The 566,361-nt window shown below is 43.3% G+C and overlaps 37 protein-coding genes and 3 long non-coding RNA genes across 85 annotated transcripts in view; 24 read left to right on the forward strand and 16 right to left on the reverse strand.

Moving 5' to 3' along the window:
• Positions 1-16,014: 16,014 nt before the first annotated feature.
• On the reverse strand, positions 16,015-34,643 carry cd82b (CD82 molecule b). The gene is made up of 9 exons (XM_048972036.1): positions 34,499-34,643; positions 28,222-28,294; positions 26,477-26,549; positions 22,994-23,118; positions 22,136-22,210; positions 20,307-20,405; positions 18,719-18,889; positions 18,345-18,428; positions 16,015-17,881 (listed from the first exon to the last, which is right to left on the reverse strand). Exons 2-9 carry the CDS (start codon positions 28,282-28,284, stop codon positions 17,804-17,806), a joined length of 768 nt encoding a protein of 255 aa, XP_048827993.1. The 5' UTR covers positions 28,285-28,294; positions 34,499-34,643; the 3' UTR covers positions 16,015-17,803.
• A 1,275-nt stretch (positions 34,644-35,918) lies between these two features.
• LOC125705787 (tumor protein p53-inducible protein 11-like) lies at positions 35,919-78,765 on the reverse strand. Of its 4 annotated transcripts, none has more exons than XM_048972039.1 (8): positions 78,580-78,765; positions 69,895-70,003; positions 49,390-49,571; positions 42,493-42,551; positions 42,215-42,263; positions 41,505-41,601; positions 39,416-39,517; positions 35,919-39,138 (listed from the first exon to the last, which is right to left on the reverse strand). In XM_048972039.1, the coding sequence occupies exons 2-8, from the start codon at positions 69,917-69,919 to the stop codon at positions 39,005-39,007; spliced, it is 648 nt and encodes a 215-aa protein (XP_048827996.1). In that variant the 5' UTR covers positions 69,920-70,003; positions 78,580-78,765; the 3' UTR covers positions 35,919-39,004. The 4 variants fall into 4 exon arrangements, with proteins under 4 accessions (XP_048827996.1, XP_048827997.1, XP_048827999.1 ...); XM_048972040.1 differs by having other exon boundaries at positions 69,878-70,003; XM_048972042.1 differs by lacking the exon at positions 69,895-70,003 and having other exon boundaries at positions 78,580-78,764.
• Positions 78,766-103,873: 25,108 nt separating this feature from the next.
• Positions 103,874-108,878, forward strand: LOC125706779 (C-factor-like). Its single transcript, XM_048973600.1, has 5 exons — positions 103,874-103,993; positions 106,495-106,635; positions 107,252-107,421; positions 108,073-108,162; positions 108,749-108,878. The coding sequence occupies exons 1-5, from the start codon at positions 103,874-103,876 to the stop codon at positions 108,876-108,878; spliced, it is 651 nt and encodes a 216-aa protein (XP_048829557.1).
• Positions 108,879-126,717: 17,839 nt separating this feature from the next.
• Positions 126,718-140,854, reverse strand: chka (choline kinase alpha). The gene is made up of 12 exons (XM_048973574.1): positions 140,347-140,854; positions 139,611-139,719; positions 137,526-137,579; positions 134,525-134,638; positions 132,207-132,340; positions 131,854-131,958; positions 131,297-131,355; positions 131,033-131,120; positions 129,432-129,540; positions 129,242-129,348; positions 128,946-129,027; positions 126,718-128,594 (listed from the first exon to the last, which is right to left on the reverse strand). Exons 1-12 carry the CDS (start codon positions 140,580-140,582, stop codon positions 128,535-128,537), a joined length of 1,257 nt encoding a protein of 418 aa, XP_048829531.1. The 5' UTR covers positions 140,583-140,854; the 3' UTR covers positions 126,718-128,534.
• A 4,833-nt stretch (positions 140,855-145,687) lies between these two features.
• LOC125706753 (histone-lysine N-methyltransferase KMT5B-like) lies at positions 145,688-155,927 on the reverse strand. 4 transcript variants are annotated; one of them, XM_048973572.1, is made up of 10 exons: positions 155,847-155,927; positions 152,077-152,325; positions 150,458-150,605; positions 150,103-150,268; positions 149,828-149,937; positions 149,577-149,743; positions 149,460-149,479; positions 149,232-149,368; positions 148,533-148,726; positions 145,688-148,148 (listed from the first exon to the last, which is right to left on the reverse strand). In XM_048973572.1, the coding sequence occupies exons 2-10, from the start codon at positions 152,216-152,218 to the stop codon at positions 146,701-146,703; spliced, it is 2,532 nt and encodes an 843-aa protein (XP_048829529.1). In that variant the 5' UTR covers positions 152,219-152,325; positions 155,847-155,927; the 3' UTR covers positions 145,688-146,700. The 4 variants fall into 4 exon arrangements, with proteins under 4 accessions (XP_048829529.1, XP_048829528.1, XP_048829527.1 ...); XM_048973571.1 differs by lacking the exon at positions 155,847-155,927 and adding an exon at positions 154,169-155,292; XM_048973570.1 differs by lacking the exon at positions 155,847-155,927 and adding an exon at positions 153,428-154,157.
• On the forward strand, positions 155,898-166,154 carry wu:fa25f02 (uncharacterized protein C11orf24). 4 transcript variants are annotated; one of them, XM_048973575.1, is made up of 5 exons: positions 156,994-158,984; positions 159,337-159,383; positions 160,892-161,119; positions 163,688-163,804; positions 163,942-166,154. In XM_048973575.1, exons 3-5 carry the CDS (start codon positions 160,990-160,992, stop codon positions 164,706-164,708), a joined length of 1,014 nt encoding a protein of 337 aa, XP_048829532.1. In that variant the 5' UTR covers positions 156,994-158,984; positions 159,337-159,383; positions 160,892-160,989; the 3' UTR covers positions 164,709-166,154. The 4 variants fall into 4 exon arrangements, with proteins under 4 accessions (XP_048829533.1, XP_048829535.1, XP_048829532.1 ...); XM_048973576.1 differs by lacking the exons at positions 156,994-158,984; positions 159,337-159,383 and adding an exon at positions 155,898-156,020; XM_048973578.1 differs by lacking the exons at positions 156,994-158,984; positions 159,337-159,383 and adding an exon at positions 156,031-156,204.
• A 1,903-nt stretch (positions 166,155-168,057) lies between these two features.
• Positions 168,058-214,697, forward strand: lrp5 (low density lipoprotein receptor-related protein 5). The gene is given in 25 exon segments (XM_048973314.1): positions 168,058-168,394; positions 174,867-175,067; positions 175,201-175,420; positions 180,238-180,435; positions 181,717-181,913; positions 183,875-184,006; positions 187,006-187,402; positions 187,714-187,885; positions 200,468-200,684; positions 201,164-201,453; positions 201,594-201,820; positions 202,239-202,423; positions 202,997-203,320; positions 204,026-204,159; positions 204,161-204,223; positions 204,880-205,094; positions 206,649-206,839; positions 208,852-209,061; positions 209,154-209,279; positions 209,498-209,734; positions 209,882-209,989; positions 210,486-210,722; positions 211,273-211,415; positions 211,504-211,601; positions 212,007-214,697. Coding segments are annotated over 25 exon segments (4,863 nt in total). The 5' UTR covers positions 168,058-168,315; the 3' UTR covers positions 212,269-214,697.
• Positions 214,698-220,661: 5,964 nt separating this feature from the next.
• ppp6r3 (protein phosphatase 6, regulatory subunit 3) lies at positions 220,662-234,014 on the forward strand. Of its 3 annotated transcripts, none has more exons than XM_048973315.1 (25): positions 220,662-220,873; positions 224,016-224,185; positions 224,537-224,770; positions 225,161-225,347; positions 225,565-225,702; positions 226,036-226,101; positions 226,238-226,350; positions 226,615-226,728; positions 226,826-226,955; positions 227,389-227,541; positions 227,695-227,853; positions 227,944-228,008; positions 228,103-228,218; positions 228,311-228,396; positions 228,500-228,586; positions 228,887-228,984; positions 229,511-229,565; positions 229,717-229,850; positions 229,959-230,080; positions 230,207-230,393; positions 231,078-231,175; positions 231,273-231,462; positions 232,899-233,021; positions 233,150-233,233; positions 233,342-234,014. In XM_048973315.1, exons 3-25 carry the CDS (start codon positions 224,544-224,546, stop codon positions 233,391-233,393), a joined length of 2,784 nt encoding a protein of 927 aa, XP_048829272.1. In that variant the 5' UTR covers positions 220,662-220,873; positions 224,016-224,185; positions 224,537-224,543; the 3' UTR covers positions 233,394-234,014. The 3 variants fall into 3 exon arrangements, with proteins under 3 accessions (XP_048829272.1, XP_048829273.1, XP_048829274.1); XM_048973316.1 differs by having other exon boundaries at positions 228,905-228,984; XM_048973317.1 differs by having other exon boundaries at positions 228,938-228,984.
• Positions 234,015-251,729: 17,715 nt separating this feature from the next.
• On the forward strand, positions 251,730-255,370 carry gal (galanin/GMAP prepropeptide). 4 transcript variants are annotated; one of them, XM_048973333.1, is made up of 7 exons: positions 251,730-251,896; positions 252,114-252,194; positions 252,524-252,578; positions 253,410-253,481; positions 254,453-254,539; positions 254,643-254,714; positions 255,113-255,370. In XM_048973333.1, exons 2-7 carry the CDS (start codon positions 252,114-252,116, stop codon positions 255,172-255,174), a joined length of 429 nt encoding a protein of 142 aa, XP_048829290.1. In that variant the 5' UTR covers positions 251,730-251,896; the 3' UTR covers positions 255,175-255,370. The 4 variants fall into 4 exon arrangements, with proteins under 4 accessions (XP_048829290.1, XP_048829292.1, XP_048829289.1 ...); XM_048973335.1 differs by lacking the exon at positions 253,410-253,481; XM_048973332.1 differs by lacking the exon at positions 255,113-255,370 and having other exon boundaries at positions 254,643-254,789.
• A 75-nt stretch (positions 255,371-255,445) lies between these two features.
• LOC125706587 (C-factor-like) lies at positions 255,446-285,838 on the reverse strand. Of its 3 annotated transcripts, none has more exons than XM_048973328.1 (6): positions 285,346-285,838; positions 259,656-259,707; positions 257,395-257,582; positions 256,197-256,364; positions 255,798-255,908; positions 255,446-255,671 (listed from the first exon to the last, which is right to left on the reverse strand). In XM_048973328.1, exons 1-6 carry the CDS (start codon positions 285,490-285,492, stop codon positions 255,558-255,560), a joined length of 780 nt encoding a protein of 259 aa, XP_048829285.1. In that variant the 5' UTR covers positions 285,493-285,838; the 3' UTR covers positions 255,446-255,557. The 3 variants fall into 3 exon arrangements, with proteins under 3 accessions (XP_048829285.1, XP_048829284.1, XP_048829286.1); XM_048973327.1 differs by lacking the exon at positions 285,346-285,838 and adding an exon at positions 260,380-260,836; XM_048973329.1 differs by lacking the exons at positions 255,446-255,671; positions 255,798-255,908; positions 256,197-256,364; positions 257,395-257,582; positions 259,656-259,707 and adding exons at positions 282,091-282,770; positions 283,157-283,267; positions 283,809-283,964; positions 284,247-284,434; positions 284,934-284,985 and having other exon boundaries at positions 285,346-285,821.
• On the forward strand, positions 263,486-266,615 carry LOC125706589 (C-factor-like). The gene is made up of 6 exons (XM_048973331.1): positions 263,486-263,697; positions 263,982-264,033; positions 264,477-264,664; positions 265,056-265,208; positions 266,183-266,293; positions 266,410-266,615. Exons 1-6 carry the CDS (start codon positions 263,548-263,550, stop codon positions 266,521-266,523), a joined length of 768 nt encoding a protein of 255 aa, XP_048829288.1. The 5' UTR covers positions 263,486-263,547; the 3' UTR covers positions 266,524-266,615.
• LOC125706586 (C-factor-like) lies at positions 272,859-277,805 on the forward strand. Its single transcript, XM_048973326.1, has 6 exons — positions 272,859-273,048; positions 274,311-274,362; positions 275,766-275,953; positions 276,617-276,772; positions 277,380-277,490; positions 277,607-277,805. The coding sequence occupies exons 1-6, from the start codon at positions 272,881-272,883 to the stop codon at positions 277,718-277,720; spliced, it is 789 nt and encodes a 262-aa protein (XP_048829283.1). The 5' UTR covers positions 272,859-272,880; the 3' UTR covers positions 277,721-277,805.
• Positions 277,923-280,357, reverse strand: LOC125706592 (galanin peptides-like). The gene is made up of 3 exons (XM_048973336.1): positions 279,730-280,357; positions 278,671-278,757; positions 277,923-278,567 (listed from the first exon to the last, which is right to left on the reverse strand). Exons 1-3 carry the CDS (start codon positions 279,887-279,889, stop codon positions 278,431-278,433), a joined length of 384 nt encoding a protein of 127 aa, XP_048829293.1. The 5' UTR covers positions 279,890-280,357; the 3' UTR covers positions 277,923-278,430.
• Positions 285,839-288,246: 2,408 nt separating the features above from the next.
• On the reverse strand, positions 288,247-292,142 carry LOC125706588 (C-factor-like). The gene is made up of 6 exons (XM_048973330.1): positions 291,779-292,142; positions 291,365-291,416; positions 290,681-290,868; positions 290,244-290,399; positions 289,359-289,469; positions 288,247-288,538 (listed from the first exon to the last, which is right to left on the reverse strand). The coding sequence occupies exons 1-6, from the start codon at positions 291,923-291,925 to the stop codon at positions 288,425-288,427; spliced, it is 768 nt and encodes a 255-aa protein (XP_048829287.1). The 5' UTR covers positions 291,926-292,142; the 3' UTR covers positions 288,247-288,424.
• A 2,157-nt stretch (positions 292,143-294,299) lies between these two features.
• LOC125706584 (C-factor-like) lies at positions 294,300-300,745 on the reverse strand. Of its 2 annotated transcripts, none has more exons than XM_048973325.1 (6): positions 300,608-300,745; positions 297,588-297,639; positions 296,558-296,745; positions 296,282-296,437; positions 295,398-295,508; positions 294,300-294,591 (listed from the first exon to the last, which is right to left on the reverse strand). In XM_048973325.1, exons 1-6 carry the CDS (start codon positions 300,623-300,625, stop codon positions 294,478-294,480), a joined length of 639 nt encoding a protein of 212 aa, XP_048829282.1. In that variant the 5' UTR covers positions 300,626-300,745; the 3' UTR covers positions 294,300-294,477. The 2 variants fall into 2 exon arrangements, with proteins under 2 accessions (XP_048829282.1, XP_048829281.1); XM_048973324.1 differs by lacking the exon at positions 300,608-300,745 and adding an exon at positions 298,155-298,361.
• tesmin (testis expressed metallothionein like protein) lies at positions 299,991-307,326 on the forward strand. Of its 6 annotated transcripts, none has more exons than XM_048973318.1 (12): positions 299,991-300,170; positions 300,504-300,705; positions 300,858-300,940; positions 301,497-301,574; positions 301,752-301,914; positions 302,918-303,117; positions 303,249-303,322; positions 303,412-303,483; positions 304,212-304,314; positions 304,750-304,887; positions 305,383-305,528; positions 306,746-307,326. In XM_048973318.1, the coding sequence occupies exons 2-12, from the start codon at positions 300,513-300,515 to the stop codon at positions 306,933-306,935; spliced, it is 1,440 nt and encodes a 479-aa protein (XP_048829275.1). In that variant the 5' UTR covers positions 299,991-300,170; positions 300,504-300,512; the 3' UTR covers positions 306,936-307,326. The 6 variants fall into 6 exon arrangements, with proteins under 6 accessions (XP_048829275.1, XP_048829280.1, XP_048829278.1 ...); XM_048973321.1 differs by having other exon boundaries at positions 299,999-300,170; positions 303,252-303,322; XM_048973320.1 differs by having other exon boundaries at positions 299,999-300,071.
• A 2,927-nt stretch (positions 307,327-310,253) lies between these two features.
• On the forward strand, positions 310,254-311,413 carry LOC125706827 (cytochrome c oxidase subunit 8B, mitochondrial). Its single transcript, XM_048973667.1, has 2 exons — positions 310,254-310,503; positions 311,229-311,413. Exons 1-2 carry the CDS (start codon positions 310,393-310,395, stop codon positions 311,319-311,321), a joined length of 204 nt encoding a protein of 67 aa, XP_048829624.1. The 5' UTR covers positions 310,254-310,392; the 3' UTR covers positions 311,322-311,413.
• Positions 311,414-311,916: 503 nt separating this feature from the next.
• Positions 311,917-316,307, reverse strand: psmd13 (proteasome 26S subunit, non-ATPase 13). Its single transcript, XM_048973148.1, has 13 exons — positions 316,095-316,307; positions 315,339-315,417; positions 315,167-315,201; positions 314,875-314,930; positions 314,739-314,782; positions 314,499-314,585; positions 314,198-314,369; positions 313,925-314,004; positions 313,527-313,652; positions 313,024-313,086; positions 312,863-312,943; positions 312,587-312,703; positions 311,917-312,507 (listed from the first exon to the last, which is right to left on the reverse strand). The coding sequence occupies exons 1-13, from the start codon at positions 316,193-316,195 to the stop codon at positions 312,412-312,414; spliced, it is 1,137 nt and encodes a 378-aa protein (XP_048829105.1). The 5' UTR covers positions 316,196-316,307; the 3' UTR covers positions 311,917-312,411.
• Positions 316,308-316,556: 249 nt separating this feature from the next.
• sirt3 (sirtuin 3) lies at positions 316,557-322,088 on the forward strand. Its single transcript, XM_048972829.1, has 7 exons — positions 316,557-316,789; positions 318,711-318,849; positions 318,963-319,139; positions 319,258-319,490; positions 319,702-319,802; positions 320,207-320,368; positions 320,528-322,088. Exons 1-7 carry the CDS (start codon positions 316,702-316,704, stop codon positions 320,744-320,746), a joined length of 1,119 nt encoding a protein of 372 aa, XP_048828786.1. The 5' UTR covers positions 316,557-316,701; the 3' UTR covers positions 320,747-322,088.
• On the reverse strand, positions 321,973-332,571 carry ric8a (RIC8 guanine nucleotide exchange factor A). 2 transcript variants are annotated; one of them, XM_048972827.1, is made up of 11 exons: positions 332,345-332,571; positions 330,601-330,648; positions 330,282-330,299; positions 327,618-328,244; positions 327,408-327,502; positions 326,411-326,561; positions 325,214-325,309; positions 324,968-325,112; positions 324,182-324,326; positions 323,917-324,036; positions 321,973-322,947 (listed from the first exon to the last, which is right to left on the reverse strand). In XM_048972827.1, exons 1-11 carry the CDS (start codon positions 332,432-332,434, stop codon positions 322,815-322,817), a joined length of 1,668 nt encoding a protein of 555 aa, XP_048828784.1. In that variant the 5' UTR covers positions 332,435-332,571; the 3' UTR covers positions 321,973-322,814. The 2 variants fall into 2 exon arrangements, with proteins under 2 accessions (XP_048828784.1, XP_048828785.1); XM_048972828.1 differs by lacking the exon at positions 330,282-330,299.
• Positions 332,572-334,558: 1,987 nt separating this feature from the next.
• deaf1 (DEAF1 transcription factor) lies at positions 334,559-349,088 on the forward strand. 5 transcript variants are annotated; one of them, XM_048972822.1, is made up of 13 exons: positions 334,559-335,032; positions 335,842-335,939; positions 336,079-336,208; positions 336,524-336,670; positions 336,847-336,986; positions 337,234-337,332; positions 337,743-337,787; positions 338,712-338,835; positions 340,605-340,733; positions 345,795-346,042; positions 346,589-346,660; positions 347,508-347,597; positions 348,170-349,088. In XM_048972822.1, exons 1-13 carry the CDS (start codon positions 334,783-334,785, stop codon positions 348,269-348,271), a joined length of 1,674 nt encoding a protein of 557 aa, XP_048828779.1. In that variant the 5' UTR covers positions 334,559-334,782; the 3' UTR covers positions 348,272-349,088. The 5 variants fall into 5 exon arrangements, with proteins under 5 accessions (XP_048828779.1, XP_048828780.1, XP_048828781.1 ...); XM_048972823.1 differs by having other exon boundaries at positions 337,234-337,299; XM_048972824.1 differs by having other exon boundaries at positions 334,559-334,981; positions 335,839-335,939.
• A 3,093-nt stretch (positions 349,089-352,181) lies between these two features.
• Positions 352,182-353,366, forward strand: LOC125706856 (uncharacterized). Its single transcript, XR_007382082.1, has 3 exons — positions 352,182-352,916; positions 353,018-353,090; positions 353,245-353,366. It is a non-coding gene; the product is annotated as an uncharacterized LOC125706856 (long non-coding RNA).
• On the reverse strand, positions 352,927-363,368 carry LOC125706855 (D(4) dopamine receptor-like). Its single transcript, XM_048973697.1, has 4 exons — positions 362,589-363,368; positions 360,449-360,561; positions 357,181-357,773; positions 352,927-353,461 (listed from the first exon to the last, which is right to left on the reverse strand). Exons 1-4 carry the CDS (start codon positions 362,940-362,942, stop codon positions 353,259-353,261), a joined length of 1,263 nt encoding a protein of 420 aa, XP_048829654.1. The 5' UTR covers positions 362,943-363,368; the 3' UTR covers positions 352,927-353,258.
• Positions 363,369-374,294: 10,926 nt separating this feature from the next.
• Positions 374,295-387,935, forward strand: LOC125706361 (uncharacterized). Its single transcript, XR_007381981.1, has 4 exons — positions 374,295-374,589; positions 386,276-386,393; positions 386,552-386,742; positions 387,820-387,935. It is a non-coding gene; the product is annotated as an uncharacterized LOC125706361 (long non-coding RNA).
• A 523-nt stretch (positions 387,936-388,458) lies between these two features.
• On the forward strand, positions 388,459-395,325 carry LOC125706860 (cadherin-related family member 5-like). The gene is made up of 14 exons (XM_048973706.1): positions 388,459-388,707; positions 389,032-389,204; positions 389,498-389,560; positions 390,374-390,463; positions 390,546-390,638; positions 390,846-390,950; positions 391,248-391,424; positions 391,504-391,594; positions 391,728-391,825; positions 392,103-392,306; positions 392,413-392,526; positions 392,789-392,855; positions 394,008-394,183; positions 394,356-395,325. Exons 1-14 carry the CDS (start codon positions 388,617-388,619, stop codon positions 394,893-394,895), a joined length of 2,082 nt encoding a protein of 693 aa, XP_048829663.1. The 5' UTR covers positions 388,459-388,616; the 3' UTR covers positions 394,896-395,325.
• Positions 395,326-396,304: 979 nt separating this feature from the next.
• On the reverse strand, positions 396,305-403,273 carry LOC125706165 (cathepsin D-like). The gene is made up of 9 exons (XM_048972725.1): positions 403,099-403,273; positions 401,854-402,010; positions 400,565-400,688; positions 400,316-400,434; positions 400,029-400,228; positions 399,820-399,942; positions 398,987-399,131; positions 397,062-397,160; positions 396,305-396,843 (listed from the first exon to the last, which is right to left on the reverse strand). The coding sequence occupies exons 1-9, from the start codon at positions 403,158-403,160 to the stop codon at positions 396,682-396,684; spliced, it is 1,191 nt and encodes a 396-aa protein (XP_048828682.1). The 5' UTR covers positions 403,161-403,273; the 3' UTR covers positions 396,305-396,681.
• Positions 403,274-404,446: 1,173 nt separating this feature from the next.
• On the reverse strand, positions 404,447-406,827 carry LOC125706166 (cytosolic 5'-nucleotidase 1B). 5 transcript variants are annotated; one of them, XM_048972727.1, is made up of 7 exons: positions 406,742-406,827; positions 406,299-406,364; positions 406,058-406,192; positions 405,792-405,924; positions 405,568-405,690; positions 405,223-405,371; positions 404,447-405,115 (listed from the first exon to the last, which is right to left on the reverse strand). In XM_048972727.1, exons 2-7 carry the CDS (start codon positions 406,335-406,337, stop codon positions 404,843-404,845), a joined length of 852 nt encoding a protein of 283 aa, XP_048828684.1. In that variant the 5' UTR covers positions 406,338-406,364; positions 406,742-406,827; the 3' UTR covers positions 404,447-404,842. The 5 variants fall into 5 exon arrangements, with proteins under 5 accessions (XP_048828684.1, XP_048828685.1, XP_048828687.1 ...); XM_048972728.1 differs by having other exon boundaries at positions 406,299-406,361; positions 406,742-406,810; XM_048972730.1 differs by lacking the exon at positions 406,742-406,827 and adding an exon at positions 406,540-406,691 and having other exon boundaries at positions 406,299-406,361.
• Positions 406,828-408,449: 1,622 nt separating this feature from the next.
• On the forward strand, positions 408,450-417,207 carry syt8 (synaptotagmin VIII). The gene is made up of 10 exons (XM_048972724.1): positions 408,450-408,563; positions 409,777-409,855; positions 411,177-411,331; positions 411,616-411,788; positions 412,020-412,112; positions 413,311-413,478; positions 414,163-414,330; positions 414,671-414,788; positions 415,410-415,543; positions 416,403-417,207. The coding sequence occupies exons 3-10, from the start codon at positions 411,202-411,204 to the stop codon at positions 416,640-416,642; spliced, it is 1,224 nt and encodes a 407-aa protein (XP_048828681.1). The 5' UTR covers positions 408,450-408,563; positions 409,777-409,855; positions 411,177-411,201; the 3' UTR covers positions 416,643-417,207.
• A 3,514-nt stretch (positions 417,208-420,721) lies between these two features.
• LOC125706665 (dual specificity protein phosphatase MPK-4) lies at positions 420,722-427,300 on the forward strand. Of its 2 annotated transcripts, XM_048973432.1 has the most exons (5): positions 420,722-421,018; positions 421,296-421,385; positions 421,617-421,697; positions 423,979-424,163; positions 425,003-427,300. In XM_048973432.1, the coding sequence occupies exons 2-5, from the start codon at positions 421,307-421,309 to the stop codon at positions 425,861-425,863; spliced, it is 1,206 nt and encodes a 401-aa protein (XP_048829389.1). In that variant the 5' UTR covers positions 420,722-421,018; positions 421,296-421,306; the 3' UTR covers positions 425,864-427,300. The 2 variants fall into 2 exon arrangements, with proteins under 2 accessions (XP_048829389.1, XP_048829390.1); XM_048973433.1 differs by lacking the exon at positions 420,722-421,018 and having other exon boundaries at positions 421,339-421,385; positions 424,106-424,163.
• A 4,542-nt stretch (positions 427,301-431,842) lies between these two features.
• On the forward strand, positions 431,843-435,313 carry LOC125706094 (troponin I, fast skeletal muscle-like). The gene is made up of 7 exons (XM_048972594.1): positions 431,843-431,948; positions 433,415-433,444; positions 433,618-433,654; positions 433,816-433,944; positions 434,363-434,452; positions 434,552-434,728; positions 434,962-435,313. The coding sequence occupies exons 2-7, from the start codon at positions 433,437-433,439 to the stop codon at positions 435,058-435,060; spliced, it is 540 nt and encodes a 179-aa protein (XP_048828551.1). The 5' UTR covers positions 431,843-431,948; positions 433,415-433,436; the 3' UTR covers positions 435,061-435,313.
• LOC125706095 (troponin I, fast skeletal muscle-like) lies at positions 433,430-450,121 on the forward strand. Of its 3 annotated transcripts, none has more exons than XM_048972597.1 (7): positions 445,740-445,857; positions 448,095-448,126; positions 448,690-448,726; positions 448,886-449,014; positions 449,213-449,302; positions 449,406-449,582; positions 449,737-450,121. In XM_048972597.1, the coding sequence occupies exons 2-7, from the start codon at positions 448,119-448,121 to the stop codon at positions 449,824-449,826; spliced, it is 531 nt and encodes a 176-aa protein (XP_048828554.1). In that variant the 5' UTR covers positions 445,740-445,857; positions 448,095-448,118; the 3' UTR covers positions 449,827-450,121. The 3 variants fall into 3 exon arrangements, with proteins under 3 accessions (XP_048828556.1, XP_048828554.1, XP_048828555.1); XM_048972598.1 differs by lacking the exon at positions 445,740-445,857 and adding an exon at positions 447,090-447,219; XM_048972599.1 differs by lacking the exons at positions 445,740-445,857; positions 448,095-448,126 and adding an exon at positions 433,430-433,444.
• LOC125706093 (troponin I, fast skeletal muscle-like) lies at positions 436,543-441,041 on the forward strand. Its single transcript, XM_048972593.1, has 7 exons — positions 436,543-436,793; positions 438,848-438,880; positions 439,162-439,198; positions 439,315-439,443; positions 439,705-439,794; positions 439,902-440,078; positions 440,501-441,041. The coding sequence occupies exons 1-7, from the start codon at positions 436,675-436,677 to the stop codon at positions 440,594-440,596; spliced, it is 681 nt and encodes a 226-aa protein (XP_048828550.1). The 5' UTR covers positions 436,543-436,674; the 3' UTR covers positions 440,597-441,041.
• A 139-nt stretch (positions 450,122-450,260) lies between the features above and the next one.
• On the forward strand, positions 450,261-457,378 carry LOC125706096 (troponin I, fast skeletal muscle-like). Its single transcript, XM_048972600.1, has 7 exons — positions 450,261-452,342; positions 454,701-454,731; positions 454,858-454,894; positions 455,891-456,019; positions 456,342-456,431; positions 456,522-456,698; positions 457,040-457,378. Exons 2-7 carry the CDS (start codon positions 454,724-454,726, stop codon positions 457,127-457,129), a joined length of 531 nt encoding a protein of 176 aa, XP_048828557.1. The 5' UTR covers positions 450,261-452,342; positions 454,701-454,723; the 3' UTR covers positions 457,130-457,378.
• A 1,372-nt stretch (positions 457,379-458,750) lies between these two features.
• Positions 458,751-461,829, forward strand: LOC125706097 (troponin I, fast skeletal muscle-like). Its single transcript, XM_048972601.1, has 6 exons — positions 458,751-459,297; positions 459,499-459,535; positions 460,173-460,301; positions 460,502-460,591; positions 460,675-460,851; positions 461,432-461,829. Exons 1-6 carry the CDS (start codon positions 459,290-459,292, stop codon positions 461,519-461,521), a joined length of 531 nt encoding a protein of 176 aa, XP_048828558.1. The 5' UTR covers positions 458,751-459,289; the 3' UTR covers positions 461,522-461,829.
• A 19,118-nt stretch (positions 461,830-480,947) lies between these two features.
• Positions 480,948-515,850, forward strand: lsp1a (lymphocyte specific protein 1 a). 2 transcript variants are annotated; one of them, XM_048972197.1, is made up of 14 exons: positions 480,948-481,372; positions 488,558-488,704; positions 493,464-493,869; positions 493,970-494,109; positions 495,233-495,485; positions 497,231-497,371; positions 498,759-498,800; positions 499,419-499,462; positions 501,946-502,027; positions 502,742-502,882; positions 504,805-504,903; positions 506,045-506,137; positions 506,546-506,651; positions 514,421-515,850. In XM_048972197.1, the coding sequence occupies exons 1-14, from the start codon at positions 481,305-481,307 to the stop codon at positions 514,444-514,446; spliced, it is 1,788 nt and encodes a 595-aa protein (XP_048828154.1). In that variant the 5' UTR covers positions 480,948-481,304; the 3' UTR covers positions 514,447-515,850. The 2 variants fall into 2 exon arrangements, with proteins under 2 accessions (XP_048828154.1, XP_048828155.1); XM_048972198.1 differs by lacking the exon at positions 498,759-498,800.
• On the reverse strand, positions 510,252-517,963 carry prr33 (proline rich 33). 6 transcript variants are annotated; one of them, XM_048972194.1, is made up of 4 exons: positions 517,849-517,963; positions 517,461-517,506; positions 512,601-513,705; positions 510,252-512,420 (listed from the first exon to the last, which is right to left on the reverse strand). In XM_048972194.1, exons 3-4 carry the CDS (start codon positions 513,688-513,690, stop codon positions 510,361-510,363), a joined length of 3,150 nt encoding a protein of 1,049 aa, XP_048828151.1. In that variant the 5' UTR covers positions 513,691-513,705; positions 517,461-517,506; positions 517,849-517,963; the 3' UTR covers positions 510,252-510,360. The 6 variants fall into 6 exon arrangements, with proteins under 6 accessions (XP_048828151.1, XP_048828153.1, XP_048828152.1 ...); XM_048972196.1 differs by having other exon boundaries at positions 510,252-512,549; positions 512,820-513,705; positions 517,849-517,962; XM_048972195.1 differs by having other exon boundaries at positions 510,252-512,549; positions 512,730-513,705; positions 517,849-517,962.
• An 836-nt stretch (positions 517,964-518,799) lies between these two features.
• Positions 518,800-533,005, forward strand: LOC125705874 (troponin T, fast skeletal muscle isoforms-like). 5 transcript variants are annotated; one of them, XM_048972201.1, is made up of 13 exons: positions 518,802-518,923; positions 521,911-521,943; positions 522,248-522,261; positions 523,296-523,310; positions 526,682-526,700; positions 527,150-527,195; positions 527,343-527,459; positions 527,568-527,645; positions 527,742-527,855; positions 528,604-528,716; positions 528,873-528,963; positions 530,138-530,178; positions 532,687-533,005. In XM_048972201.1, the coding sequence occupies exons 2-13, from the start codon at positions 521,924-521,926 to the stop codon at positions 532,721-532,723; spliced, it is 705 nt and encodes a 234-aa protein (XP_048828158.1). In that variant the 5' UTR covers positions 518,802-518,923; positions 521,911-521,923; the 3' UTR covers positions 532,724-533,005. The 5 variants fall into 5 exon arrangements, with proteins under 5 accessions (XP_048828159.1, XP_048828158.1, XP_048828157.1 ...); XM_048972202.1 differs by lacking the exons at positions 523,296-523,310; positions 530,138-530,178 and adding an exon at positions 529,336-529,376 and having other exon boundaries at positions 518,800-518,923; XM_048972200.1 differs by lacking the exons at positions 518,802-518,923; positions 530,138-530,178 and adding an exon at positions 529,336-529,376 and having other exon boundaries at positions 521,850-521,943.
• Positions 533,006-536,722: 3,717 nt separating this feature from the next.
• Positions 536,723-538,794, reverse strand: myod1 (myogenic differentiation 1). Its single transcript, XM_048973419.1, has 3 exons — positions 538,088-538,794; positions 537,794-537,872; positions 536,723-537,548 (listed from the first exon to the last, which is right to left on the reverse strand). Exons 1-3 carry the CDS (start codon positions 538,595-538,597, stop codon positions 537,310-537,312), a joined length of 828 nt encoding a protein of 275 aa, XP_048829376.1. The 5' UTR covers positions 538,598-538,794; the 3' UTR covers positions 536,723-537,309.
• Positions 538,795-540,762: 1,968 nt separating this feature from the next.
• zgc:172145 (Ferritin light chain, oocyte isoform-like) lies at positions 540,763-544,901 on the reverse strand. Of its 2 annotated transcripts, none has more exons than XM_048973136.1 (4): positions 544,717-544,901; positions 544,430-544,618; positions 543,729-543,875; positions 540,763-542,281 (listed from the first exon to the last, which is right to left on the reverse strand). In XM_048973136.1, exons 2-4 carry the CDS (start codon positions 544,595-544,597, stop codon positions 541,991-541,993), a joined length of 606 nt encoding a protein of 201 aa, XP_048829093.1. In that variant the 5' UTR covers positions 544,598-544,618; positions 544,717-544,901; the 3' UTR covers positions 540,763-541,990. The 2 variants fall into 2 exon arrangements, with proteins under 2 accessions (XP_048829093.1, XP_048829092.1); XM_048973135.1 differs by having other exon boundaries at positions 544,712-544,900.
• Positions 544,902-563,047: 18,146 nt separating this feature from the next.
• The window catches only part of LOC125706890 (uncharacterized), a 15,239-nt gene continuing 11,925 nt past the window's right edge, over positions 563,048-566,361 (forward strand). Inside the window, exon 1 of the long non-coding RNA XR_007382093.1 lies at positions 563,048-563,145. This is a non-coding gene — a long non-coding RNA (uncharacterized LOC125706890). The remainder of the gene's footprint in view (positions 563,146-566,361) is intronic.

Consider the following 566,361-nt stretch of genomic DNA (forward strand, 5'->3'; position numbering starts at 1 on the left):
GGTGAAAAGGAACAGGAGGTGCAAAGGAACAGGAGGTGACAAGCCCTCTGGAAGCGAGGAACGGAGCAAAACTTAGAAGTTTAAGATTTTCACACTCTTCCATATTAGTGCTGCCTTAATTAATTGGTTTATTACTTTAGAAAGGAAAAAGTTTGGCGATTTGTGGTCATTGTAGAAGTAAAAAGACAGGGGAGGTTTTTTTTTTGCAGAGCTCTAAAGTTGATTTCCTTGCCCCAGTATTTATCCTCCCTGCCTCTTAGGTACCGGCGTGAACCGAGGAAAACTTAGTCGGTATCAGGGACGCATGGAAAAATCTGTTGGTCACCCTTAGGCTGACTGATGTCCATGACAATAAGTCCCAGCCTTCAAAGCACGTGCGGAGGAATGGCAGCTGAGCCCCCACTACTTCTCCTAGCACAGAGAAAGAGAAAGAGAGAGAGAGGGAGGGAGGCAGCCAGGGAGCAGAGAAAGAGGCTGGGATGACCAAAGCAGAGACTCTGCGTGTCTCTCAGACCCAATTCACCAAAAATGGTGGATCGACTCAATTCTGTCCTCCCTACTGTAAGATAAATGTACCGTTGCCTAAACATCATAAATATTTATTCCCATGAATAATAAAACCCCCGGCAAATTTGTGCAACCTGTCATACTATTGCCCCGGTTTTCAGAGGGGAGCTACCTGAACCTCTGCCACGGTTCTGTCACCATGACGACAAAGACTTCAGCATCCAAAGACTCATGCCATGTTGAGTTCATCCTGACATGCAGGCCGTGCACGACACAGGAAATGCATGACATGCATCAGTCTCACCAGCCGGCCCCATGTGTTTTTATGCAGAATATATACATATATATTCTTGGAGATTATATATATATCTACAGAAACAAGCACTCTAATAAGAAAAGGTCACAGGTTATTGCTGTTATACATGTTGCAGCAATCCAGCAGTCCTCATGCTGAGAAATGTTTCTTTAAGTACAGTCAGTCCTACTTAGGAAAACTTTCCATACCACACTTCACTCTGAGATAATGCAGAAATGTTCACATGCCTGCAAACATTTATATAGTTGTAGAGGGTGTTTTGGAAATGTTTAGAGAATCACATAAAAAAAAAAAAAAAAACAATTCAGTACACTCGGTACACTAGGGAACAGGCAGCTTAGCCATGAGTTACATTTCATCTGCGATGAGACACACACGGTTGCTGCTGATAGTGATAATAGACAGAAGAAGGAGCGATAACGATTGGGGAGGGCATGTGAAGAGGGAGACCTTGAATTGCACCCGCACATGCTGGATGTGAGTTCATACACCTGTACAGGCAGTTTTTTCCTGTAAGTGAAGCTCACGGATGCATTTTCAAAGTGGGAAAGTTTTAAATCAGCTGGGAGCGTATGGGTAATTGCTGCTGGGACACAAAATTCCTGCGCGAAACAGGATGTATTAGGCTGTAGCTTAAACACAGAAAAGGTTTGGGTCATTCTTCTGTAATCTGCACTTTTATCGCTCACCTAGTGATGCACGTTCCTTGGTTAAAACTTCCGGAATGATTCAGAAGGTTCAGCTGCACTCGGGAGCTTCCACTGAAAGAAAGTTGATTTTTATTGACAGGACTTATGAAAACCGGCTAATTCTTGACGCGCTCTTAAAGCGACGGCGGCTTCCAGTTCATTACCGAAACGCTTACATTATTCATGCGCCTTGGCAAATCAGCAAAGCGCTTCCCGCTTGATCTCGGTTCTTTGTAAACTGCCACAAGGCTCAATAATTCCAGGCACCAAAAAGTCAGATCTTCCACCTAAAGAAGTAAAAATGCACACTGTACACACAGGGGTTAGACGGGACATGCAGGTTACCCGTCTTTGTGGGAACGTCACACACCTACGGTGAGTTTCTCCTTGATCCGGTGCCAGCCCCCCGACGATGGGCACACGGCCCATCATCGCCGTCAGCTGGGTGGAGAGAGGAGCGGGGAGACTTGAAAAGACGGGCAAGACGAAGTGGCACGTCCTGGCGCCTAGAGACTACGATGATGCCAAGCCAGACACCCAGTATTCCGCGAATCCCAGCCCGTCTTCCCCCTGCCCATTGCTGATCCTATTTGTTTCCCAGTGGGCCATGCAGGGGAGATGTTACCCTGGCTCAGCCACACTGGGCTAATTTGGATTTTGAGGAAATGAGACATGCTTGGCTACTACAGTCCTCCCATATAAATGCTGATATGTATATTTCTTAACCTCGGAGCTATTATGGCTAGAAGGGGAGAGAGGTTGACAAAACGGTGGGGTGCTTGCAGCACTGGAACCTGCTTTGCGGATCCACATGAGACTGATGGCACACAGTGGGGTGGGGGGGGCAGGTTAGACTTGGACCAATCCCACCGTTGACAGGGCTGGAGGACAGCTAGGCTGAGGATGAACAACACAACGTCCGCTGTAATTAAGGCAGGCCATTTATTGAATCGGACCTGGAAATGCTGGTCTGGGTGCAAACGGTAAATCCAGACGGACTAATGCCGTGAATTTACTACCCATCGTTCCATCGGCTGCAGTGTGCCCATATTAATTCCTGGAAGGGACTGTCAAACAGGAGCTGCGCAAAAAGCACAACGTTAAATAGAGGCAACTAATCCTGAGTTGTCTGAAATTGCTTTGGCAGCATTCGGTGGCAGAATACAGTTGCACGCTCGCTCTCACAAATGAGAGCTTTTGTGGTGATTTCGGTGAAGGTGCTGGATTAAATAATTCAAAGGACAGCCTGGCGCCAGACATTTCACTCAATTAAAGGTGGTGGGCCCACGTCAGAACCTCCCCCATCTGATTAGCACAATCCCAGCTTTTACACCTTTCGCTTTCTGCATTAGCATTATTTGCATTGATAATGGGGGGGGGGGAGGGGGGTCGGATAAAGGAGTTTGTCGGGTCCACTTGTCGTCATGACGGCAATCTCCGCATGCCAACATGGACCACAACGGAAAGCATATGATGGCAGAACCAGTCTGCAAAGGCAGATAACTGGCAGGCCTTGGGCGCTGCGTTTTCCCCTGGCTCATTTATGTTGGCTTTGGGCTTGTACCTAATTCCACAGAGGTGCTGGGGGGGGGCACAGTGACCTGTAGCCCCTGCCCTCTGTGTCATCTCCATCTCCTTCTCCATCAAGCTCTCCTCCTCCACACCCCCCACCTCCTCACTTTTCTCACCCATCATGCTTCATGTTTTTTTTTATTTTGACAGCAGAAGGCAGGTCGGACGCAGAACAGCACATGCTCTCCCTGACCCGTGGTAATGGGAACCAGATGAGGGCCAGAAAACCTGGGTACTCCCCCAGGAACACCCCCAGGCTGCTGACCCCCTCCCCCAGAAGTGATCCATACCATACATTCTTCTCAAAGACAACGCCACACATCATCAGCCAAGTGTCAGGGAAGGGGGTTCGCATTGGAGATGCACCATTCTGACAGTCCCAGCCCGGCCCGGCTCATTCCAGCCGCATTCTGATTCCTCCATCAGGCTCTAAATAACTGCGCCAGTGTCTAGTTCTGCTGGTTCTGGGCAAAGCAGAGTCTGTTTCATCCGTCTCGTTCCCCGTGGAATCATTAGACACAGTCAGCTGAATCACCAAAGGAACATGCTTCATTCAGATTAATTACATTTATTTACTGAGCATCATTTCCCACTAAACAGAATTACAGGCTTAACAGTAGGTTTTGTTACACAGTATCAAAAGTGGTCTTGGGGGGGGGAATAAAGATAAAAGGCAAAGATGGAGAGCACACACTTGAACTACACCGAATACCTGGTGCAGGTATGTTGGGAGCTGGGAGGGAGAAAAAATGTGAGCTGTAGCTCTTCAGGGCGTCGATAACCTCCCCGACACCTGGACATGCTGAACTAGTGCAAGTCAGAAACAAACGTTGCTAACACTTTTAGCATGAAAGCTGGGAGTGGTGGTGCTTCTGTTTGACCCAGAGTTATGTCGGCCGGTGCTGCTCAGCAGGACTGCCTGTGGCGCATCTGAGTTTGCAGTGTGGTTTGAGGTCACTGACTCATGCTTAACTGATACCCGCCCTATCAGAATGAAGTACACATTAGTCGGCACTGATATTACAGCAGATTTGCATTTGCAGTGTGCATCTCTCAGTCTCAGCCAATAAGATGTCATATTATCAGAGGCAGATCTAAAGTAACTGAAGATCATCAGCTTTTAACACGAAAAATATTACAGTACCTCATAGCAAAGTAAGTAACTGCAATATATAATAATAGTGACAAGAATGCTAAATCAATTTGTAATGATTTTATCGATTTTTGACTGATTTCTTTTTAAGCTTTTGTCAGATTGGGGCTTTTGTGTTGATGTACCAGTATCATAGACACTTGAACTAGATATGGAATCCTAGTTGGTTTTGCTCTACACCCCTACAGACATGTAAACAATGGTGCATATCACAACACCAACCTGCATAGGCAATGGAAATCTAATATAGGTTCTCAGTCTAGCTATAAATACAGAGGCTGAGGGTAAATTGGCAAGCAAATGTTTCTCCTCATACATACTAACGCACCTGTAGCTGAAGACATCAGAACTAAAAGTTGTTCTATATATTGTAGAAATTACTGTGCAACCTGCATCCAGCAATCCGAGAGTCTGTTCGCATTGACAAGGTCCAGGGAGAGTGAATTTACAATTCCGGCACAGTCATTACTCATCTGTATGCCCTGCAGAAGCACGGAGAACGCAGACTATTTTAGGAAGCTAAGAGGTAACCATCATGCATCCAGCATCTATTTTATTCAGTATGACTCACAGTCATGGTTCATTTGAGTTGGAGTTGTTTTTTTTGGCTCTCCACTCTATTACTTTCATAGTGCCGAAGTGGAAGGACAGGCAAGACCCCAGGGGAACTGTCCGGAGCATTTCTTTACATCCACAAGTGCCCCAAAGGGGGGAGGTACCACAATGTGTGCCAAACTGCGACCGCCCTGGGCATCGCTCCAAGGCCCTCGTACACTTCCGAGCTGGTGAAGAAGCTGACCAATCACAGAATGGTTTTTATGAACAGGCACACAGACGGACGCCCCAGTGTGTCTGGTATTATCAAATATCAGAGTAGCTTTGTTAGTGCTGACATCTACAAAAACACCATCACGATGATGCCCCAGCCATTGTACCATCATTTAAATTCCAAAATCATGTCAATCATCGCGCATCATTATCTCTCCTGCATACCATCCTACAATAGCTGCACCAGATATGCAGGACTTTTATGTATGTCGCCGCAATAAGGGTTGACACACTGATGGAATTGAAGGCATTGCAAACAAAGGAAAAATAAATAAGATTAAATTCAGTCAAGTCCATCCTACATACGAGCACTTATTTTGATATCCCAGCGCCAATAAAAGTCTAGAAATACAAAAAAAAAATTATAATAAAATCTGCATTTTAACTGCAGTCTCCCCAGCCGGCCACAATCCTCTACTGAAAGACATCATTCACAATTTATCGATTTCTCTCCCACCTGCCATTTCTGTGCCATTAATTCGCTGTTCGTGACCGTTGACTTAATAACACACTTGGAATATGTATATGCATGGCGTGATGGCCATCGCAGAGGTAAAGCGTGTATTATAATGACAACCTCCTTTTGGAGATGCAGTCCATCTCGTATGGGAGCTTAACAGCTCTGCTAGTTCAGAGCCAGGAGATGCCAAGGCGTGTCAGTCAAAAGGCAATTCATTTCAAACAGTATGAAAATGTGCCATCACACTGAAGAAAAGTATCGAAATAAGGAACCTCATTAACTTTATGGAATCTGCAAGACTGATCTTAGTATCTGTTTGAGAGCTGCATCAGTAGCCTGAGGAAACTAGTGATGCTGGACCTTGATTGACGAGATCTGTTGACTACTTGTGTCTCATCAAGGGAAGAGGCAGTGTCAGTGAGGACAGTAGGCTGTTTGTGGTCATACCGCCATGTCCCCTTGCATCTACACTAAATTCATAAAAAAAGCTCCCCCCCCCTTGCCCCCCAGGTAGATACTAACCCTTTTCCCTCAGGATTCACCTCCTCCCCCATACTCCATTCCTAGTACAAGTACAGAGATGAGGAAACACAGACTAAAGATGGTTTTATAGATTGGACCATATGCTCCGCAGAGTCTGTTGTACATGTCTGATTTTTACAAACCACTTATGGAATATTAATGTCCTTGAAACTCAGTAAAAAAACATGATTTTTTTAATCCTGTTTATTTTCCCCAGTCTGACCGACCTCAACATGTCCAAAGTGAAAGTAGCCTATATCCAGATGTTCATCTGCTGCGCTTTTTTGCATAACTACGTTTAGACTATAAAATTGTCTGTGAAACTAGCATTAGCGGGCTGACCTCACCTGCAGTGCCTGAACCCTGGAACATCCAATCCCTTAACATCTGGTTTATACACGATGCAAGGAAGGTGGTCTCAGGAGAACGGTGGAAGTGTCACTAGTGCATCACTAGTCACTGCCATGCTGCCTATTGATTAATTTCAGATTCAGATCATGGAGCCAATGGGAAACCTTGTAGCCCAGAGTCGTTGCAACAAATTAAAAGCTGAGTTCTGTAGCAAGAAGCACCTGAGGAAGGTCTGGTAAAGCGATCATGGAGCAGAACCCTCCTCATACAAGGAGACGAGCGTCCTGAGAAGCTGGGTTACAGACCCTTAAGATTCACGAAGAGATTTCCCTTCCCAAGTCCGTTCCCAGCGTTGCTGGTGTGCGGCCATTGGGAAGGAAGTAGGAAGAATGCATTTTCACAGGCCTGGGTTTGGAATTTCCAAGAAAGGCCGTGGCAGCTGGACCTGCAGCCAAGAAGCAAGCCGTCCCAGAAAAGGGAAGTGCAGATGGGCAGGGGCTAGATCACGCTGTCCCAACATCGAAACAGGGTCTGCCAAAGCCTTTCAAGGACACAAGCCATCTGATGTCGGAATCTTTATTTTATGCTGTTTTAGATTTGACTGACCTTCTATATAGGAGTTTTACTTAACATTTTCTGATGTTATTAATGTCCAGTGAGAATTACCGAGTGGTTGGGAGCAAGCAGATTGTCTTACTGCATTAGAAAGAGGGTCCTTCCTTCAGCTCGTTAAGGCTCAGACTAGGTTGCAGCACCTCCTCACTATTTTCTTTTAATCTGACATTTTGTTTTTAGCGCGAGTCCGGTGCATACTGACAGGATCCTTCAGGGCCTATTGCTTGTCTTTTTCCCAGCTCCCTTGCTTGCTTGTTGAAGGGAGTGACCAAATGGACACAGCACTGAATCCAGATCTTTTGTCTGCTTCCCGGGGGAACTGTTAGTCTTAGTCGAAGTCCATCCCACAAGAAGATATGCTACAGCTGTTGAGATGGCCCCGAGATAACATTGCCCTCATCCTTATTGCTCAGTCTCCTTTGCTCACCATACAGAGAAGTGTCTCCCCCAGCTCTAGGTGTCCATAATTATTGTTTTGCTCCTTAGCAACACTTTTATGAAAAGTTTAAGCAAAGACTGATCATTTTGTCCATTTATCGAGACAATTACAGCAAGACGGATCAGTGGATGGTGCATTATCTAACTCAAGGAGACAACAAGGAGCTTCCTGGGATGGGAAACGGCAAACCTTCAGTTTGTGTCCTTAATCATCTATGTTATTAGGATGTGTGGAGTTCAGAAAGCTTTATTTTCTAGGGCAATTACATATTCAGCTCTGCCTGTATCTGGGAAGAGTTCAACCAGGTGGGTGAGTAAAATGAACAGAGATTCGTCTCTCATTTATCACCGAGCAGGTCTGCGTCTCTCAAAGCCATGAGGCAAGGAACACATTGGAAAAGACAGCTGCATAGCCAGGGTTAGTCATTTCCATCACAAACTAGACATTAACACATTTAACATGCCCATCCTTTCCCTTGGCAGACATCCTGAAGTGGCATGTTAACGCCTTTACCCATATTTTACCCCCTAAACAAAGAAGAGCTTGGATGCACAAAGATCCAAGCTGGCTTAGGTAGATAAGTAACAGCAGCAGCAAGGAAAGCTGTGCTCTTTAGATCAGGAGCATCATGGTGCAGTAAAAGCCAGCAGGGCTGTGATGAAGCACAAGGAAGGGCACAGAGGCACAGCACAGCGGGATACCCTGCATTTCATATCAAAATGTGACAGCGAATATCACAAGCACACTTTCTCTAATCAGTCTCCCCAAGTATTCTAATGAAGTCTGATCCGGCTTGCTCCTCAATTTCATTTAATCTTAATTTAGTTGATTAAAACTCCTCAACTGCTTCCGTTCTGCATTAAATCCTTGGGCTACCCCTGGGAGGAACAGCGGTGAATAGGCTTCTCTTCTTTTAACTCCTGCGGTTATAATGTTTTTTTTGTTTTTTTTTTGTTAACCAAACCAACCAAACAATTTTTAATAAGATCCAATTAAATGTCTGTCTCACATTGCAGAAAATACCTTGGTGTGAATCTTAATACCAAGACCGCAAAGATCGTGCTTGTGGTCTTGGCAGCAGGAGTCTTGTTAACTTGCCTTCCAAGAATGAACCTGGGGCGCAATGAATCATGGGATTGGTCTCGTTTGGTGAGGATGCAACAAATGTATCTTTGATATTTGGGGCGGAGCAAGTCCAAAATCTGGGGATTCTTACCGTCCTCTGTACTTCTGTTCTTAGCATTGGAACTGGTCTTCAGCAATGAAAGGTGACGTAAAACGGGAAGAGAACACAAGTACGGTCAAGAACACATATTGAGATTCACCCTTGGTCTTTCGTACGGGGCCTGGACAACAGAAGCCTGAGGAGCATCCTAGATGTGGCCAGAGCGATACAGGTGCAACTTCTCAGGGATCTAGACATTTTTACCTTTTAAATTTAATGTTGTTATCCAGTGGTTTAGCTGTTTGTAAAGTTCGTTCTGCACTTGAACTTAGAAAATGTCAGGCTATGATCCTGCACCAGAGGTCATTCGGGGTACTACCATCAATCCAGTAGAAGCACAGAGCAAGCTGTACCAACGGCAGGTCATAAAATCCAAGTGGATGCATGGAGATGTTCACATAAACCAGGGAGAGAGCATCTGTGTTTGCATGCCATCGGCGGGGTGGCCAGAGACAAAGGTCAGAAGGCCACCATGGGGGAGAGACAGTAGTTGTGACCTTCTATTTAGCTAATTACGGCATTTTTAAGTGCAACTGAACATCAGGAGGTTTCGTCAACATTGAACTGGTATGGGTTACTTTTGGTAGGCTGCAGTCAGGTGGTGGATTTTGCACCAAAACCGTAAGAACAGTTTTCCAAAACTTCTCAACAAAAGTGAGGCATTGGCATTAACATGGCAAGGCAAGTTTTATGGGAATTCTACAACAAGCTTTTGGCTCGAAAATGCTATGATAGAAGAAGGAAAGAGACAGAAGGGTTTGGTCTTCAGGAGATAAGGCAGGACCAAGTCTCCCTTTTTGTTGTTACTCTTTTACTAACCAGAGCTAGAACGCTGTCTGTTGAAATAGCTCTGGAAAATGTGATTCCTTCTTTTTTCCAGAAGTATTGTGTATTTATGTTACGTTTTACGAAACACACTTGGGTGTTTAAAAATGAATACTCCTATTTCCTCTGGCACCAGTTCTGCATTTCAAGGACCTTCAAAAGCAACTGAGAAAATCCCTGCAGGATTTCCAATAATAAAAGAAAGTCACGACAGATCACTGTGAAGGCCGTTTGCTCTTATTTTGTTTAAACATAGGTCATGTTTGCCGATTAATGATTGTCAGCTAGTCAAATTGGTGCATTTTTCCTTGCACTGTTCTACAAGGGAAAAATTTACACCAGCAGCTCCAAGCAAAGTAACATATGTATGACACAGTATGCAGCAACCAGTGCTCACTCATGTCTTTAGTGAATCTGGAAGGATAAAATAAAGCCTATGTAAGTCTTTCACAGGCCATCCTACTTGGTTCTCTACATCTTGCCACAGACAGCAGCCACACTCACATGGCAGAAGCAGGCCCATCAGACACACACACACACATTTGTATTCATATCTTTGTCGGGACTGTCCATTCATTTCTATGGGCAAAACCCTAATCCCAGCAATGACAACCTAAGCCCCTACCCCAGTCCTAACTTTAGTTTTTCTGATGGTATTAATGATTTGACCCTTGCAATGTAATTACTATACGCGCAGGCACACACACACACGCACGCACGCACGCACGCACACACGCGCACACACACACACACACACACACACACACACACACACACACACACACACACACACACACACACACACACACACACACACACACACACACACACGCAGCAAGCATGTGGGATCCTGAGGATACAGCTGGGCAGGGCTCACAAACACATCATCGTGTCAATGACAGCATTTATACCCAGTAGAAAGTGCGGTTCAGACCAGATATGACTGGCAAAGACTGGCGGAGGCTCATTCATAAGGATGAGATGGCAGCTTTTGCCTGAAACACAGGGACTTCAGACGACTCCAATATTAATCCCTAGTGAAGCAACAGTTATCTAGCATTTCCTTCCTTACATTGGACTTATGGATATTTTGGAAGATATTGTATGTGGAAACAAAGAAGCATCTGTGGGTAGGATTCTTCGTTAATATGCATTTCCAGAAGGATCTACAGACAGAGATGTAAGAGACAAAGTGATAACTCCAGAGAAAGGTCAGAGGATGGATTGGGCTCTGACACCACCACATTTATTCTCCCACCTCCCCCCCTTGAAATTCCATCTCTTTACAGCCTGAGATCTGCCTCTCTCAGCATCACTGGTGCACGGCCCCCTGCGATCAGATCTAAGGAGAGCACGCGAATGACAGATGGCGTTGTCACCGAGTGATTTGCAGTACCAGTCCCTTTGCTACTCAAGCTGAGTGGAATTCCGTCGCGGCGTTCCTGGCTGGCCGGGCAAAGTGGCACGTGGGTCTGATGGGATTAATCCACCAAGCTCTAGAGATGGGGGCTGTTTGGGGGAACTGGAGGGTGGGGGGTAAGGTGAGTTGTAAATAGAAGCCATCTGGTCCTGTGGAGAGCAGGTTTGGGCCATGCTGGTTGTTCTGCCGGAGAAGAGGTCCAGACCAGGTTTCGATAGTCCTAGGAGATGCCCTCACAGCACAGTCCTTTGGCCATATCCCTATAAACTCTAATGTGGGCTCTCTGCCCAGTCCACGGGCTGCTCAGGTGCCCAGCAACCCCCATCACGAGGTTCCCGAGGCTGCAGGCTGCTGTCAATCTGCTCAGTGTTCTTCACCACTTTTAAGTTCATGTATGTTTTTTTTTTTTTTTTGGGGGGGGTGGGGGGGGGGGAGCGGGGGTAGGCTGAATGAGACAAACGCAGTCCAGGACAGAAAGTGAGGGGGAAAAGACTGGATTGTCAGTAGCAACTCCCCTAACCATCATCTGATCAATATTCTGTCAGCTATTCTCATGTTTTCATATTTTTCCACCCAAAATGACCATTTGTGGGGGAAAAATGACCGAGTCCACAATTGGTAACGTTCTCTATGAATGCCATATCTTTAATAATTTATGAACACATTTAATACATTATAATGCATTGATAGAGAATTATAAACCTAGGGGTAAATATTTATAAAAAGGCATTACACATTATAGCCATGTTTATTATGCATTATGAATGCTTTATGAGGTTCTCATCTATAATGCACTATAGATACCTATTCAACGCAGTTATAAAGTATCCTTAATTCTTATACCAACCATTATAATACATGATAGATGACAGACTCAAGTAAAGAATTTAGTCTTGCAACTATAGCTGTACCTGGACATCGGGAACAGTAGCGTAGGGTAGGTGGTTAGACACTGACAGAAGTGATCTCCTGTAGAAATAAGGACAGAACAGTGAGCCAAGCATCCCGTCTAGATGTTCCCTCACTATACAGCAGATGGAGAGACAGTCAGCATACTTCTGTGTTTAATGGAGAAGAGAATGATGGAAATGTGCTGTTCCTTTCTTTGGGACAGTGGGCTGCTTTGTATGTCTACCTGTTCCTAATAGCACACTTGGCTGCTGCTGAATAAATTATAACAGGACGAAGAAGAAATTTTACGTGTTTTCACACCTCCAGGATTGCGAGTGTGAACCTGGCCACTTCTATGCCTTTGGATTTTACTGAAATGCCCTCCGCATTTATAAGGCTGTTCTTCTGCAGGCTGCCGTTTTAACCGGGTAACATTAAATTGCCTTTATTGTGTCAGTGCCTTTCAGTGTAGCGATTACCAATCCAGGGCGTACTCTGCCTCCTGCTCTGTATTTCCTAGGAGGGGAGCAAAATCCAGTTATAGTGGAGAATATATAGATATTCCCTTAATATTTTTGTTTATTGGATGTCATTTGGCAATGTATAATGCCCTGGGTTTCGGGCTCCCTTCTGTCAGCATTCTCAGTGCTCATTATCACAGGAAGATCTGGCTGCGATGGGCGAGCAGAGCCGCACTTCTGCTATTCAGCATATCTGCAGCGGCAGACAGCACGGGGCAGAGCGCACCGCGGGCTCTGCCGCTCAGAACCAAACAGAAACACAGCGACAAAGAAACCCAGAAGGCAAGCCAGATAATGCGTCAAATCCTCCTATTATATTGGGTTTCCGTGGTGATCGATGAGGCTGATTAATAGCGGTCCACGCAAGGTGGAGATATGATTTATGCCTATCATGGGCACACACGATGAAATATTTTCCCTTTTTTTGCCTTCACTATGCTTCAGGGAGGTGACGCCACGGCGTGTGAATGATGGCTGTCCAGCCTGAGGTTTGGGGGGGGGGGGGGGGGGGGGGTCAGCTGCAGCTGACAACTCTGCCTGTACATACCGGGGTATGCATTTGTCTCATTGCAGCTCACTGCACCTGGCCCTGCAGCCAACAAACTGTCAAATGCTCGCCAGCCAGCCAGCAGCAGCGGGGGCTGCCCTCTGTGCAACATTGCAGCAGAGCGGCAAGCAACTTGTTCCAGCCTCCAGGGGGCGCTTATAATGTGGGATAGGGGCTCAGGGGGAAAGCTGAGGGATGCAGCTCATGGCACTGAGCCGGAATGGTGGGAACGGCACTGAAACCCCAGAAAGAACAGTGCTGGAGCTTAGTGGAACAAGCAGGACACCTGCCTGAGGCGGAACTGCTACAGATGTCTGCGGATCAGCAGGTTTTTGAACGGATGGGGTCAGTTAATTGCCAAGGTTGCCTCGGAGATGCGACAAAAGGGACAGGGTGCTGTCGAAATTTTTTTGCCAAAGGTTAAAAGAAGTCGGTAATCAAGCCTTGGGTGGAGGTACTCCCCAGCTCGAGGTCGCCGCCCTGCAGTCCGGACCAGCTGTCCGTCCCAGAAATGAACCCCAACCCCCGTGGAAGGAAAGGGTGATGGGACCAAATGTGTCACACGTCAAAGCAATGACACAAAAATAAATAACAGGAAGGCTCCGTCCAGGGCGAAGTGCAAAGGAAAACCACGCAGGTACGTGTGTGTAAGTGCGTGTGCGTATGTGCACGTCTACACATGCGAATGCCCCCTTTCAGGGAGCCGAGAAGGCAGCAAGACGTCGATTCCATAATGCGATTTAATGATGCAAAACAAATTCACGGGATATCAGGGTGAAGCCTGTTTTTGGAATCGAGCTCCAGATCATCCATTTGTTTAAAGCTTCCCATTGTGTTCTCTTTGTTACGGTTATTGACTCGTTGAGAGCTGGCAACGAATTGCTTCTTTGTTTCACGTGCAGAGAGGAACACATGACAAAATGCTTGTTGCCGACTACTGGGTATTCTAATTGGTTAGGGGTGACCACTGTTTATAATTTACAGGAGTAAACAAAGTGAGCCTTTTTTTTTTAAATGAAATTCGTGACAGGATCCCCCAGAGGATGGTGACCTCATTAGGCACACGGGCCACGGCCCGGGCATGAGAGCGGCTTCCGTGTGTCTCAACACTGGAGGAAAGGCTGGGCGTGGAGGTCAGAGGAAGTACATGAGTGAGCCGTGGGAGCCGGATGAGGAAGAGGCCAGTCAGGTGGAAGTGGGGTCCTCGCCGCCCCATTGTTTGCGTGAATAGTGGAGATTGGGGGAGGGGCCACGACCCGCAGGAAGAGTGTGAACAGGATGCCAGTGTTTGGGGGAAAGAGCACCGTAAGCAACTAAAAGCCCTGCAGATGGCCCTTACAAAGAGCGTCTTTATCAAATTATCACCAAGAGGACCAATGGAGCCCACAGGAACCCACACCATGTTAGCGCCAAACACGACTGTAACCACATCCTGTAAAATAAACATGGCAGGCAGCCCCCGCTTCGCATCCACTCACCCCGGCTGGAGTGTCCATCCTTCCCCACCAGCGTCACGCATGGCGACGTTTCTCCTTGTTTGGGTTCCTGCTCTCCAACGTGCAAACTGCTCAATACTCCGCAGATCCTTGGCGACTACCCCCCCCCCCCCCCCACATTCATATATTCACAGGCTTTATGACTCACTCTGGTCCGGACATTTTCCACAGCTAACAAAAGCCAGTGCTTTTATCGCATTCCGTTTGACATGACAACCAGAAGAACTTAAATACCAGGTGCATTCAAGTACAGGAAGAAACCTTTCCGTTTTACATGCGACTTTTCCCTACTCCTGTGTCTATCGAAGGCTCGTAGGTACAATAAAAAAAACGCGCCAATCCCACCGTGCGTCACAGCTTGCCAAGACACGGCTCACCTGCGGCAGTTTGAGATCTTCCGGTGGCCACAGACCACGGCTCCGGAGCCAAAGCACGACCCGCCATCATCGGCTTCCGGCTCCTTAGCCGTGCCGCTGGCATGCAGCCCGAGATGACTGGGGACACAGGGAAGCATTCCTTGTCTAGCATATGCAGAGGTGGACCGGAAGCAAAAAGATTTAAATGGGATCAAAACCAAAGCCCAACACTGGACCCAGAAAACAAACATGCTGACAAGAATCGTCCAAAGAAGAGCTTCACAGAGCCAAGTTTTGGGTTCTCTTACAGAACACACTATTTTCCTGGAGAACAGGAGTGACACTCCCAGAATCTTAAATCTCTGTAAACCACTATAATTGTCACAAAATGTCATCAGTATTTCAGAAAAAGTATATAAAAGTAATCTGGGATGATAGATTAAGTTTCTCCAGAACCTCATGAATCAGCAGAAACCCGAACATTTAATATGAATTATATACACTGATCAAACCCATTGTGGACTCGGTCCTTCTCGTTCATGTTTAGTTCTGTACTTCCTCTTGTAAAAACAGCTAATTCATAATAGATAGATGCCTCTGCCATCCCATCATCTCACAAACACTTTTTTGCTTTTCTTTTGTTCCTTCTATCAAACACCACCACTGATAAACCATAGAGGCACTGCCCTCTTCTGGACATGTGCGATATTGTAATCAACCAATACAGTCACAGGGATCATTTTCACAGAAAAACATTATGTATTTTTATATGGAGCAAAATATCATTATCTTAAATACGAGATCACTAACTAAACCCCACATTTCCATCTACTGATCTTCGGTCCGAACCTCTAAACAGTTTATCATGGAAAAAAAAATCCTTTCCTTAAATTCCAAGGATCTACTGGCACGTTGTCAGTGGAACATTGGTACAAGTTTCTGGACAATAACAGGGAAAAGGCCATGCAGCTCACTAGCAAGCAACAGTTAAATATTAGGACACCCTATCCACAGAGAGTTAAGTGATTCACTAGCAATTCAGCTAAAACACATCTGATGGGCACTTATACCACTAAAACCCACCTATTTATCCGAGAGACTAAAAATATACTGTATTTCTGTATTGGTAGATATTTAAAAATGCAATGTATATAAGCATAGAGATGCCAGTAAATAGAGTAAGAGCAACCTATGAAGTACTATGTGTGTTTGCCAGAGACTTAAGAGAATTAGAATGAAATCCTTGCTTCACGTGGTTGTCATAAATTGGCCAGGGACACATTTGTGAGGATGTTCACTTTATTCCAAGTTCCAGCGATTGAACGGGGGGAAAAAAAGTGGAATGGGAAATGAACATTTACAATAAAAGTGTTCCTGGATTTTAAGGACAAATTGTGAATATATACCATCATACACCCATTCAATATTTAACCGAACCTTTAAACTTAATTCGTAGAATTAAAATAAAGGAATCACTCAAAAAAAAAAAAAAAAAAACCACTTTTTTACATAATAGTTTTATTCTAAGAGATCAAGACAAAGCCTCAATATTTTTTGTTGTCGTTTCTTTATAGGAAATTTACCATGTGCACAACTAGAAATATAAACTAATGGAGCTATAATACTTTCGCTCAGTTGAAAGTTGCATCAGCTATTATACAGCTTAAGAGTAAAAGTTCCCAGGGAGTCAAGCGGCACGTCAAGCGAAGACGAGTCTGGCAAGCTTCTTAAACAAGCAGCGGTGTGCGGGTAGCTAAACCAAAGCTATATGTGTGGAACGTGTGCAATGCAAGGTTAGCGATCGTAGTGGGCTGGCTTTAAGGACAGCAAGGGATCTGCAAAACTCTTTCCTGTGGAAGCTTTACAGATCTTCATGTTCTGCTATATACTGCTGACAGCGCTGACCGGCCAGCCAAAAATCTGTATGTCAAAAACAACAGCGTGGAAAATGAACAAAGGCTTTTCGAAAGCGATTAACATACGGATGGCGGCTTCTCCCCAAACAAAAATGCTGAGCAAACCTGGGTCTAACCACTTATATGTTCTTTATATATATAATCTAAATTATATACACAAAAAAGGATCATGCACACAAAAGGATGATAAAGTTTAAGCAAAACGATTCTGTTTGGCACTTTTGTTGACAGACCAGTAGGCGTGGAGCTCACAGGGTGGAGGGAGTGATTGCTTGCCACCTCAGCTGGTGCGGCCATAAGGACATCGATGACAAGACTGAAAGGTGCGAGCCGTAGCTAACAGCTTCCTGCTGACAGACTTGTGGCGATAGCAGAAAGCCCACGGGGAACTGGAAGCTGCAAACTCAGCAACACAGCTTTCAAATCTCGCCAACATCCTCAGTTTATGCAGTGGGACAGTGGTAACAACAGAGGGCCCTGTGAGTGGCCCCCTCCCCATCCACTGTTTGTTCTTGGGCCGCCCAAAAACGGAGCTTAAGAATGAATGAAAAACTCCACCGACAAACCCAAAAGCCCCAACCACCTCATCTGGGCACTGCCACCGATATCCACACAGTCCCCCCATATCAACGTTAACAAACCTCATCTCAAAACGTAATAAAGTGCTCAGAGGAAACTCGGCAACAGAATAAAAACAAAAAGGTTTAAAAAGTACAAAAAAGTAAAAAATACTTTAGTTAAGCAGTTACCTCTCTAGATGTTCTATCTATCACACAATCCAAACACTAGGGCGAGTCTGAGGGACACAGTAAACTGTTTAAAAAAAAAAAGCTTAAAATTCGGTCTACATAAGATAGTTCTTCCCCTTTAAAAAAAAGTTAAAATAGAGATGTTGTATGTGCTATTATAACGTACCAATTATAATTCAGGGATTTTTAGTTTCCATTAATTACAGAAATCACAGATCACTGTGTTGTCTGACTGGCTGTGCCACCTGTGGCAGTTCTTGGTCCTGCCTTTTTTCTGCCAGTTCAAAAGATACAGGAGTCAGTATTTGGAGGATTTAAAGGGGAGAGAGAATGTGAATCCTGTGGGCTGGCAGAGTGTGTAGCTTGTGTGGGAGTGCAAGCGAGCAGCACCCTCCATTCTCAGATTCAGTACTTCGGCACTTTAGTGTAATCTTCCTGGTGGACACTCTTGCATAGGCACAAAGACAGGATCATCCCCAGCAGCTGGAAGGGACAAAAAAAAAATAAAGGGTCAGGACACAGGGACTCTGAACCAGCACTAACGGTGCATTGCTTTGAAAGTACTACTTAGTACACTGGGCACAATGTCAATCAGATGAAAAAAAGACATGCGAGATCATACAGATCATATAGAAAGCAAGTAAGGAAGAAGGCTCATTTTCCCCGTTTTACTGCTGTCAATACCTACACCAGTGGAGACACCAAACATTAACATTTCCTCTGCACACTCACATCTGTGTGTGGCTCAAGTTACACACAAGATCTATCCAAAGGCCATAGTTGTGGCCATTGGAGGATAAAGTCTAATCAGGCCAGAGTTCTTCTCCTTTTTTTCCTAGCACTGGAGACCAAAAGCAGAGGTCCAAGCTCCGCGATACTCCCAAGGTAGAGTAGAGTGTCACAAGCATAGAGAACATTAGAGATCATGATGGCGTGATCAAAGTACCTCAATGAAAGCTACTCCTGCACAGATTCCCAAAATAACTCCAATGTTACTGAGCAGCCAGTTCTCCACACTGTAGATGCAGCCCTAGAGACAAAACAGAATAAGCGGAAGACTGATTTAAAAACAAATGTACTCCACTGACCAGCACTTTGAAGTGAGATTAAAATATATGCAATCTAAAAGGTGAACTGTCACTGGAAAAACCATTGAATACTTTGCATAAACTTTTTTGTGAGTGATTACAATGATTTCAAGTTAGATCACGGCATATGGATCATACTCTAGAAGCGATGTTGATTTCTATAAGTATCATAGAACATTTTTTCATAAAACCCCAAATCAAAAATTATGTGGAGCACTCAAAGGGGCCCTACCTTTTGATAGACGGGCCAGTCTCTGCTCATGCTACCACAAAACCCACTCTCTGTCCTTTGGTCACCCAGGGAGGTGTTGTGACAGGAACATGGGTAAAGAATCAGTGTAGAGTTCCTGATCACAGAGTTCTCAGTCCAGTTACTAGGTCCAGTCCAGCCACAGCATTTGACCTGCAATAAATAAACCAATATTTTAATAAATCAATATCTTAAGAGAATTAGAGCGAATGAGGAAATGATACAGAAAGCAAGTTGGGGCATTGATCAGATCATCGATAAATTTCCTCAAAACAAAAGTAGGCAGTCGGGGCGCCTGAACACCAGCTCCGAGAAAAAAAAGCCTCCAGAAGGTTGTATTACAGTGTCATTCTGAACAGACTATCTGCATTTCCCTTTTCTCTCTGGACATCTTCCAGTGCTCCAGTGAATACTTCTCAATGTTGGTGATATTTTCATAGTTTGAGGCGTGTTCATTTTCGCTTTGCACTGTCTGTTGAATGCAAATGCACCTACACCCCATTCCGAGTTAATGTGGCCTCCTGCGGGCAGATACACTGACTCACTGCGCAAGCCGTAAGGAACAACCTGTTTACGCACATCACGCACATGGTGAGGCCTGTCCATGAAGCAGCCTTTTGTTGGTAGCAGCTGCCTACATTCTATTCACTTTGCATAATATTTCTAACCCTATGCTTTCTAGCTCTGAACTTATAGGCCCAACTTCAATTTATTGAAGACTTAAGTCTCAAAGACTGTTTGGACAAGTACTAGGAAAGTGGCTAAAGATTTTCAAGAACTAGGGCTAGTAATGGGGGCAGTATGCGACTCTGTGGGACTCCTTCCCTGTCATCGGATGGTTCCTATGACTGGCAGAGATGTCACCGTTGGATATTTGAGCAAGGCCCTTAACCCCAATTGCTCCAAGGACCGCTTGACCCTGCTTCTCAACTGGACGCTGCTTCAGATCAAACCATCTGCTAAATAAATGATTGTAAGTGTATAAGTGTCCCTTGACTGCAAAAAGCCAGTTCACTAGTCACCTAAGGCCACGTCCCCTGGGACACCAAGAACCCTACAAGCAGTTAAATCAACCCACAAACACAGATGACTCACATTCATGGACTTTAACTGCTTGATGTTTTAAATCTAGCAATTTTGGTTTGTGATGCCGAGAACAACTCAATATTTCAGTTATTTCTATATGTGTCAAATTTGTCTTTAAGCCAAATCATCCTAGACTAGGCAATTTTGAAATCATTATAATGGATAACCTTCTTCATAATAAATTTGCAATAATCTTCTGTCACAACCTACTGCATACACCATGCACTGGTCTTTTCATACCCAAAGACTGGAATAGATACAGATGGTAGGTGTGTGGTATTTTCCTAGGGTTTAAATAAGCACTGATGAAAGTTGGTTCTCTTGCTCAAGCCAGCTCCCACAGGCCTTCACTACCTTTGCAGGCTGGTGCTTGGCTCATTGTCACTACATGCGGAGTCTCGCATAAACCACATCCCATGATGCAACACTGCACTACCCCAGTGGGGCAAAGTGCACCTCTGAAGTCCACAGCTTCTTGGCTCACCGTCCTCTGGATGTAGTCCCAGGCCAGTTCCGTGGTCTTGTTCTGCCCCGAGTACTCCACAATAATCTTGTTGACGATGCCGGACAACTCGTTCTTCAGCTGCAACGAAGCAAAAAAAAAAAGAGCCCACGACTCATTTCCCCGATACAAGAATCGGTGGTTTCAGTCACATCGTCGGCAATACCAAAAGCAGAAGTGTGTGCGATGAAGCGGAATACAGGAACAGGAATGAAGCCGGCAGCTGATGATATCCAAAGCTGAGCTATCCAAAGCACGCGACTGTATGTGTGTGCGAAGGGATGGGACACGGGAACGAGAAACACCGGGATGGCGGGGGGGGGGGAGGTGTTACTGGTGCGATGCTGGGAAAGGGCATGGCTCTGTGCATTCGGTAACCCAACACTGACGACATGTTTTCACTTGAGGCGGCTTACATGACAGGCTTACTGGTCCATCGGGTAGAACATAATGATGCTTTGTATTACATCATCCTAAGAAACAATCAACTAGAAAACTTAAATCGCAGAAGCAACCTGATAGCTGTACTCACAAACAAACCAGAGGGTAAGCGTTAGAGACTCAGAGATGCAAAGACCTGCAATTGCACCCCTTCCTACTGTATCACACTGCAGCCATTGGCCGGCAAACCACTTGTACGTCAAAAGAATGAGTCACACGGCTATTGGCAAAACAAATCGAGTTATACTGGCGGGACAGATCTTCTTACTGCCTGCTGCTCAGTGCAATGAAGATGCTTAGAGAAGAAACTGGACAAGCAGCTGAGGAAACAGCACCTACTCGGCAGCCTGCAGGCCCAGTAAACAGCCCAGGCAGCTGTGGCCAGTGCTGCCTGACCCTCCATCATGGAACATAAACAGGGGCCGCCGGAGCCTCGGGGCCTCGCTTGGTGCACCGTCCAGGAACACAAGCTTCGCATCGGAACTCCTCGGAGGGGCGAGCTACACCGCCACATACTCCGTGGGTGACCCAGCCTTGTCAGACTCCCTCTACGCTTTCTCGTTCCGAGGCCTACCTGGCTACAGCAGAGTACAGGGAACTTGCTCTTCCAGATCTAGAATCCCAAGCTGCTCAAGGGGATGTCAGTTCTAGCTCTAGAGCAGCAGGCTACCAAGCAGGAACAGAAAGATCCTTGCTATAGGGCACTTCTGTTCCTTAAATGCATGCTGAATTAGTGAGGACACCTCCCCACACAATTACAGGCACCACACACACGCACACACAGGTTTGTAATTATATCTTTGTGGGGACTCTCCATTCATTTCTATGGGGAAAACTCTAATCCCTACATCAGGGCTCTTCAAATCTGGACCTTGATTCCAAATCCAGGCCTTGTTCTCAGTTCTCCCAGGTAGTTAGATTAATACTTACTGATTCTGATTGGTCAGAGGCTTCACACCTGGCTCACAGGGAAAGGAAGGCTGGAAGACTAGCAGTGCTAGGATGATGAGGACTGTTATTTGAATAACCCTGCCCAACATGATGACCTTAAACCCTACCCAGCCATAACTTTATCCATAAGTAACCAAACAAAATAAGACTTTTGACATTTTTAGTTTTTTGATCGCAATCACAGATCTTTGTGGGGACCTGAAAAATGGTAACAGGTTATCATCACATTGTTGGGAACATTTGGCCTCAACAAGGTAATATGAACATTATCCACACACTGACATCCTAACCTAAAAGACCCAAACAGCGCGACTCCATCACGAAACATTCTACCTCACTTCCTTTCCTGGAACTGACATCGACGCTTGTCCCTTCCCCGGTCGATAGCCACGTGTCACGGTGAGCCGCAGGGTACTCACCAGGTCCCGCTGGAAGTAGATGAGCACACCAGCTGTCACTTGGGCAATGAGAATCAGCAGCAGGCAGGTAAAGTACTGCGGACAGAGAGGATCGGGGGATTCACGTCAAGAAAGCAGCGAGGACTCCAGTGAGGCTCACAATAACTATTCCCAGCTCCTGAAGGAACAGGGCTTCCATCTAACACCTAACTCTTTCACTTTCATGCTGAGACTCACTAACATATAGGACTTGCACTGGCATGAATACATTTACCTTGGTATGGTACTCTCCCCCCCCCCCCCCCACCCCACAGTGGTTCTGAAGTGCAAAACACATTAAAGAAAAAAACAAACACACAACACTTCAGAAAACACGACAGGCAATTTCTCTTCAACGTTTTTGCATTTAATATGCTGTGTTCTGTACATCAAGGTTGGCCGACTTTTTCCCAAAATGGATGTGCTCCCAGCCACCAGCGGGAAGAAAAACACTGAGAAAACAATTGTTTTTCTTTAATGTTTTTCATTTTTTAAGTGTTTTTTGTGCCTTCTTATTGCGTTTTCTGTTCGTTGTGTTTTGCACCAAACCCCTCCCCCAAAGCCTGCAGGCATGTGACTGAAGAAGCAGAAGACGAGGTACACAGATGGTGCTCTTCGCGATTAAACTGGGACAAGCGCAGTCACATGTCTGAGCCAGTTCCCCCGCACACATATTTTGAATGCCCTCAGAGAGCATCATTCCTAGGGCCAGAGGGGACACCAGCATTAGGTAACAGTCCCAATAAGTTGTACAGCTTGGCATTAAGCTCGAAGACCCTTCGCAAGAAGGTCCTATTCCGGTTTTGGAACATGCTCCGTAGCGTTTACAGGACGACTGACCAGTCCCAGCAGGCAGCGGATCTCGTAGATGGCTCCCACGCATCCGAGGAAGCCCATTAGAACGCAGAGGGAGCCAACGCCGATCAAGATGTAGGAGGCCACCTTGAGACTGGCAGAAGACTCCTCTGCAAAAGAGTTGAGACAGGATGTGGTTTTCACTTCCCGTAAACGCTACGCACTACACATGTGGCTCAATCACTTTTAGCATCATGCACGTCAATTTTGACCAGGTGACAGCAGGGTTGTGTGTGCAACAGAGAGAGAGGATCTCAAGACTTTCATAGGCATAGACTCTGACGAGCTGTTGTGGGGGGGGGGTCACAAAGCTGGGTCTGAAATGGCAGACTTCCTTACTGTTCATGGGAACCACAAACAAAGCAAGTCACAGTCAAAGAATTGCGAACATCAGTCACCTGAATGCTGAAGGATCACCTTTGAATAAGAATGTGCCCGAGCCATGTAGTGGGTTTCTATCAATGAATAAATTGCATCCCACCTGTGACAAAGGCATTACCCCACAAACCAAATGCGTGCACCCACCAAACAGACTGTCTAGCATAGCGATTCACAGCCTTGGTGGCACCCTGCACCTACGGCTGGTCCATGACGCCTCAAACCTCAAGTCCCATGTGTCAGCACGTGCCTTAAGTACAGTCGGCACAAGCTTAACAGCGGAAATACAGTTTCGCAAGTGATGCTGCTAATGGCACCTCTACAGCTGCTGATCCGTCAAGACGCAGTGTGAATGGGCCACGACCATATCTCACACATACAAACAGGCACATTCGGAGGAAGCTACGCTATTGGTTCCAAGACTTTTTCTGCAGGTCTGGGTACTTGCAACTACACAATAAATATGACATACTGTACAGCAGGGTCCAAAAGGCTAAGACCATTAATGAAAATGCATCTATTTAGCATTTTTTAATCATTTAACATGACAGTGTGGAATCTTGTTGAAAAGGTTAGATTTAAGAACATCTTACAGTTACCCCATTTGCTTTAATGACAATATGGACGACGGCTAGCCTAGGCCTCCACAAATTTGCGCAAAACATGGCGATCCATGATTTGAGAATGTTCTAAAGATCACCTTGTGATGTCACTGAATGCCTGGCTAGGTCATGTGACTGTGGATGAAGTCCAGGACAGTGTGTTCTTGTTCCTCTTAGATCTTACAAAGCTTTGAGGTACGTGTGGGGTCTATCCTGATGCAGTGTGAATCCATTTCTACAAAGATCCAAAGCAGAGTGTATAGCGTATCTCTGAAGATCACAGTGGGGTTTTTCTTTGTCAGATTCGGTGCAGGTGTCCAACTCCTGAGGTGACAAAACTTGAATATTCCGACCACCACGTTTCACTGTTGGTTTGATACACTGCGATTTCAATCTCCTCCTTGTCAGGAGGATCCCTTTCGTTACAATAATCCTCAAACTTGGATTAATCATAATTAGGACTTTTTCCCAGTGATCCACTGTGAAATCCTGGTGTAACTTAGCACATGCCAAAATAATAATAACAAAAAAAAAAAAGTTACCAGATTTTCACTATGATTTCAGGGACCATCTGGGCCCTATTGTGCATACAATAAACTAACAGTAGGAAAGCATAAACAGACCGGCCCACCGAGCCCCATGCAAATAGCGCGTGGGTCTGACTAAAACAGTATAGAGATCATATGCTATACACGCATCTACATATCAGCCCCCAGAGTGAGGCACAGCGGTGGGGGGTGGGGGTTGCAAATTAGTGCTTTCCATCTTCGTTTCACTTGTTCCATGTATGGCTATATGCAGAAAACACTTTGACAAACTTTCCGGCCCGGAACCTTCCTCCATATCACTCCACCTAACAGCTAACATCTGTTTTTCCGCGCTAAGAACAAAGGAGGTGACGCACCCCCACCCCCCCCCCGCCACTCCCACCTGGGGTGAAGCGCTGGCGGGTGGCAATGGAGTGCAGAGCGTTCCCACACCTGTGATAACCATTTCGCTGTGCGTCTCCCCACACAGGGAGGGACCACACTGAGCCCCATAATTCCACTGGAGGTGCCCCCTCCCAATTCCTGGCAGAATTTCCCCAGAGCTGATGGCTTTGCAACAACTGAGATGACAAAGAATAAAGGCAGGCAAAAAAAATTCACAGATATGGCGACAAGGTGGACACGTGACAAAATGAAGAAACGCTGCTAAAAGACAAATAAAACTAAGAATGGACAATGGGGGCAGTGAAGGGGTGGGGGCAAGATCTTCTGACAATAAATCCACCAACCCCCTGTAGCAGTGGTGTCTATAAAAAAATCGTCAGCAAAACAAAGTTGGGGAAAGACCTTGAGAGTACAAAAGCTCAGATCCTGTTTGACAAAAAAAAGCCTGATAAGTGCAAAAGACGTCTTTCAGGGTTTCACCAGCAAGCAGGATCACTCAGGTCCGGAAAGTACAAATCCACACCAAGACTTTGTTTTAACCAACTAGCCGAGTATAAACAGTCACAGAGAACTCAACTGGTTGGTTGAAACAAAATCTTGGTCTGGATTTGTACTTTTTGAACCTGAACTTTCCACCTCTGGTTATCAACATGTTGTACAAGATTGGGGAGGGCTGTCTACAGCCAAATGGAGGCTCCAGCCAGTCGGGGCAGAGACCTTCATGTGGGGATAAGAAAGTGCTGGAATAGTCCTATCTCAGGAAGGATGGAATGGGACGATAACATCGGGATCAGGGAAGTAGCCCGCCAGAACATGTTAAAGGCACCCGAGCTTACTTATGTCCCTCTTTGGACCAGAATATTCGCATGTTATATATTCTACAAGCTTGACCGTTTTAAACGTGCCCCAATAATGAGTGGACTGGGTCATGTGACTGGATGGGTCCCTTTATTTGAATACATCAACAACGGAGACACCTGATTGGCTGACTGCGCGACAGCCAAGAATGCTAGGTGGTAATGGTGCGACAAGGTTGCGCGAGTGGCGTGTGTGATCTGCAGCAAACTTGTGTGACTTGACACGCCGCAATGAGGAACTGCTTAGTGACGCAATACATGGTCAGTCAGTGAAAGAAAGAAACCCAACAGCTTCTACAAGCAGGTAGCAGGAGAATGAAGACTAAAAGTACACTGGCTTTGAGACATTTCAAAACTATAGTCTCAGGTTTCACATTCACACAGACATGTTTAAACAGAACTCAGGCTAAATGTACCATGTGTGGTATTCAGCGATAAAGGACCACATTACAAAACTCCAGGTTCAAGTTCAAGATGAGTGTCACAATACTGGACTTAGACAAAACTTCCAGTTTTTCATCAAGGAGAAACGCATGTGCGCACCTCTGCCATTAAATGACTCCATGCATAGATTTGCATTCAGCTTTAAAAAAAATTATCTGCTCTGTACTCTACACAGACTTCCTCTGCTGGTTTTTAGACGCGCTGCAGAGAAGCTTGCTGTGGAACCAGCGGCTGCGGCCGCAAAGGAGCACTTACGCAGGACGGCGATGAAGCTCTGCTTGTCCAGGAGAACCCAGAGGCCGAATCCCAGGATTAGCAAACCGAAGAGCTGGAGAAAGCCAGAGAGAGTGGGGGGGAAAGAGGGATCATGTTAAACACCGAACGAGGAATGAGGCCAACAGTAACTACATGTGCGTGCGTACATGACACAAAGACGTTTCATCCAGAAACAAGCTCACAAGCTCTATCCGTAACCTAATCCTTAAATAATTGAAATTAATAATGCTTGTTTGTGTGTGTGTGTGTGTGTGTGTGTGTGTGTGTTTGGGGGAGAGGGGGAGCAGCACAGCTCTCTAACAGCAGCAACAGGCCAGGGTGCTGCCCTTTGACTGGAACTTCACTCTGTAGGTCTCTGGAGGATGGACATTCCCCTTCTACTTCTTAACCCAAATCTTTTTGTTGAGAAAAGCTCATTTGGCTGCTGGCAAAATACATCCTTTCTGCTTGTGCTGTAGACAGTGACGAGGTCATAGCTGTCGAGAGTCAAGCATGCCACAGTCTCCTGAGATCCCTTTAAGCCCGGTGACTGAATAGGCGGGGGGGGGGGGGGGGGGGGGGCGAGATCCAGATGCTGGCGAACACCTACGAGGATGCAGATCACCATGGCTGTGGGGCATCCCGCAGCCCCCTTCTCCCCCCCCCCCCCTCCCGACATGTAATTGCGGATGGAGAGATCACAAGGAGTTTTCCGGAAGAAGTCCTACGACGTCTTTAGTCACCGGCCAGTCGGGCGGCAGCCAGAACTTCAAAAACTTTTAATGAGGGGCAGTTTCCTCATTGATGTCACGCTTTACTCACTAAGCATCCATGATTCATTACGGGCACCATCCTAAAAACACACTTTTAATTTAATGCGCCATAGGTGTGTCTGGGCTTTGGAGTGACGGCAGGGGTTCAGGACACAGATCCGGCCTCGTAATCTACCAGTCGCAATCTGCTGCGTTTTCAAAATGGCGGCTCCCTCTGCCCTTTCAGCTCTGCTGCACTCTGTCTGCCTCTCCGTTTGTTTTGATGCGTGTTGTGGTGCGCAGCAATGGCCGACGGCTGAATAAACAGGCTCAACCGGGCTCGCATCATCAACGATGTGGGTGCGTGGAGGGCAAGGAAAGTCATTTCGATTATGACGCGCTAAACACTTCACACGTTAACCCTCAGAAAATGAACCACCGGAACCGCAAAACCTCTGCAAAAGAAAAGGCCCAGGTGTGTGAAAAATGAAGCTGCGTGTCTTGCCAGATTTTTCCAACAAGTAGCAACAGACCACAATATTCTTGTGATTTTTGGAACAGTGCACCTTTACACTTAATTAAAAATAGTATGAGAGTTATAGTTCAAATTAAAATCATAAATACACATAGATCTACATCTATTTCTTTACCAACTCATATACTTACTCTGTTTACAAAAAAGTCAATGATGTATTGTAATTATAATTATCTATACGAGGTGTGCTAGTGGTCGAGGCAAAAGAAAATACGTGGATGTATTTTATGGTTGCTGGGGTGATTTCAGCAGATGTTTTGAAATGGTTAAGCTGACACTTTGACAGGCATAATAGCAGTTTTACAGCAACATTTAAGATTATTTAAACATCATTTTCTTTGGCTGCCTTTTATTTCCTCCACAGTACTGTGTATGCACACACACACACACACACACACACACACACACACACACACACACACACAAAAACAGGCACATGTACTATATATATGACTTACGAAGAAGAGAAGGTTGAAGAAGAACAGGATGTATTTGGTCACTGCAATGCAGCCCTTCCCCATGGCTCCGACTCTGTTAACAAGAAAGCAGACAAAAACCTGAGTATGGCAGATCAAAGTGTGGCCTGGGGATCAAAGCACATGGTCCCCACGCCGGTCCACGCGGTCCAGCTCGCTAATTACGGCATACTAACAGCCACGACACCTCGCTTGTGCAACACTGCCTGCCTCCGGACGATGTTTCCACACAAACTCGATAAGGACTTTATACTCTCTTTCGTACATGTAGACTATATAGTATGAAGCACCTGGCTTCATTCAATGATCTGTTATTCCATCCATTTTTAGTAACCATTCATCCATTTGGGAGCCTTGGGATGCCAGACCTTAACACTTCATTCCAATAAACAGACCACAGGAGACCAGCATTTCTCCTCACAGCTGTGGGAAATTACAAGTCCTTGCTTTGGCTCTGGTGAAGCCTAAATTCTTTTACAGCCTTTATACTAGTCTGCAAATCCCACTCCCAGGAAGCTAAACCCACTCTCAAATTCGAACCCCATCCAAAAACACAGAAGCAGACATCCTGGAAGGTGAGGCAGAGATATCTCCCCAGCAGGGCACTGCCGTAAATGACAGTCCTGATCCACACTGCGGTCCCCAGTAAGTGGGCCAATGTTACAGCACATGGCCCATGGCCCCGGCCAGCCTGTAGGGGGCACAGGCGTCACACGTGCAGTCATGCCTGCAGAGAACGGGCCGGGTATCGATGGGAATGGAGGCCATAGCAATCTGGCTGGTCATTAAGTACTGACTGAGACCAGGTCTGGTGTTTGTTAGACTGCAAAGAAATGAGGCCTCTGTAAAGGGTGGGGGGTATTCTTTTGTGGGAGTGGGGGTGCATTCATGTCTGTGGGGGTCAACCACTCCTGAGTGCAGTGAATTTAACTGGCAGCCCCAGAAGCCAGTGAAGTTTCCCAGAGTAGCCTGCATGTGGCTCAGGTGGCCTAGATAATGAGTTTCGTTTTAGTGGGGATCAAGGACAGCGTCGCTTTCGACCTTTAAAGCTTTCACCCAAAATAAACTCACAAGAGCACAAGAGCAAAACTGGAAGTGTTCCTTGGAGCAAAGTAAACACGATGCAAGGAGGGCCCGTGTAACCCAGCCAAAGACCGAATTCACTGGGATTCCTGGCAAGGACAGGCTGGCGGACAAGGCACTACCCGCACGGCAGCCGGTTGGAGTCAATGTGTCGAGTAATTCGCCTTTAGGGAACTCTCCTGGTCATTAGCCACACTAATCATTTACTGTACACTCCAAGCCTGCAACATCACCTGAAATCTGGGATTTATTGGGGCATTTCCATGGAAACGTCACATCAGATAAATTAACCACATTTTATAAATGCGTCAATTGGACAGCTGACCGGAAGGAGGAGGAATAATAATAAAAAGACTCAGAAGAGACACTTTCACACAGTACTAGGCTCTGGTACTGCTACTCGCTGAAACTTCACGCAGGAATTTAATCATTTAACATCTTGCGCTTGTGTTCAGGGGTAAACAGCTGCGTACAGCGGAAGATAAGAAACAGGCCTGCACACCAACGCGCCGCAAAGTACAGGCCTGCAGGAAAGTGCCTGCTATCGAGAGCCAAAGGGGGATCGGCGGCAGGCCGGTTCCCATCACTCTGGGCCAATGGACAGAGAGGTTTCTGAGTCTTTAGAAAGTTCTTTGGTAGTTGATACTGTACTCACTGCTGTGGCGTCGTTGACGATGAAGAAACTGGCTTCTCATCTCCGTATACTGCAGGAGAGGAGTCGGCGGAAGGCCCCAAGTTCTATTCCATCAGGCCTGAACTGTCAGACACCAAACACCTTAGCACCCATCGCGTAGTCTTAAGGTAATGATACACGGGATAACGAAGTATTGTGGCTGCGGAATTTTGCTGACCAACGTGGCTCAGGCATTTTGCAACGGATATTACTCAACAAATTTCTATTCGAAAAACTACGATCGGCAGTGGGCATCTCGCGCATCATACAGAGATGATCACGCAGATGCAGACGAGTTGCCCATTGTCTCACCTGCCTGGCAGTCGCTGGGCAACGTTGCTCAAATAGTTGCTCTGTGTATCGTTACCTTTGGTCTCTCTTGGTTTCAGTTCAGCTTCCTGTCAGTCTGAGCAATATCGTTTCCATCACATCACACCAAGTTGCAGCTCAAAGAGAGGTCTGAAAGCCGCGATTCTTAATGTACAGCGTTATTTTCACAATTCTGACTGCTAAGCGCGACTCGGGTCTGAAGAGCACAGCTGCGCAGAGCGTCTGTGCAGCTGGCGTCGCAGCAAACAACAAGCAACTTGATCATTTGAGGAGGATGTGATAATAAGCCCCTATCAATTTATCAGATGACGAAACCCCACGTTTGTTCTCAAGTCGGGGAGAGGTGCACATCCAGTGGTGGAAGCCGATAAATGCCACTCTGTTCACACACCACCACCCCCCATCCCAGACCTTGGACCCCAGAACATCCTCTTGTTTTGAAACAAAAGGACCCATTAATGTCACAAAGAGGCCTTTTTTTTTTTGCACTGTCCCATGTAGATGAAGGGAGGCACTGACAGACGAGAAAAGCTCATGCAGTTCTTTTGATAGCGACGGATGTGCTGCAGGTTGAAAATAAAATTGGAGAAAGAAAAATAAAAAACTGGAAACACAAACTGGGGCTTCTACACACTGTCACCAACTGGACCGACACCAGAGCGAGAACCAAGGACAGGGGTCACAGTCAGTCTTTCATAGCATGGGGTTCTAAAGTCCAACCGAGCAATGAAACCATCTGGATTAGATATAGGTGGCCACAAGATTCAGTGGTTCTCAGAAAATAAGGAAGTTTGGCTAAAAGTGAAAAAATAAAAAGTGAATTTCATTTTCTAAACGGCCAGATTTCTCTGCTGCTACAAATAACCTAGATCACATTCACTATAAGCAGGCGATGGATGGAATCTTATGATATTTAACATAAATCATATCCCATGGGTGTGTTTTGCTGTTACGACCTTCCGTACAGCAGTCGCCCACAGAGGGTGTATTACCCAAGACCCTCTGCAATCCCCAGACCCCAGAAAGTGGGCTTTGACACCCTATAGTACAGTGTTTCTCAAACCAGTCCTCGGGGTAGGGGGCAAAAATGTGGACTGTTCGGGAGTTCCCAAGGATCAGGTTGAGAAACATTGCTATAGTCCACCTAAAAGTACCCCAGGTCCCCCCCCCCCCACCCCCACCCCCACCGCAATGTCCAGCACACTGCATGCTCACCCTGAGAAAGACAGGCCCCGCTTTGATTTCCAGGCACAACAAAGGCAGCATTCAGGCACGCTTTTCACTGCTCACAATGGAGACACTTGACACACTGAAGCTCCGAGCTTACATTCTGTACACCACAATAGCATCACCAAAGAAATGAAAGATGCCCTTTAAAAAAAAACAAAACACACACACCGCTTCTGCATTTCAGACTTATGAAATCCAGTCCAAGGTCTAAGACAACAGAAGCAGGCAGCTTCCTGGTCTCCTTGGGGGGCGGGGGGGGGGGGGGCTCACCAGCTGGGACCTCAAGATAGAAGTCAAACAGTGGTTCACCTCCATGAGAAATGCTGGCAAATGCAGGCACTCTTAGAATGGCCGTTTTGGGCCTGAAAATTCTGTCTCTCCTTTACTTATACCATCCCCACCCCCTCCTCCCAAACAAGCAAAAAGGTTCCTATGGCAACCGTGCACAGGCATCCATGAATGGGCAGAGGACGTCTGGAGCGGTCCCTCTTGAGGAGGAAAAGAGTCTCACGCTTGGGACTTTTGTTGTGGCTGGTACAAAGCATTGTGTCGAGGTCATTCACAAGTTAGACCAGAGCGGAGTGGGAATTCAGCCCAGCACTTTAACAGAATGCTCACAATGAGGAAGCCAATAATGACGCCTTCATACGACAACCTGAAGTCACCGCTGGTCTTACTAGTCGACTGCCTGCGAAGGGAGTGGTTTTAATTACTGTTATTGCCATGGCAATATGATAATGTTCCCCCAGTTCATATCAACAGAATCATGGGGGAGAAAGTCCCTGAACACCATATTCTAAGAAGATGACGAAGTATTACTCATAAAAAACTTCCAGCAGCTACAATGCTAAAAAATAGCTTAATTAGGATTAAAAAAAGAAGACTGAATCACTTTATTGTGTGGGGGGGCAATGCACAGCTCAGCAGGTTAGCATGCTGTGACTGATCGGAAGGTCACTGGTTCAAATCCCAAAGTCGGCAGAAGGATTCCACCATTGGGCCCTTGAATTGATTCCTTAACCTCCAGTTGGTCCAGGGATTGTCTGCCGTCGCTTTGGATAAAAGCTCCTGCTAAGTGAATGAAATGTAAATTATAACCATTAAGGAAAATACCAGCAGCACGTAACAGTTCGCTGTATAAACAATGGTGGGGTAGAGGACGACTGATAGAAATTGAGCAGTAAGTGGCCTAATTTTGTCCCTGAATTTTAAAACGTATTATTAATAATCGATGAGGCCAGACAGAACTACCTGTAGCTCCAGGGAGAGAAGTGACCCACATCAACAAGCAAGCTCACTGCAAAGGCATTTGCATTTGCCGCAACTAAAATTTAAATGTATAGCAGATTGCTTCATGGAAAAAAAAGAGAGAAAAAAAAACACTTGATTATAATTAGACCAATAAAACAAATTTCAGTGTGAGAGGCTCTTTTGAAAAATACATTTCAAAACAAGTATATGCTGGGTTACAAACTTCTCAAAAACAGGTCTGAGGTGTCTAAATGTGGATACTAAGGTGTCACTGAAAAGTTCCTTAGAACATAAAGGCAATACACCACCGACATGCCAATCGAGCTTCTGGCGGGGATTACCCAACTCGCTATGGGACGACTGTCAATGGCCCTGTCTGCCATTGATGAGTCACAGTCCATAGCAGCGGCAGGTTCAGGCACGCACGCATTTGGTAAACCGCATGTAAACACCGTATTCACTACCACGATGTACACACAGACAGACACACATAAAATAACACACCGATGCCCGTTAGTCAAACACCCCCAAATTAAATTTATAAATAAAGCATAGGAAAACAAGTGGGAAAGAATGTACCTGTTGCCAAATTAAAAAACGAAAGAAAAAGAAAACTCCTTTAAAAACTACGTAAGGTAAAGGTGTGAGGGAGTTTTCAGATAAAGTTCCCAAAATAGAAAACTTACCCCCAGTGACTAACAAACAGAAAGAGTAAGTACCCAAAAGTACCCTGACTCACGATTTCTTGTCAAGCATATGTTCATCAAACACCCCCACTTGAATTTAGGAGTCAGATTCCGTCAGTAAGACCGATACTGAGTAATAAAAAAATAAGCAACAATAAAGTAATTGTAACTAAGATATTGTTTGAACTCAATCCGCAAAACTTTACTATACCGTACCCATTCTAACACACAAGGTAAACTACCCCTGCTTATTCATAAAGCCGAATGCCGTGCTAAAACGCTTTTTTTTCGTGAGTGTACAAACTATTGTTTATTGTGATTTTTAGTGCCCTGGCTGTGGGCGACACTATATTGGCTTAAATCTTTGCACGACCTGTCGCCCTCAGCATTAGAAAACCACCCTGCTCTGACATGTATTCAGACACGTTTGGCAAGATGCAAAAAAAGCACGAAAAGTCACAAGAAGTGTGAGAATTCTCCAGGGCGAGAAATGCTTCGTATTTAAGTGGCTTAACCTGTAAATGCGCTTTATAGCAGTGGGAAAGGCGGGGGTTCGGACTGTCAGAAGTTGGCACGTGCCTGAGGGGCCAAAAGATTCACCCATGTGGCCAAGTTACCTTCATGGTGATGGAAAATGCACCACATAACTAACCACTTATTATCAGTTACACCAGTTTGGATACTGGAAAAGCAGCGCCAAGTCCGTCCAACGCAACATGCCACATCAGCAAAGCCTGCCTTGTTACTGCACGGAGAACAGCAGACAGAAAACCTCTAAAATCACAGAAATCGCCCACATTTATTAGTTTTAGGGACTCCAATGATTTCATGCAGGACACTGTCTAAACAAAGACACGGACGCAGCCTTGTTACACGCGAGGATTGAAAAAAGTTTTCAATCCACGGCTATAAAGAAAGAAGACAGCCTTGCGTAAAGTAATTAATCTCTTCGGCATCAAAACCTAAATAAGTCCCTTTCTGGCTGATCGGAGTGGATCGGACTTACCTTTTATGCGGTGTGGAGCTGAAACGACGAGGCGAAGTCCGAACGAAGCGCGTCTGTCTCTGGGCGGCGGATCGTGTGAGAATGAAACGAAGTCCCGGGAAACTTTTGGAGACTCCGCCATGTGGCAGCTACGCGTATTAAAGGCTTTAACCCATTCGAGCGTCACACTTAGAGGAGGGGGGTGGCTTTTAGCAAACTTTTACAATATCTGTGCACAAGTATTACTGCTATGTGTGTGATGGTGGTGGGACATGGGCAAACTGGACTGGGTTTGCGCTACAGCAGTTCTGATCTTTTCAGTCAGCGTTATCACAAAAAAATATCCTTAAATTGGAGGGTCAGTTTCTGCAATTAAGATAACCCAAGAATGGGTGTTACATTAATTTTACAATGTCAATGAAGTCAAAAAGGACAAAATAAATAAAGACTGGAAATGTGTATGGTACCGTTTAAGCGTCGTTTAAAAACATTTCAATGATTTTTTTTAAAAATAACGATTTAGTGTTTAAATCGGTTTATGAGGCAGGCAGACCAGCGGAGGCAAATGAGTATCTGATAAATGCAGATGGGTTGTGATGGTTTTTATAAAATCACATACACACAGGCCTGACTCACCTGAACCCCCCCAAGTTCAGACACTTTTATATGATAATGACGCCTGTATTCGTTTAGGTAGGTACACGGCGGGTGGGGATAGACAGAGCAAAGGACTCCGTCCTTCTCATGAAGACCTCTTGTCCGGTGGGGAGCGGGTGCTGCAGGCTTAATTATGGGGCCTGAGTTTGGGGGGCTGCAACATAGCCAGATGGTGCTACAGGGAGAGGCTTCAAACAGAGGGAGGCACTGCTGGAGGTCACCGCTACAGGGGCTCCTATTAAACCTGCTCCCCTTCCATATTTACGGAGAACATGTGAAACACAGTCCCACACGCCCAAGTGACATTTCAAGCCTCTCCTTGCACACATTCCACATATGGAACGCGAGAGATATTAACGTTACAGCAATGCGGGTTACCGGTAGGCATGTAAACGCATAATTCTGAGAGCCAGGTTTTTGTATAAAGTAAATAATAACTGACATCTCAGCAGTGCATAGTTATTTCCGTTTCCCTGCCCACTTTATAATTAAACCCCGGAATGAAACCCAGTCCAGATGATTTTGGTTGTAACTAGTAGGCAGACCGAAGTAAAGTTAGCAAACTGTGCCTCCTATAGGTAAGTATGAGAACTGCACTCATTCCTCAACAGCTGATTCCCATCACAAAGGAAGCCTTTGGATTCCCAGACCATTCAAGGTCACAGACAAATACACCCTCAATTTGCTATGGGGCTACGTTTAGACTAGTGTAGTCTCCAGGGAGATCTGCAAAGAAACTGAGTGAATTGCACACCACACAACATATTTCAGATGAACAACAAAATTAAAGGAAACAATTGGAAAAAAAACATTTATTTCTATGGCATACATACACAAAATTCCATTTGGTTTTTTTTCCAAAAGTAGATACAAGATGATCTTTGCATTTTTCTACCTATGAACCAGTATTTTTATAAGCAAAATATGTACATAACACTTAAAAACCTTTTTTTCATAAAGCATTTTATACATACTCGTTTTACCCAAACAACTGACGGAGGACCCAGAGGGTGAACAGGTTGGTACCAGCTGTGGTGATTAAGTGGCTGCGCTATTTAGCAGTACCATAAGCTTTTCCTCTTATTTTTTCCTGTGGAGCCCATGAAAAGAGTCGGGGGACACAGAGACTCCCCAACATAGAAATGAGAGAAACAGCTACTAGACACATAAGCATCTGTACTGCACTTAAACAGCACACATCCTGGCTCTGCCCTTTACAGCTCCTCTATGAGCAGAGCTACGCTCCACCTAGAAATGAACCTTGATGTGCTCAAACCTTTGCTTTTATTTGGTCTGTCTTAATGAGATCCAGAGGCACTGTGCTCGCGTACAGCTTTTCCTAGAGCGATCGAGTGAAGACAGAGAGCGGAGTTTTAATTACGAGTCGGCGAAGGAGACTGTTATCCTTTACTACACGGGGTTCACCATTCTAAGCTCCATTCCACACTGCACACACGAGAGCACATGTAGTGCAGCCAAGCCAGGCGGACGCTGTAGCTCATTCCATAATCCACAGAAAAATTCGAGCTCCGTTGCAGGCAGAAAATGTCTCAAGATTCAGGCAGACTTTCGAGTGAAACGGGAACCAAAATAAAAAGGTTTTCCATTGTGCAGTACTTCCGAACATGACTGCTCTAAGCGACAGCTCCATAAAAATGTCTTTTGATACACCACACCTGAACACAGGCCAGTGGATAGACACCTAAAAGAACCTTGCGCCTTGTATTTCAATTCATTCGTGTTGCCCTTTGGTCCTTCAACGCTGCTTAAACTTCATTTACAGCCAGAGAGACAAGCTGCTGCCTTTTGGAAAGAGGTTAGTCTCCTGGAAAAAGCATTTGTTGGCAACTGGAGTTTAACCAAAATTCCTGCCATTTCCCACCATCTACGAGAAAAGCACGTGTATCTGTAGTCTTGTCTAACCATCACTCACACCAAAGACAAAGAACTTGAGTATAGGAATAAGCACATCATTTTGTGCCCAAACTGTCCCCAAAAGATTGCCTCTTCCTAACACGCCTTTCAAAAGTAGCCCACAATCTAGTTCTACCAAAGAGAAATGTGCTATTACACAATATTTGTTGCATGCTTTTTAATCAACAATACAGTCCAACTCTTTAAAAACATCAAAGGCCACCGATGTAAGTACAAACTGCAGGAAGGACACCATGACAAGAGAAATCTACTGCCAGGTTAACAACTTATTCAAGCAGTATGTACTACTTTTGTTCAACTCGAGTTCAGCAAGTCACAAGTTTTTTTTTTTTGTTTTTTGTTTTGCTGCCACTCTAATAAAACCTAAAGCGACAAGGTAGTTATTTACACCATAAAATACAACTATTGACCAAACCCCATGTTATCGTCTGCGGTTTAAGGCAACACTATGGATATGTTTCATAAGTCAGCTACATTACTGGAACGAAACGGTTAAGTTCAAAGTGCTACAGCAAACATGCTCTGTGTCACGGCCTAAAACTACAAGGACCAAGCATGTGCAACTCACCTACGCCCAACCATGCAGTCCATGACACGCTGGTGCCGGCCGCATGGAATGCATGGCTGTCGTAGGGAGCAATGCTTAATTTAGATGCGAAATGCAGCTTCTCGGAGAAAGAGCAACAGCATCTGAAATGATGTCAACTCAACAGAAATGTGTTTTCAGCCCCGATTTACAATTTTTCTCTGTAGGGTTCAAAGCAAAGGCAACTTCAAGCAGTTTAGTTTACGCTCTGACAAAGCAGGGAGTCGCAGCCAATCTGGAAGAGAGTCACAGAAATCATTCAGAACATGTGATCCTGTTTTCAAATTTTATACCAGGAGAACTTCAAGCCCTGTCTGTAAACACCCTAAGTAATGGCATTTTCTTTCAACAATTAGATGTTTGTACTTGGTCTGAAATCAATGCAGGATCAAACTGGTTGAAACACCGAATTGTAAAAAGAGCATTTTTTTCTCTCTCCATTCAGCTTCGTGATATTTGGCTTTCCTTACTTACTGAGGCAGGCTGCTCAGTGCATGCAAAACACCCACAAGTCCCATAGGGGCACTTACGTGCATTGGTTAGCGCAGATCACCACATACATTTCCCCCCCCGACCAGCTGAAAGAACTACTTCAAACTCCCAGGTCAGATATGGCATCTGGGATCATCTCATGCTCGGAGTAAGAGCCAAATCATGGAACCTGCAATCTAAGAATTACTGAAGGAAAACATGAAGAAACGCCACGCATTCAGCCCAGGTCGAAAGATATGACAAGCACAGCAGTGATATAGCAGTGGTCTGTATGCACTGCGGCAAACCCACCTAGCAGGAGGGGCCTCGGGGATGACACACCACCGGCGAGTCTGTGTAGCAACAAGCTGATGCAGAGTGAACACTTACCCACCCTGCAGGTCTGCTGACACCTCTACCTATACATGAAATGCTAGGGTTCCATGCCTCACTGCTCTAGTTGTCTATATTCTATAGTCTATATTGTCATGTGACTGGGGTTGAAAGGTGACACCATTCTATTTAAACTGCAACCCACTGAATAATTATAGGGGCTGCATCTCAGAATTGTTAGTGTGCCAATGACACATTCATAAAAAAAAAAAAAATAATAAAAAAATAAAGTAAAACCTCACACATTTACTAGACAACTCTGTTAGCCCACAGCTGAACGAGAGAACTTTACTCACAGTGAGGCGTTTCCAATGGACCTTATGTACTGGACCCTGATTAATATAAACTGCTGTCTTAAGATTGTTGGAAGGCTTGGAGGGGGGGGGGGTTGATTCCTCAAACCACATTGTATTCAGCCCTGAGCACTGGCACCCCACAGCTGAACAGCTCCCTGCCCCCTTAGAACACAAGGAAAGCCTCATATATCAAATCTTCTTGGGACGCCGTCCCAGATGGTAGTAGTAGCAGAGCGTGATGATGAGGAAGAGCACCCGACTGAGGAGGAGGATGATGCCGGAATTCGATGCTGAGCCCATCTCGATGAAAGTCGCAGTCATCACTGCAGAGAGATGAGAGCATTTCAGTTGGCGGTCAGTGAACGTGCACTTAAAGATTATCACTCATACACAAATGTAACGCGGATGAAGATATATACAACCCAAATAAGTTCATTTTTAATAGTTTAGTAAAAATTGACGCCCCCTCTTGGCGTTTCAGTTCATAGCAGGTGTAATGCTAAAAATTTGCCACTAGAGGGCAGCATCGTTCTAAAAGATCAGGACTAAAATGGGTATTCAATGCATTATGTGTAGGTGACGGGAAACACGTTCTCATACCTAAAAACTGGACAGTGAAGTAGCAAGCTTCTGTCAGCAGTGTCCACTGGATAATGACCTTCTCTGCCGTGTACAGGCCATTCCACATGATAAGAGAGATACCTGTGGAGGTGAAGAAAAGGCAAACTTCTCAAGGCTTGGAGTCACGCAGACCAGAAGTGCTGGTTAAAGCATAGATTCTTCTTCTAAGTATAGCCAGTTCTAGAATGGGCCCGTCTGTTGCATGATTAAGCAAGATGCTTGTTTACTCTGCTGAAATATGCAGCCATATACCGTGAAAGTGTTGACTGCACTCCTGAATGTGATCATTCTGATAAAGTAACGCATTGTCAGTAATACTTCCCCATAGTTTTCAGTTTTTATATGCAGCACTTTTTACATTTACTGTGTAAATTAATGTTTTTTTGCTGCAGGTGAAAAGGGCAACCGCTCTGCAATTTCCTTATACGCGGTATAATGAAAGTAAAAGGCTTCTAATTGCAGTTCTAAAAGCAGCAGCTCTCATTCGACAATTAGGTCTGTCGATGTAGTTCCTGTCCACTCTTCAGTTCTTAACATCCCAGAGCGGGAACCACGAAAGACCCACAGAAACCTATTAGAAGGCTACCGTGAACAAGCCTGGCTCTTTGCAGTGTAAGCTGTCTGTTTTGGTCGCAGTAGATCGAAACGACAGGTCTAAAAAAAAAAAAAAAAGAAGAGAGGGGCAGGATATAGTGCCGTGCCACCCAGAGGGCACCATCTGGGCGATGGATGCCCCCGCATGCTGAGTGTGACCCTGCTCTGAAGCCCACCGCTTCTGGCTGGGGATCAGGTCAGCCCTCAGTTATCTATATAAACTATAATTTTATCATCATTAGAGTTCCAGGATGCATAGAACAGGGCTACTCAATTGCCGGATTGCACTCTGGATCCAAATCACCAGGGCAAAATCGCTTTTCCCGCCTCGCTGGCAAAATCTACCGGAGGGGACATCGGCAGAAAATATTTATCAGGGACATTGGACCATGGCTTTGTGTAGGTAGTGGAATTTGGACCTCGGAGGGGGGAGGAAAACCGAGTTCCCCTGATATATTAACATAAGACAGTGTCATTCGTGGCACAGCAACAGCAGACCGTGACATTAAAAGTTGGTTTCCAGACGTATTTAACGTCCAATGCCTTTCCCTCCAGCCTCCAGCATGATGGCGATGCCCTTCATGACCAGTCAATCCCGTGGTTCTTTTCACAAGTTGCAACAGCGTGAGCCACAGTGAGACCGGGCCCCCCCTCCCCTTCCCCATCTCGCCCTGGTCTGCTCACTACCCCCTGCCAATCACTACCCCCACCTCCGAAATCAGCTTGTCCTCTTCGTGTGTTTAAGGTAAGGGACAGCTGAGAGTTGTCTTTCCCACAGGCTTCTCGCTGAGAGTGTCAAATGTTTTCTGGTCTAAACCAATTCAGTTATAATAAGTTAACATCTTCTGCTCAGGTCTCCATGACATGGAACAGAAGTAGGACAGAATGAAAAATTGGCAGACAGCCTCAATCTCTTTCTTATAATGGTGGATCCCATCTCGAAGGACAGTTTAATGTATAATTAAACAGGGGAGTCGCATTCTGTGTTTTTAATCTCCAGGAACATTCTTCTCTGTACATTCTGCCTGTGCTCTTTCTATCTCGTCCATTTTCCACTGAATTTTTTCCAGACAGTTCCAATTAAAAGCAGCAAACCTGTTTTGATCACCTAACACACACATATTTTGCCAACAGCCTTCACTAGCTGGGTCAAAGGTGACACTGGGAATTCATGGTGTTGAAATATTAAATAAGTCATTAATATTGATGATTTGCAATCATGCTGCTCTGCAGATCCGAGTTTGCATGCAATGGGAATACTTCCAAACTGCCCTCACTTTCAACTTTTTCCCCGAAGAACTGCCACTAGTGATGGGATTTAGGGCTTTAGTGTATCCATAGGAGGAACTTTTCAGTTGTGTGTAAAATGTTGGATGAAAATCTCATGTTTCTTAGCTGGTCAATAGCAATGAGTACTGAGCAGCTGACTGACATGACCATAGGACCAGCGTGGGAGGAGAAGCGGATTCCTTACTGAGGAGGGCTCCTCCGTAGAGGCGGATGGAGATGCTGGTGCTGGAGAGCTCCTCTTCAAACACCATCTCCGACAGCTGGCCGGGGAACGCCAGAGCCTGCAGGAAACCGAGAGCTTCAGATGCTTCCCGCAAGAACGCCTGTCCACTTCCAATTTGTGTTACGGACTGGCTGCGAGAGTCCTGATGCGTACTAAGGTGATCTGAGGCTTCAATACACCTTCTGGCTAAGTCCAACGCTTTCATTACATCTTGAGATGCTGCACAGGGCCACACTGGCGAGGCGGAGTGCGCCAAAGGCAAGGGGAAGCAGCCCTCATCTCTAATGCATTTCATTTGTGCCATGGGGCCGCGGGCTGTTCTAAAGCCGATGCCGTTCTGCAGATACGGCATCCTGTGGAGAGACTTCTCTCTTCTCTGACACAGTCTGATACGCAGTGTGCATTCTGTTAGCACAACGCTTTTTAAATTCAGAACGCAATCATCTGAGAAATTTCTGTGAACCAGTTTGAGCGACTCTGTGGGGGGGGGGGGGCTTCAGACCAATTAGAAGCTTCTGGGTCTTATCTGAGGCTGGCCAATCGCTGACATGTTCTTACATTGCTAAACTCTGGTACTTTTTTTCTTGGGCACTGTGGGAGATGCGAGTCTAAAGCCCCCCCGGCAAACCCACCCCCCCACCTAAAGACGGATATGGAATATCGGTACTCACCATTAGCGCCATCACTGTGAACATGACGGCTGAAATGAGGATCCACACCCTGCAATGGAAGGTCGCTCTTAGTCTCCAGGCTAAACACAAACACGTTCGCCAGGTTTAATTTAAACTGGGGAAGAGGCTCCAGAATACTGGGGGCAAAAAGATGGCGGGAGCCCCCCTCCCCCCCCCAAAAAGAAAAAAGATGACTCCCTAATGTTAATTCACCCTTACAGTTCTGTCAGGATACACTGAATACCACATACCCAATCATACGCCCCCCCCATGCTCACCTGAGGCCCATCGGCTCCCGCACCGCAAATTTGATTTCGTTGCCAAGCATCTGGCTTATCTGCAAAAAAAGGGGTGACATTTTAGAGCCATGTCAATGAACAGGGCGCTCCAGAGGACAGGCACATTTCAGCCGAGGTCGTTTAGGACACGTGTGGATATTTTAGTCATGTTGCCACTCTGAGGCACAAACAGATACCCGCCAGTCCATTCCCACCGCAGTCTAAAAACACGGAGGATTGGGGTTTGTTTTTTAATTGCACCAAGTTAATTTTTAATCGGAGATGATTCAGAGATTCACAGGAGACAGGCAATCAATCAAAACATTACATATTAATAAAGGCCTATATTTAGCTGGAAAAGCTGATTATGGATCACATGAATGACACCCCTGCTAAAGCTTCTCCCCCATGTAATTTACCCATAAATGATTTAACCCTGAAGCACTCCTGTCAGGCTAGAGCCAACATCCGTGACATACTCGACCTACAACTGCTGTTAGCACAAACCATGCAGCACTTAATCTGGGCCAGGGAACACTCATCGCGGAAGGTGGTGAGTGAGGAGGCGACTGAGCCCAAGCTGCCCTATTAGCTATGAAATTGGGATCCCCCCCCAACAGAGAAAAAAGCCTGGTGCCCCCGTCTATCCTCACGTGGGCAGCCCCTGTGGTTCTGTCGCACACTGACAGAGACGGTGGAAGACGGGGGCGAGGGAAATGGCGATGTATAGCTTTACGGTGGCTGCAGCCCCCACTGCGCGACGTAGGGGGGGTGTCAGCACTGCTGTCTGCAAACACTGCACATTGAAGCCAGCGTAACACACAGAATTTACAAGCAGAACCAGCTTATTCACCAACACTGTGCATATTCCACAGCATATGCAGTGCATGCAGTGAGGACACGAAACATGTATGACACACAAAGGACAACAACAGGATGAGGTGGGAGCAACAAGTAGGATGGGAGAGACAGCAGTGAGGGGTTCCTCTGTGCAAATTCGAGTAATAGATGACAATATGTACAAAAGCAGTTGCGATAAAGTGTGAGTACTGCAGACGTACCGTACAAGTTTTTTGTTATATGACTATTACAGTGCATCACAATGACACGAGTGGGCGGGGATCTCTGAGGATTCTTATTTGTTATTTTCTTGTCCTGCAATTGCGAAGATGTCCAGTGGAGGGCAAGATTCAGCCAATGACTGAAGAAGCGAGGAGATGCAGGACCAATCCGGACTCGCATGGAGGACAGGAGGATGCTTTTCGAGGTAGAACTGTACCCAAATGGGCTTGATATCCTTCAGTCTGGTAATCCTGAGGGAGCTGGAGATGGTTGTCCCCAGTAGCCTGACTGCATCCAGCCATCCAGCAGTGTTAAGCTCCAGAAGGTTCTTTGACCACCATGACACCATGCAATCCCCCTATCTGTGGTACACAGTCACATCTGTATTCGCGATGAGACCCAAGACCGGAGTCATCTGCAAAATTCAACTGCTTTGTGGGTGGATGATGAAGATTCAGCCAAAGGTGTCATATGAGAAGCGAACAGGGAAAAGCACACACTAGTGTGCTTATGAGGGACTCTGGCAGCCGCATTTACTGTTCTGTGATTGGCAGGACGTTGCCAATACACTAATGGATGGGAGGTGTGCTAACTAAGAAATATGATGTGCAGGAGATTTGGCTGATGTGCGAAGAGTTAAAAGCAACATCCGGAACCATCCCTTACATGTACCACAGCTGTCCAGATGCTCCTGTCTACAGGGAAGGACTGATGCGGAAACTGTAAAGGGTGAAGAAGTGAGTCACTTTTCAGATTGGGAAGAATCAGATAGATGCCAAGGCGATGGGAGTCACTGAGGCAGGATGCTTTGTCCTTTCTGGAAGCAGGAACAATGGCAATTGTCTCGAAGTGGGACCCAAACAGCTGTCAGACGTCCCGCACTTTGTTAAAGAGCGGAATGCTGATGTCGGTGGGCGAATAGGAGACATTCCAGTTACACCAGTTCAAGATTTCTAAGTGGGCAAACAAATCCATAAACAGAAAACATTTCAGGTAAGAACATCTGATGACGATGACGATTATGATGATACTAATAATAATAATGTAAAGAATATAACCTTTAATATTGTTTTGGTGCGAAAAGTGGTAGCAGAGCACAAACTGAAGCTGCTGAATTTACAGTAGCAAAATGATAACGACTGTCTAAGATAAACTCTAAACCTTCTGGGGGGGGGGGGGGGGGGGGGGGATATTAAACAAAAAGCTCAGGCAATATCATCCCGCGAAACAAACTCTGTGTGGGGTCCTTTGCTGGCTCGGTCTCGGGGCCGAGGAGTAAATGAAACACTACAGCCAGCCAGTTCTCCCAGGGGCAGAAGCACTCGCAGCGCAACAAGGGGCAGATGCCAAAAAAAACGCTGGGTTTTCTCTGTAGCCGCTTCAGTCAAAGGGAGCCAGTTGGGCCCCATTTGCCAGGCCTGCTGCCGTCAATCTCACCCCGTGCCAATTAACTGGACAAAGCAAAACCTCCCCCCCTTGGACCGCTTTTGCGGCAAGCCGCCTGTACGAAGGAGCTTATGTAATAGGCAGCTCCCGGTGCCTAGTTTCATTACACAGGCTCGGTGAATCCTTCCAGCACGCAGGGACGACACTCATATCCCAGGCAATATACCACGAGACACGAAGATGTTGGGGGCTATGTGACTGCCCGAGCTGACGGCGAAAGAGGAAGAGCAGGATGCTTGCACGCTGGGGGCGGGGAAACGTGTGGCAGGCAAGACCTCCACAATCCCAGACTCCATCGATCTCCATCAACGCATAGAGACAGCGCCCCCTACAGGGATGGGGCTACTGCTGAGCTTTGAAGCCCCATGAGCACCAAGACAGCACTAATACTGGTGTGGCCTACTTAAATCTGCAGTACTGGTGTCAGCTGACTGGATCTTCCCGCCCCCAAGACTTCACACCGTGACATAATATTACAGCAGATAAAGGCTGTAACCAATTCATTTTACACACGATTCTAGCACGAGTGCAGCAGCTATCAATCAAAACTTTTTCTCCTCCTCTAAAGTAACAGTAAATGGCTTAACAAATTTTATAAAATGGATTGATTTATGGCCTGGCTAGCAGAAGAACAATTTCACATCGTGCTGACAAATTATTACACAAGCTTTCATTTATTTAATCTACCATACTAAAACTCTGAAACATTTTCAGTGATGTTTAGGAATTTGTAGGCGGTGCCTTAAGACTTCCCCAGAGGCCTTGGAGTAACACAATTAGAAAATTTATCCTTTTGGTTACAGCACCAATCAGCACCAATGAACCCCTACATCTAAAAGTCTGCCTTTTATAAAACACTGACGCTCACCATCGTTCAGTTTACCACCGGCTCACTTCTCAGCCTCAGTGAGTCAAAACTGTGTTCTGTAAGCAGCAGCAGCAGCGAAAATAGCACACGTGCAGCCCTCCTCTGCAGTACGTGCGTGGAAATACACAACAATGGCTATAAAAATGATTCTAAAATAAGGGGCTTGTCAAAGTGTGCGACCCGCAGCTAGGCACCGGCCTCTAGTGACCAGCTAGTCCGTGATACTGCGGTCGCAGAGCCGTCTGTGTGCTCCATCTGGGTGGAAACGGATTGCTGAGGCTCTGAAGTGGCCTGAGCCATGGGACCTTCGGGATGCAGGGAACGCTTAAGGACTATTCCGCGTCCGTTTACACTGTAAAGGGGGGGGTGAAAGTAGAAGATAACAGCCGCTTAATGGTTTTAATGGGGAGATAATGGGGTTTCCCAGGATGCCAGAGTCTCCAGGGCCTTGGGACTGAATGCAAGACTGTTCTGGAAAAACAGGTCCATAGCCCCCCCATGACGATTTCATCTGTCCAGCTGGACAGAGCTGTCTCACTGAAACGACTTGACCCAAGAGGTCATAAGACAGCCGAGCCCCTAGGTGGCGCAGATGTGCAGGGCCTTTGATGCACTGCCTGGGCTGGCCCCTGCAATCACTTCACTTGACCCAACGAGCCCAGCCCAGTGATGCAAGGTGGATCCTTCATTCCCCTCCCACAACGGCAATTTGGTGCCAATTCCTTCTTGATCACTGGAGATTCTCTGCCGGCAGCTAAGAAAACATCACAAAGACAGGAGGATTGTAGATGATGCTGACTGGGGAAAAATAAAAGTCTGTGATACACGTCACCCAGAAATCACTCCCTCAGGAACAAAAGGCTTAGAGGCACATAGTAATATCTGGTTTCTAGGCGAAAGGCATGTGTTTGTGAGTTCTGATAAGGAGCAAACGACAAAGGATTAGGGATTCTGCCGAAATCCTGCTCTGGTTCCCTGGCATCAGTGGACTGACAAATCTAACACTGCTTGCCTTCGGAATGCAGGGTTCTGTGACCCGTGCCACCAGACCAAGATAATCATCCATCTTGGCTGCACCAGTTCCTGATTATTTTTGGATTCTTGCCTTGCTGCACAGAGCAGAGATTTTAGCGGAATTGAGCTGCGTGGGACGCCGGAGCAGGACTGCAACGTGAGAGAGACAGCAGACAGCGGCCAACAGGAAAAGGCGGCCTGTGCTATGCGTCACCCGAGGGAAAACACGCGCCTTCATAAATAAAAGTTCAAGAGAAACATTGCCCATAAAATAGTTATGAACCTTCCTGCAGCCCCCCTCCCCACAGATTTCTGAGAACTTACACTCTTCTTCCCCCCTCAGAGTCAGGACATGACAGGAAGAGCCAGGCAGCAGCCGGTGCGTGAAAACCGGAATGACGATCGACTTTTAGAGGGCACATCCTGGTATTGTTTACAAACGCCGCTCCCAGCCCGTCAAACAAACTGCCCCCGACTTGTGCCGTTGCGCTCATGTTCACATGAAGACCAAACCGAAAACAAAACACGTTTTTAACCTGTTCACCAGTGACATCACAGACTGTCCCCTCGTGTAGATAAACATGGCGACACTGGTGGCAAGAGCAGCTGTGCTACATTCCCACGGAGACCCGCGATGTGGGGACCGATCGTTCACTGCCAACGCACTTCCAGGCGAACGGAAGGCAGCGAGGATGAATTACGGCAGCGATTAGCACCCCCCCCCGCCAAGATAAATGGCGTCCGAGGAGCAGACTGACAAGCAACCTGGTCACATGTCAGCGGCATTCCTGCCCTTTTCCTGTCAAAATGTTTATAAGACAGTGGGGAAACACTGGAAGAGGGAACAGCACTGGAAGAGCGAGCAGCAAGTGGAAGCTTCTTGTCAGATTTGATCTTCAGTGGAAAGGAATGAATGAAAAACAAAATACACAGTGAAGCCTGCAGGTCACTGATGCGACTGCAAATCCCACCCCATTCCGCACAGTTAAGATGCACCTCAGTACAAGGCAACTCTCAGCCAGTTTTGCTTGGGATGGATCGCCTCTGCCCTCCCTATACTCCATATCACATACAGGCATAAGCCAGTGTTTGGGTGCACTGCAAAAAGACAGCTCACTGACTACCCACTTTCTGCATTTTACACACTAATGAGTCACTGGATTCACGATGCTCATTAGCTGATGATTTAGTCTACATTTCTATCAGACGGGGGGGGGGATGGTGGCCCGTCATGGTGCTGCGTCTACTGCCTTCAACCTCGTAATCCTGTCCCCAGTGGCTCCGTTTCCCACAGATTTCCCAGCTGTGCTTCCAGCTCCGACAGAAGGCCAGCCGACATTTCCAGGGCAGCTCTTCCAGGACGGCCTGCAGCTGGTACCCCATATATGGCACCAGCTGCTGAAGCTTTCGGACCATTTAAAACCAACGAGGTGGGACCAGGGTCACAAGTGATAAAATGTGAAAAACCCCATTAAGCTCTGAGGTTCTACAGAAGCCATGTAGCCCAGTTATGTCTTACAAAAAGTATTCCAGACTAATTACATTTCAGACTAATTAATTACATACTGTCGGATGGCCTTCCAGGATGGCGGAACTCCGTGTGACTTTTAAACCGCCTTCATACAACATCCAAGGTGGTTGATTTTGAATCTAATAGGAACCTGGAACAAACATCACGCCAACTAGCAGAGGAGTAAAGTCATCGCGAAATTTACAAACGCACAACCTACCAACACTCATTATAAAAATAAATGTCTCATTAAATGCTGCCATTGTGATTTTTGACCTTCAGCAGACGTGGAAATTTGTTTGTTTAAGAGTTCAAACTGCAAGATAAAGAAGCGGGCGGCCATATTTTTGCCATTGTGTGAAAAATGTTTCTTTTTTTTTTTTTTAGCTTTTTTAAAAAAAGAGAAAACCCATAGATGAGGAGAGAAGTGAGAGCGAGTGTGTCGTGCGTAATCGTGAAGCGCGCCCGGCTTCTCATTAATCTGCATCTGCTCTTTCCATTAAAAATTTAAACGTAATTTTCATGAAAAATGGCAGGATTTATGTTTTCAATTAAAGAAAGAGTTTTCAGAAACACATTACAGTGGCCAATCAAGAGATTGTTGTACAAAATGAGGCCTGAGTTTAGTGCAAGAGCAGACCACTTCCTGAGACTAACTAATCACAAACTCTTAATTACTGCCCTGGAGGCCTGAGAGGCTCCAATAATTGGACGTCGAGCAGAAAAGATGGAAAAAACAACTACAGGTCAGTTCCATCAGGCAGAAGTCGAGCGGCTATTTTAAGGTGACTGGTAATAGTGCAGTTATAGTGTAAAAATGCCTACCAATCACAGCAGACTGAGGGTGATGTGATTGGCTGCCCTGCCTCATAGATTCCCCTTGAGCCGCCTGCTAGGAGGTTGACAGCTTCCAAAGAGCATGTAGCAGAACCCATAAATCCCAGGGAGTGACACGGAGAGATACTGCGCAACGAGAGCAGACTTGGCGCACACTGACCTTTGACCTGTGCACTTCCCCGTCGTCATCCTCTCCCCCGACTCCCAGGATCTTACGGGTCTTCAACCGACTGACCAAGTCAGTCTGACTGTGCTTCTTCATAAGGGGGGGGTGAGGTTTGGAAGCCATGGCTTGCAGGGAGCGACAGGGAGGGGGGGCAGAGGGCCCAGGTGTCTTGCTGCCTGCGGGAAAGAGGAAGACGGAGAGAGATTGTTGAAAACCTTCCCTAAAGTAGAAGAACACTGTACCTCTGTGCCAGGGGTAACTCCATTCACTGATACGGCTCATTACAAAGCTCCTGTGGAGAAAATAAATCCCTCCCCGCCCACCCATTTACACCACTAACAGTCTACGCCTAAACCTCCATTTACATCTCTATAGAAACTGTAAAATTCCATCAGCAAACACAGAGCGGTTAAACCATTTAACACGTTAAAGTCCATGCTAACTAGTAAACTCAGCACTACATATTAAGTGACATTCAGAAAAGGATAAACAGCCTTATTTACATAATACTATGTCCAAGTGCCTTCAGAAAACTGTGAAACAGACATAAATTTGCCACGTTACAAATCTGCAGCTCTCTCGTTGCAGTAGTCGCTCCCTGTTACCAAAATAGCAAATAAGGACACCTATCATTTCAGGTGCCAGATCACCTTCCTTTCATTGCACAAGATCCATACCTACCAGGTCTCGTAAATTACAGTGTTGACGGAGCTGCCTGTTCCCCATAAAAGCACAGCACGGCGTCACGGTCAATGGCAGCTCAGGGTGGCACGTGGAAATTTAGAAGGTAGGCTTAGCTTTCCAATGGAGCCAAGCCTACTGCTGCAATCCACCTCTGTTATTTCATAACCCCCCCCCCCCGAACCAGAAATGGGCAGGGAGGTGGGACATTAAAGATGAAACAAAGCACAGTCAGGGCTCAGACATACTTCAAAGGGCTTGTGCTCTGCCATCACTGTGAAGAGATGGCTGGGGTTTGTAACACAGCTCATTCTGGATCTAGTCATCGATTTACAAACAGAGGAGAGACCAGGCATTAAGTGACGGTCTGTGTACCTCACAGGGCCATCGACGCCTTTCACTCTGGACTGTGGTTTGGAACAACGTTCATATTTCCATTCATGCCCTTTGACACACTGCTGACTGAATCTACATATAAAATGAAATATTTAAGTACATCAGTGTTTTCTCCATGAGTCTGTTTTCTGAGAGATGACATTCGGAATGCTATAGAACACACAACCATCACTCCGCCAAGTGAGTCACCTGAAAACAGGCCTACATTATCACCTTCAACAGAGGGAGGGAGGAACAGAGACGACAACAGCCCACCCCCACCATCGCACTGTTTACCGTGAGATATTCCAGTAAATTATACATTCGTTAACAAGAATGACCAAGCACGGCATTTCAAAACCAATCCAAGAGACTTCAATCCAAGAGACAACCCATGGAGTTTGTACACAGTGCGTGCAAGCTCGGGGGGAGGGGTGGTGACTGATATTAACCACCATTTGTTCACAGAGTACATTGAACCTGAGCATTTTTCTTGACTGCTGATATCTCAAGGGTCATGACCCTTATAAAAGCAGGTCCTCAGTCCTCTGGTTGACACTGTACACATCCATTGAGAATCACTCTCAGCTCACCAGTATTGGAAAACACGACATTTATTTATTTTTTTTTAAATGTAAACAGGCATGACGTAGACAGCTGCATGGGTCCTTGGCCTTTCGCAAAACACAATAAAACGGAGGTGACCCGCAAATGCCTACACCACATGGCAGAAGACGGTTGATGGCGCTTAGAGTTCAGAGGGAGGTCACACCAAGACATGTGGCTATAGACATGAAAGGTCACAAGTTGAGGCCCGTACCGCCCTCAGGCCGAAGAGACGTGGAGATGTCAGAGGATGTGTGTGAACGAGGGGGGGGTGAGCTTCCCCCACCGAGGTCGGAGCTTCTGTTTAGGGTCAGGAAACGGTAGAATCCTGCGAAGGGCTGGGTGTCTCGTGACACACACACACACACATACACACACACACGGGCAGATGGTCACATCTACATGACCTGCCACAGTTAACGACCCCATCGCACACCAGCTGCCGTCAGCGAGATCACTTTGGCACCACCGTCCAAACATTTTAGTGGGATGGATAACATGTTAGCAGGCAGCTGGGTACGACGGGGAGGCAAAGAGCAGCTTACTAATGCAAACAGTGCACTTCAGAACAAAACACTGGTGCCTGTGGACTGTCAAATTACTACAGATCACTGGGTACATAGTGACTGAGGACTGCCTTTACCAGCTTTTGTATATATAGTGTCGATTTAATACATCAATGACAAACACACATGCATAGATATTTGCACACAGACACACACAGCAGGCAGTTCACAAGGTACACCTGCTTATCAAGACAAATTATGCGGCACCCAGACAAGACCGAGAGGTTAAGTTACTGTTTGACTAACAGCAAAATGTGTGAGAAGCCTGGTCTAAGTGATTTTGAACGAGTTGTAATTGTTGGGGTCAGAATCTCAGAAACAGCCACAATCCAGGGATTTCACATAACCCAGCATCCGCAGATTACAGAGAATGGTACCATGTCTAAAAAACTTCCAGCTAATGGCATCAGAGGAGAATGCCTCAAAGCTAACAGGAAGTGCAAAAATAACAGTTCAGTACAGCAGCAGAATGCAGAAAGGCTTCTCTAAATACAAAACTCGCCTGCCCTGAAGTGGTTCTGGAGGCAGAAATAGGTAAAATCCGATAGCAGTTCGGTGTACCTATCAAAGTGGCCACTGAGTGATATATAACATATGCACACCCACAGATGTATAAATACATGCATGTACGCTACATACGCACGCTACATACGCACGCTACATACGCACGCTACACTTCCATGAAATAAATTAAGAGACCACAGCACATTTTTTTGTTTCACTTATTTCTCAATTTATGGGTGTGCATCTGTGAATAATACACGTTTTTTTTTCCAAACTGCAGCCTAGCTCTTCCCTGTTTCTCATTAATGAAGGGCTTCTTCCTTGGTTTATGGGACTTCAGTCCTTCTTCTAGGCCCTGACTCGAACTGTCCAAGCAGTGAGCTTCACACCTGCACGTAACGTTTCCCATTCCTTCTGAATTTCACTTGATATCCTCCAATTCATGAGGCGCTGTTGATTGTCATCTCTGTCATTAGGACATCGCTTCCACTCTCCACCTGGCTTGTTTCTGGTTGTTTCCAGCGTCTCCTGCTTCACCTTGTTCTTGTGTACTTTGAGCCTGGAAGCAGCCTGTAGCCTTCTGCCACCAGAACTGGCATTAAACCAGGTGGTAAAAATGCAGATTTGTTGATTTGTTCATTTTTCTCACGGTTGTATAGGCATTTCATGACCTTATAGCTCCTTACAAATAAAGCAAACAGAATGACTGGCTACCACACTGGGACTGAAGCATCAATTCTGATGCAGTCTATTAAGCTGTACTGCAGGAAGCAGGTGGAAGTGAGCAAAGGTAGGGGAGTCATGAGAGTGGGAGACTAACCCAGAGCCTAGCAGCTAGAAATTGGCAGCTTAAGGGGAAGGCAAAGGCTTAGAGAGACTTAAATCACTCTGAGTTTTATACTCACAATGCTACCGTCTGGGATTTTAGAAGGAAAGAAGAAAACAAGTCAACGTGCAAACAATTCTGTGGGTGGGTGGATGGATGGACAGATAGACACAGACAGACAGACATAGATACAGATCGATACAGATAGACAGATATAGATAGACACAGATAGATGGAATAATTCCAGGAAAGCATCCTGTAGTCTGAAATTTTTTGGCAAGCATTTAAAACGACAAAACGTTTTCTGTTTGAAATAGTATTTTGTCAATATTACCATATTCGCATTATATTGACAATTTAATATTCTCATTATTTTCACTCTCCTCATGCATCCTACACAGCTGGATTAAGCCGAGCTGGCTGCCCAGCTTAAGTGACTCTCCATTTTATCAGCAGAATGTAGAAGCAGTGCATTATGGGTCACAGATTGGTACCACTAATGAGTGCCAATGACCGATTCCTCTATCTATAAAAGTAAAAAAAAGACCAAAAGAGAAGACATTTAAGCACCCAAATAATTCTGTGCAACCTTTACAGTTGCGATAACTTTCTAAATAGTTGAGACACACCAAACTCTCCACTTGGACTAGATGAGTCATAAAGAGATTCAGATAAATGATTATTATTACTGATCCACAAGAAGCATACAGACAACAACTGCGGGCTGCCGATCACAAACCACAGTCATACATTCCAGGATATCGCATTTTTACCAACCTCCTTTTTGTGAAGTGCTTGCAGGTGCAGCTGAAACAAACAGGCATGTTGTGCTTCAACCCTAATGGCAGGAAAAGCACACAGTTATTTGAAATTCAGCTGCAAAAAGGAAGCCGTGACGTGCAACATATGCGAGATGAAAAGGTGAATTTTGCTGCTTTCCCTGGTGTTGTGACATAAGACATTGACCTTTCCAGATGACTTCTACATTTTCCAGCTAAAGTAAAGCAATTTCCCAATGGAAAACAGCACTTTAACAAGGGAAGGGAACTGCTCCTATTATAAACAGACAAAGCAGAATGGCTCTTGCCACCCATCACAGACTTTTTTGTTCATTACCAGTTTCTTTTCAATCCTGGCATCCTTGCGCTATCATGCAAGGGAAAAACAACACTACTTTAGAGTATAAACACCACCAGCCTCTGACCCAAGGATTTCTTATATAGGACCTCACAGTGGATCAAATTAGGCAACATATTAAATGCATCAGGATGTATCAACACTGTCCTCATCCTGACAACAGTGGTTAAGTGCTTTGTCTTAAGAATGAACCTTAATGTTCGCTGCATGCCAATGATGCAGTTGCCTAGCAACTTCAAATGAAGTTGTGTTTTTCCCCATCCTTGAACACACACACACACACACACACACACACACACACACAATATATACCATATAATAATATATATATGGTCTATGAAAGATGTTTCTGTTTTAAGGATAGCTACTTTCATAAGTAGACTACAGAAAATCTAGTGTATCATTCCAAGCATACAGTTTGGATTTCATACTTAAATGAGTGGTTCAGTTCATCAGTCTGCATGCTTAAAATTGTAAATGAACCAGAGAGATCCCAGAGCTACTCATGTAATCTCACATTATTTTCATGTTTCAAAGAGAATTCCTACACTGATCCTTTCACTGCAGTATTTATAATGCAAAGGCAGGGTAATGTTCATACGCAAACTTCAGTTCTTACACAGAAACACTTATTTAATCTTTGAACTAAAGCAAATGACCACAGCACACACCAGAGCGAGGGTCAGCATGGACATTATGAATATTATTAACCAAGGCGCTAGAGGCCCCATTTAAGTCTTACCTCAGTTGGCCAATAAATGAGAGAAAGCAATAAGGCTTGGTTTAATGTCCCATGAAGCCCCTTTAATGGGCGTTGTGAACCCTACCTACAAGAGGAAGTGCCCCCAGGCAGATACCAAGACCTACATTCATCCTTCCATCCATAAAGACTTAACCAGTAGGGCTGTTTCCCAAGCCAGTCCTCAGTGACCCCCCAGACAGTCCACGTTTTTTGCTCCCTCCCAGACAGTCCACGTTTTTTTGGAGGGATCAAAAACGAGGACTGCCTGGTGGTTCCTGAGCAGCGGGTTTGGAAACACTGCAGTAGGGGGTTTACAATGAGCCTAACGCCTGCATCAGGACGCACAGGGCACAAAGCAGGGAAACGCCTAGGGCCGAATCCCAATCCATCACAAAGCACAACATCATGCACACAATCACACACTAAGGGCAAATTAGAGTCACTGATTCAGTGTTTTTGGACTGCGGATGGACACAATCGCCTACAGAACCCACAGAATTCCACACACAGAGTGCTTCTTGTAATATTAGTACTGGCCGAGGAACAGAGCCGAGATCTTCCCAGCTGATGAAAGCTATTACACGCCTTAGAAAGGTGTTACTTCAGAACAGCCCATAGTATATAACATTTAAATAAAGTCAAATGTTAGGATGTCATATAATACTTAAGTTTTTGGAGATGTGGAACCTATCTAGGACTTGAAATGAAATGCAGTTGTGCTTTGTGGCATAAACAAAAACATAGCAAATAAACCTGAACAAATGGCACCAACTTCACATGGTTAATTAGTTCTGAGCAATGTAGTGTGATCAACACTGCGGATAATTCCATGATACAGATGGACCAAGTTGTGTTCATCCTGGAATGTCTGCGTTCCTGCTCTCTGCCCATGTTCTTAATTTAGAGCCATCTTAAACAATAGAGGGCCCTCCTCCTCACTCTCTTCCGAGTATAAATAGCCAGTGTTCATGGCTTCTACTGTGTACGGGTTTATGAATGCACAGGCTGGTCAGACTGGAATAAATGCAGATCTTGGCCACACGGCCTTAAAAATCACGTCTCCATTCCAAAGTGCATTTGATTACAGAGATGTTCCACCCGACTGAGTTTGTCTGTCTGCTGCCCCCGACGGGAGTGTATTCGGTTGGTCTCCGGCTAACAAAATAATCAGCTGAATCAATGCTCAGGCTAAGACGATTATGGGAATAGCTGGGATACCTCGGGGATGTCACCAACAATTCCAGCTTCCCATGCTCTCCGTGACCAGTGACATGTAGCTTGCAAGCAGTAATAGAACTGCACAATGTCCCACATACGAAACAAGGGGCCTAATCAAATATTCCAATATTATTTAGAATTAAAAGGTTTGCGTCTGTGTATTTAAAGTTTTCCAGTAGGGGGCAGTAGTCCTGCCATCTCATTTCTAAGTTCTCTGCAAAGCGATTCTCCTTTTTGTGCTGATGCTGCCTTCTGCAACAAACAAACAGATAGGTAACAGTCCCTTCCATGAAAAGTTGTCCCAGATTTATAGCTAATTTACATTAAAATACTGCAGCAGAGGCCATTAACATAAGCTGTTGTGTCTTCCTGACAAGACTCATTCCACTTCAAAGCAGAGGCTGTTGAAGGGGGGCCTGATAAAGGAAAACGTAGCCAAACACTTACTTGATTGCAGGAAGTTTAATGAAGGCCATAACCCAAAACTCCAACAGGGAACAACCTTCGGCAGACAAAGAGGCCAAATATCATAAATAATGGTGCTTTGGGGGATTAACCAGACCTGGATTTTTCCTTCTGACTGGGATTAGTTGAGCACATCTCTAATACCCAGCGACCATGAACATTGTCCCACTCCAAAAGCCGCTATTGGGTGTGCTTGACGTGAGTCATAGGGTTACAGTGAGAAATTCTTGGGCCATACCTGTTAGGCGTGGATGTGATCTATCAGACCTCGCATCCACCCATCTTTCCCGTTCTCCATGGCAACGCGCGCTCCCACACACCAGCTCAGACGCGGCAAAAGTTGCCAAGGAGTCGAAGCTAATCGTCCTCACATTAGAGTGCATGCGAAAAGCGGCCAGCGTTTTGCAAAGGAAGCAGCGTTGATGCAGCACAGGCTGGAAGCATTCAATGTCACTCATCTGCAATTCGTTCACAGGGCAGGTGCGCTACGCAAGCCCGATCAAAGGGCACAGAGACGTGCTACTGAAGTTTTCACGCCTTTTTGTATGGAACGTGGGTCCTGATGAGTCAAGCTCCGCCCCACGTTGTGCCGCCCAGCTGTGACGGGCCTCGCGCAGTCTGCCAGCACATGGCTCTCGTACGCAATTTCAGGGTCTGTCACTTCAGCTTAGCCTGACTGACAGGCAATTAAAGGCGGCCAAACTGCGCATACGAGTCCTTGCTGCGCAGCTGTGGTTCCGGCTGCACTCTCCCTTACCTTTGGCAACCAAACGGAGAGGTGATTCAAAACCACCCAGTCACCAAGATGCCCCACCTGGGCACGAGTGAGCAGATAATAACAGATCCTCATACATGCAGTTCATCCAACCATTGACCTGCTCCATCTTCACTGATCATCCCTTGGTTATATCTTCTTGGCAAGGCTGGATCTTCTTGTATATTGCACTTGTCTTATAGGAACCTCATAATCTGGGTGTTTTGATCTGAATAAAGTTCCCTGTTAGGTACCCAAAGTGTTTTCTAATGCGTTGTCAGCTCTTGCTCCTATGCTTCTCTCCTGCTGCTAATCATTCATTAGAAGCTCAGCTTAACAGCTTTAGTACCCGAGCTGGTCCCTTGACAGCTGTATGCCTGTGATGTACATTATCAGCCTCCCTTTATGTCATGTTGGACAGCAGCATCCGCTAAATGAGTACATGTAAATGTTAACGGTATTGAAGAGCCTTTAATCTCAGGGCTCAGCTTCTCCTGGATGAAGACATGTGCCAGCCGGACATTCCTTCCCAGATGGGTATGTTTACAGTCAAAGTTCTCCACTGTGTGCATGAGCATCTGAGCAATCAGTCTCTCTCATGTGGAACAGAACACCTGAGCACCCAGTCACAGTAGAGATGAGACCCTAAATATGGACAATACAGACCCCCCCACCACAACAAGCCTACTGAATATCAGTCAAAACCAGGTTTGTTTCCAGAGGCTCATTTATTCACCTAAAGCATGAATATCCTTTTAAACATTATTTAGGATACAAACATCTCAGGTGACATGAGCTATGCTACCTAGACTGAACCATTTCGTCAGTCGTATCCAAAGGACTGGCCTGCACTTGGGCAGGCATAATGTCATAGCCAGAGTACAAACAAATCTGAATTCCTTACCTATTGTGTATACTGACAATAAGGTAATCTAGGCAGCCCCCGAGAGCTGTGGATTGCAGGGTTCCCTTCACTATGGACCAGATTTGTCCAGCTGTTTATCCTGTCAAAAGGTAGCATCTCATCTTATGGTTTATGGCAGGAATTTTCAAATGGGGGCTCAGAGACTGATTGTAAATGGCCATTGTCATTATTAACCAGTTTTTTACCTCGCCCATATAAAAAAATAAAGCCACCCGGTCCCAAATGTTTATTATGCGATGGCAAATTAGTGGTTGGGGGGTGTCATTGGCTCTGGAATATCTAGGGTTCCCCAGTTTAAGAAAGGCTGTAAACCTTTGCTCTCCTGGTTAACTTTCTGCTAATTAAATTTATTAATAATAATAATAATATATATTTTTTATGCTAGCCTCCCTCAGGAGAACCCAAGCAGGAGCAGCGCCCCCACTCACCCAAGTGAGTCATTGGTGGCCCCCCCCCAAGAAGAAGCCGGTGGGACACAGCAGAAGGCTGCACCCCCTCACACAGCCCCAAGATCCCCCAACAAGGGCAGGCAGTAGAGACCGGAGCAGACAGAAAACTCTGCTTTTCTATCCTCGATACAGAGACGCAGAAGCAAAGCCTGGCTTCCCCCCCCCCCCGCCCCCCCAACAAAACAAGCCCACCGTAATGCAGAGCAGAACTCATGTATGCATGATAACAAACCTTGCGACTACAGGTACACAACTTTTTTCTTTGACAGGTGTTGGAACTATACCAGTGCACAGCTCAGCTCAAGTCAATGGCTGCAACCTAAATCAAAATTATCAGTGTCTATTTGATTCAGAAGCTTTTTTCTCCAACAGCAACAGAATCTTGTGACAGAGAGACTGAGCAGTAAACGACGGGTTAATTGGTGAAGGTTGTTCGTTTTCAGAGATTACTTGTCCCTACTTGATCCTCATTAAAACAACAAATTAAGCTACCAGATTCAGCTACGGGTCTCTGGACTGGAACTACGTCTGGGTTACCAAGAGCCAAAAAAGAACACAGCAATTTGTCTATATTGAGAACAAGGCCAGGCGTACAGAATGCTCAGGGATAATCACTGTCGGAGGACAGGCTGAACACCCCTCCCATCTACAAAAACTTGGGGTATGAAATCTGGAAAAATCGACGTGCATGATAGCCCACAGATTAGAATTTCAGCAATGCATCACTGTATCAGTACAGTTCTGGAAAGATCCTTTAAAAGATGCACTAGAGTTTATATGAGACCAGATCTTAATTGTTAGATATGACTGTATTTCTTCGGTCTGTCTGGGTATTGCATCAGTCTACTCTACCAGGCCTCCCCCAAAGTTGTATATCACCAGACTGCTGTTTGGCAGCGGTAGTAGTTTCTTGTACTTTTCTGTAGCAGGGGGTCACACACGTGTCGAGCTAAGCCTTGGGAGAATTGCTGTTTGTGACAATTTAAAAATCAGATGTCCATTTTCTCATCCCACATACAACCCCCCCCTCCCCCAACATACTTCTTAGAGGGGAGGAGCTTGACTGTGGCGTCTTTTTGAACGAGGAAGAGTTGCATGTTTCCAGGCTGTTCATGTCAGCCTTTCCACAAGCCAAAGCAGCAGATGTACCCAACACCGATTACGTGGGAGGACAGTCGAAACACGCTAGATACGACTACTGTGATGGCACCTGTTGCCGTAGTTACCTGGACTGTTATCTGCACATCTCTCTCCCTCTCTCCTTTTCTACCCATCTCTAGAGAAGAGAAATTTCAAGATCTGCCAGAAGTTCTCCACCCCCAACAAAATGCAAGATGACCGGACTGATGATCTTTTCAGATGTCAGGAAATGCCGCTGTTGTCCAGTGATTTCCAGGGCCCAGCTCAGAAACTGATAAAGCAACTGATGCAACCAGTTTAGAAGGAAAGAAAACCCTAAGGGGGGGGGGGGCGCTAATGACACACTCAGTGTCACTGCCATGACCCCCCTCACATCTGGCCCATGAAGCCAGGAACGGTCCTTTCATATCCTTCAGCTTGTGGATAATAGCCTGTTTGTAGATGGTCCCCACAATTCTGCTCAAAAACTCCCTCAAATTTTCCCTGTACTGCCATGCAACCAGGAAAAGGGATCCACAAAACACCAGCCTAACCACAGTCCTGTCTGGTACAAATTTACTAATACTGGCTCGCTTTCTCACACACCGCTTACGGCACATTCATCCTGCATACATCCACCACGTAGCTCATTTCGCTTCCACTATAAATGTTATGAGAAGCCTTACAAAACACACAGGAGCTTCAAGAAAACAAAAACCCAGAACAGAGCAGCTCAAACAGCCGTAGAACACAACAGTCAGGAGCTTCCTTCCTGTCACCTTTGACCCCTAAAATCCAACACACACAAACCTTTAAGGGCTTCCACTGTAGTTTTCAAAAGCATTGATTCACATTTTCAAGCCATTCCTTGGGTCAGATTCACTAAATTATAAATTGCAGGCTTCTTTTACGGTCCCTGGGGGAATCACTTCTAAGAAAGCAAATGTAAGAGGCCGAATGCAGACTTTGAGAAGGAAAGGCAACCGAAAGAGTGGTGGCACTTCAAAAGGGAGAGTAACATGGAAAATGTAATTTTGTATGCTACCCTTTCATGGAGCTGTTGGAATATTAAGTGAATAACATGAACGGTAAATGTCGTCTTTAATGTTCGGATTGGTTCTCAAGGTTAGGAACTTAAATTCGAACTTGTGATTCCATTGAATCCCAAATGCACCCATTTACACAATGTCCCATCCAACACAACCCAATCTAAAGTCAGCGCTTCGCAGCAAGGGAGAACAAACATGCAACAATTTCCGATCCAGTCTTAATCCCATGGAACTAAAGAACGGCATTAGCAATTCTTAGAGTCTGGCCAGGAATGCGCCGGAATACATGCCAACCTCCATAGCAGATGCACATTTCCTTGAATCATCAAAAAGATACAGGAAGTATAAAAAAAAAAACTAATGATCTGTCTGGTAGAGAGAATTTCACCACACCATAGTAAATGGGCTCTCATTCAGAGGTTGTGCACTGGAGACTTGGGTTTAGCTAAAAGCTAAAACTAAACCCATTGATTCTTATTAGGCCAGTCTAGCAGATCACAGTGTGCTACTGGTACAGTCCACTGACTCAGTAAAAATACACCTAGATTTTATTACTTCAGACCAGTCACCCCCACTCTATCCACATTGTATCTGGGCCCCACCCAAAAAGAAACCCTAAGCTCAAAGAAGAATAAAGGATTCACATTATCAAGTAAGATATTGTCTACGAGGCTGTCAAATCACGTCAAGCTCATTAACACAAGAGATGAAAGGCCACTTGAATACCTTTGTTTAATTTTCTAATTAAAATCAAATAAGGTTGGGCCAAAAGTGGCAACAAAGGCCATGTGTCCCCCCCAGCCTACCCCGTCCCGGTCTCAACCTGCTCCACTCTCGTTCGTCCACAGAGGTACCACCTGGTTGCTAGGCAGTGCACACGGCAGGGTCTCTCAACTGGGAGGCGGCCTTGCTATTGTGACACCATTCGATAAATCACTAGCTCTGCGTCACGGCGGCTCTCCTCCACAACAGCTCTGATAGCCTGTGAAAGGTCAGCGACGTGCATAGGAGGTGCCATTCTTTTGTGGAAGGAAAATGGAAGCTGATTGCAAGATGGACCCAGTGCCTGTCTTCCTGAAGGAGACGTTTAACCAGAGCCACAGCCTACAATGGTCATTAAAAATCCGCCGGCAACAAGTCGGCTTGTTAAACCCTGACTCAAGGCCAACAAACTGACCTATGAATTTCTGCTTTTCCTTTCATATTAATCCCGCTAGTTCAGATGGTGAGAACCATTGGGGACAACACTTTGGGAGAAGATTTGCTAAAACTTGCAGGTTGGACCCCAATTCGATGAAGCCCAGGGCACAAGGCTGGACTGGGTGGTAGTCCACTGCAGAACCAACGCACACACAGATTAGGGATCTATACCTTTGTGGGGACTCTCCCCTTGTTTCTATTAGCCTACCCACAACTATGAGGACCAGAGCCCTTACTCAGCCCTAACCTTAACCGTAACCAACCAAGCAAAATACAAAGGCTTCTGGCATTGCATTTAAAAAAAAAAAAAAAAAAAAACGAACAATCACAGATTTTTATAAAATTGATTAAAAGTGGTAACATTTGGTCCTCACAATGTGATATATACATACCTACTTTGCACATTGTCCCCTCATTACGTGTTTTTCTGGGGCTGCAAAGCCACAGTGCTGCTTATGAAAAATAATTCTGATCCAGTTCCACATTCCAAAAGAGAGCTTTTGTTAAGAACAGATCTAGAAATGTTCTGAGCCCTAACAATATGGTGGGCAACACTTTACTTGAGGGGGCATAAATAACGTAGTAGTACACTCTTACCTAATGTATTAAACAGAAACAAAGCTTTAGTTATGTACTGATCATCATTAATCAGCCACGGCGGTTCATGTCCCATGCAGTTACTATTTTTGTTCATGATTTGCATGCGAGTGACAACCGAGTTACTAAGTTACTTGTGTCCCCTCGAGTGTGACCAAACAGTGCAGTGAAAATTGGTTTCCGTGATAAATGCAAGAAACAAAATACATCTTAAGTTAAGTGACGGGCCACTGACTGTTATTTGACATTAAAATTTAGGAAAACTGCTGAATTTTTACATTTTAATGTTCTATAGTCCTTGCATACCAGTTAAATGAAAACGGAGTCAGCCAGGTTGGTGGCAGATTTCATCTGCCCTGTTTAGCAGGCTGCTCGTCTCTGCTCTAAAGCTCCCCACCCATGCAGTGTTTTTAGAAAGTCGTTCTGAGTAAGTAAGCATTCTTTATCCCCTGCACCCTCCCTCCCCTCAGAAAATCAGGTGCTCCTGCCATCTCCTGCACCATCTCGATAGAGATGAGGGCCGGGGAGCTGGTCCAGTTAACAGCCAGCTTCTTAGGACTGGCCCGTACTGGGCAGCATTACGCCCCGTGAGATGGGTGCCTGGATCTGAGACTTGCATCTTAGCCACGGCCATCAGAACCCCCCCCCCCCCCCCCCCCTCCATCCCCAATTAGCACTGCGCTCGCCTCTTTGCATACAGCAATTATCTGTCAGACCTGGACCAGGAATCGCCAGTCATGCTCAGCTGACCGACTCGCTCTTGTCAACACTTAAGGTGAAAGTGTTTTGTAATTAATGGTATTTAAAAACTGCAAGAACGAAAGTTATTGAAAAAAATAATAATTATAGACTGTCAGCTACAGAATAAAATGCTGCAATCGTTAAGAGGGAAAAGCATTAATTATGGGTAAATATCTCACAGATACTAGCTGACCTTCCCAACCATGGAAGCAAAGCACCTACATCCCCTGAAACTCCAGATTCATTTCTGCTTTACAAAGGAATCATGTAATTAATTTATTCTACTTGTCTAAGATCTGTCTGAATGTTTATTTTTCTCTCGTCTCTAATGTCACTTTAATCTCAGGCTTCTTTTATTACATTCATACCATTTCCAGCACAATTATCCATACGACCACATTCGCGTGCCGGAAGATCTCATTTAGGAAACAGAACATCACAAAAAAGTCACTGCACTTACTAATTACTTGCTGCTTCCATTGATGACACCCGTCTATTGTTTAATGCACTTGTCGCTTTGGAAAAAAAACATATTCCAAATAAAAGAACATAAATGTAAAACCTAATCCTTCCACACAGCTTCAAAGCCAACAGAGAACACTTGCAATATTTCTAGCTCCAGAAGAGTCACCCTCTGCCATACTGTTCTCATTTATCCTAGCTGTCAAGCAGTAAGTCAGGTCCCTTGTTTCAAACAGGATACACTGAAGACTATTTCATGAGTTTCTTGCCCATGTGACATTCCACATGTTGGCAAACTCACATGTAACCCTGGTTATCTGGTTCTTCCCCTAAAGGAAGTTTAGTTTTGACTTACTTTCTTGGTCTCACCAATAGTTACTAATCACTTCAGCTGTGTCCTTGGGACCCATAAAGTCCTCAAACACAAGCAGGGCTTCAATTCCCTTAATGTCTCGAAAATGTCCTTGCTGCATTGTTCAGCAGAAAGTGAAACCCCACCAATCATGACTGGCCTTTACCACGGAACATTATAAACCTATTATTTCCTCTTCTGCTTCTATTACATATAGAGAGAGAATAAAAGTAGGCTTTCAGACAGCAGGCGGACTGCACAGATCGAACAGGCTAAATTCTTGAAAAATTCCATAAGTCTCCGGCTGGGTTACATTTGTGTGGAGTTTGCATGTTCTCCCCATGTCGTCGTGGGGTTTCCTCCGGGTACTCCGGTTTCCCCCCACAGTCCAAAAACATGCTGAGGCTAATTGGAGTTACTAAATTGCCCATACGAGTGCATGTGTGAGTGACTGGTGCGTGAGTGTGCCCTGTGATGGGCTGGCCCCCCATCCTGGGTTGTTCCTTGCCTTGTGCCCATTGCTTCCGTGATAGGCTCCGGACCCCCCGCAACCCAATAGGATAAGCGGTTTGGAAAATGGATGGATGGATTTCACAGCAGTCTTGCATTCAAAGAAAAAAGAAACAGTAGAACACAACATGCTACCCAGGAGTGGCAAAAACAATAATAAAATATTACCAGAAAGTAAAAATCCAGACCAAGATTTTGTTCCAACTCTGACTCTTTATACTCAAGTGATTGGTGGAAACAAACCCTTGGTCTGGATTTCTACTTTCTGGATTTGAACTTTCTACCTCTGATGAAAATATAAAAAGTTAATGCTGCCGTCATAAGCATTCGATCAGCCGAGTGCATGCAGAGATTTCTTACGGCGCCCCCGGCACTCTGGGACGTTAACATGAGGCGCAAATGGGACAATAACTTTCAGCTAAATCTGACAGGCTTCCAATCGGAGCTATGCTTCCAGCCATGCGTGAGGTGTTAGAAACCACAGGTCAGCCCCCCCCCCCCCCCCTTCCTCCTCCTCAGATGGCCTGGGGCAGACGCAGTGTTTACATAACAGCCACTGCTCTGCCACCCAGCATGCACCCTGCCCTCCCTATCCGAAAGCAGTTGTGTCTCACGACGGGCTGAATTATTAGCCATATCAGCTGCGGCATCCTGCGACTCAGATCTGATTATCCTCCCTCTCGGATAATTACGGGAAAGCTAGGGGAACACCCGTTTCGCGGTACTCAGAGACACGTGCGGCGCTACGCCCAAACGCAGCCGGCCCTCCACTCATTCATCACTGATTCAGCACCCCCTGGAAGAAAGAGAAAAAAAAAAGCTGATATAGCCCGAGAGTCGGGTTGGAAGCTAACAGTCCGGAAACCTTTATCTGACACGCTCTTACGAAACAATCGTGATCTTAAGAGGAAACTGCTGCGCAAACCCAGCAAAACACCCCCCCAGCCGCAAATGCCAGGACAAAGACTGAGATATGCAGGAGGACGGAATGCCAGTGCACCATTTGCAGGCCCCAGCTAGGAACACAGCACCACACTTGTGAGCCCCCTACCACACCATCACAACTTAACTCAAGGCTTCCGGGCTTCCAATCCCACCCTCAAATGTAGATTAAGCATTAATGTCCTCAATTACAGACATAATTTAAAAAAGGACTAGAGCGCTAAGGTTCAGGACCACAAAACCATAAGGCAGGTAATGCAATAATCGGTTAAGGCTACGGAGAAAAAATAAGAAAACTATGGTTCTACACGCTCTCCTCCTATTTTTAGGATGTCGAAAGAACAAAGTTCATCAAATTACCCCTCCTCGGGAGACAAGATGGCACGATAATCAAATCCGAGCCCCGACGCCAAGAAAAGTCCTTTAATCATTTTAAAAATAGGGAGAGATTAAGGCAAGAAGGAGCTGCCTGTGTTGATATTTTATTGACTGCGAGGTGTGAGTCATAATTGCCCATGTGTAAACACCTCCTCAAAAATGCAGAATGAATTACGGATGGAATCCATCCTGCTTATTAGCAGAAAAATGCCTACAATCAGTCTGTATTAGCTGAGAAATGAACAAAGGACTGTTATATAAAAGACAGAACGTGTCCTGGAAAAAAAGGCATAAAATTGCCCCCAGCACCCCCTTTAAAGCTCCTAAAGGAAGGAATTCCAAACCTGAAAAAAAACTTTCAGACCAAACCATCTGATTTTTTGCTCCAGAGTGTCTACAGATTCAAGCCGAAGGAATTTTCAGTTCACCTACTGCAGAACTACTGCTAGTGATATATTTGGTTTAAAATATGCAAGATCCTTGCTTGGGTTCACCGAATCTGCATAAATCTGTATGTATCAGGTAAGATTTAGAGCAATACATCATCTGTGACTGCTTATCAAATACAAGTTCACAGTGTTTAGTTACTATTAGTATTAAATTATTAGTTTACTACAGAGAACCGAGTCCCCCCCCCCAAAAAAAAAAAAAAAAAATCCAGAAGTTAACATTTCTGTAGAATTTGAACGAACCTCTTGGCCTTTAGAAGTGATATAATGACTTATCTGGGTCGCTTTTGAAATATTGCAATTGTACCTTGGAGAGTATAATTACCGGTTAAAGGAGCACGGAATGAACATTTCAGGCACAAATAGCAGATTTGTATCATACGAGCAACTAATTAAAGAGTAATTAAATCTCTTAGAATATCATTTTTGTTACATTTACATACACAGAAGTGACGGGAAAGCCACAGTGGAAGGGAGAAGGCAGGGAAAGCCAAATTCCTCTTCCATCCAGCTCTTCAGATGATGATAACCAAACCTTCCCACACCCCCATCCTTCACACCAGCCTGGCAGTAGCGGCTGAACAACATCTACCATGTCAAAATGCAGACACATGCCAACATCAGCGTCACATAAAGCTTTCATACTGTCACTGGAACTTGTTTCAGCGACTCAGAAACTGCCAGTGAACTAGTTCAAAACACTCAAAGTCTGTACTGGCTACAGAGCATTTCTTAAGAGCAATAACTGACGCAAAATGAATGGCCATGCAAAAACAGATTAAAATCCAAAAAGAAAAGTATTCTTCCTGGCCTTGGTATTCTTACATTTAACACCATTAATACGATAAAAAAGAATGAGCCTTGCTTTGCTAAAGGTGACTATATCGATTGCCATGGAAGGAAATCAGTCTTGCAAAGCACAAAGCGAAGTCTTGGATGAAGGCAATACCAAAGCAGAATGGAGGAGGAGGCGGAGAATGATGATGCGTATAAGGATCAGGAGAGACGTGCAAATGAAATTCCACTAGACACAGAGGACATTCAGCCGGTCATGTGCAGATTAATCCACCAATGGCACGCATTTCCAAAGGCCTGCTTGTCTCAAAAACAGACAGCCTTTCTCTTTTAAATACTCAGCTCCATGCTGCACAAAAATATGCTGAGATCTTGTGCAGCCCAGAACAAAATAGCTGTTCATTTCACTCCAAGTGTCTATTAAGACAGTAATTTGTTTTCCCCCGACCCAGTGGAATTCTAGGCAGAGTGAACAATTCAACTGCATAAAAAAACACATGAGAAAATTTTAGGAAGGAAAAGTTGCCTTAGGTATTACAAAATTACTGAAGTAACGGCTGATGAGCACATACATTACATACATTTTCCAAACTGCCTATTCCAGGAAGCACTGGGCAGAAGACTGTGCAGACCCTGGACTGAATGGCAGGGCCTCAAAAGGTACGCACCTGCAAACGGGGCAATTTCAATTCCTATTTTAAGTCTTTCCCAAAATGGCCTACCCATTGCAAATTCTGGTCCTGCAAACACATTAGCATAAACCTATTCTTAGGAATTCAGGACAGATATTTTGGAACCCAGTGGTATTATGGGTCTGTTCTGTGGGATGATCTGCCCCAGTACGCATTAGGGCATGAAGATTCCAACACCAATTAAGTTAAACCCCACATACATAATTTTGAGTAGCACCAATAAAATCACACAAACAGAGGTACCATCCCATTCAGGAGAGAGGGTACAGTATTTAGCGTCAATACCAATCATTTTACATTTTTCATTTATTACTCTCCAATTTATTTTTATTACTCTCCAAAACAACAGGCGTTTTTGAGAAACTAAGAACAGACAGTCCCAGGGACAATAGAGATATCCTTGCTGTTAAAAGCCAATGCCACAGCCACTCTCGGATTTGAACTGGCAACCTACCGATTACAGGCACAGCATCCTAACCCAGAGCCACAAAATCAGACTAGACTAGTGCAAGCAGACTAGATTAGCTACCCTACAACCACCGGCCCAACAGGCTGTCAATGGAAGACAAACGCCAGCAGAAGATCTTCCATCAGCCCTCAGTTACCTGACCAGACACTCATGGGAACCCCTCCGCAATGCCTTCAATAATGCTTAACATTAAGCCGCTACATCGTAGAAATGCCTGACCTCCACCTGTGCTTCAAGTACGTAATCATCATCATGAGGAAAACCAAAAGCACCAAGTTCTGTGAAACATGAAAAATGAGTCACAGAGTCATTACTGTAGCTGCCTTAGAGGGTAGGGGAAAAAAATTAACCATGATTCCAACAGAGCAAAACCAAAATGTGTCTTCAGAAATTAAACTCGTTTTAATTTTAGTGTAACATTTAACATTAAAAGCAGCAGATAACCAACGACAGACATCACCTAATGCATGAAACGCCAAAACACAAAGTCAGTTGAATAAATAAGAAGCACAGCTATTCAAACAGTTTAATCCCTCTTTAGAGCATCTAATTAACCCAGTACCTTCTAATTAAGCTGCAATAAAACAGAAATTCTACTTGAATCTGTATTCATGGGGTGGGAAATAAGGCAGGAGGACAATGCTGAATTCCTGGGAGCCGTTCTCAGCTGTGCTTTTGTGACAGTGAGGTAGATAAAATGAACAGCCAGTCATAGTTCTTACTGACGACCCAGCAGCACAGCCCGTAAGATCAAGGTACCGCCATGGGATTCACAGTGACACAGCCGACTTCCTGTTTGATGAAAATAACTGGGCCCTTGACTCTCAAGATGGGCGCAGATCTCACAGCAGGACTATGGCAGAGTGTCCAACACCAAGTGCTTCCTTGGGGGGGACACCGAGTTGGCAGGAACAGTGGAATCTCCACAGCTGGCACCTGAGGGACACGGTTCTACCAAAGCCACTGACCCAAGCTAACTGCCATCAACATGTCACAAACCAGAGTTCCAACGAGGGCCTTTTCAGCGCTGCAGTCCTCGGCGATGCCTGGGGGCAAGGCACGGTTCGGGTAGGGGAACACCGAATATATCACTGGTGAAAACAAGCGCTGTTTTTGCGTACTGCGAGAAACTGCTCTGTTTGACGTCAACAGCTGCGGACCTCCAGGAAACAAGCGTGAAAAGGGGATTTGTCCCAGACACCACAAGATATGCGATACTATGTCTATAAAGGCATGAAACAATGTGCTACTGTGAGTGTGACTCTGAAACTGCACAAAGACGGCAACAGTCCCCCGTCTTTGCAAGATCGCTTACATGCCATCTCAGCAAGTACATCATTTCTACTCAGTAGAGAGAGGAATCTGGGAAACATTAACTACACATGCGTTCCGCGTTCTCTAATCTCATCTAGAACACCGCAAGTCCAAATAAAGACCGGTAACTGAACAAGCAGTGGAATAAGTCCCGGCAATACATACTCAGGGAAGAATATTACCGAACCCAAAGGCTGGTCTTCTCATTCAAGTTTAAGGCCCAGGTAGTCTCCTCTTGATTCGTAGAATTTTGTAGGCACGTGTCCGACGGAACAGCTGGCCGCAGGCCCACTGGGACGGAGGAGAAGAGGAGGAGAGGGTCAGGACTCCAGGAGATCAGAGACTGGCACCAGTCACTGCCCTAGAGCGGATACTGGCTGGAATTTCGGCGGTGTGCAGGGTCCTCTCGTCTGACTGTGCCTCATGGCCAATCCCTCCCTCCCAAGTAGGCAATGGGTGGGGCTAGTAGGCCGGACATAACAGCAATGTATCACCGGGGAGGTCATAAGTGCCGGACGGGGGGACCAGAAGTTCAGGAAACAGTGTTTCAGGGCTGGGAAACCACTGGAAAATCCCTGCTGAATGAAGCAGTGGGCCATGAACCACTCTCTTCCTCCACAGTTATACCATTACTCCACTATTCAACCCCCCCACTTTCCAAAAAGCTCATCATATCCTACTTGTCATTAGCCTGTTTCTACAAAGGCTGCACAGTGTTCGTCAGGCACCAGGCTGTAGATGCACAAACAGCCACTTCACTACATCCGTCACTGTGACAAGGCTACAGTTGATGGATAAGCAGTGGCGTTTACCCCGGCAACTGCTGAAGATCGCTCACCGCTAGTGACAGTGCGGCTCAGCCTCTGGCCACCAATCGGTCTCCGTTAGCTTGGTCGGACTGTGTGTCATTACTTCCCAACACTTGACGCAAACAATATATTTCCAGTGAAATTCATCAGCAGAGAAACAAAAAAAAAGATCTGATGTTTCTGCAAACACAGGTGGTCTTCAGAAATGAAGCACCGACACAAACTAGGCTGGCAAAATTCTGGGAATTTTCAAAAGTTAGAAACTTTCCATGAGAATTAATGGGAGCATATGGGGACCAATGGGAACAAACTGGAAATTTGAAAAATTGCAGGTTGGCCTGTAACAGGGAACTTAAATGTAGTTGGAAAAAACACCTTGACGGCACTATTAGTGATATCATTGTGTAACTACGTGCCTTTGAAATTATGAGCGTATAAAATAACCCCAAAATTAGCATCTGCCTGAAAACACACTGCTTATACGTCATATACCATGTTGTATTATTCATACAGTTTGCTTTCTTCGCTGTATCTGACAGCTCACACGAAGTTCCACTAAACTCAATATTTCCAAAATTCCCCAGCTTATCTTCAGATGGAAAGTATCTGGAAATTTTCGGCCCCTTTGCAACCCTAATCCCCTCTAAGACTTTCCCGAAGATATATATGTGATACAACAAAAATTCTCTAGTAAAAAGAGACAAGAAAATACTGACTTAATTGGAAGTCTCAGAAAAAATGAGAAAACGAGGTAGTGTATATGTGAAGGGGGGGGGGGGGGGGGTCCATACTGATAATTTGCCTTAAAGGCCTTTAGCGCTTATGGGTGCCGCAGCAGGCTTTTGAACCACAACATCAAGGGCAGTTTGTGTAATGCAGAAGGGGCATGGGTGTGCTGCTTCCTAAGGAATAGAAATGCATTATGGGGACATTTATTTCCTACTGTAAAACCACAGGCCGCGATGGCGAATGAGCGAGCGAGCACTATTAGCTCGGTGAGACATTAAAACTGCTACGACTCAGAACCGCCAACACAGATGGCGCACTTGTAAGCCACAGGCCCATGTTTAGTTGACGTTAATGACTCCCGAAGGGGGTATTTTATTGCATTTGAGTGAGAAAAAACTGGCAATGGAGAATAAAACTCAAACAGCCCATTCTTATGAGAACTGGATGCGTTATTGCGATACTGGTCATTTAATCTGAGCTTTGGTTTTCCCATGTCACCAATGTTGGACAGGATTTTGGAGGAGTCTGGACCACAAGGAAAGGGTACAGAATACCAGTCCATCACAAGAACCCACACCAGCTCACTATGGGCAATTCAGGGACGCCAATGACATTGTCCAGAGAATCAGGTCCAGACTTTTTCCGGAGTCGTTCTTTCACACATGTGGTACACAAGCGGAGACTGTCCATGTCAGATACTTTCACACCTGCTAGAAATACTCTGGGTTGTGTAGACGAGGGCTAGAGTATATATGCTGGAGGCAAAAAGTACACAGTGTTTTGTTTAAGGCATTATTGACAGAAGGTCCTTAATCTAGTCCCTCCAATTAACATGTTTATTGAGGTCTTCTTCATGTAAATGACCCTTCTTCTTCACCCTTGGATGACCCTATTCTTCAGTTTTTGCGCTAGTCGCATGCTAGAAATGTCATCAACACACCTTCTCACTCACAGCAAATTCTCCGGAATTCTCCCTGCTCCATTCACAGATGGGTCAAGTGGAAATGTTCCTGGATTACTTTGTACTAGGGAGCTAGCAAGGTAAAGTCCATTTAACGTCCGGTATAACTGCTTTGGACAATTGCGTTCACACACACAGCCCCTCTGTGTAATGTCTAGAAAGTCCAGGTTAGCCACATATGTCTAAAAGGGGCTTAACTAGGTTTTAGGACGTGTGATTACCTTGTAGAAACCCACTCCACTATGGGAGAATGTGGAACCCTTCAGGACTCCAAACCCCAGAACCCTGTTGGTGTGAGGCAACAGTGCTCTCCAACGAACCACAGCGTCACGCTCTCAATTCACCACCATTCAGAAATGAAGACACTTCATCGATCAACGAGTGAAAAATCAAACAAATTCAAGACACTTTCAACTCATTTCCATTTTTCTTCTGTCCTCCTTTCTCAAGGCCAGCCCATGAGAACATTTTGCAGAACACTTAACAGAAATGACTTGACAAAGTAAGTCTCCACCTGGGTCATGTGTGTGGAGTTTGCATGTTCTTCCCATGTCGTCGTGGAGTTTCCTCCGGGTACTCTGGTTTCCCCCCACAGTCCAAAAACATGCTGAGGCTAATTGGAGTTGCTAAATTGCCCGTAGGTGTGCCTGTGAGAGTGAATGGTGTGTGAGTGTGCCCTGCGATGGGCTGGCCCCCCTTCCTGGGTTGTTCCCTGCCTCGTGCCCATTGCTTCCGGGATAGGCTCCGGACCCCCCGCGACCCAGTAGGATAAGTGGTTTGGAAAATGGATGGATGGATGGATGGACTTGACAAAGTTTCCATTATACTTCAGACAAAACTTCATAATTATTTCATTTCAACTTAATTAATTTCTGGACAAAGCAAAGCACAGAGTCGTCCAAAGAGATCAAAGGGAAACAGTCTGTCCGATGTGATGCCTGCTGGGATTCCCCAGAAGTGTGATCAGTACATCGCCGACTATGTACCATAGTACACGAAGTGACACACGAGCACTGCAATAACAAAACAAAAAAAAAACACAACACTGGAGTGAATGGAGCTTATCCCTGTAAAACAACATGACACGGATTCAGACTTGCGGGCAATAACAGCTAATGCTTACAAAAACAGGAATTACTCAACAAAATTACAGAACAAAGCCGGATATTGAAACAATACAACACTATGACAAAGAAGTGCGTATTTGTGCATAAGTGCATATACACACACACACACATGCACAAAAAATGTGTAAACAGTGAATGAAGTCAGACAAGGTTTTGAATTCCAACAATGAACAAAAAAAAAACTATGGACTACTAGTCATTTTAGTTACATTTCAATTACTAATGACTGTCCAAACACACATGCGTCACAGTTGACTCTTTGCAAGCAGATTTATAGTAAAACCTGAAAGCTAACCCTCCACGGTGTGTAAAGGATTTCCCACAACACATACAGCAGCCGTATGTAGATTTATTCGTTGCTGACGATCTTGAATCTTGGAGTGCATATTTCTTGCAAAGTAAATATTTATTGGGATCAGCTTAACAAATGGGCAGAGCAACTAACAGTAATACATTTCAAAGGGAATTCATCATGGCAGTTTCTTTTTACAAGTGCTTGTATTCCACTATAATATTTATGTTGGGGGGTGTCATGCTGGCTCACGGTGTCATCCTGTTCCCTCACGTACCCCGAGCTCCCTGAGCGTGTCTGCATCTTCTCCCTATTTTAGCAGGTTCCCTGCCACAGTTTAAGAGCATGCATTCAGGTGAACTGGTCTCTCTACATTCCCCTTAACATGATATTGCGTGTATAACGGCATGACCTGCAACAGTCTAGTGCTTCCTGCGATGGGGTTCATGCATCCTACTACCATGTCCTAAGAGGAGAGATCGACCAATTTAGAGCTACAACAAATCAATACTCGCATCTTTTAAAATAAAATCTGACTATCATTAGAGCCCTGTTTGAGTACTGCACACTAGTTAAATGTCATATATTTAACAGTGCGCTAAAGATGTATTAATGAAGAGGGCACATTAGCGTTTGGTGGAAAGTGCAGGTCCAGAAAGTACAGATCCTGCCCAAGATTTTGTTTCAACCAACCAGATGAGCATGAAGAGTCAGAGTCACAGAGAACTCAACGGGTTGGTAGAAACAAAATCCTGGTCTGTATTTGTACTTTTTGAACCTGAACTTTCCACCTCTGCTTGCCAGTATATCATTCAACTATATATACATAGTTACCTTCAAGGTCATTGGTTATTAAATTAGAGATTTATGACATAAAATAACCGGAGGTACCAGTGCACATAAAAGCTAAGTTTGGTGTTATAAAACCGGATTATTTGGCTGTGAGGATACAGCTGCTAAGGTCAGTGAGACCATACTTCTGCAGATGATGCTCACTTTTCATAATTTAGATGTTTATGGTCTAATTGTCTGCTCTCCTCCCCATTTAGTTTAACATTCTACTGTGTGCTGGATCCCCCCAAAGAACAATTAATGTTACTATTAATCTGTAAGCATCTACCATCTGAGGCAAGTAGCCGTATCTTTGTGAGCGAGTCCAACTGAACAGTATCAAAACTTTGTTACAGTGAATGACTTTTTGAGCTTATTTTCAAGTAATACTACACACAGTGTGTGTGTGTGTGTGTGTGTGTGTGTGTGTGTAAGATGAACAAAAATGTATGAAAAATAGCAGTATTCATGGCTCCAAACGGTCTTTGTGGGTTCAGGAAAGACTACGGAACTCGGCATAATTAAAGTGATTCAAGGCCATTTAAGAAGACCGCACCACCTCTCAAACACTGTGTTCTTCGAAGAGAGAAGATCACCTGCTAAACAGCAAAAATATTAAAGTATCCTGAAAAGTAAAAAGTAGATTTCCGACAGGCACCATCTATGAACACCTCTGCCAAAACTGTTACAGGTAAAACGCTGACGATAAGACCCCCCCTCCCCCCCAATGCGGTGACACACAGACGCATGCGGACAAGACCACCTGACCCTGGGACACAAATTGCTTTATAACACTGAATCAACTGCAGATGAATGCAACTTGATTTTCTTTTTTACCAGCAAGGTTCTCTCACAACTAACCTAAAACATGAAAATCGAAACTGAACGAAGGGCAGTTATTGCGATCCGTGCTACTCCCCCCAGCCCCCTGAAATCCTGCCTAAATGCATACAGTCCCCATTATGTCCATCACACCCCCACCTACTCAGAGTAAATATCTGCTCCGGAGTTCCTGCACGCAGGTCTGTAAGGTGACTCACTGTTCCTCTTCATTTCCTATGGTGTCAGTCATTCTTTATTATTTACTGACTGAGCGATATATTTTTTTTTGTAACAACGTACACCGGTGGCCTGTAAAGCTGGGCTATCACAGGATAAGGATACAACCTCATCTTCTGGAGCCAAAATGCTAACCTCAGTACTTGGAACATCACTTTTATTGCCATTGTGCAGAATGCCTGCTGTGTCCCCCAGTACGCGGGGGACGGGGGGGGGGGGGTCTCCTCATCGCTCTGCTTCCTCCGAGAGACAGAGGAGTGCTGGAGAGGATGAACACCCACAGAAATGACCTTCTGTTCCACACCTGAGGAATACCATCTATGGAGACAGTTGAATATACAGTTGAAATGGATCTGAACAGGCGGTAGTGGGGTGGGGGAGGCCAGGTCCACTTCTGTGGCAGCACAATTTGGCTAGGAGGAACTTACGGGATGTCGATGTATTCGCTGGAGAGAATGAAAGTAAATATCTGGATGCCTCAGATAAACATTTTGGGCCCTAAGATTAAGAGCCCGAGTGCTGAAGCATGTTGTGTTTGGGTCTCAGACTCCAGGCCTGCACCCAGAGCTCTTCAGCCAAAGTCAGTGTCTGTCCCCGCCTACATCTCTGCCTTTCTAGCAGCAGCATAGATATCCACGCCATTTAAGAGCAGCATCCTGAATTAAGTATCACATGGTGGTAACCCCACCCCCACCATATCTGCTTCCAGGGAAACGCAGACAAACCTCATCAAAGTACGCCCAGATCCAGCCGTCTTCACCAACAAAGTGTCACATATAGCAGTCAACCATCTTTACTGATCACTATAGCAACACAGAAAGAAACCAAATCTGACATTTGCGACTTCCCCAAACAGCTCCCGCTATAGGCAGCCGCACATCGCAGCAACTTCTTATGGGGCCTTTAAAAACTACCCCGGGTTACGGGCAAGATCTGTCACTGGCTCAATCTGAGCGTAATTACGGTGAGCGACGGCGCCGCCGGGTAATTAAGAGATCGCTGAAAACAGAAATGCACATTAAAATGCAGCCCTTTCAGCCCTGACAATATGTCACTCACACGAGTATGTCCCGTATAATAACATACAGCTCATTTATTAGATTCAAAGCAGGGAAAAAATGCCTAAAATTATACAGAATGTTGTAATGGTTATTTATGGCAAACTATGAGAAAATAAAATAAGAAGCACAAAAATGGTAATGCTTTGCATTGTAAAATAATTGTAAAACAGGCAATTATTTGTATGCATCTTACACACGTAGTTGCAGAGTCTACTAGCATGCCATAAATCAAATATGCACAAGTATAAATGATCATCAAGGATATATCCGCGGAGATGCTCATGAGTGACACACCAAACTTCACTGGCCGGAAGAATCATCAAGGTGGAGACTCGGGTAATCAGTGGAGACCCGGCAGGGTCTCTCCCGCCGGGCTGGAAAGCGGCCGAGACCCCGGAGCTAAAAGCGTCAGCATCGGGTGGGAGTGCTGTCTAAGCTTTGGTGTCAGGAGAGACTGCCCAACTTCAAAGTAATAAGAAAGGCGGATTCATGCTTATCCACGGGCTGAGCGGCGCAATTACTTTAAAACGTCATGGCAATTTTGCACTCGGAAAAAGAAACCGATTGCAAACATTCATTAAGAATGGATTTATTTAGGAGCGCGGGCTCCAGTTTGAAATCAACAAGTGGTGTAAAAAAACTGCTTGTGTCAGAACATATATTTGACTACTGCTAGGCAATGCCATCCATGTTCATGCAAACAAAGCTGTGCGTCTAACATGCGTAGCTGAACAGGGGTACAACATTCACACGTGAAGCTATAAACGCCCTCCATAATAAAGCATTCATGCTTCGTGGACGGAGCCAGCTACAAGAATGATTAAAATGATCCGGGGGAAAAATGTTGCAACTCTCTATTCGGTGAAGGTGCCCTGGTTTGCAGTTCACCCAGGTTTCCTCATATCCCGTTACAAGGTTTTAATAGGGCGGGAGATACGGAGAAGAAGCGCTGTGCTGTACGAAGACTGCAAAAAAATACACTAACACGAATCGATGAGATTCCTTTAGCGACAAACTTTCTCCCGGAGAACAAATTAAACTAAATAAAAAATATATAAGTTAACAGTAGCAGAACTGTACCCTTGCATGACTGCATCGATATACATGTAAGATTCGGGGGGAGTTCTTTTCCACGTCATTGTGTAATGTCAAATATTTCAAAGAGGCAAGTTCCTTAAACAGTAATATAGTTACGAAATGCACGTCTAAAGATGTTTTAATGAATTATACAAATAAGCAGACTGGGCAGCAATGCAGGTAGATAAGCGCGTCTTGCGGTAATAAGTAAGTGTTCGCAAACGAAACGTTAGCAAAGAAACTTGCCGTTTCCGCTGTAAATGTTTAGGGTTGATAAAAGATCCGTCGCAGATGTTCATATATATGTACAGTTATTACTTGCGAATCGGTACCAACACGTTGCCGTCCTACATTTGTACGTAAGGCAGAAGCTTAACTGGGGATATATCCAGAGCCCAGCCAGGTACCTTCTACGCTTCCCATTCAATAATTTTATATCTCTTAATGTTTCACCAAAATAAATAAACCTTTAACACGAACAACTTTGTGTTTACGTTTAATACAATTTAGTGGATTCAGTTTTCGCAGATACGGCGTTGTTGATTTTTTTCCCAGCTCAGTTCTTCGGCTTTTTTGTTACTTGGTGCATTTCAACGCTTACTTGTTCAGCCTCCTCAAAACAAAAAAAAAATACTTTAAATAATCGTGCCCGACTAACCGGTTTTTCCGCAGTCCTCAAGTTTATGTCTTAACTGCAATTTCAACTTCTATGTTGTTTATGGTGCGCATTTCCTAGCAAACTTAATCAGGGAACCACACAATGAAGTGCGAGTTCATGATACACATGCCTGGAGAACATTCATGTCTACTGGTAGTCTGCCATCTAATTCTCTTTATAAACTGTCAAAAAAACCACGAATGCAACACAGTTTTTAAGGGATGGCTAGGCTTTCATCACATGAACGGGGAAAAAAAACTCACCTGCAGGCTTGAAGCACTTTATCCCACGAGTACCTTTGTTTTTCCTTCGGTTTTTATCAGTACGTGAGCGGATTGTGGCTCATATATTTACATCACTGGTTTAGCAAACATCCGAGAATTCGACAGATCCCACATGCTTTTACCGTAATGTGACAAATAGACTGAAAATTCGCGCGCGCCGCGCCTACCGTAATATATTGACTATGCACCGCCCTGCCCAGAGAGATCATGGATAACGCCTTTCATTTATGCGCCACTAGTGTATAATTAATGACCGACGGCATAATGTAATTGGATTTCGCTACGTTACGTTTTATAGTACATGTCATGCAGGCATTATTCAAACATTTATGAAAGTTTGATAGAAGGTAGTGTGCATTATTTTTCTCTGTCATTTTGCAACCTAAGGCATTTTTTCTGTTAATGTATGGGCAAATACAATTATACTGTACTTAAGCAAATGTGAATTTTACCAGTTCTAGTCATTTTTTCCAAAGACCTTTCAGTCCTCTGTGACCCATGATGCAATGTAGAAGTATTCAGTGCTTGTAATGGGGAAGCACAGGTACTGGTCCTGCCCTTGTTATTCAGAACCAGCAGATGTTGAGAGGTGCCAGTACTCTGAAGAGAAAAACAAGGAGGTGCTGTCAGAGGCACAGTGACAGGGCGGGCAGGGCAATGGCACGGAGCCCCACTGGGAGGGCCCCCCCCCTGAGGGCAGCCGATTACATAGTACACTGCAACAACAAATCTGCTTTATTGTATATTCTGTTTTTTCACACAAGTGAAAATAAAGGACTTGTGTTTATTAAATTCTCTTTCTTGATATCAGGGTTGTATTTAGAGATGAATGGATGAGGGGCGGAGTTTTTACTAAGGGGGCTAATAGCAAGCTATTCATGACATAAGCCAATAAATACACATGAGGCTAAAAAACATTTTAGGGGGGTTAAGGCCCTAGAATGGCCTCTGGGTGCTGGTACTGGGTACCTGTGAGGTCCAGCCTACTCCAGGCACTGAGAGTACTGTCACTTGACAAGTGATTGGTGTTCCATCTTGTTATTCTCCAGCTTCAAGTTCCAGTCCTTCAACTCTTTAATCTGGTGGTTTTAGTGTCCAGGTGTTGCCTTTATACTGTCCTGGAATTCTTTCCCCCTTTGCTCCTGGTGATGTTTCCTAGTTCCTGATCCTTAATTGGCTTTCGAGAATTCTGAAGCCCAGCCAATGGGGAAAGAGCCTCTTTTTGCTCGGTCGTCTTGCCTGATAGTGGTTGGGATTACATCATATTGACATTGAGCCCCTGGAAAGTAACACATCCTAAAATCACCGCTTGGTGCTTCTCCACAAACATAAACCCCAACCAGGCCAGAAAAGGTGAAGAGAAGCATGTAATGGTTAATTTCTCCAGTGTGAGAAACGTTATAGCAGCATTATATGCTATGAGGTCCCTCATTAACCTAAGTTGTGCAGGCAGAACCAGAGCTGACCCGAAACTGCTTGGCTATGAGAAGGTCAGAATTACCATAAACTGCAGCTATTCAAGGTATAGAATGCAGACTCTCAGCCGCACCAGAGCAGTAATATCAGTGACCCCCGCCTGAGGCCCACATGTCTCCCATCAATTTCCTCCATAGTGATAGCGGTGGGAAACGGGTTAATGGGAACGCCACACTGGTATGCCAGCTGCTCATCAATAACGTTCAGGAGGGACCTGAATCTACAAACACAGATGTGGAAACACCTGTTCAGGAGACAGAAGGGTAGCACTTCCCCACTGTTGGGGGAATTCCTATTAATTCTGAGAGCCTTAGAATCTTCCAGGCCTGCAGAGCAAACCACATGGTGGAGACCAGACCCACCACAATATAATCAGAGGTGTTGCTCCAATCAGGGAGTGCGCTCATATCTGGATGGATTTCTTCTGCTGCTGGATATCAATCAAGGCTTCTTGCTTGGCACCGGTTCTCTTGAGCTACTCGAAATACCGGATCTATTAAAAGTCACCCAGCCTTCTGTGACTCCCTAACTTTAAGGAAAATATTACCTATTTATCCAAAAAAACTCCTTCATTGGCCCCTAGTGAGAATGGGGTGGATATTTCATGCACCTGCAACATATTACCAATAAAATAAGTCTTCTTCTTTCTCTAGAGTGCTGGAGAGGCAGAGAGAGTCTTCAAAGAGACTAAATGCTGCATGCCTTCCTTAAGTTATAACTCCTCTCTTGTCGCTTTCTGTTGGTCCCTCATTAAAGTCAAAATGATGGTTTTGGGGTCTTTAATCTGCTCTCAAAATTTGTGGAATAGAACAGAAAGGCTTCTCTGAATGGACAATACACTTACTCATGAAGTGGTTCTGGAAGAAAATGCACATCCCGTTCGGCACTAGCATTATGGGAAACATTATTACAACAGATTCTCACATATACTGAATATAGTTGTGGAAGCATTTTTGTTTCTTTTGGCCAGACAATTAGTGCCTTTGCTTTTGTTTCTGTCATTTTGCAAAGTTTTTCCTTTTCAGTATTAGGTCACTTTTTGTCATATTTTTCCATTCATTACTTCTATGGAAAATTATCACGTACTATAATAGATGGAACTGTTACCATTTCTATTCATATTTTCCAAAGGCTTTTCATCTCAAGTTGGCTTATGTTTTCTCTTTAATGTTTAAATACCCCAGAGAATATTATTGAAGAGCTTTGACTTCCTTGAAGATCCTGATATTTAAACGTGAGTGAAATACATTATATTATACTATATAAACCAATTGGCTGATCAGTCTCCACTTAACTATCTGCTACACTATATAAAATGACTCAACGCTTTTTTGGTGTTTCTGTGGAAACATTAAATTCTAATCAGTCTGAAAGGTCAACACCAGCTCAAAGGCAGAAAAGCAGTCCATGGTTAAAATAAAAGGATAATACTCCTGTGCTTGCAGTCATTTTCATTGAAAGCCATGACTAAAAATATCACTGCATAATGTATTATGGTTGAGAACAACAGGTTCTCAGATGTGCATGAGTGTCACATCTCCTGCTAAATAGCCCACATGGCTCCTTACCCACCCCAACCCCCCCCCCCCCCCAAAACCAACAGACTTCCCACCTGAACCCATGGAATGGTGCAGTCTGAGGAGAAGGGAACTTTTGAACAGGACAAAAGACAAGGTGATGCAACTGTGCAGCAAGTAAAGGGGAGACACTCGGTCTCCTACACACAGGACTGTGAATAGCGCTCCTTCCCCACTGGCCAATCACACTGCAGAATGCAAAAGGAGACTGCAATAAAAGAACTATGACTATGTTAAGCAATTACAAACTCATTTAACAGCATGACAGGAATTCTGCCCTTAACTGTTAGGAGGACATTCTATTTCAAAAACAGACAAATTATTAATAATTCAGATGACTGGAATGGCAAAATATTCAGAATAAAATGAGAGCATGAACACTCTGAGCTGAACAAAGGAGAGAGGACACTGGATTCTTTCTAAAAAAAAATTGTGTGCTAGGCCTTCTGATATCATGCCAAGTGATTTAATATTCCTGCTGAGCACGGCGGTTAGGAAGACGGAGCTTGCAGACCACTCGCTGGGGAGAGACACTTCCACAGCTGCAAAATCTCCACGTTCATCTAATTTTGAAATATGCCCGATGGCTACGGCCTGTTAAACATCACTGAATCACTAAACCCCCCCCCACCCCACACACACAGGCATCGTTTATTTATTCCTATTCCTTCTGTGGATGCACCAGGCCACTGACATGCCAGGTTGGCTTGTTTATTGACAGCTGAAGTCTTGCCTCATGTGCGCGGACACGGCCCACGGGCAGCACTAATCGTTATATTATCTTCTTTTTTTTGGTTAGTCTGCCTTTCTGCCTTGAGGACAATTGCTGATAAATACCATGAGGTATTTTCTTTGAATTCGGGCCTCTTGGTTCTGAGAGACGTGAATATGAGTGATGGTACACACTTATTTATACACAAAATAATACACACACATTGAAATACTGATATGCATCCACAAGAACGCAGACCTAAACAGGAGACCACCCTTTACATGGAGATCTCCATGTTTCCAACACCAAAGCAAGAGCAGACGTATGAGAAATCAGTATCATATGTAACTTAGCACATAGCTGTCAAGGACATTCAGGATGCAACTGTATTCAGAAAAGCAAAGTACTTCCGTAAGGTTTGACTAACGTGAAGCACGTGTTGCTACTGAAGTAATCAACTGAAAATTAATGTTATTAATACTAGAAGCGAAGGGCAGGAGGGCGATGCGTTGAAGAGGTCACACTCAGAGGAGAAGAGCGAGAGAAGCCGCTTCTGTTAGCCAAAAGGGGGTCACATCTCAGAGTCAATTAAAAGTAAACACTTGGAATAACAACATCAAAGACACAGTAAAAGTACCACAAGGCTTGTCTCAAATCTCCCGAAATTACCCCAAAGCCAGGATCATTTTATTTTTCAAAAAATTCCATGACCAGTGTTTGCGTAACGTAAAAATGTATAATCAAAGATATTCTGCATAAATATGCTTTTTAGCATAACAATATGGGGAACTATAATTATATGATAGACGCAGCTAGAACACCCAGCTTCTAAGGATACATGTCAAAATAACCTCCTGCGGGAGGCTAAATCAATACCTAGGTGATGATAAGAAGATTCACAGGCTCCCATAGACAGTGGAGAGCTTGTGTTCCAGACACTAAGTGTGATATTACAAGCTGCATACGCACATAGCACAATCTATGCCTCCTGTCACCACTTTTCCCCATTGGGAATGCTTGTACATTAGCACCAGTCCCCTGTTCCAGTCACAAGTCTGCTTTGATGATAGCCCCAATCCCTCTGAGCCATCCCTCCCAAAAGGCAACAGTATGCAGTTTCTCTGGGCCAAAAGCACAGCACTTTGTGTCACACTGGTGTTCTTCTCCCCCAGACGTCTCGCTTGGTTGCCCATTTGAGAACCTTCTTGCTTTTGTCTTCTTTGCTCACGACTGCAGCAGATACCAACGTGCAGATGACCTGATGGGTAGATGTGGAGCAAGCCCACGTGATCCATCTCCAAAGCGTGAGACAATAGGCAATAATTCTCAGGTGTGTTTCTGAAGCTTATTTGGAAAGGTGGGCAGCGGAGGGATAGGCAACAGCAGAGGTGAGTGGGTGAGTGTCAGGCAACAGGGTGGACAAGTGATCACTCAGACAGGCAAGCGTCTGCGAAGGGATCAAGGCAGCGGCAGAGAAGGATTTGCAATGGGAGAGGCAGGCAACACCAAAGGTAAATGAGCAGCAGAGAAGACAGGCGGGGGAATGGAAAGACAAACATGCAAAGGCACAGACAGGCAGAGAGCATGAGAGACGGGAGAACATTATTCACCCAGCCATACTTTTTCCATGAACATTAACTGGGACAAAGTGATTCGCGGTACCATCGGGAGGGGGAAAGAAGAGGAGGTCCACAGGCAGTCACCCGTAGGCGTCCCAGCAAACACGCGTCACATAATCAAATAGTGTCATCTCACCATGCATCACAACAGATCCCATAGGCAGTGTGCAATTCTGTAAAACATTAAGCCTGGAAAACTGAAAGTGATGAAAGCCTTTAGACAAGTGGCTAAAATATTTAATAGCTCGAATTAATCATTTTAAAAAGGATGAAAAGTGATTATGTTATTGCACTATCTATATAAATTTACTCATTTAAATTAATGGCACTGTCAGCAGATCTGAATGAAAATGTGTTACCTGGCCTTCCCTCCTGATTCATTCAGATCATTCAGACACTACACTCCTGCACAGGGCCCTGGGTGACACATCAATTACTAATCAAATGTCCCATGAGAGCCTGGAGACAGCTCTTGTCCATACAAGGTAGTTAGGTCGCCCCAGTGTCCACCCAGTATTTTTCATCCACTGGGAAGCCCTAAGGGAAAGAGCTTCTCGCCAATGGGGGGTTGTTCTTCTCAGAAATAGCCTATGAGAGGCTTAGTGACAAAATCACATGGCACAGCACGCCAGAATTTACTCTTCCTTTAGAGATATTAATCCATCCATCCATCCATCATCTCCCGCTTAGTCCGGAGTCGGGTCGCGGGGGCAGCAACCTCAGCAGGGAGACCCAGACTTCCCTCTCCCCGGCCACTTCGTCCAGCTCCTCTGGGGGGATCCCGAGGCGTTCCCAGGCCAGCCGAGAGACATAGTCTCTCCAGCGTGTCCTGGGTCTTCCCCGGGGTCTCCTCCCAGTGGGACATGCCCGGAATACCTCCCAAGGGAGGCGTCCCGGAGGCATCCTGATCAGATGCCCGAGCCACCTCATCTGGCTCCTCTCGATGCGGAGGAGCAGCGGCTCTACTCTGAGTCCCTCCCGAATGACTGAGCTCCTCACCCTATCTCTAAGGGAGAGCCCAGCCACCCTGCGGAGGAAACTCATTTCGGCCGCTTGTACCCGCGATCTCATTCTTTCGGTCACTACCCAAAGCTCATGACCATAGGTGAGGGTAGGAACGTAGATCGACTGGTAAATCGAGAGTTTCGCCTTTTGGCTCAGCTCTCTCTTCACCATGACAGACCGATGCAGCGCCCGCATGACTGCTGACGCCGCACCGATCCGCCTGTCGATCTCCCGCTCCATCGTTCCCCCACTCGTGAACAAGATCCCGAGATACTTAAACTCCTCCACTTGGGGGAGGACCCCATCCCCAACCCGGAGAGAGCACTCTACCCTTTTCCGGCTGAGAACCATGATCTCGGATTTGGAGGTGCTGATTCTCATCCCAGCCGCTTCGCACTCGGCTGCGAACTGCTCCAGTGAGAGCTGAAGGTCACGGCTCGATGAGGCCAACAGAACCACATCATCCGCAAAAAGCAGAGACCTAATCCTGAGGTCACCGAACCGGACACCCTCAACGCCCTGGCTGCGCCTAGAAATTCTGTCCATAAAAACTATGAACAGAATCGGTGACAAAGGGCAGCCCTGACAGAGTCCAACCCTCACCGGAAACGAGTCCGACTTATTGCCGCCCATGCGGACCAAACTCTGGCACCGGTCATACAGGGACCGAACCGCCCTTAAAAGGGAGCCCGGTACCCCATACTCCCGGAGCACTCCCCACAGGACCCCCCGAGGGACACGGTCGAATGCCTTCTCCAAGTCCACAAAACACATGTAGACTGGTCGGGCAAACTCCCATGAACCCTCCAGAACCCTGCTGAGAGTATAGAGCTGGTCCACTGTTCCACGGCCAGGGCAAAAACCACACTGCTCCTCCTGAATCCGAGGTTCGACAATCCGGCGGACCCTCCTTTCCAGGACCCCCGAATAGACCTTGCCAGGGAGGCTGAGGAGTGTGATCCCCCTGTAGTTGGAACACACCCTCCGGTCCCCCTTCTTAAAGAGGGGGACCACCACCCCGGTCTGCCAATCCAGAGGCACTGCCCCCGATGTCCACGCGATGCTGCAGATGCGTGTCAGCCAGGACAGCCCCGCAGCATCCAGAGCCTTGAGGAACTCTGGGCGAATCTCGTCCACCCCCGGGGCCCGGCCACCGAGGAGCTTTTTGACCACCTCAGCGACCTCCACCCCCGAGATAGGCGAGTCCACCCCCAAGTCCCCACACTCTGCTTCCATATCGGAAGGCGTGTTGGTGGGATTGAGGAGGTCTTCGAAGTACTCCCTCCACCGACCCAAAACGTCCCGAGCTGAAGTCAGCAGCGCACCATCCCCACCATAAATAGTGTTGATGCTGCACCGCTTTCCCGCCCGGAGCCGCCGGATGGTAGACCAGAATCTCCTCGAAGCCGTCCGGAAGTCGTTCTCCATGGCCTCACCAAACTCCTCCCACACCCGAGTTTTTGCCTCAGCGACCGCCAAAGCCGCATTCCGCTTGGCCTGCCGGTAGCTGTCGGCTGCGTCTGGAGTCCCACAGGCCAGAAAGGCCCGATAAGACTCCTTCTTCAGCTTGACGGCATCCCTTACCCCCGCTGTCCACCAGCGGGTTCGGGGATTGCCGCCGCGACAGGCACCGACCACCTTACGGCCGCAGCTCCGGTCAGCCGCCTCCACAATGGAGGCACGGAACATGGCCCATTCGGACTCAATGTCCCCCGCCTCCCCCGGGATATGGGAGAAGTTCTGCTGGAGGTAGGAGTTGAAACTCTCCCTGACAGGGGATTCCGCCAGACGTTCCCAGCAGACCCTCACTATACGCTTGGGCCTGCCAGGCCTGGCCGGCTTCCTCCCCCACCAGCGGAGCCAACCCACCACCAGGTAGTGATCGGTTGACAGCTCCGCCCCTCTCTTCACCCGAGTGTCCAAAACATGCGGCCGCAAGTCCGACGACACGACTACAAAGTCGATCATCGAACTGCGGCCTAGGGTGTCCTGGTGCCAAGTGCACATATGGACACCCTTATGCTTGAACATGGTGTTCATTATGGACAGTCCGTGACGAGCACAGAAGTCCAATAACAAAACACCGCTCGGGTTCAGATCGGGGGGGCCGTTCCTCCCAATCACGCCCCTCCAGGTCTCACTGTCGCTGCCCACGTGAGCATTGAAGTCCCCCAGCAGAACAAGGGAGTCCCCAGGATGAGCGCTCTCCAACACCCCTTCCAAGGACTCCAAAAAGGGTGGGTATTCTGAACTGCTGTTTGGCGCATAAGCGCAAACAACAGTCAGGACCCGTCCCCCCACCCGAAGGCGGAGGGAGGCTACCCTCTTGTCCACTGCGGTAAACCCCAATGTACAGGCACCCAGCCTGGGGGCAATAAGTATGCCCACGCCCGCTCGGCGCCTCTCCCCGCGGGCAACTCCAGAGTGGAAAAGGGTCCAACCCCCCTCAAAGAGCCCAAGCCGTGCGTCGAGGTGAGTCCGACTATATCTAGCCGGAACTTCGCAACCTCGCGCACCAGCTCAGGCTCTTTCCCCATCAGAGAGGTGACATTCCATGTCCCTAGAGCTAGCTTCTGCAGCCGAGGATCGGACCGCCAAGGTCCCCGCCTTTGGCTGCCGCCCAGATCGCCTCGCACCCAACCCCTATGGCCCCTCCCATGGGTGGTGAGCCCATTGGAGGGGGGACCCACGTGCCTTGTTCGGGCTGCGCCCGACCAGGCCCCATGGGTGTAGGCCTGGCCACCAAGCGCTCGCCATCGAGCCCCACCCCCAGGCCTGGCTCCAGGGGGGGGCCCCGGTGACCCGCGTCCGGGCAAGGGAAAACGTGGTTCCAATATTTTCATCATCATAAGGGGTTTTTGAGCCGCGCTTCGTCTGGTTCCTCACCCAGGACCTGTTTGCCTTGGGTGACCCTACCAGGGGCATAAAGCCCCAGACAACATAGCTCCTGGGATCATTGTAACACGCAAACCCCTCCACCACGATAAGGTGTCGGCTCCAGGAGGGGTATTAACTGAGATATTAACTGAAAGTTAAATGTATGGGAGTGATTCAAGGGTTAAAAAATACCACTTTGACAGTCAAGAAAACTGGTTGTGTGAGATATGACGTCTTTTGCTTGCGCTGTCTCATGGTCCATGTCACGTTTTGCTTCAGTAGACAGACTCACAATAGAACCATATACATAAAAGCAGAAGTAAGGTTGTAGGAATCTAACTGAACCATTGATATCAAATGACTCGACCTCCCATCATGGGCTCGTGGGAGTTTTACTTACACAAAAATGTTCTGAGGGCAGAATGATAAATGATTGATTCAGAGAAATAACCAATCAGATTGTACCTTATCTAGTTGCTTTGACCCACCTCCTCTGCAATCTGATTGGTAATCTCTCTGAACAAATCATTTGACATTCTTCCATCAGAACATTTTTGCGTAAGTAAAACTCACCTGAGCCCATAATGGTCAGCAGTCCCCACAGTACACCTTCCCTTCCATCCCATAATAGTACCTCTCTTCACCTTCGATGCAATGGACCGTGCTCAGCCCCAAGTGCCTGGGTTGAGAATGAAGCTCATTTTTACACAGCAGAGCTACAAGGCATTTACAAAGTAGATAATCAGGCCAGAAACTTAATTGCCTTTTGGTTACGTAATTTCCGGGAATGGCGGGTAGATGCTGGGATGTATAAAACAACAACATTAATGTCAGCGTTTAAAGTGCATCTGTAAATTGAAAAATGCTCAATACGGATGAAGCCACCATCTAATGTATTGTAAATTAAATTCAGATTTACTTCATAATGTTACATTAGTAGTGTCGCTTTTATTTTAAACTGAGCCAATAAAGGCTAAATAAGACCCTGTCAAATACCTCTTTGAAGTGAAGTTAACACGGCATGGGATAAACATTTCATCCTTCCGCTTTCTTTTCAGCCATTATGGTCCCTTTGTTTTGGGTCTAAATTAATTTCCTCCTTCCTTCTGCAAAATGCAAAATGGCTCTTCGAGGAAGTGGGTCCGTATTCTATAAGCAATTAATGCCGGTGGCTAATCCATGAAAGTCCTGTGGCCGCTGCGGTGCCTGGACCGGCTTCTCGATCTCGCCACCGCTGCCTCTATCGTGTCTTAATGCCGCGGCACCCTGTGTAAGCCGCCGCTCGTGTCTCACGAGGCCCTGACTGAGATGATGGGATGGGAAAGATCTGACATTACTGTCAGTCTGCGAATGACCTCAATGGGCATCCAACACCAGACCATAAAACAGCAGATGAACTAGGCTGGCAATGACAAGAAGATTGATAAAAACAAACTTTAAATCTAAAACTATTCAAAAGTTGGTCCTAAAGTTATCAAGAGGCTATGATGTATGTGTGACAACACCACACATCCTTGTCTATCTATCTATCTATCTATCTATCTATCTATCTATCTATCTATCTATCTAGATAATGTGCATATCATTAGTCTTCCTGTCTGACTGTGCTTCCTGGAATAGGAACCCATGACCATGTAATGCAGTTATAGTAGATGGCTGCATATTTTCAAATTATTCTCTCTTTCTCTTATGGGCGTAGGAGTTGTTTTGTAAGGTCCAGCATGTGGTCGGGAAGACCTGGACCCCCAGGGTTTCCTATAATCTGCAAACCTTGAGGAGGTTCAGGCTAGTGTTCCTGCAGCAGTGGTTCTCTTCCACCATGCTGTTTTTCAAAACAAATGATAGCAGAGCTGAGAAGCACAGGGCACCTTAGCCCATTCTGCCTGGTAGTGCTGTATTTAGCTTGATGGCAGCCCTGTAGGTCTGTGGGACACAAGCCAGAATTCGAAGCCCAGGGAGAAGCCTACAAACCACCGTCAGGAAAGTCATTTACTTCAGCCTGATTATTAATCTTGCCAATTACACCAAGTTCACAGATCCTAGAATTTCCACCTGCTGGGAATTCTTGGAAACCACACCATTAAATTGCCAATGTATTCAGAGTTGTGGGCACAAATGACAGATTTTATTACATGAAAACTTTGAAGTTTTGTCTAACTAAAATGGGACTAATCTCTGAATGTCACGATACCTTGTTGTTAGCCAAAGGCATAGCATGTTTTACTTTTAATCCTTAAATATAAATGACTATCTGATAAATGTCAGCCAACCAGGTAATCACATGCCTGCTGGACAGAGGTAATATGTATGTGTATGTGTGTTTGTGATTTTTGTACAATGTCAACATAAATTTTTGACACACACAGGAGGTAAGAGCAGACTAGGAATTTTTACATGTAGATGTTCAGCAAGGCGTTTTATCCTTTTACTTACTAACTGCTTCTGTCTTTTTGAAACCCTGGGGGCTTCCGGCCTGAAAAAGCAGATCACTGAAACCAAAAAAAATACTACTTGACTTGTGACTGATACTACATATTGTTTAATGTTGTGAAATGCGGGAATCTTCACGTCCAGATGGCCTCCATCTGAAATCCCTGAAGTCAGCCAATCAGGTGACCGGGAGCTTCACTTAAAGGTACAGCACCTAAATAAAATCCGATATACATTTTCATCCTAAACACTAAACACAGATAATGAGCAGAAGGACAGCGTGTAAGGCCCAGATGATTTTTGCTGTGACCTGTGGACTTTGCCATGCTTGCGAAGATCAATCTACCGCAGGGGGTCTCCAACTCCGGTCCTGGAGAGCTGATGAACCACACCAGTTCCTGGTACTTACCTGAGAACAAGTGTGGCTCATCAGAAGCCAGGTAGGACAGAAAACCTACTGGATAGTAGCTCTCCAGGCTGGGTCTACAGGTATGATTCACAGCTATTTTTGGGAAAACCTGCGTAATTCATGTTTCTAAAAAGACGCAGTCATAAGAGATGAAATCTGCTGAAACAATTTGCTTAGTGATTTGTTTTCACACTAGTGTTTTGTTTTCTATTCGTAGTTTATTACTTTCATTATTTAATTACAAGAAAGGGGGGAACCATGAGCAAAGGGAAGCCCACTCCAATTTTTGTTTTGTCATTTGCATACAGACAGCGGTGCAACAATAATGACATAACTGCCTGTAAGGTGTCTCCTTCCAGAACTTCCCCTCCACTGAGCCAAATAAGAAGTCAATATGTTTCGTTGGTGCCCCGAAAGCAAGATTATTAGCTTGCCAGTTACTGAGAAACACAAGGTAAAATAACTATGTGATTAGGTGCAGTCCTATCATCTTTCAAGTATACGTTGTCTCCCCAGGCTCTAGAAAATACCAGCCAAGCACTCACCGGTTGAAGGCACCATTAACTACACTTTCAGAAGACATGGTGTGACCTGTGTTTCTGTAAAAAAAAATGCAGGAATTACCGAAGTTTCTGTGTACGAAATGATAGGAATTTGTTAAACCGCTTGGAAAAACAATAACAGACAACTATATCTTAAACTAAAGCCATTTGCTCTACTCAAGTTTATTTGTGCTTTGTCTTCTCAGCTTGAATTTGAATCAATATACCACGCAGAGAACACAACTGCAAGCAAGAGAGCGTTGTAGAGCATAATATGGCCGTATCAGGCCAAGTATCAGGATGCTGAAGCTGATAAATACAATTTAAGATTTAAGCGGGATGAAGCGTGTTTTCATGGTGCTAATTACAGTCTAGCTGCTCATTTGTGAAACGGAACAAACTGTCTCTGAGGGCATTCTTATATCTATAAACATTTTTTTTCAAATCCATCTGGCCACTTAGGATGGGGACATTATCTGTGGTTTTGTGCATGGTGCTGTTTTCCACAAAGTTACGTAAGCTGAGGTCTTACCTCAGCTCGGCTTTGTGAGACAGAAAATGTAGAATGTGTCACGGGGGGTCACCAGGGCTGTTTTAGGAGGACTTTAGCCATAAAATAGTCTTTAGCCCCCCCCCCCCCAAATTAGTTTAAATACTGTGTTCTCATTCATTTTTCATTGAAAAATCAAAAGAAGCTTAGAGAGTACAAATTCAGTCATGCGATGCTGAAATGTAATAACCAAATATTTGGAGGCAAATCCAATAACTGAAATGCAACTAAATATGCATGGTGAGATTCCCCTAAAGCGTTAGCAAATAAGCCTCTGCAGAAGCATGCTGTGTGTCTCAGACAACTGGATACTCAGACTGAGAAGAAGGTAAGCGAGCCCCAGAATAACATCCAGTGCACATTCCATCTGTCCCTAAATTTTTACCAACAGCTGGCCCAGCCAGTGTCTCGGTGATCCAGAAGCCAGGGGATCTATGTCCAGGAGCACATTTGGCTTAACAGGGTAGCGCGGCCCTCAGCAGGACGCCTGGTGCTCTTCATGTGTCAAGATTATCCAACAGAAAAATTATTGATTTTTTTTTCATCAGAGTACAGTCGTCCCTCGGCACCTGCAGGCACCAAAATCCACGGATGCTCAAGTCCCTCATGTAAAATGGTGCAGTATTTGCATATAACCTATGTACATCTTCCTGTATAATTTTAATAACCTCCAGATTACTTGTAATACCTAATACGTAAACAGTAGTTACGCTATATTGTTCAGGGAACAAGGACAAAATAGAACTTTCTGGGATGTTTTTTTCGATCCATAGTTCATTGAACGAAGGGCTGACTGTATTTCAGGACTTGATTAGATATACATTTTACTGGAATTCAAAGAAATGGTCCTTTGGGAGGAGAGAAGAGAAGCAGGAAGAAAAGCCCCAGATGAACCGGGGGGGGGTGGGGGGGGGCTATGTCAGCGACAGTGGGGGATGCAGAAGCAGCAGCCCCTCCTCCCACGTCCATGTTCCACCTACTAAGCAAATATCAGCAAAACAATGCAGTCGATCGTAGCTTGTCTGACCTCTTTAAACAATGCCTAACACAAGCATGTTTTTTTACAGTGATTTTCAACTAACTCATTTAAAGGTTAGTCAGCCATGGCTGGAGCAGCCCTCTGGTATATTTGGCAACTTCCGGGGGGGCATTCAGTAAAATGTACCGACGGTGACCATTCAGCAAAATATTATCCCCATAAGCCCCTGTCATGGGTCTATCAGAGACTCCTATGTTCCTGGACTGATCCCAGTCCAGCCCTCTTATAAGTTAGATGGTGATTAAGTCCGACGACACACAGGACAATGCACAATGTGTACCAGGAGACTTGCACACATTTTGATGCAACTTACATCACCACCACACACATGGGCATGGGTCAGTGTGAAGTATGAACCAGGCTTTCTGTGGGGTGCATAAGTTGACACATCCCCCATCCCCTCCCCCCTCCATGGGGGCCTCAATGTGCCACAAATTAAAACTCTTTAACAATTTAATTTTTTGTCTTTGAACTTCTTGATTATCAAAAAAAAGAGAGAATGTCTTTATGGCCAAACAAAACTAGCATAACCAGTGAAAATGGTATTTTTGAAGCTTAAAAATATTAAATATTGTTGCTCTCTGTCACATTTTGAAATGTGGAAATCTATTATAATATTTCTTTTTCCAGGCTATATCAGGAACGCAGCCTCGAATGCTTGGGACCACGAATGTTCCCATTGCTTGGCAACATCCCACTAATGATTAGAAATGTATTCTTCGGCATTGCAGATATTTCATGGATACTCGGTGAGTATGGAGGATCTCAGTTCTGGGAGAAAAGGAGATTTTCTAATTTCCCACATTGATGTACAGACATAGCGGCGTGTGAGGGTGTACTATAATAGTAGAGAACAGTATAAAGAGTTTCCCTGGGGGAAGCATTATGTCATCTTCTTTTTACAGGATCTCTAGCATCATAATAGATGCAACAACACAATTCCAACTGTATCTCTAGTTACGTAATAGATGCGACAACACCATTTCAACGGGGAAATGCCAGGGGTTAGCATCTTCTTAACCCCTCCAGATCATGTTCTATGGTTGGAGAGTCACTGCCAAAGAGTTGGACGTAAATATCATCCCCCGCCTGTTGAGTGCCAAATCCTTTCACCGCTGACATTTTTACATTCGTGGACACTCTCCCCAGCACCAGCAGACAAAAGACAGACCCACCTTTAGAAGTTCCTAAGAACGTCAAAACGTTTGATTGCCTGAATGCTCCAACCCCCCTCCCCCCCCCCCCCCCGCCCCCCAAACGACCTCAAGGGCTACTGACCAATCAGTCTTTGGTTTCTTTTGTCCTCCTGTCCGAGAAAAATCTATATTTCACACGCTGCCCTTAGCGTTAGAAATGATCATGTGATCGTGTTTCCCAGAGATCTGTCATCATGCTGGGATTGTATAAGATTTACAGATTTAATACAGATCCAATATGGGGATGACACATATGATTAAAATGATTTCCCTCCTGTCTCCAGTGGAAAAACATTTATTTATCAAGTGCGGCAGATATCTAGAATGTTCACACATAAAATAAGAAAAGCTGAAATAGAAAACCCATACATGTATAAGGGTACTTTTGTACACCTGTATGTAGTGCATATATAATGATATATACCAGTATATCCTGTATTTTGCACACCTGAATTTACTGTAGGAATGCAGGAATGTGGTTGCAACATAATCATTGGTCGAAAGGATGTGTAATGTTGAAGTTAAGAGTAGACATGTGCATGTATATGGATGCATATAGAACATGCTTGTAAGGCTTCTCTAGCTTATTTCACAAGTAATTTCCCTTCTATCGCTCCACAGTTTTCACTCTGGAGCATAGGCTGTGGCTGCCCCTGTTTAATTGTACTCATAAATAATTACAACATTTAAGCTGCTGCTTGCATGCAATTAATTTGGGAGTTGCACTACTCCCAATGACAGACTGTGATTATAACTTGGCTCTGGCTGGGGGGGGCTGAGCTTTTTGGGCCTGTGTATGTATGCCTGAGGGAAGTGGAGAAAATGCAGTGCAGAAACCCGGAGTAGATAGCCAGCAGAGACATGATGTTTAGTGGAGCACGTGAGCATGATACGCAACCTTGGCCATCTCTCACAAAATATGTCTCGCGGGAGGTGGCATGTGGGCCCGGCGCAGAAAGATGGCAGCATGCTGACCTGAGAGAGGTCTGCCTGAGGTCTCTCTGTCTGATGCCTCTGCATTGTGAGAAGTGCCAAGAGAGAGACAGATGGAGAAGGAAAGCCAGAAAAAGAGAGATTAAACAGAGAAGGGGAGAGAGACCACCTCTGGTTCCCGGTTGCTGTATGCTGAAGCCTCCCGCCCCCCCCTCCCCCCCCAAACCCAACCACATGCTTACCGTGCGCTACCCTGATCCATGGTGAAAGGTCAGCTCTGGTTACCATAGAGGTGTACAATTAGAAAATCTGGGAAAATAACGATTTGTCAAAGCACAAATCAATAAGTCCATTAAAGGAAAAGGACCTCAAGGTCTCAGTTTACGAATATCTTGTATCCAGAACTCAGCAGAATATGACATCACAATGCCCTTCTTGGTGTCTTAAGTTGACTTCTGTAAGGGAACTCGAGAGAACGGCACAGGAAGGTCAGCCCGCCGCCCGCCTGTCTATACCATATTTCTGTAACAATTCACTTGATTGTCAAATGAATAACAAGCCCTTGAATGGACGTCGAACACGTACACTGTAAAAAAGACAATTTTTTCAGAATTTTAAACTGTTTTATATCAGTCAATTTGACTGTAATTCACATTTTTTTCCTGTTATGTTAAATTACAGAAATTTTTTTATTAAAACTACATTGCATAAATGTATATTTACACACAGTTTGTAAAATAACAGAGAAATCCCTTCAGTGAAACTGGGCAATTTCTTTTCTGTATTTTTACAGAAATTAGACTTATGGTTACATGCTTTATCTGTAAAATTTAAATGTTTTTACTGTACCAACATGTGCTGTTGTTTTATTAAAGCACAACAGCACTTTTTTGTGGTTTTTTTCATTCATTAACTTTAATTTTGCATTCAATGTATATAAAATCTACATTGGTTAACCGTTCTAAAACCTGGTGCACATTTCATTCTTAAACATATATCCACCACAATTGTACTGTGTTGTTGTATATATATATTAAATGGTTTGTGTAGAGTTAAGGTTACAAACATTACAAAAAATAATTAAAATTTTGATAATATGGGGAATGTACGAGTCACCGAATTGGTATTTAGTGTAATTATATTATTAAATAATTACTCATCGAATGCTTAATTCCGAGTCGGCAAGTAGATAAAAGTAGATTGTCATAGCTCAGTTTATAGCGTGTTTATCTTAACATGAACAATCAGGAGCGTTTATATTGGACTTAAAGAGATTTATAACTTCTACATTCACAAAAGGTCTATACTGTGATGGACCGGACGCTTCCGGTCGCAACTGGTTTCAAACTTGTGCGCATACGCAGAGGTCAGTGGAAGGCTCTATATTTCTGTTTAAAGAAATAAAAGGTTTGCAGATCAGAACTGATGGGATCATCTGAGAATTAATACAAGAAAGCGCTACGAAGTCAGAGAAGGACTAAGACACATATTAAGGTATGTATATTTAGACTTTTTAAATATATGCTTTGTTTGACAGTGTTGCCACCAGGCACATATTGCATATGCACCGATTGCAGACGAACAGACCGTTGGAAGTCATAGAAGTTTTAGATTTGAATGGATTAGATAATTCGCCAAATAATAAAAGCACAGCTAAACTCAGTGCATGATGTGAGTGAGTGGTGTGTGAGTGTGCCCTGCGATGGGCTGGCCCCCCATCCTAGGTTGTTCCCTGCCTCATGCCCATAGCTTCCAAAATAGGCTCCAGACCCCCCGCGACCCAGTCGGATAAGCAGTTTGGAAAATGGATGGATAGATGTACACAAGAAGAATTTTGCTATCTTTTAAAAACTTTATGCTGTCATTATATATGTAAAAACCTACTTAATTTGTCTGTATATCCATCCATCCATCCATTTTCCAAACCGCTTATCCTACTGGGTCGCGGGGGGTCCGGAGCCTATCCCGGAAGCAATGGGCACGAGGCAGGGAACAACCCAGGACGGGGGGCCAGCCCATCGCAGTGCACACTCACACACCATTCACTAATATCATGCACACCTACAGGCAATTTAGCAAGTCCAATTAGCCTCAGCATGTTTTTGGACTGTGGAGGGAAACCCAGAGGAAACCCCACGACGACATGGGGAGAACATGCAAACTCCACACACACGTGACCCAGGCAGAGACTCGAACCCAGGTCCCAGAGGTGTGAGGCAACAGTGCTAACCACTGCACCACCATGTCACCCCTTTGTCTGTATATTTGATATTAAAAAGCGTTTCATTATCATGATATTACAGTGATCTGTGTTAAAACTGCTGCATTTTTTTGTGATACAGCAGTCACATTCTGTTAATTTGCACGCTTTAATTGGTATTTTTATCGTGGAATTTCTTAAATCCCAAAAACTTTTTAGTATTCTTCCAGTAATGATCTGTTTTTTACCAGCTTAAATCTGAATATTAACAATTTTTTGTGGTACAAAGAAGATTTTTCTTTTTTTTAAATACAGAGTTTTAATGTTATTTTACAGGAATTATTTGTATTCACAGTACTGAAAAAATGTTACTTAACATTTTTTTACTGTTATTAAATTTACAGTAAATTCAATGTTTTATTACATTTTTTTTCTGACACCTCTGCTGCCAGAATTTCTCTGTTTTTTTACGATTTTTTTTTTTACAGTGTAAGTTTGCAAGGTCTCCAGGCTTCTGTCAGAAGATGTGACTCAAGGAGACATGAAACAGTGTGACTGATTTCTGGAGAACTCATTCATACTTTCCATAACAGGATGGACAGCTCAAGGTGTGGTTCTTAAACTTCTGAATGAGAAATTGCAAAAGAGGCTAACTAACATATACAACGGCTGACATTTCTTCACTCCTTTTATTAAGAAGAAACCATTCTGCTGATTGTGAGAGTACTGCGGCAGTTTCTGGGAGCTGTCTGAGGTACTATGTTGGCACTATGTAGTCAGATGCGCAGAAAATAAACTTCCAGAGATTAGAAACACTGTATGGTCTATCGGCTGCCACCAAATAAATAGGATCCTGTCTTTGTTCAATGTTTCACTGCCCAACCCACGCAATATAGAAACAAAGAGGAAGAGAACGGGAGGCTTCGCTTTGCCGGGGACCGCCTGCCACACACCTTGTCTTTGATGTTCCAGGCTTTTCACCACTGCTTCCATCAAATGGGCGGGACGACGTCAGGCTGTGAAAGACAACAAGAGAGACGAGGTGCCAACAAGAGATCAGGAAATGATAGCAACAGACAGGGACAGCCCCGAGGAGCGTAGAGGAGAGGAGAAATGGAGGGAGGCAGAGAGGAAAGAGGATATGAAAGGGCATCACTCTAAAGTAACCACAAGTATCAGAGGTCATCTTTTGATAGAAGCACGAAGGCATCTTTGTGACAATGCAGGGCAGCCTGTTCCTTGCTTTGCAAAAAAAGGATCGGTGCGGTAAGCCTCAGTGCCTCTGACCAGAAGGTCATTGGTTTGAACTCCAACCTGGGCAAAATAGTCACATATCTACGAGCCCTCAAGCAAGGCCCTCAACGCCAGGCTCAGGTGGTGCTGCATACAGGCTGACCCTGTACCATGACCCCCCAAGCTCACTCGCACCTGTATGTGTGTCTCATGGAGAACATGATGGGATAGGCAAAGAAAGAATCTACCTACAGAGAACGTATCTCTATTCTGTTGTTCTAGATCACCAGTACCCCAAGTAAGAGAAAATAATAGGACTGTGCTGCTATTGTTCCTTAAAATTTACACAGTAAATGACAAAGCAATGAATCACTGACTGACATGAAACAACTTAAAGGCCATTAATCATATCAGTGCAAATGAACAGTGTAACAATGTAAATATTTAGTTTTGCTGCCGTCTATAAAGTTCTGTAATGAAAAGACGACCATCCAGGTATTCACACCACAGTCAACATGATCAATTAACCAATAATTATGTATAAACAAAACAGAAATATATATATATATTCATTCAGCCGTTCAACCAAGCTAAATATTACATTAACCAGTAAAAAATTGTTCAAAAGCATGATGTAGTAATGAAATAGTTTATAAGCAGATTCATTAATTTCAGACTACTACTCCCGAAACTTCACACACGTATAGCCTGTTTAAGTCTCTGTCCTTGTTTGCTGATAGAATAGTTTTATCCTTACATTCATGTATTAATCGGACTTGACGAATTGCAACAGAAACCAGACGATTTGTTCTGTCATTTTAACACAATTCAATCCGTTTTATTTCCTTTATAGAACAAGAAAGAGATTCAACAAGTGTCTGACTTTTGTTTCGCCGTAAATCTTTGCATACCTTTGTTGGACGATGCAAAAGTCATGAACACTCAACAAATAAACAGGCTGTTAATGAAACGAAACAACATCTGCAGCTACGCAGCCATAACTGAAACATCTACAACTCAGCCAAGTTCTGCTGTTTTCCCAAGTGCCCAGGGGGCATGAAAATAAGCATACTGCATATCTTCTCTAACCTTTTACCTGTTGCTTATCAACAAAAACCCCAAGTGTTTTGCAGGGTATTGGAGAAAGAAGACGAATGCAGAAGAACAGTGTTCATTGGTGGACAGGGTTGGATCGGATCTACCTTCACAATGGCCATAGGTAAAGTTGCCAAGGAAGTTCATGATTATTTCACTTTCTCCATACAGATAATTCAATGGCCCAGACCATGAATTCCAAATGTTCTTATTCTTAATATTGTGTAATTCTGTTTATTTTTTATTTATATCATATATAATACATGCTGCTATAAATAAGGCCGCTGAGTTGAAAGGCACCATGAGGGAATATGAGGGTAACTCAGCTCCAAACCTAGCAGGTCATTTATTCGCCCCCTTAGTTACAGGTTTGATTTATCTCCATCCTTGGTTCCCCAGGAAAACAATGAGGAACACAAACCTTTTGTAACCTGAAATCTGTACATGATGCTAAGGACAGTGCTGGAAAGTTCATGTAGATGAACATCCCCTCCTGGGCTGCCCCGGATTAACCATATGGGTATTTGGGCACGTGTCCAGGGACACCACGTCCTCGGGAGGGGGCACCAAGCAGAGCATCCCCACCCCGCCTCCCGGCCACCCTCCCATAAGCCGACCACCCCGGTCCCATTCATGAATATTTTTTAACAAGTTGATGCGATTTAATATCTAATATACTTAATATGGCACTCACTGAAAATCCTGTGTAAGGTGTTTCCTGTGTTTGATGAATTTCTGAATGTCATGAGCCACCAATCAGCTCCGTTTCTTTCTGATGTGCACATCATGAGTCCTGTCGCCCACAGACACTTAACACTCCTAATCTGATCTAGCTCCTGGGATCAATAAAGCATATCACCTGTCTAGCTATGTATCTTCTGGGCAATGCTGCTCTCTCCAAACACCCAGAAACGTGCTTGAGGATAAGAAAGTGTCCTTGATGTCCATCCATTTTCTATAATCGCTTATCTTACTCAGGGTCACAGGGTGCCTAGAGTGTATGGGTGCAAGGCAGGGAACAACCTAGGATGGGGCGCCAACCCATCGCAGGGTACACTCACACACCAGTCTCTCACATATCCTCATCATGTTGTTGGACTGTGGGGGGAAACCCAGAGGAAATCCCACGATGACATGGGGAAGAACATGCAAACTGCACACACATGAAGCCATGCCGGAAGGTGTGAGGTGACAGAGCTAACCAGTGTGCCACCACACTACCCCCATCTCCTTGATGTCATATCTCTGTTTTGTTCCATTAGCCCTAGACATCTCCACAAATAGCTTCCCATTTATCGCACATCACTTGCTCATCTGAAGGGCTGTATAGGCAATGTCGCTGTCACCGCGTCTGTCCCAAAAAGGAGATGTCTCCACTTAATTCTCCTCAATCCATGGAAACTTCACAGATCAGCGTGCTTCAGGCTGAAACGCTTTCAGACTGAGCACTTCTCCGATTAGATCCAGATCAATGGCATTCCTTATAAACACCCGGTCCAGGAAAGTCGCCTCGCCCATTTGTCCTCAAACACGACGTGACTTCCAGGAGAGATGATTAAACTCCCACAATGGAGACGAGCACATTCATCCAAAAAATGTGAAAATTAAGTCATGCTACTGCACCTGTCTTATGTTAAGAATCTGACTCGAGTGCCAGAAAATCCTCTCAGGCTTTTAGGGACAGATAACATGCTTTCTGGACATCGCTGCTGCAGGTGTAACACCTAATGCCATGGTGGTTGGCACACAGAAGGCCCCACTTATGGTATCTGGGCTAAGATTGCATGGAAGCTCCTACTGGGACAATGTCTCATGATCCATGCCCTTCAGCTGGAGCCGGCAGGGCAGGAAGACGGCTAAGCGCTGATAGGCTCCGATGAGCTTCTTTTTTACTGAATGCCTCCCACCGTGGGCCGCGAAGCATCCTGTCAGAAGCTAAATCTCTCAGTTATCCTACTGCGGCTACCCTGACCTTTTCTTCCCCTTCTTCATACAAATCGGGGGCAGCGTGTGGATCAGTGGATTAGGCTGCTGTGCCTGTAATTGGACAGTCACTGGTTCAAATTCCAGTGTCAATAGGGTGATTTCACCACTGGTCCCCTGAGCAAGGCCCTTAACCCCAATTGCTCTATGGACTATGTAACCCTGCTTTTTCAATTGTACACCGCTTGGGATAAAAGCATCTGAACAAATGCTAAATAAAGGTAACGTGAATCCAAAGGCTGCCACCAGCACAGCTCCTGCACAGATACATTACAGCCTCATTATGCAGCAGAGCCAAGCACACGCTGATAAAGAGAAAACTCCCACTGATTGTGTCCGTGCTCCACAGACTTTATCAAAATGAGGGCGTATAATGTCACACGAGGCTCAGAGTATGATGATAAGAGACCGCAATCAAATCAAACTACATTCACGTTATCAAAGCCATTAGCATGCTCTGAATTAATTTACGCCATGATTCCCCTGATTGCATTACGCGGTGGTCAGGTAGAATATGAAAAGTGGTGCAAGAATTAGTGATTATTCATCATGTTCACAGACTCGGCAGCTAGAAGATGGACATCTGATGACACTGGCGCAGTTCTGCACAGCAAATACATCCCGCGGTTTCAAAACGATTTCACTGCAATATACAGCAGAGATAAAAGTGATAACCCTCATTTAGGGAGAATGACTAAAGCAGATTCATGTGCAAGAAATGATTTGTTTAATTTTCAAATCGAAAAGCACTGTTTGACTTGTTTAATATTGACACGTGTCATTGAGCCGGAGCTTATTTTCTATTTGTTCACAGATATGTTTTAGCCTACAGCTGAAAATAAGGCCAATCAAATAACTTTTAGCAGTGAAACACACCTTCAGCAAACATTTACTCATACAACGACTCAGAAGTGCTTTCCTGCTCAGGCTTTTCTCTTCATTCCTAACCAAGAACAGCAACCACACACCTCTGCCATTGAGGAAATGGGACATTTTATTACCAGGCAGCTTCTGAAGAAAACAAAAACAATCTGTCACTTTAGAGCTAGAAAGTTAAACTAATTATTTTGCTCTTAGACCAGTTCACGCAAACGAGCTGTCAGATTTGTGCCCCAATCAAAGTTTTTTGTCGTGTCACAGAACACTGGAAAGGGCATTTCCTATTACACTGGCAACCGGCAGCACGAGAAGTGGTGCACTGGACTGATAAGGAACTAGTGGTGGAGTCACCATGGCAACAGGGTTGCAGCAGTGCAGTGGTCTGCAGGTGGGGTGGACCAGCAGGAGGCTAGGAACAAACCTTACAGTATTATCGGGGGGGAAGCAGTAATTTTGCAATAATGCAAACCACTCCTCTCTGCACATACAAACAATTAACAGCAGATCTGATGGGGTGACACCAGTGCTGGGAAATCAACTGACAAAGGCAGTGCAGCTACCCTAGCGGCCAAAACTGTGGAAACACTTCCAGTATTTAGGGAGTGCAGAACTTTATTCCAGTTACTTATTTCCCAGTGTATATTTGAAAGCATTCTTTGATTGTTTATCAACACTACCGCCAATATTCATGTAGTAATTTCTCAAGCATAATGTCAAAAATGCTAGTGTATTAGTGTTTTGGCAACTAATGTAGGTGAATGAACTCGGAGGACGAGTAAAGAGTCTTTCATAAGACATGCAAGAAGTCACAAAATCCATGTATCAGATTCGAAATTCAGACAGTTTCATCGCACACTTCTGTGACTTTGTGCTCCATTACATTTTGCTACCAGTACCTGCTATGTTTGTTTTTATATGTATTTCTTACTAACCTATTTGATTTTGATCTTGTTATTTAGCAGAGTGAGTTTGGGCGGCATGGTGATGCAGTATAGCTTCACACCTCTGGGACTAGCGTTCAAGTCTCCAGGTGTATGTCCTCCCCATGTCGTTGTGGGGTTTCCTCTGGGTTCTTTGGACCCCCCAGCCCAAAACTATGCTAAAGTGAATCAAACTTGCCAAACTGCCTGTAGGTGTGTGTGGATGGATTGTACGGCCTGCGATGGGCTGGCATCCCAACCTGGATTTATTATTTGCCATACACCGATATCTTCAAGGATAGGATCTATGACCTTGAACAGGACAAATGGGTACAGAAGATGGATGATAGTGACAGATTATCAATACCGTAGGATGTTCTAGAAGGTGTCCCAAGGCCTCAGGCACCGCTGATTGTTCTCTGCAACATCAGAGTGACGACCAACAAGATTGGTTTGAGCCAGTTCAAGATCATCACTGGGCGACCGATGCATCTCCCCAACAGCATAGACCTGACAAAAGCAAACGTCTACCTTACTAGGGATATGCTGGATGCCTGTAGCATTAATCTCACTAATGCCATTCAGTGTGCCTTCCAAAATGTCTCCAAAGGCGTGGGAGGAGCCGGTCGACGGTCACACCCTGGTTCCTGCTGAGCAGGTACTGATCAAGAGACCCCAGAGAGACCCCCTTCATGCTAAGAGGGAGGGCCCCTATCTGGTACCATTAACAAGAAACGCAGCAGTCAAAGTGTGTGGTAAAAGCAGATGGATTCATGCTAGCAATGGCAAAGGAGTAGACTACGTTCCTGAGACCTGATTCGCTCAGGTGACCCCCCAGTAACCTCTCCTTTAGTAGTTCAGGCTGCTGGGTGACAAAGTTAATGACTTTAACCAGCCAGATGATCAACCACGGCACAACTGATTGTGGAAAGACAAGCACACACACCCTCACACACAGATGCATTTTGTGAATTGTCAAGCTTTTCATTTTCTTTCCTGTTAGGCGATGCATTTCTGTTCATGAAAACATTGTTGCCATATCTGACGATGGTGATTGATTTATTTTGATTGAAGACTTTCTCAAAGTTCTGAACAGGTTTTAAAATAACTACTAAAAATACAATCATCTCAACAGCCTTGGCAAGTCTGAAGCCTATTCTGGAAAACAGAGGGTACAAGGCAGGGGATCACCCTGGACAGGGCACCTGTCCAAAGTAGGGCATACACTCGCATTATATGGGCAATTTAGAGACCCAGTATAGAACAGCTAACAGAACAGCAATAGAATCAAAATATTTATTACAGAGACTTGTCCCCTCACCAGCATACGCAGTGAGAATGGATGGAAGCATTGTTGGATGGATGAAAGCATGGATGGATGGATGGATGGATGGATGGATGGAAGCAAGGATGGATGGATAGATATATTGTGATGGGAATTCCAGCTTTTTTCAGTGATTCAAGTTATTCCGCTCAACTCCTATGAAAGATCTGACCGCTCACATAAATTATTCAATGGGATCTTATTCACGAAATTAACACTATTTGCATATTTCTATTTCAATAAATGTACTCGTAGGTTTTTTTCTGTATTTATATAAACTGAACAATAATCAACACAAAATGCACGCAACGAAAACCGCAAACAACGACTACACACACAGGAGGGAAAGCCTAACAATTAAACATCGTTCATCACTCGTAAATTTTAACTATAAATTGTTATTAACAGTCAGTCAGACTTGGGTCAATTAAGAAATACTTCCCAGCTTTGATGTACCTGCTCAATGGATCGATCGGTTCGCTAATTACGCTTCACTAATTTATAGAGGAAATCAGCACATAACCTATTTAACATAATACCACGTTGGATGATTTCACCAAGTGCAAGTCCTCCTTCCTTGTATTTCACAGTATCGTAACTAAAGTTACAGTATTGCTCTGGTTCTCGTCCCGGGTGTCTTTTGCATCACCTCTTGTTTCTTTTCCTGTAACCTGGCTTCATCCTTTTTACGCAGTCCGTTACCCAATCACGGCATTCATTGTCATTCATTTTTTGCACTTTCCACGTTGCGGTTTTAACCATTTAAGTTTTCAGGGAGTTTACAAATGAAGCGCGTATGTTAAGACGCCGCTGTCCTAGTTTGAGTTCAAGACTGTACACAAATCCTCGCTAAAGCCATTGTAAGCCATGTAAAAGTCCTCTACTGCATCGCCCAGCGAAAGCACCGATCGGGGAATTATATTGTAGGTTTTTTTCCAGACTCAGATTAGTTATACGGGACGTATAAGCCTTCCTGCACAATGCTGTACTGAAGTGTTAATTTTGCACTGAAAGCCTTTAAGCGTTGACGAGAATGGCATTTGCCTCTGACCAGTCTCATTAACAAGGTCTTTTTGCCCACGGAACTCCCTCTTACTGTATGGGTTTTGTTTACTGCACCATTCTCTGAAAAGTGTAGACCCTGTAGTGCATGAAAATCCCCAGAAGGGTGGCTGTTTCTGAGATGCTGGAACCACCACGTCTGGCACCAGCAGTCCCACTACATTTAAAATCACACATCTTAGCCACACAGTACCTGAAGCGCTGCACCCTGCCTGTGTGCTGAGTGTAAATTTGTTGTTGCTGCTTTTTTTTTGGAATTACTGAGTTTGGCAGGAAAATATCTGCATGTAATAAATATTGTGACACTCAGTAAGCTCACAGTTCTTTCTTTTTCATATTTTGATTATGATGATGCTTTTTATTATTTTCCTCTATTAATAATCAGTCTGTCACGACTTGAGGAACGAAGGACTCGAGGGCAGACATTGCGGCGAAACAAAAGGGGCTTATTGAGCTAAACGAACAAAAGCTGCAAACAAAAAGGATTGCAGGGGATCCAAAACAGGAGAACTGGAAGCAGGAAAAGACACGGGCAACAGGAAGGTTCGACATTAATCACTGGACTAACAAGACTGACGGGGGAGCTAACGAGAGGCAGCTGGAAGTAATTCACACCAGAGTCAGGAACGAGAGGTAAGACAAACAAGTTACGGGTGTGGCTTGTTTGGGTCACGCTAGGGAGGAGACAGGAGGGTCAGGCTGACATGATGAGCAGGACGTGACACAGTCAAGCTGATACTAAAACATAGATTGTATGGTTTATGTTTAGTTGCGTGTTGCTACTGTTTTGTCAACATGTGTGTTCTGTAAGTAAAGGGCTTTTCCCTGTGCAGACGGTGAATCGGGACAGTATAGAGAGAACTGCCCAGGAGATGGACACACTGGTCGGGGGGGGCGGGATCAATGTGATGGCTGACTTGGACACAGTGACTGCTGAGCCAATGATTGAAAATTTCTGCACCAACACCTGGGCCGTCCTATCAGAGTTTGTTTTACTCATCTGACAGTCTTAGGGCAGCACCTCATGCACAAGGTGACGTGATGGATAAGGACACAACTTTACATCGTCACCGTTAATGGTAGTGTTGGGCATTTCAGTGTGTGGCATGTTGTGCATTGCATGTTGGGACGAGGGAGCGAAAGAGAGAGAGGGGAAGAAATCCAAGGCACTAACTACTGTTTGCTGTTACCGGGTAACTGGTGTGTCGAAACAGATTTGGCTGACAGAACAACTTTAGATGCGCACATGAGCCATAGAACTGCAACTAATAGAATGTGCACTGTAGCTCAATACTAACGATCTCTCCACAAAGGCAGATCTTGGAGAAGTTTTAATCATTCACGATCTAATATAATCAAATTGCACATCCTTAATATCGATGTTAATTTTCTCACTTTGGTACACAAATCACCAAACACAGGATATTTTGCATCTTAACATATGAATAATGTCAATAAGCTGCTTTATCCACCATTATCGGGAATTGGCATGTAACTGGTACGCAAGTCTGCAATGGCAGTTTAATGTTTAAAATGGGTGGTAAGTTCTTGTCATAACAACGTGACTATTTGGTGGCTTTTATTTTACAGGCAGTGCCTGTCGTGTTAAAGCGGGCAACAGCATGGATCAGGGGGATGGGTGTTCACAGGGCTGTGGCCGTCAACATGACCTCCCTCCTGGGTTCCATTGAGCTGTACTGGGGCGAGCAGAGCAGCACTCTCAAATGGTTCCCCTGCAGGGCCTCCAAGGTGAGCCTGGAGTCTGCCGCCGCCTGCAATGCTCAGGTGCTTGAAGATCGCGATGTGATATTTACCGAATCAGCTCCCGTCAGGCGGCTGAAATGTCACAGCAAATTCAAGCCTGCTCCTCCATTAGAATTGCCTCTCCTCTGTTATTTTCTTGACCTCTAGGGTCTCTTCAGAGAAGAAGCCATACCAATCTTACTGTTTTGATACAATTTTCTTTCAGAGCATGAACCATATAAATTGATAGTGAAGTTAGATTATAAGCCATTTACAGCTCAGAGTCTGACACCTGTGCGTCGGATTAAAGAGCCTTAACAGCTCATGATGGCCCCTGATTAATAAATGTTTGGCTGTAAACAGTACATTGTCAGAACAAAAGTGTACCAATGTGTACCTTTGCTTGTCACTGGGGCTGTATGCTGAAGGGTAAATGTACCTTATGAGGTAAAGAGATGTACTTTGAGGAACATAATTGTACCATTGATGGTACATTAATGTTGCTTGTACCATGGGGAGTCCATTTCTGCACTTTAAATTAGAGAAAATGGTATCGTTATCTACAGCTAGGGTACAATTGGCAGCCCCAGTGACAAGCAAAGGTACAAATTGGTACTTATTTTTTTGACAGTGTACGAACCTGACAGTTACGTAGATACTGCGCTAAGCATGGTGACCCGGTGCTTGGCGGTGGATCTTCAACCAGACGGGATCCTGTGTGTGGCACTGCACCTGGGCACAGATATGGGGGGGGGCAGGTAGAGCGCCTTCTGCATACCTGTGATTGGCTGCATGTTGTTCAGAAAGATCATTAACATTAACATTTTCTGCATACCTAAAAACCAGTATAATATATATAATTCTATAACTGAATAGGACTCACAGGAAGGAGGGGAAAAAAAGTCTGCATTATTCCAAAATTATGTCTCTTCACAAACACCCACGTATTGACATTAAAAGAGAGACAGAACTTGCAGAGGAGAATTCCTTACAAAATGCACTCTGTGTGTAGACAGTCTGATTGCTTGATAATATCAGGAAAGGCTTTTCATTTGACAGTGATGTAAAGCTTGAGCCCTCTGTGGAAGCACAAATTGGATAACCGAGTGGGATTTTTTTGGTGCTTATTTACAACAATGTTCATCTCCATTTTCTTGTTACGCTCACTGGTGAAATGTGTTAAGATGTATCATCGCCGGTTTTTGTCTTCAGGGTGGCCCTACTATATATTTGTCTCTTAAGGGGGCTGGCGTCCTGGCACTTTGTTAGCCTTCTAAACCAGGAAAGTTGTTACTTCTGTGCTAAGATGGATCCTTGTTAAGACACATAAATATCTCTCGTTAGTATGCTGCACTGCCAGGCTCCCTTGTGTCCCGAGGAAAGCATCACATTCATCCTGGACGTGACTGGTGGCCTGACCAAGAAGGATCATGGGAGATTTCTACATTACACTGGAGAACCTCTTCCCTGGTGATCCACAACTATATTCTATGTACGTGACTGAATTAACTAGATATAAATTTAGGTTGGTTGTATTATTTGCGGGCGGCATGGTGGTGCAGTGGTTAGCACTGTTGCCTCACACCTGTGGGACTCGGGTTCGAGTCTCCGCCTGGGTCACATATGTGTGGAGTTTGCATGTTCTCCCCATGTCATCGTGGGGTTTCCTCCGGGTACTCCAGTTTCCCGCCACAGCCCAAAAACATGCAGAGGCTAATTGGACTTGCTAAATTGCCCGTAGGTGTGCATGTGTGAGTGAATGGTGTGTGTGTGCGCCCTGCGATGGGCTGGCCTGGGTTGTTCCCTGCCTCGTGCCCATTGCTTCCGGGATAGGCTCTGGACCCCCCGCGACCCAGTAGGATAAGCGGTTTGGAAAATGGATGGATGGATGTATTATTTGCGTGCTACCCCCCAGCCCCATAGAAATACCTTAAATTCCTTAGAAATCTGGTTCTTCGCAAGACGCATAAAGGTCCGTGCATGGAGATGCAGGCAAAGAGGTCGGCGGATGAAGAGCTGTGAAATGTGATCAACAGAAGCCTGCTAGGGACGATGGCTTGGAGATCTGGCAAAGTAATACAGTCTTCTGGGTTCTCACTGGGCATTTTACAGTAGGAAGTTGCAGGATATGAGTCCAGCAGAATTTACACGTACGAGTAAATAAAAACAATGTGTTTACGTCTTAGGCTGTTCGGCGATTGTACAATATATATATATATATTGTCACAGGAAAAAACATGAACACAATGATCTGTTAGGACAACTGACTATTTTACCCTCCTGTCTCAGAATCCTGCCACATTACTCTGAAATAATTATCCTACCTTTACTGACTAAACTGCCTTTAATTAAACTATCCAGTCTGAGCAGCAGACAGTGCAGGCCATTAAATTGCAGCCAGAAGAAGCATGATTTCTGGTAAAAGTAAAAGATAAGCTTAGTGGGGGACAGGAGCTTTTAGTGTGGTGATACTCTGTGGGAATTGAATTACCTAACTAGTGCAGTGGGACAAAATAGGAAATAAATTTCACCATTTTCTCTGGAATAAGTATGTCCACCTATGATGAGACATTTTTATGAAGCAGGCAAGTGGTCACAAAGCATTTGCAGATATAAGAAAAGCCAGAATTTGGTTGAGGTGGAATTCCAGTGAACGTGAAAACAGTCTTCATTATCTCTGTAGGTGTGTGGCAGTGATGTTTACATCCTGTCATTTTCACAGCCTTTTAATACCAGATAAGAACACTAAATTGGAGTTTATAAATGCGATTATACCTGATTATTCAGGAAATGTTTTCCCTCCACTGAATGTTATTAATGGGACAGGGATGCAGGGCCCCGGGCATCTTTTTGGACACCTAGTGGGTCCTAAAAATAGCCTAGTAAATGCCTGCACCATACATGCGGTAGAAGGCATCGACTCTAAGAAGTACGCCCCCATTAATGCTCTTCTTTGATGTAAAATGATTTTTTTCAAGGTTCCAGCTGGAGCATGAGAACAAGTGTTAACCGTAGATTTCTGCAGTCTGAATAAACTCACAGCTACATTTGCACATTGTATTTCCCTTTGTCTGCACTTAAAATGTTAACATTTCTAACCAATAGCAGCCTCTTATGCAAATTCGTTTTATGCTTCCAGTTGTCTTTTCCTTGAATGTAACATACTGCCATGTTTTTTGCATCATGTTTAGCTGATGACGTTTAGTTTCCCTTTCACCACTGATGTCACATGTCCCGTTACGATGATGGTGGTGGAGCATCCTGTGGGGACAATGACTGTTAAATGAATGAGGCCCATAGGTTCATTTCTCAAGCATCACAGTTGCTATTAACTGTAATGGAATTGCTACAGCATACCGAAGTTCTGATTTAAGTATTGGGTTCTCTGTTAACAGTGGTGGAGATGGGGGGCATGAAGGCTGTTTAACTCTAGCGTTGAGAGCTGATAATTGCCCATACCGATCATTGAGGGGCCCTGTTTTGCTATGAAGTGCCAAGGTGCTTCACATTGCATTAGCACTTGTTGAAACATTATCTTACACTTGGTAGCCTTGGTTGATTAGAAACCGTGGTGAATAGAAGATCGGCAGCATAAATGCTGAAAACGTTAATGGCACAAACACTCTATATTAGCCTCTGAGGTACTATGAATGCTTGCAGATTAACGAAGGATGAGTTCTTTCCCAAGGTATTTATAGAGATTTATACATTAACATGTCTTTTTGTGCCAAGCTACAGCCCATCTGTAATGAGGACTTGCATAGACAGGTAGTCAAAGGGTGTTTATCAATACCAAGAATGCAAAGATCATGTGTTTCTCGGCATAGAGCAGTCTTTCTGACTTGCCACTCAAGAACGAACTTGAGACGCAATGAATCATGAGATTGATTTCATTGGGGAGGATGCAGCCAGCCCATCCTTGATATTAGGGGCGGGGCAAGAATGAAATCCGGGGATTTTTACCGTCCACTGTACTCCTGCTCTTGAGTATTGGAGCCGTACTTCGGCAATGGAAGATGATGTCAAATGGTACATGAGAGCACAAGAACGGTCAAGCACACATTGATAAACACCCAAAGATGAAAGAAGCAGTGTCAGTAAATCATCTGGAACATTCCTGCTGCTGATTAGACTTCCAGTAACTTCAACCTTCACCCCCCCCACCCCAGCAGGACAGGCCAGTTGACTCACTGAAATGGGGTCACCTCTGAAATGAAAATAAAGACGAAAGAGAGGGAGAGCTGTTAATATGGCCGTCACAAGGAAAAAAAGAGACCCTCTGTGACTTCTGGGTGAGTGGACGCAGTTCGCCCTGAAGTAACGTCAAATGTTTTATCACTGGAGGCTCTGAAACCCAGTGTCTGCATCAGATAATCTAGAGATGAATAATTTAAAAGAAGGTCTCCAAGGGAACAGAACTGGGATGTCTTGAAGACATGAAATTAGGCGTTTATCTTAAGCTTAGCAGGCAGGTGGCGTCCGAGTGAATGAAGGACTGAGTAAATGACATTTGCAGGCAGTTCCAAGAATGATGGAGACCACAGGTGTTTGTCTAACAGACACCCGCACCCCCCCCCCCCCCAACAAAAATAACCCACATAACCACCTTTGTCAGGGCTTCTCTAATAAGACACCTATATGCATAGATATGGATTCCACTCATCCCACAGGAGTACAGGCATGAAGGAGGAAGCGAAGGACATAAAGAGGAGTGAAGATGTAGGGAAGATGTACAATGATGTCAAGAGAAGAGCCATGAGTCAGAAAATGATGAGAAGGGGCCTGAGAAAGTATCACGGGGGGGGGGGGGGGGGGTCAGGTAGAGAGAGGCAGTCACACTATTGTGTTTCTCACTTATCAGGCTAACCCATGTGTGAAGACAGCATCTGGATACCGTTGCTGAACGGAGCCTCCAGAAGGAAAAGGAATCAGTGAATCTCATTTTCCCTCAGACTTCTTGTTCATAAAATCCTAAAGTAGCCAATGATTTGTGGCATTTTTCAGATGGTTTACGGCAAGGTTTCAGTTATATATAATTGAACACGCTTGTGTCAAGGAATTTGTCATGTCTCTGAATTACATACAGTAAAACCTCGGATTGCGAGTAACTTGGTTTGCAAGTGTTTTGCAAGACGAGCAAAATTTAAAAATAAATTTCAACTTGATAAACGAGCGAAGTCTTGCAATACGAGTATTGTATACGCTTTGTCTGCAGAGCGTCACGTGATCACAACTGAACCGATGATTCTCTCTCTCTCGCTGCAGGATTGTGGGTAATCATCTCTCAGTCGGCGTGCCTCACTCTTATATAGTCAAAACTTAGTAAAAAAGCACCACCCGAATAAGGCTGTAGCAGTGCGAGCAATGAATCTGTTTAACGACAATGCAATGGCCACATTTCCGCGAAATCGAAAAGGAGCCAAAAGCGGCTGTCATTGGATAGGTTCCTTGTTAGTCGCACAAAAAGAAAAAGATTCCAGTGAGCCAACAGATAGCAGTGATTCTGTTAGTTATAGTCATCCTACAAAATAACCCTCCTCTTCTCCTCTCTCTCGTCTCCCTCACACCATCCACGATTCTTTTCAAAGGTAAAGTGTAGGTTAATTTGTTTTATGTATTTTTACTTCATATTTTGTATTAATCCTTTTTATATTAATATTTTTTGATTATGGAACGAATCATCTGAGTTTCCATTATTTCTAACAGGAAAATTCGCTTTGATATGCGAGTGTTTTGGATTACAACAGTGGTTTTCAAACTCGGTCCTCGGGCCCCCCTGCCCTGTGTAGGGCAGGGATAGCTGGAAAACAAGTAGGGCAGTGGGGCCCGAGGACCGACTTTGAGAACCACTGGATTATGAGTACGTTTCCGGAACGAATTATGCTCGCAATCCGAGGTTTTACTTGCAAAATGCACATTTTAATTTCTATGATATTTCACTCCAGCATGCTCACCTCTATAAAATAAAGATATAATTACAAACCTGTGTAAGTGTGTGTGTGTATTCAATTCCACATTGTATATATGTGCACGCTGATTTGAACTGACACCTAATTTTATAGAACTTACATTTGACGCATTGTACTTTGACATATGTCTATCAGACTGGTTTGATGATATTTGCATAATATAGTGCACCAATTTATAGGCAACTGAAATTCTCATATGTGGACTGTTAAGATGTGAGTCTGATAACTTTATTTGGGAAAATTCCTTTGACATACTGCCCCCTAGTGTCTTGATTTTATTACTGCAGTTTTTATGTCCTATACTCAGGCTGTACACGTTTTCAAATGAATACGTATTTCAGGTTAACACAGACGACTGGTTATCATTTTTTTCTGATGACAGCACAGTACATTTCCCATTTCACTCTGTTGGCGATCTTTCCAGTCACATAAAATGTGTTATTCAGGTGATTGATCATAGAGGAGTGATTAGGGAGAAGAAACTAAGTGATTTAAAATTAACGTGAACATCTGCAAAATGTCTCTTTAAAAGCATCATTTAAAAGTATCGACACTCTTGCCAGGAAATCGATAAGGATCTTACAAAAGCAGGTTGACCTTTCCCAAAAGACAGCGGACTCTTCCTTTCCTTTAATCATCTTTCTCTATAGATTGACTGCTAATATTTCTTAGAGAGAAAAAAAAATTATATATATATATATATATATATATATATATATATATATATATATATATATATATATATATATATATAATAGGCACACATTTCCTTGCTAAAAACATTTCACGAAAAACAATATGTCCTGGTTAATACTGATCGTATTGTCCCTAATATATTCTCCACATGACAAAATACGTTTTTATATTTTTCTGTGCACAATTAATTTTGGAGGTCAACCGGGCATGCATATATTTGCATTTATCATCTGGACAGGAACATTGAAATAAACTAACCAAGTAGACATATTTTGTCTGAGTCTAGCATAGTAATATGGACGTTGTTTTTCACTGTCTAATACTGAAAGCTCTATTTTTATTAAAACACTTTCCAAAAAGGTTTCTATACTTAAATTTTCACTGAGGCATATGACCTGCACAAGGCGGCTATTTCCTTCTGTAAGAGCTGCAATCTGTCTTACTCTGTCGCCTTCCTGTACCTTTTGACGTGTGAGGTCCCTTCCGAATGGGAACACCATAGACAGGAGTAACCATTTCGACAATGCTGGTGACAAAATATATACAGCTTTTAAGGTTTCTTCAAAGGAGCTGATTATTTTAGTGTTTGGGAACGTTTTGCGCATTATCTTGAAAAATACGGGTACATTTGAATAGAGCTCATTGATACGCCTCATGTGGCTTCGTAAATAGTGTGTGCGATGTTTTTCTGAAAGGACTGGAGCTGTAGATGCCAAGAGTAAAAAAAGCTGGACTGTCTTATTCCAGGTAACAACAGCAACTCATTTACAGGTTCTACAGCAACTCAGCTGAGCGAGGAGACTCACGTGGAGCGCAAACAAAAGAGATACATTTCTGTTGATATTTCGTTTCATTCTTGGAATCACCATGAGGAATTTCTATTGCTGTAATATCACTTATTCCGGGGTGTGATAGGAGAGTAAATTGAGTCCAGCGATCAGTCTCGCTTATAGGAATGTAAATATTGGAGGTGTTTTCATCTCCCCGCACTCACCTAGTTCCCTCATCAGTATTTGTGTACAGATTAAAAAAAAAAAAAAAACCTAGAAAAGCAGAAAACGGACTTCACACTTTGGGAAACGAATGAGCAATTTGAGCATGAGAAAATTACAGCGCATATGATCAGCACTAGAGAAATTCAGGCGACTGAACTACATCCAATAACTGTATTTTATAAATAGACGGCAATCTTTCTGAAGCTTAGAGGAGGCCATGAATGTGATGTTTTGGAGATATATTTGTGTACCTTCTGTGCAAGACATATCCATGCAAACTCTCGATTCATCCCACTGATTCTAAATGCTTAATATTCCATTAGATCAGTATGCAAAAAAAAAAAACGTTTTCTGAAACCAACACAGGGTCAAAATATACATACAGCACACCTAATATTAAATTTTGGTACATTTAACTTCGATCGGATGCTTTTCGTTGCCATCAACAAACTTCTGGTACAATTCTGGTTGGATATTTGACCACTCCTCTTGACAGAATTGAGTTCAACCAAATTCATTGGGTGGCACGGTCATGACCTTTAAGCACTAAGTTGAGGTCAGGACTTTGGGAAGGCCAATCTGAACACTTAATGTTAGTCTGATATAACCATTCCAAAACCAGCTTTGAGATCTGTTTTGGAACACCGAACTGGGTACAAGTTCATTTCATTCTCAGATACCAGCTTCTCAACCTGTGATGATGTAAAACTCACTTGACTATGGAGAATGACACTGGTGTTGCAGCCGCTTCCAGTGCATGGCAGACTTGTATCCTGAAGGTTCTTGAGTTGCACCTGACCATCCAGAATACTTTCCTTTCAGTAGAGGGTGACAGTGTGGGCCTTCTTCCAGACTTTGGTAAAGTGACTACAGGTCTATATGACTTACAAACAATTGCCTAAACTGATGATCTTGGGATCTAAAGATCTTTAGAAATGATTCCAAGAGATATTTCTGACTTGTGTCAGTCCACGATGCTCTTTTTCAGATCTGCACTTAGCTCCTTGGACATTGTAACATGTGTTGGTCAATCCAATGAGTTTTGTCAGAGCCCTTTTATGTTGGCACAGAGAGGTTACCAGCTGTACTCAATCATGATCACTAACAAGCAGATAAGAAGCTTTGGCACAAACTTATAAGACTCAGCGCCACTGAATGAATTATCTAAAGAGATGTATGTATATTTTTGACCCTGTGTGTATAATTTTGACCTTGTGCTAATCTCAGAAAACTGAAATTAAATAATACTTGTGCGTCAAATTTGTGATTTTTTTTTTTGCATGAAATTATGTATTGTATAATCATTCTGCCACAGAAAAATAACAGTTGTAGAAATCATTGGAATCTCAAATCTCCCATGACATGCATGTTTGTGACAAGTGTATGTACATTTTTGACAGAAAAAAAGCTGACATTTGGGGGGGGGGGGGGAAACAATGGTGTCTTCATGAGTTTTGCAATTTATAAGGCAGGATCCTTAGTGAAACAAATTATATATACTATGTTGACAACGGAGATTGGATCATGCTATTTGTTGCATTTACGGTAGCAATCCAGCTGTTTAGCTACTAGTTCACCTTCTGGCTGCGATGAGTTACTCAAGAATAATAATATAGATTTCAGGCTCCCCAGAAGCTCCTAAACAGCAGGGAGACATGAGCTTTCCCAGCATGCTGGTGCTGACTGTCATGGGCCTGCCCTTCCCCTTATAAGGCAAAACACAGCATTCTGGGTAATTCCACCTTCCTCTCCTTGCTCTCCCTGGGTGTTTTAGCATGCCAGATACACCATTACTGCACCTGCTGTAAATCCTCTGTAAAGAATCTTGGAGTGGTTTTGGGCAGTAATTTAAATTTTGATATACAAATTTCTTCAGTTCTTACAAGCTGCTTCAGTTCAGAATTTAAAAGTTCAGCATTTTTCTTTCTATGATACATTTTGAGACATTTATCTGTTCTTTTATCACGTCTTGCTTTTTGTGTCTTGTGAATCAGAGCTAGATAAGATTTTAACAGCTCTGAGTGATTAGTTTGATTCTCCCCAAACGAGCTTGATGGGCCAAATGGCCTCCTCTCGTTTGTCAATTTCTTATGTTCTTATGTACTGCAATTCTGTGTACACTGGAGTAAACATGTTACTGATTACACATCTTCAATCAGTTCAGAATGCTGAAGCTTGGCTTTTTAGTGGATTACGTAAATATGAGCACATTACACTAGTTTTAGCCTCTCTGCACTGGCTTTCTGTTCGTTACAGAATCCATTTTAAAGTTTTTCTTTATGTTTCCAAATGTTTACATGGTCTGGCACCAGCCTACGTGGCTAATGTACTTCATACTTACTCCTGCCATCGTGCTCTTAGGTACTCAGACATGTTACCACTATATGTACCCATCGAGATTTAAGTTGAGAGGACGATGCCTTCTCTGTTACTGCACCCAAACTTTGGAATAGTTTGCCTTTACATGTTAGGTCAGCTACAATGTTTGATGTTTTTCTTTTCTTTGACCTTTGACTAGTGAGAAGTGTCTTCCGTTTATGTTATTTTTATTTGCTGCTGTTTGTTTCTGAATTGTGTGAAATGTGCTCCACAAAAAAATATTAGTTGACTTCACCATGTATCCTGTACCTTCTGTGTTGCTGTAGTCCCTAGTTTTTGATTGATTATTACTCCCACCAGTCCCTTGTTACCTAAGTTCCCAGTGTTTGGTTGATTTTGTAACAGCTCACTCCTGTCCTTGGTTGAGCCCCTCCTTATTTGTGTATATACATGTAAATGCGTAAATACGTTTTGGAGAAATGACAAATAATGCACTGGCAAATCAACGCAAACACGGAGATGAGCCGTCACCGCCTGATATACTCATTATCCACCGTCGACAGGTCATTATCTAGACGCCTGATCGACAGAGTCGCACTCGATCGCCTGGAAATCTGCAGTTTGGAGCAGACTGCGCCAGCAGGGAGCTACAACAGACACTGCAAGACACGCACCAACGAGCGCGCATGCGTGTTTCTCTGTATGGCAGAGATCGGATTCTTACAGCGCTCATGCCGAGCTGTGGGACACGGACGGCTGTCTGTAGATGTATACTGTGGGATTCCCACTGAGCTCACATACAGAGCATCCATACATGCATCCGTTTTCTGAAACAGGTTATACTATTTAGGGTCGCGAACACATAGGACAGCTTTATTTAATTTGCCATATGTATGCTACAACCACACCTGAATAAACACACATGCACATGATTTGTCTGACACACCTGCCATCAGATTGGAGAGTTAAACTGAACAATTCGCACCACGAGATAAATATCTTTTAAACCAAAACCAAAATACTTGTGCTTCGCACATGCACCACAATTGTAAATAAGATGCTACAAATCATTTTACTGCCGTATAAAGAAACGTGCAACTAAATGTTGTTTCCCTGAGACTTTAAGATATTTTTTATTTTAAATGGTCTATGATTTTCCAGGTAGAATTCAAAACGGTACAGAACTGCTTGTGAGCTACATATTTCAGGCTTTGGTTAGGAACTAGAGTACATAGCAGGCACGCCGGATCTTCCCCCGCTGGAATATACAAAACCTGGGTTCAATAAGAGTCAAAGTCCATCCGCAACACAAAGACAAGGTCCACTGCTTCGGAAAAAAATGTCATCTGGGTGGGTCTCCCGCGACAATATCTGTCGACTGGGGTAATCAGTCGCCCGCTCCTTATTTGTCCGCCAGGACTACTGTAGAGACTTTGGAAACACACGTACTACACCTCTGTCACCAGCAGGGGTCACTCCTTCACAGTGACTGTGCAGTCCTGGTTGAGACAAAGAAACTCGTGTCCAAGACTTAAGCGCATTAATTCCGAATCCAGTTTCACAAAGCTAAAATTAAAATTACGTGGAAAATAAACCTAATAATTAATAATAATGTTGACTCAAATCCCAGCGATCTGTTCCTGCTATTACTGATTGTCTTAGATTTAAAGGTCAGAGAAAACTATACTCGACTCGATACTACTGTACTCAATCTACTTTAATTACGATAATATGGAAATTTTATTTCAGATATTTTTTTATTTTTAGTAATAGTACTTTTCTTTACGCTGCATCTTGCTGTGGAACTTTTCATGAGTATCCACAGAGTGGCGTTAACACACTATGTATCTGGTAGTTATTATTTTGTTAAATTCCTATCATAATTGTGAATTGTTTTAGAATAACGGTCTTCCTCTCTCTGCAGAGCTTTAGAAATTCAGTCAAGTCAGGGTTTGAGTTTCAGAGTTTCCATTGCATTATGAACTAGAACGAGAGAAAAAATGAGTTTGATGGCTCATTTCTATCACATCTGGTCTGTAATGTATTTGTCTTTTGTATACATGTGTTGCTGCACAGGGTTTCATTAGATTACATGTTTGTGGGGTGTATGTATGTGCCTCAGTCCACGTCCTGGAGGACGGCTGGGTAATATGCAAATGTTGTCCTTTGACACTTGGGTTAACATGTAATTACGATAATGTGGCTTTTTGGTGAATTGACAATTTCAGCCGAAAAAGGAACAAATGAAACAGAATGAGTGCATGAAAATGTCACATATTTTGGGAACAGTGTCCATTAGGTTTCGCTTTGTGGTATTTCAGTGTGACATCAGTGGTGTCTTTAGTTGTCCAAATGTGTGACATCAGTGGTGTCTGAAGCTGTCCAAATGTGTGACATCAGTGGTGTCTGAAGCTCTCAAAATGTCTGACATCAGTGGTGTCTGAAGCTGTCCAAATGTGTGACATCAGTGGTGTCTGAAGCTCTCAAAATGTGTGACATCAGTGGTGTCTGAAGCTATCCAAATGTGTGACATCAGTGGTGTCTGAAGCTGTCCAAATGTGTGACATCAGTGGTGTCTGAAGCTCTCAAAATGTGTGACATCAGTGGTGTCTGAAGCTGTCCAAATGTGTGACATCAGTGGTGTCTGAAGCTCTCAAAATGTGTGACATCAGTGGTGTCTGAAGCTGTCCAAATGTGTGACATCAGTGGTGTCTGAAGCTCTCAAAATGTCTGACATCAGTGGTGTCTGAAGCTGTCCAAATGTGTGACATCAGTGGTGTCTGAAGCTCTCAAAATGTGTGACATCAGTGGTGTCTGAAGCTATCCAAATGTGTGACATCAGTGGTGTCTGAAGCTCTCAAAATGTGTGACATCAGTGGTGTCTGAAGCTGTCCAAATGTGTGACATCAGTGGTGTCTGAAGCTGTCCAAATGTGTGACATCAGTGGTGTCTGAAGCTCTCAAAATGTGTGACATCAGTGGTGTCTGAAGCTCTCAAAATGTGTGACATCAGTGGTGTCTGAAGCTGTCCAAATGTGTGACATCAGTGGTGTCTGAAGCTCTCAAAATGTGTGACATCAGTGGTGTCTGAAGCTCTCAAAATGTGTGACATCAGTGGTGTCTGAAGTTGTCCAAATGTGTGACATCAGTGGTGTCTGAAGCTGTCTAAATGTGTGACATCAGTGGTGTCTGAAGCTCTCAAAATGTGTGACATCAGTGGTGTCTGAAGCTGTCCAAATGTGTGACATCAGTGGTGTCTGAAGCTCTCAAAATGTGTGACATCAGTGGTGTCTGAAGCTCTAGCTGGGTATTTCACACTTTGTCTGTAAGCCTTGTGAACATTCATTTGGTTTCCTGGATGAAAATGAAATGTTTTAGTAAATTTCATTATTTCTGTTGAGTCAATCACAACTATTTTTAAGCAGGTGTGGATTCGAGAGTTACTGCATCAACATAACTAGAGATAAAAGAAGCTTGGCCCAGTCTCTAACACACAGAGTGCTTGTGTTTTTGTCAACATATCTATCTTCCATACCAGCTGAATTCTAGATCATTCCAGGAAAAGGACAGACAAGGACCTGTGTGCAGGAAGGAACGGGGGATGTTTGCTGTTTCAAGCTAGAGGAGTTTTCTGTTTAAACAGTCAGGCTGGTTAGCCAAGTCTCAAGACAGGTGCTTCCCTTTCAGTTATCTGCTAGTGTTCAAAGTCAAAAAGGTCATTCTTAAACCTTAGGATCTTTTTTTTTTGTGGGAGGACTAAGTAGCTTACCTCTCACCCACTATTCAAGGTCAGCTTCAGGGAGTTTCCTGGTCTAAACACTGCCGGAGCCCACAACACAGCTGCTCATTAGGCTATCGACAGAGATTGCAGTGAGAAAGAGCATGTGAAGATTCACACTGAGCCCAAATAAGCACTTTGCTTCCTTTTTTGAGTGCCATTACACTGCTTGCCGCTAATAGGGATGGAGACAGTCTCCATATTGTGGATGTGCGGATATTGAACAGATTTTATCAGGATGCCTAGGAAGTTAAGCTGCCTGTATTTTGTTTTAAAATATTGCTGTTCATAAGCGCTAGTAAATTTGCTGAGTAGTTTCCTGCATCTTTGTCTTGCTTTTCCCCATTTAATATCCTGTTTTTGGTTCCAGAATTAGAACTTGCATAGTCTTATGAACAGCAGCTTCCTATGAGTCCATGCTAGCCAAGTGAGTAGCAAGTGACTGTAGCAAAAGCACTATGCTATGTATAGGGGTGATTTTCAAGTGTGTCGATATGCTGAGGCCATGCTACAAGATATAAGCTCTGCTCTCATGCCTCCAAGTTGGCAGGTGCGGTTCTGGCCACCGCTGGTTGTGTGGAGTTTGCAGGTTCTCATTAACATAGGCTATTTATTTCCCATGTTCTGTGGACCCACTAATGGCCAGATCTAGAGACTCTGAGTTGCCTGATGCTGTGAGAGGCCTACGATGAGCTGATGTCTAGGCTTGGGGCAAACAGTATTTCTAATCTGCTCTAATCTGCATTTAACAAGTTACAGAATGCAGGATTGCTGAACTGTGTCAAAGAATTTAGGAAATGGAACGTGAAACATTTGCAGATCCCCAGAAAATAACAATGGGAAATCGCAACTTTACAGAGTATTGTGATATGGCTCAGGAGTGGTAGAAACATTTGTTGTAGACACCCAACCCATGGTTACCTAGACAGGCTTGGTCCAAGAATTTGCCAATCTGGAAATGACGTAATTTATGAAAGACAAAATAACTGAGATTTTTCATCCTCCAAAGCTTCTTTAATGTTTATGCATAGTCATTTTTTCCATCTTCTATCATGAACTAATTAATTCTCTCTCTTCTACACAGTTTAATCTGAACCCAAGGATTTCCTTAATTTCTTCAGATTGAATGATCAAGCTTGAATGATCCCATATGCGTACTGAGCTATGTTTGTTCCACATTATTTTATTTGATCAGGCAAGTCCCATTGTTTTTCTACTGGCAGAGTAGAAATTATGTAAGATTTACTTTAGTCCTGTATAGTCTAATTAGGCTCTTAGGTATTTTTGCAGTTATTTTACTTGTGGACAAAACTGTCTGCTAAATAATGTTAAATATAAATGTAAAATATATCCTATAAACAACAAAGGATTCCAAAATGTGTTCGGATTCATTTAGGTGTAGTCATTGGTCTATTTAAAATATGGTGATGTGTGGCAGAGATTCTAGTTTATCTGGTTGTAGTGGGGTATTAAAAGACTGAAACAAAGGACGTGTCTCACACTGATGAAAGCCTGGTGCCAAAACGTTTGTGCTACACCCATGATGATTAATAAAATGCCAAAAAAATGTAAGCCATCTGAGTTTGGATGCAATCTTTGGCATTTTGAGTGTAATGCATTGTCAATGAGCCAATGGTATCAAGCATCTGAGAAGGTAGGGTGTAGTGTTTTACGTTTTTTTCCTGAAAGCTGAGATATTAAATGATACAATTTGCTCTTTAGGAACTGAGGAGGCATTGTCTTCATTTGGCTGGTTCTTGCTTCATACTTGACCTAGCATATTTTAAGTCGACATTAGTCAACAGTTACTGTGACCCACCTCCTATCTTACTCTATTCCCCTCACAGCTGGACTCACACAAACAGTCAGTGGAATCAAAACATTAAACATGCTCTGGATTCCTTTGGATCGGGTTACTAACCTCTCACAGATGAATCTTCCGAGCACCTTGTTTGAAGTGACAGGTGCCCTCTCAGACTCTTGATTCCATTTTCTTTAAAGATCTTCGATGGCAACATTGTGTGAAACTCACACAGTGCCTATAGGACTATATTAATCAGGGATCATTATCTGCGCATTGTTTGAATTTGCAGTTGATGTGTGGCATGCATATTGATGGCCTACATGGACTGAAGGATGCTTCAGATTTTTCTGAAAACAAAATAGACTTGGGTTCTTTTTTTACCACTTTCTTCTTGAATGACACATTGAGTTTGCAGTCAAACAGGAGGACAGTCAAAAATATCACAGTCCTAAGAGAAGAGAATCTCATCGCATTTTGTTGGCTTTACTGGTTTGTAGAAGGACAATAACTAAAGAAAGAGATAATGCAAAAGTGAGAGAAAATCCAATTGATCAAGCAACTTTTAATCCCTCAAATCAAACAGAAACTGGAACTGTTGAAGGAGATTATGTTGTATTTGCAGACTAGATCGGTTTCAGGTCTGCCACGTTGCCACATGAAATACCCTTTGATGACATGACTCAACATTACAACTCATAACTCCTCAGTGCACTTAAGTCAAACCAATACACTATGCTAAAGGTCAAGATCCAAGATACAATCACCATTACAACTTGCCACGTGGCATGTGTCATAAAACCATGATAAATTAGTTAAGCAAATGCACGATTTGTGGTTTTCAGTGCTTTTCTATTCATTCATCTGTCATTGATTTATTCACACACTTGGCTTCCCTCCATCCTCTAAAACCCTTTGAAAAGACATTCATAAACTAAAAAAACAAAGAAATTTTAAAAATTAGAACTTAATTTTATGCAAAAAGTTCCTGATTTGTTTACAAGCCATCTAATATTTCCTAAGCATTCCCACATTGAAATACATTTTCAGTGTCACTGTTTATAATTCCAGGGTATATAGAAATAAGAAAACTTATCCCAAGGGAAATTACTGTACCAAAACATATCCCTTACCATTTAAGAATGAAACAACAGAACTTAAAAATACAAAAATGAAAAATACAAGCATGAATACAATAAAGGATAAACAAATGAGGTATGTATGAAGACTAATTAAAGTGGGGATGTGCATGTGCAAAAACATGCATGCAAGATACTATATACAGTCAGGTCCATAAATATTGGGACATCGACACAATTCTAATCTTTTTGGCTCTATACACCACCTCAATGGATTTGAAATAGAATGAACAAGATGTGCTTTAACTGCAGACTTTCAGCTTTAATTTGAGGGTATTTACATATAAATCAGGTGAACGGTGTAGGAATTACAGCAGTTTGTATATCTGCCGCCCACTTTTTAAGGGACCAAAAGTAATGGGACAAATTAACAATCATAAATCAAACTTTCACTTTTTAATACTTGGTTGCAAATCCTTTGCAGTCAATTACAGCCTGAAGTCCAGAATGCACAGGCATCATCAAACGCTGGGTTACATCCCTAGTGATGCTCTGCCAGGCCTCTACTGCAACTGTCTTCTGTTCCTGCTTGTTCTTGGGGCATTTCCCCTTCAGTTTTGTCTTTAGCAAGTGAAATACACACTCAATCGGATTCAGGTCTTGTGATTGACTTGGCCATTGCATAATATTCCACTTCTTTGCCTTAAAAAACTCTTTGGTTGCTTTCGCAGTATGCTTCGGGTCATTGTCCATCTGCACTATGAAGCACCGTCCAATGAGTTCTGAAGCATTTGGCTGAATATGAGCAGATAATATTGCCCGAAACACTTCAGAATTCATCCTGCTGCTTTTGTCAGCAGGCACATCATCAATAAATACAAGGGAACCAGTTCTAGTGGCAGCCATACATGCCCACGCCATGACACTAGCTTCACTGATGATGTGGTATGTTTTGGATCGTGAGCAGTTCCTTTCCTTCTCCATATTCTTCTCTTCCCATCACTCTGGTACAAGTTGATCTTTGTCTCATCTGTCCATAGGATGTTGTTCCAGAACTGTAAAGGCTTTTTTAGATGTTGTTTGGCAAACTCTAATCTGGCCTTCCTGTTTTTGAGGCTCACCAATGGTTTACATCTTTAGTTGAACCCTCTGTATTCACTCTGGTGAAGTCTTCTCTTGATTGTTGACCTTGACACACATACACCTACTTCCTGGAGAGTGTTCTTGATCTGGCCAACTGTTCTAAAGGGGTTTTTCTTCACCAGGGAAAGATTTCTTCGGTCATCCACCACAGTTGTTTTCCGTGGTCTTGCAACTCTTTTGGTGTTGCTGAGCTCACCGGTGCGATCTTTCTTTTTAAGAATGTTCCAAACAGTTGATTTGGCTACACCTAATGTATTTGCTCTCTCTCTGATGGGTTTGTTTTTATTTTTCAGCCTAATGACGGCTTGCTTCACTGATAGTGATAGGTCTTTGCATCTCATATTGAGAGTTGACAGCAACGGATTCCAAATGCAAATAGCACACTTGAAATGAACTCTAGACCTTTTATCTGCTCCTTGTAAATTAGATAATGAGGGAATGACACACACTTGGCCATGGAACAGCTGAGCAGCCAATTGTCCCATTACTTTTGGTCCCTTAAAAAGTGGGTGGCAGATATACAAACTGCTGTAATTCCTACACCGTTCACCTGATTTGTATGTAAATACCCTCAAATTAAAGCTGAAAGTCTGCAGTTAAAGCACATCTTGTTCGTTTCATTTCAAATCCATTGTGGTGGTGTATAGAGCCAAAAAGATTAGAATTGTGTCGATGTCCCAATATTTATGGACCTGACTGTATATGCAAAACAGAATGAAACAGGCAAATACTATTAAGAGGAGTCCTGGGGGGGTGTTCCACAAAGCAGGATTTCTCAGTTTGCTGGGTTAAGCTAGAAATCATGACTGACCAATAAGAGTTTAGATAAAGAGCATCCCTATTGGGCAATCATGACTTCTAGCTTAAGTTAACCCAGCTAACTGAGAAATCCAGCTTCGTGTAACACCCCCCTGGAGTGACAGGAAAGCAGCGAGAATCCAGTGCTTCCCATACTTTAGATGGGGGGAGACCACCACACCAGCCTGACAGAAGTGAGAGGAGATATAGATCAAGGACATCAAAAATTACCATGCAACAAAAAACACTTCCCATCATTGGCAGAACCTACTGTAATTTACTGGTGTATCAAAGGACAGTTGACCTAACATGTTGATTAGCTACTGATAGTGTAATCGACAATGTCAACAGGGATTATTGTGCAATGAAGATGTACAAATGTTTGGTGCTACAAGAGCTAAAACAACCCATTTAACAGGCCATATTACGACATCTAAAATACCGTCTCACAGCATCAAATCCGGGGCTTTGAGTTAGGAGAGCATTTATTTTTACCTCCAGTGTTGGTCTGTCGGTGAGAAGAGGGAAAAAATATAAATCATTAAAATGTCCTTCTGTACCACATGCTAAATTTACAAGCATTCTGGATTACAATTAATTCGAAAGGCTTCTTTTCTATGCATGTGCAATTCAAAAACTTTCGGAAAAATATTTCCCCTTCAATTACCTCTCTGGCTATTGCTGTAAAGATATTTATCAGGTGACCAACGGTGGTGCAAGAATCAAAACACAGGTATTATCAGTCCGTGAGAATGTATTTTATTGCAGGAATTGCAAAACAGTAAAGATACACTATAGTGGCATATTTTTAAAGGCAATACTCCTTTAATAAACTTTTCAAAATGCAGTTAATCTAATCTGCATAGCTGTATGCATGAAGTCATCTCCCACAGAGTATTTAGGTCAATTCAGGATAATGCATATTTTCAGCTTAGAAACTGATGAATTCCACATTCTGTTCCTGTTTTATCACCACACTATAGTTCCTCACTGCTGCCTCACTGCAAAGCAATTATACAGAAATGGAAGAGTCACAACACTGCAAACATTAAGTGCATCAGAGAAATGGGATTTTACTCCCCCCACAATTTAGAGCCATGTTGAAGGAAATTACAGTACGTACCAAATGGTCTAAATTAAAAAAAATTGGAAAAAAAAAATAAATAAAACCTTTCTGCAGTTAACCTCTCATATTACTAAAGTGCAGAGTAAACAAATTACTAATTTTCAGGAGAGGAATACATTTAGTCAAACTGTAAAACAAATAGCAGAAAACACATTTGGCATTCTTGCCAATGGCACTAAGAGACTTACACTGTCATCAAAAAACAGAAATGCAAGTATGATTTGCATTCACACAGAAAAAAAAAGGAATACAAAAAGCACAAAAATAAGATGCTAAAAACTTAAGTGTAAGTATAACTATGCATAGGTTATAAGTAACCCTTTTCCGTCACATTTACCCAGAATAAAACTCCAGCGATTTCCAAGAGTGTCAAATCTGCAGCCACCAGGCAAGGCACCGTCAGATCTTTGCTTCCCTGGCTCAAGTAAGTGTTACAAACCTTTCAGGAGGGAAATTCAGTTTGGCACTTGAGATGTCACCTCAATCCACGTGTCAAAATTAACTCTGAAAACCTCACAGTGTGCGACAGTTTCTGGTCCCTTACAGAACAGCAGTGTTTTAACAATACAAAACAGTAGGTTTTGCATTTGTCTACAGAGGACCGTTCGCGCTGAAGGCTGGCCTACAGAATATGACCAACACTGCCAACAAACACTGATCATTGTGTCTGCAACCTATGCAGGAAACAAACGTTGGCAAGGTTCTTTTTTCTTTTTTTTTTTTTTTAAACTTCACATGCGTACATCTCCGCTTCTGTTTAATACAAGGCAGCAGGGAGTTTCCAACTGATCATGGAGGTAGATGGCTTAAAGCCACGTAATTCCAATTCACATTTTTATAGCAAGTGTCACATAAAAGGAAAAATGGCTCACAAAAAAGGACTAACAGTTGGTGTGTGTGTGTATATATATATATCATCAATGAAAAACAGGTACAAAGTATTAATTGTTGTATTTGGTCTGGTGATAAATCAAGCCTGATGATCACAGGTATGGAAAACCAACACTTAAGCAGAATTTAACATGTTTGGTCTTTCATCCATACATATTAATGCATTAGCTAAAGTAAAAATTACGCATCTTCACGCTTTAAGTTTTTACTGTTACTCAACCGATACACAATCTTTTTTGTGACCTTTTTGAAGCCGAAGGAATATTCATGAACTGACCCAGAAGCAACCTGACCCCATTTCAGCAGAAAGCGCGGAGTATGTGGAGCAGGCCACGGGTCTCTGTAAACACTGAGCTAGGCTGCACAGCGAAGGACGAGCGGGGGGTGGGGCTTTCTCTGCTCCTATTCCTTCCTACATGCAGACGCTTCCTCGCGATGGGGGAGGGGGACATTCCTTAAGGCCCACTCCTGCAGCTCACTTTGACTTGGTTCAAAATGCTCTGCCCTGCCCTTGCAGCCTCTTCCCCTCACCCTGCTTACACCCCCAGCTTCCTCTTCAGTGCGAAGTAGGCGTCAAACCGCGCCACTGCGTACTCCTGAGGGATGAAAGAAAAGTGGCTTACAGAACTACAGCCACAGTATGCTGGGCTTTTAAATGCAGCCAGTCTGTTTGGCTTGGCAAGAGCTAGCTGCAATGTTTAAATAGTGATGCAATACACGGCATGGACAGCCGGACCGTGGCTCCAAGTTACCGCGTTACCCTGAAGGTAAATGTGCTCATTTGGACAGAGATCAAGCAGAACAAACGTCGAACAAACACCATGTAACTGACTGTTTTTAGTGAAGTGCATATAACACTGGCTTATATTCCTGTCTTCCCATATCCATTTTGCTCATAATTCAGTACATGCAGATTATATTCGGATAAGCCTGTATCAGAGACTCACCATGTAGCCAAACTCAATTGTGGATATTCTTGCCTGAATAATGGACCACAGGCCCCAGAAAAAGTGAGATGCCAGGGCAAACCTATAGAATAAAAGAATGACACCAGAATTAATTTACTGCACAAAGCAAAACAAGGCCGCCATCACACGCATCTTCTGGGAAGTGCCCGATTACATAAAGGACTGGTTTACCATCCGCAGTGATTTCTACAGTGTACCAATTTACAATGATTCGCAGGGATATTCTCTACAGGCAATTTCTCAGGGAATAAAGGGGTTCAGCGCTCAGCTTGTACCTGTTGATTTCTTCGAGCATCTGCTCCTTGAGTTCCATCTGGTCTTCCTCACTCAAATTCTCAAGCCCATCATCCGTCTCAGAGAGGTAGCTGCTGATGAAATGCAGCTGCAGAACATGCAAAACAAGCCATTACTTATGGCACTGCGAGAGAGACCGCAAAGCTTCCCCATCGGGGACAGGCAGCGTACCTGCTGTGCCTTGCTGGGGTAGTTCTTTGGGTTGGCTTTGAAGAATGGGAAGTTATCGTATGTATAGTCGTACATCCACTCGCAGAAGTGGTTTCCAATGTCAAATCCACTGCAAAACGAATGAGGACTTCAGTATTTACCATGCAAACTAATATTTAAGGAAAAACAGAATCTGAGTTTTCAAAGAAATCCATTCAGCCATCGTTCATAATTGCTTATCCAGCACGGGGCCTGGAGCCTATCCCAGGAAACTCAGGGCAAATGGAGGCTCCCTGGACAGGATGCCAGTCTCACTCATATGCAATCGCACACTCCAGGCAATTGAGATGCCAGCTCTAACTGCATGTTAATGGGCTGCAGGAAGAAACTGAAAGGGAAAATGGGGAAAACATGCAAACTCCACACCCAGACGTGGGAAAGAAACCCACTAAGCTGGAGTGGTGAGGCTTTAGGGCCACACTGGAACACTCCGCTACGCCATAAATGCATTGGAAAGGATATCATTTAGTTGGAGTATAACAATCATTAAAAACCTTCATAGATTTCAACTTAAAACGATTGCACTACTAACGGTTAAGGAATGCCCCCATAAGTTTGGATATACCTAAACAAATGCTACAATCTGCCAATCCTGTGAAAGGAAACAGCCCCCTGGCCTCCTAACAAATCCCTAACGAGCAGACAGAGGCCGGTGGCGGTATGCAGTGCTCCGATTCGCTACCGTGGAAACAGTACAAAAAGGTAGAACCCAGTGACTCGACTCGCAGCTATTCTTGTTTGTCCGGGAGGGTAGCGGGAATTTCTCTGCGATGATGCTGAGGTTGGACTGCATCCCATTGTGCTTCGCTAAACCAAAACTTCAGGTCCCCGGCACAAATGGAGGGTGGAGAGAATGAGTCTTTTGGCTGTTAAAGCTCAGAGCGCTGGCTGTGTGAGCTGCATCATGAATGCAACACTCACTCCTTACACTGAAAAATCTTAGGCTCACAGAAAGAAAAAAGAAAAAAAAAGTTCTTCTGAAACCATTTCACAAATGAATCAATCTGGATCTAATTAGATACAAAGTGCTTGAATCTACACAAAATGAGCCACAAAACATTCTGCATACAGTTGCAAACAATTAAGTGGAACTGCATCACTATTAATTGCAGAAGAGCACCTCCACGTCAAGTCATGTTGAGAATTCAAAATTGCAACAAATCTTAATGACAGCAAAATAATGGATGGATTGTCCCTTGAAGAAAAGATTACCGTCACCTTGAGTCATAGCAAGGTGTAGTGAAGATACTATTGACAGCTGCATTGCCAGAGAGACACGTATAACAATGGGTGGTATTTATAAAAAGAAAAACAATTAACTACACACCAAAGCTATTCAGCAAATGAAAAGCCAGGCACAAAGAGATGACATCACAAGCATGCAGGTATCAGGTCAGCTGGATTCAAGTGCTGCTAGGCTGAGCATCCAGTGAGTGACCAGTATCAAGTGCAAGTTAGGAACCAACAATTACAAAGAACAGCACATGAACCTAGCAGGAGTCATTCAAATTGTGTTCATTGTGCACTGGAATAACAGCATGACTTCAGAATACAACACTGACCGGTAGTTGTAGCTGCTGTATTCAAAGTCGATCAGCATGAGCTTCTGTCCATCGGAGTTCTCTCGACCTTTGAGAAGCAGGATATTGCCTGCAGAGCCCAAGGAGATATAAAGTGTTACCCGGACAACGCAGCTCCTGATCCAATAGAGGAGCTCCACTTGGTTGCAGATTCAAAGACCTTACAACGACATACTCAGAGGGAGTTTGAACAGCATTTGGATTAATGCATGACAAAGCTTCCGTTTAAAGAGCAAGGAGTCTTACCCTCCTGACAGTCATTGTGACAAAACACAACAGGAGATGGGGTGGACTGCAGCAACGACCTGCAGGAGGAGCAAACAAACAATACAGTACACCATGACTACAGATACCATCACTATTCATCAAACTACGTCTTCATGTCGACAAGGGGAAGACAGCCAAATACATGTCCCTTACATAATGAATGCATTCACTTTTCATGACTAAACTATGCACAAAAAACAAGCCTACTCCCTGTGGGAACCTGCCGTGAAGCTCAGCAAAGCTCAGCAAGATCCAAACGATCTAACCAGGAATGCGTTCCTAAGGCAATTGTCCAAATAATGACAAGGAAGGTTACTGCTCCCACTACTTCAAGGCAAAAAAAAACCAAAAACACACAGTACTCCCCCCCCCCATCCGTGGTGGCAAAGACAGCTCAAATTAACAGATTTCTTTGCCAAGATTATCAAGAAAGCCACCTCGTGTGACTGTGGCATAATCCATATGCGGCATTATGTAACGTCTTATTGAGTCTGCCTCAATGATGTAAGGAGCAGCTACACTGGGGACCGTCATACTTGAGCGTCTCCAATTCCTGTGGCAGGTTGAAGCTCATGAGGCGGGTGAAAGTCCTTATGTGACCCTCTCTAGTGAAGGTGATTCTCAGCACCTGGTTCAGGTACCTGTGGTTAGCAAGAGGGAAACACAGAGACCGAATGAGAATATGCAGCGGAATAATGTTTGCTTCCTGGAATAACTACATAGGTAAAATTTTTCTACTAAGGAATGAGACATGCCAGAAAGCCCAAACACATACAGCCTAGTGTTACATAGGGGTCCAAACTGTACACTTTCTGTACAATTTCACTAAAAAAATGTAATAAAAAGGATGTACTACCCCAACATTCTCTGGGGACCAAAGGTAACTCACTTGTTCATGGTGCCAAAAAGCCACTTAGGCTCCTTGTTGAAAGGCATCCTCATCCCATGGAACCTGGCCATCTTCTGGGCTATTTCAGCTGATAGGCTCGCAACAGACAGCTCACTGGTTTCCAGTTTCCTGCTCTGTGACCAGAAATTGGCCATTGTATGGAGTTAATGGTCAGACATACCAGACTCCACTTCAGTAATCAGTGTAATCAGTCAGGTGACTAAATTCATTAGGAAATGAATAACCATGACAAAATCCAAAACACACAAAAACGAGTCTGTCCTGTTCGTGGCTGCATGCCCATTCGCTACACTCATGTGGGCAGAGACCGACAATCTGTAGTCTGACGACTTATTGGGAAAATGTACTTTAGCAAGCCTTCTGGTTGATCGGGCAACACAATGTTAATAGTGTTACTCAAAATGACTGTGTGCTACCATATAATCACACCATCCATGTACTATGCTGTAAGATGACTAATACTAGCTGAGCGACTAAAGTTTCACCAGAGGAGAAAATCATGGGGAGACATACAAACAAACAAGTTTGATTGTTGATGGTCCTGGGACCTGTATCAAAAAGCAGGATTACTTGCTTAGCAGGAATACTTGTCCGATTTAAGGCAATCTGGGCTAAGTAAGTGGAAGCGAATGAAGATAAAGTCCATCTAAATTGGTGTACCTTAAATCCGACAAGTTATCCAGATAAGCAAGCAATCTAGCTTTGTGACACGGGCCCCTTTTGATCAAAAGTGTTTCGCCTGGCATTTACTATTGATCCTACATAACTGGCTGTCAGTTAGCACCTACACACTGCTGCAATATGCAAGGGTAGCAGTGACCAGTTCATGCCTAATAGAAGGGCTTCAGGGACACACCTAAGGAGCTAGTGGTTTTTGACTCAATCCAAAACCCTTTAAAACTCCCTCAGCATTGTTTCAACTATGCACAACTGGGCCATTATTCCACTGAAATATATAGTGTTTCACAACACAGATGCTCCAGGGCGATATGTTGTTTCATAAATCGTTCATGAGACAGGAGTTTAGAAAGAAAAACAAAAAATTGCAATAGTAAAGACGGGAAAGAAACCCACTGGGGACATCCAATCCTACCAGGCATGTTGTTGTTAAAGAGAACTAGTCATGCTTCTGTATATGCAAGATAAAACTATGACCAAATTCCATTAGTTAACGCTTTCATATGCAACTAAAAAAAGTACTTCCCCTGTTTTTTGGAATCTGCTGCACAAGATGCATGCATCCTTTATATACCCCAACTATGGGAGGGAGGAGTCAATACTCCCCATATATCATTTTTAGTGTTATTGCTGCATCCCCATGCAAATCTCAATCACAGCCCGCATCGACAGTGTCAGATCCTAAAGGCACTACGATTCTTCAGCTTGAACCAGATTTTGACCTAAAAATACTCCACTACACTCTTTCAATTACATAAGCCTTGCTGAGGCATATTCTTAGCCATAGTAAACGAAAGGTGGGAGAGTCTTCATGGGAATTCCCACAGCCTGTTCACTCGCCCACAAACTCGCTTCCTCTCAGGTCCGAACCGAGACCTCGTTACGGCCACCGCCTGGCAAGTACAGTGACTCCAACTCAACAATGCTTTCTTCCAAAATGGATAACGCCTAGCATTATGTGCATGTCACAAATAAGACTAAGATAAGGAGAGGGAATTTGACTGAAACACAAAAGATTCATGAATCTCATGCAGCAGATTCCATAAAAACTGCTTTTAAGCCACATTTAAACCATCGATCCCACAAAAATTAAAGTGCATTTGTAGAGGATGCTCCTGTAATCTTTCAGAAATTTACCCTTGAAAAACCCCTTGGAGTAGTGCTTCCCAGTCAAGTACTCATGGACCCCACAGTCAATCTATGTTCCATATATGTACACAGTTATACTCTAGGAAACACCAATTAGCTTAACTGCATGTTTGAACTGTGGAAGGAAGCTGGAGTGCATGTAGAAAAGCCAACAAGTCACAGGGAGAACATGTGGACTCCACACACACACACACACACACACACACACGGATTCAAACCCCAAACCCTGTGGAAGTAAGGCCACAGGTCCACCCACGGGGAAGCTGAGCCAGACCCACAACTCATGTCCGAGGCATTTTCAATATACACATTTCATTGATGTTGGTATCCCTTTCAGAGTCACCATGGTAAAAGAACCACAACAACTCAGCAAAAGGGCACAATTAAATTATCTGATGCCCGCTGCTACACGATATCACGCCGATAGCCCAGCAGCCACCTGATGGAAGATGGGATCGAAGGGAACTCACAGGGATGAATTGCTCGAGTCTCCCTTGGGGGAAGATTCCATAGAGCTTAGGTCCCAGCTCCCTCTCTGCCAGGATGGCAAACATGACGCTCTCCAGCACCATGGCTTCGGCACCCTGCCAAAACCACACACAGGATTAAAACGTGCAGGTTCCTGTGAACAAAAGCCATCACCTCCGGCGCAGCAAACAGGAGGTGCCCCCCCCCACTGCACACACACACAGGAAACCTTTGACGGTCCCCGTTTGTGTGGTTCTTGGGAAAGAGTGTAACCTTTGAGAAAGACAGGGGATGGTGTGAGCCAGTGGATAAATGGATGCGAGCCACTGATTAAATGGAAACTGTAGCCTTATAAATGGGGGGGAAAAAATGAATACTTCCTGCTTTAGGAAACATTCGCAACTGAAGAGTCATTATTTATTCAACACCCTCAACTAAAAAGTGTCCAAGCAACCTGGGCGAACAGCCAATACTGGCAAGGTACAAGGAAGCGTCATTGTTCAAACACTGGCCTGGGTTTAATGAATTTCACGTCACTAAGGCACAATCAGTCCTGCACATGCATTGGCAAAAAACCCTTGATTACAAAGTCATGCTCATTCAAAAGTAGCTTATGATAGTTACCACTAAACCAAAAATTATAGAAACAAATGATGCGCGAGTTGTGTTGTCTCCTGACAAATGGTTTTACATGCACCAGATGTGTATGCTCAGTCTTCGGCAGTAGGAAATCATGAATTAGCATTTTTCAGGTGAGTGCAGCATGACACTAAACAAAATACAGAGAAACAACAAAAAAAATTCTCAGCTGGGAAGATCTGCCAAGAGACCAATCGGTATTTGTAGTTTAACTGAAGGGAACTCAGTGATTTTCTGAAGGCAGTTAAATTTGTAACAGTAACAAATTACTGAACAAAAACTGCTAGAGCCCCAAAGCCCACCTGCCGTTCTTCAGGTAAATTTTCCTTTTTCGGGGCACTTTTTGAACACACACCGGCAGAGCTTTGGGCATTAATTTGCAATTATGAATTTGCGACGGAGCCGGTGTTTTCCATACACCAGCCCAGTGTTCCATGTTCTCCGAGGTGGAGGATCCGTCTACGGCTGCTATTCAAGATCGAACAAACCCTGCAGGTTAGGCACGCTGGAAGACTGGGCAAGATCACGGTGCCACACTATTCATGCAAGGCCAACCCTTTAGGTCAGAAGACAGATCCTTTCACCCATCATCCAAATACAAATTCAGGTCAGGATCTGAAGTCTCTCTCAGATGACAGGGGGCACAAGGCAGGGGCATATATCTCTCTCTCACAGCAAACTCTACAAAGACATTACTCTGGGCCTAAGTCTACCTGTAAGCAATGTGTCTGTATGAGTTTGAACTGGACACTAACTGGTCCAAATTTTCTTTTTTAAAATTTGTTGTCAAGACAATTATTCCCTTAATACTGATCTAGAAACTGGCTGAACTCACTAAATATTACGATACAAATCACTGCACACACCCACACACGAGTTTTTCAACTTGCCTGTACATATCCAAAAACATTGGATTAATGACAGTTTTAACACAAATACACAAATTGCACGGCTCCCATAAACTGATCTGACCTTCTTGTTAATCGTTTTTTTAAAGAGAGTTCCAGTGCTCTGAACGGTACTGTTGGTTTGGGCAAGGAGAAATGAATAAGGTGAGCCTCAGACTCATATGAAGTCAGTCATTTAAGCAAAATTTAAGAAGCCTGTCTTACCATCCTGTGCATCACCCTACTGGATTTTGTCCAACATCTTGTGCAGGTACAAGATAGTGTTGTAAGTGAAGATGTGTGCCAGAGTGAGAAAGAATGACATGACCTGAAACTTCGAAATTGACAGCCGTCCCCGATACACAAAGTGTGCGTGGCAGACGTATGGTTACAGGATCACAGCCCAGAGTCTGTTCCTCATGGGCACACCACATTGCCAATGTTCAGGAATTAAGCTGTGCGATCAGACTGTCCCAATTAGGGCACGGTACGTGAAGAATGCAGGCACATGTATACCTCCCTACATTGTGCCCCCCCCCCACACACACACACACACATTTTAAAGAATTTAAAAAAAATAAAATAAATAAATAACGACCTAACAAGGTGCATCCATGTTCACGAGAGGCCAGAAATAGTGCTGCGATGCTAAACGCGACAGTGCAGGATTCGGAAAAGGCAGGGACGAGCTGGCAGGGGTCTGGAGGGCCGAGCATCTGACGCACAGCAGCTGATGCAGTGACTTCACAGGGAGGATTAGTGCGTAATGAGACGCTTCGCACAGCTCATGCACAAACAATGTTAGCAGAGTTTAACCAAAGTACTTAGGTCATTATTTGCATACTTCATCCCTGTCCTGGTAGATATACATTATTTCCTCATCAGGTTTCAAACTGGTAGCCCGAGTTCTTTGCTATGAATCCAAAACAAACAAACAAACCTTACCAAGACCACTCCTGGTGAAATCACCCCAATATTTTGGGAACAAAAGGTAGGAGGGACTTCTCTTATGGATACAAAGTGCACAACTACAGATTTTTTTACGAGCACTTACTAAAAAACGTTATATCCCCATTTAACCAAGGCAGATTACTTGCACAATAGCATTCACCAGTAGCATACAAGGAGAGAATTCTAGAATGACTCAGTGTCAGGAGACAACAGCGGAACTTCCATTTGTCAGGGGGAGGAGTGCCGCCACAAGGGTTTCTGTGAAATTCCACCAGCTAGTAAGGCAGTACTATCGCCCCTGGTTGTCCAGGAGAGAGTGTGGAATCTCAGCTGCGAAGCTTGCCAATATCCCTTCAGGAAGTTTCAGCTGACAGTGTCAAGATCAGATCTGGTTTGGCAAAAGCCCTACAGCATGAGTAACAGACTCAAATGGATCTACACAAAGTAACACTCATGCAATGCTGACAAGGGGAAAAAATAAAGTACTTGCGTTCAAGTGTGTACACCTCCCCCATTAGATACTTACTTGAAAGAAATTCTCTTTGTTTGACTTTCTTGTCTCCCCTTTATTACAGGACATCTATCAATGAGAAAGAGCAAGACACTAACCGTGAGTACATTGGCATGGTGATTAAAATAAATAAAACAGCTTCCTGTGTCAGGAAGACGACAGCCCTAGAGTAGAGTACACACTAAAAATGACCCAAACAATGCAAAACAGTCACAAGAGATTCAAAAGCGGCAATATATCATGGGATGTATAAAATGACTAAACACTCCAATTATGTTACCTTTTAAACTGTAACTGAACACAAGGATGAAGAAACTGTTACAGTCTAAAAAAGTTATAGAAGAACAAGTACAGCGTGCATTTATAATTCTTCATAATTCACTAAATATTTCAGAGCTTACAAATGAAAGGTAAATTACTACAGACTACCAAGGTTTACGCTGACTGAATACAAAACCCAGGTTTAAGTTAGCATTATCTGTTTTCAGTGCATTGAAGCTATATTGCTGGATACTTTTAAAGGCAGGGTCACCACTGAAAATAAATGAATAAATTCTACAGATATGCAAATATACTTGTGAAAGCTTTTCCAGGTAAATTCCATCTGACTTGTAGGACAACATGACAGAGTAACACTGCTAATAATGTAAACATGCAGGTATCAACTGACCATGAAGTTGAGCTGTGTAATTTGACATGTCTACAAATGTATCTGTACAAGTGTATGAACTGTATGAGTGTTTTACGTCACTGGTCCAAGGACTACGAAATTTGGCTAGCAAACCTGTGACCAGGAAGTAATATGAGATAATGAAAAATGGAACAGCTGTCATGATATAGCAAAAAAACAGGAAAAGAACAAATGAAGACAGGCTGCCTTTTTCAATGGGTTGAGACCCTTGTCAAAAGTGTTTCAGTTATCAAGGCTGCCAAAAAAGGTTTCAGGAAAATAAGGTAAAAACAATAAGTGTTCTGGGTGCTTTCCAAGGCCGAATTTTTTAAAATAGTCCTTTATTCAGACAAAATATTGTTGGAAAATGTGCGGTACTTTTTAGAGGTAGGCTAATCAACTAAATAAGAATTAGCACACCTGTCAGAACAGAAGTAAATGTATTGATAAACTGGCATTTAGATGGCTGAGTAAGTCTGACGGTGGATTAACTGTTTACTGTAATAAGTTAAAGGAGACTCTGCAGCTTCAGAGATCTGATACTGTACCGTGCGCAGTATGGTGGAATCACCTGGAAACAAGAGTGCTCAAGGCACGCTCCTTTCGGAAGGCCTACGGCAAAGAACACACGCAAGTACAGCCATGGTGGAACATTGCCCCCCACAAATAACTGGTGCCCCTCAAACAGGCGTGCACACGCGCATGCACTCGCTCACACAGAGTCACGCACGCTCCTTGCATACACGCCCAGGGTCACACTCAGGGTCACGGCGAACACCACGCCGACGGCGCCCCCACAGGACTGCGGGGACCCATGGCTGCCAACCCATTTTCATCAGAATCTGAGTGCTTGAAGAGTCTGGCTGAAGTGAACTGAAGTTAAAGTCCCCCCCCCCCCCAAAAAAAAAATGCAAACTTAAACGAAGCTTTAAAATAAAGTGTCTAATTCTGTTAGCAAAATCAGCAAGGACATTAAGTGCCATTTCATGTAAAATACCAAATACTTATTTTATGGCATCATTTACCTAGACCAACATACATTAGACGACTAGTAACACTGTGGAGAAATTCTACCACAATTTAGCCGAAATAGGTCACTGATTAATAATTAAACTTGCACAGAAACATTTCCCACACAGGAATTCCACCATTAAGGCAGGTGGGTGGGTTTTGATGTTGAACACGATAAGCTGTAAAGTTAATACTAAAATATTATTGCTTTAGGAAGACTACACATATAAGGTAGGGTGCATACAGAAAACCAATTGATATATTATCAAATAAGTACAGAACAAATCTTTCTCTCGTCGGAGTCTATGTAACACTGGTGAGGGAAAAAATAAAAGTCTCGTAGCAGAGATGCAGGTACAGCTTGGCAAGGGGCAAGAAGTAAGGTTAAGGAAAGGGGAATTGCATGCAGATTTAGTCACCTGGAGGATGGCCCCGTAGAGCCGCAGCAACACACAACTGGGCTCATCGCCGACACTGTCCTGGCCGTCAGGCAACGCGCACAGAAAAAGCTTGTTGCTAAGGCCTCCCCTATAATCAAACACACAAAAATGCATAAATTCCTGGAAGAAAATTGCTGAATACTCTGAAAACAAACTATACTTTACACAAGACAGCACGCACATTTTTTAAATACAACTTACTGATACACAAGCTGTAGAGCAATAAAACACCATTACTAAAGTCCTGGTGTAAAAACAACCTCGACGGCATTAACGAAAGCACAATAAACGGATTTATGCGGGCTAAGGATTACGGAGCAAACTTTCTACTACATCTGATTGATTTTTATTATATAAGAACATGAATCTGACTCAGAATTATATTCCAGCCTATAATTATACCATGTAATTAAATACATTACATAAATCCAAACGCCTAATTATACCAGCTGGACCAAACACGCCCTGTCACGTAGTTAACGTAGTCTGAACCATCACCCTAGCAGTGAGTTAGTTACACCTATATTACATTTAGGATCCAGACGCCGAAACAAAGAACTGATTTTACAGACATATATGACACATTACCATACGTGGCAGTAGTCTAATTCTGTTGAAAGAAACATATTTTAGTGAAACAAACGTTTCCGGTTTGTTACGCAGTTACACCGGAGCGCCAAGCGACGTACAAAATACACGTGCTAATTTGCGGCACCTGATTATGCTTATCTGGAAATCATCTTCGGTTACGGTTTTCCATGCACCGTGGAGAAATTCCCTGCACCACAGATACGCCTTGTGTCTGGTTTGCAGGTCTGGTTCCTCGGGCCGCAGAACATCTTTGTACTCAGTCTCGGTGTCGGGCTGGACGTGCAGCTCATTTTCAGTTACCAGCAAACCCAGGGACAGCGAAGGAGAGGACGACACCCCGTTTATAAACTTGGTTTTCATTTTTCACCTATGGAAAAGCAGAACAGCGGTGCCTCTTAAAAGTATTTGGGGGGGAAAAACGAATCTAGTTAATGAAACGAAGAAAAAAACTGTTGCTTAGATAGAATATACCAATCTAAATAGCGCTTTTTCAGGAGAATGAAAACCGTCGAAGCGCTAATAAGGCAAAAAAAAACTATCACGTGAATCGTCCAGTTGAAAGAAACCTTTATGAGCTAAGCTGTCTCCACCAGCACGGTGTTTGAATAGATATGAAGTGCGGCTGGACTGACAGGGCTTTTTACAAGCGGAGCGATCGGCCGGATTCCAGACATCCGATTACGTCATCGTGGCCACCACCTCCCCTGTTATCCCATTGGCTGCTATGGGTTCGGCCCTTACACATAAATGCTTTTGAATGGTAGGCCTATAAATTCATCACATAAAGTGTTTTATATAATTATGCGATATCATTTCCGGCTCTCTTAAAATTTTTTATTTCACAAGTATTTGTGACGCTTCGTTATTTATTGGCATAAAGAGACAAGCACAGCCCCTAAGGGGACTAAGAGTAACGTCTTTTACTTTATCGTACCTACGCTCACTCAAATAATCCAGGTACGATAAAATGTATTTAAAATGGCCCAGCTGAAAATTGCCTCGTGACAACTTTATTTACGCGTTTTTGTTTTTAAAAGTAGGTGACTTTAGAATAAAAATGCGAATACCTATGGTAGTTTCAGTTTCAGAACAGTAACCTACCTTCCCTGAACATCTGACAAGACGTTGTACCCTTGCCGCAGATTAAGGGATGGGCGATACCACAAGGGGTGTACATACCATAAGACACAATTTTCAGACGTTACATTTATGTATATCAGATAAATGATCTTTTAAATTATAGCAACATGTCTGTGTGCATTTTAGTGACAGTTTTCAGGAAACGTTTACCCCCCGTTTCGGCTGGAATGGACTATTCCTACTTGAGATTTAACGCTACCCAACTTTTATACGTGATACTGTGCCAGTTATTTCGCTGCCAAGTGAGCTGGCGCAAAGTAGCGTAATAGAAAAATGAAACGGTTCCGAGATACAAGACTATCATTACATCTTCCCTGATTTTGATACTATCCTGCTGTTGGTAGATATAATGTAAACAGTCATGGAGAGAACACAATTGAACGATTGTATCCAATAATTCAATACTAACCTTAGCCACAGGGGCGGAGTAAGGCAAAATTGGGAACGGTTAAACCTCTTAAATTTGGCCAATCGGTCCACCGGTGTTTTTTTTATTTATTTATTTATTTATTTATGATTCAATTCATCTAGGCAAGTCATTAAAAAATTGTTTATTTAGAATGCCGGGCTGGCGTGATAGTGCCCCCCTTCCCCGAGATATGTGAATGTTGCCGACAGCACTCTCGCTCACACCCTGTTTAGCATGTTGCACCGCTGGCACTCAACACATTCACTACTATATTATTGATGTTCCATCGTTTTTAATTCCCTCTCGTTTCTCTTTCAGCTCCAAAAAGCTCAAATGGCTGTCCCCTACCCATGTCAGCCTAGAGCCCCTAGTGAAGTTACACTTTAAGGACAAAAATATTGGGACACCTGGCAATTACTCCTACATGAACATTTATGACACTCCCTTCTAAATCCATAGGCATTAATATGCAGTGTGCCCCCCCCCCCCTTTGCGGCTGTAACAGCTGACTCTCATTTGTGAGGTCAGGCACTGTTGTTGCTTGCTCACAATCTCTGTTCTAGTTCATCTCAAAGGTGTTTGATAGGGTTGAGGTCCGGGCTCGGGGCGGGTCAGTCAAGTTCTTCCACAATATACTCACCCAACCATGTCTTTATGGAGCTTGCTTTGTGCACTGGAACTAAGGGATTTTGCCCAACCCCACACCATTATCCCTCCTCCACCAAATTTTACAGTTAGCACAAAGCTCTCAGGCAGGTAACGTTTTCCTAGCACTTGCCAAACCCTGACTCTTCTGTAAGACTGCCAGACAGAGAAGCATAATTTGTCACTCCACAAAACACATTTCCACTGCTCCAGGGTCCAGTGGCGGTGTGCTTTACACCCCTCCATCCTTGGCATTGCACTTGGTAATGTGAGGCTTGTAGGCAGCTGCTTGGCCATGGACACTCATGCCATGAAGCTCCCAGCGCATAGTTTTTGCACTGGAGTTAATGCCAGAGGAAGTTTGGAACTCTGCAGTTGCTGAGTCAACAGTGTGTTGGCCACTTTTATGAACTATGCACCTTGGCACTTGGCAACCCTACTGTTATTTCATGTGGTCTGCCACCTTGGAAATGTGACAGATCACAACTGGAATACTTTGTAGCATTTCTAGGCTAAATAGGCCCAATGAACAAAATCTGGATGCATTTCGTGCATTCTATAATACACATGCATCTTTCCCCTTTTACCTATATATCGAATTGAGTCTTTAGCCTCAATTACGTTTGATGTATGACTGTTATTGCCCTATTCCAGTGCCTATTGTCTTGCCATTATTATATTCTAAGTTTAATATTAATTTCAATTTTTATCAGCTGATGCAGTCAGAGGCGCAGCTAGAGACTTTGCCCCCCCAATGTTCCAGATTTATTAGGGTCCCTGCCACTCAGGGGTCCTTGGAATCATCCTAGCTGTGATTAAATCTGTGAAAGGCATATTAATCATCTCACATATGACACCCCTGGATGCAGTTTCACGATCAAAGGTGTCAAAGCTGTTACAATGTAGTGCATAGATGATTATTTTTTTTACCTTTGCACTCTTGAAACTACAAAACAAGTAAAACGTCAGGCCTACCCAAGAAATATTATAGGTATATTATCCATCCATCCATTTTCCAAACCGCTTATCCTACTGGGTCGCGGGGGGTCTGGAGCCTATCCCGGAAGCAATGGGCACGAGGGAGGGAACAACCCAGGATGGGGGGTCAGCCCATCGCAGTATAGGTATATTATTAGCTATATAAATGACAAAGAGGTATCTAAGTACAGTGGTACCTCGGTATACGTCCGCTTTGGAATAAGTCCAACTTGGTATACGTCCTGTTTGGGCGCAAATAATTTTGCTTGGTATACGACCTTTGTTTGGAGTACGATTTGTGTGCTACAACTTGTATGGGTCAAAATGAGTCACGACACCACATGCTACCATTGTTTACTTCTCTCGAGACAAAGCCATGACTGCCCACGAGCATCAGTGCGCCAGTTGCAACCATTCAGTGAACAACCTGCGCTAAAACCTTTTTTATACAACCCCATCAGTGTATAATATGTCAATGAAAATAGGATTTTTTTTCATGGGAACGGATTAATAATTTTTCCTTTATTTCTTATGGGAAAAATTCATTTGGTATACGTTCTGTTTGGTATGAGTCCAAGAATCTGGAATGGATTAAGTACGTATGCCGAGGTACTACTGTATATAAATCAGTACCAAAGATATTACGAGCTTCAGAATAATTTTAATTGAATATGTTTGAATGCATGGGGTTGCACGGTGGCTCATTGGGTAACACAGCTGGACCAACGAGCTTCAATTATTTCGGTTTTATCAGCCATATATTTGTCAGATTGAAGGCATGAATATTAATATCCAATATTCAACAGCAGGGCGTTCACGGCGTACGTTAAGGACATGCTTTTCCTTCAGGATCACTACTGAATTGTTCAGCAAGATAACTCAAAACATCGAAAACTGTGCAAGAACTATGTGGCGATGAAGGAAAGTGAAGGAGAAGAGAAACCAATGATGTGATGGACTTCAATCCTACAGAGCCAATATGAGACTAGCTGGACTATGATGCAATGAAAATCATCTCATAACCAAAAACACTGAATTGTACCTGTTCATCCCCCACAAACATGTTGACCTAACAGACTGCTTTACTACTATTTTGTACATTGTTTCCATTTTCAAATGTGTAGGCAAAATATATGATGTAACATATTGTGAGTTATGAAAAAAATCATAGTTTCAAGTAAGTGTACTCAGCTTTTCACAGGTTGCTGTAAATATGGAATAAAAATGAACTTTTGTCAAAAGCCCCAACAGCTTCTGCAACTCGCCTAAATCCAAAATATACATAGAAAAAAAACAAGCTAATTCTTGCAAAGAAACTTTATATTTTTTTTCAAGTATTCAAAACTGTTAAATAAGTACAAGGCATGATTTACATAGTATACAGTCTCACTGATGCACCATTTATTAAATGCTGTATGATGTGTTGCACCACCCTTTTAAAGATAATGCTCTAGAGTATCAGCAATCCATTCCCAAGTATTTTCTTAATTAATCGATTAGAAGATCACCAAACAGCTGTCTACTCAAAAAAAGAACGCAGAAATGGTGCATCTAGGACAGCATACGGTGAACAATGGAGATGTTTGGGGTAAAGAAAACAAGCAGATTAAATCTGCGAAAAGGCTGCTGGTGGCGTGAATTAAAAATGGGGAAAAATAAACAACATATTAATCTGTAACTCTTTGCACATAACGCCTACATCGAAAAAAAAACAGAACAACTGGAATTTGGCTCAAGCTGAAGATAATACTTATTGATGGTGCCAGTGGAAATCTGTATTTTTAACTGCAGGCACTAGGTTGGGCTATATTTAAGCATAAAAAGCCATGAGAGACGGTGGAAATCATTCAGCCATAGCTGAGAAATGATTGCAGCCAAATCTGTCACAAAATCACTCCTTTCCACCCACACTCAACATCAAAGCTAGCAATAATAAAAAGATGGCCAAGTCCTTCATGGGTGACGTTGAAATGTTTCCTCAGGCCTGACAGGAACAGGCAACACAAAACACAACGTGCAGAAATTGGTCAAGATACAGCTAAATGTTTGCTTAGACAGTTTTGCAATGAGCACCTGAGGCACCAGATTGATGGATACATATAGTGCCAAGGATAATTCATAATCATTTGTGACGCTTAAAACAAAAGCTGGCCTTATTACTGTGCTCCTTGTGTGAGGGTGTGTGTTCACTGTGGAATGCTTTTTAATTAAATCTGGGATGTTAGCAGAACTGAGAATTGCACCTTGTGAAAACAGTAAAAAAATTCAATAAAAATCTGACATCAGACATGTAGAGAGTTCATACTGTACATTTTTTTTACAATCTTTACATCCATAATCAACAAACAGAAGTGCCATGTCTAAAATTTACAGAGATATATATTGACATTTTTGTATAATTATTTTCATTAGCTTTCCCACAACTTATTCCCTCCTTTTTAATCAAAACATGATTAATAAGAAGGTTAACTACTGCTTTGCAAAAGTATTCAGACCCATATGACACCCTATTCTGTCATTTGATAAAACCTGAAGAAGTTTAAGGACACGATTAGTGTATCCTCCCATTTAAGATTAACCGTAATGAGAAAAAAATAGTTAAAAATGCTTAATTGCTAAGATTTTTGTCTCCGATATGTCTCCGAGACACCAAGTGGCTTTTAGATTCTTTTGCAGTATAATCTTGAGCCTCTGGAGCCCAGTTACCGATTTAAACTTACATCTCTTCAGAGATTTTAACTGAGCGGCTGAAGAATGCTGTGCATTAGCCGTTCTAGCATAGTTTTGGCCTGGTGCTACACAAGAACAATCATGATTATCAGACAATGTAAAGAAAATGACTTGCAGGGTGTGGTGGTACAAAAGAAAGCCATTACTGAAACCGAAATGAAAACCAATGTAAGAACAATGTAAATAAGATCATTATGTATGAGTACAAAAGTGACTAATCTGAACAGACCAAATCAAAATACCTACAACTTTTTTTCTAGTTTAATTTCAAAGGCAATTTATGCAAATGGTGCTTCACTCAAGCACTGAATCTAGCCACACAAATATGCTCTCAATAACACATGGGTGTGTGACTCTATGCTCTTAATTTTAAAATTATTTCACTGGCACTTTTCTCCGCTTTTAAAATGTTAGCACAGCTCAGCAACTAAAATCTCAGACTGTGCAATCTTGAGTTTGAGCAGTGAGGAGATGGATTGTATATTAAGTTCATTTCATAGAAGGTGACATCACAGTTAGGGTCAGAATACTTCTGCAAGGCACTAGACATACTGAGTAAGCAAATTAACTCAGAGGTTAAGCATTGAGCCTCAGAGATTGATCCTCTCTTCTCCTAGAGGAGATGTCAATGTCTATAGAGTCCTTCCCTACAATGAGGCGAAGACGTTTAGCTGGTGGAAGGGGAATGAAGTCATCCTCAAATTCATCATCAAAGCAGTCCCCCTCTGATGAAGATTCTGCATCAGCGTGTTGAGTCCTGTGCACTGCAGGCCGGCGCTCAAGGCCATCTCGCACGGCCCGCGAAGAGACTCCGCTGGAGGTGACCGTGTCCAGGTGCTCCTGGGCGCCCCCCCGGAACTCATCCTCGCGCTTCAGCTGAATCTTCAACTTGGTGGGGCTGCCGTGCCCTCCGGGACCGAAGCCGTTGTTGAGCCGAGCCACATAAGAGCTGCTCTTGTCCTTCTCGTGGTCCTTGCTGAACTTGATGCTGATCTTGGAGGAGCTGCATGTGGGACTGCTGGCTCCAGGTTCACTGGCCTTTCCCCCGCTGCTGTCTCGCCTTCGCCGCAGAGTCAGCTTGGGGATGCCAGAGTTATTCTGCAGGATGAGTTGCGCGTCATAACGAGTGATGCGCCGCTTCTTCTTGCCCTTTCCTGCTGTCCGGTAACTTCCTTTGGCCTTCTCCCGGCGTAGGAGACCCGTGGTGCCACTACAGTCCTGGCGCTGTTCAGGGAGGCCTAAGGGAACCCTGCCACAATCTGCCACGTCGGCAGCCCGGGCAGCATGGCGCAGATCTGGGATACCTTCCCGGAAGGAGGGCTCCCTGTAGGGATTCCTCTCCTCCGATTTGATGGTCCTGTCCAGTTTGGACTGAGACAACTGCCTTCGCTGTGGGCAGGCTCCCTTCTTGGGGCAGGCCACTTCCAAGCCATGACCGTTCAGCTGAAGCCCATGTTCCATGTACTCCTCCAAATCCGCCGGCTCGGTCTTGACGACCATGCCACCATTAACTGGGCAGTGGGCATCAAGCGGATCAGGCTGGAGCTTAATGCCAGAGCACCCCTGAGCAGTTAGCAGGGTCCGTGTGGACTGCCGAGTTCTGTAAGTACAAGACAAGGTCCCCTCGCACAGAGTGACATCTGCGGTGTGACTGTTCTCCTTCGTTGCGTGCCGGGTTAAGCACCCCCTCTGCTCCTCAACCCTCCCTTCTCCCCCTGCGTCTCCCTCGTTCTTCCCTGGGACGGCCTTACAAAGGACTACCTTCGGCTCCTTCAGACCCAAGTTACCAGCGCTCACCTTGCTCTGAGCCCTCTGCTCAGACCCTCGGCAGCGACTCCTCAGACTGGCCTTAGCGAGAGAAGTCTTCGTAGGCCTTGATCTTAGTCTCTTTGGTACCCTTGAACGACTCCTATGACTCTGTTTACACGATGAGGTAGAAGTAGGAGCTCTCGAGAGAGACTGCCTGGTTAGAGACCAAGTCCTGCTGAACTTTCTCACACCGGTGGATGTCCTTTTCCTTGACGCTAAAACAAGATTCGGCGAAGAAGCGGGGGAATGTAAAACACAAAATAATAATGGACAAACACTAATTCAAATTGCATTTCTGCACTGAATACTGAAAACCGAGTTTTTTTTTTTGTTAAAATCCATCCATCTTTCAACAGCTTATCCTGTACATGTTTATTGGGAAGTTAGCTAAAATACTACAAAACATCAAACTGCAATTATATCTGATATAGTAATCAGTGAGATGTTAACCTGTTCATTCTCATAACAAAAACAGAAGGCGGTGATTACACAAGTAAACTTTGCATGCTTATCTTTTCTGCCATTGATTCACTGAGCAAAAGCTCTTCGATTTGTTGTGCGTGTTCCGCTGTCCAATGCTCTGACACGAGATCACCTACATGCGTGTGCGCCGCGTGTTCCCTGAGTGTCGGCATCCGTGCCCACAGACTGGCCGTCGGAATTTTCGCTTCCTTCGCCCAGCTTCTTCAGCCTGTTGAGACGCTTGTCCGTCTCTCTCAGCCCGTACTTGCTGTTGATGACAGGTGTGGCAGGGAGAGGTCCGGCTTTTGATTTAAAAGCACCTGTTCCTCTTCTGCCAATAAAATAAACAACAAATAAATAATGTCTGTGTGTATTTTTTATATATACATTCATATATACAGGCATTTGCCAGGTTAAGAAAGTCCAACATATGGACACACAGAATGCCGTAAAGCATTAAAAAAATATTCAAAAATTTGAATTTTAAAATTATGGTTCAGAATAACAAATGCATGTGCTTCAGTAAATAAATATTATATACTAAGACAAACATTTGACTGGCCAAATAAGAACCATGCGGACCTACTCCGACTGACAAATTCAGACTTGGGGGAACGGATCTCGTTCGCTCACAGGGGACTGCCTGTATTTGCTAAGCATTTAACTACTAATCCATCCATTTTCTCAAAGTTTTTTATGCTAAAACCTATGCAAACTCATCTCCTCAGTTCTAACAATAAAGATGCTAAACGGCAAGCATTTCCTCCCAATGATTCTCTATCAGTCAGCAGTCGCTAATCATAAAAGTATGGGATTCAAGAGACAGCATCTTAAACCTTTCACAGGTGTAGCATTCACAGAATTCGTTGCTCTCCCCGAAGAAGCCGTCGCCGTAGTAACAGGAAATCTCCTCCCCTGGCTCGATGTCCCTCAGAACCTTGACGCATGCCGTGTCCCGACCAGTGGAGACAAACTGGAACATGCAGACATGTCAGCTACCGGACAGTAAGATCATCCCCACCCAACAGTGCGTGTTGCACAGCTCAACCGTCAGACGCACTTACTTTGCAATTCGGCCGACAATCTGAAAATAAGTGGGGGAAAAAATAATGGTTATTCCACTGCAGTTTTTGCTGCATACCGAAGACTGCGGCAGATATGGGGCTAGGAGAGGGTCGCACCATGGTTGATGAAGGCAGCAGGCCCCAGCCACAACTGGGCGCAGTTCTTGCGGGTGGAATACATGACGCTAAAATCGTTTTCCCCGTGACGAAGGAGCATATTCTCCTCGCTCTCCGACAGCTCGGCGATACAGCCAACCAGGTACTCGATCTTATCGTTCCTCTTCCTGTCAGGACAACGGAGAATTATCCTCACGGATACGCTACGATTCTTAGCGAACAGGCCAGCGTGCTCCAACCGGGGATCTTACCACTCTTTCGTCGCAACAATTTTGGCTCCATTTTGCTCTGAAGAGTACCGGTTACAAGGAAGGATTTCAAACCCACTATCTGCTGCAAACATGCGTAAATAAATGAACACCTGCAACCAGAAAAAAAAAAGATCTTAAAGAATTAAAGAATAAATACATTTTTATCCTGCACATAAATGCTATATCACGTCTAAATTATGTCACACTGAGACATTTGTGCACATTGAGTCATGTTTTAAAAACGTATTACATGCTTGTTCACGCGAATGCTTTACATGCTCTTTGAAGAGTTTTTCCTGGGACTTGGTCTTGTGCAGGAAGTAGTGCCGGGCCCATTCCCCTGTAGTCAAGGCCTGGAAAGCCTTCTCCAGGTTGTCATGCTTCTTGAAGTGCTTTATCACCTCCTTCAGCTCCTCCTGCCTTCCCTTAATAGGCCGAAACCTACAGAGCAAATGGAGACGATCACATTTCGCCCCTAAACAGATGTAAATCCGAGACATTTTCAGGCACGATCCAATCATTTATCCATGTTTTTTTCCAGTTCAGCTGTGTTTAACTGGGGTGTGACTGAGGTTTTAAAAATAGACCTTGCCCTTCCTGTGTGTTGAAGAAAATGCCGATTCGGCGCACCTAGTGTTCATCTTGTGGGTTTGGAAACCCAGATACGGGTCAAGGATGAGGCAGGTGCTGAGGTCATCATTCTCACACAGCTCCTTGGCACTCATTCCAGAGGAGGGGACATAGCGCCTCTCAGCCTCTAGGGGTGCAGTGCCAAAACCTGAGACGAAGAAGGGGGGGAGGTAAACGGTCAACATCAATGCACATCACTGCTAGATTATCAGCTGTCTTCCTTCTTATGGTAAATAAATTACTGAGATGATCAATAGCTTAGCTTCTTATCAGAAGACCTACAAGTCTAAACAGGATATGACGCCAATGAAACATTGAACTTATTGTGAGTCACTTCGTGGATAACAGTTAAAGTTCCATGCTAGGTCACAGAGGCCGTGAAAGGGGCACGTCGAGCCCATGTCCTGCCAGCCCAAGCCCATTCCTCCACCAAATAACCAGGATCCGTTCCTACAGTAAGCGTCGACGTGGTGAGCTGTGAGGGAACTGCAAAATATTAAGGGTCTTGATTAAAAGCCTTTTGTTTGTCAATGTCGGTCATACTGCTGATCATGCGGGACCACAAAAGCTGAAGAAAGAAAACAGATGTGCGGAGCTGCGTTGCACCAGGCCAACATTAAGATGGATTAAAAAACAAAACGGAACTTAGTATACACACACACACACACACACACACACACACACACAGACAGAGAACAAAAATCCATCCATCTTCTAACCACTTATCCTAGAGGACTGAGATCTGCACAGCATAGGGAACGCCCTGGATGACATGCCAATCCATCACTGGGCACATACATACAGGCACACAAACAATTATTCACTAGGGGCAATTTAGAGACACTAATAGGCCTAATTACACGTGCTTAAAGGAAACCAAATCTCCATGGGGGAGGGATCTAAGCCAGATGTCATGAAGGTGTCAGGTAACATCAGTACCCGCCATGCCACAAAATGCCAAGTCTAACTACTAAAGCATTTACACACAGCTACACACTTGGAACAACCACACACATGTGAGGATGCCATTTGTGGACTTTAGTTCTGCATTTAACACCCAAATTCCTTACTGGTCAACAAACAGAGCTACGGAAGTCCAGACACTTCCCTCTGCTCTTGGGTATCGGATTTTCTAACAAACCTTCAGACCTTAGAGTGTCAGCATTGGAATGCACACCTCCTCCAGTCCAATCCTGAACATAGGATCCTCACAGGCCTGCATGCTGAGCAGTGCTCTTCACACTTTTCATCCATGACTATACCGCCATGCATCCATGAAATACCACTGCAAAATTTGGTGATGACTGAACTCTGATGATGATGAGGCAGAATACAGGCTGATTAATACTGGATTAACACGCTAAGCCGGCAGACCGCCAGTGACCCTGAGCGTTTATAATTTGAGCGCCAACATTCACTTTGACGTCTACATTGTTATTCTGCAGTGAAATTGCTGAACAAGAAGAGGTGCCAGCTAAATTTCATTGTATTGTGGGACAATGAAAATAAACTTCTTTTATCTCATCTTATCTTATGGAGCAGGTTTGGTGGTTTCACGTCTGGTAGTGACCCTCAACTTTCCACAAGCATGTCCACAGCTATTCAGGGGCGGCACTTACGGCTGCTACATCTGCGGGTGCCAGGGGGGTGCTTGCCATGCCGCAGCGGCTGGGGCCGGCTTGGGGGACGCCCACTGGAGAACCGGCTGCCGGTCTGTCTGCCGTTCAGCACCATGGTCTTGGATTCTCCCGGCCACTTCATACAGGCCCACCCCTCGAACCAGTTGCATTTAGCCGCTGCGTTGTAGGTTCTCTGTGGAGTAAACTGGGGGAGGGGCGAGGGAGGGGTAAAGCCCAGGCAGCCCTCTCCTGCAAAGGGGAGGGAGCAACAGAATCCTGCATTACTGGGGATAATTAATAGCTTCTGATTTATGTAATAAGAAACGGGAACCACTCAGTGGAAGATTCCCCGAACAGCCTGAACCCCAAAACTGTCCCCATAGACCATGAAGACGACGACAGCCAAAGCAAGCTGGGCAAATCCTGCACTAAACAGCAAAGAATCAGTCATCTCCACACCCCCACCCCCCTTTAATCTCTATAACCCTCGGCTGGTGTTCCACTGCATTCATGCACGTGACAAATAAAATTCCTGAAATCTGAATCACGAGAAGCACGAATATAAACAATAAGGCCATCCTAAGACATAAAAATGTATACTTCTAATCCATTTTACAGAATGTTGCTTACTGGACTGGGATAATCTGCATCAAGTGTAAATCTTGAACATAAGAATCAAGTTATTAGTATTTATTAGTGATTAAGGCTTTAAACTACTGCCTTAATACCAGAATAAAATAGGTTATTTAAATAGTCAGCAATCACCTTGCCGACAGCACCCCTTAGTGGCAACAAATATTCATTAACAACTCAATTCAGCTGCAGCAGACTAAACAGTAATTATGGAACGAGAGCTGCTGAATGGTCATCCACGTGCCATGTATATTGTAGGGCAGGGATGTGCAATCTTATCCAGAAAGGGCCGCTGTTTATGGAGGTTTTCGCTGCAACTCCTTAATTAAATCACTAATTAGAGGACTGATTGGATGAAGAGTCCTCACACCTGGCTTTGAACAGCTAACCTAAATATTATCCCAAAGGATAACTCCGAGGATTACTCGCTCCTGCTGTTGGGTGTAGTATCCACAAGTATGGACACCTACATTTTTAGAACAGTATTTTAAATGTGTTGTATTAGCTCAAGGCAGATTCCATAAACTGGTGAATGAACGTACGGCGCCACAAAAAAAGCTAATAGGATATACTTTATTACTAATAATGCTTTATTACTGTTTCACAGATACATTTTAAATGCACCTTGAGAATACGACACTTAATATATACCGCCCAAAAATAAAAATACACTGCGAAAGCATCGCAAATCCAAATAAACATACTTTCATCGACTCACCGGCTGGTTCATTTACTAACTGATCCATTGATCGATTGATTGATTTTACAGGCACAGTCTTTCTCATACTGACGTCAATGCACATGCAGCGAGGCTGCTTGGTTTGGTTTTCATTGATCAAATGCTGCCACCTGCTGGCCGCTGTAGCCGTTCTATTGTCGAGCACCAACAGTTGATCAACTACACTACAACAAATCCTAAAAGTGCGGAAAACCAGGAACAGTGAGACGATATTGAATAATAATATTATAATAATAATTGCCGAAGTCGGAAGCCCCAAATCGACTTCACATAAGTTTGCAATGGTGGTGCTCTTAAAGGAAGGGTCTATCGTGCACATTAGGAAAGAGACATCCTCTTCGGTTGTTCAAATCAATCTGTAAAAGTACTGAAGGTGGCTATACCTGCACATAACAGTTTGGAAACAAAGCATATTTAAAGTGACCAGTCTAAACGTGCAGTTTCTTATCTAAACTGGGGTAAGTTGGGTAAATAGGCGAATGTGGCCTTGATTGTGCCTAGCATGTGCATAGCTATCGTATTAAATGAAATATATGTTTAGCTTAAGTGGCACTGAAGATTTTAATGAAGTACACAACCTTTATAAAACACAATTAATCCGCATGACCCTCCGGGCTCTGTCTAGCATAACCACCCTTCCAACATTTTCACCCGGAAAAAAGTACCAAATAAAGGAATGATGTCCACTGTCGCCTATACGATGTTTTAAAAAATACTCACTTCAGCCTTTACCCTCGGTTACAAACGCTGGGTCCTATGTATCCAGGACTGGCACAAAACCTCCTCGATTATACATCGAAAGAAACAAAAAAAATCCAGAAAATTAACATTAAAATTCAAGATGGCGGCCAGCACGGCAGAGTGGAGAGCGGACGCAGCACCGCCAGCGACAAGAAATAGAGCCGCTAAAGAGCCATGCCGACGGTTACACTCGACGGTCGGGCACCACTCCGGCGCCTTCAGCCCGGCCAACGCCTTCAGAGAATTTACGGCTGCTCCCCCAGGCTGTTTTCCCATCCAGAGGACGAGCTTGTAATTGTTTTTAATCCTAGTCGGATGTATACAAAAAGTAGTGCTGCACAAAAAAAAAACAGCCCAGCCAATTTTCCCTTTAAACCTCTTGCCCGGTTAGACTGAGAGTCAACACTCCGCAGGCGCAGGAGTGGGGGCCAAGATATGAATAAAATATTGTTAGACTGCCCTTATTTGCAAATAAATAAATTAGAATAAGACAAATGTTCAGGTTTTCCTATCATGACACACGGAAGTATCTACGTTATAAGAATAACACGCCGCCAAGGCGTGTTGCTGTGTGCATGCTTCATGTATACACCTTAACAAAAGAGCACCACCCGCACCCTGCAACAGCCCCCCACTGATCGAAATCATTATTGATCGCCACTCTTTTAACATTGCGCCCCCCCCAGGATTGTCCCTATTTGTGATAATGCTATTTAGCAATCTATTTTCATATAGATGTATAATGCAAAGGCTAGGTAATACACTTCATCGATGTGCTCGTCGTTTTGTATTGAGGGATCTAAGATAATTTTCAATGTAATTTCTATTCATTAATGTCGTTTCAATTGTCGTAATGTCAAACGTAGCTAGATGTATATTAATTCCTAGTATTTCAGTTTGAGAGACTGGGTGGGCTTGAGCATACATGCTTATATTTTTGGTGAATGCATTTGGGGAGCGGAGGAGGGTTTCCCTTCACACCACCGTTAGTGTTAAGTAAGTTAATACCAGTATGAGCGTAATTAAAATGTCGGCCTTAAAAACGACCAAAATAACAGTGGGTTGTCTTTTAAGTGTACTGTTTCATTTTCACTACTATAATCCACCCAGGACGATGCTGTATTATAGCAGAACTCAATTTATTGCAGATAATTAAGCGAAAACGGAAGAATGACCTGCAGAACAAGTACGGCCCTTCTATTTCCATTTAATTTTGCAATTACAATACGGGTATCGCACACAATGGGTACCAGCGCCCCCTGCCGTCGATAAACATGACATTCTTTAGCGACAGTATTTTAATGGAGATTTTACTATGAACTCCCATAATAATTATCCTCAATAAATACAAACTTCCCTGACGATTCAATAATGACCGGAATTCAACAATCACAGTGAAAAATAATACATCTATCGCACTACATATGGACTTACACGTAACAGAACCGTAATGGTGTCTCACCATTTGTTCTATTTTAATACTGTATTCTGTTTTCGATAAAACTGGAAAAGGATACTCCCAAGTTTGCATCATTTAAGGTGTAGCCTTGATGTCAGTGCAAAAGTAAATGTCGTTAGTGTTTTGATCCATTTTCCTTTTTGAACGAATGTACAACAGAGTTCCTGCGAATAATACTAGTAATTAAAAAAGAATTACACGAAGAAATAGCAATTCCCGTCGGCATCGCTTCTTCCTCTGATTGGCATCTCCAGCGTTGCCTTCATCAGTTCCGTTCCCAGTAAACTTCGCCCTTCGGTTCCTGTTAAAAAAAAATGACAAACCCACAGTGGAGGCATGCGCCGACGTTCACGACACGTTATTTCACTTAAGGTAGGAAATAACTTTAATCCTGATCCGCGGAAGCAGAATCGAAGATAAAGATATCCTTCCATAAACACACATATATATATTTATATTTATATATATTCGGACTGATTGCATTAGGCAATGACGGTATGAACTATGCACGCAGCTTAACCCAACTCACGTTTTTCCTCTGACTGCGATCACCTCGGTAAGTAAGCTAGCAAATCCATCTTGAATTTTTCATCTGAAGTTTCCAGTGCTCCGATTATTGTTTTATAATCTTTTAACGGCGTTATAACATAGCCTTACTGCAGCATAAACAGCGACAGCTACGCCTGTCCCTACTGGGTCCAGCGTGTCACCAGCTGGCTTGGCGTCCTGGATACTAAACCCAGGCAATCTGCAAAACGAACGATTACCTCGAATTCATACTTTAAATTGTGAAAGACTGAAATGTGGCATTTGCCTCATAGTCCATGTACATGCAGATAGTTCTTTTCTTACGCAGGACACGGGTATTTCAGTCAGCCGCATCCCCCCTGCGTTAGATGGGGATGCATGTTATTTTTTGTACTGGGAGGGGGGAGTCCGTTAGTATCTTGGGCCGGTTTCGAGCTAGGAATAGTAATACTAATACTGCATTAATTGTCGCCTTTCTACGGGAAATTAACTTTTTGCATTTGCGAAGTCAATAAGCAGCGTCGGTATTGCAGATTTAGTGATGAGGTTGCGGAGCTGCAGCAACGTTTTGCGGCGTAGGGACAGTCGCTTCGCCTCTGAGGCACTGGGCAAGGCTGGACCAGTAGGAGCATTATCGGTGTTCGGGTTGGGGGAAGTGATCGATGCCCACGGATCCTGTTATAGGTCCTAAATGACTGGTGGATATGATCCTGTCATGCTTTCATCAGCTGAAATGCACGGACGGCCGGCGACTTCCCGCTTTACAGAGCCCATGTGGGTTCATGCGTGCGGGATTGGGGGCGAACGAGGACGGCGAAATGGTACGACTCCTCAACTAAGTCCGCTTCCTGTATGTTGCAGTTGTTTGCAATAATAGTAGCCTCCATTGGTAAATAAGGTGCCCTCTCTCGTCCTGATTTGGAACTTTTTGCACTGCTTGCTGTGAACTGTATTTTTTTAATCAGCTGATATAATATTGCCCATCACGCAGAATATAACAAAACTCCCCAGTACAGTATCCATACTTTTTAAAAGGGTTTACGTAAGTACAAATGGACATGTTTATTTTTATCAAGAGAAACAAACTGGGCTTCACATCAAATCCTGTACTTTACCATATTCTTATACTGGATTTTTAAATTCAGAACAGTAGAGTACATATATCATAATCGATGGTGGTATATTTTAGCTCCTAATGGGCTGCAATTCAGTTCAGGTCCAGTTTCTCATTTAAAAAAAGAAAAATTCAGTAACCAGGCCACACCAGTCAATAACCAGGCCTGATATATAGCCGAAAATAAAAATTATTTCTAAGAATTAGACTTTTGTCTAAAATACAAAGAGTAATCATAACAATTTAATCTTCTTCCAACTTCTGACTTAACACAATGACAAAGGTACTGAATATTTGCTGTCTTTGCTCCGTTCTCTCAATGTTTACCTTGAAGGCAGGGCCTGTTAATATTTGCTTGCGATATTTGTTCATAAACTGTACCTGTACTTCTGATTCATTTTGGGAAACACCGCGTGACAAACATTTGCCTAAATTAAAACAACTCCCAGTGTGATATTACAGTATGTTAAAGTTTCATATTTAACTACTAAACTGTCCTGTAAATACGAACAGTCAAGAATATGGGTCATATCTGTTCAGTATCTCCCCTTCAGTTCCCAAGGAATATCAGGTACACCCAGCGCTGTATATATGTGTATCTTCTAAGTGACTAAAATATAAATTTGTGTACTTAAACTTGCTCACAAGGCTGAAGAAACAAATAATTAGGCTTTTTTGAACATTTAGTGAACTTTTTTGTTTATAAATCACTTAAGCAGCAATGAAAATTGAAACACAGCTGTGTTTTCGTATGCATTCTGTTATATGGCTGTATATCTCATCTTCGTAACACCTTCTTATCTTCCGACTGTCCAGCCCTTCCGCACGACCACCATGTCGCTGCCTTCCTTCCGTGAATTTTATTCCCCCCATTAATACAAGATTGCAGCATGAATCTCCGTTGAAATCGAACAAGAATAAGAAGTACAATGGGTTGTTGTGCGTGCTCTACCACTATAATGAGTGTCTTGTTAGGTTTTGCCTTGTACACTGACAACTCTCATTGTTGCCCCCCTTCAGCCAGAAAAATGGGCCATTGTCACAACTCTGTTCGAATCGGATCAAATTCAAATTCAGTTTGTCACATGCATCATCATACATAGTACAACTTGCAGTGAAATGCCTTCTGTCGTCGTTTCGATAAGCCCAAAGCTGAAGCAGTGTCAGACATGTCACGGTAGAAACACTACAGTGACCTGAATCACGAAGCAGGATTTTTTAGCCGGATAACTTGTTGAACTTAAGGTAGTCTGGGCTAAATATAAGTCAAAGAAGATAGTCGATTTAAACTGGGGTACCTTAAATCCGACAAGTTATCTGGCTAAAAAAGAAATCCATTTTCACAATACCGGTCCTAGGAGTAAGTAATGAACCAAAAAAACACTGATTTAAAGAAGGAGCAAACAGTATAGTAAGTAATTAAACAGTAAATAAATGTAACATATATCTGCCCCCTCCTAGAAAAAAATCAGTCAACAGGCTAACTTTGCATGTTCCTAACATGGTGATGCGCCTGATTAGGTCACCTGTGTTTTATTAATTGAGGTGTCAGCTGATAAATCAACATGGTGATAGTGGAGCTCTACCCAGAACCCAATCATTCCATTGCTGCTTCATATCCTGTCATTTCTTTGGTTCTTCTCATTTGAAACAGCACCTTTGTCTGCGGTGTCAAAGTCAAGTCAACCAGTGCAGTAAGAGATTGGTTTATTTTCAAATAATTAATTATTGGCGTGCTGACACTCTGCACTGGGTGGTGCGTAATGGGAGATAGGTAAATTGGTTGGATGATTCAGTGTAGGAGCTTTTGATTGGGTTGGTGGATAAAACATCTATCCTGTTTCTTTAATATTAATTCATGAGGTTTGCAGTAATCTGACACATATAATCTAAGGCTGGGTTCACCGTAATACCACCAAAGTCAAACCTTTTAAGTTGTTTCTATGCACTTAAGTATCTGTGGAGTGGCTTGTTAACTTAAATTTTCATCGTTGATTTTATGTAACTTGTTTACTTATTACCAGCTTGGATTGTGTTTTGAAAAAGGTACCAAAAGTGCTGTCCTTGGTGGAGAAGGGCTCAGGAGTAGCAAGGTTTGTTTTTTTTTTTTTATCTTTCGGCACAGGGCTGGAAAAAAAAGATTTTGATAATTGATTAATCATGTCGTCAAGAGGTCAACTAATTGATAAGATGGGCCAAAACACAGGGTTAAAAGAAAAGTGCAAACAGTTGTTTAAAAATGTTTGAGGAGTTTAAGTGACAGCTGTAATAACTTCATGCAGTGTAGGTACTTTGTCACTGTAAATAAAGATTATCAGAAACCGAAACAAAGATCTACTGTGTCCTGCATATTCAGCTTGCTAGCGATTGTTCTTGTACTGCCCTCTGGTGGTCTGGTGGATGATCACTGCCGTTTGCATACGCAGACCATGGCCGTCTGCATCCACAGACGAATGTGATATGAACATGTATCTTTTTGCCATAACAATATGCAGAAAAGTGCAGTATGAACTGGATGAATTGGTTGCAAACCGGCTGTTGTAGCAATCAGTGCTCTAATTAAAAAGTAGCGTTTTAAAGTGCAGTCTGTACCTAAATGGTCTCTTGATCTAAGCCGTTAAAGCTTCTTTTCCAGCTGGTTGTCATGTTTTTCTTTGTTTACGTAGCATGTAAGCTATTTACTCATTTAAATGCTAAAGTGACATCATTGTTGGCCTGTAGCCTGGCTGTCGTGTCATTCAGGAAATTGCCATGGGCCAGTCTGTCTGACTTTCCTGCCTCTGGGACGAGAGGTCACCACCAGGACAGCGTAGAAGGTCTCCTGAATTTATTAACCGATTGTTTGGCCAATTGCCTGACCAGGATCTGGAAATGCAAACGAAATGTTTTGTTCCAACTTTGACGAAAGGCAGAGTGGTCTGTCTCTGTTACGGTGGATTTAGGAAGCACTACATCTTGCTGGATTTTTGGGGATCTCTGTTTGTTTTTTGTTTCTTAATTCAGCAGAAAAGTCTGAGAGGTTCGTTCTGGAGTAGAACCTGTTTTGGGTCAGGATGCCCTTCTCACCACACTCAACTTCATTGAGGCTGCCCTCTGAAGTGTCCGTGTTGTTGTTAGATGGTATCTTGAGATGTTATATCGTGCTGCGTAAACAAGGCAAACTCCTCAAGTTTCATTTTTATTGTCACAATTCATGGAATCCCTGTTTGTGTGTGTGTGTGTGTGTGTGTGTGTGTGTGTCCCCATTTTATATATATATGTGTGTGGAAGGGAGGGTTGAAATCCCATGCCAGTAATAACTCTGACGCCCCCCAGACCACATCTGCGCAAACATGGCATGGTGGTGGAAAAAACTGATAACATGGAAAAGTGAGACTGATTTTAAAGTAAATGAAGTAAATGGATCCATTGCACTTTGGAGAAATTTTGCTAGATGGTGCTGTTCATTCAACAAAAAACCCATTTCTGTTGACTTGGGAACACGTGGTTATGGGTAAATTCACCCAACGTTACGACACAAGTGCAAATGCCCATGATCGAAAAACATGCTTGAAAGGATAACCAGGCATTTACTTACCTTTCTGTCCCCCCCCCCCCCCAGGTGTGTGGCTGAGATGGTGGTGGCTCCCCTGCCCTCGCCGTGACTCCCAGCCATTCAGTCTTCCAGTGTGGGTTGTCCTTTCCTGAGCCTGGTCAGTGATGGCACTAGGGCCCTTCCTTGCTTTCTGGCCTATTATTGGGCTGCTAATGGCACAGTCTTCCTCCGGGACCTCCACCCCAACCCTGCCCCCGCCGATGGCCATGAATGCTACTCAGTGTAAACAAGCATGTAAGTGGGGTGATCAGTTTTTTTTCCCCCTTTTTCTTTTTAACTATGTGCTAATCAAACCTTAAACAAGCTTCCATGTTGTCGGGTAACAAAGCTGCAGGACGAGGAAACACTGGGATGACAGTATAAAACGGTAGCCCTTAATGGAAGCTCCCTCAAATAGTGCAAGCTTTTTATCTAACGATGCATTTAGTTGATGTTTTAGCTGTGCCAATAATTAAGGACATTTTTGTTTTTGAAATAAAGTTTCTCGTTGTAAACTGCTGGATAACACTGTGTTTCCGCTCAAATGAGTAGGTAATTTCTCCGTGTTGTACGGTTGAGTAAATATCTAAGAAAATTCTTTACCCTCACATTTTGGTACTGCTTTATGTAAAAAAAATAAATAAATAATAAGTCTGTCCATCCAGAATTTTCCACATGCGTCATGTTGTAGATAAGAGGTTGGGCAATTGTAATTTTCTACATTTTATAATGGGGGGGGATGTAACATCACAGAAGAACCATTTCTTCCTTTCAAAGTAAAGTTGTACTAGTCTGCTAAGCAGTAATGTTTGGGCTAAACTGAGTTATACAGGAAGACTATTGCATCCCTTTGAACGACTCGCCCTGTTTGACTTGTTCTCTGTCTTCTCTGTTGCACTATAGCTGAAAGTAATACAAGAATGAGATTCAGTGATGGCACACATGTGCAGTCATGTTATAATCCTGAGTTTGCTAGTTTGGCTTCACTGCTGAAGTCAATGACTCCTGCATATTTAGAATTACACGAAAGATGGAATTGGGGGAGAAGGGCTGTACATTGCGAAATGGCGAATGTCATGTGGTGCTGCTCCGAGCACCATCGCCCCTCCAGGTGCTCCTTGCAAGCGGCACGCCAAGGTTACGGAGACAAAATGATTCGGGGAGGAGAAGCGTCTGTACTTTTAGAAGGAAAGAATTTGACCGTTTTTGTTGCCAGCTGACAAGCGTGGGTTTCACACCCGTTGATATACAGTGCAAGATGCAGCTTGTCAGCTTATTCACCCCCCCACCTCCCCTTGCCTTTAAGGTGTTTCCCAAAAGTTTGGTTTTATTTCGCTGTGGTAGTAATTTATAGCAGTAAAGCTGGAGAAATGTGCAGGTGGATGAGCTTTGTTCTTTTTTAACTGGGAAAGTTCATATGGTTTGGATTTAAGATGAAAGGAGTGTAGAGGAGATGGCAGACTGTGCTGTGCTCTTGCATTTGACCAGCTCTGGGCCTTCCGTCTTTCTAATGACTTGCCCTCCTTGGTGAACTCAGCAAACCTGCTCTTTCCAGGCCTGTCTGTACGTACAGCAGGGGTGCCATTTGGGGCCCCATGAAAGCGTATCATATTGGACCCCCCAACCCAGATGAATTATTTTCCTAATTTTTTTTTTTTTTTAGGGCCTCTGTCAGTCGGCACCCCCCTCCTCCACAATGGCACCCCCAACCTACAGTATGCCTCTATGCATATATGATGAAGCTTGCTAATGTAGGAAAAACTCTGGATTGAACTCATTCCATCCCCCCTACAGACTTTTTGGTTGCATAGTATATTTGGTTTTAAAACCAGTAGGAAATAATGGGGAACAGCTAAACACCTTTTTATACCTGAAATCAGAGAGCTTTAATCTAACCAGGTAGAGCTGATTGGCCGGAGATGGCTTGGTGATTTAAGCAGTGCCTGGCCTCTAGGATGGAGCTCCAGACGCGTCCCTTTTGGAAGCAGGGAGCTGCTCGGGTGATCTGCTTTTCTCATCTGTGAGACTCCATTCAGGCTGCTGAGATGTGCAGGGAATGCAGCCCCCATTGAGGTGGGAGGGGCCCAGAGGTTAAACTCGCAACCGTGCGAGTATGAGACCGCAGAGAGCCAACCGCATGCTCGCATTCTATTCTGGAGAGCATGTTGGAGTATATTTTACCCTTTGACCTTCTGAGGTGCTACTTTTCATGCTGTGGTTTGTAGGGGCTTATTTATGCAGTTTAAAATAATGGGCACCATTGTGTAAGCCTGTGTTTAGCTTCTGAAATGGCCCACAGGTCTGGGGGGGGAACTGTGTATATAATTTTTTTTTTGGTCACCATATTTGTTTCGAAGTGAAAATCGCCTTCTGTAATAATGTGGTGTTCTTTCTGGACACAATTGTGCATATTGTTTTGGTTTTCGTATCTCCAGCATAGATGTTGAACAATGCAGTCAAACCGTGGTTAGTTGTGGCATCCGAAATGTTCCTTTTCTGTTTAAAAGCAGAACTGGCAATTATTAGTTGATAAAGATATAGCTTCCCAGTGAGCACTGCATGAATCTTCCTTTTTACAGAGACCAGAATTAGTGGTTTAGTTGCTTTTCTATTGTCCTGTAGTATAAAACGCATGTCTGCTTTTGAATGCTTTCATGCAGTATGCATAAGTGATGTGGGTGTACTGGAAGGGTTTTCTCATAGCAGAAGCCCAGTTTAACAGACCTAAACAAACCCCACTGAGAACTGTTGAGATGGTTTTTCCTTGCAGTGGTCACCCCCCAGTACTTTCTCGGTTTTATACATTTCTCTCTTGTCCTGCAGGTTCCAATGTTTCCACCTGTACCTCCCTGTTTAACAGCACCACTAACAAGTGCCAGTTACTAAGTTGTGATAGTGCCAGCTGCCAACCTGAAGCGGAGGAGGGGCTGTTGAGTACAGGTATGTCATATGCGGTGAACTGTGGAATGGGCCTTTTATAAAAGATGTTTGAAGGAAGCTCCTTTTTTGCTAGAGTTTGGTCACTTCCTAACAGGGAAGAAAGTATTTTACTGTTTCACTTTGCTTATCTTCTGTAGGCACCCTTGCAGATATCTCCATTGTTGCTGGCAAGGAAGATGTATCGAAATCTGGTGGGGTGGTCTTCAATTCAACTGCGGCGCCAAATAGCAAGCCCACCCTCGAAATGAAAGTCCCAGTGAATACATCACATGTAACCACGCCTCTCATAAGTACTGAGAAAACGCCTGTGGCGACGGGTACTGTCATGACGGAGCTCTCAACGATGGCACCTACCACAACCGGACCCCCACTGGTAACCACGGGCACGATGAATTCCTCAACGACAACTGTAGCCAATATTACAGCCAAGCCCCCTACCGTAACGCCAATCACCCTCATGGCAAAACCCTCAGAAACGACCTCCCTGGCGACCATCCCAATCCCTACAAAGTCATTGAAGATGCCCACTACCACGATAAAGGAGCCAACAAAACTAGTAGAAACCACTACAGTGAACGGAGTGCCGTCACCCACCTCTCCGATGACCCCCAGCACTCAAGCTACCTCTAGGGTCCTTACACACCCAGCAACTTCACAGCCGAAGAGTAGCCCGGGTAAGGATGTCAGAGGACCAAATAAAGCCATTTTAGACATTACCGCAAGCTCTTTGACCAGACAGGTGGTCGACACCAGCACTCTGCTAGCCGTCCTTATCTTCGGCCTGCTATTTTTTGTGGTCAGTGTGATTCTCTTCCTCACACAAGCCTATGAGAGCTACAAGAAGAAAGACTACACCCAAGTGGACTACTTAATAAATGGGATGTATTCAGATTCAGGAGTTTAATGGTAAAGAGTTTACATTTTTTGGTTCCTTTTTCTGTTGAGAACTGATTCGTAATGTTGTGGCAGCCTGACGTTCAGAGCACCGACGTTAATGCTGTGGTTTTTGGGGGGACTTGTACAGTCCTACATAGAGTTTGCACACCACATGCAGGTCAGCTGTAGTCAATGGGTCTTTTGAGGTTTCGTTTTTACAGTAAGACCTAGCATGGGCTTAACTGAACCTGCATGCTGGGATCTTTGTGTGTTCATCTTACCTACTTTTTCTCTATGCAGATGGTGCTTCTCTATCTAGTCATTAAACCCTGAAGACTAATATTCTTCAGTCTATCTCAATCTATACTTAAGCCATCAAATTTTAAGTTTTTGTTAAAGGTTTTTTTTTTTGTAAACATTTGTCAAATCCTGGTACAGAAATACTAATTGCCTTTGTAGACATTTCAGAGTTCTGTACTTGGGTACTTTGGAAAGACTTGATCAATAATGCCTTTACCTTCACTTGTTACTAACTTTTTCCCACCACTCATTACTATTTTTATTTTAATTTTTTTTTCCTTGTGACATTCCACTTTGTCTTTTGAAGAGTGGACGCCAAAGCGCTCATTGAAGGACCTAAGCACACTCACATAAAGCCAAGAAAGTTGCCCAGCCATTCTGAAGTGCATTCCTGGAATCCACAAGCCCATTTTACCACCCTGAGGCGTTTTTTCTCAACAAATCCTGAGATTTGAACAAGGAATGATATAGACTGGTTCATCTATTCTGTGCCAACCTGGGTCTGTGCGGTCTTATAAATGCACATTTACAAATGTAACGGGTTTTGCAATAATAAATTGTAAACAGGTTGTTTTTTTAATTATTTCTTCCTTGAAGGTGACCAGCGTTTGGCTGTTAGCATGCGAAGCCGGGTGCTGTTGCTCCTTCACTTCCTTCCATGTTTCTCAGGGTCGTTGTGTGTTTTTTTTGTTGTTTTTGTTGCAACGCGTGACGAGGTGGGTGTGGACTATTCATGGCTGTGGAGCCAAGTTATTCAGTGTGTCCCGGGTTGAGTTTGGGAATTTAATTGGAAAGGAAGGAAATGAGTGAGGCAGGAGGAAGGTGCTTAGACACCTTCACGAGGTTCACTCGCTCCAGGGAAGCGCTCGCACAAAAACCAGGGGGGGGGAACATGGCTTTCTTTAAAAGGATATTCCGAATCGCTCTGACTTGTGTAGCTGCCAGCTCTTAACTCCCCTTCTATCCAGCAGGTCCATTGGTTGTTAAACAAGGATGCTGTGTTCCACCTCATTTAACTGGTCTAAACTGTAAGCCTGCTGCGATTGAGGAAAAGGTTTCCCGTTCTTCATTGCCTCATTTTGTGTTGAGTGGAGTTAAATTCCTTCCGTCGGACGGATCTAGCCATCATTACCGATCCAGTGTTTATGGCAAATAAATTCCCATTTGACCAGTCGCCTTCTCTTCCTGTTTGTTTTTCTTGTGTTGCATCAAAAATGCCTCTCGACTGCCTGACTAAGTAAGATGAACCGAGTAAGTAGCTGGCCAGCACGTGGGTGCTAGTGCAGGAGCTGAAGAAGACCTGGCGGGTACAGAGGATGCGGGAGTGCGTACGGGAGTGGGTCCGCTAATGGCGATATGCCTGTCCCAGATGGCCTTCATTAAGGAGCAATGGGCATGAGTATTCGCAAGTATTCCTGCGAGCAAGGCAATCAAAGCTAGTGCCAGAGGCTGTGCTGTGCAGGTGATCATAAATGCAGGTTTTATTTGCAGCATTTTCCTCTGCCTCAGATTTGTTGGCTGTGTCTTTCACACGCACAGGGAGCGCGAATTGGTTTGGGGGGGAGGGTGTGTGTGTGTACGTATGTATGTGTGTTATATATATCAATAAAATCTTTAGTTGACCTTGGGATAGCGCCGCAGTCTCTGCCATGAGAAGGTGGTCTTCGGCTGTGTTGTGAGGGTCCGTCCTACAGATGCTCCTCCTCATACGAAGAAAACAAAAAACACTTTTGGTTGTGTCAGTGTTTCTCAGACTATTCTTCCTGAAGACCCCCCCCAAAACACACTGGTCAAGTCTTGTGACTGTTTGTGACACGATAAACTTGCTGAGTGGGGGGGGCGAGCAATCCTTAATACCAAAATCTGTTGATAGATTGCTAACTATGTATGTTTATTTTTTGCCATATTCAGAAAATCAGCTTGTGACTCCATTTATGTGGTGGCCCACAGAATGGGGTTGATGAGATTCTCCACGTTACCTGATGGTGGCGCTCTTGTCTATTATTCATGCTGGTGTGATTGCTGGCAGGTGCCCCCCCCCCCTCCCCCCCAAAAAAAATAAAAGAAAAACATGAATAAATTTATTAATAATGTTGCAGTAACAGTCAGGACTTATAAAAATATGCAAAGTAATTTTGCGAAGCTTCAGCAACGGAGGAATTAACGCCAGTCTTTACTCGCAAGATTCCACAGCCTTGTTTAAATTTTTGTACTCATGTATAATCCTGGGTAAATTACGTTTCCCAGTCCCTCAGGGGCATCACACCGTTCCTTCATTATTACCAGAATGCTGTACTCCTTTAAAACAAATAAATACTTTATTTGCCATTTGCACAAATACAAGTACACTGGAAGTCTTCTCTTTGCCTACCCCATTCTGCTCTCTATAGCCCGGGGTCAGAACGCAGGGTCGGCCAGCGTGCAGCACCCCTGGAGCTGGGGGTTAAGGACCTCGCTCACGGACATCTGTCTTTTCTGCCGATGCTGATGTTTGAACCGGGGATCATCCGGTCACGCCTAAAAAGAGACTTAACGTGCTGAGCAACTCACCGCTCTTAGGTGCTTACTTACAGATATGACAAAAGTCTATTCCGTGCATTATAAACTCCTTTATTTGCCCTTTCTGTTCTAAAATTAATTTAAATTAAAATAAGTGCTAATAAAATAAGGTTATAACAACCTGCTTCGTAATATCCCAAGAAAGTATAACAATTGATTAAAAAAAAAAACGGCACCAGAGCTCAAGCCAACAGGAACGAAACGTTTACTAGGTTCCTGTCCTGATGCACGGTTATGCATTTATTGTACATTCTGACCAAACACGTTTCTGTTAAATATTGACTTCCAAAACAATCATAACACTGTGATTCGTAATTCGCAACTTCAAGACATTGTGAATGATTTGTAGCCTATAGTTTCATGTCTTGGCACAGGTCTTAGTAATACATTACTCTATTAGAAAAACAAGCATTACATATAAAACATTGACGTAAGACTGTGTAGGGCTAACTCAGGTATAAATTCTGCGTAAGTGCTCAGACGGGGACTTGAATTTATATTAGATCGATGCATTTAGAAAATTGATAGTATTTACTTTAAACGTGGATGGCCGGCCGCCGGGGACCGTATGCGGTGACGTCAGCCTGTTTCCGCTGTCAGACGCTTTGCTGGTTTGTGCTCAGCATGTAGGCTGATCGCAGAAAAGTAGCGGCAGAACCTTACACCAAGAAGCAAGCTGACTTGCTCTCTCGGATACAAACGTTCTCTCTCTCCCCCTCTTTTTATTTAATACAAAAAACTGTAGTAACTTGAAAATGGAGCCAGAGTGAGAGAGCATGAAGCTCCGGACGCCTGCAATGGAGTGTATACTTGCAAGAATATTAGTGTACAGTGGTCTGGTCTTTGTAGTTGACGGTAAGTTAAATGCCTTTTTTGCTTTTCGGAACTGTGGCGGACCTGGAGAAGTGATTGTCGCTCAAAGTCGCGTGGAAGTTTCTTGTCTTAATTCGATGGAAGATTTTTTGCACGTCAGTTACCTAAAGTAAAGTATGTTATACACTGAGCAAAGCTGTTATTTTTGTAATTAGTTTTTTCTGGTCTGATACTTCTTTTCCCATGTGTTTTGTGCCTTAGCTGTCGGATCGTGTACGTTTACCGATTACTGTAGATCTCAGAAATGTAAATGTTCGTCTCTAAATGTAGTGTATCGGTGATTCTTACGGAAACCCAAGAGAACATTTCTCTGCTTTTTATTGGGGCCTCAAGTTTACGATAGATCTCTGGGTTCTTGATACATAACGATTAGGGCCAGTTGACTGAATTAGAAAAAAAAATATATATATAATGAAATTAGCTAAACGTTGCTAAATTGGTTTGCAATGTAAATTAGGTACGTAAAGTTACAATGCCACGGCGATCGGGGAAAAAATATATCTAGAGATTCTTTTAAGCTACTCAGCATTTGTCAAGATGTTGATTTGATGTAACACTGTAATAAAAAAAATGTAGTTGTTTGAAAACAGATCAGTAATTTAGGGTGGTACGTGTTGGTTTGTTCAGAACAGTTGCTTCAGTAAGTTGTCCACGAAAGGCTTCTTATTGCTCTAATAGTCTTTGATCTGTTGTTTCTTCGTTGTTCTGTATGAAGGCGCCTTCAGTTACGGGGGCTTATTCAAAGCTTCTGCAAGCACTCTAAATTAACACTCGGGTTTAGGCTTGTCGGCTTCACATACACACAGACAAGCATGAATACCGTGATTTATGGAGGGGGCTGGGGCGGGGGGATGCATAGCAGCACCTGACTTCACCTTTTTGTACGTCTTGCATGGTGTAAAAGTGTCATGCACTGGAGGGGGAGGGGGAGACCGTGAGGCGAGTGCCTGCTGTTGTGAAATGAAGGTGAGCTGTAGCCATTAAGTCTGGGTCTTTCTGGAGGTGTCTGTCTGTGTTAACAGTGCAGCTGTACAGCGCTGTGTGTACAGCCATTGATTCAGCTATGAATATTGCTAGATCCTTCTAGCTACTTTTCCTGGCCAGGGTTGTGCAGGGTTTCGGACAGCACAGGGCATGAGGGTAGGGGACACCAGGGACAGAATGCAGAGTTCATTGCTGAGCATGTGTATGTACTGTATTGGCAATTTTGAATGGGCTAACTGGTGTAAATACATCTCGCTGAGCTGTGAGAGGATACCAGGGTACCTGGAGGTAACCCGTGTAACACAGGCAGAATGCGCCAACTCTGGACATAGAGAGAGGGGTGGGATTCAACAGTGTCATCCACATAATGTCAGGGATTAGTTTAAACCGTAAAAGTGCTAAACATCGATGCAGTTTGAAAAATGACTTCAAAGTTCCTGTGAGGGATGGAGCTTTCAGTGTAAGCGGTGAGCTCTGCGAGAAGGTAGCGAGGTGAGCAAAGGTTGCCGGTGTGTCCGCCTCTTACCAGGAAGTCTGATCGGCGTTTTTATGAAGCCAAGATCCCGTTTCGTCTCCGGGTCTCCTCGCTTGCGTGGGTCTTTCCACTCTCTCCCTTAAACATTCCCATTTAACTATGCGGTCACCGTTTAATGACACTAAGCATATTGTAACATGGGTGACTTTCGAAGCATTACACAAGGACTGTGTAGCAAAATTCAAGACCATCAGAACTACTGCTAGCGATATTACAATGACTGACAATCATTTTAATTGTTCTACTCATTTTTTACTGGTATTAGTTTATTTTTCAGAGGGCTGCTCAAAATTCAGTTTCCTTTAAACACTTGTCAAGAGAAGTCACTCTTTTCCCTGTTATGTTAATGTGGGAATTAAAGTTCTTGATTAGCTCTGCTTTGGCATGTGAATAGGCGAGCAGTGAAAGGGCCAGGGTTGAATACACAAAGCTCATCACTCTTCTGCATAAAGGCCTGTTTGCGTTTTTATTTCCAAACTCAAAGTGGCCCAGGCTCTGCTTTTCTTCCCTTTGTTTACAGGCTAAGGTGCACAACTGAATTTTTCTCAGCCGTTTTTCTTTTGTTTTTAATGACCTTGGTAAATATCTGGATTTTGCGGACAATGCGGTGACATGGTCTTGTGATTTAGAGGCAATGGAAAATGATGTGGCAAATCGGTTAAAATTTCCTGCAAGGGTCCAAACAAAGTTTTTTTTTTTTTCTTTTTTTTTTTTCTTTTTTTAATAATAAGGACAGTGCAACTGCACTGTGGTCAGAACAGTGTTTACATGACAGTAATATTTGATTTATTCGCTTTTATTTTAATGCCGTTGGAGATTTTGAGATTTCTAATATAATTTAGAAAAATACCTCTGGGCTCCTGACTTTTCCTGAACTGTCAACGTTGTCAAACCATGGCAGAGAGTATCACTCATTATTATTAATTCTTTGCCTTTCTCTATTCAGTTTTATAATATAATTGTTTTTGGGTATTTGGGGGGGGGGGGGTGCGTATTTGGAAAAATAATACAAATCTTCCAAAGCTGGTTTTTGAAATGTGAGCTGTCTTTTCTCTGATGGGAAGGGAAGAATGGGAGGCGGCAGATGAGATGGTGGGGGCAGCCTGGGGGGGGGGGGGGTGTGTTCCAGGCGCCCGTCTTGTAGGTGTTTCCCTCCCTGCACCCACAGACACTATGCATCACTGAGAACAGGACTGATAAGATGCAAAAAAAAGGAGGAGGAGAATGCTGGTGATTTGAAACTGAACCAAAACAAGACAAGGGCTTCCGACAGGTCACACCTCATGCTTGGCTGTTTGGCTTTACCCTCCAAAACACTTCCTGCATTTGCAGAGCCCGTCATCCCTAAAGACACACAGCAACAAACAATACCTACAGCCCACCCTATCTCCCTCTAAGGGGGGAGGTGTTCCTCTGGGTGACAACCTTGGGCCCCTCAGCTGTTTCTTTGTGCCCGTCCTCCTTGTCCAGGTGCTCCCCGTTTTTTCTCTCCCTTTATGGGACTGGAAAAGCCGGTAACAGACAATGGTTCAAATGGGTCACATGAGCTGACCGCAGACGACGCCGGAGAGGTCCTTGCTGGTGGCACAGCTGAAAGCATTTCTTGGTGTTCGGAGCTGTCGGCTGACTGACTGCCTGTGTAAAAATGCCCTGGGTTTCTGCAGGTTTTGGTGCTCGTGTTCTGGTACCGTGTGGAACTTCATGCTGCCTTGCTTTGAGTTGTCCTTCACTTGTTCATTCTGGAGGCTTTTCTACTGTATGAATTGTTGAATAAAACAACACCAGAGATCTCGTTCCTATACAACTGCCATTCGCTTGAGTACATACCACATTGTCCCTCTTTGGTACACCAAAAACCAGCACCGTTCCTTTACTCAACCACAGGAAGAAACAAAACCCAATTATAGGCAAGTCAAGGCTAATGTGTCGTCATCTTTCACGGGGTGAGGCGAAACATGCTTGAAATAGAAGCAGGATCTTCCTCTACTTGCAGAGAAATCTGCCCTCTACTTGCAGAGGGGTAGAAGGATTAGACGAAAACCTCAAGATTTCTGTGTTTCGGTGGCCACTGGAGCCACATCTGCACCACCTTTGGGTTACAGTGAAGCCTGTCATTGGGGTTTGTGAGTTTGGGACCAGAGACAGAAGAGGGGAGTTTTCTGGTGCTCGGAGACCCCGGGGCAGTAAGAGATTGGGAAGCTTAATCACACTAGGAGAAATTGGTAAGGGATGGAATAAAGCAACGATAGACTGTAGATCAGGGGTTTTGGGGCTAATTGGAACTCGCTGTCAGTGCTTGATTTGGGTTCTGTTTGTGTTTTGGGTAGTGAAAATAATGGCAGTTTTGCAAAACGGGCTTATACCCCTGGTGATAATTCAAAAATCCATATCCGTGAAGTTGTGTGTGTGTGTGTGTGTGTGTGTCCAAGCCTGTTTGCTTGTGGGCAATGAGGCTCTTCCTCTCGTGACATGACATGGACGTTGGTTTCGGATGATCTCCAGGTCTAGGTGGGTGGTCCAGGCTGCTCCTGTAGGCCGTTTGCTTAGGATGACTGGGCTTGCGCTGCTTCATCATTCTGCCAAGAAGACACTCTGCTTCATTAATCCCATCTGCAGGTTAGACATCCACTCAGGTGCTTGGGGGGGGGTCACAATCTTTGCAGGAGGCGATTGGCACTCGCTCTCTGCTCCTTAAACCTGCACTTTCTCATTGCCTTTGGCCAGCCACAGACTCTCCCTCCAACCCCTCAACTCTAACTTCTCCATCTCTGTTTAGCTGCAAGTGATGAATGATGGCTCAGTGAGTTCCAATACAAGCAAGACACAAGAAAACAAAACCCACTGATACTGTCTGTTGTTTTTCTTAAGTCAAGAACAGTTACAGAATCGTGGGATGGCTTTCCCTCTGTTCACCCAGCATGAATTCGTAATATGCTCTGACTTTAAAGGGTTTAAATCAATATTGCTGCAGAGTTTTGTCTGTTAATTTAACCTTCGTCTCAAAAGGCTTTTATGTAGCAGTATTTTGCAATGTTTGCTTAGGTTATCTAAGTGTAGAGCAACCATTTCTCAAAATCTCAAACTTTTTAGTTTGTTTAAGCATTGAAATTGCTTGAAATTGGGCGCATGTATTCATAAAAATGATTTTAAAAACTTTTATTGTGATGCATTGATATATGTTTCGTGTTTGCGATCCAGACTGTCCTCCTTGGCGTGGAGTTTGGGTTCATCAGCGTCTTCAGGGATCTCCTTTGGGATGTTTCAGAGATCAGCTGCCCCACCTCATGCACATGGCATGATTCAGGTCTGGGGTGAAGATTCAAGGATCCAAGGGTTTTATTTATCACATGCGAGGTTTGCAGTCTGTAACCTGCATTGAAATGCAAGGTGGTCAACTCCGCCATATTAAGAATAACAAAAAGCAGTAAGACAGAGTTACAGTATAATAAATATACGATAAACATGGAACAGTAAAATTACACGGGTAATAAGTTATACAGGTAATGAGAGAAAAGGAAAACAAGATACGTGCAACACAACTCCGAAAAATGCAGGACGCAGGAGCAGACAGCAAAATTTTAATCGCAACTGTCAGTTAGTGTCAAGTAATCTGATGGTCTGAGGGTAGAAGATCCTGAATTATCAGTGTGAGACGGCAAAAGTATGTCCCACACTTTAGCCTTGTAAGGAGGTATTCCTCTTTTCCCTCCATTCCTGGGGGGCAGGGAACATTCAGCGGGTGGTTGGGCGTGATCTGTTTGATGTGTCTAATTTGTTTACAGCTTGTCTTGGTTCACGTGCCCCACAGCGCATCCCAACGGGTGGCTGACTTGCAGGCGTCTTTGTGTGGGGTTGAAGGCAGCCTGTGGTTAGTTTTGGTTTGAGTCCAGTTGAGGAAGCACCTGTGTTATCCAGTGCCTACTAGGCAGGTGTGGTTCTGGTCTTTGGAGAACCGCCATTCAAATCAGACTGGCCCAGCCTTCTGAAATAGCAGGTTCCGTAAGCCCTCCGGTTCTCTGCCCCTTATTCATGTTCAGGTTTGTTTCTGACATTTAAGTTGAGCATTAGCGAGGCTTAGTGGGTGGCTTTGTCGCATCACATCTCCTGTCAGTGATATTTCAGTGAGATTTAATTCTGTACTTCCCTGATAGACTGCTAGTCGGTGTTAATCCGATTGATGAAGTGTTTATTGAAAACTTATGGATTAAATTATGTTGTGGAAACATAGAGTTGATGAACAGCAGCAGTAGTTTATATGTTGCTTTCTTGGCAGCTATTCAAACAGTTTTTCCCCCATTTATTTGGTTGAGTTTTTTCATGGCATGTTCTCGATTGTTTATGGCTCTTTGAGAATGACTGGGACTTGAACTAACAACCTTCAGGTTATGAGTGCAAAAATTCTTAACCACTGTGCGCCTCGGTTGCAGCTAAATTTTAAGATGTGTATCTCAGTTGTACTGTCCAGGTAGCACAGTGCCAACTTGCCACCTACATTACAGTGCCAGGCAGGGTGGCATGCTGATCCGCCAAAGCTCACAGCATCCAGTGTCTTGACTTTTTTCTAATTAACCGGCACATGCTATTGGAAGGATGTCCCCATCCCCTAACATTAAGGGTTGTGCCATCGCAGGTTTAGAGAGAAACCTCTGAACCGGTCAGCATGGCTAGGAAAAAACTGACCCATTAGGCATTGCAATCTTTAAAATCGTTCAGGCATTAACAGTCTGAACAGCTTGCTTGAAATAGGTGAATTTGTTCCTCGCGTTGATGGGCAGGTGAGTCTGTAACAGGACGTTGAGCAACGTGCAGCGGGTAGAGTTTAGCTTGAACTAATTTCAAAAGACGCATGACTCGGGAAGAGCCGGGTGTTGCCAGACATCTCCTGATTCCTGGATCTATTTTGATCACCCTCTTCCCCCGCCATCACTCCCACAGGACTGCCTCTGCTGTTGTTTGCAAACCGGCGTGATGTGAGGCTCGTGGACGCGGCGGTTGGCCGGCCTGAGTCGGCGGTGGTGGTGGCTGGCCTCGAGGATGCAGCCGCCGTGGACTTCCTCTACTCCGAAGGCCTCATCTTCTGGACCGACGTCAGCGAGGAAGCCATCAAGCAGACACACTACAATCAGTCCAGCAATGGTGAGGCCCTGCCTCTAGTTCCGCCTCTGGTCCTGGTTTCAAACCGATCACCTGGCTTGGATCCTAAACTGGATGAGTAGTTTTTGGCACTGCTTTTAGTTTGTGAATGGTTCTGGGTCTCTCTCCCTGGTAGCTGTGAAGGAGGCCACACTGGGAATGGGGCAGACGGTGGTGGTGTCAGGCCTGGACTCTCCCGACGGTCTCGCCTGCGACTGGCTCGGCCTCAAGTTGTACTGGACCGACTCGGAGACCAATCGCATCGAGGTGGCCAACCTGGATGGCACCTTCCGCAAGGTGCTGTTCTGGCAGGACCTGGACCAACCACGGGCCATTGCTCTGAACCCTGCCCACCGGTGAGTGACACGCCTAAGGCAGCCGTTTCCTTCCCAGGGTCGCCTGGGGGTCACCGCACACGCCGTGCTATCTGTGACCTGTCCCCTACGATAGGGGGTTGGCAAGGTCTTCAGCTGCATCCGTTTCCTATTGTTAAGCTTCCAGATGTTGGGATACGACCCCCCCCTTCCCATTTCAATGTTGGGGAGCCCTCAGTATAATATTTTTATTGTTATGTGGCCATGTAACCACCCTTAGTAACTTGCAGAAAATTTCATGGGAAATATAAGCTTCGGGCACCTGATACACTTCTTCCCTTCATGGTCTTCAAACTTACGGGTTTCCTGCAAGCTCCATGAACTTTGGGGAAAAAATGACTTGTACACTTGCACAAGTTTTCGCCTTGGTGTTACCAACGCGCTCAACGTGGGGCAGGCAGGGGGAGGCTGCTGGCTGGCATCCAGAACCCCGCGTGGGGATCGGGTTACTGAGTCCGTCTCACTTTTTTTTTTGGGAATAAACTCTTTAAAATCCGGTCCCGCAGTGATATGTTTTTTCCATAGGTGCTTCTAGTGTAAGAGCATATGTTTAGATTTACGCACGATACCATGGCACGCGATCGCCGGGGTGAAAACCTACCCCACGTGTGTTCTCTGGGTTCCCAAAGAAAAGTAGGCCCCTGGCGACTGGATTGTTTGATATCCTCTGTAATGAAATTAAACTGCATTCCCCCTTTATTCCCCCCAATACGAAAGGTTCCAATGGAGGGTGACCCCCTCCCCCCACCATATTTCCGTCAACGGTAGCCCGTCCGCACGTTAGTCCCCACAGCACAGGGAGCCGGTGGGTGGCAGCTCAGCCTTTTGTAAACGAGGGCCCCACAGCTTTCCCTCTCCCCTCGGCCACCCCCACGGTCATTGTCTCCTTCCCAGCTATTGTTTTTAAATTACTTCCAGCTACCGAAAAAAAGAGTTAATGATTTATGATCGCAAAAATGAGCAGTGTCTTGTGAAAAGTGCCCCGACTTCTTTGAGATGGAAGTGAATTCCTATATTCTGCTTCCAAGACGTCGAGCGCCGAGATGAGAAAGGTAACTGGCAGCTATCAGGGCGGCATGCTCTCCTCGAAGCTCTCTGTAATCCTGCCTGGTGGAGAGCTCTGGCGCTGAATTCCCCGTCCAACATCCAGCTCCTCAGAGCTGTAGACTTTCGCCCCCCCCTCTCGCCCCACTGGCAGCCCTCGCTAGCTCTCCACTAGGCGCCGAGCTCCAGGTATGAGCTTTGTCCCATTCATCTTCCGGCCTGTTTTTCTCCCCTCTGTTTCACATTTCTCCCATAGAGGAGAAGATGTGCTACCTCTCCTGCTCCCCTCCCTCCCGACAGCAGTACTGAACCCCAGCCTGTTTACACTGGGGGCCGCTCATCGGTCGCTGCCCAGTTTGTAAAAGCAGTTACTGTGTGTGGATCAGTGATCTGACAATATGACTTTATAATGAAGCCAAGAAGCTTCCACAGCAGATTATAATTATGAAAAACAACAATACCAATAATAAGAATAGCAATGATGATGACAGTTAGGCTCCATTACTGAATATTCCGTGTCTTGTGCTTGTAAATCCGGGATAGATTCTGGATCCTCTCGACCCTGCACTGGACAAGCGGATATAAAAGATGGATGGATGTAATATTATTAGTAGAAGTAGTTGTATTTATTAATATTATTGGTGTTTTGTTATTTATAATATGTTTTCTTTAATTTTTGTCCCCTTTGGGGGTTTTTCATTTGCAACAAATAAATGTACTGTTTCTTAAAAGTTGTAAACTCAGCATTTGATTGCATCGTTCCACTGAATCACACGTCTGGGCTGAAACAATGGGTAGTTCATGAAAAGAGCATTTGGCTGCGTTTCCTCATCACCCTGAATCTGGGTCTCGGCACCAGCCTTGACGTGCCCTGATCTCCCCGGCGTTTCCGTTTAGCTGTGTTTGTTTAATCCCTAAGCCCTGAAGCCGCCGCTCTCCGCTTCGCTGTCACCGGCCGTCTTCCAGGCAGTGTTAAATGAAAGTGGGTTCAGAGAGAAGGCCCATAATTGAGATAAATGTGGCAGGAAGCCGTAGACTTGGGGGGGGGGGGGGGTTGGTCGTCACACTTTGCCTGTTCCAAGGAGACGCTGCCCATCTGCACTCTTGCAGTGTTTTTTTTTTCTCCATTGTTCAGCTTTTCCAGAACATACCGTGAAGGGTTGTTTTTCCGTTAGCAGCTTCTGTGTGACGGATTGAAGGGTCGTCCACCGCTTCATACCAGGACCAGAGTCTCCATTAGACTGTTTTCAGGCTCATTTCCTCGACTTGAACACTGTGCAATTAAATGATTTATGAATAATATGATTGTAAAAAAATATTCAGTCCATACAAGTCCTGTTATAGTTACGTGGATGAATAACAGACACATTAAATGGTGAATTATTTGCTGAACCACATTCAATTGTTATTTTTTATATTTTTTGGATGCAGTGTTTACTCTCCTGCTTGGAATTGTATATGCATAAATCCATCCATCCATCCATTTTCCAAACCGCTTATCCTACTGGGTCAGGGGGGGTCCGGCGCCTATCCCAGAAGCAATGGGCACGAGGCTGGGAACAACCCAGGATGGGGGGCCAACCCATCGCAGGGCACACTCACACACCATTCACTCACACGCGCATTCCTATGGGCAATTTAGCAACTCCAATTAGCCTCAACATGTTTTTGGACTGTGGGGGGAAACCGGAGTACCCGGAGGAAACCTCACGACAACATGGGGAGAACATGCAAACTCCGCACACATGTGACCCAGGTGGAGACTCGAACCCGGGTCCCAGAGGTGTGAGGCAACAGTGCTAACCACTGCACCACCATGCCGCCCCATATACACAAATGTTTTATGATTTGTTTTGTCACCATACCACAGCTCATACTCATAACCCCAGTCTATTTGCCCAAACTCAACTTAATTCTGCTTGGTGTCGTCAGAGAGTTTGATAAATTTCCCTCCCTCTGGAATCATGTCGCTTGATGGCAGTTTTGCTGAAACGAGCCTGTCTCAATAGGCTGGATGTTACAAATGGGGAGTGACACAGAAAGAATGGGATCTTTTATTTGTGAGACAGGAGAGGAGACGAGTCAAACAAAAATCATGGTAGGCTTCATGGATCATGGAAAGGGCTATGGAGGCATCAGGATCTAGGTACAGATGAGCAGGAAATGGAAGTCTGACTTGTATGGTGGACATTTCAGGTCCAGAAAGTACTAATCCAAACCAAGATTTTGTTTCAACCAACCAGATGAGTATAAAGAGTCGCAGTTACAGAGTACTCAACTTGTTGGTTGGAACAAAATCTTGGTCTGGATTTTTACTTTCTGGACCTGAAATGTTCACCACTGGTGATTGGTAATAAGGTGCTGGTGATCATCATCATTGGTGTGTCACTGCCAACTGATGCTTATGTCACAGTTGTCCCCTCACCTCTCCTTCACTGTCGGGTGCATTGAAGCTTCACACACCAGGTTTTGGGGATGACCTTTAGGGCAGCTGTTCAAACCCAGGCGTGAGGACTCTTCAGCCAATCAGTCCTCTAATTAGGGAGCTGCAGCAAAATCCGGCCCTTTTAACAGATAAGATTGGCCACCTCTGATATAAAACAAAGCCAAACTCGCCAAGGAAAATTCCACAGTGGAGTACAGTGTGAATGTAATCCTGTCCTGGTTCTGATTATGGTGTGAATACCTCATGTTCTGTTGTGGTTCCAGTATGATTCCAACTGTAAATTACTGTTCACTTGCATTTGGAATTACCCCCCCCCCACTGTAGTGTTGTGGTAACACCGTACACAGACCTCCAGAGGCCAACAGAACAGTGGGCTGCCCTCACCCCCCCCCCCCCCACCCTCACACCTCCAAAGTGATCAGTGAAGGGGGTGGGATTAGCATGTGTAGCTTAGCCTGCAGATCCCACCGCACGTCGAGGTGGCTGCTGGCGTTCTTCACAAAAGGAGGCCTTGGAGACGAGCCAAAGGAGCTGATTTATATCTGGTCCCATGGTTGGTTATTATTTTCTCTGGGGGGGGGGTATTTGAAGAAAGACAAGCCCTACAAACACTGTGCAGATAAGAGTGCCGTGTCTGTTCTGAAAGGGCACCACATGTTTAGTCTAGTTGACGTGGCGTCTTTTCTCGACATGCTGGTGGGTGGGGGGGGGGGGCACTTCCCTTGCGATGGTGATAGTTTAGTACATGGGCTTATTAGGATGTGGTCTGGCTGTGTGTGTACGTCCCTGCCTGGTATTATGATGGAGGCGTGAACATCACTCGTTCTTCTCTCTCTCTTTCAATGATAGGATCTCGAATTTCATCGCTGGCTCCGCTGCCGTAAAGCTACTTCGTCTTCTCCCTCATGCGTCCTGTGCTCGACTTACAATGGCTCCTACCACTGTTTGATGCAGTTAACTTGTTTTTGATGCATGTTTTAATCCCTGCTTGGCACGTTGAGATTTTAGGGCTCATGGGAGTTTTACTTACAGTTTTACTTAGTATTCTGAGGGCATAATGAAAAATCAGATAACAGAGGAGGTGGGCCCGAGCAGCTAAAGGAGGTGGGACCAAGATATCTGATTGGTTGGTCATGCCTTCTCTAGTTGCATGGACACACCTCCTCTGCAATCTGATTGGTTATCTCTCTGAATCAGTTATTTTTCGTTCTGCCATCAGAACATCTTTGTTTAAGTAAAACTCCCATGAGTGCAAGTAGGACCCTGATTTTTATAATTTACCCCCCCCCCCCCCCCCCACATTTTTTAGGTACATGTACTGGACCGACTGGGGGGAGGAGCCTCGGATTGAGCGGGCTGGTATGGATGGTAGCAGCAGGAAGGTCATCATAGACACAGACATCTACTGGCCCAATGGCCTGACTATCGACCTAGAAGAGCAGAAGCTCTACTGGGCCGACGCCAAGCTCAGCTTCATCCACCGGGCCGACCTGGATGGCTCCTCACGGTCAGTCTTTGTCTGTCCACATCTCCTCCGCTGCCTTCTATCGTTTATTTTAAGATCTCCATCAGCTGTGATCCATTGTGTTCCTGTGTGCTTTGGTATCGCTCCAAAATGTAGGTTTGCTTATCGATGTCCGCGCGAAATGTCCTCCTTCATAAACCTAAAATCGATGACCTCCATTTTTTTTGTGTAACCCTACACCTTCTGGGATTGCACAGTGGAATTCCTGTCCCAGTCTCCAGTTCCCATTTCTACATACCTTTTGTTTTTCTGCGAGAGTGGTTGCAGAATTGGTCGATCGAGACAAGAAAGTTTAGGGTGTAGAGTCAATGTACCAGAGGGTTTTCCAATAAACTTCATGCCAAATTATCCCACGAGTAGAGAACGTGAGAAGACCGCTGAGAATATATGAAAGCCTTATTGTTACCACATAAAAAGCCCCCGTCTTTGGCACAGCCGGCGTCCCCCCACCCCACGAATCCAATAGTATATTTTTTCATGAACTCAGCCGGGCAGAGGTGCAGTGAAATGGGAAATGTGAAAACTGCTGTGAAGTCTGGTTGCAATTAATTTCATTTTTTTCCCACTCCTGATGCCCCCGTCCCTCATTCACTAACAAGGCAGACTTTGAGATGGCGAGACATCTCCCCTTGGTGGGATGCATCTGGTTGATAGTGATCCCATGTTCACTCCCCCCCCCCCCATTTGCATTCTTGCACGCTCATTGGACAGGCGGCCTTGCATGCCCATTGATAGGCTGTCCGCTTCTGGGTCGTTAATAAGGCCCAAACTGCCTTCATCATGGGGGAAAGTGTAATGGCCGAAACAGATGCTGCCACATTGATTTTCTGACAGCCTGATTTGTTTAATTTCCTCTGCAGGGAAGAAACACAAAAGTTATATTAAAGTCGAGGGGTTTAACTGCATGCTTATAGACCTGGTTAACAACCCCAAAACTCCCCTTTGTTCAGGTCTGTACTTGGCTACTCTACGGTATTTTTCCCCAAAAATGTTCAGCAAATAATAAGTTTGACATCCAGGTAGTGATCTAATGATCATAAATTACTTCCATGCTTTTCCAAGTAAAAACTCTTAGCACATGTTTGGAATGATAGGCAATACAGAGAGTCTTAATTTTTCAGTGTGAATGAATGCTTTTTTTAATTTGGAATGTGAGTTAAAAGTCGTATATGAAGAAATGTTCTGGGGGACTACCATAAAGAATTTTACGGTTCTCGTTGATGTTGATGGATGTCTGCGTTTTGTTGGTATTTGTGTTTATAGGGAGACAGTGGTGGAGGGCACTCTCACCCATCCATTTGCCCTCACCCTGTCCGGAGAGACTCTGTACTGGACGGACTGGCAAACCCGCTCCATCCATGCCTGCAACAAGCACACAGGAGACAAGAGCCGGGAGATTCTGGGTGGTATCTACTCACCTATGGACATCCAAGTACTTGGTCAGGAGAGGCAGCCGGACAGTAAGTCTCAGGTCATGGGGCTGGCTGTCTTTGAGAGAGCAGTGTGTGAGATATTGTGTCCACTCCTGTTTTTGACACAGTGTCTGTCTGTACGTGTGAGTATTTACAAACACTACAACTGCTACTCGTATTTCTCATGTCGGAGAATAACAAAAATGGAAACGACAAAGAGAATAGAAGTTATTACTCATACATTGCAAAGGGGCAGAAAATTTCCGGAAACTTTCCATGTAAATTAACCTTAATATTTCAGAATTAATGGAAAAAATCCCAGAATTTTGCAATGCTACCACTGTAGATGTGTTTACTTAATGTTCTGACATAATTCTTTTATCAAGGTATGAGGGTCTCTGCTCCACCCTTTTTCCTGTTTAGCTCCACCCACTATTTCAATGCAACCAATTGTAGGAGTTGTAGGCGTGGCTTGCTTACACAGCTTGGGGCAGCGCAGTTTGTTTGTGTGGGATCAGGCAGCAGAGGAAGGCACTCTCTGCTATTCAGTGCATGGTGTTCACACTTTAAAAGCCATGCAATAGAGCTCAAATCAAGCGTGATGAGTCTATTTGTTTATCCTAAATGCCTGTGTACTAACTGCCCCCCCCGATTCAGTTTGTATGGGGTGTCTGCTTATGTCCCTCATTGTGGCTGCGTGTGCGCGTGTGGCTGTGGGCGCGTGTGTGCGTGTTTTGTATATTTCTCAATGCAGTGCAGAAAAGGCTGAGAGTCCGGCTGCTGCCAAGTGAGTTCTTAATAACTTCGGAAAGTTGGCCTTTTCCCGGTGTCCTGGACGTCGGGTTGGAATGCTGAACTACTCGTGGGCTCCGTGCTCCGGTCGTTTCCGCAGCCATCGCAACTCCCATCCTGCTTCTTTTTCTGCTGTTCATTACTCTTCAGGCTGTGTCACCTGGGCAAGAATTGACAGAAGTGAAGAGTGTAGATCTTCTCAGAAGTTTTCCTTTGTAATGCAGTTTACTTTCCTTCATGGAGAACTTTTTATATGCGACTACCAAACTTGGGAGTTTACAGTGTGGTTATATTGTGACTGAGATTTTGGGAGATTGTACGCTTGACATGCTTCTCCAAACCCTCTACTTTTTTAATTTTATGTTTGGCTGAAAGGTTTTTGTGTACGCTGAGCTGTGAGAGTTCATGGAATTAGTTCAGGTCTCTGACGTCCGTGGTTGCCGAAATAGGTTTCCCCAAACTGCAGACTATAAACTGGGAGCGGTCACCTGCACTGTAAGGCCAGTGTTGCTAGGGAGGTCTCCCGGTTACATGGCATGCTGTTTTGTTTGGCTGATTGTGAGCTTTTCGAAACCAAAAAAAAAAGCTGAATTCCACACGAGCAAAGAATCGAACTGCTGGCATTCCTCTCGCATATCTTCCGTGACCCGTGAAGGTCTTTAAATCTGTCACTGACCCTTTTTATTATTATTTTTCCTCAAATCTCTCTTAAATCTGTCATTGTGTCAACGGAGAGGGGGGAAAAAAATACAAAAAATCTACCCAGTATTCCCAGTGAGAGCCTGTGCGTGGCTGGGAGGTTCGCTAGAAGCCCTCAGAAATGTGCACGTTGAAATCTGCAGCGTTTACACTGCAAAATGCCAGCCCAGTCTTCGGCCGAGCTGTTTGCTTATCGTAAACTGTTAAAAACCCCTGGGTTTCTCCAGTCTCTTAAAACGTCAGCAAGGTTACGTGTGGTCTTTTCTTTTTTTACGCCAAGGATAGGATGGCTGTTATTCTAGAATCCAGCAGAGAGGACGTGTTCCAAACATTTATGGCCTGAGTCCCGTTTACACGTTAAGTTTCCATTTTGTATTCGGAATTTCATCTTGCACAGATTGTTTATGTGCATCTTGCGCCATTACGAGAGCGGTGGAGGTCTTAGAAAGACCACCCAGCCTGTCCGATAGCTTTTGAAGGTCAGAAGGGGTAATATTTCTCCCTGTTTCCTCCTGCAGTTCACACCCCCTGCTCAGAGGGCAATGGCGGGTGCTCGCATTTGTGTCTGCTCTCACCCATGGAGCCCCTGTACAGCTGTGCTTGCCCCACCGGTGTTCGGCTTCAGGAAGATGGCATGACCTGCCGTCCAGGTGAGACCCAGTGCTTTGGAAAAGGGGGGGGCTTCCGGAGCTTTCAGTCTGCAACACAGAGGCAGATTAAGCATGTTGTCCTGTCTCAGCCTGGGCGTATTTCCACCAGCCCGTAGATGTGCACAAATAATCAGCAGTATATAATGACCGGAGATGGAGAAATGCTGCTTTGCTCAGGCTGGTTTTCGTTGGGACAGAAACACGGATTGCTATTCAAAAGTATCTAAAAGCAGACATCTAAAACTGGCATCTAAAAAAGTCTAAAAACGGGCAAAAACAAAACAATTCTGTTGCGTTTTTTTTCATCCCGTGACGCAAATGTTTTACGATGCCCTGTGGCATACGTGATCATAAAATGTTTGAGTTTATATTGAGTTTTACCCCTGTTTCCCTCCACGGTGACCTTTCTTGCGGTAGGTGCTTGTGGGTAATGTAGTGTTGCCATTCTTCTCATACCCAGAATGCTGCAGTGCTGCCTTTGTCCTTGTCACTCCACACTTTGCGGTTCTCCGTCTCCAGCTGCTAATTTAGGCCACCCGTGCCGGGCCCCTCCCTCCGCCTGCTCCTTCCTCTCTTCCTTCCCTGTTCCCTGGTCCCTTCTGCTGTGTTCTGAAATACTCCAGCCCTCCCCCCCCCCCCCCCACCTCAAACACCATGTTTGTTTGGTGTTGCGGTCAGTGTTTGTTTCCTCTGCAAATTCAATTACCGAAAGACGTCTGTTTTCTGGTGGGTCCCTCTGTGTTCACTTTCTGGAGCTAATCCGTCTGTCGTTTTCATCCCAGGCTGAGAGAGGGGAGCAGTTACTTCGTGTTTTGCATTTATTTATTTATCAGACTGTTTTTCTCCAAAGCGACATGCAAGCAAGGCAGCTAAAGCATCATATCCTCGTGTGCTCTGAGTAGACCTCCTTCGTGTCAGGTCCTTTTAAAATTCTCTAGCGTGTTTGGCTTTGCTCTCTGTCAAAATCTACCGCTAGCACAATGTACATTTTCTCTCTGCTCCCTGGTTGTTCTGTAATTTCCAAATAGGATCATTTAAGATCTGAATAATAATATTGCAGCGGCCTCCTTTCTAAGGTGGGCGGAGCCAGGTGTTGAACTCCTGCGGCAGAGAGGTGTGGTGCAGTTCCTCGGGGCCCCTGTATTTTGTGGCGGGTAGAGGGGGGGCACGCCAGCAGAAGAGACCGCGCACTGGCGGGATCTCGAGCCAGCTCCCATCTCCCCCCTCCCCCCCCCCCCCCCCCGGCTCCATCAGTGCCGCAGGGGCGGCTGAGAAAACAGGGTCACTTCCCGTCTATGTCTGGATTCCCCCAGCACTGGTCTCTGCGGCCTGGGGTGTTTTATTGAGGTGATGAGGTTTGGGCCGGGACCCCTGCCCCTTCGCGTCTGTCCCCTGTCGGGACGTCCGGGAAGCCGTGCCGACCCAGGGTGTGCTCACTTTGTGTGTTTAGTGGTGACGGCCTCGGCCTGCTCCGTCAGCTTGCCGCTGAGGAATGTTTATGCTCTTTTTTTTTTTTTTTTTTTTTCCTTCTTCTTCGGCGGACATTTTTCTGCTGGGCTCGCAGGCCGCAGCCTGATTTATGAGGTCAGGACCCCCTCCAGTCACAGATTTGTGTGCAAAGGTAGCAATAACAATGACTGGAACAAGAGCCGCCCCAGCCCTGAGCTTCATCGGCAGCATTTCTTAGCTGACTTCTGTCAACACAGTGAAGTTTGAGCGTTTTTTAACTGCCTGCAGTGTGTTTTTTTTTCTCCCTTTGGCTGCCTGTCCCGTTAACGCCTGTCGTCCCGCGTCAGGCTGGCGATAAGCTTCGTCCTTGTAAGTGTTCCATCACCTCATCAAGGCCCCTTTCCAGAATTTCTCTGCTGCGGACACAGCAGACCATTGTATCCAATCCACTTGTAAACCCCCCCCCCCCACACCCATACTCCACTCTTGTAGTACCGCTGCGACCTCCATTCCAGTTTGTAACTGTTTGGGATTTCCAGTCGTATTCCCAGGCTGGCTGACAATGAATGATATTCTTCTGGGCTTCATTCCTGAGCTAGGAGAGCAGTATGGAGATGTTTCCCACCGGGGAACAGACCCTGGACAAGGATGGCCATATTCAGAATGGCTGTGGGATTAAGCTGCCTTTCCGCAGAATTCACAACTAAACCAAATATAAAACAATGCCCAATTATCCCCCCTTCCGTTATCAGATCGACAGTTGGGATAAAAATGAATGGCGCAGTGCATGGGAGGATCAGAACTGCAGAGTGTCACGTTCCTTATTTGTTTAGCTTGGGTGGGTAAGTTGAAGGCATTTGTTGTGGTCTGGGGGTTAGGGGGCTGATGTCTTGTCACTTTTTTGGGTGCGAAGTGGATTGGGAGAACAATTCTGGGGGAAGAGACCTAATCAATGTCCCCATAATCCAAAGCGTACCGCTTCCCCTCTGTCACTTCTGATCGGCCGCGGGTTCGCTCGCTGTCTTCATCGCTGGAGCGTGCGTACGCCGGAATCATGCTTATTAAACATGGCCAGGAGTGGCCGGCCTTAATTACCCTGCAGCATGGGGCCTCAGTGATGAAATGGGGGGGGGGGGTGCGACTCGCAGCCGCTCTCTAAACAATGTCGCCTTGGCAGGAACCAATTTGAGAATGTGTCTCGGCGTGCTGCCGATTACGGTGACGATGAGGACCCGGCCGTGGGGACTGGGGATTCAGCACATGGCTGAATGTGTGTCGGAGCCTCACGCTTTCCTTCTTGGTGGCCAGCTTGGTCACGCACGCCATTTTTAACCAAGCGTTTAAGTTGATCAAAAATGACGTGTACGGTAATTGGGGTTTCTGACGAGTGGACCGTGAAGGGGGAATTTGCATTTGGTTGAAATTGCTATCCTTCAATGTTTATTTGCTCAGCTTTTTAATACATTAATTTGAGAAATTGGGCTTGTTTTGAGAAATAGGTTACTGATGTCTGCCTGCCTGCGGGGGTGCTATGTGTTTTTTAATCCTAGGGGCTGAGGAGCTGCTACTGTTGGCCCGCCGGACGGACCTACGACGGATTTCCCTGGACCTGCCAGATTTCAGCGACATCGTGCTGCAAGTGGACGACATCCGACACGCTATCGCCATTGACTACGACCCTGTGGACGGGTACGTCTATTGGACGGACGACGAGGTGAAAGCCATCCGGCGCTCGCTCATCGACGGCAGCGACGCTCAGACGCTGGTCACCACGGAAATCCACCACCCGGACGGCATTGCTGTGGATTGGGTGGCCCGCAACCTGTACTGGACTGACACCGGAACCGACCGCATTGAGGTTACGCGACTCAACGGCACGTCCCGCCGGATCCTGATCTCCGAGGACCTGGATGAGCCCCGGGCCATTGTGCTGGACCCTGTGGGGGGGTAGGTCTCAGAGCTTTGGGGTGCCCATGGCCATTTCCTTCTGGTTTTTATGTTGCTTCTCATGAGTGCATTTTATAATATAAGTTAGTGATAAATAATAGTTTTAAAATATTACTACTCATTGACTGGTGAACCTGGTGGCTGATTAATGTAAATTCCCTTTCTTGTGCATTTTGTCTAATCCCATGGTAATCCTATCACTCCTGCACTTCATAACAGACTTGAATCGTCCTTGGTGCTGAGGGATCAGACCAGAGCCGAGTTCTTCTTGGCCTGGTCCCTATACCCACCTGTCCTTTCTCTGTCTCCAGATACATGTACTGGACCGACTGGGGGGAGAAACCCAAGATCGAGCGTGCCAACCTGGATGGCAGCGACCGCATAGTCCTGCTCAACTCTTCCTTGGGTTGGCCCAACGGCCTGGCCCTCGACTATGAGGCCAACAAGCTGTACTGGGGGGATGCCAAGACGGACAAAATTGAGGTACCAGACAAGCCCCCCGGAGCACAGCTGGGTTATTGTTGACACTGCCCCTTGTTAGATACAAAGGTTAGATGCAGTTGGACTTTGGATTGGTCTGTGTCTCTTCATATACATAGACCTCTACACCCTTCTACTGCTGTCTACTTAGGTGCCTGAGAGTTTAAAGCTAACAGATCCCTACATAAACTGTACCTTCTTGTACACACCCATGCAGAAAATCCCAGCCTCCCACCAAATCTACTCAGTTTCACTGTTAACTCATTTTTGAGTTACAAATGCATTTTTATCTTCCGTTCATTTTTACGTTCTACTCGGTTCTCCAGTACAGTTTGCACAATGTGTAATGAGCCTGGTATCCGTGGTGACTGTGGTGTGTGCACCCCCAGCCTCCCGTCTTCCTGCTGCCAGAACCTGTAGATACTCTGGGAGGCATTCCTAGATAAGGCTAGTCGTGGACCTGTCCTTTATCTGACCTTTGCCCAAGTGATAACCACTTTTAACATTCCTCTGAATTTGTGCAATGTTTGGTATTCCTGAATGGCAAAGCCCTCTCCACCTTTACCGCAGTCATCCGCTGCGTCTCCACAGTGTTTACCTCTGCTCCCCGAAAGCTGACGGCTTCACATCGTCACATTCTTGGAGACGTTCTGCATCAAACATCTGCCTGGCGTGCCTGTAATGTGTCAAGGTTAAGTTTGGTGTATCCACCAGACGCTCGTGTAAGCAGGCTTGTCATAACATTAAACTCTGCGGATCTGCGTGAAGTCTGCGACTCTCGTCCGAGCCGGTGTGCACTCCCTTAGTGTTTTTGTGTTTTGTTTCGTGTGGGATGGCCTGTAGGAGCAGGTTGAAGGTGTCTGGGCATGCAGAGTTTGCTGCGCTTCTCTCCAAGGGGGGGCCGATCTGTGCACCAAGTGGAGCGTCCCTCCTGGTTATGCCTTAACCCTTTATAGCCCATAGCAATATAGGTGACTCCTGGATTGCTCCCAGCAATGCTAATGGATGCTACTGGCTGTAGTGGTTTCTGGCCAGTTATTTTGGCTTCCTGTGTGTTCTGTCTAAGCTCCCAGCGTCCGTGATGCAGCTGCCGTCCCAGTCGGACGATGAACCAGGCTTTTGCTGCACAAATATTTGAACTTAGTATTTACCATAAGCTGTTTCATATCTGAATCCTCTTTATTTTGCTCAGTGTGATGCAAGCTGCCCGGAAAGAGACTTTCATTTGGTGCCCCTGATGCTTTTTGAGCATCTGCTGGTAGATTCCATAAGTCTCTAAGCCCATTCACCCAAGTTATAAAAATTCAGGATCCCCCTCCCTAAAACCAGAAAGGGGAGCAGCAAATGGACATCTGTCCTAATTGGCTGCCACATGGACCCATATTTTCTCCCTTATCAGAGCCATGTGTTGATTTATGTAATTTTTAAAGAAAGAAAGTATGAGCTAGCTGCCTCACAGTGAGGCATAGTCTGTGCTGAACACCCCCCCCCAATACTGGTATGCAGATTGGATGCATAGTTTTTCATAGAAGGGTTTGGTGACCCTGCTTGTGCGCCTGGGCAGCACTGTTCGGACCCAGCAGCCTTGCCCCCCTCCCTCCACTGTGCCCCCCCCCCCGCCCCAATCTATATGCTTAACCGTAGCACAATGGGGCCAGTCAGAGCAGCAGAGAGCGCTCTCACCGAGGGAACCATTTGGCAAGGCTCGTCAAACCTTGCGTGACAGTCCACAGGCCCCCCCCCGGCACCCTGCGGGATCATTGTTCGCGGTCCCTAAAAAACGTTTAACTGCCCCGGCATCTGAGGTGAGAACCAGGCGAAGAGGCCTGGAGGGGGCTGGTGGGGGGGAGTGGGGCTGAGGCAGCCCCTGTGTTAGCCACGTCGCTTGGTGCTGCTCGCATATATATATATATTTATATATTTATCATATCTGCCCTCCCTTTTTTTCCCCAGAGTGAACAGGGGGTATGAGATTTATTTGTTAATCTTAGCTAACGGGACAGGCGGCACCAATGCGATTAGCAGTTCCCCCACCAAGATATCGAACCCAATGCCAGGCCTGTGTCTCATTCACACTCTCGGAGCCTGTCTTCTGCTTTTCACTCGTCCAGGATTTGTGGGTATTTTCTGGGGTCAGCCAGATGTGCTGACTGTCCACCTCTTTCGGTACGAAGTCTACCAGTGTAAATGTGCTGTAGCATTTTATAAAAAACCAATTATTATAGTGCTGCTATCCAATAACTTATATAATACGGCATTGATGTCAGTTTTGGGCCTTTAAGCGATTTGTGCAGAATTCGCTATATCAGCACTGGTTCCAGATTTTTCTTTAAGGCGTGATTTGGGTTCTTTTGATGTCCCCGGCCCAGTGCATTTTGGGAAAGGTCCGCTTTGTGGTCCAGTCTATTTGTGAGCACTCTGCGTTGTCCGGTCAGTATGAACGACTGGACAGGAGCAGGAGGTGGGAGGGGCAAGTAACATCTCACCTCATGTAAGGTTGCATCTGTAGGTGCTGGTCCTGCTGTTTGGGTGTAGGCAGGTGTATATACAATGTCCGCTTCATCGTATTTAAATTCCTGAACACTGAAGTTCCTCAGTTTGCTCTGAATTTGTTCTATTCCTGTTGAGCTCAGGAGGGTGGGATGATGGTGGGGGGCTCCACCTTTTCGTACCGTGGTTGGCGTACCAGAGAGGGTTGCCCCACAGAGAAGCGGCCCTTTATCCTAAGATGAGCACTGGAGGCTTAGGGCCTCATCCGGCTGCAGAAACGTTCAGGGCGTCTCGTTCCATGCGAGCCATTCGAAGTCACCTAATGGGTTCAGCCTTTTGTCGTCCAGAGCCACTTCATGCTCAAAGGGAGGACGGCTTGAAGTGCTAATAGGTAGAAACCCCTCCATTAGTGGATCCTCGTTAATGAGTGGCCATAATGAAGCTTTCTCTCTTGGCTTTCCCCTTAATTTTTTTCACGCTCATTAGCTGTTCTTCTGTTCAGGTTCCTGTTTCATTTTTTTAAGGCCAGTGCATTTGCATGTTACTGTTTATCTTTTAACAGCCAAACTTTTTTTCGTTTTTGTTGTTGAATTAGAGCTTCAAAAACAGCTCTGAATGTGCCTGGTCCCTGCTTGAACGGCAATAAATAAGGGTAGGGGTTTTGTAGTTTTCCTTGAAGCCCCCCCCCCCCCCCCCCCCCCTTTAATCGTTGTATGAGCTGATGACAGGGGTGTCTAGAAAATGTTTCTGCACAATTCACAATGTGAAATGCCTGTAGGGATTGAATCCTACATGATAGCTGCTCTGAGTGCATAACAGGTCACATCTCTCACACACACACACACACACACACACACACACACACACACACACACACACACACACACACACACACACACTCACAAGTTGGTCTTCCTATCTAAATGGGGACCATTCATTTCTATGGGAAAAACCCTAATCCCAGTCACGACACCCTTAACCCCTACCCAGTCCTAACCTTAACTATAAGTAACCAACCGAAATACAAGACATTAGGCACTTTTACTTCTTTTGATTGCATTCACAGATTTTTATAAAACTGAGGTTATCCAAATGGAAGTTCCTCACAAGTAAGTAAGGAAGTTACATTTGGTCCCCAAATGTGACCTATGCAACCCCCCCCCACACACGTGCACACACACACACACACACACACACACACACAAATACATACATACATACATGTATGTGTTCATATCTTCCAATCCTTCCATCCTTACATTTCTATAGGCATAACCCTAATCAAGACAATGAAAACCTTAATCCCCGCCCAACAATAACCTTAACTGTAAATAACTAAACAAAATACAAGACTTTTGGCATTATTTAGTTTTGTTTAGTTTGATTGTGTTCACCGATTGAAATTGAATTTCTTGTGGGGACCGAAAAGGTGGTCTCCACAACGTCGGAATAACACAGGCCTTTTCACATCATTGGGACATTTGGTCCCCACAATGTAATATATATATATGACCACACACACACACACACACACATACACACACACACACACACAACATTCACTCTACCAGTTTTTTTGCTGCTGTAAGTGGAGAGCCAGAGATGGTGATTGCAGGTACGTCGGTCTTTATGTTCGCTGCCGAAAGCTTGGTCTTGAACTCCTTCCAAGAGTCGGCCCCCTTTCATCTTTTCGTTTCTGCACTCCTGAAAGAAGGTAAAATTATTGGCCCACGGACTGGATGCTGTTGTCTTTTGTCCTTCTTCCTTAAACAGTATGGAAAGTGAGCTTTACTTCACATATACTCACTCCTGTTTTTCTGTTTGTATTTGTTATTTTTTAAGGAATCTGTTCCCCCTCTTCCTCTGATGCCACCGGAATACAACCCCCCCACGCCCCCCCCATCACAGGGTACCCTCTGCTTTAGCACAGAGATGCTTCAGATCAAGTCTTTTGACCGATGTCCTGTTTGTAATGCAGAAAATCCTGCTTTGTTGTACAATTATGTAGATCCGGTCTCTTTGTCTTTCTGATTGCCCGGCATATGCGTCCAGTAGATCTGCATATATTAGCGAAGGCACAGGACCATGAGTGACAGGACGCGGACCACAAGACAAGATGTTCCTTTTAGCGTTGAGGAAGGCTGGGTGAGGGGGGGTGGTGTCATTGTCAGGCTTTCTGCACATGGCCATCTGCTGCTGGGGACGGGGTGTTTAATCCCTGACATCTTTCTTCTGTTGAATCGCAGCTCTGTTCCCTTCGTTTCTGAGGAGCAGAACAGAGAGAGATCTACCTTTAATTGCCACCCCCCGCAGCACCCTGCTTTTTTGCCTGGTGAGAGGCTTTTCTTTGCCGCACGTTAGAAGTCCTGAGTAATGCCCCTCGGAGGCACCGTCGGGTCCGGAGTGACCCCGGAGGAATCCTCTTTAGCCACACGCTAGTCCAGAGCAGATGGCGTATCAAACCGGACCTCTGCTGAGCTGCCTTTGCCGTGACTGTCCGGCGAATGTTGGTCGTTCGATGGTTAAGCCTTAAATTCTTTCTGTCATGTGTACCTAAAATTGCGTTTTTAGATTAGTCATAGTGATTTAACTCGGCCTGTTAGCCTGTAGTGTGAGCTGCGTTTGCTGTGTTAATGTTTTGCCCTTTTTGTCTGTAGGAAGCACATTGGCGATTGTAAGTATGCCCCCACCTCATAAAGAGCTTAGGTTATTAGGCAGTGCAGCCAGTGAGAAGCTAATGGGACCAATGAATAGCTGGCCATCCCACTGCCTGCGTGTCGGAGTTATGCTGCCACTCCAGGCTGATCCCAGCCTGCAGTGTTCATGTGGCCTACAACCTCGCTGCCCCCCGCCCCCCTGCCACATTGGTGTGATTGATGTCTATTAAGGACATCGAGTTTTAAACAGACTCCCCCACCTCCTGACCCCACACTCCGCCATTATGACTTCTCTTGTGTTTCATGGTTTATGGGATTAGAGGTTAACCGGCTGAGAGCAAGCTGTGAGTTTGCCGAAACGACCGGCTCTCTCACCGCAGGCAGTGAGAGCTCCTGTGTATATTAAGGCTGGGGGAGACGTTCTCCCTGCTAGCAGTATATTATAGTCCAGTGCATCAAGCAGGGTAGTTACAGACTTTGTGCTTATGAACTCTGTAGACTCTTTCCTACTGAGTTCCTGGCCCATTTCAACCGGGAACATTTCTTGTCCCTTGCCGCTTTTTCACTGCACAACAGGAACTGCGATCTTTTTGCCAAGTGAGCAGTGGTGCTACAAAAAGCTCATAGGTTAAACGTCTCATGGGCTCACACAAAGGCGAACGGACCTTCTGGGATAGTGATGCCTATGAATCGCTCTCAGTCTCGCGGTAACTTTCGACCAAGTTCGACATGTGAATGCTGTATTCTTGTGTGTTGGGGTGAATTTTCTTTTTATACTTTTATCTATTGTACATTTAGTGATACAGTGATCATGGCCCCTAAGAAAGTGAACAGTGATAGCAGCAAACCAAAGAGGAAAGTAGTGAAAGCAACTAGAACTTATAAATGATGGCGTGGTACACGTGTGTCTGCTCTGGCTTCGGAGTATGGAATTGTCATTTATTTAATGTTCATTGCTTTTGTATGTGTGCTTTTTCATGTGTGTGTATTAGTTTTATATTGATTGCTAATGGGTTTCGTCATGAGTTAGGTCGGTAGATACATTTAAATAGGTCTGGGATGGATTAAATTCATTTACTCATTTCTTATGGGGAAATTCGACTTGGACCTCAACCAAATTGCAACTCGACCAGCCTTCTGGAATGAATTAAGGTTGTGTTCCAAGGTACCACTGTACAAGCAAAAAAGGTTTTCATTAATGCTTTTAATGTAATGGGGGGTTACAGTAATTCCATGTACTAAATATTTTGCTTGAGTATTTCTATTTGTTTTTACTGCACTTCCACGTGACTTACGAGTTAGATCTCATGCTTGTCGTTAACCATTTAGCAAAATTTACTGCTATGCGCCCCGTTCAGTAGTTCTTGGTCGAGCAAAAACTACCCAGTCTGGAGACTAAAAAAACAGTTCAGGAACTACCTCCAAGGAACTACGATCGGACCGAGTTCCTGCGGTGGGAACATGGCCGAAGCTCCTGGTTTTCTGAAAAAGGTTCCTGCGGTGGGAACACGCCTTATACAGCAATCATCATGGGATCTCTGCAGGGGATTCGTAATTCCCTCCGATTGGACAGTGTGAAAGCTAGTGCGTGACGGTGGTGATTCTTTCCTCGATGACCTCAGAATGCTCTATGAATGAGCCTATGGTAGGGTAGTGGGGGTAGGGACCGGGTTTAAAGAAAAAACATGCGTCAAGAGCCAAATTAATCCAGCCAAGTAGTAAATTGCTTGGTAACAGTGTTTGTTGCCGTGGCTGGAGACGTCCGCCCCTGTTGCAGGCCGGCTGTTGGTGCCAGGCTTTGAGGGAGCTCACATGGCCTCAGGTTTATGTCTGCCGCGGGGCCAGCGCGTCCGGGACACCTGGCGGTAATATTTTCCATACCGAACGCCCAGGGCTTCTCCATCCAACTTTTTTTTCTTTTTTTTTTTTTCATAATTCTCTCCTACAGGTTGTGATTTGTGCTTTGAAAAGAATGTGAGTATAAAAAAAGTACTCTTACAGAGAGCATATTTAGGACGAAGGGAACCTTGTGTCTTTATGGAGAAACTTAAGGTTCCTCGCAGACGGACATCCGGAGAGGCAGAGCGGACATCGTGGTCCCTTTGCTGGGGATTGAATCACTCAACACTCCTCGGCTCTTGTGGGGCAGGGGAAATCCACGCGGGACCCCCCTCCCCGAGCCAAGCTCGCCTTTCCTGTGTGGCTCGCAGCACGGACAGAATAAACGCCACAGTGCCGTGGCGACAGCCCAGGCCTGGCCACGTTCACACGGCATCAATCATCTTCTGGCTGCATGTGCGGGGCTTAACATCGCTTTGCGCAATTTCCTCCCCCCCCCACTTTTGGTTTTGGTCTGACCCATTTCAGCTGCTCCACACTGGAAGACAGAATCCAAATTTCACAATTAAGGGGAGGAGGGTGCCCACTGCTTTAAATTAACAGCACGCTGTCGGTATTGTGGCCATGTGTGGCGCCCGGAGGATCGGCCCGGTTCCGCGGCGCGTCCCAAAACGGCGTCTGGCCTGTAGTCACCCCCCGCTCGCCTACGCGTGTTTACACTCTGAGCCGCATCCCGCCCGGCAAACGTGTCCTGTGGTTCGGCCACTCATTCCCCTCCGTGTTTTCCAGCTGAGAAACCAGCCCCCGGGGCACAAGCTGGAGCACTAGTAGCGTCTCGACATCGCCATCTGGGGGGCGGGGTAGGTACATCCACAGCGGGCGACAGACAGGGGGCGGGCGGCTTCTGTTCTGGCTGCGCCTGTGGCTCATTACCGCGATTGTCCCAAAGTACACTAACCCCCCTTTTTATATATACCGATGTTGTGGTGAGGAGTCCTCGCCATGTCTGTTAACAATGCATTCCTTGTGTGCCTCAGCCCACGCCTTACAAGAATTTACAAGCGCCAGTCGTCCCACCGGATGGGTTCGCAGGACTGCAGCAGCTCCTCACGCCGCTTGTCTGTCGTCGCGTGGAGGCACTGACCCCGCCCCCGCCGGGCTGTGCTGCTCATTGCTCATGCCACCGTCGCCGGATCACATTTCCATTCAGCCCTGATGCTCATTACCACCCCCCCCCCCAAATCTGGAGCGAGGCCCTAAATATGATGCCAGTTATTTAAATCCCGACTGTCTGCGTTTTTTGTTTTTTTTTTTTCCCTGTTTCATTTCCGGTTTCTTTGCCTTCACCCTCGCCGGACCCCTTCTCTGACGGCTGGGTGTGGGGCCTGAAACTGCGAACGGCACCATTACAGACTGCTGACTCGCCGCGGTGTCTGCGTGCTTGTGGGGGTGAGTCGGGGGTGAGAGTTATCTAGGGTGCGGAGGTGTCAAAGAAAGTGATGGGGAAATCGAAGGCCTCTGGATTGGTTTGGCGCAGTGGGCCAGTTTGGCTATACCCAGCGGTACTAGACAGCGAATTGTCGAGGCTTGTCTGGTGGGGGGGGTCAACCTAATGTGGCCTCGGAGTGAGTGTGGCGGGGGTGCTGGGAAGTGGGGGAGGTTAGACAGCCACGGGAGATGGTGACGAGGCGTCTGATGCTACGTTGAGGACGTGGCGTTCACATGGTAAGAATGTGTTGGTGGTTTGCGTCCACATTCAGGCCCAGCTGAAGCGAGGTAAGGTGCCGGCCAGTGGCCTTGGGGCGTCCCGTGTGAGGAAATACTGGGAGGCCGCTGCTCGGGGGAATGGGCGAGCGTGTCGTTGCCAGCAGAGCGGGAAGCGTTTGTGTTGGAGAACAAGTCGCAGACAGGAGAACAGAACTCCACAGACCGTGGAACTTTTCAGTATTCTGGCGGATGGGATGCAGTCTGTGTGGATGCTGTCGGTCTACAACTGGCCAGCATCGAAGCCTTTGCAAATCTAACTTGTGTCCAAATTCCACACAAGGTCTTTTTTTTCGCCCCCTTTTCTCCCCCTTTCCCTTTGTGTTCCCTCTGTTTTTATGTGGCAGTTTCCCAGTCAAAAAAGCGTTCTCACACCATTTTAAAAGAGGACTTATTTCGCCATCAAAAAGTCCATGGAGAACAAGGTTACTACGGCCTTTCAACAGCGTTGGCTGTGACTAATTGCCTCTATAAAAATGAAAAGGGGAGTGAGGGGGGGCTGATACAATAGCCAACAGAGTTATCTTTTCTTCTTTTGCTTGGTCTGACCAGAATTCAATGGAGTTGAATATAATACAAAGCGTTCTACTTCTGGTGTGAAACTGCGGTAAATATATGAACTCAAACATCTGTAAAAACATCTGTGAAATTAAGTTTTCTCACGTAGGATGAGATTTTTTACCTTTTTGTTTCTAGCTGACATGGGTTCTTAAGCAGGAGTGAGTTGCCCTGTTTGAAAAGCAGCCCGCTGGATGGCATCCCCTGTGATCAAGCCGCTCCTCTCCTCCCGCGGGGTCCCGGGGGCCGGCTCCGCACGCCGCCATGATAATTAGCCCCAGCAGTCAGTACGTCCTTTGGCATGCACAGAGCCCCCGGTGTGCTGCTGCCCGGACATTCCCACCCTGCCCTCCCTCATCCGGAGTAAGGGCAGCCTTCCTGAGGGTAGCCAGTGACCAAGCTAACCAGGATGATGCCCCTGGCCGCTGTAAGGAGTGTGGCAGTAACACGGCAGTGCTGACTAAGCCCGGTGACGGGTTCCTGGTCTCTGGTTGGCAGAATTGACCCCAGGAAAACTCATCCAGCGCACATTTGAATAGTGGCCATATAAACCTTCATTAGTCAAGTCTGTCTATGGCTTGCGTTTTAACTGCAAATTCCTAAAATACTGAAAAAATGATTGCGTGTGCCTTTTTCCCTGAAAAATTTCCACCCTAACAGATCCTGTTTCATTAAATATGTCAGTAAGTGAATGTTCTTGACTAAGAGATGATTCTGAAACATACCTCCCACTTCAAACGCTGTAGCATTTGTGGGGAACCACACAAAGCAGGCCGAACCTATACTTCCGCGTCTCCTGTCACGTCTCACTTTGTCCGGCGCTGTGCAAACGAGCCCCGCTGTTTGCTATGTGATGTTTAACCTACCTTCCCCTCCAGGGAATCCAAGCTGGCCGCCTCGGCAGAAGCAGAAGTTGAATAGAATTGTTCACTAACGGGTTTCGTCTTTCACGTGGCATTTCCCCATCTGGGACTCTTCCTCAAGGGGACACATGCTAGCAAGGGGTAACTCAAGGGGTAATACATGGCGCTGCCACCTTTACGTGTCGAATGCAGATCCCGCTCTGTTTTTCTAACCAGCCCTCGAGGACCCCCAAGTGGTCCACGATTTTGCTCCCTCTCAGCTCCCAGGGAATTGGGAGAGAGCAAAAATGTGGACCTTCTGGGGGCCTGAAATTTGCCTAGGGCCCTGAAATTATCATTGATTTTCTTGGTAATGGGCCCCCAAGTTTAGGTTTGCGTAGAACCCCTGAAAAGGTACATCCAACCCCGGTCATAGGATGAAGGCGTGTAAAAGCCAGAAGGCTGAGGTTGGGTCTTATAGTTTTATTATTGTGTCTTATTATGGTCTCCGGCGTGCAGGTGTAGCAGGGAATTGTACAGAATCTGCAGTACTTCTAAAGCAGGGCTTTTCAAATCTGGCTCTCGATTCCAAATCCAGGCCTTGTTTTCAGTTGTCCCAGGTAGTTAATAATTACTGGTTCTGATTGGCCAGAGTCTCCAAACCTGTGATTTGAATAACCCTGCTCTAGATGTGTAGGAACAGCCGTTTAATGCCCTTTTTTCCTTGCTGGAGGTTCGAAAATATTGGAACTCCTGTATGCAAAGAGTCTCGCTGATGTCTCTTCCAGTTCCACTGCGCGGCCTGACAAAGATTGTCCTATTTTTACATTTTGTTTTTTAAACATCCCCCCATCCTGCAGTGAAAGGAATTGAGCTGATCTGCCTGCCATAGGAAGTGAGGGTCTACACTGAGGAATAAATCAAGTGGACATCACTCTGGGACAGCCGCTGACTGCCTCTCCAGCTCCGCCTCGGCCCTCACTCCCCACAGGAAGTGCTCGGCACGGGAATGCGACCTCTCGCCCCCTTCCATAGGAAGTCCTCATTTTAAGGCCTGTGCCTCACAAAACAATCAATGGCGTTATTGCAACCATCGCTGGCAAACCACTGGAACCCGATTGCATGCCTTAAGGTAGCTCAGCCACCCAATAATCAATGCCGAATAACAGTCCACCCTCCTCTGTTGAAAATTTAATGCATTCCTGTCTAAAAATGGCTTGCTGGAAAAACATTTCGTTTTCTGGAGGGGAATTTCCAAGTCCACAGTAGGGCCTTATTAAAGCCCTGAGACAGGTATAAGTTGCAAGGCCTTGGAGTTTCCTGTGAGCTTTCTGATAACTTTCCTGTTTGTACAAGTTGGAGGCCTCGTCTGTATTTATGAAAGAGAGGCATTTTGGGGAGTCGCGAGTTTTCATGATTGCAGGGAAGGGGGCTGGTTTGCTTTGGGCGCAGCTGAGGGAGGGTGGGGTGCGGGGGGGGGGGGGGGAGCAAGGACCTTCTTGCAATGGCAAGGTTGAACTTTTCAACCCCTTGTTACGGGCCAATCCCACAAGCCCCTGGGAGGGGTCCTTCTGGATAATTCTGGAGGTGAGAGGCCAGACAGGACACATTGAGTAAAAAGGAAAAACAAACCCGCACAAAAAAACACAAAAAAGGCAGATTGATGGCCGCCTTTCTGTACCCATTTTCTGCCTTTCCTGAAAAGTATGGAGTCTTTGGAGTGTCGTCCATCCCATGCTAGCCTTTTTCTCTCTTTCTGAATGTAAACATTTTCACCGCTGACATGTCTATTTTAAGAGGCAGTTTTTCCCCCCCGTAGTAGGAATGTGAGGACCGGACTCGATGGCTGTAATTGCAGCTTTTTTCTGAAAAGGACACAGTGGTACCGAGATGGCACTTGCTTCCTGTTTTCTTTTCTTCTTGGTTCTTTCGCCACTCTGCATGTCGTCTTACCTCATTATCCTCCCGGTGATCGGGATACTGCACTGTCGCATTTTGTGTATTCGCCGTGATATAACTTTCCTGCAGGAGGTTTGCTTGCTCGTTTGCTCGCCGTCCATGTTCCAAAGTTAACAGGGACGCGACTAAATCAAATGTGCGCAAAATATTTCAGTTGCCTCTTGTCAACTTGGTAATGAGTGTAGAAAAACAGAAGCAGATGATGTGTGTTTCTGTAATGATCTAGTGGTCTGCAACTGGGATACGAATTATCTGTTTGTTGTCCCAAGACAGTGTGTTAAAGGAGTTAGTGAGCAATGACTTGATTTGATGCAGATGTTTGAAATTTGTTAAATATTTTTCTGGCTTGTGCGGTTAAGAGCAGCAGAATTATGTGTGCATGCTTGTGTACAGTGTCCATCTGATCGTCTTTCTTATGCAAGGTACCAAAAGTGTCATTCATTGCTACCACCCCTCAACACAAACACATTTTGCAGGTGATCAACACGGATGGGACGGGCCGGCGGACCCTGCTGGAGGACAAACTGCCCCACATCTTCGGCTTCACGTTGCTAGGCGACTACGTCTACTGGACGGACTGGCAGCGGCGCAGCATCGAGCGCGTGCACAAGACTGAGGCAGTCCGGGAAATCATCATTGACCAGCTGCCCGATCTGATGGGGCTGAAGGCGACTAGAGTCTCTGCCACATTCGGTACGGGGGGCGATTCTCGCGAAAACACCACCTCTGTTCTCAAACGCAGCCTTCTCTTCTTCCTCAGAGAATGATTAGTTTAATTGACCTTTTTCATTTTTTTGTTTTCCCCTGAGACAACAAGGAAATTTTAATACCAGAAGATCTTACTGCTTAAGTTTGGTCTTCTTCACGTCTTACAGACAAGTTGTGTTAAAGCCTTCAGGTGACTAGTTCCCTGTTGATCAGGGTCCCTGTACATTAAGATCCTTGTAGATCAGGGTTGAGAAGTCATCCCAAGATTTTGCTTGTGAATGTAAACGATGACATCAGAGTGCATTTGTGGTGATTGTATCCTCCTCTGTGGTGACCCCTTCCTCTTCTGTGGTGACCCCTTCCTCCTCTGTGGTGACCCCTTCTGCCTCTGTGGTGACCCCTTCCTCCTCTGTGGTGACCCCTTCCTCCTCTGTGGTGACCCTTTCCACTATCTGTGACAACAGGCACCAACCCATGTGCTAGCGATAATGGCGGCTGTAGCCATCTCTGCTTCCACCGGCCGCAAGGCCCGCGCTGCGCCTGCCCCATGGGCCTCGAGCTGCTCAGCGACCTGCACACCTGTGTGGTGCCCGAGGCCTTCCTGCTCTTCACCAGTCGCGCCGACATCCGCAGCATATCGCTGGGCACCAACAGCAATGACGTGGCCATCCCCCTCACCGGCATCAAGGAGGCCTCCGCCTTAGACTTCGACGTCTCCGAGAACAGGATCTACTGGACGGACGTCAGCACCAAGGTCTGCCCTTTGCTCAGCTTGTTGTGCTTGGCTCTGCATGTGTACTCTTGCATGCGAGAGCCTCATTTGTATAATTGCATACAATAAAATGGCTGCAACTCCAGCATCTGAGAGTTGTTTTTTCTTATTTGGCCATACAGACAATCAGCCGGGCTTTCATGAATGGGAGTTCCATAGAGCACGTGATTGAGTTTGGCCTAGACTACCCCGAGGGTTTGGCTGTGGACTGGATGGGCCGCAACATCTACTGGGCCGACACCGGTACCAACCGCATAGAGGTGGCCCGGCTGGATGGCCAGTACCGGCAAGTGCTGATATGCAAGGATCTGGACAACCCACGTTCCCTGGCCCTGGATCCTGCAAATGGGTAAGAGAGCTGACCAGTTTTTGCTCAAGACTTATTCAAGGGCCTCTGGTCACGTTTGGAATGTTTTGCATTTCATTTCATGGAGCACAACATCACCTTGATCTATTTTAACTTAATTAGAACTTTTCTCTAACCTCTGCTGACCCCAAGCTTAGCTTTGGAGGAATGTCTTGTTGCTATATAGCAAAGTTTCAACACGCAGTGACATAAAGGCTCACGTCATTGCTGAGAGTGTTTGTCAAGCCCTGTGTTTTTATTTCACTTACCAGTGGGCTGTCGATCGCTCGGGTGACATCAAGTCCCACAGCCCCCTTCAGACAATGCTCCTGGAGTCTTTCAATGTTTCCTGGATCATCAAGCTCCCTTGGTTTGGTGACTGTTGGCTGATGCTAATCTGCTAGCCCTTACCGTCCTGCAGCTACATGTACTGGGCGGAGTGGGGGGGCAAGCCGAAGATCATGCGTGCCTACATGGATGGCAGCAGTGTGGTCACCCTGGTGGACAAGGTGGGCAGGGCCAATGGGCTCACCATCGACTATGCTGACCAGAGGCTGTATTGGACGGACCTGGACACCTGCATGATCGAGTCCTCCAACATGCTAGGTAAACCTGTTTCTGGTCATTTCAAACTGGGGCCCTAAAAGACAGGACACCTGCTAATGGGTAGGCCAGGATGGTGAACCTGTAACCTAATGGCTAAGTGACAGGAGGTTCTGTGTTTTAGAACCTTTCAGGTGCTTAATCCGAATCACTCCAATGCAAGCTGTAAATATGCAGCACTTCTTATAACTAGAATACATCTGTTGCCATAACAGATTATCTAGTTTAAAGTAACAGTAAGCCTAGAGCCTACCCTGGGACGCACAGGGCATGAGGCATGGGATGTCAGTCTGACTGGACTCAGATTTGCAGACAAACCTACGGACAAAGCTGTTCACCAAGCTAACTCTTGAACTGGCAGGAAAGTGGACCGGCTGGGGTGTGAATTGCTTTGTGATGTGATGGCTGCATGTTTTGGATTATTCCCTACCTTGCGACTGTTGTTTCCGAGAACTTCTAGAACCCGGAGACCTTGCATAGGACAAGTGCTGTAGAAGACGAATGCATGAATGGATGATTTTGAGTTACTTAGAATCTAGTAACTATTGTTGTTGATGGTGTCCATTACCCCCAAAGGCCAGCAGAGGGAGATTGTTGCTGACGACCTGCCACACCCGTTCGGGCTGACCCAGTACCGCGATTACATCTACTGGACGGACTGGAACCTGCGCAGTATTGAACGGGCTGACAAGCGGAGCGGACTGAACCGCACCATAGTCCAGGGCCACCTGGAGTATGTGATGGACATCCTTGTGTTCCACGCCTCCCGGCAAGATGGCTTTAATGATTGCTCCCAGAACAACGGCCACTGCTCCCACCTGTGCCTGGCTACGCCCGAGGGTGCACGCTGCCGCTGTGCCTCACACTACACCCTGGAGGCCAACGGCAGAAACTGCAGCTGTGAGTCATGGGACTGGGCTGGGCGACTGCTCCGTTTCATTTCTCCTGCCGCTTTTGGTCTCTTTGATGCAGGTGTGCAAGTGATGATATGTCCCTGATATGTGTTTTTTTTTTATGCTTCGATTCCTCCCATCCTGGGTTGGCTGATGAGTCTGGAGGTTTTCACGGCACATTTCATTGGCTTGCGATGCAGATGCCCCTCCCCCAGGGGCGGATCCCCAATCCCCCGCCCCCTCCCTTTCTTCCCCTGGGGCTGAGAAACTCTGGTTGAGAAGCATGAGTCGTCGTATTTTATGACCAGCTGGTTCTGTGCTGGACAACTGCCGGTTATATCAACCCCAGGCTTCTGCTCTCCAGCTGTACATGACCACCAGTGTCTGGGATTTTTAAAAAGCACATAAACCATTTTTATTTATGTTTAATATCTTGTGCCGAATAAGAAAACTATTTGATAGTCCGTGCGCCTCTCCAAGGCTGCTCCAGGACTGAGGATGAAGGCTGTGTGTTTTTTTGTTTGTTTTGTTTTGCCCTCATTGTGTGTGATGCTTCTTGAGCTGTTACGCCCCCTAGCTGAGTGAGACTGGGGTCTGTCGTTTCTTCTGTGCGAATCTACCCAGTAGACATGCTAAAATCCTGCAGTGGTAGGGCGAGGGCCTGATCATTTACTACGTGAAACAGTCTCGCCTCTTACTCTGCCCCCCCCAGCCCCCTCCAGCTTCCTGCTCTTCAGCCAGAAGACTTCCATCAGCCGCATGGTGCTGGGCGAGCAGAACCCCGACATCATCTTACCCATCCACGTCCAGCGTAACGTGCGTGCCATCAGCTACGACCCTCGGGACCCGCCTCGTCTACTGGGTGGACGGCAGGCAGAACATCCGACGAGCTCGCGATGATGGCTCTCAGGTGGGCTTCTCCTCGTTGGTCTCTAGGGGGCACTGTGCCTGATTCTTTTCAGTCTAACATAACAGTCAGAAGAAATGTTCGGTAACACTTAAGCCCATGTCTTTAGTAATTTAGAAACAGATTCATAACACATAATAATGCATTCATAAAATATTATAAACATGGCTATAAATATTTATAAAAAGGCATAACACATTATAGCCATGTCTATTATGCATTATGAATGCTTTATGAAGCTCTCATCAATAATGCACTATAGAGACCTTCATAATGAATTATAGTGGTTGATATAAGCATTAAGGTTGCTTTGTATTGCATTTTGAAGGTGTCTATAGTGCATAATAGATGAGAGCTTCATAAGGCAGTCAATGCGTAAAATACACAGCTATGACGTATGATGTCTTTTTATAAATATTTTTAGCTATGCTGATACTTTATGAATGCATTATAATGCATTATGAATGTCTTTTTAAATTACTAAAAACATGGCCTTAAGTAAAGTGTTACCAAATGTTCTGCTTTGGTAATTTCCTTGAAGCATAAGCATATTTATTTATTGAATAGGACCTAAGAGAATATCAGAGAATGATCCACTGATATATGTGCTGCACACCGTGGAGCAGACGGGTAACTGTCTTTCTCATTGTCCTGTGCAGCCGTTTGTGTTGGTGTTGACCACACCCAGTCACCAGCAGAGCATGGAGAAGATGCCCCATGACCTGAGTCTGGACCCCTACAGCCGCATGATCTACTGGACGTGCGAAGCCACCAACACCATCAACATCCAGGAGCTGGCCGGCCCCTCTGTCGGTGTGGTGCTGCGAGACGAGCAGGATAAGCCCCGTGCAATTGTGGTCAATGCTGAGAGAGGGTGAGGGGGCATGCAGGCGGGGGGCGAGTGCCAGGAGGGGGCGCCGGTGGGAGGCGCCTCCTCCTCTTGCAGTTATTTTGTGGTCACTCATGCAGTCTGGGAAGATTCCACCTTTAACTCGATAAGCTGCGGTTTCTCTTCATTTCGTCTCTGTTTTTTCTAACACGTCTACCCAGCAGTGGAGGATGGATGTAACAACAGTGCCAATCGAGTTCAAAATGGAAAACGGGTCCAGAAAAAATCCCTAAAAACCTGAAAGCCTCAATTTAGGTTCGCCTGCAAAAAAAAAGAAAAGAAATCACTAAGTGACATGCAGAAGACCGACTAAATATAGATGTACAGTCCTGTTATTTTTGGTTCGGGCTGCTCTTGCGGTGACTGGGGATTGGGTGTTTAGTGATGTGGCATTAAGGATTTCACATGGGAGCGTTACTGTAGATCCTTCTGTGTAGGTGAATAAGTGAAAAATGTATATCCTTCTTATGTAACTTGTGGAGCGTCCTGGGCTGAGCTGGGGCTCAACTAGCTGCATCTGTTGGGCAGATGGCCGCCCGTGATTATTTTCTGTTTGCCTCGTGGTCAAGGTTCTTGGCTGCTTCCTCTGTAATCGGCTCCCATTGTTAGAGCCACTGCCATCCTTCTCGGCGCCTATTTATAGCGTTAATGCTGGGTGGGGCTTGGATGACCTCTCACGTGATATCGGGGTGGGGGGGGGTGGGGGTTCTGAAACTTAGCTGTAATCAGGGGCCTGTTGTGGGGGGAGAGCAGATGCGCTGTCTGCTTCTTCACTCCAACCCAGGAAAACAAAAGGAGTAAGACAAGAAAGCAATGGTTTGCCGTTAAGTTAATCACTTAACAGTACTGGCCTTAGAAGCAAGGCATTAATTCTTGTTGTCATATGGTCAGATTCATTTATTGTGTTTGGAAATTCCCCCCAAAAATAAACAGATTTGCCTTGCTTGTTTTGTTTTGTTTCTGGTTGGGGGCTGTCGTGCTGGGATATGTGATTTGAAAAATAGCTCTCTGCTTAACAGGGTCAACCGCTATCAGGGTAAATGTGTCCATTTTGCTGTGGATAAAAAGTCTAATTTCTGAGCTGCCAGAACTCTTTGTTTTTAAGAGCACAGCAAGTTAATACCCGTGTAGTTATCGCAGGCGCGCAGTCGTCCCGCTTTAAATGGAAAAATAAAGATGACGTGATTGAAACATAAATAAGATGAAAAATAGAAACATCTGTGTCGTAGCTTCAGCGGGCTCTGCGGGGTGTCTCATGGAGTCTGATAAAACTGCGAATCAGAGAAACTAGTTTTTCCACAGTCATGCCTCATAGAAAGGATGGTTTTGGTCTGTCAGCTGGTGTATTTCCTGTTATCTCTTATCATTCTTCGCTACTGTTATTTTAGATGTTTTGCTTCCACGTAGTTGACTAACGATTTTGGTGTGGCCACTAGAAAATGCAAATCGACGTGATTATGACCTTGAAACTCGCACGCCAGTAGTTCATATGTTGGTTATACTAATCATTCTCCCCACATCCTTGTTCCTGTCACACAGATACATGTACTTCACCACCATCCAGGAGCGTGCCGCCAAGATCGAGCGAGCCTCGCTGGATGGCACGGAGCGCGAGTCCCTCTTCACCACCGGCCTGATCCGTCCCATAGCCCTGGCCCTGGACCACAAACTAGGGAAGCTATTCTGGGTGGATGCCGACCTCAAACGCATTGAGAGTAGCGACCTCTCTGGTGAGGCCCCTCCCACCCGCCTTGGCTGTTGGATGTGTGTGATCTTTTCGGCCATAGCTGGTGGAACCTTCCGCCTTCCCTCCTCGCGCTGGTCCCAAGGCGTCACCTCCTTGGTTACGCTCTTCTGCCTCTCGTCGCCGTCTATCTGATATCTGCCCTCTGACGGTCTCTACAAAAGTGTCCATAATTGTACCACCATAATGAAGCACCTCTGGGACGTTTTAAGCCCTTCAGATGAGTAATCATGCCCCTTTGATCCTGATGCCAGGCTCTCTGAAGTCAGGCACATACCTTGTGGTTTCTGTTCATGGGTGATATTCCCTAACCCTCCCACGTAATTGAATCTGCCCGATACTAATTTATGCAGCTGTTTCTTCGACGTAAAAACACAGTGTTTTTGCAGCAGATTAACTGTGCATTTTTAAGATCAGATGGGCTTTTCTTGATGGAATTAAATAATGTTGCAGTTTCGATGTGAGTTTTATGCTACTTTCAGGTAGACATCAGAGCCTGCTTGATTTGTTTTTTTTTTTTGTGGTGATTAATGACCAGAGGTTCTGGGAGGCAGGGGACACGCTGTCCCTTGCCGTTAGAGTCCGTTTGCAGCACTCATTAGGGCAATAGTGTTTATTCATTTCGGCTCCTAATCCGACACGGATATGCTTCCATGACAGCAGATGCGTTTCCTGTCAATTCTCCATTTTTCAGACTGAAACTGTTTTTTTTTCCCCCTCCAGTGCTGAATGGGGGGGTGGGAGTAAGGAGAGAAAGTGAGAGACTCTAGAATCCGGTTCTTTGGAAGAGGCGATACGAATCTTTCTAGACAAAAGCGACTTCCGCCCTTCTCGCTGCAGACCCCACCCCTGCCTCGTGGGTACAGGGAACTTCAAAGCAACCTACCATTTCATCTTTATTGTAATTAGGCAGCTGCGAGACATCCTGAGTCTTTCCAGAAGCAGAGAGGGGTTTGATGTCTCCTGGCAGGGCAAGACACCTTGCATGTTGGCCATCCATCATAGGCTGGGGGGGAGGGGCTGGCTTCTGAACCGTACCTGTGTTCTCATTTACCCGTTTTACGCCATCTTCCATTGTCGGAGACCACTTCCAATGCTAAGAACAGAGGTACAGAGGACAGTAAAAATCCCCGGATTTCGTTCTTTCTCTGTCCCAAAAATCGATGCATCAGTTGCGTCCCCCCAGGACGAGACCAATCCCATAATTCGTTGCGCCAACAAATTTATTCTTGGGAGGCAAGTTAGCAAGACTGGTCCTACCAAGAACATGAGTATGGTCTTTGCGTTCTTAGTATTGAGAAACACCCAGGATCGGCAGTTTCAGAAAAGGGCGCAATGATGAAATATTGGTTCCGTTCGGAACCAACGCCGCTCAGTTGCATGGGTGCGTTTGCCATGGATCAGGGCTCCCGTGGCTCCTGCTTCATCCACACACCGCAGTCGAGGTCTGGGCAGTTTTTCAGCCCGCTGTCTGTCCCAGGGCATGTCAGGCTCTCAGCCAGGGTGTCCCATCTCCTGACTCAGGCCAGGGCTCCCTGGAGCTTGTCAGCAGCCATTGAGATCCCTAGAGAGGGGAGTTTGACTGCTCGTCGAGTCACCACCGTCCCGCTCAGGATGCAGGCCAGGAAATTTGGGAACGAACCAAAAAAATAAATATAGCAAAAAGCAGGAAAATCGATGGATGCAGATGGAGACCTGGCTGGCTCTGCGTTCTCCAGCCAAGTTCTCATTTCCTTCACCCACCGACCTCTACACTAACTCCCACCGTCCACCCGAGCCTAGTACTGATACCCTGTCATTTCTGACCAAGGATGAGTGTATGTAACAAAGGTCTTTATAGATGTATTCAGTATTGAGCACCGTTGAGGATCTTGTTTATTTGGAGAAAGTGTGGCAAGACGGAAATAATGTTCCTCTTACTTATAATATTTAATGCTGTTGAGATAAGTGGCCCAGATAATTGGTTGTGTTGACAAGCCCCGCCCCCAACTCCCTCAGGAGCCAATCGGATCACACTTCAGGACTCCAACATCCTGCAGCCAATGGGGCTGACTGTGCTGGGGGGCCACCTGTACTGGATTGACCGGCAGCAACAGATGATCGAGCGTGTGGACAAGGTCACTGGGGAGGGGCGCACACGCGTCCAGGTCCGGGTCATGCATCTGACCAGCATACATGCCGTGGAGGACATGGATCCAAAGGAGTTTTGTATGTTCTAGAATCACCTAATAATTCTGTCACCTAAGATGCATGTATTTATATAAGTGTCCACTAACTTAAACACTTGTGTTTCCTGGTAGCTTCACACCCCTGTTCCCATGAAAATGGGGGCTGCTCGCACATCTGCATCGCCAAAGGTGATGGCACGCCACGTTGTTCCTGCCCCATGCACCTGGTGCTGCTGCAGAATCTGCTCATTTGTGGAGGTAGCCAATCAGAATCCTTTCTGTTCTACTGCCTTCGGTTGCCAGATGTGAGGCAGGGATGTTTGGGCTGAGTACAGAGAAGGGGGATAAAGGCAATGTCCTGTCCAGTACGTAGAGCAAGCCCAGTCCCAAAAGTGACAATATCTCCCTCTTCCTCAGTCCCATTTACTGTTCAAATAGACTATTCCAGCAGACCCTCACATTTTGTACCCCCCCAGAGCCCCCCACTTGTTCTACGGAGCAATACACCTGTGCCACCGGTGAGATCGATTGCATCCCGATGGCCTGGCGCTGCGATGGCTTTGCGGAATGTGATGACAAAAGTGACGAGGAGAACTGTCCCGTCTGCACGGCCTTGGAGTTCCAGTGTGACAAGGGCCAGTGTGTGGACGCACAGCTGCGCTGCAACGGCGAGATCGACTGCTCAGACAGCTCCGACGAGCAGGCCTGCGACAGTAAGGATACCCATAATTCCCCTGGGTGGCTGATTTGGTACATGTGGCCTGTCAGCAGTTTTCCATCACCCTGTTTTCTTTTGAATTGTCTCTCTGAATGATGGAAAGTCTCTTGCCTGTTGTAACTGAGGTCCATCCTCCCCACAGCCATCTGCCTCACCACACAGTTCCGCTGCGGGAACCAGTGTATCGAGAAGAAGCAGCAGTGCGACTCCTACTCAGACTGTGACGACAACTCAGACGAGCTCTTCTGCGGTAAGCCCACAGCACCTCCTACTGGCTGGGACTGTACACTGCATCTCACTCAGGCAAAACTTTTGTCCCCAGATTTTTTGCACCTATCAGATTATATAACAGGTGCGTCAAAGCAACTAGAGGAGGTGGGATCAACCAATCAGAAATCTTGGTCATGCCTCCTATAGTTGCTTGGCCCCACCTCCTCTACAATCTAATTGGTCATCTCTCTGAACCAATCATTTGTCCTTCTGCTCTAAGAACATTTTTGTGTAAGTAAAATTTCCACAAGCAAAATTTTTGGTGGTTCTCTGGAAGGAAGAAGCTGATAGCTGATCTATTATCTGGGTTCTCTGTGTGTGTGTCTGTGTCTGTCTGTCTGTCTGTCTGTGTGTGTGTGTGTGTGTCTGTGTCTGTCTGTCTGTGTGTGTGTGTGTGTCTGTGTCTGTCTGTCTGTCTGTGTGTGTGTGTGTGTGTCTGTGTCTGTCTGTCTGTGTGTGTGTGTGTGTCCCTGCAGAGGTGCCACATCCCTCGTTCAATGAGATCTCCGGCCACACCAGTGCAATCGGGCCGGTCATTGGCATCATCCTGTCTGTCTTTGTGATGGGCGGCATGTACTTCGTCTGCCAGCGGGTGGTGTGCAGACGCTACAAGGGCCCTAGTGGTGCCTTCCCCCATGAGTACATCAGTGGGGCACCTCATGTACCCCTGAACTTCATCGCCCCGGGCAACCAGCAACATGGCACATTCACCGGTGAGCTCTCCCAGGACGTCCCGCTGCATTTGGTCCTGCCTCTTCTCCTGTTGGACTTTTCTCTTTGTAATAGCTTAGGTAACAAAAGAGGTATTCATTTGGAAACATCTGTTTCCCCACCCTGTTTTAATGCCAGGTCAGAATTTGCTCCTTATGTTCGCAAAGTGAATTTAAGTGAAAACGGACCAAACGAAGCTTATTTATTCAATGTGCTTATGGTTTTTTCCCCCCTTCTGTGGGTCTGTGTTTTTGTGAAGTACCAGACTTTGCTGGCTCAGGTCTTAGCATCTGTTTTCCTGACCGCTTCACTTGCTGACTTGAGTTGACTGGGTTTCCTGTGGCTTATTCTCTATGTTGAGCTAGTAAATCTTGAGTTCTCTCTGCGGTTTGCATGTGTGTGTCTTATGTGAGTGAACCGTGTGAATCTGTACTCCTAGGCTACGTTCTGTGAGTGTGGATGTACCTCTCATGAATGTGGCGATCATCAATATACCGTGCCCTGACCATACTCTGACCGTGCCCTGACCATACTCTGACCGTGCCGCTATAGGTATATCCTGTGGGAAGTCTATGATGAGTTCCATGAGCCTGATGGGAAGTAGCAGTAGCGGAGCACCACTCTACGACCGGAACCACGTCACCGGCGCATCTTCCAGTAGCTCATCCAGCACCAAAGCTGCCTTCTACCCTCAGGTAGAACCTTGCCCACGCACTGCTCTCTCAAAGCAGTGCTGACACTGCTGAACTCACCATGTCGGCCTCTTTCTGTCTGCTTCTACAGATACTCAACCCTCCGCCCTCTCCAGCCACAGACCGTTCCTTGTACAACGCCGAAATGTTCTACTCCTCCAACAGCCCCTCCACTACTAGGTCCTACAGGTCAGTTCTTCCAAACTGGTTATCCAGTGTCCCACGCAGGTGGAGAACAAGCCATCTGATCTGATGTACCAGGATCACCTGCCAGTCTTTAGTTGACTTGGCAAGATGTCCTACAACAGAGCTACCGGTCTTTTCATTTTATGTCATACATACAGTCATCAATGTAAATGAAATCTGCGTGATATCGATTCTTTTCCGACGTTCGTTCACGTGAAACGACAGGCTAAGATAATCTTATGCTTCAGTTTCAGGGTTTACATATGTGTCTAAATATGAACTTTGAATACTGGCAGCTGTGTAAACCGACATGTGTGACCAGTTAAACCACATTGCCCACTAAAGTACCATTGCTCCCAGTCTGACATTTCCTCCCTCTTCCCTTCTCTTCTCTCTCCTTCCCTCAAGGCCATATCTGATGCGGGGCTTGGCTCCGCCCACAACCCCGTGCAGCACAGATGTGTGCGACAGTGACTACACCACCAGCCGGTGGAAGAGCAACAAGTACTACATGGACCTGAACTCGGATTCGGACCCATACCCTCCCCCTCCCACTCCCCGCAGCCAGTACCTGTCTGCAGAAGAAAGCTGCCCCCCATCGCCTTCCACCGAACGCAGCTACTTCCACTTGTGTCCACCACCACCCTCACCCTGCACTGACTCCTCATGACCACGGCAGATGGGGGGGGCTGCCACATTTGTAAATACTTCTTAAAAATATGAACAGATCAGATGAGTATATTTTATTAATTTCCACTAATGGTCACCAGTTCCTGTAAGGGTGGGAGGGAAGGAAAGGAATTGGGATAAATTCCTTCCTGGAATGAGGTTGGCAAGACAGGAAGTTCCAGGGAAAGTGGGTTGTACTTCGGGCCCCTTGGTACAACCTGAGCCTAAAGAATTCTAGCTGGCTGCTGGCCTAGTGCAGCATCTACCGCCCCGCGATCTCACCAGGGACTCTTACCCTCAAAATTGCTTGAAAATCCCTGGCAGGAAATTGCAGAAAAACGTTGCTTAAAAATTGTCAGTGAAAATGAGGTGAAATGGCACAGCGACAATGGCAGCGGCCAGGAAAAAAAAATTGCACGTCTGCTTCATGGGAAAGCTGAACAGAAGTCGAGGAGGGAAGATCTCCTGACTTCAGCGACTCGATGCACTTGTGGGATCTCATTGGCTCGTCCGCCAAGTCCACCTGACTTGCGACCCTTGCGTGTTAGCATAAAAGATGCCAGCATTACCTGAAATGCTGCCTTTACACCACAATAAAGAGGATCAATGATCCATGCCCTTTTATTGTCAATAAAAGGGAACTTTGTTGGAAAAATATTAATGGCTCACTGCTGGAGAAATGTGAATCGGTGTTTTATTTACCTGTAATGGTTGCTTTTCAACTTGACCTTTTGAGCCATGCACTCTGTGACAAAAAATCTTAAGTGAAATTTAGCATTAAGTTATTTTAGCAGTCAGTAGTACAAATTGTACGTGTAGAGCTGAATTCTCCAGCTAGTAGCCACTGTACAGTATGATGGGTCCTATGGGGCTGTAGGTTCTGGTTGGTTGACAGACACAATTTACTCTTTAACATATTTCCCAATGAGACATGTGACCTGAAAGAAAAACCAAAACTTTAAGCTGTTTTGTAAATATGTACAACTGAGCTTTAAATACTGTTATGCTTTTTTTATGAATTAATTTGTATGTGACTGAATCTGTCCCTCCGTGATGGTTTGGGTGTTTTTCCCAGTTTACCAAAAGTGTGTTTGCTGCTACTGTACATATAACCTGTATTCTGAATAATGACAAAATGCAAAATTCACATTTAAAGAGATGAATTATGAAATGATTATACAGATGTTTAAAGCTGTAAGTTATTAATCCTGTGCAGTGCATTACACTTGTTCTTTTGTTTCATTTTTGTGTGTGTGTGTGTGTGTGTGTTTGTGTGTGTATGTTTGGATCACAGTCCATATGAGAACACATGGTTACACGGCAACTTCTGTAAAAGAGCAGACAGACATTGTTCTGTTTGTAGCCCGACCTTAAAGCAGGAGCATCGTGCTAATTTTTCTTGCATGTCGTGTAGCCGTTTGCCAACTCTAACCTCAAACCATAGATGTGAAGTTGGCCATCAGCTATAGTGATCTGGGGGGGGAGGAGGGGGGGGGACTGGGTTGACCCTTGACTGGTTGATGCTGCCCTCACCTTTGCTAGTCTCTGTTCTTTAAACATGTAGACCAGGGGTAGGCAACCTTGCTCCTGGAGTGCCGGTATCCAGCCGGTTTTCTGTGTATGTAGACTGACAGACCCAGGTAACTGAATAAGAGAATCGTCTTTTGTCATGAAACTCTTTGGAGTGATTATGGAAAAATAAACGACACGATATTTTGAGTGATCCCTCCATCCAAACTCAAGTCAGCGCAGTCTAGTCCTAGTTTGTCAATATGGACTGTTTGCATCATGCATGGTTATTCTCTCCTCATTTATATTTAAATTTGCTTTGAAGTACTCTTGAATTCAAAGTACAATATTTTAAGCACTGCATGGTGCAGGCATGAACCCTGAGATTCTGTGACCCTCAAAGCAAAGCACTTATTTCTGAAGACTTTGAATATTAGTTGCATTATTCTGGCTTTCTGATTATAAAGGTTAAAGATAATTTAGGCAGCACTGACATTAACATTATTAATTGCTATGCCTTCAGCCAGGCACAAAAACATTGGCTTTTAAGCGCTCCTCTATGATATTGATTCTAGTAGAGCTTGATCAAGATGTTTATTCTAATGATAATAAAATAAAACCGATGGTGTTATATTTTATTCCATTATTACTATCGTGCTAAACATCCCGAATAAAATTACTGATCAGGTTCAGACATCTGTTTACTTTGTGTTATTTGGTTCAGTTCACGCCACCCCCCCCCCCCCCCCCCCCACAGCAGTGGGAGGGTCCTGACCCACAGATGGCACCAACTACAAAAATCGTCTGTTCATGAGCTTCCTGTGCCTTTTGTCTCGTGTACAAATGCCTTGTATAGTCTAATCTTATGATAATTTTGTATGAAAGCATTTTATATAATAAAGGTTCTATTTTAAGAAATCACCATCTGATTCTGAAAGTTGATTTGTTGTGATTGCTTAGCAACCAGAAAGACATCTTGAAATGACAATGAACTGGTGAATTCCTTTATAAGAAGGAGGGGCTGTTTAAGTTCTGTCTACAAAAGGGGGGAATTGAGGGGCATGAAATTTGTTACATTAAATTTGTGAAGTGTACAGCCACGTTACAAACAAAAAGCTGAATTTCATTATGGGCAGCTGTGTCGTGCCTAGTGTCTTAGTAAAAATGGCATCTAGGTTGACTGTCACAGAATGCTTTGACAAGTTCTTGGCATTGAACGAACAGCGTAAAAGACCTTTTCAGGCCACATGCAAGCCTGATAGACAAAGTTTTCTTAGGCTTACTATACTTCCAGCTATACTCCCAGCTATACTCCCGGCTATACTCTCTACTGAGGAAACAGCAGCATCTGCTAATGAGGGTGAAAGATGCTTGGAAAATGCTGGAAAACACTGTGGACATAAGTCATGGTTTAGAGTATAAGGTTTTGATGTCCTGTACACTGGTTGGTGACACAATATATACAATGTCAAAAATTTTGACACCTTCGTAGAGCTTAAACTGGTGGTGTAGGGATGTATAAAGTGGATTCTGGTATCACACGTGAACAAGATTGAAATTGTGAAATATGTAGGGATGCTGCAATGTTTGTAGTTGTTGCTCAATGAAGACCTTAAAGACCTAGAACTGGAGTGGTTAAAAACACAGATTAAAAAAGGCATATGGTAAAATTTACATTACAAATACTTTTATGCATTATTATGTCATTCTGCTGTAGTGGAAGAGTCAGTAGTACTCTTTTAAAGTGTATGTAGCTTGTGCATTTACAGTCCTGGCCTTTTTCTTTTCTTTGAGTCGTTGTAGTTTGGCCTTGCGATTTTATATATATATATATATATATATATATATATATATATATATATATATATATATATATATATATATATAAAAAGCTAACAGAAAATACAACGTATAAAAACTATTTTAGTAACACGAGAAGTTTTTCATTTCGATATGGTGTAAAATGCTGCCCTCATGTGGAAAAATTGAGCATTTTTTCCCTGACTGCGTTTTGTTTCTAAGCAATCTTAAATCAACATAATTTCATGGGGAGATTACGAGAAGCAGAATCAATGTGCGTCTGATCGATAGACCCTATTTAATGGGGATTCAGCATGATTTTTCTAACGACATTTATCAATTTGCACCGTATTTTTGAAAACAGTTTCGTAGTACCCTGGCTCAATAAACTTTATTGTAGGGGACCCCCACCCCTGGGTTAGTTTTATTTAATGATGAAAATTTAATGATGGGAGGGGGGGCATTTCTGAGCCCCTCTAAAGGTCAAATTCTAGAATCGCCCCAGCTTCTGATATCTGAATATCGTCACTATCATTTCTGTACACTAACTGTATTTACATTCATTTATTTAGTCTTTTGCACACCATGATATTTTGGTTAGAAGATTTGATCGTTTTTGGCTTTTGCATCCTCTGAGTTCCACAAATCCCTGACAATATATTAATATATTCTAGATTATTCCAAAAAGTCACAAGTAATTAAGAATTTCTCATTACGAAATGCAAACATGAGTTAAAAATTAAGCAAAGTGCCCACCGCATTACAAACACAATCACGATAGAGGGATCAAAGAAAAACAGTTCAAAATAGTTCAGTTTGGACAGACATTGTGTAAACAACTTTGTTCATGTCATTCTGTCCTCCTTTTAGAGATATTAAAGCTGGAAAGCACCTGAAATAAATCTCAAATACAATATTGTCGCAATATTGACAAATCATTACAGGCTGTTTAAAATAAATTATGCAGAAGCTAGCCATGTGAATATGAATTACACAAACATGGTTCCAAGTTCCATCCTCAAAGATCTAAGCCAAACTGGAAGAAAGATGACTGTAGGCTGTGAATTAAGAGCAAGTCGGGACAGGCAGAGGGTGGAGTCTTCAGGGGTAAAAAAAAAGCCACCCAGCAAGTTTATGGAATGTTCCCCCCCCACCCATCCCCCCCAGCCAAGGGAGGGACCAGAAGCATTGTGATCATACCCATGATCTCTGGCCTCAAGCCTACTTCTCTGTTTCAGATATGCAAAGGAGGGTAGGCGTTACGAAGAAATGCCCCACCCACCCCCAACACCGTCCGCCCTACCCGCCATACGCCACACCATGCTTACTTCAGAGACTGAGGCTGTCTGCACGGATGTTCCAATATCTCCTGAGAGATGGACATTTCTGCCCTTGAGGGTGGTGCCTGGTTATAGGGCAACCACCCATTTTCATAATTTCAAAATGTCCTGGACTGGTTTTCAAGGGGCCTTGAGCCCGTCCCAGGCAGCATAGGAAACAAGGTAGAGGTACACCTTAGGTAGGATTCCAGTCCATTGCAAAACACTTACATATACACTATGGGCAATTTAGAGATGGAAAGTGGCCTGAAGGTGATGATAGACAGGGCAACTTTTTGAGCAATGTTGTCAGGCAATGGCCAGCCAGATAAGACACAGGGCAACTCACCTGGATTTGGATGATTGCGAAGAGTTGCCCACTGCCGATTTAAGTTTTTCAGATCGAAACATGTTGCTCCGTATCAATGGGAATGTGTTCTAGCAGCACTGGTCAGCAACACTGCCCGGCAACACTGCTCAAAATGTTGCCCTGTGTATTGCCACCCGTACTGCATGTCTTTGGACTCCAGGAGGAAACCCAGATGATACACAAAGCAAACAAACTGCACCCCCACACACAGAGCAGACACAGGATTCAACCCACAAGCCAACAAGTGTGAAGGAAGACCGCTACCCACCGAAGCACTCCTCATTTAAACTGCAAGTGCACGTGGGTTGAATGAATCCTAACAAGGCCCTAAAATGCCCCACTTCTGTATTTATAAAAACCTACTCATACTTAGACTGTCCACTCATTTACACAAATGCTTTTCCAATATGGGATTTTAGATAGAATTTTAGAAGAATCGGTTCACCTAAGCCACATATCTTTCGACTGTGTGAGTACCTGAAGTACACATGAACATGCAAACTCCACAGAGAGCTGAAACAGGTAATAAACCCATATACACGAGGGTGAGAGTGTGCAACAATATTTAAGATTTTTTTGAGAATAAACAACTGGATTCTGCTTCAAGGAGTTGAAGCATAATATAATATTTACATGAAGCATATAAAATGCATGAATTGACCTTTGGGTGGGGGGCAAACCAATTGCTTTGACAGATGTTTGTAGAGTTGATTTGTTTATTGGGAATAATTGCTGGGTGCATACTGGAGTGCTGCTGAGGTCCTGGTAGGGTTAAGGATGAAGAAGCAAACTGGTTGAAAAGCACACAGTATTATGGAGACCATGAGTCACGAGGGCACAAATGCACTGGGAAACCCCTTGGATTCAGACAGATGCCTTGCCTCCTTTGCCCTCATTTTGTTCTATTCCATTTATGTCACCCCCCCCCCCCCACCCACCCACAATCCCCCACCCAGGGCGTATAGAGTGATGAGACCTGGGTCACTCTTTGTTCTGAGACATTCATGCGCCGATGATGATCCACATGCCTCCACACGTTCTCTGGTAAAGCCACCGTGCCGTACAGAACGTCCACCCTAGGTCTGCATGCACATCGGTAAGGGCTTGCCTGCACGCCAGCCAGTCCGTGCTTGCTGCTACCCAGGAACAGACAAGAGGAACAGCTGAGTCACAAGAGCCAAAAGAGAAATCGGATGCCAATCACAGCCTAATTTGAATAGGAGTACCGTTTTTGGCTTGTTTTCTGTGTACATTAATAACCCATCTGATATATGGTCTGTGTAATATATGTGGGTTGGTTTCAATGCGCCGACGAAAAAAACATGCACTAAGCCCGATGATTTATGCATTTTCTGTCTTGGCTTTAAAATCTACTTTCACCAAATTAATATTTTATCGGTGTCTGAGGGCAGTACTTGCTGCCCAATGTCCCCCACCTTCCTGACCAATACGATGTATAAACTTGGCTGGTTTGTCCCCAATGAGCCCAATCAGCAAAGAAGTCACATGGCAGCCAAGCTGGAATTAAACAGTATTTACAATATGGCATGTGCGCCAACCTTGTGATGGACAGCAACACGACCCACACAGAGGCCTTAACAGTAGAGCCATGATATAGCAGTTTCTGAGCTGCCCCTAATCTACTGCCAGCTCGTGTTTGTGATTCTCTCTTTGCCTGCCTGTAGTACGATATGCATCCTATATTCACTGGCGGCGATGGGGCCAACGGCAGCTTGCCTGACCCGGATTTTTATATCAATGGAAGAAAGTCGAGACAAACCCTTTTAGTGGATGGAAATTGGCTGCTCGCTCTCAGCGTACACAAGCATACAGTGCATACATGCAGCATGAACAAAGAGTCTATTCTGAGTTCCTCTCTATCCAGAATAATTTTAGTTGAATATGCCCTATCTGCCTTTCCTTGCGTCTGCATGTGGGGTCTTTTTTCGCAAATCTTATTTGAGCACATGTTAGAAAGTCATCGTGGTTTTTCTGTTCTTTTGGAAACACACAGGCTGCATTATGAATGTATTTTATTTTATTTGTGTTTAACTCTTATCGGCACAATTCAGATTTCCCTATCAAAGTAAATACCTGGACAACAGATAAATCACACTTATTTACAAATGTAAAAGAGTATAAATAACCAGCTGTGAATCAACTTATGTAGCACAGACCGGTATGCAAATGACATGCCCCAAATATTTTGTTATAATTTGGGAACAGTAGGTGTTGTAACCCATAAACCTGAACCAGCGCTAATATTATAAGTGTGCCTACATTTTTGTTTCATTTTGGTTGCTTGAAAGACAATATGGGAATGTCACAAACATGGCGAACTGGCTAGTCTACAGATTATATATCTCTAAATACTATGAAATAGTAACACATAATACCTGGACGATCTGTGCTTAAAATTAACTGTAAAGGTAACATCTTTGCGACCCTAATCATTATAAGTGGCTATAAGATGGATGTATGTATGTATAGTGGGACAGTGTATGAAGTAACTACCAGGGTCCATTTTTCTTCAAAAGGTCACTGCAGATTATAGGAAATATTGTCTGATCCATAAGCATAATGTTTTATGAACCATAAATAAAATACTCATTAAACCCAAGAAAGTAGTTCAAGTGACTTTCATTCTGTGTTATTCGAAAGAGGTATTGCATGGAGGAGCGAATGGGCGCCCGGGCGTTTCTCGTCATTGGAAACTCTAGTTACAGTACGGAGCTCGCTGGTTACGTTCCGAGGCGCTGCCGGCTGCTTAAACCGTGTCAATCGACGTGACGTCTCATTGTTGCTAGGGCGTCGAAAACAACCGGGGAAAACAGTCAAAGCCAATCGGAAATCGGCCTGACCGGGGCTTTCAAGGCAAGCTCGGCGGCTGCAATATCTTACTATTTCCAAGCCTTATGCTATAAGTATGGGTTTAACCTTAAGGGGATTTCGAAAAGTGCTACGTGTGATGCCACAATATGCAGTTTATAAGCTTTTGCTGAGCCGTAAAATATTGCAATTTCACTTTCCGCGCTTTAGCCAGGTGGCGTATTGGTTGATAGACATCACTTTAATCCAATCAAATGACACACCACCAAGTCGAATGTGAAACTAACGCCATATTGGCTCACGAGACCGGCTCTGTTCTGCACCGATACACAATTCAATTTTTAATCCAAAATGGCGGTACAGAAGCTCCAGTTTCGGCACGAGGGCTTTTTCATTAATCCTATGTCCAGTAACCTCCAATGCAACGCACTGCAATAGGATTTTTACAAAATAATTGACAACCCAATTGTCAAATCATAGATCTAAAAATGCATGCGCTTAGTGTGATTGGCGTGCGCTGTACCCAATGACTATAACGTATTACGTTTGACTGGCAGATGTGGCGGCTATGTGGGGGAAGGGGTTGTTGAAGTTGATAGAGCCGCCATCTTGAAAGTCCTCTCTAATGGTCTCTTGTTTCCCGCCTGCTACAATCTGCTGTAAACAGTTTATTTTTCTTCTCAGTGCCACGTTTACATCGTATTTTATGTTCACAACACCCGAGGCAAGAGGGTTCTCCATCTACATGTGGGGGATTTGTGATTTCCCGCAGTTTATCGGTACGTACTGTCTTGTCCATGCAGTTCTTGTTATTGGCCACAGGAGTAGCTGCTTGCTAACTCCGATCTGTTTTGCAGAGTCAGAGTGGTTGGTATTACCACGGAATTCCGTTTTCATTGTTTCCGCCACATCTGAGAATTAATAAATAAGCGTCTTGTGTAATTGCATATTATTTTCAGTTAGCGGCCTTGTATCGGTACGTTATTTTGAGTTAACTAGCTGGACCCCATTCACAACAAGCCGGGTTTACGGTAGACGTAGCAGGCGAAGTTGGTTTTCATTTTATTAAAATTGTATCCTCTGAAATATAGCTCTCTTTAGGAGAAGCTTTGGTTGAACTATTTGCGTTTAACATTTGCCAGCCGGTTCGTGTAACGATCCAGGTTTGGTGGAAATATTCCGTCTATCGCCTTCTCAGCCTTAATAAAACAGCGACGTCCAACTTCGGCTTCCTTTCCCTGCGTATCTGTCCGCCTGTCGGTCTGTCATCGATCTGCAACTTGTGCTTTTTGATAGCTGCTTTTACCTAAAATAGACGCCACTTCCATTAGGTGTTTTAGCTGACTATCTGCTTTTATTTGTACCAGAGATGTAAAAAACGGTCCCACTAGCAGCACAAGGCCCGCCGCCGGCGAGCTGCGCTCCGCTACATTGGCTTCACACCAATATGCGGTACACTAAAGCAACATCTATTACTACCTTCGTCCCTCCACGCTCAGGTGAACAGTATATGGTTTTTACCTGTTCTATTGTTCCTGGAAATAACCTGCTGCTTGTTGCGACTGCCAAGTGATTACAGCCGCATGCTTAGAGCAATACGTGTTAATGCAGGGGTGCCTGGTGTAGCCCGCAGAACTGAATGTCGTTTCATGCACATTTTACTCTTCTGCAGGTGCAAAACACGCGTCCCTATTCACATGCACGCCGCCCTGCTTCCTTATCTAACACAAATGTGATAAACGTAGCCATCGGCTTGAAGGAGGCGACCACCTTAATCGCTGCATTTTATTCGCTGGTTCGTAATGTGACCATCGCTGGATCGTGCACAGCCAACTAACTGTTATGCTTATTTTTTTTCTTCTTTTTAATTCTTCTAATTGGTAGTTCTGTGGGATGACTGACAAAACCGTCCCTCAGAATCAGATTTTGTTTAAAGTGTAGCAAGCTGTTGCACCACCGGCGAGCTGGTTAAAAAAATTATCCGGCGAAGACATCAGATTCTTTGGCGTGCAGTTAAGGTGCATTCCAGCTGGTAGCTTTAAAATTAAGCTTTATTTTTCAGTTCCACAGTAAAACGTGCTGCCGTATTTTATGAGTGGGATTTGTACGTTAATGGAAGAATAAGATTTACAGTAAGGTCGGGGATGGGGCGGGGAAGCTCTGTTTCTGTAGTATGTGGCTATTTCTAGCCAAACGCTGAGTAGGTGGACATGCAGTGTTGTAACTGGAGAGGAAGATGCCCACGCTCTCATGCCTTTGATGTCTGCAGTTTTGCTTAAAAAAACAGTTGCTGAGTCAATGATAACTTTGTGTTTGTTACCAGCGTCTTTGATCTGCCATGTGCCTGTTATGTTTGGTTACAACGTTAATAGCCAGCAGCTGTGACATTGACATGACGTAGAGCACATGAACATGCTCTGGGCTTGGTGTGTCATTCAGGGCTGGATCCGTAATGGTTTACATGGGAAGCTGCCTTTGTTCCCTTAAGCGTACACCGCTGGAAGCATTATCCTCTGGCTGCTTTGCCCGCATATAAATGTGCACAGAAATTAACCAGCATGGCCGAGTCGGACGGTCGCTAATGACCAGCTGAGGCTCGGAGCTGCTCCTAGTCTGATGATGAAGGTTTGGAGGGAGACCAGCCACACGGCCCCCTTCGTGAAATCTATCAATAAGCTTTCCTTTCTATCTGCCATTCATGAGAAAGCAGGGTGAAGAGTTAGCCTGGTAGATATAACATGGCTCTTCTTTGACCTTTTACCCTGATGCTGTGTGCCAGTGCATACAGAAAAAGGAGGAAGTGTGCACTACTGTGTCACTGGTGTGCACTACTGTGTCACTGGTGTGCACTACTGTGTCACTGGTGTGCACTACTGTGTCACTGGTGTGCACTACGGGCATGAAATTGTCAGGCCTTTATCACACTGGCAGTGTAGACCTTCAAAATTCAGATATTTGGTGAGGGTGTATGTGTAGTTTAAATATGCATGTACAGTCTAAATACACATTAATGTTTTTTTTATTAAATTTTTTATTTAAAATCTTATGGGTTTTATTTAAAAATTTTAGTGTTTGCTGCAGTACAAGTGATTTTAGTATGTGTTTTTAAATTAGCTGACGACTGCTGTTAGGCAGATAGTCTGAGGCCAACAAGCAATCGTGGTATGATTGGAAAAAATTAAGAATTGCACTTCAAACCTGTCGGATGGCACTTCATCTTCCACAGAAATTAGTAAATATCTGTAGGGTGGGACCATCTCATGACTTGGGCATCTGTCAGTTAGCTGATTGGTTTCTGAAATATCAAAATTTCTTCAAACATGGTTGCCTTTAATAAATGGAAAAGCCAGGTAACAGGTCCTCTGTTTTCATTATTGTTTTTAATTTTAAAATATATTTATGTATGTATGTGTTTTTGTTTGAGCGTTGAATTTAGCAGAAAATGTGTACTATCATTTCCATCGGAAAATAACTGAAAATCTGCTGTCTTGTTGGTTGCTATGAGGTACATTTTGCATTGCAACCAAAGAGAATCTGTGGGGATTATTGGGATATATCGCCTGTTTTTAGGCAGCTTTGTGTGTAATGACAGTCCCTGGGTACGAAAGAATTATGTTGCCTAAGTCTGTCTTTAAGGCAGATTTGTGGTTGTCGGGCTAATAATTCAGTACGTCATGATAATGATACAATTCTAATAAAAGTACCTACATACGATGCTGTACTGAACCTCAAGCTCTCGAACCATTGTATTTAACCTGATTTTTTTTTTTATATCGGCTTGATGGCAGTCCATTCGTAACTACAACTTGCCTGTAAGCTGCACATTGTTAACCTGGGGACTGTCTATGTGTAATGCATATAAAGATGTTCAAGAGCTGAATGAGTGATTGAAATGTGCCTCCTTTGTGCTTTGCTTTGCAGGTGTGCATTGATTGGTTCGTGGGAGCTGTGGTGTTTTCCTGCATGTATCCCTCACCAAAGGGTTTCTCCTGTCTTGGCTGTCAGTAAAGCCTGTAATGGGCAAGAACCCTCAAAGAGCACAGGCATTTTATTTTTGATTAGATTTGTCTTCAGGTTACTGCCTCAACCAGGTATGCCTTTTTAATAACACGTTTTGGGGAATCCATGCTGTCTGCGGGCTTTTTACTGCTTTGTGTTGCTCGCCTTCTGTGGGGCTGTATTTAGTCGTAGTTGTCTGAAGCCTTCAGCAATGCTAGGGAGCATTCTTACTGCTGCATTTAAGCTAGTTATTGGAGCATTACTGGGTCTCAAAACCAGAGAAGCCTGATATACGTTTGTAACAAGGGCCTCACTGCTTTAGCAGTTTGGTATGAGTATGGCTGACTGCTACGGATGTGATTGGTCATAAAAATTCCATGTGTTTTTTTTTTTTTTAAATACTCCTGAGCGTAACCCAGCTTGTTTGCACTCGCTGGTTGCAGCAGCACTATGTTCTGGAAGTTTGACCTGCACACAACGTCCCACATCGACACCCTGCTGGAGAAGGAGGATGTGACCTTGACAGAGGTTATGGATGAAGAGGACGTCCTGCAGGAGTGCAAGGCCCAGAACCGCAAGCTGGTGGAGTTCCTGGTGCGGCCACAGTGCATGGAGGACTTGGTCACCTTCATAACCCGGGAGCCTGGCAACGACATGGACGAGAAGCTCAAGTACAAGTGAGTGGGTCTCTGCAGCCTGATGCTCCCGTTCCACTTCGGTTGTATGGATTCTAAAACAATGGCAATTTGAGAACGAAGGTTCAAGCTAATCAGCTAGAAATGTATGCATTGTTCTTTAATTGATGTGGTCACTTTAAGAGGAAGGCTGTTTGCATTGTTTTAGGGCATACTGCTGACATTTGTTGTACAGTACAAAATTAGAGCTCGTGAATGCCGCATTTTTCATGTGATACAGGCACAATTAGTTCTAATTTTGCTCTGTGTCTCTGACTGTTGGCCTGCATATAAAAGAACTAGAAGTATCTAGCTTTGTTGACTATCAACTTTGTTTTTATCCTAACTGCTGATATTATGTGTTTGGCTTAATCCTTATTTTTCATTTTTTAGGTACCCCAACATATCTTGTGAACTGCTCACCTCTGATGTGGGCCAAGTGAATGACAGACTGGGAGATGATGAAAGTTTGCTGATGAAGCTCTACGGCTTCCTCCAGAATGAGCCACCTCTTAATCCCTTACTAGCCAGTTTCTTCAGCAAGGTGCTGAGTATTCTTATCAGCAGGAAGCCTGACCAGGTAAGTCCCCAAAACCAGTGCAGGAAGGGACTGTCTGTATTGCACAATTGACCTTTGGACATGATCCATGTGTTGGGGAATTTTATAAAACTTCCTCCCCCCCCCCCCCCACCCGCCGAATGTGCGTACAAGTGTTTTTTGTCTTAAGGCTTATACACAAACGCAAAAATGCAGACAGGCAAGTCTGTAGCTTCCTGTTCTGGGTTCTGTCCTGTAGATTGTGGAGTTTCTACGCAAGAGGGAAGACTTTGTGGATCTAATGATTAAGCACATAGGGACCTCTGCTATCATGGACCTGCTGCTCAGGATGCTGACCTGCATTGAGCCACAACAGCTCCGTCAGGACGTTTTAAATGTGAGCGCTTTTCATTCACTGCCTCTCCTTCCCTTATTCTAAACTGTATAAAAGCGAGAGCTGTGTAGAAATGAATTCATGCAGCTTTTTGGACAGCCAGCAAGTAGCACAAAAGTAATGCCGCATGCATTTGTGAAAAGATGCCATTTTGCTTTTTCTTGAACTTGCTTTTCTTGTGATTTTGTGGAAGCTTTTGGCTCTTTGTCAGAGAGATGGCATCAGCCACCTGCAGGCAGCTGGGGGCTGAATTCATCCAGCTAATAAAGTTGGTCATTTTGTAGGACAGGCCACTAGTGTTGTGACCTTAATGGCCTGTTGTTGAATTGTCCACAGTGGCTGAATGAGGAGAAGGTCATCCAGAGGCTTGTAGATGTGGTACAGCCATCTCAGGATGAAGACGTAAGTGAGGCTTGCTGAATGTGGGATGCTACCTACTGTCAGGGAGGGTTTCATTGTGAAGCATGAATTGTACAGAGTCAAAGTGTATTAGCTGTCTGTTGTCTGATGCCTGTCTCCTGTTGCTTGTCCCTGCCAGAGGCACTCAAATGCATCGCAGTCACTGTGTGAAATCATCCGGCTCAGCCGAGACCAGATGTTCCAAGTCCAGGGGGGTTCTGAGACTGACCCCTTGCTGGCCACACTGGAGAAGTAATAATGTGTTTTTTTTTATATATATAATTTTTTTTCCTTTTGTGTTTTGGTTTCATCTGTGTTCAATTGACGAAAACCAAAACCATTAAAGCCATCAGTGATGCCATCAGTTACTTTTTATTCTGAAAGCTTTGAGTTTCATTTGTAGCTTTTATGAAAAAGAACCGTGGAATTTTCTCTCCATAAGTAATGACATAATGTGTGACGGCCCCGTTTTTTAACCCTACATTTTAATATCAAATAAACATTGTCCCATTGCAGACAGGAGACGGTGGAACAGTTGCTGTCTAACATTTTTGACAAAGAGAAGAATGACTCTGCAATCGTCAGCGTCATCCAGATTCTGCTCACCCTATTTGAAACCCGGAGACCCGCGTACGTATATGGAGTCACTCCAGTGTGCCAGTGTAAAGTTTACCTTCCATCCTATTACACTGGCAGGGATTTTGAAATGCTGCTCCCCCCCATGCAGTTTTGAAGGCCATCTAGAGAGCTGCCCCCCTGGAATGAATCACCCGTCGTTCTCCATCAATCTAAGTGTCCTAGAGGCTGTCAAGCCCAGGCTTAAAGACTTCCATCAGCTGCTGCTGGAGCCCCCAAAAGTATGTGTTTTCGTCAGTTATGCTGCCTTTATATTAACCGGTTGCGGTTGCATTATCTTGCTGGAACGTTAAGATGATAATGAATAGGAAACTGCCAGTTGTGAAGTAGTCATTTGGTCGGCTTGTTATTTTGTCCCTCCCAGTCTGAAGCAATTTAAATGAGTAAAGTGTAGATCCTCTGTGTGTCAGTCCTCTTGACCACCCATCTGGAGGGCAGTTAAATGGAGTGATTAAATTGCCCTCTTTTGTGGAAAGTCCCACTGGGTCACCGCTTTCATCTGCTGTTTTCTATAGCCAGACTTTGGGCCACCGTTGTTTTAAATTTAGATGTCTGCTTTTTATGGCCCAGGCAAAGAGAGTTTCCTGAAAAGATTGCTCCGTCGCCTTCCGCTGTAACATTGCTGAAGGTCGATCTGTGTTTGCTGCCTTGCAGAAGAATGTAATGAAGACCACATGGGGGGTGTTAGACCCCCCCGTGGGCAACACGCGTCTGAATGTGGTGCGGCTGGTGGCGAGCCTCCTCCAGACCAACACCCATATCATCAACATGGAGCTCATCGATCTCAACACGGTCGGAGTCATTCTCGTAAGCATCCATCTCGCCAGACGTCCTGCAGATGCACTGTGGAAGGTTCAGCTGCCAGTTTTGGCTGTTGATGATGCGCATTTTTAAATCTGCTTTATGGAAAGTCTTGATCTCCTGTATGTGCTCACTATAAAATATCTTGTTTATTTTCAGGATATGTACTTTAAATATATATGGAATAATTTCCTCCATATACAAGTAGAAATCTGCACTGCGATGATCTTAGCTATGCCCCCAGCCCTAAACAGCCACCCCCAAATCAACCAAGACGGAGACCAAGAGCCCATTAGGGAGAACCACCTAGTCAAGCATGTGAGTCCAGATCCATCTGACCGGCACGAGCATGTTCTGGTACTTGGTTCTTATGGTTAAACATCCCCCCTTTTTCTCTTGCATCTTCAGCTGTTCCAGAAGTGCCAGCTGATACAGAGAATACTCGATGCATGGGCCTCCAATGAGAAGGAACAGTAAGAGCTGCTGCATTCGTAATTTCCCTCATTGTGTGGCTGCGCTGCTGTTCTCCTGTGTCAGGGACTGAGCGACTCAACCACTGTCTTGCAGAGCTGAGGGTGGCCAGCGAAGAGGGTACATGGGCCACCTGACCAGGATAGCCAATTCCATCGTGCACAACAGTGATAAGGGGCCCAACAGCACACTGATACAGCAGCTCATATCAGGTTTGCTGGCGTGTGACAGCAGTCTGTCTGTGCTTGGGACAGTTTGCGTGTCCCCCGGCCTGGCTGTGTGCTCATGTCTTCCTCCGTTCCAGAGCTCCAGGAAGACGTTCGGGAAAGATGGGAAACGTTCACATCGGGTCCTCTAGCAGATACAAACAAGAAGAACACTGTAGACTTAGTATGTGGCTCCGTCTTCTGATTAACACTTATTATCTCAAGTAATATGGCGAGTTGGGGGGGGATTTGAGGTCCTTGTAACCATTCTGCCTCTCTCCATGCAGGTCAGCACCCACCACATTCCGTCATCTAGTGACGATGAGGTTGATTTTAAGGACAACGGGTTTCATCAGGATTCCACCCTGCAGCAAGTAAGTCTGTAACTGGAGGAGCTGGTGAAATAAGGTTATCTGTATCTTCTATTCTGGTTTTGATCGCTGCTTGTGTGTCTTAAAAATATTGGTAATGGGATGATGCCATGCTTTTGGATGATGTGTGCTAATTATTTTAATTGTAGGAAAGCATTTTAACGGTAGACGTTCAAGTAGACCTGTGTTCGTGCGTTTCTCGGACTGTTTCACCTGTATTTTTAAAACTGTTGAAATGAAACAACTTCAAGGTCTCTTTGTAGTTCCAAGACTATATCATTATCATTGGTCCTGGGCACCCAGGCCTTTTCTGATTATCAGATGCAACAAATGACGTCCAATTTTATTGAGCAGTTCGGCTTCAATGACGAGGAGTTTGCCGATCAAGACGATGTCGTGGAGTGAGTACTCTGAATGCATGCCGTTTTTCTCATACCCGTATGTTCTCAGGGTGCCACTTAATGTTACATCACCTAAGTCATGTGGGGTTACTTTTGGGAAAGGCTTTGTCCAAGTGGTTTGTCTTCTGCAGCTCTGTCAGATTAATGTGGGAAATCTCTTAGAAGGCTTAATTTGTAGACATTTATTCCCTCTTGTAATCATTGTGACAATTTTTAAGGCAAAGTGATCATGGAAATTTGCTTAAATCTGGCGTGAACTTCTTATTGGGTTTCAATGAGTAGCAGGTATAACCGGTGTTATTTCAAAGGCCTTCTGGGTATCGTAGTCTCTGTTGGGATGCTTTCTATTTTCAAAGATGATTGACTGGACTGGTGGGGACTGTGTGAACTTTGAATCTTGTTTAATTTTGGTGGCTGGGTGATTGTCCTGCTCCTACCAATCAGACAGCAGAGATTTGGGACACGTTCTCTTCTTGAAATGCTGTGTTACTAACTGTACTGAAATCCTTTTTCTTAATGTTTGCAGTATTCCCTTTGATAGAATATCAGACATCAATTTTTCCTTGAATACAAATGAAAGTGTAAGTATTGTTCGTTAGCTTTTTAACTCGCTAATGAAAGTAATAACTGAGCTGTGTTTTTAACAGCTATGATTTACATCAGCATATAATGGCTTGCAGAGGCAGCTTAGCAACCCTATGTTCTGACATCAGAGTGGACTTTCTCCCATAGGCAAATATAGCTCTATTTGAAGCTTGCTGTAAGGAGAAGATCCAGCAGTTTGAAGACACTGGTTCTGACGAGGAGGACATCTGGGATGAGAAAGATGTGACCTTTGCCACTGAGGCTCAGCGCCGCCGTCCTCGGTATGATCAGTTGGCTGCCGGACTAGCGGGCAAATAAGCCTCAAATAAGCCATACTGTACCTTTGTTCTGTTTCTCGACTGGGGAAGAATCTCTCTTTTGTCTCTCAGAAGTTCCGGCAGCACCGACAGCGAGGAGAGCACAGATTCGGAAGAGGAGGATGCCAAGCAGGACCCCTTTGAAGCCAGCAACAGCAATCCTGATGACCGAATGGAAATCGATTCCGGTGAAGGTAAGCAGCGCAGTGTAGTGTTCTTCCCTGAACGCTACTATCGCCGTACGTCACCCCCATAAGTCCATGAAAAAGAAACCGATAGAGTTTGCACATTCGAAAGCACGAGCTGGGTTGTCTTGGTAGCCCCCACCTGGACGGCTAACTTTGATGACATCCCCATGGAGACGGCTAGTTCCTCAGCAACTGGGGCTTCTGGTACAGGGGCCACGGCAACAGGTGCCATGTCCGAGCCCGATGGGTGGAGCTCTGCCACGTCTTCAGGGAAGGAGACCGGCTGGGCAGACTTCTCCAACTGTCCCGCTGCTATGAGGTCAGTGGTTGGCCAGGTTGATTTATGAGGGGAAAACGGAGATATGCAACATGTGTACAATAGTATGTTTGCCAGTTACCTTTTAAGCAAGAAATAAAAAATGCTGGGTGAAAGTCTGTTAATTATTTCCCATTCAATGCACAAGTCTTACTACTGGAATAGTATTACTATTTGGATGATTGACGGTAGAGTAAAAATGAAGGCAGTTGGAACCTACACATGGAAGATGAATGTAGCATAACACAGCCACAAAACAGCTTTGACTGTGTCTGGCAGCCCCGAAAAGAGTGGGACATTCATTTTTCCGTTATGGTCGCTGAATTAACACCTTCATCCAAAGTGCAGAGATTTACATTAAGTGTTTTCAGAGCGGGTACGGCGTGAGATTATAGGTTTGAGTCCAAGGTTGTAACCATAGCAGTGGGCAGTGCTGGTAGCCTTATGCGTTATCATTGGCAAAATTGTAAGATGTATACACACTGAGTTTAGAATGCAAGTTACTGTCACAGTGGCATGTAGCGCGGTAAATGTCTTCGTAGATTGAGTGTCAATGTCGTCAATGTCTGCGTTGCAAGCTTTATAAACACTGAAGCTTTTCTGGTAAAGGGATGTGAGATGTCTCTGTTGGACCAGCCAAGAACCTCTGTCTAATTCATTCACACTGGATTTTTGGTTTTGCTGCAGCCCCAAACATCCGTTGCGGAGCAACTCCCCTGTAGCCATGGAAACCAGCACAGACACTGTCGACCCCCTTGGTGTCAATGCACCTGTGCCCCCTGCAGGTGAACGGCCTGGAAGTCACCTTTTTTCCCCCACCCTCCCTGAATGAGTCACTTGCTATAGTGCCAGTACTGATGTGGGGCTCCACTGTTCCTCCAGGGATGGGAGGATGGCCTAGTGATGACGCCTCCTCTGAAGCCGAGCCCTGTGGGGCCAGAATGGCGGAGGGGCCCGATTCGGAGGAGGAGCCTGTCGCCGATCGCATCACGGAGACGGTCACCAATGGCTCCATGAAAGAGACCGTCAGCCTTACTGTTGATGCCAAAACCGAGACTGCTGTTTTCAAAAGGTACGCCAACCAGGATCTGCCTGTAATGCCCCCCCCCCCCCCCCCCCCCCCCATCAGCCGTGTCTTTGACAGCATGTGAACAAGAGCTGTTCTGATTTACCCGAACAGTGGTCCGTTTTCAGCACCCTTCCTGGCCTTTTAATACACAGCTAAAGCAAGTTCTTACTTGGAACATGCTGCTGTTGTCCAGTGGGTCTCTCTTCTGCAGCAGTTGGTAGTGCCAGATGCCAGATTCTTCGCCAGTTTCCAGTGAATGTTTATGCATGTGTGCTTAGTGTGACCTTATCTGCCTATTTTTGCTGCAGAGTTTATAAAATCTTAAAACTATCCCACATTTCTTTACTTTTGAGAAACTCTCTCCACCCTATAACTGCAACATTTTACAACATGAGCTTCCTCTTTCCCCTGCCGTGCGTGTGGCTTCAGAGTGTTGAAATCTTACCGGTATGTACAGCTCATCAAGGTTTCACTTTTGCTGTGTCTTTGTGAACCTCCTTTTTTTAATTTATTATTTGTGTTTTTCTAAATATTACCATCTCCATCTGCATGTTTACCTCTGAGTACAAATGGGCTTGAGGGCATTAGGTGTCGTGGCTTGTCAGAGTAGCCGCTGTGTGCTCGGGTTTCCTCGATGTCCCCTTTGGTGCTGTTCTGTCACAATGACGTGTTTCCATGGAAGTGGTGCTTGTGCACAGTGGTGCAGAGCTGCTGTAGCAGGGAGCTGAAGTCCGAGCTTCTTAATGAACACTATCAGGCAGCAGGGAAAGAGTTAAACCCATGTTTGGCAGTGCTGACCTGCTCCTGTATGTCAGATCCGGCCTTCAGAAAGCCTCTATGTGGTGCTGGATGATGGGTGGGGGGGAGAGCAGCTGTGTACAGCCCACTCTTTAGCAGGTGTTTGTCTTTTTAAAAAAAAAATTCGTTCTGCTCTCATTCTGGTTACTTTGAACCAGTTTTTCTTGCCACAAGTAATGACTATGGGGAACTTCTGGTTAGTTCTGAGGTACTGTGGTTTTCTCTTAAATGAACTGGTTTACATTCTTGGGTTCACTCCAAGCATCCTGAGATCTGAATGAGATGAATCTGTATTTTTTTCTTTATTCTGGTAGCTTGCTGTAAAGTGCAAGCACGTACATTCAGGCCAGCGTTTAGAGGCAGGCAGCCGTAAATCCAAAATGGCGGCCCTGCTTGTCAACTGCCAGGCCTTTTGATCCCTTCGTCCAGCCTACTGAAAAGTTCTTCTGAACACCTTGTTTAGTATGGTTCTTGTGAGATCTCGCCGGCCCCCATCCCCGTTGTCCCATTGCATTAATGTGGCCCTCTTCATTCGGCATGTCATTATTTTGTGTTGAAGCAGTCCAAATATTCGTATTTGAGCACAGCTCTCCCTGCGAAAAAGGTAAGACTTTCTAAAACGGCCACCCTTCTCTCTGTAGTGAGGAAGAGAAGCTGTCTACCTCTGAAGACATGTCTGCAAAGTTCTCCATGGCGGAAGGTGCTGATCCAGAGAGAAGCCTCCTTCCGTCAGGTCAGCCTGCCAGCAGCCAACAGAAACAGAGGTGGGACTTTGTTGCGAACGGTAGAAAAAAAAAGTCATGTTTAGTGGCCAAAGCCTGTTATGAAATCACCCGTGTGGTTTTGGGGTTGGATCCCAAACACTTTAAAGTTTTGCCCTTTGTCCTGGCAGTGTGAAGCACTTAGAGAAAGCGAAATCTCCGACCGAAGCTTTGAATGGTCCTCTGGAGCAAGTGGCGGCCATGGATGAGGCCAAGTAAGTCCGAGACTGGTGATGGGCAGGGGGCTTTGAGGGACTCCGTGCAGTCGCCGTTGGGGAAGGATGTTGCATTTTTACGCCCCCCCCCCCTCCTTGATCCTCCAGAACCGAACAGCGCATGCCCACACCAGAGGCTATGGTGAATGGGCCGGCGTGACGCACAGCACCAGGTGGCCCGCTTCTGTCGCGCACAGCTCTCCTCCCGGGGGCCCTAGTAGGGGGCAGTGCAAGCTCAGATCCAGAGCCATCACTGCCCTAACCTCACCAGATCAGGACCAGCAATATTCGTAATAGGTTTTACAGACAGTTGTACAGAAAGTTCGAACTGTATGAAGAGAAACCAACAAACATACTAATGGATACCGAACTTTTTTTCCATTTGTTTATATACTATTGTTCTTATGCGATGTCTGATATCTTGCCACTCAAAGTTAATAGTAATGTTGCTATCGTTAAAATGATTGTATGAATAAAGTATTTTATAAAGAAAATGTATACAGAAGCCGAAAATATATAACTGAAATAAACCAATTGGAACACATAGTGTGACCCAAAAAAGCTGTTTTTGATACGGTTTCCTCCTGCACAAAATCATAATTTCTTCAAAGTGAAAGCAACAGCTAAAATGAAATGTTAACCTACAGTTTAAGTTGGTCTTTTCTTATTCAGCTGATTATTTGGGGGAACTTAATTTTAAATATTCTACAATAGGGTTTTTGCTACAGGCATTATTTGTAAATGTTTCTTGTATCATCAAAACATGAGCAAAGTTTGAAAACCTTTTGCTATAGTTTTTATCTTAATTTATTATTGAAGTAGTGTTGTGTTACTAGAAGAGTCATAAGCTTGCTCTCCTGCTTGACAAATTTAAAAATTGCGATCCCCAAGACGGCTAGAGAGAATGGTTTCCAGTTGCATGTAACTAATGTCAACACTTGCTGAAGGTTTGTGAGTCCTTTTTGAGCGATTGTTCCCAGTCACTGACGTCAACCCTTCTACCTGCAACAAATATAAATATATATATGTACAGTATTATATTTATCAAAAAACATAGGAATCCGTGTAAATGACAAGGATGCAGTGATTTCTGATATTGCTACAATCGTGCTTTTTTTTTTTTTGACAAGAAAACAATCAGTGCCAGCAGTGTGAATGAATACAGTTTTATTTTTAAATTATTTTTTTCTACCCCCTTTTTTAAATTTCTTTTCGACCTCGGCCTCTGGCAGGCAATCATATGTAACTTGTTAATTTCTTGGGTTTGAACAAATATAATGACACATTCAACACTGCTGGAAGAAATCATGCTTGGTGTCTGTGTGTGGTTATTCTTCCTGATGTTTAGATCCACCTGGTGGTGGATGTCTAACCACACGGTGCACTGTAGAGGGTGGACATCTTGGGGGAAATAAGAGAATTTTCATCTTTAGTGAATAAGTGATCAAGAAGAACTCATTTCGTCCTTGATAAACGCTGCCAGTTAAACAGTCCAGTTCCAAACGTCAGTTTGTGTTTAGAAATAACATGTTGCAGCTGTTGCTTCAAACATCGTAATTCTAGACAAAATGTGAACATGCTTCTTTTCAGATGTGGTTTCACCATTGCTGAATAGGACTTAGGGAAGGTCCTGCTTCACTTATGTTTGTGGTGATTTTGGTGTTTTTTGTTCATCTAGGCTAGTTCTGGAAGTTATGGGTGCAGCTTCTCTCTCTGCCCCCAGGCTCTGCATCAGTGCGTCCCTTATTGAATAGAATAGTGATGCTTCATTCATCCCCATGGGGGGGACATTGTCGTCTTACCTGTCCCCTCTTGCTCTCCATGAGGTACAAAAACACACACAGGTAAAAGCAGGCGTGGGGGTTACAGCGCAGGTATCGGCCCTGCAGCAATTGGGCATTAAGTGGGATTGGACTGGCAGTGCTGGGATTCAAACCAGTGACTTTTCAATCACGAGAACAGCATACAAGAGTGAAAATCTTTGAATGTGAAAGCTGCTACAATGAGATTCACGCTTCATAAGGTGAATTATATAAGGTAAGTTCTAGGTTTTGTGACACTGGAGTAATGCCGCAGTTCACTGCGCAGAGGATGCGGGCACACAGGCCCCCCGATGGCGACATCTGCGCAGGGATGCGATTGGTCTGTGGAGTTTGGTTGACGGAAATATTTTGTACATTGAGCCACTCGCTTCAAAGTCTGTGGATTATGTTCGACATCCAGATCATGATTTCTGGTAAGAGACATTGCTGTTGAATTTTTCAAAAGTATTCCTCTGGCACTTTAATCACCACAGAAAGAATGCCATTCACTCCCATTATATTCGAGAGAAGCCCAACATCTCTACCGTCGGTATCTCCAAAACTAGGCAGAAACTCCCAGCCGGACACCCTAGATGGATAGACATCATTAAAGCCACTCAGACCTCTTCTGTTTTGGAGTGAACTGCCCCTTTGGTTGTACTTGTAGTGTGAAACCCTTCATTTTTAAATGTTGAGTTGTATTGGATGGTGATGCTTTTAAGTATAATTATATTTATGGTTAAAGAAACTTAACTGCAAGCAGGAGGTAGCAAATTTCCAACAAGTGATTGTGGCTTGAAAGGCTGAATCACCATCCATGGTTGTTTCCATTCATTTTTATTTTCTATTTCGGTTGAATTCTCTCACTTTTTAACGATAGAAAGACATTTCAAAACCACAACTGGAACATTATTACCAAAGTACAGAAAATCTAAATCGCACCTGTAGCCAGAGGATGTGGTATGTGCCGTGCTGGGCATTCCTAATAATTGGTACAATTGTCTGTGCTACTGTGAGTGATGTCTCCCTTCCCACACCACCTCTGCTGGGCTTTACGCACCTGATGTCACCCCATGGGACGTGGTGCCTCTACTCTGTGTGGAGGACCCTCTTCTGACATCACCTAGAGCAGAACGGGAGACTTGCATTCCCATGACTCAGCAGGCCCATCTAAAAACTTTGTCTTGGTACTGTTACCAAGTAATATATAAGTAATACATAAAGAATACACTCTTCAGTGGCCAAATGCTGTCAACCCTCGATTATAATTTTAACTATCAGTTCTTCGGTTGTGCAAGTAATTGAAACATCCTATAGCTGATGCCTGGGTTCACTCACTCGCTTTGTGTCATGGTATTACCTGGCAAGGGCGTGTTCTGCTGTCAGTCGTGTCCCTAGTTTCTTCTCGAGAGCAACGTCAGCTGGGAACCTATGGAACTAGATGGAATTTAGCGAATGGGACACTCCAAGCACGCTGAAGAACCTTTTGGCCCATAGAGTTAGTGGTGGCTGGTTGCTTGCTGGTGTGGTGTGTTGAGAGTGGCACCTAAAATGGAATTAATTGGGCATTGCTGCTGGGATAAAAAAAACATGGAAGAATAATATGCCTGATTGTAAACACTGCAATTAGCCCAGTGATGGTTATAAGTGTGAGATGCTGCCATGGAGCTCTCCTGCAATTTTTCTTCCAAAGTGAATGATGCTGATGTTTTGCTTTGTCACAACTCTAATATGGCAGTAAAGAAAACACTGCACTGGAATTGTTTAAGGAAAAAACAAGTGTTTTTTTTTACAGATTAATTTTTTTTTTACAGATTTAATAAGGCAGGTATGTACCAGAGGATTGTTGCACTGCTTTCATAAGTGGTGTAGATGATTCTGCGACTCTACAAGCCCAGCAAAGTCAAGCAAGTTAATGTTCATAGTCCTAATGAGTGGAGTAAGCAGTACAATGATTAAAGGCTGGACACGTGCGGTATACCAGTCATAGTTTTACAAGGTACCAAGATCCTTTAGTAAAAATATATGGGTGTGATAGCTGAAAATATTCTATGGTTGTCTATGGTGAGAGAAGCCATAATTTCGTAAAATTGATCAAAATAACAATACTTAAGCTGTGATTGTTAAAGTTAATGTTGACCTTAAGGGTAAAAATGAATTGTCCTACAGATGTACTGGTTTTACGTGACTGGATCCTTCAGCTGTATAAGAAAATAGTCTGACCTGGTTTTTCCGGTGTATATTTGCCACTGATTTGTGAGGCTATTCAAAAAACTACAGCTCTTTAGGGATATATTTGCCCACCCCTGGTTTAAACAACGTTTGTGTATAGTTATACATGTTTACGGTGCAGCATACGTCAGACAGGGGGCGCTGTCCATCCTTTGTGGCTATGAGCTAGTCTGCATTCTGTACCACTAAGAGTGGTTGTGCTTGCTGTACCATGGATCTGAGCCTTTTTTCTTTACCAAAAATGCTGCATAGTAAATTTATATTGCTACATGTAAGTAACTTCTGCATATCTTTTTTTTATCTATTCATGTAAGCCAGGAAATATTTCAAAGTTTTATACAGTACTGCAGTACTACCTTAAAGCCACACAGTGGCATTGTACTCCTGTACTTAAATAAATATGAATCCTACAGTTCATTTAAAAATTTTAGGGTACAGTATGGTATTGATCAAAATGCATGGAAATGCTTTTCAGATATTTGACTTAAAGGCCTCAGATGGTGCAGTGGTTAAGGAACTGATTTTGTGGTAAATATATGATATTCAATTCTTGTATAAATAGTATATAGTTAAAGGATTATTTCCATAATCATCTTCATAGCACTTCTACTGGTGGGGAGTTGCACTGTAGGAGCACATTGCCTGAAGGTCATCACAGCTTCACTACATCAGCACCACAGTCTCCATACTCCCGTCTTATATGGAAAATACCCTGTTCATCACAAGATGTGCCAGGTATGCCTTTGACAGGTGTGTGTACATTGTGTGAGGACTCCAGTCCTAGGCGGACCTCAGATGGAGCAGCAGATCCACCACAGATAGCCTCTCTTACATGTTATTTCAATAACAGCGAGTGTTACTATTCGCCTGATATAGGACATGATTTGTACATGATCTGGGTGACTAATCATAACAGACCTCGCTATTATGCTTCACAAGCGAGATGATGTGATTCATGGATGTTGGAGATATGTCGGAGATCCTCCATGAGTATGTGATAGGAGATGTCTTTACCTCTACGAGTGACTTAATCATGATAAAGCGTGGCTTGGAACATTGAAGTTGGTGATACTCGATTGACTACAATCAACATAGGTATGATGGACATTTCTCTTGACATCTCCATGATTGCACTAAACTAACGTAATGGAGACCGTGTGAAGTCAAGGATCATTTGTAAAATTGACGTCACTCAGTACTATCCTGACAGTGTGAGGTATGATCTCTGTTCTGGGGATAGTTGGCGTTCAGCGATCTTTTGCGCAAGTAAAGCTCAAATGTATGGATGACCTCTTCAAATGTCAAGGCTTCCCTTCACGTGAATTGTACATGGTCATGCTTAGCAGGACTGGGCATCTAAATAAACCATGATTGGATATGCCTGCATTGAGATCGGGAAATCCACCTTCTCACCATCTCACAGGTGACAGTACCTCCATGGGCTCTTGCATCAGACAGCTCAGCTCCCCGAGGATGAAACCACAGTTCCTCTTGTCTGTGATGCACATCATCTCAGCAGGCTCCTGGCCCCAAAGGCTGCCATCCAGTGATCTACAGCAAGGGAGTCCAGATCAATGGTTCCTACAGCTTCACATGTTCCAACCCTTCTGGTGTAAAGTTAACATCACATTAATAATGGCCAATGCCTACATTGGCGCTAAGCCATATTATGCTATTAGACAGTGCTTTGTCCTGCCAGTATTTATGTAATTAAACCTTCTTTTATCTGCATACTCTTGTAAAATCACACTATGGGGTTGAGGCTGAAAAATATCATTTTCAGATGCCTGTTTTTCCAAACATTAAAACAAAAAGTGAAAGAGAAGCTCAGCTTTTTGTCGAACCACTTGGAAGGCATCTTCACTTAGGAAACAAATGACACTCTCACTGACCCATTTTCCTTATGTTTGAAATTTGTTTTGCGATGGACTCATCGTGACTCATGACACAACTGGCAAACAGAAGGTCTGGTACTATAATCATCTTATTTTTGTCCAAAACAGGTGAGCTGTTTTATAATTGTGTATAAATACAGGAAGAGCCTAATGTCAAATGTATTTTCTTTTAATTTGTGGATGCGATGAACTAATAACTTGGATTTAATAAAAAAAACTACTGCTTTCAGAAAATGAATGCAATGTTTGACAAGACGTAAATGTGACTCCAGCCTTTCATCTGGGTTTGACACAGTATTAGTCAGACGTGACTAAGAATCGGAGAGTACATGCCCCCCATCCCAAATGGCGAGGCCCGTGAGGTGTAATGTCTCCTTTCTTCAGCAGTGCGTACCCCTGAGGATATCTACAACCCATGTTCTCCCTCACAGACTGTTTATGGGACATGATGGCCGTACTGCAGATTACCTTCCCTGTTCCCAAAAGACAGGAAAGTGCTCATATCCACTGGAGTTCTTTGATGTGCCGGGTCATTACAGGTGGATGTCACGAGCCGCTGTGCTCGCCTGCTGAGGTGGGCTGTCAGTCATAATTGGATCTGCAGCACTGTGGATCATAAGCACTGCGTTGCGTGGGATAGTTTGCTTACAATGCTACCTCCTCATCTGTCACACCTGAGGGTTTTCATTAAATGATACCCTTCTGTAATGCCACATCTGATTGGATAAATATGGTGTACAAGAGCATGACAGTGACACAGGGGGAAAACGCAACTGACGGCAGCATTCATGATTGTCCTTCGTGAAGTTTTGCTACCGTCTTCGGAAGAACCTGGGACAAGTGAGTGTCAACTGACAGATGGACTTTTTACGCTTCCTGCAGACCCCGAGAGGAAGATGTCAGGGACAAGGTTATCGCAAATGTCACGCGAGCACAGCCTCGCACAGCGGTCTAATCAGGACCTGAAAGTAAAGGCCCCTCGTTTATGAAGGTGACATTAGTTACAGATCACAAAGGCAGAAAAAGTTGACAAAAAGAGGACCATTATCTCCTAGCTTTCAAAATAACCCATAATTGCAGGGTCACATTGAATTTGCCGAAATTACTAATGCTGTGCACCAACCAAAATGGTTCTTTTTTTTTTGAAGTTCCATTATAAGGTATCTATAAGTGACTAATCAAAGTAATTTGCTCAAGCTAATAGCATTGACTTGTTACTTAATGCTGTATTCTTTCCATTATATTCTTAGGTGCAGAAGACATGATTAATGCTGTAATGTAGATGCATGCAGACTGCTTAGCATGTGATTGCTCATAGACACACTGGTGACAGAGGTGATTCAGTTGTTGATGGTTACAGTCAGCTGTGGCCAAGTGCAAATTTTTAGGGATATAGTACTAAATTTAACGTGTCACGTTAGAGATTTGAGTAGTTTTAAATTGTTGTGAGCATGGTAAAACGCACACAAAACTCGTAGCCAGAAAATAAAATATTTGCAGTATCTTATTCCATTTTTTTTAAACTGTATTTACAAAACATCTATTTACAAAACAAATTCTCAACATCCAGTGGAAAATGCCAGTTTTTACTACCTTCAGTGTTGGGTTACTGATGTCATTTAAGGGCTTGTTTTTCTTTTTTGCTTCTCTGCTCACGATCTGGTCTTTTTATGATCTCAATATAGAATTTAGACGAGAGTCACTACAATCCTTTAACCTGTTATATTTTGGTTAAAGGGAAATAGAATGTTCTAACAGCATTTGCCATTTAATGTAATGATTACTTCATGGTGAACAAAAGCAGACGACACGCCGAAAGAGTTAGCTACCAGCAAAACTCGATTAGCATCTGACGAAATGAGATCCCCGTATTCAAGCTCAGGTTCTAACAGAGGCATTGGCTTGTCTCTTATTCTGCAGATATCCATGTACTCGGGAGCAATCCAATGGTAATTTTATTTGCATGAATATAATAAGGTTCTCGTTAATCTGACCGATCTTGCTTATTCATAACTGTTGGACGGGTACATTCCGACTCTGTTGATAACATTTGACAGACTAGCACAAACATTTATTCCTTAGCCAAACCAGAGATGACGAGGTTCTTCATTTTTCTCGTATTATGGTATCTTAAAAATCAAAGAAAAGGAGCCTGGTTATTCTCTGGGATAAAAGATAAGCAAAATATATGGAAGCAGACAGTCACATCCTGCTCTCCAGTAATCACTCAACATCACTTAGTGTTGTATGTGTTAACTAAATTGTTTTCTAATAAAAAATACCTTTAAGGTATTTGGAGGTTAACGGATATTCTTAAATCAATGCAGATTAAACAACATGATGGTTAAGCACACCCCTTTAAGTAAACAGGAAGCTCTTCGATAACAAAGCTGGACTTTGATAATAAGCTTATGATAAATATCGTCATGCTTGTGGGAAGCGAACACCTGGTGAGCCGTAGAAACGTGAAATGATGCCAGTCAGCCATACCTTAATGAGTTGGATGTGTGTGCTGTTTTGGTTCAGTCAGGGTATGTTTCTAAAAGCTCCACAGGCGTTGGAGCCTCTTCATCTTCAGCCTCAATCATCTGCCATCGGAAGCATCAGTGAGAAGCTCAGAACATTTATGATTCACCTCCTGCGCTGTATGTACATTGAGGGTGAATCTGGCGACCTGGTGATATCTAAACGCTTGCCTTTTCCCTTTTAGGGTAAAAAAAGAGATTATAGATGTGTCACCACTAGTAATAACAGAGGTATAATACATGAATAACCACAATCAGGCCCGAAAGCATTAAGCCAGTCTCTGGTTAGATACTGGACATCAACAACATTTTGGTAGACAGCCAAATGCTAACATAAAGAAAAAACTATGAATTACTTGTTATACCTTCTACAGCTTTACTGCTTCCCAGTCGTTAAGTAGGTCTCCGGACAGCAATATGCAGATGGTGTCTAGGCTACCATTTAGCAAATCTGGATGGCCTGCCTAGTCACCGAAATAGGAATCTCTGAGTGGTCTCTTTGCAGAAATTCTGATAAGGGATTATCTCATATGGAATCACACCTTTACACTTCAACCCTGCGGCATTGATTGTATGAAAGCAGTGGCCTTATGCATCCTCATATCATAGGGATAATCCGATATTGCTTCACATTCAAATATTGTTTTGGATCAAAAAAAGTTATTCTCGCGGCAGTCAGGCAAACAAAGACTAACCCTCTGCATTCTCAGGATGACAGATTTGCTTTTGAAATGCTAATCAAGTAGCATGATAGTTTGCAAATGAAACTTTGGTGAAATGTAACTGATGCACAGAAAATCCATACTTCTGTTCCTGCAGGAAATCTGCTCCTTGAAGGATAATTAACGCATTGTATCCCTGCTGCATTCACCAGTGATAGGTTCATATCCTGCCAATTCCTAGTACAATGTCGTTCCTCGGACAGATTTTCACTGTTTGCAATGGACCAGTTCTACTCTAACCCAATTCACTGTCCCATTTCAGGTCCATTTTGCCATATTTCGGGGCCTAATCGTTGATATTTGTTAGGTACCCTATTTCCTTTGATGGTTGCACCTGCTTTAAAAGCACAAAGATACAGATCCCTGTGTGCCTTCGTTTGACAAGACACCAAGGAAGCAAAACGATGGCGCACACACTCCGCCTCTCTGCCCCATTGTAGCGGAGTTAAAGTGACCCAGCACATAAAGGGCACTATGAAATCCTGACTGCCAGCAACTAGCTCTTTCTTAATATAATGCTTTATATTGCTTGTCAGCGCCCATGTAAATAAAATAATATGATTGATATACCAAAGTATTGGAACAAGGTGTGAAATTTTGAGCTATTTTATTTCATATCTGTTCCAAGAGTGGGTGAAAATACAGGCAACACACAACCACACACACGGACATTAGGTATTGCGTGTAATATCACAGCAATGGTGCAGTTACAAATAGCATTAACTACACTCTAAGTATAAATGCTAACAAATTCTTCTGTTACATCTGAACATACTGAAGTACTTCATAGTCAGGGGAAATGTAACACTGTACAGGTTCAGAAACGAGCTTGTTTTTGGGGGCACTGCGGTTGAGTGGGTAGTACTGTTGCCTTTCACTTTCAGGGCTGGGGGTGAAATCCCACCTCTGCCGCATGTGTGTAGAGTTTGCATGTTCTCCCAGTCTCTAGTGGGTTTTCTCCAGTTTTCCTCCTCAGTCTGAAAGCATTAGGTGAGGTCAGTGGTTCTCAGTCTTGTTCCTGGTGCCACCGCTGTCAGAATGTTTTCATTTCAACCAGCCGTATTCATTATTAGCCTACTAAGAACCATATGAGCCTGATTAAAATAGGGTTGAAATGAAAACATTCTGGGGGGGGAGTGACAGAAATAGGACTGAAAATCACTGGGCTATAGCTAAATTGCCCATAGTTTGGGAATATACCCAAATGTGATAGACTTCCAACCCAGTGTTTCTCACCCTGTTCTTCAGCGACCCCCAGACAGTCTATGGCACTGAGACCTGGAAGGAGCAAAAACTGTCTGGGGTCCTTGAGGATCAGGTTGAGGAAACACTGGGCTAGTCTTACTTCCCATGCAGCCTAAGATGAGTTCCAGGGCCCCGTATGTCCAGTTAAAAGTTCTCTAAAAACGTTTTGTCCTAAGTATTGAAGGGACAATACAGAATGGTCAAGTGCATCTAGCTGTGCTGAAAATGTAGCTAAAATAATGAGTCATAAAAGAAACTCATCATACTTATACACTCTCCTCACATTAGTGTCCTACCAAGCTCTCTATTAGTCTCTTGTCTGTTTTTCTCCAAATTGGACTTTAATTCTTGCAGGACAGCAAGTAATAGGATTAGACAAATGTAATGAAAACAGAAAGTCATACATCCAGAAACAGGCCTTGCGCGTCTCCACCCAGAACTCTTCTTCCCAATGAATGGAATGTGGCATGTCAAATGTATGGAACATACCCAATATGAGTAAAACCACCAACTTGACATAGCCCCTACCAATGTCATAACCCTCTTTCCCAGTGACATAGCCTCTACCAATGTCATAACCCTCTTTCACAGTGACATAGCCCCTACTAATGTCATAACCCTCTTTCCCAGTGACATAGCCCCTACCAATGTCATAACCCTCTTTCCCAGTGACATAGCCCCTACCAATGTCATAACCCTCTTTCCCAGTGACATAGCCCCTACCAATGTCATAACCCTCTTTCCCAGTGACATAGCCCCTACCAATGTCATAACCCTCTTTCCCAGTGACATAGCCTCTACCAATATCATAACCCTCTTTCCCAGTGTCATAACCCTCTTTCCCAGTCACATAGCCCCTACCAATGTCATAACCCTCTTTCCCAATCACATAGCCTCTACCAATGTCATAAACAAAACTTAGCTGCATATGGATTTGTCTAATTGGTTAGGGTATGATTATCTGAGAACAGCAGAATACTAACGGCATAAATTCCAAACAGTGGGACCAAATGGTTTCCCAACCAACACAGTGAAATTAATCGATGCCCATTATATTTACATTTTACTTATTTAGCAAGTGCTTCAATCCAAAGAGACGTACATTTTTGAGAAAGCAAGGTCAGCCAGTCCCAGGAGCAATGGGATTAAGGGCCTTGCTCAAGGGCCCAGTGGTGACATCACTCTGCTGACCCTGGGATTTGAACTAGTGACCATCTGATCACAGGCATCCAAACCCCCCTGTTCACACTATATAAGTTCATGAATCTGTATATCTTCAGAAGTAATTCAAGGTCCAAAGGCTGATGCATACTGCTCACAAATGAGGTTTCCACAGATGTACCTGACTGTCTTTTATTGTAAAGGGAATTTAAAGTGGCACTGGTGAAGACCGCCCATACTGTAGTATTCCCTACCTTTACCAAAGTCGGTGTACTGGTACAATTGAGAATTTTACATACTGGGACAATTCCAGTCACACGTATGTTGATACAGTTTGTCCACAAATGTTATCAATGATGTCTGCTGTGGCCACAACAACCATGATTAAATCAAATAGATTGGGGTGGTTGTACATACATGCCTTTCTTATTTTCATATATGAAAGAAAATATGATTTGTTTTGAGATTTAGAATTATGTACAATACAGGTCATTCATAAGATGCTGTGCAAGATGTGTGAAATATACCTTTGCTTTTCCTAGTTTGTTCCTCTCAGTTTAGCGTCTAGTACATACTGTAACATGACAAGAAAATGTAGTTCATGATGCTGGGAGGGAGCAAAAATGTGTGCAGCCTGGCGGGGAGCTGGTTGGGAGCAAAAATGTGTGCAGCCTGGCAGGGAGCTGGTTGGGAGCAAAAATGTGTGCAGCCTGGCGGGGAGCTGGTTGGGAGCAAAAATGTGTGCAGTCTGATGGGGAGCTGGGAGGGAGTAGTTTACTATGTCAACCTGAAAACATATCCATTACTGCATGGTGATCTAGTGTCATTTACAAAACGATGTTAAGGTCATAAATGACTTCTTGCACTCCCGCTCCTCTGTCTCCGCTCCATGCCCAGTCAGCACGTAACATTAGGTATGTGTTTCTATGGCAGTCGGGATACTTACCCATCCAAGTGGCTGGGGAAAGTCCTCAACGCTCATCTATGGAGATGGATTACATTTTATATCTGCATATCTGCAAAAAAAGAAAATCACAAATGACACAGAATAAAATGACCCATATTTCCAGTATCTCTGCTCTAGGCTAAACATCTCACCTTCTGGTCTGTGTTTTTTGTAGGGATCCTCAATGGACACCTTTCCACTAGTATCTACATCATTTTTCTTAGCCGTATATGAATGTGCGAAATGATAAAGACAGTCAAAGCCTGCCAATAAATATACAGGGTATCAAACTACAATATATATAAGCAATGTGAAATTAACTTCATAAATATGTGATTACATAAATCCCAATATACATACAGAGGGCAATTTAGGAACCAGAGGAGACCAGAGTACCTGGTGGAAACTCATTCACACACCACACACACAGAGCCAAGGCACAAATGAAATCCACAATGCAGTGCAAGGCCACAGTGCTACTTAAACAGCCTCCATAATAGGTAATGTAATATAGTTCCATAAATTTGAATGACTTCCAGCTATTTCAATAACAAATGGAAACTTTTATTTGTTGACCTCACCAAGGAATTTTAGGACCCAAGGCTTTGCAGTGGCATTGATTAGAAGAGCAAGAGCCCCCACTTCTAATGAAAACACCAAAACCTATAAAGGGGGGTGGGGTGGGGAGGTGGCTTTAAAAATAAACAAGTTACATATAAGACATTGAAGTCTAAATTAACAGCACACAATCACAGACACAATCGGTTTTTGATAAAAATACATTTCAAATAACATTCTGTTTAGGAGCCTTCCTACCTAGTTTCGCACACAAAGAGCCAATATATCCCAGAGCCTCTGTGACTGATAAGCCATCAGAGCCGTGCTGAGTGACCAAGCACCTTCGCTTCCTTCCCAGAAACACCACTGCCCAACACCAATTAAAATCAGAGCAAACACCTGGTAGCAGTGGTGAAGACTCAATTATTGTTAAAGACCTTTAATTGCACATTTACCAAAATTGCACTTCATGTAGCACATCACTCTCGTTGCTTCATGAGGAACACTGGCCGGATCATGTTTAAGACCCATTTATTACTCTTTATGCTATATAAAGAAGACTATGTGCAAGTAGATACCAAATCCTTGCAAGACAAGTGTTCAAATACTGTGGCTGCGACTATTTCCACAACATAGAAAAATCAGAGTATTGAAGTATTGACCAGATAACAAAAAACATATGTGCTAAAATGTTCCGTTCACAAGAGTACTGTTTCCATCCATCCATTTTCCAACTCTGGGGGTCCGGAGCCTATCCAGGAAGCAATGGGCACGAGGGAGGGAACAACCCAGGATGGGGGGCCAGCCCATTGCAGGGCACACTCATACACACATGCACACCTACAGGCAATTTAGCAACTCCAATTAGCCTCAGCATGTTTTTGGACTGCGGGGGGAAACCGGAGTACCTGAAGGAAACCCCACGACGACATGGGGAGAACATGCAAACTCCACACACATGTGACCCAGGTGGAGACTCAAACCCAGGTCCCAGAGGTGTGAGACAACAGTGCTAACCACTGCACCACCATGTCGCCCCCGTACTGTTTCCCATCTGGGTTAATTTAAAATGAAGAGCAAAATCTGATAAAACTGAACCAGTAAGAAAAACACAATTTTAACATTTTAACAAAGTCGACTACAAGATATTTTAATTATTTTTAAAACTTTCATTGAAACTGAGACACTTGAATTAGACACATTCGGAATACAAAATAAACACTCAGTAACAAATGGATAAAACACATATTGTTTTCTAAATAAATATCCTGCTACCTAATGTAATTTCAAATAGGCTTACTGTGGGCTAAATAACTTAAATTAAAATGTGTATATGACAGGCTAGAAAATGTGTGTTTAACTGAAGTTACCTAAATATACCAAATAAATATGTATCGCTAATCAAAATGCTTACCAAATTATTTAAATATTCGGGGAATGTGTCATGCTATTAGGTACACTTTCTGAAAAAATGGTAAAAACTTGTACCTTTGCTTGTCACTGGTGCTGTACCCTCAGTAGTCTGCCTATTGTATCCTAGCTGTAGGTATTTGTACCTTTTAAGGTACAGAAATGGACTGGTACACTAATGCTGTTTGTAACTTTGTCCATTTCTGTACCATAAAAGGTACAATTACAAGGGTACAACCCCAGTGTCAAGCAAAGGTACAATTATCAATTAGGCCTAGCTAATTTAGTTTGTAACTAAGTACGACGTAATAAGTAAACCAGGTTAAATGCAGGTTGTCAGTGTCGGAAGGCTGAAGTTGGGTAGAAAATCACCCCCCAACATTCTCACCTTAATTATTCACCGTTATCTCGGTCACAGGGTGACCAACAGGCGCCCCCTACAGACCAATGTTTCACAGCAGCACCCACACTGTGTGGAAAACGTCATTTGGAACTGTGACACCGTGTCACATGTTGTCTACCAAAGCTTATAGCTTTCAAAATATCGATTCTATGCCCAAGCGTCGCCCTCTAAAAATATAATCAATTTATTGACATTGTCATGCTCTGCTCGTCGGCTCCTCATGTGTGCCACGCCCCCTGATTACCCACGTGTGCTTCCCTGATTGTCTCCAGCTATGTCTGATTTCGTTGCTTAGTCCTGTTGTATTTAAGTCTTGGTCCAACTTGTCTCCCTTGTCTGTCATTGTAGTATAGTTGTGGATGTGTAGTGGATTCCCTGTTCGATGTCCCTTTATCCCAGTTTCCCGAATAAACCCCGTCGTTCGTCCTGAATCTGCTCTGTTTGCCTGATCTTTGCGCGCCTGCCCGCACGATCGCCTGTCTGCTCCGCCTCGATCGTGACAAACATGATATGCTTAAGGCATTAATTAATTATAGTATTACTAGAGAATTATGAAAAGCAGGGGCTGAGCTTTTACTAGGGGGGGGGGGGGGGGTCTGATTTAAATGAAAATAATAACACCACACCATTTGAATGAATTATTTGGGGGGCTAAGGCCCCACCCCAAAAGGCACTAACTACAGCAATGTTAATCGACATATTAAAAAAATTATATTCGTTAAGATACGTTAAGAATACATTTTTCTTGCCAAATCATTTTTATCGCATTACTGTTCACATGAAAACACCTCACTCATACAAACAAACCACAAAAGTAAAAAAACGAACCTTTTTCATAATCACATAATCTTTATTTCTGAGAGATTTGTATTTTTCATAGCAGGCATGGTGTGTATTACAGCTCACAGTCGACAGGGGACTTACACCATCCTCTCCCAGCTCAGCATTACATGTCCAGTTGCTCCAGCTAAGTTGTGATTACTGAGTACATACGTCCCTTTTTTTCCACCAGCCACTTTGGCTAAATATTCTGCCATGGTGTACTATTTATTTAAGGCATGATAGCGTTCACATTTGCTTTGGGGTTTTGTAATTTTGTTACTATAGGCTACATAAATTGATTTTCTCTATGTATAATTTCATTGGGTCTTATGTTTTGGGATATAACTCTATCCTAAGGCCATTTGATGTCTGTAATATTCCTTAATTGTTTGGACCTCAGGCCAAATATTAAATATCCCCACAATAATTTGACATCGCAAGCGATTGTAACCTACGTAACGTATCTGAACAATCCTTTCCGATAACCAAATGTACTGCGCAGGCAGTCCAAGTCATCCGGAAATGGACAGTGTATTTTGCAGCCCATGCAATACCACAGACGGTTATTCCCCCCAAAAAATATTTTGTTTGCTTGGCCAATAATATTTCGCCATTACACAGTTAGGCCTACATTTACAGTTTGTGTAAAAATACAACCAACATGCAGAAGGTGATGCCCAGTGTTCTCGTCCAGTGTGCCTTGACCACTCTGGTCCTAGTGTCTAATCTGCATGAAATATTTCTCCAGTGTGCAACATGAATGGGTGTGAAATATTGATTAGAGTTTTTGGCCAACAGAATAGACATATGTGCGCTTGACTGACCCTCTCCACCAGTGCCAGTCGAAGCTCATATGGAGCTCTAAGCAAACTGCCCCCCACTAAATGTCTGTGTGTGTGTGTGTGTGTGTGTGTGTGTGTGTGTGTGTATATATATATATATATATATATATATATATATATATATATATATATATATATATATATATATATATATATATATATATATATATATAATGTATACATGAATGTTTTATATATAATGAATACATGAATGTTTTAATCCAGGGGTATTAAAAACCACATTTTTCATATCAACTGGATTCCGAATTGCATCCTGTAATCGTAATGATTGTAAACGAAAATAATGCAATATCTATTATTCACCAGCTTTGCACTGTAGTTGTGTCCGATGCATAATCATAACTCTGAAAATAAAGATGTTCCTAAAATTTCATTTTGTCCCATAAATAGCATAATGTAGTGCGTGTTCAGTAATTTAATCAATGCTCACGCTGTCTGCGACGGACTCCAGACTCTCCCCCTCGCGAAACTTTCCGGGATATTATCAGGTTGAAAGAGGAATAATCAACTTTTGAAGAAAATGAAGTTTCAGCATAAATTATTACGTCCATTGATCGTTGATTGTTTGAAGTTTAATTTAGAATGTAATAATTTACCAGAACACAAGCACTTGCACCACCATTAAAACTAACAAAAATGTAGGTTTACTTTCTCTTATATGAAAGAGACAAAATATTAATTATATTTATCGTTACGCAATGCTATGCCTGAGAAGAATGTTACGACCATAGATCAAAAAATTGATTGTTATTTAATGACGATACTTTGGTTTCAACCAGTGTGGGTATTTGACACGGACTGCCCGGTGGATCGTATACCGTCATTGTTTCAATCACAAGAAGAAGAAGAAGAAGAAGAAGAAGAAGAAGAAGAAGAAGAAGAAGAAGAAGAAGAAGAAGAAGAAGAAGACTGGCATCATATTACTAAAATTTGGGATTTAGGGCTACCTCCGCCCCCCAGAGGCAGAACATTCCCAAACATGCATTTCGTTAACTACCATTCTTGGTGGACCACACGCGAATCTTTCCTAGAAAAGCTTAATATGCTACTGTTTTGGGGTGGGTGCAGACATCCAAAGAGCGTTGTGACTGCATACAGGGCGGCGGCAGCCTGGCCCATCTAATCTGACTCGGGGAATCAGATTCCAGCGTGTTCCGTTGTAATACAACGTACGGGTTGTATTAACACAGCGTGCACACACCGATATCTATGTGTTCATTCTGATATCATATTAGCCGTTATTCTGCAGTATATATAATGACGTTACGGGTCATTTTTAACGTAATGCTGAACCATTGATGGAAGACGCATCTTTCCGGGAACATCTGAAATAAGACATCCGACCACTGACCTGTAATATTAGATGTTCTTTGATTTAAGGTTCATACTTGTTTTCTTAGTGTCCTGTACAGTTTTTGCTCGAATACTTACTTGATGCACTTATTACGGGTCATTTATTATAGAAACCCAGCCTATATAGCAGGTCTCACACAGAAGTTGGCTCCTCGACGGCTGTAAGCCTATGATATACATATTATCTGCCTCCTATTACGGCGCTTTGGACAAAAGCAACCGTGAAATAAATTCACGTAAATGTAAAGTAAATATCCCTCACACTTAATCAAAGGTGTAGTATGTCTTAAGACCCAGATGAAATCAGGCTCTCGTAACATGATTCCTTTTATGAATTATGATTATTATAATTTGACGTAATATGCCAAGTATGTTCCATCTCTATATTTTCAGTGATTTTCAGGAAAATCTGATCTCATTATTGTAATTTGTTCGTCTTCTTAACGTATTGACACTAATGGCTGGAATAAAGGTAGTGACGCAAACCGCGCCAACAGGTGCTTTTCACAGCTCAGGATAAATAAAAGGCGACCCTCCTTCCATCCAGTCCCAGCGAACATCAGGCGTACGCAAACCAGAATGGAAACGGTCTCCCAGGAATACACATTTTGAAAGTCTTATTTTATGCAGATAATATATTTATGTTTAAGAGATAATCAGACCCTAAAGATTAAACTTTCCTAGTTCTGAATTTTTCTTCGACGGACCAGCTAAAGATCACACAAGGTGAGTTTGAGATGCCAATTTTTCTTTTTTTTTCTTTTTTTTACTAATAACAAGAATACTTAAAGATTTGCAGAAAATTATTCCGATACACAAACTTTGTGATTCAGTGTACAATTCTCTACAATTCTCAGTGTCTCTTGATATTACTACTTTTCATGATGATATTCACTGAAGGAAACACTCGACTGAGCTTCGTCTTCCTTTCTCACTTCCGTAGATGCAGAAGTCTGTCGGTGTTGTTTGCGTTTTCCTTGTCTTTTGCGCAACGCTGTCGGAGACTATCGGATTAGTGATTGCGGTATGATCAATATTACAATACTTTCATGCTGTCATCTACTTATAAGAACAGCAATAATCGCAATATAAAGTACTATTCATAACCAAGAAATTATTAAGCTATAGATCATTTAAATTTTCAAACAGGCCTGCTAAAGTTTACTACTTTGCTTTGGAAAGAAAAAAAAATTGCATTTAATTGGTTGTATTTGAATATCTCCGTATTCAGTCTTAAAATAATGCACAAGTAGGGGGTGGTTTAAGAAGTGCCACAAAAATAAATTGATCCGAAAGCAAAGATTTTAAAACTAAAGCTCTGTGGAGATTGATTATTTGATTCCCTCATGCCAGGCCAAAGAGAAGCGAGGCTGGACCCTGAACAGCGCTGGCTATCTCCTTGGTCCCCGTGAGTACCTCAGCGAGTACATGACCTGCTATTTGCAGACAGTTGCTGTTTGTGTCTTCTCCTCTCATTAAAATCATTCAGCAATTTGATTTTTATTCTTTATATATATATTTTCAGTGATTTTTTTGCATGAGCTTTTTTCCCCAAGAATGCCCGTCTACTTACATTTTTTTTAAATGGACAGTTGCCTATGGAGCCTAGCTGGAAGTGTCCTCATTTCTCTCCTGTATTTATTTTTCACGTGTATCTATGTGAAAAGTGAACTTCCCACTGTGCACAATTACTCTTCCCATGGTGCAGTAGAATCAGTCTTTTAATGACTCTGCTGCTGACCGTAAAGGAAACAGAACATTTACAGAGGTGCAGTGCTGCCAGCTGGAATTGCGGACACTGTAGGAGTGCAGTTTATCCGAATTCTTTATAAAAGCAATTTTCTTTTAAGAGTTAAGTCCAGAGGATACCATGTCGATATCTTGTTTTCTGATAAAGATTATAAATATATAGCCAAACTGCGAGAAATGGGAATAAAGCGTGGTTTTGCGTGAATGAGGTTTTATGTTATGACCAGCAATTGAGACAAACAGCCAGCCAATGTCACTGGGAGAAAATGTGTAAAAAAAATCACAAGAACTGCCGTCGCTGCTTCCCAGTGGAGCACATTTCCAGTAACCTCCAGGGAAGATGACTTTTGCACTTGAGCATCTGAATCGGCTCGGTCTCAGCCTTCGCAAAGGACTGAAACGTGTTTTTTTTTTCTCATAAAAGGCTAAAAATACTAACCGGAGTAAGTGTTTAAAGCCCAGGACAAACGCAATCATCCCTTTGTTTCAGGTCGTATTGAGCACCTAATACAGATTAAGGATACTCCCAGTGCAAGGGGGAGAGAGGAGCTGCTTGGTGAATGTAAGATGCTCCTGCAGGTCGCTTGAAGTCAACAGAGAATCTGTTCCATGATGCGCTGCTTTCTGTGTCTGTACTTTAGTGTGTGTGGCCTGTGTGACATGGAGCCGGTGAATCACAGCCCAAAGCCCTTAGGGGTAAATTAACAGAGATGGGCGTCTAGAACACACTGATGCATAGTACACCCCCTGTATATTTTAAAATGGCTTTAATGTTTAGGTTACCTTTGTGAATGCATACCTCTGACAGCTCTTATAATAAGGTAAACCATCATATTGTTTGAACCAGAAAAAGCATTTAGAGCTGGAGGGGAAACATTCGCATTTGGTGGTGCATTAAAACAACAGCTATGTGACTGATAAAGACATTATTTAGCGTTACTGGTACTTAATCTCTGTAATTCACTGTCCTAATCTGGATGTTGAGGACCTCACAATCAAAGGGGCTTAAACTGGGGGGTTACAGATTACAACTTCAGAATCCGTCGATGTTCAGTAGCAGGCAGGTGAGGATTTGCCCGAAAGCGTAAGTCCTAGTTTGTGAAATAAGGATGCAGAGACGACCACAGTTGTCTGGTTTCCTGCAAACCTTTGTGTCTTTATGTGTCCATCAGGAGTGTGAGGTGCAGGTGGGCCTTGATGTCGGGTTTGCAGTCCTCTCCTGTTCCGTCTGCCCAGTTCACCTCAGTGGAGCCTTTTTGCTTCTACTTATGTGTGAAATCCTTCCTCCACACCCTCTGTCTGCTTCTGACGTTTCCCTGCATCCTCAATCCCGCGTCTGTCGAACACGCAGTCTGAACGCTTTTCTTTGACTCAAGGCCTGCAGGTTGCTTTGCCCCCCCCCCCTTTTCCCTAAAATGCTGTCTGAGAGTCATGGGTGCACGGATAGAGCAGAGGAATGGGGGGGAGGTGGGGAGAGAGGTGGTGTCACCAGGTGGACCAGGTGTATTATCTGTGGCTCTCTTTTGTGGACAGATGCGATCGACAGCCACAGAGGCCTCAGCGACAAGCACGGCTTAGCGGGGAAGAGGGACCTGCTCACGGAGGACGACTTCAAATCAGGTGAATGTCATGGGAAAGAGTATGTGCTGAAGGACAGCTATGACATCATTCATGTGAGATTATAGGCCAATATTTATGGTCATTTTGTGACCTGTTTCTACAGGACCTTTGAGAATAGCAAATGAGAATGAAATACACACCATCATTGACTTCTTATCCTACCTGAGGCTGAAAGGTACGATCACCGCACCTTCATCACTATTGTCATCATATTTCAGTGCGTGTGGAAAAATTCCATAAGTTCATATTTTACTACCAGTACTGTGACTTTCCAGATTTAACAAATGGCAATTACACAGTAACCAGTTTGGTTTGCCTTCCATCACAGAAAGGATGGCAGCGGTACTGTACATGTTGTTCTGCATGCAGATACATGCAAAACCACTAGTACTTCTAGCATGAACTTAGTGAACATCTAAGAACAGGAAGCAACAGTGGCAGCCTGCGCAAGATCACATTGCTGATATTTTAACCGCCTTCATCCGACACATTTACCATAACCTATTTAATCATAAAGCTACCTTTCTACTTGTAAAACAGTCACCAACCGGCTTGCTCCTTTTCCTCTTTCAGAAATGGGAGCCCTTGATAACTTGCCCTCCTCGCTCACATCAGATGAGCTGGGTCAGCCCTAATCTGGTGCCAACCTGTACATAGCTACACCGGACCTCGGATTTCACTGCTTGGCTCCACGCCGTCTGTTCGGTCCTCTTCCTTTCATAGTAAATGCTGCTGGTTCCTTCACTACCGTCTCTATTACCATACAGAGACAGTTTTATTGATTTATTTTTCTTCGGTTGATGCAAAGGTTGAAACATCAATAAAACTACTTAACAGCACTGCCTCCTTCCACTGCTTTTTTTTCCCCCCAACATTTTTACAAAAAAGGTAAACAATCCCAGAATATCCTCTGAATATCGAGCCAGTTTAATTTATTTCACAATTGCAGGCACAGCATTAAAGTAGGTTACAATAAAGAGGAATTTAGGATGCGCACAGAATATTCCCAGCGGAAATGTCACCAAGGCAGTGTTTTCCCTGTGTAGTCCAGATATCCTCCGTGATCCTTTTCAGACAATCCAGCAAGCACACTCAGGATTGAAGAAGCACTCTCCTCCACACTCAGGTCAGCCTAGAGGAGAATAAACCCACAACCACACAGAATACCCAGATAGGCTGTGAATTATGCCAAAGGTCCTGATGCTCACTAAAGAGGATCCACACAGCAAAACGTTTCAAAAGAGCATCCATCACTCACTTGTGGCCCCCCCATGTCAGTGCGCACCCAGCCCGGGTGGACGGCCACGCAGAGAATTCCCTCCGACTCCAGATCTACGGCTAGACACCTCGTCACCATGTTCAAGGCTGCCTGTGTCAGGAACCACATCAGAAATGAGCAGGTTCTGATCAGCTTAAGAATATTTGTATGGCTCCATTGCAAAATGCTTCACTTAATACCCTCTACACAGAAAAACGTAATTTTGCTATATAAAGATTCCCTAGATCCATAGAATTAAAGTTACTAAAATCTCCGGACCTTAGGACCCTTTGACACTGTTGGCCATCGTATTAAAACAAACATCAAAAGTCACAATTCATTCAAGCTTAGCAAGCAGACGAAAGCCTCAGATCTGCTTCTGGACGGTTAAGAACTCGCCTTGGACGCCTTATAGGGATACCACTTAAATTCTGCCAAAGGTCCCAGAACTGAGCCAAAGTTGAGTTGGATGGAACCAAGAACAGTGGACATGTTGATCACAGCAGCCCTGTGGATCCCCATCCCAGAGCCACGCGTTGCAGCTGCTCGCAGAAGCGGTAGAAAGGCCTGCAATAGGAAAAAAACAGCCTTAAAAATCGGAAAATGAACTGACAAGAAAATACCATTAACGACTTTTGGTGGAGACAGAACTGTTCAGTTCATTAGGTGTTGGGAAATTAAAACGTCTGTCCATATTAAAACAGGCCATTTAGTACATTTTCGGTTCAATACGCACAATGAAATGAATGGAGACATTTATGGACAGGCAGAATCTAAATGTACAGCACAGAGAACATTATGGTAATTGTAGCTGATTTGGTTTTGGCTGATGCTGGTTGGCTATTGGCAGTTTGGGAACATTTTGGTTTTCCAATAAATTACACGAGCACTAGAGAAAGTAGTTAAGACCAAAACTGTTGGCTCTGTTATACTGACCTGGATATATTGCTGGAAATACATCCAACGTGCTAACTCATGAGACGGAATCATTCAAGTGTGTGTACGACCGGAACAAGGCAAAAACGGCCACTGAAAGTTAGTCTCCCAGTGGCATTAAAGGTGCTTCTGCCGGGAAATTCAGACCAGGCGGAAAAACTATAAGGCTACAAGGATGTTTATAACTACAGATGTGTGACCATATTCAGTAGCAGAGAACACGGAATTTAAACAGGATGTAGTTCAGCACATTTATCTTTACAAGTGCAAATAAGTATGTCTTAGTTTTATTATTCATAAATGTATTATTATTATTCATTCATTTATTATTTATTATTGTTTCATTAACTTTGGATTACGGCTGTTTCTTACTATTTTTAATTACTACAAGCAAACATATCAAAACAAAGTTTTCCCTGCTATACTGAAATTGCACCAAACAGTGAATTTTATGTACCACCACACCCCTAGTCACCAACCTAACTGCATCTCTCTGACCTACATAAGGAAACCGTTACGATACAGAGAACGCAAGTGGGATTCAAATCCACAACCATGGAGGTGTGAGACCACAGGGCTACCCACAGATCCACTGTCACACAAAACATATATCTATTAATAGTGTATTCTAAAATTTCCAGAGGATCATACAACTCTTTACCTTAGTGACCATGAGAGGGGCCACAGTGTTAATTTCATATGTCTTCAGCATCTCCTCAGCTGTCACCATTTCCAGGTTCATAGTCTTGCCGATGGCTGCATTGTTTATAAGGCAGTTCAGCCCCTCGGCCCCCAACAGAGATGATGCCTCCTCAACGGCAGCATCTATACTGGCTTGACTGGTCACATCTTAGAGGACGATAAGTCTCACGTTCATTACATTCTTAGTGACTAAATAACAGACACAGAAATCTTAGTGAATCAAATATCAGTATAAAAATACAATAGTCTGTTAAAAATGTACACTAAACAACAAAAACAAGGATATTGCAAATGTCAATTCCTGAGCATGCATAATGAGCGGCACACTTTGTACTATTTCCACTTGTTAAGCAATTACACTCAGTGACAAAATAAAGTTAAGCACCCAGAAGTAATGGTCTGATTTGGATGTAATCTGGGACATGTGCAGGCCAGCGATGGGTATGTAAATGATTCGATTTCGACGTCTAGTCACCAGACACAGAGGACGCCTCGTAGACGCATTAGGCAGCATTACCAGACCTTGAGGGAGTTGGATAGGGGTCGCATTGCGGGTTTGCATGAGGTCGAGTGGTCGTATCATACAATTGCCTGGCATGTGGCTCATGTACATGTCAGTCGCCCGATGCTGGAACCAATGGGTATGCAAGGGCACCCACACACGTCGCGAAGGTTCCGGTCGCCCAAGACAGACCACACCAAGGGTCGTATTGTGCAACAAGCATTACAGAACCCCATGACATCTGTGGCCTGCCATCCAACGACTGGCATCAACTGAACTACGGGTTCACCATCTCATACGTAGGCTGCTGTTAACACCAGTGCAGATGTCTGCATTCGGAGTGGTGCTGTAACCGGCAGGCATAGACCGATAGTGTGTTGTACTGTATACATGTTCAGCAATGAATCTCGGTTCTGCATTACCACAGATGACCGTTGTGTGCACAAATGGCGGTGCAGAGGGGATAGGACCAATCCTGCCAACGTTGACCAGCGTTAATCCTGGCATCATGGGGAACCAGGATGACTTTAGGTCATCTCTGGTAGTAATTGGGAGGGGGGACCCTGATGGCACAGCCCTACATTAGTGATATCCTGCGTCCGCATGCCTTACCCCTCCTGAGACAAGCACCATGCTACCAGCTTTGAACAAGACAACACCCGTCCACACACAGCACACGCGTCTATGAACTGTCGGCGTCATGCTGAGGACCTCCCCTGGCCAGCCAGGTCCCCCGATCTTTCCCCAGCCAATCATGTGAGGGATCAGCTTAAACGTCAAGGAAGACCCAGCGCCAATCTGCAGGATCTTGAGGGCCACTTACAACAGCTGTGGGCCGACTTGCCGCAGGAGAGGATACAACGGCTGTACGACTCCCTTCCGCAACGAATTGCCGCATGGATCCAGGCGGGGGTGGGGGGATGAGGGGGTGCTACACCCTACTGACATGGGACCAGCAGTGTATCCATACTGCCAACTGAGTTGCCCATTTGATCTGATATTATAATCATTGAGAATCGTTGACCTTTTACCACATGCAGATTCATTTAATTTCTACCACTCCATCTGGATGCTTAACTTTTTTTGTCACTGAGTGCATTTACTTTGCGATCTCTTGTATCAATTATCCGATTGAAACTACTACAACAGCTATTAATGCATGTATAAAATGAATAATTAAGTGCAAGAAAGGAAGAAGTGCAAGAAATGCAGTTCAAGACATTTAACTATCCGGTAAATTCAACTATCCTTTGGGTCCTGCCTTTGCCAGAACTTTTATGTTGGAAGTAGCGGTTTATAAAAGTAAAAAGAAGGGAAATCATAGCGGGTGCAGCACAGAAGTGCAGTGGTTTGCACGGTTATCTCACACCTCTGGGTCTCTGCCAGGGTTCCATGTACATGGAGTTTACATGTTTTCCCTGTGTCATCGTGGGGTTACCTTCTGACACTCCGGTTCCTTCCCCACAGTCCAAAAACATTCTGAGGTTAACTGGAGCTACCAAATTGCCCACAGGTGTGTGAGTGAATCGTGTGCAACTGTGTACTGTGATGGGTTGACGCCCCATCCTGGGTTGTTCCCTGCCTTGTGCCCGTAGCCGCCCGCGACCCTGAATGGGACAATCAGTTGGATGAATGGATGGATATCAATAGCATCTTTTTTCAGGATAGTACGAGTGCCGATGCACCACTTGCGCCATCTGCTGGCAGGATCTACTTACCAAGATTTACAACATGGACGCCTGAGGACTCCTTAGCAACTCTTTGAAGTTCCTAAAAATCTCCAAAAAAAAAAACGTAATTCAAGACACATTTATCCAGGTTGCGTGAAGCGATCAAATATCGACCTAGTATACCATACGAAATGAATGCTTATATGAAATATTACTCCGTGTCTTATTTAGATGACCGCAAACGTCACAGGGTCAGTCCGTGACAAATCAACCAATGTCCAGAAAAGTTCTATGGGCATCATTCCTGATTTTGATGAAAAGTTCCCTTCCTGAAAGTTTTATTGAAAAATTCTGATGCAGTCCAAAGTTATGGCCCTTTCAAATTTGGGTGCCACGCCCGTTTTTTGCACTCGCAAATCGCGCATATAATTTGTAAGGGTTTTCAGGAGACCATATCTTCATTTCTAAGCATGCTAGAGAGCTGAAAATATAACTATCTCAACTCAACTCCTTCAAAATCAGGAATGATGCCCATGGAGCCCCTGGTTGATTTGGCATGGACTAATCCCACATTCTATTGTCAAATTCCCCTGTTATAAATATGCCGTGAGAAACGGGACCCACCAGAAACAGGTCATCTTGTTGATCTTTCTAGCTAAAAATAAAGCGGTTAAATCATAGAGTCTAGAAAAAAAAACACTATCATTACCCTTCTGAGCATGATCAATTACACAACAGCAATGATCTGTATGTTAGAAAAAGAGTAAAGTACCTCTGCAGCCGCTGGGTTACGGGCAGTCGCGATAATTAGCGCCGGTCTTTCGGTCTTTTTAGCTAAATCTTTAACTATTTGCAGACCGATGCCCCTGCTCGCCCCGGTTACCAGCACTGACCGACACCCGCTTAATACTCCGCTCATCATTAGAGTTATGGTGCGTTCGCAGTGTTGCCAACTATTTTCAATGGAAAGTAGCTAAAGTCTGCTCGAAAAGTCGCCAAATGTCGCTAGATGACGTCATGCGTGTATTTGCATATTGATGACGTAATTACGTCGTATTTGCATTCTGCCTGTTTTCCCTAATCCTTCCTCACGTGTCCAATATAAAACTGTTATCAATTACGTTACATATTTTCTGTCAGACAACACAACGGAACTTATTAACCAGCAGTTACATCCTCTGCAATGGAATAAGAAGAAAAAATAAATAAATAAGAAAAAATAAGAAGAAACGGTCAAATTAAATAGTTTTGTTTCAAGCAAAAGAGAAGCAGGTAAGTGATTGGTCCGTGGCAACACCGTTTGCACATGCGCAGCTCATTCACATCTATGTCAGCTGCCGTGCAGTAATGGGAATATGCTGCTTATTTCAGCCGGACCTAGCGCTCACTGATCAGAGCAGACACAGGGAGATGAGTAACTGTACCGGGAAAGCAAGACCTCACGCTTACAGGACAGTACTGGCGACATTTGGAAGGTTGCTAAGGTTTGTCCAAAAGTCGCTAGGCGCTTTTTTGAAAAAAAGTCGTCAAGAGGGTCTGAAAAGTCGCTAAATCTAGAGACAAAGTCACTAAGTTGGTAACACTACGCGTTCGATTATTTCTCCCCAACTCGGAACTCGGAAGAAAACGTCACGATAAACGTCACTTTCCATCAGAAATACGCCTCTTTTATGACGTTGATGTCGGACAGATCATGGACGGATTATGGGTTGTGTGGGCCCCTGGGCAAAACGTTCGCGAGGGCCCCCCCCACTACCACCACCACAATTCAAGGGTCCTTGGCAGCCAAACGCCCTCCGTATAGGGTCAGGGGCCCTTGTAGGCAGAGGATCAAAGAATGTAGGCCCTCTAAAATAGACAAACGAAAATACATTGTTGATAAGCGTTGCAAATTGTTTTGGGCTAGGGGCCCCACGGGCCCCCTGCACCCCAAGGGCCCCTGGGCAGCGGCCCCGCTGGCCCGGTCCGTAATCCGTCCCTGGGACAGATTATACCATGAACACGTTGAACTCGCAATGCAGAGAAATATTATTTTAATATTATTAAATAATATAATATTGCATTAACTACAGAATAATGAGAAAATGTTGGAATTACAATTTAAGCGTGTTTTATAAAATCGGCTTCATTACTGCCCACAAGCCACAGCTGTTGCGGCGTGATTTATTACGAAAGTCGGGCGCAGAGACCCGTGTTTGGGGGGCGACGGACAAGGGTTCATACCACAAGAAAAACTAATCAACTCAGAAGGTTCGTTCTGTGATGCAAAAGCGATTCTATTTTTCAACGGGAGGGGAACATAATGCAGAAACGAGATTACATTATATTTATTTTACTTGTACCTCTGACCAAAGCGATGTACAAGTGAGGCAAATAGCACATTACAAACATACAAGGTGAAATGAAATAGACCTGAATATATAATGTACAGTTAAACAAACCGGACGCGTGATTTTAACAGATTTTTGAACTGCTCATCTTGTCAACCCTTATTTGTCACTGACCCATATACATAAAGTGCAAGGACTGTAAACAAGACAAGTTCAACACATGGGGGGGGGGGGGCGGGAGAATATTAGCTAATACATATAAATAGATAAACATACACTGACGATACGGTGGCAACACCGATCTTGATCTTAAAAACTGAATAAATAAATTAAATACAACAATTGTAGCAATACCACAGATGTAGGAAAAGGTGCTGCACTGGACAATGTCCACTGGACATTGACTTATGTGACTAGTGTTGGTGGTAATCCAGGTTTATAATGTGGCCGGTAAAGAGGTCAGAGTCTTGAATGGCTTTGGGGAAAAAGCTGACGTAGAAGCTGGCAGAGAAGCTTCGATGGTCCTGTACCTTCTGCTAGATGTGAGGGGAACAAAGTGAGAGTATGAAGGGCAGGAGGGGTCTTGTGGATGTAGAGCTCAAGGAGAGTGTCCTCCATGCAGAGTGGAGGGGTCCTGATCATTTTTACAGCTGCCTTAACTATCTGTTGTAGGGTCTTGTGCTCAGTGGCATCGCTGTTCCCAAACCAGGCAGTGATGCAGTTGGTCAGGACTCAGACTCACTGGTTCCACTGTAGAACATGGTGATAGCCTTGAAACACTTTGGGATGATCACCTGGCTGAGGAATATGTTGAAGATGTCTATGAGGACACCTGTCAGCTGGTCCGCACATTCTGAGCACTCAGCCAGGTACGTTTTCTGGTCCAGCAGCTTTATGTGGGTTTGCTTTCAGCAAAGTTCTCCTTACGCCAGCTGTGGACAAACACAGCACCTGTTATTAAGGAGGGGGGGGGGTGGTCTTCCTCACAGGCATGTTGTTCAAGGCATAGAATTAGAACAGACCTTCACGTCCACCATCAGTGCCTGACCTCACAAATGCTCTTCTGGATGAATGGGCAAAAATTCCCACAGACACACTCCACAATCCTGTGGAAAGACTTCCCAGAGGAGTGGCAGCAGTTATAGCTGCAAAGGGGGGCGGGGGGCAACTCCGTATTAATGCCAATGGATTTAGAATGGGGTGTCATAAAAGTTCCTGTAGGTGTAATGGCTAATTGTGCCTTTACTATTGTCCATATCGGGTATAGGCCTATATTAAAAATAAGTATTTTACTAAAACAAGCATCACGTGTACTTCGCTTTGGACAAGCACATCTGTTAAATACAGTAGACGCAACGTAATCTCCTTTATTGCTTTATGAATTGTACAGTCGCATTTGCGGTGGACCGTCCACGACTTTTGAGCCCAAGTGCGCGGCCTGCAAAAGCCATCTCCGCTCCGACCCCTGTGACGAAAATTACGCCATAACAGCGGTAAGCTGTGGCTCGTCCGCAGTAATGAACCAGCCTTTATAAATCACGCATACAGAGCAATATTATTATTTTCTTTGCAATACATTGCGAGTGCGGTGTGTGCCTAGTACAGCTCTAATGATGAGCGGAGCATTAAGCGGGTGTCGGTCAGTGCTGGTAACCGGGGCGAGCAGGGGCATCGGTCTGCAAATAGTTAAAGATTTGGCTAAAAAGACCGAAAGACCGGCGCTAATTATCGCGACTGCCCGTAGCCCAGCGGCTGCAGAGGTACCTTAGTCTTTCTCTAACATACAGATCATCACTGTTGTGTAATTGATCATGCTCAGAAGAGTAATGATAATGTTTTTTCTAGACTATATTGTTTTCTAGTGGGTTCAGTTTGTCACAGCGTATTTATAGCAGGTGAATTTGGAATTAGAATGTGACGTTTGGGTCATCACGGAGTAGTATTTCATACAAGCATTCATTTCGTATGGGATACTAGGTCGATATTTGATCGCCTCACGCAACCTGGATAAATGTATCTTGAATTACTATATATATATTTTTAGGAACTTCAAAGAGTTGCTAAGGAGTCCTCAGGCGTCCATGTTGTAACACTTGGTAAGTTGATCCTGCCAGCAGATGGCGCAAGTGGTGCATCGGCACTCGTATTATGCCGAAAAAGGGTAATCAATAGCTTCCCTCTCTTTTTTTTTTTTTTAGCTGTTCTTTCTAGCCTAAGTGAAAGATCTCGTAAACAAACGAAGCTGTAACCGGGGCCCTGATGCATAGTTAAAATTTCCCAAAGTTACTCTGGAAAAACCCTGCACTATAAAATTGACCTTAATCCTCGTATAGACATATTAAAAGTATTATAAATCGAATTATCGATACAACACAAGAAATCGCCAGAAATGGCGGAACAAGTGGAAAGGCGACTGAAGCGTGCAACTCCGTAGGCATCCTTAGGAACTTGCATTTTTATCGCGCAGTGCTTTTTCTTTTTATTGTACGTTTTTAATACATTTTCACCAAAAATGAAATGAATGTTATCGTCCTCTAAGATGTAACCAGTCAAGCCAGTATAGATGCTGCCGTTGAGGAGGTGTCATCTCTGTTGGGGGCCGAGGGGCTGAACTGCCTCATAAACAATGCAGCCGTCCACAAGGCCACTGACCTCGAAATGGTGACAGCTGAGGAGATGCTGAAGACATTTGAATGTAACACTGTGGCCCCTCTCATGGTCACTAAGGTAAAGTTGTGTGGGCCTCTGGGCACTTAAATCCTGAATAACTGAGTTGTTTATGTGTGGTTTTTTTTTTTCCCTCTTTGCAGCAATGGGTGTGTGTGGCACTGTTTTCATACTTCCATGGTTGGGGGATTTGAATCCCACCAATATTCTCTGTATGGAATTTCCATATTCTCTGTGTGACGAATGTCCAGAGATGCGATCAAGCTGACTCATTTCTGAGCTGCTTGTGATTGACTGCCATCCCATCGAAGGTGTTTTTGTTCCTTATGCTCAGTGTACTGACAGATGTTTGTTCTCAAACTCCCCCACACCTTTATGAACTGGACAACTCTCTTCACCAAAAGTTGATAGTAGTTTATTTCTGGGTGCTTTTTTTTCTTTCCTGTTGAAGGCCTTTTTGCCGCTTCTGCGAGCAGCTGCGACACGTGGCTCTGGGATGGGGATCCACAGGGCTGCTGTGATCAATGTGTCCTCCAGTCTCGGATCTGTTGAGTTGAACTGCGGAGCTCTGGAATTGAAGTGTTATCCCTACAGGGCCTCCAAGGTGAGCCTGTTAGAATCAGATCTGTCTCTCGGCCGTCTGCTCGACTTTAACGAATTGCCTCGTTTTGATGTGCTATGGGCTGAGTTTGTTCTAATACAAGGATGTGCTTTAAAACGGCGCATGAGATTATAATCAACCTTGGTTTTCAAATGGTAAACCCCATGAACATATAATACATATATAATCGTTACAGGCTATTGATAACATGGCATGGTAACAAATCCAATTTTTAAAGATTTGCTTTGATAACGGTTTTGAGTCATGGCTTGTGTTCAAAATCAGTCCCTGTTCCAGAAGTGCCACAATATGTAGTGCATTCACTCTTCTGTACTGCAGCTTGGATTCTCAATGGCAAATCTCACTCCAGGCTGAACATGTACCATAATGCAATGCAAAGGGGACCACTGTTGTCAATTGGCTACTTGTAATTCAAACAAGATGGCCAAAGAGCAATTTATTATGCAAATGTAGGCTTTTCTAAAAACAAAAATCAAAAGAATACTAATGATCTCAGACCCTGATGTTTCAGTTTTGAATCTGTATTAATCATGAACAGTCATGAAATGGGGTGACATCCACATTCTTGCATATTCTGAATTTTGCTTTTTGAAAATATCAGGACTTGGTGAAATAAGACTAATTACCTATCAAGTAAATTTCCTTTCTATGAAAGGAACTTTTGAGGGAATTAATTGCTTGCAATGCAAAGTGCAACATTTTATGGTACCAGTGATCACTGAAGATGACAGTTGTAAATATTTAGTGTTAAACAAAATGCTCACGTCCATATTCTCCTTTATCCCTTTGCTTTTTATAAAGGTCAGCATCTTAAGCAGAGTTTCACCAGTTCCCTATATAGTAAATTGCAATATTCCATACATAGAAATGAATCGGAGTAAACCATTTCAGAACACAGGTTCTGATCAGCTTAATATTTCTGCTTTGTCTCACTTCTGATGTGGTTCCTGACACAGGCAGCCTTGAACATGGTGACGAGGTGTCTAGCCGTAGATCTGGAGTCGGAGGGAATTCTCTGCGTGGCCGTCCACCCGGGCTGGGTGCGCACTGACATGGGGGGGCCACGGGTGAGTAATGGATTCTCTTTTGATGCGTTTTGCTGTGTGGATCCTCTTTAGTGAGCATCAGGACCGTCTGCATAATCCACACCCTTATATTCTGTGTACTGTACTATTATTTGTAGGGTGAGCTGAGTGTGGAAGAAAGTGCTTCTTCAATCCTGAGTGTGCTTGCTGGATTGTCTGAAAAGGATCACGGAGGATATCTGGACTACACAGGGAAAACACTGCCTTGGTGACATTTCCGCTGGGAATATTCTGTGTGCCTCCTTCATATTGCTATCCGGCTGTAAATGTCCAGTTCTGAAATAAATGACTCGCTAGATATTCATTTGACTTCTGTGATTATTCATACTTTCTAAATAAATGCCAAAAAAAAAAAAATATATGGCAAAGCCATGGTCCATCAGGTAGCACTGACTAGCTTTGACGTTTCTACTTCTCCAGCTAACGGGGAACATTCCCAGGCCCTAAGGTAGCGTTGTGTGAAGGAATGCTCAGTCGGCAGAGAATGTAATGCTGATTTCCACGTTGTATGCTTCAACTAAGGATCTGTCAATGTTGGCAAAACTTCCTCAACACCCTTTTAACGCAGTTAATGTTGAAATGGCTTTATTATGAAACACACCCCCCCCGAGCTGCTTGCCGAAGCGGCAAGTTTGCAGCGCAAGCATAACAGTTGGGTAAACATCAAAAAAAGGATGTAACAAACATCGTTTTTAAATATGTTGGCGTGCTTAATGGGGGGGGGGGGATGAAGGGGAACTGAAAATGACCCTTTTCAGCGCGTTATGAATGCCAGTGCATCATTTTCATCTGCTGGCGTGAAACTTTCAACGTCGACATTCACATGCTCAATAACTCTGAAGTTCTTACAATTGCCAATAACCTGTCATTCTTGTATCCATGTTGCTAGTTGAACTGGCATGGTCAATTGCACGTGTAGTGAATCAAAGATGACCCCTCTCCAAGTGGTACGACGCATGTTGAGTGCAGGTATCCATCACAGAGAAAAAAGTGGCAATGCCTTAAAAATTGTACAAACCTGCCTTGCAGGAAAATAAGCTGCAGGGATGGGCAATACCACCGATTTTATCTCCTGCTTCTTTGATTTCAGTTCATGGTTGACATTGATCTATCCTTTCATTTCCCAAGTGTCTGGGCCTCTTCCCCCCTATGGGTTACCCAACCAGCTAGTAGTTCATACACTGTGGCTTATATGAACATCTAAATGACCAAGTAAAAATACAAGCTGGCAGGTCACAAGCTGCAACCAAGTGCTTCCATGTGACTGAACCTTGAGTTTCTTAGTGTAAGCATGAAGCCCTTATTTCCTGTTTCCTTTAGCAGCAAACTGGTTACCACAACAACACGCAGTGGCTCTTGCCCTGGTCCCAGCAAAGGTAGTGCAGCAACCTGGAGAATTAGGTTAAACATCATGGCTGAAGAGATCCTCAAACGCAACTTACACTAGAACTAACATCAGCTCTGGTGCTGATCTTAAGAGGAATACTTCTTTCTGATCGGCTTGCCGCCACCTGTGATGTTCCTGGGGAACACAACTTCTCCTTCGATTTCATGCACGGTCTGAAGTGGCCCTTCTCACCTCCGGAATGGCGTTTCACTCCATTCGCAGGACCGTGGTGCTTTGGCTGCCACGGAGAGCTGCACTGTCCACTTCCAAGCGTGTTGTGAGGGCTGATCTGTGACTTTGGTCTGCCACCAGTGCCTTTTGTTGTTTTGGTGTTATTCCATTATTACACACTACCTCACCTCACACCTGTCCAGAGTGCTTTCTCGACTCATGTCGTCCAACATGAAAGGCGTATGATCCTATTGTTTTGTGTTGCCTGTCATCCAGTTCTGAGGAGAACTGTAGGATTCTCAAGACCACTCAGCGGAGAAGATAGAGGGGCTAAATATATTGTGGTGAGATCATTTGCCTTTGAATTGTCTTATTAGGTTCTTGTATTGTTGTAGAGTTCTTGCTCCCATGTAACAAGACTGTAATTGGGCTTTCATTGGAAGCTCTTCCTAGCTGCCCTTATGCGTAGTTGGTTCTGATAGCATGTATGTTTGTAATGCGCTATTTGCATGTCCCGAACCAGGAATGGTGACGTTATATTAGCAAAGTAAGTATTGCACCCTTCCCAAGCTGAGGTGCAATCTCTCTGTGGCAGTATCATGGGCATTGTGAGGACCCACTGGTGTTTTATCCATCGCTAATAAGCCATGTGCCTTGCTAGCATTATCTGATGACATTATAGGTCAGGCGTGTCAAACTCCAGTCCTGGGGGGCCGGAACCCTGTGTAGCTTAGTTCTTTCCCTGTTCCACCTCACATTATTCAGCTCAAGACCTATATAGTAATTAGTACAAGGAGTTGAATCAGATGTGTTAAATGAGGGGAAACCCAAAAATGTGCAGGGTTCCACCCCCCCGGGACTGGAGTTTGACACACCTGTTATAGGTGATCTTACAAAGGAACCAGTTTCACCCTCTGAGCTAGCTTTAGAAAATACTATAGTCTTGACATGGTTTACAATGGCTAAGTCAGTAGTATCTTATAAGCATAACATCATACCCTTATCCTCAAGTGCTAAGTGTTGGACTGTTAATATAAGTGGTAACACACTCAACACAGCTCTCCTCCTCACCTCAGCTCACATTGAATGCAGTCCCTTCACTGGGTCGAGGTGAGTGGCAACTTCATAGACTATTAGAGTCTCTTCTTACTGGACCAGCTAGTTTTTTCCTCTTGTTAGGGCACACGGCACACCCACTCACCCACAATTTGATATTTCCAGTTAACCTCACTGTGGGTTTTTTTGGACTGTGGGCAGAAACCACATAACAGCACAAGAAGAACGTGCAAACTCCACACATCTGGAACCCTGGTGGAAACTCGAACCCTGGTTCCAGAAGTGTGAGACGACAACGCTAACCACTGCACCACCATGCCACCCTCAACTTTCTTTCAGTCCTGCTAAATAATTATGTTATGCACTCTGTTATACCATAATAGTAGTAAAATTCTACTGTACTTATATCAGTGAAGTTCTGGAAACCACATCTGCCAGTTTTTTTTTCCCATAAAAACAACAGTAGGAGTAGTGCAGGAAATACCAAATACATGGTAAGAGAATCCAACTGCATTTTGTTATTGATGTTATTGACGTTGGTCTGCTGTGTGAATCTACCATGTTCTGAAAACTAACTATAAAAACGTGTATCTTCACCCCACGTGTTGTTACTGTGTTGTTTCATGCCGGCTATAGAAACATGAAAAATATGGTGAAAAATATTACTTAATTACCAAGGTTAGAATTGAATTTTTGCAGTTTTACAGTTTTGTGAGTCACAAAACTGACAGTCACATTGAGAATGGTCACTCATTTGCACCTTCCTATCCAAACATATTTATCAACACACATCCCAATTATTGTATGAGAGTAATAGTCACATTATGCAAGATGTTAGGCTTACAAATCTATTACATATCATCCTTCTTCAGGTTCAGTTTTGTTGCATCATCTGATTAAAAATGTTTCATATTCCTTTATCATGAAAGACAGACTTCTGTTTTGTGTTTGATCTGCTGATTAGGACCTGTTAAGATCTGTGCTGATTTTGCAGTTTCAGGCATGTAGAATGAAAAACATCATTTTTTTTTGAAAACGTCTCATATCCATCTTTAATGATAGATTTCCGTTTTGTGTTACATATGCTGATTATGATCTGTGCTGATAGTGCATCGCTTTAACTCCTGGTGCTGCAAGGCATTGTGGGATGGCATTATATCTGAAGCGTACCCTACATCGATGGAGATAAGATAGGAAGCATTGAAGAACTAGCATTTTAGAGAATTCAAAGTCTTTCATTATGGTTGCCACTTAGACACTTCCAGGTTATTTCACTCAGGAGCCTTACAAAGCAAAAATTGACTATTCGACTACAGCCAAAATTAATTTAAATTGGGATTCAAAGTGTCATTGATTCAAACTTCTTTGCTGTCTATAGCTCTGCTTTAAAACAGCAACTGTTGCAATTGTGTGCTGCTTTGAGCAGGTGTTTTAAAGTGATGCTTCACCTAGGATGTTGTACATCTCTGGGTCCACAGTTTTTGAGGTTGATCCCCTATTACTTGTGAACCACCCAAGATCACTGAGATTGCACAGATGGTGAGGCAGCTTACCGTGGTATCCGCAGTGAATTTCTCCAGGCCAGTGGTAAGGATATCCTTCTGGCGTTGCAGACAATCCTTGCTTCCATTTAAGAGACAGGTGTCATCCTTGCATCCTTGCTAGGGTCATCCTCAACAAGCTCCATGATCACTCGCTTGCCCATCAGCGGTCAGCACAGTCTACCATCAACTGCATCCTGGCATTGAGGGTTCTCATCAAGCGCATATTGAATATTGGCAGAGGTTCTTGGCAGCTTGTGTCAATTTTCGCAAGGCGTTCACTGGATCCCCCCGGAAGTTGCTATCATGGGCAGCCTATACTGAAGCTGCCACATGGCTTAACAGGTTAAGTCGTTGGCCACTGTTCCCACTCCACCTTTTTTGTAGGCAGTGGTGGCTTAATGGTTAGGGACTTGCATTTGTAATTGAAAGATTGCAGGTTCAAATCCCCAACCAGCAAGGCACCACTGAGGTACCCTGAGCAAGGTACCTCCCTCAAGCACTGCTCCCCAGGTGCTGAATTAGCTGCCCCCTGCTATGTCACATTGTCTCATATGGGTTACATGCAGAGAACGCATTTGTTGTGTGCTGTCGTGTGTCAACAATGACAATTAATCACTAAATTCTACTCTGGTGCTGTACAGAGTGGAGGCGGAATCTCTGTATTCTTTCCAGGGGATTCTGGGTTTCATCAGGGGTGTGTTCTTGCTCTTACTCTGTTCAGTGCTGGCATGGACTGGGTGTTGGGCAGTGTCCTAGGGTCCAGTGGCTGTGGGGCATCTTTTAATGGGAAAGATTTTTCCAGATCTTGACCTTGCCAGAAATGATGTGATCTTAGCAGAATCAGTATAGGCTCTGATTGAGGCTCTCAAGAGACTGGAGCGATTGTCTGGGCCTTTGATGACCTCAAACCTCATCACCAATCTGTTTGTCTACTTAGAGAACATTGACCTCGTCCGAAGATTCACTTATTTTGGCAGCAACATTCATGTCTCTGGTGACTCTTCCCATAAATAAAGTCAGTAGATCAATTTGGAGAGCATGGGGGGGGGGGGTGGGTCATATGATTCGTTCCCGATATCTTTGTAAGAGGACAAATGTCCAAGTCTTTAGAGTCCTTGTGTTCCCTGTCTTGCTATATGGCTGCAAGACAGGGACACTATCCAGTGACCTTGACCACCATGGATACACTGGTTTAACATTGTACTGAATGATGTGTTGCTCAGGGTGGCATCAGTTACGAAACTATGGCCATGTGGCACGATTCCCTGAGGGTGATCCGGCTTACAGGATCCTCATTGCTGAGATCCCGAGTGGCTGGTCCAGGCTAAGTGGACACCCTCGTAGAGTAGCACCTGGCGATACCAGACAGATGGGCACTTTCAGAGGGTAGAAGTGGACCACATGTTAGCCTGGGGGGGCTCACTCACTGGGATACCGGGTGATTGGTCATGTGGTAGTCATGGTAATGCACTGTACAAGTGAATGTTTCCCAATCTGACCTGAGCCATGTACTGTATATGGTTCAGATAATTCAGTCAATGCTATGAGCTGAGCCTATGTTTCTTTTCTTGTTTTAATGCAGGCACTTAAAGTACAAGACACAAAGGGTACCGAATTAAGTGAAACAGTGTCTATATTGCAGTGGAGGTTATATATGAACATGAACATAATGGACAAATTACAATACTACTATATGCATCGCCATTCTATTGGATAACAGCTCATTAGTAACATTGCATGCGACTGTGTTCATTAACGTAGCGTGTTTTTAATTTGTCATTAGTCTCTATTGTTCCAGCAGAGCACCTGTACAATATTATTTGAGCTGAATGAAGAGTCGGGATAATGAAGTTATAAAGCAGTTAGTTTACATGTGAAATGTTTTCTATGTTCTGTTATGAATAAAATATAGGTTTATAAGATTTCCAGATCATTGTATTCTTTTAGTTTTTACTTGCAATTTTTTTTGGAATTGGGGGTGTATTTTGTTTCTAAGTATGCTTGTTATCGTGCTTTGCACTCTCATCTCACACCCCCATAGTTGGGGATTTGAATCCCACCCACATTCTCTGGATGGAATTTCCATATTCTCTCTGCATCATAAAGGTTTCCTCCTGCAGTCTGAAGACATGCAGTTAGATTGATTACGCCCAATTCACACTTCAGTTTTCCGCAGTTTGTTACTGTACTGGCACAATGTGAGAATTTAGAATTTTCACTGCCTGCAGTTCAGATTTCAGGTCTAGCTGACTTTCTGTGTCAGTGCACATGGACTGCGCAGATGCATTGTCATCACTGTGCATATCTTGTGCACGCAGTTCAATGACAGTGGAAATGAAGGGTTAAAAACCACACCGAAACAGGAAATGCAACATTATATCTGCATAACACATAAATTGTGAGTGCAGTGTATGAGTGGCACAGCTGCAACCATGTGCGAAGCATTCAGCAAGTGTCGGTCAGTGCTGGTAACCGGGGCCAGCAGGGGCCTGGGGCTGCAAATGGTCAAAGATTTGGTGAAGAAGCCTGAGAGGCCAGGTTTGATTATCGCAACTGCCCGTAACCCAGCGGCTGCAGAGGTACTATACCCTTTCTATTCATGGATACACATATACATGCACACACATACACACACATACATGGAGCAATAATTAATACAATATAATATATCATGACATTTTGGAAGTTTGCCTACGGGGAGGGGGTGGGGGGGTGCTGGCAGTTAGATCTGTTCATTTGACTGGACACTGTACATCAGGGCAGAGCAGGGCACCGCATATCAGGGCACATCAGGGCACTGCACACCAGGGCACTGCACATCAGGGCACTGCACACCAGGGCACTGCACATCAGGGCTGTGCTGAGACTTTTTGGGGGGCAGGTGTTTAAAGGTTAAGAAAGGGGTACTCAGTACCAGGTGTGTAAATTGATTCGATTGTGATTATTGATTAAACGACTAGATGTATTGAAATTCTTTCATTTCTATCCCAATTAGCCTTAGTTCATGAATTATTTGAGTAATTTGATAACCTAAATGGCAACCATTTTTAATTTGACTGAAGAAAATTTCACAAATGTTACCATAGGAACTTAATTACATTTTATATGCATTAATATTGTACTAATAACAGGCTAAAACATAAATGGATAGGCAGAATGCACTCATTTAATTGTTTATAAAAGTAAAGGGAAATTGGAGAAACCACGTCTGACAAACTAAGCACACCCCATGATTCAATAGCTTCCAGAACCACCTTTAGCAGCAATAAATTAATTAATTAAGTAATTGTTTTCTGCGTGGCCATTTCAGTCTCTCACATTATCGTGCAGGAGTTTTGGTTCGGCGAGTTGTTCCTTACCACTGTCACCTCTGACTTGCTTCCTGGCAGGGATAATGTAAAGCGCATCGAGACAAAGAAACGTTCTGAAAATGCATCATATAAATACAATTGAATTGAAATGAAAAAATACTGTAGAGTGCCTGTCGAGCTCATGCACAAATTTACATTAAATAGTTTGGGCAAAATGGGCAGGTGCCCAGGCAACCCCAGCCTCCGTACATGTCGCACATCATTTGCGGGTGTCGGGGGAGGACCTATAAATTAACAGGAGACTCCCTGAACTTACGGGAGAGGTGGGATACCTGCAGGTATTTTATATCGATACTAAGTCGACATCTATGGAGAACGAATTAGTAACTCGAGAGCATGAATTAGTACGATACAATATTTTTTATACCATGACACCCAAGGAGCTCCATATAAGGGGCTTTTTAGTTATCTGATCTCTTAAGCAGACTGGATAAATGTATCTTGAATTAGGTTTTTCTTTGCAATTCTAGGACCTTCAGAGAGTTGTCAAAGAGCACCCCAGCATCCGTGTTGTAACACTTGGTAAGTAGAGGGCGCAAGTGGTGCGTCGACACTTTTACCATCCTAAAAATGATAATATTAAACTCCCTTTGTTTGTTTGCATAAAATGCTTTTCCAAAATAAAGTAAGGCCCACTCCCAGCTCAGGTCCTCTCAGCGAATGAACCGCGACTGCCGCTGGCCCTTTAAAAGCCTGAACCGCCTCTTATACACATACATGTGAGTAAATGGTGTGTGTGAGTGTGTCCTGTGATGGACTGGTGCCCCGTCCTGGGTTTTTCACTACCTGGCACCTGTTGGGCCTCACACCTCTGGGACCCGGGTTCGAGTCTCCGCCTGGGTCACGTGTGTGTGGAGTTTGCATGTTCTCCCCATGTCATCGTGGGGTTTCCTCCAGGTGCTCCGGTTTCCCCCCACAGTCCAAAAACATGCTGAGGCTAATTGGAGTTGCTAAATTGCCCGTAGGTGTGCATGTGTGAGTGCATGGTGTGTGAGTGTGCCCTGCGATGGGCTGGCCCCCCATCCTGGGTTGTTCCCTGCCCCCAGTAGGATAAGTAGTTGGAAAATGGATGGATGGATAGATGGATGGATGGATAGATGGCACCTGGTGGCTCCAGACATACTGAACAGTACAAGCAGCTACAGAAGATGGATGAGGCTCAAACTATAATGTGTGCAAACCTCACATTTCTCAGTGTGATAAGACCATTTAACTGCGGCAGATAAACTTTTTGATTATTCTGAATAACTCGTACAACTCATATAGTATTAAAGAAATGATAATTCAGCTTCTTGAAGGAGTCATTTTATGTCATAACACAACGCATTTCCCTTCCTATATTGGATTAGGGGTTTTCCCATAGAAATGAATGGATGGTCCCCATTTAGATAGGTACACCAACATGTGTGTGTGGGGGAGGGTCTCAAAATAAGGAACGCTTCTTTACAACAAAATGCCCATTGTAAAATATTTACTGTTAAGCTGCTTTTAAATAAAAAGTAATCGTGTTCATGGCAAAATGGGCAGATGCTCAGGCATACTTAAAATAGTTCATTTTTGTTAGAAAGCTTAGCAACGATTTAACGTAATCAGCGTAGGATATTGATATAACAATAGTTAGGGCTATAGGTTGGAAATATATTTTTTTTATTTTAAGGCTTGTGTATGATTTTAAAATGAGGAAATGAATAGTATTTTCAAATAAATATTTACGTTTATTACAAAGTGTTTACTATCAAGTAAAATTATTACTGTTAAGATGATTTTAAATAAAAACGTCATCTTGCTAATGTATAATCTAAACTGTAATTGGAATCGATTCCAAAGGTAGGGAAAATAAACTCAGGCTCAGTTTTGAAATGTTTGGGACCACCTGATATTTGAGTCACTAAGAACGTAATGAATGTGTTTTATCATCCTCTAAGATGTGACCAGTCAAGCCAGTATAGATGCTGCCGTTGAGGAGGCGTCATCTCTGCTGGGGGCCGAGGGGCTGAACTGCCTTATAAACAACGCAGCCGTCGGCAAGACTATCAACCTGGAAATGGTGACAGCCGAGGAGATGCTGAAGACATATGAAAGCAACACTGTGGCCCCTCTCATGGTCACTAAGGTACGAAGAAGTTGTGTGGTCCTCTGGTAATTAAGAAAGCACAATTAACTGATATATGTTTATTGTTTTTTGGGGTAACATCGTCATCTTACCAGTGGTGTCAGCAGAAGATTTTGATTGGGGTAACAATCAAGGGCCAGTTATATTTTTAAGGGTGGCTGCACTGCACTAGAAAATAATGCATATTTTTCTTTTTATTATTTTGATATGTGGTGACAAACGGGGGGTTTATTTATTTACTTGGGCTAGCTGTGGCCCCCCTTAGCCATCCCTCTCTACCCCTTAGATCCAACGCTACGTCTCACAGCTCTGTGCCTGGGGGTTTGAATCCCACCTAAAATCTTTATATGGAAATTCTGTTTTCTCCCCATTGAAAGCATTTCTCCTGCAGTCCGAAGACATGCAATTAGGTTTATTAGTATCTCTAAGTTGCCTGTAGCCTGTGATTGTTTGTGTGTGTGAGCTGCAATGGACACAGTATATATATATATATATATATATATATCTACGTATATATATATATATATATCTACAAATGTTTATTGTTTTCAAATTTCCCATCACTTGCATGAACTGGACAGCTCTGTCTCTACCAAAACTTGATAACAGTATTTTTTGTCAGTTAATTTTCTGATTTTTAAGGCTGTTATTTTTCTATTGCAGGCTTTTTTGCCGCTTCTGCGAGCAGCTGCGATGCGTGGCTCTGGGATGGGGATCCACAGAGCTGCTGTGATCAACATGTCCTCCATTCTTGCTTCCATTCAGCTGAACTGGGGAGCTTTGGCGGAATTCAAGTGCTATCCCTACAGGGCCTCCAAGGTGAGCGCTCAACTGTTCCAGGATCAGATCTGAGCACCTCAATCCTCTGCTCGGCTTGAATGAATTGTAACGTGTGTTTTGATGTGCTATGTGCTGAATGTTCAGCTGCAGCATGGATGAGACTGGTTAGATGTAGAGGTAGAATAATTTGTGTTCCAAAACAGCAACTAGGAATATAACCAAACCCAGTTTTCAACATATACCATAATGGTGAGGTCTTTCATTGACTGACCACTAGTCATACAAACAAGATGGAGAAAGAGGGCAACCAATTAAACACATGTAGGGATAATTAAAAAAATAATGATACTAACCAAGATTATATTTCATTTTTAAATAATTAATATAAATAATTAAATGATAAGATAAAAATTGTATTAAACCTTAACAAAGCTTTTATGTTGTACTTATATTTCACTTTTTGAAAAACTCAGGTGTCAGGGGTCCAATTCTCTTGGAAAGTTGTATCTTGAATCATCAAATTGCATTTTTAATGTAGAGAACATTCAGTGAAAGAGTGAAACATTTCACAATCAATAAAGTATCGATTGTTACTATTCTTAAGCTGATCAGAACCTGCTCATTTCTGATGTGGTTCCTGACACAGGCAGCCTTGAACATGGTGACGAGGTGTCTAGCCGTAGATCTGGAGTCGGAGGGAATTCTCTGCGTGGCCGTCCACCCGGGCTGGGTGCGCACTGACATGGGGGGGCCACGGGTGAGTGATGGATGCTCTTTTGATGCGTTTTGCCGTGTGGATCCTCTTTAGTGAGCATCAGGACCGTCTGCATAATCCACACCCTTATATTCTGTGTACTGTACTATTATTTTTAGGGTGAGCTGAGTGTGGGAGAAAGTGCTTCTTCAATCCTGAGTGTGCTTGCTGGATTGTCTGAAAAGGATCACGGAGGATATCTGGACTACGCAGGGAAAACACTGCCTTGGTGACATTTCCGTTGGGAATATTTTGTGCGCCTCCTTAATTCCTCTTTATTGTAACTTGGCTGTAGCCGTTTAATTCTGAAATAAATTAAACTAGCTAAATATTTCTTTCTTTCTTTCTGTATAAGTGATGTGATGGAGTTTAGCACCACCACTGTCAAGTGCCTTGGGGCGACTCTTGTGAAAGACGTTATATGAAATTTAATTGAATTGCATAGCACAAGCAGGTCTAGAAAGCTGAAGCATGGATGGGTGGATGCAGGGGTTGTTATTTACAGAGGTGGAGATTTCAGGTCCAAAGAGTACAAATCCAGACCAAGATTTTGTTTGAACCAACCAGTTGAGTATAAAGAGTCACAATCACAGAGAACTTAACTGCTTGGTTGAAAGAGGAAAAGGAGCAAGCCGGTTGGTGACTGTTTTACAAGTAGAAAGGTAGCCTTATGATTAAATAGGTTATGGTAAATGTGTCGGATGAAGGCGGTTAAAATATCAGCAATGTGATCTTGCACAGGCTGCCACTGTTTCTTCCTGTTCTTAGATGTTCACTAAGTTCATGCTAGAAGTACTAGTGGTTTTGCACGTATCTGCATGCAGAACAACATGTACAGTTCCGCTGCCATCCTTTCTGTGATGGAAGGCAAACCAAACTGGTTACTGTGTAATTGCCATTTGTTAAATCTGGAAAGTCACAGTATTGGTAGTAAAATATGAACTTATGGAATTTTTCCACACGCACTGAAATATGATGACAATAGTGATGAAGGTGCGGTGATCGTACCTTTCAGCCTCAGGTAGGATAAGAAGTCAATGACGGTGTGTATTTCATTCTCATTTGCTATTCTCAAAGGTCCTGTAGAAACAGGTCACAAAATGACCATAAATATTGGCCTATAATCTCACATGAATGATGTCATAGCTGTCCTTCAGCACATACTCTTTCCCATGACATTCACCTGATTTGAAGTCGTCTTCCGTGAGCAGGTCCCTCTTCCCCGCTAAGCCGTGCTTGTCGCTGAGGCCTCTGTGGCTGTCGATCGCATCTGTCCACAAAAGAGAGCCACAGATAATACACCTGGTCCACCTGGTGACACCACCTCTCTCCCCGCCTCCCCCCCATTCCTCTGCTCTATCCGTGCACCCATGACTCTCAGACAGCATTTTAGGGAAAAGGGGGGGGGGGGCAAAGCAACCTGCAGGCCTTGAGTCAAAGAAAAGCGTTCAGACTGCGTGTTCGACAGACGCGGGATTGAGGATGCAGGGAAACGTCAGAAGCAGACAGAGGGTGTGGAGGAAGGATTTCACACACAAGTAGAAGCAAAAAGGCTCCACTGAGGTGAACTGGGCAGACGGAACAGGAGAGGACTGCAAACCCGACATCAAGGCCCACCTGCACCTCACACTCCTGATGGACACATAAAGACACAAAGGTTTGCAGGAAACCAGACAACTGTGGTCGTCTCTGCATCCTTATTTCACAAACTAGGACTTACGCTTTCGGGCAAATCCTCACCTGCCTGCTACTGATCATCGATGGATTCTGAAGTTGTAATCTGTAACCCCCCAGTTTAAGCCCCTTTGATTGTGAGGTCCTCAACATCCAGATTAGGACAGTGAATTACAGAGATTAAGTACCAGTAACGCTAAATAATGTCTTTATCAGTCACATAGCTGTTGTTTTAATGCATCACCAAATGCGAATGTTTCCCCTCCAGCTCTAAATGCTTTTTCTGGTTCAAACAATATGATGGTTTACCTTATTATAAGAGCTGTCAGAAGTATGCTTTCACAAAGGTAACCTAAACATTAAAGCCATTTTAAAATATACAGGGGGTGTACTATGCATCAGTGTGTTCTAGATGCCCATCTCTGTTAATTTACCCCTAAGGGCTTTGGGCTGTGATTCACCGGCTCCATGTCACACAGGCCACACACACTAAAGTACAGACACAGAAAGCAGCGCATCATGGAACAGTTTCTCTGTTGACTTCAAGCGACCTGCAGGAGCATCTTACATTCACCAAGCAGCTCCTCTCTCCCCCTTGCACTGGGAGTATCCTTAATCTGTATTAGGTGCTCAATACGACCTGAAACAAAGGGATGATTGCGTTTGTCCTGGGCTTTGAACACTTCCTGCGGTTTGCATTTTTCGTGTTCTAAGCAAAAAAAACGCATGCTTGTGAAGGCTGAAAGCAAGAATATCCCGATGTGCACTAGTGCAGAACCCAGCTTCCATGGATGCCACTAGAACTTCCAGCATGAACTTATAGTAGTGAACCTGTACGGAAGACGGGAAGAACCAGTGGCAGAAAACAGAGGCATTAATCAGGAAGATATGTGTTTGTATTCATAATACCGTCACTGACTGAGGTCCCCCTGTTCATCTCTCAGAAATCTGAGCCCTTGATAATTCACAGGACATTCTACAAAATACGTACATTCACTGACCTGGATTGTACTAGCGAATAAAACTAGTATGATCAAAAAGTGACTAAAACTGACTGGATTCTTCATTTTCGCCATTGTTTCTGTAAAGGAAACTCTTCGTAAGAATAAGGAAAACAATAAGTAGGCTTTATTGTCACCATACTTCCATATGATGAAATTGTGGCCACATCCCTTCCTTTTGCAGCTCATTTGAGAAACATACACACGTGGACAAAATTGTTGGTACCCTTCAGTCAATGAAAGAAAAACTCACAATGGTCACAGAAATAATTTTAATCTGACAAAAGTAATAATAAATAAAAATTCTATGAAATTTAACTAATAAAAGTCAGACATTGATTTTCAACCATGCTTCAACAGAATTAATAAAAAAAAAAAACTCATGAAACAGGCCTGGACAAAAATGATGGTACCCCTAGAAAAGACTGAAAATAATGTGACCAAAGGGACATGTTAATCCAAGGTGTTTCCACTAATTAGCATCACAGGTGTCTACAATCTTGTAATCGGTCAGTGGACCTATATATGGGGCTCCAGGTAGTCACTGTGTTGTTTGGTGACATGGTGTGTACCACACTCAACATGGACCAGAGGAAGCGAAGGAAAGAGTTGTCTCAGGAGATTAGAAAGAAAATTATAGACAAGCATGTCAAAGGTAAAGGCTATAAGACCATCTCGAAGCAGCTTGATGTTCCTGTGACTACAGTTGCACATATTATTCAGAAATTTAAGATCCATGGGACTGTAGCCAACCTCCCTGGACATGGCCGCAGGAGGAAAATTGATGACAAATCAAAGAGACGGATAATACGAATGGTAACAAAAGAGCCCAGAAAAACTTCTAAAGAGATCCAAGGTGAACTTCAAGCTCAAGGAACATCAGTGTCAGATCGCACCATCCGTCGTTGTTTGAGCCAAAGTGGACTTCATGGGAGACGACCAAGGAGGACACCATTGTTGAAAACAAGTCATAAAAAAGCCAGACTGGAATTTGCCAAACTACATGTGAACAAGCCACAAAGATTCTGGGAGAATGTTCTATGGACAGATGAGACAAAAATTGAACTTTTTGCCAAGGCACATCAGCTCTATGTTCACAGACGGAAAAATGAAGCATATCAAGAAAAGAACACTGTCCCTTCTGTGAAACATGGAGGAGGCTCTGTTATGTTCTGGGGCTGCTTTGCTGCATCTGGCACAGGGTGTCTTGAATCTGTGCAGGGTACAATGAAATCTCAATACTATCAAGGGAGAGAAATGTGCTGGCCAGTGTCAGAAAGCTTGGTCTCAGTCGCAGGTCATGGGTCTTGCAACAGGACAATGACCCAAAACACACAGCTAAAAACACCCAAGAATGGCTACGAGGAAAACATTGGACTATTCTAAAGTGGCCTTCTATGAGCCCTGACCTCAATCCTATTGAGCATCTTTGGAAAGAGCTGAAACATGCCGTCTGGAAAAGGCACCCTTCAAACCTGAGACAACTGGAGCAGTTTGCTCATGAGGAGTGGGCCAAAATACCTGCTGAGAAGTGCAGAAGTCTCATTGACAGTTACAGGAATCGTTTGATTGCAGTGATTGCCTCAAAAGGTTGTGCAACAAAATATTAAGTTAGGGGTACCATCATTTTTGTCCAGGCCTGTTTCATGAGTTTTTTTTTTTAATTAATTCTGTTGAAGCATGGTTAAAAATCAATGTCTGACTTTTATTAGTTAAATTTCATAGAATTTTTATTTATTATTACTTTTGTCAGATTAAAGTTATTTCTGTGACCATTGTGAGTTTTTCTTTCATTGACTGAAGGGTACCAACAATTTTGTCCACGTGTGTAGATTATAAAAATTGAAACAATGGAGATATGAGAGTAGACATATAGGAAGCAGTAAACAATCTGAGCAGCAGATTCTATAAATACGCAGAGAAATAGGTTACAGTGTATTGAGGTGTTGTATTTGCAATTATATTTACAATATTTCCTGAGAAGCGAGATGTTGGTAAGTTTGCGGAGTGGGGAGAGGAGAACAGAGGTCTGAGAAATAAAATAAAAAAATTAAAGTTTAAATTAATGATATTTCAATTCTTGTATATTGTCGTGGCTCATTTCTGACAGAATGGCCCTTCTTCTGGTGACAGCCTGAACGTAGAAGCACCAGACCTCGGATTTCACTGCTTGGCTCCACGCCGTCTGTTCGTTCCTCTTCCTTTCATAATAAAAGCTGCTGGTTCCTTCACCGCCGTCTCTACTACCATACAGACACTTTTTATTCATTTTTCTTTGGTTAACACAGTGGTTTAAAAACATCAATACAAATATTTAGTAGCACTGCATTGTGTTTCGTGGGTTTTTATTGGGGTTTTTTTATTGCAGTATTTTTTAAAGTAAAAATAACACACAGAGGTCACTGAATATCTAGACAGTTTGATTTCAGACGTTAGACCACTCACAGCAAGACTTCAACAAAGAGGATGCGCATAAAAAATCCTAAATACAATATCACCAAGGCAGTGTTTTCCCTGTGTGGTCCAGATAGCCTCCGTGATGCTTTTCAGACAATCCAGCAAACAGATTTAGGACTGAAGAAGCACTCTCCTCCACACCTAGGTCAGCCTAGAGGAGAAAAATAACCAGACACACACGTGCATGCAGAAATGCACACACACACAAACATCGAGTAAACATATCTTTATGGGGACCGCTCATTCATCTTTAGGGGAAAAATGCTAACGATAACTTTGACAACCCTGCCCTAACCATAACCGTGAGCAACCAGCAAAATACAAGAGTTTTTGCATTTTTAGTTTTTTAGTGATCCTTTACAGACAAACCAGCAAGCACACTCAGGATTGAAGAAACACTTTCTTCCACACTCAGCTCACCCTAAAAATAATAGTACAGTACACAGAATATAAGGGTGTGGATTAGGCAGACGGTCTTGATGCTCACTAAAGAGGATTCACACAGCAAAACGCATCAAAAGAGCATCCATCACTCACCTGTGGCCCCCCCATGTCAGTGCGCACCCAGCCCGGGTGAACGGCCACGCAGAGAATTCCCTCCGACTCCAGATCTACAGCTAGACACCTCGTCACCATGTTCAAGGCTGCCTGCGTCAGGAACCACATCAGAAGTGAGACAAAGCAGGTTCTGATCAGCTTAAGAATATTTCTATGACTGTGTTCCAAATGGTTCCCCTGTATAGGGAATTATGTTAATAAGAGGACAAATATCAACCTAATATTAATTTATTATCATTATCCATCCATCCATCCATCCATTTTCTATTCCTGCTTATTCCACGCAGTGTTGCAGGGTCCAGTGCCTAAGCTGAATGCTATTGGCACAAATCAATGAGTAACTCAGGACAGGGGTGTTAACCCATTGCAGCTACTTCCTAATGAAATAAAAGTTGATAATGTTATACCTGCCCAATGATGTAATATATTTTTGATTCCGACATTTTGTTATATTATTGGTAAGTTGTCAGATTTTATTACATTAAGAATGGAAAAATTATTACGTTTCTCGTAGTTATTGCTTCTTCAGTAGTTATTACATTTTTGGCTGCCACACCAAAGTCACAATTCATACAAGCTGAGCAGAGGAGTGAGGTGCTCAGATCTGATCCTGGAACAGTTGAGCGTTCACCTTGGAGGCCCTGTAGGGATAGCACTTGAATTCCGCCAAAGCTCCCCAGTTCAGCTGGAGGGAACCGAGTACGGAGGACATGTTGATCACAGCAGCCCTGTGGATCCCCATCCCAGAACCACGTGTCACAGCTGCTCGCAGAAGCGGCAGAAAGGCCTGCAATAGGAATATAGCAGGAGGAAAAAATCTAAATTAAATAACAAGAAATGACCATTATCACCTTTTGGTAAACAGAGCTATTCAGTTCATGCAGAAATTGGGAAATATGAAAACAATAAATGGCTGTGAAGAAGAAAATGACAACTGCATACAGAGAACGTGGGTGAGATTCCACCAAAAATGTATGTATATAAAAAAAATAAAATCATGATTTAATCATGCTTTCTTCATTTGCAGAGGGCCGTACTTTTTCGGCTACTACACTCAGTTTTCTTTTACCTTAGTGACCATGAGAGGGGCCACAGTGTTACATTCATATGTCTTCAGCATCTCCTCGGCTGTCACCATTTCCAGGTTGATAGTCTTGCCGACGGCTGCATTGTTTATAAGGCAGTTCAGCCCCTCGGCCCCCAGCAGAGATGACACCTCCTCAACGGCAGCATCTATACTGGCTTGACTGGTCACATCTTAGAGGACGATAAAACACATTCATTACGTTCTTAGTGACTCAACTATCAGGTGGTCCCAAACATTTCAAAACTGAGCCTGAGTTTAGTTTCCCTACCTTTGCTATCGATTCCAATTACAGTTTAGATTATACATTAGCAAGATGACGTTTTTATTTAAAATCATCTTAACAGTAATAATTTTACTTGATAGTAAACACTTTGTAATAAACGTAAATATTTATTTGAAAATACTATTCATTTCCTAATTTTAAAATCATACACAAGCCCTAAAATAAAAAAAATGTTTTTTTTTTCCAGACCTACAACCCTAACTATTGTTATATCACTATCCTACGCTGATTACGTTAAATCGTTGCTAGGCTTTCTAACAAAAATGAACTGTTTTAAGTAAGTCTGAAAGAGCAGTAATCTATAAAAATGAAAAGGAGCGGAACTGAAAATTCTTTTCAGGATAGTAGGAGTGCACTTGCGCCATCTGCTGGCAGGATCGACTTACCAAGTGTTACAACATGGACGCCTGAGGACTCCTTAGCAACTCTGTGAAGTTCCTAAAAACCTCAAAAAAAAACGTAATTCAAGATACATTTATCCAGGTTGCCTGAAGCGATCAAATATCGACCTAGTATCCCATACGAAATAAATGCTTATATGAAATGTTACTCTGTCTATTATTTATAAAAACACATTCGAAACACCACGTAATATTTACTATAACCAACTGGACCTGCTGGAAATAGGATAACATCTTCTGGATCTTTTTAGCTATTTAAGCAAAAATCGGACAATCATTTAGAAAACATTTTAAATAGACAACCTAGAAAATGCTACAAAAACGCGCGTTACCTTTATGATTATGATCAGTTAATAAAACCGTAATTATCAGTATATGACAATGAAGAGTAAAGTACCTCTGCAGCCGCTGGGTTACGGGCAGTCGCGATAGTAAGCGCCTTCCTTTCGGTCTTTTTAGCCAAATCTTTAACTATTTGCAGACCGATGCCCCTGCTCACCCCGGTTACCAGCACTGACCGACACCCGCTTAATGCTCCGCTCATTATTGTAGTTGTACCATGCACACACTGCACTCGCAATGCATGTTATGCAGGGAAAATGTTGCAATTGCTGTTAAGGCGCGGTGTTTGGCGATTTTTGCATTCGACGACTGTGGTGATAAACGTTCGGTCTGTCACATTTAAACAGCATTTCAATGAAAAAATATATCTTTATATCATATAGTGTCATAGATTTTTGCGTTGATTAGCTTGACCGTAGGTTAAATAAATTCATTGATGAGAGATATACGGATCCACAATGGAAAATGAAAAAATGTAAAAAATTTCAAGTGCTCGATGTAAAAAATAATAGAAGTTTTAATACTTAAGTATTATGCTGTAAAGAATGCGAAATAATATAAGAATTATAGTAATAGTAATAATAATAATAGAAGAAATGATAGATAATATTAATAATCAACTGAATGCAGTTTAACGTTTTATTTATGTTAAAAAATCTAAAACCGTATTTGTTATAACACTCTAAGACCCCTGATAAATGTGCGTAACATTCCACTATTACATCATTTATGGTATTAGTGGTTCATGAAACAGGGGGAGCGGGAAAAAGAATGCCGGAAGCCAATGGGATAGAGGAAAAAGTCCTGAGTATGGAGAAAAACAATCTTCGGGTGGTGCAAGTTCCACAGGCTGCCCAACAGCCTCTGGGCATGCGAACACGACAGAAAACAGAGAAGCTGCGCCTGCTTTAATAAAGGAAAGGCGTAAGCTGTGTCGTAGTCGACATCCATGGATGAGTTACTTTTCCAGGTAGGTCTGTGCAGGCTGGCAGACTAGGCTGCATCCACAATGTCTTGGAACTGAACTTCCTTTATGTGTCTTTGCATAAACATGCTCCTTTTTCCCTATCAGATTTAATTTTATTTCTTATATTGTCACCAGGTCGACGGTCAGGGAAATGTTAGGGCTTTATCTTCCTTGTTTCCCTTCCCTGTCGCATTCTTGCTCCCCGCCAGAACACGCACGTCCCAGCCGCCTTTCGATTTCCGTATATCTCTTGTCCCCTGTGCCTCTCCCTAAATGAGTCTTATTTTCGTTCCACTCCACCATTTTTGTTACACCCATTTCCACTCCTGTCCCAAAATGACAGTCCTGTTTGTTCCTCCTATGCCTGCATCACGCGCCTTTGTTTGCTGTTCGTGCCTTAAGGTCACTGCAGTTAATGTTGCAGACTAGGGGTGGATTCGCTCTCTTGGAGGATTTTCTGGAGACCCTGCATTGGTGAATCAGACCTATTTCTAGCAGCCTGCATATTCGTGGAAGTCCAGTATAATCTCTAACATATGTGCCATACGTCTAATTGTCCTTGTACGTCACTCCTGAAGATCAAAGTGAAGGAATGTTGTAGAACTTCATCTAAAAGCCCTTAGCTGTCATGTTGTCGGTACCTGTCTGGTCCTGTCCCATGTTACATCTCCCCATTCGGCCAGCAGTTCTCACTCGCCATCCTGTTTGGTGTTATCCTTGTGTGCCTCCCTGCTCCCTGGGACACCATGTGGCTTAATAGGCTAAGCGGTCGGCTGCCTGTCCAGACTCCCCTTTTGATTGTTGGTTCAAGGCTGGCCAGAGTGTTTCATGTATTCTATGCTGGAACTATATTAGTTAATTATTAACTAATTACTTAACTGCTATCTATTTTTGTTCCTAAATGGAATACATGTACTGTCATGATAAAGAGTAAAAACCATGATGTCAGTGTGTAACTAACACTTAGTTACTAGTTAATTAATGCATTTAGTAAGCTACTACCGCATTATTTGTCCCCTCAAGTAAAGTGTGACTGGCAGCATTAAATCATGCTTATGCCATAGTACTAAGTGAACTCAATTTGAAGGGTGATGATTAATTTTCTATACCTGCACATGTGGTTCCATCCAGGCGAATATCAGGGTAGTAAATCAACGTGCAATCAAAATCTTCAATTGTAACGTTGTTAATTAATATGAACTATTAAAGCAAATAAATTGCTACAAATCACTTACACAACAACAGTGCTAAAAGCTGAGGACCAGGACCAAAATTACTATTACTAGTAACAGTGCAGGGGCGGCATGGTGGTGCAGTGGTTAGCACTGTCGCCTCACACCTCTGGGACCCAGGTTCGAGTCTCCGCCTGGGTTACATGTGTGTAGAGTTTGCATGTTCTCCCCATGTCGTCGTGGGGTTTCCTCCGGATACTCCGATTTCCCCCCCCCACAGTCCGAAAACGCTAATTGGCGTTGCTAAATTGCCCATAGGTGTGCATGTGTGAGTGAATGGTGTGCATGTGTGAGTGAATGGTGTGTGAGTGTGCCCTGCGATGGGCTGGCCTCCCATCCTGGGTTGTTCCCTGCCTCGTGCCCATTGGTTCCGGGGTAGGCTCCGGACCCCCCGCAACCCAATAGGATAAGCGGTTTGGAAAATGGATGGATGGATAGTAACAGTGCAGGTGCATATAAAATTGAAACTGAAGTTGCATAGTTATATTTGTATTAAATAAAGCTCAACTGCACTGTTCAATTGTTCTAAGAATGCAGCCCGTATCTTGGAGAAAGAAATGGATTGGTGTCAACTGTACATAGGTACAGTGATCCTTGGATTTCAGCCACTTGCCAGTCAGACCTGAAGTTCATCTTCCTTTCACAGTAACAGCTGTTGGTGCCTTCATTAGTGTCTCTATTACCATACAGAGACGTATTTTTCGTTTGTTGATACACAGGTTTAAAAACATCAGTTAAACTAGTTAACAGCACTGTCTCGTGTTCTTTGGTCTTTTATTGTTTTATCTTGCAGCATTTTTAGAAAGAATACGTAACAATCCCAGAGGTCACTGAATATCTAGCAATTTGATTTTTTTCAGAAATTAAACAGTCACAGCAAGATTACAATAGAGGCCTTTTTTAAGGATGCACACAAAATATGACCAAAGGAAAAATCACCAAGGCAGTGTTTTCCCTGTGTAGTCCAGATATCCTCCGTGATCCTTTTCAGACAATCCAGCAAGCACACTCAGGATTGAAGAAACACTCTCTTCCACACTCAGTTCACCCTACAAATAATAGTACAGTACACAGAATAAATGGATAGGGCTTGAATTATACAGATGTTCCTGACGTCACAATCAACGGGATCCTCACATGAACAATATGACCTGGATCTTTGGGTGCTTTCACACCACAGGAACTTTTTTCAAGAACTAGAACTTTTTCTGGAACCAGGAACTTTTGTCGCGTTCACACCATAAGAACTGGCATTAACCTGGAAGTTATGCTGAAATGTGCGGGAAAAAAAGCCAAAACTGAGCACATGGAATTATTTTTGAAACCTCAGTTACATTTAACGCATCAATTAATACATTTTTTGTTTCTGTCTCCATATTTCCACCGGAAAATGCGATGGTAATCAGCATACTTCTGTCGAATATCACCAGAGCCAGCGGTGGAACTTGCCAGCTTATTAGCCGGATTAGCCTGGAAAATGAAAGATCAATCTGCCAGCCAGATTTAATAAGAATTATAAACATGTTGTGGGTCATATAAATAAAATATAAACAAAAGGCTGAGTCCCATTTTTATCTTGATTAATTCCCCCCAATAACTAACTAATAACTAATGAAATGACTTGTTTGTCCTCTGGTGTTTTGCCATAGTGGTGTAGTTTCACGTGAAATAATGTGTAAAGTTTAATCTACGAGATTTTTGCGTCTTCCATGCTTAGCTAGCATAAAGGTCCTAGTTCCTGTTTTGTGATGTGAAAGCGACACACAAAAGTGACCCGGAGCTATAAAAGTCCCCAGTCGAGATGGCCCAGGAACTTGTAAACATGGACCAGGTTCCGGAACTTCGGCGTGAAAGAGCCTTATCACTCACCTGTGGGCCCCCCATGTCAGTGCGCACCCAGCCCGGGTGAATGGCCACGCAGAGAATTCCTTCTGTCACCAAATCAACGGCTAGACACCTTGTCACCATGTTCAAGGCTGCCTGTGGCAGGAACCAGACCAGAATTGAGACAACAAACCAGGTTCTGATCAGTTTTCTGATTTCGATGGCTGTATTCCGAAGTGGTTCACTACTTGTCTCCCATTTCCTTACAGAGAAAAATGTAATGAGCTGATTTGAGACACAAATTTTCAAGATACTTTGAGCTTTGACACCTGACTCATTCGAAAAGTACAATACAGGAACTGGAAGAGAAGATAGGAGGAGATAGTAGCGTAAGGCTTAACTCAGATCCACCATTTACCCCACAGCCACGCTCCTGTTGCCAGTCGCTCTCCCCGGAGTTCTGACAGCTGTAACTTATTCTCCTGACAGTCAAGGCTATTTAACTGGTCTACCTGGTATCCCCTGTGTGAGAAACTGTTGACCAATTATGGTTTATTAAGTGTTTCAGATCCCTGCTGTTCCCTTTGTGTGGTTTGACGAGTGTGGTTCTCCTGGCCCGGCACGTGTGTGTCCTGATCCCTGTCTCAGTGTGAGTGTGCGTACTGTTTATTCTATGCCTTCACGTGTGCCAACCCTAGCCTTTACCCCCAAGTCTGACTGTCAGGCTTTGCAGTCTTAGGTTCTGGATTTGACTAAGACTCCTGCTTTGTGTTTTGGCTTCCTGCTCTCAGTGTTTGGGTCCCCTGCCCCTGAGGTATCTCCTTAGAGAGAATATGAATGCAATATGGTATTCATTGAACATGGAGTCAGATTTACCTGAGCAGAGAAGTGAGGTGCTCAGATCTGATCCTGGAACAGTTGCGCGCTCACCTTGGAGGCCTTGTAGGGATAGCACTTGCTTCTCACCAAAGCTCCCGAGTTCAGCTGGATGGAACCGAGTACGGAGGACATGTTGATCACAGCAGCCCTGTGGATCCCCATCCCAGAACCACGCGTCGCAGCTTCTCGCAGAAGCGGCAGAAAGGCCTGCAATAGGAATATAGCAGGAGGAAAAAATCTAAATTAAATAACAAGAAATGACCATTATCACCTTTTGGTAAACAGAGCTATTCAGTTCATGCAGAAATTGGGAAATATGAAAACAATAAATGGCTGTGAAGAAGAAAATGACAACTGCATACAGAGAACGTGGGTGAGATTCCACCAAAAATGTATGTATATAAAAAAATAAAATCATGATTTAATCATGCTTTCTTCATTTGCAGAGGGCCGTACTTTTTCGGCTACTACACTCAGTTTTCTTTTACCTTAGTGACCATGAGAGGGGCCACAGTGTTACATTCATATGTCTTCAGCATCTCCTCAGCTGTCACCATTTCGAGGTCTGTGTCCCCATCGATGGCTGCATTGTTTATAAGGCAGTTCAGCCCCTCGGCCCCCAGCAGAGATGACACCTCCTCAACGGCGGCATCTATACTGGCTTGACTGGTCACATCTTAGAGGACGATAAAACACATTCATTACGTTCTTAGTGACTCAAATATCAGGTGGTCCCAAACATTTCAAAACTGAGCCTGAGTTTAGTTTCCCTACCTTTGCAATCGATTCCAATTACAGTTTAGATTATACATTAGCAAGATGACGTTTTTATCTAAAATTATCTTAACAGTAATAATTTTACTTGATAGTAAACACTTTGTAATAAACGCAAATATTTATTTGAAAATACTATTCATTTCCTCATTTTAAAATCATACACAAGCCCTAAAATAAAAAAAAATGTTTTTTTCCTAACTATAACCCTAACTATTGTTATATCACTATCCTACGCTGATTACGTTAAATCGTTGCTAAGCTTTATAACAAAAATTAACTGTTTTAAGTATGTTTGAAAGAGCAGTAATCTATAAAAATGAAAAGGAGCGGAACTGAAAATTCTTTTCAGGATAGTAGGAGTGCACTTGCGCCATTTGCTGGCAGGATCGACTTACCAAGTGTTACAACATGGACGCCTGAGGACTCCTTAGCAACTCTTTGAAGTTCCTAAAAACCTCAAAAAAAACGTAATTCAAGATACATTTATCCAGGTTGCGTGAAGCGATCAACTATCTACCTAGTATCCCATACGAAATAAATGCTTATATGAGATATTACCCTGTCTCTATTATTTATAAAAACGCATTCGAAACACCACGTAATATTTACTATGACCAACTGGACCTGCTGGAAATAGGATAACATCTTCTGGATCTTTTTAGCTATTTAAGCAAAAATCGGACAATCATTTAGAAAACAGTTTAAATAGACAGCCTAGAAAAATGCTACAAAAACGCGCGTTACCTTTATGATTATGATCAGTTAATAAAACCGTAATTATCAGTATATGACAATGAAGAGTAAAGTACCTCTGCAGCCGCTGGGTTACGGACAGTCGCGATAGTAAGCGCCTTCCTTTCGGTCTTTTTAGCCAAATCTTTAATTATTTGCAGACCGATGCCCCTGCTCACCCCGGTTACCAGCACTGACCGACACCCGCTTAATGCTCCGCTCATTATTGTAGTTGTACCATGCACACACTGCACTCGCAATGCATGTTATGCAGGGAAAATGTTGCAATTGCTGTTAAGGCGCGGTGTTTGGCGATTTTTGCATTCGACGACTGTGGTGATAAACGTTCGGTCTGTCACATTTAAACAGCATTTCAATGAAAAAATATATCTTTATATCATATAGTGTCATAGATTTTTGCGTTGATTAGCTTGACCGTAGGTTAAATAAATTCATTGATGAGAGATATACGGATCCACAATGGAAAATGAAAAAATGTAAAAAATTTCAAGTGCTCGATGTAAAAAATAATAGAAGTTTTAATACTTAAGTATTATGCTGTAAAGAATGCGAAATAGTATAAGAATTATAGTAATAGTAATAATAATAATAGAAGAAACGATAGATAATATTAATAATCATCTGAATGCAGTTTAACGTTTTATTTATGTTAAAAAATATAAAACCGTATTTGTTATAACACTCTAAGACCCCTGATAAATGTGCGTAACATTCCACTATTACATCATTTATACAAAGTGGTTCATGAAACAGGGGAAGCGGGAAAAAGAATGCCGGAAGCCAATGGGATAGAGGAAAAAGTCCTGAGTATGGAGAAAAACAATCTTCGGGTGGTGCAAGTTCCACAGGCTGCCCAACAGCCTCTGGGCATGCGAACACGACAGAAAACAGAGAAGCTGCGCCTGCTTTAATAAAGGAAAGGCGTAAGCTGTGTCGTAGTCGACATCCATGGATGAGTTACTTTTCCAGGTAGGTCTGTGCAGGCTGGCAAACTGTAGGCTGCATCCACAATGTCTTGGAACTGAACTTCCTTTATGTGTCTTTGCATAAACATGCTCCTTTTTCCCTATCAGATTTAATTTTATTTCTTATATTGTCACCAGGTTGACGGTCAGGGAAATGTTAGGGCTTTATCTTCCTTGTTTCCCTTCCCTGTCGCATTCCTGCTCCCCGCCAGAACACGCACGTCCCAGCCGCCTTTCGATTTCCGTATATCTCTTGTCCGCTGTGCCTCTCCCTAAATGAGTCTAATTTTCGTTCCACTCCACCATTTTTGTTACACCCATTTCCACTCCTGTCCCAAAATAACAGTCCTGTTTGTTCCTCCTATGCCTGCATCACGCGCCTTTGTTTGCTGTTCGTGCCTTAAGGTCACTGCAGTTAATGTTGCAGACTAGGGGTGGATTCGCTCTCTTGGAGGATTTTCTGGAGACCCTGCATTGGTGAATCAGACCTATTTCTAGCAGCCTGCATATTCGTGGAAGTCCAGTATAATCTCTAACATATGTGCCATACGTCTAATTGTCCTTGTACGTCACTCCTGAAGATCAAAGTGAAGGAATGTTGTAGAACTTCATCTAAAAGCCCTTAGCTGTCATGTTGTCGGTACCTGTCTGGTCCTGTCCCATGTTACATCTCCCCATTCGGCCAGCAGTTCTCACTCGCCATCCTGTTTGGTGTTATCCTAGTGTGCCTCCCTGCTCCCTGGGACACCATGTGGCTTAATAGGCTAAGCGGTCGGCTGCCTGTCCAGACTCCCCTTTTGATTGTTGGTTGAAGGCTGGCCAGAGTGTTTCATGTATTCTATGCTGGAACTATATTAGTTAATTATTAACTAATTACTTAACTGCTATCTATTTTTGTTTCTAAATGGAATACATTAACTGTCATGATAGATTAAAGATTAAAAACCATGATATCAGTGTGTAACTAACACTTAGTTACTAGTTAATTGATGCTTTTAGTAAGCTACTACCGCATTATTTGTCCCCTCAAGTAAAGTGTGACTGGCAGCATTAAATCATGCTTATGCCATAGTACTAAGTGAACTCAATTTGAAGGGTGATGATTAATTTTCTATACCTGCACGTGTGGTTCCATCCAGGCGAATATCAGGGTAGTAAATCAACGTGCAATCAAAATCTTCAATTGTAACGTTATTGTTAATTAATATGAACTATTAAAGCAAATAAATTGCTACAAATCACTTACACAACAACAGTGCTAAAAGCTGAGGACCAGGACCAAAATTACTATTACTAGTAACAGTGCAGGTGTAAAATTGAAACTGAAGTTGCATAGTTATATTTGTATTAAATAAAGCTCAACTGCACTGTTCAATTGTTCCAAGAATGCAGCCCGTGTCTTGGAGAAAGAAATGAATTGGTGTCAACTGTACATAGGTACAGTGATCCTTGGATTTCAGCCACTTGCCAGTCAGACCTGAAGTTCATCTTCCTTTCACAGTAACAGCTGTTGGTGCCTTCATTAGTGTCTCTATTACCATACAGAGACATATTTTTCGTTTGTTGATACACAGGTTTAAAAACATCAGTTAAACTAGTTAACAGCACTGTCTCGTGTTCTTTGGTCTTTTATTGTTTTATCTTGCAGCATTTTTAGAAAGAATACGTAACAATCCCAGAGGTCACTGAATATCTAGCAATTTGATTTTTTTCAGAAATTAAACAGTCACAGCAAGATTACAATAGAGGCCTTTTTTAAGGATGCACACAAAATATGACCAAAGGAAAAATCACCAAGGCAGTGTTTTCCCTGTGTAGTCCAGATATCCTCCGTGATCCTTTTCAGACAATCCAGCAAGCACACTCAGGACTGAAGAAACACTCTCTTCCACACTCAGTTCACCCTAAAAATAATAGTACAGTACACAGAATAAATGGATAGGGCTTGAATTATACAGATGTTCCTGACGTCACAATCAACGGGATCCTTGATCTGGATCTTTGGGTGCTTTCACACCACGGGAACTTTTTTCAAGAACTAGAACTTTTTCTGGAACCAGGAACTTTTGTCGTGTTCACACCATAAGAACTGGCATTAACCTGGAAGTTACGCTGAAATGTGCGGGAAAAAAAGCCAAAACTGAGCACATGGAATTATTTTTGAAACCTCAGTTACATTTAACGCATCAATTAATACATTTTTTGTTTCTGTCTCCATATTTCCACCGGAAAATGCGATGGTAATCAGCATACTTCTGTCGAATATCACCAGAGCCAGCGGTGGAACTTGCCAGCTTATTAGCTGGATTAGCCTGGAAAATGAAAGATCAATCTGCCAGCCAGATTTAATAAGAATTATAAACATGTTGTGGGTCATATAAATAAAATATAAACAAAAGGCTGAGTCCCATTTTTATCTTGATTAATCCCCCCCAATAACTAACTAATAACTAATGAAACGACTTGTTTGTCCTCTGGTGTTTTGCGTGGTGGTGTAGTTTCACGTGAAATAATGTGTGAAGTTTAACCTACGAGATTTTTGCGTCTTCCATGCTTAGCTAGCATAAAGGTCCTAGTTCCTGTTTTGTGATGTGAAAGCGACACACAAAAGTGACCCGGAGCTATAAAAGTCCCCAGTCGAGATGGCCCAGGAACTTGTAAACATAGACCAGGTTCCGGAACTTCGGCGTGAAAGAGCCTTATCACTCACCTGTGGGCCCCCCATGTCAGTGCGCACCCAGCCCGGGTGAATGGCCACGCAGAGAATTCCTTCTGTCACCAAATCAACGGCTAGACACCTTGTCACCATGTTCAAGGCTGCCTGTGGCAGGAACCAGACCAGAATTGAGACAACAAACCAGGTTCTGATCAGTTTTCTGATTTCGATGGCTGTATTCCAAAGTGGTTCACTACTTGTCTCCCATTTCCTTATAGAGAAAAATGTAATAAGCTGATTTGAGACACAAATTTTCAAGATACTTTGAGCTTTGACACCTGACTCATTCGAAAAGTACAATACAGGAACTGGAAGAGAAGATAGGAGGAGATAGTAGAGTAAGGCTTGACTCGGATCCACCATTTGCCCCATAGCCACGCTCCTGTTGCCAGTCGCTCTCCCCGGAGTTCTGACAGCTGTAACTTATTGTCCTGACAGTCAAGGCTATTTAACTGGTCTACCTGGTATCCCCTGTGTGAAAACTGTTGACCTATTATGGTTTATTAAGTGTTTCAGATCCCTGCTTTTCCCTTTGTGTGGTTTGACGAGTGTGGTTCTCCTTGCCCGGCACGTGTGTGTCCTGATCCCTGTCTCAGTGTGAGTGTGCGTACTGTTTATTCTATGCCTTCACGTGTGCCAACCCTAGCCTTTACCCCCAAGTCTGACTGTCGGGCTTTGCAGTCTTAGGTTCTGGATTTGACTAAGACTCCTGCTTTGTGTTTTGGCTTCCTGCTCTCTGTGTTTGGGTCCCCTGCCCCTGAGGTATCTCCTTAGAGAGAATATGAATACAATATGGTATTCATTGAACATGGAGTCAGATTTACCTGAGCAGAGGAGTGAGGTGCTCAGATCTGATCCTGGAACAGTTGAGCGCTCACCTTGGAGGCCCTGTAGCCATAGTACTTGATTTCCGCCAAAGCTCCCTGGTTGAGCTGGATGGAACCGAGATTGGAGGACATGTTGATCACAGCAGCCCTGTGGATCCCCATCCCAGAACCATGCATCGCAGCTGCTCGCAGAAGTGGCAGAAAAGCCTGCAACAACACGAATATAGCAGATGGAAAAATCAAAATTAAATATCAAGAAATCATGCTTTCACTTATGAATTAATCATGCTTTCTTAATTTCCAGAGGACCACACAACTTCTTCGTACCTTAGTGACCATGAGAGGGGCCACAGTGTTGCTTTCATATGTCTTCAGCATCTCCTCAGCTGTCACCATTTCCAGGTTCATAGTCTTGCCGATGCCTGCATTGTTTATAAGGCAGTTCAGCCCCTCGGCCCCCAGCAGAGATGACGCCTCCTCAACGGCAGCATCTATACTGGCTTGACAGGTCACATCTTAGAGGATGATAAACATGACATTCATTACATTCAGAGTGTCTCAAATATCAGGTTACACTAAACAGTTTAAGTGATTCTGAATTTAGTTTTCTCCATAGTCCATTCTAAATACAATTTTGATTATTATTATTATATTAATATTATTATTATTCAGATTATCTTAACAGCAATCATTTTATAAAGAAACATTTTGCTATAAAGAAACATATATTTTCATTTATAAATAAATACTGCTCATTTCCACAGTTTTAGATGATACAACCCTAACCCTAACCCTAACCCCACATCCCCAAATTAAATTCAAATTTAATAATTTCCACAGATTTTTGCCAACATATTGTATAACATTAATTATTGTTAAAACAACAGCCCATGTTGCTAAATTGCCTGTAGGTGTGCATGTGTGAGTGAATGGTGTGTGAGTGTGCCCTGCGATGGGCTGGCCCCCCATCCTGGGTTGTTCCCTGCCTCGTGCCCATTGTTTCCGGGATAGGCTCCGGACCCCCCGCGACCCAGTAGGATAAGCGGTTTGGAAAATGGATGGATGGACAACAGCCCATGCTGATTTTGTAATATTTTTGTTGAGCTTCTTAAGAAAGATTGTTGTATTCCCTGCCTTATGCCCTTAGCTTCTAGAAAAGGATCCGGATTACAGCGACCCTGCACAGGAGAAGCGGGTACACAAAATGGACGGATGGATGGATAGATAGATAGAGGGAAGGATGGATTGATGTTGGAACGAGTAGTTTATAGAAAAAGGAACCGAACTGAACGTCCGTTTCAGGATAGTACGAGTGCCGATGCACCACTTGCGCCATCTGCTGGCAGGATCAACTTACCAAGTGTTACAACATGGACGCCAGAGGACTCCTTAGCAACTCTTTGGAGATCCTAAATCGCCAAAAAAAAATGTCATTCAAGATACATGCATTTGCGTGTAGCGTCTAGCAATGTATGTAGGCTAGTATTACTCCCTCTGTCTATTATTTACAAAACTGCATTCAAACTTCACATTGTCAAATTCGGAGGCGGTCCTAGAGACACGGGGGGGGGGGGGGGGGGGGAATTTATAATAGGTGAATATAATCCACCTATTATATTTACCACGACAAGTAGATGCCTGTCGTGGTTAAATATAGGCCTGTATCACAAAGCAGGATTTCTTGCTTAGCCAGAAACATGCTGGATTTAAGGTAGTATCAGCTAAATGTATGTGTAAGTAAATGCAAGAAATCTTGCATCGTGATACAGATCACTAGAAACAGATCAATATTTTGTTGATCTTTTAAACTATTTAATGGACTTAATTGGAAAATATATAAAAACACGCCTTACCTTTGTAATTATGATCAGTTAATACAACACTAATTATCAGCATATGATAATGAAAAGATAGGATATATTACCTCTGAAGCCGCTGGGTTACGGGCAGTCGCGATAATTAGCGCCGGTCTTTCGGTCTTTGTAGCCAAATCTTTAACTATTTGCAGACCGATGCCCCTGCTCGCCCCGGTTACCAGCACTGCCCGACACTTGCTTAATGCTCCGCTCATCATTAGAGCTGTACTAGGCACACACCGCATTCGCAATGTATCTGATATGAAGAGAACATGTCGTAATTGCTCTTTAGGCGTGGTTTTATCCTTCATCGACGTTGTCATTACGTTGGGCGTACATAAAATGCACAGTGACGAGTAAGATGTTCTCTTGCGTTTTTACATTGAACGGTTGTGCCCATAATCAGCATCTCAATGCAAAAAAATCTGCCTTTAAACCTTAAAGTTGCGTGTGTACTTCGCGTTGGGCCTTAGGTTAAATATATGTATTGATGGGATTTAATTGTAGGGAACTACGGTGGAAAATAAAATAGGAATCATCTTCCATAGTTAATTCATCCAGATAAATTCAGAAAAGTTTTCAAATGTTGGATGCAAAAAATAAGCAATATAAAAGTTTTATTCTTCAAACATTATACTATTAATAATACAATAATAATAATAGAGATATAAAAGCATATGAATGCAGTTTAACAGATATACTGTAGTAACAATTATAGTAATTGCTTAGAATAAAAGTTATATAATTTTCACTAATGATGAACAAATATGAGACCATTATGTAACTTGTGTTATTCATGACTTGTTCCTCATGAACCCAACATCATACAAGTGCAACAACACAGGCCAACAAGTTCATAAACAATCACAACATATCTCCCTTTTTTAAGCAAAGAGTGGACCGTCTTTGTCTCAATAGACCTGTCTCTGTGACAGGAAGGTCTGGCCCTGCCTGAACTTGAGAATGAACCTCAAACTGGACAAACTCTTGACTAACTCACTGTAGTGTACCACACTGTACCTACCATGATGGCCTGCATTGGGGGTCCAACCAATCATTGTTCAAGGTGAGCGATACAGTATAATGACCAGCATACATTCCGTCAACCTCTCAAACATGACCAGTGCATTTCAGAACCAAAACAGCATCGACCGGAGGCGCCATAGACCGCAACCTTGAGTGAACAGGGCCTTGTTGGAGGTCTAGAGAGCTAAACCACATCGACCTGGCAATGTCATTGATCTGGGACACTGGTAGTATGATGATGCGATGGTACAAGTGCAAACTGGAGATATACGATGTGCAAATTGATCAGTTGGTGTGAACAAATGAGCAGACAGCGAACAAAAACAGTGTTCGGTCGAGGAACCAAATTGTTTGTGAAGGGTGGCGAGGTGGAGATTCAGCGTTGTCCGGTATTACATTGACAGCTGGGGGGGGGAGAAGTCCTGAGCCTAACCCCTAAATGCCACCGTAGAATCAGTTGAAACTTTGTGTGGCTACTTGTCAGAATATTCTGAAGATGGAATGATGGTAACAATACACTGAGTGGTCAATACCAGAAGTTTTCTTTTCCACTCGATTTGATCCAGCACCACGGTGGATGTTGAGGATACCGATATTAGATACCATACAAACCCTGAGTCTGGGGTGGCATCGATTATTCTATTTCACTAGTCACTACTGTCTGCATGTTAGTAGTTCATGTTAATAGTGATCATTATAATAACATATACTTTTAAATAACAAGGAAAGATAGACGTTTTATCGTTAAAATCGATTATCAAAATGAAACATAGGGGTCGAAAAAACTTGCCTGAAGACATTTCAGTAATCGATCCACGCATCCTTCCTTTTTAGTCTATAGCACGTGACGACGGTTACTGGACGTCAAGTCGTTCCAGTGCACGAAGGTTACGCTACTTACGAATATTTTAGGCCTTCTGTACTGTCCACAAGCTGCGTCATTTATAAACATCGTAACTGTGAGGACATCGATTATCACCACAGTAACAGTTTTGTATGGCGCCTGGTTTATATTGTGGCCTCGGTGAAACGGAAAAAGCCCGTCTGTACTTATTTTGGTGATTGGTGATTTTCTTTTTCAGTTCGCTCGCTTACATAGGATAGCTAGACTGCTAATCTGTCGATAAACATGTGTATTTCAATAACCACAATACAGATTCATTAATAATTATCCAATTATTTTATAGATTTTAACAGCAGTAGATGATAAAGTGAATATATCCCGTGCCAAATGTATGTGTAGGACGTTTACAAATGATCGCTAACAAAATCACATGAAACTAACTCGATTTAGCGTGGTGTTTTATCTGAAGTGTGTGTTAAGTTGTTATTAACAGCATCTACGAAACATAACAGAACGTAACAGAAATCTGATGAGATTTTATTTTCAGACGAGTAGAATGGAGAGTTCTAAAGATCAGGAGTATTATGGCATCTACAGTGATAAGTCCCAGACCTATTTCGTATTTCCCAATGAAGACGACGGTATTCTGACCTGTTTACAAGCTTTCATCGAAGAGTCGAGTGGGAAACATCCAGACGTCAGACCAGATGGAGATCCCCATACCAGTGTAGCTGATCGAGGTGTAGTGGGTGAGACCCTTTATAAGCAATGAGGTGGATGGCGCTGAAGGAAATTTTCAAGTTTCACAAATTGCTTCCAAAAGATTCCCTCTCCACACTGCTGCTTGCCAGCTGTCACCCTTTTCGTAGTATCTGGGAGAACCATGTTCCTTTGCTTCCAGAACCTGTAACTGAGCTGGAAAGCAGCACTGCAGTTGGTTGTGTATGGACACCTGAAGGGGAGGGTCACTATAGCTTGATGTCAGTAAGTGAGACAAATCTTGGTATAGTATTTTAAGAAAATAATAATCCTTAAAATAATATAATCCTTAAAATCATAGAATTTTCAAAGGCAAATGTGTATTAGTTATTCACTTTATTTTATGTACCTGTATATTCTGCATGGTACATTATCGCTAAGCCATAAAACTTGAAAGACAATTCAAATTAACATGAAATTCTTCTTCAGTTTGTAGTATCAAACTTGAACTTAAAAATTGTTAGAATAATTGCAAGTTATTTTGGGTTCTCTCTCACATTTTATGATTTAGTGTCCATATACAGTATGTGATGCATGATATGTGGTTGTAAATGTTTGTTTTTTTTTTTTTTGTTATTTAAATGTTATTTCTGCTGATATGCTGTAAACTGGATGGGATAGAGTTGTATAACTATATAATCAATTCAGGGAAGGGTGCCTGACATATTGCATAACAGGTTTCTGTGTGTTTTCAATATATGGGTTTCTTTATTCAATTCAATTTGTCCAAACATGTATGATGTATGCCATTACCTTCTGCTTGGTGTTGCCTGTTATCCAGCACTGCGAAGCAGTTTTTTTAGAGTGCCTAGACCAGCCGGGGGGGAAGACAACCACGCAGGGGCTGAATATTTGTCAGGTGAGATCATGTTGGTTTGATAGCATTCAAGTACTTATCTTGAGTAGGTTCAGGGAAAGTTGTAATGGTGCGGGTTCTTATTGGACAGTCGTTAACATGCTTGGATTTGATTGGTTGAGACTAGGTATTTGCACAAGGGAGTTTGTTAAAATCTCAATATGTCGTTGTTGATTTCAGGCTATTGGTGGAGGTAATGGCTCCGGACAGACTGTGGCACTAAACATCTGCGATTTGAGTACCCATTCTCTGCGCTGGGGGCAAACCTTTCCTGTCGCAGAGTTTCAGTGTGAGTCGATGTCCCATGAAGAAACAACAGAGCTTAGTGCTGCTCATGGAAAAGGTGAGCACCACATTAAATCATGCGTGTTTAATTGCATCAGTTATGCCTATTATTACTAATGACAGTATTGGTGCACATAAATTTAAACTTTCATGTATTTGTATAATTATAACTGGGTATAATTGGATTCCTGTTATCAGAAATTGTAATTAATTGTACTTAGTTCAAATTTAATTTTTGACGTCAACACTTGGCATTACGACTAGTTAAAACTGAATTCCTGATATTAGAAACTGGTATTTGAACTAAATTTAAATTTTTGATATCAGAAATACACAGTTTAACTGGTTAAAATAGAATTTTTTATATTAATCTTACCAGTTACAACTGATATCCTCTTGAAATTAATTAAAGCAGAAACTAATGTGCTATATCACATAATAACAATGTGACTCCAACCTCTCCTTTGGCCTTATTGTCAGAGAATAAAGAATAAAATGGTTGAAAATGTAGCACAATAAACTCCATGTCATTGGATATATTTATTTATTACAATAGTACCAAGCAGGCAATGCATGGGCTCATCTACGAAAGTAAAAGACCAAGATGAAAAAAACTGTAGAAAATGACATTTGTCAGGCCTTTACATTGTAAATAAATTAATAGACGCAACGTAAAACATACACTCAACACTGGCAAATAGTTTGGTATCACGAGGAAATTGATATTTTCTTTAGTAATTTCCATGTTTACCGATATTTTTAAAAGAAAAAATACAATTTTGTGGTTACCGTGGGGATGCTGTGGTCATTGTTGGAGGGGCTAGAGCACATTCTAACTTCTCCCTATTGCTGCCACTGGCTATCAGAAAAAACGTCAACTGCGCTGTTCGGTTGTTGTAATGCGACTCTATCAGAGCAAGAAACCTATTGTTGACTCCACCAAGTGGTTGCATAATGTACTGCAGTTAAGCCATATTAGCTGTTTTTCTTCTCAATTTTTTTTTTCAACTAAACCTATATATAAATAATCATTTTATTTTTCCATTTGTCTGTCACAACAGTTATGACTAATTTAGAAAACATTAAAATGGAAAACCTACCAGCAGAGGGCTCCAAGATGGCTCTACCCTACCTGCCTCCATCCAGCATCCCCCCCCCGCAGCCTGGGGCTGACTCCCTCTCCTCCACATACTTCATCCCACCAGTGTCTCTTGGAGCAGAACTGAGCTACAGTACCCTGCCCACATCCTATTTCCCTCAGGTAGCTTGTGTTCCAGAATTGAATCTTGTTCTGCTCACATGTGAGTATTCTTAAACATTCAGAAAATAATGGAGATAAAAACGTTTCCCTTGATTAAAAAGCCGCTTTTCTGTTCTTTCGAACCATTCCAGCAGACTCCCTGTGCAGTGTACGACAACTCATTAGTACTAACAACGCAGAGAAAGCCCGAAACATCACTTATTCGGTGAGAATGACCCATGCAGAAACGTTGAAGCTCGTATAAGTAATTCCAGTTTAGAGTAGAGTTTGACTGAAATAAATGTTTCATGAAAGGATTTCAGAATTTCCTGGGGACTCCAGATTGAAAAGGCCATGCAACTGCACTAAATCCCAGTGCCTGAAATTGTAAGCATTTCTGAAGCGATGAGTTGAAGTTTGTTGTGTGTGCTGGTCGCCGTTTTCAGTCTGTCAGTCGATATCTAGCTTCATGTCGGGTTATTATGGAGTTTGGGGATAGGAACACCGCAGGTGGATATGACAACAAAAATGAGGTTTTTCTCCAAGCTGAACATGTAATGGAGATTCTGAATGACCATGACTAGGTGTTTTATGTAACCATGAATAATTAATAATAATAATAATAATAATGCATTTTATTTATAACGCCTTTCTAAAGGTCACCTTACATAGCCCATAAAATACATACATAAAAAACTAAATAGAAAAAAAGAGTTATATAGTGTGCTGTAATTAGCTAATTACTTATAATTTGCACAAATGTAATTGTTCACAATTCCCTGATGTACAGAACCAGATGTAGCTGTTAAATAAGAAAAATACACCTACATAATTACTTTATAGTAACTCCAATAAAGGCTAATTAATTATGAGGCTAGAATAACCGCATTGGCCAAGTGTATAAGTTTGGGTTGAGTACTGGGGGGGTTGAGGTGTCCATCCATTTAAAGGGGGTCCAGTGGGTGATATTGACTGGGTTTGATTATCCCCCCATAATTTACACCCATGGCATCAGCAGCGCCCGGGATGTTGTCTGCTACCTTTTTTGTTGCCAGAATAGAGCCATCTCATTATTAATGTTAATGCACCTTAACACATTTCATTATATCCTAAAGCTACTGTGACTGCTTTGCAAATGGGGAGATTTGCAGCAACTGCAACTGTATCAATTGCCACAACAACACTGAACATGAGTCAGAGAGAATTAAGGCCATCAAGGTACGACATGCTTATGTCATGGTGCTCTGCTGCTGTTATACATGCTATGCTACATCTTATACTTGTTTCTGTAGCATGTTGTGTTGGCTTACCTGACCTGTACATCCTTGTCCTGTATTGCCATATCATTCGGTGCCAAAATATGATCAAACCATTAATGATATATCTTCATGTAAAGTTATTTATATGTTGCATTCTAAAAGAGCAGTACATAAGTGTTGTATTAGAAGTAATCAGATAGACAATAGACTTTGATAAGAAAAGCACTTTGGTGGGAAACACCCCTGAAACCATTGCTCTAATACTAGATGTCTGGTATTATATATGAGTATCTGAATTACTATGTATTGTGTAAAGTGTCAGACGGTGTGCAGTTATTGTAGTTAGTTATATACAGTGTGCTTTTCTGTCATCTTCTTTGGGAAACAACACCAGACATATCTAAAGAGAAATCCGGAGGCCTTCCAACCGAAAATCGCTAGTGGAATCCTGGGGGAGATTAACGGCCGTCATAGCAAGGGCTGCAATTGCAAGAGATCTGGCTGCTTGAAGAACTACTGTGAGTGCTATGAGGTAAGGGGTCATGTACCAGGCCAGGTGGGAGTGGATATGAGGGGAGGGGGCGCGTGCCAGGCCAGGTGGGAGTGGGTATGAGGTAAGGGGGCGCGTGCCAAGCCGGGTGGGAGTGGGTATGAGGGGAGGGGGCATGTACCAGGCCAGGTGGGAGTGGGTATGAGGTAAGGGGGCGCGTGCCAAGCCGGGTGGGAGTGGATATGAGGGGAGGGGGCGCATGCCAAGCCGGGTGGGAGTGGGTATGAGGGGAGGGGGCATGTACCAGGCCAGGTGGGAGTGGGTATGAGGTAAGGGGGCGCGTGCCAAGCCGGGTGGGAGTGGATATGAGGGGAGGGGGCATGTACCAGGCCGGGTGGGAGTGGGTATGAGGGGAGGGGGCATGTACCAGGCCAGGTGGGAGTGGGTATGAGGTAAGGGGGCGCGTGCCAAGCCGGGTGGGAGTGGATATGAGGGGAGGGGGCACCACTGTGTACTGACTTGCATGACCTCCTACAGGCCAAGATCATGTGTTCCTACATCTGCAAGTGCATCAGCTGTAAGAACTATGATCTGTGTCTAGAGCGTAAGATGGGCTTTTCCGAGGACTGGAGCAACAAGCAGGACACCAACCTTTACGGTGTAGACATAGATCAAACCCGCAAGTAAGGATCTTGTTTAAAACTATGTATTTTATAGTGACAAACCTCCCAAGGTATAACAGACATCATCATAAACAAGTTTCTACTGTGTTAATGTCTTTCATTTTTTTTACAAATGTATTTATAACATAGCATAATCCACAACAAAATAATATAACAGCAAAATGTGTGAGGCAGGCTACAGGCCAACACCACTGGTGTCAATCTCAGGTGGGGGCAGCAGCAGTACAGCTAGAAGGAGAGAGCAAAAGCTGAGCAAAACACCCAGAATATCAATAATCATAAACATCTTTGCTCTATTTTTACAGACAAAAAAATGAAATTGTGAGGAATAAAACAAACTGTTACACTGAAATTACACATACTAGTATTTAGCAATAATAGTTTCTGTATGTGAGAATATAGGCGTGTCCATAAAAAGAGTAGCTCAAACAGTAATAAAAAAACGACAAATCAGAATTTTGTCATGAAGTGTTACAGTAGGAGGACAGAAAGGACTGCACAGTTAATTCGTGTACACATTTGTTTTAGTCTCGCAGCTCCACCCTTCTCAGCTCCACCCTCTATACTACTGTTAAGGACAGTCTGAGAGATGTCAGACATTGTTGTGATCTTCAGGGGATTTTTCACTGTTTCACCAATGATCTCGTTCTCAAAAATATCCTGTTATATCAGCAAAGGACTGAAGAAAGCTCATCAGCCGATTCGATGTTTCAAGCAGTAGTAATTTTCATTGATTCAACTGGGAAAACGTTGTTGAGGTTCATCGGTGTCTTCTGTGTTTTTTCATGCCGCGACTCAAGTGAATCTGGATGAAAATATATCAGTAATTAAATGGTTTGACCTTTGTTTCTGTAGTACATAATCTGTCAGGACTGAATGCTTTTCTTGTATGAAATAATTTATTACTTCTAGAAAGGCTTGTGTGAGTCCAAGGAATAGCGTGATTGAATAATATAGGATTAAATGCTTTGCTTATTTCATTCATCTCTGAGCTGACAACTTGAATTATATACAGAAGTACAGCAGCACACGATGTTTAACAGTATAAACGAGTTAAAGATGTGAATAAATGAAATACATGGATTACAAAAGGATGGAGTCTTGCACTAGCCTTGTTTGATTTTTGATCTTTTTCTTAGTGTCCCAATCAATGGATTGCAGATGATGCCAGGTGCATCCCTGTTTGCTTAGACTTCATCGATCGCTGTGTTTAACAGGTGTCCTCTGGCGTGTGTCACGCTCGACGCAGTGAAAGCGACATGTGGCTGCCTCATTTCTCGAGCAGAGGAGGCAGAAAAGGAAGGCTTCACTTTGCCTCAAGCTGAGGCAGTGATCCTGCAGGAGTTTGGCCAGTGCCTGATGCAAATCATCCAGTCGGTTTTTAAACACAAGGACCTGCAGGTTTAGTTTGAATGGATGTATCATGACGGGTTTCTTTAAAGGATTTAATTCATGACAAGAGCCCTTTGTATGCTTTAAAACACTTATTTTATTATAAGAAAACGTTTGCTGTACTATGTATTATTTGTTTGTAACCATACAGTGTTATGTTACAGTTATTTATTTCTGAATGTAACTTTATGTTAAATTCATGCATATTTTATTTATTACCATTTAACCAACGTGCATGTGGAAGATACATGTGCAATAACACCGATTTTCAGACTTTTAACATAACTTGCTGAAGTATGTTCTTTTAAGAAATTCCTTTTTTTTCTCCTAACAAGTATTTACTAAATTCCACCTTTGTAAAATTGTGTCTTATATTTAAAGTTCAATAAAAATTGTGAATTCAAAATTATGGTTGAGTATTTATTGTATGAAATGTTCAGTTTCAAAAAACTCTAACAAGCTAACAAGTATTGCTAATAACTTGGAAATTCTCTTATATTCCTATTATATATTAAGTTATATTGAATTGGAATGTAGAAGCTAGTTTCCCCGTATCTGTGGGTGCTACATCCCAAGACCTACAGCAGGTAGCCGAAACCGTGAATAAAAGTAAACCATCGCAGGACCCCATATAGAATGTGATTTTTGTGTACTTACATATGGAAATTGATCAGTCACAAACAGTAAGACATTATCAACATCAAATACATTAGTAATAAGCTACATTGTAGATTATTATACAGTGCCGCAGGGCAATTCTCTCATACGAAAGGGATTGTGACATTTAGCCTAATTCTCAAGAGACGATACAGCGATGAAGAAGTATCCTGTATAAAGAGATGAGGGAGCAATGAAAATCATGCTTTTTATGCCTCAAATGACAAAGGAGCGAAGAAAAGCATTCTGTTACACATTTTACAATGTGACACTGGATATACGGGTACTACTGTATTCAGGATTTTTCCACCACTCCTCCAACTATTATACATCACTGCTGAGAGTACACCCATCCATCCATCCATCCATCCATCCATCCATCCATCCATCCAACTGCTTTTCAACTCAAATAGAAGTTCATTTATGCACAACAGCATAGCATATAATAGCAGATGCTGGCAATTACACATGAAATGACTTTTCCTGTTCTTTTTCCTAGTACGTACTGGGGGGCGGTGGCCTTCAAAGTATCCAAACACGGGGGCACAACATAAAGGAGTACCGTGGATGGAATCTCAGTCTATCACAAGGCCTACACGGAAGGAGCAGTTTAGAAACACCAGTTCCCGTCCCGGAATCCCAGAATACACCGGGAGAACATGAAAAATCACATACGTTAACACCCCCAACAGTGGAACCAATAGAGCCACGTACTCTGTTATTAGAACTTCTTACAGAGCTCATTCAGTGTATGCAATGTGACCTTCATATTTTTCTAGCTGATGATCCAACAATATTTGACAATTTCCAAATTAACGGGAGAATCAAGAAATGACTTCAAATCATAAGGTGCCTTGTATTTGGATAAAAATCATGGATGAGAGATCGTCTCGCAATTTTAAGCATATCGATCTATATTCATTTTTAAAAGAATATAGGCCTACAAGTAAAAATATAGATACATTAATTTAATCTATACTCCATTACATTATTAACCTGGCATTTTGGCAGTCAAAATGTCTGATCTAGTGATCCGCGTACGAACACAGAATAATATTCAGACATTTACCTTTTTGAATATTAATTTCTTTAGGGCAATACATAACAGAAATATATAACTTCGTGCATTAAGGTTCGTTATATTACAGTTGATCTTTTTATAGTTACGCTGTTTTTCTTTTACAGCACTTTGGAAAAGTTTTCTGAAGGCAAATCTTGGAAAATCGTTATGTCATTCGTTTTCATTACCGGCATTATGGATTTGAAGTTAGCTTTTGTTTTCGCGTTTCCCCACCTGAGGATATGTGCCTTCGAGACTTACCGCGCACGGTTGGAGGTATTGAACCCGAGATCCCGTTGTTTTGAGTCACAAATGTGAATAAAAAGCACAACCGCTGGAAAGCAAGAGATTATTTCAGTGATCCAAAACAAGCGTCGTTCTGGGAGACATGGTAAGTGCAGTGTATATACTGAGTAATTAGCAGTGTATGTACCGAGTAATTAGCAGTGTATGTACTGAGTAATTAGCTCTGTGGGAATGCTTTTTCAATTGTAATTTCATATAAAGTGCCCATATCTCTTCTCAGAAGACTAGGACAAGGTTGATGTTCATTTGCACAATAATATTGGTCTTCCTGGTGATCCCTTCAAACTCAACACCGAAGGTAAAATATTAGAATTAAAATCTGAAATAAGTGTAGAATTTGTGGACTTAGTATAACAAATAATCAGAAACATAACGATTAGTGTGTTGTGTGTATTTCCAGCAGAGTAAACTGAACGTAAAAAACTGGGGCCCCCAGTCAATGATGTATCTCAAGGGAAAATGTAAGTTGCACCTCTAACATGTATATTGTGCTTCACTGCCGATTACTAGCCCTACATCACACAGTAAACCTTTGGAAATTATTTTTAAAGGTACTTATTTACTTACAGATGGCAGAAGATATGTCAATGACTACGAAGAAAACAATACGTACAGATTAGGACTGAATAGCTGGTATACGGTTCTAAAAGGTAGGAACTCCAAACCTACATTGTGAATCGATAAAAAAAAAATGACGGATGTCCATAATACCTTCGAGTACGGCATTGCTTCACGACACCTACTTGATGTTTTCAATATTTGTTTCAGGACTTAAAAATGTGAAACCAGTGGAGATCAGAAAAATCCGAAGACTACTGACGGCAGAAAATGTAGTGTTCCGCTATATATAGAATTACCTTTTATTTATGGTTAAAATGTATGTACTCCTTCACTATTAAATTCACAACGGGACTTCATTGTGTCAATGTATTGCATTTGTGCTCTTCGTACCGTAATTTTTACAGTACCAAGATGAAAGCATCTTTTTTTCCTCGATGGGAGGATTCCTAGCGACAGATCAACCGTCGCGATTCTTACAGATCCAACTTTGAACATTTTGGGGTTTGCATATATGGTGGGATAGGGGATCGATTTGTGAAAAAATCATGCATTTATTAATTAAGTATCTGGCGACATATATTTAAGCAATACATAGATAGTCTCAGAAAAGTAAATAAAGTTAAACTGTTCTCGTATAATAATTAAATAACTGGACTATAACCTGGAAAATACTGACCAATTAAAACGCAGGATACAGTTTAACCCGTAGCCGATTGGGATATAGAGGCTGGGCTTTTTTTTATCTTGACCTTATATTACACTTGGTAGATAAATGCTAAGCTGTTTTTGAAGGGCATTGAAGCTCTCCGACAACTGGTGAAAGCTGCGATCCTTCACGCTTCGGCCTTGGGTGTTAAAACTGAGCGAGAAACGCTACTGAGAAGGACCATGTCTGCGTTCAGTCGCTCCTTCAGCTTCATCCGACCTACCCTGCGATCCCTGATCACCTCCAAAGCCAGCATTTCGTCCAAACCTGCGAAACACAACTTAACAGTCGCTGTAAGTAACCTAGAAGTTTCTCAGTGGAGTTATTGCGCACGTTCCCGAAGTGCAAGTGCGCTTTGATTAAATGTTTACGAGTTTGTGCGGTTTTTAAATTGCTGCTTTTGGATACATAGTTTATTAATATTTAATTTAGCGCTTATTTTTTCCGGCTGACGTCTAAAAATAGATCCAAAATATGACCTTAGTACCTGCTTATGTAGAGACGTAAATGATATCTCATTTGGGCGAAATGCGTCTGGAACTCTGGATATTTACAAGACGCCAGAATCCGCGTAAACGCCATTGCACCTGTGTCATATTTCACGTCTGCCGAAAGCACCAAAAAAAAACAAGCTTTGTTGAAATTTAAGTATATTCCCTAAATCTCATCGGTTCTTCTAAAATGTTAGTTTCGTTTAAACTTTGAGGAGTTTCCGACAATTGTGCTGTTGGAATTTAATATACGTGCGTGTCTTCCTGCTGGTGAATTGTGTTGATCACTAATGGCCTTGCAGTGTACCTTTTTTTTAGTTAAACTTAAAGATTCAAAAACTTTAAAATCGACCGTGATTCATTGCATTATAACGCATAATGTATAAATCCTATAAAGATCGCACAACCTGCTGCGTACTGAGCGTGCGCGCGAGAGTAACTGTTTAGTTGGCTATATACATAGAAGTTTACTTGTAATATCGAAACGTGACCACTCGTTCTTACCGCTGCCAATATCTGCCCTCCAGGAGCAAACCATTGCAATGGTTTCCTTGTTTGCTGCAATCCTGGTCCCCTCAGGATGGATCCTGAGCAACTTGGAGGAGTACAAAAAACGCTGAGGAAATATGGAATGACGTGAACCCCAACAAGATTTCTCCAATAAAAAAGCGAATGGTCATGCACCAAGTTTCTAATAAATGCTCATAAATCACTTCCTTGCGTGGATTCATTGTCAGTGTTGAATAGCTTGCTAGGTGTTTGCCTCTCAGGGGTGTAAATATGATTTGAACTCGTGCAAAATGCAGAAATTGTTTCTGGGAACATTTCTAGAGAGTGAGGGCCTAAACATGCCACCAAGGGAGCTTGAACTATTGTGCTATATTGATAGACAATTTAGATACACCGATTAACCAATCAGCATCGTTTTACACAAAGAAGTCTACCCAAAGAAAGCAAAGATCAACAGGCAGGAGAACAGACTCCTAACACAGAGCTTAAGGCTGTAGTACTGCCTGCTGACCCATGGTGTCTATTTCCCAATTGTTAAAGATATATTTTAATTAGATGTTTTTTATATGGTCACCCATTCAATTATAACTCCAGCTATAGAGATTAACAAACTGGCCAAATGAAATTAATAATGAATTGGGTATCTTCCACTGAAATGGTACCGTGATCTTAAAGTAGATCATAAGTAAAACGAAGACAGTGACATGAAGTAAGTTTCCTTTATTGAGTCTGGGAAAAAAAAACAACATCCCCTGTCAGTAAGTGGTGGTTTTAGCAAACTGACTTGCTCAGTACAAAAAAAAAATATTACATATTTTAGTATCTATCTTGAACTGAACATGGGCAGTTACAGACATGAACTGTATCTGCAGAACAGATTAAACACTGGGCTGCGTATGTTTTCAGTAAAATGTGGTTGGCTGTCTGACTTTAACTGGGCAAAAAAACACATGGATTAAAAAAAAATTAAATGGTCCAAAACATTTTTTAAAGAAATAAAATGAAAAAGAAGAGTAAAACATAGCACCCAACTTTAAATATAAAACAGTACTCAGAAGAGTTTAATGTGTTGGGTACTGCAGTTCCTCTTAGTCACTATTCCAAAATACAGTCAGAGATGATGCCCCAGTGGGTGTTGGAGAGGTCTGAAGGACCCAGGTAAAAGCTGGACAGCCACGCAGAACCTGCAGGATGCCTGCTCTAGGTGAGAATGTCGTGGGCCTGCTGCTCCACCAGCATAGCCATGTTCTTCACATCGCCACACCATGAGTCCAGGCGATCCTTCATGCCCTTGATCTGGAACCGCAGGAGGTAGAATGTCAGGGGAGGCGCAGATACCTCTACGCAGAAATGGTACCTGGAGCTACAAGCTTACCTGTTGCAGATCCAATACCCTTGGCTGTACCCAGGTCATTTGAACCCGTTGATCCACCTCGTCGATATTGCCTTTGATCAGCCCCACAGACAGAGCCTTCATCACCAGCAGTTCCACCTGAGGAGTTGGAGGGAAGCACTCGTGCTGTTTACACAGAGTGACACGTACGACGCGCTTGCTACCACATATTAAGTGAGAGAACGCCGAGGAAATTAGCCAGTGTACGTCACGAAAAAAAAAAAGAATATCCAGCGTAAAACGATGCAACTGACTAACCTCCTCCACTGGGATTTTGGCACTGTGTGCGATTTCGTGGAAAGTCAGCTGTCTGTGATTGGCTGGACGCGTGAACGTCATCTTGAAAGAAGGAAAAAAAACAAGTCAGGAAGCTTATAAACAGAGATCAAAAAATTAAACCCCTTAAAAAGTCCAAGTACCTCCATCACACAAAGGAGCTGAATCTTCTGCATTAGCTTGTGTTCCTGTGCTGCGAGATCAGGCTGTGGAGAAAAATGTATTAGTAACATTTAAACAAACACATAATCGATGACAATTCTGCATTGCTATGTCATGTATAAAAAATGAGTACAGACCCTCCTCTACTTACGAACTTTCAGACATACGAACGAAGAGGACTGTAAGTCCAAATTGTGTTCGTTGGGCTCCAGTTTCCTGTCCGCAACATTTTTTTTTCTGCGTGCTATTTCCAGGTAGTATGACTCCTGGCCGCTACTCCCGCCGCGCAGCACGCATCCTAGTTCTTTGTACTCGCATTTAGCCTTAAAATGATGTTGAATAATGACTTACGAACATTTAAAGTTACGAATGGCCGTAAGGAACGCAACTCAGTCGTAAGTAGAGGAGTGTCTGTATTTGCTTCCACGCAAGGTTTTTGACTTTGGTGCAGATGTGTTGTTGCTGTAAAAAGACCGTCCCTCACCTGTTGACCCCAAGCAGTCTTGTAGGCCTGGAATTTCTCCACATTGCCCGCGTTGAAGGCATAAAGTGTGTCGATCAGCCACTGCTTGTCTGTATTCCTGAGAGACTCCAGCACTGGATGCATGAGCTGCAGGGAACAGCGCACATTAAAAGCACAGCTTTAAAACACGCCATAATTAATTCCAGAATCCTGGCTTCAATTACTCCATATTAATCAACAGTTGGTTCTGAGCCCGTGGGACTGATGGGCCAGAATTTTCTGGCAATTTCACTTCAGGGGCTGTGGTTTTATAGCCCGAAACAGGTTCTGATGCAGATTCATCAAAATTGTCTTAGTGTATAAATGGATCACATTTTGGATTTTTTATTTATTTATTTATTTTTAAAAAAGTGATTTACCAGTTCTCCAAAGTTATAAACTCCCTCCCCTAAGAGTCCTGCCAGCCCCAATGTAAAGGCTCTCTCCTGCTGCTCAGCCTCTGTGGGTGGGAAGAAGGGAGGGCTCTAATAAATCATATTAAAAACATAAAACAGATCTTCCCCATTTTAAAGCATTTCAAACACTTGATAATGCAAAAACGAGCACAAGACCGATGTACATCAGTCCAGGCAGTGTTTACGTTTCCGCTAAAATCCATTTCTCTTCCCTGGCTACCTGTTGGAGTAAATTACCTGAAAGGTCCTTAACATCCACACACCCCAGGTATCGTAGAGCGTCTTTGTAGTAAGACGCATGGTTCCCGATGATGCGGTAGTACTTGCTGGAGAGGTCGTAGAAACGCCCGTGCACAGATGTGACACCAGGCAGATTATTCAACATCTCCTCCACCTCCTCAATTAGTTTCTGGGGGGGGGGGGGGGGGGGGCAAAGAACATTTCAAAATACATTCAGGATTTGCAAGAAATTTGTGGTACAAGTACAGGCTGGAAACTTAAAAAAAAGAAGTGTGTGTGGGGGGGGGGGGGCTGTTACCTTAGTGGCGGGAAGGTCATTTATTTCCAGCTTGAGACTTCCAATGGAGGTCTTGCAGAGGATCACAGCTTCGTCGCTGCTTTTCACCTAGTTGAATGAACAAGGCATATTGAAATGCAGGCTTTCGAAGACACGCGACAATACAAAGTCTCACACCACATGCATGCTGCATTCCGGTAACAGGCGTAGATCAATCATAATAATAGTAGTCACAGTTGTTATTAATTAAAAACAAATCACCTTTTCCTTTGTTTTTTCAAGGAAGGCGATGGCAACATTTGGATCTGTAAAGATTCACAGTTCAGCATATTGTTTCACGGTATGTAATAAAGTCAAAGTTTATGTAATAAATGAGAGAGAATGTCTGCATTCCTACCTATCATCTGGCGGGTTACATGAAGAATGATCTCCACCAGGGACAGTGGGTTGATTCTGAATTCATGAGAAGAGAGAAATCACGGTTATGCCATTGAAAATGGGCAAGAGAAAACGATCTGCTTACTTTCATTTAAAACTACTGAACTACAATCAATGTGCATCTTAAGCCTTGGGCAACATGCCTGCTAGCGCATCTGACCAAAATTACAGACCTGGGTACTTTAGCATCAGAAGAATGTGATTCCTTATTAGTAAACTAATCAGATGTTGATTAATCAGAACCGACTAACCTGTGCTCAAAGTCACTGAGGAAGTTTTCATATAGCTGTAAGAAATTGGAAGAGAGAAGAATAAGCTGCCCCAGGGGGGTTACACAAAAAGACAGGATACAGGAATTTGGTTCATATAGATATGAGGGCCATTTTAATGCAGCATTTCTATGCCCTTAAGTCCTGCACTTACCTGAATGAGTCCATCACCAGTGGCAAAGCAAGGCTCCTGTACAAAACCCGTTAGCTTCAGTGTAAGCTGGTGCCACAACCTGATTATTTCAAAGAAAAAAAAGCAATACATCAGTGAGTTTGTCGTCTTTGTCACAGACATCGTACTGCGGGTTTCAAGTAATCAAATAAATACTTTGAGTCTTATTAACAAAAACTCAGTTAAGACAATTTTAGATAATAGTGGGAACATCTGCATTGTTATTAATATAATCAATATTTATGATTTTCTTAAAAAGATCATTATAAAGGACAACTTAAAATCTTGCCCATTACTTTCAAAGCGTTAGTTTATGAAAACATATGTTTAAGGGAAAGTTGGTTTTCAGAGGAACACCCAGGCCAAGTCAATCGAAATACGCAACATAATGACAATATTGCACTGAATTAATTTAGCATAAATAACTGTCCACAACGAAAGTCCACAACGAAGATCCGGACAAGCGTTTCATGAAGCCAAGCGACCGAAAGCATGAGGCAGTGTGTTGGACCGCAACACAGGGGCCCGAGTTATACACCAAAAACCGAAAACTGCATGTCTTGCAGAGTCACTAATCTAGACAGTGTTTCTAAAATGTCTATTGCAAGATCAATCAAGTAACACAATAACGAAGTCAGTGGGCCTGCTCATGTCAAGCGGCTTTTCTGTAGCTAGCTACATGACTCAGCGCATGTTTCTGATTGTGACAGAAGTATATTTGCCTTTTCTACCCCTTACTTTTTGTTGTAAAGCTCCTCCAAAGTGTGCCATTCCGTTGCCATTTCTTGCGTTGAGCTCTTGCCCTGCTGCTGTTTAAGGTACCCGGTGACATCTTTCATTGTAATCGCCGGTCTGTTACAACGTATCGCTCCGTAAAATTAAAAAGAAAATAGTACTGTATCTCAAACATACACACGGCTTTTGCAGTGGTCTCTGGGTAATGACCTGGCAGCCATTATTACCGTAGTATATGCAGTATAGAGGAAGACGATAATTTGTTGAAATGTTTCCTCCTAGATTTGTATCGTTCTAAATAAAAACAACAAAAAGGATAACGAATACAACAACTAAAACAACAATAACGGTAGCACTTAACATAAAAGTGGAAATGGAGAAATAGTAAGAGATAATTATACATTTCTTTTCCTTTAGGTCAAATTTAAGCGATATTACGGTATTTATACTATTTTTGTCCCTTGGTTCAGTGACCCATCTAAGAGCGCAAAATCTCTGTTTTTGTAGTTGAGTGAGTATTTTATTTCCCTCGTTATGGGGTTCAATCTAAATTAGTAAAGTCAAAGTTTTGTAAACTGAATAAATTATTCTATGAATAAATGAAGCGAACATGATGACTTCCACGTTGATTCGGCTTTCGCGATTAAGATTTTGTGAAAATATAAGGTTAAAGACAATACGAATTTCTTCTATGAAAGGTAAAACAGACGTGACAGTGTGTGTGATGTGTCACATATATATACACATGTATTGACATATGTGTTGTATATAATGATCAATGTAATAACTGTTTATATTCCAGTATTCATTTTATAATGCCATTGTAATTTGTGGTTAAACACTACAGATTCTTCTATTTAATTTATACCATTAACTTCGACAGTATCAGAATCAAATGTATTCGCCGAGGATATTACACATATATTCAAGGGATTTGTTTTGGTGAATTCTTACATTAAATGGCAGAACAAAATAAATACAGTTTATTGGAACAATATACTGTATCAGAATTCGCCAACATGTCGATGTCCAAGGCATTTCTAATCGATCACGATACAATTTACAATCCATCCCTCCCACCAAAAGATACCAAGGAAACACCCCGAGTCGTGGCACGCCGGGGTATTTTCTTTGCAAAAGTAGCTCACTGCGGAAAGAGGTTGGAGACCCCTTCATTGTACAGTTCGCTATCCCCTCAGAGTACACAGCTTAGTAGTGCAAAAAGAAATGCAGTGTGGCGCACAGGATGTCCATATGCATGTTACACTGTGATTAGATATCCGGCCAGTTCTGCTTAATTAGAAGCTCCGGCACGAGCTAAGAATCTCTTCGATTGGCAACTTGATTTACTGCTTATGTTCTGTAGGCGTTTACCAGAGGGGAGTTTTTGGAGCAGGTGTTATCTGCTGTAAGAAGTATCAGCCATGCTTTTTCCAGTAGACCATCTTATCCTCTATTCATACAGTTCCTGTATTGAAAGAAAGCTGCATGTGATAATAATTTCTGCAGATCGGACAACGTGCTGCAATTTCCTCCGGGAATCAACCGATGCAGGATGCAGCAAACAGCTGATGAGAGGATGGACTCAGTTAACACACTGTAGAGTCGAATTGAATTTATACTGTTTGGGAAGATGACATTTTTTTCAGTTGCTGTAAGAGGAACATTAAATGCTGTTGTGTCTTTGTGATGATGGTGATGTGCTCATCCCTCTTGACTGACAGTGTTCAAGAACTTGAATGACTCAAGTGGGATGACAGATATTCCACCTCTTGTCAGTATATGGAATCACCCACATTAGAAGATCAGAATGATGTCATCAGCGCATTTCAGCAGTTTGTCAGACTGGTCACCAGATAGTCAATCATTTGTGTACGGAGACAAAATGAAGGTAGAACACACAGCATCCATGCCAAAGGTTTGAAATGTGTTTACCCAACCACACACATGCTGTCCTGTCTGTCAGAAGACAGATGGAGCCTAACGTTTAGCTGAATAAGTTTCACCCATGATAGAGTTAAAGTTCATAAGCAGGACCCTTGCGTGCCATCCTGGAGGACGCAGTGCACACCCCTGGTATCCGGGTCATCGTTTCCCAACCTTTCGCCTGCCGTGGTACATTCCCCATAAGGCGGCGTTTTTCAGCTGCTGTAAGAACGCTGATTTATGTCATGCCTTGTTAACACGTGTGTAGTGTGCAGACTGCATGAGATCAATGAAGAAAATAGTTTTTTGCTTTGCGGTACGGCAAGATGCGACGCACATATGTCTTCGTCATTTCTTTATTATCGATATTCAGGGGTGCCATACAAGGGTGAAGTCAGGGGCTCTAAAAAATTGGAACCTAATTTCATTGGTCTGGATTGGAGGCCCAACATCCATCCATCCATCCATCCATCAATTTTCCAAACTGTTTATCCTACTGGGTCGTGGGGGGGGGGGGGGGGGCAACATGATATGCTTTAATTGGGCCCAAAATCTGTAGCAGCACGCCTGTCTGTGTTTAAATACATACTGAAATCTAATTTGCACAACTGTTTTGCTCCTCCCTGGACTAGAATCTTCAATCTTCCCTTCAGAATCCACTCATAACCCTCACAATCCACCTCTGTGTTTCAGAGCATCACTTTACTTCTGCAGCGAAGCCCAGGCAGCTGTCGTGCTTTGCATCAGAGCCAGCTAATGCCCTTCACCTTAAAGATGACCGCTTAGGAAGCTTAGGAACAAGACTTCGGCAGCTTCTCGCTCCATCTGATGGGTGTGTAGCTGCTAACTGTCAATCAGCAGTTTGATTCTCCCCCCCCCCCCCCCCCCCACTTTTGCTGCATTTGCGATAACGTGTAGCAGCAACAGTCCTCTCTTCATTCTCAGGAGGTGTTTTCATTTTTGGAGCTGTGATCGGGGACTGTTCACACTAAGAGGTGGTACCCCCCCAACGCAGAAAACCTTGGAGGATATTGCGCGGGGCATTAGAGAGCGGGATTATGATAAGATAGTGGTTATGGTGGGGGCGGGAATCAGCACGCCGAGCGGTATCCCAGACTTCAGGTGAATATTCTCCTTCAATCCCTGTATAGTGAAATGACTTCTGGATTGCATGAGGATGTGTTTGGCCTAGCCCTCATATTGAATTATGAATATTATTTGTATTTTTTTATGCGTACAGATCGCCTGGCAGCGGTCTGTATGACAACCTGCAGCAGTACAACCTCCCATATGCCGAAGCCATCTTTGATATCAGTTATTTCCAGCATAATCCCAACCCCTTTTTCGCATTGGCCAAAGAACTGTACCCAGGGAACTACCGGCCCAACGTGGCGCATTACTTCATGCGACTCCTGCATGATAAAGGCCAGCTGCTGAAGCTGTACACGCAGAACATCGATGGGCTGGAGCGGAGTGAGTAACCTGCCGCAGTCTGCCCACGTGCGTGTGCTCCGACCGAACAACCGACAGACAGACAGACAGCAAGCAAGCAGTAAAATAGCTTGCTAATTTATCTGTTTTGGACTTTTGTTGGGGTGGTGTCAGTAATCAGTTATTGTATTAAAAATAGTCAGCGGAACTCCTACATAAACCACGTGTGTAAAATATGTCCGTGTGATTCCAGTGGCTGGGATACCTCCTCGGAAGCTGGTGGAAGCCCACGGTACATTTTCCACAGCCACCTGCACTGTTTGCCGGAAGGAATACCCCGGCGAGGAGCTGCGAGTGAGTGTCCTCTGCTTTACTGTTTACTGATTGGTTGCTGAGTGGAGAGGTGGCCTGGTACCACGCCTATTGCAGGCAAAATCTGGGATTCATAAAAATGATCTTTTGCAGTGGCATTATCCCACCCGTCCACCATGCAGTGCTTATGCAGTGCAGGGCCCATGTAGAATATTTAAAAATAAACACAAACATCAAACTCATTTTTCCACCTATTTAGTTCTGCAGTCATTTTTCACCGGGGAGCGTAAGAGAACAATAATAAAATCATTCAAATCAGCTTTTAATTCAAGTGTGGAGTTAAATTATGAGTTAAATCATTTAAATTAGTTAAATTACCTGATTCTGTATTTGTATATATTATTTAAAATATTTAATAACTACTACTTCTTCCTGATGCCTGACAGCCTGACATAATGGCAGGGACAGTCCCCAGGTGCTCTACCTGCAAGGGTGTCATCAAGCCTGATATCGTTTTCTTTGGTGAGGAGCTTCCTCTCCAGTTCTTCTCGTACCTCACTGACTTCCCCGTCGCTGACCTACTCATCGTCATGGGAACAGCACTGGAGGTGAGTCTGACCGCCCAAAGAACTGTGGAGTTCAGGAAGGAAATGGAAAACCTGAAGTTCACATCATAAAGAAAGTTCTGGAGATGGCAGTAGGTCATGATTTGTGAGCACTGGGACCTCAGGCAGTAACTGATACCATCTTGTAATGATCTGGTGCAGGTGGAGCCTTTCGCCAGCCTGGCCTATGCCGTTCGCCACTCCGTGCCGCGTCTCCTGATCAATCGAGATCTTGTAGGGCCCTTTGCCAGTCGCTCCCCTCGGCACAACGACGTGATCCAGTTGGGTGACATCGTGGATGGAGTCCACAGGCTGGTGGACACTATGGGCTGGAAGGAGGAGCTGGATTCGCTGATGGCTAACAGCAATCAAAAGCCATGATGCTCACACACACACAGACACACATAACGCATGCACCTATTAAGGATTATAGGCATTAAGGTGTTGCCCACCCTGAGTGGACGGCCTGCCCATCGTGGGATGCTCTTACACTTTGGCCATTTTCGAATCACCAGTTCACCTGAACTGGAGTTTTTGGCTGTTTGTTTTTTTTTTTGTTAGTTGGACTTGGGGGTCTGTATCACAAAGCTGGATTTCTTGCTTAGCCAGATAACTTGTTGGATTTAAGGTAGTACAGTATGGGCTAAGTGTAAGTTAATGAGGAAAAAGTCCATTTAAACTGGGGTACCTTAAATCCAACAAGTTATATGGCTCATGAAGAAATCCTGCTTAGTGATGCAGTCCCTTGGTAGAAGATTCATGTTTAGATGCACTTATGTTCCTATAGGGAGCGGTGTGTTGTTCAGGAGGCTAACACATGTCCTTGGACCCTGGAGTAAGGTCCTTAACCCCCAGCTCCAGGGGTGTTGCTCACTGACTGACCCTGTGCTCTGAGCCCCCAGCTCGCTCTCCCCTGTATATGTGCCTGTGCGTCTCACCGAGAGCAAGATGGGCTTTATACTGATGAGTATTTAATATATAATCCCATATGTAAGTAAAGACCTTGAAAACCTAAAGAAACCAAGGAAATATTGTTTGTGACTAAATGCACTTTTCTCATTTGTCCTAATCGGATGTACAGGATATTTGAATATTTCTGTATCTGTATTCAGTCCCCTGCGAAGCCCTACGCAAGCGTTTCCCAATCCGGTCCTCGGAGACCCACAGTCAATCCATGTTTTTGCTCCCTCCCAGCTCCCTGCCAGACATTCCGCAAAACATGGACTGTCTGTGGGTCCCTGAGGGCCGGATTGGGAAACTCTGCCCTGCACAATCTATCCAATCTGTCCATCTGTGCTACCTACATATGGCAACAAATCACCAAAGCATCTTCCTCGGAGCCCCAGGCAGGAGGTCATTGGACTGGCCAGCTACCTCAGTGTCTGAACCTGCCATGCTGTTGTCACCCTGCGCACCTTATCAGATGGAAGTTGTAGTGATTTGTGCATGTGACTGTCCATGATGTGGGAACAGCTGAAGCAGCCCTGTCTCCGAACTAGAGGTGCCCCTGCTTGGTCCCGTCCTAAATTATTAGTAATTACCGATTTCCAGCAAGAATGTTCATCTCCTTCAGTGGCATTTTATTCAAATAAATGCAGAATTGGTCCTTATAAATGTTTAAACTGCTGCTTTAATCTTTTATTAAATCAGGAGAAAATAGGAACGTGAGGTGACAATTGTGAAACTTATTTTCCAAAGTTTGTATTAAACATAAATACAGATATTTTGTCTTTTACTATATTTTCCTCACCTTTCTGTCTTTAATAACTGTGATGTTTCCTTTAGTTTTTGCCTGAATTATTCTAACCCACAAATTACACCATACAGCTCCCAAAAAGATTACTTAAGTTCTTCACAAAAATACTGCACTAAAAATATTAAATGTTTGTGTTCTGTGATATTTCAAAACAAGCAGCAAATTGATAAATCATTTTAAAAGGGCTAATTGTGGATTGTGTTTCAGGTACAATGTCACCTGCTTCATTAATTTATTCATGTATCTGAACGGAAGATTAAACTCAGTAAAACCTGATCATTTATGAAGTAGGCAACATAAGAAAAAAAAGTTGAACGTTCAATCACCAGCGCTGTTCTAAAGTGCTGCTTGTGGATAGCCAATGGGAGCGCAGCACTGGGCATCCTTAGCCAATGGGAGCACAGTAAAAGGGGAAAGGGGGTGGGTCACTTTATACCGTGTCATTTCTCTGTGTTCTGAATATGAGGTGATTTCTTGGAAACAGTTTTTGCCCAGCGAAAGAGAGATTATGTAGTATTTTTTTTGTCCGATAGTCATATTCACTCTGCACAAGAGTTCGGAACCCAGTCACCAGGCTGGTGACTTAAGCACAACAGTATAAATCTTTATGGCTGTGCTTTTTTTTTTACATAGCTCTACCTAATACAGCATCTGATCTATTTGAGGAAAAAAGCCCGAGTCCCTCCCCACTTCCTAATTGCTGTCCTCATCACTGACGGAGTTGTGTGGCCTCGGTTGTTGGGGCTTCATCATCTCTAAGTCACTGGCTTCCAGGGCAGTCATTTGTCCATCAGCTGTCAGTTTCATGGGCTGGATCACATGACCCCTGCAAACATAACGTCACAACTTCGTTAAGTCGCGTATCAAGTCATGTAAGCCTGTATCTAGCCAGATTATGACTATTCTAAGCAATTTTTCATTTTCAAAGAACCACAGAATGCTTGCATGGCCACCATGAAAGGAAGACATAGGCTTTTGGGTTCCACTGTCCTCAGTGCTCTGACCTCTGGTGTCCAGAGAGGGAACTGCGTCGAGCAGATGGCCTATTTTTCACACTGCAGTTCACATGACAGTTCACATGATCTAGAGAGGAGCCCAGCAGCAACTTAGGAAGTGTTGTTATTCTTTCCCTCCTGGTGACCGGACACCGTCAGGCCCTCGAGTCTGTAAGAAGGCCCTGCCACATTGGCTGAGCCAAATGGGGGCACATAAATCAAGGCACACAGAGTTGTACTTACGTCTCCTTGCAGAAATACATGCGGATATTTTTAGCAGTGGGAGGCCTGGAGCCCACAGAGTTGGTGTATGGAAGGGGAGGGAGTGGGTTTGTGCGCATGTGCTGTTTAAGGCCCTGTCAGCCACAGCCTGTCGATTGGCTCTTACCGAGAGGCAGGGCACGGGCCATGAAGGGGTGCCTGCGTGCCTGTTGGCACGCTGCAGCTCTTTGTGGCACCGCCCGTAAGTCTAGAGCATGTGCTGGCATGGACCAGCAGTCAGCCAATCACCCTAAAGACACTGCCCCTAGTGTTCGGAGGATGAATGGCTACTGAATAGTCAGAATGCAGATAAAGTACTGAAAGTGCCATAAATGCTGTCATTGTCATGAGGACCGTGTGTTATGGACGCCACACAGAATTCATGGATGTCTCAAATTGTGTCCAGGTGGTTAAAAATGACCTAAATAACAGGGTGACCAATAACTGAAGATTAAAGTGTGTCTGTTGAATCAGAAAGGAAGCCAAATGCAGCGAGTCCATATGGTTGGGCAGCCCAGGGGCTGAACGTGTCCTTTCACCTGGACAGCTTGTCAAACATCTTCACTAGCTTCATGGCCTCCAACTCCTTCTGCTCCTCCGTCATGCCCTCCATAGGGTTCGGCTGCTCGTCCTCCACGCGCCCGGTCACAGGGTTTATGCTGACGGGGATGGAGGATGAGGCAGAATGACGTCATGACAGGAACCTCCGGGATCCAACAGTATCTCCTGGATGTACAGTGACCCCCCCCTCCGACGCCACCCCCCCCCCCAAACCTTACACACACATGATCTGATGTCACTCACTTGGGTTTGGCCTCTCTATACTCCTCAGTGTCACTGTCCTCATCTTCAGAGTAATGGGTGGGGTCCCTTCCGCCTCGCATCAAGCCCCGGGCTGCTAGCAGTCCAGCTGCATTGCCGTAACCCGTGTACTTGATGAACCGAGATACTACAGTGAGGATGGGGGGGGGGGGGGGGGTCCAACACACAGCTGAGTAAAAAGTGCAGCAACACAGAACTGGAAAATGGACATTTGTGTCATGTATCCCATAATACATATCAGAGCAACTGTTATCATTTTCCCACTTACAAAACTGAATTGTTTTACAAGAAACAGCAGAACCGCCTGGAATTTAATCCAACATCGCTATCCATGTTCTTGAAACTAAACTGTGCAATAATTCGCCTGTGCTAAGGCATAGAGCCGCTCCCAGGCAGCACAGGGTCCAAGGCTGGGGTGCCGGTCCATCACAGGCCACAAACTATGGATAATTTAGAGGTGTCATTTTGTGTAATTCTTATCTTTGGACAATAGGAGGAGCTTGGAGTATGCAAAGCCTCATGGGGAGAGCATCATGGGGAAAGCATCACCACACACGCAGTAGGAGTGGGATTTAAACCCCAAAGCCTGGAGGTGCGAGGTTACAGTGCTGTCCACCGAGCCGTCAGCCGATGACGCTCAGAAGCCGGGCATGTCAGTTACAAAAGGCATTTTGTGTGTGACAGAAAACGAGTGCTTTTCTAAACTGGAAGAGGCGTCACCGTTGCCATGCCGACGCGAGCACTGAAACAAAGGCGGGGCCTGCGTACCGCTCTCCTTGCAGAGCACGAAGAGGAACTCGGCGGCGCAGTGCTTGACGTCGGTGTCAATGTGGGTCATCAGACGCACCAGCTTGTTACGCAGAGCGCCGCCCACCTCAGGCCGGTTCTTGACGTCGCGCAGCGGGGGCAGCACCTGCTCACATGCAGGGCCCCACAAGAAAAACAGGCATACGCACAACTGCACGCCACGTCCACTCGCGGGGTGGATGGGGGGGATGGTGCGGAAGACCCCACCTTCATCCTCATGAACTTCCTGGTCTCTCTGTGGATGCGGGCACTCTCTGTCAGGAGATTCAAGCAAGGCAGAAGGGTCTCTTTCAGCTTTTTTCCCTGGAGATAAAACACACAGCACGAAAAAATACATTTTATGATCTGCTGCAGAAAATGGCAGAAATGGCCGATTCATAGCCAGTGGCTTTAGCTCTGCTGGTGGTGATCATAGGAAAAACGGCGTTCATACACCAATCTCCGGAAGCTGTACCTGCTTGTTCCTAGTTTTAGGCTCCAGTCTTTGGATGGAAACTGTCAGCAGCCCTGCGGCCAGTGTGACTGTCTTAGCTTGTCTTACAATGTCACCAACTTCAGATGTCAGATGGCTGGCATGAGATTTTCAAGGCAAGTCTGCACACATATTTACACGTAAGAGTTTTATTACCTTGTAAATAGCCTGTAGGGTTTGCAAACTACCCCAATGCTTTTGATATAGCAAATTTTACATTTATAATGGAATAATATAGATTTGACATAAGATATCTAGTGTGAGAGTGAGAGTCTGAAAGCTTTAGTGACTCGCCAGATGTGTTACATTTGGAAACCATAAATCTACCACCCTGCTTTGGCCAGCTGCGATCTATCTGGGCAATCCCCTTAGGGCGTTAAGGTATCTTTCATAATACGTTTGAAAACAACAACAGACAGCCTAGCTCCAAATCCACAAGCACCTTGCAGGTGTCTGCATAGATAAACAACTAAAAGTACCTCTCTAAGGATTGGGGAGGTGGTGATAGCAATACTGAAAATGGAGACAGTGTTGTGATAAGTATATTACCGAAGTACTGTGACTTAATGGGTCATGTAATCAGACTAGAGTGCACTAATCTCTGAGGGCCTTACCAGGGCTGCCAACTCTCTCGCATCTGCCGTGACACTCCCCTTTTCAGACACTCACAATCATGTAAGAAATCTTACGGCAAATCTATATTTTTCCATTATAAACCTAAAATTAGCTACACCAAAAGCGTTGGGAGTAATTTACAAACCCTACAACTAGGTAATAAAACTGTTACATGCGCTAGTGTGTGCAAACTCGAATTGAGAATCTCAATCCAGCCAGTTGACCAAACTCGGAAGCCTGGCCTTTTGGTTCAGACGCACTAGCTTGTCACGTACAGTTCAGCGAATGCGGACTCTGCTGTCAGCGATGATGCTCACCCGGTCCAGCCTCTTCTCCATGAACTCCAGGAGCATGTTGACGGTATCCATGTTGACGCCCATGTACTCGATGGAACCCTGCTGTACCTTGGGAATGAGCAGCACATCCAAACAAGGTAGTGGCAGGTTCCCCAGGAGATTCACCGTGTGGCTGTGGAGGGCGACGGAGACGAGGTCGGACTTCAGCAAGGTCACACACAATGGGCGCCCGCATTGCATGTTTGGCCCAGGCCAGCTTAATCTAACAAGGCGTCTCCATCGGCTAATTTTTTAGGTTATTACCATGAAGCAAATGGCCAGTGAGTTTTTGTCAATGTCTAGGGATCTTTTATTTTTACAGATCACAGTTGAGGAACCACAGACAGCATTTTTATCCAGTTTATTTACATAAATCAACTATGTGTTTTCTGCTCTGAGATTCAGTTCAAATGATGATTTAATATTAAAAATATCTATCTTCGTACTAGTTGACAGAAATGTCATCAGACCAAATTGATAATATCTGTGTAGGGTTTGAGGTGAAAATAATATAGTTCATTTATAATTGAATTCCGAGATATTCTAGACCGATCAACAAATGTGTGAAACAGGTCTTGGTGTTAAAAACAAGCGGCACGAATAAAGCCACAATGCTACATTCCGTTGACTCACTGTCTGTTGACTCACTCCTTCATCGCTTGGCAAACAGGAAATAATGCAAAGCTGTCGGTGAAGGATTCTGGGCCCCCTTCGGCGGTGCTGACGACGCGGTTCCTTAGCACGACCGAAACCCCAGCCAACTCCGTGTGCTCTTTATAACGGCAATCATGTTTCGATTGGGAATATTCCCTTTGAGGCCGCATAATAGAGTCTCGCGGGCAAATCTCCATAGACATCCAATTTCCTCCGTTCCAATTTTCAGGAAAGACAAATGCTATAAATGGTGACAAATTGCTCCCTTTATAAGATACCCCACAATGGTGGTAAGTGTGGCTGCGGCATGAGTGTTTCCCCCCACCTATGTAAGTCCTCTGTGCGGTCCTCCCCGTCAGCCGAGCTTATCAGGCAGTGTCTGAGGATGGCTCCAAGGTGCCTGTACGTGGCAACTTCCTCCTACCAAGGAAACGAAGAAGTAAAAACCTAATCAGAGGTACAATGCAGGGGAAGATCCCCACAATGTGGTATTTTATATGCAATGGGCAAAAGGATGCTCCCATACGTGTCTCACCTCGTCTACCTTGCGGCGGTTGGTGTCGTAGGTGATGTTGAAGAGAATCTTGAGGATCTCCATCGTCCGCTCCGTCTCTTCACGGCCGAGCAACGGGGGTGGGCTCCCTTCCTCCGCGTCGGCCCGTGCCACCTCGAAGGTATCCACCCAGCGCAGGCCCAGCGTGCCATCCAGGGCATCCGCCAGGAGGCTGACCCCTCGCAGCTCGCGGGCCAGCTGAACGCGGGCATCCACACGGAGAGCAGTCAGCAGGAAGGTCAGCCGGAGGTCGAAGAATCGTAGCTGGTGGCTGCACTCCCGCCTGCGACACTGCTTCAGTCGCTCAGCCAGGCTGCCCGTCAGGCCCAGCTGGGCTCCAGCCTCCTGCGCTGCCTCGCTGTTGAAGACCACGTTACACAGGCACTTCAGGGCCTCCACGATCACGTCCGGGTCGGGGATCTCGAGCGTGGCGCCCTCGCCGTGCGCGAGCCCCGCGTGCCAACTCAGCGTCTGCATCGCGCCTCTCGTGACAAAAGGTCCCAGACTGTTCTTATCCCGCGACAGGATGCGGATGGTCTCCAGGCAAGCCAGCTGGCAGGACGGCTGCAGGTCCCTCTCCAGGAAGCCCAGGACCAGCTCCCCCAGTCGCTGAGGACACAAAAACAGTGGTAACCATCCCCCTCATCCCCACTACCAGCACAAGTGAAGTGGAGAAGAGCTAAGTAGAGATGGCAGGAGGCCGGGCAAAGACCTTGTTTTTAAATGGCTCAGATCGATGTCAGATCGATGCTTAGGGACAAAGAGCTTTCAGTGATAATGTCCCACAGCCGCAGCAGTTGTACCTGGGGGTGATGTGCTATTTAAGGACTCGACCATGAAAGCACCTAGTGACAAATTCATGTGGACAGCGCCCACTGCACTGGGTTTAAGGCTTAGTCAGGACAGACCTTCGACTGTTAAGAATATGGAGAAAGTAAGACAGACCGTCTCAATGTCCTACAGAAGTGATTCACTTAATAAGAGCATCTTATACAATCTGTTCTAAATCTTAAAACTCTATCATTCGTTATGCTGAGCTTCGAACTTCCTTTCAAACCAGCAGTATCCATGCTGCATCAGTATTGCTTCTTTGCGTTGCTGGATGAGACAGGATGATGAAATTTCTGTGCATTTTCATCTTCTCAGTGCTGATCTTAAGCACCGATCGGCTATGAGTGAAAACCTGTGTAATGCCGTGAATATCAAAACACCAAGCTTTGTCATTTTTGAGTTCTCTCAAAGGCTGTTGAAACTGTTACAAAAAAAGACAATCAGCTTATGGAAGGGTACTGTGAGCCACTGGATTGATGAGGAGACCACAAGTTTAGCTCTGTGGTTAGTAAACAGACTGCCTGAACCTTCAGAAGGGCTTTTTGGCAACTGCTTCCACCATGACTGGGGAAGGAGACAGGATGTGCTTTGATATCCAAGGAAAGCTCAACCTTGGTCCGTCTTTCTTTTCTTTTCAGGTTAACTTGTATTGTTGCTGTTCGGGACTGAAGATGGCAGAACAGTTAACTGCTCTTGTTCCAGATAAAGCAGAAGATTTCAGCAAAGCATTTATAAAGAACGACTTCAGTGAAATATGCAACTCAATAAAGACTGTCAGTTGTTTTGTGGGGACACAATGTCTGCACTTATCTTGTATTGGAAAGATCAGTCATTTTCTTATGGTCACACTAAGCACACGCGGAACAGAGGAGCAGATATTGGCTGTAGGGTTATTTGTAGTAAATTATAATTTACATTCCTCCTTTGCTCAATTACACACCTGTCATCTGAGGATTCTGTTTTAATTGATGTTTGTGGATGTGTTATTCCAAGCCATAGAAGAGACTGTATCACAGAGAACAATACAACAGGTATAGAGAATAAAATGCTAAGACATCCAGCTCTGCTTGGCTCTTTGTAAATCATTGATGTCATTCCAGAAAAGCCAGGCAAAAAGCCAGAAAGGTCTTGTGGGGCATCCAAGTTCCCTACTGATGTAAACCCAAAGCAAGCCAGGTCTGCTAAGCTGCTTTGCTTAGACTCCTAGATTAGGGAGACCAAGTAGACAGTATCCTGTCTTTAGTTAACCTAGTAATCATTTGGTTCATCCTCTGGATTTTAGTGCAGAGGGGAATTAAAAACTGCAGATGAATGACCATCATTCAGGGAGGGTGACAGTAGCTGACAGGCCGAATGTGTCATGAGTAAATTTCGGGACAGGTGCTGGAAATGAAAGAGTGCATCGTCCTTATGCGTTAGCGGAAATCAGCTAAATCTTTTGCTAGCTACAGAGGAAACGTGCTCCAATTATGTTTCAATAATGAAAATACCCTGAAACAAAATGTAACAATTCCATTGTGTAAAGACACATTATAAAACTTCCATAGAGCCTATAAATAGATTAGCTTGGACTATTTGAAACATATAAAATATAACATAAACCTAGGGCTTATTCCTTTCGCTGTGTAATACAGTAAAATCCTCTGGTTCTTATTCACAATTTCAAAAAAGCCAATCGTGGTCAGTATTCCCATAGATTTTGAATGAATTGCTGTTTTTTTCACTGAAAGTAAAACCCTGACTGTCATTCTGGAATAAGCCTCGGGTTCTACAGCCACGCTGAACTACAACGTTAAACATCTTCTACATTTATACCTCTTGCAACTGGCCATCCTAACACAAAGGCAGGCAAGAAAGGGGTAAAGATGAGAAGAGAGTTAAAAAAGAATTTAAAAAGAACAGTTGAAACCATTGATAGTTATTACGTAACTCATTTTAAAGACATATTTGTAAACTCATATTTGATTGTGATTTCTACAAATGCCAAAATGTGTAAACTGTAACGCAGTAAACTTAGAACTTGTTTCTCTGGAAACAGGCTTAATGGCCAAAGTCCCTTTTCCAAGAGTTCCGATGCTGTAAATGAAATACGCTGCTTGCACACAAATGCAAATTTCGACGAATATATCCATACCTCTCTCTCTTCTTGTTCGTTAGTGTTAAACATGAAGCACTGGCTTTTCTAAAAGAGACACACAAAAAGAGAAACCATCTGTCAGTAAATTGCTGCTTGTTTGTGGATTACATCATTCAGTCAGGTTATTTAATGGGGAGTTTTGCCGTTATATCGGTAATTAATGGGGCTCGTCACTTTTGTCCCTGAGCTGAATGCGTAGCAAACAGAAAATGGCGTTTGAGTCAGAAAAATACTTCGAGGCCACAGACTGAATACCTTCCTAATGAATATTGGCTTGTCTCATTTCATAGTCCTTGACTATACAAGGAGGTTTCTATAAAAGCGGCACCAGTTGGATCCCGGCAGCGTCCAAAATTTGATAAAACCATTTACCTGACAGGACACTTGTGATGAAAAAGCTCACTTACTGGGCTAAAAACGGGTGACGGTCAGATGTGCAGGATTTAGTAGGGCCCGAGGAATTATTTGTACTGATCGTTCAGCTTAATCCAATTCTGGTGACACCGCACACTCAAAGGCACACACGGACGAAAGGACAGATGGATAGTCACAGTGACATCAAGTTTCAGACAGTCATTTCTCTCTGACATTGTTTGCAACCATAAAGCTGCCCATTCGTTATAGCACAGATAAGATCAGTTTCTTTGGAATAATCCTTTTAATTAAAAGTTAAAATAATCTTAAATTAGATTTTCATGTTACAACATGCCACTAAAAATACTGAATTATTCCCATGTGCAAAACATATCCACCAGCCTCATGATACTGCTGTAAATTAAGTAGAAGTCATTCGAATGAGAATTTCTAAGACTGCTTCTCTCGTTATTACGGCTATTAATCAAAGAGTTGGAAACCGAGTTAATCAAAGGATACGGTAGCAAGAGCATGTTAACAGTACGCTACTCATTTACAGGCGAAGATTGTCATCAAGGCACCGCTGCTGAAGCCTGTACTGCCACAGTAACAAGTGGACTTTAGATTATAAACATTATAATATGGAAAATATTTTTTTCAAAAACATGTTCTGCAGTACTGTTTACTAGCGCACATAACGTGCCGTATCGTCGCTCAACAAGTTACATCGATTCTACTCTAAAAACCTTTATGCGGCTTCGGCAGAATTAATTTTTACGATAAGGCGGAACAAAAATACATAGGCTATTGACACGATTGTTAGCATACGTGTAGTTATTACAGTTCTGTTCATATCAATAAACATTGTTGTGTTACATGGCAGCACCGATAACTACAGCATCTATAGTTTATTATAGGCTATATAATGCATCTACCCTTGCGCTGAAGGCTAAAACCGACAGGGAAACAGCTGTTGGCGAAGGCAAGAACAAGAAGAGGAAAGAAAACTCAGAATAAACACATGTAATGTATCTTACATTAATGATCAAACATTGTGCAAAACATGTTTACATGTAGCGTATGATATGCAGCTGCGATGACATGTTGCTTAATGTCGAATTAACAAATAACGCAGTACCCCTGTCGTTTGAGGTCGACTATATGTTTTGGCGACACAATTTTTTAATGAAGACTAATTTTCGTTTAATGTTAATTTTGGGTCAGTATGATGTTGGAACTTAATACATGCCAATTTCTTTGTAATTAATCTGCTTTGCTTAGTTGCTGTAAGATTTGTTTATATATAATTCTTTATTTATGATAATTTATAACCTACATGAATTTTAAATACAATATAATTAATTGCAAGTTAATAAATCAAATTTACCTCCTTATTATACGCCTGCAATGCCATCAATGCGGCATCTTGCTCGCCAGTTTTCATCTTCTCTATAATGGTATTTAAGTCCATTTTCATTGCTCTGTCTCAGACTCAGCCCTTTTTCCCCAGCTCGATCTAAATCTTGCAAGATCCCAAAGCAATAATACCATTCGCTTATCTTCACTCTTCGGCTCTGATCCATGGAACTCAAAAGCTCTGGGATGATGAGATTAGTGGGGTTTTACAGAGGTGCATTCTGGGAGATGAAGTTTTCCTTATGTCTTCATGTTGCCAGTACCAGGACGTTTCTCAATAACGCCGTTTTTTTCTGCATAACTAAGAAAATCCGCTTGATATGTTCACCACACGCCCAAGAAAGATAATCGAGAACGATCCTTTAAACTTAAAAACTATGAGCAATGGATTGACACTCACTGACTATATTAATGTATGGACAGGTTGACAGCACATCACCTGTTCCTTAGATTGGGAAGCCTTATTTTAATAATATTTAAATAATATTAAAAGATTATTTGGCGTCAAGTAGTCATACATGATGTTCAAAATTCTGTTTCTCTGGTAAATTTCCAGAAGAGGAAGCAAGCCTGATCCTTTTGGTGGGCCCTATCAAGTGCTGATCAAATGTCAGAGGCAGTAAATCATATCATTCTGAAACATTATTACATTCAAGATTCAAGAGGTTTATTAGTCACATACACAGTTTTAGGAAATTAAGGGGAGACATGATGCAGGTATATGAGATTCTGACAGGTCTGGATGCTGTTCAGCCAAATGGCTACTTCAATATTAGTTTAAATACTAGAACTCGTAGCCATAGGTGGAAATTAGTGTGAGAACATTTTAAACTGAATTTGAGAAAACACTTCTTTACACAGCATGTAGTTAGAGTATGGAATAGTCTTCCTGCTAGTGTAGCGCAAGCTAAAACCCTGGGTTCCTTTAAATCAGAGCTAGATAAGATTTAAACAACTCTGAGCTATTAGTTAAGTTTTCCCCCAAACGAGCTTGATGTGCCGAATGGCCTCCTCTCGTTTATAAATGTCTTATGTTCTTATGTTTCTTATGTTCTTAGTTGTGCACATTCGACATGTATTGAAATGTAACCCAGGTCAGTAGGAGCAGCTGTGCATAATAAGAGAATGATAAATTATACAGATAACAATACAATATATAAAAAAATATATGACATGTTTTCAACTGTACATAATCTATACATAACAAGGTAAACGATAAGATTAGAGCACAGCCTAATCAGAGAGATCAGGAAGGTATCTTACCAAATTGCCCATAGGTGTGCAAATGTGAGTGAATGGTATGTGAATGTGCCCTGCAATGACTTGGCACCCCATCCTGGAGTTGTTCCCTGCCTTTTGCCCTTAGTCTTTGAGATAGGCTCCAGATATCCTGCGACCCTTAATAAGATATGCATTCACAGAAAATGGATGGTTGAAAGCAGGATACAGAAACATGAATACATCCGGGAATTAACTATGGTGTGTATAATACACACGCATTGCGGCAGACAATAGTGCAAATATAGTGCAAGGCCGGAAGAAATAAGGTGTTCTGGTTTGTAAATACAAGAAAACACCTTACAGAATGTAAAGCATCTAAAATAAAATACTGCCCTTTACGACTCTTTCTAAAGATCTGGGTCACTGATGTATGTGCTGTTTTAGGAAGTTGGAAATCTCCTTTTTAAATAAGACTGTAAAGACCCCATTATGCATAGCCCACCAAGAAATTGTTAAATTTACCGCCTTATACGTCAGCAGTTTTGTGTCACTGAATGACAAATTTGTTCGTGATAATGTGAAGTCCTGCAGCTCCCTAAACATGAACATCTAATTCATAAACCTGACTAACAAATAGGCCTACTTAATAGCTGATAAATGAGCTCCAATATTTTATAAAACGGTTGCCTTAAGTTGCTGCTGAATGAGTGTCATTATCTGTATTTTTCTGTTATAAACCATAGTGCTGATAGCATGGACAGCCCAAGTCGCACATGGGCAACCAGTAAGGTCTCTACTATTGCAAACTTGAGAAAATAGTGCATATAAAACTGATTCAAGTTAGCAAAGGTCCCGTGTATAAAATTATTTAAAATAATTGTAACTGCAGAAACACAAAGCAACTGCCGTTTAAGAAATCTCGTGTCACTTCGTTTTCTTTCGACAATTTCCGTTCCGCCTCCTTCCTGTCGGGCCATCGGCAGCAACAAAAAGGGAGAAGGAAGCCATTAAGCCATTGCTTTTCGACTTTCATTTTGGCGTAAGAATATATGTTATTATATCTTAAGGTTAATTCGGTGAGAGTGTTTTTTGCGGCTTTTCAGCGGTCCTTAATTTTCCAAGCCGCGTTTGCAGTCTGACGACTTTCCCCTCGGACGCTTTCGGCCCAAATCGGCAGAGGCCGGAGAAATGGACGAGTCCGAATCGGCGGCGAAGGAACTCGGGCTGGAGGAGGCGCCCGAAGCCACCGCAGTTGTGCCGGGAGAGGAGGGGGAGAACTCGGATACCGAGTCGGAGGCCGAAGTTACTACGATGGCCGTGATGGGGGAACCGGGGAACATCGAGATCGGAGCCGAGTCCTTGCCGAACCCCGACGAGGCCGCATTTGCAGGAAAGTTACGAATTGGCGGCGGCGTGACTGTGAGATCAGTCCGCATAGGCTAGTTTATACACCTTTATAAGTCAGCCAGTACACCGATGTTCTTAGTTTGTTTCTCAGCTGTGTGTCTGCATGAAATAAGAAATTAAACAGCTACACAATTAGATTAATTACTCTCACAAAATCAACCTCAGTGAAAGTAAACTGACAGCCATAAATTTAATTTGTCGCTAAGTGGTTAGCTAGTTAGCACAACAACGCGCGTTATTTAAAAAAATACAGTGCATATCGCAGGCAGTTAGTGATAAAAGTGTTACGCATTATAGAAATATTTAAATTTGGTTCAGTTTTACAGGGTTGGTTGTTATGCATTATTATGAGTAACTGGTGTGATTAATTCTGAATGAAAATTAATGTTATTGATTCATATTTAATGTCATACCTCAGAAATTTGGTTGTATGTTTTTTGCGAAATTCACGCATTAAGAGAACTTGTTAAAAATATATTCCAACAGATATGAACACTTACCCATTACAACAACTCAGTTATTGTTAAACATTAATGTAAAAAAGGAAAGAATTTATGGTAGTTCCATACATTCTAACTATTTATCCTGGTCAGAGTCATGGGTTTTCCTGAAGTGTATTCCAAGCAACAAAGGTCACAAAGCAGGGGTACACCCTGAATATAATTTGGCGCTCATTACTCCTGGGCCTGGGACAGACTTACTTCTACCTCCATGATGCACAACACGTCTCATTTAGGTCAGGGCTTGGGGCAATTTCCCCAGTTGTCCCCCAGAGATAGCAGGCACCTGCATGTAGATGATGGTGATATGAGCTACGTGTAATTCCCATGTTCTGAACAGAAGTGACAACAGTGACGATGGGGGATGTCCAGGGGTCCGGGGACAACGTATTCACTACATCTGTCGCCACAGCAGCTTCTCTCTCAGAACACGTCCTTGTAAGTACTTCTTGCGTCCTCATGGATGACAGTCCGACCAGCTTATAGTCATTTTTGGAGTGTGTACAGTCTGACAGCAATTACTCGGGGATGATCTGGGTCCAGGTTCTTGCATCGTCTGCTCTCTGTCTTGTTCTAGACCGGCAGGACCACCTTACAGATTGCAGACAGCCTTAATACCCAGAAGGCCACCCTGATCGTGGTCCACACTGACGGGAGCATCGTGGGAGCTACAGGACTGAAGGGGGCAGCCACACCCATGACCCCTGGTGTGTGTCTGTGTGTATATATGTCCACAGAGACAATACTGCTGTTTGCCTATAAATCCATATTCCTTAACTCTATAATTATTAATGCAAGGTAAACAGAAATTAAGAAAGTTTAGTAGTTAGAGTTATAGTAGTAAGTGCTTTGAACTTTGATCTAATTTCCGGTATGTTTAGTACATTTCGATGTAATTCCCAATATAACACAATTAATGAAAATAACGGATACATTTCATTTGTAGTTAAAGAAACAAAGTATGCGTGAGGTCTCTGGAGTAACCTCGATGTTAACGGTCGGTGACCACGCTGATCCTGCAGGTTCCCAGATGCCCACGACTCCTCTGCCTCCCGGGCACGAAAAGGACGGCTCCAAGTATAACTGGGACCCCTCGGTGTATGACAACGAGCTGCCGGTGCGATGCCGAAACACCAGCGGGATCCTGTACAAGAACCGGCTGGGCTCAGGTGTGCTTCCACGCGGCCTTGGCTTGCCATGCAGGAGCTGACTTCAAACATCTCATTGTATCTGATCTGATCAGAAGTGACCTTACTGAAAATTCGGCTCCTTATTAATTTAGAATGTTTGTTTTAATTAATCACTTGGGTATAATTTTATATCCCTGACTCTTTACGAAACACAGGTGGGAAAGGGCGATGCATCAGGCATAACAATAGCTGGTACACACCCACCGAGTTTGAGGGCATGTCAGGCCGGGCGAGCAGCAAGGACTGGAAGAGGAGCATCCGCTACGCAGGCCGTCCACTTCAGTGCCTCATTCAGGTGAGGATGGACTCCCCTGCGTGAGCCTGGCACTGTGTTGCTTCACAAATCTCTTTAGTATGAGAAGTGACATCCATGCATCAACAATAACGGTAACAGTAATGTGGGAAATCCCTATTCTAGAAGGCCTCAGAGATGGGTGTTTTGGTGTAAGACAAATCTTGAAAATTTTGGTTCTTTGCTGTTTATGATGATGAAAAAGTTTGGTCAGCATTTGCCCAACCTTGGGGTGGGCTGGTTCTTTCAGGAGCGTATTCTGAACCCGCACGCAGCCTCCTGCACGTGTGCGGCCTGCTGCGATGACCTTTCCTTGGTGAGTCCATTTCTGATGGCCCTGATACCCCAGGTGAACAAAATTCATCGCAAAATTTTAAAAAATATATGCGTCAACCTTAGAAAGGATTATATAGAACCTATAACTTAAGTTTGGCAATCCAGAATTTTGTCCTATCCCATTGATTAAATTAAAAATATTTTTAATCTGTTTATATACTTTTTTTAAACTATGGTATCTGTTTAATTATCGACATATAAAAATTGTAAACGTTTTTTGTAAGCATTTTGCATTATGATTTGTTGTCCAGTAGAGGGGGCTAGACTCTTTGTATTTTACATTTGTGTGAGCATAGCTTGGTTTAAACAGTGACTTTCCTGATTGTTTGCCTGCCTTTGTACTGATGAGAAATTCTCGATGTAAAATTCTGGACACACACATTCCTTCCCTCCCCTTATGCTCCCTCTCTAATATTTTTTCAGTGTGCCAAGGATGGAGCGTCTTTCAGAGGGGAGAACGTAAATATGGTAATTAGAATCTGTGACTTAATTTCTTGGCCTGAAAAACAGACTTGTATTGTAATCATCTCTGCACCCACTTCCACGCACGTCAGTGACTGTTTGGGCCTGATAGATCTTTTCTCACAGCGACCAACAGCCTGGAGTCGAAGGTTCTAGATCTAAAAAAATTTGCTGTGCTCTTTATAATGGAAGTGTATGCTACCTCCCTGGTCTTGATGCTCATTTGCAGATTACAGATTAATAGGGGGTGGCAGCTGCCACATTTCTGGAGGCGAGACACCTTTCAGATCATGGCTTTGTGACCGTCCATTTTTGGAAAAGGCAGTTGGTATAACATTGAGAGAATCTTGTGTGGTCCGGCACGCGATAATGAAGCGTCAGACCTCTCCAGATTTCTGATGGCGGTCTCACTATCACTATTTTAAAATAATTTTTTATTTTTTTTTTTTGGTGCAAGAACACTGTCACAGTTCATCTTCAGACGATTATTTTTGCGCTTTTTGGCAAGCGAGCCCTGCAGTGGACCCAGCTGCAGTGGGAAAAACAAGCCTTCAAAGACCTATATTGGGTGGGATAACACGTGGGTTAAATTAGTCACAAACTTATTTGACTGGCTTGACATCCATTATTTTACAGGTTCCCATTGCAACAAACCTGGATTGTAATGGACAGCTCTATGTAATCCCATCCACCGGGGGGGTGGGGGGGGGGGGTGGGCTTCAAAGCCTCATATCTCCCATTGCTGGTCAGCAGTATTCAAATCAACCTGCTAACATTAGCCCACGGACAACCTAAACAGTTGAAGTGTAACCTGCTTCAAGGTTAAGGCTGTATAAACTGTGGGTGTTTTTTCTTGGTTTACTCTGTCTCCTGCAGTGAGAGAAATCACTATGCCCCCTCCCCCCATTTTTATTTCAATTTTTTTTACAGACCGGCCCTGTGAGGCTGTTTGTTCCCTACAAGAGACGAAAGAAGGAGAGCGACCGGCCTGCTACCCCCGAGAAAAAGGACATCCAGACTCCAAAGAACATCACCTTCGCACCTGGTGCCACCAGTGAGTGGACACGCACTAATTCACTCACACACGCTCAACACACGCCGGCGCACGCATTCTAACATGCAGAGTCACGCATCTGCGTGTGCTGTAATGGGGAAGTGAAAAACCATTTGCGTTTGGAAATAACTGCACAGGGAGTCTGTCTGTTGCTTAGCTGGGCTTGTCAGTGCTTCCCCCACCGTTTCATGGAGAGACGTCTGCCATTCCAAAGCCAGAGGGCGCTGTGTAGCCCTTCCGTTCCATGATGCCCTTCATCAGTTCAGAATAATTTGGGTCTTGAGACCAACTGACAAATTTCATTCCCCAAGAAGTAGCGTAGTTTTCGGAGCCCTCTGATGGTTCCTGTTGTCTTAAGTAGTCACCTTAAGTCTTTGCTAAGGGGCCTTGGGGCACCGTTTTGTTATATTCCACTTTGGTGTAAGTGTAGCTAATTGATTCAGACGTCAGGAGATGTGACTCAGACTGGGAGCTATGAAGAATGTCGGCTCTATGTAAGCTGGGCTCAAACTGACCAAATCACTTGGGACCCTGACTGAAAACCAGAAAGTCCTTAAAATGTGGGTTTCCCCTGTTTTTCCTCTCAATTTATTGTGATGATATCATCCACAGTCTCTTAGTTAGATATTTAAGATCCAGGCGTTTTATTTGTAAAATGCAAAGCAAATAGTCCAACCATAACCTGCAATGAAATGCAAGGTGGTCAACTCCGCCATTTTAAAAACACAATGAAAGCAGTAACATGTAAAAGTTACAGTATAATAAATATGCAATAAATAAGGAGCAGTAAAGTTATACTGAAAAGGAAGAAAAAAATAGGGAAAAAATGGAGATGTGCAATATAGATAGACTGCATGATGCAAGAGTAAGGAGCAAATGTTAAATTACAACTGTCAGTGTTAAGTGTTAGGTATTCTGTTAGCTTGAGGATAAAAGATCGATATGGGTCTCAATGAGAGACAGCAGAAGTGCTTTCTTGACCTTAGCCTGGTAAAGAGGTAGTTGTTAGGTTGTAGGTTGGGTATATATAGCTAACAAATGAATGTACTGATGGCTCGGGAAATGAAGCAAGTCCTGGGTTGAGGATGGAACCTCACCCCAAGAGGGGTTTATAGAACGAGAGAAGGCCAAGGATTCATTTGAAGGTGAAACTGGCAGCAGGGCTCACCCTGGAAACGTAAACGCTGGAGCGGAATTTGAAAGAGCTGCCCGGAGACGTCGTGGACTCGGCTACACGGCGGCTGTGAGACAGCCGAGTGTCAGGGAGTAGCGCGCTTGCTCTTGTGTTGTTGCTCTTCGACGAGTGATTGTGCCAAGTGAGTGAACTCAGTAAGCAGAGGCAGGCGTAAACATGGAGGAGACGTCTCCTATTTTTGGCTCTCACACTTCGTTTTCTCTAAAGCCGAAAGCTGTTTTTTCCCTTTCAGGTGTTATGCATGTGACGTGGCACCAGTGCAGAAGAGCTGCTTCACAACTAGCAATTTTGAACATGAGTTTTTATTATTATTCATTAACAGCCATTTAAAAGTCTTGCAATTACATTAAAAACATTTTCTATTAGCAGAGAGATAAATAGTTACTAAAGTTATTTTAAGGTTCTGCTGATGAGCGCGAGCTACGCTAGTGTATGGGTTATCAGAATCAGCTGTATTCGCTAAGTGTGGGGACACAAGGAATTTGCTTCTGGTTGCTTGATACTCCCTAGTACACAGACAATAAATGACACTATACAATAAATAAAATTGGATTAATTGGTGCTTCTTCTCCAGTCACCGTTTCGCCGTCAGGACAAATCACCACCTCTGGTACGCTGACGTTTGACAGGACCCCGGCAGGTGATGCTGCCACCATAATATCTGAGAGCCCTGCCCAGGCCGATGTCTTCACCAGCACAGCAGGTAGGTCAGGCACTGGGGGCCCGCAAAGCCATGACTCCTTCCCATGTCCCTCACCGTGGCAGAGCCATGCCCATCCTCCAGCTTTATAGAGCTATTCAGAGTTAAGGCACAAACGGGGCCTCAGCTCAATGTTAAGGCCCAAACAGACCCTTAGCTCAAGGTTAAGGCCCAAACAGACCCTTAGCTCGGGGTTAAGGCCCAGACGGGACCTTAGTTTGGGGTTAAGGCCCAAACTGGACCTCAGCTCAGGGTTAAGGCCCAAACTGAACCTCAGCTCGGGGTTAAGGCCCAGACAGGACCTCAGTTTGGGGTTAAGGCCCAAACTGGACCTCAGCTCAGGGTTAAGGCCCAAACTTGACCTCAGCTCAGGGTTAAGGCCCAAACTGGACCTCAGCTCAGGGTTAAGGCCCAAACTGGACCTCAGCTCAGGGTTAAGGCCCAAACTGGACCTCAGCTCAGGGTTAAGGCTCAAACGGACTCTCAGCTCGGGGGTTAAGGCTCAAACGGAGCCTCAGCTTGGGGGTTAAGGCCCAGACGGGACCTTAGTTTGGGGTTAAGGCCCAAACTGGACCTCAACTCAGGGTTAAGGCCCAAACTGAACCTCAGCTCGGGGTTAAGGCCCAGACAGGACCTCAGTTTGGGGTTAAGGCCCAAACTGGACCTCAGCTCGGGGTTAAGGCCCAAACTTGACCTCAGCTCAGGGTTAAGGCTCAAACGGAGTCTCAGCTCGGGGGTTAAGGCTCAAACAGAGCCTCAGCTTGGGGGTTAAGGCCAAAGAGAGCCTCAGCTTGGGGGTTAAGGCCAAAGAGAGCCTCAGCTTGGGGGTAAGGCCCAATGAGGCTTCAGGTTAAGCCTGACTAAAATTGACTGACTTGTTTTTGCCTGTAGCTCTACTTGATATTGTTTGTTATAGTTTTCTTTCTGTACAGAGTGATGTTTGTGTTGTGTTTCCTTATTGAGTGGAAAAATTGATAAATTTCTACAGGAAAAACAATTATTTTGTGCTCCTTTTTGTATCAGTCTTTATTCTCTGGGGATTCCGTTTAACTAGGCCATGTGCATCTATGAGGAATCTGGTCTTAGCGATACCCTATAACTAGGGCTGAGCGATATCACATCAATATTATATCGCGCATGTGCAATAATCACTGGGGCTTCAGATTAATTATAATTAATATATAAGGCATTTTATGACGCCCAAAAGTTAGTAATCAGTATAAATTCAGCATATCCTTATGTTTAATAACTATGTTAGATTTTAACTGCAAAAAGTTCCGACATACCACTGACATCTTTTTACCTTATTTATCCACAAGATCTCCTCTTTTGAAAGATGTCATGGCTGCTGAGCTGTTCCATTCTTCACCGGAACCTCAGGCCATATCACACTGAAGTATACCAAACCATAGTATACCAAAACAGTATTATGTTGTGTACCTGCTACAGTACATATCACACTGAAGTATACCAAACCATAGTATACCAAAACAGTATTATGTTGTGTGCCTGCTACAGTGCATATCACACTGAAGTATACCAAACCGTAGTATACCAGAACAGTATTATGTGGTGTGCTCCACTAACCAGATTTAATAAACATAGACACGCCAAGTGGATTACTAAATTTTGGGTGTCACAAACTGTATCTCATTAATATTTTTGCTGTACTACTAATCTGCTTAACAAATTGTAGATGTACAAAAAGCTGACGTCCCCGTCATATGTTTCAGCCGTCCTCTGAAGCCCCGGTGATCATTGCACATGTGCATTATAATATTGATATGACATCTCCCAGCCCTACCTACAACTACAATCAATCAGAGCCATTGCTGAAAAATGATTCATTGTTTAATCCACCGAGCACAGGAAAATTTTGATGGGACACCAGTTTATTACAGGACAGCCTGTCATGCTAACAGTAACTAACTATGGGCAACTTAGATTTGCTGATTCACCTAGTTGGGTGTTTTAAGAAAACCAGAATAAAAAATAAAACTAAACACATTGAGCAGGGGGTGGAATTCAATCTTCCAGCCCAGGAGGTATGAGGCTTTTGTTTTTTATGAATGTTTTATATTTTTAATTTAATTCTAATCTATGTTATTTAGTTGTCTGTGCCAAGCTGATCCTTTCCTTGGACCTGCTGTTATCTGCTTGCACACGTGGCTAAGCAGTAGTGAAAATGGGTTTCGATTCGGGCCAAAGCTTAGTCACTGACGGAATGAGACACATGTGTGTGGTGTGAGGCTTCCTGGCTGCTGTGATCTTAGTGGTCTTGCTTTATTTCCTATAAAAGCTATATTAATGATACTTAACAAGGGAGGATAATTGCTTTAGCGTGACTGCAGATGACGGTCCCTGCAACCAGCTGTGACAGGTTGCTGTAGACTGCGTAGGAGGGGGTGTGCGGGGGATCGTGTAAAAGAGGCTCGCATAGATCTACAGGCAGCAGGTGCTAGTCTGCTGAGGCTGAAGTTCTTATTGAAATCCAACAGGGGAGCCTACTGTTGTACCTTTTAGACAGGATGCTTATGCTCAAGGCCCACCAGAAGCGTAAAGTTTTCCATTCCGAGACTGCGGCGGCTCATAGCCGTGCAGCAATCCTGCGGTGCAGTCTGCCCCCGCGGCTGCTTCATCCCACACATGCCGGAAATCGCTTGACACTCTCATGTGACCCCGCAATGTCGCAGCCCGATTTAGTGTCACAGCCAAGGCTTCTTGGTCACGACCCCTCACCAATTTAATCACAGTTTGCCTCCTTCCTGACCTGTTTAAGCCCTGATGCACATAAACCCTGTGACAAAGATGGATGTTTTGTTATTTTTAGAAGAAAGACAAGGTGCATTCTGTCTGCGTGTGCAAGCGTGTATGTGGGGGGGGGGCTGGGCAGTGTTTTTGATGTTTTCTGTCTCTGATGGTATCATGTGTGTAAGTGTGCGTGTGTGTTTTCTGTCTCTGATGGTATCATGTGTGTAAGTGTGCGTGTGTGTAAGGGGGTGTTTTTGATGGTCTCTCTCTGATGGTATGATGCATGTAAACATGCGAGTGTGTTTGGGGGTGTTTTTGATAATCTCTCTCTCTGATGATTTGATGCCAGTGGCCTGTGTTGCAAATGAAAAGTACAGCTTCGTAAAGCAGCTTTTGTCTGAACCTTGCAGTGGAATGCGGTCGGATTTGACAAACGCCCGCGTTCAGAAGTACAGACTCGGTCGCTTTGCGTCTGTTGCGCCACCTTTCCGCAGCTTCACCGCTGTGGCACCTGGGGCCCCCGATAAGGGATCCGAGCGAATGGCGCTCAGTGCACACAGCAGCCGCCTCGCCCTGTGGCCTCAGGTCTCGTGACAAACCCAGAGAAGCCTGTACCCATCGTCCCGCTCTGCGTTCCCCTCATTTCACTGTGCTGGCAGCAACCAGAATCAGCGCACTGACTTTTTTTTAGATGCGTTTCATACAGCATACAGTTCAGTTTCTCTGCCTCGTCTTCAGTCATTTATCTTGCTGTTTTCTGGAAGTTTCCTGGAATTATTTATTTATTAAAGCAGGCACATTTAATATGATGTGGTGGCACGGCAGCCCAGTGGTTAGCACCATTGGCTCACACCTTTAGGACCAGGGTTTGAGTCTCCCACAGTCCAAAAAGCATGTTGAATTGGAGTTGCCCATAGGTGTGTGTGTGTGCGTGCATCCATGTGCGCTCTGCAATGGGTTGGCGCCCCATCCGGGGTTGTTCCCTGCTTTGCGCCTGTAGCTTCTGGAATAGGTTCCGGACCCCGTTTGACCCTGCATTGCACAGGTATAGAAAATGGATGGACGGGCCTTAACTAAATCTTTAAAAAATAACTCAATTTTCATTTTTAGAGCAATAGCAGCTTGCTTATCTTTCTAGCATTTTCATATTTCTAAAAGCATTTAATTACTGCTGAAATGTCACTGAAATGGCACCACAGAACAACTACTTAGAAGTCAAAATTGATTGCGGCGACGCCCCTCTTGCCTCCTCTCAGAATTACAAGATCTGCAATGCAGGTGGAGCAGATGATTCGGGGTTTGTCCGCGTGTTCCGGTGAAACCTTTTAGCGGTCAGTCTGTTTGAAGAAAACATTCGTAGAGTGAAGCACATCACGTTATACAATGGCATTCTCAGTGAACACTCTGTTCCTGTTTGTTATGGGTACATTGTCCATACAGGGACTGATCAGTGTGTGTGCTTCAGGATGCAGGTATTTATTGTACTTATTAAATATAGTGTGGGGACTGTTGACCTTCTCTTTTGTTCCGGGAGTGCTGAATTCTGCTGTTGAATGCTAAGTAATGCTAAAGCCGAATGCCCTGGTCCTTTTCAGCTTTTGTATACACGTGAGAGCAAGGATTTCAGTGTGCCTCTGAGTGTCTCTCTTCCAGTAAGACTGACACTCCTGCTGTTTCCATCTCCCTCCCGCCTCCCAGTCGCCGTGTCTCCCCTGGGGCTCCTTGACATCGTTCTGTAGGGCGGATGGGGTGTGTATGTGGTTTTCTGGAGCCTTTTATTTCCGTTCCCACTGCGCTGACGCAGAAGATGGAGAGATCTGCACTGGATTTCGTAGGTGCCTGATTAATGCCGTTGGCCTGCAGAGGTGTCCCTGTCCTCGGCACCGTTTTCAGGTTTTATGTCTTGATTGCGTCATCTGTTTCATTTGAAGACATCGAGCTGGAGTGAGAGAGCAGAGCCTCAGCAGATGCAGGGGGTGTTCAGGCCTTAGCTGGGCAGCTTTTGTTGTTACACCCGTACTGTTCAAGATGATTTCAGTGCTTCACCTAGGACCTTGGACTTAAATATACTTCAGTGTGGAAGTATGACATCGTAAAACTGGTTGAAATTCAATCCCCAATGATGTCATATGTATGAAGTAACAACCCTCAAAACTTTGAACATTTTAGGTAAGCTATGATGAGTAGACAGTATATCAAAATTAATTGAACTGAACAGATTTGAACTTTGCACTGTAAACAAAATTAATAGTAGCTTGAATAAACCGAATAATCGGCCCAGTGTGAGACACTGCTTCGCTTTCCCTTCCACAGTCTTGACATCCCTGCCGGCGCTGGCTGTGGCCCCCCAGCCAGTCCCGGCCAAAGCTCCCTCCCCCGGTCTGCCCGGTGGGCTGGAGACGGGGGAACAGCGCACCTGGCTGTACCTGGAGGAGATAGCCAACACCCTGCTGAGCAGCGTGCAGCAGCTGAAAGCACTGATCGACCACGCCAAGCAGGCCAGCCAGGCCGGCCAGGAGGCCCTCGTGACCCAGGACAAGGCATCTTCCGAAAGGAAGGAGGTAAGGGCAGCTTTATTTAATTGTGACTTGAATTCAATGGCAATACAGCAATTTATTTATATAGCACATTTACAACAGTAATCATGATGGCGTAGCCAAAGCGCTTCACAATCAGTAATATAAAAAATTTGATAAAACCACAGCAATAAACAGCAATGAAAAACACCACTGTGAAACAATTAAAAAGAAAACACCCAAAATAAAACAAAAATCTGCAACATAACAGAAGCATGTGCATGTGATCAAGACGGAGCAGCATCCATATCATTGAAGATCACAAAAAACTGTAGAGTAAAAGTCTTTAGTTTGGTTTTAAACAGTTTTCTTGTTTCCTCGTTGAAGTTGGGACAGGAGTTCCATAATTGAGATGCAACAGCCACAAACGCCTGTCCTCCACTGTTTTTCGCTTAGTTCACTAACAATCTCACTGCCAACCTGTATCATCTCTGTGTATCTCTGTATGTAGGTTTTATACTATAGGTGTTGCTCTCAATCAGACTGAGCTTGGAGTGATTCTTCTTTCTCTCTCCCTTTCTCTCTCTGCAGTCTTTCCCAGCTCAGCTATCCTTCCAGCATTCAGATGACCCCGAGGGGAAAACAACAGAGATCATCATAAAGGTAAAAGCAGCCGCCACAGGCTACAGGTCAATTTCCTCTGTCTCTGAATTTCTGGAGGGCTTTAGCCATTGAGTGAGTATTTGTCGGTGCCCCTGAAGTTCAGCAGGTTGTTTTCGATGCGTGAAATGAGCTAACGGCTAACAGCCTTGGAGGAACAAAACACCTCGCCTCTTCTTGATGATGAACGCACCTTACAGCAGATCTGTTGCTTTGGGGGGAAAAAATATCAGCTATTACAGTCGTCACATGATTTGCCCCATGGAGATCTTTGGGAAGAACACTGTTGTGACGCATTTTAGCTCAGCCCTGTTAATGACTCAGTGTCAGGAAAAAAAAATCTTGAGTGGAAATGATCTTCTGAAGGTCTTGATAAATATGTCTATGTGAGGCATCATGGTTGTGATTGGATATTTGTTCAGAAATCTCATTTTTTTGACTGAACACTGCTGATGATTAGGGCTCCCGTGGGCTCGGCATGCTAACATGCTAACGTGAATTTTTAATGTAATCTTGGATCTGTTGCCATATAGTGGTTTCTTAGTGGCCATGACAGACTTGGAAGGAAGGTTGCATTATTTTTGCCTGTGGAATTATGGCTAAGTGAGGGAGGGGACCCCGATATAATCATTCAGTCTTTGGGGTGGTAGTGGCCCCATTCATGTGTTGGAGTGGATCAATAAGCTTGAAACACCTGACTGCCCTGCTTCCCAGTCATGCCTGTCATTGTCATCAAGGGAACCCAGGCGACGTGAGGACTAGCTAACTTCATGCAAAAGAGAGCATCCGGAGCAGACGGCATCGCCTGGCTTAGTAACCAGTTATTTAATTGTGTTTTTGGTGACTGCAGCAAATGTGCGTCAACTGCGGAAGGGAGGCCATGAGTGAATGCACGGGCTGCCGGAAGGTCAACTACTGCTCCACATTCTGCCAGAGAAAGGTAAGTGCAAGCTGAACAGATATGGGGCACATTTTGTAGGGCACGACTCCAAATGTCAACCATGGAGGTGTGAGCATAGTCAGAACTTATTTCTGTAAATGCCCATGTTTCCATAAAAACTTAAAAATGTTGGGATTGCATGACCTTCTCGGATTAGTCATGATTAGCAGTTTTAATCAGTTAAGTACAGCATGGGCAGAGGTGGAGATTTCAGGTCCAGAAAGTACAAATCCAGACCAAGATTTTGTTTCAACATCCCAGTTGAGTATAAAGAGTCTCAGTCACAGAGTACTCAACTGGTTGGTTGAAACAAAATCTTGGTCTGGATTTGTACTCTCTGGACCTGAAATCTCCACCTCTGAGCATGGGTTCAGTGTCAGTTATGAGAACCCAATGGGATGGTTTGGCATGACAAAATGGCTAAGATGTTTTGGTATAAACTGAGATACTCATGACCACAGTGTAAGGCTCAGTGTAGGGTAAGTCAGTTCGGTCTGCATGTTTTTCTGTTGTGTAGGAATTAAAGCTACTTTTGCTTTCTTCTCATTACCATTCTGTGTTGGGTTTCCCAGGACTGGAAGGACCACCAGCTCTGCTGCCAGCCTGCTGCTGCTGTGTCTATCCAGGGGGAGGACCAGATGCCCCCAATGGACATGGAGAAGGTTAAGGTGTAACGTGTTGTTGAGGCACTTTGGCGCCCATGGCAACGTGCGACAGCTGACAGGCACGTTGTGAGCCACCTTTCTGATAAGCACACAGTCCTCGCTCTGTCCTGCTAGGAAAGACTTTGATGGAAACCCCGCATCTGGAGAGAAGTTTACATCAGCCCTGTCAGATTTTGTTAGGTATAAATTTGCTCTCTTTTTGGGTGCAATGGAGGCAAGATAAAGTTAATTGCCATTTGGGTCGTTATGCTGGATGATTGCCTCTCTTCATGAAACAGAAGTTCCCATATTCGACAAGCTTTGGTTGGGTGCCTGGAACCCATTTTTGCCGATCTTGAGGTTTTTCTTTTTAAAGCTTTATGCATTTGCTGATTGTTGACTCTCACCTACTCGACCCTCACGAAAAGGAAGCAGTTTTCTCATCCACTGCACATATCGTAGCAGTACGATGCTATGACTCATATTCAGACAAATGTCCCAGACAGGCTGAGCATGGGCTGATCATCTGGAACACACTGCACTATTGATCAGAACACAAACAGATCTGTGCCGTCTGACAAGCAGACAGAGCCAGTACGGGCCTGTTTCTTGGAATTTACTTTGGAATTTGGAACATTATTTTTTTAATGTATTTATTTAAGTGAAATATATTTTCTACAGTTTATTTGAGGTATGGCTCCTTGTGACCAGAATTGGTTTGTGGCTGTCTTGGGTCTTCTGTGTGTTCTTCTGTTGATCTTTTTGGAAAATCTACCAAAGAAGCGTAGTGTTACGCTGAAAACAACGGAAGTATTCATTGAAATTAAAGAAAGCCATTTGAAACATTCTTTGTGTGTGTGTGTATGTGTGTGTCTGTGTGTGTGTGTGTGGAACTGAGAGCGTGAAAGCCTCATTGGTAAGTTGAAATACTTGAAATGGTCTGTGTGTGTATGGGCATGTGCACCAGATCAGCGAAAATGGATTCATTGGATAGAAGATGGACAACCCCACCTACCCAATCTGCTACTCGCTCTTTCCTGTTTGCCTGCTCAGAATAAACATGAATCAGTGTGATCACCATAATGGAATGGACAAGCCCTGTTAGCAGGCCTTCTTGAGGTGCTTTCGGTGTGCGTACCACACATGCTGTTCAAATTCTGCACTATCTCCTGAAGTGTTACATTTGGCCCAGCAGGGGTCCAGTGTCACCCCTTCAGGTCACGACTTCAGACTTCAGACTTTAGACACCCCTTCAGATCTTGACTTCATGTGCCAGTCCAGTTTGGCTCCAGTGCTTTACTACATCCAGCAGTCCTCGTATATGTATTTCAACTTGCATTACATTAGCAATCTAAATCAGGGGTAGGCAACCCTGATTCTGGAGTGCAGGTATCCTACCTGATGAGTTACTATCTGGCTGATTACTCACAGGCACATTTAGCATTGTTTTCAGGACTGAAGGGTTTTGAGTAATGTCTTCTGCCCTAATTCGGGCTGCCTAAATATGTGTCACTGCACATGGCAACCTTGACGCTTATGCGTAGCTCAATAAAAAAGGAAATCACAGCCTTTTAGAACTCGCCCTTGCGTATACTGTATTGCCAAGCTAAAAAAAGCTTTTCTTCTCCTGCCCTTCAGAAAACTTTGGAAAAGTTTGTCATCTGACCTATTTATTTTTTTGGAGGGCTGGGGCTTAACCTACCCTTCTGAAAGACGAGAGCTGATTTCAGTTTCGGACTGCGAGTGTCACCTTAGTCCATGTTTTCCCTGCTTTCTAATCTTGATTAGCTGTTAGAAGTTTGTCCCCCGACTAGTGGTACGGTTGGGTTCAGAGGGTGTTGCAAGAAGCTCCCATCAAACCTGGACTGGATGAAGGGCAGAAATGAACAGAAAGTGGCTGGTAGCTGGGCAAATTAAACTGGATCTGCCCTCCCTGGTTGGCATAGTGGCACAATGGTTGGCACTGTTGTCAAACACTTCTAGGGTCCAGGGTCTGCCCTTGCTACATGTGGAATTTGCTCGTTCTCCCTGTATCATTATGGAGTTTCATCTAGATACTCCAGTTTCTGCCCCACAGTCCAGGTAGGTGTGAATGGTATATGAGTGCCCTGTGCTGGGTTATTGCTGGACTTGCGCCTGTAGCTTCCGGGTTATGCTCCAGACCTCTGCGATTCTGCATATTTTAGCAGGTACAGAAAATGGAATGATCTACCTCGCCTATGAGTGTTCTTGTTGTATGCATATCCCACTGAAGTTATAAAAGGCCAATGTCTTCTGGGTACTTCAACAATGTCAAATTAGGTGGTTGTATTTTTGTCTTTGATACCCTTTTCATTGTCTCATCCCTCCTGCAATCAATGGATCCATTGTTTCAATACAGCTGCAGCATTTTGATTAAATAAAGCTGTCCTTATAACACATACGTTTAGAATGTAGAGGAAGTCGACTCATTGAGGTATTTAATTTTGATTATCTACCGACTATAAAGGCCAATGGGTTTACAAACACAAAACATAGAGGTATAATGAGTCGTGAACCCAATTTGTTCTGGTGAAAAGGCACGGCCCCATCAAAAGTAGTCACTCCTGTCCTGTAGTGAATATAGACAGTATAATACAGACAAACAGTCAAGGTTACTGTTCGATATTGATGTCACCGGTTTGTATTTGTAAGTGCTTTTCAGAATTCATGTATTTAAAAGCACAACTGGTCAATTGCATCTGTCTAGAGAAGATGAGATGCTGGCTGGCATCATCGGAGGTTGTTTGTCTGTCTGCATTAGCGGGGATGCTGACAGTTATCACTAGGGAGTAGATTCTGTGGACGTTTAAGCATCTGGCAAGATACTTGAAATATCCTCTCTTTTTCTCTCCAACACAAGGTCAAAATAGCTCCTCACACCTTTGATGTAAAAAACGATGCTAATCTGCATTCTCTTCATTCCCCATGATGAGAAGTGAAACATTATAATTACTTTAGTTTTGTTTCTTACTTTTTTTTCTCCAGGAATAGGTATGGAAGCCTTACGGTTTCAGAAACCTAAAGCACAGCTAGGATTAGGTGCATCTTGTCACCGTTCAACGCTTATCTGTAAGCAGTCTCTGGATGATCTAGCTCAGCTTTGCTACTCTAAAACCAGGGTGGTGTGTGCGGGTTTTCGCTGCAACTCCCTAATTAGATTGCTAATTAGAGGACTGATTGGCTGTAGAGTCTTCACACCTGGGATTGAACAGCTGACCTAAAGGTTACCCTAAAACCTGCACACAGTGCGGCCCTTTGTGGATAAGATTGCCCCCCCGCTTTAAAAGGTCTCCTGGGCTAATGTAGTGGTTTTCAATCCTGTTCCTGGAACCCCCCCCCCCCCCACCAAAATATTTTCATTCTAACCCTACCTTAATCAGGCTTTTCTTTCACCTTTACGATAAACCCGACCGTTACACATAGAATCTGCGAGGGATCTGGGGTGGCCAGGAGATCCTGTCTTCCGCATTTTCTGTCTCGCTGGCGGTCCTTGGGCTGATCTTCTTTCCTTTGGTCCATGTCTGTTGGCCCAACAAAGCAGTAAAAGGTGACCTCCTCCAGGATAAATTTTAACGATCGTTTAGTGTGACCTTACTTTGACCCACGCTGTTCTGTATAATAAACGTGTTATACGTGCTGCATAGAAAGTGGGTGGTGGAGATGAGATGCAGGGCTGTCTCCTGACAGTTCGTCAGAGACTTCAGGGTTTTTAACTGTAATGGAAAATAACACACTCAGATTTGGTTTAAAACCTCGTGAGGAATGATGCTCCCTCCTACCCGCTCCCATATAATTGCATTTTACAAGTTAAAAGTGGGGTGGGGGTGTCTTCCCCTGTGTGTCCTTGAGTTTGCTTCTATCCAAGTGGTGAAAATATAAAATGTGATATATATATATATATATATATATATATATATATATATATATATCCCAGCAGGAGGAGGGCTCCTATTGGAAGACCTCGAAGAAGCAGTCTGGCTCGTGACCAATAGAGACGGCCGGTAGGAGTCACGTAAGTAGCATGGTGGCGTGCTCTGATTGCTATGATGATGCCGCCGGCACGGTAATAATCCTACCCCCCAGCTGTAAAATGGGAAAATGTCTTGCATCTCATTTTGACATGAGTGCCACATGCCCCTGCTGCCTGTGGTGAGTGGCAGGCTGCTACACACACTTGCATGTTTGTGAGTAGAGATTAGCTGCTGGATGCTGCGTGATAAGATGGTGCATCTGCTGGGCGGCTTTCAGTTCCATTCATCTTGCGGCGCTGCCTAGTTCTTTTGTCTCTTTGTTTTTTTTCCACCCCACCTTCTGTTAGCCTAATTTGTGCTTCTGAGTAATTTGGTAGAAGCTTTTTTTTTTTTTTTTGATGGGGGACACATTAGCATTTGAGAGGTCTTGCCAAAAGTGCTTTACAGATTTTATTTTAAACTAAGAGATCTTAGAAAGATCTGGCACAAATGGGTAGGACTTGAGGCAACAAAACTGTTGAGAACATTGTTTGTCATTTGTGTCATGTAAAACGTATCTGGCACAGTTTAATTACTAAACGACTGCTATTGGGCTTTGCATCATGGGACCGTGCTTATGACAGATGACTGCTGTCTGCCCCCCCCACCCAGGCCTTATAAAATTCTACTCATGCACTGTTCAGGTTTGTTAAATTCTTTTATTTTAAATAGCAATTTTGATTCCAAAGTATTAACATAAAAAACAGTAATGTTTTGTTTCACTAATATACATTTGATTTTGCAGTGGAATGGGATTCCTTGCTGGGAAAATTTCCACATACAGCATGGAGTTTAGAAAACCTGCTGACAGTAGCTAGGTAAATACACTGTATCCATACAGTAATGCGTGATTTTTTTCAAGATCAAAAAAGAAGTACAAAATAACGATAAAAATACAAGAGAACGATAGCGGCTGTTTGTACAGTATAGATAAGTAATACAGTGTGTTTTTGTTGTGCTTCTCCCATCCAGTGACACGGATGTGCTTAGCAGCAGCTGGGAATGAATTTACGGAAGAACTTCCTGAACTCCGTGTTGAAAACCGTGTAAATGACGGGGTTGACGGCGCTGTTGACGTAGCCCAGCCAGGTGACGATGCTCATCAGGTGGGGGGCGATGTCACATGACTCACAAAGAGCTCGCATGGTGTGAACGACGAAGAATGGTGTCCAGCAAAAGAGGAAGGCACCTGGAACGAAAGAAAGGTGTTGTCAGCGTGGGTATCGAATCAGCCTGCATTGCTTTGGGTTTCTTTCAAGCCTGAATCGTCCTGTTTTCAGAAAGGCAGAGGACATCACAGCCTTTCCAGGGCTAATTTAACACTGAACCTGACTTGCGGTTGTCGGATTAACCTTGGATGTTCAGATTAGCCTAAAGAGTCTTTTACACTTTAATTGAAACTGTAACTGATCAGTATCTTTTGGCTGTTGCTATGATCTGCCCCAAGTATAATGTTATTTTCCCTCTGACTCATCACAGGAAACATTCTTTCGAAGGTAAGTAGTAAATCTGTCAATACAAATGCAAATGCAGAGAAACCCTAGAAGTAAAGGTGAAGTTTCTATTTTCTTGAATTATGAGACATTTACTCAGAAAACCTTTTCATTATGTGTTATAAACGTTTGAAGTAAATAGAGCGGACTTGAAATGGCTCCCAGTGGGAATTCCAAACTGGTAAATCTTCAGCTTCCTAGTATCTGTGGATATTGATCTACAAATAAGCACATTGCTTGATATAATTGTTTTAGTCGTAACAGAGACGGTGTGCGTGAATGGAAATGCAGTTAGGCAGGGAACTTTGTACACATGTCCATGCAGATTAAGAATCTGGCTTTTTCGTGTGGTATCCCCTACCTTGGTGAATAATTGAAGAATGCTAATGGGTTTTCTATAAATACCCACTAGAAAGGCTGAGATTAATGGATTAGAAAACCTGTTTAGTTTTGGGAAACGCACCTCTCCTTGGAACATGCATGTTTCAGCCTAAAAAGGAAAGCTACAGCTGAAGAAGGGGGGGCTGAATCAGAAACAGAAATACCCCTTTATGTTTTATATGTCTCAAACAGACCAGCTTTCCAGAAAATATGGATTAAGCTTCATTGTGAGGTTTCAAACCAAAATATACAGGCTCTACCTACTTAGATGAATGATATCATTGGTTCATAGACAATATTACACAATTGAAGGACAGTGCTCTTCAACTTAAGATGGTGTTATGTTCTGGTGAACCTGTCTTAAGTGCAACATATTGTAATTCAAATATGATTTCCAAAGAATGTGAGTAAATAAGTAAAAAAATATTATTGTCAATGAATAAGTAGATAAGTAAATATCATGCATACTACATGTCTTATTCAGGGTCACTGGGGTCTGGAGCCTATGCGCAGAAGGCAGCGAACAGCCCAGGATGGGGCACGAACCCATCACAGGGCACACTCACAATTTGGTAGCACCAATTCATCTCAGCATGCTTTTGGACTTTGGACTGTAGGGAAAACTCCACAATGCCATGTGGAGCCATGGAAGAGACTCAAACACCGGTCAGAGGTGTGAAGCAACAGCGCTGCGCCATCCAAACTAAATGCCACTAATTGCTAATATATAAATGAATACAAATTTAAAACACTGTACGACACGTTAAGTCGATCGCTACACTGTACTTGAAGTGTTGCTGCTTGGATGCTTGTATGCTTGAGCTCTGATGACTTGCATTCTTTTTATTATCTCTCTGTCGTAAGTTTAAGACAAACGTTTCAACACTCGGCCGACATCCGGTTTTAAATTTTGGGCTATCAAATACACTTATTGATCGATCACGTACTATGTGAGGTTCTGAAGTTGTAGCATCTTGTAGACTCTTGGTGCTTATCTAGACTAGGTTCTAGGTGCACGGGAGATCCTGTTAGCCAAAGCCACTCTGCCCTCGAGGTCTCCGACTCATCGCTGCCGCGCTTAATGAGATTTGGCTCCCCACCACGTGGACCTCTTCGTGTAATGCCTGTAAACCATTATTAAACTGCTGCTGACGTACGAAAGCGGGGTGTGGGCGAGCGAGGCTGACAAGGAGAAAAGCATTCAGAAGTCTAACAAAATGCCGATGATGGACTACATGGCAGGACCGTTGCCTGCCTTTCAGGTCTCCCTATACAGTACTTGCTTTGAGCACCTCCATTGAGGAAGCTGAATCAGACTCGCGAAACTCGTTATCACAGAACGTCGTTCCCCCTTGCCTGAGTGACCTGCAGTCTGACGCAAGTAGCAACAGGGGCACGCTTCCAAAAAAGAGAAACCAGGACACAGACAGCGAGCTTAATTCTAAATCAATTTCCCTTTGCTGCCAGACGGTTAGGCCTGGACACTGAATGGAAGGAGTTGTTGCTGAGTGCGTATTTCCACAAAGATGCTGACAGATTTTCACCTGGCATTCATGCATAGGATCACAATGGGTGTTTCTTCGGAAAATCGGCCTGGTTTAATCCGAGCGTCGATGTAATTCCAATTCACACCACTCTGAACTCCCGGTGAACTTAAGCTTTGCATTCCTGCTCCATCAAACTTTCCCAATTATGTACACCATTGGTTGCCGCTGCGTTGACAGTGCAGCTGCTCCAGATACCAGTTGAACAGATTTAAATCCTCTAATGGCACTGGAGGTGATAATGTGGCCCTGGCTGGCAGTAAGAAATGTATCACCAAAGTCCTTCCCTTTCATCTCACGCCTGTCTCGGTACCATTGCTTCATCGCCTTGCTTAAATCTCTTTCCTGGTCCCGTGTTCTGTTTATGTTCGAATACGGCACTGCCCATGTTTATAATTTAGTGGGGGGGGGAGGTGTAAACATGTGGCTCAGAAGTAATCAGCACAATTTCCCTTCTCATCCCCCTTTAACCCTCCATTTGCTGCAGGTGAGTGAACTTTAAGTGTGTCACTCTCCAGTGCAGGTGGGGCAGCTGCATCATTAGCTTATCAGGTTGAGCAAGATGAGGACTAATCACAAATTTTCAGTTCCCATCAGTAGAAGGCGGCAATCTTAATTTGCTATTCAATTAGTATTCAAGCCGAAATGCCTTCGAAATTGAATATTGAGAAACGTGCCATGCCTTGAAAGTATGCAAAGAAACTTCCATTCTCTTCTTTTCTTGCCTTGACTATGCATTATGGAAATGTCTTTAAAGCTTAAATCGACTTTAGGCAAACCTTACATAATAATTGGATTGCATCTGGGACTGGCCTTCGAAGCTTGTTAACTTGGGCTTGGAGTACTCCATGCAACCATTTAGACCCATTTTCACCATGTTGATAATACACCGAGAGTTCTTTATTTAGAGAATATCAATGAGCTGAAATAAGAACTTTTACAATATATCTGTCCACTGCATGAAATGTCAGTGGGTTGATGTATTGGCCTGGTGCTGGTAGCACTTCACTGTTTGCAAAAGATATTATTCTAAAAGAGAAAGCCAGGTCTCAGCTGGTCAGCCAATCAGATAGTGCTTTGGGTGACATCGCCAAAGTCATATTTCATAGGGCGGGATCGAAATAAAAACAGAAGGATATCTGGTAGCTTTCTGATTATGGCTATTTGGTTTTCCCTAGTAGGCAAATATCCAGACTCACAAGGTTATGACTTAATATTTTACTGGGTCAGTCTTTTGACGAGTGAAAATCCAAAATCAAATGCACTTGTCTTTTTTTTCATCTACAGACTGTCAATCTAATCATTTCTTAGTCACAGCTTATAAAACATGACAGAACTGTTGCGCAGACTGAGATAATGCTGATTTTTATGGATATCCAATTGTCACTGTAATTATTAATATGACAGCCCCATTCCAATTGGCAAAGCTTCTACTTCTGATGCTGACGATCTGCTGAATTTCATTAGTGCAAAAATGGAGTCTCACTCACCTACTACAACAGGGAGAACCTTCATGGCTTTCCTCTCCCTACAGTTGATCTTAGCCCTCGTCTTTTTGGGAGGGGCCTGCGTGTACACGGAGTCCGGGAAGGCCACTGTCTGGACTGGTGCGCTCTTGTACCCTGCGGGGAACGGGGACCCCGGCTGCGAGTAGCGCTCCACATCCTCAGCCTTGGCGTCCACCAGCTCGCGTTCAATGACGGGCGGCAGCGGCGGCGGCAGGGCCGCCAGGGGGGGCAGAGCGGCAGTGGCTGCCTGCTGCAGTTTGTGGCAGGCCAGGATGCTGTTCCGCAGCTTGGCCTTGCGTGCTTCCTCCCAGCGCCGAAGGCCCCGGAACATTCCGCAGTACAGCAACAACATGATGGGACAGGGGATGAAGAAGGAGCAAACGGAGGAGTACACCACATAGTTGTTGTCCTCCAGCTGGCACCTGGAGGTGTCCCGGTGTGGCACGTTATTGATGCCGAAGATGACGGGGGAGGCCACCGCTAAGGCCAGTATCCAGGTGGCCGAGAGCAGGATGATCTGCCTCTGGTCGATGTGCTTACGGTTGTAGGTGAGAGGAACAGATACAGCGATGAACCTGCCGACACGGAGAAAAGAGCTTTACTGTGAGCTGTGAATTAGTGGTTCAGTATCGAAAGGAGCCAGATGAGGTGGCTGGGGCATCTGGTCAGGATGCCTCCAGGACGCCTCCCTGGTGAGATGTTCCAAGCATATCCCACTGGGAGGAGGCCCCAGGGAAGACCCAGGACACGCTGGAGAGAATATGTCCCCTGGCTGGCCTGGTAACGCCTCGGGATTCCCCCAGAGGAGCTGGACGAAGGACAGGGAAGTCTGGGTTTCCCTGCTTAGACTGCTGCCCCGTGACCCAACACGGAAAAATGGTAGATGATGGATGGATGGATGGATGGATGGATGGATGAATTAGTGGTCAACATTTTGTATGGATAATGAACTTCCTTTTTTGACAGAACTCAGCTACAACACCTACAAATATTTTGTATTCATATCTTTAATGGGACCATCCCTTCATTTCTATGGGAAAAACCCTAATCCCAACAATGACACCCTTATCCCCTACCCAAGCCAAACCATAACCACATGTAACAAAACAAAATACAAGGCATTTTTAGTTTTTTAATTGTAGTCACGTATTTTCATAAAATTGAGTTTCGCCTATAGTGACCGAAAAAATTATCATAATAACAGGTTTTTAATCACATTGTAGGGACATTTACACACACTCACAACCCATACACATGTCTGTATTTATATCTTTGCGGGGACCATCCATCCACATATACATATACACACACACACACACACACACACAGTCACACTTGGTAAACCACTTTACAGTTAACATACAGTCCAGGCTTGGCATAAAAATTTTGTTCCTACTAAATTATGATTTGTTTTTTATCCCTTCTTAGTGACGTCCTCGGCTTGTTAATTATATGACGCTGGGTGCATTATTAATTGCATAATTATGAATCATGATTCGTGCTCCGTTTATTCCATCATGTCATGACCTCACAGCGTCGTCAGCAGACTCTTAAAGACGCAGGATCTGTGCGGCAGCCGCTGCCCCTCGTGCGAAATGGCAGCTGTTCGTAATGACGTGCGTAACGCGCTTTCCCATTTTGTGCTTTTATTCTGCTCTACGGGACTTTGCCGAAGAGGAGAAAATAAGTGGGCCCCTTCTGTTAGCAAGCGTGGCCATTTTTCATAGTCACTTAGCTGAACCCGCAACCATCTGGGCAGAGAGGTACAGGATAGGGGGAAGCAGCGTTTAGCTCCCGTGAGGATGTCCTTAATCGAGTGGCAAATTGACAGCTTCTCCACAACGTTACAAAGAGAAATCCTTGTTATCTTTCTATTTCTGCCTCTTTCGAGGTGGCTTGGAGGTTAACATTCAGAGAAAAGGCTTTAAAGTGTAAATAAAATGCCCATTTTAGACATTAAGATATTTGCAAAGGGTTATTTTGACCCTACTGACTTTCACATTTTACCTAAAATACTTCCAGGAAAATACGTTTATTGCCCTTTCCTATGACGTGGCTCTGCTGATAGCCTCAAAGGATTCTAGGAAGATTCTGCATGTAGTCAGAATCCAGTGCTTTTACCAGAGCAAATGAATGAACGTGATGGGGTGAAGACTATATTAAATATGATGTGAATATGGCTGCAGTGTTATCTCCCTTGTGTCAGATGGCCTCTACAACAAGTGGGAGTTTGAAATCCATGGAGGGGAGGATTAGGCACTGCCTGGTCTCACACGTGCTTCCAACTGTCCATCATTCATAACCAGCTATCCAGTACAAATCCGGCCATCGATAACAAATCCAGGTCATGTTTTCCGTTCTCCCAGGTAGTTAGTTTAATACAGGGGTCACCAACATGGTGCCCACAGGCACCAGGATGCCCCCAAGGACCACATGAGTCGCCTGCGGACCTGTTATAAAAATAGCACAACTCACCAGTGAGCAGTGTGTAAACTTTTATTTTATCCTGTTGCTATTCTTCTTTAATCACATTTGCATTTATATAGATTTGAAAATGACAATATCTAAAAAAAAAGCATTTAAAACATGTTTATTTTAATAGAAGTTTAGGAGGAAGTTTCAAACTGGTAGCCCTTCGTATGGCTCAGTACCCGTGAAGTAGCTCTCAGTTTCAAAAAGGTTGGTGGCCCCTGGTTTAATAATTACTGATTGGCCAGAGCAACTTTACACCTGGCTCACAGGTAAAGGAAGGCTTTAAAATTAGCAGTGCTACTGTGATTTGAATAGCCCTGCAGTACAGGGTAACGATGAGCATGGACCCTATAAGAGGAAACACGAGGCACTGTACACTGGATAGGATGCCAGTCCATCACTGGGTCCAGACAAACAATGATTAATTTAGGGCAGTGTTTCTTGAATCAGTCCTTGGGGACCAGCAGATGGTCCATGTTTTTGCTCTCTCCCAATTCCCTGGGAGTAACACTGATTAGGAGTATCACTGTCACTTTTCTTGATTACAGGGGGGAAACTGGAGTACCAGGGAAAACAAGAAATAAGGCCAGGGTGGGATTCAAACCTCCAGCACTGAAGGTATTGAGGCTTAAGAGCTAACCACCATAATCCCATCTGTCATGGATGATTCCAAAGCCTCACTTCCCCCTCTTCATGAACCTCAAGCACTGTTGGGTTGGAAGGTAGGTGGCAGGTCAAACAAAGACAATGGCTTATGAATTCAGAGTCTAGGGCCCACCTGTCAACACTGATAGCGCATAAGTTGAATATGGAGGCTGTGCACAACATCACGTCCATCGTCATCAGTCCGTCGCAAATCACCATGTTCAAGGCCCAGATGCCACCCTGGAACTGCAGAGAGGAGAATCAGGCTGCAGGTCCAAAGCACTGGTGCAAGGGCTCCACATATCCGAGAATAGCTGCTTGTCAAATAAATCATTCTCAAGTATTTTTCTTAACTTTTTTGTAAGTGTACCTGTCTAAACAACTTCTGTTTTCACTGAAATACATTTACAACAAATTTTAAGTGATGGTTCTGGTTCACATCCTAAGAATGATGTAACTATTTACCTGCCAAGTTCAAGTTAAAGTTTAGATTTATTGTCATGTAGTGACAACATTGGTACCAGGAATGACATTCTTAGTCTCAGCACCACCTCAACTTTACACAAAAAAATGAAATAGAGGAACGTAATTAAATAAGTAGTATTTGCATTGTAATTATAAGTCTTAGCCCTTTGCCACTAAACCACTGTCTACCATCACGGTTTCCTATGTTGCCAGTAGTAAGCGGCTAAACGACCATCTCCAGGTCTTGGAGAGGGGAAGCCAGAGTTCCTGGTGGGTGTGTAATACCCCTCAGCTTCGGATGGTCTGTCTGGCTTGGCACTGTACTTGGAGACCCAGAATTTGAGACAAGTATCTGTTGTGGGCTGTGTTCTGGAGTGTGTGGGACGCAGGTGGACTCAAGGGTTAGCTGCTGACCTATAATGGAAAAGCACATCTCCTTCTTGTATTATTTTATTTTTGTTGGCTGATTGTGTGTCTGTAGTTGGGAGACCTTAATGCCAAATTCATTGCTACCCTTTGACATAAATGTATACTGTATAGAGTTGTTACAAAAGCGAAAACACTTTTTTTCTGATTGTAAATAAATGCCCTTTTAAATTCCATTGCATCTTAAAAATGAACCAAAAAACTTCACAAGGCGTCAGAAAGGGTTTAACGTGTCAGCAAACGTATTTCAAACAATGGGTAGTACTCCAAACAGCTCAGTAGATTAAACGGCTATTATGACCACCGAAGTAAGTAGATAAGTGTCCGGAATTAGGGCAGCTAAGTCTGATGGACCGTGCAGTACAGCAGTTTGTATGTGTCTGTGGTCCAGGTACAGACCCTCAATGCAAAGTTACTTCATCTCTGTTTTTTGACCGAGGTGTCGATACGAATCACCATACCGACTTATAGAATTTTCCAGTCATCGTTTCTCAGCCATATTCTTCAGCACTTACACTCTTAAAGTGTTAGGGCTATAATACATTGTTTTACACTGATTAAAGCTAACAGACAACCTTAATATTTTATGTATATAATTTGTAGTAGGGAAGCTCACTGGTTTGCACTGTTGCCACACATACCCAGGACTGGGGGGTTCATATCCAGCACCTGTTCTGTATTAGTGTCATTTGCATGTTCTTCCTGTGTGATCTACAGTCCAAAAACATGCACTAAGGTGAATGGAGGTGTATAAAATTGCCCATGATGTACATGCCCTGTGAAAGACTAGCATTCTGGCCAGGATATACCCCTTCTACCTTATGTCCTCTGTGACCCTGTACTGTATGACAATAAGATAGTTGCATAAATTGTAGTACTGCCTAAGGGATATTTATCTAATTCACGTATTTACAACACCCTTGTTAATTGGACTGTGAATTCTTGTGTATTATTGTGAACACATTAATACATTTTCATATCCTTATTTATCTAGCCGTCTGTATTCATAGAGGTATAGTTAGTACCACAAAGATCACATAATTTTTCTCATTTTCAAGTGTCATTAAACTTAAAAGACTTGGAAATTTGCTAGAGATTAGATGGGAAGTGTTCATAATCAGCGGTCTAGTACTATGACCAGTTGTAACATTAATGTATGATTAATACCATGACTGTCGGAAAAAACACAAGCAACCTTTCAAATTATACAGGACGACCGGGAGATCGCAGAAACTATCGTGTCCAGTTTGGTGCGTCCTTGTTCAGACTTTTAATTTAATATTAATATAGGCCTGCGTACCATCGGCGTCGCACAGACATATATAATAATACATAATATACAACACAATGTTAAGATAGTATTTTTTTTGTCATGTACTCACCTCCGCATACACATAGAGTGGCAAAACCAGTACCGCCAACAGTAAGTCGGCAACGGCCAAACTGACTATGAAGTAGTTTGTTGTTGTTTTTAAAGCTTTTTCCGTGTATACACTAAGGCACACGAGCAGGTTTCCGCAAATGATCACGACGATCAGCAATGTCCCAAAGACCAGAGCGAGGAAATTATAGCCTGTGTCCGCCTGCTGCGCGGTGCTGTTGAAAGCGGAGAGGTTTTCTTGCATGTCTGCAGACGGCCGCCTTCGCTCCGGTCCCCGCTCCGAGCGAAAGCGGATCCCTTGCGAGGAGTTTTCATCTAGGCATATTTTCCAGAAACCCCCCCAAGTGCTGCTCATCGACGAGTTTTCTTAAGACAACCGATTCTGCACCTGTGTTTTAGCTGTACATTCAGCACCGTCAGCGGGGACAGAGCTCAATCCCATTCCTACAAGCTCCCCTCCGAACAGTTATTCCAAAACTTTTAGTTGCTACTTGATTTCTCTTTCCGTTTGATCCCAAGAAAAAAAACTTTAAGCTGCTATAAATATTTCTGTTAGAATGAATGGAGCATATAAATCTCCTGTGGCCACAAATTAAAAATAAAAAGTCTTTACGTACAAGCGGAGCTACAGCATTTGCGCTATTAATGAACAGCGAAGCTGTAGAGGCGATGCACTAAATCCAGCGGCTCAAATCTGCTTACAGCTCTGTTTAACTCGTCTCTCTTTGAAAAGGGAACTGAGGTTGGTGTGAGAGGCACCTCACAAGTACCATCCACTAATTTCGCTTAGATCGCCCTGTATCGCCACTAACCAAACGTGGGCTGAGAAAAAAACCCTTAGTCACCCAGACACTGGCTACTCGACTTACCAATTATTAATCAATTATTAACGTCATCGCGAACGGAGGCGGGCGAAGTTCCCCACGCCCAAGCCATATTAATCCTTCTCCCGACTAATACCATTCCTGTAATGTCATAATTATTGGCAAGATTGTAAGGATTAAAATAAGACTATACGTTCTATAAGACTATAAATTAAATAAATTGGATTGTTAGGCTATATAAAGCGGTAGGCTACATGCACACGGTGATAGAGTCAAGAAATTTAAGTTGAGCAATTAAATCAGCCTTTGAAAGCTACATGCATTTATCCTGTATATACAGGATCTGTTGCAGCTATTCGGTACAATAAATGAATGCATTCTAAATTTGGCCAGTTAGACTGCGTATTATCTCTCGGTTTATAAATTTACCTGTGGTTTCGAAATACCTGTGGTCGTTCTGTCTATGAAATGAAGGGGTGCTATTATATCACAGACACTGTCGTTTCGCGGAGTTCTGTTGAGCGAGGCGTACCAGCTAGACGTGCTTTTATCAGTATAATCCTACAGTTCTTTTTTTATGAGCTCTGCAACACACTTTGGGCAGCTATTGACATTCGCATTTCAGGAAAGCGTAGGGCATACTGGTTTTCCTATTAGCTGAGCTCTTAATCAGCCCAGCAAACGCGCCGCACGATTGAAATCGCCTTAAACTGCATGTGTGACACCCTGCGAGCAACACGCCCGATTCAGCCCACATACCATTAGATACTTTGCTGAACGCAAACGTTGCTGTAAATAGAAAAATTGTAGTTAGTCAAAGGACATGCGTGAAAACTACTGCAGTTGTTTTAAAACGTGGCTGTTTTAAACTGAGACACGACCGCAAGAAAATGTCTAAAACAAGTCTCGGGGATAAAAAAGCAGAAGAACGTTATAATAAGCTATCAGTACATTTATGATCTAACTTAATTTCTTTAAACTAGTTCATTTAATAATATAACTTGTAGGACAAAAAAATGAATGCAAAACAAAGCACTGCACAATGCATGTGAACTGCAGATTTATTCATTGGAAAAAGTATTCAAGGTGCACTGATAATTTAATCACAGTCCCATTACAAACAAATAAACAAAGGATAGATAGATAGATAGATAGATAGATAGATAGATAGATAGATAGATAGATAGATAGATAGATAGATAGATAGATAGATAGATAGATAGATAGATAGCTGGCAATTAACCTTGACTTTTTTGACAGATGTACGCATCCAGTGCATGGACATTCTGACAAATGCATTTTTCATTGGGGTTAAATATTATCATTTCAGGCAAATTCTTTAACTGCTAATGTTGTGGCACCTGAATGATTCTAGGTATTATTTGGGGGTTATCTTGCTCTACCTATTCCCAGAACTGCCTTTATGTAATTCCCACTCATTCTGGAAATAACCTGAAACAATTAACCTTCATATCCTGATAGGTTTTCTACCTGAACAAATTCAATTGCTGGATAGTGCCGCCCAATCAATTCCACCGCGCGTTGAAATTCCTCGCATCACACTTGTCATGCGTTTAGCTTTATATCACGGTGCAGACGTCTTTTGAGGAAGATAAGTGTTAGCAGCCTATTAAATGGATGCAATAATCCCGGGCATTTCTGCAAAATGCCACTGCAATATGATTCGCGTGCTGCACTGGCATATTATGCAACGGGTCAGTATCATTTCAGCACTCACTTCTGCTTCTGTCTATTTTATTAAAATTCATACTCCCCACATGGGTTTATAATTTACAGGGCTAGAAGGGTGAATTCTAGTTTGCCTAAAATAAAACGACTTATCGATAAAACAGTGCTACTTTAAAGAAAGTCATTGAAGTGTTTCCTGGTATCAGTGAGTTTACGTTTTTGGTATTATTTCACGATCTTTTCCCTTCTCAAAGTCCCAGTATATATTTCAGGCCAGTTTGCGCTTTGGTCGTCGTCAGGTTCCTCATCATTCCCATCACTCTGTGAAGCTCGTCTTACTGTCTCATCTCGAAATGGAGGTCATCCTCACCTTGTAAGTTTTGAACCTCTGAGGAAATTGATATCGATTGCAGAACTGTATTTAATCTGATACAGTTTTTGTGGTATTTTTGTTTCTTCCTCTCTGCTTTTCTCCCTTTTTGACTTTACTCAAGGACGCAAACCTAATAAGCTAAAATCTGCTCTTTTGTGCATAACATATTCCCAGAAGTCCCATTATGCCGGTCAGCTGTTTAGTGAAACAATGTTTAGTGAATGTACTGATTGATTCTGCTGTTGGCTCAGGTGATAATATTCTAGATGCCTCTATTACCTTATTCTCTTTATATCTCCCATTAACCACATATTTCACATTTAGTTGAACTAGGCTGGATCAATTTCTACACCAGGGTTCTCCAGTTCCTGGTGTGGAGAGCTACTACCCAGTAGGGTTTCTATCCACTATGCCTGCCAGGGGCACTTCCAGGACAGGACACCATTCCAGGGACACAGGCACATGCACTCTGCCACACACACTACCAATTACTGATATGCCAGGATTTAAACCTCCAACCACAGAGGAGTGAGGCAGCCATCCTGCCCACTGTGCCAACACGACCCTCCCATTTACAAAACAAAGACATTTAATTGTGATGTGTTATTTTCTCTGCCGCCCGTTGACCTTGACCTTGGATTTTTTCTCCCTACTTGGGAGGATTTCTCTCCTCCATTGTGATCTGACATTTTATTCTTTCATTTCTTTCCCTTTCCCTGTTTTTGTGTCTTTCCTCTTTAATGATGATGTAATGCTTCACAACGCACCCATGTGAAGCGCCTTGGCACGGCATGGACACCCCGTTATCTTCTATGAGCCTCACCCCTGTGCTCCTGGGCCGCTAGGACGTTGTCACCAAGCAGTTTAGCGTCTTCCTAAGCGAAGGACAGAAATGGCTTCTTAAGCAACTGCCATGCGCCTCCAGATTTGACAGATGCGCTTCCCCAATTTCCATGATTCATGTTTCCATAATTTTTTACCCATAATCCTACATGATGGTCATTCCTTGTTAGGCCTTATAAGGAGCTGCTGTGTTCTGCTATTTAGTTGCGATGGCCACCTGTCCCCTGTTTCTCTTGTTTGGACTGCTGTGGATAGCAATCTTCTATTCCTCTGTTCCATTCTGTTCCTCTGAACCACTTCTCTGCCAGTGGTGTTTTCAGGTCAGCGTGATGGATGTTTCACTGAGGACAAGGCTGGTCCCCAGCTGACAACTCGCAAAATATTATGAGGGATAAGCTTGTTGGTGATTGACAGCACCGGGGGAGTATATTAAGAAACTGGTTGCAAATTAACACAAAGTGTGCATTAGTTGCTGACCTCAGCTAAGGCATCAGAGAGTCTTTCTCTTCTCCACTGTGGCACTTGACAAATTGCTGATGCTACCAGTCAGGCTAAACTTTAGAATTCTCATTAGCATCCATCCATCCATCCATTTTCCAAACCGCTTATCCTATTGGGTCGCGGGGGGTCCGGAGCCTAACCCGGAAGCAATGGGCACGAGGCAGGGAACAACCCAGGATGGGGGGCCAGCCCATCGCTGGGCACACTCACACACCATTCACTCACGCATGCACAACTACGGGCAATTTAGTAACTCCAATTAGCCTCAGCATGTTTTTGACTGTGGGGGGAAATCGGAGTACCCGGAGGAAACCCTACGACGACATGGGGAGAACATGCAAACTCCACACACATGTAACTCAGGCAGAGACTCGAACCCGGGTCCCAGAGGTGTGAGGCAACAGTGCTAACCACTGCACCCCCATGCCGCCCCCCTCATTAGCATATTATTATTAATTTACGTGACTTGCACAAAGTAGACAAAGTGACTTGCAGTATACATAGTAAAGGAAAATGTCATATTTCTATTTGATAACGTGACAAATTCATGCTCTACTTCCGCACTCAAATATGGAAAAGTGCCAAAGGAACTAACAGATTTTTGCCATAAATTCATAAGACTTGCACAACTTATGAATGCTCCTTGGGAGTTGAACCCACAACCTTTGCAATATTAACACAATGCACTACTTGTTGAGCTACAGGTCATCTTTTTTACTGAAATGCCCTCAACTAAATCCAGGTGGGCCAACCAACCCTTGCCATGCCACCAGAAAGTGATACATACCATGAGGATCTGACGTGGGCGTTTGTGTTTCAGAATCTTCCAAGAATCAATAACTGAAATAACTGAAGTAGCAGATAGTCCCTGATTATAAATCTGAAGCAAACTCTGCATGGAAAGAATAATACACAGGAACTTATTATAACGGATGCTGATTTATTTTCACTCACTAAATTCCTCCCAACTGTGTGTGCTGTAAAAGGCTCAGTGACACAATTTCCGTGTGATGCTGACGTGGTTTATAGTCCATCGCTCAAAGCAGCAGAGACCTTTTACTGTGACACAAGAGCCCTCAGAGGGAAAAGCGGCTATAATAAATATCGGTCCAGCATCATCCCTAAGTTGCTTGAGGACATGCAGCCCAGTACCAGCCAATGCAAATAACTGTCATAACAGAATGAACAGAATTAAACACGTAGTATTAAAATTATTATTTGATATTTGATAAATCAAGAGGCAAAATGTGGATAGAAATAAATTAAACAGAGTGCCTAAATGCCATCTATCCATTTTCTGTGCCTGCACGTCCTATTCAAGGGTGCAGAGGTCTAGAGCCTATGGTTAGGTTCGGATAGATTAGGTCAGGGTTAGGGTTAGATTAGATTAGGTTAGGTTAGGTTAAACTTTTTTACTGATGGGGAAATTACAGGGCACACTCACCATTCACACCTGGGTGAATCTCATTCACCGTATCATGTTTTTGGACTGTAGACAGAAGCTTTTGGTAGCTTTTGGTAGGGAAAGCACATGGGAACATGCAAACTCTACACACGGAGCCAGGGCAGAGATGTAAATCCCGTTCACAGAGATGTGAGGCAGCAGTACCAACCACTGCACTGCACCATCACACCACCCCAGAATGTTAGAATTAAAAAACACTAAAAAAATCCTCGATGGATAGCATGTCTATTATAATTTCATCAGAATACCAAGATCCTATACACCTTAAGTGCCTAACCAAATTTTCTATGGTGACATGAACCACAGGTGAGTAGATTTTGAATGTTTTTGTTGTAGGTGTACCAAAGAATATCATTTGGGTATTTGCAAATAAATTAGAAAGCTTTACACATTATAGCTCCAGTTAGATATAATGACAACAATCAATACATTTTTTGCAGTGATGTCCCTGATTCTTTTGATGAATTCTGCACTTTGGAGGGATTCTGCACGAATGTGGAATGTTCTGGAAGGAGCTGTGGTGACACTTCAAGAATCATGAAGAATTTCTATAACAAAATTGTAAGTCGGTAGACGGCAGGAGAGAATTAGTTCTGCAACTGGCAGGAGACACCTGTGGCTTTATCATTAGTTGTAATAGACAGTAAGTCCAGTGCAGTGGAACTCAAGTAGATGGAAACTTGCATTTTTATATAAATTCACCGCATAATTCCATTATATTTGTTTACCACCAAACTTGTCTGCTATTATTAACTGAAAATAAAATACATACGGTAACACTGTCATGCCTATTAACAATTTAAACTGGATTGTTTCCATTGCAATTATTTTAATCAACGTCATATTTAAAGACTGAAAAACAAGGCAGGCTTAATGAATAGATTTGTGAAAAGGAAGGAATGAGTAAATTTAGCAATGCAATGTCTGCAAATATTCACCAATTACTGTCACTTAATATTTCATCAATCCTGAAGTTTTTTTTTTCTTTTTAACGTGCTGTAGGCAGGTAATATACTTTAGCATATAATGTTTTGTTTAGCTGAAAGAACTTCATGGAAAGAGAGGGCATCCTGCAGACCTCGGGGAACAGATAACCAACACTGTGAGGTTTGTAGAGGTGCACTACCTGCATGTTTAATATAATTCTGAACAAATTTACAGTTTCTCTTACACATTCTGTTTAAATATCCCAAGAAAAATATCACATGATCTGGTGTTTTTCAAGGTGGTGGCAAATTAATAACATTTTTTCATCCACTGAGAAAAGTCTTCCTGCTGTCCAAGAATATTCTGAAAAGGACAAAATTTTTAATAAGGTTATAATTTATGAAGCCAAGCTTTTTCTTTCACAAAATGAATGTGATTAGCATCATGCGACCAGTTTACTTGTTACAGAGAGAAAATCTTATGGGATCTAATTAATTCCTCCTGTTGACTGGTAGTAGAGGTGTGATTCAGAGCCTGCTGAAAGAAGCCGCTAACACAGTAATACTGAACTGCCTGCCTTAATAAGTATGTTAGTGAAAGGGGATGACTTAAGTTTATCAAGCACTGTTGCCTTTAAAGGTTACCATAGAAACCATTGAAGGTCTTGCAGAAAGTATCCGGAAGAAAGAGTCATGCTCTGTCTCACTCTCTGTTTATCGCGTTAACACATAACCTTAATTTTTAAGTCAGAACGCGTTATTACTTCTTCATTACTTCATTACTTGTTCATTATTTTTGATAACCAAACGTGAGAATAGTATGGGGAAAGATTTCAGTAGCTACTTAAAATGGTTGTAAGCAATGAGTTTAAGTTATGACGTTTCACAGAATCCCAGAATTCAAAGTGAAAATCAGAATTATTCAGCTAGTGTTTATTCATTTCGTTTTAAAAAACATTCCAGAGTCATAGATAGTATAACAAATATAGTAATTTTCAGCATTCGGTTCATATTATTGAATGTTTTTTGCATTTAAATCTTTCATTATATGTACATCAGTACTACATGTAGTATATGCCATTATTTAGTAAGGTATGTGATTAAGAAAACATAATCGTTTAACATGCTTACTTATAATACAATGACCTCACTTGTGTTATTTCCGTCTGTGCCTGTAGAGTTTTTGAAAGGATTCTGGTTTTTAACTCATAAATTACTAAAACGTACCCTATCTGATTCTTCATTGTAAAGTACACCTTACAATAAAAGTCTTTGAATGGGGCTTTTTTAAAAACATGTTTGTTTGATCGTTTGGGGGTTATAAGTGCTCTGTGACAAAGGGCACCAAGTAAACCACGAAAGAGCAATAATTTTCAGGTTTGTCCCCCTATGAGGACAATTTGAACAGCTTTTAAATAACAAATTATTTCATCCCTAAAATAAATGGCTATTACACGTCAAGACATAACTGTGTCACTCTGGAAATTGTTTTTTTTTTTTCCTCATAAAAATTCGGTGAAGATAATTATACTGAACAAAAATATAAACGCAACACTCTTGTTTCTGCTCCCATTTTTCATGAGATGGACTTAAAGACCTACAATTCATTCCAGATACACAATATTACCATTTCTCTCAAACATTTCTCACAAATCAGTCTAAATGTGTGATAGTGAGCACTTCTGCTTTGCTGAGATAATCCATCCCACCTCACAGGTGTGCCACATCAAGATGCTGATCTGACATCATGGGTAGTGCACAGGTGTACCTTATACTGCCCACAATAAAAGGCCACCCTGGAATGTGCAGTTTTTTGCTTTATTGGGGGTCTGGGGACTCAGAACCGGTCAGTATCTGGTGTGACCACCATTTGCCTCATGCAATGCAACACATCTTCTTCGCATAGAGTTTATCAGATTGTCAATTGTGGCCTGTGGAATGTTGGTCCACTCCTCTTCAATGGCTGTGCGAAGTTGTTGGATATTAGTGGGAACTGGTACACGCTGTCGTATACGCCGGTCAAGCACATCCCAAACATGCTAAACGGGTGACATGTACGGTGAGTATGCTGGCCATGCAAGAACTGGGACATTTTCAGCTTCCAAGAACTGTGTACAGATCCTTGCAACATGGGGCCGTGCATTATCTGTCTGAGTGGCTGGTCTCAGACGATCTTGGAGGTGAACCTGCTGGATGTGGAGGTCCTGGGCTGGTGTGGTTACATGTGGTCTGCGGTTGTAAGGCCGGTTGGATGTACTGCCATATTCTCTGAAACGCCTTTGGAGACGGCTTATGGTTGAGAAATGAACATTCAATGCACGAGCAACAGATCTGGTTGACATTCCTGCTGTCAGCATGCCAATTGCACGCTCCCTCAATGCTTGTGGCATCTGTGGCATTTTGCTGTGAGACAAAACTGCACATTCCAGGGTGGCCTTTTATTGTGGGCAGTATAAGGTACACCTGTGCATTACCCATGATGTCAGATCAGCATCTTGATGTGGCACACCTGTGAGGTGGGATGGATTATCTCAGCAAAGCAGAAGTGCTCACTATCACACATTTAGACTGATTTGTGAGAAATGTTTGAGAGAAATGGTAATATTGTGTATCTGGAATGAATTGTAGATCTTTAAGTCCATCTCATGAAAAATGGGAGCAAAAACAAAAGTGTTGCGTTTATATTTTTGTTCAGTGTATGTTGACGTCCCTTTTCCCGATTTATCCGGTGTTCGCCAGATGCGTTAGTGCTCTAAACGGTGCTCATTTATAATGATACCGTAAAATACAGCAACAGGAAAATTAAACTCGTATCTCAAAGCAAAAGCAAACGTGAACACTCTCTCAATTAAACGCATTTATGGCAAAAATCTGTTAGTTCCTTTGGCACTTTTCCATATTTGAGTGCAGAAGTAGAGCATGAATTTGTCACGTTATCAAATAGAAATATGACATTTTCCTTTACTATGTACAGAATATATATATATATAGAACTGAAAAGTGAACCAAAGTTCACATCAAGCACATGAAACAGACTGCACTAATTCGTGTATGCAAATCCTTGCAAAACCAGCATATCAGCTCACGTCTGTAAGCATCCTGTGCTGGAAGCTCACGGCGCAGGTTCAAATGTAAACAGTGGCATTGATGTTCCTCATGGAGCAGCTTAGTTCCCCTTTCAGAGAGATTTGCATGCAATCTACTGGTCTTACACAAGTCCTGCTGGATCAGGTGGTTGTGATTTAATATTCCTCAGGTTAGTGCAGAATGTATGGAGAGGCTCAGTTCTGAAGCCTGTCAGGCTCCCCAAGTCCTGCTGGGAGTCTAGTCTGACATTCAGGGTGAATCTCAACATGTATAGGTACTTGTGTTCTCATGTACCCGTTTTACGTCATCTTCTATTGCCGAAGACCAGTTCCAATACTAACACAAGCACACAAGGACAGTAAAAATCCCCGGATACTGGTCTTGCTCCGCCCCAAATATCAAAGATTCACTGGTTGCATCCTCACCAAACGAGACCAATCCCATGATTCATTGCACCCCAAATTCATTCTTGGAAGGCAAGTTAGCAAGACCGGTCTTGCCAAGACCACAAGTACGATGTTTGTGTTCTTGATATTGAGATTCACCCCCCCAGTGTAATCTGCGAGAAGACCTTATTACTGTTACTGAATTACAGAAGATGTGTACCGTAAATAAAGACAAGCAAATGGCAAAGTGAAGAGGCACTGGTGTGTCTGGGGGTTTCCATGGGTAAATGGGTCCTCTTGAGCTGGATGCTTAGCTTGAATCGTTTTAGTGAGGATATAAGGATTCGTTGTTTTGCCCTTGAAATTGACTTCAGACAAATGTCTTTGATGAGCAGTCAAATAATAACTAATGAATGCAACAATAATATCTTAGTCACATCTCCTTGCTGTAATCTATTATGCAGTGTATGTTTGAACAATACTGGATAAACACTTATCCAGTATTGAGTTGTGTGAGCCTGAAACTCATCCCAGGCAGTACAGGGCATAAGGCAGGGAACATCCTGTATGGGAGCCTCTTTCTACGTGTGTTTCTTACAGAATGAGAACTAGGGGCTAATGAACTTTGATTCTTGAGGTTTAGACACAGATTTTGTTACGGGAAATCTGACAGTACCCATTGCTTCCGGGATAGGCTCCGGACCCCCCACGACCCAGTAGGATAAGCAGTTTGGAAAATGGATGGATGGATGGATGGAAATCTGACAGTAATGATTGCCTCTGTGAAAATGCCATTTTGCAAAAGCACACATATTACGGAATGGAAATCTGTTTTTCATATCATGTGAAAGCTGTACATGCACAAACAAGTCGACAGCGATGTGCCTCCCTCTGGGGCATAGCTTGCAATTCGGGGGCACCTGACATAATTGGGAGGGGGGCGGGGGGAATCTGCAAACTGTGTTGCAGACTTGCCATCTAGCACCGGAACTGGGGAACCTTGACCTACAGTTTTATTTCACACGCAGAGTAAAACACTTCTTTTCTATTTAAAATGCAACTGATTCTTTGATGGGACCTGGCAAAAAAAATGATTGGGACAGTGCAGTCTGAGTAGCCCTGCTGCAGAGCCTGATGTATATAATCAGTTTATCTGTACTGAGTCTTTCTGGTCACTGTAGCAAGGAAAGACGTAACAGAAAGTGAACAGTGACAGAATTTGAAATGAAGCAGTTAAGCCATATTTTTATTGAGCAGACTTTCAGCTTCTTTTTTAAATGACCATCTGCCGCACGTGTTATTCATGGTGACACGTACAGCCTTCCCACACAGCGACCCGATCGAATCATGTGACTTGGTCCTGTCACCCTTGATGAATGCAGGCTGTGTGTGACTTTACGGAGTCCATTCACCTTGGGTCTCTTTCGCGAGCAAAACCGACGAGAGAATCCTGCCTCGAAACCTTAAAGACTGATCGATGCTTCTGTGTAGAATCTACACTGTAGGTCGTCGCGTAGCCTATGTATTAGTTAGTAGCATCAAGCTACATGGCTACATGTTTACCTACGGTGTAGATTATACAGAGAAGTGTAAATCTGTTTTATTGGGAAGTTGAGCTTAGAATACCCAGGTCAGAGGTTTTCAATGTGCCGCTTGCGGGCCAGTGGCATCGCACAAAAATATGTCGGTTGGACGGCGAGAAGGTACCATGAAATTAATCGCCACTGGAAGTGGTTGAGGCCCGGGACACAGCGGATGTGTGGCGTGCGCGACGCAGCTGGGGAAGGTGTTGATTTCCATTTCGGCGCCCGCGTTAACAGATTACGCGAGACTGGCGTCTGAGGCGCGGCTCACGGCAGCGGCGCCTCGTCTAGACCATCGGAGCGACGGCTCTTTTTCACGAGTGCGGTAAGTGGTCCTCATCAAAATTAGACACCTAAAACATGTGTTGATAGTCATGCTGACATCATACCAGCAGAACTACCCCATTGGCAGCTTTCATTATAGGTTCAATGTCTAGGCTACGTATCATAGACATCAAATATATAAATATTATTTATTTTCATTTTTCCAGTCGGATGTTATTAAACAAGGAAGTAGGGAATGCATATGTGCTACATAAGTCAGAGCAGTGCAAACGCTAATTATGCTTGTTGCCCTTGTACTGGTGTTTGAGTAGCATTAATGGGTGTTGGTATCTCCCTGAATCTAGTGTTTTTATATTGTTGGATTCTGCATTCCCGCACCTCAAACGCCACCCCAGTATAAATAACTTAACATTAATTTAAGTTCAAATTTGAAATAAATACAAATTGAACTAAGGACAATAAATATTTATGAAGACAGTTGTGTCGTATGTTTTTTTTTTTTTTTTTACATACTTCCGCCTAAATTAGTATTTTCACTTATCTGACTTTTGATCTGAAAGGGAAAAACCAAGCCACATGCTAACAGATAGACCTGCCCTTTGGCCGATAAAAAAGATCAGGTTACCTTCTGGATCATTTAACTCATATGTCACGCTTTACTGAGGGGATATGAATAATGCAGTAATAATGTGCTTACTTAATGCATTAATTACCCAGTAACTAAGTGTTAGTTATGTACTGACCCCTATGCTTGTTCATCATTAATCAGTCATGACAGTTCATGTATTCCATTCAGGCACAATATTAGTTAACAGTTAACTAATTACTTAATAATGATAAGACCACTTAACTCATTTACTACTCAAGAATGACTCATGAACTGATATAGGTTTCCCCATGAAATACATAAACTGTCATAACTGATTAATGATCAATGAACATGGGATCAGAACTTAACAAACAGTTAGTTACTGGTTACTTAGGGCATTATTCATGTCCTCGTAAAGTGTCACCAACTCATCTAAGAGGGTAAGTCTGTCGTTCGGTTGGCTGTAACTAACAGGTGTCAAAAGAGAATATTGCATTATTACACTAATTATTAAGTAATTAAAAGCACATTATTGCTGTTAAAGACCGTTTTGTGTGTGACGTCACTCAAACTCAGTGTGCCCTGCCTCCTCATATAATAGTGGTCGCAGTAGGTCTCTATGTTCCTTTTGAGCTCCAGTTTACAAATTAAGTGCCATCTGGCCAATCCCAGTGTAGAAGAACAACTAGACAGACACTACAGCCCGGATTGTTCCATCACTTCCAGTATAATCTGTTCCTCAATGGTTCCTGCAGCAAATAAATGGTAGCAATAAACAGCACCAAATCGAGGTATTTTATTTCTGTTATTAGTGTCCTCTATGGACGCAGCTTATTGAAGCTGCAAATTGGAAACAAATATTTCTTCTTTGTACTCTGCCAAAACAAATATAGCATTTATTCTTATCAAGCTGGCTTTGCAAGGAAATGCACTTAGAATTTACATCAGCTGTGGTATTCGGAGGCAGTATTGTGGCTCAGTCACGAGCGCTTTTGCCTCGCTTGTCTCGGGTTGGGGTTTTGCCTTTGGCTGAGTGTACATTGACTTTTCAGTCAAAAAAGCTTACAGGTGGGGTAGTTGGCTTCTGAAAACTCTGTACTTTTTAAATTTGTTTGCACTCCATTTACTTTCCACTGTATATGCAGTACGATCTTTGCACTTTGTCAGTTTGGCACTATATGTATGTTTATCTGTGTACTATTCTACACTAGAACACTACACCACTACACACTTCCACCTTATTCATTTACAGCAGAATATCCAGCTGTGATCAGTGAAGCCCAATTTCATCTTAATCTGAGTCTTAAACTGCCCATGTGTATTTACATGTCCAGTTATCGAGCAGCATCCTGTCTATCGGCTGTTTCCTGCCTTGTGCTGTGTGCTTCATGGGATTGGATCCAGGTTGACAGCAAAACCTTCTACTTGCATGATCTAAACAATTTGGAATGTGGAGTTTAGGTTTGGCACCAAAATCCCAAGGGATTTTCACACATTACAGGATTTAAGGTTCATAGAGAATTATGTGTGAAACATAAAACAGTCAGTTGCAGTTCTCTGGGCAAAAACTATGATGATCCAAGGTTCTCAAGTGTCATTAAAGGTTTGGAGTGAGATTACATCAGGTGTGAAACGTGTGTCTCAGGGTCAAGGCGTGAGACTTGAGAGCCCTGCCAACCGCATTTATCCGACCATGTTCTCACACATCCACCTTGTCTGCGCTCCATCTGTGGGCACATCCATGTAATAATGTGCTTGCAGTGGGATCACATGTAACTTATCTTGGAATTTATCTGGAAACAACAAATCCTATGTTCTGATTGGCTGGTTAGCTGGCTACTAACTCTGTAATATTTGAGGCAGTAGTGAATTTGGAGGAAAACTCCACTCTGTATGCCTGTGCATCGTCCAATAATTCTATATAATGGGACACCTAGGTGGGCATGATCCTGACTTACACAAGGTGTGGCGTGTGAGCTGGTTGAAATGCGTGTGTCTCACAGCCAATGCGTGAGACTGGAGAGCCCTGATGTTAATGAGACATGGTGGATCAGGGTTTCTCAACTCTAGCCTGTGTTTCTCAATTTTTTTTCTGCCACAGGATACTTCCCATCTGGCAGAGTTTTTCACTTGTGGACACCGGTTGCCAAACGCTGCACTAGTGGGTACCCAGTCACGATCCTCAGCCTTGGTTGCCGAAAATTACCAAAGGGGACCCCCCCCCCCCCCACTCACACGCACACACACTCTGGATTGGTCAACAGCGAGGTCTTGTTGTTGGAATGGTTGAGAAACCATGTGTTGGGGGATAATGACCAGGATGAAAGTCAATACCAAGGCCTGAAGTGTAAAAATGACATGGCATAACAACAGTGTGCAGAAAGGTTTCATTATTTCATTAGACACACAACTCCACTGCAGAAGTGGAGACAGAAGTGGGCCTTGCCCGGTACTTGCTAGGTGTCCCTAATGAACTGGCTACTGGGTGCAGACTCCATCAAAATCTGTGGTGTTTTCCAGCTCATATGCAGAAGTGTGCTGTCCTGCTGGAGAAAATCTCCAATCTGGGAGTCTGGCACAGGGGGGCAGCCTGCTTTCATTTACAGGCACGCTCTTAGAGTATCAGGTGAGGAGATGAGGTACTAAGATCCTTTCCAGTGACAGACCTACTGGCCGTAGGGATTTAATTAATGAATGAGAAATACGAGTCACGATCGCTAGTCTCAGGTAGAGTGTGAATGATGACAGCAGGGATCTATAAACCCTAAATTTACTAAGTCTCTGCCTATTTTCATAACCTGTCTTCACCAGAACAAGAAGTGGAGTTAAAATCGAAGCTTTACAAGGTATTACATGCTAATTCTGTGATTAATGCTGTTCCCAATGTTTAGTAAGGGTCAGTCATTTCTATACAGTTTTAGCCTTGTTGCATACAAATCTATGGATCCCACTGTTCTGCCTGTGAGCTGCATGCATTCCTAGTGGATTTGGACCAAACGCATTATATATGTTTGCTAAATAAATAACTAACATAAATGTACATAAACACATCATTCCAGTCTTTTTTTTTAAAAAAAAGGCTAGAGAAGCTACTTAGATGCAAACCCTCAATATTGTCCATCGTTATTGATCATCCATCTTCAAAGCCTCGTCTGAGTTCCTGCTGCTCTTGGCTCAACAAGGTGCCGGTGCCTGCAAAGGAAGTTAGTGTGGCTCTCGGCAAAGATCTTGCAGTGACTTGTTGCTAAAGTGGGTCACCAGAAAAGGCTTAATGGGAGAATTAGGATGTAAGAAATCCTGCCTTTGTTCGGGTTCTGCATATGAACATATACCCCACTGACTGACGTCATCTGGGTTATGGGGGCTTCTGTTCCTCAAAGAGGATTGGGTTTCACACCTCCTTTCTCTTTCTTTAAGCTGCTTGCATATTTCTATTTTTCACACTCATTTAAGACATTTAGTCATCTAGGAAAGGTACCAGGTGGTAACTACATGCAAAAAGTCTTCAAGGGTTTTATATTTGGAAGCAGGATATGTATAACACTGCAAACTGTGTGGAAAAACAGCCTTACAAATGCCCCATTATGGCTGTTTACCCAGGAAAGCCCTGTCAGGACCAAACATACATCAAAAGAATTACCTGTACAATACGGATATTTAAGGATAGGGAGAGAATCTCCCTCGAGCACTCTAGTCCACAAGCATCGTGGTTCTGTGGGTTTTGTAATATATTTTAATTAGAGTATGACCCAAGACAACAGGTGAGGCCACATATTAACCGAGGGAATTGTTTGACTAAAGCAGACCTACATACCCTATGAGACCAAGAGATTCGACATTTTAAGAAAACTGATTACATCACAGGTCTCCTGCAATTGGCTCTCCATACAAGACTCTCTATATAAGTCCACACAAACTGTAAGAAATCGTGCAACATGCTCCCAAGGCCTAAATTGTTTTTGTTGATAAAATAACTTGTGTTTTTGAGGAAGTAAATCACTTCTCTGGATAATACTGTAAATAAGTGATTGAACATACACTGATCAGCAATAATGTTAAAACCACCTGTCTTATATTTTTTAGATCCCCTTGTGGCACCAAGACAGTTCTGACCTGCTGAGGCATGGCCTCCACAAGGCCTCTGAAGATGTCGTGCTGTATCTAAGACGTTAGCTGCAGATCCTTAACTACCGTAATTTGCCACGGTGAGGCCTCCCTGGATTGGATTTATTAGTCCAGTACATCCCACAGATGCTTGATGGGAATGAGATCTGGGGACTTTGGGGCCCAAGTTCAACACCTTGAATTTTTTTATCATGTTAATCAAGTCATTCCTGCAGTATGGCAGGGCACATTATCCAGCTGAAAGGACCTGCTACTATCGGGCAATACTGTTGCCATGAAGGGGTGTACTTAGTCTTCAACAATGTTTAGGTAGGTGGTACTTATCAAAGTATCATCAAAGCAGAGCATTGTCCAGAGCATCACACTGCCTCTGTCCCCTTGCCTTCTTCCCATAGTGCATCCTGGTGGTTTATCTTCCACAGGCAACAAACTAATCAGTGTTATTCACTTTACCTCTCTGTAGTTTTAATGTTATCGTTGATTGGCGTAAATGGGGAAAATAGGTAAATATCTACAGTATTATGGTTCCCTGCTGCCCTCTGTTGTTCATTATATGTCCTGCATTTATTGCTATGCCCCCAAAAAGGCGCAACCCACAGTATACAGGTATTAATATATTAACATCCAGCATATAACTGTAATCTGTTACTTAGGAACATAAACCAAAACCATCACAAGACACAATATATTCATTTATCTCTGATAACTGCTTCATTTTTGGAGATAGATGAAACACAGTATATACTACATTCATTGAAATACAGTGAAACACAGTATATACCACGTTCCGTGGAACACAGTATATACTACATTCACTTCCAATTTCTCATGATAAAGACCTTTTATCTTAAAGGGTCTTCACATGTCACGTTGGAATATTCCAGGTACTGTAGTCTACTGGCCTATAATGAGCAATAGAGGGCAGTAGAGAACCATAATTTTGTAGATAAGCTGTTTTTGCCATTTATACTGATCAGCGATAACATTAAAACTACTGACTGGCGAAGTTGAACTCTGATTAGTTTGTTGCCTGTGGAAGATAAACCACCAGGATGCACTATGGGAAGAAGGCAAGGGGACAGAGGCAGTGTGAGGCTCTGGACAATGCTCTGCTTTGATGATACTTTGATAAGCAGGATAATGCTGTCATACTGCAGGAATGACTTGATTAACACTAAAACTTCAAGGTGTTGATTTGGGCCCCAAAGTCCCCAGATCTCAATCGCATTGGCTGTGAGACACACGCATTTCAACCAGCTCACACACCACACCTTGTACTATACTTATATAGATGGTAAATGTTTACCTGCTTGCACAGATGCTTGATTAGGTAATTAGTGTAAGTGTGTGTGTCCAATCGCATGTATGTTCAAGGTCCATAGTAAATAATATACACTGATCAAGAGATGCCCAAAAGTGGATGAAAAAGGACATTAGTGGGTGTATCACTTAGTGTAACGGGTGCAGGAAAATGAGCAGGACTGCAAGCCATATAATGACCCACTGTCCTTATCTAACTCTTAATACAGTATGCATACAGTGATGTATCTGCAATGGACAGCTACTATAAGCAGATAGCACAGTACAGGTGCTTAATCTGTATGCTATTTCCATCCATCCATCCATCCATTGTCCAAACCGCTTATCCTACTGGGTCGCAGGGGGTCCGGAGCCTATCCCGGAAGCAATGGGCACGAGGCAGGGAACAACCCAGGATGGGGGGCCAGCCCATCGCAGGGCACACTCACACACCATTCACTCACACCTACGGGCAATTTAGCAACTCCAATTAGCCTCAGCATGTTTTTGGACTGTGGGGGGAAACTGGAGTACCCGGAGGAAACCCCACGATGACATGGGGAGAACATGCAAACTCCACACACATGTAACCCAGAGGTGTGAGGCAACAGTGCTAACCACTGCACCACCATGCCACCCCTACTGTGTTTCATCTATCTCCAAAAATGAAGCAGTTATCGGAGATAAATGAATATATTGTGTCTTGTGATGGTTTTGGTTTATGTTCCTAAGTAACAGATTACAGTTATATGCTGGATGTTAATATATTAATACCTGTATACTGTGGGTTGCGCCTTTTTGGGGGCATAGCAATAAATGCAGGACATATAATGAACAACAGAGGGCAGCAGGGAACCATAATACTGTAGATATTTACCTATTTTCCCCATTTACGCCAATCAACAATAACATTAAAACTACAGAGAGGTAAAGTGAATAACACTGCTTAGTTTGTTGCATTCCAGGGAGGCCTCACCGTGGCAAATTATGGGAGTTAAGGATCTGCAGCTAATGTCTTAGATACAGCACGACACCTTCAGAGGCCTTGTGGAGGCCATGCCTCAGCAGGTCAGAACTGTCTTGGTGCCACAAGGGGATCTAAAAAATATAAGACAGGTGGTTTTAACGTTATTGCTGATCAGTGTATGTTCAATCACTTATTTACAGTATTATCCAGAGAAGTGATTTACTTCCACAAAAACACAAGTTATTTTATCAACAAAAACAATTTAGGCCTTGGGCGCATGTTGCACGATTTCTTACAGTTTGTGTGGACTTATATAGAGAGTCTTGTATGGAGAGCCAATTGCAGGAGACCTGTGATGTAATCAGTTTTGTTAAAATGTCGAATCTTTTGGTCTCATAGGGTATGCAGGTCTGCTTTAGTCAAACAATTTCCTCGGTTAATATGTGGCCTCACCTGCTGTCTTGGGTGTCAGTCATACTCTAATTAAAATATATTACAAAGGGCCAATGCTTGTGGACTAGAGTGCTCGAGGGAGATTCTCTCCCTATCCTTAAATATCTGTATTGTACAGGTAATTGTTTTGATGTATGTTTGGTCCCGACAGGGCTTTCCTGGGTAAACAGCCATAATGGGGCATTTGTAAGGCTGTTTTTCCACACAGTTTGCAGTGTTATACATATCCTGCCTCCAAATATAAAACCCTTGAAGACTTTTTGCATGTAGTTACCACCTGGTACCTTTCCTAGATGACTAAATGTCTTAAATGAGTGTGAAAAATAGAAATATGCAAGCAGCTTAAAGAAAGAGAAAGGAGGTGTGAAACCCAATCCTCTTTGAGGAACAGAAGCCCCCATAACCCAGATGACGTCAGTCAGTGGGGTATATGTTCATATGCAGAACCCGAACAAAGGCAGGATTTCTTACATCCTAATTCTCCCATTAAGCCTTTTCTGGTGACCCACTTTAGCAACAAGTCACTGCAAGATCTTTGCCGAGAGCCACACTAACTTCCTTTGCAGGCACCGGCACCTTGTTGAGCCAAGAGCAGCAGGAACTCAGACGAGGCTTTGAAGATGGATGATCAATAACGATGGACAATATTGAGGGTTTGCATCTAAGTAGCTTCTCTAGCCTTTTTTTTTTAAAAAAAGACTGGAATGATGTGTTTATGTACATTTATGTTAGTTATTTATTTAGCAAACATATATAATGCGTTTGGTCCAAATCCACTAGGAATGCATGCAGCTCACAGGCAGAACAGTGGGATCCATAGATTTGTATGCAACAAGGCTAAAACTGTATAGAAATGACTGACCCTTACTAAACATTGGGAACAGCATTAATCACAGAATTAGCATGTAATACCTTGTAAAGCTTCGATTTTAACTCCACTTCTTGTTCTGGTGAAGACAGGTTATGAAAATAGGCAGAGACTTAGTAAATTTAGGGTTTATAGATCCCTACTGTCATCATTCACTCTCTACCTGAGACTAGCGATCGTGACTCGTATTTCTCATTCATTAATTAAATCCCTACGGCCAGTAGGTCTGTCACTGGAAAGGATCTTAGTACCTCATCTCCTCACCTGATACTCTAAGAGCGTGCCTGTAAATGAAAGCAGGCTGCTCCCCTGTGCCAGACTCCCAGATTGGAGATTTTCTCCAGCAGGACAGCACACTTCTGCATATGAGCTGGAAAACACCACAGATTTTGATGGAGTCTGCACCCAGTAGCCAGTTCATTAGGGACACCTAGCAAGTACCGGGCAAGGCCCACTTCTGTCTCCACTTCTGCAGTGGAGTTGTGTGTCTAATGAAATAATGAAACCTTTCTGCACACTGTTGTTATGCCATGTCATTTTTACACTTCAGGACTTGGTATTGACTTTCAGCCTCGTCATTATCTCCCAACACATATTTTTTTAACCATTCCAACAACAAGACCTCGCTGTTGACCAATCCAGAGTGTGTGTGCGTGTGAGTGGGGGGGGCTCCCCTTTGGTAATTTTCGCCAACCAAGGCTGAGGATCGTGACTGGGTACCCACTAGTGCAGCGTTTGGCAACCGGTGTCCACAAGTGAAAAACTCTGCCAGATGGGAAGTATCCTGTGGCAGAAAAAAAATTGAGAAACACAGGCTAGAGTTGAGAAACCCTGATCCACCATGTCTCATTAACATCAGGGCTCTCCAGTCTCACGCATTGGCTGTGAGACACGCATTTCAACCAGCTCACACGCCACACCTTCTGTAAGTCAGGGATCATGCCCACCTAGGTGTCCCATTATATAGAATTATTTGACGATGCACAGGCATACAGAGTGGAGTTTTCCTCCAAATTCACTACTGCCTCAAATATTACAGAGTTAGTAGCCAGCTACCAACAAATCAGGAAATAGGATTTGTTGTTTCCAGGTAAATTCCAAAATAATTTGGACTTTTGGCACTAATTTAACGCCATACAGTATCCCTGGAGCTGGGGGGTTAAGGGCTTTGCTGTGTGACCCACAGAACATCACTTTCCTGCTGTTACCGTTATCTTCTTCTGAAGATACGCTGGAAACCAACCAGTCTCTGAACACAGAGCAACACAGACAGCTGTGATGACTTTTTACTTGCAAGGGAAGTCCGGTCCTGACTCCGAGGTGTCAGCCTCTCAGTCGAACTCAGCCAACTTCGAAAGAGGAACTCCCATCGGAGTGTCTTTTATTGAGGTACACAAACAGGATATGCAAATAGCATTCAACATTGTTTATCACTATGTATGGGGTGGTGATATTCAAGCGACAGTTCTTAAGAAGGGTTATTGCTAATTTAAAATCAGCTGCTGCAGGGTGTTATTTCTAAGAAATGGCATCTAGCAAAATGACAATAAAAAAGTACATATTTCTCTAACACCTGCCACGGTCAGGGCTCGAGCCGGCGACCCTCTGATCACAAACGTGGAGGCGTACACCCTGAACACTTCGGCTGCGTGGCATGTGCATCATGGCCGAACTGTTGCTGTGTGGATCAGCGTGTTTGTCCTCACTGCCTGTGGGTAGTGTGGTTCAGTGGGCTAAGCCTCTGTGTTTGTAATTGCAGGACTCCCAGTTCAAACCCAGTTTCCTCAGAATAGTCACGTGTCAGTGGGCCCTCAAGCAAGGTCTTTACCTATCCAGCTTCGTGGCTGCTGCTACAGGAGGTTGTCCAGTTTGATCTCACCCACACGTGTGTCCTAGAGAGCAGAATGAGGCAGAATTTCCTCATAGTGGTCATTGCGTTGTTTTTGTTTAGTTTAATTTAGAACGAGAGCGATAGAAACTTACCGCATTCAACGAGAAGTTGAACGCTGAAACCTCTGCTAGGTAATAAGCACATTTTTAAGCAGTTTACCTCGAGGACAAAAATACTATTCTGATTGGATAGAACTACAATGACGCATGATGTGTAACACAATAATTGTGTTACCAGTGTTCTTATATACCCATGATTTTGTGCTGTGACTGTCATTGTATCTGTTTCTTTGTAATGCTGTAAACTCCTCCCACAGTCCAAAGGTGTTGTGTGGAGGCAGCGGCCAGTGTTTATACTGTGATTGAATGTGTCTGCTCTGTGGTGGACAGGCCTCCTGTTTGCCATTTATGGCCTGTATTCCACTCTGGATTGGCATGACTGTGAGCTAGTTAATAAAAACTGAATTGCAGCATTAATCACCTTAGTCACTTTGCCCCAACAGAATAACTCTCTACGTGACTCACTCCTGTGCATATTTATTTTTAGATTTTGCAGTTATTTGCTTAAAAGGATATACAGTACAGGCCAAAAGTTTGGACACACCTTCGCATTCAATGTGTTGTCTTTATTTTCATGACCATTTACATTGGTAGATTCTCACTGAAGGCATCAAAACTATGAATGAACACATGTGGAGTAATGTTTTAACAAAAAAAGGTGACATAACTGAAAATGTGTTTTATATTCTAGTTTCTTCAAAATAGCCACCCTTTGCTCTGATTACTGCTTTGCACCCTTGCTAAACACCTCTGGGAACTCCTTCAAGACTGTTGGAAAACTATTTCAGGTGACTACCTCTTGAAGCTCATCGAGAGAATGCCAAGAGTGTGCAAAGCAGTAATCAGAGCAAAGGGTGGCTATTTATTATATAAAACACGTTTTCAGTTATGTCACCTTTTTTTGTTAAGTACATAACTCCACATGTGTTCATTCATAGTTTTGATGCCTTCAGTGAGAATCTACCAATGTAAATGGTCATGAAAATAAAGACAACACATTGAATGAGAAGGTGTGTCCAAACTTTTGGCCTGTACTGTATACATATATAGAAAAGGTTTCTATCGTGAGATACTGGAACTGAATGTAGCATATACTGTGTTTTCCTAGCATTTTATCAAGGGTGATCTTCTTGCTCTGTGTTCTAATGCACAGGCTCCAGGGCCACCAAGATACTCTACTAGATAAGTGAGATGGGTGATAGTATTGTGTCTTTTTTATTGATGCCTTTAGTTTATGTTCTTATTTAACTGACTAAAGTTAAATGCTGCGTGTTAAAAAATATGCTGTTCTCAGTATTAAAATCCGAACAGCTGACTTGGCAACTGCCCAAAATCTTATGCAATTTGATGACAATTTCCCCAATGACATTTTCATTTTATGTCACCTAGACTGTCTACGAAAATGCAACAAAATTAATGTTAATCATTATTACTATGTATTTACAAAGTTTAATTTTCACCTTATTTTCATATAGCACACAGAAGACAAGTCCACGTATATACCAGAACCTTTCCAGCAGTTTCCAGGGAGTTAGAAAGCTCAGGTTTGGAACAGAAGTATGCCTTTTGCTCCCAGAAGCCCACAAAGAGGCAGTGGGTATTCCCTTATTTAACAGAGCTCTTTAAAAGCTTTAAAATAGAAATCAGAATTCAGTAATGACAGTTAATGGCACCATCTGCTGAAAAATTATAACAGAGGAGGAAGTTAAGAGACAAATGAAAACAATGAATCAAAATGCTTATTCACATAGAGAGCTGGAGTGGAAAAACAGTGCCAACCAGTCACATCAACAACAAGGACAACAACAGAGGAACAAATGATGACACAGAAATGACATCATTGGGTCTTTCTCCAAGAGGGTCCATGAAGCTGAGTTACTACAGACAGGCGTCAGGCAGGGAGGGTCACGCCTTCTCTGGTCCTGTGTCTCCTCTGAGCAGGGTGAGTGGTGCCTTTGTCTCTGTTAAGTCACACGTTTTGTGTAGTTTCTTTACTCGGACTGAATAGAGCATCTGAGAGACCAACTGAATGAGGTTCCTCTTGTCATTGGAGCTGACTCTCTAGAGGTTGGTCCTCAGGAACATTTGTGCATTGGTCTGAAATTAGGTTGATCTATGGCAATGATGTCATTGTCTCTCACGTTGGGTCCTCTGCCAGAAACAAATATATGTCATGAATCACCAAATTGTAGTGATTCCATGGTACACTGCAGGAGTCAAATGGTGAAGATCAGTCACAGTCAGTGGCTATTGCTGTTAATTTTAGCTATATTGTGGCTGCTTGTAATGTTCTCATGTTGATGCAGGCCCAATATCAAAAGCTTAAAGTAAATTGAACTGGTCTGTGGTAAGTTAGCATGAAGAGCTGTGTAGACACCGGCCTGGTACCCATATGAGTGACTTCTGACTTCAGACATCCTCTAAGAGGTTTAAGTTGGGCTTGGTCATATTGTGTAAGGTCTACGTTGCTAAAGCCTCCAGGCGTGCGTGCGGATGCTTGCGAGATACCTGCACTTTAAGTGTTTCGTAGCGCCCCCCCCACCTCCCCCCCTGCCCAATCGAACAAAACCCTGGCCAAGGTGGGAGCCACGTCAATGGAAACACTGAAAGGTACCATTGTGAGGACAGAACATGACCTGTGAGAGAACTGACATTACATTCAGTATCTCTCTTATTGTTATGAACATTATTCATAACATTATATCTCCTGCTCCAGAAGGAGGCCCAGCCCATGTTCATGTTCGTTTTCTTTTGTCTGTGTTGCGAATGAAAGAGAACAAAGGAGCAGCCCAGGAGCGTCGCCGGCCGTCATTTGGCATCTATGCTTTGTCAGAGACCTCAACAAGGTGTTGAAATTTCTGTGCTGCCATTCTGCTTATGTCCTTTTCGAATTGAAGTACAAGTACTTTTGAAGTATTCCTCAAAACAGGAGGTTCTAATGGTCTCATTTGTCATAGCCATTCAGTTTTGCCCCTCATCATTGTATAGATTCCATCCCTCACTCCTTGGTTCATTTCAGGACATGAACAGCAAACCCCAATATTACATGTGAGTCTGGCAGGACATTTTCATTACCGCTAGATGAATGGAGGAACTTCATCCTAATTTGCCTTAAAAATAACCAAGTGGTAAGGATCTGCAGTAAAAAAAAAAAACATTGTATTCGTATTAAAATATTACAATAATCCCAGTTTCCAGAATTTATCGTCTATAGTTGTCATTCCATAATAAATTGGTCATTTAAAAAAATGGAACCTTTCATAATGTATTTCAACATCCATTCAAGGGTAGCTCCAATATTTCAATTTGAATTTAATTTACCCACTTTCATAGCCTCCTAGGTAGTGGTCTATGTGGGCTGGTTACACTAAAGCACAGTCATCAGAAGTAATTAAATGTCTTTAAACAGGACACGTAGAAACCGATGAGCCTCTGTAAGTGAATAACCTCAGTGGAAATGAGAGTTAATTTGAATACCAAGGGATCGTATCCATTCAAACAAATTAATTACCAAGTGCCAGTGTTTATGCTATTGCTCTCATTCTTTCTCTCCTAATTTTTACCCCCCCCCCCCCAACCCTGCATTAACTCATACAGACAACATGCAACCTAACACAGAACACATGCATTTATAGGGGTAAAAGTCCATGACAGGCAAGATCCGCGAGCCATAAACCCAGATAAGCTAAGCTACGAAGGCTGGGATTCACGTCAAGTCTTAACAGACTCTGCTTTATGCGGTGAAGTACCAGTTGGTACCAAAGGCTGCTATTCTTCTGTATTTCATCTGCATTGATTTGAAGCCTGAGCTGGACTATGGAGCTAAAATATAGTTGTGTTTCTTTTGGTACTGTCCTCAGTGTACTTCTAGTCTTCTTACTATTAAACAATGGTGAAGCTCAACAAAGTAAGTATTTTGTTAATTAATGGTTTCAATCAGAGTTAGAGTTTAGTTAAATTTATTTTCCATCCTTCCACAGTGTGTTTGGTGTAGCTCTGTATTATTATATATAAAATAGTATTTTATAAAAGTTGATATTTGTATTGATAGTATAGACAGCCTTTGTAAAAGACTTTGACGTTGATTTAAATGGTTTCAAAATGTTCTGAATGATCTAGTAAATTAATGAATACCACACTTTAAAAAGTTTGGAAGTTGTATAAAAGGATGTTGTTCGTTGTTTTGTATGCATTCCCAGTGCTATGTAACGTTTTTTTCTCCTCTCTCTAGTTTGTGAAGTTCCCCAACATATAATTACCATAAAAGAGAATAATGCCATTGATGTTGTAATTACGACAATCACCATTGTCGATGGCGTTACGCTTACATTAACGTACAATCCAGAAAATGCTTTCGCAATTGATGGGCCGAATCTCGTAGTTATAAAGTCGTTGGATTTTGAGGTACGATTTAAACTTGTAACTAGCTGGGTTACTGTTGGTAGCTAACATTTATATTGTGCTTTGAACAGGGACATGCTTAGGTGTTGACAGATTTGGACATTTTAGGTCCAGAAAGTAAAAATCCAAGCCAAGATTTTGTTTCAACCAACCAGTACCCTAGTACGAAGTATCACAACTGGTCACATAAAGTTTCGCACTCATCTGCTTGGTCGAAACAAAATCTTGGTTTGGAATTTCACGTTTCTTGAACTATCCATCTCTGAGTGCTGAAATCTTGTACATTTATGTTTCAGACCCTTCCTGATGCAGGACTCCTTCAAGTTCGTATCGACTGTAATAAACCTGGCAGTCAAACAGTGAGTCTCAACTCTATTAGGTCATCCGTTGATCCACATATTTCTATAACTACCCTCCCAGTTCAGGCTTGCCATGAGCCTGACAGCTATCTCAGGAAGCAGAGAGATGGTGGACAGGACAGGAGTCGTGAGGATCTGAGTCTGTCCCAGGAGCTACAGGCACAAACGGCAGGGAATAACCCAGGATGGGGCGCTAACCCACTGCAGGGCACACACGCCATTCACACACACATTCACACCTACAGTCAATTTGGCAACTAATTATATCACATTAAGTATTTTCAATGCGCTTTATTAATCCATAAATCTTCTGGACACTTATTCTGGACAGGATTATGGGGGAGCTGCAGACTGTCCCAGGCAGCACAGGACTGGAATGCACTCTGGATATGACGTGTTTTAGCAACGTTACCCACCTAAAACAAACGTCCATGCTGTAGCTGATCTCCCGCTGAGCTTCAATGGATATTTGAACTATGCAGTTTTAACTTCACCCAAACTGGCCACTATGAGTGACTGCCTCGAAATGTTCATATCCTACATAAACCAAGTGTCACAAAGTTACAGTCAGTGCATTACTTTTTATTCACAATAGCATGGAACGATAATCGAATATTATAATGCTGCTGTCCAAAGACAACGGGTATATCAGCATCTCTAAATTGTCAAATATTTACCTGTACTTGCCCTGTGCTTCCATGGATTGACTGCAAGCTCCACTACTCATGGAGGACTGTGATGAGTGACACATGGAGCTGTTGTTTCATTTTGTACTTTACTAAATATGTTTGCTCCACATTGTCTCTCCTTAAGGTTAACCTGGTGGTGATTGTTTCCATTGAGAACATAAATGATAATCCCCCTAAATTTGAGCAAAATCTCTACACATTTGACGTAAACGAGGTGAGTTTCCAAGGTTTCTACCATTTGCTTCTTTATACAGGGGCTTTTCTTCTCTGTATTCGTTCTGATTCTTTCCATACAGCTGACACCAGTGAATACAATTGTTGCAAGAGTTGAGGCTACAGATATTGATGGAGATCAGTTGTTTTACCGCCTGGAACCAGTCAACCCAAAGGTGACTTCAGCACCCCAACATGTCCAACAAGTTACATAAAAATATAACAGCCCACTATACTGGAGAAAAGTGCTATTAGCTATATTCCTGTTTTTGTACTGTGCATTGGAGCCTTTTCTGGTACTTTCAACTCTAATAAAAATGTTTCACCAATATACAAATTTGAATTTTTACAGAAACTAATTATTTGTCTCTTTTCCTTTCTAGGACTCTTATTTTTATTTACCATATGAGGTTAACCCCAACATCGCAGTAAAAAGCAGTTTAGATTACGACTCCATCAAACAACACACTGTGATATTACATGTGCAGGTAGGTGAGGTAGATGAAGCTTGTTTTGGCAATTTTTGAATTTAATAGTATGTAAGTTTTGGTGAAAAGGATGCATTTGATTAAGGCAGCACAGACATGTTTCAGGGGCCAGGTGCTCGGTGGTGAGGAGGGAGGTTTGGGGCTCCTCAGTGAAATTTGGTCGATGGTCGATGATTGTTGGTGACTTTCAACTGTTCTGGTAAAAGGGCCATGTTTTCAGGCCCCCCACCCATGCAGGTATTGCAACAGGTATCTTTTGCTAACAGAGATGATGGTTCTTATTCCATTTGCTTGCAGGATGTCTCCCTTTCCACAGTGACCAATCATACTGCCACAACAACAATTACCTTCAACATCCTTGATATTGACAACCGTCCACCATGGTTCCTGCCCTGCATAGAATCAACACAAGGCTTCACAAAAATATGCTTGAACTCAGGCTACAGAGGCATTGTCAACCTAACGGAGCAGGCGGTGGGTCTCTCAGAAGAACCATATCCACATTACCCAGATTCATAAGTAACTTGTTCACTCATCCCTGCGTTCCCTGCAGCCTGACGCTCTCATATTGGAGCCGGGTCCTGTGTATGCTGTTGATGGTGACAAAGCAAGGAACGAAGAGGTTGCCTACCGAATTATTGCAGGTAATTAGATCGTTTCCAGTCTTTTAGCTTTTGGATTTTCTGTCAGTCTAAATTCGTTGATGAGTTCTGACTCGGCGTGCCCTGTTGATTATCACTCTGACAAACCAATCAATTTATTTCATCGTGTCTACAGGAAATGAAGATGGTATATTTCAGATCAGCCCAAACAGTGGAAACGTCAGCATGCTGAAGCCGGCAAATGTTCCAGGACCAATTATATTGACTGTTTTGGTAAAGCGTTGCAATGTTCGGTCAAAGCACATAAGATTTTAACCTACTTCATCTATATCCAGAACATTAAGAAAGGAAGAAAAATTGGACAGCAGTGTTTTGTTGTGGATTGGTTAGGTTCTGGTAGGTCACACACATTCCAGATTGGGTGGGTGGGTAAAACCAATCTGGAGGGAGACAAAACACTGGTAGCTTCAATTAGATACATGCCACACAAGCATTTTTCACAAAAAAATTGCCTTGAGGTGTTAAAATTTTTTCACTTGCTTCTGTACAGGCCTTCCAAGTTCTAAACAGTGATCAATTTTCCACAACTACCATCACCTTCACTGTGGTGAAAAGAAGCCAACACCCCCCAAAGTTTGAGAAGAACCTGTACGAGGGACGTGTTTCCAGTGAATCTGGCCTGGATGGCATAATATTTGAGATTAACTTCAACAGACCTCTGAAAGTGCAAGCACTGGACACCGATTTTGCCGGCGTAAGCACAAGAGAATCTACTGATGCTACTCTTGGTATTGAGTGTCTTTAGTGTGTTTTCGTGCGAAGAAACTGCAAAGAAAATAAATAAAGGAATGTGTTCATAGGGTATAAATCCCGACCTGAAATATGAAGTTCCGGGCAACAGTGATTTTGCAGTGACAGCAGAAGGTTTTGTACTTCTAAAGGGAGAAGTAATGCCAGGCTTGGTAAACCTAGAAGTAAGTGGATACTCATTATTTCAAAAACGCAAATAAAGACTTTCTGTTTTGCAATTTCATATCAGAAAAAGGCATAATTTTTCCTGAGTGAAGTTACAAAACAGGCCCATAGAAAACTCTATCAGGCCAGTAGTTACTGTGAGTGTGATATGTAATGACAGAACACCTCGCAGTGCAGTGCCTTTGACTTTTTCTGGTTTCTGGTTCAGATGAGAAAGGAGTCAATGCCCTCACCAGTCATCTCTCATTCGCTCCCTCATAGATCCGTGCTGTGGATCTCTCCAATGGGGAAGCAGGAACAGCGAGTCTCACCATCCATGTGTTGCCAGGTCAGGGCTACGGACAAGTGTTGGAATTTCATAACCTTGAACAATGTTTGATTGGCACCTGTTTTGAATGAGCCTTTAACATTTGATCTGAATGAACAAGTATTCAAGGGTCTGTGGTGTGGTTGGATAGTTGCTACTGTAGTACTGTTGCCTCGCACCTCTAGCACCAGGGTTTGAGTCTCTCCCATGGCTTCATGTGTGTGTTCCTGTTGTTTTGTTGTGGGGTTTCCTCCCACAGTCAAACGATATTATAAGGACCAATTTGCCTGTAGGTGTGTGAGCGTGTCCTCTAAGGGCTTGGTGTCCCATCCTGGGCTGTTCCCTCGCCTGTAGCTTTTGGGATTGTCTCTGAACCCCCCCCCCCATCACCCTAAATAGGACAAGCGGGTACAGAGAATGGGTGCATGGAGCCAAGGGTTTGATTGGAAGGACTGGTTTGGTTTTGATCCGTCTTCAGAATTACAGTGCCAATTGCGGACGGATGACCTAAGCTCCCTTTTGCCGAACAGCCATAGCAGATTCTGGCACCAAATTTCATTACTGTTCTTGCAGGAACTACCACTGCTCAGCCCACCACTGACATGTCTACGACCAACATAACTGCTGTAACCACAGCACTCACAGGCAGCACCAGTAACTCCCCTTCCACCAACACTCTGACACCAACAGAAGAGACAACCCTGACTACCACAGGCAAATATACCACAGAATGGTCCAGTAGCACATCATTCTTCTCTACCAGTTTGTCAGACCATACCACAGGTAGATTGAGGTCTGCCTCCTAAAGCACTGGTGGAAAATTTATGTACAGTTCACCTATTGGGTTGCTATATATGCCTAAATGAAAGCTGTCCTTAAAAATATAATCAAAATGCCCTTGTGATTCCCAACAGTGGGTTTTTAATTGATCATATCACTCCTTCCTTGGTGATTCAGAGGTGTTATTATTTTCAACACCATATGATTTACTAATTTCTCAAAGTCCCCTCCTCACCTGAAAGCTATGCAATCAATTTTTATTCCGATGCTCTTTCACCTATAGTGCAAAAAAAAAAAATTAAAATCCAAAAAGAAACCCCAACTTCTAAATTTTCAATGTTCTCTGACCTTTGATCTGCGATGCAATTCAATAAGTTTTGATTTATAATGAAGGAGGATTCTCCGTACCCTTCGGAGGATACCGGATGGAGGACATGGCCGCCCTGGGCGCCAGCCTGGCAGTAGTGGTGGTGCTCTGCTTCGTGATCATTGGCCTACTGATCTACCGTATCAAGAAGGGGAAAGCAGACTGGCAGAAGATGACTGAAGCCAGCATTTTCCGGAGTTCTGTAAGCTCTGTCAAAACTCTAAGCATAATTATGATAGAATAGTAGGTGAGACACAGTGAAGGGAGAAAGGAAATGCATTACCTTAGAAAGCAATTTGTTTTTGTTAATTATTGTCTGCTATTATTAAGTCATTTTGAGTACAATCTTCACAACGTTTACTTTGTTTTTGTAGTTTACCCCGGGTTCATCTGGATCAAAGGATGGCATGCAGTACACTAACGATGGCTTCCAGAATGATGGGGACACTGGCAGCGTGGTGGCCAAAGTTCAAGATGATACAAATATGAAGCTGGACACTATATCAGCTGCAAAGTTTAGGGAAACATCCGTGGACAAGCCGATCCCAGTGACTTCCTCAGCCCTGGACACCTTCCTGCATGACTCCGGTAGCCTAACTGGGTCTGAGAAAACCGACAGTGAGAAGGGGGTGAAGCCTATCCTCACAAAGGAGAGGAAAATCGAAGAAGGCTATAAGTCAGTGTGGTTCAAAGAAGACATTGATCCCAACGCCAAGAAGGAGGTGGTTATAATACCGGACAATGAGGAGCAGGATGTTGATGACGAGGAAGAGTCCTTTGACGTATTCGGCAGCTCACCCATCGCCACGCCAAATGTGTTCTTCACGGACACTCAGAAAGGTGACAAAACCGCAGATGACAACAGAGTGTTAACTTTCGAGAAGGAAGATGGAAGGAACAGTGTGAATAGTTAAAACTTTGGAAAGATCTCGAGTTTATGTAAAATCCATCGGTAGGTTAACAAGCTACACATCGTATAATAAATTAATCTGCTTCTGGACATTGAGCTTTATCCACCCACCTAAGGAATTTCAGAGCCCGTTTTCCTTATTGTTGTTGATGTAAGATAACTAGCCGTGTTGTATTTAGTTTCTAGAAATGCACTAACTTCTCTTTAAATAACGCTTAAAGAAAGATTATTTAAATAGTCAAGCTATTTCAGGAAATATTCAAAATCTCTACAGCTTTTTTGTATAAATCTAACCACTTTAATTACTAAATAATTGTGTTGACTATTTTGCAGTTCTCCAAAATGTTTTGTAGGAAAGATTATTGTGTACCTTACCGCCATTTTATATCTTTATACATTATGTATGTAAAATGTAACAATGGCAATTAAAAAAATTAAACCATTACACAACTGCACTCAGTGTCTGAGTTATTGTGAACTTTTTAATTATAACGAACGTTTACCAATAAAGGTGCCACTTTACAAAGAGGCTGCCCATATAAAGGGTTTATGAATGGTTTATAATCGGGTTATTAATTAGGTTGCAGCACTTTGTAAATTAAGACAAATTTAAACAAGTTACTAATCAAAAGAACACATTATGAGTTACTACCGTTTACAAGTGGCAAAAGGGAACCTTATTGCAAAGTGGGACCTGAAAAAATCTACTATATGAAGTATAACCAAATGTTTTTGTACAAGATTTTTTTCTCATTCTGGGGTGGCATGATGGTGCACTGCTTAGCGTGTGGTCCCACACCTCATACCTGCGTTCGATTCTCCGCCGGGGCTCCGTGTGTATGGAGTTTGCATGTTCTCCCCATGTCGTTATGAGGTGTCCTCTGGGTTCCCCCTCCCACCCACAGTCAACAGGACAAGGTGAGTCAGTGTTATCAAACTGCCCATAGACATGCATGTGTGAGTGCAGTATGGCACTCCGCCCTGGCTCATTCCCTGTCTGTCATGCATAGGCTCTGAACCTCTCCAACCCTAATTGGGACAAGCAGTTAGAGTTTTCATTGTAAAGGTGATGAGGTTGTTAGCCCGACATCTTCCATGGTTGTGGGTTTGAATCCCATCCCTGGCTGTGAGACTAGTACGTTTAATCCCACATGCCAGACACTGTGGGGAAATTCAGATAAATGTTCCTATGCGCGTGTCCTGTGATTAACTGCCATGCTGTTCAATCTGTCTTATGCATTACATCAAGTATTGAGAAAAGATCAAACTATTGGTAATTTGGGAAAAAAAAACACTTTAAAAAACCATCTGAATAAATATAAGTGCTGTAACAAAGCTTTAGTCGGCTGCATGAAACAAGAAAGAAGCAAATTTTACCGCAAAAGGAGAAAAATGGTATGATGAACAAATAAATAACGGAAAAAGGCCTTTATTTCATTCCATCAATTCAGAGACTGAGGTGTTAAATAAAATAAAACAAACATATTGGGGGGGGGGGGGGGGGGTGAGTGGAAGTTGAAACAAGACAAAATATGCAAATATTAAAATCCATTGTAGCTGTACCTGGGAAATAATCAGTTCTGTCACACATCAAAACTACAAGATTCACTCAAATCACCCCAAAATAATTAAAATGACAAATCCTTTCCTAAAATTAAAAGCAGTGCATTGAATTCTATACAAAAGGTATTGCTACCAGACATCAGAAGCAACATATCACCCATATGCAGCATGTTTAGTACTTGTTCTTGTCTGAGAAAGCCCCATGGAAGCAGCACACCCGGAGGCAGCTATTTCGCCTTGGCAAAGCCCACACGGTTGTTGTCACGGTCAAACTGTGTGTAGTACTGGCCAATGAATACATCTCCCAGAATCCACAGCGGCCCAGCAGGTGCTGGGATGTCCAGACCCATAAAGCCACTCAGGCAGATGGTTCTCCCAGCCTGACTCTCCTGCACAGAGAAATGAAATAGTGACCAGACTGGAACAGTAACTGTCCCTTTGGGCAGCAGTATAAAGGGGCGATGCTGACCTCTACTGGGCACTATAATGATCAGAAAGGTGTTAGCAAGTTCAATGTTAATTAAAAAATAAATTAAAAAAAACCTGAAGAATGTCAATGTTAAACATACAACATGGCCAATTCGGCTGCGTCATTTTGTAGCCTCACCTTGAGAATGTACTGCTCCCCAGTCAAAGTGTAGGACAGGCCACCCAGATTGAAGGACACCGAGGGAAGGGTAGGCACCTTCTTACAGTCAACCATGTACTGCATCAGAACCAGAGAGAGAAGCAGTTACACATACAGAACCCTTCCTCTACCCTATAGGTCTACGTCATGGGCGGGTCCCCTGGTAACTGAGACCAGAGCCTGTTTACAGTTTCTCCATTGGCTTGGAGCGTTTCTCAAATGACAATTAACATCTGCAGAGCCACAGGCGTAATCCCCACACCATAATGACACGTCTGCACAGGAAAACATTTCATTGCTTCACACAAATTTCCTAATGTTCATATATGCAAATAGTTTTGTACAATTGTTTTTTTTTTGGCAGATTTCAGTTGCTTTATTCTTATGTAGATTACTAGATCATGCAGAAAAATGTCATGTAGGTTCCCACTGAAATAATTCTACACCCAAAACTACATGTGATCATGTTAGCCATCACATGCAAACAGTTAAAGCTGTCAAAATAGAAAAATACATTTCATAAATTGCAGTGATATGGCATTATCGTGTTACTGGTTTCCACAGTGCATGATTGTCGTCATGTTCTTTTTGCGGTTTTTGTGTTATACAGTGCTGTGTGACATTTTTACTTGTTATTAAAGTGTATCTCGAGATCTGAAGTTACATGCGAGTGCTTTTTCTCTTGCCAGCGAACTTCACACACTGTAATACAGAACCTTGCAGTGTCAAAACTGATGTCTGACATGAATAAGTATCAGTTTGCCAAAAAGAAAAATGATCAGTCAGTGACAACGAGAAAGTGGGAAGCGACTCTCATTCAGAGTCATGAAGCTCGGGAGCCGACTTACACTGACAGTGTATCTAAGCATTTTGGCTCCCATGGCTTAAACGATGCTGATTGTACCTTTGATTTTGGCGCCACGGAGAAATTCATTGGTGGAATTATTCACTTTTGAGACACGAGTTAACCTGTAACCTGCCCAAAACGGTTTTTGTAGCTAAACTATAGTGTTTCGCATGAATCGTTTGGAGAAACGTTCTTAAAAGCTACGTTCACACTGCCAGCCACATCGTTCAATTCGAATTTTTTGCTCAGATCGGATTTATCTATCTTGACGGTTCACATTCATAACTACAAGTGACCTGTATCTGACTGCAATGTGAAGGCATCGGTCCTCCGAAACGTCACGCATTGATACGTTTTTACACGGGTCAACTGCGTCGCCAACAACAAAAAATGTCACATCTGTGGGACGACTCACGGCATTAAAAAATGGAGGCGTTAGTAGCTCACGCATGTATTGTACTTTGCTCTGGAGGACGACAAACAGTGAATCAGCTGTACGTGAGCAGGTCGAAAAGGAGAAAAAGTCAAGCGGCTAGCTTTTTCAGTTTTCGCAGTTATTGCTGGAACCGCTGCAACCAAGACATGTGTGGGTACGAGAAGAGAGCCAGCAATGGTGGAACCGTGATGTGGATGGATATACAGAGGAGCAGTTTGTAGAGGACTTCAGAATGTCGAGGGCTACATTTCAGTACCTCTGTCAGCACCTTATGACAAGGATAACACGAAGAGACTCAGTGCAGGAAAGCCATTTCTGTTATAGCGCATGCGTATGAGCAAAGTGCCACATAAATTCCGATATGAGCGTTCATATTCAGGTCGCATGGCCACGAATCGGATACGTATGCGATTTACTACCACATATGAAAGTGACACAAATCTGATTTGAAAAGATCAGATTTGTGTCCACGCAGTCCTGAAAAGATTGCAAAAAACCCGATTTGAGCCACTTCAGTGTGAACGTAGCCATAGGCTTGTGAATGTTAAGCATGTTTTGCCACATTTCAAAAAGCAAACTGAGAAAAACTGAGAAAGCAGACTGCTGGGTGCTGTGCCGTACCTCCCCCTGGATGAGGGGAATGGCCCCGATAGCCTTCTGCAGGGCCTTCACTTCAGCGGACGGGCCGGTTATGAGGGAGGTGCCCGTGTCCACAATGGCCTCGCAGCCACCGTTGCACAAGTTCAGCTGGCTGCCAACGCTCATTCTGTAAGACAACCGGGTGAGAAAGTAAAGCTATAAACCCTACAGACATCATACACAACACTCTCTAGATTACCCACCAAATATCATAGCACTGCTAGCTAAAATTACCTTACGTTATAAAAAAAAAAAAGGCTAATTACACAAAGAAAAAGGGAAAAAAAAATGTGCACCTTTGCTTGTCACTTGTAGGTGGAAAAATGGACTTTGAGGAACATTTCTGTACCGTTGATGGTTCATTAATGCTGTTTGTACCTTTTTGATGTTCCTCAGAGTCCATTTCTGTACCTTATATGGTACAAAAACAAGGGTACAACCCCAGTGACAAGCAAAGGTACGAATCTTTCACCCTTTTCTCTGTGTGCGCAAAATGTTTGTCAATGGCATTTTAACTGATCCTGTAGCTTGCCTGGTGCAAAATTGTATATTAAAACATTAACAATATAGAATGGGGGGGGGGGGGGGGAATCTAAGATTGCAAGGCCTATTTGGATGCATTGTGTAGACTTGGAAATTAATAACAGGGTATCAAAGCACATTAAAGGAAACACTGCCTTTATGGCCCAAATATAGAACGCTGAAGTGAAACCTTATTCATCACCCTCATTATGAGAAGCGGCTCTAATGCTCTTGTATCATCAGTCACACACAGAGAAACAAATACGTGGCTGGTGGAACTCTGTGGCACTTACCCATCCATGTGGATCTGCCAGTAAGCCTGGCGACTGATGTTCAGGTAATGGAATTCCCCAGTGTAGAATTTTGGGTCTGTACCACCTAGCAACAGCTCGCCACCTGGCTGCGTGTCCGGGTTTCTGGCAGAGGGAAAAAAAAAAATCCCACCTCAGTTTTCCGATAAGTGGCCATCCGTGATGTTGCTCCCCTTATTAATCCACCTCACCTGTTCAGGTAGAAGGAGAAGATGTTCTTCTCCACCTTCTTCTGACTCATGATGTTGTCAAAGACCGGGGTGACGCCATCCACAGAAATACGAGGGTAGGCCATGCCCAAGATCCCATCAAACTTCGCGGCAATGAAGGTGACCCCAGGCTGTTTGATGGCTTCCCCAAACAGCTGCTTTTCCACAGTCATGTTCCCGATCTAATGGGATGCAAGAAAACCAAGCCATCGAAACGTGCAGAGCCGTGGTCTGCCACTAGGGGTTTCTCATCGGCTCGACAGTCTTACCGTGCAAGTGTCCTGGCTAAGATAGCCGGAAAGACTACCAGACCCATACTGAATGGCAAAAGCAGTCCCATTCTTCACGTATGTACTTGATTTGGCAGAATTATATTTGTGGTGAAGCACTAGAATGAGAGAAGGTTGCTTATGATCACATACATTTATATAGCAAGTAGCAAGGAGAGCTTGTTGCATTGCTTGGTGTGTATACTTCTGTAGGAGACACACAGTGCAGACAAATGCATTTTGACTTACAGCAGGCGATGTCAGTGAGGGAGCAGTGAATTGAGGGAACCCAGAGGTTGGATGATCCAGTGTCAAATACCACTGTGAAGGGCTGAGGCGGAGAACCCAAGCCAATTTCTCCATAGTACTGGGCCTACAGGAATACAGACCAGTCAGGAAAGGTAACGCACAGAAACGTACCTTACAGTACGCCACAGCAACAGTAAAATTCTACTGACGAACAGATACTAAGCCGACTCTTTATTCAGGTCCTTTAACAGACTGAACCTGAAGTAAAACAGCTCCATCGAGGCTCTGCAACCAGCTCAAGAGATGAAGGCCCACTGAAGGTCTGCTTCAAAAGAAGTTAGATAAACAGGAGCTTCCCTAACATGGGTATAACCAGAAACAACTGGGGAAAAGAAACCATATCAAGATTCCTTTAATTCTTCATTAAAACATGCTCAGGCATCATGCTCAGTCAGCGATTGTCTGTTGTTTGCAGAACTCCCAGTCAAACAGGTAATAAGGCCTACGTTGACCTCCTCCGAGGCAACTGTAACGGAACTCAAAATAGGTCACCAGCAAAGTGGCATGTGTTTTTTTTTGCCTGTTGATAACCTATGCGAGTTATGGAAACACACAGTGGTTTTCAGATTCCGGTTCTCTCTTGTTACGGTATGATTACTGATCACAAACCAAACACTCCAAGGACGACCATGATAGAACTTTCACTCAAAGTGACGGAGCAATTTTAAAATAGGAGACCCTCACATTTCACAAGCTTCTTTGGGTGAGACAAAGATTTACTCAAATGGAGAACAAATCAAGTAAGATATCAGCACGTTGTTCTTTACGGAACCCTGAGGCAGCCCCTTGAATGGTTTGGCGATCTGAAGAGCAGCTCACCAACCAGGCATTTTATGAGTCATTTGTCACATGGCAAACTTGTGCAGTGCCCCATGAAACAAAACAAGCTCACTCACAGTCAGTGGAGAGTGATTTGTCTGAGTTCAGCAGTGCAAAAATCAGGAAAGGATGAAACACTCTTGACAAGTGCGGGGGGGCTTCTGGAGAATATTTCAAATTGGCATCAATTTAACAGATGCTTACCCAACATGAGGTTTAACTGAGAAAGCAGAATTACTTAGATTCTGGAGCAACAGAAGTTAAAGGCCTTGCTCAAGAGCTCGAATTGTGAAATCATTCTTCTGACCATGAGATGCACACCTACCTGGCTAAATAGGGCTGAAACTGGACAACAGACTAGAACTTATGATCATCTTAACCACATCCAAGATCCTTATGGAGATACTCACATCAAGGTAGTTTTTCAAGGTTTCTGGAGTGGGGTTCTTGCTGGAGGGGAAGCCCAAGTTGTAGTTGAACAGTGCTTGACCAGCTAGTAAATCCTCCACACTCCTCCCTGAATCAGACATAGAACGTCGGATGGAGCGGAACTTCGTTAAGGGAATCCTGTAGGGATTCACAAACCGCATGAACTAGTAGGCATTTACAGTCTGGCTTTAAAAAAAATGCACAAACAAGATTCTTTGAAATATGACCATACATGAGTTTAGTGATAAGAATTCTGATTATTGTGCAATGCGTGGTTAACCACTTCCTCAGTGAACCACGAGTCACGCTCCACTGAAGTGTTGTCTCTCGTATATGACAACCATAACAAGACCGCCACCCTCAGGCCACATGGGGAAAAACACGACACAATTATTTGCGTTTCCAATGGTGCAATAACATGACAATTAAAACTTATATCCGAATCGATTTAAGTTCCCACAGTTACATGCGTGCAAATACATAGGATGGAAGATGTATTTTTAACATTTCTCTCATTCTGCGTCACATCGGCGTTTGGCCCGTCATGCAAGCTACTCCTAGACAGAGCGAATGAACTGACACCCCCCACCCCCCTTAAGCACATCTCTCGCATAACAGGCAATGGCCAGACGGTAATTACGGAGAAGCAAGGCTTCCAGGGCGATGCCTGCCTTTCCATAAAGGGCAAAATAAAATAACTGATCCGCTACTGTTCAAGCAACACTTTTTACATAAACGAGAGCTTCGTTTCCAGGAACCCTCAGCATGCTAAGAATATAGAATAGTGTACCAGCTGCCCTGGTTCGTTTGCTTATTATTTGTGTTTTGCAGATAGACAATCCCGGTGCTAAACGCGCAGCCACCCAGGGCAGCATGTGACCCAACACTAACGTAATGAAATGGAGCCTTTATATGCGTCTATCCACTGCAAAGCGTCTACGTCGTGAATTTGAAAGGGCAGAAATAAAATGTGCGATGTTTCGCTGCTAGCCACATACTGCTACCTATACCCACCTGTGATCCATAACAAACCAAATAAAGTCACCAATCCCACAGTTATATTATTTAGAAGACATTTTAGATGACGCGTCTGTGTTACGTTTGCAGACATACAAACATTTAAAGAAAAGTTGTACCACTCCATGCCTTAGTCAACCACAGTTTAAAACCCCAAGCTAAATACGTGCAAACTGACGCAACAAAATGCGTTCCATTAAACCGCTTACCGGACGAGAGCATCGGAGGCGCACACAAGCGCAGCAAACAGATACACCATGAAAAATCTCATTTTCACCTCGTAGTCAATGAGATCACAGAGAAGCAGGAGAACAATACAATGACGGAGCAGATCACTCTGACATTAATAAGTGTCCCGCACGCCGGTCAGCTGACGGGTCACGTGACTCGCCGAGAGCAGCGCTCCCCCCCTGGGAGCCTCTCATGCGCCCGCCGCCTCCCTTTGCTTTTGTAGAATACCTTAAATTGGACAGCTGCACAACCGAAATTTAAGCAGAAGTCCGTATTTTGCACTGCTGTAATTTGTATGTGTGTATATAACAAAAAGGATAGAATCGCCACTGCATGCAAACATAAACGCGTTAGTGTTGCGCACAGCGAACTTGTGTTATTTGAGATTGGAGAAGTACTACTCAGCGTTCAGCTGCTGGGTTAGATATTGCAGAGTCACGGCACACTGTTTTGTAATATTGGCACGCGGCAGCCTAACCCCTACCCTGACTCGGGGGAATCGTGTGATACACCCAACGTACAAAAATGTGTATGGAAAACAAGAAATATATTTAATCCAAAAAAATTAACTACAGGTGCACCGATCCCACTTTTTCCAGTGCAGACTCAGAAATGAGGGTATCGGCCGATACGAGTAGCGATCTGATACCAGAGCTTTAATTAGACATATAAACGATTAAAGAAATATACATAACGTACAATTCCGACTCGTCTGTACATCTTGTTTTTGAGGCGTTTTCAGTTTTAGTGTCTTCCACTATTCGAGTATCTTCATATGCAAGTAGCAAATGCTTGAATGCCTCTCAATTTTTCTCCCACTGGCAACAGCTTGACTTACCCCTGGGACACTGGATGCCCGGTGTGTCAGTTTAAAGCGGCCACACTTCCTGCGTGAGGCGCCCGGCTTGCGCCTCATCTAGTAGTAAACCGATTTCTACTGAGCGTTAGAATAGAATACAATAGAATAAATTATTATCCCACGAATACCTCCACTTTGTTTTTAGAAAGATTACAAATCGACATGCTACTAGTTGTCGTTTCAAGAGTAAAATTCAGCTTAAATGCTACAGAAACACATCTAAAATAGGAAAGACCTGTCGTGCGTACAAATCGATCTAACAAGAAACAGGAGACATCTTTTTGCAGACTGCCAAAAATTAAATAAATATCGGATGTGGATCACGTATGACCGAATACTCCATCCGTCTAATAGGTATGGATCGGTGCCCATATCGATCCGAATATCGGATCGCTGCATGTCTAAAATTAACATGCAAATCCTAGAGGTGGGACTAGGGTGTTATTAAGCATCTGTTACTGCAAGGATTTGTTTATATCTTTTAATTAAGTCAACTCAAGTTATGGCAGAACCCACTTTTAATGCAAGTTGCATTAACTGTCCTGAATAAAAACATCAGATTTTTCTTATCTTTTTACAGAGCCAATACTACTGAACATGCTATTATTGGAAGATGTTTGATAGAACTGCACAAACATATTTTAACATTACAAAAATATTTTGACATTTATACAAAATAATTATATATTGCTATGCAAATAAAGACAAAATGGTGTTTAAAAATAAAAGACTGGTTATCATGACTGCTTAAATGTGTTTACAGTTCAAAGGGTGTGCAAGATCATAAGTCAATACAAAAATGCTGATGGAACAGTAAAACGTGAGAAGATTATGAAGGTGTATGTGAAAAATCAGTCCTACGTTCAGGATAATGCAACAACATCTCGCATGTGATAAAGGCCAACACCACAGAGGACATGAGGCTGTATTTGGGTCAAGATGGCACTTGGTGGAGTTCCAGCTAAACAATAGGCTTCCTCAACCTCCATGCCCCAGTCACGGAAGGTCTTCAGGGCTCTTACACACACGTCCCTGGGACTCCACAACGTTAGTAAGCACGTGCGGAGTGGGCTGTCGTCTTGCCCAAACTTGCTTCTTATTTCTCCAATGGCCACCACAAGCTCTTTCAAGGAAGCCTAAAAAGCCCAGAAAACAGAATACTTCATTCTCAAGCATGTGAAAAAATAAACAACAAATGTAAAGGCGCAACAGTAGGTGAGTCATCCCCTACACAATGGGCTACCTGGGTAATCTTGAGGCTCTGAGGCTGGTTCACACTGAACATTTCGCCTTTCAAATCCTCAGGAATGCCTAGACTATCCCCTATAAACAGGATCTTGAGCTGATCAACAGCTTTGGCAACCTGCTTGCATAGCAGTGCAGCTGGGAGACCTGCAGAGGAACAAAGCCAAAATTTCAGGACAAATATTCAGTAGTAGAACTTTGCATGTAGCTTCCTACTGTACCAAAGAAAGCCAGATGATGTATATTAAACTGGTGTTCAGGAGCAGCCCTTATTTCTGTAACTTCCACCCCCATATTCAACACTTTGTAACATTTCGTCAGCGACATTGTTCGAGAAATATACCTCTTTCCTGGGCCTTGACAATATCGTCTCTGTTTGTTGACAGGAAGAGTTTGACATTGTTAGACAGCATGCTGTTGGTGAAACTGGCATCACTGCAAAAGCAAAATCTGCTAATCTCAAGACCTGGGTGAAAATGAAATGGATTTCAGGCAGTGTGTTCTCTGTTTCAGTGACTGTTCATGTGGATCACAGGAGAGCTTTCAGATTCATCAAATGCCGCTTACCATAGTGCTTGGCACTGGTGACTATTTTTGATTGGTTTTCTGGAATTTGGTTCTTACATACGAGTATTACGTCAAAAAGAAGAGTTTCATTAGGATTATTTTCCATAAGTTTATGGTTGACTCTCTGTACAGCCTGCGAGAAATAGGAGAACAAGAGGCAAAAATAACTTCCCCTTTGAAATGACTAGAATTGCATTAGTCATAGCACATGACAGCTGAGCAATGTGTAGTATGCGTTCAGTGTCCAGGCATGTGAGAGTGGTGACCTTGATAAGTGGAACTGCAGGACCATGACTCAGCACTTCACTGGCTGTGTTAGACGATTTTGGTTCCCAGTCTCCATTTTGGTCAAAAAGGGCGCAGTCTGCGATGGCAATAACCAATGCATGTCTCGAGTCTTTCTGCAAGTACACAGAGGTTCGAGCAATGTACCTTAGAATGACATAAAATACTAAAAAAAAGCCCTTCAAATGTTTTCTTGGAAACTGGATATTGTAATTCGCTTACCTGCTTAATGTCAGTATTTACAACAATATCTGCATCCATCTTAAATCGGCGGCATTACAGGTACTGCTGAGAATATATTTAGATAAATTACATATTAACTAAATTGTGGAATGGAAAAACTGAAATTATTTAAAGTTAATGATTGCATCACAAAAGGAATGAAAATTAAGAATATTTGAGAAAATAAACGCAATCAATAAACTTAGAAATTAAAACTGAATTATGAAAACCAGAAACGCACAGGCAGAGTATAATTATCTATGTCTAACACTCTTTCGCTTGGTTAACAAGTACGATGGTTCCGAACATCCCCCAATTAGTTCATGCAAAATTAGAAAGTTATAAACACATTCAGGCATAGAACAACTGCCCATAGATGACTAAATTATAAAAAAAAAACCTCAAAACGAAGCATACTTCATACAATACACACTACAGCGTACCTAAAAAACTGAGTCTTCTTCTGTGAAAAAGACCTAACTATATATTTGACCGTTGTAATTACTGCCACCTAGTGTATCGGAGTATAATTGCATCAGAAAAAGGAGAAGACACTATCAGTACTGGGGCGGTGTGTGGTTATAGGTTATGCGTTTGTGTGTGTGTGTGTGTGTGTGTGTGTTTGTGTGTGTGTGTGTGTGTGTGTGCGTGTGTGCGTGTGCATGCGCGTGTGTGTTTATCTGATTGATGCTTACTGACATTGTCCAAGTTTACTTAGATACTGCATAACAGGTTAAAGAGCCTGCAGATCTTAGCTTGAGAGATTTATTTAGTTAAAGACTGGCACTCTTCACCATTGCATACTTACACTGTAAGTAACCTAATTTAAAGTTTTTCTCAACTGCTTTGGACCATTTCTCAAATGACAATTAACATTTGCAAAACAAGAAATGTAATACCCATACCATAATGTCACTTCTGCCCTTGCAAAACATCATTTCTTCAGACAAATTTCTAAATATTTCAGTACCTGTTTGCAAGTGGTTTTGTTGAACTGTCAACATTTGGCACAATTTTCAGTTGCTTTATTCTTGTTGGTCAAAATAGATTATGTAGGTTCCTACTGTAATAATTTTACACCCAAAACTAGGCTAAATATATGTATGTGATCATCGTCTTATCCATCACATACAAAACAGTTAACCAAGCTTTCAAAATTATTACAGTTTTTCTCAATTGCTTTGGAGCATTTTGTGAAACATACTTAACATTTTTCATTGCTTCGCACAAACTACCAAATGTTTCAGTATATGTGTGTAAGTGGTTTTGAGAAACGATCTAATAGCCATGAATATGTTAAGTATGTTTTATGAAATGTGCCAAAGCAATTGAAAAATACTGTAAGCCCCCAACACACACGTTTGTACTCCTATCTTTGAGGGACGGTTCATTCATTTCTATGGAAAAAACCCTAATTCCAGCAATGACACCCTTAACGCCCACTCAAGGCCTAACCTAAACCATAAATAACTAAACAAAAGACTTGACATTTTCAATTTTGTGACTGCTGTCATACTGGCAGGTTTTTATCACATTGTGGGAACATTTGATCCCCACATATTGAGATATTCATACCTCCCTACACACACACACAAAGCATTTCACCTACGTAACATTATCAATATACAACATCATCCTTGTTTCTCTATGGCATTTTCTAACTCTGAATGTGAGAAATGTCTATATACCTCACTCAGTAAATGTGTGAAGTACAGACTCAGTGTGCAATATACAGACGGAACCTGTTTTCATTGTGGTCCTTCTGTAAACCCTGATGTTTACATACAGTATCTGAACTGCATGGGTAACTCCAGTGCGTCACATCAGAACACATTAGCAATGAAAATGCAGCCTGTGTGAAATTGTTCCACTCGAAAGGTGCACTTGTTGTAGAAGTTACAACTGACCCAGTGTTTCATTGTAGACTTATTTTTTAAGTGCCTTTGACTTTGGTGGAGCCATTTGGAATATTAAGCTCCCTATATTTTTGTGGTGTATGTGATCCTTTCCTTGGGTACAGTACGTCTACAGGTGAGTGTGTAAGGATTAGGTGTGGTTAGGTTTGCCTCCCTACCTTGCTTGGCATTCCGGGAACGCCTGGAGCAGAGTGGCCCAGAAGCGGGTAGCTGATTCAACTGTGATGCCTTGGAAGTTAAGAAGATGTTCTGGAGAAGCATTTAAATGACTGGGGTGAAAGTAAAGAAGTGGAACCTGGAAGTGGAGACAAGTGAGGCTTTACACAGAAGCCTATTTACAAGATAAAAGGTAAAAAAAAGACTCTTCCTGACTTAAAGACGCCAGATGGGCGTGATGAACATTTTCATCATGTGTGACAATTTTGAAACGTGGTGTTTAGGAAAATTCTTTCATTCAAAACTTTTGCTGCAGATATCACCATGTTGATGATTAAAAGCGTTTCTACCAGACTGGCTTGTAGTCTAATACTATACCTTATATGTGATTTTATATCAGTATAATATTTAGAGACTGATAAATCATCTAGTTATAGCTGAGTAAGATTAAAACACTACAATGTGAAATTATGCCTACATAAAAGCAAAGCAACCTCTATCAAGAGTAAAATTTATGACAGTTTATGTTTGTACTTACACAGTCAGAAAAAAGAGTAATATTTTGTCTGTTATTTTGTCACTGGGGCTGTACCCTCAAGGATCTGCCAGTTTTACCCTTAGCTGTAGGTAAATGTATCATTTAAGGTACAGAAATTGACTCTCAGGAACATTTTTGTACCATTGATGGTACATCAATGTTGTTTGTACCTTGGGATACATTTACCTACAGCTAGGGTACAGTCCCAGTGACCAGCAAAGGAACAAACTGATAGTCTTTTTTTCTGACAGTATAGATTACACTCATTGTAATAATGGTACATACATATATACAATGCTAAACATTTTATCTAAATATATTTCTTAAGCAAATAAATATCTTCTTTGAGTGTCTGTGAGATTCGCGGGGCATGTTGTACTGAGTTTTGCAATAATAAGAATTAAAAATAAATCTTAAATCAGTTTGTTCAGCATAATATCAATAAAACAGTAATGGGGTTTTTATGAGAAGGATGGGCTGTTGGCAAGCAGGAGTGGTGAAAATCAGTGGAAAGGTGAACGCTCAAGAGAAAAGGGAGAGATTGAGGAAGAATATTTACTGGACTTGTATTACTGAGCCCATATCTGCTCTAATGGGATTTTTTATATGGAGATAGTTTTTAACAGTGTGTATACAGCATAGTCTTGCGTCAAGCAGCTTAAACACTGATATGAACAAGTTTCTGTGATATGCCGTTTAAGGACTTTGATAGTATATAGGCCTGGCTAGAGAGACATAACAATCCTGCCTGACTCAGTGAGTCCTGTCAATATGTAAACACAAGTAATTTCAGCTACCCCCAGTAACAATGATTTCCTTCCTTCCTCCTTGCCTGTTTCTGCCCAATGAACATCCCTCTTAAACAAAGGCTTAGTGGATCAAGAGCCTAGAAACTTCAGGAACGTCGGATGAGTGGAGAATTAAATGCCTGCCCTCTTACCAAAAAAGTAAGTATTCCCAAATGTGCTGATGCCGGTAATGGATCGTGGAAAAATGAGAAATATGCTGCGAAATTTACAAGCAACTGGTGAATATGCTATTAAGCTTCATTTTAGTTTTGGTGTGTTTTTAGAGTGTCATTCCCTTTAGAGTAAATGTGAATATTATGGTCATGCTTAGTTACGGTTAAGTATACAAATCTCCTGAACCCCTTCTGTTATTCATTTGTTTATTGCTATTTTTAAATTGTTCTTGCCCCATTACACTAAGAATTACGGCCTCTGTTGGGATTTAGAGTGAGCCTAAGTATTGTTTTCTGGGGAATGTTATCGCCAAAGGGCAGAGCACACCCTGTGTAAAGTTGGTGACTCTTTCATCACAGCTGGTGGAGTTGTTTAACCATGGTGGTGTCACGCTTTCCCGCTCTTTGTGAATCTCGGAGCCAGTGAAACTGAACTTTCTGCCTCTTCTGTTTGTGATTACGTGTAGGTCCGTATTTGCAGTGCGAACCATTCCGCCCAGCTGAGATCTTGACAGCAATCTCATTCAATTCTAATTCTATGATAAATGGCTGTGGCAAGTATTTAGCTGCAGTTACCCCTTCGTTTGAATTATTGTCAGGAGGTAATGCAAGGACAGAGTGTCCTGGGCTTCAAGAAAAATTTGGCATTTAAAATAACGACTGTCTTCTTGGCAGTGGTATGGCGGCTCTCTCTGGCTGTGTGTGTGTGGAGTTTGTATGGAGATAACATGTTCCACCAGTGTTTGCATGGGTTACCTCTCATGGCCCTATGGACTGGCGTGCTTAAATTATGCTTAGTGTGATCCCGTGCGTACTTGTGTGTATAATCTGTCCAGTCTGCACTTGGCATTGTTTAAGTGGGTATGGAAGATGACTGGATGGATGGATTACAGATTCCATTAGTAACCCACTTGTCCACCCATTCGTCCATCTTCTATCTGCATATCTTGGTCAGGGTCAAGGAGAGACCTGTGGTCTATCCTCGCCAACACACTGAACAAGGCAGGAGACCACCTTTAATGGTATAGCAACGCACACAGTCCCACACCGAGCTGCCCAGCTGCACGACTCGGACAGCAGAAAGAAACTAGAGTAAAGGAAGCTCACTCAGTATACATATGCTGGCTGTGTACATGCACTTCAGGGGCAGGATTCAAACCTTCTGTTATACTAGGAGTAATACTAGGTCTAGCCAGCAGAGGGTAGTATGGGGAAACGGTTATTGCCACAGTGTTGGGATGCCTGATACGTGTACCTGTACCAGGGCTGACATGTCACTCTGAATTCTGCTGAAAATGTTGTTTCAGGCCTCACCATTTCAGCTCCTAGATCATGCCTACCGCAAAGCCATCAAAACCCACTCACGCTAGACCTAACCCCAAAGTAACACTCACCACCGCGTTCAACAGCACCACCACCGCCGCTCCCGGCTTTATCGACCAGCTGCTCAACAAGATCCCCTGTGAGTACAAGGGCCCCCCAGGCTCTCTCCTGTCCTCTGGTTCCGTCGTCCCACTTTGCAGATGGATCGCAGCGATGGCCCCTGCACCTGTTTCACCCGTCAGATCTAATTCCACTCCAACGGCACATATCTCACCTCTCAATTTTCACATCTCACGAATTCACCTCGCTTTAATCCTCCTGGCCATGCTCCGCATTGGTGCCATAGCAGCCTACATCACGTATATGTGCTCTGTAGTTTCTGGGTTTACTTGCGGGGCTCACACCTCCTTGTCTCCCTCCCAGTGCCAAGATGGGCTATCTACGCCATCCTGGCTCTTATCCTCCTAGTGTTTCTAGTTTGCATTCTCTGCATCTGTATAAAATGCTGCTGCAAAGGGAAGAAACATAAGAAGAAAAAGAAACCAGACCAGCAGATCAATCTCAAAGATGTGAATGGCTCCACTACCACTGCCCTGGTGAGATGAGCCTCACATCTTCTTTGTAACAAATTCAGAAGCACTACGCTACCACAAGCATTGTTTATGCATGGCTTTATATGATAGTAAATAAATAACTGGTGGCCGTGTGTCTAATGCAGTGGTGTAGTAGTGCCTGTCATTGTAGGTCCAGCCTGACACCATACTGTGACTGCTAAGTTGAACTGGTGATTGGTAGGATGAGCTTGAAACCATGTCTGTGATTGGCAGGTCCAGCCCGAGGTAGATGTGGAGTATGGCTCAGCAGACAAGAACAGAGGAAGAATTCTCTACTCTCTGGAGCACAATGCACAGAAATCTGAGGTTGACCTCTGCTTACACCTAGATTTGATTGCTTTTATACTTTTTTATTTCAAGTATTTTTTATTCTGAATTGTTTTGTTTCTTGTTGACATTCTCCTGCAAGCTGAGCTTACTCCTTGCAGTTTTTCCTCAGTTTGCTTTGGCACATTTCATGAAACATACTTAACTTTCTCAAGACAATAAGGGCGTTTCCCAAAACAATTCATGCAAACACCACAAGACTATGGTATATGTACAAAAGCCTGTAAAGTACCCAAAACAATTAACTCATCTCTCAAAAGCAAATCAATGAATTAGTTAATCGCACCAAAACGAAAAGTACAATCAGCATCGTTTAAGCCATGGGAGCCAAAATGCTTAGATACACTGACAGTGTAAGTCGGCTCCCGAGCTCCACGATTCTGAATGAGAGTCGGTTCCCACTTTCTCATTGTCACTGACTGATGATTTTATTTTAGCAAACTGATATTTATTCATGTCAAAGACATCAGGTTTAACACTGCAAGGTTCTGTATTACAGTGTGTAAAGTTCACTGGCAAGAAAAAGCACTCGCATACACATATACTTTCTTCACATTTCAAGACGCAGTGCAATAGCAAACAAACACAATACAGTATAACACAAACACAGCAAAATGGCACCATAAGAACGAGAAAATGACAACAAACTCATGACTCTGGGAACCAAATACACAACAATGCTGTATCACTGCAATTAGCTTAACTGTTTTGTATATGGTGGTGAACACGATGATCACATGCATATACAGTTTTGGGTGTAAAATTATTACAGTGGGAACCTACATGGTCTATTTTGACCAACAAGACGAAAGCAATTGAAAATTGTGCCAAATGATGACAATTGTACAAAACCATTTGCATCTATGAACTAAAACATTTGGAAATCTATTTGAGGCAATTAGACATGATGTCTTGCTGTGCAGACGTGTCACTATGGTGTGGGCTTACACTTGATGTTGCAAATGTTAACTGCAATTTGGGAAACGCTCCAAAGCAATTGAGAAAAACTTTAACAGTTTTGGTTATTCTGTAATATGTATTTTGCACTGAATTTTTGATACAGTGCTTTTGCTTTGAAAATGATCAGGCTTAACCTGAATTGTTAATCATTCACGTAGAAGTCATGTTGATGCATGTTTAATGACATTAATGCAGCCAGTTGCTCACTCTTTGACAGCTGACAGTGGGCATTAAGGAGGCCAGTGCTTTGAAAGCTATGGATTTTGGAGGAACCTCAGACCCTTATGTCAAAGTCTACTGCCTTCCCAAAAAGTCAAAGACCTATGAGACCAAAGTCTTCCGGAAAACTCTCAACCCAGCGTTCAACGAGCATTTCAAATTCCAGGTGCCACGTAAAAAACAGAACCACGAATAAGCAGAAAATTAAAGAAGCCATTAGTGTAACTACTTTGTACTTGATAAGCATTTATGGAAGTTGAATTGGTTGAGGGATTTGTCTGTTTCACATATTTTAATGTTGGTGTCTACATTACTGTTGTTCATTAGTCTATTAACCAAAAGTGATATAACGGCAAAAAATATATGAGCCAGAATTATTTATTTGCCTTATACTGTTTCATTTTTTAAATGGTCTTTGCTATTTGAATACTCATATCATCGAAAGATGAAACTTTTGTTTGATGGTAAATGATGTTAAAATATCACTTGCTTTAAATGTAAGATTTTAACTGTACAGTAATGCAGTGTTTTCCAACCTGGTCCTATGAGACCAGTGGACATTCCATGTTTTTGCTTCCTCCTAGCTTCTAGCCAGACATTCCATGTTTTTGCTTCCTCCTAGCTTCTAGCCAGACATTCCATGTTTTTGCTTCCTCCTAGCTTCTAGCCAGACAGTCCATGTTTTCACTGGACTGTGGACTGTCTGCAGGTGCCTGAAAGCCAGATTGGAAAACACTGCTGTTAAGGCTTTGTAGACATATTTCAGAAAACGTCATATTTCCGCATTTCCAGACAATGTCTGATGATTGTGGCTGTATTCTGTTCTTGATGCGTTGTCTTCTGGGGCCAGATTTCTCAGGCTGATCTCGGTGAGTCTACGCTGGTGGTGCAGGTGTACGACTTCAACCGATTCTCCAAACATGACATCATTGGTGAGCTTCGGCTACAGCTTGGCACGGTGGACTGGAACCATGTGATCGAGGAGTGGAAAGATCTGAATGAGCCATCCAAGTTCGAGGTCAGGTTCAAGCTTCATGGTCGCTTATTGTCCTAAACAGCAGTGTGTCCATATATATTGAGATGGTTAATACAGCATGAGAGAGATGAAAGAATAGAGATGGACTACGATTCTAATCAAGACTCCATGGACCACGATGCAACATACAACAACATAGAACAAAATACAATACAATGTGCAAGAAAATCATTGTGTACAAAACAGTACAAAAATATTCAGTATTGCGCCATGGGGTATTGAGGTATATTGTTGCAGCTGAAATTGTTTTCTTATTGCATCAGATATTTACTGTGTGATATTGTATATGTGCTTGATGGATTGGAATGTTATTATACCACAGCAAGAAAACCTAGGCGAGATTTGCTTCTCCCTTCGCTACGTGCCAACGGCCAACAAGCTGACCATCGTGATCCTCGAGGCCAAGAATCTGAAGGACATGGACATAAACGGCTCTTCGGGTTAGTGAGCGACAGCCCGCAGACGCGGCCTTTTGTCTTGTGGCGATTTCAGCGTCAGAAGTGGCAGCCGAAGCCACATGTAAGGAGTGAAACACGAGGGAGTGTAGCTCTGATCAGCCACCCATGTCGTCTATGATGATATTAACCTCATGGGAGGGAATTCTTGTAAGGAAGTTATTTACCTCATTCCCTAAGAGGTAATAGTGGCTCGGGTGGTAAGACACAAGAGAGGAAGGACAGTTTCAGGCAGACAGACTCAAACAACAATTAGGATGCAAATGAAACATAAACGTGAATCGGAATATACACTCGAAAGCATCCCCCAGAAATAAACATGCTTCAAAGTGAAAGTAAAAGAGAAATACAACAGATATATGCAAAATACTGTTTGGGTTATATAGGCAACTGAAAGAAACTTTGATTGCTGAAGTGAGCCAGTGTTTATGGAAGAGCTATGGAAAAAGCCAGATGCGGTCAAGTATTACTGGACTAAGATAACATGGAAGGTGTGTAATTTAGAACAAAGGAAGCCATAGATGATCGATCAAAGGGAGCTGGGTTGGACTGGCTAATCAAATCAGCAATCACATTATTTAGTCGTCTTCTTGTTTTTTTTTATAGACCCGTATGTGAAAGTGCAGCTGATACTGGACAAGAAGAAGTGGAAGAAAAAGACAACTTCAGTTAAGAAGAAGACACTGAATCCGTACTTCAACGAATCCTTCACTTTCGACGTGTCATTCGAACAGATCCAGGTAACCGTGAACTGGCTGAACTCTGGGATGCTGCTGGTTCTCCAGGAAGTAATACTGAGCAGTGAGCCACCTTTGTTTGCTGATTTTCAGCCTGGACGGAGTTTTCCACCCTGCTCATTGCAAATTCTACTAAAAATACTAAACACACACGCGTACACACACACACAGAGCCGGGTGAACATGTCTTTATGGGGACCGCTCATTCATTTCTATGAGAAAAATGCTAACGCTAACTATGACAACCTTTACCCCTACCCAGCCCAAACCTTAACCAGAAGTAACCAAGCAAAATACAAGAGTTTTAGCATTTTTTATTTTTTTTCATTGCAGTCACAGATTTTTATTAAATTTAGTTTTAGAATTTAGAAAAAAAACAGGTATTCATCACGTGGTAGGGACAATGTGTCCCCATAAGGCAAGGTATACCTGCTGACAAACACACACACACACACACACACACACACACACACACACACAGACCTGTGCTCATATTTCTGCAGACCATTTAATCATTTATATGGACCCTGATGACAATGACACCCTAACCCCTACCCAGCCCTAACCTTTGTCATAAGTAACCAAACAAAATACAAGTCTTTCGGCATTTTTAGTTTTTCGATTGCAGTCACAGATTTTTCTAAAAAAAAAAAATGGTAAAAATAGTCCCCACAAAGTCAAAATAACAGGATTTTATCACAATGTAATACATACCTGCCCCCCCCCACACACACACACACACAATGGGCAAATTATATACAACAGTTCACTTCCCCAGCCTCTTCTAGGCCAAATGACAAAAAAAAAAATCACAGCTGTAATATAGTGACCTGTGCCTGGCTCCGCTGTCTTTGCCCTGTAGAAACTGCAGCTGGTCATCTCAGTGTGGGATCACGACAAGCTGAGCAGGAACGACGCCATGGGGAAGATCTTCCTGGGCTGCGACTCCACAGGGAACCAGCTGCGTCACTGGGCAGACATGCTGTCCAACCCACGGCGCCCCGTGGCCCAGTGGCACTCCCTGCTGTCGGCCGAGCAGGTGGACTCCACCCTGGCACTTAAGCACAGTATCAGGATACCCTTCACCAATAAGGTCTTCTGACAGCCCACGTCGCCACGCTTGGGCTTCACGTGTGCTGGACTATTTCTGTCTTTAGGGCGGAATCATTCATCTTCATTCGCCCCCAGTGACATTTCTCGGGTGTTACATTGTGGAAATGTTTCTCTTGTTAGGGGAGGCCTTTGGCATCATGGAATCACACATGACTCATTTTGGGGTCAACACTTTAGGCAGCATGACAGCTTGATCTCCCTTTCTTCATTTGCTATAGTTTCAGTTTAAAGGTAAGAAATGTGGATCCTATAAGTTTGATGTGAATTGGGAAGGGCCCTATAGTGCCACTTTTAAAACTATATATCACATCTGGGAATTCCACCAGAGAGGTAAAAGAACTGGAGCATTATTCGAATCCAGATTGCTTTTATTAATGATCTGAATTGGTTTTATAAGCAAGAAATACAAATGTTGCCACTTTTGACATTATCACGCTGTATTGGATGTATGTTAACAATCCAGTGAACGTCTGCCTTAAAGGTTCATAATATAATTGCAGAATATGTACTTGAGTTACCTTCGTTTCACTAGAATGAACTGCAAATATTATTTACACCAGTTTGCCTGGAACGGTTTCTGTCATGGTTTTTTCCTGCACACGGCTGCGATACGCAAGTTTGGTAAAATAGCATTAATCCCTGCAGTATGTTTGCACAGGTTTTGAAAGTATGGCCATTTCTTTGGGTTTTCTCAGACTACAGTTGAGAAGGAAATTAGAATAGAAACTGGGTTCATGGAGAGCAAATAAATGTATGGATTCAAGGCTGCATTAAACGTTGGGGAGGAATGGACAAATTATTGCAGGCAAAGAGATTACAGGTCTTGAGACTTGCGTCACCTGGTATCCAGGAGACTGGGGTTGAACCAAAATGGAATTCACCAATTTGTATGCATAATGGAGAATGAAGGATGTAATCAATACAAACAACAACTGATGCAGCAAATTTTTAACATCACATGCAAAGATTGATTGACAAGTTGGATATGAGACAGACTGGAGGCAGTGCCAGTCGTCATTTTCGGTAATGAGTCACAGTAATGGAGTCCACGGTAATGGAGTTTGGAAGCACATCTTGTACATGAGATTATCTTTGTTAACCTGATTTAACAATAATCGTTCCCTGCAATCTCAGTCAATGACCAATCATTCAGCAAACAGACAAAACGGAAACATACCGTTTCAGTTATGCGATGTAGCCTCTACATGCTTCGGAGGTGAGGTGACTGCTCTCCTGAGCTTGCTTAGCTGCTCCTGCAGAGATGACCTTTTCGGCCATGACTCACCTTCTGCTGGCTGCTGAGTCCTCTGATCTCCCGACATCCACCGGGAAACAAACACAGAGCTTTCCTGTCGGTCCCTGCCGTGAAACACACATGCAGTGTGCTGCATCAATTCCCACTGGAGTAGGAGGTCAAGACCAGCCTGCTGAAGTTTAATTTTGGTTTTGTTCATATTTTGTCTACTGTTTATACTTTAAGCTACCTAACTTACACTGCATGCGTAGAAATAACTTTAATTGCTTAATAAAAGTTGCCTAACGCCATATATAGGAAAATTCCTTAATCCAGTGTTTTGCAAGCCATTCCTCAGGGAACCTTGGACAGTCCACGTTTTTTCTCCTTCCCAGCTCCCAGCAAATCAGGAACACTGAATACCTGCTACAGGTATCCTGGGAGCTGAGAGGAAGCAAAAATGTGTGCTGGGTTTGAAACACTGCCTTAATCTCCCCAATACAGTATACTACCCATCCCCAAACCATGATTTTCCTTCCTTCTGGTGTCATCATCCCGTGTTTGGAGACTTTGGAGTTAAGGAGGTAGAAAGTTACAGGGCTCGATGTCTAGGCGAGGCCATAGTGTGGCGGATCTGGATAGCTGCTTGGGGGCCTGGATAGCTGCTTGGGGGGCTGGATAGCTGCTTGGGGACCTGGATAGCTGCTTGCGGGCCTGGATAGCTGCTTGGAGGCCTGGATAGCTGCTTGGGGACCTGGATAGCTGCTTGGGGATCTGGATAGCTGCTTGGGGGCCTGGATAGCTGCTTGGAGACCTAGATAGCTGCTTGGGGGCCTGGATAACTGCTTGGGGGCCTGGATAGCTGCTTGGGGACCTGGATAGCTGCTTGGGGGCCTGGATAGCTGCTTGGGGGCCTGGACAGCTGCTTGGGGACCTGGATAGCTGCTTGGGGGCCTGGATAGCTGCTTGGAGACCTAGATAGCTGCTTGGGGGCCTGGATAACTGCTTGGGGGCCTGGATAGCTGCTTGGGGATCTGGATAGCTGCTTGGGGGCCTGGATAGCTGCTTGGGGGCCTGGATAGCTGCTTGGGGGCCTGGATAGCTGCTTGGGGGCCTGGATAGCTGCTTGGGGACCTGGATAGCTGCTTGGGGACCTGGCTAAAGCATGTCGTGTACCAGGTGCCATGTACCGTGTCGTCTTGCAGGAGCCTTTGAAATGCTAATTTCCTTCCTTGACCCCATTGCATTGGCAAGTGTCTATAGCAGCATAACCTTCATATGGTTCAATCAGTCACCTTTGAACAAACACAAGAGAGTGTCTGACATGAGCGGTACAGTGTTAATGTGACATACTCTGCTTCCTCGAGGGTGATTCAGATTCAGAATACTTTACCGATCCCTGAAGAAATTATGTAACACTGTAATTGACTGTAATGATACAGTCAATCGTAACAACAACAACAACAACAGCATACCACTAAACATTAGGGTTACCGCAATGTAAATTTTGGGCTATTCTGATTACGTGTGAAATTACATTCAGGTAAATGTGGATTGCAAAGAACACCTCAATCCACATATCAACCCATCCCTCAATCCAAGTTCCAACCACTTTTGCAGTGCTGTACAGTGCTGGGCTTGTGCTTAACCTAGGCTGAGGAACACTCTGTCAAGCAGAACAAGTTATTTGTTTGCTTAAGATAACTGTTTAGACCGGATGAAAAAACAGCAATGCCCTGCTAGAGGGAACACAAGGAACCTAGCCAGTCAGTTATTACTCAAGTGCTAATCATGAACAAATATGGTAACTGCACGAAATACATGGACCATTATGACAGATTAATGATGAACGAACATGGGATCAGTACGTAACTCACACTTAGTTTCTGGTTAATTCATTAAATAAGGGTACTATTGCATCATTTGTGTAAAGTGTTGCCGAAAAAACAGACAATAATGATGACTAATGAAGAAAGGATAGAAAGGTATTTACCCTATGTGTTTGTAAAACACTACTTGAGTGGCAGTCGCGGGTTGTTATAGGGCTTGCGTGCTGTGTCAGGGGCCCTTGGTTTACCCTCACTCATCAGTGACATCACCCTGGTCCTAGTTGCCAAGATACCGCAGGGGGGGAAGGGCTGTCCAATTGTAAGGTGCTGTTGGCTACCAGCATAAGTGATTGCACTGAAGGGTTTTGGAGCCTTGACAAGTGGGAAATTCCTAGTGTAACATCATTCATCAACTTATTAGTTATTATAGGTGAGTAAAGCTTGACTCTTATTTTGCAGTTTAGAATTTAATAAAACCTCATTTAAGAAATTTAAATAAACTTAATATGTTCAGACATAGACATAAATAGATAAAATTACATATAAATAACCGAATTGTTCTTAATACCACCTGGATAGGCTTCAGACCCAATACAACTCCAATGTGGATAAACAATAAAGACTCTGGATGGATAGATGGGCTAAAAGAAGAGTGATGCACTTCATTTGTCTTGATTTTCAATTGCAAAATATCAACAAATGCAAAATTTGGCTCCTGATTTCTCCTGCAATATATGCTAATTGTCATTCTAGTTAGAATATTAATTAAAGCAGTTTTACCTGAATACGGCGCTAGACTTCATATACATTTGCAGTATTCACGTAATTTGTAATCAAGGTAGATGCTCCAGTGATTTGATCTATATATTTTTAACCTATTATTATTTAAAATGACCAGATCGCAACAGATAGGGACATCCACAGCAATAACAATTTATACAAGAACAACGACCGCAGTTTGGGCGGACTTCATCTCCCAGCATTCCCTCGTCGTCGCGTGGTTGAGGTAACTCGATTGTCCACGTGAGCTTTTTTCAGCTGTGTGCTGCATAGATCGAGTGGATGGCGGGGGTTCTGTAAAAATAATGTATTTTCGGCTTCAGATCCTTTTATACATGTAACGGGAGTGTCATTGTGTTTATCGTGGCAAATAGCGTATCTTCTGCAAGGTAGTCATTTGTGTGTGCGCGTGGAAATGGCCAAAGATTTTGCTGCAGCTTCAAGGGGCTGCGATGCCATCTCTTCGGAGAGCTCTGCAGTGATTAAAGAACACAAATCACGAGGGTTGCCATTCATGCAGATGTACGAAAACCATTTTATTTATTACGGCTGCCGGTTCGATAAAATTACAGTTTACCATGGTTACCTACATTAGATTACTGTATAATCAGAGTTTCGTTCTGTAAGATGCCAGGTTTCTCGTATGTTTGCACCATAACCATCGTTGTAGATTGCGTGGGAGTCGTTTCCCCTTCTAATAAAAAATGATATACTTTGCATTTAAATGATCTTTAACAGAGAGTGCTACGAAGTATTTTGGATTTCATGCAACACCTCATTTGTATTGTTTGTTTTTCAGGGGGTCATAAGATGGAATCCATAGAAAAATGGAACAAAGATGTTTTCGTACTTAAGCTGCCGGATAAGAAGCTAAACTCCAAAAAGAATGGTAGGGCAGGTATTTCGTGTTTTTAAAATTGAACGTACAAGAAGTTGTGTAATTGTTACAGCATGTATTATGTTTGCTCTTGCGAAAATGATTCTGATTTTAGTTTAAGTGAACTGTTTAGTTGGGAACCTTTGTGAAAGATTTTTTAAAATTAAAGTTACTTGACATAATAATAGGTCTAAGAGGAATTTATGAATGATTTTTAGTTTTTTTTTTCCTTCCTTTTCTTAGGCATGATAGCCAATGTTCACAACCCGTCCAAGATCAACAATTGTCTGCAGCACTCGATCACTCGTTCAGAATGTGTTACTGGTAGGTGCAGAAAAAATGGGGCTTGAGTGCATCCATGTTCAGTGGGATTTTAGCCTGCATGTTTAAATCGACACTGACAGCAGACCACGACAAACGTGTGTGTTCCCGGTAGCTCCTCCTCTAACTGGAAAATTGTCGTCTTATCTTCGCTAATCAGTGACACATGCAAACATCCCCGTTAAGTCTGCTTGGGCCTAGTGCACCAATTCGAATATCTGGCATTAACGTTTAGCCTTAAAGTGATTATGATGCTTCCTTTCTGTCTTGTGGGCTGCAGGGCTTCGGTCTGTTAGCACTCTGGCTTTGTCTACAAAGGTTCAATTACAATTTTTTTATAATAGGAAGTGGCATGTGGCAATGGGCCAGGTGAAATCCACGTGAAGCCTGTATCGTGTGTGTGTGTGACTAAAATTTCACGCGTGTACCGGCGTTTGCGTGTCTCCGCTATTAGCGGTCTCCAGTGAAAACTCTGATGCTTTACACATATTCTTATACCTCAGTACAATCTAGAACAGGGCTGGGCAATGTTATCCACAAAGGGCCGGTGTGTATGCAGGGTTTCGCTGCAATTCCCTAATTAGATTACTAATTAGAGCAGTGTTTCGCAACCCAGTCCTCGGGGAACCCTAGACGGTCCATATTTTTGCTCCCTCCCAGCCTATCAGGAACACCGAATACCTGGTACAAGGTGCACTGGGAGCTGTGAGGCAGCAAAAAGGTGGACTGTCTGCGGTTCCCCGAGCACTGGGTAGGGGAACACCGAATTAGAGGGCCGATTGGCTGAAGAGTCCTTGCCCCTGGATCCCAAAAACCTGCATACACACCATCCCTTTGCGGATAAGATTGGCAACCCATGATCTAGAACAAACTTCAGTGAGATTAACAAGTACATTGCACTCATTGACCATCTTGTTTTGAGTTAGAGATAAGGTTCTGTAGCCTAACCAGGCCGTATTTTGACTCTTCTTCTCACCTGGTGAAGATGCTTGTCGTTACACTTGCTTGCCAGGTGTAACAGTAGAAGATGTAAATGAAATGCTTGATTTTATTATTTTTTTCCTCTAATTGTGTACTTCATGGGATTGGGTTAAGCTCAGTGGGTTAAGCATCAGTACTTGTATCTGGAAGATATTACAGCACCAGTAGGAGCTTTTGCAAGGCCCTTAGCCTCAGCTGCTCCCGGGATACTGTAAAACCCTGCTCTCTGACCCCAAAAACGTTCCTTACTTGTGTTGCTTTTGACAAAACTGTCTGCCGAATACTTGCGTATCATTTAGAGCAATGGGATTTGCATCCTTTTTTTGTTAGAAATGCCTTTCTTTAATGTTAGAAATGGCAAATAAGGGTTTATTGTATCTTTGAGTCATAGGTCTTCCTCTGCAGGACCTCAGTGTGGTCACTAGGGGGCAGGATTCTTTAGACCCCCAGCGCCCCCTGATAGTGAGATAGCTGCCCTCTCCTATCCTCCCACCCGCTGCATTTTACCATTGAGAGTATACAAAGTTTGGTCCTTGTGGCTGTGAGTCATGTGCTTGTCTCCACTTCAGCTGTGTCAGCCCCACATCTCCCCAGGTACCCCCCCCCAGCACAAAAAGCCCCCTACCGGGCACGTTGTCACAGATGTGCTGCAGACATTTGTATGTGAGGCCCCAGAATTTATTCTAATGCTGGTCCGTGCGATAACGCCTCACTGTCGGTTATGTAACCACGTTCGGAGAAAGTCAGGAACGCGTAGCTCGCAGCGGCCTAAAACGCATCACAGACCAGGCTGCTATTGTTACGCCTACGATAGGAATACTCAAGGGCTGAAATCGCCAGCGAAACGTGGCAGAGCGTTTCCACAAGTCGTTTGGTCAGATTCACTGGGTCTTGTGATGTAACTTCTCTGGTACTTTTTGTATTTTACTAACATGATTCTCAGTTTCCCTGGGAAGAACCAGAATCTATCCCCCCCCCCCCCCCATCAATTGCTTCCCATACATTTACAAAAAAAAATTTTCAGGTTTGCTTGGTGCTGTGTATGAGGAGTAAGTATGTGTTTATCCAGTACCAGTGCAGACAGTAAGACCATGTAATGTACCGATGGACAGGTGCACAACGGGGATGAAGTAGGATTGGGGGAAATGCCAGCGAGATGTTCCTCTGTGTGAATAATGAATAATAAATAGATGGCAATAAGTAAATAATTTAATTGTTGTAGTGAAAAAACAATGGCAGATGGAATAACAGGCAGCATGTAATGGGGGTGACCTGGCTTTCCCCCTCCTGTGAATGTGTGTAGGCTCCTGTCCTAACCTCATCATGAGTAGGTCCGAGCAGCCCGAGTCCCGGCCAGGAGCCCGGGTCCTGACCCCACAGATGCCCCCCAGGACCCACCGGCCCCTCTGCTTCTCCATCTCCTCCGACAGCAGCGGCCGCTTCAAGGCTCTGGAGACGCCCGAGTGGAAGAACAACCTCAAAGCGCAGGTGACCCCTACAGTCGTGAGACCCCACTGGAGACCCCACCGGTCCCGGCATGTCTGTCAGCCCGGGCCTGACCCGGAATGACACCAGTGACGCTGACGTTCCCCCTCCGGTCCACCCTCTGACTCTCACTGCCGCCTGTGGATAGCTTCAGTTTGTGGGATAAGAATGAGGACGGTGTCGTGATCAGAAGGTTGCTGGTTCTAATTCCATGACCAGCCAGACTGATGCCACCTTTGGGCCCTTCAGCCCAGCTGCTCAAAGAACACCAGTCGACACTGTTCCAGTTCTCGACTACGTATCTGTGTGTCTCATGGAGAGCATGATGGCATACGTGATACGACAACCCCCACGGGGATGAATGAAATACCACTGTTCTGTTCTAATAGTAATTTTGATAAAACCCAATAAGTGAGATGAGATTAACTTTTTTTAGTCCCACAAAGAGAAATTTCGGTGATACAGGTCTTACCAACAGGATCAGACAAAACACACAAGATAAGCACAGTACGAATTGACATAAATATATAAAGAATGTGCTGTATACAAACAACAAAATGGCAGTCATAGTCTCAGACCCGGGATTGTGGTAATGACACAGTAGTAAGTAGTAATAGGGGCTATTAATAATAGCCCCCACCCAAAACCTTCTGCTATGCTCTCTCTGAAGCGGTCTCTTGAGGGAGGTATAATTTCTAATGATAAATAATAATAACAACAAGCACCTAAGACTGCCTTTGAAATAAACGTGACTGGGCAGGTTAGAGTGCTAAAAAGTGTGATAGATTGCTAAAAAAAAAAAAAAGTGATAGAGTGCTAAAGTGTGTGTGACGTCCCCGCAGATGGAGCAGGCCCACAGCGCCGGGGCCGCCAGCAGTACGGGCTCCCTGGAACGCGCCTCCCTCTTCTGCGCCTCCGGTTCCACCGCGACCCCCAGCTCCGGCCTCCCCAGCCCCGTGGAGCCTCTCGTCAAGAGCAGGTCCTCCAGCCGCTTCGCCCTCTTCTCCCCGCCTTGGAACAGCAGCACCGAGTCGGAATCGAACCCCCCGTCGCGCTCGGGCTCCAAGAAGCTGCGCAGCTACAGCTGCCGCGCCGGTTCTGGCGGGACCGGCGCCGTCGAGCCCAGGACGGCAGACGGCGAGCACTTCCACTTCTCCGAGCCGGTGATCTCCAAGGTGACCGACTACATCTACGTGGGCAACCTGAACGCGGCATACAGCGGGCGCACGCTGTGCAGGAACAACATCGACAGCATCATTGACATGAGTAGTCTGCCGGGGGAGGCGGGGCCCTGCCTCATCCCCTGCACCTGCACACGGGGGGCTCGGCACAGCTGGTCCCGCCTCAAGGTGGACATGGGCGACCTATCGGACGCCGCCACCGAGGGCCCCGCCCTCCGACAGCGCTGCTTCGAGGACATCAACGAATGCATCGATGCTTCCACGGAGAAACGCAAGCGCGTGCTGGTTCACTGCCGGGATGGCTACTCTCTGGCCCCGGCCTGCATCATCCAGTACCTCATGGTTCGGCAGAACATGAGGCTGATCGCTGCCTACGAGCTGCTCAGGGCCCGATACCCAGTAAACATCCGGGAGTGCCACCAGAACGTGCTGGTCAGCCTGGAGAGGGCGCTGCGTCCTGGTGGGGATGTGGACCCTGAGTGTTTCAAGCAAGCGATCTCCCGGAAGGTGGCCTGGACCTGAATCATCTTCCAGTTTGTGGTAATTTTTATCTCAACCTTTTAGTTTTTTTTATTTTTTTTTTATTTTCTGATGCCAGCCTCCTCAAGTCCCTCCTGAATCATATCTGTGAGATGTGATGTTGTGATTCCCGTAGGAATGATCAATGAGCTATTTAAAGTATATATATTAATAAATGGTTTGTACTCCGCTGTTCGCAAGTTGGACTCAGAATAAATTCATCAGGATGATCTTCTGCGGCTGTCTGTCACTCTGCTGGTCCAGTCTGCCTGCGGGGAGCCTTGTTCTTCAGTGTAGCCGACATGGACACCCTCAGCCACCCATGTTTCAGAACTTCCCGAACTTTTGCGGCGCACTCTCTGTCATGCGGGATTGGATGCTGTCATTTCAAGAGGATCTCAGGTGACCTGGTGACATGGATGCGGGATTTTTGGCCGATCATGGCATCTTCCCTGACTTCTGCTTGGCTGGGGGAGACTCAGACTTTTTTGGGGTATGGGGAGGGAGAAGACCCCACCTGTGTGTGTGTGTGTGTGTGTGTGTGTGTGTGTGTGTGTGTGTGTGTGTGTGGCCGACCATTCTGGGTGGCCGATCTTTGAACGAACAGGATAAACGTTATCCGATTGTCCACGGAGCTCTCTGGTAACACAAGGGCAGTGCAGAGAGCTCACCCTGGGGCGTTTTCATTGATGTGTTTCCAATCTGACATCTCTTGGCAATCCGGTGCCCGTAAGCATGGTGTGCTTGTTAGCCATTAGCATTTTTTTGATACTGGTTTTGACCTGACACTGGGTGCTGCCTAACCGCAACGGTGAAGCTATTATTTTATATTTTAATTACATCCCCTTCCTCCTGCCGTATGCCAACATCCAGGCTCAAATCTACAAGCATTACAGTCGTTTCAGCCACTGACGATCATCCCCTTGTGCGTTCGCACGAAACCTTGGTGTCCGTGGAATTTTCCGTGACGTTTTAGCACAGCACAGTCCTACGCTATTCGATATTACAGAGTGTCGTATGTGCTTGGTGTTCTGATTGGTCGACCGGTCATCGGTGCCAGTATTTATCCAAACAAATGTTGTGATGACCAATGCGAAACGTTTGTAACGTAACATCTGACAGTGCATTCTTCCAGTGTGTCCGGTATTGATATTGTTTTTCATTGATGGAAGATATGGCTACTGTTCGTTTGATTTCCAGGTATTGGTTTTGCAAGTAGATTTTTTTTATTTTTAATATATAGAGACTGGTACTCTGTCAGTGCTAGGTAAGTCTAAGAACACTCAGGCAAATTTTGTAAAACCAAGAAGTTTTGACCGTGTTGGAAAGGTAATTTACAAAAACATGCAAAGCCAGCAATGTTTCTAGTGTCATGGTTTTAAAGTCCAATGTATTTGTAAATGGAGCTGTAAATATTAAAGACGACATGGTGCAGTTGTACTAGGCTGGCATGTTCTTTTGTTTGTTTCAGCCGTTTTTGTTTTGGTGATTGCATGTTAGTGTAATGGGGGATGAGCGTCACTTTTATTTTGACATTTTGTTTTTGTTCCGCACCCATAGTTTGGATTTATCCTCATTAGCATCTTGCTGTTTAAATTAGGCTACATTTTTCAGGTACCATAGGATTGTAGGAAATGAGAGAGAGCTGGGATTTCTGTTTATATTTTTGTTTTCATCTACACAAGTAGAATACAGGCAATTATCAAGGGAATGATGCTGAGATTACAAACTGGGAAGATGACTTCACAGCTCGATGCTTTTTACCATGGTAACTCGGGTCAAGTACCCTTCTCGTGGGTATAGGGGTTGAATATGGAAAGCGGCCAGCTTGATGTTTCACAATTGTGTCCACAACCATCCCGCCATCTGCCGTTGTACGTTGCAGCCACAGGACTGAAGAGCAGAGGAGGTAGGTCTACCTCACTCTGCCAGGCGCCTGTTATAGTCTCCCAGCGACTGAAACAGGCTCCTGTTCAGTGGGTTTCCCACTGGCTGCTTTTAAAGGGCAGAATGATTAGCAGCTTTAAGACCCTGACTTCTTTACATAACAAGACGGTAATTCAGCAATTTGAATTTCTCTGAAAACGATCCGGTGTGATTATAATAATCTAATAAAGACAACACGCTTAGCCCTTGGAGCAGTTGGCTGCAGTTAAGGGCCAATAGCATTTAGTGTGTTTGTTTTTTGCAAAGTTTAATTAGGACAAGGGTTCCCAACTCCGGGCCTTTAGAGTCACAGCCTTGGATAGCTTAGTTCTCTCCCCATCTCACCATACCTGATCCAACTGAAGAATCAAAGAAACCCAAAAATGTGCAGGGATGGTGCTCAACATGCATTAGAATATCATACTAAGCAGTCTGGGTAAATATAAGCTGCGGGTCCTCTGTGTATTTCTGTTCTGTTAGTGAAGCGCGGCCTTTCTAACACTGATGCACATTGTCGTCGCTGTACGTGGATCAGTGTGATTCAGCTGTAGGTTTCGTCTCCATGACTGCGAGGAGCTATAGCAAGTAAATCTGTGACTTCACTCCCATCCCACATCCCAGTTCCCCTTAGGGATTCGCCGCCTCCTAATTCCCGCATGCCCCTCCCAGTCTGCTTCTGTGTGAAACATCTATTTCTGTCCTATTAATTCCATTGCCTTTCTTGTATACCCCCCGACAGCCCTCCGATGATCACTCACAAAATACTCTCATATTTGGCCCCCATCTCCCAAACCTGATCTCTGCACCGGTGACTGTAATAGTCTCTGCAACTGCCAATCAGTTCTCAACATGTTCATGTCATCTCTGGTTACACGTCTTGCATCTGCTTCCCTTGGTCCCTCTGTTTACTGCCTGCATGGGTGTACTGGTGACCCTGGTTTCACATATTTGTCACTCTTTGTCCTTCCTTATGTCATACCCTATTTTCATTGGGTAAGCACCACCTCCTCACTGTTCTCATTGGATAACTGCAAATGTTATGCGCTAACCCTACCACTCTTTGCTAGTAGCCCCTCAACCTCAGACACTCCATCCAATATCGATTTGCCTGCATAGCAAGTCAGCAGCTACTGTGGCAAGATACTGTACGTCTGACATTTGATTGACAAGCTCCATAACTACCACTTATTTTACGATGTAAAATGAGTAAAAGCCCAGCTACCCAAAGGCAAGTCTGGTAACCCCATTTTTTTTGTTTAGTGCGAGTGTAGAAAAATTGACTAAGGGCTCTGAACCTCTGCTTTAGGTAGTCGGTTGTTTAAAATGGATGGATCTGCTGCACAATTAAGAATTTTAGTTGTAAGTGCTGATGAGGTAATAAATGACCAGAAGGAAACTACAACACATAATTTCTGCTAGTGCTGGTAAAGCAGGGGATTTACCTTGAACTACATATATGAGTTGTGGAAACTGTCTTAGGGGCGGCATGGTGGTGCAGTGGTTAGCACTGTCGCCTCACACCTCTGGGACCTGGGTTCGAATCTTCACCTGGGTCACATGTGTGTGGAGTTTGCATGTTCTCCCCATGTCGTCGTGGGGTTTCCTCTGGGTACTCCGGTTTCCCCCCACAGTCCAAAAACATGCTGAGGCTAATTGGAGTTGTTAAATTGCCCATAGGTGTGCATATGTGAGTGAATGATGTGTGAGTGTGCCCTGCAATGGGCTGGCCCCCCCATCCTGGGTTGTTCCCTGCCTCATGCCCATTGCTTCCAGGATAGGCTCACGACCCAGTAGGATAAGCGGTTTGAAAAATGGATGGATGGAAAATATCTTATTCATCTATCTATGACTTTTACCCCTGGATTTCTCTCCTTCGCTGGAAACTACTGCATTTTGAAGTAACTGGGTTGAAGAGATTCACCAGCTCTGTCTTACCTATAGCCACCATCCTGAAATGGTGTGTTTTGTTCTCTCCTCGAGTTCCTTCTGAATCACATATTTTAGAACGTGCAGCCAATCTGGACAAGCGCCCAGTGTCGAAGCCACAATGTCTTCACAAATCCTCCATCTCCTTCTCCTTGGACCAAATGAACGTCTTTGTGAATCAACCTTCATTTCTTCGCCCAATTTGCTTTGGCCTGATGCTCTTGCCTCTTGATTTATGGCTGCCGTTTCCCCTGGGGGAATGCATGCGTGCACCACCTCTGCCAGGAAGTCTGGTCTCCTTGAAGCACTCTGCCTGCCTGCCAAATCTCCATCCATCCATTTATACATTCTGTTTAGCTTTCATCTGCCAGTCTGTCAGCCACTACACTCTGCTCCTTGGTATGGGAGAACCATTCATTTTCAGCACCACCCTGTCAGACGGTGATGAACTATCTGCTGACATCAGAGAGGCAGGGGACCTACCATCCTCCAATGAAAATGTTCCCTCAAAAGAACAGAGATGACTAATCATAATCTCAAAGCAAGGCAGAAATGTGAACCCTTTGGTATCTGGATTTATGCATGAATGCCGTTCACACAAGGTATAACAATAGAGAATATATTATTGATCAAATGGTACAGAACTAATAGTCTTAGATAGGAAAAATATGTGAAATATGTGCTATTGATTAACGAGACCCGGCTTATGAGTCTTCAATCACAGACACCCTGGCATTTAGCTATAAAGTTTCTTTATACAAAGCAGTTGGCAAAGCGGTCTCACAATGTTGGACTCCCTACCAAGAGTTAGGGTGAGGTTTGGCTGTGATATGCAGTGTTTCGTTTCACCCAGACACAACGCTGCGTGCATTTACAAAAAAGTTCAGCTTTCGTCCCCTCCGTGTACAGAACATCATCTTCTTGTCTCCCTGTGGAATTCAGGATCCAACCCAAAATGTTGGTACTCACCTACCAGGCGTTCCCCGGTCAAGCCCCCCCCAATATACTATCTGTCATATTATTCCTGCAGGTGTACTTTGAGATCTGAATACAATCTCATTTCCTTTGAGTTCCTCGGACCAGATTAATGACCCATGTGGATCGTGCATTTCCCTCAAGGTTCTGGAGTTTTCTTTCAGCTTTACTAAGATCTACTCTATCAATTGAAATATTTAAGAGGCAACTCAAAACATTTCTGGTTAAGCCGGCTTTTGGATGACTTTACTGTGGTTTTATTTCGGATTTATGTTGCATACATTTCTGTGTTTTACAGTTTTGTATGCAAATTGCTCAGCACCTTTGTGAAAGGTGTTATACGAATAAATTTCACTTACTTTACTTGTAGTGTTGTGGAACATCCAGCTAGTCTTGAGCAAACTATAGATGTGTATGATTATTTTTTTTTGGATCAGTGATTTCCTCTATGGTAACATCCCATACATACCACAGTCTTTTCGAGTTACTCTCATAGTAGATTCATGAGCACAGACAGTAGCAAGTGCAAGGTTAGCATGCTGCTAGCTAGGATTCCTTTCCACGTTGGAAGAGTAGTGGCTGTTGAATTTCTTCAGTTTCTAAAGTATCTGCCTGAGTGGATTGATGCAGTTCCAAGACTTTAGGAATCCTTTCATAACCCTGTCCGGCTTTATTGGCCACAACATCTCCTCTGAAATTTCTATTGATCATATTGGCAACATTGCACTTTGAGCAGAACTCGGTCGTGAAGAGGTAACCAAAATGGTATGTTTTCTTATATTACAGGGCAGAAAGACTCCATGCGCAAAAAGATTAGAACACAATTCCAATTACTCTCTTTTCAAGAATTCATTATCCTGGAGGATTTCATACTGTTTCTGTCAATGATCTCGACTGTTTAAATTTGCTCCATAAAGGTTAGGCGGTGCGAAATGTCCAGCATGCCGTCGCTACTTATTAATAAAGACTTAAATGAAGTTCGACTTCATAGCAACCATTCATGCAGAAATCCAGATTAAAAGGGTTCACAAACTTTTTCCCACAGCTGTATAAGGAGCTGAGAGTTGGGGGATAGGATTTCCTCTACTAGCCTGCCTGTTGGTCTAAGAAGGAATCCATTTCCATAAAGAGAAGGATGAGGTTTACCTTAGTCGTCAGAGAAAGCAATATATACCATCCAAATACTTCAACTGCTAGTGTCTTTGCCAAACTTCCTTGTGTCTAAGTCTGTCCGGCTCTCCCTCTTCTTCTCTTCTATTGGGTGAGACTATTTCCTCTCTTTTCCTCCTGCGTTACATCTGGGCTATCCAAGACATTGTGGTATGCTAATGGCTAACCTATACTTACAAAGCCTGATTTGTACTTTTCATGACTGCCGGTGAGAGAACACACTGTATGGACTCGAAAGGTGGAATTAACCCTACAACAGTCCTTCTGTAACTGTTGCCACAAAAGCTGGCGGCAGTATTGCATGTGCAATATTGAGATGTACTGCTATTCACTTAAATAGCATACTCACAATCCTGAGCCAAAATATAATTACAGCTTTATATTATAAAGATTTTGACATATTCTCCTCTACACAGTATTCTGAGATGGAGTGAAAAAGAGTTTTTTAATATTCTTTGTCTTAATTTTTTTATGTAGTACATAAATGTGTACATGAAATGTCAGTGTTTTTAAGTATGTTTTTAAGTGTGTGTTTTTCTTCAGCTAGTCCTGAAGTCAATGACAATGTGGCTGTAAAATATTGAGCAAGTTGTCTGTGCCTCGCTGAACTGTGAACCAGCGTGATCTGATAGTTTGTGTCTGATATATAACCCGATGATGGGATACACTAAAAGTGAACTGCTTTCGGCAGTAAATTTTGAAAGCGATACTCCGCTGTTTACCCAGGTGTCAACACATCCATTTACATGTATATGTATGACCTTGTGATTTTAGTCTCTGCAGAAATGTCTGTAGCTTGTAAATAGGGACTTTGGTGCACGTTGAAGCAGAAGAGGGTGCAGAAGAATGTGTTTGAGCAGGAACGGGAATTACCAATAACGCGGCATTATCTCTCCGCTGACGTCAGCTGTTGCCGTGTTAATCTGAATCTCTCGCTTAGTCGCGTCTATAAGCCATCATGGTGTTTCCACACATTTGTAAAACTCCACCTATCTGTTCTGTTGCTGTTTTGTTGTTTCCAGCTCTCAACCTTTGCATTGTTTTTAATATTTTTTTTTGTTTAATTGAATGGACTGATTTCATACAATTGAAGTTCGATCTTGTTCAAATCAGTTTTACTGCGCACTGAAGTGCAGGCATGGCAGGATGTGCATGAATTGAACTGTAAGTGTCGACCAGCTTAATTGTGAAATTCAGTTTAATGGGTTGGCCCTCCTCAAAGTTGTTTCAGAAGGCAAAGTCTGGCACTGCCACTTGTGGTGTCAGGTGGTCCCCATCTGCCAAAGCAAGGCTATCCTACCACAGCAATGCAGGACAGCTGGCCCTTCTCAACCTACTCAAATTTAGAACACTTTTGAGAAAACACAATAACTTCATCAAATCTGCTCCTGCAATGAGGACAATTTATTAAGAACGATCTATGTTTTTATAGTATACGTGTCTCTGAATAGCATAATGATTATTGAAAGAGTCATGAGTTTAGTTTGATGCGTGGTCCCTTTTAATTATAATGATGTTTTCTGGGTGATTCATTCACCATGGATGCTTTTTCCACAGGTGGTAAACACAAACCGCAAAGATGTCTGAGTAAGTGTTCTGTTAGTTTTGCTTTGTGGATGTTATGAAATAATGATGCCAATCTGGGGCTTAAGTTCTGCTTTCGAAATCACTGTACAGTTTATTACATTTTCAGTTTTGCCATCTTTGTACACTTTTGCATTGACACTGATTGATACTTTATTTTCCGCCAACCTCTTTAGAAAAAAGATGTCATCGAGTCGCAGGCATAATCTGAAGGTAAAGAGGTCATTTTACGTCATATTTGGTAGTTATAGAACTGTTTTCTGTGATTAAAGGACAAATTGTAAGGATGCAAACCGTTTTATCCTCATTTAAAAGTGACTGTCAGAGTCCTTGTCTTGTGGCTGATCGCGTTTCTGCTCGTGTCCCTTTCGCAGAGCTTAATGCTCTCCATCGCCAAGGGTTTGCTTGAAGCTGAGGTAAAGCAGAAGGAAGAGGAGAGAAAAAATTACATGGAAGAAAACTGCCCACCACTGTCTCTTCCTGGATCATTGCAAGAGCTGCAGGTATGTTCTGATGCCCCAAGGACCACCAGGTCTGCTGCCACTTCCAAACGGCTCTGACACTGCTGTACCTACGAGCTTTACATTTATTAATGCATCAACTACCCTCAGACACGCTTTCTAAAGTAAATCAAGATTAGCAGATTTTATGTAGCACTGTTTGTCTACCTACTCCGGTTTCGCCCCACAGTCCAAAAACATGCTGAGGCTAATTGGAGTTGCTAAATTGCCCGTAGGTGTGCATGCGTGAGTGACTGGTGTGTGAGTGTGCCCTGTGATGGGCTGGCCCCCCATCCTGGGTTGTTCCCTGCCTCGTGCCCATTGCCTCCGGGATAGGCTCCGGACCCCCCGCGACCCAGTAGGATAAGCGGGTTGGAAAATGGATGGATGGATGGATGTTTACCTATTTGTCGCCACCCAGGAATTTTGCAAACAGCTTCACCAGAAAGTCGACAAAGTTGACGAGGAGAGATATGACCTGGAAAGCAAAGTGGACAAGAGTTCTAAGGAGGTAAAGGGTTTGTTTTCCCTGATACCTGTACGGTCTGTTTTGGGTAATAGGTCTTAGTCGCTTAGTACTTTTCTGTTGTGATTCCCCTTCTGGCTTCAGATTGAAGACCTGAGGATTAAAATTCAGGACCTGAAGGGCAAGTTCAAGAAGCCGGCCCTGAGGAAGGTGCGCATGTCTGCCGATGCCATGCTGAAGGCTCTGCTGGGCTCCAAGCACACGGTCAACTTGGACCTGAGGGCCAACCTGAAGCAAGTGAAGAAGGAGGTCAAGGAGGAGGTGAGGAATCTGAAAATATTAATGCTAGACAACACAGGTCTGCAAAGAAAGGCAGTGATTGAAACTTACGGGCTCAAGAGTGATCTGTCAGCAAATCTGATCTTGCCGCTCCTCATTGTTTATGGATTTGACTAGATTGAAACTAAATAATTGTTCTTTTTTTTTAAATCACAATTTAAATATTTGTCATCAGTCGGTATTCAAACACATCATGCTTCCATTATGCTTCGAAGGATAAGGACCTGCGTGACGTGGGTGATTGGCGCAAGAACATCGAGGACAAGGCTGGCATGGACGGAAGGAAGAAGATGTTTGAGTCCGCTGAGGCTTAGATGTATTTCTCTTACCTGGTTTCTGCCCCATCTGGCCCCAGTCAGTGCTGAAATGAGCTGTGAATCTCACGCTAAAGTCACCCATTGCTGTAGTCTGCTAACCGCTAGTAGTGGTGTAGGGTAGTGGGCAAACAAGGCCAGGGTCCGTCACCATTGCTGACTGACCACTTTACCACCCCTCAACCCCTCACTGCGACTTAACACAAATATTGCACACAAACTTGTATAAATAAATGACTTTAAGGAAACTTTTCATATGCTTTATAGTCCTTTTCTGTATTCCTTTGCAGGTATGTCTTACTCTACAGGTTCTTGGGATGGGAATATGCACATATAATTCTTTTAGTGCAAGTAAAAATTAGCTAGTTAAGGAGTAATCTTAAAACACTCATAAGCAAAATTCAGAAGTACATTAATTACCGATACGACTAATAAGTATTTTTTAAAATGTAAATATTCATCATGGACCCAGCTACTATTAATATATGAATTGGTACTATTAATAAATACTCTGTACACAGTTATGTTCATTTATCATTCTTATGGCTGATGATAGTTAGATCCGAATCTGAATTTCTGTTTTTAGTATTTGAGGTAAATGTTGTAACGCTCCCTGGGATGTTGTTCATGCAAATACTGTGGTTTTAAATAACAATCTATTTTAAAATAAGGTTTTAACAATTATAAAAATAGTTATTCGAGCATTTCACATATGAAATAAATTTAGACACCGACCTTTAGGTTTGGCAAAAAATTCTGGAAGCTCAGTTTTGCAGTTACCCGAATGTCGTGACATTTCGCTAGATGCTGGTATCTCAGTGTGTCGGCTCACTTTCGTTTGTTGCATTAGTTTGTTTGTAATTTGTCTATTTGTATGTATGGGTCCTCAGGAGTGATGGCCAGAGTTACAATTGATACAGCTTGTGTGATTCAAGGTCTAATTAGTGTCATTTTTAACAATCAGACCAGATTTAATCTTTAGGGGTCTCTTGAGGGTTTTCCCTGTTCACTATTCCCTCCATCATCTCTCTCTGCCCCTTTTTCAAAACACTGCCTGTCATAGAGTATGTTCTTTACTCTGAATTTTCCCTGGAAGAGGAACTTTTCATTTATTGCTGTTGCCAAGGAAACAGCAGGTGTGTGAGTGAAAAGCGGCGTGTCCGTCATTCACGATCTGACCAATGAGAATCCACCTCCCAGGCTTCAGTCAGGTAAGTCTAAGAAATCCTTTTGTTTCTTTGGACATCAGAATTAAGAGTGACGTCATACCTGCCTCAGTGCTGTTTTGAATTTGAATTATATGTATAATGTCATTTATAGTGAAATTTATATGTGGATATTTATCAATTGTGTTGAATTATTGTGCTTGTAAAGTAAGTATTATGGAAGAGTGATGTTTATGAAGTATGAAGTAAGTAAACATGTATTTTAAATGAATTTACTGCGGATTTTACTAGGTAGCGGTGCTTATGAAATAAGACAATGAGATGACATATTTGAAGGACAGTTTATTTATATTGGATGAATGTGAGGGAGTGGATGGATGTAGTGCTGTATTTCCTGACCTTGTTAGCCCATTGGTCTGGGGGGTAATCCTCTGCCATAAACAGAAAGATGGGGATCTGCAGTGCTCTGGCAGAATGCAATAAATACCATCCCTGCATTTCAGCTCTCGGCCGCCTTTCTCTCCATCGCTGCCACACGCTTTTCCTGCTCTACTCTTCTCCTCTCAGGTGAGAACCATCCCACCTCTCTTTCCGGCTGTACTCCGCTCGCCTCCACACTGGGCCGCTTATATCGCCCTCAGTAAAGGATTTTACTTTTGGGATAGAAGCGCCGAGCTGTTTGCTTGTCGGACATGTCGTATTGCTTTATAGTTTTTTTTCTCTCTCTTCATAAATTAAGAGTCGTAAACCAGCCAAAGCTAAGCATGCTACATTGTAAAATAAAATAAAACTAAAATTAATTATTATAAAACCAGTGAGTTTTTCAGCTCAGGTGATTTTAATTTTAGGAAGATCGTAAAGAACATTGGGGTAAAACAAAGAGTGAATTCAGTGAAAAAAGCCCAAAAAGTTGTCATTCGTAGATAATGGGACTTGATTTATGGCCTGACGATGTGTTATGCTATAATTGAGAGAGCCAGAAGCAGTAAATTTGAAAGTGATCTTCAAATGTTATTCTTGCTGTCAACAGAATGTTGGACTCAAATAATGTCAGTTAAGTCAAAGTCTTCCTCATACCTATATCTGAGTTTCTGAATTTTCTGCATTTTGACCATGAACGCCGAGGACAGTGCTGAGACTCTGTACTGTGTTACCCTCCAACAAAACGGAGGGAAAACCCACATGAGGGAAAGGTCACATTGGTGCATGTCTAACCGCGCTTGACATTTGAGCCAGCTGTCAAATTACTCCTCAAGTACTGATGAGAAATAAGGAGCCCAACAAGTGTTCCTCGGTACAATTAGCGACAAAAAATCGGGAAGACGAGCTGTCAGCTTGCTGTCGCCTTCGCTCTTTAAAGTTTCTATTAATTGGCTTTTAACATGCCGCTGCCTTGTGCACTTGACACTTTCTCAAGCCGAGAAGCGAAAAAAGAAACGACTTCTGCCCCTACAGGCTTATATCCACAGATGATTTGATTTCGCCAGGATAACTGAAAAGCTAAGGTGTTGTTTTGTATGCAGTGCACTGCATATTATGACAGGCAGCAATATAAAGACGCCAACAAATCAGATTCCGTGGTGAAAGAGTAAAACAAATTGTGTCATAAAATACTTTAATCTTATACCCTCAAAAGTCTCCAGAATGTTAGGATTACGCTGCCTTTCAAAATGATCTTATCTATTTAATCTATGAAAAAGTTTGACTTTAAACCTTCACACATCACTATCTCACATACAAGTCATATATGTCAAAGTGTTTTGTAAAAATGTAAACCTTTTCAGGTTTAGTTTAATTCCTTGTTTATGCTACACTTTGTACTCGTTTGGGTGTAGACTCACTGTTTTGTCTGGTTGTAATAGTAGGACTAATTGTGTTTTAATAAAACCTAAAATGACAAAAAAAATTAACAAAAATCATCTGGAGAAAGCTTTTGTAATATATTGCTGTATGAAGCCTAACATTCCAGCGTGAAGTTGGTTAATGAGAAAAGACCGGGAAAGCTAAAGACTTAAATCTTAAATTATATTCACATAAAGCTAAGCGGCAGGAGCAGCCCATGAATATGGAGAGGTAAAGCTCTTGTTAGTTTGTATTTGATTAGGCTCCAGCAAGATGTAATTTGGAACAGTAGTTATTTCTGAGATGTGTTGTAATGTCTTGGCACTCTCAAGGAAGGCCTTCCTCTTAAGGAAAGCACTGGCAACATCACAAGCAGTGTCAGATTTTAATGACTTGTCCCGGAGACAAGCCTATCATAACAGAGTGACCCAACAGGAGATCTTGCCATCCCCAAATTTAGAAACCTTCTGCTCGCCTCTAGATTTGCTGCTCACTGCACATGCTATCCACACTGTATCATGGAGAAGGTCTTGTTCAGATCATGTTACTGCTTATCACATGAATTTCCTTTTAATTACTCACTTACTTACACAACATCTGTTCATTTTTCCTCATCTGGGCATTGTTTGCACGATCTAAATAATAAACCTAGTTTCATAATGATACAGAAATCAACATATTTGATATTTATAATTAAATCAAAAGCTCAGATATTTACTCATGAAAATGTATCCAGTTGTTTGATGGTATATTTTGATCATTTTCATTTCATTTCCCAGCTTGAGAAGCATAAAGGCAACCAGAATGACAGAGTAAGTGTTTTGGGATTGTGGGATTGAAGACTCTTGTTTATTAATCTATTGTATGCTCTAATACGGTACTGAAAATGACACCCATTGTGTTCTTCCTCTGAAATCACTCATTGATAATGTGAGGTGGCTGGCATGAAAAGTGGCAGCAACTGCTTCCTGTACTTTTATTCCTGTCATGGTCTTGCATCTTCTAATAAAATGGATATCTTGCTATCCATCTGACGTAGGAAACAGTAGTTGTTTCTGAAGTGATAACATTGACTTTTCTTTTCAACAAATAGAAAAAAAATGTCAGCGAGCCGCAAGCACACGATAAAGGTAAATAGACTTGCTTGTTTTCATCACCAGATTGAGACTGCAGTGATTACCTAATTTAGTAGCCATTTTAAGGTGAATGGGCACTAAAAGGGCTTTTGTTACGCAATGTCTGCCAGAGCATGATGCTTCAGCTTGCTAAGACTTTACTCGACCAAGAAGCGACTGAAAAGGCAGAAGAGCGAAAGAGGTACTTGGAGGAGAAATGCCCCCCCTTGTGCCTTCCTAATTCTCTGCAAGGGTTACAGGTAGGACACCAAGTCTCAGGCCGAAATATTATTAGTGATTATGTTCTCTAGTTCAGATCTTTACAGATCAATCACTCGCAATTTGATGCAAGATATATGTAGGTGAAGGGGCCAACACTGAGTGTTCAAGCACCCTAGGCAAGATCGCTAAGATCGCGAACGGGCCCAGGTAGCTGAAGTTGATACACAGGACTGGCGATGAGTGGTCTTGGTCATTGTAGCTATTCTTTCACACAGTGTTTTGTGCTGATTTCTTGTTAGGAACTATGCATGGAATTTAACGAGAAAATCGATGTGATTGATGAAGAACGATACGACATAGAGAGAAAATTAGCACTGGTCTGCATGGAGGTATACCCACATTCATTTGTTAATTGCATTTACATTTCCTGGACAGCCTGGTACTGTATACTGATGAGTGTCTTTTCCGAAAGACCGTCTTCCTCCTGATTTCACAGGTGGCCGACATGAAGTTTAAAATTATTGACCTGAAGGGCAAGTTCAAGAAGCCACCTCTGAAGAAGGTGCGCATGTCTGCCGATGCCATGCTCCAGGCCCTCCTGGGCTCCAAGCACAAGGTGACCTTAGATCTGAGATCTAACCTGAAGCAAGTGAAGAAGGAGATCAAGGAGGACGTGAGTGATCCTTGAAGCTACAGTAAACTTGTTACATCACTTTTTTATTTTTCGCAGAGAGATTCGCAGTCAGGAAAGTACCAGATTGTACCTTTGAGGGTAGAATTGCTTCTCACTGGAGCCGATTGTACCCGAGTTGTAGGCAAACATACCTTTTAAGGTACAGAAATAGACTCTGAGTAACATTTTTGTACCATTGGAGGTATATTATTGTTGTTTGTACCTTGGGGAACTAAAGTGAAATAGGACTATACCCTTTTTTCTGACAGTGTAGCAGATTCAGAGTTGATGGGAAATTTCTCTTATGTGTTATACCTAATTTTAGTAAATAGAAGTGACCAGAGAAGGATAGTTCCTCAATTTAATCTGTTAATGCCCTTGAATTCTCCACTTCTCTCTATCTTTCATCCTCACCCCTAAAGAATAAGGACCGGCGTGATGTGGGTGATTGGCGAAAGAACATCGAGGACAAGGCCGGAATGGGTGGCCGGAAGAAGATGTTTGAGGCTGAGTCTTAAAGCTGGTCACCCTGGCTAGATCGCCAGAAAGGACTAGGATTAATCTCCTAGCTGTCAGGCAGAAACTGCTCCTCTATTTGCTTCATAGTCTGCATTGCTACTCAACTTGCTTTATTGACCTTAACTTTGTCAGTAATCTTTAGCATAGGATGCCAACTCACTGTAACATCAATAATCTATGTACTCTATGCCAAACTAAAAGTGTTCTTTCTTTATAAACTTATTATACACACAAAGATGAGAAATGATTTGAGGAAAATAGTCATTTTCAAGCTTTTCTCACCGTTATGCTCCACTCAAATAGTGTCCGTTTCAGTCGCCATAATTCATTGGTTCAACAAAAGAAATGCTTTTGCTGTATGTAATATGAATGAATTAAAATGTGCACATTGTTTGAACCAATTGTTGTTATAAATTAAAGTTGAGGTGCTTGTGTGCTGCGAAAGGCCTGGAATTTCAGCTTATTCGTCTCTCAAGTGTTAAGCTAATTATTATCACTCACAACAATAGTAGTAGCAATAATATTAAATATTAGGTGTAGGCATCATTTTGAAGCTCAACTGTAGAAAGAAAATTACATTCAGAATTTTTGGATTTCATGGAAAAATCCATGTAAAATGTACTAATTTCTAAACTACTGAATATAGCGCAATGCAAATATTTCATTTATATATTTTTTTTGTGAAACTGAATTTCCGGCTGAGAATTTTTAACGGATCTAAATGTACTTAGTATTATTATTTCCTTCAAGCACAAGCAACCTAAATGAAGTGCAGAACAAGTGAAAAAAAGACACAGAGGAGGTGAGTGACCTTTAAAACAAATCGGCTTTTACAGTCGGCAGTGTTCTTTGCCTCTTGAGAACAACTATGGAATTTAAGAAACACATTGTTACTACTTCTATGTTTATAACATTTTTAAAAAAATCACATTTGAGTTATTTTTGTATATTATGCAGCTATACTATACGTATTGTCTTTTTAAAAAAATCATCTTAATATTGTAATGCCAGTAAAGTGCAGTAGGGGGCAGTGCTACTATAATTTAGAATTAAACATATCAGATATTTTTTCCAAATGTGTTTTATTGCTATTTTGTATGTATGCAAGCTCAACAGGAAAACATATCCAGCACAAATCTACAAAATTTCCCAGACTGTTGAAGTGTTTTTCCATGGCGTTTGATGCTATAGCAAATTTTTGAAAGATGATTTAACTGCATGTCTATGAATGTACCTTTAAGACAATATATTAGCTGTAATTTGTTGCAGTTCAGTGTCACTTGGGGATTGGTGCTATACAGAAGTAGAAACAGATATTGTTTGTTTTTCTTTTTTTAAATGCGCTGATGATGTCTGACTGGCAAGCTGCTTCGCAGTGTCACTGCCGTCTTGACACCACTGGAATGCCACTGGATCTCCCTGCAGAAGTATCTAGGCCTCATCGCCAGGCAGAAATCCAACCGACCAAAGTGACCTCCAGCCTTTAAATGTGTCTTACGTTACACTCAGACCTTAAGCCGAATGCTTATCATGGATACTCAATGCAAGGAATACTGTCTTTATTAATTTAAGAATTGATTTACAAGTGATGTTTTAAATACACTTGACTGTGATTCATGATTAAATGTTTTCCATAATGACTAGAATACCTGACCTTCCTCATCTAATGTAGCTCTTTAAACATTTTATGTATAAAGAAATATAGATAAAAACATATATGTTAGACTCCAACTAAGTAATTTTGGTTTCAGATCTATATTATAATATTATTTTGTTCCCCAGTTAAAATTTGAATTTATCTGGTAGCAGCTGTTTAATTCTTTACCCAGAGTGTGGAGCTAAAACGCAGATATCATATTTGAGTCAGATCTGACAGTTTTCACCTTTTGGGACCCAGTTTTATAGAGATGAATCGGTAAATTGTATAGGACTGTCCTGGTAGACTTACGGCTGAAGGTTCATTTATACCCCGAATAATTTTAAGACACTTTTCATTTTAATTGCAGTGTTTTGATTGCATTTAGCTCTATCCAGATTTTATGTCAAACTTTTATATTAATGCCCTGACAAATGTTACTTATTGTGCTTAAAGTCTTTTCATCTGGGGTCAAAATTTATCATGTTACAAATCTTTCTGCTTCAGATATAATGTTTGTTCCAGGGAAGATACAGCTTATTATCATCATCCATGTATGATGTCATCCACTAGTGATATACATTTCTCTTTGGTTTCATTATTTAACAAGAAAAAGATGTTATTGAGTTGTAAGCATCACTTGAGTGCAGAGACACCGGCTTCATGATTCTGACACTTAAAAGGTTGCATTTTTCAGTCAAGGGACATGAGTGGATACATGCAGCCTATAAAAATATGAAAATATAAACCTTGTTAAAGTTTATGAAAAGCTGCTTACCGATTTCAGTTTCACAATACAGAACAGCTGTTGGTACAGCGATATGTACCTTTCTCTCCTGTAACAACTTCCTGTTCTACAACAACTTTCTGCCCGGCAGGACGTGATGCCCTCCACCATTCGCTGATGGCTGAGAGAGCACAATCTGAAGTGTACTGGATGGATGAAAACTCCCCCTCTGTCCCTATATGGATCTATGCAATAACTGCAGGTATGTTAAATATCATACACATTTTAGTAGGCCTGCCTTGTTTCTTAAGCAGGAAACAAGCTTTCTGCCTGAGCTTCCTCAGCTCCTTCCTTAGAAGCATTAGAAGATGTGCAAATTAAGAGTAATATCATAAAAACTAGTAAGAGTTTCTTCTGTTCTCCAGAAATTTCCTGATATCTAGTTGGACGGCTAGACGAACACCACTTCAGTTCCCAAACCTCTCCTCAGGGGCATCTCAGCCGCTCCATGTATTTATTAAATTTCACATAATTTTTTTTCAAAAAGTAAACAATGTATTTATTAGCTATATGAGTTGTGCTAGTGGTCGAGTCATAAAATACGTGGGTGTCCTGGATGGCTGCTAGAAATAATGGGGTGATTTTAACGGCGGCTTTGGAATTTCGAAGCTAACACATTTTAACCGGTATAATATCATAGTTTTACACCAACATTTTTTTTGACTGCCTAAGACTTTTGCACATGGCTGTCACATGACAATGTTAACCACTTATAAAATTCTAACCATCTGTAGTTCCAGTAGCTGAGAGAAATGTTCAGATTGATGGAGGGAGACTTGGCCAGCAAAGTGGAAAAGGGTGAAAAGTAGGTACAATCACTTTGGGACATATTCTATGCAAAGCATGAAGATATTGGTGTGTCATTTTTATACAAGACAGATAGACAGACATCCATTTTCTATACCTGCTGGTTTTATGCAGGCTCTGGAGCCTTTCCTGGATGCTACTTGTGCAGGACAGGGAATAACCCAGGATGGGGTGTCAACCCATTTCTGGGCTCACACACACACACATGTAGGGTATACCTATCCTTATGGGGCCCGCTCACTCACTTCTATGGGAAAAATGCTAACGCTAACTATGACAACCTTAAGCCCCACCCTGCCCTAACCCTAATCATAACCATAAGTAACCAAGCAAAATACAAGAGTATTTAGTTTTTTCATAGCAGTCACTGATTTTTATAAAATAGAGTTTTCACTTATGGGGACCAGGAAACCGGCCCCCATAGGGGGAAAAAATGGATATTTATCACGTTAAGGGGACATTGTGTCCCCATAAGGATAGGTATACCCGCTCGTACACACACACACACACACACACACAAACACACCCCTATGGGCAGTTTGGTAACTCCAGTTCAGCTTAGTATGTTTTTGGACTGTGGAAGGAAACCACCATATCACACCGGCGTTTCCTTATGTTTAATGAAAGTGTCGGATTCTAAACTGCAAAAAGTACCTCCACAACACTGACGTCTTAATTACCTTGATTATCCAAAATATCTCTTCTTTTAAAAGACTCGAACCCTGGTCCCAGAGGTGTGAAGCGGCACCAACTATACTGTGAGACAGGCCAGCGGACGGACACACAGGCAGGAACACTCTTTATTGAACCATATGAGGGAACAAGGTTCTGCAAAAATAAATACATAGATTAACAAAGGACGAACATGGATGTACTTAGTTAGGTGGTCATGTGGTTTCATCTGTCCTTGAACGCTGCATGACGTGTTATGGCTGGGAGTTTAAGGTGGCGCAGTAGGAAGAGACACCAGGCGCAAACGATCCATCCATCCATCCATTTTCCAAACCGCTTATCCTACTGGGTCGCGGGGGGTCCGGAGCCTATCCCGGAGGCAATGGGCACGAGGCAGGGAACAACCCAGGATGGGGGGGCCAGCCCATCGCAGGGCACACTCACACACCATTCACTCACACATGAACACCTATGGGCAGTTTAGCAACTCCAATTAGCCTCAGCATGTTTTTGGACTGTGGGGGAAACCGGAGTACCCAGAGGAAACGACATGGGGAGAACATGCAAGCGCAAACCTTCCCCAGTCGTATTTCCTATAACCACAGGGTGGAATGAGAAGTTATTGATACCGCCACTAGATGGTGCAATTTCTCCAAAAATAACAATTTTCCTTTAATAAGGTGCTAGAGATTATGGAGGTTGGGGTGTGTGGGAGGAGCAGGGATTAGATGAGGTGTAAGGAGTGACGGGGCTGTTCGGAGAATACCTTGTTGTTGAGCGTCTAGTTTATTATTATTATTATTATTATTATCATTATTATTATTATTATTGTTGTTGTTGTTGTTGTTATTATTCAGTCGTAATTCCTTACAATTTCATATGTCCTCTTCTTGACCCAGCGTACACTTTACTTAACCCACATCTTTTTAAAATCCAAATCTATATGAAAATATAGTTTGTGTGTTTCATGCAGAGCAGAATTTTTTTTAAATGTTTTTTGTTCTGTAGAAATCTATTACATGTATCTAAATATTTCACCTCCAAAAAAAAATCACCCAAGTTCAATAATCCAAGCTAAAAATAAAAACTCTAATTAATTTATGCATTGTTTTCAAACTAAGCCAGAAGATGTATCGATGGATTATTTTTATTTTTAGGTGGTTATTTATAATTTTGAAGCCGCGAGAGATCAGATATGTCTGGATCAAATGGCCTTCTAGCTCACTTCCTTAATGAGAAATCCTCATTGGTCTAGGCAGATACCTTGGGCATATATACCCCGCGATAGTGGCAGTATCCTGTGGCTGACTGGTCTCCCTCGCCCATACAGCAGGTCCGTCCTTCTTCTCTTCGCATAGGTGAGAACCGCTCCTCTCCTTTCGAATCAGTGCTCGACTGCCTTTCCTGCCACAGCAGGTCTATCTGTTTAGCTTCCTCAGTTCCTCACAGGCCTGGCACGCTAAATCACGCCCTGAGATGTTAAGTGAAAATCCCTCCATCCATCCACAATGGAGGCTTTACAGCAGCCACATTAACACGTCTTGTGAGGGCGACCGCTGTGGTAAAAAGAAAGAACTTAAACGGAAACCAGTGAAACAAGTCAACACAAATAAATAATAAGATACAGTGTCGTTACGCTGTCATGCAGTGCATTTCCTGGGGGATTTCTATAGATATAGGTTTTAACAGAATGTTTAGGTGACTCATTGCAGCCCATACTGGATATTTGGTTATGCAAGATGGGTGGATGCCTGGGTGCAGTACAGTTAAACGAATGAGCTGCAGCTCGTGCAGTTAAATGTCAGTTTCTTTAGTAACACGGAGATTACCTCTATAAATAAATATATATATTTTTGCATTTTACAACATAGAGAACAATAGCATTAGCTGTCAAATTTGACATTTCTGTCTTCATCTCTTTTTAAAATGAAATACTTAAGAGTCGTATAAGACCATTATCTTAGTTGCTTCGCGAATCAACCGTATCGATAGCGTATTGCCCAAAATCAAGAAGAATACTTCATTTTACTGTTTTCACTAAGTCAAAATACTGCGGAATTACATAATTACCTGAATGCTGGATAACTGTGGGTAATGTTATTTTTGCTGAAACGCCCGATAAAGTTAGATTTACAGTGATAAGAAATACGTGAAGAATAAAGTTCGAAGTACTGATTTGAAAGTACCGAGATTTTAAAATAACATCGTCATTTGCTTTATTTGTCGACTCTGTTTTGCATCTAGTATTTGATGCACACGCACACTAGCTGCTTGTATTATTGCTAGATCCTATGAACTGTGAATTTTGGTTAATTAATTATTAAAGATGTCCAGGTTTTTAAAGACTAAATCCATAGCGCTTAATGAAATTGGGACTGGGTTTGCTCAACCTACCCACAAAAAAAAACGCAGATTTAACGCGAGTGCCGAACGTCTAGCCTCGTTTTTTGGTGTTTAGGGCGATGAGTGCATCTTCTGCAGCGTAAAACTGGGGGCGGGGGGAGGGAGGTGTCAGGTGCCGAAAATCTGGGTCATCGACGGGTTTGCTTATCTCAACAACATACCGAAATTAATGCATTATGATTGCGCTGGTATTTATCCTCTAAAATTGAGAACAAAAAGGAATAGTTTGGAATCGGAAGAAACAGGGACATATTTGCACTATCTGGAAAAATAAGTCAGTTGGCGCATAACGAAGAAACTCTGCTTTTTCTTACCCGGTAGGTGATTATATCATTATAATAATTACACCGCTAGTCGCGCAGCAATGAAAACTGTCTCTTTCTATGTGTTTTAACTTGATATGATCTGGGAGACTTTACGTCATTGTAATTTAGGGGTGCAACGTTAGAAAAAAGTCTAGGTTCAGTACAAATCTTGGTTTTGGGTGCACGTTCGCTGCAATTTCGGCAGCCCACTGCAGGCAAAATCGTTGTAAAATTGTTTATTAATTGTTTAATTGTTTATTATAAACCACACAAAAAGATAATGTAGCTGTTGATGTGTCTGAATAACAAAACCTAAGAGATGCTTATTTGAACATTGCAAAATTCTGAAAATATAAAACAGAAATTCAAAAACACGACTGCATCATAACAATCATAATGAACTAAAACAAGTCTAAATCCCGTGTTCTGTACTGCTGACTCACTAACCAGCAATAGCCGTAAATAACTCGCAGCCTTAATTAGCATGTTTCCGTGTTTAACATCTGCTTCTAAATTCAGGTTTCGGTTGTGTCGATAAATGTATTCTGTCCTTGAATTGTACGTCCCGAAACGAAAGTTATGTAACCCAACGGTACACGACGAATATGTGCACAGGAAGAAAATGATACTTTGCAAATGGAGATTGATTTTTCTAACTGAATAATTAGAGAATGATTGAAATAATTATTGGTTTATACCCGAAGGAAATATATAAAGTTTAATTGAAGTATGAGCATAACTTTGCTAAAACATGTAAAGATTTAAAAGTATATATTTTAAAAGAACTAGTGTTAAATATAGTTATACGACCCTAAAAGTCTTGTTCAGAAAGGGAGATCTCTCGGATATGGAGAAAAAATAAAACCGTTGTAAATATCTCTTTACAGGGTGTGACCAAACAAGCTGCCAAGATGTCTGAGTAAGTATCAAGTTTGTCCTATTCATCAAAAAGTTCATCTTCGGAATTTCGATGGATGCAATGATTATTATAGCCAGCAAGGGGCGCTCTCATAAAGCTAAGCTAGGATATAGCAGTAATTGAGAAAACAATGAAGACGACTTTACGTTAGCTGAACAGCCTTCCTCTTCGCCCCGCCCTGTTTACCCTATTTGGCTAAAGCTGGTCTTGTATTTATCTTTTTTTTATTCTCGGTTTTTATATATCACAACTACAATTTTTATAGTCAGTGCAATTTTGTATATTTTGTAATATATTCTTTTATCTCTCTTATGCCTTACATCGAGTCACCTGAATTTTCTCAATTTCGTTGTCAAGTGACAATAAAGATTCTTATTCCTACGTGAGATATGTGATGGTTTTTCTGTAACTCCTAAAAGCGTTAGGACTGAGCTCTAACAATCATTCATGGTCAGGACACAGTCTAAAGTTGCATTTTTATGAAACACCTCTCAGATGTGTATCATGAAAAATGTCTTTCATTGTTATTCACTAAACAACTATATTCTGCATGAATCCCTCAGGAAAAAGATGTCCACCTCCCGAAAGCATAATCTCAAGGTAACCTGTCCCGTTTCAAAAATGAGGTTAATGATTTTCACAATCAGTCAGGTCATTTAATATATTTAAGATGTCTGGCAAATATAATCTTAGGGATGCATACAGATTTTATGCTTCTATGGCTTTTTATTGACATATAACCTTGTTCTTGGCCTGCAGAGCTTGATGCTCTCGATTGCTAAGAATTTGCTGCAGGCAGAGAAAACGCAGCTTGAAGCAGACAGGATCAAGTATATGGATGAAAACTGCCCTGCACTGTCCATGCCTGGATCTATGCAAGACCTGCAGGTATGATACCAGACATTGACATCAGGTCAACAGAATACATATCTTAATAGATTAACAGGTAAGAATTAATATTCCCACTCCTGTAAGACACATGTGCAACACATTTCTTCAGTGGTGATGTAGTCATGTGAGCGTAAATGACAGTGACATGATTGTGTTTACCATTAAAAAAAAAATTCTGAACACATCTCTTTTCAGGAGCTGTGCAAAAAGCTCCACCATCAGATTGACAAGGTGGACGAGGACAGATACGACTTAGCGGCCAAAGTGGAGAAGGGCAATAAGGAGGTGAAGTCACTTTCTGACGCAGAAAATACTGTGAATCTTGTGAATTTGCAGGTCTGAGAAGCTCATTGATGTCTGTTTCGTTTTCTCTCTTGACTCCGACCAGATTGAAGACCTAAAGATTAACGTACAGGACCTGAAGGGCAAGTTCAAGAAGCCGGCCCTGAAGAAGGTGCGCATGTCTGCCGATGCCATGCTGAAGGCTCTGCTGGGCTCCAAGCACACGGTCAACATGGACCTGAGGGCCAACCTGAAGCAAGTGAAGAAGGAGGTCAAGGAGGAGGTGAGCGTTAGTTACGCAAAGCTTCTCTGTGTTCCCCAAGCATTTTCAGTAGTCATAACATCAACACTGTGGCTTCCCCTGTTTATTAAACTATATTTGGATGATATTTTTTGGTCCTGAATTCCCTACACTCTCTCAAAATGTGCTCCCACAGGAAAAAGAAGCAGTTGGTGATTGGCGCAAGAACATCGAGGACAAGGCTGGCATGGACGGCAGGAAGAAGATGTTTGAGTCCGAGGCTTAAATGGTTTTATCATCTCTGGCCTGATTGTTTCCAATAGGTTTTCCGTCTGGCTACATAAAGCTCTCAAACTGAACTCTCTCTTATTGTCTGTGACCTCTGAGCCTTTTTCTCGGTCGGATGTAGAGGAGCGGGGAGGGTCAGTGGTGGAAGTTGGCAACTATTGTGACTCTGCAGGTTCTCTGGTCCTTAACTCCTTATGGCCTCAGGTTGTAGACAGGAATTTTGTGGGAAGCAGTTTTATAATGTGTTTCCTGAGGTATTTCAACTCTAGACTTAATAAAAGGTTTTACTGCAAGGCTTTGAGTTGTCTGTCATATGCATTACCAAAAGTACCACTGCCAGCAGTAATATTTCTGAGAGGTTCCGAAATGTGTACTTAGCAAATCCGAACATTAATGTAACTCCGCATGCATAAAAGAGTTACATAATGAAATAACACCACTGTACTATTTTGGCATGCTGTTGATTAGTATTTCACAGTTTTTTTGAATGCATCTAACAGTGTGTTTATAACAAATGAGTTTCTGGAAACATGAGGGCATTGAAGGAAGGCCGCCTTTTAGCAGGAGTGGCAGAGGATGGCTTGCTAAAACGTTTGAGCACAAGAGATCGTCGATGTGTGTCACACGGTGTCCCAGACATCTTTTTTTGCAATGGGGGGGAAGGCAGTAAAAGATAATGTCCAAATTCACCGTTTTTTTTACCCAAGTGGAAACCTGGTGAAGCCACCCTTTCTGAATCTGGTAGGTCCTAAATCTGACCCTGAAATGAAGTGTGGAGATACCATTCAGGTGTTCTTTGTTATCTTACTAACTAACACATTTTTAGTGTTTAAATTAATATAATATTGATGAGTTGTTAATTATGGATAAAACAAGATTAATCCATGATTAATCAATTCATTCGATGATGCACTTTTATGATATCATGCATAGTTCATAGTCGGAATGCAATTTAAATGTTGTTTTTCCTTGTAATTTTCTTAAAATCTAAATCAAAATATATGATGATGGAATTTATCTGTTTGTAATGGCAGTGAAATGTGTTATTTATACTTTTTAGATTTTAAAACGCCTTAAAATTAACACAATATTAATTTATTAACAACTGCATTTGTTAACTTGCAACTTGAGGTTTTATAAACCAGTGGTTCTCAACCCTTTTTGCACCGCGACCCAATTTTTACCATGTCGGCTCCGTGAATTAACGCTGTGGGCAAGCGAGCAGTGCGCTCTGCAATATACGCCAATCAATGCCTATTGCACAAATCTGATTGGATGTGCTAATGAATTTTAAATTAAGCATCTGTGGTTTGGCTTCTAGGATTGGTTGAGTGTTCTCTTGTTTTGCGCAATGCATTGGCAGACCGAAGATCCGTTTATATGGGTTAATTCTAGGACTGGGGATGGGAAATCTGATCGTGGATCAGCATAGGAGCTTGTTCGTTTTAAAATGCTTCCATTTCCAATCTCTGCCTCGCGTCCTTTCAGAACTTGCCGAGGCCCACATTTGGGTCGAGACCTGCTCATTAGGGCGGAGAATCGTTGTTATGCAGCATATACAGTGTGATGCAGTAAAAGGTCGAGTTCTACATATCATATAATTGCTCGTATGTTCTGCTTTACTGCCGTTCAGCTACACTGGTGGAATGCTATTAATATCACAGGCGACTGTATCATTTTAAGCGGCACCCACTAGACCAGATGTTAATGTTTATTAATTTACTCGTCATTTTTATAAACACTCAGGGCATTTATTTTGTGCATTCATTTAAGTTTCCCTGCTATTTGAACTTGGGCCTGTTTATATATTTTTATTAGAACTTTTAACTTTATGTTTCTAAGGTATAGTTCTGTTGACTCTATAGCACATTTCAATGGTAAATTTATTGACAAATATTGAAAACGTCTCCTTAGAAAGCATGTTATTATATTTCTGTCCTTTTGGCAAAGGTATCTGGTAAATATCGGGACAAAGCCAGCACCTTGAATTACAATTCAACAAAACTAGCATTAGGGCCACGCTAATTTAAAGCGCTTCTCGATGATTTCATAAGCTAAATGCATCATCACAGTGCTCGAAAGGTGGATATTTATTACATTTTCTATAAGATTACTAAACTATCATATCGTACAACATAAGTTCTCGGGGGGATACGCTGGGGCGATTACACGGTATATAATGTATACTTGTGGTTAGGAAAATACAATATAGTAAAGAATGGAATGTAATTTCAGAAATCATTATGTAAATTGGGGATAATTAGTAAGTAAGGTTATTCTGTTACAGACATTTGGAAGTACTGTTTAATATTAAGAGTGGTTATTTATAATTAGGAAGCTCTGGTGTTAAGACATCTGAGTAGCCTGGCAAAGCCTCTGTTTCTAACAGCATTTCCATAACAAGAAAGGTACCAAGACGCAGCAGATGACGAGCCGCCATCCATATATACCTCGCCATTAGTGTGGTGATTGCCAGTTCATCTCGTCGCTCCACCAAGTCGTCTTCTCATATAGGTGAGATCTTTCGCTCTCCTACCTCTCGTCCTGCTAAACCACTCCTGACTTTAAAATCCACTGTTTAAGTGCATGCGACCTTTTTAGTATTTTAACGTTTTTTTTTATGATTCTGATTTTTTGGAAGTAGTTTGATACTTCTAGACCCAAGTCATTTTTGCGGATGTTGAGAAGGCTGTTGCCATGAGCATCCGCCGTTTTGCGCGATTCATTTGGAGCTGCACCGGATATTGACCTGACTATAACCCAAATACAAGAATAAAAAATAAAATGTTGTCAAACATTTAAAATATTACCAAAAAAAAAAATCAATTTCTTATTATTTAAATCCGTGACCCAGACCAGGACAAGTGGTTAGAAGATTGGTGGGCTATTAGTTTCAAATTAGACCTTATGCAATCCAGAAAACATAGCCGAAAGCATTAATTAAATGGGTTTTAAAGTCCACGACCATGACCAAGATAAGGGGTGAAGAAATTTAGCTGTTGCTGCAATCGATAAACATCTAGCTGAAAGGGTTAAGGGGGTTTCAAAGTAAATTTAATACTGCAGTAATGATCATGACATGACTTTAAAATCTTCCCAGAGTGTTGTATTCCCGGTCATGTAAAAATACTGCTAAATTTTTATGCATTGCACTTGTAAATTAGGGTATTGTATATTCCGTTTTTAATTGAGTATTCGAAAAGAAATATTCCAAGTAAACGGCGAACAAAGGTTGTGTATTAGAAAATCTCTTTTGTACATGTATATCTCGTTTTATAAGAAATAGAATTGGATAGGAAGTGATGTGGACGATTTTTTATGGAAAGCGCTTTTAAATGTTGCCTGGGATGAGATACACTGTACAGCAAAGAATGACAAAAAGGATGAGGCCGAGATGCACATACCGAAATATTCAATGTACGTGAACAAGGCAGAAGCGTAACTGGAGAGCGCAGGCATGCGAGTGTTGAAACAGCTGGTATATGCGCAGATACGAGCACAGAGACACCGCACTGAGTGCTAGCGCCCTTGTAAAAATGTTTAGCCTATTAAAAATAGCTGAGAAGTTCAATAAACGCCCGATCTTTTAATCGATTGTTTCGGTTTCAAAGTACAGTATTAGGATTGTATCGAGCACCATGCATTTTATTAAATTGACCTGCATGCAAGGGGACGTTTCTTAAGCGTGTATAAAACATATTTGTTTATGGGTGCCTGTTAAAATATATATGGGGATAAAAATTATTTCCCGAATTCGTTATATATAAATAAGTTCTTAAAATAAAAAACGGAACATAGACCAACAATACATTCAGACCTCTATGTTTAGTTGGCAGTTATTTGGTATAAAAATCTTAAATATCTCTAGAACTATATATAACTATTATTATATATAATGTTATTACTGATAATAGAGTAACCGTAAGTACGGAATTGCTTAGTAAAACGTTTATTTTCCAGTCAGGGATTTTGGATATATAACTTGGGGAATTTTAATATATGGGACATATTTGTTAAATTGTTTATGTTCTACCGGGAAAGATTAAGAATTAAAATATATAATTGTTCTTCAAAGACATTTTTTATAAATGGAATCTGCCTTCAGGTACTTATTTATGGAAATTTTCAAACCCATCTTCGAAATGCAGAATACAGGAGGCACATCAATATGCTTCCAGGTTGGAGTCGTGATCAAATATGGATCACAGGTCCCATAGGGCGTGGAAAGACATTTAATAATAATTTCCATGTCAAATAACTGACCTTGAGTGCTCATGGAATTGTACACCTAAAATATGCCCAACCTCTCTGACAGTAATATCCAATTACAATGTAACAGAATATAAGATTTTTTTTTATTGCAAGCGATAAATTAAAGTTTGTGGAAAGGCTCCTCTATGCCTGTGCCAGTAAAGGTTTCCAAGATGATGTTCTGGAAGGACAGTCTGATATCATATGAGCTGGTTTGAGAAGCAATGCATAGCAGTGCAGCTTAATGCACATTTGGTTGTTGGTTTGATTCCCAACCCTAGGTGTGTGTGTGTGTAAAGTTCACCCTCATTAGCCAGGGTTTCCTAATGCAATTAGGTAAATTATGTGTTGTGCAGGGTGGACTTGTTGTTTTGCTTCCAAGTACAGATATCTGACACATCATGATTCTGTGCTGAATAAGTGGTTATAGATGCATTCTTCCAGATGTTCCGTATATCGTAGAGGGGAACAAAACCTTACGGGATAATTTTGGAATGTTTCTTACTGTATTTGGGAACTTAGCTTTTGAAGTAAGTAATTTAGCTGATCTAGTGTTTCTCTCAAATGCCAGTAAAATAATAATTGCCTAAATAAAACAGACAGTTGATTCTCCTGCCACAGGTGAAGATATACAAGAAGCCAAGATGTCTGAGTGAGTATTATGGTGTTATGCTTGGTTTGGTGCTTGATGGTTAGACACTATGAAATTTAATACTCATATTAAAGAGACTTATTAAAACTCATTTAACGTTACAAATAATTTCTTTCTGACTTACAGGAAAAAGATGAGCTCGAGTCGTAAGCACCATCTGAAGGTAGCTTAAAAACATTTATTGCTGTTATTATTATTATTATTATTACTGTTGTTGCTGTTGCTGCTGTTGTTGTTGCTGCTGATGCTTGAGTGGGTGTTGCTGCTGTTGTTGTTGATGTTGTTGCTGCTGCTGCTGTTGTTGGTGTTGCTTTTGTTGTTGTTGCTGCTGCTGGTGTAGGTGTTGCTGTTGTTGTTGCTTTTGTTGTTATTGTTGCTGCTGCTGTTGTTGATGTTGCTTTTGTTGTTGTTGCTGCTCCTGCTGTTGATGTTGCTTTTGTTGTTGTTGCTGCCGCTGGTGTAGGTGTTGCTGTTGTTGTTGATGTTGCTTTTGTTGTTATTGTTGTTGCTGCTACTGCTATTGATGTTGCTTTTGTTGTTGTTTTTGCTGCTGCTGCTGTTAGTGTTGTTGTTGATGTTGCTTTTGTTGGTGTTGCTGCCGCTGGTGTAGGTGTTGCTGTTGTTGTTGCTTTTGTTGTTGTTGCTGCTTCTGCTATTGATGTTGCTTTTGTTGTTGCTCCTGCTATTGATGTTGCTTTTGTTGTTGCTTTTGCTGCTGTTAGTGTTGCTGTTGATGTTGCTTTTGTTGTTGTTGCTGCCGTTGGTGTAGGTGTTGCTGTTGTTGTTGATGTTGCTTTTGTTGTTGTTGTTGTTGCTGCTCCTGCTATTGATGTTGCTTTTGTTGTTGTTGCTGCCGCTGGTGTAGGTGTTGCTGTTGTTGTTGCTTTTGTTGGTGCTGCTGCTGTTGGTGCAGGTGTTGCTGCTGCTGTTGTTGTTTATGTTGTTGGTGTTGCTGTTTTTGCTGTCATTATTGCTGATTCTGTAAATATGTCCTGCAGAGCCTGATGCTCTCAATTGTTTGCCATCTCATTTGATACTGTTAATAATTTAGGTCATTTAATATATTTAAGATGTCTGGCAAATATAATCTTAGGGATGCATACAGATTTTATGCTTCCATGGCTTTTCTTTGACATATAACCTTGTTCTTGGCCTGCAGAGCTTGATGATCTCGATTGCTAAGAATTTGCTGGAGGCTGAGAAAACGCAGACTGATGCAGACAGGATCAAGTATATGGATGAAAACTGCCCTGCACTGTCCATGCCTGGATCTATGCAAGACCTGCAGGTATGATACCAGACACTGACATCAGGTCAACAGAATACATATTTTAATGCATTAGTATATCATTATTAGGTAAGAATTTATACTTCCACCCATGAAGACAATTGTAATAAACATTTCATAATCTAACTAGAATATATGATATTTATAACATATCCATCCATCCATTTTCCAAAACGCTTATCCTACTGGGTCGCAGGGGGTCCGGAGCCTATCCCGGGGGCAATGGGCATGAGGCAGGGAACAACCCAGGATGGGTGGCCAGCCCATCACAGGGCAATTTATAACATATATGAAATTTATTAAATTCTCTTTCTCTTTCCAGGAGCTGTGCAAAAAGTTCCACCAGCAGATTGATAAGATTGATGAAGAGAGATACGACCTGGAAACTAAAGTAAACAAAGGGATTAAGGAGGTGAAGTGCAAATCTCACTACTCTTGTAACCGACAATGCTTCTGTGGAGATGGCTTGTCAATATTCATTGATATCTGCCAAATAACCCAGATTGAAGACCTGAAGATTAAAATTCAGGACATGAAGGGCAAGTTCAAGAAGCCGGCCCTGAGGAAGGTGCGCATGTCTGCCGATGCCATGCTGAAGGCTCTGTTGGGCTCCAAGCACACGGTCAACTTGGACCTGAGGGCCAACCTGAAGCAAGTGAAGAAGGAGGTCAAGGAGGAGGTGAGGAACCCTTGGCACTGGCATTTCTCAAACACTTTTAGGTAACACTTTACCTTTGAAGGCACAAGCAACTTAGTAACTCATTTACTACTCATGCACAAATCATGAACAAATATAGTAACTGCATGAAATACATGAACCATTATGATTGATTAACTAACACTTAGTGTCTGGTTAATTAATACAGTAAGTAAGTGTGTACTGCTATATTATTTGTGTCCCCACACTACCAACCTCAGTTTCGATTATTGCCATTTTGCACTGGCTTTCCCTGTCTATCAAACTATTGTGTTTTTATCAACTTTTTCCTCCTTCCATTTCTGTCTTCTCTGCTCACACAGGAGAAAGAAGCCGTTGGTGATTGGCGCAAGAACATTGAAGATAAGGCTGGTATGGATGGCAGGAAGAAGATGTTTGAGTCCGAGGCTTAAATTGGTGGATGTTGCCTGGTTTCAGTTAATTTTTCATAGATTTGTGTTTAAACGGGGCTGTTAAGAGTTCTGATCAACTTTGGTTTAAAGTAGGCTGTTGGAGTACTTGATAAATCTGGTCAAAGTTTAAATTTTGCTATTTGTAACTGTTTCTCTCTGTATCATCTAAAGTCTCCCAACTGTACCATTTACATTGCATAGAAAGATGTAACGATGCCAAGTTTAATGAAATAAATTATTTCACACAAACTTAATGTTTGAAGTATTTTTAATTGTCAGTACTGTTGCTCCTGTTGGTCCATTTGATTATTCGTAACACGGTGGCGAAACAAATTCGATTGATTTAGAAGAGAAATTTACAAATTTTACATGATAAAATACTATACTACTTTGCAAATATTTTTTGGTAAAATTCTTCCTGTTCAGAACAACTGGTATGATTTATTGCGAATTATGAACGTAGCAATTATAATTACATTTTATTTTTCCAATTCTGGATGGTCGGCAGCATTGTACTTTGAATCCATTTCTGAAATCATTTTTATCGTATTTAACAGTCCAATGGTACTTGTATTCTCTCTGTGTCTTTGACCTTTAGTACAGTAATTTTAAAATTTCATTTTTACTTATTTAGTATTATTATTTTTTTCTTTTTTTTAATAAGTTATTTCTCATTCCCAGCTCTGAAGAACTAATTCAGAAACTATGAAGACATCACCGGAGATTCATAGGCCTATGTTAACAGGTCATATTAATGGTGCCTCTTCCCGTGTTTATAATTAATGTGAAGCTAAGTCTTGCAGGCTTCAGGGCTGAAGGGGTTATTTCTGAAGCAGCTGGATGGGGGTGACAGTATTTCTAGAGGTTGCATTCCTATTGGCCTATAGGGGATTCTGCTTCCATAAAGAGAAATGGACTTTTGCTGAGCCATCAGAGAAGACCATATATACCTCTTAGGAATGTCTTCTGTCTGTAGCTTGCCAGTCTTTCCCATCCTTCCTCCAAATCTGTCCTGCTCTCCTTCTTCACTTATAGGTGAGAATCGCTCCACTCATTGCAGCATCTGCTAGGCGTATGACTGGGTGTAGGACATTTCTGACTAACATTTTCTTATAAGTGATTTATCTTATATATATGTATCATCTCCACAAAACAGGGTCATCACAGTAACAGAATGAAAGTTTGTATTTGAGAGTCGTCATTCTTGGAAGTAACTGAAATGCTCTAAGGTTTTGTATAGCATGTTAGATGACCTAGAGGGAGAGAGTCTGGCACTTTAAAACTGGCACAGTGAAGCCTTGGTCTTGGTCTTTTGCCCAGACATAGTCAAAGCCTTACAAATGGTATCCATTGCTTAGACTGCCATGACTAAAGACTCTTAAATGTTTGCATGTCTTATTCACATTCAGTTGTAAAGATTTCAGCAAAACAACTTGTATCTGTCAAAAATGCAGCTACTGTCATCGTACTTTATTTTCTATTTTTAACATTTTGCTATTATATTGCCAAGGCCTACTGGGGCATTATCAAATCAGTTCAGGCTGAATTATATATCAGCAGTCAGACTTTGTACATTCTAAACTTTCCTGTTAACGTGGAGTTATATTACGTAACGAAATGCATTTGTTGGATTTGTCTTTGAATAGCTGAAGAAACTTTATTGACGCCAAGTGAACAGTAAAACGCAGTAGTAACTGTGGAAACTCTTTATGAGTGTGTAGTTTGCTTAAATTTGTCAGCTTGATTGTTATTTGCACGAGAGAAGAAGGCTATACAGAGAGTGTTTGTGGTCTGAAGTCTCAGGCTTTCCATAAAGATTCTTTTAAATGGCAGGAGTTGTGGCACCTGTTGTGGTTTCGTGTGTTGACTTCTTGGAGAAGCCGAGAGTGTAACAGGGCAACCCTACAAGACAGCTGCTCCTTTCCAAATATAGCAGCACTTTCCTTGCTCTAAATGGTCATCATACAGTTTTACTCTTTTTTTTCTTTTCTAACACATCGGTAGGTTCTGGTTTAACCTAAAGAATTACAAAAATTCTTATTGAATTCAGTGGCAAGTTGTCCAGTTTAAGATGCCATGTTAGAGTACCATTCTCTTCTAATAAACGGCTGAAATAACACCTTTCCGTTTGCAGGGTGGGGGGTCACCTAAACAGCCAAGATGTCTGAGTAAGTACTCATTTGGCCATAAAGAGACTGATTAACACTGATGTAGTAATGACTGTGTACTAAGAATCTACCGTGTCAAGACTGTACGGCATCAGATGTCACATATCTTTTCAAATTTCCCTCATTCACTGTGGAATGACAAAATCATTATTAACAGTATAAGATTCTTACATAATGATTTGCTTGTTTTAATCTTAAAAGGAAAAAGATGACATCAAGCCGTAGGCATCATCTGAAGGTAAAAACGACAATTAAAATGTAAAACTGTAAAAAGGATTATTGTGAAAGAGTTAGTTCTGGTTCAAATCATGCTTCAGCAATTCCGGTGCTGGAGGGTCAGTCTGCAACACATTTTGCACATTTCCCTGCTCAAAAACATATTAATCAGATAATTACCAGATTTAGTACACTGTCAGAAAAAAGAGTACCAATTTGTACCTTTGCTTGTCTCTGGGGGGGTTCTGCCAATTGTACCTTTAGCTGTAGGAAATTGTACCTTGTAAGACACAGAAATGGACTCTGAGGAACATTATTGTACCATTGTGGGTACATTAATGTTGTTTGTACCTTGGCGATGTTCCTCAGAGTCCATTTCTGTACCTTAAATTAGAGCAGAAGGTACCTTTGCCTAAAGCTAGGGTACAATTGGCAGATCCTTGAGGATAAAGCCTCAGAAACAAGCAAGGGTACAAATTAGTTCTGTTTTTATTCTGATTATGTAGGTATATTTGAGCAGAGAAATCTGCAAACTGTGCTGCACACTGGCCCTCTAGGACCAGAATTGTGGAGCCCTGGTTTAAATAAACTCAAGAGAAATACTTGTGCCTTGCTTGGGTTCATTATGATGCACACTGGACATGCCCACTGTCCTCCAGAGCCTGGTGCTTCAGATTGCAAAGAGTTTGCTGGAAGCTGAAGCTTCTGAGCTAGAAGCTGAGAAGGCCCAGTACATGTCTGAGAACTGCCCCTCTATGTCCCTGCCAGGATCATTACAGGAGCTGCAGGTTAGTTAACAATCAGCTATGATCTCTGCATCCAGATTAATCACACATCTTGCCACTTATGTAAAAACCACAGAATCCGCATCAAATGACATTTATTTGTACAAATCAAACAGGTAGGTTAGCATAGAGGAAACATCCACATGCTACTTAGGAGGGCTACTCTCTGAAATCACTTTTATTCTGAATCTCTCTCTTTCCAGGAGCTGTGCAAAAAGCTCCACCAGCAGATCGATAAGGTGGATGAAGAGAGATATGATTTGGGAAGCAAAGTGGAGAAGTCCAACAAGGAGGTAAATCAATTTTCCGAAGCTTCCTTTGTAGGTAGGTCTGGGGAGGTCACTGATGTCAATCCAACCCTTGTGATTTTGACCAGATTGAAGACCTGAAGATTAAAGTGGTTGACCTGAAGGGCAAGTTTCAGAAGCCGGCACTGAAGAAGGTGCGCATGTCTGCCGATGCCATGCTGAAGGCTCTGCTGGGCTCCAAGCACACGGTCAACTTGGATCTGAGGGCCAACCTGAAGCAAGTGAAGAAGGAGGTCAGGGAGGAGGTAAGTATTCATGTGGACTGTTCATGCCACACTATCACAAGTTCAGATGACTGGCTGAGGCATTATTACAAGCCCAATCATAATAACAAACTGCTGAACTAGGACCCAAGAGAGACAGCAGAAATATTGTATAATTTTTTCCTTAAATATTGTCTTATATGGAGAACTAAGCAAAGGTGAGATTTCTGGTCCAGACCAAGATTTTATTGCAACCAACCAGTTGAGTTCTCTGTGACTATAACTATTTATACTCACCTGGTTGCTTAAAACAAAATCTTGGTCTGGATTTGTACTCTCTGGACCTGAAATCTCCACCTCTGGAACTAAGGTGCTTTGTAGCAGTTATGAATACCACAACTGCACCAGTAGCTAAGAAACAGAAGATCTGCATCATGTAACCTTAATATTCTTGCTATTTATCACTTTATGCTATAGCATTTTAGCAAAGTCAAACAAAATAATTGAGGCAATTACACTGAGTTTGAGCAAACCTTTAGAAAAAATGTATCCAGCAAGCTATAAGTGTTTATCAAATGCTGTTGACCGAATCATGATTTCCGGTCTAAATCTACCCCACTAGGAGAAAGAAGCAGTTGGTGATTGGCGTAAGAACATTGAAGACAAGGCCGGTATGGGCGGAAGGAAGAAGATGTTTGAGTCTGATGCTTAAATTGCCTACCACCTTGGGACTGCATCAAGTTTTCCGCATAAGGTTCAAATGAACTGCAACGCAGAATCCATTTTGACTTTATATCAATCTTACTTATCCCCGTCCGCTGTTTGCACATGACCGATTTTTAAATCCAGCCCACCAAGAAGACCAACAGTAAAGATCTCATACTCCTGTTGGTCTGCAGGAAAGCCCCTTAACATCTTTGAACCTCAAAGCGGTCAGAAATTTAAATAAAACACACATTTTGCTAACAGATGTGTTGTGTTGCCGAAATGATTGCAAAATGTAAGACTTTGTGATCCTGACTATTCCTTTCTTTCCTCACCTTTACACAAAATTAGCTACATGTGTATACTTAGCATTGTTTAGTACAGTACAAAAAGGAAAACTAGTTTAATACTGTGCCAGTAGATTTTTTAGCTATGCCTAATTATCTTAATATCTTTAACTGTAATAGGGCTCAAGCTAACAAAGGTCTATTAAAAGGCACTCAAATGTCTGTAGATTCATCCTTCCAACCACCTATCCCATAAAGCATGATGGAGAGGTTGAGCTTATCCTATCTCCAGTGTGCAGGGCAGGAGAACTCACTGGACAGGATGCCAGCCAATCACAGGGAACACCTACAAATGGGCAATTAAGAAGCACCAGTTTGGCCAAATGCTTGTTTTTGAATCGATGAATTCCACCAACACATGGGGGCTAGATCTGAAAGCTCCAGTCTGGGTGGTGTGAGGCGGCAGCACCACCCAACGCACTGCCATTTCATTTTTTTACACACAAACACACACACACAAGTTTGTCTTCATATCTAAATGGGGACCGTCCATTCATTTCTATGGGAAAAACCCTAAACCCAGTCATGACACCCTTAACCGCTACCCAACTCTAACCTTAACCATAAGTAACCAACCAAAATACAAGACTTTTGGCACTATTACTTTTTTGATTGCATTCACAAATTTTTATAAAATTGGGGTTATCAAAATGGGGACCTGAAGAAGTGTTCTGACAAGTAAGGAAGTTTGGGGGGGACATTTTGGTCCCCAAATGTGATCTATGCACCCCCCCCTCCCCACCCACCCACACACACACACACACACACACATACACACACAGTTGTGTAATCATATCTTTTATGGGACTGCTCATTCATTTCTTTGGGAAAAATTTCAATGCTAACTATAAAAGCTGGTCTAATTAAGGTAAAAAAAAAACGGGTCCCCACAAGGTAAGGTATACTTGGACCACACACATGCACATTATTTATGTCGGATATCAATTAGTACTCTTAAGTAATATTCATTAAATCTTAAGAAAACATAATTAGTGAAAAGACCCTACATATGTATGTTATGGTTTCAGCACAGTTGCGTTGACTCCTGTGGGTTCATCTCTGCATAATGGTAAGGTTGTTAACGTCGCCGGACTTACGTCTAAACAGCGTTTATAATAAGAAAATAGATTACTTAATAAAATAAATAAAATGCGCATAAAACATCGCTAAATATTTACTCGCAGCAAATGAATATCCGAAAGCTGCGTATTTCCGTGAATGTAAACAAACACCAACCGCTACTTCAGAAAAGGCAAAGTTTGCGTGTGGCAATAAATCCGGCTGTGACATTTGCCAGGTAGTCTGTCCAGATACAGAGATATTAACAATATTTTCTTTGTGTTTTGCTGTTTATTCGCCCTAATTAGGTCATGTTTGTTATTTGCTTTAATGGAAAGTAAAATGTGTAAATGCGATACTCGTCGAAATGCGTTAAGCTGTTTGTTTGTATCGATGGTCATTTAATCCATGGTCATAAATTACGGGGAGATTGAAGAGTTATAACCCCCCCGCCAATAATCATATCTCCCCTAAGCGGCTGGTGACATCAACACTCCCAGCGTTCATACCAAAGTTACACACTTGATTGAATCTTCTAGGAAGCTGACGTCACCATGTTATTTACCCAAAAGCATAAAATAAAACGTTTTTTACATAAAATACAATGACCCGACAATCTGCAAAAAATTAAAGAATTACAGGAGAAACAATCATTCATTCATACATCCATCTTCTAATCACTTATTCAGGTCAGAATCATGTAGGCCTGGAGATTCCGTGCAGATCAGGCATAAGGCAGGTTTACGCTCTGAACGGGATGCCAATCCATGGCTATTGCGCACGCGCACAGATAGAGTCGTATACAATGGGCGATTAAGAGGCTCCTACTACTATAACTATAATGCAGGGTATCCCAGTATATTGCAGTAGACGCCAAATAATACACAATAAAATATATCAGAGAAACTATCTGGAATTGTAACTCCTTAAAGCTTGTTTTCATCATTTGCTTGTTGTGGTTAAATTCTACCCAGGACTATGGGAAAATAGAAAAAGAGATTAATATCTGAAGTTTAAATCCTAAAATATCCAGGTGGACTCAGAAGGTCACAAATGGCAAGAAAAGCGCATGATTTTCAAACAAATTCGCTTTTAAACTTTAAAGTTCGACTGCCGTGTTAATGTCAATGTAAATGTGTTAATGCGGGTAATGACTGGCTTGGGTGGCTATTTAGCTGAGCTAATCTCTCCCCCAGGAAAACCCATAAACTCTTCCCATGGCCAGTAGGACCCCCTTCGCCTCTATTTATGGCCACGGCGCTTCTCTGGTTCTAACATCCTTCCTCAGTCCTCTGTCAAGCAGGGCTATTTGCTGGTCTCGAGTTTCTTCAAGAAGCCCACATGTGAGCCAGCAAGGACACGACTTGCTAAGTTTATCTGCCTGCCGATGGCCTTAGCATGCAAGTAAGCTGGCTTTGTGCTATCTGTGGGGGCAGCTAACCCTCAGGGATGCCTTTTATGACGGACGTATTATCCGGAACATTCTGCGGTAATTTGAAGGGTTCCTGAATGCTCCACATGCTTCCCTGCGTCCTCTGGGCTCCTCGGCCATGTCATTATGGCTGAACCTGGACCTTGTTAGCCTCAAGGCCCGATTTTATCACTTTAGCAGTATTTTTTTTAACAATGCAATCTGTCTAATTAAATGGACCATATAGAGCAATTTGATGGTTGTTCCTGTTTTCTCTCCTCTGGTTGGGGACCTTTTTTGATGCTGGGGTGGGGGGGTGGGGTGCTGAGAAAGCTAATTTGAACATTATCATTAATAACACATGCAAAACTGTCCAAAATCGTCAATGAAGGAGAATTCCTTCTCGCACCCAGTAATCTTTGCATTACGCACATCCTGACATCGCTCGGAGGACAATTTAATTCAAAGGTGGGCTGGACTTATTTTAAAGGTGAGGCGAGAAGCAAAACCGTCCACTATAACATCTAAGGACAGAGCATTCACAGGGTATTACTGATTAGATTAAATTAATATCATGCAGGGCCCTGCAGTCCCAAAGCCTGACATGACTGGTCCCCAGGACAAATAAGTTTGAAAAACGCTGTTCTAGTTCATTCGAATCCTGGATCATTAGAACTTTTTGAATGGGGGGGGGGGGGGGGGGTGAACAGAAGGCATGAAAAATGGATAAGTGCTGGTACATGTTTTACGGAAAACCTCTGTGAGATGTGAGCTTTGTGCTGCCGACCGTGGTGCTCCAGCCACTCTCAGTAAACATCGCCATCAGAGGTCAGCCATGTACCGCAGCTAGAGTACATGCTTCCCCCTCGATAGAGAGGGGGGCCACACTTAGACTGCCTTATTTACATGCTCTCGTGGCCTGAAACATGATCACCACTTAGGCTTTCAGACCAGCATTAGTGCGGCTATGCCCTTATGAAATATAGTTGGTAAAAGTAAGTAAATCTCTTGAATTTGCGGAGGTGGACAAGAATGCTCTCCACTTGGAGGTATTCTCCTCTTGGGCTTTTAAAGAGCCGAGTCTGTGAGATCATTGTGTTTCTAATGGCCTTTAAGTTGTTAAGGTCCTTCCTGGGGAGCTGAGGATGTGTAGCCCTGGCTGGGCTTTGTAATTGGCCAGGTCCTGAGAAGGTCAGATTGTGCGAGAGCCTCGCATTTCTATGGCGAGTCTCACAGACCCGGGGGAATCATGGTTCCCACTGCAGAGGCGCTGTGTTGATTCTCTTTCTCCTGCGGACTGGGAACACTTCCCTCTGGAAATGGCAGTAATTGCATTATTCATTTTTCTAGCCGATTTCAGTGGTGAAGTGTTGCGTCCGGCTCTGCGGCTGTCCTCACAGGCCGGAGACCTTCTGCTGTACGACAAGCTGCTTGTTAGCTAGTGTTACCATTATATGTACAGCCATTAAAATTAAATGACCGTATCCAGGATGGCGGAAGTGACTTTTCAATCGAGACCCCAGAAACAACAAACTGGCCCCTGGCGATGTGCAGAATTTAATTCTGCTATACATTTTCTCCTCCTCGCTGCATTAAAAACTGGCAAGCAGTATTGTTTTCCCTGCAGGGACACTAGGGGGCGCATGCAAGCACATTTGGCTTCCCTGGTATTTTGCTGTAATTAGGGAGACGGCGAGCAAAAAAAAGGTCTCGCTGTCCCCATGATCCTCTCCAGGATAAACGGTTGTAAGATGGGTGGATGGGTGATATGAAACAGAGGATTTTCTGTCCCTCTGACACTGTCCAGGATAAGCATTTGGAAGATGGATGTTTTAGCTTCTCCTGTGAAAGCACCTGAGCATACAGTAACAGATTTGTCCTAGATTTCATTCTGCCGGAACACACATATCAACATTTTTCTTTCTTTGTGCTTATTCAAAAGGGGATATTTAAAGTTTACTCATTCCAGCCATCTTGGGAATGCTTGGGAATTTTTCTCAGTCCTACTGTGGCACAGACTGCATTGATATCATTGTGCGACTAACCCTCCCCTCTGACACTCCCGATTAACTGCTGCCTTGCTGTTGGATCCCATGAGTCCCCCCCCCCCGGATTCCTGGCTGCTGACCTGCCGGTCGATCAGGTTGTTACGGTCGATGCGCTGCAGTGTCTGTTTTACGTCCTTCTCACGCCGCTTGGTTTCCAGTTGTCGGTAGGCTTGTCTTAAGATCACGGTCGACGTTTGGCTCGCGGTGTTAAACAAACGCTGTCGAACCGAGTGCTAAAGCAATTCGTGCAAAGCATCCTGCAATTCTGCTAATTTATTCAAGTGGATTATGTTTAATAAATCTATATCACGTTTTCTTTAAGGCTTTTCTTCTGACCTTCTGACCTTTCATTTGTGGCTTTAGGCACCGTGCTATCTGCTGGTGACAAGCTAACTGTCTGAGCGGCCAATTTAATTATGGTGCATAGAAATTCAACATCCTGCCATCTTAAAGCAATAATCTTCTTTTACAGGATTAACTGTAATATCAACGATATGATGTGAGTAAGCTAGTAAGCTTATTAATTATAAATAAATGTTCTGAAAAGCGATTTTTAAAAACTTACATTTTTCTTTTGTTCCTGTGCTTATGTGTTGAAATGAACATAGATGAAGTTTTTATATTTGCAGAAAATTAGGTGCGGTTTTCATTTTTCTTGTGTATAAGTTGCAGAGAAAATAATTGTTTTTGATTACAAATGAATTTTACTTATACAATAACATGTTTCTTACACTTATATTGCAATGACATGATGTGTTACGTCATTTACATTGGCACCTGCCCCTCGTCTTCATCTTTTTTCCAATTTAATTTCTCAGATTTCCAAAAAAGTTTTCTTCACCACCAATTTATAATTTTGAAAAAGATTGTCACTGGGTGCAAGGAGGCAAAATTCCGAAATTGAGAGTCACTAAAAAAAGCAACATTTTAGATTCAGTATAATACACGTTGTGCACAATACAATCATGAACATTCGTACACAATACAATACACGTTGTACTTGTGTAACTGTGTATGTAACAAATAAAGAATGATGAATGGAAAAAGTACCTTTTCTGAGCTTCATAAGAAGAGATAGTTGAGCTGAGAAGCTATCATAGTAAAAAAGCTCTTAAGGAAAAACCCTGAATTATCTTTTTTTGATACCTTTGCTGTAGAAAAGGTACATTTTCAAAAGAAAATAAAAAAAAGAGTATGAGCTGTGGTCAGTATGTGTAATTCATGTGCCAAAATTAAATAGAAACATCTATTAAAATAGAACGATGCAACATGATCCTCGCCCCGGTTTGTGTTCTGAGTGAATACAGGGTTTGGATTTTTGCATCCACCCATAAAATGTTTTTAAACAGGTTAAAAATTGTTGAGAGAAACAAGCATTTAAACCTACAAATATACTGTGTAGGTTTAGGCCTTGGGCAGAAAGAGAGGCAAAAATGATGGATGTCCTTGTGTATCTTAGAAGGAAACATTCCTTTGTAAACTCCAGGAGTAGCTGCTGCCTGGGGAATGAGAGCAGTGACTATGCCCCCTGCCCCCCCAGTACCGTGACCCCTCCGTGGGTGGTGAAGTCCGGCACAACGGGTGGGTTTGGGATTGCTGGAGGTGCTGGGGCCCAGTCTGGCTATTTCTGTGCCAGCGCACAGTGTGGTTTTTCCCCTCCTTCCTGTCTCCTGTTTTCAGTGCATCGTCCATCTCATGCTTGGGACCATTGTTAGTTTTGGACGCCATCATATTGATTTAGTCCTTTGAATGACAACGTGAAAAACTGAGGCGTGTCGAAAGGGTTGTGATTCGTGCAAGATCATCTCCCACCACACCCATCCGGGATGATGATTTTGATGTTTTCAGACACAGACATCTGTAGGAAAAGGAAGTAGGGGCTGTCGAGGGCATGGTAGACATTGAGATATTGGCGCTGTAATGCGTTATGAAGGCTGCAATATGACGTACATGGGTTATGTCAACATATCTACACACGTTTTCCAGTGTAACATTCCAGAATGGGTTTGGGGTGTTCTGTAATGCAGTTTGTGATGAAAATGCTTTGCTGGGTCTTGCAGAAATGTGATAAAAGAGTTAAAGTGTTGATCTATAGGCAGGCAAACATCTGAAAAGGCTTTCTGATGTGCTACACGAATACGCATGGAATGGCTTTCATATTGTAGTGTCGGCGCAATCTGCATGTCCCAGCATGCCTTGCAAGCACGTATATATAGCCCCATGTATGTCTTGTATATAGGCCCTACAATATTTGTATTTGTTAGTGTAGTGTAGTGTTGTGATGCATACCCGACTTTCGCATGTACCTGTACCTGCGTTTGTACTCAGCCCTTTCCTGATCCTCTTGTGTCTTAGCCATTGTGTAATTACCCGCCGCGTGTGTGCCTTACTGCCCATAGTGTAACTTCCCCATGCTTCCCTGCCTTTCATTGTCTCCATGTTTTTGTTGCTATTAGTGCAGTCCTTATAAGGACTTGTTATAAAGAGCAACTTCGTGTTAATCTGACTCTTGTCATGTTCATTTTCCGCCACCACAATACCTTGGTCTGCTCGGCGCTTCAGTATTTGTATAATACTTGATGATAAAATGTCTTGAACCTTATGTAAATGTTGTTACGGTGTGTGTTGACTGGAATGTGTTTTCCTGATAGTGGCAAATGCAGGCTGAGTTCCTGCTGTTCTTGAGCCTGTGTGTTGTCAACAATTGAAGCTGCAGTCAAAACGCATGCAGCCATTTGTGAACGACACCCTAACATCAGGGCCCTGAAGTCGTGCAGGCAGTGATGCTGGATGTCAGGAAAATCAATCTCTTGCCTGCCAAGACATGGGCCTCGACAGGGGGGACCTGCTTCTTCACGTGTGCATTCTGCAGACTCGGTGAACGGCAGCCAGGCGTATAAGTGCACATCTGTTTCCGTATTCCATTAAGGTTGTGCCAACACTTCTGCGAGATCGCAAGATGGCACTGTTTCATGTGCGATATCTACAGGAGCTTCCAAAAGTTCCACATCATGATGCTCTCATCAAAGACGATCTCAACTTCACTGAATCTCTTGCTCCTCTCCCACAGGCCTTTGCTGGTTGGCGTAGTGATTCTACTCAAAGAGCACAGGGAGGCATACAAACCCTTTAACATTTTAAGTGGTATTCAGTTGCTTTCACTGATTTTGTGTTTGACTTTAATTCATCTGCTGCAATTTGACTTCACTGGAAGATCACTGTATGTAACTGTATGCATACGTGTAAGTTAATGCATGATAATTTTACAAAAATCAGCTAGAGGTAGCATATAAAAGAAAAAAAAAACAAATGAAATGCAACAGACGGGAGAAATCCAGTTGACTGACCACTGTCCAGGTCCATCTGAGCACAGTAGGTTTTCCCAGCCACTGGAAAAATAGATCTGCATTTTACAGCATTAACAGGCTGACGGTTTCTGTCAGTCATTCAGTAACTTCTTCCCTTTAGTTATTACATTCCTTATGATGAGTCCTCCATCCGGCGAGGCAGCGGCAGTGTAATTCTCTCTTTCTGCCTACAGTCCTGTGGGAATAGCTATGTCGTAACTGTGTTTCACAAGATTACTCCTTGACTCACTACAGACGGTACTTGCAGCACCATGAGTAGTCAGTATGAGTAACACTCTCTTTGACAGATTTCTTCTTTAATATTCCTGAAGCTATGACTTCACTCCTTCAGTAACACATCTGAGACGGTGATTAAAGATCTCTGTGGCGCCTTGTTAAGTGAGTGCTGTTCCCATTTGTGTATGTGTCTGTGCCTTGTAAACTTGAGCCTTTTTAAGTGGCTTTACTCTCTCCATGGATGTCTGGGATGGTTTGCACATCCTCAACCAATGTTTCTCTGTTACTCCTCAGTCTTTTCTATGGTTATGGGTATTAATAAATCATGTCAAACACACTTCTGGGTTATTTCAAATTAAAGCCTCTACTTGCACTTTAACTGGGTTAAGTATACAATGCCCTTAAAAGTTCGATGGCTTTAAATTGTTTTAGTGAAACTTGTTCTCGCACCAGCCACATTTATTGACTTTCAGTTATTTCATTTGACATTTTTTCGTTTTGGTTTCATTATTGTTTTAATGAGCTGTATTAGTTTTTTTGTGTCACAGGCGAGTTGGAGAGGTGGGTGGTGGAACAGATGGAGGTAGAAAGTATGGTGGGAGATGGGGCTCTTTTAATATGTTTTAAATGATGGAGAATTCACATGGAGGCATGGCCTGATCTGACACTGAGCCTGCTTGACGGTGGGAGCATTTCCATGTAGGTGACATGCATGAGGTAATGGGAAGTGAGCTGCGGTGCAGGCTTGTCTTGCTCGAGGGCCCACAGATATACCAAGACCAGGCTTGAACTAGTGCCTCTGATCACAGCCACATGGGCTTAGCCCACCGAGTCACACACTGCCCCCCGCTGAAAGGAATAACCTCTTTTCACTAAGAAAACCATTAGTCACAAAAACATTGTAATAGTCTAGTATAATAACTTAGTAACTTATTTGTTTTTTTATTATTATTTTATCAATGCTCTTTGATTTTATTGTAGCTGTTACTTATTATTTATTATATAGCTAAGATTAGAGATATAGGGGGCGGCATGGTGGTGCAGTGGTTAGCACTGTTGCCTCACACCTCTGGGACCCGGGTTCAAGTCTCCGCCTGGGTTACATGTGTGTGGAGTCTGCATGTTCTCCCCATGTCATCGTGGGGTTTCCTCCGGGTACGTCAGTTTCCCCCCACAGTCCAAAAACATACTGAGGCTAACTGGACTTGCTAAATTGCCCATAGGTGTGCATGTGTGAGTGAATGGTGTGTGAGTGTGCCCTGCGATGGGCTGGCCCCCCATCCTGGGTTGTTCCCTGCCTCGTGCCCATTGCTTCCGGGATAGGCTCCGGACCCCCCGCGACCCAGTAGGATAAGCGGTTTGGAAAATGGATGGATATTAGAGATGTATCAGTTACCATATTGGTATTGGCCAATAATTGGTAAAAATCAAGACACTGGTATCGATCTGATGCGTCAGTCTTGGTCGAAATTCTCACCCGATATTGTAACTTTATTAATACTCGAAGTTAGCAGCGCCAGAGCTAGTAAAACAATGGAGAGGATTGCACTGGACAATCAGCTATTTTCCATGGTGGAGGACGAGGGATTTTCTTCATTCACCTCTTAGAAGCAGGGCTACCATTTAATCTGCAGAAATAAGAATAATAAAATTTATGGGGTGGGCGGGTTGGGGGTGAGAGGATGAATCACATGCCCTGAAAATACAGGATCAATCACATCTTGTATTTCTTCAAAATGGGACATAGTATTTTGTTTTGCATGAAGGGACAGTCCAATAAAGAAAAGGGATAAGTGAGAACTCCACTGCGAGACGGTTCTATACAGCCCACAACATGTTTTTAATCCACTACTAAATGTAACCCAGCAGATCGATCTCTTCATTTCCACAAAATAAAAAGACATCGTTTGGCTAATAAGCACCAGAAAGTACCTATGAAGTCAGCCAGATTTGTAGAGATACTACAAGGAAAATTATCGGTTACCTGTATCAGTCAATATTTCCATATCGTGCGCTACTACCTAATGTATTGTTTTTCGTTTCTGTTTTAGCTCATATGGTAACATCCTCCACACAATCTGCATGAACCTGCTTATCAGCTTCAGTCTTTTGTAAAAAAAACGCGTGACGACATTGAGTAGCAGGTCAGATGAAAGCCAAATACTGTCTTAACTAGCTTCACTTTCAGTTCTTGTCTTATAATTCTAATCACAATTTCCTAGCCTCAGTCTGCATCTTACATTTCTGTTGCTTCGGCACAATTATTAAGTCATTAATCGTGTTTTTTGCAAGTGCTTGTCTAAATCATCATAGAAAGTCTAAATCATTGTGAATACTGGAGGACGATAAGATGATACTTGAGTTAAACACACGTGATGGGGGAGTTTACAGTTACACTTCAATATCATACATATCCAAGATGCTTTGAAGAGATGATTGAGGTGTGTGAATGGGAGGAAAGAGCCATAGAGGTGTAATGTTCTACCATCAGGCGAGTGGCTCACTCAACGGAGGAACTGCATGGATGACTTCAGAAAGCTGCACGCATATAGGCCTTTTTGGCTGGATCATGCTCGAGGTTCCTGTGAAATCCATCAGCCTGGGGTACAAGCAGGTAAAGGTACGGCTTGAGCTGCAGTTGAGTGAGTCCGCCAACTTGTTAACAAGGAGAGCTGAAGTCCACATCCCTCCAGGTTGCAAATGGGAGCCGCAGGGTGAAGTTCACTATGTCATCTCCAGACTGCAACACCGAGAAGTGATGCAATGGGGTATACCCGAGCTGTTCTGCTTGAAAGCCACCAAGAAGCAAGAGAAGGCCAGGGTGATGGACGAAGTCGCTGGACTAGAGCAGAGGCGTTCAGATCAAGGCTAGCAGGAGCTTGCAAGCACCAGGAAAGATGATAGCCAATATGCTTCAACCAGGTGAAGAGTGGCAGATGCCAGGGGACCTGGCAGTTGGTCTTCCTGAGAGACATTGTAGTGGCTACACTCCAGACAGACACCGGAATATGTGGTCAGCAGCAGAGAGAAGGGTCCTCGTTATAGAAGTCAGCATCCCCTAGGAAGAAGGCATGACAGCAACCAATCAAAGGAGGCAGGGCCAAGACATCTGATTGGTTGATCCCGCCTCCTCTACAATGTGATTGGTTATCTTGCTGAACCAATCATTTTTCATTATACCCTCAGAGCATTTTTCTGTAAGTAAAACTCCTTTGCGCGTGTAATGTGCGTCTTCCTTTAGCTCCCCCCCCCCCATGGTAGGATGATGTAACTGATATAGGATGGGGAGCCTGATTGGACCCATATGTGGCGGCTGTGGTGGTTTGTCTCCAGGGTCACTCTGTTCCGCTGTGCAGGGGCTCTCTCCTCACAAGGCTTATAGTAATGGCCCCATTTAAAGCTTGATTATGCCAGTGTGTTTTGCAAGAACCTCCAGAGACTGCAAATTTGCTCAAAGCCTCAGCTTACAGTTTTGATCCTTCATTTACATGGATTGGTGAAAGTTTACTCCATTATGTAGACAAATTAAACAAATGAAAACCATACTTAAATCAAAACGACAACGGAATCTGTACAACCTTTGGCATGGAATGTATCTTGTGTGTTACACCCTCCAGAGACAGACAAATTTACACCACACGTCCATTTATTCTGGAATTATCTGGAGAAAGGTGCTTCCATTTTTCCACTGCTTTTCACTAAAGAATAATGATGTCATATGTTTGCGTTTCTGTCAAAAGCCCCTGGGGTCATGTGATTCAGTGGGGAGAGTTTGCTGACGTGTATCAGATCTGGTCTCCTGCCTTCTGGCCCGCCAGGTGCTGAAAGCATGACCGCTGCTCATCTGGAACCACCGGGTCGCCCGTGTGTTGGAATGGAGAGAGAGAAATCTTAAATCCATCACAAAGCGGCCTGCCCTCCTCGGCCTGCCCTCCTGTCATTTTGGCTAATGTCCCAAAATGCTGGAATCAATGCACGCCTCTTATATTGCAATATTGAACATATTCTGTCTCGAATCATACTAAGTTCCATCTTATTAAAATATATTGAACTAAGTCCTTTGTGATTTATAAATCCGCAAATATCTGAGCATTAAAACATAAATCCACATGTGTTCAGTTTCTTGCAGCTGTTTTATTGATTCAGTGTCAACTCATTATACCCTTCCTGTTCGTGCCGTGCTTTTCCATGTCTGCCGCTGATTATAGCATTATGGGCATTTCAAATCCACATCAAATTTAATATGTAGTATATAATTTTTTCAAGCATATTCACACTTTGTCTTTAAGTTGTACTGTTTCCAAAAAATGCACAGATTGGACGTAAACAATCTAACCTTTTTTTTTGTACAAAACGAAAAGGTTGTCGTGATGTGCGTACACCATTTAAGAGAGTGTAAAGACACCGTGGGTGGAATTTATTGAGCTTGTAGAATGTTTTCAGGGAAGATTCACAGATTAGAATGGCCTGGGATGAGGAGCCCTGGATCAAGATGCTAAATCTCTTGATCTGGTGACAGCCCTTTTCGTTGGTTTGGGTGTCTGGGGAGGAAGTGATTTGTGAGCTGAGAGGATTTATTATGTTTAGGGAAGGAGCCATGCAGAGTTCGTCAGGTAGGACACACAGACAACCCCTGCTGTTCTGGTTTACAGATCTGAATGTGACCATATGCAAAGGCTGTGCTTTTGCAGTCATTCAAATAGCAGCCTGATTCTATCCAAACGTATTACAGAAATATATATGAGGTGTGATTCTGAAAGAAGTTACTCAAGTAGTTCTGTTAGTAGTTTGATTATTCTTTGATACACTAAAACCCTGGGGATTACAAGTCGGTAAATCAATGTGACAAGGTGAGACAACTCTCGCTCAGACTGATTGCAGACAGTAAGCCTTGTGTTCCGCAGCCTGTCTCATGGGTGCAGAAATATTTGGAGGCTATGAAGATAACATATCTCCTGGCATCAGGTTGGTCTCGCTCCTGTAAGAACGGCATCTCTGACAGGGCTGGGTGATGTCATCGCGATGGTTGCTTGGCATTCAGCAACGAAGAGCAACGCGAGCCTCTCGTAGGTCTTCCGGCTGACGAAAGAAGGTTGCTCTGAGGGACAGACAGAGTGTTGCTGTCTTTAATTGTTTCATGTGGGCATAAGTTTCACTTATGAGGAGGAACATAGAATTAGGGATGTCAATTTTGAAAATATTATCTAGAAAATTCAATTATAATCCATGATAATGGGTTTGTCTGCAGAGGATGTGCATGGAATTTTGAATTAAAATGATAAATTGCCTTATATTTCCTAAAATGTATCTTTAGAAGGCAGGCCTCATCTAAGGGAACAGTCTGCTGAAGAATTTATGTGGTTTTAGGGGATGAAAGGCTTTTGGAAGCTAAAAGAAGAGTTATGCTCTGTGGCTTTGGAGGAGGCTGCACTGGTATTAAATCAAAGCATTTCTGTCACCTCTCACTTTTTGAAATATATTGGATGTTTCTGGACGTTTGATCTTCACGGTAGTGTCTGAGGTGCTGTATCCATTTTGGAATGTTGTTTTTTGTCAACCGTTAAACTTTATGGCGTTAAAAAAAAAATTGTCCTATGGGTATTTTCTGTACTGTTAGGAGAATAGAAATTCACTCGTATGGGACATTAGTCTGTAGCCCCGGTATGAAGAATGGCAAGGCTGCGTTACCCTTTAATGATACTGCAGCAGCCCTGAACTCATATAGTTTCTTTGGATGTTCTTAGACCTTTTCCTGGAACAAAAACTGGAAGTGACATTTCACATAAAAATTCGATATGAAATGACTACGGTTTCGGCCTCCTTAGTTGTGTTGCAGTCCACATGAAGGGCCTTCTGGGGCACGTTTTTGGCTTTGATTCCAGCTACTTTGAATGACTCAACTGTCTTTGACAAGGAGTCGCAGAATGCAACCAAATCTTGTGTTCCATCCATTCGGATAGACCTCTGGGTCCTGCTATTTCTAACCGTCCTTCAGCAGCATGTAAACTCTCCTGTGGGTGACCTGTGGGTGGTGTATCGCCTAACAACACTTGTGGTACATTGAGGATGACGTATGATGACACATCATAGGAGGATTGTTGAGGAGAGCAATGAGGTAATTAGCCATTACAAACTGTAGGACAGTCACAATTAATTTAAACTTTATGTTTTATTTAGAACCATGCCATCCTGTACTTCGCATAATGGATTGATTATGACTTGATCCCCTAACCCCCTAACAGAGCCGCCTAACCATTGTATAGGACTAAAACCCACCTCTCCTGGACATATCCTGTGTTACACTAGCTAGAATGAGCAGATAAAGCCTCAAGAAGGACATGAGCTACTCGAGAGGAGCGATTCAGTGGCAGGTCTGTACCGTACTAATCCCCTACCTACCCCAAGTCAGCGGGAGATTTCATACCTTCAGCTATCCCAGAGTGGATAGAAAAAAAATGTCTGTTCTCTCTCGTTCTCTTCCCTTCTTTTTGATAGATCTGCTGTCAGCCCCAGGAAGATATAATGTCCATAGTTCTCAGAGTGTGACTTCATATCCTGTCTTAACGCTATAACTTTTCATTCTTTGCATGTAGTCTCGCCAATGGTGAGATTCTGCTTGGCAGTCTGAGGCCAGTAAGTGTGATGGATGGCCATTTCCATAGACCCATTGTCACACACGGCCATGCCTAATGGCCTACCTCCTTCCTCGTCTCTTGATAATGGTGCCGTCTTGGAAGGTTGCCACAGTCTGGATTACATGTCAGCAGCTGAAGGATATATCAACGGAGGCGTCCTGGGAGAGCCTCTTACTGTCTTTGCTTTTGTTTTATTCATGTCTGAATCTGTGCAGATTGCGATATGGGACACAATGAGTTGGTTGCCTGATAAGGTGTGAGATGCCAACATTAGTTTGCTCTTCTATGAGAAAAGCAGGGCGTAAGGTAGTTGCCAACTAATTCAGCCTTCGATCGTAAACACTAGGACAAATGCTCCAGTTTTTTTCATTGTTGAATTGGACATGCTAGACAAGAAAACCATACAAAGTGGCTATAAGGCTGTGAGATGCATGAGGGTTGTGGCAGCTGCAGAATAATTGACCAACTTTCTGCCTGAAAATCCCCCACAAAGAATGTACATCACCTCTATTGGGATTCCTCTGTGCAATGGACTGCTCCGTTCCTCAATGGCCTTTTTGTTCCATAGGATGCCAAACGGCTGACTGCTTCCATCCATGCCTGGCCCGTCCATTTCTCTTCTGGCACTGTCCTGTAAACTGGGGAATCTTAAACCGTAGAGGGAGGCACTCAATATGTGGGTCTGATTGCCTTCCCTAGTCCTAGTCTAAGCTATGAGAGGTTCCCATGCCTCTCTATGTTTCTCTCAGGGTCCACCTTCTGCGATGAGGACAGGTCTTACTGTAGTGTTTATGTCTCGAGCTTTGTTCTGTGTCTCCGGCCCTGGCTCAGCTTGCGTCAGGAACAGTAGGGAGGAACAGTTGTTCCGGGGAGTGGATTGAGAGCAGGCAGATGACTGCGCATTCTTGTTGAGCTGCAGGCCTCCATGTAATCGTGGAGGAATTAGCTCTGTCCGAAAGAGCGCATGGTTTATCATTTGCCTTGGCATGTGTTGTGATTCCTCTAGGCTGGACACATGCTGTCTGATTTCACTGTGAGAGGAGCAGGTTGTGTATTTGTTACCGTGCAAGAGGAAATATCCACGGTCCCTTAGGAGGGGGAACAGAAGATAAGCAGAATTATCCAGCTGTCTCAACTCAAGAAAAAAATCTGATTCCATTGCTGCTATAAAATTTCTACGGCACTGTGAGGAGGCTCCTTAAAGCATTATAAAGCAAAAAGGGCTTATGGTGTCTGTGACTTTATTATCACCTTTTAATTTTGTACTGAATTAGTAGAGTTAGTGAAAGCTTTTGTTGTTTGGTTTTGTTCTTTACTCGCTGCAGGGACAGGGTTCAGGTAAGAAGCAAAGGGACAAAGTGGGGGAACTGAGTGGACTTTGAAAACAGGGTCTTATACCTGTCATCACTGGATCGATGGTGGCATTTCATATGACTGTTGGTATACATGCCAGTTGTGACACAACAGCAGGCATCAGTTGTGAGTGAATGCATATATTTGAAGAAACATATATAGTTTGATGAACATTTGCTGTAAAATTGAAGACTTACTAGTTCTAACAAAAGAAGCCTCCTCTTGCCACACTGTTAAGACTTCCTTCTCAACATTTTAGCCTCTCTGGATCTAAGTGTGCGGTACGGAATCCTGGAAGTCTCGGAGGGTTATGGGAAAGTTTGTGGGGGCGCTCAAAGGAACTCGACAGTGGAGGGTTTTGTCTCCAAACATTCACCCTTTTCATTCGACTGTGAGGATCCAGTTTCCCTCCCCCCTGGGTGTGCTTGTCAAAAGTGGACTCTCTCCATTGTATCTCTGGAGGCTTGGTGTTGACTGACAGCTGTTCCTCCCCTGTAGATGTGGGGCTTGGTTGTCCGTTTTTGAGCCCATCATCTGCCCAGCTGTAAGCCCTGGTGCAGACAAAGCTGCTACAGCCACTTGTTTTGAAAGGACGGGAGTGAAGGACCAGACATATGCATGTTTTTGTTTGTGTCTGGAAAACCGTTAAAAATTGAACACATGTGACTGAGTATCAGTCTTCCGGGCAGCAGCTGGGTGGAATAAAACTATCCCAATGCTTCTCCTTGGTATGACTAGGCTTCTCAACACCGCTTACCTCTAACACAAGACAGTGAGACCTGTCCTTCACTGTAGTGATACTATACAGTAACTACAATTGGTGTGAAAGATTTTCAGATATTCAGCTGGATATGCTTCTTCTAAGCACTTTAATTCCAGAATGTACAGCCAATAATAAAGCAGCGATTCTCAGCTCCAGTCCTTGGAATCCACTGTTATTGGCTGATTGGAAGGCCATCCAAAAAACCCACACCGGCTCTCCATGGATCAGGTTCCCTACCCCTGCATTAGAGACTGATATGGAAAGTTCAGGCCCAGGAACTAAAAATCCAGATCAAAGTTTCGTTTCAACCAACCTGGTTTTTTAGCTTAATTCTCAAGAGATGACAGATCAATGAAAAAATATCATATATCAAAGGATGCCGGAGCAATTATAATTATATATTTTTTTTTATACATTTTAAAAAGATACTGCAATTGCGTGGGAACTAATGGAATCAGTGAGAACGCTAGAGGCAGACTGGATGAGAGTTCTCCAGGGAACTGTGGGTATGCGAACAAAGAGATATGGGCTGGTGGATTTCGCCATGTTACAGCCTGTACTTGCTTGGAGCACAGTTTGAAACTTATGAATTGATAATTTCTGGAATTTTACTTCCACAACTCCTGGGATCCCACTGCATTGAACCGTCATGAAATCTACTGATATGTGAAAATGGCTCCAGCCTGTTGATCCCATTGTATTGCCCAATGCAGACATTCTTTACCAAATGTTATAATCAAATAAAGAAACAAAACCAAGCACTTTAATAATGCAGTGTTTCCCAAACCGGTCTTTAGGGAGCCCCAGATGATCCACATTTTTGCTCCCTGCCAGACAGTCCACATTTTTGCTCCCTGCCAGACAGTCCACATTTTTTGGAGCGAGGGTGGGAGCAAAGATGTGGACCGTCAGGGGGTCCCAGGGATCAGTTTGAGAAAGATTGTTTAAATGAATCATACTAGAAGTTCTTCTCCCACCCCTGGTTATGAACGTGGAGTTGGTGTGTGTGGCCTCTGGATGTCATGGTTTGTCAGCTGCAATCTGAAAAAGCAGCTGACAAACCAAAAAGCAATATGCAGTTTGGTGAACTGGTATTTCTAAATTACTTGCAGCGTGTGCCCTGCGATGGCCTGGATATCTCCTGCCACCATCCCTGTGTTTCCTGGTTTACGCTAGGCTCATTGTGAGCCTGCACTGAACAGTCATGGAAGATGCATGGATTGATTGATAGATGACTAATAAATCTCACTGTCATTTTCCCCTGTATTTAACTCAGTCAGCTATTATAGAATCTTTTAATTACTTTGCAGCATGTCTTTTGTCTGGAATTGCTGTGCTTATGTTTTGGCGGGGGGGCGGCATGGAGGTGCAGTGGTTAGCACTGTTGCCTCACACCTCTGGGACCCGGGTTCGAGTCTCCGCCTGGGTTACGCATGTGTGGAGTTTGCATGTTCTCCCCATGTCGTCGTGGGGTTTCCTCCGGGTACTCCGGTTTCCTCCCACAGTCCAAAGACATGCTGAGGCTAATTGGAGTTACTAAATTGCCCATCGGAGTGCATGTGTGAATGACTGGTGTGTGAGTGTGCCCTGTGATGGGCTGGCCCCCCATCCTGGGTTGTTCCCTGCCTTGTGCCCATAGCTTCTGGGATAGGTTCCAGACTCCCCACAACCCAGGAGGATAAGCAGTTGGAAGATGGATGGATGTTTTGGCAGCTAGAGATTTTTTTACCGGAATATTTTCACTGGAGCTCTGTGGACTAATAGATGTTGATTTCTGGAAACATACAGAATCTTTAACTTCCCTGTGAATTATTTTATAATACCGAGCTAATGTACTCATTTAATGGCGTTTTGCTATTGTTCTAGCGTAAAATTCTGCTTCACTCTTCAAAATGAAAGAATTGTGCTAAAAAAAACGGCTAAACTGAAAAAATTTATGAATACATAATAAAAGTCTTGATTGAGTGAAAACTGTGATAAATGTCTCGTGAACCCTGATTTTCATTGTGCATGCATTGCTCACCAAAAGTGTCTGTTTGTTACAAGACAGGGATTGCATCCAATTGTTTCTGTGCTTTTGTTAGGCTAGGGAGCCTGTTGGGGGGAGGGGGGGTGGAGCCCGTCGGACTCATTTGGTGCGGATTTTGGGGGAGTGTCATCTTACGTCTCCCCCAGGGAAAAGTCACATGACCCCATCAGGGAAGGGGGGAAGGCACTCGCAGACCCAGGTATTTGGAGCTCTCAATGTGAACCACATGCAGAGCAGGGAGGCAGGGCATTGACTGAAGGCTGTCCCACTGAGAATAGCGAGCGCACAGAGACTCACGCCTGACATTTCTGCCAGACGGCGCAGGGAGAGAATCTGAAAGGCAACCTCGTGTGTTTCTGTGTGTGTGCCGGGCTCTGAGGGAGGGAACGAGAGAGAGAGAGAGAGAGAGAGAGAGAGAAAGAGAGACACACACACAAATACACAGATCCTTCCAGGAAACCCCATATTGCTCTTTGGAAGGATTGAGGGGAAAAGGCCCCTTTTGAGCAGAAAGGCAGTGGGTTTCGGATATTCTCATAGCGCTAGAAAGGAGAGAAAAGAATGACAGACATGGCAAGCACTCTCCTGAGAAGAAACTCCAGCAAGCAAGGTCTGCAGAACCTGCTGAGGTGAGCATGAGAGTGCCGTTGGCATGCTTTTGTTGCGGGAGCCTTTTTTTGTTTGTTTTTCCTTGAGTTAAGTTTGGTGCTGTTAGTGAATTCATGTTGCCTCAAGCCCTTTGTTCCGAGCCAGTCTGTTACTAGGGAACCAGGCAGGTAAATCCTCTGTGTTGCACTGATATGAGAGATGTTTGTGAACCGGAGCTTAATCTCTGCATAAATAGCAGGATGTCGCTCAGTGATCTGCTGTCCGCAAGGAGCGAATGAATGGATTCAGTCAAATTCCTGCTCTTTCCAGATTTCTCTGCAAATGCTTAACACTCATTTAAGAGAGCTATTCCAGAGTTAACTGATAGCATGCTCCTGAAGAACGTGTTTACGGTGGGTTACGGATTTATCAAGATTCCTGGCTGTTCCTCAGAAGTGTCCTTCAAATTTTTTTGCTGGTATTTAAATTATGCATCTGCCTCTATTTTTAGATAAAATGAAAGAAAAAGTGAAAAACTCTTTTATTTGCTCTCTATAGAAGCTTCTGTTAGGCAGCCAAGTGAAATAAAAGGGAAGACATCAGACTCTGCGTAACGCATTTGCACGTGTTACCCAGTCTGCCCTCGGCCGAGCCCGACGTTGCCTGGGATTACCGTACGTCGGGCTCCACCTCAGGCGAGGTCTGAGACACCTCTGCCTGATCCCACTTATGCTTCCTGACAGCGGCTGATGGCTGTAGGGTAAACCTTTGGTACTGGGGTAAATTGTTAGTAGACGGTGTATTTTTCTTACCCTGTTCTCCTCTCAGCTGTTTGTTTGTCTCTCTGCTGAGTTTCTGCTGGGCAATGAGACACGGAGCCCCTTGGGCCCTTGATTGGATTAGCCCACCGTATGCTGCTGACTGAGGCACGGACAGCTCCCCCCCCCCCACAACAGTCTTCTTTAAACTCCCTGACGTTTCTGTTTGGACGTACTGTGTGATGTCTACTGCAGCAGGAGGATGGAAATGAAAGGGAGACAGAGTCCCTTCTTATCCTCAGCGATGTACGGCTCCCGTTGCTGCCGCGCTCAATGCGTATTGGCAAAAAATTAAATGTACGCACGATACATTTTCTCTCATCTGAAAGCTTGTCGGCGGGCAGTTTAAGTACTAAGGTGTTGCTGTATGAAACTTCCGACGAGAACCAATCGCTCTCAACACCCCAAACCGCCCTTGGATAGACATAGCAGTATATATCTTTTCAGAGAAATGGCTTCTCATTCACCTCCATCTTTTGTCCTTCCGTGCCCTGTGATAAAGAGTGAATCGGCAGGGCAAGTCCATTCACGGTAGGAAATAAGCTGTGCTCACCACATCTTATACACTATGATTGCGGTGGTGTGATGTAATGCCTTTAAAAAGCATACATGCATGCCAATGATGTCTATAAAAACAATTAGCCTGACGTGTAGTTCCCCAGCCCGTTGACACCGCAGTGGAGACTGCCACGTCGGCCTGGCGTTTATCTAGTGTCCTGTTTCAGTTGCATGTGTTTAGTGACCTCTCTGACCTGAGTTAAGCTCTGGTTTTAATCAGCGTTGTGTGGGGGGCGATGGACCCTCCATGCTGGACCACTTTTGTGAGGTGGCTGCTGGTGATGTCAGGAGTAAGGCATTCAGGTATGAGACAAGGGGGCTGGACTTCCTCCGGCTGTGTGTCGATGTGGCCCCATGTGTGTCAGGGCTTAATCTCGATCTGTCCCCGAAACCCTGTCCCCGGCTATAGCACTGCACAGCTTCACTCTGTGTCAGTATCTCTGCGATAAGGTCCACCGTGCTTGTCTGGCACGGTGAATGGAGATGGGCTGGGGTGTGACCCCCCATAGCATCCCATTGGCTATGCCCTCCAGAAGGCAAAGGTTGTGCTGTTTTGAAACAAGGTAAACATGCCGGAATTTTTCCGGCTGGCCATGTCCCATCAGCCTTTGGACCTAACATGCTGGGAGGAAGAGAAGATGAAATGTTTAGTCTTTGCCCTGGCTCGGTCAGTTAGACTTCTGTCATCAAAACCAAACTCCCAGAGGATCTCCTAACAATGGGATGAACTTTGTGGGGAATTTGTAAATTCTACAAATACTTTCTGAGAGCTCTGGGGGTTAAGGACTCCGCAGAATAGATTCGGGCGCCTTTAGGATATGGTTTGAACTCATTGGTCCTTGTACATACTGTCTTCTCAAGAACCCTTGTAGGGAATGCAGATATATTGCTGGGTATACACTGATTTAGTACCTCATTTTATTTTCCTTGCTTTGTATGAGGGGTCCCTGAAGAGGGCAGTAAATATTCTACCACCACGCTAAACAAATATATGCTGAGAAACTGTCCCACCACTGGACTGCAGCAGTTCATGTCCCTCTTTGTGGTCTGCAAATCTCCCAGAGGCATAAATTGACAAAAAGGAGAAATCGCTAACCGAGCCGGGTTATTTGGGCAAAGAGTGACCGAAACTGATTAATCACAATGACAGTCCAAAGTTGAAAGACCAGCTGCTCCTTTATAAGATTGTATCATCACATTGCAATGGGCACATTTTTTACTTTCATTTTTTATATATATTTTTTTTCATTTGTTTCCAACAGAGTATAAAGGAGGGTGTCAATTTAACAGCATATTCATTGACACATGGAGTATTTCTGTACTACATCATCGTGATGACATGAAGTATTTTTCAATGGCTTCTTTTATGACAGAAACTCACTTGAAAATGACAATGAGATCTACTGATGTCGCCCCCCCCCTCCCTGTATGTGTGACATGGATCTGAGTTGGCTTTGCACACGAGTGTTAGTGGGAAAGCACTTTGTAGCCTGAACCGCCGTCATAGAAGGCAGCATGTTTGTTATATAAACAGCGCAGATGTATGGCAGTGATCAGGCAAAATTTTGCATTGAAAGAACAGGATCAAATGTTTCACAACGGTCATCTGAATTAGCTTTATGGTTTGTCAGTGAGGAAAACAATGTTGCAAGTTTGGAAACAAAAAGCTGGATTGATTTTGTCACGACAATTGAACGTAACTGTAGATAGAAGATCCACGAGGTACCTGAGCTCTGGTGAATAGCAGATAAATAAACATCCGAACAAAACAAATGGATGAACACTAATCCTGGACACAATGTTTGACAATAGTGCCTTTGTTTTGGTGGCAGGGGGGAACAGGATGAGGTGTGCCACTTTGGGGGTTGCCATTCTTCTGAACTTCTGATCTCCTGAGAGGGAGGGGGACCCTGGACTCCGCTTTTAGCAGCCAGGTGTCAAACTTTACACGGACAGGTGGGTGAAGGTGCTGGGCTTGGCGCTGAGCTCCTTCCTGTCATTGCTGGGAATGAGAGCCAGTTGTGGTTCACACCGGCCGTCCACCTCACTGCCATGCTCTGCTCATGCGTTTGTTTGTTTCAAGATAAAACGCCAAAACTAACCATGGCCTCACAATGGTCTCTGATAGTGAACCAGGAAGTGGTACAAACAGATAAACCACAGAAATATCTTACTTTTAGCCTTATCTTAGTCTTTTAACCTAATAATTGCTGATTTTCTCCCTGTTCCAATGTGTGGAAAGCTTGTACAGCAGAGAGATATGCCAGACAAGGATTCCAGTGAGTGGAATGAGGGAATTTATTCGGCACTTTAATGGAATGACTGGGAAATAACCTGACCAAGATGTAAATACATGGTTCGCCCTCTGACCTATCCGAATAAACCCTGTGAGCCAGGCCATTCCTCCCAGTCTCTCTGCTGCACAGACAAATAAAACAAACGTAAACAATGACCCTCTAAATGTCTGTAGCCCACAAAAATTTGATGCAATTTTAATATTCGGCTATTGAGGTTAATCACTATTTCACCACAAAGCCAGACCTGAAGGCCTTCCTGGTCACCCGGTTCTGGCTTAATCTGACCCACTGCTGATCCGCTGCTGACCCAGATTTCGGTGTCGGTACCTCCGCTCCCTCCCCAAGCCTGCTAATCAGCCTCACCTGCGACACATGACACCATCCCATCTGGATCGGCAACAATTGTCTGTTTCACTGCGACTTTGTAACCCAGGAGAGCATGATGGGACTTGTTCCTTGGTGGGTAAACAGAGGCCTGAGCCGCCCGAAGCACTTCCTCAATCTCAGGCTGTTGCCTATGAAACTCCCCCCCCCACCCCCCCCAAAAGGACATTGTGCCTCTATGTCGTAACTTTTAAAGGACAAATGAGTTTCTAGTGTGAACCAGTTTCTGGTAAATCCCCCTGATAGCTGTGCTATTACAAACAACAGAAAAGTTTTTTTTTTGCAGTTCAGTCAGTAATTTAATTAAAAACGACTGTCTTGCTATAAGTACAGCCTGAGAAATACCTTTATGTGTTTCCAAAAAACCATTTGTTAGTAGGGTTAGCAATAGTCATGGAGGAGCCTAAGACCAGGCCCCAGGAGGATCCTGGGTGATCCCCGGAGCCCAGGACCAGGCCCCAGGAGGATCCTGGGTGATCCCGGGAGCCCAGGACCAGTCCCCAGGAGGGTCCTGGGTGATTTCCGGAGCCCAGAACCAGGCCACAGGAGGATCCTGGGTGATCCCCGGAGCCCAGGACCAGGCCACAGGAGGATCCTGGGTGATCCCCGGAGCCCAGGACCAGGCCACAGGAGGATCCTGGGTGATCCCCTCAGACCGTGCAGATCTGTGTGCTCTGTGGAGAACAGCCTCCCTGCTCCAGCTGCCTTCAGACTTCTTCACCTCTCCTCCCTTCTTTTTATCTCCCCCTCCTTCCTTTCACTCTCCGCTTCACGTACGCAGGGGTAGCCCGTGTCATCTGTTAGCGCCAGAAGAACTTAGGGCCCCCGAGGCTGCTCCTCAGGGGACAGCGGGGACCCGTGATCCTGCTCTGTATTTATGGATTTCTCCTGCCAAAACAGATGTTCTCAAAGTTCCTCATCCTGCTCAGTGAAGCAGACGGTGGTGTTAGTGGTCTGGGGGCCATTAGTGACCTGGGCTGCTTAGATTAATCCAAAAGCCAAATAAAATGAGAACTGTAACCAGATCCCTGACGACACAGAATGGGGCTATTGACTAGCTTCTTTGTTCCAGCCCACGAGGTACAGAGGTCCCACCCCCTCTTCGTTGCGGTGTTCCATAAGGTAAACAAAGAGAGATGCAGGCTAGCAGTGCCCTGACACAGGAGGATGCCTCCCTCCTCCACTGGGGGCAGTGTTGTAGGCAGAGTGTTCTCTCTTGTGCTCTTGAAAGGGCGTGGAGCCTCTTTTCAGTGACTTCCCTCTACCTATGTCTTCTCTTTGCATGTACTGCCCTCCCTCTGTTACATCACTGCATCAGGATGGAGACGGGGATCGCCCTCTATCCTGAGATCAGGGTGACTGTCAGCATGTGTTCTACTCTCCAAACTTGCGAGCCGATTGGTAGTCCAGCACTTTTGCAACCCCAGTCAGGCTTTCCATGCTGTGCGTACAACATCTGATTGGTAGTTTTCCTGTTGCATGGTTTAGTGACATTTCAACAAACGTTTACAGTGTCAACAGGGTGCTGATGTGTCTGGAAACATTTGAGGAATTGCAGGCTCTTTCCATTGTTTCGACATTTTCAAGTTTGTAAATTTGGCACGTGGTGTGGGGCGGTTGTCGTAATATTTTTTTTTGCAGTGTGACCCCCCCCCCCCCCCCGGGAATAAGGCAGGAGTGTGTGTTTACTGGCAGTGCAAACACTGAGACCTTTCTGCGTTTCAGGCCATTTTCTGGTGAGCTGGACATGGGTGAGCATGAGAGTTAGGCCCTTACATGCAAATTCCTCATGTCTACAGCCAACATGCTTGCTTCATCCTGAGAAGCCCATCGTTACATCTGTCTACCTCCTGGCTACTTGTTGAGGTCAGGGAGAACCTCGGGCCTATGGCCTAGTTCAGACAGCATAGGGTACTTGGCAGGGGAACACCCTGGAAAGGATGCCACACCCATCACTGACCTATGACTGGAGTATATAGAGATGCATAAATGGAAATATGGACATAGGCCAACATAATAGCAGGCCAACCAACATGTACATGAAATATGTACATAGTCCCAGGCAACATGTAGGAATGGACTTGGCTGTTAACCAACCCCTGTTACAAATCTATGTATTACTTATTGAACTACCTCTGCTTGCTGTTGCACTGCCTTATTATTTGCACATACTACTATAACTGCATATCTGCACTTTATGATATCTGTGCCCCTAACCCCACTGTTGGATTCCAACGTGTAATATTTTTTATGTAACCCTGTCTAACACCACTGCATTTGTGCCCCACTGTCATGTCACACAGCGTCGAAAAATAACATTTCCCTGCAAGCTGTGCTGTATACGTGACAAATAAAATTTGAATTTGAATAGGCAGTGGAAGTGTTATTTAAGGTGACAAAGAAAATTGTTGGTTCTCAGTCTAGGGGCCAAAGGGGGAATCCCTTACACTGTCTGGCATAGGATACCGTAGACTGCGAGTTCTACAGCAGCTACCAATGCCTCCCTTGTTTGTTCTGGAAAATGCTAGAACACCTGCATACTGTAATGTGAGAATGAGTTCTGGATTTTACATGTTAATCAGCCCGGTTGGACAAGCTGAGGCCAGATCTATCAATGCCTCCTGAGCTTAATGGGAAACAGACCTGAGAAAGAGACCTGAATGTGGGTATAATGTGACTGTATTTTCTCATCCTGGTTGCAGTCCATGCAGCAGGATTTTGGATTCTCTGTAAGAGTGAGTTTTAGGGTCCACATTAAATTGGCGCTGTTCACGTCAGAGATCTGACAGACGTGAAAGGTTTGAATCATGTGTGACTATTAAAAATGATTAAAAAGTATCTTGTAAAACAAGAAAAAAGGAAAAAGCACTGACATTTGTTCAGCAATCGCAAGAAAAACAGTGCATTGTTTATTTAGCAGTGTTTACGTAAGGCTTGGTAGTTTACAGAGCCAAAGGGAATCCTTTAATGTTTAGGCTTGCTGTTATGTTGCATTTTATTTAAATGCTGAGGTGATTATTTATAATCAAGGTTTTAAGGAGTGATAAATTGGTGCAGGTGTTTGCATAGGCAAAGGTAACCAGGGGCAAAGGTCACGGGCAAAGGTCACGGGGGGTGCTTCCGCAGAAAGTCTAACTGGCTTCTTCTGATTTCTCCGGTCAACTGACAGAGTGACAACCCAGCGGAGCATCGAGGACGCCGAGGAAATTGAACGGGAGCGGCGTCGCAGAGCCCGAGAGGCTTTTCGCCAGAACAGCGGCCAGGCGAGCCCAGGGGGAGCCTCTTCGGAAAACGGGCTCCTGGCCGAGGATAGCCCGTAAGTCCCCACTGAAGTTTGGCACGCCACGTCTGCTCAACAAGCGGATCGGCACCGAACCGTTGCCCCGCAGGCCGATCGCATGGAGCCAGACGGTGGCATGAACCCGATATCTTAATTACCTCGACATCCCTCCCCCTCCCATCCGTTTGTTCCCTCCCCTTAGTCATGCTCTGCTTGCAATGTTTCTCAGTTAGTCCATGAAAAGAGACAGAACAGCTGTCATCTCGCTCCCTTGATCCACTCGCTTGAGTTGTACATATTAGATAATGGACTCCACAGAGGTGCTGGCGACGCAAACAGACAGACGGAGAAATAAATGGAGACAGCAGGTCATCAGTATGTTTGGGGTTATGCTGGTTTTGGGGGTGGTTGTGGAGGTTGGGGTTATGAAGGTTCTAAGAACACCCAGCGTGCTGGATTCTCCACTGAAAGCAGACTCCTTCATGGTCAGAGATGATGTCACCACCTTTCTCGGGTAACTGAAGATTTGTAGTTGTGGAAAGTTAACCCACACTCACACACACACATTTCTCTTCTTACAAAATCTTTCTAAAGATGTGCTTGCCCTCTGTAGAAATGTGGAACGATTGATTCATAATGACTTATATTGATGAATGCCTGCTTCTTCTCAGCTGATTGATCTTTCCTTAAACTTGCCATGGACTGCTCCCATGAATTACCCACCGAGCAGATGATTGTATCCACAAACAGCTCCCATAGCTCACAGTAATCTGCCTTTATGTCTGCTTAATACAAATACGCTTCATGTTACTTGTCTGCATTTGTAGTTCTGTATGCTTAATGACTGGAACTCGCCTGAGAGTTGAAACAGCAACAGCAAGCCTACTTGCTGAATGGCTCTGCGCCTGAATAGCCAATGGTGGAATCTCCCCATCCACGGCATTCTTCTGATGAAACTGCTGTATACAGAGGAGGGATTTAGTGGCGCGAGGATGTTTACGATGGAAACTAAACAAGTCGGGGAGCGATGAAATACTCCTCCTCATCTCCCCATTCATGTTATTCCCTCCCTTCGCTCTTCAAATTCTTCATCTCTCTCTCTCTCTCTCTCTCTCTCTCCCTCTCTGGAGCCTGTGAAGCTGCCTTTTCATTACGCTTTCTTGTAAGTATGTTTACCACAGCCCTGCTCAGCAGGCTTCAGTCTATCCAGGGTCTCTGCACTTGAGACTCCAAATCAGTGACTGTGTGTAAATATAACCTCAAGCACGGAGCCCCAGCTCCCCAAAACCAAAAGCTTTTTTTTATGAACACTGTATAACTCTGAAGGAGTTTAAACTAATAGCGTAATTATAAGATAAGTATCTAATATATATATATAAGACCTAAGGAAAGCCATCTTACGTCCACCTGTATTTTTTACACTATATGGCCAAAAGTATGTAGACACCAGCTTGTCCAACATCTCATTCTGTAACCAAGGGTATTAATATGAAGTTGGTCCACTTTTTGTTACAATAATAGCTTCTATTCTTCTGGGAAGGCTTTGTATTAGATGTTGGCACATTGGTATTAGGATTTGCTGCCATTCAGGTTGGGTATTCATGTTGGGATATCCGATTCCTCTCTGTGAGGTTGTGTGGCCGACCACTTTGCAGATGAACTCGCACCCAGACGTTTTGACCGTCACAATCACTTCACATGCAGTTGACCAGGGCGGATCTAGCAGGGCACAAGTGTGGTGAGCTGACATGTAGGAAAGATGGCATCCTATGATGGTACAAAGTGGAAACAACCACTCATGTACAACCACTCATTCTGTTGCAAGTGTTTGATGCAGGAGATTGCGTGACTATGTGCTTAATTACACACCTGTGTCAGCAGTGGGCGTGGCTTATTTAGACAATTCCTCTTATTTATAGAGGTGTCCATATATATGGAACAGCAATAACATTAAAACCACTGACAGGTGAAGTGAATAACACTGATCATCTCATTACAATGGCACCTTTCAAGGGCGCCATTAATTATTAGGTAATTGAACAGTCAGTTCTTGAAGTTGATGTGCTGCAAGCAGGAAATATGGGCAAGTTTAAGGATCTGAGCGACTTGCAAGAAACCCTGTCCTTGTGAGATGTTCCTATTATGCAGTGGTGAGTACCTACCAAAAGTGACCCAAGGAAGACCAACTGGTGAACCAGCGCTGGGGTCAGGGGTGCCTAAGGCCCACTGATACTTGTGAGGAACATGTCTAGTCTGATTTCACAGGAGAGCTACTGTAGCACAGATTGCTGAAAAAGTTAATGTTGGCTATGATAGGAAGGTGCTAGAACAGACAGTGCATGGCAGCTTGCTGTGTATGGGGCTGCGGTCCATTCTGAGCCCTGTTTAGTGCTGAAAGTGCCTACAATGGGCATGTGAGGGTCAGAATTGGAGCATGGTGCAATGGAAGAAGATGGTCAGGTCTGATGAGTCACGTTTTCTGTTACATCATGTGGACGGCAGGGTGCATGTGTCTTATTTACCTGAGAAAGATTGTTTCACACCAAGTACACCAACGGTATCCCCGAATGGAAGCGGCCTCTTTCAGCAGGATAATGTGCAAATATTGTTCAGGGTGGTTTGAGGAACATGAAAAAGAGGTCAAGATGTTGAATTGCCCCCTCGCCTCCCCCTCAAATTACCCAGATCTCAATCTGATCGAGCATCCGTGGGATGTGCTGGACAAATAAATGCAGCACATGGAGACCCCACCTCACAATTTACAGGATTTAAAGGATCTGCTGCTAATGCTTTGGTGCCAGATACCACAGGACACCTTCAGAGATCTTGTGGAGCCTCAAGGGGTCGGAGGTGCTCTGGCAGCACGAGGGGGACCTACATGATATTACTTGTACTTCGGTGATTACGTGTGTGTCTCTTTTCTAACATGCATTCCCCCTTTTACGGTTTTGTATCTGTCCTATGATTCATTCTGTGTTGTCTTTTGACCTTTGTGATGCAAAGGGTGACGAATGAGCTCATATCTCCCTTTGCGAAACCCCGAAATGTCAAGCATGACACCTGTAATTTAATTGGCGAGGAATGCGAGTATAACACCAGGTGTTACCAGTTCAACCGAATGTTCAAGACTTGATGTAAGCTGCCATCTGGTAACGTTCGTCTCCTTGAATAGTAAGAATGTTTAATCATACTTGGGAGCAAAGGCTGCATTCCATTCGGACAGCTCCCAGGAAGATGAAACAGACTTTCATTATAGGGGCTTTTAACGAACGTGACATGGCGGAACGGTGTGCAGCACATCATTAAGTATCTCCGGCTTCACACTTTCTTTTAATTAATGAAATGTTTGATGTGGGCTCACTATTTAAAACAAATGTAGATATATGGGGGCGAACTAAGTCAGGGTTATAGTATAAATTATCATAGCATCATAAAAGTTCAGTGTATCTGATTTTTAGTCATTTAGAAGTGCTTTAGCCATTACCCAGGAAGTATTTCGAATCAAATTTGAGCATTTAAGTTGTTCAGTCTGGAAATTTTTAATGGCAATAAATACAGGCATAGAATATCACGGAAAAGCAGAGTAGTTTCTACAGTTGCATGGAAGACGATTTACCTGCAACTGCAGCCCAAGAATTTCACGGTGTTCCTCTGAACGCATGGGGTAATAAAATCTTGCAACTTGAAACTTATATGATGTAAATCGATAAGTTGGTTGAGGTGTATCTGTGCCTCTCTCTCCACCACCAGCTATTGTCGCCTTACTAACTAACAGCTTGGTGCTGGCAAGGCTGAAAGAATGGTTTGGTTCATGCTGAGAAGGTTGTGTTTGTGCCGTGAGTAGAAAAAAAGATTAAGCTAATGAACTTGTATAAAATCGTCGGCGACCATGCTCTCCCACAGAGAACAGGTGTGTCTCTGTCCGCCAGGCCGGTCTCCATGGAGACTGCTGTCCCCGTATCCCTTGCAGATGATATCACACAGAGCCTGCGGCCCTGTACCCACGCGCTACCCTTTTTTCCGTTTTAATAGCCAGCCAGTGGCCCAGAGCGACTGCTTGGCCTTTTGTTCCTTACTTGTACATTTGCCAAACCACCGTTAACACCCTGTGTTAATCACAGCTTCACAATCTCCATTTGAACAATTTACTGGTTGCTTGTGCGTCGCTAGTCAATTACCCCCCCCCCAAAAAAAAAAATATATAATCCAAAATGTTCCCATTGCTTCCGGTTGAGTATGATCTCACCCCATGTAGCCTGCAGTGAGACTGGGGAAGCAGAATCCTCCCGACATGGAGAACAGTGTAGCATCTGTTTCCTCTACTCTCTGTCCAATTCCCCCAGTGGTCACAGCTAATGGACGAACTTGCAGCCAGGTACATATCAGTGGGACCTCGTCCTGAAGTTCTCCTTCCCCAGGAGGACAGTTTTCGCTGCTCTTTTTCTGCTATAAGTGTACGAACCAGGCAGTAGAATTTATTGCATCCACTGGCCAGTTCTCTGTAGTTACTAATCCCCACTCTCTGCTCTTCTGAGAATTCTCATATAGGAGATCTAATATTTAATTCTTTTTTCCCATTTTAATGTATAGTCCTAACGTGCCATGAACACTTGTTGCCAATTTTCTTTCTATTTAATTTTGAGTGTTCAGAGGACATTCATGTATAAATGTTCTGGCTCTTTGTCTGTCTTTGAGGGTGAAATTGTAGTTCATGTGAATGCATGTATAACTCCTTGGAAAAATGTCCTTTGGCCGTGCCTTTCTAAAGGCAGACTGCTCCTTCTCTGCCCTCTAGGTGTGACAGGGAGCTGAAACCTGCCAGTCAGTTGGTGTTAGAGGAGGACGAGGGTTTCAGTGACTGGACCCAGAAGCTGGTTCAGCGCCGGCAACAGTGCCTGGACGAGTTGGAGCAGGCCAGGAATAACAGCGAGCACGGGCAGAGCAGAAAGGCCGTCCCTGCCAACACGCAGCAGTCCTCTGCGCTGCCAGCCTCCCGGTGGCGGCAGCAGGAGGAGGAAGAGGAGCTGAGGAAGAGCGAGAACAGGAGGAGGAAGAAGGAGCAGGAGGAAGCGGTAAAGAGACAGGAGGAGGTGCAGAGGCAGCAGGAGCGAGAGCCGGAGGCAGCCAGAGCGAGGGAGGAAGAAGAGAGGAGTCTCATGAGGAAAAGAGAAGAGGAACAAAGTAGAATTATGGAAGAAAAGGTGATTGCAATGAAGGTTCATAACTCATTCATATAATCTTATTCTAACTGATTGCTGTAGTATCTTTTTTTCACTTAAAATATGGACTTCATGATTTCAGCCGAAAGAGAAGAGGAAAGAGGTGAAGGTTTCCTTCACATCCAAAGTCTTCCTGCAGCAGGAAGTGAAACATGTGAACGGTAATGGAGATGCAGCTGGCGTGGAAGTGGCATCACTTGCTAAAACAAAGCGAGTCCCAAGGTACCCTGCCCAGTGGCATCAATCAGCAGCTTTCTCAAGTGTAATCAAAGTGACACGTTAAACACAGCAGGTTATCTGTGACACATTAAATACGGGCTTGAAAATAAACAGGAAATTCCCCACTTACAAGAAATACATAGGCTCCAGACTAGCTTTGGTTACATTTTTCAACTGAAAATTGCTGTAAGTAGCTTTAAACTGTGTATTGCGTGCATTTTTCTGGCAGAAGACTATCAGAAGAAGGTCGCATTTGTACTCTAGATGTAGTAGGGAATAAATTGAAGAATACATTTCACAACTTCCTGCTGTACAACATCCTTCCTGGCTTGGCGAGGGTTTCTTGCACTGGTAAACACACAGTTACACAGTCAACTGATAGCTCTTCACTGTCAGACATGGCTGAGCGTAGAAGATCCTCCTCATCTTCAATGGGCAGATTCAGGTAAACAATGACAGGCTTTCACATAAAAAATGGCTCCCAGTTTGACCTCTTGTACAGCTCAGTTGTACAAGCAGAGAGCTCAGTAAATTTTACTAATGTTAATAACACTGACCTTGAATTTCTCATGACTTCGGTTACATGCAAATAATGTAATTATTCTAATTATACATTTTGCAAATGAGCCAGCTTACAGCATGACCATACAACTTACTGAACAAATTATACTTTTTTTCCACATTGCATTGAAATGTAAGAATTATGGAGTACTGCATCCATATTTATACCCCTTAAGTATACCATATTTGCTCCAGAGACCAGCTAACCCGGCTTTCTCAATTGTATGTTGCTTTGGATATAAATGTCTGTTAAATAAGTAAATGCAAATGCATGTGGAGTTCACCACCGCTTTCACTGGGGTGGGGTTATGGCTCAGCATTTTGACGACTCTGGATATTCTGGGAGCATGTTTCAGCAGAGATAGAGGGGGTGCTGAACTAAAAATTCTAATCCACATGCCTTTGTGAGATAAAATTGCCCCCCATTTAACCATAGCAACATCCTTCATGCCGACATTTTGACAGATCGCTTAGAAACAAAGTTGACATGAAGATACTAATAAGCAAGCGTGGGCTTTAAGCTCCCAATGGGCCAGATTCAGCTTCCCCTCCTTCTCTCCATCAGGAGCCAGAGTCAGGCGCAGGAGGCCGACGAGGAGGCCGAGGTCTTCCTGGAGACGGAGCAGAAGCTGGAGAAGATTCGCCGGAGTCACCAGGAGAAGGAAAGCCAGGAGCTGGAGCTGCTGAGGCAGCGACAGATGGAGGCAGAGGTGGAGCTGGAGGAGTTGAAGAGGAGGAGGGAGGAACGCCGGCGCCTCCGTGAGGAGGAGGAGCGCCGGAAGGAAGAAGAGGAGCACCAGCGACAGCTGAAAGAAGAGGTATGATTATTGTGGAAGATAAACATTGTTAGAGGCAGGGGAGACTGACCAGCACAGCACTGTGCAAAAGTCTTAGACAGTCAAAGAAAATGATAAATAAATGATCTTCAAAAGTAGGGGTGGGCGATATAGAAAAAGTATCATATAACGATTTTTTTCAGACAGGATAACGATCCTTGATCATATCAAGATTTTTTGTCATGTTCATTTTTAAGACTATTTTGCAATTTACTTAACGGTACAACCAAACTAGCTCCCCTAGTTTAAAAAATTATAGCCTTATAAGGTAATAAAACGTAAACTAAGAACATACTCGGCATGCTGCTGTTTTCGTTTGAGGTAGTGAAAATGTTTGCCACTAGACATGCAAACCATATCTAGGCAAATTTAGCAAATAACTGTTGTTTGCGTTGTGTCGGTTTTGGAAAATTCAAACAAGTTCCATATTACCGTGTCAAATTCTATTTAAGAAATAACTCCCCCATGTCGTCCCCTGCTGCTAATGCTGCCAAAATAGTGAATGTGTCACAGGTTGTGAATTGAATGATGGGACGAGGGAGCGAAAGGGAGAGAGGGGAAGAAATCCAAGGCACTACCTACTGTTTGCTATTACCGATTTATTGGTGTGTCGAAACAGATTTGGCTGACAGAAGAACTTTAGATGCGTGTATGAGCCGTAGAACTGTAACTGATAGAATGTGCACTGTAGCGCAATACTAACTGTAGCACGATCTCTCTGTAAAGGCAGATCGTGGAGACATTTTAACCGTTCATGAGCTAATCACACACGCCCTATGTCCAAGTGCATCAGCTTAACCATTTCAAAACTTCCTCTAAAATCACCCCAGTATTTGCAGTGACCTTTCAATACACCAATGTATTTTTTTATCACTATCCCACCTTTTTTGGTTAATCAATACCCCATTGAGTTATTAACTAATCAAGTTTATTTATTAATTGAGCTGGTGATGAAATTTAATGAATACATGGAATGGCTGAGGTGCCCCTGAGGAGAGATTTTGGAACCAAACGTAAATTATGAGAAAATATACACTATCTATCCAGATAAATGGCCTTAAACATTTTCTTTGACTGACGAAGACTTTTGCACAGTACTGTACATGACAAACAGACAGTAAAATCTACATTTGGGCAGTAAGAGCATGACTGTCCATTTGTACCGAAGTATTAGTAATAGATATTAAGGCTTTTATCTTGGGAGCTGGGAGGGAGCAAAAACATGGACTGGCTGGCAGGGAGCTGGGAGGGAGCAAAAACATGGACAGTCTGGCAGGGAGCTGGGAGGGAGCAAAAACATGGACAGTCTGGCAGGGAGCTGGGAGGGAGCAAAAACATGGACAGTCTGGCAGGGAGCTGGAAGGGAGCAAAAACATGGACAGTCTGGCAGGGAGCTGGGAGGGAGCAAAAACATGGACTGGCTGGCAGGGAGCTGGGAGGGAGCAAAAACATGGACAGTCTGGCAGGGAGCTGGGAGGGAGCAAAAACATGGACTGGCTGGCAGGGAGCTGGGAGGGAGCAAAAACATGGACTGGCTGGCAGGGAGCTGGGAGGGAGCAAAAACATGGACTATCTGGCAGGGAGCTGGGAAGGAGCAAAACTGTGGAGCAGCTGTGGGCCCCTGAGAACTGGACTGGGGAACACTGGCCTAGTGTCCACATTCCACATGGACAGCATGCACATGAACACACAGACGTGACCTCATGTGTAAAAACACCCTCTAACAGGAGGAGAAGCGACGAATGAAGGAGGATATAGAGAAGAGAAGGATGGAGGCAGCAGAGAGAAGGATGAAGACCCTCAGCATCTCCAGCACCGAAGGGGATGAACCTTTCTGCCCACTGAGTCCAAAGAGCTCCACGATGAAGGTGAGCCTCCTGCCTCTCATCCAGATGCTATTGTCATATTTCATATTAATTCCAGTCTCCTTTTTTGTTTAATCATCAAATCCCTGTATTACTGTACTCCATCAACATGGTCAATTTTTTTTCCCAGAAAATTTTGCACCCCGGCTTTAATTGGCACTGGTTAGCCAGCCAAGTGTGTGACAGTCCTTGTTTTGTTCGACGTGAACTTTGAAATCAGTCTTGTGGCATTTTCATGATGGTCCTTCTGCTCTGTTCTCCGAAAAAAACTAACACATGCATGTAGGAGACATCAGCCAAATGCCAAGCTGATTTATGTCAAATCTCGCATGGTTCAGTTTTATCATTTTTTTTGGATTGTGCAACCAAGAAAAAGTAATACAAGAACTAGTTCCTCTAGTTTTTTTTGGCTGCCTTTTAATTTTCCCAGTGTACCCACCTTCTCTGTGCAAAACGTAAAATCCCTGGGCCGTCATCCAGCTCGCAAATCTTATTAGACTCAGCTTCATTCATGTCCTCTGTTCCTATGATCTGAAAGTTCCTTGTACGGCGGTGGGAGGCTTTTTCCTGTCTTTTGCTTTGGGTTGTGACGCATCTGTTGTTTCTCCTGTTAACTAAAAAAAAAAAAGTGCATGAAGAAATGTTAAAGAGTCGTCCTTCCTGTGTTGACAGCAGGAGGTGTGGTGGCCAGAGCCGGGCTTGCGCTGTTGTGCGATTCTCTTAATTCTCTTAGGGTCACGGAGGATGGTCTCTGGCACCATATCACTTAAAACATTATATAGTGCCAAGCAGAGGGCTAATTTAAAAATACAGTCCAAACAAATACTTACCCTGGGTTTTTTTCCCTTTTCCCAGAGAGCACCCTAGTGACCCATCCCCAAACATCACTTAATGGGGTTAAAGATTCACCTCTTTTTTCTGACTTCTTGTATATCGTATTCTTTTAATCTTTGTATTCATTGTTTTCTTTATTATATTCCGTAGTTTTGTAGCATAGCTTTACTTAAGCATGGACAACAGTCTGTTATCCAGATATGACTTCACTATTTATTTCTTGTCTGCTGAATAAACATTTTTTAGTATTTTTTGGTAAAATTAACACATGCATGCACATACACACAAATATATAAATATGTAAACAATTACAACCAGCACAAATGCATTTGCAAACGGCTATACCTTAATAGTAATGTATAATAGTTATTTTAATTGACAATAATATTTAATACAATTATATAATTACAATAATATAAGCATTATAAAATCTGAATTGTGCCCGGTCTGCTTTTCCGCTTAAGTAAAGTGCACTGTGGATTGTTCTATGTAGTTGAGTTTCGGGCTGCTTTCTTGTTGCTGGCGACTTCCTCCCTCTGCTTATCTGTGATTTCAGAATGAGAGTGAAGAGAGGGTGACAGGAGAACATGTTTGCTCGGTGAGTTGGCAGAATTTTGTTCGGCAGAATTTTTTTGGCAAAAAACAGGACGGCCGGCAATGTTCGTGCAAAGCGGCGGCAGGACCGGCCGCGTCCTGAATAGCTGCACCTCTTCTCCTGCCATGGAACCATCGAGCCTGTGTCCCTCAATACAGTCTAATTTTTCATTAAGGGAAAATGACCGGTAGGGGTTTAATCGCTGCTAAGCCAGGGAACCATGAGGAAGGAGAGCATTTTATTTTTTATGTTATTTTTTTAATCCTGGGTTCATACTTTTTTGATGCAATAAATGAATGTTTTGTGTTTAGCATACTTTTTCAGAGATGTGACCAGGAAAGGGTTAGACGTGGCCCTGTAACCACATCCTCCTTTCGGCTCTTCCAGTCCTCAATCTTCCCTTAATGATATATAGGCAGTGTCATGTAAATTATCTCCAGTGTTCTACAGGGTGGAAACACAGTAGCTGAGCATGGATAAGGATTTTGCATCCCTGTAGGCATGAATTTCGGAATTGGCTAAATTGTTAGCATAGCAGCGATTCTCTGCTTCTCTATTTTTCCACCGCCGTGTTTGATATTATGCTAAACTCACTTAGCGTAACGTCGTTCTGAATTTCAGATTTCGGGGAGGACAGAGTCCCTGAATCGCTCCTTGAAGAAAAGGTATGTTCTTTTTCGGGATTATTCAATTCCTCTCCCTACACCCATTTTACGGACCATTTTCAGTATCTCCTGAATTCCCGGAGATCTCTGGTGTTCAGCTAGGAGGGATGACTCTCCCCTGACCGCATCTGGCTGGATGAGCAGACCATAGACTCAGAAAAGGGTTCTACGTTGTTATTGCTGCGTCTCTTTTGTCCGAGGTGATTTATGAGTTAGGTAACTGTAAGCAGATGTCCCAGTATTCTTTGGTGGCTGGTGAGCGATACTGTCTCTGAGGTCTGTAAGCAATTGGTCAGCCGTCTTACAGTGGAAGGAGGTTCAAACTTAGCAATGACAATATGAAACTAGAACCCAAAGGCTAAATTAGTACAAGAAAAGCCATAAAAACTATCCAGTCTGTCATAAATCAGTCGTATGCCAGATCAGTGAGTGATGACATCATCAGAGGTACCAGTAACTCACTGTCTATAGAAGTTAGGAATGTGAAAATAGATGCAGTTTAGAGTCTGGCTTCTCCACCAGTTAAGACTTGATGGGACAATAACAGACTCCCTGATCCTCTGTTCCACAGAAGGCATGATATCATCTTATTAGTTTACACACCTTTCAATCCACATTTGTCATTGTCTTTGTAGTGAGACACAAAGAAAATGACTTGTGGCCGACATTCATCATATTGTAACAATGTTTTTTTTTTGTTCCCAAATCCTGTTTAATGGAGCAGCAGTATCATTTATGACTCATGACCGTATTAACTGCCAAAAGTGCTCAAGGTTTTTGTGTATTTTTTGAAAATATGAATTGGCTGAGATACTTTTAAGAGTCGTTTTTCCGGCTCTGATTCCGGTCTGGTGTTTGTTGGTATGATGGAGTCGACCTCAAATACTCAGTGTTTTAATGGGTGTGTTAGCTTTCATTATTGCTTCTTTAATTTTCAGAGCTATAAATTAATGCCATTCAGTGGGATCAGATACACATTTTGAGGCCTATAGTCAATGTTCCCAGAAGCCCCTGCTTCTCAGGTTAAATGCAGAGGACACATTTCGTTGTGCTGTGGTGTGTCAACAATGATCACTGATTACCAAATTCTAGATTCTTAATTCCAGTGGATGTTGATGTTGACAGAGGAAGTTTAAATGCACCTTAAGGACACGTCAAAAAAGCACATGGATATAGGCTGGGAAATTGTGCAGGTGGACAGACAGCCTTGACTCCACCTACTTGTAAATCGCGAGGCTCATTTATACGATGGCCACAGTAATTGTTATGAAACTAAAAGTAATTGCATTTTCTAGGTTAATGTTCCATTAAAATGAACCTCCTTCAAAAACGTGTATCTAAAGCATTGCAAATCAATTATTTTTTAATCATAAAAAATCCATCCATCCATCTTCCTTAACCTGGTCAAGGTCACGGGTGTAGGTGGGGGGCTGGAGCCTCCCCCAGGCAGCACTGGACACAAGGCTGAGCTACACCCTGGATGGAATGATAATAAAATATATTTATAACAAATTGACACGAACCCTTTAAAACCCTCTTTGAAATTTGCCATTGTGAATTTACACAATAAAAAATAAAGCAATAAGATTTACAGCATCCAGAGTTTCTTTAACCATTTAAACTTTTTATAGCCACAGAATTTAAACGTTTCCTGACTGACTCTAACACATGTATGGCTGATGCAATTTTATTTCTATGAGCCAAATGACCTTATGGAAAAAAATCTTCCAGGAAACGTAGACCTCTATGGTGAAATAAACGTTGTAGATAAGATAGAAAATGAACTCTCACGTCGACACCCCAGTGGGCTGGGTGCACACACACATCTCAAACAGCACTATTTTCAGCCAGACTTTTCTACTTCTGCCCCAATTTGCCAGAAGCTCCCCAGAAGCTCCTCCAAAATGATCTTAGATGGTTTGTGTCTCCTGAGAAATCAGGGAACAGCTGCCATGCTGTCATATCCAGAAGATAATGGTTTCTCATTTTCTTCTGCATACCAAAATCTGTCCGTTTTTATAATTTGTCTTTTTTCGTTTTGTCAAACACTTTTAAGCTCTGGTCATATTTGGCGTATATCTGCTTTAGTCTTAGTAACTCAAACATATTCGGAACAGTTTTCTAACTTACAGCTTTTCACGATTCACTTTTTTAATCTGCACTTTCTTTCTGGATTAATAAAGTATCTTTCTGCCCATCTGTCTGTTCATCTGTCTCTGTTAAATTTCAGTTTCACATTTGTCTGAAGCAGACATAGTATCGACCTTCAGGGAACTGATATTGAATCTGCATTGTCCTAGTGGAGAGTTACAAAAACATAAAGTGTTCGTGTCCTGGGGGTGAAAAATCCCCAGGGGATTCTCAAGGAGAGGATTCCGTAGTGGCCCCCCCACTAGGTCTGGGGGCTAGGGGCAGTTGTTTCTGTTTGGGGGCTTGTGATTGGTTCACATGTTTTTTTGGTGTTGGCTTTGTTTTGAAAACAGTAACAGCGTCAAGAAGACCCAACCCCCAGTGCTCATCACCAAAATTGATGACAGACTGGAGCAGTACAGTCACGCCATTGAGGTAAACCTCCAGCTCCGTCTTTTTTCTACCGTCCTTCCTCTGGCCTTGAATGCCACAGCGGTGGTTCTATTGATAAGACGAATCCTCTTTCTGTGTTCCGAATCCGTTGGGACACGTCCCCTTTTGTCCTGTTCTTGAGAACCGTACTCTGCCAGATGAGAAAGCAAACAGCCGTCCCCCTGTCATGGTCCCACAGTGTGTTTCTGTGAGGTAAAGTTAGACTTCCGTCACGCCTTTCTGTGTATGTGATGAACTATTCCGCCCCCAGGGCAGGCTGTGTCATTTTCCTGCCCTCAGGCCGGGCGTGATGCGGCCCACACAACGCCCTTGTTAGTGAATTACAAACACACGTCGTGATTCAGGGAGGTTAGGTCACTGAACTGACTGCGAGGTCACGCAGAACACGTTTGCCGACATTTCCTGAAAATCCCCATTCCTTATCCTCAAAGGACGCGAATAAACACTGTTCCATTATCTCTGCCAGATTGTTTTTTTTTTTCTATTTTGCCCCCCATGAACTGAATTAGTTCTAGAAAGGAAACGATGTCAAATGAATATTCTCCTGTTTTGATCTGATTTATTGATGCTCTAAACCCAACGCAAAAGTGCACGTTAAAAAAAGGGCTCCATAAGAAAGTACAAGAATTTGTGTAATCTTTGGTTCTAGGTTATAATGGGATCAATCACCTGTGTAACTCATGCTATGCCTTACAGACCTCCTCCAAGGACTCCAAGGCATCCAAACAGGCTCTCATGGACATCCCAAGCCCCCCGGAGCCCATAGCCTGCAAGAAAAGCCTTTTCGAAGCCGGGGAGGCCTGGAACCAGAACCCCAACAAATGCGCACCTTTGAAGGCAAGAGTGGATCGTGTTCTTCCAACCCCAATACGTTCCTGCAGTCTCGTAGGCCTTTCTGTAGGGTATGCCAGTTCCATTCACTGCCATCTGAAGCTGCCTTTTTGAAACACAGAGGAATGCTTTCCAAATTATACAGCTCGATTAGGTCAAAATGTGACGTTCTCAGGTGTCCCAGCTTGGTAAACAGAGGAAATCCGACCACCGTAAAAGACAGAAATGTAATTGTGGCTCTCCTTACATGGACTAATGTCCAGCATTGATTAGGAAGGCGCTGCATTCCATCCTATCCATGTGGGAAGCATATCCAAGTATCTGCTTGTTTTTCTCTTTTTTTTTAATTCTGGGGGTAGGAATGCTGGTATGCCAAGTTATCTGGACTGTGACCCCCCCCCCCCAGTGCTATTTATACCCTTCCATTCCTACCCCCTCCACCCCAATGGATTTAATTGCCTAATTAATTCCAGCATGCACAAGGTTGCCTGAGGTAAGCAGAATGGCATGAGAACAGCTCATGGGGGAGAGGAGAATAATCCATGGGCGAGTTCTGGCTGAAACATCTGAGCAGCTCATGCCTATATTTATTCATTTACTGATCCCCACAAACATGTTTTGGTTTTTTTTTTGACTTATGGAAAGTTTACCAAGATTTTTGCTATTCTGTTGCTCCCCTTCAGGCTGAACATCAGGCCTCCACAACAGACCTTTCGGCACTGTACAAAACTTACGCAACTGAAGGAAATGTTTAAAGCTATTTATCTGAGCAGTAAGCATTAGGAACAGCAAGATTCACATCACTGACAAGTTCACAATGCGATTGCCCCAGTTAAAAAATTGTGCTCCGGATACAATTGTGCAATTGGATACAATGAACTTGGGATGCACTTTCTCTAACAGCTTTGCATCAGCAAATTATTCGTTATGAATTATTAATAGAGTAATTTTTTTTTGTTTATTTATGATTTGCTGTCTACTTAAGAAGAACCAAAGAAATAAGATCAAACCATCTGCACCATATTCAATTGCATAGCATCATATTCTTTTGCATTGTATCATGTTGAATCACATTGTGTAAGAGGGTTAGGGTTCGAATTATGTTGCAGTTGCTTTGTATGTACTAGATTGTTGACAATGCATTGAGAGGTACATCGCTTTGGCCTCACTGATAGAGATGCTCATCCCTAGTAAGTGCATTTTCAGCATATTGAGACAACACAAAGATAACATTGCACACAAGTTCCACACGCACGGAGCCTTGGCAGCTGGTCCCAGAGGCGTGAGGCAGCAGTGCTAACCACCTCTGAATTTGTTTTAGAAAGTCAATGAGGCATTGATTAGCGAAAGTGTGCAAGTGGTCGAGTCAAGAACTACACGGGAGTATTACTATTAGTATTAGATGGCTGCTACAAATATTAGGGTGACTTAAGGAGAGGTTTTTAAGTAGATAGGCTGACCCACTTTCACTGACATAATATCATAGTTTTTCACCAACATAAAGGTAATTTTAACGTCATTTTCTTTGGCTGCCTAAGACTTTTGCACAGTACCGAATGTGATTTTTATATATTAGTATATTGCATTTTATATATGTAAGGTTTGATATGTAGCTGCACAAACACTGTGTCTGACTGTGTGTGGCCGCCTCTACTTTGTAAGTCCCTACGGTAAATCTGACGCAATATCAGTCTTGAGATAATTCGATCCCGTTGGGGGTCAGGTTTTCCTTTTGTTTGTTTTTCACATTCCTTGGGCAAAGTGCTCTGATTGGCAGCAAAAAAACAAAGGAAGGTGCTAAGAATTAAGGGCGCAAGCAGAAGGACCCCAGTCATGCTGCTGACAAATGGCTGTAGGGGTGAGATGGCTTGACGTGAACAGAGAACTAAAACGTTTTGTCCATCTTGATCTATCTTGTCATCTGTCAGGATGCTGAGGGCCTGAAGGTGGGAGTGGCCGACCTGATCACCCAATGGGTGAAGGGTAGCGTGGATGGCAGCAATAAGACCTCCCCTTCCAAGTCAAGCGTAAGTCACTGCAGGCTACAAAAGGCTCACAAGGCCACTGACATTCTACACACTGTCGACTCTACGCACGACTCTGTCTAAGCAATACAAAGTCAACACAGACATAGCTCCTTAAGAGTTCTCAGTTCATTTTTGTTACATGAACATGATTAAAACGTAAAAGAAATAGAAAAAATGTATAGCATTTATATGTTTGATTACATGTTTATCACACAAACCAACCTTTACATTTGCATGTATAAATGAAATACAGATTACACAGGTGTGTAGGCCTGAAGGAAATCTGATGGACACTAAGAAGATGGAATTGGAAGCCTTCAATGTTGTTAGATAATAAGGTTTCTTCATCTCGGATGTGTTGAGCGTATCCCTTATGTTCTCCCTGTTCTGCATCTTCTCCTTCCTCAGTCTGCTTATTTCAGCTGTCGTCATATCTGCTACTCTCCTTAACCTCTTCCTCCTAAGGTAATGGTAACCCGCTGTCCTTCTCCCCCTCCTTACGTTTCTGATGTGCAGAGCTCTTCATGCTTATCTTTCTGACACCTTGGGAGTTTATTACTCTGCTGGAAATCATAGGAAATCCCAGGTTTCCATGGTTTGCCGCAGATAGCACACGTGTAGCGTGTAGCGCGTAGCGTGTAGCGTGCGTACCCATGCAAGGTTCTGTGCTCCCCCCCGGTGCTTCCTCCTCTTTAACACGTGTCTGTAAGCTATTTCCAGGTGTATTTCTCTTGCTGTTGTGTGGTGAGACAGATGGTTTCCACTTCTCGTGGTTTTACAGTGATGTCTAATATTGAGTGGGTGTCTGTGGGTAGAATGGAAAAGAAGGTTTCTCCTCAAAGCATGTTATGTTCCTAAAGAAAAAAAAAAGAGGCAAAGGAAAAATACAGGGGGGGGGGAGTGAATGGTCTGTCCTCGGGTGCACGTCCCACTTTTATAGCTCTTGGAGTCGGAGCCAACAATTTACACTGGACTTATTGTTAATTCTACACTTGTGTGGGGGAGAAGCCAGATAGTGTCTGATGCAACTTCCTATAGCAAATACTGCCACCTAGTGGTCAACACTATATTCTTCAGCAGGTCTTATTCCACATGCAAGTTCTTATCCAGGTTTTCACGGCTACCATCCGGGATCTTTCAGGATATTAAAGCTGGAGATGTGCTGCACAAAAAGAACATGTGGGAGACCATAGGAGACACCTCCTCTGGCGGAAAACCCGGGCCTGGGGCCAAAGTAAGTGATGTCGCCACCATTGGGGCTAAACCGAGTTGTGAAGCCAGTCGGAGGAGCCGACAGCTGACACTGTGATTAATTCCACCACGTGAATCAAGGCATGTGACTGATCACCTGCCCAGACTCGGCAGAGATGAAGGCCGTTTCACATTACTGTGGCGCAGGTGGGGGGGCACAAGGGGGGGGGGGGGGAATCAGAGCTCCTCCATACCCTATTCATTACTACAGGAGAATAATAACCCATAGAACCTGGCCGTCAGCTGTCACCTACACCCCCGAATGAGAATATGAAATTACACAAATGATCCTGAAAGTCGCACTGGAGAGTGTTCACACACGTTAATGATTTGGTGAAATGCAAGTTGTAAATGCAGTTGTTCGTGTGGTAATTGTTTTCTTGTATTTTAGACAACGCCTTCCGGAAAACGATACAAATTTATTGTGACAGGCCACGGAAAATATGAGAAGGTTCCTGTAAACGATATCGAGAACGATTACGCAAATGGAAATTCAGGTAAGATGTCAAACACTAGAAATTTCCAGAAAATTGCCACATATATGTTCGGTGTTATTTTCCAGATTTTCCTTACAAACAATAAATAATAAAAGGCTTTGGGGTTTTAATTCAATATCTGCCGAGTATTAAGAACTGTGATGCTCAGCGTAATGTATTACTGACATGGTTAGTTATTTTCTCTAGTTACCTAGTCCCTTCACTTTGCCTATAATTAACCAGGCCCCTGGGCAAAGGCTGCTAGTTAGCGTTTCCTCTCCCTACCTTTCTGTTGAGTGCAGCAGAGGGTATTATGTGTGGAAACCCACCTATAACTAACGACGATTAGACAATTTGTACCAGTTTGGAAAGTTAACACTTTTGCTTCACGCAGGCAGTGTTCCTACATTGCAGGAATGTTTTTTTCTGCTATATTTTACAAGGTTTTAAGGTGGTTGACAAAATGTTTCTTTAACAATAGTAGAAAATCTTGATTATAATTTAGAGGGCCAAGCGTTCATTATAAATTGCATGCAGCTTGATAGGAATGAACATGTTTGCCATGAACAGATTGGGCGACGGATACAGCAGATAACTGAGGTAACCTAATGCCCAGCTCCAGCAGGGGGCTATTCCCTTTGCCTCAGCTGTCTCTGAGGCAGCAGCCCCCTGCCATCGATCAGCCGCCCACTCCGAGATGCCTTCCCTATACGCTTTGCCTTTGTCAGGGAGACACAGGCAGACATTTCAGGTGCAGAAAATAAAAATCCAGACCAAGATTTCGTTTCACCCAACCACTTGAACATAATGAGTCACAGTCACAGAGAACTCAGCTGGTTGGTTGAAGCAAAATCTTGGACTGGGTTTTAGCTTTCTGGACCTGAAATGTCTGTCTCTGCACACGGGAGTCTCTGTCGTATGGGAGTCCTAGTGTCACCACAGCGTGTTCAGTGTGCACGGTCGCAGGCAGAGTCTCTGTCATATGGGAGTCCTAGTGTCACCACAGCGTGTTCAGTGTGCACGGTCGCAGGCAGAGTCTCTGTCATATGGGAGTCCTAGTGTCACCACAGCGTGTTCAGTGTGCACGGTCGCAGGCAGAGTCTCTGTCATATGGGAGTCCTAGTGTCACCACAGCGTGTTCAGTGTGCACGGTCGCTGTCACTTCTCTGTCTGCTCCCACGGCTTCACGCGCATGACACTCTGCCAGGTGGCAAAACTCCTCCGCGGTTATGAGAATGTCGCTGAAGTAGTGAGTGGGCTGGGACGTAAAATGACTTCAAATTACTGGTTACTAAATTAAGCTGAGCTCCGGGGCTCAGTGAATGTCCAGCTCGAAACGCAGTGTAACCGCATCCTCTCACTTTCTCAGTGCAAAGACTACAGCACATCAGGAAGGTCAAAAGGCACCATCACTCTTCGTTAAAAGCTCCAAGGAATCACACATCCATCCATCCATCCATCCATCTTCTAGCTGTTTATCCTGGTCAGGGTGACAGGGAATTAACGACACAGCTGTTAATTCATTACTTTTAGAAATTCTCAGGGACCATAGCTAGTCAGTTAATAACTTTACATTTATAAATAACTTATTTATAACCTTTACAAATAAGCATAAGGTTAGTAAATGTGCTGAAACTAAATTATACTTCTGGGGAAGTTTCTGTATTTCGGGGCTACAAATGAATTACATTTATTTCATTGTGCTTTTTTAAAATTGCTTTTGGAATGTCAGTGAATATTAACAAAGAGCGCTTGCAAGATATGATCCTGCAGATATTTCATTTATCATACAGTAGTTTGTGGTACTTTATATTCCGTTTGATAATGTGGTTTCTACACCTTTTTGTATGTGTGTTTCATGCTGATGTTTTGATTTGAAGTAGTCCAAATTAATTTGTTGGGCTTTCATTGCAGGCAGGGGCAGGACCCGGGAGGGGCTTGGGGGGGGCTGTAGTTACTTCTATGGCAGCCCATGCACCCCCTTAGCACACCCAAGAAATTTCTAGGGTTTATTTCGAATTTTTTATCCGAAATGTTTGAATACTATAATTTAATATGTGCTTAACACTGAATGTCACTTTAATGGTCACGGAGAAGGTGGTGTGTGTGTGTGTGTGTGTGTGTGTGTGTGTGCACGTTTGTGTATGTCTGTTGGGGGCGTTGCTGTAGAAACTAAACTGTGGTGACCGGCACATTAAGGGGAATCCTCAAATTTCAGAGCTGAAGCCTCATAGCAAAAATACTATCTGGAAAGCCCACCCCCCCCCCACCATATGAACATGGTGCATTTCGTTGTTCACCATTAGGCCGAGCCTCTTGTAGAAAGGAGGCCTGTTGAAGACATTGTGAACCGGACATTGTAGTACTGCTTTATTTTATATTGTGATGTCCTGAAAACAAAGACTCATACAGGAACTTACAATGACATTGTCTTCGTGCACATAGATCCATTCTTCCATTCTTTCCATCGCCTGGCCTCCATGTCCGTCTGCCTTCTCTCTAGTCCTTCCCCACGCAATGAGTTTTCAACTCTGCATCAAAGCTAATCCCTCTGAACACCACATTTCTTCATGCCCAACCTGCGTTCTGTTTCTGTACTTATCATAGCTGCCCACATTCAGACACAATTACTCTGAAGCAGCTTAAATTAAAAAAATTTATACGTCTGGTTAATATACATGTAAGCAATTTGCTCATAGTCCCCCCCCCCCCCCCCCCCCAGCAGTACCTACTATTACAGCTGTGGCTCAGAACTCTGAGGTTGTTTCCTATTTAAGGAGCACCATATTATTGGAAAATGTATAGAGCAGGAAAAAACACAAATACTGAATTTGACTGAACGCCCGTCACAAAAAGAAGCATTTAATTTACTATGACTGTTTTTGAGACAAAATTTAAAAAAAAAGTCTGATTTATGCATAAACTAATTTCAGGAAAACGTTTGTTCCTGTTTTTTTTTTGGTTTTACCAAAATGTCAATATTTGTTGGTTTAATAAAAACCATACCGACTATTTGGCATGAAAAATTCTTGAGTTTATCAGAAGACATTGGAAAAATCCTTTCATGCACCACAAACTCATATTCTGTCATATCAGAAGTTATGGCTGGTCAGTTTTCATCTACTTGAAAGTATTCATAGTGCACAGAAAACCAATAGTTCAACAGAAATTATATAATTTAATGGCTGTTGATCTAGCCTCTTAATTTCTCCATTTTATTTAACTCATCCACTGAAACACTCTCACGTCAGAGAGCGTCTCCAGAACATTATGACATTTTGATATGTAACAGCATGTGTTTTCTTAGTGTGAAACACAGCCGTGCTGAAAATGCTGGAGCAGCTCAACCCGGCGAGGATTTGCAGTCTGACGCACCCAACAGTTGCATGACCACGCCAGTTATCTAGACGTGCACCATGAAATGCAGCCGTGGAAAAAGTTGAGACCATTATTTTTAAACAAATCTGCATTTTTAAATCTTGGTTTAATCATAGTTCTGCTGGCAGCAGGTTGCTTCTAGGTTAAAAAAATTATATATATAAGATAAATATATAAGGGGAGAAATCACAAATTGTGACGATTTACAATATGCAATTATAGCAATGATGATATTATCATTGGTTATTTATCAGTTTATATGTATCATTTTTATTTATTTAACAAAGATTGACCAGGAGAAGGGAGAAGGCTAACATGCATAAGCAGCAGCCACCCCCCCCCCCACCATCGATCAGGCCTCTGTGTTTTTCGAAGCATTGAATCCTTTCGCGGTCCTGTTAAAATCTTTCGGCTCCTCATCTTGATTCTTGCGACCTATCAGCCCCAACTCAAACACTGTCAATATTTTTGTGGTGGGCCGTGAAGCAGCTTCCTTCAATTTTCTAGCGTTGAATTGCGGGCTGTAGAGGAGCAACGGTAAGCGATACGCAAATGACGGAATCTCCTGTGTGTTCCTCACGGTTTTTTCTTCTTCACTCTTGTTGGCATCTATCTGCTGCAAGATATTTTCTTTGGTGGAGAACATCTGGAAGAGGACAGCATCCCACATCTTCATGGCCCTGGGGGAATCTTTGCTCTTTGTCTCACCCTGACTGTCAGATTCTGCATCAGGCTCAGTGGGCTTTTTCTGTCCATCTGTCTTCTCCTGCTGCTCAACATCTTTCTTGGATTCAGACTCTGCTTCCGGAAACTTTGGTTCTTCAGGCTCAACGATCATGTGTTTCTTGAGCCTGGACCAGCCGCTGACCTTGGATTTTAAGCCCTTTGTTTTCAGCATTGTTTTTAGTAAAACTTCTCCCTCTGGTAGTGATTTGTCACCAGTTCCACTCTTCCCTTTAGATGACAGCATGACTAAAGTCATATCCTCTTTAAGATCTTTTATTTCTGAGGCTGTAACCTCACTGTTAGCTGAGTCGGTTTGCATTGCTTCATCACCGATTTGATCAGGAGGCCTAATTTCGCTTAGAGCTGGGGCAATAATTTGGGGAGAAGAGGTAGGCAAATTGATCACAATGGCCTCCGTTTTGTCAGCAGGTGTTTTGGGTATGAGTGCCCCCTCTGATTGTGGTGTTTGTTTTACGCTATTAAGCACAGCCACAACTTGGTCGGTCAGTACTTTGGCACTACTTATGTCCTTGACAGGACTTTTTACCCTCGTTAGTGGGTGTGGCAGGGTGCTTTTCTCACTTGCATGAAACACAGAAGGACTAACTCCTAGTGATTTTTTTGTAGATGCATTTAATGCTTTTAGTTTTGATGATGGTGCTTCTACTAAAGTACAGTCAGGAATCTCCTGTGTTTCAGAAATACCTGTTGCTATTTTTGGAGCCTCATATGTTGGTGTTTTTGCTCTTTGGGTCTCCATAGGGATTGTTGCTATTGATGGTTCTATAGTTGATGTTACAACCTTTTGAGTATCTCGAGTAGGTGTTTTAACTCTCTTTACTCCAGATGTGTGAACTTTAGATTTTTCTTCATCAGATAACTTTGTTAGAATTTCTTCTGCCTCAACTGTTATTCTCACTTCACTGGAAGTGGTTTTTGGTCTTGGGACTGAATTTTCAGTTTCAGTTACTGATACTTCACTGTCCGCTGATATTTCTGGTTCTTTAGAAGCTGCCTGAGGTTTTGTGACTTCAGGCAAGGTAGGTGCTACTGTAGATATGTTCGGGTCATATGTTGGGGTCTTGGGTCTCTGATACCCAAAATGAGGTGTTGCAGGCTTAGATGTTTTGTATGTGGGAGTTTTCGGTCTTTGGTGTCCAGTTGGAAGAGATGTGGGCTTAGGAGCTTCATATGTAGGAGTTCTTGGTCTTTGGTACCCAGTGGAAGGAGCTGTGTACTTAGAAGTTTCAGTTTCAGCAGGAGTGTCATCTTTTGCTGGTGTTTTTGCAGATTCAGATGAAAGACATTGTTTTAGAGTTTCAGGCTCAGCTGGAGTTTCAACAGAGTTTGGAACTTTGAGTGTCTGTGGGTCCTTTCTGACTGTGGAGTTGTGAGCATCTCCTGATGTGGTTGTAACAGGGGAAGTTGCAAATAAAAGTGGATTGACCCTTGGTTTTTCAAAAACAGGTGTTTTTGCTCGAGGGGTTTGGTATGAAGGTGTTTTGGGTCGTCTTGCAACAGAAATCTCACGTGTTGGTGTTGGACCTTTGTTCTCTTCAGCTATGGATGCAACAATTTTCTTGATTTCAGATGTAGGGGTTGCACCTCTCTTTATACCAGATATTGGTGTGTTACCCCTGCTCACTTCAGATATGGGTGTGGTAACTCTCCTGATTTCAGATGTAGGTGTCGTACCTCTCTTCACTTCAGATGTTGCTGCAATACCTCTGCTCACTTCAGATATGGGTGTGGTAACTCTCCTGATTTCAGATGTAGGTGTCGTACCTCTCTTCACTTCAGATGTTGCTGCAATACCTCTGCTCACTTCAGATATGGGTGTGGTAACTCTCCTTATTTCAGATGTAGGTGTCGTACCTCTCTTCACTTCAGATGTTGCTGTAATACCTCTGCTCACTTCAGATATGGGTGTGGTAACTCTCCTTATTTCAGATGTAGGTGTCGTACCTCTCTTCACTTCAGATGTTGCTGCAATACCTCTGCTCACTTCAGATATGGGTGTGGTAACTCTCCTGATTTCAGATGTAGGTGTCGTACCTCTCTTCACTTCAGATGTTGCTGTAATACCTCTGCTCACTTCAGATATGGGTGTGGTAACTCTCCTGATTTCAGATGTAGGTGTTACTGCTCTCTTTACCTCAAATGTAGGCGTTGCCACTCTCTTTACCTCAAATGTAGGTGTTTTACTCCTGGGTGTTGTTGTTCCATAATGAAATGGCTTCAGCCCTGAACTGTCATAGAAAGGTGACTTCGACCTCTCATGAAATGGAGATTTAGCTGTATACATTGTTATCTGGGGAACATCAAACATGGGTTTTTTGGATTTGGGAGCCTCGGTGATGATTATCTGTAGACTGTGCTTTCCATGAATTGTCCTTACCTGGCTTGAAACATGGGATGCTGAGGGTACTGTAGCTGGGCCTGATGTCGTAATTAGTAATGATGGCACGACTGCCTGCCCAGGACGCTGAGCTGCAGCTGGAGTTTGCGGTGTTGATGATTGTGCTGGGGTGTATGTATGCAGTGAGGCCACTAGCTGGGGACTGGTGCAGACTGGAGCTGTGTAGGTCTGCGTGGAAATCCTAGCTGTTTTTCCATAATTTCGGTGGACTGGGTAAGGGGACGCAGTGTGCTGATAGAGGGGCCTGATGAAGAACCTGGGCTGCACAGTACTTGCATAGATGGGGGTCTCTGGTGTCCTGGGTGGAGTTGAGGGGTCACTTTTCTCAAGGTCAGGGCTGGCCTCGCTCACAGGAGAGAGGCTGGAGCGATAGGGCGCGGGCGCCTGTGTGGCAGGCGGAGCTGCCTTCTTCTTGGCCGTTCTCTTGAGTAACTTCTGGAGCCGGATATTGTCCTTTGCTGGCTTTGGGAGCAGGGGCGGTGGGAACTGCTGGGAGAGCAGGCCTGGTTGAGGAGCACTTCCATAACTGGCAGCCATCAGAATATATTCCCCCTGAAGCATCAGAAGAAAGGGAGCATAATTCTTAGATTATTTTTATTGAAAAATGTGAACTTCGTTTAACGCATGACATTTCTCATTCTTTTACTGCTATTTACTTACTTACTCTTTTATGTTAATACTTAAATCCACATCAATGAGTCACAAAAATTACAAGTGAGAGACCCATGTTTACATCAGAACTTATAAAATGATTTCAAAACAGTTTGTTTGTCAAAAAGAGATTTGTTAAAAATTAACAACATTAATGTTGAAACCTTCTAAGCAGAGGTGGACAGTTCAGGTCCAGAAAGTAAAAATCCAGACCAAGATTTTGTTTCAACCAACCTGTTGAGTATAAGGAGTCAGAGTCACAGAGTAGTTGTGGTCGAAACAAAATCTTGGTCTGGATTTTTACTTTCTGTACTTAATCAATCCTCTTCTGCTAATAAGAATGAATACTGCAATAATATACCATTACCTGACATTCCCCAGTAAAACCTACCTAGAATCGGGTACCCTATGTCCTTTTCTCGCTAATCTACGCTACATTCTAGGCATATATTTGCAGTCAGTTATGTGCTGCCAGGAATTCAAAGAGCAACTCATAAAAGAACGCTTTGTATTTTTGCATAATCGAATGAACATTTGATTCTGTATTCTGCATGTTTAAAACATCAGCCTGTTTCATATGACGCAGTGACTGACAGCATGTGGTTTGGTGTTACAGGTGTGCTCTGCCAGGGGGAGTTCTGAAGCGGGGACAAGTGTGCAGTTCTGACCAGACGACGACTTAACTTATGTTGTTTACTGATTTGGACTCTGTACCGCTGATGCTGTTAGCGGGCATCGTTCGACCACCTCTGGAAGATTCCAGCGGCAGTAACGTTTCGTGTTTCTGTGCTCTGTGTTTCTGCTGAAGCTTGCGTTAAAAATGAAACCTTTCATTCCCACAGAATCAGATCTCCATTACATTGTTTTCAATTGGAATATATGTTTAGTGAACACGTTTAGGAGGTTTTGTGTATATATACGTATGAATGTATAATTACTGTGCAAATCAATCCGCTGGTATTTTTTTTTTTTGGAAATTTATATGTGTCGGGCCAAATGGATTTATACAGGAATGACTTATGGTGCCTCCTTTCAATTTACGTTTGATTTTTGCAAACTGAAATAATCAGTGAACATCAGATGGACGTTAACTTTGAAGCAGGGAGTATATCTAGTGACAAAAGTGTTGGCTGGAGTTTCATATTGTTTCATTTATATACTTGGTCAACATATCACTGACATACAGATGTCAGCCGGACCCCATCACTGCCTGCATTTGGCACAGGAAAAGCCTCGTGAAAGAGCCTGTAACTCAGCCACTTGCTTTTGCCATGCTTATGAACCAGTACTATTTATACACTGTAATGGATATGCTACCCAGTACAACATTCACCCCTTACAGCTCCTGAATGCTGATCCCATTGCTGCTGGAGTATTCTAGGAGTGCTTATTCAGTGGTTATACTGGGGCTGTGCAGGGGGCAGCTTCCTCTGGGCTGCAGCGGTCCACACCGAGCAAGCGGTCACATGCATAGGAGCGTAATCTCTGTTTTCAGTGTGCGGGGTTAATGGATGTGTGTGCCGAACAGAGACCCACTCTGGCCTCGCAGACTGCAGCCAGAGTAATTAAGTATGTATTAAGTGACGCCTCATTTTCCCAGAGACCATAGGTATCAGCTGTAGATCCCATTTAGCGTTTATATCATGATGCCACTTCTGCTCAAAGCTCCACACTGGATTTTACCGTAATCTAAAACATTTGTAAGCCGTTTATATACTGAATGTTATGTTGAATTTATACATATAGTTGAATTTCATTTTGCAATGCTTTGGGAATGGCTCCATATTTGTCCAGAGATGTACTGACTCTTTACTGAATATCAGTCTTGCTCTGTTTGTATTCTGTTACTTTTTTTCATACTGTCATTTATTGTGTGTTCATTTTGGTAGACCGACTTGATAAAGTCCATTCACATCTGTTTCTTTCTTGATAATAACTTCCTCTGATGGTCACCAACTTTTATCATAATTACTACACATCTTTTGACACCAGCTGTTCAATTTGTACTCTCCTGTTCCCAAAATAAAACATCTTAGATACACCAAACTCGCATTTGAATTCCATTCTTGTTCCATCGGCTATCTGCCTGGTGCAGTCAGTATTCAAAAAACCTCTGCTTAAGGCTTCTTTATTAATGCTTTGGCACCTTTCCTCTGAAGCCGGCATTTTTCCATCAGCTGCTATTATGATCTGCCCAAGAGCAAACTTTAGCACCAGGGTGGAAAACGAGGAGGGTGATTAAGTTTTACACCCCTAGGCACGCTGTGGCTGTCTTGGAGCAGATGACTGGATGTTCCTTCGCCTACTTTTGGCCACAGTGGACAAAACAAGCCAATCAGCTGCTTGACAGAGAGCAGCAAGGCCATAACATTGGCCCCTTGTCCCCTTGTAAAGCTCCCAGCCCTTAAATGCATTGTCCTATTGTGATATGTATTTTGTCACATTTATTATATTTTTTCTGCTGACAAGGTCTCACTACAGACATATTTTTGGGTGATAAAATACAATAAGTATCATAATAGAGCATCCAGGTGACATTGCATGGAGCCTTTTAATTGAACATTTGAAAGAGTTGAAAATAAAACCAGTCAAGTATATATTTGTGGTGATAGTAACAATTAATCAGTTCAAGACAGATAAATAAATGAAATTTATTTGTATATAATATCCTTCAAATTAATTACCCATTGCATTTAAAGTGTAACAAAATAATGATTAGCAAAAGCTATAGAGCGCCAAGTGTTGCTTTAATTTCAGAATTTATACATTCGTATTTTAGAATGAATTTTTTACATATGAGTGTCTGGTATTTACTTAGCTGCGACTTCCTGACAGTCCGCAATAATAAATATTCTCATGCACAGCATAGCCTAGGTAGCTGCAAAGGATACATGCCCTATTTGATGGCAGAACCACAGGCCTTTGAGGTATAATTACTGTATAATTACATCAATTCCACTGCAACCTCTGAATCACTGCAGCATTTCACTAGGAAGAAAAGTCACTGTCTGGCAGCTCACTGTGCCACGTCAGTGTTAAGGATGAAAGTGGTCCCATGTCCAAATTAACAATGAAAAAAATATCTATGAAGTCCAGCCATTTTGTAAACAATCACTGTCCATTGATGCTGACGGCTATGCAAGAATACAAATAAATAATCTTGAATATCACAATTTTACCCCATAGGCTCAAAATGTAAAATGACGAGCTGGTATTGACACCCAAAGCTAAGTGCTCTCTCTCTCAAGCGCATCCAGGAAACGTCTGACCTCCTGTCCCCCTTCATTCATCCGGCATCCCGCTAATTGCCACCTTTCCTCCACCCTCTCGAGTGGAGGCCCAGCCGGAAGGCAGCCAGCAGCAGCCGACACCAGACCCACCGCCTGAAACGTGAGCCCCCTCCTTTTAAGGCGCTGGTGGGTTAAACATTTGGGACGCCAGGGACGCGATTTCAAAAGAGGAGAGGGTAATCATAGACAGCCAGCGCCAACACTCTGCACAATGGCTTCGGACGCATCGCCATTAGACAAAAACAATTACTCCGGTTGCAGACCCGTAGGGCTCGTGCAACAGTCCAATAGGATTAGCAGAGCTGAATAAAATAATAATAATAATAATAATAATAATTAATAAATAAGTGGTTTCAAGTAACTTACCAGGAGGTGTTTATTGCAGACGACAAACTCACACTGGACTAAAAACCTTTCAAATTGGGGAAAAAAACAGAAAAACTATCTGCAAGTGTAATTCTGAGGGGGATAAAGCAAGTAAAAACCTTAAAATGTTTTGCAGGGTGTTTTTTTAACAATTAAGATGATTACTGTCTAATGTCAAACTTTCAAAGTTCAGATAATCAATCCAGCCGTGTTACATTTTGACTTCAATGTTGGTTCAGTTTGACCTGTCAGTCTTTTGCACCCTGAATGGTCAAACGTTTTAGCCCCGGTGGGGGGGTTAAAGCCCACATCAGGGACCGCCGGAACACTGTCAACGCGTCGCTGCAAGCCGGCGAGAGCGGAAAATGCGGATTCGAGTGCCGTTTACCTGTGTGAGTGCCGGTTGGGGGGCTACTGGCTGCCGCCTGCAAGTCCCAGCCTGGAGTGTCAGAAGGGGAGACTCATCTTGTCCCCAGCTGTGCCCTTCCTCACATGGACGGCTTGCCCTCCATGCCACTCTAAAAATAAAACAGGAACCCCCACACTCTGGACATGTTCCGCTAGGGGACCGTCTACTAGGTATGAGGCGAACAGAGCACCTTAGATGCCCCCCCCCCCCCTACCGTTGTCATGCAGCTTTCAAGGTATTGATTTATACATCTATATAGCGCCCCCTGCAGGTAGCTATGTGGCTGTTTCTTATTTACAGTTTACTAGATCTAGACTGAAACGGAGCCCTGTCCATCTCTGCAGACCATTAAAGTGGGTGTGTCTGCTGTTACTGATCTAGTAACGTTGTTGTACATTGTACTGGGATTTAATAAGCTACAAAAGCAACCCATATTAAACAGTTGCACACCTTACACACATTCAAGTCAAAATTACGTGTACTTGACTTAATCAGCTCATAGTGATAAAGTCATTCATCCTCACGTCCTGATCAGGTTTTCTTCCTACGTTGGAGGAGTAGCTATTCTGTTTATGTCATAAATGCGCTGTCGTTATAGTTGTGCTGTAGTTTGAAAACAGCACATTTGCATCTTTTTCTGACCGGACTTTGCGACGACAATCTTCCCAAGGAGATTTACTAGGAGTATACTAGGAGTATACTAGGAGTATAATCCGGCATGTTCCTCTTCACCTGTCCATTACATGTCGCCATGACTCACAGGTCATTAACTCATTTTGCTTGCCTAGTTCGATGACAAATATAGCACAAGAAACCTTGGCAACTCCTCTCCAAAGTAGAGCCTCCCTGCCCTGCATCATCGGTCTATCTCCTTATTCAGGGCCGGGGCCAAGACGTCGCTGACCCCTTGACTCTGACGCGCCGTCGACCAATGAGCGATCTCATTGGATCAGATATCACTATAACAGAAGGACTTAACCCGACAGGGAGGTTTGCAGAACCTGACTTCCAGTCTCGGAAAGAGTGGAAAATCACTTCCTTCAGCTCTTTTGAGGTAAGTCAATGTGGGTCTGGGGTGCCCGTGTTATGTGAAGGTACTAGGATAGCCTGTGGTCTCCTTAAAATATAGAAAACACATGCAGATAAGTGGCACTGGGATCTCAGGTGTTAAGGTGGGGGCTGATGACATCACCATCCTCCCAAATGCGACTAGGGCACTCTTAAAGAAATAGACTTCCACAAGGTCTGCTATTCAAATGTTTTGCACCCTCGAACGACAAAACATTTTAAGTTTAAAAAATGCACCTGGAATTACTTGGAATGAAGGTATCTTCTTGGTAAGGGTTTCCATAATAGACAGAGAGTGGCATAATCAGGAGAGGATACTGTTAGTGGTAATCTGGGCCTGAGATTGCTTCCATTTTGACTGATGGCAGTGTGACTAACTTTCTCCGTGGGCACCACCCACTAGAGGGAAAACCATGGCCGATTCAAGCTTCATTCAAAGGAGAGCATGTGTTTCATATGTTCTGACCACACACATCTGTGCGGTCAGAACATATACAAGTATGGTCAGCATATTCTAGGATTCAGCTATGGAAGCTGAAGTTCCAGAGGCAGACTCATCCCACTATGCAGTGCAGTTGCCCTCAAACAAGGATGCCCCACTCTCTCTGGACATGATATTTATAAGCCTTGGATTTACAGCAATGTGTCAATGTGCGCAATGACAATGAAGGCTTAACAGGAAGCAGGGGTGACTATAACAGAGGTTAGGACAATGCTCCTGTGGTTGAGCTACCAGATGCCTTACTAATAACAATGTTCTGCGGCATCGTCAGTGAGCTGCCACCTGGTCGCTGGTGACAGGGTGGGCTATTGTTTCCGTCGGAGATACAGAGGGCCCCCCTTACTTCACTTTTAATAGGCAAATTGGCAATACCCTCCCACCTAGGTAACACCAGAAGACACAACAGGTAGCATGACGGTTATTACACACTGTAATTTGGAGGAGGCTGATCCAAGGGAGTTTCTTGATATGTGTACCTGACCGTACTTGTGTGCTCATGCACCTGTTTCATGTCATCCTCCATTGCCGAAGACCAGTTCCAATGCTAACAGAAGTAAACAAAGACGGTAAATATCCTTGGATGTCGTTCTTGCCCTGCGGCAAGCGTCACGGATCCATCGATTGCATCCTCACCAAACGAGACCAGTCCTATGATTCGTTGCACCCCAAGTTCGAGCTCGGGAGGCAAGTTAACAAGACCGGTTTTACCAAAACCACAAGCAGGGTCTTTGTGTTCTTGGTATTGAGAAGCACCCAAGTCTGGGTCTGGATTGACCATCTGGTCAGGAGGACATCATCCCGGGGGGGGGGGCAATGGATTTGTGGGGACCCCTCCCTTCCTCAGCAAAAGATATCATAGGCAAACCCCCCCCCCCCCCATGGTACAATTTATCGTGGGGGCCCTCAAAGGCCGGCATTTTAACCCCAGGGTACTTACCCTTTACAATGCACTTAGCCATCAGAATTTGCAAGTGAATTTATTTGTGAGACCAAACCCACCATTTTGGATACAAATATCAACCTAAATGAGAATTATGAGTTAAATAAAAGCCAGGAACCGAACTTTAAAATTCTCCCAGTCTCATCCGCTCCAATCAAGCACCATGTGACATATTTACATCTATTTTGCTCCCAGATGAAAAAGTTAATTATACGTCGAAAAGACGCGTCGTCCTTGTGAATCATGTCCAGCTATGGAGGGATGGGTTGGGGGGGGGGTGTGAAATCTATTCCAAGGGGAGGAAAACCAGCTGAGAGTGAGAAATATGACACTGCACTATTTGGAAAGGTTATGTGCAGCTGTCTCAGACGGAATACCAAGGAAGTGAAAGATCGCCCCATAGTCAAGGTTACTGTTACATCTCTCTGTTTTATCACTGTTACTAATTAATACAATTAAGCAATGGAAGTAAATACAGAGAGTGTTTCACGTAACTTTGACAAATAGAAACGAAAAAATATTGATTAGCTCAGTTTTGCTAAACGAACAATGACATGGGAACGTATATGTATAGTTTAGGAGTTTCAGGAGCCCTATAATGAAAATCAACCAAAATACCAACTGAACTTCAGGATCTGCTGAACCTGACCCCTGAGCTCTGCTTGGAATGAAGGAGATGCATGTTTATATGCCTTACTTAACATCTGTATATAAGTACTAGAAGAGTATTGAATTTCAGTTGACTTTTTCATGTCTAATAATAAAACAAAGTCACTCTCGTTACACATACCTTTCTCATTTAAATAGAAATTTTCCACAATGAGAATTAGCCATCAATGAAGCCCCGCTTCACCTAATCCTTGTAAATCATTCATTTTCCTTACAAAACTATTATTGCACGAAAGGGAACGCAAAGTGTAAGTAAAGTATATAGAACAAAGTGTATCGTCACCAGTGGCGTAGTCTTAATTCAAGGAATATAAATCGTATTTATGTTACTTGAATGATTAATGACTACATTCCAAGGGTCACTAGCCATGTCAATCTCCTTTGAATTGCCTATTGTAGTCTTCATGTGACACACACGCACACACACACATTGGAGTACCTATCTAAATGGGCACCTTCCATTCATTTCTATGGGAAAAACCATAATCCTAATCACGACACCCTTAACCCCTACCCAGCCCCAACCTTAACCATAAGTAAATAAGCAAAATACAGGTCTTTTGGCATTTTTACTTTTTTGATTGCATTCACAGATTTTTATAAAATTGAGATTATCCAAATGGGGACCTGAAAAATGTCCCCAAAAGTAAGGAAGTCTCAGGTTTTACCACAATTTGTGAATATTTTGGTCCCCAAATGTGATCTATGCAAACACACAGACTTACAGACAAAAACATTAACTTATGGGGACAAAAACGGGAGGGGCCTTGGGGCTGGGGTTGTAGCCAGCTATAAATGGGAAGTGAGTGAAGCACCTTGGAGTCGTACTGAAGCTGATTCTTCCTTCCACTTCTCCTCCCAGGTCCACTCTCACTATGTCTGACACCGAGGACGTGTAAGTATCGCTACTTTCTCATGTTTCCCCTTTCCTCTCTCATCTGTTATTCTTTCCATTCTGTAAAAATTTTAGGCAGAGGCACAAAATAGCCACGTCTTCATGAATTCAGCATTTATACATAATTGCATATAAATACACGATCACTCTTCATGTAAGCGTGATGCTGGTAACTAATGTGTTTAGCTCACCTTCGGAAAGTGCAGGTCTAACAGCCTCTCCCGTGAGGCTTTAGGGACTATATGTACTGCCAATGGACATACGCCTGTGTGGGACTGACTTTTTTCCTGCGTACTTTTTTCAGTGATCAATACGAAGGTAAGTGGCTCTTTCTCTACCTCTGAGTCACCATTTAAATGAATAAGTAATAAAGTAACAAATTCCTTATTACCTTTGTTATTACTATTATCCCTGTTTGTGTTTTCTAATATATTCAATTAGAAAAGCAACATTACCAGCCTTATTATTATTATTATTATTATTAGCATTAGTAGTAATAGCAGTAGTATTATGATTATGTCATTCCTTTCTATGTCAGCTTAGAGCGTAGCATCTATATAGAGATGATGGATGAATATTTAAGTAATTAAGTAGTATAGTGGAATATAAAGCGTAAGATGTTTTTGGGACCTTTTCATGTGGCGTAATGATGTCGGAGTCAGAAGGTTTCCAGCACTGCGTTCAGACCTGATGGTGCTTCTGGTACTGCAGAAGCCTCTCCTCGAAAGAGCGAGGGCTGAGCACATGCGCGCGCGACATAGTCTGTCCACAGCCGATCCTACTGTAGTAATAAGGAAAACTTGCATCCGGCCCACTAGCAGTGGTGGTTAATTCTGGAGTTTAATGGCGACGATAAGCAGGAGTGTGCATGGTGTGATAGGAGAATTTGGAGAGAGAACTCCATGGCATGCAATGCTGCATTGCTAGGTGATGACCAAAATGATCACCGCGCAAAGGAACATTAGCCAATGAGCCGAGGAATTCTTACAGCTGTTTTCATGTTCCTTTGAAAAGTATCCCGTGTTGGAATGCATAAGTCAAACAGGCCGAGTCACTCACCAGCTCTACGTGCTGAATGTTCAACAATTTTGGTGGGTTTCTATAAATGTGCCAGAGGTACATTGTTCAGTTGCAGAAAATAAAATAAACACTGAAACCAAGATTTTGTTTCAACCAACCAGTTGAGCATAACGAGTCAGAATCACAGAGAACTCAACTGGGTGGTTGAAATAAAATCTTGGTCTGGATTTTTACTTTCTGGACCTGAAGTATCTACCTCTGAAATCTGCCACAATTCTGGCTTGTTATCTTCTTTAATTCCACTGTTTTATTGCTTTTTTGGGAAAATGAAGAATACGAAGGGGAAGGTAAAAAGAACAAATTAAAAATTCAATCTTTACCTTATTCAATACTAATTTGTTACCATTTTCTCTAGTTTGCTTGCTTTTGTCATTGGATTGCCATCTTCTCTTGGCATGGTGGACACAAACTCACCAATACCTGTCGTCTTTATTATAGCTTGCTGTGTCAGTGTTATTGGGTGGTGTAGAAGACATTTCAATAAGTATCTGATGATTCTTTCTGCAGATAAAAGCCATATGACATAAGGAATGCTGAATCTTAACATCGGCTTATCTCTTTATTTAGTCAATTTCACAAAAGCAACCCAACATCTTACAATTAAAAACAAGCTATGATACTCTGTAGGCCTTGCTCTCTATATCAGCGATTAACAAAAGATTTCCAAGGCAAAAAAAAAATATTAATATTTTGCAGCTGCAGGAATATTTCGCTTCTTGATGCAATGAGGCTCCAGTTCCCTCTTCTTTGTAACAAACACCTCGGATTACGGTGATGATGACTGTCCCTCACCTGGTGAACCAGACCAGCTCCATCAAAACTACGACATGCCTTCACCATTTTCTGACCGGAGATTAACCCTCTCCACATACCAACTAGCAGAGTCATAAGCATGCTCTAGTTTCCAAGTTTCCACTGCCTGCTTGCCCCCCCTCCCAGTGGGGCAGAGTGGGTGGGGCTCACACAGACCTAAGTCTGAGAAACCAGCTGACACTACAGGCTGGTCAGGTTAGTCAAAGCTCAAGATGCACATCTTTAATTGTGCTCATCCCTGGGTTATTTTTCTAATCTCTTCAGTTTTAATCTCTTTAAGATGAGTAAGAGTGACCTCTAAGTGACTAAAAATATTAATGACCATTAATTCAGAAGGACAATGAAAACTTCAGACGATACAGAAATTCCTTCTGTTGCATGTAAGAGGTTCAGCCCAAGTGCCTCCAGTATGTAACCCCAGTTTGTTTTATGGTCAGACTCTTGTCTTGTCACTTCCTTGCACCTACTCTTCTTGAGGAGGACCCCACTAATCCATCACCGTCTCTTCTCCTTTTAATCCAGCAATCTTTGTCGGCTCTGATGCCACTTACTTTTTTCTTGCACCCTATATCCTTTCGCTAAAAACTGTTCTTTGCTTCTACTGCTTGATGCATGACATACATCAGTAGACAAGGATGTGGTAGCAGCAGAGGTAGCAGCAGAGGTGGCCAATGAGCCAGAACCTGAGCCAGTGGAAGAGGTGCATGAAGAGGTGCATGAAGAGGTGCATGAGCAAGGTATATGGAATGCATATTCATTCATCCTTCCAAAACTCTACTTCACCTGACATGGGGAGTTAAAATAGAGCAGTGGTTCTCAACTCAACCCTCGGGCACCCCAGACAGTCCAATATGTTTGCTACCACCCAGTTCCCGAAATACCTGTTCCAGGTATTTGGTGTTCTTGATTGGCTGGGAGATGAGAGGGAGCAAAATTGTGGACTGTCTGGGGTCTCCGAGAACTTGATTGAGAAACACTGAAGTGCAGAACATTTATCACACCATCCATACAGGCACAATAATAAACGGGTCAAGGAACTGTGCAAACCCCAGGCCAAAATGAAATCTCCTACTGTGATGGAGGCACCTCCTCTTCATAACTGACCACTGTAAAGAAAATGCAGTCGTTCTATATTGTATAAATGCCCCCTTCAGCCTCCTACCTAGCAGACAGGTACCTTCCCACAAACCTGAAACGGAGGTTCTTCCCATGCTTTACTTCTGCAGTGGCACCTGAAAATCCTCAAAGCCATGTCCATCTGCCATAATGTCCATCTACCATAATGTCCATCTGCAATAATGTCCATCTGCAATAATGTCCATCTACCATAATGTCCATCTGCAATAATGTCCATCTGCAATAATGTCCATCTACCATAATGTCCATCTGCAATAATGTCCATCTGCAATAATGTCCATCTGCAGTAATGTCTACCTGCAATACCCATCTGTAGACCCAGAGCAGTTCTTTGCTGATAATAATGCTCGTTTAAAAATGGTAGGTATTGTGACATTTTATGGCTGCCTCCAGCTGTAACGTTTTAATTAATCTAAAATTTTGCAGTAACATGATGTCTGCTTCACATCAGATGAAATAAGGTCATTGTTTCATCAACATGTAAATCTTATCTAAACCTTGGAATAATTCTAAAACTTTTTATTAAATTTTCCCATTTAATCTTCTCTGCCTTTGTCCCACTTTTTGGCGATTCAATCAGCAATCTACGCTTACAGAGGCGCAGTTAAAACAGCAAACGTGCACGCAGCTGAGCCGCAGGGCCATATCACTGGAACTAACCTTGTGCGATTTGCCTTCACTTTCCGCACTTGCGCATGCCAGAGGCTTATGAGGAGAAACATACAGTATGTATCGTTTTATCTTTCGCATTCATGGTTGTGATGCGGGTGGAGGGATTCCACAGCCTCAGCTGTTACGGGCCCCCCAAGCGGGACTCGCTGCTGTGAAAAATGTGGATGCGACTCTCCCAGACAAATCTATGTGCCCCACCCAAATAAATATATTCCATGTATGCAAGCAGGGACCAGATCCTTAATCCCCCCCACCTCCCCGATGTCAAACAAAAGTCAATCCTAAATAGATATGGGTGAATGAATATGAAACACTCAGCTGTGCTTTGCTGTGCCGCAGATACTCTGCTTATCTATGCTGTGCTCTTCTCTTCCGCATGATGTGTGCCGAACCAGTGGAGGAGGGAGAGCAGGATGGTACTTCGGAGGCTGTTTTCGTTGGGTTGCTGTCTTGCTTGTGTTTTTGGGGCTGATGATCTTTCCACTCAAAGAAATATATATTGAGGCACATAAACTACCGCACACACCTATTTCAGTGGATGTCTGAGTGTAGTGGGTGTCTTGTTTTCTTTTCCCCATGTTAAACTTTTACAGTCCAGCTTTTAAAAGGACTTGATCTAATTGTCTTTGGTGACTGACTTTTGACTGCAGTTAGGAGTTTAAACTTAGAACAGAAATCTTTAGAAATGGAACGTTAAATATTTATATACTAATAAACAGTATTTCAGTGACCTTATGGGTCATTAAAAGGCACATTTCGAAATAATTGTTATGACTTTGCGTTGTGTAGCATTAACATTAACGAATCTACATTAACAGCATTCACTCGAAGTATGACTTAGATGTGGATTACGTTTAAAACCTGTTTTCAGTGTTGCTATGTGTCACTGTGTAATTGAAATGTCCTCGATGGTGGTATTTACATTCTCTTTAACTTGCGTCGACCCCAGACTGCAGTGCTGACAACCGAATGTTTCTTCGTCTCTGTTAAATCTGCTCATCTCTAACTATGTTTTAATGTTTACTTTAATCAACAGATGAGAAGCCAAAGTTCAAGTAAGTCGCCTTTCCAATGACCTTGAAGTATTTGAGATTCATGTTAGTAATACCAAAGGAAGAAATTTCCCAACCAGAAAGTAAAACTCCAGACCAAGATCTTGTTTCAACCAACTGATTAAGTATAAAGGAGGGATCTCCAACTCCAGTCCTGGAGAGCTACTGTCCAGTAGGTTTTCTATCCTACCTGGCTTCTGATGAGCCGCACCTGTTCCTGGTATTTACCTGAGTTGGAGACCCCTGGTATAAAGATTCACAGTCACCGACTATTCAATTGGTTGGTTGAAACAGCTTGGTCTGGATTTTTACTTAATGGACCTGAAATATCCACCTCTGGGAAATAGCAAGTGCTACCATGAACCCTGTTTGTTTTCATTTAAGTTTTTGAAGTACAGAGACATAATGGTTCACCTTTAAATCACTGATTTGACTTGATGGATTCTCTGTAGGCCAAGTGCACCTAAGATCCCAGATGGGGAAAAGGTAGACTTTGATGTGAGTAACTCTACACGTAACATTTGCTTTCCTTTCTACAGTCTTTTGTTCCTTTCCAGTCTTCTGCAATGCAATCAAAGGAGGGCTACTCTCTCAAGTGAGTCTGGCCTAATGTAACATGTGTCCCTGCAACATTCTGGTCTGCAGGACATCCAGAAGAAACGTCAGAACAAGGACCTCGTTGAGCTGCAGGGCCTAATCGATGCTCACTTCGAACACAGGAAAAAGGAGGAGGAGGAGCTGATAGCACTAAAAGACAGAATTGTGAGCGGCACGTCTGATTAAGTTCATCATCTTTTATGAAGCGATCATCCCCCCCCCGGTGGTTAGAAATGGTAACAACACTTGACGCGTGCCTCTGTGTGTCCGCAGGAGAAGCGAAGATCTGAAAGGGCGGAGCAAGTGAGGATCAGGACTGAGAAGGACAGGGAGCGCCAGGCGAGACGTGAGGTGGGTAGTAGGTGCCAGTCCAATTTAAGGTCAGCATGGTGAAAACCTTCCTTTCTAACTCACCCTAACCATACTTGCTTTCATTTCCCATTACAGGAGGAGAGGCTGAAGAGAGAGGAAGCAGATGCCAGGAAGAAAGCAGATGAGGACGCCAAGAAAAAGTCAGCCCTGTCAAACATAGGTTCATCCTACAGCAGCTATTTGCAGAAGGTGATATGATTTGCCCACAGCCTTTAAGCCAAAGGATTTGAAATTGCTTAAACAAGACTAAGTTTTCCATCTTCAGACGACACTCTTCATGCTGTAGGAAGTGCCTAAGCTAAATGCCATTTAAAGATTAATCGCAAAGTAACAATACATCAACTGAAAGGCAATGTTCTACCTCTACCTATTTGATGGAGGGATGAGGGCCGTGTTTGTCTGCTGAGGGCCGCGTTTGTCTGTTGAGGGCCGCGTTTGTCTGCTGAGGGCCGCGTTTGTCTGCTGAGGGCCGTGTTTGTCTGCTGAGGGCCGCGATTGTCTGCTGAGGGCCATGTTTGTCTGCTGAGGGCTGTGTTTGTCTTCTGAGGGGCGCGTTTGTCTGCTGAGGGCCACGTTTGTCTGCTGAGGGCCGCGTTTGTCTGCTGAGGGCCGTGTTTGTCTGTTGAGGGCCGCGTTTGTCTGCTGAGGGCCGTGTTTGTCTGTTGAGGGCCGTGTTTGTCTGCTGAGGGCCACGTTTGTCTGCTGAGGGCCGTGTTTGTCTGTTGAGGGCCGTGTTTGTCTGCTGAGGGCCACGTTTGTCTGTTGAGGGCCGCGTTTGTCTGCTGAGGGCCGTGTTTGTCTGTTGAGGGCCATGTTTGTCTGCTGAGGGCCGCGTTTGTCTGCTGAGGGCCGTGTTTGTCTGTTGAGGGCCGTGTTTGTCTGCTGAGGGCCACGTTTGTCTGCTGAGGGCCGTGTTTGTCTGCTGTTGCTCATACAGGCTGACCAGAAGAGAGGCGGGAAGAAGCAGACGGAGAGAGAAAAGAAGAAGAAAATTCTGGCAGAGAGACGCAAGCCTCTCAACATTGACCACTTGAGTGAAGACAAACTAAGGTACGTGGTCTTTTGCTCATCGGGTAACACCTAGTGCACCTAGAAATCAGTGGCTTATGGGATGCAAATTATGTGTGATGAAATCTTGAAGAAGTGATAGAGATTATGAGGGTAGTGACTATGTGGGCTGATATGCATCCCCATGCACCATTACAGGGACAAGGCCAAGGAACTGTGGGAATGGATGCAGACCCTCGAGTCTGAGAAGTTTGACCATATGGAGAAGCTGAAGAGGCAGAAGTATGAGGTGAGTCTTTCTCTGGGAATCATATTAGGATGAGTTTGCCATTTTAAAACATTGTAGACCTTCTTTCCAGTGCATTTCTTCATCCATTCTTTATTCTTGATATAAAAATGAAGGTGACAGGGGGAGTATTTGCCTTTGCGAAGACACAAGACTGAAAAGACACCTGTCCATAACCAGGCATTTGCATCAACATCACCTGTTCATAGGATGTCTTATGGTAAACTGAAGACAGACAGTCCATATTTTTGCTCCCTCCCAGCTGTCTGGCAAGGAGCAAAAAAATATTTCCAGTGAGGCAGTTATGTTTATCGTCCAAGAGGTGATCCTTGTCACACCCAGACGTGAATGCAGATATACTTTGATCCTCCCCAGGTCACAACACTACGTAAGAGAGTGGAGGAACTGAGTAAATTGTAAGTAATGCAGCATAAGTGTTAAAGGCACGGCGCTCGGCCCAAAGCACATGGTCTGCCTGCATGGGAAGCGCTGAGGTACTCAAGGCAGCGGGCCAACAGGTCAGCATCTGCAGACAGGTCAAGGTCCACAAAGGAGATGACTAACAGGAAGGCTTTTTGCAATTCTGCTAGCAGATCTGGCACTTGGTTCCATCAGAGGAAACATTTTTCTGGTTTTGCGGAGAATTTTTTGCTAAATGCAAATTAGAAAATCAAAAATTGATACTTCCACGCTTCAAAAGAACCTTCCCAGTCTCCTTTTTCAATCGTTCCTTACTTACATAAATGGAACTGTAAGATCTGTTGGCCCAAATGCTGTAAGGCCTCTCAAAGGTAAGTGAGTGCTTTTGGGTCAACCAAGCATCTACTCTAGGCTTTCTGCCCAGCCACATTCTCTAACTGTGGTACAGTCAGGACGTTCCCTCATCACTTCGGCTTCCTTCTCTTCAATGAGGTAGAAATTTTCAACTTTAACACCCTCCCTATGTCCAGCTTCCAAGGTCCAGCGAGTTTAAGTGCTCTGAGCCAAAAGATACCGTCGAGTTACCGTAAAAACCACAAGGGTCATCGCAGTAAGGAGTGTGTCTGGCTCGGGGTTTGTTTACTTCCTCAGTCTACAGGCAACTTCCCACTGCTGGTCCTGCTACTGGTGAGAGTCAGGCTTTGACAAGGTAACCCATCCCACTCACCTTTTAAAAATGCTCATGTGTCATTTTCAGGTCATCTCTCTCAGAAACCGCATTGACGAGCTGCAGAAGCAGTAAGTACAGTCTCCTGCACCAGCCTTCCTCTCCGCAGGCAGCAGTGCCACCACCTGGGCTTCTCCTGCCGGTGGAGGACCTTCACTTTCTTACAGCATCGGAATTCAACAAAGATACAACCCCAGCTTAGTGTCACCAAATGCACTACGACTTTGAAAACATTCTAAAAATCTAATCAGAAACCTGAAGGCCGACTTCATGAAAAGACAGTCCTCAAAGACTAGATCCACTTACTGCTTTTACATTAAAACCATTTCGATTTCATTGAGACAAAAATGGCTACCACCTGGACATTAAATCCTTGTGGATTACAAGTTCACTTTTAAACACAACAGTGTAACATGTGACAGACCATGCAAACCCTGGTCTGCTGAAGCACAAGCATAAAATTCACACAATCAGATTAGACAGTTAAAGGAAATCTTTTTTCCATCTTCTCCATAAATAAATATTCTGTCGGACCACAGATACATATTTTCCACGCTATGTACGATCAACAAATCTCATTTTTGATACAAATTAGGTTGAGGATGCGTATAAAAATTTGACTACGGTCAAATATGTTTTGGCTGACAGACCAAAAAAGTGAATATTCTATATATCCTTTAGCTGAATATATGCAGTGGCTCTTTAAAACATGACCATGTGATTAACACATTTCTTTCACACAAATGCTTTCAAGAGAGCCTCCAAGCACCAAGGTGTGTGCTAGTTTTTTGTTAAACCTCCCACGAGAAAGAAAAGGCGGGAATACGCACGGCCTGGGCGTGTTTCCCTCAGTCACACACATGAAACAGCTTTGTCTTTTATGTTAAACTGTTATGTTAAAATGGGATGGTAAGTCCTGCATGATAGAAGCTGAACCCTGCATGATACCGGACACCTTTACAGTCTCCCATAGTGTGCAATCTGGTGTGGAATGACTTCAGCTAGTTAGTCATAGCCCCAATTATTTCTGAATAATCACTGTTCTGCCTTCACCTTCGGCTTTGTGGATGGTCCTTTTCTCTGGAACTTCATATTCTTGCTCCATTGCCAAAACGGCAGGCAAGAATCGAGCTTCACAGGGTCACTGCATCAGGAAGCTGGTCAGGCCTGTGACCATATCCTTGTGGCTGTACTCTGCGAAGGAAGTGTGACATTTAACCATTAAATCACTGGGAATAACAAATCACAACCATAATAGTGGGCAAAACCTAATAAAAGTTCCCACACTGATTTGCAACAAAGAACCTTAGCTGCTGAAAAAATTATCATAACCATGACTACGATCCTGTAAATAGAAACGTGGTGATAGTGGGTCTATTATTCATACCCTGGGTGACCTGTACCTTTGGTCCATATAATAATAAAATATCCCACTGGATCTCCAACTAGTTTATGCCCCCACAAAGCTGAAGAGTGACAGGGTTTACACAAGGCAAAATAATGCCATTCTAACAAAACCGTTGCTTAAATTCACTCTGTAAGTCAGAGTCACACATAGCTGCCTCTTTGCCTCACGTAGCTCCTCTGCATCTGAGGCAAAGAAAGTCTAATGTAGCTGCCTCTGCATCTGAGGCAGACAGAGTCTCACGTAGCTGCCCCTGCATCTGAGGCAGAGTGAGTCTCACGTAGCTCTTCTGCATCTGAGGCAGAGTCTCACGTAGCTGCCTCTGCATCTGAGGCAGAGAGAGTCTCACGTAGCTGCCTCTGCATCTGAGGCAGAGGGAGTCTCACGTAGCTGCCCCTGCATCTGAGGCAGAGTGAGTCTCATGTAGCTCTTCTGCATCTGAGGCAGAGTCTCACATAGCTGCCTCTGCATCTGAGGCAGAGAGAGTCTCACGTAGCTGCCTCTGCATCTGAGGCAGAGGGAGTCTCACGTAGCTCCTCTGTATCTGAGGCAAAGACAGTCTAATGTAGCTGCCTCTGCGGCAGAGGGAGTCTCATGTAGCTACTCTGCATCTGAGGCAGAGTGAGTCTCACGTAGCTGCCTCTGCATCTGAGGCAGAGGGAGTCTCACGTAGCTCCTCTGCATCTGAGGCAGAGAGAGTCTCAAATAGCTGCCTCTGCATCTGAGGCAGAGGGAGTCTCACGTAGCTCCTCTGCATCTGAGGCAGAGTGAGTCTCACGTAGCTGCCTCTGCATCTGAGGCAGAGGGAGTCTCACGTAGCTCCTCTGCATCTGAGGCAGAGAGAGTCTCAAATAGCTGCCTCTGCATCTGAGGCAGAGGGAGTCTCACGTAGCTCCTCTGCATCTGAGGCAGAGAGAGTCTCAAATAGCTGCCTCTGCATCTGAGGCAGAGGGAGTCTCACGTAGCTCCTCTGCATCTGAGGCAAAAAAAGTCTAATGTAGCTACCTCTGCATCTGAGGCAGAGTGAGTCTCATGTAGCTCCTCTGCATCTGAGGCAGAGGGAGTTTCACGTAGCTCCTCTGCATCTGAGGCAAAGGTAGTCTCACGTAGCTCCTCTGCATCTGAGGCAGAGGGAGTCTCATGTAGCTACCTCTGCATCTCTGCCACATTACAGCAGCAAGAAGGGAGCTGCCGCCCGCCGCAGGAAGTAAAGAACCTCTCCAGGAGGTCCTACACCCAGCATGTCCCTCTCTTGTGGCCCGGACCATGGACCGCTCCTATAGGGGACCCCCTACTGCCACAGCGATCCAGACCACACCAACACAATCGGCACAAACACGACACACACTCCAAGTCTTCCCGTTCGTCTCACACGGTAAAAAAGCTTTTTGCTGCTGTTATACAAATAGCCCCCACTGTGCCCACTCACTCTGGACTGCTGTCCGGTTAAAAAATTTTTTTTTTTTGTAAATAAAGCATAACCCTTCAACAAAGCCTGTATCTCTGTTTTGCTGTTTGCCCATAAGCAGATGTGCAATTTTTGCTCAGAAAGTGGCACCCCCCTCAGAAGTTAGCATGGTGGGGGAAAGGGGGGGGGGGGGTTGTAGCCGTTATATTTGCCTTAGAAGATGGCAACCTATGTCCGCCCATGTTGCCTAATGGGTTGACCGGTCCTGCTAATTAAGTGATTATTGTAATGCATAATATCGGCCACATGGCTTTGAATGAGTATGCATTTGATACCAGATTCAGTGACGCTGAACAAAAATGTGCCAACTCGATATGTCAGTGTGAAGGTGCTGATGATAACACCGGGCACTATTTCCAGGACCGGTGTAAGAAATTAAAATTTAGGCAAATTAGGCCATTTAAAAAAAAAAATAAAAAAATGTCGTTATATGCCAGATAAATCACAATGTAAAAAGTATATCATTTAGCAATTTTCATGAACAATGTACTCAATCCGAGCAACATATTAACACCTTCGTTGCATAATGCGTTAACTTTGACATCTGCACGCTCAGTTTTTTATATAATAGACACTGTAAGGTTTTTCGTTTTTGTTTTTTTTTTTTACCTCCTCATCTAAATTAGTGGGCGAGTTTCATTTCCAACCCTGTGTGTATATCTTCTGCATAAAAGGTAGAATGCTTAAAAAAAATTACTGGAGAAATACAAAAATTAAAATTACCAAGTGCATTTATTTGCTAAAAGTATGTATTCGTCTGAAAACGGGACGTGAATTGTACAACAGGGCTGCAAACTCTCAGGAACCTGGCGTGACACCTCGAGTTTATTTACGGCAATTCTGTATTATTCCAATATAAACCTAAAATTAGCTATATCAAACCACACAGACTATTTACAAGGTAATAAATTTTACATACATGTAAATGCGTATGCAGACTTATCTCGAACTGAAAATCTCACGCCAGCCAGCTGACCAAAGTTTGCAGCTCTGATATAAGTTAGCATTTTAAATTTTCAACATGTCTCTTGACAGCGATATCCTGAATGCAATGTGTTTGTATGCACAAATTTGGTGGTTTGAGTAGAAGAAAAGATGAGGGAAAGTTTGGATAAAACGACCAAAGAGGAAAAAAAAAAAAAAAAAAAAAACTGAACGCGAACCTCCTATTGAAAAGCGAGAGAAATACGAAGAATAATCTAAAAAAAGTCAAGGTTCATCAACACCAGGGTTTACAATCCGCGCCAGGAGGGCGGCAGACGGGACAGCAGCTACGGTAATGTTTGGGAAGACGGCCCCTCACCGCTTCAGAAGATGGCAAAATTCAATCAACATGTATTTCTGATAGGCTTTTCTATTAAATATAATAGGTTAACCGTTAGTGCGTATTTAATTCACGTAGACCTTTAATTCAATATCTATGAGCAATCCTGTTTATAATAATTCGTATAATACTGCACTTTTAGGCCTACAATCAGCAGAAAATGCAGCCCTGTGGAAACAAATTAATAATACTGCTTGGGGTTATTCCTATAATAATATTTTTTAAAGCGGTTAACACTTTGCTTCCGGATCGCTAAAATACCCTAATATATCCTACCTGTAGGTATTGTGAGATTAACTACGTCTACAGCGGCCCGAGAATTTATATATAACAGAAAAACAAAAAAAAATGCATTGCGATGCTTCCATTAATCCTTTACACGCACCGCAGAAATTATTTTTAAATTAATTATTTTCTAACTGTGGAAGTCGCAAACAAAATGTTTTTTCATCATACAAAATATATATACAGTACTGCGCATCGAAGAACACGTGAATTATTTTCAGATGCCGTTGACCACAAAGGTTGCATTATTATCTTTACACACTAGATGGTGCTGTTGTTCAGCCAGATAACACCGGACTTGTTTACGCTCGGAGATGATATGGGTTGGCTAGGCCCAGAAAGATAAGGTTTTTCCCACTGAAGATTGATTGATTGATTTGTTTATCTCTTCATTATAGAAACAATAATATCCAAAACCTTCCGAGGAGTTTAGATTTTCTTGTTTGAATTAATTAGTTACTATACTTAAAATTCGGATTAAACTGGTTGTTAACGCTGAAGAATTTTCCTTGGAAAAAAATGCATTTTTTTATTTAGAGAACGCATTATATGTTATATACTTAATTTTTGTTGTAAAGTGTTTGGAATAGAACAATAACACATTTTGCATTGTCAAAATATATGTAACAATTATTCATTTTAACTGGAAATCCCCCCGGAATTATGCATACTTACATGAATCTTCCAACCGATCATAATGCTCACGGTCACGGGGATTAAATATATTAGGAAAAGATTATAAAAAATATATAACATATACAATTTTGTAAAATATAGACATTTTGTATATTATGTATAATTATGTATAAATATTTGATTTTATAAACAATAATACATTTTCAACTATAGAAAATAACAATTACCTATTTCACAAGAAAATAATACTTGTAGCTCATATTTAGGCCTACTGATAAATATATATATATATATATATATATATATATATATATATATATATATATATATATATATATATATGGTTATTACATAGGCTGAATTACAGTATAAGCGCTCAGAATATCTTACATATTGCAAAATATCAGATATGTTAAATATTGCTGGATTAAACTGTAGTTTATTTTATGTAGGCAACTGCTCTGTTTCATTACAAGCCTCTTTGGAAATCATATTACATCATAATGGTACAGCCTACCATAAAACATAAAAACTTTAAAGAATTAACTGTTATGAAACCGAACATCTAAACGGTTTGCTGAAATATTTACAAATACGTTTGAATAGAAATTGATTACCAAATTGTGCAATTATAAAAATTAATTAGCGTCTTTACCACAGACAAGCGGAACTACTTGCGTAGTACATTAGCTAGCGTTTCGTACAACCCCCAGCTGACCGGTATTTAAGGACCGGCGTTAAGCGCGATGTCATTTACTCGGGCGCCTCCGTTCAGTTTTTACTAAAAATCTTCGTCAGTCAGTAATGATACAATGGGCTTTAAAATCAATACAATAATTCGTTTGCGTCATTTAAAAATGTGAAACAAATATTGCACTTTATATAGTACTAATTGTATTTTGTTATAGCTTTTGGATCACTATAACATATTTAAATAAATATATATAAACGAAAATAAGGTAGTAATAATTCAGGTAACCACATTATCCTTATTCATAAACGCTGTAACTGGCAACGTTAAAAACAAATTCAACGCATTGCTAAATCTGTTACATATTTTGCCCATAACACATTCACGATTCATTTTGACAAGGCAATGAAAAATTGTGATTAACAAGTGAATAGGCAAGCATGTTAACATGTAACGCGGAGTTAAACTTGGTGTGACAGATTTTGGGAGACCCAAGGAAATTAAGGAACGATCTTTCATTTAGTTTTGATGCTGTTTACGCAACGACGGATTTAAGACCTCACCAAAAATATGCTATTAGAAATGAGAAAAAAATTAAATATCTAACGCGTGTTGCGTGACGTACTCTTTTCCTGTTTTGCATGTTTCTATTTTGCTAAAACTTAACTGACTATATTAGGCCTATTTAGGAAGAACAGAAGGTTGCAATAATTTTATCTTACGATAATAACTTATTTCATATTAATATGTTCATTTAGTTCAATTTCAACAAGCCACAACAAAAATAAAGACAGTATTTGTATAAATATAGTCACATTGATTTCTTTATTAAAACACTGACATTCACTCAGGATTTCATGTATAAATATAAAGTTAAGCATTTGACACGACAAACCAAGCGTCCCTATAAACTGGCAACATTAAATACATTTGAGTGTTTAGCAAAAGGCTCTTAATTACAAATGTACAAAAAATGGTCCTCATTTTCCAGATTTAATTTGCGTTTTTGTCTGACTTCTCCGCGCAACCAGGCAAAATTACACGTGGCACATAAATTACATTGAATGTTTCCCTAAAGCAGTGGTCGAAAAATATGATACAGTAGTTCCATAGGCAAATACACCCGTTTAAATACAAGAAGGCAGGCCGAGATGGTGGGAAAAAAACAACACGAATGAACCACGAAGGAATCGGGGATAATTCGACTTTAAGGAACAGGGACACCGTTCTATTATTGGCAAAGAATTAATGTTTAGTGGTTTTTCCTGCTCGTCAATAACATGCAGTAACCAAGTCCAATATTTTGTCTTCCCGCGTCCTTTAAAGGAATTCATTGGCATTCAAGAATGTACGGTCAAAATAAGTCTTTTGTCGTTTTAGGCACCAAGACGTTTCATAAAACCTGGTAAATGGGGTTTGAGTCATGAGCGGTTTGAGGGCAGTTGGTGGGAGACGGGACGGATGTTACTGTCTCCCCCAGTATAGATCCTTCTCTAGGGGAGGTGGGACTGCCTTCGGACCCCTCCTGACTCGGTAAAACAGGACAAGTGGATGCATCTGTCGAAATTCGCTCCACAATGCTGGATAGACAATCCAAGCTGGAAATCACGGAGTTCTTGTTACTTCTGGAATCTGAAGAGAGATTTAAAAGCCGTGAGATGATATAAATAGATTCATTTGTGCTGTTTTAGATACGTGTCTTTTTTATAATGATCAATTATCCGAGAGGTATAATTACTTTGCATGATATATTTTAAAAAATAACATTTAAATAACTAACAGACACAACATTATTATACCGTGGCTATAAGAAAAGAGGTCATTTAATCAATGTTGTTTTCCAAAGTGTGCGGGGTTTTAAGAAAAGCTGCGCTTACCATTTGGAGTTTCGGTGAAGTATGTACTGTCGTAGCTGTTTCGTCTCCTTGACGTGCATGTTGGACCGTTAAAATCCATCTGAAGAAAGAAATACAGACGTTAAAATGCGCTAAAAACACGAATATCGATCATTCGTTATTTAAACGTAAGCCTGCAGTTAATGTGCTAATTGTAGCACATTAACTACACACATTAAACTAAATTGAAAGTGGAGAAAACGCTTTTCGTTTCAAATTAAATCATCCAACTGTCCAAATCTTGCTGCATCTGCATTTTTATTAATTATGTCTCACCATTCCGTCTGAGCAGTTGGATCGGGGGCTGGACGCGTCAGAGTCGCCGCTGTAGTGCTCCAGCACAGGGTAATAGTTCTCGTCCTGTCCCCGGAGCAGGGACTGCAGTGACTCGATGTAGTTGATGGCATTTCGGAGGATCTCCACCTTGGGCAGCCGCTGGTTGGGATTCGTGGACGTGCACCTCTTAAGGGTCTCAAACGCATCGTTGACTTTGCTGAGTCGCCTCCTCTCTCGCATGGTTGCCGCTTTCCTGCGATCCGCGTTGGTGGTCTTCCTCTTGCAGGCTTTGCACGCCCAAAGAAGGCACCTGCCAGCCTGGTGGTGACCGCTCGGAGCTCGAATGTGTTCGTCCTCTTTGTGGTTGTAGTCGTCCGACTTCAGAAGGCCCACGTGAACTAGCCTAGGGTCCAGGTCCTCGAAGAAGTGCATGTCACTTGTGTTGAAGCACGGGTCGTCGTAAAAGTCGTCTGCGGATGGAATTGGAAAGGCAATATCCGACAATTCCATCGTTTTTTTCGATTTTAAAATCGAAACCAACTGAAATATTACTTTTGAATGATACTGAGTTTTCGCAAAATCTCCAGACGTATAAGTCTAAAGGGACAACCGAAAAACTGCTTAAATGTATTTTTTTTTAGCGTTGTCAGTCCTAGGTTCACATACGACAGCACCCTTTGGGTACCTGTTATTGATCCCGAGCATTGCTTTATTTATATGCGTATCAGTAACTTTGGGGCGTGTCCTGCCCATCCGACAGCTGGGCAGTCAGACCAATCGGCTCGCGTCTCCCGGACTGGGGCCCCTAGAGGGAAGGGCTTTCTTGTCACGCGTTTCGTGCTCATTTTTACAGAACCTTCAAGAAACATAAATAAACCTTAATTATTAATGTAAAAAGGAGCGTATATATAGAAATTACAATTTATTTTCTAATAATTTAGTTATGTCTGTTTTACATGCTTTAAATGACACTTGAAATTTAACACCCCTATATTTCTCATAGATATCGCATTTTAATAACTTTTTAACAAATTTAAAAGGAGGAACTAAGGAAACAAAATAGTTTTACGACATTACACTAAATTAGAAGTAACGCGAAAATGATACGGGTACCATTGACATTGTATTTAAATTACTGTAAAAACGATTAACAGAAAAACATTTATTTCGTAGTTGTGAAGTGTGGTGAGGCTTATAGTGACTTACGAAATCTACAAGATTTTTGTATGAGCGAATGACGATTTACTATGAAATGGAGGTCAAGTGAATCAGCACATTTTTTTTATTTCAAACAGAATTATTGGCAATTTAAAGCGGACTGTCAACAAATTCATACAGTAATTATTGCAGGCTACAGAACACGTCTGCTGTGTCAGTTTCCACTGTCTATCAATGGCAATAAAACATAAACATTGGCGAGTTAACTCCGATATTAAATGTGTTACTATAATTTATAAAATTCATGTTAGGAATATGAAATCCTAACCCCGACTAAAATGATATATTTCCTTCGGTTAACTCAGGAGGAAAAGATATGGAAATCTTCATCGTAATGTTGAAATTTTAAAGTGCAGTGTGTATTAAGTCTTTGATTAAGTTCCGTTATCTAAATCGGTGAAGACGGTACGTTACATTACAAAGCTGCTAACTGCGGGAACGAAGACCCGATCCGGCATGAAACCCCGGAGGCAGCAGATGGCGGTATAGATTTAACCTGCCTTTAACCAGGAGGGATCACGCAAGAGCGGCTTACTATAACAAAAATGTAATTCCTAAGTACAAGGCTTCGCATCGGCATATTGTTACTTTTCAGGTATATGCCGAAACAGCTGAAAATAACAGCAAGCTTACAGCAGAGTGGTGTTTATTTCATTTATATCATAAATACTTAAAAAAAGATGGGTTCAAAGGTTTTTATTATTATTATTAAATACACAGAGCAAAGGAAACATAAATTACAGCCTAACACGTTCGTTTCAATTTTCATCGATAGCACAATAATTTTGGAAGTATCCTTAAACATTTGGATGAAATAATTAAAAAGACGATCAATAAACGCACGAAGCTTCGAGCAAACCGAAAAACTAACATTTCAACTACAGATACCTGCATTAATGAAAATGTTTCTTTGTATATATACTAGATTAATATATAAATGTATATAATCAATTAATTTGCTTGCTATGAACTTTAAATATACACAAGCTGAAAACAAAAAATGAACCCACTATACCGATTAATACGGTACTCAACAAGAACACTGAAACGCATGCTTTCCCTGTACGGGAGCGAATGGATGAATAAAATGAATTTCTTCATTCAATTGAACAGCTGATTTATGACGCATTATTTGAATTTCCATGTCCTCCTAAAAATATCTACACACATGCACATTTCGTCAATACAGTTTTGAACTTTCAAGTTTAATAATAAACCATTTATTTTTAATAAAAAACGAACACTGAAATATCCAACAGCAAATTTCTCATCCACACCCTAACGCACCAAAATACCATAAATTAAAGGGAATGTGAGTAACAGGAATTCAGAGTTTCAAAATCTCTTGCTACTGCTAATATATAATTACGGTCATACGGTTTCAACAACTGAAAAAGGACAATTCTCTCAGGGAGAAACTGTACACATACAATCAGTAAAAAATGTTAGCAAAACAGTTTGCCGCAAGCAGTTTTATTATGAATAAAAATGTTCTTAAACGGACCATCATATCATTATTATTTATTTTTCATATATTGCTTGCCAAGGACTGAAAACTTGGGCCCTGGATGTAAAGTGGACACCTTCCCTCAGTAACACCATTTGTCATTAACCTCAGCCACTCAATCTGGAATGCTACACACGTTAGATTGTCACAAAAACCTGGTGCTCCACACCCAACACCACGCACCCAAATCACAGCTTACTTGGAGTGCTAGAGCAGAGCTTCTCAAACGTCATGATCAAAGGTTTGTATCTGTATGATTTTTGTTCAAAGTCAGGGGTCGGGAACAGTTTCCAATAACAAAACAGCATTTCATGACTATAACTTTCGATATATACATCAATATATAACAAAAATGTGAACTTTTTAACACTCGCCAATCGTTTAGACTGTCATTGGGTGGGAGTTATGACGAGTTATGTGCGTGTGTGAACTTTGGTGGTTCTACGTTGTATTTTTGTACTTCAAACCATATTAAACCTTTTTACGTAAACCGTATTGATCCAAAGCTGCATTATCGGATGGATCCGGATTAGCATGTGGTTTGGTCTGCATCTGAACTGTGATCCGGACTTTGAGAACCCCTGTACTAGAGAGTCCAACACAAACACTCGGCAGTGCAGTTTTAGCACTGCAAATTCTATCTTTACTCATCTAGATTTTGACCAGCTTGTTCCAAAGGAAGGTGCGGCATGGCATCTCAGTGGGCGGCACATTAGCCTCACACCTCCAGCGTCAGGGGTTCTGCCCCCAACCCAGTGAGTGGAGTTTGTAAGTTCTCTCCCCGTGTGGGTGGTCTCCTACAATTCCAAAACACGACGACTGGCTTCATGTTTACCAAGGACTTGTATGAGGAAAATGAAATGGAACACATCTTAATACTGAATGTACCGATAAATCCAATTTGGTTTGATTGGAAGGTTGTTGGTTCAAATCTTTGAGCCCTTCCCATGGTCAGCAGAGTGATTTCACCATTGGGCCCTTGAGCAAGACCCTTAACTTGAATTCATCCAAAGACTGACTCACTCTGCTTTCTCAGTTGCATGTTGCTTTGGATGAAAGGATCAGCTAAATATACAGAAGTAATCAACAACAGGAACACTTACAAAATGCCTTTGGAAGGAAGGGTGTGGGGTCTGGACAGGGTGTTTATGTGTACAAATGAGAGTGGGTGAGCAGGATCAGATACCAGACCACTCCTCCAGAAGCTGATCTGTTAGGTACTCTCCAAAGCCGGGCTCATGGTCGGCACATCCCGCTCTCTTGGCGTTGGTCAGAAGATCACCCAGCTCTTTGACCTTGGGGACCAGAGGGGCGAGGAAGCAGCCCTTGACCGTGCTGGCCGTGTGTGGGTCGCCGTGCTCGCCGGCCAACTGGCAAAGCTCCACCATGCATGACAAAAGCTCCTTCCACTGAGCAAGCATGACCTCCAGGGCAGGGATGAGGGAACATACATCCTCACACCCAGGTTTCTGGCGGACCAGAGAAAACAACACATGCAATGAATTCGACCTTCCAACAGACTTCACAAGACGTTCACTCATCCTCAGTCTAGTTTTCTTATATTTAACCTGATTCCGAGATATTTCATACCATGAAAAAAAACTGCACATTCACGCCACATTAATGCACATAGAGAGGTTGTGACAGATGTGTAACACAATACAAAGTCCAGTCCAGAAGATCAAATGTATATCCAATAATAAATAGTATCCACAGCCTGTAACATATTCACCACAGATATAGAATAGAGTAACTGAGTACGTCGGAAGTGAACGCATCACTGCAAACAGATATCACAAAGCTGAATGATAGAATGCAATTTAAATAGAGCTGACAGTTTAACTTACATTCTCCATGTAAAAGAGAAAATCATTGTCGGAAAGACAGATAGTAAATTGATGTCGTCCGATTCGGGTCTGGTAATATTATAGCAGACTCATGAACCGCTGTTTCTATTTTGACAACAATGTACAATGTGTCAACTCCCTCCCCCAAGGTGTATCAGTGTCTCAAAATCCAGTCTGCGAAGACAAAAATCCTAATAACACTGACAGTCTATACACAATACATAAAACTGATGGTCTATATATAGAGATGACACAGATATATAAAAAATTTATGAAAACTACTATAGCACTTCAGATAATATTAACCAACACATTTGCAATTTAACTTGCTTAACAGGTGAATTTTAAGCTAAGACATTTGCAAGCAAAAATGATAAGATTAAAAACATGCAACACTGTCCTATATGAATCATCGTTTGGCATACGTGGTAACACACGCGGGAAAACAACAAACTGCTTTTGGTCTGGATGGATAACAAGGTGTTCGAAATGGCTGACGACGGACACTTTGCGGTGCCCCGGAATCGATTTCGCACGACTCGTAAACCTACGGGAGCAGAGTAGGAATCACGCAGGGCGATGTGGCATCGCAACGCCACGTATCTGGCTGTCCTTGCCCTGGCCACTGCGCTTAATCTCCCGCAATTTTCCGGAACTCAGGGGTAACGTACACTCTGGCCGGCATTACCGCGGGGATCTCCGGAACGCTGTGGGGGAGGTTTATGGCCTCGCTATGGCTCATGTTACTCTGCTGTGGACCGCTGTCTTTCGTAACATGGGATCTTGCGTTGAAAAGATAGTATGACATACAGACGGGAATGACTTTCAAATCTCATAAATCACTGGTCCTCAATCAAAGTTAAGTTTTATATATATATATATATGTGTGTGTGTGTGTGTATCTGGCATGTGTATTTTAAGACTAAACACCTTCATTAATGAGAAAGTTGAAGACCAAACGGTTGGGAACAAGTCCTGCATGCAGAGGATGGACTATCTGGATACATTTGGGAAGCAGGGTGGGTATGTTGAGATCAGGCTGTCCAGTGTGCTTGGGGGGGGGGGTTACCTTGATGTCCTTATTGCAGTAGTGTGCCCCCCGCTCCGTCAGATAGGCCAGCATAGCCTCAGCCTGCTTCTGCTCCTTCTCCGATTCCTGATGGAAAAAGCCAGCTACCCTTGGCAGGGCGACATCATGCTGCTCAAATATCCGAGCCTGACGGAAATGTAAGAATATAAGGACATGGTCCATAATGCAGGGCTTGGCTGCACTCTGGCATTTTATAACGCTGTAATAAATTAGACACACCTTACTGCCCATTTCCCTTCAAAAGTAACTATCCCTATACACCGTCTGAATATCAACCAATTGTTGAAGGTTACGTTTACTGCCCTAAATCAACGGCTATATTATGGCTTTTCACAGCAAAGCCCGCGCCCCCAAAGGGCAACTAACGAACTTTTTCATTCTGCCCAAAACTATAAGACCTTACTGAAGAAAGCAGAGAACTTTATTGGGGGAAAAAATCATTGAATAAGGAATACTATCCTGGATGTAAGATTTACCGATCATTAAATAGTAAACTACTATGCTTCTTCTTCTTGAAATATTTTTTTTTCTTATATATAAGAATATATAAACAAAATCTGGCTGATTTAATAACTTAAGTAGTGATATTGAGAAATAAACGTGGTGTAGTTTAAACAAAGTCTGTTGTATAGAAGTGCCTATTGCTTAGATGTATAGCCAGATGGTGCCGCTACCCTTACCAGCGCTTGAAGCCTGTAAGCAGCCTCCATTAGCAAGGTCGTTACGCCGCAGAGACTCTCCTCCACCACGGCTGGCAGGTTCTGCGTCACCCGGCTGCCACTAAGCGCTTTGTGGTTTTTGCAGATAGGGAGGCTAGTTTTCAGTCTTTTGCAGCGTGGTTCCGACATATTTACATGTCACAGTGAAGCCTGCAAAAAAAAGTAAAGAAATTTACAGTGTCAAAGACTGGAATCCGGTATTTTAATGCTATGCAACTTATGACATTCGTATTTATTTTTCACCTTACGGAATCAGTTGACTCCCAGCAGGTTGTTTGCCCCACCCAAAGAAGTTAAACTTCTGCAACGGTAACGGCACAGCAGGACGGCATCTAAATGCTTCCCGTGCAGCTCAAGTTCATCCGGCGCACATCCTGTGCGCTGCTGTCCGCGGAGAGAGGAGATGGGACATCTGAGCGATGGGAACGGCAAAGAAATAAAATAATGTTTAACAGCTACCAGACGTGCACGAGATTTCCCCCCCCCCCGTATTGCAAAACAGGCGCTCGTGTAATTTCTAACGTGATTTAGAGACACAATGAGATTTTACGTTTTCCTCACAGTCGTTCTGTGTTTGTGTTTATACGGTAAATGTACCTATATTTACACACACAATGGGATATTTACAAATAATTGGCAAATTTTGGTGAAAATAAAAAAAAATCTGTAACGAAACGTCTGCAGCTAAACTACAAATACATTTTGTATGTGCTGTATTATGGTGGACTGTTAGTCCAAAAAGCTTATTTTAACACAATATTAAAGTAGAATAGGCTTCTATCTGTGAAATATATGTATTTGGATTCTGCCTTTATAAAAGCTTTCTTATGTCAAGAGTATGGCTAAAACACCACAACTTTGTTTCATTTGTCTTGATTTGTCTGTTCATACATTTTGAATTTGGAAGGGGAATTTAATTCAGAGTACAACCGAAGTCTATAAACATCCTTGTCTGAAGTTTCTGCATTATACAATGACGCCAGTCTGTGAGGTTCAGCTGCAGCATTTGCATGTGCCATACGTAAACACAGGGGTGTCTTTGTTTTGGAATGTATTTCCCCGTTGCCACGTGGCCCTCCAAATCCGCAGCCCCCCTCGCCAACATCCCCCCAACTCATACCGACCAGCCAGAGGGGGTCTCATGTTACTGCGGGGAGACCACAGCCGCGTTCTCCCCGCAGATGACAGACACGGGGAACTGGGCGCTCCTGAGAGGACAGCTGACCCTCGTATTAGAGCGAAGGGCACCCGGCGGAGGTCAGAGCCAGGGTCAGAGTGGGGACTGGTGGCCTGACCTGCATGGTGCTCCCACAGTCCCCTGGAGGAACCACCCTGGAAGGAGTAACATTTACGCCCAACTTGCTTCTGTAATATCAAAATGAAACACAATACCTATGCAAGTCCGAAACGATTATCTGTAAGTATTACATGAACTAATAAAACAGAAAGCTTTAAGAGCATTATTTTTAAACTGATCATTTAGGTTATTTTCCCAGAAAAAGCGAAGTATGCTACTGACTAGGCTTCTATCTAAGCACAATGTAATGTATAATTTTACATGTACAGATTATAAATGCATCTAAAATACCACAGCTGGATTAAGGGGGTGTCATTATGCATGAGGATCGAAGACTTGAATATTTTAATGACCGTAATGACGTATCAGGATCATTTTTATATAGTTTGTATGGATGTTCGATTAGATGGGGGTTCTCTTAGTGTGTGTCTATTAACATTCGTGAAGGTGGAATTTCACAAAAATCTGGTAATTTTCTCTGTCATACCTCACATTTACGGCCATAGAAATCCATAACAAATTATGATTATCTCATTATTTAGTCATTTTGAGTGGATTAATGTCCATGAGGCGACAAGCTGTCTAGTCATATTTGATCATGGGAATCCGGATTGGAAGCTCAGAAGTGACAGGATGGACCTTCATCTATAAATATCCTAGTATAGGATAAGGAAGCTGAATGGGGCTGATGCAGATGCAAATGAAAAAGAGAAATTATTTTTGTGGACCATTGTAATCAAAACAATTAACCAAAGTAAGTTTGGTGGAACTTTTTTCTGTCAACATCCCAGGAATACTGTATATTAACCTGATTAGTTTTCTATTGGGGGTTAACAGCATCTTCTCTCTGATGAGGAGGGTCCCTCAGGTGGAGATAGTCACACACATTGAGGCCTTTGTCCAGCCTGATGCCTCCCATTATATAGCTGCCCACCCCAGGGGGGACAGTCAGCCACGTCCACAGCCTTGGTGCTGATGTCAGTGCACAAATTGTGCAACATCACCATAATTCATGTTTTTCTTAATTTTTTTTTTTCTCACACTGCTGCTTCTAAATCTGAAAAACAGAAACATAAATTCAACCATAGAATGTTTTACATCGAACCTTGTGGATTTTGCTATGAATAATTATTTTATGTAGTAGGGGAATGTTGCAGTGAAAACCTCAAGTTACTCGAGTGCCTCCGCAGTTTTGTAAGAGGAAGCCACTGGCCTAATATACCAGCTCACTGGACCCAGCAATGGGATGGAGCTGGGCTCCACTGGGAGGGGGGGAGACTCACCCTCACACCTGCCACAGAACGCAGCACGGGCAGCGGAAAGCCTTCCGCGGATCTACCATGACAACGTAGGCATTGTGCTGTGACGTCACACGGTCTCGGACAGCGTCACACACAGACCAGGGCTCAGGTCGCGACCCTGTGTGTGCGGACGACAGGGGATAGTGGGCCGGGTCACAGGATCCTAACGTTGCTGGCAGAATGGCAGCATGGGGGGGTGGATTACTCTCTGCCTGGCCACACTGGCTGAGAAGTCCAAGATGCACTCTTACGCTATGTTTGCATGGGCTAAGCCCAGGTCTTACCCTCATGCCAGAAGCACCCCAGGTGACACCCTTCGGGCTGTTTGCACAGCCAGGATTGTGTAATTCAATGTCCGGGATGGTTAAGAGAGTAAAACATCACCCAGGGGAAGTTATTCAAACACTCCGAGGAGCTGCTGTTCCAGAGGATGAAAACTAGACCCTCAAGGATGTAATATACACACAATGTTCAGCGGTGAAAGAAAAAAATTAAGGAATCATCGCAAGAAAACATTCCCACATGGAGGGAACAACGCAGCCACGAAGATGAATGAAATTAAGTTGAATGTTAGCAGGATGTGTCAGTTCTGAAAGGGATCTGACAACAGGCACTTTGATATGTGAATTTTCGAAGCTACTGGACGATGAGTAAAGTTCAAAACGAGCCAAAGAGTCAGTTTCTGAATTGTAGGTGCATCAGTCAGAGAAAAATGCAAAACTGGTTCATTTGGCATGAGGAACCGTCATAATAAAAAATCATAACAGCAAATGCCAAATAAGAAATTTCTGCATTATCAAAGAGGAACAGTGATAGAAGCTCATAGTATGTGACGGATGGACAATGGTTGACACACATCACAAAAATATAACGGCAGTGAACTGGCCACTGAATCAGCACCGCGGTGACCGAGTCGCAGCATAATACCGGAAATTATGTCAGGGCTGCCGTTCGGAAATCATTTGTATCTAACAGCAATATACAAAGACAAGTACCCTGCTACAAAGTTATCAACCAATTTACAATCATCATATCTGGAAAATAGCCAAATAATGACTGTAAGGTATATTTATTGATGTAAGACCTGAAGGAAGACAGCAGAATGCATTAAGCCTGTTTTACATTTTGCCAAATATCAACACAAAGACAATTTGTCATTGAGAACAATGTTTGGTTATTTAAAAAAATGACTCTCCCAAGTCATCGTCACTTAAATATTATAAAAAAATTATATTTTTTCGTTTTCTTTAAAAAAAAATGTTATTAATTATCTGAAACTGGAAAGATTTGAAAGAAGTGTTATCTGAAATTAGCCCTCTTGCATTATTTAGGCTGAAGACATAAACCGGAAATGAAATGTAGTCTTATATGTTTGTATACTGTCACTAAATACAAGTTGCATTAACCTGTTTATTTTCTCTCTTGACAGCTTATATGCTAAATATATTTTCTGGGCAGTTAGGAAAAGGTTCATGTTTTTGTGTATTTGTGTGTGTGTGGGGGGGGGGGGGGGTAGAGCTGCAGTGTTGCCAGATTATGAAAAGTATGGTTCATTAAAAGCCCTTATTTAACAGCAACATTTAACAGGACACCCATGGCTGAAGGCACAGCTGGGAAAGTGATCAATAGCCTTCTCCTGTTTCCGAGGCGAACAGCTGTCTGATTAAGTGATTCTGGAACATCATCAGCAGATCATACTCATGCCCCGTACCCCTGGAAATTGTGCCCAGAGTCTGACAGAAGGGAATCCAAACAAAATACAGCCCCCAACTAGAGCACAGCAAGGAGCTCTCTTTATTAGACCTCTGTTTTTCATAGCCTGTACCCAACACCAACCCTGGGTCCTACATGAGCCTTGTTATTACAGGTATTTTCACCACAAGGTACCAGTGACTCTCCCGCAGGATTTTACGAGGCTTCTGTGGGTCTTCGACAGGGTCAGCTAAAACCTGGATGGTCAGAAGCACATTCAGTTTATGTTGCCAGCCAGGACTGGGCATGAGGATACATACACGTAAAATTCTGCACAGGGCGCAGTCTCCATGCCAGGCACTATAATTACACGAAAAATTCACAGGAATACTCCCTGCTTATGAAACGGATAAGAATAGGCTAGGCTCTGGCAATTCATAATGCAATTTATGGTGTTATATGTCATGAATAAAGCCAATACACAACATAAAATAAACTATTACAAGGCTGTCCAGTGATGAACTCCTCTTATAGGATACTGGCAGCTTGGTTCTCTATTAGCACCACTTTGATCTTCAGTTGGATGCAGCAGACTTCCAATATGTGATTATTTGTGTAAGTATGATAAGATTTAAGAGAGAAGCCAGTGGTTAAACAATAATTGGTTACTACTGAAGTACAAATCATGAACAAATATAGCATCTAATTGAGATAAATGCGTTGTGATTTATAGATGATGAATGGACATGATCAGTATTTCTTGTGTTATTCATTACTTGTTCCTTCAGTAGTTCCTTCAGTAGTTCCTCAGTAGGTCCTTCAGTAGTTCATTCAGTAATTCCTTTGTTGTTCCCTCAGTAGTGCCTTCAGTAGTTCCTCGGTAGTCCTTTCTGTAGTTCCTCAGTAGTTCCTTAGTAGGTCATTCAGTAGTTCCTCAGTAGTTCCTTCAGTAGCTCATTCAGTAGTTCCTCAGTAGTTCCTTCAGTAGCTCATTCAGTAGTTCCTCAGTAGTCCCTTCAGTAGTTCCTCAGAAGATCACAAAGGTTTTCAGAATTAACAGATATAGTAAATATACTAATTGCTTCATAAAACATGTCATGATTAATTAATGATGAATTAGCATGAGATCAGTATGTAAATACGACTTTAGTTTATGGTTAATTAATACTTAAGTAACAGTATAATACTATATTTTTTTGTGGCCCATCGAGTAAAGTGTTACCCAATAATTAGAATGATTTTATGCGTATCTTTATGAGGCATCCTGCCTGCCCGGCATGAATGTACACCTTTCTCAGAAGAGACTTGAACTTAATTTTCATTTCTTATCCCTTTCATCCCACTTGCATGACATGATTCTACTAAAAAAAGGTCTTTATTATACTACCTACTTTATGCTGAATTTCACTGATAACTTGAAGACAAAATTGCGTCATATTCTCCGAATGAAAGAACTTGCCTTTAATTCCAACAGCAGTTGTTGCTTTTATTGGAAATATCTGCAGTAAAGAAGAGGCAGAATTCACATGACAGTCTACAGGTGCCAGCGAGTTATTAAACAAGCGACTGGTGAGCACATCTCTGATTTTGTTATTTGATCTGAGGGGGACTTTGGCATGAGGTAGTGGCAAGTACAAGTTTAGGCAAATCAAGGACAACGGGGGCTCTGGATATAGGGGCCTGTTTGTGTGTGTGTGTGTCTATGTGTGTATGTGTGTGTGTGGATTATGCTTGTATTGTATGGACCAAATGTCCCCCACAATGTGATAAAAACTGTTATGTGATGTTGTGGGACCATTTCAGGTCCCCGCAAAGGCCTGTGAATGCAATCAAAAACCAAAAAATACCAGAAGTCTCGTGTTTTTTTTTGGTTACTTATGGTTAAGGTTAGGGCTGGGTAGGGTTAGGGTCGTCATGTTAGGATTATAGTTTTCCCAATAGAGATGAATGGAGAGTCCCCATAAAGATATAATTACAAACTGTGTGTGTGTGTGTGTGTGTGTGTGTGTGGATGGCTGAGTGGAGGCATCCAACGATTTAAAGGCCAGTGTAACTCTATGAGATGGAGAAGTGAAACTGATCCCAGTTTAAACAGCACTCTCCCAGTGGTTGATGGTTGTTTTAGGGGAGGTCGGATGGGGTGGAGGCCGGCCGTCGGGGCTGTGTCAGGGACAGCTAACTCCACCTGAATAACCGAGACTCGGCCGTAGATTAACACGCAGCATTCCAGCACTGACAGCCCGTGCAGAGACCTTTGGGGTCCTATTGGGACTCGGGCCCCCACACTCCCCGGCCCACGGACACCTGCTTTGAAGAGGACGCCCCACAACAACACAAGCACAGGGGGCAGAGCGCCAGCACCGAGGCCACCCAGAGACGGGCAGGGATGGTTGCCCCCATCCACCACATGCACCACTCCCAACCTGACTCCACCCACTTTCTGAAGGTCTCCTCAAAATTTGATCTGAATTTAAATGTGTGTGCATATTTGCATTGTCTTCTGCCACTAAGCGTAACATATTTACAGTAAGGAGAAATCAGACAGCAAAAAAAAGTGAAAATAATAACATTTTGAGTAAAAGCAAAAACTTTGGATTGAACACTTGGGGGTTGAGGTCCCCACCCCTTCTTCATGACAATATGTTTTTTTTTTTTTTTTTTTTTTTTTGGGGGGGGGGGGGGGGTTGTATTGCCCGGGTCTGACTTTTGGGGCATAATTTATGCTGGTTTCACATATATACACTTACACATCCTGGACATCGCTGGACTTATCGCCTGTGACCTCCACATGCAATTTAAAATTAGTAGTGATACCTAAAAATAGGTAGAAACAATGCCAGGGACACAGGGGAGGGTGCGGTTGCTCGTTGTGGCAACCTGCACTGCAAAATCAAAAGGGCAATCTAACTGCAGATACTGCATTCAACCACCAAAAACCCAAAAGACCACTTAAAAATGATTTGGTGGATTTTAAAAAGATCCCAAGAGTTGAATTACACTGCAAGGTTACACACTGGCGGTGTCAGTGAGCTCCCTGTGTGGTCTCCACTCACCCCTCTCCCCCACTGCGTCTTACCCGTGCCCCTTACATTCGACACTCAGGAGTGCCCAAATGGAGACAAACACAGGACACAACTGTCACTGATAACACATTGTTTCTGAAAGCAAGAGGCAAGTGTCTGGAAACACCAGTTGTGTCTCTGTGAGCTGCATGGACACCCTTTACCCCTAATGGCCAAACGTCGCTTTCCACTGTCCTGTTCCACAAGTTCTCCTCCCCTGACTAAGTTCATTAAGGGTAATTGTCTTACAGGATTTATTTTGTCCTACATCTGTTTTAGTGGAGGGAGGGAGCACTTTGTTGTGTCGTAGTTTCTTCTGCTGACTGAGTGCTAGCAAAGCAGTGTTGTTAGGGTTAGCGGCTATCGACATTCCAAGTGACATTGTAATTGAGCCAGTGACATAAGGCTAGTAGGACCTATCTGGCTCAGAGGCGGGAGCCTGTTTGGCAGCAGGACAGCTGATGGATCAAAGGTGACCTCACAATGACGTCGTCATTCTTTGATCTGCTCGCGTCTCGGGACACTCATGCCGGTGGGGTAGGGAGCACCCTCCCGGGGCATGCGCGGTTGGGCTGGGGTGGCAGCTACTAGGGCCAGCAAGTGTGAATGGGACGAATGGGACACATGCCTGGATGTTTTGACCTCGGGGGGAGGCCACAAAAATTTAGGTCTGGGGTACTAACGATGTTTGAATCTTGGGTGGTACTCAGTGTGGGCTCTTGTCACCCCTTCCATGGTGGTCCAGTTTATTACAATTCAATACCCTGCAAATGGTTAAGAACACCAGGAGCCCTCGGTCAGAATGTGGGTCCATTCCAGCAATCTAACGGAGAGATCTGAGCCTGTGGTATTTCGGCCTTGCGTATCGATACCACCAGAAATGCTGTTTACCCTCATACATCTTTATAAAGCTTTCGTGATAAATTTCGTGATTTTCGTGATCTATCTATCTATCTATCTATCTATCTATCTATCTATCTATCTATCTATCTATCTATCTATCTATCAATTTTTATTTAAACCATCTTCAATAACAAAAAGTATCATGTTAAGCAACTGGTGTTTATGCACCATATGAAGCAGACTATCAGTCATCAGAAATAAATTTACTGTCTTTTTTAAAAGCCACTGAGACCCAGTACAGTGTTTATTACCACAGAAAAAAATCCAACATGTTGAAGGAAATGTAGACCATGACGAGTTCACCTCCGCATTCCGTCGGCTCCTGATTTTTACAATTTCTTGGTTCATTCCGCTCGCTGGCCGGTTCCTGAAATTGCCCCAAATTTCTTAATTGCGGCTTCAAGCGTAACTGTGACAATCGCGCTGGAATGCCAGGGGCATCGATAATAAAGAGGCAGCCTCCGTGTTTATAGCAGAAAGGCGCTACGGTTACACTGTTAATTCCGACGCCCCGGTGGCTTGGGTTACCTGCGCTCGCAGGATGCGCTGCATATTCGCCGGGCAGTAAAGACTCACGCTACCCGGCGCTGATCGCTTTTCAAGCGAAGTGCGACGGATCGGATGCTGTCTGCGTTTGCACCCTCAGCGCAGCGCTGAATGCTAATAAAACGCTTCACACGTTTCATTAGTCTGTGGAAAATAGTGAAGTGCACGCTGGCTTATCTTTTAGTTGGTAGTGACGAATTAATTTTATTAGCGCATTCACGGTTTTTCCAAAAACAAAAAAACACTGTTACATGTAACTTATGAGATAGCGTTAGATTGTGTTTAGTAAGTTTTATGTATTGCCGGCGTCTCCAAAACTTTCTGGTAGCATGAACACAATTAGTTCTACAGTTCTGCCTGTGAACCATACAAAGTGTTGTATGCTGTGACTAACAGGCTTCCTAGTACAGTTTTCACCAACCCTGCATTTGGCCTGTAATACCAACTCCTTCCTTTCCTTATAAAGGAAAATAAAAGGAAACTTGAGAAGTTTTGAGATCGTGATTATATCTTTCTAAGAGCCAGATCATACCCAAACTATCTTTTCTCCCCACAAATTCAAACAAAATAAAGCGCAGTCATATTTTGTTTCATTTTATCATTATTATTTATTTATTAATTATTTTTTTTACAGCCACCATTAATGAGCACTTCAGCGTGCAGTGAGCTTTATGGTGCATGTCACCATCACCACCTAACAAGGTTGCCAAGGTCCTCCCTTCTGACCTCACTTGCAAAGATCTTTTAAGTAACAGAATTTTGAAACAATTCTGGCACACTGCAGTAAGTTTTCTGCTTTGGGAGACTTTTCATTGCTTTGAGAAGTGAAAGACGAACTTTTGTTTCCCCCAAACAATATTATTTTACTTAACAAAATGAAACACTGATTCACGCTATCAGTGTCTGGGGCCACTGCAGTCACTGGGGCTGCTTTTTTCTTTCATGGGAAGTTTCAGAAGGACTGTGGAAAATTTGGCGGCTTGTAATTTCCTGTCTGGCAAACTGTAAAAGATTTCAGTGCGGGAACTCAGCCCTGTGAGCATCGTTCCTGTATGTTTCACGTCCCACACTGTTGGTTTTGCTTTTAACGTTCGCCTGGCTGGTCTTGAAGTTAGACAGAAAAACCTGTTTGAGTGGCAGAGGTCCACGGGTGGAGATGATGATCGTGGAGGTGGGGGGGGGGGGGGGGGGGGGGCGAGGCGTGGGGCAGGGGGGGGTAAACGGGGGGTGTGGACTTGAGCAGTGGTGTAGCTGCATGTTTCCCCCCCTGCTAACATCAGGTGTAAGTTCACACCGTCTGCCCGGTAATGCCCAGAGTAATCCTTCACGTTTCGCCTCCTAATCGAGCCCGCCATACAGCGCATTGTTTCCTGGGGCAGGATTGAAATACCACATGCTGGTTCCCCCCCGCCAGCGCTGGGGGGGGGATCTCCGGCAGATAAGCTCCGGTCTCGCGGTGACGTAAAACATCAGACATTGTTTTAAGTGTCAGAGGCGCCACTCTGCCCGCTTGTGGCGGAGCGGGTTTACTGGCACCGTCATCGGAATAACAGGGTGCGCCCTCTCAGGGAGGTGTGGGGGGGGGGCAAAGTGGACGATCAGGCCGGGATGCTGAAAGACAAGAGGGGTCTGGGATGGCCCCGTCTTATTGGTGAGACCCACTCCAGGCATTAATTTCTGATTGGGTAGTTCTTCATAAAACAGCTGTGGTTGCTGTAGTGCGCCGCCAATCGCTTTTGCTTTCACTACCAGACGGAACATTACAAAGAAAGTCAGTGAATGTCTGCCAGCTAGTCATACCCCACACTGCAGCACTGACTGTTCAAACTGTTCAGCACTGACGATCGTGGAAACACTTACATTTTTGGCATTATGCTTTAACAATTACTGCATGAATATTGGCAGTGATATTCATAAACAATCAAAGAATGTTACAAATATCATATATTGGGCCATTAAATAAGTAACTGGAGTAACTGGAATAAAGTTCTGCACTCTTTAAAAACTGGAAATGTTTCCACAATTTTGGCCACTCGTGTAGTTTGACAAGAGGAATCCCCTCGACACATGTCAGTCTAGAATGGAGTAAATACAACAAAACGGCAGTCTTTCACTGCAGATACATTCCACAATGCTAGTATTTGAAAATACATGAGTAATGTATGAGTAACAGTACAACAACACAAACGAGTGGTGTGGTGCAACGTCTGGGCCCTGCAGGGGAAAGGGAGCGATGAGCGCAGTTTCACAGCCTGTCATCATGCCCCCGCTGCAGTGGGAGATTAAGTCACAGCCCACGCGGGATCAGATACGGCACGGACAGGAACTCGTTGCCATGTCCAATCCATGTCTCATCTAATCTGTTATGCCATCTTCATACTCCTCATCGGTCACACTTTCTGCACGCGAACACTCTTCCAGAAGACTCCGCAACTTCCAGAATGGTGATGTTAGCTAAGCTGGGGTACGGTGAAAAGAATTATAGAAGAGTAACAGGCGAGGAGTTCGTCAATTACAGGCCACGAGAATAACTAAAAAATATCAATTCTGACACAAAGAATTAGTAGCAGGCTTAAATAGCAACATTAACAATAGATATAAACATAGAAAAATACCAGAAATGTAATATTATATAAAAAAATGTTTAAATGATTGAAAACAGGGTTAAATAATAAAAAATTTAGAATAGCATTATGCATTGCACTTTCCTTCATTGTTACAGAAGTAGTTTTATTTCAGGCAGTATTATATAATTATGTTTTTCATGTCAGGCACGGAAAACTAATAATGAAAAAATCTGATCATAAATCAAAATCAGGTGAACGTAGTTAAGAATCGGTACAGCTTCTCAGCTGGTTCTCCTGCTAAAGCACTGGCCTGGTGTCAGATTTCATGTCTGCATGAGGGATTGTATATTCATTGTATCTTAGGGGCAGTAATCTGCTCCCACTACAGGGATGTGGGACCTTTAGTGCTTGAGAATAACGGCACGACGTCCAGGTATGTTTGCCCAAGGTAGGCAGGCAGGTAGTATGTTTCTGTGACTATCATACCTCCATTCATTCATCTTCAATAATTTCTTAGCCAGTTAGAGATCCCCTGTGATGCGCCACATCTCCTACCATGTGATTTCAGGAATAGACCACAAACCTGCTGTGAGCCCACAGAAATGATTAAGGGAAAGTGCATGGACAGATTTGGAGATCCAATCATCCGCAGTATATCCCAGGAAATACGGAGAACACAGTAAGGGTGCCATGGCAAGACACACCGGCACCCATCCACTCACACTACTGTAGACTAAGAGTCTACAATTCACCTGAAGCACTCATTGATCGCAGAAACAGGGTGGGGGTAAGTTTTGGGCTTTGAGTACCGTTCTGTGACTTACTCAATAACCGCATCCAAAGGAGCGTTGGTATTCCACTGAAATTCAATTAAAGGAAATAAATAAATCATTGTGATATTTAGGCATGCTTATTTAATCAGTACTGTCTTCCTGCAAGTTAAATATTTGTTCACGTTATCCATTGAAGGCATTGGCTGGCATGCATGAGCTGTGGATTTGATTCTGTGCCCGGCTGTCTGCGGCCACGACGGAGGTGTGGAACAAACATGGACAGCCTTCTTTTTTTCAGGTAAACTTTAAAACCTCCCGAACACATAATACTAGACGTGTTATACTAACAGACAGATGGATATTAAACCAATAGCTCTCTCCATCATTCTGTTTTTTGGGGTGGGGTGGGGCCTTAAGGCAGACCATTAATTCCCTCTGTACATAATATTATAAGGAGATCATGTTGCAACTTGGGACTTGAGTTTTTACATCACATTTTTATGATGTCTTAGTATGTCAATTGATTTTGAATGGCTGATACAGTCCTGTGAGCTTTTTTATTGGTTCACATGGATCAGACTGCATTTTCAGAGCAGGTTTTTGTTATTCATAAGTATATAGCCTCCCTACTGTGTTAACGTGACCTGGCTGGGTTGGTGCCTGTTTTGTATCACATGCAGATTTTTGCTTCTTTCCTGTATTATGATCTCACACTTATACCAAGTTATACAGAACTACTTACTAAGTACATTTCAAATACATCTTTAAGGAGCAAAGGGTTCTTCACCTGGTTTACTGCCCATTAGACCATCTGTTCTTCTTTACTGCACCAAAATACATGTTTCTACTACATGTAAACTATACCTGTATAGTGAACCGATGCATGTATTATAGAATCTGCAAATCCAGAAAATCTTAAGGACAAAATAACAACATTCGATATCACTCTAAAAAAAACGATACGTCAAAGAATATTCTAACATTTTGAAAATGTCCACAAACCCAACTGCTGCTGTTATCGGTTAACGCTCAATATTCAACATGCACCCTAACAACACCACAAAGTCTGACTCCGTTTAACTGGGCTGTGATGAAGGACAGCTTGGCAAACGATTGTGGTCTCCTCGGGGCAGCCACCCATTGGCTGTGGTTGGGTGGGGGATAGTTGGGAAATGGGCATGCAGCAACATGTCCTTCTCCTCGATGTGTGTCAGGAAAACCGGACTGGCCTCTCTCTGCCCAGCCCCAGCTGTGAGGGGGATATGGGGAATCCAGATGACCTCGGAAGGTTGTCCCACCCTAACTTCCCTTTTAAACTATGTACACAGGCGTACCATGCAGCTGTACAACATGAGCTCACGCCCCTCTTGTGGGCAAAGCTGATCAATAACTTACCCCCCGATTTGCCCTTTCTTCCCACCCCCCTACTTTCATTCATTGTGTTTATTCATGACCGACATCACCGCCGTCGCAATTGGTGGGTTTCTCTCGTACCCAGCCCAGCTTTACGGCTGCACTCTGGTGCCCCCCAGGCACCTCAACCCAGGCAGGTTTTCCAGAAAGGGGAACAGGTGTACCCCCCCCGGTGCAGGGACGTCTGCAAAATACATAAAATGCAGCACATTAGTGTGGGCTTCTCAGCAGAGAGAGAGATATAGTCATTGCTGTGAGAATCACCTGTTAACATTTAGACTTCTGAAACAGAGTAGGTTACATATTGTTTATTGCAATCTTTAAAATTTTCACTGGTAGATTATTATGAATGTGTGGTGGTATTTAAGTCGGTGTGGACAGGGGAAATTCCTATAAACAGCGGACTGCATACCATGTTGTGTGTATTTAGTTAGGTTCCTGGAGGTAGTACATGGAAAGACTGTGTATCCTTCAATCTTCACAATCTCTTCTGCTTTTGAAGAAATCACATAACGGTCCCTTGATCCATTGTCTTACAACTCATACATGGCAAGCACCCAAATATCAGTGAAGCCGCGCTAATATCTGACAAAATCATTGGAATACCATTGAAAAGTTATATCTATAACATATCCTCAGAGAAATAAAATGAAATATTCATGTTACTCTATATGGGATCTGTTATAATGACTTGGAAATGGGATTACTCAATTAAAATATTCTATGCAAAATGACCACAGATTAACTACACAAGTCCATGAGTAATGGGTTATTCTTGCCAGATGGAGTACAGCGACTCTGCTCCCCATCGCTATGACTACACTGTACTTGTGAGCACTTTGAAAGCATTTCACAATGGGGAAACAGCGCAGGGCTTTCTTCAGATAAATCATCATTCAACTGCGGAGAGATTCTGCCTAACTGCAGGCAGAAAATGAATGGATTGTAATTAGTTTTTGATTGTGTTTTGTCTGCCCGTGGGCCAGACGTGGCCAACAGATGGAAAGCCCTACTCCATCTCTAAAGGGGGTGTGGAGTTGGCACTGGTAGCCTCTAAATTACGCGTTTGCTTCCTGTGCCTCGACCCCCAGGTCCGTGACCAACAACTGTAATGTATTTTGTGTGACCAACAGCTGTAACTTCCCAATTATCATGCTGTGCTGCTCCAACTGCACCGCGGGGGGTCGGTAACCTGGAGCTCGCCACCAAGTGCAGACAATGCTTTCTCACACGGCGCCCCCTGAATTTGGTGCCCCACCCACAGAGGGTGAAGTTCGCAGGTCTCGGACACCTTCACGGGCAGGAGGTTCTCCATTTTATTGTCTTAGATCAGTTTTTCCCAATCGGGTCCTTGGAGACCCCTCAGACAGTCCACATTTTTGCTCCCTCCCAGCTCCTGAGCAAAAATGTGGACTGTCTTGCAGGAAGCTGGGAGGCAGCAAAAACACGGACCATTTGAGGGTCCCCGAGGACCAGGTTGGCAAACACTGACCTAGATGACCAAGCATGACTATCATCTTTTAAAACCGGTTTAAGAAGTGCCTCATGATATTGGTATGGTGGCAAAACACTATCGACGCAGTTGTGGGACCCAGTTCAGATCTCCAGATTTAAGAAGGAACCTTCATACACCATATAAATAAATTTTTTCTTAAATATATATGAAATTCATAGTCTCAACTATCTGCATTTTGTAGGAATGACGATTGGGTGAACTATAATTAGCAAGCTTATTAAACTAGCATGTTCAAAACAGTATTTTTAAGTACTTACATTAATATTAATATAGAATTTGTGTCATATTCTCAGAATATTGCATTTGTCCTGTTGAGCTGTTGATCTTGGTCTCCTCAGAACCTGTCATTGACCTTGCTGTGAGCTGTTACCTGTCACCCTCTGCACCATCTTTCTCACTGTTCCTGGGAGTCACCATAGCACAGGCAGAGGCAGCCACCCATGTTTGATCCTCACACTGTACAGGCAGCTCTTGGAGCCCCTATTAGCTGGTCACGTGATCTCTGTCGCTATAGCAGGGCAGCATGTAGGCACAGGGGCTCGTAACCCCCAGGTCACCAGGTCAAAGTGCTTTGCTATTGCAACTTAAAAAAAAGTACTTCTGCAGGAAAAAAATCTTGCTCAATAAATACATTTTTGACGTAATAATCAGAAATGAGGGAGATGGGAATGGGGGGGGCGGAGGGGGGCTACTACCTTTGTGTATGTGAGAAAAACAGGGTTTCGTATTTAATGTAGACTTATGGACATCTTCCCCTTTTTAAAAGTCACTTTAGTGACTGTTATTTTTCAAACACATTTATAACTGCAGTTAAACATTATGAACAACACCTTTGTGACTAAAAATAAACTACATTTTTTATACTGATAATTTACTGCGGTTTAGCAATCAGTTCTCTCTTAGACAAATTAATCAAGGCAGGAATTTCACTCCATGACTGGATGTTTACTGGATTCTCCCATAGGTCCCAGCTGGGATGATGATGGAATGTGCTGGTAAAATGTCTTTTAAGGCTTGCTTAAGTCATACCATTCATAGGTCATACCATTTGGCACTTAATTTTATTCCAATTTTTGGTAGAACAATTCAGCTTAAGAATCCACCTTTCCGATGTCCCATTTAAATATTATATTATATAAAATGATTATTTTTCTTAACCATATAATGGCTCCGTCTTTATTAACTAGTGACTGCACACTTGGATCCAGTCAATTAAGATGTTACACAATACTGGTTAAAATCCCCTTTCTGGGATTTTAACCATGTTCCCACCTTTTCTGAGTGCAGGCAGTTGGGTGTTGCCTAAGCCAGAGGTTATCTGGTCTCCCACCCTTTCTCCTAAAAATTCATTTACCACTGGAATGTTTAAAAAACGACTATTCCAACAAGGAAAAAAAGCTGAATTTTAGCTGGAGCAATGAAAACGCCTTGTAGTAGGTGTCACATTGTTCTTACGGGATTTAATGTGTAGGCATATATGGATCTTTTTGCTGGAACAGGAATGACATTATCTAATAATAATAATAATAATAATAATAATAATAATGCACTTAGACTTTGTTAACAGGTGTAGAACCCAAGCATACCTATAAAATCTGGGCCCTCTGAAAAAGATATTACCTTTAAATGTAAATATAATATAATGTTGATACAGATTCCAAGAACAGAAGACTGGGACAGTAATGGACTGGGATTGGCCAGATTCCGTCCTGTAGGGCATTAGTCATTGGCAGGATTTGCATGTTGCATCTTTGTAACTGACTCACACCCAGCTCCACCACAGATGCGTAAGATCATAACTCTGTGTACAGTGGATGCTTTATGTCCCTTTAAAAGGATGCTTGGATTAAGCACAGTCAATTCAGAGCGCCAGGAGAGTACAATTCACAGAATCTCTAATGATCGATATGTGATAAAAGTGTCACTGCTGAATTAGTTTCTAATTACACCAGTTACCATTTCTAAAAATAATGCTTAAGGACAACGATGTCATAGGCATTAGTAATTTGGCAAATACAGAGTCTACATCAGCATATTTACATTAAACTGAATGTGTTTTAAAATGTCTGTTAGGGTCAGTTGTAGTCATTGAATATTGAAGCGTAAAATTTTACTGATGATCACTTTACTTGTGTCAGAGTTTATTATTTTTAGCAGCCAGACACAAAGCAATGCAACCTTTAGTGTGGAGGCTGGAATGCAGGGGAGTCTATATCAGTCATAATAACTCACAGTAATCGCAGTATGGTTCACCTCACAATAAATGGCTCTGTTAGGTTGCCAAATCCAGGATGCTTCAGCCCAGGGAAGCACAACCTCTGTCGTGCTTAAACTGCTTCGTAGGTTAATGATCCCCTTTACCTCTAGTCTCAACAATTGCGCCCCCCCCCCACCCCACCCCCCACAGCATAAGAACTTAGAAGCCCAGGCTGTTGCCCAGCCTTTTTGCTAATTAACCACCCAGTTCTCTCCATAACATCAATCTGAGTAATTTCTGCTGATAACAAAAACTCAGAGATTTTCCCAGCTGTCGGCAGCATCATTGTTTTGGGCCCAAACACTCCGGTTTAAGGGATTCTCACCTGGAAGCCGATGAAAACACCATTTAAAATGTGAGGCGGGCGTACACAGCCACTCCGTTCTTAAGCCAAACTCTTTTAACACTTGGCAGAGAAGTGGCAGAGGAAAGTTACCTTCAGAGATAGAGAACGTACTATAAATAGGCCCCAAGGGTACATTCTGGAGTGATAAAGACCAAACCCTTATTAGCAGGGGACCTGGCCTTTTGTGAAAGAAACGCGGAAAGTGAACGTGTGAGCTATTGGCCGCAGATTCTGTCAGAGAGGGCGGTGGTGCTGAAACCCAATCATTACTGAGCATTTCATCAACCCCACTGAGTCCAGAAATGTTTTAGAAATAGAATATCTCAGTGGTCGACTGTTAGCTACCCGTGATCGGTCTGTGGACTTAGACTTCCCTTCATTATTCCTATCCACCTTTGATGGCTAAAGAAACCACAACCTCTTGTCTCTCTTTCTCTCTGACCTCTCCCCTCATGTGACCCTGAATGCTAATGAGCTAATCCCGGCGTAAAGCACAATCGTCCACAACGATTTCCAGAATCACGCCGACAAATGACTTTGTTGTCTATTCCAGAGTCATGGGGAATAAACGCAAAGGAAGTTTGCTTTTTATGTGCTACCGATTTCTGAAAGGTCAGGACAAACATGGCACAAATTAAAATGATAATATACTACGAATAATATTTAACTCAAGTAAATCGAGCTTATGAGGAACGCAGAACCTGGAAGGAAATCTATACCAGTCCATACCAGTTCATGGTTATTTTGAAGCCTTGTATTTCCAGTTGGCTCAAGTGAAGAAATGCGAGTCAACCTGGCGTCAGGTTACCCGGGGATCAGGTGATCTTGCGCACCAAGCCGTTTGATTAATGGCCATAGACTAAAATAACAGGAGCAACTATTTCCACATAACACAGATATCAGCAGTGGTGGAAGTGGCGAAGGGTGAGTTCAGGGATGCACGGAGGGGTCAGACTGTCCGTCACACTGCAGACAGGGATGAAGACTGACAATCCCCATAATCTGTAAGTAAATAGCTGAGCATTGACACGGCCGACTAGAGGATGCTTGTGCGGAACAGACTGAAAACGAATCGCAATTTTCATTAAGATGGCTGAGCCAGGGGACTTAGAGGTGATGGATGCATTTATGAGGTACTGCGAGAAAGTTTTCGAAACGTATCAAATTCTAACAAAGGAAGGGTCATACTTTAAAATCTGCACATCTGAGATGGCCCCATCAAACTAAAAGCGGAACACTGTGCAAGGTTAGTCCGTCCCAGGAGCAAATGGGGTTACGGGTCTCAGTCAAGGGTCCGATGGTGACATCACTCTGCCAGCCACATGACAGAATCGGGGGCCACACATCTTAACATGCTGACCCACACAATATCCATTAAACTTCCTCCAGCACTTAGGAGATTAAATTTATCTAATGCTAATGCTAACTAGCTAGTGAACGTTCACATCCACCCACACAGCTGGAGCATCAACGGTTCATCTCACCCCCGACTGAAAACAGCTGCTGCTTCCAAAACAGATTAACAGGTCGGAAAGACAAATATCTGACGGCCACGGTTACCATCCAGAGACCTTCCAGGCTGGCATGTGTGACGAAGGGTCCCCCTCAGTGCTGTGATAGATGTTTTCTTTTTTTGAGGTGGGCACACAAGTCGTGTGTCATGAGCACAGTAACAGATACACGGAGCAGGTCCTACTCACTGTTTACTCAACTGCTGTGCCTGAACCCAATGCCACTGGGTGGTTTTTTGCCTGATCCACGTTAATGCTGACAAATGACTGCAGCCATTGTGAAGTGTAGATGCTTACAGCACCAGACCTGGGATTCAAGGAGCTCCTCGTGTCAGCTGCTCTAGAGAAAAGCTGTATTAATGTACGTATAAAAATACATAATAATTTAATTATTAGGTATAAGCTACTGATGGAAATATTATACAAACACCCCATATGTCACTGCAATGCACACCTACATAGAAATATATCTTGAGTAAAGGTTTCATTGTATGACTCATGTCTGTATATTTCTTGAACTATGCTCCTGAAATTATACGTTTGTTGAAAAAAATTGTTTAAATGTGTTTCTGTCTTTTTTCCAGCTATATTTCAGTTTTCTGGCTTCAGAGTATCTTTTTGCCTGATCTGCATGGTGTGGTCTGCAGGATAACAGCGAGTGTTAAGAGAAAGAATAGTATCAGACAAAAAAAAGACACCCAAGGGTAGCCCTACCTCAGGAGAGAAACTACACAGGTGACATTTCATCAATAGTTTTTTTTGACTGCCATCCATTGTTCTGGAACCACTTGCACTATTAATGGTCACAGGGGGTCCAGAGCCTATCCTAGAGGCTCAGGACAAAAGGCACGGTCACATTCACACCTACAGGCAATTCAACGACTCTGATTTACCTCAGCATGGTTTTTGACTGTGGGGAGAAACCAGAGTTGAAAACCCCCCACGATGACACAGGGAGAACATACAAACTCCATACACATGGGGCCAAGGCAGAGACTAAAACCCAGGTCCCAGAGGTGTAAGGCGACAGAGCAAAGCACTGCAGAACCATGGCAGTTACCCTGGTGAATCCACCCTTGGGCACTCACAGTAAGATGGTCAAAGTGGTCAAAAGCCAAGGAGAAAAAAAAGTGACCATTTGATCTGAATCTCACGTCTGGACCTCAAACAAATCAATGTAAGAAACCCACATGAGCGTGAGGGGAACGGAATAAGCATTAAATATGTCCCTAAAACTGACAATCTGAATCAGTTTATTTTACCCCAGTCTACCAGGAGCGGTGCATTGAATTCACTTACCAAAAAATCAAACATACAGCTAACAAGCACATTAAGCTAACCAGAGTTGGCATCTAAAAGAGCCCAACTGACGAACTTCAGTAACATTTTACTTGAGGGAGCAGAAATAATGTAGAGATACAGTCTTACTTACTTGTTGCAGCAGTTATTTTTTTCCTAGAAACTAGAAACTAACAGTTAATTATGTACTGATCGCATGTTCGTTCATCATCAATCTTAACGGTTCCTGTATGTCATGTAGTTACTACTGTATTTTTGTTTATGATTTGTATTTGAGTAGTAAATTACTAAGCTACTTGTGCTGCCTCAAGTAAAGTGTTACCCAAACTTCTACTCTATTATTATTTTATGGTGGTAAACGTAGCACATAGTTAAGTACAAACTCCCTGCCAGTGCAGGTCAACTCTTTAAAAAGTGAAATCCAAACATCAGTGAATTCACTTCCCAATTGTGGGAATAAATGTAAAGGCTGAGCTGGCATCCATGCTTAGCTAGTATCCAGTCCTCTGGTACTTGCAGTCAGCTTTTAAATGTCTCACAATTACTGGAAAATGGCTGTACGCAACAAAGCTTCAAGGCTTCACCACAGTGACGTCGTCAGCCAACCAGAGCTAAAAATGGTCAGCCCCTATGACCCATTGCTGCTCTTTCTTGACAGGCTGTGGGGTTTTTTTACATTAATGGCACCTCCACATAAATTAGGTATGGGTTAGGTCTCTGTGCCTGGAAGGTCATGGGTTCAAATCCCATGGCAGACAGAGTAACCATTAATGCCACTGGATCCTTGAGCAAGGCCCTTAACCCTCACTGCTCCAGGGTCGCTGGAAGCTGGTTGACCCTGCTCCCTGACCCTAAGCTTTCCTCACTTATATGTCACTTTGAACAAAAAAACATCCAATATATGTAATGCTAATACTGCAACTCGAGAGCAAAAAGACATAATGATTTTGCTTTAGGTTTTCTTGTGTAATTCTTTCAGACCCTCAAAAGGCCAGTTTTCCTAAATAACCACACTGCTTGGGCCAGCAACTACTGTGGCACTGAGGCTGAACTGAAAAATATCATCTTTGAAATCTATGATTGACGTATTGAGAGTTTACAGTAGAAACATTATCTCAGGGGATTTTTAACCAGGTAGGAGAGGGCCAAGGATTCTGCTACAGCAGTAGAAGCCTGTATAGTAATTCAATCTCTGATCGAGACTGCGTCTTAGTGAGCTTTGCCTTGTTTCGACTCAGCAAAGGTCATTTAAAGTCATGAATTTATGGGACTGCAGTTGACAGAGACTGGCATGGGGACACATTCCCGGAGATATCCTCCGAGTATTCAGCTGCTGCCACATCACACAAGAAACGTTTAAAGTGTTTTAATGGGCTTGTCAAAATGAAGAATGCTTTCGAAAGTAGACCT

Source organism: Brienomyrus brachyistius, chromosome 13, assembly GCF_023856365.1.
Source record: "Brienomyrus brachyistius isolate T26 chromosome 13, BBRACH_0.4, whole genome shotgun sequence".
NCBI lineage: Eukaryota > Metazoa > Chordata > Actinopteri > Osteoglossiformes > Mormyridae > Brienomyrus > Brienomyrus brachyistius.

What these genes read in the sequence shown, in the direction of transcription:
- LOC125706093 (XM_048972593.1), top strand. Translation starts at nt 436,675, where the DNA reads ATGGGGATCTGCAGTGCTCTGGCAGAATGCAATAAATACCATCCCTGC. An exon ending in CTCTACTCTTCTCCTCTCAG is followed by an intron (nt 436,794 to 438,847) that starts GTGAGAACCATC and finishes TTCATTTCCCAG; the next exon opens with CTTGAGAAGCATAAAGGCAA. An exon ending in ATTCTCTGCAAGGGTTACAG is followed by an intron (nt 439,444 to 439,704) that starts GTAGGACACCAA and finishes ATTTCTTGTTAG; the next exon opens with GAACTATGCATGGAATTTAA.
- LOC125706860 (XM_048973706.1), top strand. Translation starts at nt 388,617, where the DNA reads ATGGAGCTAAAATATAGTTGTGTTTCTTTTGGTACTGTCCTCAGTGTA. An exon ending in TGCCTACCGAATTATTGCAG is followed by an intron (nt 391,595 to 391,727) that starts GTAATTAGATCG and finishes TCGTGTCTACAG; the next exon opens with GAAATGAAGATGGTATATTT. An exon ending in TGGACACCGATTTTGCCGGC is followed by an intron (nt 392,307 to 392,412) that starts GTAAGCACAAGA and finishes ATGTGTTCATAG; the next exon opens with GGTATAAATCCCGACCTGAA.
- LOC125706589 (XM_048973331.1), top strand. Translation starts at nt 263,548, where the DNA reads ATGATGAGCGGAGCATTAAGCGGGTGTCGGTCAGTGCTGGTAACCGGG. An exon ending in CCCCTCTCATGGTCACTAAG is followed by an intron (nt 264,665 to 265,055) that starts GTAAAGTTGTGT and finishes TTCCTGTTGAAG; the next exon opens with GCCTTTTTGCCGCTTCTGCG. An exon ending in CTGACATGGGGGGGCCACGG is followed by an intron (nt 266,294 to 266,409) that starts GTGAGTAATGGA and finishes TATTATTTGTAG; the next exon opens with GGTGAGCTGAGTGTGGAAGA.
- tesmin (XM_048973318.1), top strand. Translation starts at nt 300,513, where the DNA reads ATGGAGAGTTCTAAAGATCAGGAGTATTATGGCATCTACAGTGATAAG. An exon ending in AGCTGATCGAGGTGTAGTGG is followed by an intron (nt 300,706 to 300,857) that starts GTGAGACCCTTT and finishes CTTTGCTTCCAG; the next exon opens with AACCTGTAACTGAGCTGGAA. An exon ending in CCCGAAACATCACTTATTCG is followed by an intron (nt 303,323 to 303,411) that starts GTGAGAATGACC and finishes GTTTCATGAAAG; the next exon opens with GATTTCAGAATTTCCTGGGG.
- LOC125706095 (XM_048972599.1), top strand. An exon ending in TGGAGAAGGGCAATAAGGAG is followed by an intron (nt 449,303 to 449,405) that starts GTGAAGTCACTT and finishes GACTCCGACCAG; the next exon opens with ATTGAAGACCTAAAGATTAA. An exon ending in AGAAGGAGGTCAAGGAGGAG is followed by an intron (nt 449,583 to 449,736) that starts GTGAGCGTTAGT and finishes GTGCTCCCACAG; the next exon opens with GAAAAAGAAGCAGTTGGTGA.
- LOC125706586 (XM_048973326.1), top strand. Translation starts at nt 272,881, where the DNA reads ATGAGTGGCACAGCTGCAACCATGTGCGAAGCATTCAGCAAGTGTCGG. An exon ending in CATCCGTGTTGTAACACTTG is followed by an intron (nt 274,363 to 275,765) that starts GTAAGTAGAGGG and finishes TCATCCTCTAAG; the next exon opens with ATGTGACCAGTCAAGCCAGT. An exon ending in CTGACATGGGGGGGCCACGG is followed by an intron (nt 277,491 to 277,606) that starts GTGAGTGATGGA and finishes TATTATTTTTAG; the next exon opens with GGTGAGCTGAGTGTGGGAGA.
- sirt3 (XM_048972829.1), top strand. Translation starts at nt 316,702, where the DNA reads ATGATGACTTCCACGTTGATTCGGCTTTCGCGATTAAGATTTTGTGAA. An exon ending in AGCGGTATCCCAGACTTCAG is followed by an intron (nt 319,140 to 319,257) that starts GTGAATATTCTC and finishes TTATGCGTACAG; the next exon opens with ATCGCCTGGCAGCGGTCTGT. An exon ending in CATCGATGGGCTGGAGCGGA is followed by an intron (nt 319,491 to 319,701) that starts GTGAGTAACCTG and finishes GTGTGATTCCAG; the next exon opens with TGGCTGGGATACCTCCTCGG.
- chka (XM_048973574.1), bottom strand. Translation starts at nt 140,582, where the DNA reads ATGAAAACCAAGTTTATAAACGGGGTGTCGTCCTCTCCTTCGCTGTCC. An exon ending in ACAAAGAGAATTTCTTTCAA is followed by an intron (nt 134,639 to 137,525) that starts GTAAGTATCTAA and finishes TGGTTTTGGCAG; the next exon opens with GGTGCCGAAGCCATGGTGCT. An exon ending in CAATTGAGTTTGGCTACATG is followed by an intron (nt 128,595 to 128,945) that starts GTGAGTCTCTGA and finishes TTCATCCCTCAG; the next exon opens with GAGTACGCAGTGGCGCGGTT.
- LOC125706097 (XM_048972601.1), top strand. An exon ending in GCCGTAGGCATCATCTGAAG is followed by an intron (nt 459,536 to 460,172) that starts GTAAAAACGACA and finishes ACTGTCCTCCAG; the next exon opens with AGCCTGGTGCTTCAGATTGC. An exon ending in TGGAGAAGTCCAACAAGGAG is followed by an intron (nt 460,592 to 460,674) that starts GTAAATCAATTT and finishes GATTTTGACCAG; the next exon opens with ATTGAAGACCTGAAGATTAA.
- ppp6r3 (XM_048973315.1), top strand. Translation starts at nt 224,544, where the DNA reads ATGTTCTGGAAGTTTGACCTGCACACAACGTCCCACATCGACACCCTG. An exon ending in AGAAGAACACTGTAGACTTA is followed by an intron (nt 228,397 to 228,499) that starts GTATGTGGCTCC and finishes CTCTCCATGCAG; the next exon opens with GTCAGCACCCACCACATTCC. An exon ending in TGCACCTGTGCCCCCTGCAG is followed by an intron (nt 231,176 to 231,272) that starts GTGAACGGCCTG and finishes CTGTTCCTCCAG; the next exon opens with GGATGGGAGGATGGCCTAGT.
- ric8a (XM_048972827.1), bottom strand. Translation starts at nt 332,434, where the DNA reads ATGAAAATGGACTTAAATACCATTATAGAGAAGATGAAAACTGGCGAG. An exon ending in CGTGCTCTGCAAGGAGAGCG is followed by an intron (nt 324,327 to 324,967) that starts GTACGCAGGCCC and finishes TCCTCACTGTAG; the next exon opens with TATCTCGGTTCATCAAGTAC. An exon ending in TATAGAGAGGCCAAACCCAA is followed by an intron (nt 324,037 to 324,181) that starts GTGAGTGACATC and finishes CATCCCCGTCAG; the next exon opens with CATAAACCCTGTGACCGGGC.
- LOC125706855 (XM_048973697.1), bottom strand. Translation starts at nt 362,942, where the DNA reads ATGAGCAGCACTTGGGGGGGTTTCTGGAAAATATGCCTAGATGAAAAC. An exon ending in TGCGCTATCAGTGTTGACAG is followed by an intron (nt 357,774 to 360,448) that starts GTGGGCCCTAGA and finishes CCGTGTCGGCAG; the next exon opens with GTTCATCGCTGTATCTGTTC. An exon ending in GGTTCTCCCTGTTGTAGTAG is followed by an intron (nt 353,462 to 357,180) that starts GTGAGTGAGACT and finishes CTTTCGTTCCAG; the next exon opens with GTGCCTTCCTCTTTTGCTGG.
- syt8 (XM_048972724.1), top strand. Translation starts at nt 411,202, where the DNA reads ATGCCTACCGCAAAGCCATCAAAACCCACTCACGCTAGACCTAACCCC. An exon ending in ACAATGCACAGAAATCTGAG is followed by an intron (nt 412,113 to 413,310) that starts GTTGACCTCTGC and finishes ACTCTTTGACAG; the next exon opens with CTGACAGTGGGCATTAAGGA. An exon ending in ATGAGCCATCCAAGTTCGAG is followed by an intron (nt 414,331 to 414,670) that starts GTCAGGTTCAAG and finishes ATTATACCACAG; the next exon opens with CAAGAAAACCTAGGCGAGAT.
- zgc:172145 (XM_048973136.1), bottom strand. Translation starts at nt 544,597, where the DNA reads ATGTCGGAACCACGCTGCAAAAGACTGAAAACTAGCCTCCCTATCTGC. An exon ending in CTTACAGGCTTCAAGCGCTG is followed by an intron (nt 543,876 to 544,429) that starts GTAAGGGTAGCG and finishes CATTTCCGTCAG; the next exon opens with GCTCGGATATTTGAGCAGCA. An exon ending in ACTGCAATAAGGACATCAAG is followed by an intron (nt 542,282 to 543,728) that starts GTAACCCCCCCC and finishes CTGGTCCGCCAG; the next exon opens with AAACCTGGGTGTGAGGATGT.
- myod1 (XM_048973419.1), bottom strand. Translation starts at nt 538,597, where the DNA reads ATGGAATTGTCGGATATTGCCTTTCCAATTCCATCCGCAGACGACTTT. An exon ending in CCAACTGCTCAGACGGAATG is followed by an intron (nt 537,873 to 538,087) that starts GTGAGACATAAT and finishes TTCTTTCTTCAG; the next exon opens with ATGGATTTTAACGGTCCAAC. An exon ending in CTTCACCGAAACTCCAAATG is followed by an intron (nt 537,549 to 537,793) that starts GTAAGCGCAGCT and finishes ATCTCTCTTCAG; the next exon opens with ATTCCAGAAGTAACAAGAAC.
- LOC125706827 (XM_048973667.1), top strand. Translation starts at nt 310,393, where the DNA reads ATGTCTGCGTTCAGTCGCTCCTTCAGCTTCATCCGACCTACCCTGCGA. An exon ending in AACACAACTTAACAGTCGCT is followed by an intron (nt 310,504 to 311,228) that starts GTAAGTAACCTA and finishes TCTGCCCTCCAG; the next exon opens with GAGCAAACCATTGCAATGGT.
- LOC125706166 (XM_048972727.1), bottom strand. Translation starts at nt 406,337, where the DNA reads ATGGATGCAGATATTGTTGTAAATACTGACATTAAGCAG. An exon ending in CACCAGTGCCAAGCACTATG is followed by an intron (nt 405,691 to 405,791) that starts GTAAGCGGCATT and finishes ATTTTCACCCAG; the next exon opens with GTCTTGAGATTAGCAGATTT. An exon ending in TGTCAAGGCCCAGGAAAGAG is followed by an intron (nt 405,372 to 405,567) that starts GTATATTTCTCG and finishes GTTCCTCTGCAG; the next exon opens with GTCTCCCAGCTGCACTGCTA.
- LOC125706584 (XM_048973324.1), bottom strand. Translation starts at nt 298,331, where the DNA reads ATGCGGTGTGTGCCTAGTACAGCTCTAATGATGAGCGGAGCATTAAGC. An exon ending in CCCCTCTCATGGTCACTAAG is followed by an intron (nt 296,438 to 296,557) that starts GTACGAAGAAGT and finishes GTGTTGTTGCAG; the next exon opens with GCTTTTCTGCCACTTCTGCG. An exon ending in CTGACATGGGGGGCCCACAG is followed by an intron (nt 294,592 to 295,397) that starts GTGAGTGATAAG and finishes TATTATTTTTAG; the next exon opens with GGTGAACTGAGTGTGGAAGA.
- LOC125706587 (XM_048973327.1), bottom strand. Translation starts at nt 260,529, where the DNA reads ATGATGAGCGGAGTATTAAGCGGGTGTCGGTCAGTGCTGGTAACCGGG. An exon ending in GTAACCCAGCGGCTGCAGAG is followed by an intron (nt 259,708 to 260,379) that starts GTACTTTACTCT and finishes GGAGATTTTTAG; the next exon opens with GAACTTCAAAGAGTTGCTAA. An exon ending in CGTCCATGTTGTAAATCTTG is followed by an intron (nt 257,583 to 259,655) that starts GTAAGTAGATCC and finishes TCGTCCTCTAAG; the next exon opens with ATGTGACCAGTCAAGCCAGT.
- LOC125706779 (XM_048973600.1), top strand. Translation starts at nt 103,874, where the DNA reads ATGTCTCCAAAGGCGTGGGAGGAGCCGGTCGACGGTCACACCCTGGTT. An exon ending in TCTGCACCAACACCTGGGCC is followed by an intron (nt 106,636 to 107,251) that starts GTCCTATCAGAG and finishes TTTATTTTACAG; the next exon opens with GCAGTGCCTGTCGTGTTAAA. An exon ending in GCCTCCAAGGTGAGCCTGGA is followed by an intron (nt 107,422 to 108,072) that starts GTCTGCCGCCGC and finishes TACTGCGCTAAG; the next exon opens with CATGGTGACCCGGTGCTTGG.
- LOC125706094 (XM_048972594.1), top strand. An exon ending in GATCATTGCAAGAGCTGCAG is followed by an intron (nt 433,945 to 434,362) that starts GTATGTTCTGAT and finishes GTCGCCACCCAG; the next exon opens with GAATTTTGCAAACAGCTTCA. An exon ending in TGGACAAGAGTTCTAAGGAG is followed by an intron (nt 434,453 to 434,551) that starts GTAAAGGGTTTG and finishes TTCTGGCTTCAG; the next exon opens with ATTGAAGACCTGAGGATTAA.
- LOC125706165 (XM_048972725.1), bottom strand. Translation starts at nt 403,160, where the DNA reads ATGAGATTTTTCATGGTGTATCTGTTTGCTGCGCTTGTGTGCGCCTCC. An exon ending in TTCTCCTTCTACCTGAACAG is followed by an intron (nt 399,943 to 400,028) that starts GTGAGGTGGATT and finishes TCCCTCTGCCAG; the next exon opens with AAACCCGGACACGCAGCCAG. An exon ending in TTCCCCTCATCCAGGGGGAG is followed by an intron (nt 397,161 to 398,986) that starts GTACGGCACAGC and finishes GTTCTGATGCAG; the next exon opens with TACATGGTTGACTGTAAGAA.
- psmd13 (XM_048973148.1), bottom strand. Translation starts at nt 316,195, where the DNA reads ATGAAAGATGTCACCGGGTACCTTAAACAGCAGCAGGGCAAGAGCTCA. An exon ending in CTGGTGATGGACTCATTCAG is followed by an intron (nt 315,202 to 315,338) that starts GTAAGTGCAGGA and finishes AATTTCTTACAG; the next exon opens with CTATATGAAAACTTCCTCAG. An exon ending in AGCTCCTTTGTGTGATGGAG is followed by an intron (nt 312,944 to 313,023) that starts GTACTTGGACTT and finishes CCTTCTTTCAAG; the next exon opens with ATGACGTTCACGCGTCCAGC.
- lsp1a (XM_048972197.1), top strand. Translation starts at nt 481,305, where the DNA reads ATGACAGACATGGCAAGCACTCTCCTGAGAAGAAACTCCAGCAAGCAA. An exon ending in AGCGACAGCTGAAAGAAGAG is followed by an intron (nt 495,486 to 497,230) that starts GTATGATTATTG and finishes ACCCTCTAACAG; the next exon opens with GAGGAGAAGCGACGAATGAA. An exon ending in AATCGCTCCTTGAAGAAAAG is followed by an intron (nt 499,463 to 501,945) that starts GTATGTTCTTTT and finishes TTTTGAAAACAG; the next exon opens with TAACAGCGTCAAGAAGACCC.
- LOC125706753 (XM_048973570.1), bottom strand. Translation starts at nt 153,767, where the DNA reads ATGTGCACGATAGACCCTTCCTTTAAGAGCACCACCATTGCAAACTTA. An exon ending in TGCTGCCTTCATCAACCATG is followed by an intron (nt 149,480 to 149,576) that starts GTGCGACCCTCT and finishes ACTTATTTTCAG; the next exon opens with ATTGTCGGCCGAATTGCAAA. An exon ending in AACACGCGGCGCACACGCAT is followed by an intron (nt 148,149 to 148,532) that starts GTAGGTGATCTC and finishes ATCTTGTTTTAG; the next exon opens with CGTCAAGGAAAAGGACATCC.
- LOC125706588 (XM_048973330.1), bottom strand. Translation starts at nt 291,925, where the DNA reads ATGAGCGGAGCATTAAGCGGGTGTCGGTCAGTGCTGGTAACCGGGGTG. An exon ending in CCCCTCTCATGGTCACTAAG is followed by an intron (nt 290,400 to 290,680) that starts GTAAAAGAAAAC and finishes TTCCTATTGCAG; the next exon opens with GCCTTTCTGCCGCTTCTGCG. An exon ending in ATCCCTACAAGGCCTCCAAG is followed by an intron (nt 289,470 to 290,243) that starts GTGAGCGCGCAA and finishes TTCCTGCCACAG; the next exon opens with GCAGCCTTGAACATGGTGAC.
- LOC125706592 (XM_048973336.1), bottom strand. Translation starts at nt 279,889, where the DNA reads ATGCGTTTTTTTTGCTTAGAACACGAAAAATGCAAACCGCAGGAAGTG. An exon ending in AGAGGAGCTGCTTGGTGAAT is followed by an intron (nt 278,758 to 279,729) that starts GTAAGATGCTCC and finishes TTTTGTGGACAG; the next exon opens with ATGCGATCGACAGCCACAGA. An exon ending in GGAAGACGACTTCAAATCAG is followed by an intron (nt 278,568 to 278,670) that starts GTGAATGTCATG and finishes CTGTTTCTACAG; the next exon opens with GACCTTTGAGAATAGCAAAT.
- wu:fa25f02 (XM_048973576.1), top strand. Translation starts at nt 160,990, where the DNA reads ATGGCACTAGGGCCCTTCCTTGCTTTCTGGCCTATTATTGGGCTGCTA. An exon ending in TACTCAGTGTAAACAAGCAT is followed by an intron (nt 161,120 to 163,687) that starts GTAAGTGGGGTG and finishes CTTGTCCTGCAG; the next exon opens with GTTCCAATGTTTCCACCTGT. An exon ending in GGAGGGGCTGTTGAGTACAG is followed by an intron (nt 163,805 to 163,941) that starts GTATGTCATATG and finishes TATCTTCTGTAG; the next exon opens with GCACCCTTGCAGATATCTCC.
- prr33 (XM_048972191.1), bottom strand. Translation starts at nt 513,690, where the DNA reads ATGGCTGCCAGTTATGGAAGTGCTCCTCAACCAGGCCTGCTCTCCCAG. An exon ending in CATATCTGAAGTGAGCAGAG is followed by an intron (nt 512,550 to 512,639) that starts GTATTACAGCAA and finishes AAGTGAGCAGAG; the next exon opens with GTATTGCAGCAACATCTGAA.
- deaf1 (XM_048972822.1), top strand. Translation starts at nt 334,783, where the DNA reads ATGGACGAGTCCGAATCGGCGGCGAAGGAACTCGGGCTGGAGGAGGCG. An exon ending in TGTGAGATCAGTCCGCATAG is followed by an intron (nt 335,033 to 335,841) that starts GCTAGTTTATAC and finishes TGTTCTGAACAG; the next exon opens with AAGTGACAACAGTGACGATG. An exon ending in CATCTTCCGAAAGGAAGGAG is followed by an intron (nt 346,043 to 346,588) that starts GTAAGGGCAGCT and finishes CTCTCTCTGCAG; the next exon opens with TCTTTCCCAGCTCAGCTATC.
- cd82b (XM_048972036.1), bottom strand. Translation starts at nt 28,284, where the DNA reads ATGGGGAAGGGCTGCATTGCAGTGACCAAATACATCCTGTTCTTCTTC. An exon ending in TCTTCAACCTTCTCTTCTTC is followed by an intron (nt 26,550 to 28,221) that starts GTAAGTCATATA and finishes GGCTTTCTCCAG; the next exon opens with CTCTTCGGTTTGCTAATCCT. An exon ending in TCCGCTGCCTGCTGGGACTG is followed by an intron (nt 22,211 to 22,993) that starts GTCAGTCGTCCT and finishes CTCTGTCCGCAG; the next exon opens with TACTTTACCTGCCTGCTGCT.
- LOC125705874 (XM_048972201.1), top strand. Translation starts at nt 521,924, where the DNA reads ATGTCTGACACCGAGGACGT. An exon ending in TGAAGAGGCAGAAGTATGAG is followed by an intron (nt 528,964 to 530,137) that starts GTGAGTCTTTCT and finishes TGTCATTTTCAG; the next exon opens with GTCATCTCTCTCAGAAACCG. An exon ending in ATTGACGAGCTGCAGAAGCA is followed by an intron (nt 530,179 to 532,686) that starts GTAAGTACAGTC and finishes GCCACATTACAG; the next exon opens with CAGCAAGAAGGGAGCTGCCG.
- LOC125705787 (XM_048972039.1), bottom strand. Translation starts at nt 69,919, where the DNA reads ATGAGAAGACCAGCCTTTGGGTTCG. An exon ending in TCACAGTGATGGCGCTAATG is followed by an intron (nt 41,602 to 42,214) that starts GTGAGTACCGAT and finishes GGTTTCCTGCAG; the next exon opens with GCTCTGGCGTTCCCCGGCCA. An exon ending in CTTCACTGTCCAGTTTTTAG is followed by an intron (nt 39,139 to 39,415) that starts GTATGAGAACGT and finishes ATCTCTCTGCAG; the next exon opens with TGATGACTGCGACTTTCATC.
- gal (XM_048973332.1), top strand. Translation starts at nt 252,114, where the DNA reads ATGCAGAAGTCTGTCGGTGTTGTTTGCGTTTTCCTTGTCTTTTGCGCA. An exon ending in CTATCGGATTAGTGATTGCG is followed by an intron (nt 252,195 to 252,523) that starts GTATGATCAATA and finishes CCCTCATGCCAG; the next exon opens with GCCAAAGAGAAGCGAGGCTG. An exon ending in AGAGGAGCTGCTTGGTGAAT is followed by an intron (nt 253,482 to 254,452) that starts GTAAGATGCTCC and finishes TTTTGTGGACAG; the next exon opens with ATGCGATCGACAGCCACAGA.
- LOC125706665 (XM_048973432.1), top strand. Translation starts at nt 421,307, where the DNA reads ATGGAATCCATAGAAAAATGGAACAAAGATGTTTTCGTACTTAAGCTG. An exon ending in GCTAAACTCCAAAAAGAATG is followed by an intron (nt 421,386 to 421,616) that starts GTAGGGCAGGTA and finishes TCCTTTTCTTAG; the next exon opens with GCATGATAGCCAATGTTCAC. An exon ending in TCGTTCAGAATGTGTTACTG is followed by an intron (nt 421,698 to 423,978) that starts GTAGGTGCAGAA and finishes GAATGTGTGTAG; the next exon opens with GCTCCTGTCCTAACCTCATC.
- LOC125706096 (XM_048972600.1), top strand. An exon ending in GATCTATGCAAGACCTGCAG is followed by an intron (nt 456,020 to 456,341) that starts GTATGATACCAG and finishes TTCTCTTTCCAG; the next exon opens with GAGCTGTGCAAAAAGTTCCA. An exon ending in TAAACAAAGGGATTAAGGAG is followed by an intron (nt 456,432 to 456,521) that starts GTGAAGTGCAAA and finishes CAAATAACCCAG; the next exon opens with ATTGAAGACCTGAAGATTAA.